General features: G+C 41.0%; 15 protein-coding genes and 4 long non-coding RNA genes across 29 annotated transcripts; 6 read left to right on the top strand and 13 right to left on the bottom strand.

Moving 5' to 3' along the window:
* The first annotated feature begins 21,077 nt into the window (after positions 1 to 21,077).
* rspo1 (R-spondin 1) lies at positions 21,078 to 39,333 on the top strand. Of its 2 annotated transcripts, none has more exons than XM_071469961.1 (6): positions 21,078 to 21,769; positions 26,783 to 27,529; positions 29,650 to 29,844; positions 32,496 to 32,639; positions 33,281 to 33,505; positions 37,524 to 39,333. In XM_071469961.1, exons 2-6 carry the CDS (start codon positions 27,433 to 27,435, stop codon positions 37,763 to 37,765), a joined length of 903 nt encoding a protein of 300 aa, XP_071326062.1. In that variant the 5' UTR covers positions 21,078 to 21,769; positions 26,783 to 27,432; the 3' UTR covers positions 37,766 to 39,333. The 2 variants fall into 2 exon arrangements, with proteins under 2 accessions (XP_071326062.1, XP_071326060.1); XM_071469959.1 differs by having other exon boundaries at positions 26,780 to 27,529.
* Positions 32,664 to 52,666, bottom strand: LOC139613371 (uncharacterized). Of its 3 annotated transcripts, none has more exons than XR_011686735.1 (4): positions 52,067 to 52,666; positions 49,619 to 49,682; positions 33,248 to 33,446; positions 32,664 to 32,978 (listed from the first exon to the last, which is right to left on the bottom strand). It is a non-coding gene; the product is annotated as an uncharacterized lncRNA (long non-coding RNA). The 3 variants fall into 3 exon arrangements; XR_011686734.1 differs by having other exon boundaries at positions 32,664 to 33,108; positions 52,067 to 52,663; XR_011686736.1 differs by having other exon boundaries at positions 32,665 to 32,978; positions 33,251 to 33,446; positions 52,067 to 52,664.
* Positions 52,667 to 58,720: 6,054 nt separating this feature from the next.
* Positions 58,721 to 86,637, bottom strand: fhl3a (four and a half LIM domains 3a). The gene is made up of 6 exons (XM_071469463.1): positions 86,427 to 86,637; positions 64,570 to 64,742; positions 63,362 to 63,536; positions 60,898 to 61,067; positions 60,539 to 60,725; positions 58,721 to 60,231 (listed from the first exon to the last, which is right to left on the bottom strand). The coding sequence occupies exons 2-6, from the start codon at positions 64,723 to 64,725 to the stop codon at positions 60,080 to 60,082; spliced, it is 840 nt and encodes a 279-aa protein (XP_071325564.1). The 5' UTR covers positions 64,726 to 64,742; positions 86,427 to 86,637; the 3' UTR covers positions 58,721 to 60,079.
* A 12-nt stretch (positions 86,638 to 86,649) lies between these two features.
* LOC139613109 (uncharacterized) lies at positions 86,650 to 88,929 on the top strand. Of its 2 annotated transcripts, none has more exons than XR_011686685.1 (3): positions 86,650 to 87,070; positions 87,170 to 87,260; positions 87,590 to 88,929. It is a non-coding gene; the product is annotated as an uncharacterized lncRNA (long non-coding RNA). The 2 variants fall into 2 exon arrangements; XR_011686686.1 differs by having other exon boundaries at positions 86,718 to 86,831.
* Positions 88,930 to 93,818: 4,889 nt separating this feature from the next.
* utp11 (UTP11 small subunit processome component) lies at positions 93,819 to 96,615 on the top strand. The gene is made up of 8 exons (XM_071469462.1): positions 93,819 to 94,029; positions 94,221 to 94,282; positions 94,395 to 94,497; positions 94,653 to 94,772; positions 95,508 to 95,601; positions 95,754 to 95,884; positions 96,066 to 96,176; positions 96,327 to 96,615. The coding sequence occupies exons 1-8, from the start codon at positions 93,970 to 93,972 to the stop codon at positions 96,408 to 96,410; spliced, it is 765 nt and encodes a 254-aa protein (XP_071325563.1). The 5' UTR covers positions 93,819 to 93,969; the 3' UTR covers positions 96,411 to 96,615.
* Positions 96,616 to 120,711: 24,096 nt separating this feature from the next.
* pou3f1 (POU class 3 homeobox 1) lies at positions 120,712 to 124,867 on the bottom strand. The gene has a single exon (XM_071469922.1). The coding sequence runs from the start codon at positions 123,812 to 123,814 to the stop codon at positions 122,687 to 122,689; it is 1,128 nt and encodes a 375-aa protein (XP_071326023.1). The 5' UTR covers positions 123,815 to 124,867; the 3' UTR covers positions 120,712 to 122,686.
* An 88,642-nt stretch (positions 124,868 to 213,509) lies between these two features.
* Positions 213,510 to 337,152, bottom strand: LOC139613353 (uncharacterized). Its single transcript, XR_011686731.1, has 3 exons — positions 336,626 to 337,152; positions 241,644 to 241,744; positions 213,510 to 215,035 (listed from the first exon to the last, which is right to left on the bottom strand). It is a non-coding gene; the product is annotated as an uncharacterized lncRNA (long non-coding RNA).
* Positions 337,153 to 347,972: 10,820 nt separating this feature from the next.
* Positions 347,973 to 360,481, bottom strand: rragca (Ras-related GTP binding Ca). The gene is made up of 7 exons (XM_071468551.1): positions 360,089 to 360,481; positions 356,990 to 357,193; positions 355,607 to 355,806; positions 351,655 to 351,769; positions 349,758 to 349,900; positions 349,186 to 349,334; positions 347,973 to 348,670 (listed from the first exon to the last, which is right to left on the bottom strand). The coding sequence occupies exons 1-7, from the start codon at positions 360,269 to 360,271 to the stop codon at positions 348,516 to 348,518; spliced, it is 1,149 nt and encodes a 382-aa protein (XP_071324652.1). The 5' UTR covers positions 360,272 to 360,481; the 3' UTR covers positions 347,973 to 348,515.
* A 737-nt stretch (positions 360,482 to 361,218) lies between these two features.
* LOC139612702 (c-Myc-binding protein-like) lies at positions 361,219 to 363,821 on the top strand. Its single transcript, XM_071468554.1, has 5 exons — positions 361,219 to 361,380; positions 362,396 to 362,468; positions 362,815 to 362,863; positions 363,068 to 363,197; positions 363,296 to 363,821. The coding sequence occupies exons 1-5, from the start codon at positions 361,366 to 361,368 to the stop codon at positions 363,341 to 363,343; spliced, it is 315 nt and encodes a 104-aa protein (XP_071324655.1). The 5' UTR covers positions 361,219 to 361,365; the 3' UTR covers positions 363,344 to 363,821.
* Positions 363,822 to 365,412: 1,591 nt separating this feature from the next.
* On the bottom strand, positions 365,413 to 367,424 carry gja9a (gap junction protein alpha 9a). The gene is made up of 2 exons (XM_071468550.1): positions 367,314 to 367,424; positions 365,413 to 367,032 (listed from the first exon to the last, which is right to left on the bottom strand). Exon 2 carries the CDS (start codon positions 367,011 to 367,013, stop codon positions 365,517 to 365,519), a length of 1,497 nt encoding a protein of 498 aa, XP_071324651.1. The 5' UTR covers positions 367,014 to 367,032; positions 367,314 to 367,424; the 3' UTR covers positions 365,413 to 365,516.
* Positions 367,425 to 369,274: 1,850 nt separating this feature from the next.
* Positions 369,275 to 377,908, bottom strand: rhbdl2 (rhomboid, veinlet-like 2 (Drosophila)). Of its 2 annotated transcripts, XM_071468553.1 has the most exons (9): positions 377,539 to 377,643; positions 377,337 to 377,441; positions 376,027 to 376,270; positions 373,990 to 374,138; positions 372,683 to 372,795; positions 372,348 to 372,448; positions 371,744 to 371,804; positions 371,570 to 371,631; positions 369,275 to 371,011 (listed from the first exon to the last, which is right to left on the bottom strand). In XM_071468553.1, the coding sequence occupies exons 3-9, from the start codon at positions 376,255 to 376,257 to the stop codon at positions 370,832 to 370,834; spliced, it is 897 nt and encodes a 298-aa protein (XP_071324654.1). In that variant the 5' UTR covers positions 376,258 to 376,270; positions 377,337 to 377,441; positions 377,539 to 377,643; the 3' UTR covers positions 369,275 to 370,831. The 2 variants fall into 2 exon arrangements, with proteins under 2 accessions (XP_071324654.1, XP_071324653.1); XM_071468552.1 differs by lacking the exon at positions 377,337 to 377,441 and having other exon boundaries at positions 377,539 to 377,908.
* A 2,028-nt stretch (positions 377,909 to 379,936) lies between these two features.
* akirin1 (akirin 1) lies at positions 379,937 to 392,526 on the bottom strand. Its single transcript, XM_071469712.1, has 5 exons — positions 392,167 to 392,526; positions 383,232 to 383,378; positions 381,108 to 381,236; positions 380,556 to 380,627; positions 379,937 to 380,449 (listed from the first exon to the last, which is right to left on the bottom strand). The coding sequence occupies exons 1-5, from the start codon at positions 392,369 to 392,371 to the stop codon at positions 380,439 to 380,441; spliced, it is 564 nt and encodes a 187-aa protein (XP_071325813.1). The 5' UTR covers positions 392,372 to 392,526; the 3' UTR covers positions 379,937 to 380,438.
* Positions 392,527 to 392,698: 172 nt separating this feature from the next.
* LOC139613246 (uncharacterized) lies at positions 392,699 to 397,255 on the top strand. 3 transcript variants are annotated; one of them, XR_011686709.1, is made up of 5 exons: positions 392,699 to 392,971; positions 394,045 to 394,124; positions 394,541 to 394,588; positions 394,792 to 396,546; positions 396,663 to 397,255. It is a non-coding gene; the product is annotated as an uncharacterized lncRNA (long non-coding RNA). The 3 variants fall into 3 exon arrangements; XR_011686710.1 differs by having other exon boundaries at positions 392,699 to 394,588; positions 394,792 to 396,324; positions 396,453 to 396,546; XR_011686708.1 differs by having other exon boundaries at positions 392,699 to 394,588.
* Positions 397,256 to 397,406: 151 nt separating this feature from the next.
* On the bottom strand, positions 397,407 to 400,475 carry cnr2 (cannabinoid receptor 2). The gene is given in 4 exon segments (XM_071469711.1): positions 397,407 to 398,632; positions 398,635 to 399,698; positions 399,820 to 399,909; positions 400,151 to 400,475. Coding segments are annotated over 3 exon segments (1,155 nt in total). The 5' UTR covers positions 399,884 to 399,909; positions 400,151 to 400,475; the 3' UTR covers positions 397,407 to 398,605.
* Positions 400,476 to 408,004: 7,529 nt separating this feature from the next.
* pnrc2 (proline-rich nuclear receptor coactivator 2) lies at positions 408,005 to 412,023 on the top strand. Its single transcript, XM_071469927.1, has 3 exons — positions 408,005 to 408,223; positions 408,743 to 408,960; positions 409,206 to 412,023. Exon 3 carries the CDS (start codon positions 409,229 to 409,231, stop codon positions 409,700 to 409,702), a length of 474 nt encoding a protein of 157 aa, XP_071326028.1. The 5' UTR covers positions 408,005 to 408,223; positions 408,743 to 408,960; positions 409,206 to 409,228; the 3' UTR covers positions 409,703 to 412,023.
* A 143-nt stretch (positions 412,024 to 412,166) lies between these two features.
* On the bottom strand, positions 412,167 to 417,370 carry srsf10a (serine and arginine rich splicing factor 10a). Of its 3 annotated transcripts, none has more exons than XM_071469923.1 (6): positions 417,089 to 417,358; positions 415,189 to 415,293; positions 414,170 to 414,273; positions 413,888 to 414,056; positions 413,238 to 413,288; positions 412,167 to 413,162 (listed from the first exon to the last, which is right to left on the bottom strand). In XM_071469923.1, exons 1-6 carry the CDS (start codon positions 417,151 to 417,153, stop codon positions 412,889 to 412,891), a joined length of 768 nt encoding a protein of 255 aa, XP_071326024.1. In that variant the 5' UTR covers positions 417,154 to 417,358; the 3' UTR covers positions 412,167 to 412,888. The 3 variants fall into 3 exon arrangements, with proteins under 3 accessions (XP_071326024.1, XP_071326026.1, XP_071326025.1); XM_071469925.1 differs by lacking the exon at positions 415,189 to 415,293 and adding an exon at positions 414,616 to 414,928 and having other exon boundaries at positions 414,170 to 414,265; positions 417,089 to 417,355; XM_071469924.1 differs by lacking the exon at positions 413,238 to 413,288 and having other exon boundaries at positions 417,089 to 417,370.
* Positions 417,371 to 418,443: 1,073 nt separating this feature from the next.
* Positions 418,444 to 419,652, bottom strand: fabp10a (fatty acid binding protein 10a, liver basic). The gene is made up of 4 exons (XM_071469928.1): positions 419,483 to 419,652; positions 419,095 to 419,267; positions 418,717 to 418,806; positions 418,444 to 418,544 (listed from the first exon to the last, which is right to left on the bottom strand). Exons 1-4 carry the CDS (start codon positions 419,547 to 419,549, stop codon positions 418,494 to 418,496), a joined length of 381 nt encoding a protein of 126 aa, XP_071326029.1. The 5' UTR covers positions 419,550 to 419,652; the 3' UTR covers positions 418,444 to 418,493.
* Positions 419,653 to 420,974: 1,322 nt separating this feature from the next.
* Positions 420,975 to 480,187, bottom strand: myom3 (myomesin 3). Of its 2 annotated transcripts, XM_071469919.1 has the most exons (36): positions 479,067 to 480,187; positions 473,034 to 473,138; positions 466,622 to 466,775; positions 465,552 to 465,709; positions 464,641 to 464,733; positions 464,179 to 464,267; positions 461,556 to 461,600; positions 458,416 to 458,556; positions 458,138 to 458,299; positions 454,983 to 455,124; positions 452,662 to 452,861; positions 449,943 to 449,996; positions 447,762 to 447,889; positions 444,486 to 444,669; positions 442,632 to 442,806; positions 442,308 to 442,429; positions 439,732 to 439,919; positions 436,363 to 436,489; positions 433,474 to 433,655; positions 433,046 to 433,160; positions 432,379 to 432,535; positions 431,524 to 431,630; positions 431,064 to 431,108; positions 430,771 to 430,907; positions 428,025 to 428,169; positions 427,063 to 427,122; positions 426,290 to 426,357; positions 425,444 to 425,554; positions 425,041 to 425,128; positions 424,763 to 424,801; positions 424,376 to 424,481; positions 422,421 to 422,584; positions 422,277 to 422,313; positions 422,053 to 422,075; positions 421,889 to 421,944; positions 420,975 to 421,672 (listed from the first exon to the last, which is right to left on the bottom strand). In XM_071469919.1, the coding sequence occupies exons 1-36, from the start codon at positions 479,171 to 479,173 to the stop codon at positions 421,403 to 421,405; spliced, it is 4,284 nt and encodes a 1,427-aa protein (XP_071326020.1). In that variant the 5' UTR covers positions 479,174 to 480,187; the 3' UTR covers positions 420,975 to 421,402. The 2 variants fall into 2 exon arrangements, with proteins under 2 accessions (XP_071326020.1, XP_071326021.1); XM_071469920.1 differs by lacking the exons at positions 464,179 to 464,267; positions 464,641 to 464,733; positions 465,552 to 465,709; ... (1 more) ...; positions 473,034 to 473,138; positions 479,067 to 480,187 and adding an exon at positions 462,699 to 462,824.
* Positions 480,188 to 489,428: 9,241 nt separating this feature from the next.
* On the bottom strand, positions 489,429 to 498,863 carry ifnlr1 (interferon lambda receptor 1). Its single transcript, XM_071469921.1, has 7 exons — positions 498,529 to 498,863; positions 497,404 to 497,530; positions 495,375 to 495,547; positions 495,091 to 495,275; positions 494,436 to 494,577; positions 493,264 to 493,394; positions 489,429 to 492,932 (listed from the first exon to the last, which is right to left on the bottom strand). The coding sequence occupies exons 1-7, from the start codon at positions 498,575 to 498,577 to the stop codon at positions 492,069 to 492,071; spliced, it is 1,671 nt and encodes a 556-aa protein (XP_071326022.1). The 5' UTR covers positions 498,578 to 498,863; the 3' UTR covers positions 489,429 to 492,068.
* Positions 498,864 to 557,713: the final 58,850 nt, after the last annotated feature.

Raw genomic sequence — 557,713 nt, 5'->3', positions numbered from 1 at the left:
CCTGCTGACCATCATCTACTCAACCTACGCCATCTTTCTGTAATATGGTCCTTTTTTCTATGATACCACCAAAGTGAAATAACAAAAATCAGTGGAGAGGGATTTATTTCCTCTCCAGCACCGTGCAAACGTACTCAGTCTTTGATGGTCTGCTGGGCCACATATCTGGTGAGCACGTACCACTTTATGGGAGACAAATAGAAGTCCAAATATGGGGTAAGTCTAAAATTTACAGAGACACCAAGGACTATCATTGAGCAATGTGCATACAGTGAAGTTGATCCAGAGAAAAAGATAAATGAGTTTGCCTTTTGGTACTATCAACAAGTCATGGTGTTGCATGTTGGCTGAGGAAATGATGACAAGCCTTTTTAAGTAGAGAGATAAGTGAGTGTACTGCTTTCTGAATCAACCAAGAATGAATAAAGTCAAAGGAATCTTTGTTGTAAATTAAATTTATACTTTGCCATAGTGGAATTTGCAAGTATGAGTCCTAAATGACGTTAGAGCTGCAGGGCTTTCTCAGGTTTATCTTTCGGACCAGTCTTCAGGGGCCATAACTCCTCTGTTCTTCACGAAATAAGTCAGGAATGGCATGCAATCTAAAACATCATAAACAATTTCTAGACATGCTTGGCTGCAGCTTAGAGTATTGTCCACAAATATGCAAAAAATGATAAAGCCAAGGCTTCCGAACCTGAGTCCAGAAAGAACTTTTTGGCACCCAGACGGATTAACAAATTAGTCCGTAAGAGAAGGTCCTCAGGGGTAGATTAATTCTCACCTTACATATATGCCGAGAAAACTTCACTTTAATTAATTGACTGCTTTGGTCGCCGTGTTGAACTCCTTACAATAATGGTCTAAAATTGTTCTGAAAATGATAAGCAGTTAGTCTGCCGGCCCCCTGCCATGAGCTATATGAGATCTGAAATATTGGCTTCGACAGGGGAGTTAGGATAAAGAGCCAACCTGCGTCTGTCTCCAGGAGGAACTAAACCTGAGTCTGAAGGAATGTTCCAGACCATAGAGAGTTTCTGTGGTGCAGATCGGAACCCAGACGCGCAGACCATTGTGAGGGGATTATTAGTTCCCATGTAGTCCTTATGCCCTCCAGCCCCCCTTTTTCCTTCTCCACACTCGTCTTTGTGCTTGACTCTACTCCCTGGGTCCCCTGAGCTGAGGAAATTAGGTTCTGCTCTTTAAAGATTCACGTCCATTAAGTACATGACTCAACATCTGTAAAGTTGGTTTGATGTGTCAGTCGGATATAAAAAAACAAAAAACAAACAAAAAAAAAAAACCTGTTTCCATGACGTTGGCCTGCAGATGCTCATTAGTGCCACATTTCTCAAGAACACTTTTGACCTCAGTTATTTTAACGCCTTGCCCTTCCTTTCTAATGGATTCAGTTTGACCTGACCTGAATTTGCCATTGGCTGTGGTTTTGGCGCTGAGGCATCCCAAGCCAACCACAACACTCTCTCCATGGTGGGCCTGAGGACCTGTAAATTAGACGAGTTCCCCCAAATCCCCTGTTTTTGATGAATTGACTGAAGCAATCTAATGGTGTTTTCTATCTGGGCAGGCAAAAACGGCCGATTTGGCATCATCCTGACTGTCTTGCTGTGCAGAGTCCCATAAATTTTGTGCTGAGTTTTGGTGTTACTGAGGTCGATCTGCCTTTCCCCTCACTCTGTCTGTCTTGAGGATGAGGAGAGATGAAGACACTCAGCTTGCTCCTGTGTTGTTTTGCACTCGGGTAATGTTGCATTGAACCTCTCCCAAATCCTGGGCCTGGTAGCCTATTTATGGGCTCTTTCATGCCTCACCTACTTTCAAAAACAGTCCATCATTTGTGCACCATTAAGTTTGGTGTAGATGGATGTGAGATTCCTTAGATCACTCTTTCCAGTCTCCCAATCTTGGACGCAATATTGACACGTTTGTGAGTGCGTTTCTTCTTTGTGGTCATACAATATATTAGCAGGCAAACATAAGATTAACAAAAACTGTTGTGAAGACATTTATAGGCCGTATCTGCTCAATATAGCTGTCCATCTACTGCATCTACTGCACATATTGGGGAATACCGGGACAAAGATGATGATGTTAAATGAAGGAGGATGTGGTGAAATACCCTCATATAAATATAAATATCATATACTCCACTGTATCATCCTTTCCCAGTATCTGTGACTTGTCTTTAAGCTCTACAAAGAAGCTTTACAAGCTTCTACATTCTTAGGTAATAGGCTAAAATGCCTCTCTTGTGATAGACATATCCTATTGTTATTTGGCTAATAGGTTTTTAAACAATATGTACACAAATTTGTACCCACTAATTCATGATGTGCAGTGACACTGAAGCCCCCAAATCAGCTTTACATATTGTATATCGGGTCACCTGGAACAGTTCATGAAACTAATTCTCCCTGCTCAACATTTTTTTAACATAAGGAAACACCTACACTTCACACACTATTGCTGTGACATTATCATCATTATGGTTAAAGTTCCTCTGGGGATTTTAATGACCATGTTGTTAGTTTGTTTAAGCCCATTCTTACAAATTACACTTAACAAACACTTACCTCTAATCAGCCAAAAGAGCTTTTAAAATGTTATTAGATTTTTTTTTCCTACCTTCCATCCAGAGAGGCTCCAATTTAAAGTCAGTGTAGTCAGTACAAAACAAAAATCCATGTACAGACACTTAACATTGGTCTTGTTAATGTTGCATGGTAATGCATTTGCAAGAAGCCTGATTTTGTTTTGAAAACTTCTTTTGCTTCGGTGTTTAGTGAATCACTCATTACAGCTGAGCCTGCAAGGCTGCTGAAAAATAAACAAAATTGACAAAAGGATCATGCGAAGTTTCGAGTTGCATCTAAAATCTTCCATTATAAAAGTTTAGCAGTTCATTTTTTAGTCTTTGACTGTTTATTTAAAGCAGATTGTACATTGTGACTCAAGAATAAATTATATTTGACCAAATCTGGAGCTAAATATTTACTGGGATGAATTACCTGTAGGCCTATCAGTTGATTTTCATATACTGAAATAACCTCAGGCCAGTGCCTCTGTTAACTTGTCTCTAAATATTTAGCATATACAGTAAATGTAGTTTGTGGTTAAAGGGATAAAAGAAAAAATTATTTCACTTCTTGCATCTTCTTGCCAATGTCATATTCATGTAAACTGATGTGTAAAATATAATAAAAGACAAAATTTATATTAGTTGAAACTGGTTGTGATTGTCAACCCAAATGAAACTGGCAGCAGAAACATATTTTTTTGTGAGTGAGGACAGTTTGTGACTATGTGGCCATGAGCTCCTCTTCAATGTTTTGGTGTGATCATTCCACTATTCATTTGTTCCAGGGCCATTTGAGACAAACATGTTGTTGAACCTTGCAACTAATGAGCCGGGAGGTTTTCTGTGATTGATCAAGATATGGCATGTCTACATTCATCATGACAGTGAATGGCCCAGCGGCACAGTTTGTGGTCATTCGATTGCTGTGGGGATCAATTTCCCTCTTCCATTTTTGTGAAACCCACAGGATCTGAGGGAAAAATTGGACATGAATACCATACCCTTGTTTGTGTGCATCTGTGTGTGTGTGTGTGTGTATATATGACTGTGTCCTTTTGTGCATTTAATATATCTTTCTGAACAGAAATGGAGAGAGAATGAACGGGCCGAAGGAAAGCTGTTTTTATATGGAAATGGATAAGCTTTGAGTGTGTGCATGTGTGTGTGTGTGTGCACATATGTGTATATAGGACGGAGCGTCTTTGCCCCTGCTTCCTCACTCACCTCCCACTTGAACTACATCTGGAAGGGATCAGCTGGAAGGGCTGGAGACCGTGAAAAATTAAGAAGCACTTAAAACACAGCAAAATATTTAAATTGAGCGAGCAGATAGGATGTGTGAACTACACCTCCTTGCACTGCAGGAATGTGGAACTGGAGAATCTGTGGAACATGGCATCCCTCGTTTCCTCTCTCTCCACTGCTTGTATTACTTTATGGTTTTGTTCTAATATGCAGTCTTGATGTTACGCCTTCTTTAAAAGTCCCATATAATAAAATAAAAATTTAAAAAAAGCCTTTTACATAGGCTATCCGTTTATGTCCCGGCATGTGATCTGCTTTTATTACTATATATCAAAAATTACTCTTTTTATATCAAAACCTCGTCCTTTGCTTTTCCTGGAAATTGTCAAGTTTATGTCTAAATCCAATCCAATAAGATAAACTGATTTCAGGACATACAAGCCAATGCCCCCCATTATTTAAAGACTGAAGGTTTATCTGTGCTTTAAGCTAAAACAATGGCATTTTTGACCATTTTACCAAGAAAAGTCATAATCATGATCAATTTTATATGATAAAAAAAATATAAATATTGCAAGCTGAGCAACATCAAAATCTAACACCTATTTCAGGGTTCCTATTTGGAGGCAAAGAGGCAGAAAAAGACAGAGCCTATTCCACCTCATTCCTTAATTCCCCAGCCAAGCACAGACATTTCAAATGATTTTTTTTCCCCCACATTGGAAATCTAACAATCACACTGTGTCCATTCCTAGTGATTCAATAAGAAAACTCAAATTTAACAGCTGTCCAAAACTCCTTTGTCCAATGAGGGGGAGTCTTTAGCAACCAAAGCAAAAAGTGGAATTTACTGACCCACGTTGACCAGCCAACAGATAACATCAGTCCACATGTATGCTAAAGGAAGCGCAGGGTCAAAGGTCTGCATATGTGACATGTAAGAATGCTTTTGCAGTCTATCAAACCCACATTACAGGATATTAAATGTTGTCTTTAGCAGCAAAATAGTGGTTCCATTTGAGACAGCTGGGATAAATTTTGGAGAAACCAAGCTCAGTGTCCTGTTTGTTGTTGTTCTTTTGTGTGCAAGTCTGGGATTTCATTCATATCCCAGTCTCTTTGTGTTCCCATTTACTCTGTTTCTACACAGATTAGATCTGTAAATTCCTCTATAGACAATTCGTATGTCTCCAAAATAAATCCGGGCTTGTTGCTTTTTAGGAAATGCTTTTAGTCCTTATTTGATAAAAAATCATTCCATTCTTTAACATCTTACAATCTGTACATCATGTTCAATCCATGAACAATATTCCGATTTTTTTCTGAGGGTCTAGCATGGCTTCAATTCCCCCCAAATGACTGTGTCCTGCTCATGATGTCCTTGCTATATTCCTGTATGTCCTATATTTCAGACAATGAGGCATTTGTCTGAAGAAGAAAGAACCAAGAGAGGTGAACATTGGCATAGACTGGTTCGTGCTCTCTTGTGTTCTACAGAAGTTGTGCAACTGAATTTGTAACCACAGTGATGGCATCCTTCCTGCATATTTCCCTCAAACTTTCATCTCAAACACACAAGATTTGATTTAGAGGAATTCCCAGTCTGTGCCATATCTTTTGGTTCCTCAACAAATCTTCACTGGCAACCTTGCATTCTCTTCCTAAGTAATCAGTTATTTGATCCTCCATAGGGTCTGTCTCCTACTGCAGCACTTGAGCTCAGTTATTGGGCTGCGAGCAATTTGTAGACTGTTTAACTGACTTTCAAGCCCTCTGGGTGAAACCAAATCTTGTCAGAGATTTTTTTTTTCACTCTTTTCTTTTCCTTCCCTATACTTACAAACTCACATACAAATCCAATCAAAGTCATTCTTTAAGGGTCAATTAGGAGTCGTTAGGACAAATGCAGCGTGTTTATTAAAGCACCATTGGGGGGTACATATTTCTGCGGTAGATGTGTGATCATTTCAGATTTCTGTGCAGTATGGGGTTTTGAATCATGGTGTTTACTGCACAGTGACACACTAAATCACTAACACATTCAGATTCCCAACATGCAACTCCTCTTATGTTTTATTTGATCAGATGGAAAACAAGTCCGATTAATGACTTCTGCTACCAATGATCTCGCTTTTTTGTTTTTTTGAATGGGAGACATGTGTGTGTTCAAAGAGTGAGTCTGCGGCATATGGATAATTTATTTTTTCTCAAAACAAACCGACACGGTAACACTTTCAAATGTGCAGCTGGTAACAGTTGCTTCTTAAACGGAATAAATCATGTTGCCCTAAGTGTGACACACCTGTAGCACCTGACCATCTGCTTTATTAAGACTGGTAATGAAAGAAAAGAAAAGATGCAGTAACTTTTCTCTGAATGCCGGCCCTCCAAATATTGTCTTTTACACCACCAACCCAGAATATGCATTGTGAACAAAAATGTCTGTTTGATATGTCTGACATCAGGGCACGAGTCAGCAGCTCAGCTATTAAGGGGGAGAACTATTTCAAATAAAAGACAGAAAAGAACTCCTTTCTCCTTCCACTGCCCGAGGGGACAACACCACCACCCTTGACATTCTGTTCTTGTTTAACAGTTGGTGAGAAAGTCCTGTAAACGGGCTATTACAAGCATGTTTTCTGTAGTGATGTCACTGGAGATCTTCAGAAATGTCTTTCATTGTTATGAACCAATAATACAAGTGTTTCCTTAGAGAAAGGTGAAAGCTTAAAAAAGATAATACACAAAGTTCTTACTAATTGAGACATTTATGAACAGACGAGCAGTCTACTCCATGACACCTCTGCAGGTTACAGGTACGGGCTATCACAAAAGCAAAGCCCGTGTTGTGACTCCACATGTTTTTCCTGTAAATGTGTTGAAAGGTGTATTTATTGAACTAAGGCTAAAAGAGTTGTTTCAGATGGTTTCGATTCATCAGCCAGATTGGACAGCTGTTCCTGGCTCAACCAAGAAAAAGGACTTAACTTACAAAAATGTGTTTATTTTGGAGTGTGTTTTTAATGGCCTCTCCAATCCTAACAAGTTGTCAAGTATATGCAACGGGCAGGTAAATTGCATAGCGCTGCCTTCAGAGCCGTTCAAAGACGTGATTGCTATTTCAAGTGCAGAATAAGAAACATGTTTTCACTTGGATTGCAAACTGAGACAAAAAGTACTTTGAAAAGATGCTTTATTGCAATTTAGAGGTCTGAAAATGCATAGCCTGACCACAGAAAGAAAAACACAAGCTTGGCTGCCATTCTCAAACTGACAGTGTGCGCTCATGTTAATACATTATGTTGAGACAAAAGAAAACAACATAGGGCAGTTAAAAATCATTTCATGGTGTTTAAAGCATGGTGTGCTGGTTTAACAGGCATTTGTACTATTTGGTATAAATAATTGTAACTTTTTGATGTTGAGAAACAGTTTCATGAAGTTAAACTCAACAAAGCAGAACTTTGAAATGCTACTGAAATAACATCATGTCTTAAACCCCCTTTAAAAAGTAAAAAACCCCAAAGTGAAAAATGTTGGAATGTCACGTGCTGTTCTTCTAGCATGTTTGAGCGAGGAACTCAGCATGTTATCAGTGGTGATCAATGTTCACGGAAATCAAAGGATTAGAGAGGAAGGATAAAATTACCCCACAGAGAAGCGATTTAACCCAGATTTAGGTTCTCACCCCATATCTGAGAAAAGCATTAGTGTGAGTCACAGCTCCCCTCAACTAAGTACAGGGCTCTTTGCTTCACGGCTGGGGCCGTTTCCACATCAGTGTTATTCATTCCTTATCACTACATTATCAACAAAGCGTGAATAGGGGAAGTGTTTCCTATGATTAACAGCTGAGTTTAGAAATGAAGAAATATTGTGCTGCTTCCTTCCCCCTTTCAGGGAATCTAGAGGCTTGACATACAAATTAATGATAAAAGTTCTTTTTCATGCAAATCCTTCCTCAGCAATTTCTAAATGCCTCTGCAAATAGTTAGCTTTTATGTGAAGAATAGGCGTGTGATTAGGGGCCACAAGGCACATGCACATAGATGCATACTATAATCAGGGGACTGCAGGTATTTGGTCATAAACCAATGTAGTTTTGACCAGATGATGGTCAAAGTCAGAAGTTGGAGGCTCCCCAAAGTGATTAAAATTCATTCAAAGGGGGAGATAAATGTATAGACCAAATTCCAGGATAATCTACCCAAGAGTTTTTGAGATATTCACTTAAAACTAGAAATGTCAACCTCATTGTCTGAAGCTCTGTAAATACTAAATTGTGCCAGTCTGGTGGAGCTAGTTGAAAAATCAGAGGAACACCAAAGTCAGCGTGATTTAGCTTCTGGGGATCAAGAACACCTGTGCAAAATTTTATGGCAATCGATTCAATAATTGCTGCGATATGTCAGTCCAGACTAACATGGTGGACAGACCAATCTTTAGAAATAAAGATAACAGTTCATGTATTAAACCAAAATGTTTTTCTTGGGAAATGTTTAATACCAGATGATGATGGAACACATTTAGTTCTGGCAAAAACTATTCACTCCCTAATCATCTCATGTCAGCTTCAATAAACAACTTAAAAGTTAACATTACCCATTTTTTCTAATGTTATGGTTATCTCTGTGACTCATTTTGTGCTGCTTTGAAAGTGTGGCCTTTGAGATTGCATTAGTCTGACTTTGTCCCAGTACTCTGAGTCCAAGGAAACATCTGAAAATCAAGAAATACAATTATCTAAGAATTCGCTATTAATATCTAGACGCTGTTGTAAATTGTGGACGTCAGAATTGGCAAGATCAATCCTTATAACTGGTACTGAAGAGGGAACTTGAAGACATGCATTATGATGAAATATTTCTGATCCAAGACAACTATAAGCCTTCACTCTGGTGGGGAACACCAACAGTGTTTCTTGCCAAAGCTTAAATGAGCTCAAGACTGCTTACACAAGTGATTTTCTATAATGATACTGCTTTCTCTCCAGTTCCTTATTTTGAAATGGGATTAAAACAAAATATGGGAGGATTCCTAATATGTCTACAAACAGGTCATTCTAGGAAAGGAGGTGAAATGAGGATGGATGAGCTGAGAGATGGTAGCCATGATTCTCTTGAGTAAAGTCAGAATAAGTCGTTTCACCACCTGCACTATCTAAGTGCATTTAAGGGTGCCTTGAATTTTCTCTCAGCAGATGCAGGCGCTGTTCGACCTTTTTGATCCCAATGAAGATACTGAGAATATGTGACAAGTTGATGCCTTTAAATAGCTGCAGATGCATTTGTTCCATCTGGGTGCTCTTTTATGAAAGAGTTATTGAGTGTCAACGTTTTTTACAATTTGATGATGGCTGGAAATGTGCAAGACATGTTCCACAGCTGACTTTGAACAACTGCATGCTGCTGTGATTTATCATGTGGGCAATAAACCGTAGTAATGGCTGCTAAATAGCACAGCTAATTTTCACATGCAGCAAAATTGTCACATAAAATCTGAGCATGTCCAGACTGTAACTAGTTAACATCTAACAAATACATTAAAGTGGTGAAAATGTCTTTGTGCTCTTTGCTCCAGATACCCCACACATTTCTGGTGCAATTTGAGGATGAGTTTTTACATCTGGCTGACTGCTTGAGTTTGTCTTTTTTTGAATATATAGTATAATCACTGCTGTAATGTACTGTGATTCCTTCAAAATGTTGCCCCTTTTCTGATTCAGGTACATTTATAAAGGAAACACTGCTGCAGCTTAACTCTCTTGAGGTAATTGTTGGGAAAGACTCCTTACAAAATAACTGATTTTATAAGAGTTTCTTTCAAGCTCCATGTCTCTGCAGATCCATTTAGCCAGTCTGTTGTGTGTGGGGGTCTTCCCACATTTCCCACAGCCATCCTCAATGTTCCCTGAATCACAGTTCAACCCTAATGAGAACAGGTTTCCAGGCATGGCTCACAGAACCATGGTGAGCATCAGACCTGTGGCTTCTGGTTGTTGTTCCAGCTAACGCAGGGGTGGAGGTTACATAACTGAGGGCAATTTTGTAAAGTCACGCAAGGCAATCCAGTGTCTGTTTGCTGACATCATCAGGCCATGCCATTAGAGATTTTAAAACCTTTTATTTAATTTTTTTTTACTTTGGTTATTTTCTCGTCAGTTGCTAGTCATGCAATTTTGTAAAGCTGCAGCTCTACACAAACCTCACAGCTGCTCGTGTCTTTCAACTGACTAACTGTATAAGCCAATTATGCAGCTCTAAACACTGAAGCTAAGATTATTTATTTGGATGATTGTTTCTTGTTAAATGTCAGAACTACTGGCCAAATGTGTTCTTTGAAGAGTGGCACGGCAGTGATACAGTACAGCTTGACCAAGACTTTAGTGAACTTACTACTTTGTTCATCTTCATATCTTCACATCTGTGACATGTTATTTCATGGAGTTCATGTTCATGGGAAGTGCAGTCCTTCCTTGGGAGTGGTACCTGCATGCCGCAGAAAATCTGAAAATCTGGAAAAAACATTTTTATCATTTTATGTTACAAATCAAATATGTTATGCATCAGGTTGTTTAAATGTGTAATTGATATGTGTTACTTATTCTGGTTGAAATATTTCAACCCAAGATGTCATATGTTTTATGGTTATATCAAATGGAAATATTCTAGTTGCTAATTGTATTGTCCCATAATTAAGGGGCACACATGGTACATTTGAGAGAATGGGAATGTTGACTGGAATATGGCATTCATTTCATTTGGTTCGACCAGAGCTTATGTATCTATGATGATAGATCTATCTCTGGGTCTGGCAGAACTGAAGAATGAAACCAATACCCTGACACGTAACTTACCCACTTTGAATTTATTTTAAGAGGAAAAAAATGGAGCAAAAGCTGCAGCAGAGTTTCTGTATCTAATGGATTGATTTTATTGTAATGTATTGTTTAAAACAATCTTACTTGAGATAATCCAGATTTACCAAATCCACTTCTCTGATTGTCAGAATGATCATATCTGTATAAATTTCAATAATCCTTCATTGGGAACATGCTTTGGGACAATTTTTAAAATTGTGCCAATAATAAATGAATTTCAGAAAGAAATCATGCAACTGTAATATTTAGATAAAATATCCTTTTTTTTTCTTTTGCCAAAATTAGCAAACAAATACTTTTGAAAGAACATTTGGAGAGGAAAGTCCCTTCATTTCTTCTCAATTAATGAAATGCAAAGTGTAAATATAAAGGGTACTGACAAGTTATACTTTTTTTACACCTTAAATACTGTTATGTTACAGTGACAGATGCCAGTATTACGTATCCTGCATGAAGTCTTCTGTCTAGTAAGTTTAGATACTCTAAGGGGCCCCTTTCAGTTTCAAGTGTTAATGAACTCATTAGCCTCTGGATGAGAAAAACACACCAGCCTCGTAGAGACGTTTGGGGAAGACTGAAATGATGCCAGGCTCCTTTACACCATGGACGACGGTACTTGTGATTAACACCCTGGACAGTTCCAGAACATCTGTGGGAGGCGAATCACGGTCGAGTGAAACATAAACAATATCGGTCAGAGACAAGAAGCATGACTGGAGCTGTGTAATCCATGCATCATGGAGGGAAAGGGGATGAGGGAGAGCAACTGAGAAAAAGGGCAGTAGCAGAAAAGTGGAGTAAAAATTCAACAAAGGTCGAGCAAAACTGACATATAACATCTTCAGATTTGCCCCTTTAGCTCCTCTTTAAGGGTGTCTGTTCTTTAATGTACCACCTAACAAAATGCAGGTTGTATCGGACATAATGATTATTTACATTTTAATAAATGCAACCCTGATGCTGAAGTCTTCCTGCATAGCATCTGGATTCTTATTTGACAGAAAGAAAAATAATACACTTTCTCATTAAAAATCCCTCTCAGCTGCAGGGCTTGTATTCTCAGGAGCCATCACTCAGACTAAGCTTTATCCATGTGTGTGCGAAATCAGCCAATATAATCTAGTTTTATCTGGGAAAAATATTGGGAATATCTAACCGGAGGATAAATTTTGTCAGAACACACCATTTGTGGTACATCAAGAGACAATAATGTTTGGCATGACCTGCATCCAACAATTCTCCACAATTGACAGACTATTAGATACGCCAATGGTCCGTCTGGGAAAAATAATATTTGTAACATTTTCTATGATACAATTTTTTGCTGTGTGAGTTATGAAAGTGGTTTTTGAAAGAAAATATATTGTTATTATGATTATCATGATTTGTGGTAAGATGAAATTTGCTTCTTTTTTTTTAACACAATAGGTTCTTTTGTTGTGTATGTCCATCTAAATGTTTGTTATATATATAACAACTGATTTTCCCTATGACAATCATTAGAATTAATTGTAATCTTAATTCAGAATTACATTGCACAGGTACTTTTTTTTTTGGCTCCATTCTGGATGAGTACACCTTGTTACAGACACATTAGTTAAGGTTTTTAAAGGTATCAGTGGCCTAATAATGAAGACTGGGTGGTGTCACACATGTTTTACTATAATTAATAATAATTTACAGTGCTGCTAATATGTCACCAATGCAAAGAATGATTACAAGTTCAAATATAAAATGACACAACTTTAGGTAATTGAATCTGCTGTCACAACAATGGAGATGCACGTATTACTTTTGGCAGTTCATATTTATTTAACATATATTCTCTTCTTCAACCATATACTTGCAAAACCGAGATGTCACAATAACTGAACTGAATGTTCTGGTGGGAAATAAAGTCAGAATTTACATTGACTAGAGAGAATGGAGAACAAACCTGTAAGCTCATCTCATCATTTACAGCGTAAACTGTTTCAAATCCAGAAACATCATTTCCACTCTTCCTTGTATGGAGCTTTACGGCATTTTCTAACAGCACAGATAAGGAGAAAACCAATTTCTGGTTCTGTCTGCAACCAAATCAAAACAACATCTATCTAAAGATTATTGGATTGAATCAGTCTTCTTTCTGACAGCCATAACAGATGTTAGCATTCCCAGTTTGATACTCTGTAAAATCAATCAAAACTTAACATGGAAGGAGATTGCACCAGACACTGCACAGATATTAAAACTACATCCAATATGGCTATTACAGGCTCATGTTTCATCTTACATATTTGTTTTATGGTTATATAGAACTGCGTTGTAAAATCTGTCTAAATGTTGGCACCTCTTTTCATTTGAAGCGCTCCACTGTCACTTGGAGGCCACATATCAAATTTATTTTGTCTATCAAACAGAAGTGATGCAACTATTTTAAGAATCTAGCATTGACATGGGTAATTTATTTTAGATGAGCGGTCTGGGATTAAGTCGTTTGCTAATATCATACAGTGAGATGGACATAAAGCTAAGAGTTTACAGCATATCCCTCTTGATCTTCTCAGTTAGATGCAAACTTGATATCATATATTTACCTTTATAGCGTCAGAGAAATACAGGGAAGGTATAAAATAAAATAAACATATTCATTAAAGAGTGCCTCAGAGGAGCAGTCTCAAGCTGGTTACTGGAGGGTATGAAAATGAAAACAAGATTTAGTGATATGAGACTGTCTGGAATCTCGGCAACAGCCAGTAGCCAACTTGTCTGTTCACATGTTTCTTTTTATGATCAATGGAGTAAATGTTAACCAGCGATTAGCTGTGCCTTCATCAATTTTGCATAAAATCCCTAAGAGCTATTGTTTTATGTTCCACTGGCTGATATAGATCATCTTCTTGTGCACCTGCCAGAGCACAACTGCAGGTTTATAGCATTGACCTCCATGACCATGCTCACCTTAAAATACCTTTGCCTTGGCTTTGGATGTGTCAGTCAAATGAAGGTACACGCAGTAGTGATACTTTTACACTGATTTTTTTCTTATCATACTTCTCTATCATAAATACAACGAGAGGACTGATAAATTGATTTGATAAAAGGTAGATGTGAAAAAAATGTTGTTGTTCAATGTGGGGCAGGTAGTGCCGAATTATTGGCAATTCTAGAATCTGTTGGGGGCTTCTGGTTTTATCATAATTATGTAATAAAAAAAATGTGCGAAATGTAAACATTTTTTATATTCCAGATGTTAAGAATTTTCGAAAAAAAAAAAAATAAGGAAGACCTTGTAATTTCCAAAATGACCTATAGATACAAAGAATGATAGAAACCAAAATGTTGAACTTAGTCACTTAAAAGTTGTCACATTGTAAAGCCAGATAAGTACTGTCAATTTATTTCAATTCAATTATCTTCAGATTTAAAAAAAAAAAGCATGTATATGTAGGCTTTAGTGAAAATAGTTGGCAACACTGCTTCTGACATGTCATTGCAAATCACCCATTGGTTGTTTAAGGCTGAGGAAGCCGCATTTTGAGACATTGCTGTGGAGTAAAGTTTGTCAGCCCTCAAGGCCCCATAACAGCCTGGGGTCCCAAGCAATTGCCTGCAGTTGCCTCACAAACTGCACCTCTGTGTACAGTAAATCTGTAAGAGCTCTTATATTGAAAACTGCTGCCTTCTGCTTCTGGAAACAACTCCAACGAGAGTGGTGACAGTAAGTAAAGCTGTGAGCTGTAAAAACCAAAACAGTGAGCTGAAAGTCCCCATAAAGCTCCGTCAACCTGAGGGGAACTACACACCAGATACTGACTGGTGCAGCTTTGAAGTCATAATCCTTAATACTTCAGTCCTGTATCATTTAGTGACAGCAGCAGTTATTAGTTAGTTTATTGTGGTGTTGAATAGAGTTGTGTATAGAAGGGCACTTGTATTGACCCCTGGGGGCAGCAAACACACCTTGGAGAGTAACTTGATGCATGCACTTGATCCAATGGTTTAACTTCTTACCTTGCTGCAGCGATACAGAAACATCTTCAGGCTGTGGTCAGTACACCATGACATTACTGATAGGTGTGTTTACAGATGCAAAAGAGTACACTTCTGACCATACCCATCCCCATCCATCAGTGATACTGTGTTGTGAGAGATAACAGAGATTTGACACTTTCAGATAGAGTAATGAAACACAGCTTTTTACCTTTGTTTTAAGTTACTCTTTAAATAGCAACTCTTTGATTCCATCACATGGCTGCGTCTCCTGAATTACATGAATGCATGCATGCATCAGCTTTTGCCTTACGCATCACGTCCAGAACATTCAGTGGTTGTTTTCTGTGAATCCTTGATGCTCAGGTACGCAGTGTGAATCCTACCCAGCTTGAGAAAACTCTGCCAAAAACAAATAAAAATAGAGAGGCACTTACAGAATGCAAATGCATTGGCTATTAATGAAAAAAGTCTGGATATTCTGAAAACCCTCAATAACTTAAAGTCTATAAATTTCCCAGCAACTACATTATATGAATAAGGACACTTTAAGGATACCTACAATGTCTGAGTTTCACATCTGGAGCCTTCCAACATCTGTTGCACTCAAGCTATTTGCCTCGTACATTTGCAGGCCTCTTTCACTCTCTGGCTCAGTGATGTTATGCCTCAAATCTTCATGACACGAGACTGTCTTTCACCTGGTCTGAGCTAACACTGGCTAATACCATGAAAATAAAACTTATCTTTACCGTAATTCAAATCATACGGGCTAAGATCAAATTGCAGATGAGTATTTAGAATCCTTTGTAGTGAGTAAATTCAATTTGTTTAGTTTGGGTTTTTTTCTCCTTTTTAGTTGAAATCTTAGAGCATGTAGCTCACCTGGTTCAAATTGCCTGAGAATAACAAAAAATGTTTATATGTCATCCCAGAAGACTTTCCAAAGGGGAATTTAAAATAAATGAATAAAATTCTGTTCTTAAATAAGGGGATATTGCTTCCTAGATTTCCTAGTTTTTTTTCCTGAATAATAAAAAAAAAAACATCTTTTGCATTTTGCATGCTAACAATGAACTCTTTTGTGTTTAAATGGTCACAAGAGATGTGAGATCTTTTCTTATGTGAAATTGCACCCTGTGGTTGTGACATCTCCTCACTGAAGATTGATTTAGGTATGTACAGTATGCTATCTTGTAAAGAGCAAGGGGTGATTGGCATTGCACATCCCTTCAAAAGAACCACATGCCTCGCGTGTATAAAAATAAGGTGATATTCCGGTTGTTCATTTGAGGACCAATATGGCAAACACATGTTGGCAACAGCTAACTCCCTGGCACGTTGTTTCAAATGTGATCAATCTTTATTTTCAAGTAGTGGGAAGAGTTTCAAAGAAAAAGCTTCCCATAACATTTGAGCTACACATACATCTTTTATTCAGTTGACAGGATGGCTTTTATTTAAGTGTTCTCAATCATAATGTTGATGCTGAGTAAATTGGTGTGATAAATTGCTGTGCACATGATGTTTATGACTGCTCAGATGGCTGTAAATGTATTGCAGGTCCAAAAATGGATGAGTTCCCTTCTTTAGTAAACATGCCTTTGATAAGGTTTCAGAAGTAACGCAGTCACAGTAAAGATCAAAAATACGACAAATACAACACACAATTATTTATACATATTTAAAATATGACTGAAGCGTTCAACATTTGCTCTCCAAACAAATGATGCAATCCCCCATTGAGTCAATCCACTATCATATAACCATTAACACCAATTCTGAGAATGCTAGAATTTTAAGTTTCTTTATTTCTTTACATTCTATACCTGTGAGCCATGAATTCTTGAGGGATGTTACTTCATCCTAACCCAAGATCCTTGTTTCATATGTGCCGTATGTGAGTACTGATATTGTGGTGATGGGCCAGTTGCTTTCTTCTCTTTCTCCGCTGTGTCAAATTGTGCCTATGAAAATAAATCACAAAAGCAAGTGGATGCTTTCTCCAGTTTGAATTATGGAGTAATACAAGACGATGAGAGCAACAACAGGTGAACTTTCTGCACTGGCTATTTCTGAGTCTTCAGAAAGGGCAAACATCAGAAAGCACATGCACATCCATTGATTCATTGCAGGTGCTGGTTAACAATGATGTACAAAACAAGACCAACACTGACATCTTGTTCCAAATTCTTCTTTTGTTCTGTTCAGTTTTTTGACCACAAATGGTCCTCCTCAGGTAAAGGTGAGGTGAACACACATGTGTGAATGAGCCTAGAACAGCTCACATCTGTAGCTATATCATATATTCTACAATCATAGATTTCATGAATCATGAATCAATAATTACATAACACCTACATGTATAATAGCCAAATGCGTGCATTGTACACATATTCTACAGACATGTACATTTTCAGTCGAACTTAACATCCCTGAAGATGAATGGCCAGTCTTTACAGTCTTGTTAGTGGTCTCCAGCTGTGTTCCTAGATCTGTGGTTACAACATGTAACCATCCATCTGTCAGCACCATGGCAGAAATAGTGTGTGTTTGCCCAGGGTGGATTATTGTGTCTGCCCTTCACTGGGACAGTATAGACAAGAGGACTGGTGATAAAATAAACAACAGGCAACGGTTCAGGATATCTCCCGTTGTTTACTTATTAAGTTACACTCGGCTTGCAGAGCAGTAACTATCCCTCTTATTTTGAAATTCCATAATCAAAGTTTTCTGTCTTGTTGTTTGTCAAACACAGTAAATTCTGTACCCTGTGATTATTTTAGTATTTCTGACAGTCCAATAAAGTGGCCATGTTAGCCTGGAGACACAGACATAGCTCCAAACACTTGTTTTCCTTCTGTAAAGCTGTATACTTCTGTTTTGAATCCCATTATTATGACAGGCTCTTTATAGCCCTTTAGTGATAAAAACAGATCTCAGGCTGTTTACACCCACTTCAGAGATAAAATCTATTAGTCAGTAATTACTTGAAGCTTTTACACTTTTTGGATGTAGTGCTTTTTTTGTATTGCAGAGAATACCCAGCTGTGACAAACATCTGCTCAGTCACCAACTCACTGGTAATTAAAACAGTCCACTAAGCTAAGTTAGATATTCACCATCACATCAAGCTCAGGCTGTAGTCTGATAATTTGGATGTTGTTCTATGAGATGGAGTGATAAAGCTTAAGGGTGAAAGAGGGGCTGGGTTTCCAGGCCTGTCCTTCCTCCATAACTATGATTCCATCTACAGCAAATATCATTTGCCAACAGCCACATCGGTAAAAAAAAAAAAAAAAATCCAGCCAAAATTGTGGCTACTTGGGTTTATTCTTTAAAAATAGAAAACACTACTCCCATGTGAGATTTTAATTTTATCCAGACATTTTGATGAATTGTGGCAGTTGGTGACAGTGGTTACTGGTTGTTCTGTGTAATAATGCACCACATTTGATTTAGATTTTAAGCTGCCAAAAGGATGAAATGGTGATGAAAATCTCGGCTTTGATAATGCACTGGAAAGTACATACAGTACATCCTGCATATTTTAGGGTTTGCTGCCAGTCAGGTTTTTTTTCTTGTTTTTCCTGCCAGTATGGGTGCATATTTGCTAAAATTATGCTGACATACTTTAATTCCATCATGATCAAAACCAACTTGTTCAAATAGTTTCTTCCAAATAGAAAAAAACATCTTATCTTAACCATCTAATGATAGGCCATTTAAACACTGTGTAATGGGCGTATGGTAACTGATATACAGTTTGTGTGAACTCTGGACACAATAGCCTGAGGTCATGAGGATTTCTGCACAGATGACTGGAGAGATAACTGACTTTGGAACAAAGCCTCAGCTGTGGTTTTGTCAGGAATTAGAAGAGAACTGAATGTGGTAAAGAGCTGTTGGATGGGAAGTTTGTGACATGTTGCAGAACACAAAATATGTAAAAACATTCTTCAACGTCTTCAACCATAAACTTCTGACACATCCTGCTGAATTGCTGAGTCTGAAATAATCTGTATGGAGTATGAATGAAGTGACCTTGTACTGCAATAAAACAAAAAAAAAAACATTTGGTTCAATTGGTTGAGTTATTTCTTCCTTTTTCCTAGATACAATACTCAGATTTCTAAGGCCAATAGGTTAGTAATAACTTTTATTGTATTCTCAGTTAATTTGACCCCTAAATGATCTATACCCCTAAAAACATCTTTATATAGTTGTGACTAGAGTCCATAAAAGGTTTTGACATGAAGCTACTTGTCCCTCACAGAAACAACAAAAATGGAGCTAAATTGACGTTCACTGAAAGTGAAAAGAATTAAGATGAAGGACCTTGCTGACATCCAGACTGATTCAATAAAGAACAAGTCCTCTTTTTGTGTGAATATCCTCTCGAGATTATCAGTATGTCAGAGGCAAATTAACATGTCTTATGTATGAAAAATGGCACCATTACCTTTCCCATTTTGTATTTGAGGAAGAAGGGATGAACAAGGATCTTGTCTGATCCCACTGGAGATTTGTTTCTCACATATGGAGGCAGGGAAGGGAAATTCAGACCTGTCATGTACATGCTTAAGACTGTATTTTGTGTAGTTGAAAAATTGTATGATGCATAGTTTAAATGATGACGGATTGCACTATATTATATGGTTTTAAAATCTGCTCTTTTTGATTTATAATTTTTTTTTGTGGGACAGTGGTATTATTTTCATTTTTGGATGATGGATATGAAGAACTCTGTATATCTTTTTCTGACATTCTCACTGTTCTGCACAGTCACAATGTTGGAGTCATAAACCTATCATTAGTCATCATTAATCCCCAGGTCTCTCTTCAAACTGGCTGCACTGCAGTCTATCCTGGAGGCATTACATTGCCCATAACTACCCTTGGCTTCTAGGCTATGACAGAAATTATGACCTTAATAAAGTCGACTTTGCAATATTTGCATGCATAAGCATCTGACACAAAAAGACTGTCTGGCTCTGTTTAAGAGCTCCCCTGGGCTGGCTCTTGGCAGGCAGTGGATGTCCTCATGACTTAACGGCGTGTCAAAGTGACTCAAAAATGCTTTAAGAATAAGTGCAGCGGGCCAGTTCAGAAGAGCTACTTGTCATTTACCATCTTAATGTAAAATAACAGCAGAACACATTATGTAGCGTGAGATTGCTTCTGTTGCTCCAAGTGGAGTTTTTGCATTCGTTATTTTTAACATTCCCCAACACCGCTGTGAGTTGCAGCAACTGCAGGCAAATATCTAGGTCAGAATGTACCAGTTAGCTGGTAGAATAATGTAGCCAGGTATATCGGGTTTTTTTATGCTGCAAATAATGAGCAAATAAAATAAACATCAAACTCAAACTGACTCAAACTGCCTGCATGCTCCACGAAGTCAGTTTAAGATACAGTATCATCTCTGTTTTTCTTTCATGGCAGACATCAAACTGCATCACGGGCCGTCATAAAGATGAAGTGATGATGTGTTGTTTTCAGGCTTCTGGCTCTGTTTATTTCTTGGCGACTAGACCAAAAAACAAACAGGCTGCACTGTAACTTAATTCTCATGATAAATCCTTCAGCAGGACGAGTGTAGCTGAATGGGGCCGGTGTTTATCCAGTAGTCCTCATCGTAACACTGTTGATAAATGTCACTCTCAAAACAAGGAATGCTGGTCTGTATGATCTCCAAGAATTGTTGTTTATGGCCCCCTGTTGGATAACAAGGAAATGGAGGCTGCTCTGATATTTAATACTTACTGTATGTGAAGACATATATTAATTATGTGTTAACATGAACATTTTATTTTTTCTTGTCATTTTTCCCCCAATGATTTCAGTGTCATTTTTCTTGATAAATTAACATAATACCATTATATAGATGCCAAGCTTCTTTACATGTGTCAATCAAAGTTATGGTGACAGAAACCTACAGTTATATAAAAGTTAAAGTGTAAATACAACATTTCCAAATATAAGTATTATTACTTAATAATAATATAACAATTCAAAATCACTGTTACAAGTTTATACATATCACATCATCTTCTGTCTGTTTTCATCTCTGCTTCATAACATTATTTGTGTTTATACTATATTGACATTTCTATGCTATGCTCTTTCTGTGAATAACTACAGTTTTAAACTCCCTAGGATTTGCCTTATTAAATAAAGGTTATTTAATCGAAATAAATGCAACTCTGGTGGTGTCAGATGCTTTTAAGTTATTGTATTAAAAAGAGTATGAAACTTCTGCCTGCCTACGCAGAGTCACTGACAGGTGCTGCAGGTCAGTTAGGGAAAGCTGTCTGTCTTAAAGTCTGCCATGAAATAATAACATTTTAAGGTGTCTTTTTGGAGGGGCTTTATTTTATGTGCTGTTCGTTATACATTAAAGTTCCCTCTGCAGGATGAAGGCCCACTGGACGAAGAGCAATATTTATTAAATCCCATCAAATGAGGGATTAAACGTGAATTTGCAAACGATATTAGTTGTTTAACAGCAATACTTACACAAGTCCAGCGCAGGTTTTTCATCTCTCAGTGAGAATTTGAGGGGTGGGGCCTGTAATGCCCGCTGGCAGTTCTGGGGTTTGGATGCAAATATCACGGCTTTGTGACTCTACTTGCCGGAGTTGGATGCAGTTCGACGCTCCAAAGTGGATTTAAAAAGCGCAACTCGCAGGAGCTTCAGTGCAAACACGCTTCTTCACTTAAGAAGACGAGAAAAAGTCAGACTGACTCATGTCATCGGGATATATAAATATACTTCTTAGGCATGTAATCTTTTAGTGGACTTTTTTTTTCTTTTTTTTTTTTTTGGCATATTTCTGTCTTGTGCATCCTCTTCACAGTCTGGTAGGGAGTTGCCTCGAAGTGGTGACAGATGTGAAAGAGATGAAATCATATGTCTTTTTAAATGATGGCAGAGAAAAGTTGCATGGGGGTATCCTGTAGGAGGAGTTTTTTTGTGACCAAACAAGTAACGGATTTTCCCTTATAAAAAAGGAAATTGAGCCCCGACTGCTCAATGAACAGCATTTCTCGGGGACACCGAAGTACAGGTGGGTGGATTGTTTCTTTTCTTACATTCTATGATCTTGGATAAACTGATGCAATATTCTTATGAATAAATATCCTACTGAGGTTAAACTTTATTGTAAGGATCTGTAAATTCAATCATGTCAAATTAACTTTATTTTGCCTTAAATAAATCAGAATAAACTTAATTTTAATATAGTAATATGTCTTATTATTATTATCATTATTATTATCATTATTATCATTATCATTATATTTGTGTGTCTCTGACAATTTTAATTTATTTTATTTGCAATTAATTTAAACTTTAAAGCTTTAATTTGAATTTTAAACTCCAATGCGCCATTTTTTTAAGGCATCATGAGTGCAACTTTGTCCTGAAATACATCTTCAAAACTTCAACAAAATGTGTGTAACAACACTGAGAATTCATTTTGGCACATCTTATTTTGACAGCTCTTTATACAGGCTGAACTGAACTGAGACTGGGGGAGAGTTTACACACTGTTTTCTCACTCACTAGGATTACATTCTACAACAGCTATCTATAAACACACACACATTACACCCGCTCCTTGTCATGGAGCTGCATAAATGGCAGCCTCTGCAGCTTCAAAGTGAAGGGCGTGCAGGGAGGGATTTAGAAAAACAACAGAGCAGTGATGTGACAGCAGAGATGCTGGACTGCGGACAGGTGGGGATCTGCACTTGATTTTCCTTTTCCCTGAAGAGCAGCGCAGTGCAAACAGCTGTTATCCACTATGGTGTGCGAGCCTCGAGGCAAAGCTGATCTGTGCTCAGCCGAGCTGTACAGGATCAACCCTCAGACTGCTGGAGCTGTGCAGGCTTCAGTGCTACATGACAACTTAAAAAGGGAGATTCTGGTGGTGGTTTGACTGGAGGATGCGGTCAGTGCTGCTGCTTCTATGCTCTGTGTGTTGAGTATGTTTCAACTGCTGCACATCTGACCTCACTCCCTTGACTCTTTAAGAGCAGAGGAAGTGATTACTAAAATGACTGAGGCTTCTGGGGGTGCTGGTGGTGAAGCCAGGTGTTTCTCCACACTCAGGGGAGCTAGCAGAGGTGGACGGGTTACTTATCATCTGCAGATTTAGATTAATAGGTGCCGAGAGCATGGGTGCGTGCATAAGGATGATGATGACTCTGGCTGTATTTTTCTTATGATAGCCTCAGTCAGCACCCCATTTCCCTGTTTCCTTTTTTTTCTGTTACATCATCTCTTAACGTTCTTTGTCTCTGTTCTTTCTGTTTTTCATTGTGGTCTAGATTGGCCAGCACCAAAAGAGCTTATGGCTTGGATGTACAAATCAGGGGTTTTACCAATATCAAAGTAAATTGAACATGAATGCACACTATGACTGGGTGAAATCACCCACAAATTCCCATTGCTTTGTTCTTTGCACACACCAGCGGCCAAATTTCGGGAGCAAGATGTGCTCATTTAAAAGGGCGGAATTTACTGCTAATTCTACTTTTGGTGTTCACTTAAAATAATTTCATTTTTAAAAGCAAGGGTTTTGAGGTTAGTGTGGGGCCACGGAAGAGGAAAATACTGGCTCCAGTATTTTATTATGAAGAATGTATTTTGTATTTTATTCCCATGTGAGGAAAAAGACTCTCTTATGAAGTCACAACATTAGTTAAAAACAAACAACAACAAAAAAAAAATCCTTTCTGTGCCATCAGTGCCTCAGACTTGTTAGACCTAACAAATGTCACTATTACCTTCCTCCCATAACCTTCTCAGTAAGCTTGTGTGTGACTGAGGCGTCTCGGCAAAAGATATACACGTCGGTCTCACAGGCAGAAAGTTCATCGACAGGTTGTTTGTAACTCTGAGCTCAGAGTTCTGGCACCTTCTAGAGTTCAATAAATTCCCACTGTGGGAGCTCCCTTTCAGTGCTTGAATAATTGATAGATCAAACTTAAGACTTACAAAGGAGGCAATTTAATCTCCTGACTATTTGATGAGCAGGGCTTAGTTTCATTGGGCTCAGGTGAATGTGGCTGATGGTGAGGAAAGGCACAGTTAAATGGATGAGGGAGCAGAGACAGAGAATTTTCAAAACACACAGGTGCCTGATGAGATGAGTGTTTGTTAAGTGGCATGTTTTTGTTTTTTTGGGGGGGGGGGGTTGTTTTAAAAAAAAAAAAAGCCTTGCGATATAGACGAACTACGATTTTCTCAGTAAGTGAACTGCCCAATCCTGACTCTTATCTCCACGGTGTGTGAGAGCAGATATGGATGGGCTGAGGTGGGCTTTTTGGCAGGTTGCATAGTCGTGGGAGTGCTGGGTTATGAAAGAATCTCTGGCACACGTCTTGAGTTACTCAGAGCTGGAAAGATTGTGTTCTGACAGATCCAGAGACTTAACATGTCCCATTCTCCACTCATCACTCTCTCAAGTAACAAACAGGTGCTGCTGAATACTGGCTGCGCCACTCTTTTGGCTCTTTCCCGTAAATACGACTTGAGCTGAGAGGTGTCCGTGACATTGAGAGCCATTAGGGGTTAAGAAGTAAATAAACATCCTGGCGGGGAAGTGAATCTGAAGTGTTTCCCAATTAGGAGAGGTTACAAAGACCCCTCTCCTCTTTTAAGATCTCGGTGTAAGGCAATGTTAGAGAATTGCAGTTATTGGAAAATAAGCTTCCTTTTTCTAAACGTGAGACTTCAGGGTGGACAAATCCTACGTTTGTGTGAATGTATGTGCATTTGTCATTTTCCCGACTCATTTCATGCCAGACTACAACAGATACCCCCATTTTCCAATGCCTCTACTAACCTTCATTTAGCTCATTTTAAATATCTCGTTTCAGAGGAAATGGACATTTATGTACATAAGGACCTTCATTAGCTCAATTTCCATCCTCAAATAGGGTCTAACGGTTGCTTCTCTCTAGAGAAGCTGTCAAGTTATCATTGTGCCAGGAAATTTTTTTTATATCCATTTGGAGAAGTAAAGGGGAAAAAAAGAAAAATTGATGTAATTTGTATTATTTCAAAGATTGTATTTCATTGCTGGCGCCAAGCATTCTGTAACTTTAATCTTGTTTTGTCCCTTTTGATTTATACTTTAACAAAGAATGTAATGTTGCCTGCTGGAATGTTTAGACGCACCAAATGGCATTGTCCTTCGTGTGATTCAGAGCCACAACCAACTCAACAGCCAAATATGGTCCTATTTTTCTTTATTGAGCTGCGAGGGAGGACCTCCCATTGCTCTGATCCTAACATGTTCTGTGTATCCTCTTCACACAAGAGCTGTAAATACAGGCAGCGTATGACACTATCTAAAAAAGATCTCAGCACCAAATATGACAAAGGCCCTCAGTCCGAGTGCATGTTGCATTTCCCAGAGAGAGTTGACAACAATGTATTTTCAAAGGATTGACAATTCATCAGCCAAGTCTAAATACAGCTTGAAACGCCATGACCCAGAAGTGTTTGTGGTTTTTAGTTTCCTTGTTGCATGACTGATTATTTGAATGAACCAGTCTTGAGTTAAGTTCTTCAGATTCGTATCTTATTATTGTACTTGAAAGACTGCAGTTTAGACCAAGTAATATAGCCTCGTTATAATGGATTAGAATTTAATGCGGTTAGTTCAAGTATGTAAATGTATTGATAGCATATTTTCTATTACTACCTGAAAAACTTATTAATGGACAAATTCTACCTTTGGGGAAAAACAGTTATTTGCTTTCTTGCTGAGAGATGGTGATGAGATGAGCAGATCAATACCACTCTGGTATCTGTGTAGTCAAGCAGCAGCCAGCAGCCAGTTAGCTTAGCTTTGAATAAAGACTGAAAAAAGGGGGAAACACCCTGGTGCTCTCTAAAAGTAACAAAACTCTCCTACCAACACTTGTAAAGGGAAATTCATGCAAAAACCAAAAGGTAAAAACTACTAGTTGCAATTTTATTAAGGGTTATACACGGGACTATTTCCTGGTTGGGTGTGATGACTTCTGCAACTTGTCATTTTAATACCTCAGTTTTTTTTAACAAACAAGATATTATAATTACATGTTAATTGAGCTTTTGAGTGCTGGCAGATTGTTTTACCTCTGGACAGAGCCAGGCTAGCCGTTTACCCCTTTTTTTCCCCACTCTTTCTGCTAAGCTAAGCTAACAGGCTATTTATCATAGGCGTGATGGGCAAAGCAGGCTGCCCAAAAACTCCTTCTCATAAAACTTATTTTTTGTCTTCATGCAGTAATTTGAATAATTTGTTAGAAATCTGTTCTAATAGAAAGTAGAACGACAATTGTGATAGGTTCACCATCCTTATGCCATGGCCCCAGACTGGTAAATGTCAAAATGTAGACATACATTTTTTTATTTTATATTTATTTTTAAAGTAGTGTTTTATCAAACTGCTGTAATTTTTTTCTGTGTAAATTCATTAAAACAGAAAACATTGGACGAGGAAACTGTAATATTATACTGACAGTATTGTATCTAATAATACTGTAATAAGGCAACCACCAATTATTTTCATTATTAATAGTTCTGACAATTATTTTCTTTACTAATCAGTTAATTGTTTAGAAAATGTCAGGAAATAGTTAAAAAATATCCATCATTATTCCCATTATTCATATTTGAGAAAATGGTATCACTCGTACTTTTTTGCATTTTTGCTTGAAAATGATTTTAACAATGAATCAGTTATCAAAATTGCTGCCTTTTAATATTCTCTCAAACAAATAATCAATTGATCAACTAATCATTTCAGCTCTAGAGTACTGTTCGGTTTATGGGTACCTGGGGATATAGTGTAAGTGCTACTGTATAGTGAGGGTCAGTAGGGGTCCAACTCCAAGTTTTTGCACTGGGGCCTGCCAGAAGGTTAGCCAAGTTTTGGCCATGGCAGAGGTACTGAACTTCTCATCTAACTCAGCAAGACAGCGAATAAGCATATTTCCAAAAATGTTAAACTGTTCCTTGAATCTTAGTTTATCTGTACCTAAACCTGTTCCCCATCTTTCTTCTATGCCCTCCTCAGCAGGTCCTGGTGCAAGCAGATGTGCCACAAATAGTCAAGAGCCGGTATCCATCTTTCCTCAGCCTGCGAGCTCTTATTTTAGTGCATCCTCAGAGCATCTTTAATAAGACACACGCTTGAGAGCTCAAGCTCCTACTGCCAGCAAACACTCCTCCGGCAGCGGCTTCCCTGCTTTCCTGCCAGCTCACCCCAAGCTTCATGGGTTGAACCACCAGAAGTTCGACACTCTCCTCTCCACTCTCTCCTCCTCTTCATCCAGTGCACAACCCCTCAACCCCCCCCCCCCCCCCCCCCCCCCCAACCCCTCCCCCCTACAGCCCTGCTCTGTCTACTCCCTTTGCCAGTACTGCCACCAGTGTGATGGCTTGTTGTGCCTCAGGCTTGTTTGGACTTGCAACCGCAGCATCACCCTCCACTACACAGACTTGCGGACGCAGCAGCCACTAGAGTGAAGGATACAGAGAGACAGAGGAGGGGTGGGGGGGGAAAGGGAGAGACAGAAAGAGAAAGAGAGCAGCGCCACAGTAGAGAGGAGGGATCATCTGTCCCAGCAGCAGAGGGATCCACCTGTCCCACAGAGGAAGGGGGCCCCCCCACCTGATCCATCTGGTTGCAGGGGGGGACCCTGCGTGGCCGGGAAGGCAACAGGGACTATGCAGCTGGGACTGGTGGCGCTGGCAATGGTCTTCCTCAGCTCCATGGGTCATAGCGATGCTCTCAAGTTCTCCAAGGCGAGAAGGCAGAGACGGGGTGAGTCCTCTCTCTCTCAGTTTGTTTTGATCTCTCTTTTCTTCCACTTCAGCACTGCTGCCTTTCGTTACTGTGGTCTCAGTCACGGTGGAGGATGTCTTATAAACATTTAACAAGCAAAGCAAAGATAACATTTTGTTTATTTTCTCATCATTCTTATTTGTTTTTCCTGGGCGGGTTATGTTAGGTTCAGTGTTTCTCCTGAATGGCTCATCTTTCTTCCTCTTTTTAAGATTATGCCTCTCTTGGTTTATGTAAAACTTTTATGGGTATTAGGATTGTTTATAGAGGGGGTTTTGATGTATTCGCCCTCAAAGCCATTGGTCTTTTTGTGTCTGGCTCTGTGGGCACATAATGGAAGGAGTACCTGACAGTTCTAAGCTCTCAATTGGACCGTGCTGCCGCTGTTGTTGTAAGCATTTTTCTGACCTCACGCAACCAAAGATGGTGCTCGGGCCGACCCGCAGTATATCTCTGCCCTCAGAGCCTCAGTGCCGGTCTTACTGTCAGCTTTGAAATAATTCTTCCTTTACACACAAGGAGTCTTCAGCCAATGCCAAGCTCACCCCAACCTCTGTGAACCAGAATTCATATGATACCATGACTGGCCACAGAACCAGATGTGGTGTTATTAAAATCACACATACTGGAAAGGAAGAACTGCTGTTTGTGTCAGAGATATAGAATCTTTTTTTTACAGTATATATACTCACATATATGGGTATAACAACTTTCAATGTTGTTTCAGTTTGTTTCTTATGAGGACAGAAGGATTTGGGTCACTCTCCATATACATGAGCACCTTCTAAAGCGTCTGGTTCTCCCCCTCCAGATATGGAAGAGATTTGCAGTTTACACGTCTGTTTCACAGCTTTTGCATCTTTAATATCATCAGACTGTGTGTTTTCTTCAACCATTCCCCTTGGCAGCCAAATAGCTGACGACAGTGGTACTTGTTTTTTTCCCTTGTGGGCTTTCTGTGTTCCCGCTCTGAATGAATTCAGTGTCATGCAGGGATCAAACTGAAACCATCACAGAGGAGAGTAGCACATATTCCTCCTCATGCTCCAGGCAACACCAACTGTCTCTTTTTCAATCCACCATGTGTCACAAACAGTTTACAGCACCACATTCTCACACTCATACACTCTTTACTTCCTGGGGCCGTTATTACCTTAATCATTATTAGTGATAGTGAGCAATAAGACCTGGCTGTAATGATTGCATTTGAGGTTGCCGCGATCCAGGCAAGCTGCAATTCGTTCATGGGAGAACCTTTTTAACATTTTTACCATCCAACTTATCTCTGGGAGGCAGCGCGGCAGATGGATGGCTGTGTGAGAGTATGTATATTTAGAGCCGATGATTTACAGTCTCGTACTGTAAATCAAATCCAACGACTGTGTTTTTGTCTCTGAATGACTCCCAGAAAAAAGATGTGCACTTTGACACACTTTTCCTTGAAATGATTCAGATTACCGGTTGTGTGCACCACAGCTTTACCTTTTTGGAGGATGAAGGATTAATGTCTGAGCCTGGGATTACAAGGAGGTGAAGTGTAAATGCATCTGCAGTGCATTTTCTCTTACAGACCAGGGGATACTTGCTGGTTGGTACCGCCGTAGAAAAACACTGGCTTCGCACGTCTCTTGGTCATGTCTGTCACTACTGCCGTTTTCTAATGCCAAGATCATTTCTGACTGATCCCAGTTGAGGCCCTGTGTGATGTGAGTTGCCTGATTTTGACTGGCTCTTGGTTGACTGTCAGCCCCAATTACCCGGGTTTCTCCAAATGAAAATCTGCTAAGGATCTCCGGCAAGCAGTTTGAAGTAAACAGTGAGTAACTGTTCAAACAAAGATGTTTGGCCTAGCCCCCGGTTAGATTAAGCTGCAAGCATTAAGCCCTGCTTGTTGGAGTGATAAAGTGCTGGCAGGTTTATGGCTGGATCAATGGACATGCCAGTATAATATTACAGTTGCCTGATGTTGTTCTCACAGGCAGAATATTTACAAATGCGCATTTTATTTCCTGGCTGGAAACAAGTTTGTTCTTTGTAATGCTACACTTTGCTGTTGTGTTGCTTACTCACTTCTTTCTGTTTACTTTATGTTTCCACAGTTAGTACTGAGGGGCCACCATCTTGCCCCAAAGGCTGTGACCGATGCTCGGAGTATAATGGCTGCATTAAATGCAAGCCCAAGCTCTTCATCTTCCTGGAGCGCAATGACATCCGTCAGATAGGCGTGTGCCTCGCCTCCTGCCCCATGGGATACTTTGGGATGAGGAACCCGGAAGGCAACAACAGATGCACCCGTGAGTTTTGCTTTGTGTTGTAAACTCTTCACCGTGGGACACTGCGAGTGTCGGGGGTACATCAACAGGATGTGTGAGTGGGTGCGGTGAATTTTGTAAATACACAAGTGGAATCTTCCAAATACATGAGGGCTGGAGCTAAGTGGTTGGCAACAGCTCACTCTCACGCCGTAAAAATCTACACGGTTGATGTCAAATCAAACCGGCAAAAGCGTAAATGACCTGTTTATCTTTGGCTTGTCATCTCCTGTTTATGTACAACATGAGGGTAATTAGAGGAGAACAGGGATGCCCTGTTAGTTTGTGTGTTTAACAAAAATCTAAATTAATCCAGAAAATATGGATCCCACCTTAATCAGTACTGAATTATGAATGAACCTATCTGCCATACCCTGCTGTCTCATCTTTTTTTCTTTTTTTTTTTTTTTAAATTAATCTCATACTATTTTTCATGTTTGTGAGTGAATAAGCACACTAGCCTCTTATCACTGAACGCTCACTAACAGGAGGCAACTGGCCACTAATAAGTAAATGAGTGACCACTTGATGAAATCCTTCTGTCGTTCCGTTGTTGTGTCCCTGTGGAAAAGAGCACACAAATAGCAGCAGCAAATTCAGCGAAATAGTTGCTGAACAGAAGGAAAGTCCAGAGGATTTTTAAGTGATCTGGTCTTATTTATGGTTAAAGGGCAGTTTTGGCTCATTTGGAAGGTGGGTGAAAGGGTGGCTGCACTCATGGTACTTACCAAACTCACTTAGCAGGGTCCTGTACTTTTAGCTGGGCAGAATGCCAGCCCCTCAGTCTGTTGTCTGTTTCCCCTTACGTGTGGGCAGAAAACAGGATTGCAACAAAATCCCAACAAAAACATTTCTAATGCATTGTTGTTTGTCTGTTTTTGAGAAGATGTCTGTGTTTTTTATTTGGCCCTCATGTGCAGGGTTCATGCCAGGCCACAATCCATGTTTGTTATGCTTTCGCTTTTACACATTTTTTTTTTTTATTCTGAAACGCCCTTACTTCATCTTATACAGTCTGTATATGTGAATGTGTGTGGGTATGAAATGATTTCTCGTCAGTCTTTGCACAGTTAAATGCTGACTGCCTCCACCGTCATTATTACCTGATGTTTAATGACATACATTCATTGCTTCAAGACAGTCGTACAGTAGATGTAGATATTTGCTGGGCAGCTACAGTGGCCACCAGCCTGTAGTGATTTTCTGCTACGGCAAGATAAATGCAGGTTACTCTTTCCTTTTCTTTAATAATTAATTTAAAAATTACTTTTCCTGACTGCAGATTCCTACATTTCTTAATGTCTGTCAGATGTGATAAATTGTGTTATTTACTCAACCCCAAAGTATATACAACTCAGGAAATGTTTTTTTTTTTTTTTTTTTTTTGCTATATTATAATGATGTCTGAGTTCCCTGTGTTTTACAGCCCTTGTATTCAGAGGTCAACAACAGAATCTGTATCTTATTCTAAACTGACAGCGTATTTTATTTTCCCTGTGAAGTTTGTTGCATCAGTGCAAATGACACAATTAGAATTATTTATGAGATATTTGCAATTCTATCAAAATACTGGATCATCTACAATAAATCAGCCACATGTGTTTTTGTTATTTCAATGCAGCATTATTTCACTGTCCCGGCTTTTGCAGAAAGGACTGAATTTCCGCAGCAAATTCCTTTCAGAGGCCCTCAGTGGCTAACCTGGGTTATTATCCAATCATCTGACTTTATACATGTCATCCCAGAATGTCTTGTTAGCAACATTTGTCTTACATTATAGGGCTACAAACGTCAGTACTGTCAAATTTAGCTGTCAGGGGCTTAAAAATAGTAATTGGGAGCAGGAGGGAAGGACTTAAAGATCCCAATGAGGGATTCAGTGTTAGATCATTTCTGACCTTGGCATCAGACCAGCTGCAGAGTAGACATTCTTGACTTCAGTGCTCATGAACGCGATGCGTCTCGATCTGAATAAGTTTCCCATACAAAAACACTGGCACATGGAAATTTACAGATTTCCATCTTTCTCCACTGTTTTCATTTGAGGAAGGTTACTTCAGGATGGAATGAATGACACGAATAAGGAAGTGCCTTTCATGATGAGACCAAAGCTTTTGGGAGTCTTTTAACATGTCTGTTTTTTATCCTTCTGTGTAAGTAATTATCCAAATTTCAAGAAGTCCTTTGTTTGACTGGAGAGTGAGAGAGTTTAATGAGCCTGAGGCGTGGAGAAGCCCACTCTTGAGAAACCCAGTGAAGCGTTGCGCTCCTGGCTGTACTCATTCACACCCGCTCTCCAAAAAAACAAGGCCTGTGGTGCATGTGTTTTTAAGAGAAGAGCGTTACTCCCCTTAAATAGACCCCGTGTTGTTTAACCACCAATTAATCTCTCAGAGGGAAATAAAATTCAAGTTATTTTTGTCCTCTCTCTGGAGAACGACTTCCTTTTTTTTGAGCCAAGGTGCAATGAATTCTTCATTAAAAGAACAGGGATTTCTGGGTATCAACACCTTTTCCTGAACAAGGTGGAAAAATTTGTAAACAATGGCACGAAATAAGACCTCACCAGAATCTACATGACTTTTGAATCCTTTCATTTGATCCTCTGTTTTTGTCTCCCCTGTGTCTTTCAGAATGTAAAATAGACAACTGTGAAGCATGTTTCAATCGCAATTTTTGCACAAAATGTAAGGAGGGCTTGTATTCACACAGCGGGCGATGTTATGTAACCTGCCCTCCAGGCCAGCGCACCTCCAACGAGACCATGGAGTGTGTCGGTGAGTGACCTTTAACCTCCCATTGTTTACGGGCTTCAAAATATAAACATGGCATCTTTGAATGCTACCAGCTGTAGTATATACACACTATACTTCACCTAAGAAACCAGCTATGTTCAGTTGTTTGGCCTGGAAAAAGGGAAGTGAACACTTGAGAAACATAACAGAATCTCTTGGGCTTTCCTTTCTGTGGTTTTATTTCTGTTGAAAATGATTCTGTCATGAGTTAGAAATGATGCCATTACCAGTGAAACTCTGAGCTCTCCAGGCATCTTGGCTCAGTGCTGCAAAGCTGGAGCTCTGGACTGACCCTTTGGATCACATGCTGTTAACTTGACCCTGCTTGTCCACAGAGAATATAAACGTAACCTTAAAAACAAGCTATTGTGTTGAAGCACAGGATACTTAATAGCTGTATGCTTTCATACATTTTCAGGTTCATAGCAACCTTTTCAATCTGTCCAAACATCTGTCAAACAAAGAAAGAAAAAGATTGCTTTCAGATTTGGAAATTACCTAAAGTCATTATCCTGTGCTAAAACTACTGAGCTGTAAAAAGCAGGCAGGAAAGCTCCAAAACAACTGAGAGCTGTGAATGGTTCACTCACCACCTTAGTCTTTGTGCCATGTTTTTCCCCCAGGTCAGCGTGCTTCAGAGTGTGAACTGGGTGAGTGGAGCCAGTGGGGTCCTTGTATGAAGAAGAACAAAACGTGTGGATTTAAAAAAGGCTCGCAGTCTCGGGTTCGTTCACCCCTTCCACAGGTCCACAGCCCGGACACCTCCCCGCCCTCTGTGCCCTTGCAGACCTGTGCTCCGCAGACAGAGAGAAGGAAGTGCGTCGTGAACAAGATGCCCTGTACGAGAGGTAAACACAAATACACAAAGTGCAGATAACTGATGCACAACGATGAAGAAATGACAGATAATGGGGACTACTAATTCAAATAGTTATAATCAGATGACACCACTCAGATTACAGATAAACAAGCAGTGAAGTCCATGTGCTTCCAAATGCCTCCACCAGTTAATATGATGACTGATGGAACCATTACTCAACAGCTAAAAGGCTGCATTCCCGCCAGCGTGTTTGTGACCCACAGCGTGTTGATTGGGTTTTGTTTGGCTGAGCTCACAGAAGGATACAGAATCTCTTGACTTCTCAGCATGTAAACAATAAACCCCAGTCTACGAGCCAAGCAGATGAAGGGCGGGCATAATGCACTGCAAAGCTGGACCAGGATCAGAGCGAGAAAGAGCTATTTGTTCCGAGGCCCGTTGAAGCGTGAGGTTTACATGGCCATGACATGTTTGCTTGGGTTCTTATCACCCACACAGCCGCTTGCTCTCCAGCAGGTTAACAGTCATTCTCACCAGTCAATGGCCATTATCGGCTTTCATAACAGCTTATTAGTCGCTCTTGGCCTCACTTGCAGACAGCGCCAATAAATGCCAAATCTGGCCAGGTGCACCAGGGTTTATTTGATGTAAACTGCTACAAAACATAACAGTGATCCCGGTTATTAAACATTTTGTCCCAGGTAGCGAGGCAAAGAAATGATGAATTTACCAGCAGTGCTGTGGAATGATAAACTTTACAAAACGGAGAAACACAAGTGGAGCTGTTGTTTATTCAAATTATAGGATTCCTTCTCTTGAACTGAAAGGAATTATTGTTAATTAAGAGTCATTAGCAAATTTCTTTTTTCTAAATGTCACCAAATGCCAATGCCTGTTTTGCATAGTGAACCAATTTTAACCAAAGTTGTAAACTTACACTTATTTGCAAAGACTAAGAGAACTGCCAACGAGCAGTACTTAAAGCCTTTATTGGACGGTGGCACGCACAGGGGATTTCGGGCACAGCAGCAACATTGCGTAAGAATATTTGCACAGTCTTGGCATCTCTACAGATGTTGCAACATGTAACAGATGATATGCCTGGATATTTGTGAGTAAACATGAAGGAGGCTTGCATATTCCAGCAACATCCTCTCCTCTTTGAGAATTCCTTTAGGTCTGGAGAAACTGAAAATGATCTGACATTGTCCCATATGGATCTGTGGTCATGTCTAGAGGGAAGGAGGCTGGCTTGGCTTGTAATTGCTCAGTGGGGAGTAGGGGCTCTTCATTAAACACGCTGCGACAGTACAATTTGAGAAATGAGAAGCAAATTTACTCTGTCTGACACCTACATCCTGGAAAATCAACAGTGAAATATTATATAAAAACTTCTATGCTGTCTGCCAAATGTGAGGAGCAAAGGTAGGTCACACAAGAAAGGCAAGGATGACATGTGAGGTGTCACCTGACGAGTGATGATTCACAGACGCTTTGTGGATTGTGAAATAGTCGACATTAGACGTTAGATTTTTAGTCCTGTTTTTCCTCCATTGTGCTGCTAAATACATTTGTATGAAAACAATATGCATATTACTGCCAAAATGCATGAGAACGGCCATTCCTCTGTGAAGTAATTCATGGGTGATGGTACCATGACCCCGGTGAACCAGTTAATGTGGGTAAACACTGCAAAAAAAAAAAAAAAGAGAGTGCAACTGTGGATACATCTGTGGGAGTTGGCTGGCAGACTGGCTATATAAAACACAGGGGGCAGACCTTGTATAACATTAGTGATTTAGTGGTCTGCAGATCTCACGCTTTGTGTTGATTTGGCTGCAAATTTTTTCCCCCTTTTCCTGAAGCTTCACAAAAAGGTCTCACGCGAAAACAGAATTTTCTGGATGTGTTATTGCATTTGTCAGGCACAACTGTTTAGCTTGGATGGAGAGGAGGTGCAATCAGAGCTGTCATAAACTGATGGAGTCCCCCTCTCTTGGATCCATTAGTAATTTGTTAGAGAAGTAATTAAGTCCTAACACAGTAAGCAAATCAGCTCAGCCGCTGCAGAGCGTGTGTGTGAGGACCCTTTACTTCACTCAGGCTCCGCTCTGGTTCATTGTCCCTCATTGATCTAAACTGAAACTATTACCGCTCAGTATTAAGTGCTTGTTTGAATAGTGGCCATGAAAGAATTATATTTAATGATTCAAAACAACACATAAATGATGACCATGTTGGACATAAAATCTTATGATTTCAGCCAATTCCACAAATGAGTTTTCAGTGCTGTTTTCACGATTTTAGTACTAATGGTTCTCCAGAAAAATGAGTTATTCCTGTTTGTGCACTACTGTGTGGGACTGAGCCTTTTAGTTTTCATTTGAGAGTAAAGCAACTGTGACTCTGCATGGGCCTGCGGTGAATAAATGTTTTTGTGTTCGGTCTGTCCAAATTCAACTACACAGAATCCACTTCATCACCAGATAATGATTTTCACTGGCTGCGCAGAAATATTGTTTTTGGTGAAATCTGAGAAACATTGTACCTTTGGGCTTTTAGGTTTTGAAAATTTGCATTTAAACCAAACAATCATAACTGTTTGTTCGACAAGTTTAAAAATTGCTGGAGGGAAATAAACACAGACCTTAAGTTATTACTCCATGGCAGTAGACAAACATGGTGGCGCCATAAGCCCTGTTGTTGTCGTCAACTGCATAGTGAACACTGTCCAGCCCTTGGCATGTGTTCACTCAGTTTCTAGGATGTGAGATTCTCAACGCACAAGTTCATAATAAACATCCTCCAGCATAACTACACTCCCACAGATATACAAACCAAATGCTTTCGAGTGCTGCTTAAACAATAGGCATCTGACTCTAGACACAATGTCCATTTCCACTTTGTGACAGCTCCTCATGTCCTTGTGGGCCATTACTGGGCCCTTGACAATGTTTAACTCATTATGCCAGAAGTGATTTCAAGATGATTTATGTGACAGAAATGAATGTCACTTGACTGTCGTAAGTGCTCTCACTGTCTATACATGTGCTGCATTTTTAAATCAGCAGCAGAACAGCAGCTCTTATCTCACCTGAATGGGCTATGTGCAGACATTAACCACGCCATGATGGATGTCTGTATTTAGAGAGCAATTATACTCTTAAAAATGTGTGACAGGTGTGAATCCTAATGCGAGGCGATGGGGGAAGGTTTATATATGTTTAGTGGCACAAAGGAGTGAGAAGTTGTTGAAACAGAAATTAAAAAGATCAGGAGTCTACACCCCCACGACCATCTCTCCATGCTAATGTCAGGTGTAAAGTAATAACATCCATCTTCATTTGCTAATTTTTTTTTTTTTTTTTTTTTTTAAATGAGCACTAAACACAAAGTCCATCTGAAACTGTCAGTTTTTCATCATCAGTTTTTTAAAGGTAATGGACAAGGTAAAATTCTAACTTGCTGGTTGCATCGGAGGAAAAGTTAAAGGATCATTAAAGTTATTACAATTAATCCTGAGGACATGAAAGTCTGTAGAAAATTTCATGGCAATTGATTGTTGAGATATTTTAGTCTAGACTAGAGTGGTAGACCAACCAACTGACCATCTATCGTGACCGAAAACAGTTAGCCTCTGAAAGTTTAGATGTGTTATTTTCTCCTATTAAGTTTGATTATTATTTGTGAGCCACTCGTGGTACATGCTGACTGAACATATACTGTCAGTATGGCTAAACATAGCATGGAATGTTAGCATTTATGAATGATTCTGGACTGGATGTGCATGGTTTACTCATTTTGCCTGCATTAAAAACCACACAACCACACCCGCAAGTTCTGATCCAGCACACATCCCGTATCCTCTATCCTCATCTCTCAGGAATCCCTGCTTTTTTCTTTTTTTTTTTCTTTAAATTGTTTAGCCAAGCAGAGGCACTTCAACATACGACATCTAATGATGAATGATGACAGACGTGTTACAAGAGTTTATTTGAGAAATCGTGTAACCTATTAATCATGTTTCCTATGCATTCTTATTTCAGAGAGGAAGAATAAGGGAGACCAACAAGATGATACAAACAGCAGAGAGAAGGAGAACGCACGTGGGCGAGGACGAGAAGGCAGTAGAGGAGGTGGAGGAGGAGGAGGTGGTGGTGGTGGTGCAGGTGGTGGTGGTGGTGGAGGTGGTGGAGGTGGAGGAGGAGGTGGAGGTGGTGGGAAGAGGAGAAAAGGCCAGAGCAGGACCACCACTGCTCCTAGCATCACAACCAGCTCCGTCAGCTAAACTTCAGTGCCTGTTGGGTGAGGCTGAGAGCAAAGCAGAGACAGTGCCTCACCCAGCGGTGCCAGCCATAGACAACGATCAAAGTGATGAAGGAATGGATTAATGCTGCTATGCATTGTAGAAGATGCAAAGAGAACTGGAGGATTGTCGCAACACAAAAAGGCTTTCAAGAGCTTTTTGAATAGATGAACCTATCTGGAAGAGACTGGTGTCTGAAAGACTTGTTGATTTTCATTCCACTGTGAGGAATCGCTGTTGGAGAAGCAAAGCCACGGTGAAGAATGTTGTTGAGCACGGCTAATATCATGACCCGACATATGTCACTTCTTGAACTCAGAACAGATCCTGTGTTTCAAGTGCAGTATTAAAGCTGGAGGTCTGATAACGAATGAAGGGTCTCTCCAGTCCCCCCTGCTTTATGATGTATTTTGTTGTTGGAGTTCTATTTTAATCACAATCTGTTCTTCATTTGTTTTTGTGTTTGTGAGAGGTGGCAGATGGATTTTCTCAACAGCCGCTGCACGTGATGTAAAGACAGTGAATAGTATTAAGTCTTTGTACCTTTATTTCCTATTGTGAGATGAAACAAAAAGAAAAGGCACTGGAAATCATTTGTGGTTGTTGAGGACAGAAGGTCTTCTATATATTATTTTGATGAAGGAGTCTATTACAAAAACAGGCCTAAGAGAAGATGTAGAGGGGGATTACTTGGAGCTCAGCTCATATCCTTCTCTGGTGTCTTGACACAGACTTTTGCCATTTGATAGCGTAGTTGTTTGTTTCGAATTAAATGTTGATGTTTGTATCAGAAAATAACTCCGCACAAAAAATGAGGAATTAAAATACACAAATATTTGCATGGTACAAGGTTGCATGTGCGTGCCATTGTGCATGCAAGTGTGTGTGTGCGTGTGATTGTCTCTACCTAAAGTCTGGGTGTTTGTGTACTTAGTATGCATTTCTGCACGGAATCAAGTTGTTTTTCGACGGAACTTAGTTGTTTGTACATGTGTGTTTACATTTGCACATGTGTGTTAATATTGGTCTCATAGATTGAAGAAATAGGGTCTGGATTATCAAGAGGAAAAAAAAATGTAAATGCACAGTGATATATATATCGAATATGCAGTAACTACAAGCCACTGATTATTATATAAGCCATCAAATCATCAGCTGCTCAGTAATCATGTATGTTTGCAACAGGGTCTGAAGATTTTGCACAACTTTAATGTTTCCTACTGCTCAAGTTTCAGAACAATCATAGCATTTTACACATTTTACACATTTATACTCCAAATGCTAGCTTCATGACATTGCAGATACAGAGATTTTTTTTTTCCTTTATTCCTAGGATGTTTTCCATGGGTCTGTTTGCTTTCCACAAGATATTAGTTTCCGGAGAAGTTACACACTACATTATTCATTCATACTATGGATTGTGATACTGAATATGTCAAACTGTGTTTATCATCAAACGTAAGAAGTATTAATATCATCATGTATAGCTTATTCTGTGAAAGCCTAAATAAAGTTCAGATGAAGCTGATGACACTTCAGTCATACACTGATTTTGCTATTAGTCTCTTTGATTTCAGTTGGAATGACCTCCATGACTTTGTCTGCAATTGATCCGCCTCTTCTGTAGTTCTAGTCTCTTACAACGTTCACAGTTCCATACATGCATGACACTTTTTACACATGAAGACACATTTTTATCAAGACTTGGCTATGCTGAAAGCTTAAAATATAAATTATTTTTATTTTTTTCTTTTAACAACTTGGGTCTTACAGTTTCACAGTTTTTGGCCATTATTTCTATTCATTGTCTCTTACTTGCTGAAACCCAACGAGTCCCATGTGGCAAGGAACTTGAGCCGCTTCCCTCATATAGATTTTAAACTTACCCACACGTTACAAATTTTTACAGACGGAACAAACAAAGGCAATGGCAAAATTAACCTACCTGTACTTACTATATTTATGCTTGTACATAATGTCCCGCAAAATGAGGAATTATCACCTACATTTTGGGTCAGTTTATAAAGTATAAAGTAAATAAAGTGGTGGATAATCTGGCTAAACTGCTGGCATGTTAACAAGTTTAACTTTTTGTCTCAGTGTTTGTGCTGCTTGTGCTTCTGCCCCGCCAGACTTTACTGTAGCAATGTTGCCTTGTTTTCAGATCTCAGCAATTTCTTCAGTGAGTACAGTTACATAACATGATGATGGCCAAAACAACATGAATATGATTGTTATTATTATAATCATAACACTAATCATTCACTCATTTTACAAATACACGATACGTAAGGTCACTCATTTTCACAACAGATGTGCCTTCATAATGTTATGGGGAAAATTTGTACAATTCATATTATCTGACCTGAATTAAATTTAAACCTCAAAGAATAAGAAAAAAAAAAAATCTGCTGAGGGTATGATGCGATCTAACTTCAGGAGATAGTCTTCAGAGGCTATGGTATGATCATCCTCTAGGCTACAGGAGACCATCTTGGGAGGTGGACGAGCTTAGATGGTGTGATGGTCCCGATCACTGGCCAAATGCTGGCGCCTGGGCAGGGGTCGTAAAAGCAGAGACAGAAATAAAAACTAATGGTGTGTCATAGCCAGAAGGGAGGTGGTATACCATGCCTTGGCTCTACAACAAAACAGCTGTTTCTCATTACTAAAGGGGAGGGCAGGGGGAATGGTAGAGTATGCACCGTAAATTACACATTCATCGCTCTTCCTGGCCATAAATTCTTACCCTGGCTCCAATGGACGGAGTTCTCCCTCACCTCCCACTCCCTCTTTTTTTCCACTCTCTTGTTCCCCACTCCTGTGTTTTCCTTGAGAAATGAATGGTAAATCCTTGGAGTATATGGGTGCCCTTGATTTGCCAAGATGTTTAACACTGAATGATTTCATTACTTTAGTTTGGCCTTTATGCCAGGCCCCAAGGCGTGCATCACGTCAATAGGGAACACCCATGTCAATGCTTGACTTAAGCACACAATCTCTGATCCAAATGAAAACAAAAGGGCACCACCACTACACCAAAACTGAATTTGAACCTGATATCACTCTCAAACTGACTGACAGGTCTTTGAGTACAAAGATTGCCACTAGAATACAACTAAACCTGTAGCTTTTTCAGAATTCTGGTCTGCGTCTCGTAGCCTTTATCTATGAATGGAGCTGGATCAGGTGTCTTCATCTGACCTAAGTGTGGAACAATGATTGAAAAATCATCATTGCATTTTCGACATCTATACTCCAAAAGCTAGTGTCATGGCATTGAAAGATGCAATTGGGAGTTCTGAAAATTATTAGTTGGCCTGTGATCGGGTATTATCAAAGTTGCCTCTGTTGTTGATCAATAGAGAACTTGGTCCAGGACTAGAGGAATTGCTGCATCGAAAAGAGATGTCACAAAAAAACCACTTGTAAATACCAGCAAAACGCACCCATGATCACCCCTTTTTGTCACACATACTGCTCCCAGGGTCAAGAAAGAATCTCTATGCTACAGTCCTACATATTTAATTCGGTGACCATTTCAAATGCTGATTTTGTTCACCAAAGTGTAGTTTAAAACTTCAGCTGCAACATTGTTTCCCAGAAGTGATGTTCTGCTTCCACAGGAAAACTCACAGACATCACCGTTAAGTTTCCAAAAGGAACAATTTCCTTTCAAATATAGAAAATACTGGAACCTGTCCACAGCAAGGTCTGTGAATTATCTAAAGAAACAGGGAATTGGTTCTGGAAAGACATACTGCTGCTGAGATTTTCAAATGTAATTGTTCAGTGCCGTGAGGCCCATAATAGAAATTTAATTCACCTCCATTGACCTGTATTAGGATACTAGAGGACATGTCAAATCTTGGAAAAATACCCCCACAAGGTGTAAATGGAAAACTCTTATTTTTGGGTGACCTGACCCTTCAAACTCTTACTCTGGTTTCTATTCATTACTAGGGCAATGTCTCACCCAAAACAAGTGTGAAACCACTGTCAGGCTACAACAATATTTCCTTCGCTGTGTTCTTCAGTTCCATTGTAACGCACAGCATCAATGACATAATTCTTACAGAAAACTCCCTGTCATCATCTGGGTGAATAAGAGGTTGGGGGTACATGAGGCCACTGGAGTCTCCAACTGAGTTGCCAGTGCCTGCCAGAAGTATCCATTGGACTCTCTCCTCCCACTATAGTGGCTTCCAGCTCTTTAAAGATCCGCACTGATCCATGATAATTTCCATCTCTAAAGCTCCACAACCGTCCTCTCTTTATGGCTCAAGATCTGAGAGGCTGAATCTGGAAATCTACAAAGAGAAAATGTCCTCTTCGATTCTAAAGTATTCCAAAGCATTGTACATCAACACTGACAGCCTGACATGTCTGATCAGCAACAGATATCCATAAAAGCAGGGCTGCTAAATCAAAATAACTAAACTATTTCATGTTATGGGGAAGCCAACGCACTTTGTGAAAAAGGCAACTCTAGATCTGATGACAGCAAAAAGACACAAGGCACTTGAAATGGAAATCAGAGGTGATGCATCAGGAGTGGTAAACTTGAGGTTTCTCATGGAGAATCAATGATGTATCAAACAAATCTTTTAGAATAAGCAAGTGGAAAACCTTGGGAATGAATTGGACAAGCAGGAAACTTAAATGGATTTAGTTTCTATTAACAAACAAAGCTTAATTTAACCCAAATGTGTGTTAGGCTCAGAAAATGGTCAGAAACTCCTGATACAGAAGAGGAAGAGTTTAGAAGATGCATGGAGAATGGCAGATGTGATACTTGATATGTAGTGCCCCCTTCTGGATATGATCAGTATCACATGGGAAGAAATCCATGTCTGCATGGTGTGCATTTATGTAGAGAAGGAAAGCAGAAAACAAAACTGTCTTTGTTTTTTTGTTTGTAACATATCAAAATTTACCATAACCACACCCTGTCTTTGTATGAATATTTCAAATAATTTGTCTGGGCCAAAATAGACAGGTGAAAATGAAAACCTGCATTCTGTTTGAACTCAGGCACAGAGTGAAAAACAATACACTTGACAGCAAATTGCTGCTGAATGGCAATTGGTATTCTATGAACAAACACTAAGAATAAATAACAATACATATTAAGGAATAATCAAATCAAAAGAGTGGTAAAACAGTAAAACAGTTAACCAAACATCACTCTTCTCAGTCTCACATCCAGGTCTTTGGACCTCACCAAGTGATTTAAATCAGCAATGTTATGACAGTAATAGTTGGGAGTGCGGACTGAGGAAGGGTGTGGATAGACAATCGTGTGGTAGTTTGCCAGTGTGAAGACAGAGGTTTGATGATTTCATTTTTGTTACACAAGACCATCTTGCTCCCATGCTCTCATTGTGCACTTATAATGGTATACAACTGCAATGAGAAGAAATAACCACAAGAGGGGGCAATTAACACATAAAACATTTATCCTACAAAATGGCCATCACTTACTCATGTGAGAAGAGGCTTTATCATCTGAAACTGTGGCAAGATTTGCTGTGTTATTCATGAAATCACAGTAAAGGTCATGTGACATTTGGCAGTACAAATAAGTAATGAATAGCTTTGTACTTTTCCAGAGGCTTGTCAAAAGAGTTTGGATAGTTTTTGGATCGGGAAAGAGTAGCAGAGCCAAAAGAGAAGAGAAAAACAATACAAGAGAGTATAATGATGAATTCAAACCATAACAATCTTTGTTGTTGTAGTCCATTGCTGTATTGAAGAAATCTCACTTAAGACAAGTTATTTCAATGATGTGACCCATATGTCATGATTAATTTCTGTTTATGTATTAAAAATAATCTTTTTCCCCTCTCTTTTCCAGTGCACCAAAAAAAGTAGTCACAAACAAAAACGAGTCACAAAATGCTCTATGTACTAGATGTGTTTCTGTCTGTGTACTTACACAATTGGCCTCTACTTGTGTCCTTGTTGAACTTCTGATAATAGATGTGTGACTTTCATTTTCTGTCCCCAACTTTCCATCTACACATTACTTTAGAAGCTCCTTGGTGTGGTTTATTGGATTCAATTTTGAGAGGAAAAATAAATTTGTGTTTGGCAGACTTTTTGCAATTTGTGAATATGGTGAATATTATCAAGATAATGCAGAAATGTATGAATATACTTTCATATGGCGCTGAATTTTCATTTTACAATATTTACAACATTGATGAGATGACCTCTTGACATCTCATTTCAGTAGCTTGGCTGTCTGAATAAACTCTTTCAGATGACAAGTAGCAAATGGATAATCACTAGACATCCAAGCTTTATGTAATCACGTTTCTCTTTCATTCCATTACAATCCAGTTCTTATACGAGTTCTTTTTTAACCTGAACTGGCAGGAACTACATCATTCCTATACAAAGAAATGGAAACCTCCATTGCTTTTTTCAATACTAAACAGTCAATCAGGGTCAATCCACTCCTACAACTTTTTGCATTCCAAACATCTCTTTGATTGTACTGTAGTAGGACTGCTCCAAGATGGAAAGAAATGTAGGATACCCTTTAGCCTTAATTCACCTCTATTTCATAAATCCATACAAATTCAATGACACCCTACAGTACAAATGTTTTCACTGACAACCTTAGATCTCACTCAAGGAGAAAAGTAATCAAAAGGTCTTTTCATTTCCCGTCAACTCTTTATCTATCTTTCTGCACTCACCATTGGCCTGACTGTGACTGCTGTATTCATTCCTAACAATCACTAGACAATCAGTGAACTGTGATCCATGCTCCATTGCTGCCTGGATTCCTGTTACTGCTTGATACAGCTGATACAGCTGTTTATCCATCATCCATTCCTACTGCAGTTCGAACCCCTCCTCCCAAAAACACCTGTACCATTCAACCTCAAAGTTGGATGAGAGGCGAAAAAATAAAGTCAGAAAACATTAAAAGAACCATTCAAGACATATTGGTCGAGTGGTGTCATTCCTTTAACTGTTTCCAAATTTTTGTTATGACACACAAACTTTCTCGCTGTATATCAGTCATAGGCTCTATCTCACAATCATTGTACAACATTAAAAAGGTAAACAAAATGTTGCTGTCAAATTTAGCCAAAAGAGCACAAAAAAGGGTCAGCTAAGAAAATGATGTGCTGACACCATATGCTCTCCTCTTTAGATGCAAAGAAGCTTTTACTTCAAACTGCACAGCATTATATTTTTATGAGTTTCACCAGACCAAATACCAAGAAGGGCAAAGCTCAAAACCACAGTCCCAATACTTGCAGACAATAGTTGTGAGTAATATTCTTGTGTGCAGAGGATGTTCAAGTCTGAATTGCTTTATAAGAATTTATCACATTCCTACACTCCCACATTAATAGACGGTTTCAGTTCCAAAACCACATCAAACCCTTAAAAGTGTAAAAATGTATGGGAAGGCAGTAAACGGCACATCACACAACACATTTTGCATTGTAGAATGTGAGAAATTGCAGTTTGGGTGTGAAGCACAAGTGCAGCACATATAAGCGAACTATATACAGAATATTCACCGCTCATTATCAGCATGGGGTGCTTTTGCACACCAGCCATCTTCTACATGTTGCTGCATTTACATTGATGGCCTGTTATCAAGTGTCAGCTAGACCTCACCTTCTTCTTTTAACAGTAAACCAGCTGGAATCCTGTCCAGAGTCACTCAGTCAGTCTTAGGAAAGGAGGGATTTTAACGGAGGTCAGATTAGAGCGGTGGGCGCATCCAACCCTGAACTCTGGAAAAACAAGGCCTTGTTTTCCTGCTGAGAGCGTTCATTACAAGACAGTATAAGAGCTTCCCACAAGCAAGCCCAACTCCTTGACCTCAGATTGGAGTGAATGGAGAGGATGAAAGCTTGGGCCAAGCCACAGAGGCAGACTCCAAACCTCGCCAACAAGCACCAGCCCCGTGAGTGTCAGCTTGGGACATGGATGTTTTTTTGTTTTTTTTAATTTTTTTTTTTTATTTCTCCATCCACAGCACATAGCCCTTCAGTCCACTGTGAACAGCTACTGCTGCTCTGCTGTACAGTACTATGTTCTGATGTGGTACTTAAGCCAAAAGAGCAGAACAAATTCAAACTAAAAATATAACTAGTGGATAAATGAGAGGCTCTCTTGTTTATCCATTACTGCTCCAGGAATTACCCAATGGGAAATGACTTAACTACTGGTCTCTCTACCGCAAATGCTACAGGTGTATCTGTCTATCAACACCTGCTGGATGGATTGCCAAGAAATCTCACTTCAAACCACAAATGTCAACCTCATACTGATGCTAGATGAAAAGTCAGAATATCACCAAAGTCATTAGGACTTTGGCGATCATCTTCTGGAGACCATGAATTTCTGTGTTAAATTTCATGGCAATATATTCAATAGTTGAGATATTTTAGTCTACACCAAAGTGGTGGAGCATTTGAAAGACAGACTGAACTTGTCTTCTCTAGAGCCATGTCGCTAGAATGACTGAAAAAAAGCCTGCTAATCGATTCATGTTTATGAATTATATATGTATATGAATTTCAACTGGATTATGCGAACTGCGACTATTCTATTTCCTCACTTGGAGAAAAAAAAAATTTTTTTTTCCTTTCTTTTTTTTTTTAAATCAAATTTTATTTTATCAAATGGAAACATTTCAGAATTTAAGTTAAATTATAAACTGACATGTTTTCATCCCATTCTCCAAGCTCTCCAGTAGCAAACATGCAGTTAGGACATTTCACTAACAGATAACATTTGAAATTAAACTGAATTGAGCTAAGCTGAGTTACCAATGAGAGAATAAGCTCTCATTTTCTAATTTGGGGTGAACCCATGTCTGCCGAGGTTACTTAAGACAGACTGACTGCAGCGGACTTTTTCAAGTGGACACCTAACACTAAACTGGGTAATGACACAGGCCAGGGGAGAGCAGGAAGAGACCATGGAAATGCATGGCTGAGGGGTTTTCACTTTCTGTGGCAGCTTCCATGTCCCACTGTGGAAAATAACCAAAAAGAAATTTTTCTGTCAAAACTTGTTGCATGACTCTTTTGTCTCTTAAACTACACACAATAAACACAAAACATGTTTGTGTTTTTGGTAAATTAACATGGGCTGATTTTTAAAAGTACTCTTTGGGCTGAGCCACTCCATTGATTGTTAAAAAACCCCATGCTTCTTGTGCCTTGACCTTTATATTGTGAAGTCAATAGACTAATTAGATGTTTCATGAGTTTTTTCAGCCAAATCCTATTGAGAAGATTTGATTGTGGGCTTGAAGGTAATCCCTTAACACCCAGAACACAATGACCACAATTTTTTGATTCCCACATGAAATAAACTTGTCTCTACAATGTTCATGGATTTTTCTTTGCACTCACTTGCATAGTGACTCACTTAAAAACAGAAACCCAGTGTTGAGTCTGGTCTGAAAAGAGAGACCTTGCCCCTCCTCACTGGCTGTGTTTCAGCTTTTGTTGCGTCACTGCTGATAACTGGGTTGTAGACACACACCAGTTACACTCTTTGTGGCTGGATTGATAGAGGTATTATGTAGATGTAGTTTTCAGTGGACCACTAATTTAGGAGTGTTGGAGTGATAAGCAAGCTTGTTCTTTGAGTCATCTTCAGTGATTAAACACAATTGTAGCAGTGCTCACTCAGCCCTTTGAAGGTCTTGTTCATCTATCTGTAGAAACTCGGCCTTTATCTAATATTCATTTAACTTCAGTTTGAAATGCCACAAAAAAGGAAATCTGCTAGAGACCAGGAATGATTCAGTAAAACTTAATCCCACACATTGTTTGAGTGAAATTATTGATGATTTACTAGTCAAAATATGACTAAGATGTTGATGAATCCAAATTTCAACACTTCTAATGACATGCCACAATTCGAGGTGTTGCTCAATCACATGACTGCTCAAACTCCTCAGTCAAAACCACATGAACGATAAGACCAACCTAATATATAGTTTGTTTTGAAAATAATTGAAAAAAAAAGTGTTTTCATTCCACTAAACTGCTTGAAGATGCAGGAAGAGTAAACGACACACCTCATTACAGACACACAGGCACCCTATTGCTCGCCACAGGGGTGTTTCCCAATCAGTAATCAACAAGTGAGACACTCTTGACACAGTCATTGTTCCTACCAGGTGTGTCAGTTGCTACAGATGCAGTCAGTGGGACTAAAAACAGTGCTGTGAAAAAAATGATTCTGTCCGATTCTATTCTGAATGATTCTGTTTCATGTTACGTAACATCAGAAGTTTAAAGCGATCATAGTATGATGAGTCCATCCCCTCATCCTGATAAATTAAATTGATAAGGTGTGTTGCCTAGATGGGATACAGCCTGCTGCACTTTTGACAGCGGCATTGTACAACTGACTCATGCTGTGTTGTAATGTGTTTGTCTAGACATCATATATGTTTCGGAAAGTGGGTTTATTGAAAACTCGTTGGGTTGATTCAGTCAGAGTTCAAGGAAACTCTGGGATTTTGGTTTCAAAAAGACAGTTAAGATCAATTCTGAGTCAATTGCTATGGCAACATAATGTGTGAAGTTAACCTGCTCACTGGGAGGGTTTCTTCAACTAACTCCAGAGTTGCCTCTCCTCTTTAGATGAAGCCTGAAGACTGAAGGAAGTGTCAGAAATGCTGTGTCCTTTTCCGGAATAGCCAGTTGATATTGAAGCACAAATGTTCCACAGAAACCTCTCATGACAGTCATGAGAGGGTGAACAGAGCCCACTAGGATGTTTTATCATTCCCTAATGATTATCTGTTTGACCCCCTCGGCCATGCACCCAGCCATCAAGCCAGTTGCCTCCACATTGAAGTATAAAGGAAACCTGCACATCCCTGCTCACAAGCTAGGAGCATTGGTCCTGCCATCAGAGGAGAATTTCACCAGACAAGTTGAGACAAGCTGATTATTATGGAAAAAAAATGACCAAAATGTTGTGTTTTCTTACTTTTCTTCTTAACTAGCAGATCAGATTTATGATCATAACTGTAGGAGTACATCCCTGTTGGCTCTTCACTCAGCGTGTGCAAGATCATGTAAAGCATGAGTACAGGAGCAGACACACAAAGCTATTATGGCGAGAATCATGAGCAGGACAGCAGAATTGGTGAAACAAAGAAAGTGAGAAAGTAAACAGAGAGAAACTGAGCTCCATTGCCTTGTGCATAGCCTGCACTGAAAATCCCAAGTTCGATGGAGTGGATGAGTGATGTAAAAAAAACAAAAAAAAACAAAAAGCAAAACATAAGTTGAATATGCAACACTCACCCACTCTACCAGATTTATTTTCGAATTTAAATAATAAAGCCATTTTAACGTCATACATAACAGGGTTTTTCCAGCCATGCAGGAGGAAACCGGAAAATATAGGATCTGACCTCAAAAATATCAAATTTGGCGTTTCAGGAAAACAACAAAAAACAAACAAAAAAACAAAAAACTAAACTAAACACACACATAAAGCATGCTATGCTAATACTATGCTAGCTGTTGGGAAGCGGGACAAGTTGTTAGCTGCTAGCTTTAGCATTAGCTAGCGTTAGCATTAGCAAGGCAAGGAGGCTGGCTCGACCCCAGGGGTCCATGTGCCCAGCCATCGAGACAGATGCCTCGCGAGGCAGCTGGCTCCCCCGACTTACTCCTACGATTTACTTTACAGGTTTACAAAGTTTGATTTACAACTACAACATTTGGAATCATTTGTGAACATCACTTTACAAGTTCAAAATCATTTTGACACTAATTTGAGCCCCTATATGGCTGGGGTGTATTCATGTGCACGACTTACCATTTCTTGTTGGTTGTGAGGGGTCATAAGGTGTGGTGCTGGCCTGAGGTAGGCTTTGGCATCCCTATGAAAACACACAATGGTAATTGCATTAAATAAATTGACTTTCCATTGCTTGTAACTTCAGTCACACACTGTGGGATCCTTGAGTGCTGAGTTTCACATGCAGTTTTCTGCTCTGCATCTGTGCACACATGCTAACAAAAGCACTTCTTCATTCACAGAGTCTTTGTGTAACTTCACCACTGATATTGTTTTTCAGATTTTCCGAAACGAAATGTTGTCAGAATTAAAAAATGAACAACATCAAATTGGAAGAAACAGTGAGTTTCTGGTGTTTGCAAATTCCTTTTCCTTCATTTTTCCTTGTTGAATTGAAGAAAGGTTGTCAGGGTGCACAGAAGTTAAGTCCAGTATTTCAAAATAAAAGTCAAAATGACAAAATGGCTAAGTGATAAAGTGTAACATCATGCAAGCACAGAGATAAATCTCTCTTTTCTGCTGAGGTCCTTGCATTAAGACATGAAAAATATTTTATCAAAAGTCTATGTATGGCTGGGCGATCTGGTCAAAAGATCCCATGACGATCCTTTTCAGTAGAAACAATCCACAATTTAAGTCATGATCTGCATCCTATTTCAGCTCTGGTTTTATTGTGAAAGTCCTCACTGGAAGATGTGATTTGGATCTTTCTGCCACTTCAATGCTTTTTCCAAATCTTTGTCAGCTGCTTCTCTTCAGCCCCAATGCTCTTCTGTTTCCAAATTGTGTCAACAAATCACACATTTTGCTTGGTTAGCATGGAATATTCGTTTGAACAGCACTGTTATTTATGAGGTGCTATACAAGTATTTTAATTTGAAACTTCAATCACTGCTTATCAGCTAGCCCTGGCTCATCCTGCTTCATGTTTCCCTGCCTGCAGGAAGGTCTTTTGTCCTAAGGGCGGACTGCAACTCCACTGTCTTGGACTGCAATTGGTGATGGTGATGGGTTGTGCCAATGGACAATGATCTTGGTGTTATCAGCGCCATAGCAATAGCTTATGAATTTGCCAATGTCATGACCATATTGGGCTTGTTTTCTCATTAATGTATAAACTATTATTTGTAGTGTTAAATTAACATTATATTTAATATCATTAATTTCACATAAGAACCAATACTTGCAACACCGAGAGGGTGCGCACACACACACACACACACACACACACAGACCAGCTGACTGTCAGTTAAACTGTTTGTTGTGTGTAGGTGCCGCTTAGTGATTAAACAAAGTGGGTGAGAGCCATAGACAGACAAAACACATCACTTAGTTCAGATTCTTAGCTGCTGCTTTTCAAGGTTGCAAATAGGACTTTCGGTCAGTCAGATAGAAAGAGAACTGCAAGCCATAAACACCTGTTTCTATGTGCCGGGCCCTGCTGAGTGAACTTGTGAATGCTCTGAATATTAAATGTAAATAATTAATCCTTTCAAAGCTGAGACCAATCTGTGTAGGGGTGAACAATAATTTGGCAAGAGGTGGGGACCTCTGCTGGTCACTTTGGACAGCACTTTTTGGGAGGTTCGCCAGTCTTGCTCTTACCCTAAGTGATGACAGTAGGATGACAAATTCATTTTCATGGCTATGTTAACACTGAAAATTTCATCACAAACAAACTATTATTTAACAATCAGAGCATTCACAATATTCACTCATTAGAGGGAAAGGCATAGAAACATCTTTCTCCCTCTCTCTCCCATCATCAGCTGCAGTCCAAGACAGTAGAGCTACAGGCCGGTCTCGGGATGAGAGACCTGCCTGCAAGCAGGGAAACAGCATCGACTGAAGTTACAAATTAAAATACTTGCATATAAAACCTCATAAACAAATGACAGTGCTGCCCAAGTGAATACTCCATGTGAACTAAGCAAAATGTGTGACTGGATGTGGCACAATTTGTAGAGAGAGCAGACCTGTGGGTGACGAGCAAGGCCAGCAGACAAACATTTGCAAGAGGCTCACTGCAGCAACAAGATACAAATCACAACTTCCACTCAGGACTTTCACAATACTAGAGCCGAACTAGTATGCAGGTCGAGACCCTGATCATGAAATCAAAAAATTGTCATATGATCTTTTGACGAGATATCATACCCCTACATACGTTTTTGATAAAATATTTTTCCTGTCTTAATGCAAAGACCTAAGCAAAAAAATAGATATGTATATATCTGTGCTTGCATGATGTTACACTTTATCGAATTGGCAGTCTATCCTTTTGGCTTTTATTTTGAAATATGTAACTTTAATTCCGTGCCACTTCACTACCTTTCGTCGTTCTCCACTTCAAGGACATATGGAAAAAAGGAGTCTTGTTTTTCTGTTTTTAATTCTGACAACAAAAAAGCGAATCATCCTGATACTCAGCGGGGTTTCTCTGATGAGGAAGTAAGCTGGACTTACCCCCAGTAGCAGGCAGTTGATTTCTTGGTGCTGACAGGATATAGTGGTGAAGTTTCCTTCCTCGCTGAGGTCCAGGTTTATGATGAAGCCGATACTTAGTGGCAATGGACTGTGCACAGAGCCAGGCACAATTCACTGCAGCCCTGTTTGTCGTCCGCATTGAAAGGAGGGATGACGCCTGTTCTGTCCATTCCCCATATGTGAGCTGTCAATAACCACAGGTACCTTCTCAGCCCCCCCCCCCCCGTTTCCTGTTCACCTGACTTCTTTTTGCGTTTGTTTATTCCCCAGTTTACTTTACTTGTGATGTTGTTATTCCTATCACTCCGGTGAAGACTCAGCAAGTCTGGGTCAAGAGGTCCGACTGGTGGCTCGAATCCAGCAACTCACAACCAAGCCGGAAGTACACCACAGGTGCCACACTCGGCCCATAACCGATGCTGGCAGTGGGCCAGAATGGCTTGTTAAGTTCCTGCTATTTTCCCCACGCTGACCCTTCCCTTAGATGGAGGATAGAATCAGATTACATGACTGGAGTTTTACTAAATGACACATGTACAAGACATGAGTAGTCACATTCTCATGGACAAACACAGAAAACCAGCATACATGACGCAACAGTCCAGAAAAAAACATATTGCTTTTATTTATTTTATTTATTTTGAATGAAGCAGAGACTATGACAAAACACTGATTGTAGATAAACAGTTTAAATCTAAATCAATGTATTATAAATGATAATCTGTAAATTGTATATATTTATTTATTGTATTTAAATTAAATAAAATTAAAGACTTTTATTAAAACCAGGACTCAAAGTGCCATGGATGTTTTTACTTCCTGTTTACAATTGTCTGTATTGACGTTACACATCTTGTCAAACTTTGATAAGACATTTGGTGTTAAATTGTATGAGACATCTCTGGATTGCCGCCATCACTGATTAATAAAAAATTCTACAATAATTCATTGTTAATTTTTCAGTAACAACTTGGAATGTAAAATCCCAGAATTATTTATGTCTTAGTCCTTTGCACTTGTCTCTCAGTGAAAGCCAGATTCATAATGGCTGAATTACTGGCTCCAGTCTGACATATAATAGTCATTTCACTGATAACAAGATATTAAGACAATATGGCCATAATCCTCTATAGCGGTATGACGGTAACCTGTAGGGATAATGAGTAGTGTGCCCCCTTGACATTAGCATACAACAAGTCCAGTGTCGTGTTATCTCTGGTTTGATGTGACATATTGAATAAATGTAGGCAGAGTGGAGGACGGGGAGGCAGGATTTACGTCTCCAGAGATGACGAGGAGAGTCTGTGGGTGCAGTGTTTGCAGTTTTTATGGTGGACTGGATGACGTCACTAGCCATGCTGGCACTGGCAGAGCGAGGGATGTTTATTGTTATTGTGATAGCGTGTGATAAATTCCTTTCTTAGGCAGTACGGCCTCAAGCTAACGGCTAGCAACTCAATGCCATTCTGCAGATACTTTCTTTAATTTTAATGTGTCTGTCACGGCCCTGGCCATGAACTAGTTTTCTCCCTGTGTCTCCCTGTGTTCTCCTTGTGTTCCCCTGTGTGTCTCCACCTCCCTGGTCTGGTCTGGTCTGGTCTGTGTGTGTGTGTGTGTGTGTGTGTGTGTGTGTGTGTGTGTGTGTGTGTGTGTGTGTGTGCGTGTGCGTGTGCATGTGTTAGTGGGCACAGCTTCCTCTTACTGACTCTGGCAGCTCTCCACACCTGTTTGCAATCTGCTCATCACCTACAGTTCAAGTCTCCCTCTCACTCATTGCCAGATTGTTCAACCAGTCAACATAGTAGAAATGTTAACTATAACCTTACTCAAGTTATTCTGTGTGTGCCTCATTATCTTTGTTTCTCCTGTGCCTCAGGACTTCATTGCCAGACTGTCTCTCCATTTCCCTCAAGCTGCTGTCTGCTAACCATCTCCAACCATGCTGTTCACCTCCAGCCATCTCCAGTCTCCATCTCCTCCATCTCCACCATTGCTCTCCAGCTCCTCAGTCTCAACCCATGACTCCAGCCTGCCTGTCCCTGCCAAAACCCCCAACCTCTACAGTCTGCCTTCACCTGTCTCAGTCCCTAATCCTTCAGCCCACCTGCCCCTGCCTAGACATTTAAAACAAACAAAACAATCAGACCAAAATGGGCCCAGCAGACACAGACTCAATCTGCCAAGCACTAGCTTCACAGGAGGCTCTCACTGGTCCTCATGATGAAGTCATCATGCTGTAGTAGACAATCTACTGCCAATGTTTCCCAGATTTCAGTCCACCTGGACCAGCTCACCACTCACCTGTCTGATCCGTCTAACTGCTAATGAGGATCGCTCCACTGCTGCAACCTGCATCAGCCCAGGACACGTCTGCTCCGCTTCACAGAGCCCTTCATGCTAACTCCAGAATGTTACTAAAGTGAATTGGGGGCTTGTGATTGTGTTTTTTTTTTTCCCCAAAAAGTTCTGTTGAACTGACATAGTGGTAGTCAAACAAAGATCAAGTGATATGTTACTGTACTGTACTAACCTTAAGGTTTTGTGTGCAGGCCGTTTCCAGTAAACCTTTAAGTTGAGTGAGGGAATTGGGATTTACACTGTAGGCAGCTCAGTCTTTGTGTGTAATATAACTCACTTTTTTTTTTCACTGTTTTTTTTTCAGTTTTTTTTTTTTTTTTTTTTTTTTTACACTACAGTTTGCATTCTTCATGCCTCTTCACTTTTTTTCCCCATCTCTTGATTCTCTGTCAACTGCTTCTTCACACAAATTATACCAGCAATGGCTTCAGCTTGTGCAGAAGCCAGCAATCACAAGTATAAATAAAAATTTGTTCTTAATGTCTGGCCTCAATTAATATTTATGTATTGAATAAGTGTGCTCAACAATTTTCTGCCACACCAGTTAATTTTCTTTGGCTGCTGCTACACTATTGCTTTTTTTTCTTTTCTAAGCATATACTCATATTCTTCACACGCACTCATTAATATAAGTAAGAGGCTCCTTTTTTCTCTCTACTGTTGCCATGATGAATCATTTTCCATTGACGGTGGCTTTTTACCTCCTTATGCTGGTGCTTTACTCAGGGTTAATGCTACTCAGATGATTCAACTAATTGTTGTCGTCTCTTCTGAAACTGAAGCTCTGAGTTTGGCAGCTCAGAGTTAGTAAACTGAGACTTCAGTATTAAATTTAGAGTTTTTTTTACAACTGCTTTCTGCGACAGGCACAAGCAAGTAACCTCAAGTTACTGTAACACATGCTGCCTCTGGCTCAAGTTTGATCAAACTTCTCTGATTATGTCTGCTTTGATCTTTGGCAAATGAAAAACAGAAGGATGGTCATTCATTATTTCATTCATCAACTCATTAAGTGTCTTTTCTGTATTCATTCTCAATTCTCTGTCATAGAGCTGCATGCAGACGTTGAAACTCTGGTATACGTGTCTGAATAAAAGCAGACAAAGATAGTGTTTATTTATTTTTAAGTTTTATTTGGAATCCATGTAGAAAGTGCCCAGTCACCTTACTCTCCTGTATAAAAGGCTCCCATATTATAGATTGCATATCTTGTCAGTGGATCAAGATACATTATTATTCAAGTTAAACCTAAATTCACATAAATCCTGGTCCATGCTGATATTGGTACAATGCATACATAAAAACACTTAATAAGAAGCTTGCTGTATGTTTTGTAGTACTGGAGTGAGTAGTATTTGGTGTATATTTGCTGAGATTTTGGGGCACTGGGGTAATAGTATACCCAGAATGTATGTACTGCAATGAAATGACAGAAGACTTTTGCAACAGGAAGCTTATTTTGAAAGTCCTGTTGCTTTAAAAAGACTACACACCCACACAGGTGTTTTCATTTATTGTAGCTAATTAGGCCTGTGCTCCTTTGCTAACTACGCTGGGTATTACCTGAGGTCACAAAAATTCATGAACTAAAAAAAAAAAAAAGTGATTTACTGGTACTACTTTGTGTCTACTTACTAAGTTTGGAGGTAGAAATTGTACTTCAATTAATTAATTTGCATGATCAATAAAACATGTGATATGGATTAAGCCCATTTTTCTAATCACTTCAGGCATCAGTTAAATTCGATTCCACATAGTTTGATGCAAACTGGAGAAGAAATTGGATTAGTTTTTGTATTCAAACAGCAGTTCAAAAAAACTTTTATGAAACAGTTTCATTGTTTCACAAACCAGTTTTATATCAGGCTTCAGTCAAATATAAATAGATAATGATGTAAACTGGTGATCACAGGCAATACTCTAAAATCTGTGTAATTTAATTTAATCTAAATATGTAATCTTTAACCAATCTGATTACTTGTTTAAGACAGGAGCTCAAAATAAGATGTTAAAAATGGCCATAAATGATACATGTGCAGTAGTAATAGTATTTTCATACTCGTGGTTTAAAAAGAGAGGACCAAGACTGCTTAACTGACTGCCCTCTATGGTTAAAAAAAATCATTTTTGTCACATCACATTTACTTCAGGATTCTGAGGATTAACTTTGCTCTAAAACTGTGATAAGTGCTTCTGATTTTGGGCTGAAAGGTTCTCCAGCTGGGTAAGAGCAGACATCTGGGAATGATACAGATGGGGACGGTGCTAATCATCCCTTACTGCTGTTTTTATGGACCCAACTTTCAGTAAACTGTTGGGATGTGAGCCTGTATTAACATGATCCTATCAGCCTCACTCCTCCTCTGATACTTTTTATAGACCTTACAAGTAGCCCTGACCTGTGCTATCCATGCTTTACTGTGTGTTCAAACTGTAACCTTCCTTTGAACATAGATGGTGATGCACAGTGTGGTAAAGATCGGAGAAATGTTGGCTTATTATTTAATATTCAAAGTGAAAATTATTTATTTACCACTGTGGTAAAAAGATTTTGCGTTAGAGGCATGATTGTCATCATCCTTTCTAGTACAAAGGGCTTAAATACATCATTAAGAATAGGTTTTGTTTATTCTCTTTATCAGAAGCTGTACCAGGTAACACTTTCGACATATGACCACATAGAGTAACCGACTTGATTTTAAACCCAAACTCATGCACACCGTCTTACAAGAGGACACAAGTGGACCTTATGTTGCACTAAATAGCCAGTGTTTCTGGGTCAGTGTGCAATTTTTAGACAGGGCCAGAACTTTTATATGCTTGTCGAGCAAACTGAGGTCAAAGTGTCTCAGTTAGGGCCTTCAGCAGCGAAGCTTCACATAGTGATTTAGGCTGACAGGACAAGTTCAGTTTAACACAAAAGCTAAACTTTGACATGTGCAGCTGCAGTGAAAATAAACTGAGCTGTGTTTAAGTGTGTGAACTACACTTGGGTTTCTTTTTGGTGAAATTGTAAATGACATTACTGGCAGGCAGCCTAACATGTTATACCAACTATAGATGGGTGATGGAGTTTGGCTACATTTACTTGTGTTACTCTCGTCATGTTTGGGGCAGAAATACAAGTTGCACTGTTTGTTTTTGCATCGAGGGTTGGCGTTTAAGTGACATGTTAGGCCTAGCAGCAAAATTGTGAGCCTAATATCTTTTGTGTGAAGTGAGCAAGCCTGTGGGAACTCAGCTCTGCTGCTGTTTGCACACTTCAAGGCTTGATTCTGTTTGACAGTGATAACAAAGACGTTGGACAAATTCAAGGAAAAAGAGGGAAAAGAAAAAACAGGAAGAGAATGAGGCTTGACAAAAGACAACTATAAAGTTCATATCACATATCTCCCTTAACACTAGTGATAGCTGTTAAAGTTTAACTTGCTCATAGAGTGCATGTACCATATCATACAATTAGGTGTCTCCCCCTGACCCTTCCTGCTAGCTGTCACCTTCCTGCCCGTCTCCTCCTTCCAATAAATCCAAAGGGGGCCGTGTGTCGAGCTGACCCCCCCAGTGAAAGTGCCATGGAGCAACTCCAGATGTGAACATCCTCCCTCTCTTTCTTTCTCCTCTCTCTCTCTCTCTCTCCCACACTCTTTTCTCTCCCACTTCCACCACCAGTCACCCCCCCCCCCCCCCCCCCCCCCCCCCCTTCTCCCTCTCTCCCTCCCCCATGCAGCTACGAGTTTTCCATTTCCTTTTTTGGTGAAAAAATCTGAAACAGAGGCAGGGAGGAGGACATTTCACCAATGCAGACAGGAGAGTGTATCAGGCAGTCTGTGTATGTGTGCTTCATCAAGGCGATGAAACAGTCGACTCAGCATAAACAACAGTGTATGTATACATATTCAGGCGCACGTACACACATGCTCACTCTCCCTTCTTACTCTGTCACACACACATGCGCGAAAATATCTAAAACCTACCAACACACACACACTTTTTACTCTCCACTTTATTACACACATGGTTTCTTTCTCCAACACTTTCTCACACTAACACACTTCCATGCCCTTCCCCCTCTGAAGTTACACACACATGCACACACTCACACACACACACATACACACTGATCTTTCCTAGAAAGACTTTTTAAACACACCAGAGGGGCTTTCTCTGGCTTACACAGTAAACACAAGTCTACAGAAATGAGACGATGAGCTCATAAACCAGCGCTGGATGTTTCACTATAACCACAGAATATAAAAACTGCTCGGCAAAGACCAGTCTATGTAAATGTATTTAATAAGACTTCACAAATAAGACTAACCATTGTAGCATTTAGTCATATCAATTCTCATCTTTTTTTTTCTCAGTAAGGTCATACTGTAATTGCCTCGATGGCCTATTTCCCATCTTAAAATGTATATTTGCCAACTCTGACTCACCAGCATCAAAGCTGAAATAATGATTTTTTTTTTTTTCTATAATTTTCACATACAAGTTAAAAACTAACAATGAAAAACAAAACACTAACAGCGTTAACAGTAAGAAAATAATTACTGTGGCAAATCATGGCAGACAAAGACATGCATACTCCTGCAATACACAAAGGTAATGCATTTCATTTCAGCTTCTTTTGGGTTATAAATGCTGGCTCTTTGAGCAAAGGTGATAAAACGATTCATTACAACAAATGAAAAAGACAGAAATACGATGTAAAATACATGTCATTGCAAGGTTCCACAAGCAGATACAAAACATTAAAGGTTTTTTTTTTGTGTGTGTCTTGTGCCATGTCTTTGAATTGTGTTTTTATGTGCACATAGCATGGTAGCAAGAGAATATCTTATTCAAAGTGCAAATGTCTTTAATGATCATGACTATCATAAACTGACTGCCTCATTTCTCTAAAGCTTCCTCTTGTTTTTCTTTTCTGTTTTTTTTTCTTCCATTGTTCAAATTTAATTTTTTGCCACTTTATACAACAGTGTGATACCTCCTTCTATGTCATTATATACAGTAACTTGTTCAAGACGCATAAAGCAAGACATTATAGAAAGATAACTGACACGTGAGAAAAAGCAACATTCAAAATGCATAAAACTGCAGTTATAAGAGCATTAAAACAGTAACTCCGCCATACGTTGAAAATACAGACTGTAAGGTTTATATTCTATACTGTATCAGTGTTCTGTGGCTTCTCTTCAGAGCCTTACCTCTACCTGAAGTGGCAACTTACTTATATAAAATATGAAGGATTTTTTTTGCAAAGTGACTAGCATTTTGCGTTTCTTTGGTTTAATAGAACATAACAAATAAGAAATGTTATTCTTAAGGCACTCCATAAAGTTTTGTTTCACAAAATAATTAACGTTTTGGTTAAAGAGGAAATCTTTGTGGTGGTTCATGCAAACAATGCAGCATCAACACAGGACTTTGCGCACTAGCTCCAAGATGAAAATCTGATCCAGACAGGGACAACGAGGAACTGATGTCTTTTATATGAAAATGACCTGAGAGGCAGCATTTGTTAGCCTGTGTTACCTTCCTCGGTAATGACTCGGGGTTCTCGAAATGCTGTGACAAAGGGTAAAAAGGCAAGGGAAGTCAAGGGAAGGGGTGAGAATATTGTGAGTGACTGCTCTATAGGTTGCTGTGACAGTCGCGGCACAGGATCCTTTCACCATCAGGGAAGAAGCCGGCGCCCACCAGTGAAACAGAGCACTGGGAGCAGGTGAAGCATGGCTGATGCCACTGGCGATCCTCAAATGAGATGTACTTTCCTCCTCCAAAACCTGGGACAGAAAGACAATGAGACAAGGATTATACTCTATATCAAAACCTTGCAAAGTTGACTTTAAGTTTATGGTGCTTAGAAAATTAACATTTCCATCAAATCTTTAGTTTCCTGGAGTTGAGCTGGAGAAAAGGTGTGTATCATCATTTAACTTCTTTTGTTTCGTCTATGCAATGATAACATCCTAAACATTTTGAGTAATGTAAAATCCAACGTGTGGCCGCCAATATTTACAGTATTCAAAGCACTTTGCAGTAATTCAATAGTATAATTTATCCAGGTGGAACACAATGATGTAGCCTTGCCTGTGATGGGTTTGCTGCAGGCCTCGCACTTCTTGGCGTACAGGCTGCCAAAGCACTTGAGGCAGTAAGGGCTGTCGTCTCGGGAGGTGAAGTGTTGACCCGCCAGCTGCGTCTTACAGCTGGTGCACACAAAACACTCCTTATGCCACGGCTCATCCCGATAGGTCACACCGCCTTTAGACAGGGTCTGAAAATGAGACAGGTCATGTGGAGATCCTTTTAATTCCAAAATCTATTCCCATGCACATTCCTGCAAACCCAGGATTAATCCTCCTCATGTCTCCCGTGTGTTTGCATGCTATGAGGGTCAGTCAGAATTCAACTAACAGTTATTGCAGTTATTTGGTAACTTCACTGACCTTTTTACAGCGTGTGCAGCGTGGAGCGAACTTGTCCTCGTAGCAGGCCACACAGTAGTGCTCGTCCTTGTCGGGGATGAAGGATTTGGAACCAATCGGCTGTTCGCAGCTGTGACAAATGAAGCAGCCCTCGTGCCATGTAGAGCCTGCATACTCCAACTTCCTTGTACCTAGCAGGGAAAAAGAGAGATGACAGGAGGCAGAGACAGAGAGAAAAAAAGAAGGATGGAAAGAACGAAAGAGGGCAGAGGGACACTTTAACTGTTAGGTGAAGAATGCATCTTTTACTGTCTTTCATAAGACCATTTTGGTATTTTTCTGTGGTAATTTTATTGAACTATGAAACAGAAGACTTGAACTGCACGAAGGCATTTAAATCTCATTTTGTTTCACTAAGATTTATTTTATTTTAAATCATAACACCACAGGCCCCATACTTCTTTCCTACTGCTGGAAACTGGCAGTGGGCCTTTCAGGAAAAGGAATAATGCCATTTTCCCTTCCATGTCCCCAACCAATACATCTTCTACCTCTTGGCTGTTGAGTTTTTTATTTGACTAGTTGGTTTATTCTATGGTGACGCGGTGGTTTGTGTGGGGCTGACATTTTGTACTTCTGCTGTCTGCAGACTGCTAATGTTTCACTGCTTCAGGCTGTGTGCTGCAGAGTTCTCTAATCAAAAACACAAAAATCCCCTTCAAAAACATTCCCGGTCATAAGCTCACAGTAAATACACTGGCTCATTGAGGACAATTTTAGCATTTAGGTATGAGTATTTTGCAAATACAAAAACATGAACAAACTGAAATCCAAAACAAATGAGGTTGTTCTAATAATTGGGAGCATTTTCACAAGCATTAGAGAGCAAATCTCCTCACATGAAATAGGCTTTGCACACAATGGAAGCTCTATAATGCTCACAAAGTATTGAATTGATTTTGTCTAATTTATGTCTCAACCTGCACATTTCAAATATCTCTGACAGCTGAAAGCAAAACCACTTTTCCTTGTACCATATACTCCTACGTGCACCGTTGCTGCATTACGTATTGCAGGTTTAAAGCGTGTCTCTCCAGCAGCTGTTTTACTCTTTATCTTATATTTATTCTACTTGGCAAATAAATTGTTTCAGTCTTTCAAATGAAACTCATTGTCACAGTGCACAGTTGCAAGAACTAAACTGCTGTTTATGTCGGAGAGGATTTTGCTACAGGGTAAAGCGAGGGACAAAAGAAGAAGACCATTGTCTGAGAGAGCACAATACAATACAACATGTGCTTGACTACCTTGAGCAGTGAGAGCAGTTTTATCCGAGCAACCTCTTTAAAAAAACAGCTTACGAGGAATCCGTTTACATGGCTTTGGTATAAACTTTCTTCTCTCCTTTTGTTACCAACATAAACCACTTCAGCTCAGTATCCAGTTATTAAACAAACATAAGTGTGTGTTTGCTTTTGAGGGTGTATATGTTTTTGTATAATGACAAACGATACAACTGTAAATTCTATTGTCAGAGGAAAGGGTTTACTCTTCAGAAATGCAGCACAACTGTGTCTCAGTCTTCCTGAGTTCATCTCCCACAATACTGATGATACAGTGATGTGCTGTACCGTATACCATTAAATTCCTATCTGGCCTAATGTCTTTGATCTAATCAGTCTCTATATAAATCTTTCCTTCTCAAGGTGACTCACTTGGGCCTAACTCACACAAAACACTATATGTGGAGACAAATGTGTGGTCTCAGGAAAACATGAGATTACCTACAGTAGAAATGAAGGGGAAAGTTATACCTTCCAGGAATTACTTGCTACTTTGTGAAAGCTTTGTATGCTGCTACAGGGACGCTGGAATGACTGACTAGCTTATCTCATGTTATCATCAATCTGCTGGCAGCGTGCCAGCCCTGGGGATCTTGCTTACAGGCAAGTCAAGCAGATTGGCAGTTACTCTGTCATCTTCAGCCCTGACTGCTGCACAATCATGGACATCGCCTCCGTTTCTTACTTGTCTTCCCCTCTTTTTCCTAAAACCTCTTTCCTTGCTCTATCTTCTCAATCTGTTGCTTTATACTTCTCATTCATCCCTGTTTCCTGGAGTTTGCCATGTCATCATTTTCCAAAGTCATTTGTGTTTATATCTTGACATATGAATTTGTATACTACATGGAAAATGAAATGTGGGACAATGAGACTAATGCTTAGTGGGTGAGTAAAGTTCCACAATATCTTGCACCGTCAAATGCACTCTGTGCAAGACACTTAACAAGTTACTCACTCTTTCATTTTATTTTATTTCAGATTTTATATATCAGGTGACAGTCTAACCAGAACCATACTTCTCACACCTCTACTGAAGGAAGAGTAATTCAGAGACCACAAATTAAATGAGCCCTTTTCTGCAAATCTGAACACTCAAGTCCATGTGCACAAATGTTTTACAACATCCCTGTTTCCACCTTTACCTGGCATCACAATCTTGTCGCAGGCTACACACTTGGAGGAGAACTCATTACAGTAGCAGTCATTGCAGAGCAGCGCATCATCCTGGCTGGTGAAGGGTTCATCTGCCAACGAGCGATCGCAGCGGAAACAGCGGAAGCAGTGCTCATGATAATGCCGGTCTTCATAGAAGAGCTCCTGGCAGCAGGACAAAAGCAGAAAACAAGGACACTGGAGGTCATTTCATACAGTTCCAGAAATGTAAACACCTTGATTATGATGTGTTTCCTCCGAACATCTTTCTTTATATGTTTTAGAGTTTCAGAATTGCAGTCATCAAGAGGAAGCAAATAAGGGAAAAGGCTCCAAAACTAAACACCAGCAAAGGTTTCTGGTTTCAGCAGGAGCAGAGGGGAGTGTGGGATTGTTCTGGGTCAATGTGACACATTCAGTATAATGTCTGCATACGTGCACAGTGACACATATGTGGTTACATGCACATATTGCACTTACATGCCTGCTTCTGTTTAAAAAGGTTGAGGAGTGAAATGATTGTATACAGGGCAGCGAGCCAAGCAAATGCTGGCTTTATTTATCATCCACTGCCCGTCAGGGTGTTGACAACTCATAGGACTCCTCAGCTAAGCAAACTGCTAAGCACCGTAGCATGGCGCATTCTGTAAACTCCACTAAGTAGCGTATGTCGGTCTTAAATGATCCACTTCATGTTAGTGTTTTCCATTAAAAGAAGATTAAATTTTAACTTGATTGTGGGGAAGAAGGAGACGTTCCCTCATGTTGCATTTTTACAGTCTTTGCCAAAATCTGCCTGTTGGCTTTTGGAGACTTAGTGGAAATTGCCTGTATAATTGTATATTAAATTAGCCTTTACTGTGTTTTGCCACACAAAATATATAGAACACGCCTCATTTACAATAAATTATGCATCATTAACATGACACAACTTGTGTTTTAGCCATCCAAGGCCACATGAAAACATGATAAAAAATGACTTAAAGTTTATAAGGGTAGTTCTTTTGATGTGTTTTAAATTTGTTTAAACTGTTAATATGTTGCTCACAGAGTGGAAAGGATGAGGTCGAATGTGGGATTCATTCCAGTGGGCACAGGTCCTAATGGTTTTTTTTTTTTTTTTTTTTTTTAAATAAAAAAATAAATTGAAATTCTGTATGTACTTGCATGTCTGATCATGTCAAAATGAATGCCTTACCCTTGCATCGTGGCCAATCAGTTCTTTGCACTCATCACATGTATTTGAGAACTGGCTGTCGTAACAGGGGATGCAGTAGGGGCTGTCATCTGACTGGATGTACTTGCGGCCATACAGGGATTCTTTGCAGTTGTGACAGTCAAAACGGTCAGCCATCGTAATTTTCTGCTAGTCTGAAACACAGAAACAATACAGCAACATGTTAAAATACAAACGCCAACAAATGGAAAAGGAAAGGGCAAGAGGAGAGAGGCGAGGACAAGAGGGAAGAAGTGTATAGAAAAGGAAGGAGGACTGATTCAGTCACCTTTTCCGGTACAGCAGTTGGGCATCAGTATAGACTTTCACTGCCAATATTTATGTTGTAAATACCTTGGCTTGTACCAGCGATGAAGCTGAGCTCAAATAAAACACGCAGTGCAAGTGGGAGCAAGTGGAAAAAGAAAGAGAGACAGAGGAAAAGAGAGAGAGAGAGTCATGAGAGGCAGTACAAAATGCCTATTAACTTTTATTGGTGTGTGATGAAAGTGCAGTGGATGCAGAGGGAGGGGACATGAGAGAGAGCTATCACTTTTTCTTTCTTTTAGTAGCGACCAAACTCCTTCCTGTCGCTGTCAACTGCTCGAATCTGCAAACTTGAGGTTAAAACATCGATGCAAACCGCGCTACCTCTCTTACGACCGAAGCGGAGGTAAAAGCCCACACATCATACACACTGGTAAATATTTATGAGGCAAGAATCTATGCGCGAGTAAAGCATGGACCACCAACAGGTAGAGAAACCCCATGAAGCCCCGCTGTGAGTGTTTGTGTGTGTCAAGAGAACAGACGAAGAAGCTGTTTGAACACGACTCCCTAATAAGTGGATTCCTTTCAGCCTAAAGATGCCCCTGCAGTAACATGCTTATACAGATGCAGGAGTGTTACACGGTTTTCACTGTGCAACAGGCCCCTTGATCATGACTGAGCACACAACAAAGTGACAGAATAATATTGTGAGGGCATTATGGCAACAATATCAGGTTGCCAAAACATTACAGCATGGCTGGAGGACAGCCCAGTGATAAGTGATACGGCCCTCTGGCAGGGTGCACTGCTGGCTACTCGTTCCCACCACCCAGTAATAATAACCACCTCTGATATAATTATCAATCAAACTTCACATGTGTCCCGTGCTGCCTGTCTTACACCCACACACACACATATGCAATAACACGCACCAATGCAAGTGCACAAGCAGAACACATACAAAGCATATAGGAGGCAGGCAAACACACACACACACACACACACACACACACACAGGGAGACACAAAAAATGGAACAAGCCAAATCACACAGGATCTATCATGAAAGAAAACATTAGTCCCAGACTCTCATGTTTCATCTGTCTCAGCCCTTTGTGAGACAAAAGCTCTTAATGAGTCAGGGTGAGAAAGTTCACCACCCCACTAGCTGTTCAACACCAGCACACTCATCCCCCCTTCGACAACCTTAAGACATAAATTTGAAAGTGTAAATCCTTGACAACCCTGCAGCCATGTGTATACACTGGCTTGTATCACCAGACTGCCATATCTCTCTATCTAATGACTGAATGGATACATCTTAAGTATCTGATGTCTCACATTATAGTATCCATCTGGAAGTTATGGCAAAATATCAGAATAAGTAGCCGTGGCTGGCTTGTGTAATGTACAGTGAGGTGCTGATCTTGCAAGTCTCGGCTTCAACATCAATTTCTGTACATTCGACACACCATCGGTCAGAAAATTCCAGCAACGTCAAGATTAGATCAACAAAGTATAGACCAGAGAATGAGCACGATGACCTTAATGTTATCTGCAGTGCCAGGCAGGTATGTGCTGCCTTTGCTTGCCAGGTAAAGGGAACGAGACGAGGCATGACTCATAAAGCTGGGAAGGCAGTGCTATGACGTCTGATGTCAGCTTCAATTTCCAAAGCAAATCAGGCAGCTGTTTATCGCCCTCCCACCATTCATATGTATTATCCACATATCCGTTTACTAAAAGGCTGCAGAAAGTAGGTCACAAGACTTTTTCTGATAGGTAGAAACACACAGAGTACGTCCTCTGACAGTATGATGAATATCTGAACACAGATGTTTATCCAGCCAACATCCCTGTACCTAGTATGGATCACCCACCCACTATTTCTCCACTGCTAAAACCCTATACAGCCTTGGCTGCTCTCTAAAAGTGTTTTTATGGTCTCCGGTGAGGTGTGGGTCTGAGCAAGAAGAACTAGTTTTCTCGCAGTCAGATAAGATTAAGTAAGAGAGAACTCACTAAGGCACAGGTGGGATCATGAGACTCAATTGTAAATATTCCAAATCCTGATACATAAATATGTAATCAGTTACAAATCAGAGGAAGGGCTTATTTTGACTTCCAGGTCTTGTAGTGCATCCATTTCTGGGAGATTCACTTTGTGTAATAGCCGTTGCAGAACCTGGAATGAACTCCTGATGGCACAGGCTCTCACAGTGAGGGGCATGACGTCAGCGCAATGACCCCCAGAGCGATGGACTAAGACATGACTGCATGTGGATGCTGACCCAAAACCGACTATCTCACATTCGAGAGGAGAGGAGAGGAGAGGAGAGGAGAGGAGAGGAGAGGAGAGGAGAAGAGAAGAGAAGAGAAGAGAAGAGAAGAGAAGAGAAGAGAAGAGAAGAGAAGAGAAGAGAAGAGAAGAGAAGAGAAGAGAAGAGAAGAGAAGAGAAGACTTGGATCTGGGTCACAGTGAACTCCAGTCCCGAGGCCAGTTCTCACAGGGCTTTGTATCTACTACTGTATATGCTCGCTTCCCGGCAAAGGTCCATCTCCTTCTTGCCCAGGACCCAGTGACTAAGAACCCCACTCTGGGTTAATAACGTTCCCAAATACCAAAGCTGTGACTGACTTCAGCCTCCTGGGAAAAGTGTGGGCTTCAAGGAAATCAGCACTGTCTCCACAGTGGACAATGGTCCAGAAACATCGCACTGAGTTAGTAACAGTACTGCAGCAGAAAGTAGGGATTGGTGCTTAATATTGGCAGCAGTGCATTCCATTCTCTTTAATGATCCTGAGGGAGTTCATCTGAGAGACTAAAATATATGAAATGCAGCTATATGGGTCAGTGTGAATGACGGCAGAAACTCATCAGTCTGTTCAAAGCAAGGTATCTCCAAAACAGATGGCCAGTTTTCCATGAAATTCACAGTACATGTTCATGGTTTTCAGAGGATGAACCCTTTGTTTGTGACACACCTTTGCTTTGGCCTCATAGCACCATCATCACAACAAAATCTCCACTTTCACAAAAGAAATGTTAAAACCTAATGTGCAGATTGCCATAAAAGCACAGAAACCTTTCTTTTCTTTGCTTATGCCTCTCACACACCCCAGGTCAGCACTTTTTCAAACTATCACTAAGGATTAATGAAAACCAAAATCCTCAGTATGTTATTCATTCCGCACAAATCTCTTCAACATCATGGGATGTGATGAACCTTGGATCTACCTTCGACTTTTAGTTTGTTGTCACACATCCGGTTCTATGATAGCAGAGGAATGCCAAGGCTGCATTCTGCTATTCAACACAACCTGTCCCGATTGACATAAGGGGTGAGGGGGGGGTTAAGTTCAGGGCTAGTTGTGAGACACCACAGATCAGCAGACCAATGCAAACAAGCAGACTGTATGCTGTTGCCGGGCAACATAGTCATGGTTGGTTACTGAAGGGCTAGCAGATACCCTGTCTGGTCCACTCCCACAGGCAGGCCTGTTAATCCCCAGCCCAAACTTTGCTTACGCTCTGGTTGATTCCAAATGAACAGTCCGCACAACTTGCTAGGAACGAGCTTGCCAGCTCTTCCCTGAACATCCAACAGAAGAATCTGCTCATAAAATATCTTGATGAGCATCATCTTGACTGTAGCACATCTACTATATGTCTCCTTTCTCATGTCTGTCAATGCTGTTAAGTTATAACTTATGGTAGAGGAGAAAAAGACCACAGTACTACGCATAGGATAAATCGAAAAAAAAGCATTGTTACCTTTTAAGAATTGTATTTAAAGTGTTCATGGGGGTTGGGATGTTATTGTAAAAGTCATGAAAAACAGATTATCTCTAGGGACACCTAAAGACATCAAATGTGACTCAGTGTGTGTGTCTGTGTTGTGCGAGTCAGTGCTGCTAAAGGCAGGGCTAACAATGAAAATCTGACACTGGGACAAAAGCTCATTTCAGTGAACTCACACCAAACATTAGTCAACAGGTGTTTAGTGCCCTCAATGACTTTGCAGTATACATACACGGAGCAGACAGACAATGCATCATACACAGTCCAAATGTAAAGTTAAGTATCAACATTCATTCAACATTCAAAAACACAGTTCTCAGACTTCAGAGCTATTTAATTATATAAACTTCTTTTTTTTCTTTTTTCATTTTTTTTTTTTCTTTTGCTAAATCTATTCTACAAACTGAATCATTTTACAGTAAATGACTTCATTCCCAAAAGATAAACAGAAAAACAACAAAGTCTTGGCTCAGGAGTAAGCACAAACTATTTCCAGGAGACAAAGTGACACAGTGACACTAAGGATGTTTTTTTAAGGCTTTGGGCACATTTTTAGTTTCATAAACATATAAAACCACAATGACATGAAACCCTATTTTAATTTAAATGTTAAGGATTTTCCATAAGTCAATAACATGGAGTGGAGCAGCTGTTGTTTTTGTCACTTGTTGACAGGGCATCAAAAAAGAACAACATCTAAGTCTGTTTTTTTCCTCTTTACAACAGAAAAAACATTTTGTGGCTGCACTGTTGCAGGGCCAGTGTGGAAATGTCATATCTCCAACATAAAAAAAAAAAGAGTCAAGAGCGGAAGTGGTGCAACTGTATCCATCCTGATAGCACAGCAGGACTGGTGGTGGAAATAGCATCAGAGTCTGCCAATGATGCCTTGGCAGACGATTTTAAAATGGTTTAGTTTATTGCCGAGTGGGAAACTGTACAAACATGGATATGCTGTACTATGAGGTCTACAAGCAACACAGTCAAGAAGACAAAAAAAACATTTCATTACCAGAGCAACGGCTCTATTTATTAGGCCTGTGTTTATACGTCCATTGTGACTTGTGTGCTTTTATGTCCAAGTCGATACGTTAACAAGTGTGGACTTTACTGTGAATTGTAAGGCCTTATCTACTAAAAAACATAGCTCCTACAAAAGCCACTCAATCACCTTTAACTGTCTAGATCTTTTGGCAGCAAACAGACTCAAACACCAGAGGAAGGAGTGTGCTGTTCAGCAGGTCCCCTATAAGTACACATGACTGTTTCCTTTTATACAGGTCCCAGAGAGAGTGATGAAGGAACAGAGGAGAAATCAAACACAAGAATGGGACCAGAAAAAGTAAAAAAACTGAGGAAGGTGACATTTTGAGGCAAACGAATGCTGGAGCAGGATCTTAAACCTATGACAAGTCTTAAATCAAATCAGAGGAAAAGTGAAACGGCTGCTTTTGGATAAACACATACCATCACATCGCTCTCTGTCTGGTGCCTGGACATCTTCCAGACACAGTAAAGCTCCTTGGCTACGTTTGAGATGGGGAAAAAGTACAGCACTGGACACTTAAGTATATCATTTGAGGGCCTGGTTGAGCATATCAAAAATAAAGTACAATGTCAAAAACACACTTCAGAAAAAAATCATTTGTCTCAGTCCAGTGGCCACTTGAAAGGATCCTGATGGAGATGTGGAGATGTCATCTGATCATATTTAGACCATGGAAGACTTTCCATTTGGTGACTAATGCAAAAAAGCAAAGGCAAAAATTGCAAAAGTCTTTTTTTTTTTTTTTAATGGTTCCGAACTTATGTTTATGACACAATGTCAGAGAGATTACACTCATGTTTTTCTTCAAGGGACTAGCAGCTGAGGTCAGGTCCTTTGGGAGAAGCTTCCAGATCCACATACTCTCTGAGACTAGTCACTCCACAAGCTAAATCACATCAACATGACTAATTGTTTTCATGAGCATTGACTAAAGTGGACAAAATAATTCAGGCTGCAATAAAACACAAGAGCAGGACACTGAAATATATTTGTTATATATTAGTCAAATACTTGGTGCGCTGCTCTTGCTGGCTTTCACTGGATCAGATAAATGATGTCCAGTAATCGAAAGGACATGCTGAGGCAATGAATCTTATCACAGGAAGAGGAGGAAATTGCTCATGAAGGAGAGATAATGCTGCTGCCCATTCATAAACAGATGTGCTTATTTAAACATGCTTACAAGTACTGGTAATGGAAATGCAGAAAACATTTTAATTCTAATGTTAAGAAAGAATTTAAATAAACAATCCAGTACAAAACAATTTCATTTGAGTTTCAGACTATGCTATTTAGTATAGTTGTATGACACTAATTCTTAACCAGAAAACCAGAGCTACAATCATAACTATTATATTTAAGGTTTTGTGCAATCTGCGGTCATCAGAGTTTATACTATGGGGTCTGCATCAGCCACTGTTAAGATGCAGCTGGTAAACAACCAGTGGCTTCAGTATGAGTGTTGTCATTTCTATTCTCCCCAGTTTCCATTAGAGGAGAATCTGGGCCATCCACATTCTCAGGAGCCGATACGCAGGAAGCAACAGAGAACAATTTCATCCACTGAGCCTCTTTGAAGAACATCAGTGAATGAGTTGTGTTTAGGGTGGAGGAGGGGAGCAGGGGTGGGTGGGGGTTGGTGGGGGTTGGTGTGGGGGCACCTGAGACTGCTCCTCTGTGGGAGCCTGGGTCAGACTTGAGGATAGAGTAGAAGCTATAGGACCAGACACTGGAACGCTAACCTGTTATTGTCCCTGAGCATTTAAACACTGGCTGGTGTGCAGTGGGAGGTGACAGAGGGCTCAAATGAAAGCCAACATCATAAACACGAAGGAGGAAAATGACTACCTGCTGCAGAAAATGTCACCACGGCCTTTGTAATTTGTCCCTTCTTGGCAACTTTTAATGACCATGCAAGTGTGGGGATATGACTTGATGTCTTTTAATATTAGCTTTGAATCTGTTGTGTGGTGCACACTGCAGTATTAAAGGAAAAGCCAGCAAAGCAGCAGCTGGCCCGAAAGAACTGCATGTCAAACCTTGTGGACTCATTTATTAAGAGGATTTGACACAGTGATTTTTGTGTACAAAAGATAAACAAAAGCACAGCACATCTTCCAGTGATGTTATGCTTAGTTATACTTAAAACATACATTTGTTATGATCTGACACTTACTTGGCACACTGAGACTTGAGGACGTGATTGCAGGGAAGACTCCACATGCATGGAACTTTCTGAGGAGAAGCACAGCTGAAAATGTCGCATCTCATCTGTCCCCTTCCTGTCTCAATCCCAACGTTCCACAATACTCCACTGACACCAAACAATAACATCGCAATTACTCCAAATCATACAGTACTGTCCCAACCACCGTGAGGGAAAGTTTGGAAGTCAGGAATGAATTGGAATTTATTTTTATATCCCTCTATGCGGATGGCCGATAGACTACATTTTTGGCCTACATTTGTCTTCCTTTGAAGGAAAAAAAAATGCTGCCATACATTAGTGCTTCACATCTGGTTTGCATTGAGGAAACTATGCAGTCAACTCCTGTGTGCCAGTGGAGGTTTGAGAGAGTCACTGCCTGGAGAATGCAAGAAAGGTTGTCATTTTTTTTTCTCTCTCTCTTTCTCTGTGCTGGTATTTGCCGGTAAATGTTTAGATGGCAGAGGGAAAACTGGAGCGAGAGTGAGAGAAGAGAAAGCAGATCTTGAAAGCAAGCACAAAAAAAAGAAAAAAATCTTGACAGTGTGTTAGCTGATTTTTGGATACACTTTGAAGTGGTAAACAGTGTGGTGAGAGGATAGGAAGGTAAGGAATGCAGAAACAATGGAGATACAAATAATGTGTGATAAACAGCCAATATTCAACAAAAAAAAAAAAAAAGATGGAAAAACTGATGCCTGCTGAACAAAAGTGTGCTGTCACAAAGATAAGCATATTGTATATAGTAAAAAGAAACACAAGGAAGGTGCTGAAATATCTCAGGCTAACAGTTACATTTTCCGTTTCACATGGCGCTTTGGTGTGGCCACTCGTTTTAGAATAAATAAGTTGAGCCATATAACAGCCATATGAGAGACAGTGCATATTATTTCTCTTTGAACAAACACAGCCATTAATCACAGGAACCCCTTTACTGCAGAGTTTCCCAGGGCAGATTTGTGCCCAAAAATGGCCATCTTAGTCACTGTCCTGATATCTTCACATCCTTCCTGTCATCCTCAGGCCTGTGATCCAAGGGACAGGGTATCCCTTTGAAATCTAATGCCTGCCCTGTTCAGTAGGGACCCATCTCAATTTGGCACCTGCTTTGTTTTGTTGAGAACTCTGGACCTGTGCATTGTTTGAATAAATGTATTCAAAAACACCCTGCCTTGCACATCTTATCAGGTATACTGCAACCTTGTCTCCATTTAAATCTGACCAGAATGGTAAATGTGCTTAGTGAGGTCTGGGCACCTTCACTTGCAAACTGAGTGATTCCATCACTGGTTTGCAAGCCCCAGGAGAGGATGTTGTGTTCACCAGAAAAACCTCCAGATAGAGAACCGAAAATAAGACCTTCTGTTGCAATATCTTCAGCGGAATAGCAGAAATATCAACTTTAGTCTGTGTTTTTGCGTCTGTGCAGACACAGCAAATATCTCGTAAGACATCACAATGGAAAATTACCCCTGGAGCGCTCCCCATAAACAAAACAAAAACTGTTGCAGCCAGAAGATTTAATGGCCAGTTTGGCCTCCTTTGATTTACACAGGTCCTAATATGGACTTCATGCACGTGCCTTTGAGCTGTTGCTGTGAAGTTTGAGACCATGAAATCTGATGACAGAGGATTTTGAGGATGCTTTGACTTTGTTGTCGCTGTTTTTTGATAAGATAGAAAATTGGTCACAGACTTCCCTATTTGTCTTCCCGCCATGGCTATGTCTACATTGTTGAACTTTGGTAGAAGTGTGTGTTATACAGCTTTGTGGCCTTGATATAAGCCAAAATACTGACAGTTGTCTATTTTAGTTGCCCTTGTGCTTCTGCTTCGAAAGACGAATATGGTGAGACAGATCCCCAAAACTATAAATATGTATTTAAATGTATTAGAAAGAACGGAAACTCTTATTGTGAATTATTAGCTCAGCTGATTACCTTTGCACTTCGAACGCAAATCCTAATAATCCTGGATACAGTATGATCCCACGCTGTTTCAAATTCCTACTTTACTAATTATATAATTTAAAATATACTAGACAAACATAACTAAACCACTCTGAAAGCCCAGTAACCATGGTGATAATGGCTGGACCATCATTTTGAGGTAGACGTGTCCTGACCACTGCTGATTTATGTACTAACTTCATGGCTGTTACAAACCCATGGGTATTGAACATCAAGGCTAACTGTGAACCGAAAAAAAAAAAAATGGCTCCTGGTCAGTCCCAGGTGGTCTCCTCATGTTGCTGAGTCAGCACAACTAGCCAGGACATCAAGGAGCTGGGCTAAGGTTTCACAGACTGCACACGCAGCAATCTAAGCCACACACACAACTGTGCAGTACACACCCACAACTGCAAGCAATTATTTATAACTCATTCAGACTTGTGGCTCGTGGCTGCAGTGATGGCACCTGACCCTGAGGTTAATGCCCAGACAAGAAGGCGTTTTCTTCTTCTGTTTTAAAAAAAACAACATATATCCCAACATCCCTAGACATTAATATTAAACAGCATGTTGTTATAAGCAGGTGGATATTTCCAGTCACTGTGTGCAGAGGGCCTTTATGGGTATTATACAGTATAAGCAGAAAGAGTAATCCACATTCTCAAAAACAGCTGCATGAATTATCTTCCACAACCGCAACACACCAAAAAACTCACCTCTCTCCCTCTTTGACTCTGTAACCCAGAGAAGACGGGTTCATATTAAGAAAAAAAAAAAAAAAAAGCATTGGCTCAGAAAACCGAGCGGTTCCTGCCAAATGTGAAACGACTGGGATGGATAACTTAGTAGTCATTTCCAGTATATGCAGCCATTTTTTCCCTTCTCAGGCACATCTCCATGGCAACATGTAAACAGTGCGTTCATTCCCCTGGACCATAAACCTCTTGGTGGTGACGTTTAGCTCTTGTTTCATCCTGCACGGCACTGGCTGAGGGCACAACCCGGCATTTTATTATGGATGCTGCGGCAAGGTGAAAGCTGATGTGTTGTGCCATAAGAGAAATACTGAACCCCTCAGGAAACTCAGATATCATACTCATGCATCCTAAACTTAGATCATGTCGATGATTTTGGACTCCCTGACTATTTCTAGAATACGCCTGCAATGCACATGTAGAAAATCAGGTCAAAAACTTGCTGAAAGTAAATTTGCAATTTTAAATGCATACTATTTTATGTGCATTCTAAATCACTCCACTGTAAAATCCCACAGCATAAAACCAAAGATCTAAAAATAGATGTGATAATGTGGGTTGAACTCTGAAACGTCCCTGTGCACCACTTTCCTGTCATAAAAACATAATGTCTTCTTCCTTTACTCTGGTATTTACTGTGAGAATCAAACATGGGTCCATTTCCTACTGGGCAATGACCCCTTTCACCAATGTGGGGTTTATAAAAATGAGGAGTCCAAGTCAGTATGCACACACACACACCGTGCTTCTTCCTGTTACCCCAAACAGAGAGATCTCTGGGACTTCTCAGACAGACGGTCACACACATTTGCAAACACACAGTCACAATGAAAAACAGGCGTATTATGTCTAAACACACCGATGCAGTCTTGCAGAAGGACAAAGTCACAGAGACTTTGACACACCTGCAGCCTCACGAGCAGGCACACTCCCACAGTACTTTGCATGCACACAAACACACACATACACACACATGTGAACACACAAAGCTGAGGGTAGATAGAGAAATCAAACAAAAAAATAAACATGGCAGCCAAACTGGGGGACAATGGGTGACTTGTGCAGGAAGGACAGACGCGGCGAGCAGCTGCATACACACACCCGCAGTTTGTTTAAGTCTCTTTGTGGGGACTTCCCGTCTAGTGTAATTACTGCTCATATTCACAAGCCCCTGCTTTTCTGCTCACATAAATGAAGCTGATAAGATCAAACAATTTGACGTATTTAGGAAATGAGTTTCAAACAAAGTAGCAAGATCTTGGTAATAACAATCTAAACACATCGAGTAGATGATGAATTCAAACCAGAATGACAAATGGGGACTTACTACTGCCAAGCCACCCTCCTTAGTCCTCAATCCTCACCAGCAGAACAGAAGATGGAAGCTTTACTTATTCAGACAGTGATGTTACTGAATCATTACTAGAGAGAGATTTAAACTGCAAAAGATGATAAAAATCTATTTCCAATCAGACTCAACTGCAAATACGACACATTTCCCTGATGATTCTGCACAATGAAACAAAATAGAAACATATCTCTTGACCCAATTTCTATGATCCCAGAGAGGGACCACCGCCTTCTCCTCTTTGTCATTCTCCCGGTAGCTTTGACCTACAAATGGATGACTGAGGAGTGAGTCTCGTGTTCATTGGATGCCCTGGCCACTAATTCCTGCTAGCTGGAAACCAAACACACACACACACACTGATGAATAGCTGCAAAATCAGGAAGTGCATATGTGAGTGGTACACGAGTGGAGGTTAGTGACCTAAGGGTCATTTATCCCCCTTGCCATACCGCCAGGAGAATGTCCCCGCTCTGAAATGCAGCAGGCAGGCTGTGTGGGTGGAATGAGCTCACTTCAAAGGTGTCCATAAATCATGCTGCCATGTATCCCAGACTGCCTCCACCCTCACCTCTGCACGTCCCCCAGTCGCTCACCAACCTACCCTTATCTCCTCTTCTCTGCTGTCCTCCAGGCCAGGTTCAAACCGTGTGCCTTTGTGCGTTACTAGTTCTTGCCTGCCAGTTGTGTTTTGAGCTTTTGCGTCCATGCACACTGCCACCATAGCCGAATTTGTAGTAGTGACCCAGCGCTGAGCAGATCAGAGGAACTGGGGAGCAGTAGAGTGGTAGTGGTAGATTTAAAAACATGTACTCACCTAAAGTTGATTAGCATTGGTATCAAAAAGTGAGACTTCAATAATGGTAGATTTATCTGAGGTTCATTTAAGTCCTGAGAACAGATGCGAACTCAGAAATCCTATAACTAGTTTCTCGACTTTGCCAGAAGAGAGCTGCAATCCGTCAGGTCCTTATCGCACAGCGTCACATACTGGGATCTCTTTATCATGCAGCCATGCAAAACTCTATTCATCTTCTCCACCTAACTCATTATCAGTGATAAAATGCAAAGTCCCAGCTGCAGCAGTTAAATGGAGAGAAGACGTGAAAACAGGTGCTTCGGCAAACACTGATAGCGTGGTTGAATTATGTTGCTTCCCAAGCAGACCCGCCTATCTCTTTCAATCTATTAACCACAGCTCTCGTCCGACTCCTGTTCGACCTCATTCTGCTCTTTTTTCTCTACACTGGAGTATTCTTGGCTTCAGGGGATGTGGGAACAACGCTGAACACAAAACAGACACACACATACTGAGATGATAGTTGAAGGCACAAGGTTCTTGTCATGGCTCCACGGCCTCTTCATCGATCAAATGAAGTGTAAATGTATGTCACACATCGTGTAAATGAACAGGATATATGGCTCTGCCTTGATTATTGGACTCGCAGAATCCACTGGCACAAGTGGATGAAGGTTAAAAGCTACATGGCACAGACTTACACAGAGTGCTGTGCAGCAGCACTGAAATACTCCCCTGACAGATCACCACAAGCATGACGTGGTATGACTAATGACTGTCTTTATGCGTGACTTCTCAAACTATGGGACACTTTTTCTTCCTCTCTTTCTTCAGTAATCATTAAACCTTAAACAGTTTCCACTCACCAGTGTTGAGAAAGCGTGCAACGGGATGAGGGATGGGGGTTTTTAAGGGCGGGGGGGGGGGGGGGGGGGGGGGGGGGGGTTGAATACTTCCACAGTGAAGTCATGGTGCTTGTGTCATTGGCCCTCTGCTGTGCTTTGCTCACCGTCTGGCCCCCATTTTACCCATTGATCTAATTTCCATTGCCAACAGTGGATGTGGTTCTGTTTGAAGCTGAATGTTTAGGCCCATTAAAGCACTAAGAGAATTGCAAACGTATGGTGGACCTCAGGAAAAGTAAAGGAGAAAACAACTTGGTGATGTTTGCCAGACTCTTGAGAAGAATGGAGTAAACACAATGTACACTTCTTTAGCAGAGTTTGGTGAGGTGGGAAAAATCCATTACCCTATTTACAACTGGTGTTAATGAGCTTCTTGCATCCTAGATCTAAGCTGGTTTCAATTAACATCTGGCATTAAAATTTCACAAAATCTGAAATCTCTTTTCTTCACGAGATCACAAATATCACCTCTTCTTTTTAATGGCATCTCTGTGCCTGAGCAGGAGGCCGCCTGTTCAAACTGTTTGTGCTTCCTGTTGTGTCAGCACAAAACAGTTTATGTCCATGTATATTGCGTCTATATGTAGATTGGTGGCAGAGATGTGTTACATTTGCACTTCACTGCTGCTAATGTGGTCAAGCTCCATCTCTGTAGGTGGTTTGGCTGAATGCCCGAGACATACGTTACATCAAGCTGCGGGTTGTAATGTGGGTCTGTAACTGTCACATCATTCTCCCAACATCACAGAGATGGATTCAATTTCAGGCATTGCTGCAGAGAACTGCACAGTAAGTCTTAATGCTCAGATAAGACAAAGCACACCACCACTACGGTTAACTGCCAGAAGTGAAGTCCACACCTGACTGAGGACCTGTGACTGTTATTTCTTTAGAAATGTCCCAGATGATAAAGGTTTTGCATGGCAGGACGAAAGACTTTTCCACACACACACACAAAACATATTTCTTTTTAAGGCTAGAGCTACCCTCCAGACATGTGTAATTTTTTCCCCATCAAATGAAATTAAATTGTTACAAAAGCACACCAAGTCACTGTTCTTCTACTTCACTGTACCATCTGTATATGTAGGGCTATTGCTGTACCACGTGCACTGCAGTAAGCGCTCTTGTGTGCCCGTCTTTGCAGACAGAAAACAGAAGTGCTATATGGAGCTGATTTGTGCTGGGGTTTTTTTTTCTTTCTTTTTATTTTCATGTGTACTAAAATATGTATTTTTGTAATCTCTGTGAACAGACTTGGACAACAGCAGCATCACAGGACTGATAATAATAAAAGAAAATATATTTGAAAATATATCACTAAAATTCTTTACTGCTACTGGATTTGTGATCATTTACAGCCTTAGCAAGTTCCACAGTACAGAGGTTTCTCTATGTAGTTTTATGGGAATATATGGATTGAGACAAACTTTTGCATGGCATGTCTTAAATGCAATGCGTACTAGAAATACATGAAAGAAGGAAGGAAATAAGTATCGGAGTTTAGTGAAAGACAAAATAAAAATGGGCTGGCTAAAGCCATAGCGGTTTTAGTATTGAGAGGGGCTTCCTACACCTGATGATTATACTAAATAACAGTCAAAGCAAAACAACAATAGTATTCTGTGGTACTAGAGGTCTGGGAATGATTTGGTAATTGTGTTGAATATAAATGCTCTGATCTCCCTCTGGACTGAGTTATGTCCGATGACTACAAACATCCTGAGTTCAATATGATCTGCTGGTTGTGAGCACGCTGTCAAACAAAGCAGTGCGTCACTGTAATGGGCTCACTACATCAGTTTCAAGAACTTTAATTACACGTGGTGAACGAGAGCTGACGCCAGATGCTTCAGGGGAGTCACAACATGTTCTTTCTCTTGTGTACATTTGTTGTGATAAGAGTAAATAGCTGCTGGGATTTCTGCACACTCATAGAAGCTCTTCTGAGATGGAGAGGAGGCGCACACTGAGAAAACTATACACAGTAAGGACTTGCATTCATCTTCGATTACGCCTTTCTGTGACAGCCCGTTGACGGATGCGCCCACGGGCAATAACTCCTCTCACCATCCTTTCATTCGATCTCTTAACTCTCTTATCCAAGAAATCCTGCCTTAGCTCTCTGTTACTCGTCCCTGTTGTAAATTACCATCATCTTCTCATCGAGGAGCTGACGTCCTTTTATAGCCACACCAAGGACACTTTCTGCCATTTATGGCTCCTTCAAGGCACCGGGCCGGTCAGTATCCCATGAAGGTGAGACAAGACAGGGAAGCAAAGGAGGCCAAGAAACATCCTGCCCACCTCCCACTCCTATTCAGTGCAACTTTGACAGCTTTACAAATTAGTGCCAAAGTGTGCCTGAGCAGTGCCAAGTGCACACTTCTCTGCCTTTTTAAAGGGCACAATTGCTGTACACAGTTCAATTTACGAACTAGTGACTGACATAAACCCACGCTTCAGTGTATGTAGCAAGTCTGGCTTGTCTCAGCCTGTCTCCTCTGTAGAGACTATTGTCTCTCCAACAGAGCCATAGACACAAAAGGGTGAGACAAAGTGTGTATGTGTGTATGCCTGTAAATACTAGTGGGCAAAAATATGATGACGAGAGAGAGAGAGATGGTGTAAGAGATTCTGGGTAAGGAGTCACATTCTTGATCGCTTGCTAGTTTCATCATGCAGAGCAGGCATTTTAGCAGTGTTTACTTTCAGCGAGGGGAACGCTCTCACTCACAGCTGCACTCCAAATAAACACTCTTGTATTTATCAGAGACAAGATAATACACATCTAATCTGAACAAGTAACAGCTTTTCATGCTGTCCAACAAGTCAGGTCCTTCTGGTTCATCCCTGGAAGATGGTTGTGCAACACAGAGAACATTTGAGCACATTTGAATAGAAATGTGCATGTACTAAACACTTACACCTTGCCATACACCCACACTCTCATGACTACACTTCCTCTGCCATGATGTCACAGTCTGGAGTCATTCCTTGCAGATGTGGGAGCCAACCCTATTAAGTGTTTGGGAAGCAATCAACACTAATGCAGTTGGCATTGTGGCAAACTGAAGTTACTACCCATATAAAGACACAACTACCACAGCAGCAGGGGGTGAAGGTTGGGATACAGTAGTAGGCATGGTGGAACAAACAACGCACGTATACAGAGCCAAGGCTTCATTACCTCTTCAGGACATCTGTTATGAGAACAGAGTCCTGCTCACGTGTTGTTGTGGGGAAATACTTTGTTAACGACCGACTCTCTCCGGGGTCTACACTGTTTTGAAAGGTGACATTTTGAGCCTCAGGCATTGTTGCCTTGTTTGAGGCCTGCTGTGTATCACTGTGTGGTTAAGGACTGCGTGCCACATGGTCTCAAATTATTGCCCAATTAAGCCAGTGTGCAAGAACATCCAATGGCAAGGGTGACGACATTGCTGTTCCCACAGAAATAAAACCACTCTGTCAGTTCTATGTAGGCAGATGGTTGCTGTTGGATTACTGCATTCTTATGCATATTCATGCTAATTTTCAGTGACTCAAAGATACCAAGGTAGGTCGGGGTGTCAGTCAGCATCAAAGATTTAGAATTAAATTCTTTACTGAATCTACAATAAGTAAAGCATACAGAAATTTTATAGTGATCCACTTCTGGGAGAAGCCATGATAATTGTAGGTCAGTGGCCCAGTGATTCCCTCAAAAGCAGCATTACCCAGAAGGAGATCACTTTCTCATCCCAGATATGAAGATGTGGTGTTACAGTATGGAGTGTAAGCCTTGGCTCGTTGCTTTCTCATTTCTCTTAGCAGTGATATATCGGGGTGAAATAACATCTTATTATCTCATGTGCTGCAGAAATTCTCCTCACCCAACATTCCTCTCCTCAAGTGCCTCCATTAAACATCAGTTATCCTATGATTTAGCCATTAGCCACAGCCCAACATAACCATTAGTTATATGAATTCATAATACACATCGCATTACCAGTTGTATAAAAACCACTGCAATTTGTCCACAGACTTTGAATTTGTGCTTCCCTCTCACTCCTTCCTTCTCCCTGCTCTTGATGTGACTTGGTTAGTTGGTTTCAGAGGCCAGTTTTCTGACAAAATATACCCAGCTGTCATGCTTATTTATGGACTTTTGTGACATTTATTCCATGTGCATAAATGTACTGTACCATGATATTATCTTTTATGGGTGCCACTGTATTGAGCAAAGATTAACGTTAAGCAATTCTGGAGAGATCTGCATACACGTTGGCAAGGTAGCAATAAACAGCAGGGGTGAGGGAGTTTAAGGAACACAGACAGGTTTATCTGGGATCCTAATCCAAAAGACAAACCGAGGCAGGTTCGGCAGATGACGGAAGAGTTGGTAACCACTTGGCTTTTTTCATCATAGCATTCCTTTCATCTTGTCCTGTGAATAGTACATGCCATACACTTCTGTTGAAGCATGACGCTACCCTCCTCCCTTTAGGCGAGGGTGCAGGGAAACAGTCATGGCGTGACTCACACGTTTCCTCAACCCAGGTTCATAACATGACAGACTGTGATGATGCAGCAGTGAATCGACAGGATTCCTGCACCCAAACAACATCTGGCTCATGGAGGAAAGTGTAAAGGAGACACTGATAAGGCAGAAGGGGCATCATTACTCCTGTGTGTAATAAATATAACAGAGAGGCAAAATGGAGCAGACCAGGTGAAAGGCAGAGTCAGGCAAAGCCCTGTTCTTTCAGAATCTATAATTAGTCTGTATTAAACTACTAAGTGTGCACTTAGAGGGAATCTGCAATTCCGTGCTAACAATTTGGTATTTCCTTTGAAAACAGCATTTCCTTTGAGAGCGGCATATAAGTAGTAGGTATAGGCCTGTAATTGTATCCCTAAAGGAATGTAATTACCCCATTAGCACAGAGTCTTACCTTTTACACTCTTTGGTTGCCTATATAACATTTATGTTCTCTTTACATAAAATCTCACATGGAGTGAACACTGTGGCAGCAGGCGTAAAGACAGAGAGAAGAGAAGGAACGAGAGCAAAGCAGGATGACTGGACTGTGAGGGGGGCATATTACCTCCCACAGGGGCCCTAGCTGAAAGGATCAAGTTTCAGACGTTTACCAACAAAGAAACCATGGAGGAAGTCTTGCACCCCTCACAATAACACCACAGCACCTGGCCATCCCCATGCAGGAAACCTGAGGTCACTTCCCCCCCTCTCAGGGAATGCAGACGCACTCCTGCTGCCAGCCACGCGCCCCCACAGCCTATTGAAGAGGGGGCTGACTACCAAGGGGAAAGGCATGGAGACACACGTACAACAAACTAAAAAGAACATCTGAATTATGAGGAAAATATACACCCAAAACTGTACCAGTCCTAGGTTCCTAGTTCAAAGGCGTGCAGGAGAGTTGTGTGTCAGACAAGTTTTGTTAGCACCAAAGCAGAGAGGCTTCCAAATTCCCTTTTTTGGTCTCACATGTAACACAGATGTGATGTTATTTTAATCAGTCTCAACAGCTAAAAGCTGGATTGGGTTGCATTTTTTAATCCTACTTGGAACCACATGAATAAGAAAACAAGGTATGCACCCCAATAGCTGTAGTGGAATGTTCGGACTATAATAATTTTCAGCAAAAATCTGGACACCAAAACATAAAAAAAGAAGTGAACACTTGTTCACTTCTTGATGTTGATGATTAGGCAGACAAGCCATATCTCTTAGACGTGCTTTGACCAAATGTGTTTGAAACAAGCAGGTGAAGCATTTTAGCCTGAAGTAGAAGTGCTCAGATATCAACACCAGTTTGTAAGTCAGCATGAAAAACTGCATGAAAACCTGCTGCTTAAATGTACAGAAATAATGCAAAAAAATACAAACTGTGTCCAGTATCCTCTGAAACACCACTGAGGGACAGACAGCTGCATAATGTCAAAAGAGAACTACTCACTACACAACACAAATCTAAATTCTGCTCCCTAACCACCTGCAACCACTTGACCGCCGATTCTCCATCATTATCGTTGGCCTGGTTTCAAACGATGCCAACCCATAAAACCAGCCACAACCAGTCCAAGTCATTTAGTTGCAGTTCCACTGTAGTTTAGAGCTGGCCAGGGTCCAACCACCACGCGGGGCTAACCTTTGGAAAACACTGAGACCTCTGAAGAATGTGACCATGGTCAATGAAACAGAAAGGGAGACAGGAAGAGGAAGAAAGCAAACAAATACATTATACAGCCCGTGGGCTCTGTCAAGACAAACTTCCCAGATGCTAAATGGGCCAAAATGACTGGCTTTTGGCTGTTAGGGGATTATTTCTTGTACTGTGACAAACAGTTTGTGTAAAAAAAATAACCTGTCAGTGGTGAAAGCACAGCAGGATGCTGCAGATGCCAAATTCCTCCAAGGTGTAATTTCTGCATTAACAGAAAGAAGAGAGAGGTGATGGAGTGAACTCTGCTGTTGCCTGACATCAAATCTGCATTGTTCCAGCCATAATTTTAGCAACAGCTATGACATGCAGTTCAAGGAACCAGCAGTTTTATATTAGAAAATTTTCAGTCGTTCGTTGTAACCTGCCTGAATGTTTGTAGTTAAAGATCAATTAGAGCTGCAATATGAAAGGGGTCGCTGATAGTGATGAACTCAGAGTGTTATCTCCCAACTTTGCAGCTTCCTTCATCTCTATGCAGCATTTTGGTATTTTTTGACTGTTGTTTTGGTTTTCCGACCTGTATCTTTTTTCTTTTTCTTTTTTTTAATTTTAAATTCTTATTTCATTGTGATCACATCCATCACTGTCATTTCCAGCAGCAGCAGGCAGTTGTTTTCAGCAAAAAAGCTCAGATAAGCCTGCTGTAGACGACCTGCCCAGGATCAAACAGCAGACAGAAAAAGTTAGCAACTAGCTGGCGAACACAGTGGAGAATTTAGCAGCTACAGAGCCAGATTTTTCCCTCTGTTGATGGTGACTGAATAAGAGCAACAATGAGAGTGGATATTAGACTGACTTTTGTGGGTTACCAGAAAAACGACTCCATGAATGCCGATGAATGCTCCATTTCTTCTGGATGTGTAGCAACTTTGCCAACAAATTTGCTATGTGGTGATAATATGTCAGTGTTATGTTCACAGCTTGTTTCCACAGACCCCCAATGGCCAAAAAATGATTATTGAAGGTTTTATATTAGAGTTCATACAATTCATACCTCCATTCTAAATCAAATCTAACTGCATCTTACACCTTCATATATTAAATGGCTGATAAATCCTTGAAATTAGTTATGGGTAAAATTCTAGTATTACGAGGTCGTTTCTTCAGTGTCTCCTTCAATGACCTTAAATCGTAATATACTGTCAAAGGGAGCAAAGTGGTGTCCTATTTAAAAATGAAATGTGAGGCTTAACACAATCTTAAAAAGCAAAAGCAATACTTTCTGCTTCTGTCAAAATCTAACAGGTGATACATTCGCAAAGCAAACATGTATGACTTCAAGAAAATTTTCCCTTCTGGCAAGATCCAACATTTTACTTTCCCACACCGCTCCCACTGTGGCCAGATGGCACAACAGGTGAAGCACCAAACAACTGTCATGAGGATGACACTACTACTATGCACTGTGATGTGATGATGTACACCCAAAGCAAGCCCAGAAGCTGCAGCAGAGACACACCCTTCCCAGACGCACACTGCCATATCCCACTTCCTGCTGCCAAAAAAAAAAAAAGGACAAGTTTAGCCTGAGGGATTTTGCTCTCTGAGGCCTTCACACACTGCTCAGCTGGGAGCTTCTGTGACACAACTGTTGCTCTTTAATCCTCCCTCCGCACAGTTCAGTGGGTCACACAGTTCAATATGGTCTGGTCTTTTAGCTGAAGGGATGCTGTTTATTTGTTTTGGGGTTTTTTTTTTTTTGCCTTACTTTTGTGTGTGTGTGTGTGTGCACATTATAATGACAGAGGGACATGAGCACAGGTGTGAGACTGAGATTAGAGTGACAGTCGAAAGGCATAAACAAGGAAAGCAGAAAAACACACAGGCTGACAGAAAATGTCCAGACCCCCCTCACTTGTCACAGGAAGTGGTTCCTCTTTTGTCAGGGCTTTACTTTTGCAGGCTTCTCTCCAGGCAGCATGTTTGACTAAGGTGTGAAGTATTAAGGCTTGTCATACTGTCAAGCCCACGCCTGCTTTCATCCTTACACTCAGAGACTTTTACTAGACAGCAAAAATGATCTTACAATACAGGTCATTAGCTGTAGCCTAACAGTACTAATTATACTTAAAAAAAAAAAATTATTATTGTAATAATCATATAAATGATAATAATAAAGCCTCGAAATGATTTGATTGCTTTTAAACTGTTGATTTTGGCAAACTCTGGTCTAAGGAAACACCTTCTCCCCAAAGACTGTCATTTCCACTCATCATAGATTCAAACGGTTTCACCAGCCTGTTGCTGGTAATCACAACGCATGAAGCCAGCATTTCTTCGTGACATTTATTTCCACGTGAAAACCTCTCCCACAGCCTTTCATGCTTTAAATGACACTTGGCATATCAACACTTTACTTTCCCAAGTCATCTCAGCCATTTCCTAATATGTGACGTCAAAAGAGTCTTTTCATTGTTTTTTTGGAGCCCCACTCAGGCTGAAGAGGTGGGGGGGAAAGTCGAGATATGTAGCCTATTTTTTTTTTCTTAAAAAAAAAAAAAAAAAAAAAAAAAGGGTCCTACCAGGAGTAATGTCTGAAGTCTGGAGACACCTTTTGCAACTGGACAGTGGCCTCTCTCTCTCTCTCTCTCTCTCTGCAGCAGACACTCGCTCAGATCGGGACTGGGATCAGTTTGCAGGTCGCTACTCCGGCGGCTCAGGAGCGTCGCCCGCCAGCTGTAAAACTTTTTCTGTTTCTTCTGACTGTAGTCAAACCTCTGCGGCGAAGAGTGATGCAGCTTGCCGGTTACTTTTGTCCTACTACTGAGGAAGTTGGTGGTGAGTCACAAGATCCCGCCCCCCCTCAAAAAAAAAAAAACACACATTCCTCCCTCCCTCTCACCAGCGACTTCAAACGAGACCAGGGAGAAGCCCACATCGGAGAGCAGGGCCTGTGTCTCAGTGATCTGGTGTTGTGTATTTCCAAGGTATTTTTTAAAAAAAAATTATGTTTTACTGGTGAATATTGATGGACAGGCCAAGCCTGCTTTTCTTAAGGTTTCTGAGGGAGGGATTGTTGACCAAAATGCTGCCTGGATTTCTGTGCCTCTTAGGACTGATTTGAATTTTCCATTGATGAATGAATCAAACAATCAAAAAATCAAGTGACCATTTAGGCAAATAAATCAACCATCTACATTAGAAGAAAAACCATAAACAAACAATGGTAAAACTAAAAAGTTTCGTAACACAAATTACATTAATACAATTAGCCTACCTCCTCATGTTCCTCATTTTGTTCAACTTTGCTTCACCTTTGAATCAGATGGTGGGTCATCTCAGAGCTACTTACACCGAGAATGTAAGCACAGTGGGACACTTTGCTTGGATAGTCTGAATATCTACTGCCACTGAATGTAAGTAAAATGTCTAAAAAACTACAGTTTGGTTTAGAATTAGAAATAGGTTGTGCAGGTGTGGCGTAGAGGTTGGTTCAGGGTAAGGTAAAATAAGTATCCGATTCAGAATAAGTTGAAGGATCAAATTAAGGTCAAGGTCACATATTTTGTACATAGGTCAGTTTTTTCCCCCCTAGTTGTTGTCTTTCAGTATTCTGCCCTTAAAATGTTGGGTTCTAATGTAGTTGGTGAAATTGAACAGCCACATGACTTATATTTTTCTATATTCTGTATGTACTTGTGACCTCTGTTGACTATCCTTTGTTGACCCTGACATTACCAAACAGGGACCAAACCAGGGGTTGAATATCAGTTCCCGATTCTACAGTGTGGCTCCTTTCTGCAGCTCTGATGTTTCATTTCTGTTGTGACTCAAGTGGGAGTGACGTTTATCTGGATGCAGCTGGGTGCCGTTTTGTCACACATGGAAGGAACCTTACATCTGACCATTTGAGTCATTGCTGTTATCAGTATGTGCCCACGGTACAGTATTGTTGACAGAGGTACCGCCCCATGATAGATGGCATTGTTGTCCTGCTTCTCATGACATAAAGGATTCAGAGTGGTTGCCAGAATCCATCTTACCAGTCACCATGCAATCTCTGTGGTTTGTGTTTTCAGCTTTAACTGCTGTATCTCAAACAGAATGACACTAGAGTTTGACTGGTATGACATTTTATCGGCTGATACCAAGACTGTAGTCATCCAAAATGATGTTACATAAATTCAGTGTTTCCCAAAGAATTATTCATAGAGGAAACATCTGCAAGACCAATTCTGTAATGCAACACTTGAAGAAATAGTTTGATATTTTTGAAACTATATTACTCACTTTCTGCTGAAGGCTAGAAAGTTTGTGTGTTTAATATATGTCCACAGCCGGCAGCCAGTTAGCTAAGATTAGCACAAAGACTGGAAACAGGGGGAACAGCTAGCATGGCTTTGTCAAACAGTAAGAAAATCCATGTACCAGCACTTCTAAAGCTCACTAATTAACATTTTATATCTAATTTGTTTGATCTAGTGCACCGAAACTTAAGTGTAAAAGCATCAATTCCTCATTTTATTGGGTGACATGCCAGAGTATGTTTTGGTTCTGAGTAGTGATGTCCCAGAGTCACCACTGGTAGCCTAGCAAGAAATCTTTATGCTAAGCTAAGCTAACCAGCTGCGACCGAGGTTTCATATTTAACAGACAGATAGGAGATTGGTAAAAGTGTTTATAGCTTGATGGAAAGTTAAAAAAGCCTGATGTCATTCAGAAAGGCAAAGGCAAGGCCTGGTCCCAGTGTTTATGCTAAGTTAAGCTGACTGGCTGCTGGATCTAGCAGCGTGACAGAGATATTGGTGCTCTTATCTAATATAAAGCTAATAAAAAGTAACTGGAAATAATTAACTGATTTCTGCCACTCAGGCCAATACCTGCCCAGTAGTCGTTGCATCATACCACCCTCACCCACATTCATGTCTTCAGTATATTAATGTAAACACTCACAATATCATACACACACTCATCCAGCTACACAAGAAAATGTACAAATGAGATACAAAGTGTTGTCACTATTCCTTTTATTTTTCAGTTATAAGAGGGCTCTAATTGGACGTGCAAAGTGTATTAGCGAACTGTTGTGCTTTTTGTCTGCATAACAATCCATCAAACACACACAGTAGATAAGAATAAAGATGTCGCACTTGAAAGACATTAATGTGGAAACTGAAGTTTTCAGGGAAGTCAGAAAAGACAGACGTAATCACTTCATGGAAAATGACACTGGTGTCCAGTCTCTTACTAAAGAGGCTGGAAAACCCTTGGTACTACCTCACTATTGTTGGATTAAACCTTTTAACTAAAATTTTTAGGTTTGAAAATGTATATTATTCAACATCTGTAAATTCTGTGCACACTGAAAATTAAAAGCATTAAACACAATTATGTACATTTCTGTATAGTTAATGGATTTGGCATCATCATGTTATCTTTGTCTTTTTTGTGTGATAGCTGCAAAATGTTACACATGACATAACCAATTCAAAACAGACTTTTACATAACTGCCCAAAGATGTGACTCTCGTCTTTGATGATCCTGTGACAACTGAGTGAGTCTGGTCTGTACTGGTCTGACCCCTCAAATGCCCTAATTATAAATTCTAATTTTACACTCTGAGGCGTGGCGTCAGACTGCGTACAACAAATTAGAGGATAGATGCCTGTCAATTCATCATGGGAGAAATTGCCTGATGACTCTCTCACTGTTTATTTCTTTGAAGAAAAAGTTGAGGGTTGCTCTTATTTACCTTTTACATGAAACGTCTCTCTGTTTTACTTTTGAAAAACAAGTTAAAGGGGTAACAGGTTAACTGAGTAATCACTTCAACATATGATCACTTCTAATGCTTGAAATGAAATGAAAAAAAATTACTGTCACAATGGAAACTTTATAAAAGTCCTAATATAGAAGCACTGATAAAAACTTTATTTTATTTCAGATATTTTCAGCCCTTGGTGAGTGAAGAGTCCAATACAAAACATACTTTACTTTTTGATGCACTGTGTGAACAGTAATGATAATGTGTCAAGTGACTGTCATGCTCTGCTAAATGAAATTTAACTGTAAATCTTTCCTATTCTCTTGGATGTGTGGTCTTGGAACACCTGAGTGAAATTAACGCTAATGAGTAGCATGGCCCTGAGCAGCAAAATAATGAAGCAATTATGTAGTTAAAAGTCCCACTTAAGTGATACAGATGGGTGACAAATTAAAGGAAAAACCAACACAAGGTAAGTAGTAAGGTGTTGGGTCACCACGTGCTGCCAGCACAGCTTCAGTGCTCCTTGGCATTGATTCTACAAGTCTCTGAACTCTACTGAGGGCATGAACGCAATTCTTCCAAAAGATATTCTCTCTTTTGGTGTTTTGATGATGGTAATGGAGAGCACTGTGTAGCATGTCAGTCCAAGATCTCGCACAGGTGTTCAATTGGGTTGAGATCTGGTGACAGCGTATGATTCACATCATTTTAAGACTCATAAAATCATCAATTTGTTTCTCCACTAATTTCTCAGGTGTTTCCTTTACTTTGTCACCTGTCTGTATATCTGATAGTATGCGTCTATTTTCTTCACATACCGTTTGTGATGTGGAAATAGTGGCATGCTGCCATTATGTAGGTTAACAAAACTATTATTTTATAAAGTGGTGCTATGTACAAAACATCAAAGGGAGTGTGAATACCGAAAATGCATTCACAGAATGTATTTGGAGCTTTCGATTTCAGCAGGGACATGTGAAGTCATGTGCTGGCTTTTAAAGATAAGCTCAAAATAAAAGAGCATCAAATGGAAGAACATTTTGATGATACCAGCAATAACAGCTTTTTTACAGAGCACTTGAGGTATACTGTGCCTAATCTGAAACCCATCCACTTCTCACCACTTCACTGCTGTGACTGTCTAGAGTATTAAACAGGTGCTACAATATACACTCTCAAAACTCAAGCGGGGAAAATAAGCAATGTATTGGCACTTACTATAATTGTGGATATTCTTTGTTTTACAAGAGTTTGTACTATGGAGTGCACCTATTGTCACAGCTGGGGACCAGGTATCAAGACGTAGAGGGGAATATTTGGAAGTGAAGCTGTGAATGCCCAGTAACAAAAGTGGAAATAGTGTTCAGATTTTTCACTTCATTAAAAGCAGCAATACCACAATCTATAAACCATACTCAATTACAAGTAATTATTAATCATTATTAAATTGTTAATACTAAGGCATCAATACATAATGTTACTGTTGCTCCTTGATGAAGTGGTCGTGAGATGATTAATTGGATAGGAAAGGGGAAAAAAACAGCCTTAAGTTCTGCTACACAAATATGAATTCTATTTTTAATTTTTCTATCCTTTGTGTTTTATGAAATACTGGACCTGCTTCGGCCAGTTATTTACATTAAATCAGTAAAGAATTTGAGAGGGGAAAACACTGGTGGAACTGCACACATGCACACATCTGAAATGAACCAGTGGCCCCAACTAGACACTGTTTGCAAGCCAAAAAGCCCGGGAATCCCTGGTGTAATCTTTGAAAATACATCGTATTTTATGAGCTTATCATATCTTTCTTTATATGAATTCTTAATCTGAAAAGTAATCAGCAACTGTAGCTGTCAAATATATGTAACCCCACTGAAATGTAGTGTAAAAAGTATAAATCAGCAGAAAATGGACATGTGTAAAGGACTAGTACCTCAAAACATGTTCCACCACCAGTCCATAGGGGACTTATTTAACTGGCGGACTTCTGAATCTATGTTGTTTTTTACTTTGGAAAGTTAAGGGGGTACAACTAAATAATCACACAGGAGGAACTACTGGCTCATGCATTTTTTGACTGGGCTGGCCTGGCGGCTCGCTGCAGATGAGGACCAACCATGGTCAGGGGAGACATACCAAAGCCCTGAGCTCAGCCCAAGTGCAGCACTCTTACAATATGTCAGCAGTGTTATTTTTACAGGGTCATATTAGAAAACCAAACGGCTCTGCATCTGTCCCACAAGGGCATTCCTCCATTGCTGACCCTGAACAAACGCACAACCTCTTGTCCTTCTGCTCTTGCATCAGCTTGTTACAAGCCCCTGATTTCCAAAGTAGTATTTACCCCTGCCGTGGCTCACCAGGCATTTCACTTGTAATGATAAATACTCACATGAATTAAACAGCATGGAGCCCAATAAGTCAGAATGCAGACATTTAACCCGTAAATTCTGGCTCAAGCTGCCGTCTGTGTTTGCCTAGTTAAACACAAGTTAGTGTGCTGGGTGGGTGGACCAGTCGGGCCTTGGGCTGAAACCTTCACAGGAATCAGGGTCATTAGCCATCAGACTGATAAACAAGCCTGTGACATAATGTGGAAACACTGATCCCATTCATAGGTCTCATCACCCACAACACATTCTGCATGCCGGGCAAATCTCACACATATAAAACAAATTCCTTGCGGTTGAAGTGGGGATAGTGAGCTGCCATGGGGGAAAAATGGCTGTTTAGTGGAATATAACTCTCTGTCCTGCTGGCTTCTTCTCACATCCACAAAGAGTTGGGAGTCTGGGTGAGATTAGGGGACTGGTGCCATTGCAGCTTTGCCTTTGTCTCCCCAGCATATTATGTCAGGAAGTAGATAGCCTTTTTCCCCAGAGCAAAGTGGTGTTTCCCCTGAAATACTTTTTTCCCTCAGTACGACGCAAAAAAAGTGCACAGAAGCCTTTCATATGAATATATTTTTTTGCATATGGACTAAAATCAATCAGTCTATTAGTTAAAACCAACAATATGTTAGCATTAGAAATATTATTTCTCTGTAGTCTCTTTTAGGTCTATTGGTCAGGACATAAATCAAAACAAGGGTCTGGAACCTGAGAGGAAACATGCAGTAAATATCCATGTTGGAAAAACATAAACTTATTACCAATTAGTGTTACTCTGCACTCTGGCAAATGCAGGCATTCATTATAATGACCAAAATAATTTGGTGCATGAACAGTGTAGCCAAAACATATTAAGTCAGCAGCACTGTGATGACCTTTGCTTGTTTTAGGTCTTCTGGTGCCAAGTCCGGCTTGTATACAGCTTGAGAATGGCCAATACCAATTGCATTGGTATTCTAGTTGATTATTGACTATGAGCTGAGTATGATTAATCCCATTTCCCTTTGCCAGTAAGCCCTGTCGTGCAACTTTTAAGATCTTGAATATTTAAAGCCAATTGAAATAATACAGGGCTTGGAACTTAAATGACATGTGGTTATTCGATAAAAAAACAACATTAAGAAAACCGAGTGATTAACTTGTTCAAAGGTTTTTGTAATTTCATCTACGCACGTATTTCTAAATTATTTATGAACATAATACCAGTGGTTGGACAAGTATTATGATTTTTTGCTAGTAAAGCACTAGCACTACAACAATATAATATACTGCATGAAATGTTTCCTGCATGCAAACTCAGAGTGGTTAAATCAGCGAAAATGCATTTAAAAGTATGTTATTCAGCAGGATAGCTCATGAGTGTTAGACTATTATATATGACATCACTTCAGTAATATCATTGATGCATAAACACACTAAGTAACATTTTAATGACTGGTTGAGTCCAAGTAAAAAAAAAAATTCCTCTCAAATGTAGTGTTAGAAGTGTCACATGAAATGTAAATACCCTGTTTGATAGTAAAGTAAAAGCACCTCTGATTCCACAGTCTGATATTCATGGTTTGGGGGAACCTGCGTCGGGCTGATGTACAACTGCGCCCTCTTGTGTTTTTAACCCGCTTCTACAACCCGCTGCATAAAATTCAAAGCAGTCTATTTTATCGAAAAGATGACTCATAACGCTCCAGTTCCCCTTTAAAAACAAGTTATATATTTTTTTTAATTTAAATGAAATGGTGAACCAGGCTCATTACTCGTAGCTCTACGATGTTTTCAGGATGAGCCGAGTGGCGAATCTGCGGGAGCGAAACGACAAAACAACACGGGCTGAACCAGGCAGGAAACCACGTGTTTCCGCCGCCAGGGAAGCAGCACGGAGGCTTCAGGGTGTGTGGACCTCACAAACTATATCTGCTTGGACTGAACGATTTTACTTTTCTACACCCAAGGGACATTTTTCCAACATGTCTTCGTTCAGGAAAGCGCTGAAATCCCGACAGAGAAACCACCATGAAAGATCTCAGGTGAGCGTTTCAGAGTGTCGTCAGCTAGCTGCTGTGGTAGGAAGTGCCCCAGTACATGGACTTTAAATGTGACTACAGATTGTAGCCAGACAAATAAATGTGAGGTTATGTTCCTGTGACATTTTTATATTTGAAATATTTATATTTAAAGTGTATCATGTGTCTGAACTGCATTATTTTTGTTTGTCCAGCCTGGTTTCAGGAAACATTTGGGATTGCTGGAGAAGAAGAAAGACTACAAGCTCCGTGCAGAGTGAGTTCATCCAATATTATGTAACATGTTTAATATTTCCAGGCTTTGGATCCAAAATCATGTTCATGGTTGAGCCTATTAATGATCTGTGTAATTCTTTACGTTTTAATAGTGACTACCACAAGAAGCAGAACACTCTCGCTGCTCTGCGAAAGAAAGCCCTGGAGAAGAACCCAGATGAGTTTTACTTCAAAATGATCAGCTCTCAGCTACAGGTAAGCTGAGTATCATGATCACAGCCACCAGATGCTCATCTTCCCTCATACACAGCACAGACCATACACACTTTGCTCTCTTCCTGTAAATTCTGTCGTGCATGGATTTAATCTGAGGCCTCTGGAGTACATGTGTATACGTTGTTTTATGGCAGGATGGAGTTCACGTAGCAAAAAAACCCAAGGAGGAGGTGGAAGTGACAGAGGAGCAGAAAAAAATGATGAGGACGCAGGATATCAAATATGTGGAGATGAAGAGGGTCGCAGAGGCTTCGGTAGGTTTAACTCACCTGTAATGCATCATTGGATATGAATGCATCACAGGTACATGTGCTCAATTTACATTATGTCATCACACCAATGAATATCAAATTTTTCCAAACTGATCTTATATTCAACCATTAACAATAACACTGTAACACAGGCCATCCACTAGCTGAAATACGTTTGGTGATGTCACTTTTATGTCTGCAATAATTAACAAGAAGTACTGAGAGGCCAAACTAAGCTTGATGTGTAACAGTGTCTCCTTTACTTCATTTGTCCACCAGAGAGCACTGGCAGGGTCATTTTTCAACTATAAAATGTCCTGTTTAGTATGTAATTAGGTGACAATTCTTTAAACAACACATCTAAGGGAACTCTATCAAGATTTTTGTTTATTTTTTGAGGTGAAATTAAACAAACAAACAAATAAACAAAAATGTAATAATATATCATTATCACATTCCTCAAATGTCAGTATCAGCATCAAAACTGCAGTACTGGTTGGGCTAATATTTAGATAGTACTACTTTTACTTAAGGTTGTTTTTGCTGTGGCCTTTAACAAGCGGCCGGAAGCGGTGCACATAGTCAACAGAGAAAAATAAAAAAAAATATATTAAATTAAATTAAAAATTAAATTAATTAAAAATTGCAGATGTGTTCTACAGTTTACCAGTCTTCTCACTGGAAAGTTAAAGTGTTGTTTCCTCATGTCATCTCTGTCTGTTTGTCATTTGCCTCCAGAAAATTGAGAGGCTGAAAGGAGAGCTCCACCTTCTGGATGCCGACAGCAAACAAAAAAACAAGCACACGTTTTTTGTTGATTCCAAGAAAGATGGTAAATATAAATGTTTGGTGGATGATAAATAGAACCGAGTGCTTGGTACAGACATGTTCATTTTGATTTAATTGATGTGCACAGACACTATCCTTGTCCTCATGCGGTCAAGTTAAAAGGTTTTGATTTTTTTTTTCTCTGCGTCTCATCAGTGGAGTCTTTCGACCTGGCAAACCACCTCAACACAGCTCCTGAGCTGGTGGACAGAGTGTACAACAGACCAACTCTGAAAACCCTGGAGACTAAGACCATCCAGGGAGCTGTGGAGCCTCACAGTGTGAAGGTCTGCGTTTGTGGTTAACGCAGTTACAGCATTTTTCCTCTTTAATCTGAACTGACAGATCTCAGATGTATTGAAAAGCCTAAGGGAAAATTACTGTGATCCAAATTCAATTCTTCATTATTTTAAGATTCTGCAGTTCAATCCACTGATGGCTCATGTTTTCTCCTCACTGTACATGTAGAAGCTTGCCAGGCAGAGGAAACACCAGTATAAGATCCTTTCCCAGAGAATCGACAGAGAAAAGAAAATGTTTGTCATCAGCCAGAAGATCCAGACACGCAAGGACCTACAGGTGAGGAGGAGGAGGTGGCTCTTCATCACAATAAGCATTTTGGTTTCAATTTCAAATGACCATCTCCATTGCTGATGCTGCTTATTCTCATTTCAGTATGAACTGTCAAATAAGTAAATTGTGTTTTTTTTCCTTTTCTTTTTGCACCAGGACAAGACTAAGAAAGTGAAGGTAAAAAAGGAGACAGCCAGTGCCGCAGCGATTTACAAGTTTGAGGCCAAGAGGAAACGCTGAGAAGGGAGTAATCATCACACTGGGGAAAATTTACCAACTTTGCCAACAAGATACTGGTGACTTGATGGACTTCTAGACCATAGCACTGGTTCCAGACATGGGATCATTTTTCTTTTCCTCAGAAATTGTTGCAGCTGTCCAATTTTGTACATATTTATCTAAGACTTTTTGTTTCTTTCTAATAAATATCAGAAGAACATGCAAACTGATGTGATTTCTTGACTTACAGAAAACCCGTGGTTGGGACAGCAGTTTGTAGATTTTACATTTTATGTTTTTTTGCCAGTGAAGGAATTGGGGAGACTTTAAAAGAGGAGAAAGAGAAAAGGGAATGATTTGTCAATGAGCCCTCAGGGTGAATCTGAACTTGGGGTTGGGTAGATGCTCCAGCCAGCTGAGTTGTTGTATTTTATTCTTGAACCAGTAGGTGGCATTAATGTTCTTTACGCCACAAGCTAGAAAAAAAATATTGGTGGCTGGGGGCACAGTAACCTGCAGTACATAGACAAAGCTGGGTTCCAAGAGCTACTGGTATGACCCACCATCTTTAGTGTTAAATTGTAGCTGTTACATTTTGTGTGAGCTGTCACTGATGTGTTCAGTGTTTGTGTGCGTCACTAACAAGTGCCTGGTTCGGTAGGTACTGAATAGTGAGGCTGACCCCTTCCTCCGCATTTCAAACCTGTCATAAAGGACAATGATTGTCCATTTCAAAGCTACCACAAAAAAAAAAAAATTCTTCTGATCTGATTTTGATTTTCGAGGCCATTGCATGTGAGTAAGTTGATGAATGTTGCGTGCAGGTTTTCCTCATCATATAACATGTCCGTGCCACATCTCTGCATTCGTTTATATTTGTACCCGGTACCTGATGTGGACCAACAAAAGCAACAATGTTTTAAATAAATGAAGCCAGGCATGAAAATATACATATTACATATGAATGTATATTCAATTATCTTAGTATATAGCCAGTGTCAGATTTAGCAGTTTGTTTTTTTTCACTTCAGAGTCATTGCAGAGCAACTTAATACTGATAAACTTGACATGTTTTTTTTTTTTTTGGACTTGCACATTGACAACAATCCCACAGATGGACTGCTGGGGCTGAGACACGTTCAGCAGAGCCTCTGAAGGACACACCTTTGTAGCTGCCCTAGACTTAGGATGCAGCACACACCTCCGGCAGACCCTTTTCACATGCGGCAGCGGCTGAACACACAGCTGCACCTAATAAAATTAAGTGTGATTTAGGTGTCGGTTAGCAAACACTGATAATGCTATCGTCAATGCTTGCTCATTAACTCACTTTAATCAAAATTACAGATTATTAATGTTATTAGCTGCAGCTGTGCTTACACAATGACACCTCTGTTAAAAGGCTCCCTTGAGAGACACATGTAACTATTGTTCCAGCTATATCACTTTCTTTATTCTCATTTGGTTTTTTTGGGGGGGGGGGGTCATCAGGTTACCATACACCATATATTTTGGGACTTTTTCACAGCATACATTGTGATAGTAATAGAATAAGAAGCACAGGTGTAATCCCAGTAAGCCATGACAGTGAGCCAACAGGAACAATACCAGGACCCTGGGACTGAAGCAGCTACACGGAATTCAGCCATCATTCATTTCATTCACCTGTGTTTCTCTGTGACACATCAAAATATCTTCCATGAAGAAAGGCCTACGAGTGTCCTCACATCATTCTGCTTTCACAGGATTATCTCCTCACACAGGTGGATGGTCTTTGGCGAATTAGGAGAGTGTGTGCTTGTGCAGATCAGTTTGACAGTGTGGCGTGGTGGAGCAGGGATAAGCCCTGAAGCCCCACTATATGAAGATCCCTGGTTTGTCTGTCACTGAGGCCAACTCTTCTGTTGATCCTCCTGTCATCGTACCTGTCCTGAAAATTTAAGTTGGCTGAGTCAAGACTTCTAGTCTGTCTAAAATGTACTGAAGCACCATATTTCAGGTACAAGAAAACACCTTTTCTGAGGAATATGTGACCATTTCTACTTGTTTATTGTGCTGTCTGTCTCCCTCAACCTCTGTGATCATGTATGTGCATGTAGTGAGAACTAACAAACTGTATGTGGTTATTTCCTTGAGCGTATAGTGTGGAAGAGACTGAAGGCCTGGTGCCCAGCAGCAGATCACAGTGACCCAGGCTTGATTGATCACTGTGGTGGCAGCAGCTTCATAAACAGGGCCCATCCATCAGCCTCTCCTGGGAGTCACGGGAGGGGAAGAGCGGAGAGAGAGAGAGCCAGGCAAAAATGTCACCACGCGCAGAGAGAGAGGTGGAGGGGTTGCGGGAGAGCGACCAGAGGCCTTGGCCCAAACACTGCTGACCAGAGAAAAGGTGAGCCAACCCTCATGATGGGCCAAAATAGGGAAAGAGTGATGACAGGTGCCCACGTGGTTCTGTTCTCATTTAAAACTCAGAACTGATAGCAGTAAAACACTTGTGTGAGTGATATAAATTATTCTATCAGTCATAGTAGAAACATTGATGAGGATGTTTTTAAGTGTAGTGAACACATGAAGTGTGAACAGTCGCACAAGCTTGCGTCAGCGGTTCATCGCTGACATCTCAGTGTTGACCATTCATGTCAGAATTGTGATGTAAGCAGTAAAAGAGTGACTAATGTCCTCGGCCAACTCTCCCTCCCTTCTTCCTTTACGCCCTCCTCCTACACCTCCCTGCCTTCCGCTACTGCGTCACACCACTGAGAGAGCGTGTCTGTATTGGGACCCTCAGGCCCAGCGTCCATAAGCGGAGGGGGTGGAGGTCGTTGAGGAGAGCCCAGGGGTCAAAACACTGTGTGCGCAGTTCCGGGACCCCTATCTGACTGTGCGACCCAGGCATAGACGAGCCACTGTTCCTCCTCAAGCTCGCCTTTCATTCCCCCCAGCAACGGGACTCTTATGCCGGGGTGCAGTGGCAGGGCTCCGGGGTGGGCAGTGGGCGACCTTCTGATTTTAAAGATATAGACAGGCATTCCTCTCTTGTCAAAAGCCTCGTAATTTATTTGACGACTCACACAGGCCATCCTGTCCCCCCACCACCAATGCCATCTCTAAAGTTAATGACCCTGGAGGTTTGCTAACGAATAGTCTTTTTGGGAATGGCGGTTAGAAGTGGAGTGCTGCGTGGTAGTCACACAGCTGCAGGGCATGACATTAACCTCGATATATAGTAACAGTTTGAGAGCGAAAGTGCGGCCTGGTTAAGAAAGAGTATGAAAAATAGATCTTTGTTCTCCAAGTTTAGTTATTAGATGCATTGTGGGAAAAACCCCAGTTAAAAAGGGGAACATTTCATAGTCAGTTTCTTTGATCCCAGTATCTATTTACTACTATCCAATACTGTACATGTTAAATAAGTGTGTATTGCTCTTAAAACAAACAGCATAAGGTGTCAATTACAGCAAAAGGTAAACCTTGAGACATCATTTGTTACTGATAGTAGGTTTAATTTATGTGGGGGAACTAATTGGTTTTTATTTAAGTCAGTTCACCCAGATAAAAAAAAAAAAAAAAAAAAATCTGTTATGTACCAACACATACATTTGGTTTTATTTGCCCAGGCTTTAAGATATCCATCCCTGTGATTTCAGCTGCCATGCCAGTACAATAGAAGTGGACAAAATTCACATTTTTGCTGCTTAATTCAGGCAATAAAACTCTTTCTCCAATCTGCAAGTTACTCTACAGTCGATACAGACCTACCAGTGAACTTTCTACTGAAGAAATATCCCCATGAAAAGTGTTGACAGTGTGTTCTGTGCATTATCCAGAGCGACAGAGACACTGTTCGTGGGAAGTGACGGAGCAGTTCAATTTTTAAAATGTAGTATTTCAATGCTTGCCTCAGTTGTATTGGAGAGTTCGGAGAAAGCTGAGAGAAAGGTACCAAAAAAAAAAAATCTGGACAAATAAAAACAAAACAACATTTTGGTGAACTTAACTTGTTTTTAAGCAACTGCAGGTTATTTTGTGTTTCTTCTATCATTAGATGATGCAGATACAAATGAATCACAAGCCTCTATCTCTTCCCTACATGGCTTGAACCTGGCGCTTCAACCACGAATGCGGCCCCTCCACCCACCTTATTCACAAACACAGATCTGCCCTGATCCAAAGCCAAGCTTACAGAGCCGAGGTTAAGGATGGTTGAGGACAGTGCTAATCGATCCTCCAATTACGGAGAGCTGGAGAGCGAGAGGTGGGGGGAAGAGAGAGAGGTAGCCTGGGGTTTGGAGTGTTGGGAGGGTGTCTCAGAATGCGAGGGGCAGGGGATGAGAGGCAGTCTTTATCTTCGGATCCCTCTCGCCTTTAACTTGAAGCTGGGTGTCATAGAGCTTTTGAAGTAGTGGATAGAGAGGAGGGACAGAAAGGGGGGAGGAATGGGGGTGGGGGGGGGGTGTCTCTCTCTCCATGCCAGGGGGAAGACGTCTGAAGGAAAATCTTTACAGCCTTGACAGTGCCCCTGACGTGCATGCGATTTTGTGCATTTGTGTCAGTATTTGGATACGTGTGTGTATCTTAGCGTGTTTGTGTGTGTGTGTGTGTGTGTGTGTGACTGTGAGTGTGTGTGTGTGTGTGTGTGTGTGTGTGTGTGTGTGTGTGTGTGTGTGTGCTTGAATTGAACGTCTGGCTCATGCAACGAGGTGGGGATCACAGAGCCCTCTTTTTAAATTGCCGCTAATGAGCCCTGGCTGGCGAGAGGTACTCGAATTGATTAAATTTGCATGGGAGCCTAAATCATGACGGGGGCCTCATACTTGTGCCCCCCGCCTCTAGGTGCACACACACACACATACACAGCACCCTTGGTACCCCTCCTACCCCTCCCTTGCCTCCACATCAGACCTACAGGGGGTATCTCTGCAGGAGAGAGGGACAGGATAGACCAGGGGGAGGGTGTGTACATGTGTGCATGTGTGTGTGGTGTTGAACGGGGCGTGGAGCGCACCCATCTGCCCCGGTATTACTGTCAGTCCATCATTCAGGGGAATGCCAGGCGCGCGCCCCGGGGACGTGTTCATTACGCTTTAACTACCGGATCTGTCCTTGTCTCGCAGCCTCCCCGTGTCATTGTCTGCCCGAGATTGCGTGTGTGTGTGTATATTTATGCATCTGTCTGCTTGCATCACAATTGAACGCACCCAGTTCATGTGTACGGGAGGGTGTTTGTGTGTTCTGAAACTGAGCAGTGTCCTGGCAACACACATACTAGACACTGTATCTGCGCTTGATGCTATAGGTGTGAGTTTATGAAAACTACTAATTACATCAGCTTCGCCCTCTGTCATGCTGCTTCTCACTTCATTATAATATGATCAGTATCTTCATCTCAACTTTTACCTTTAACTCAAAGACACTCTTCTCTTGCTGTGCACTTTTCTGTCTCTCCAATTTGTCAGTGTGTTACCTCTCTAATGGTAACTGCGTGCCGATGCGTGATGAGAGCTACTTTGTGTGTACACGTGTTCACTCATATCTGTTCAGCAGCAAGGTGTTTGAGTGAGTGTGTGTGTGCTGGTGGGGGACAGTGCTTGTGCGTGGTTATAGCCTGGGTGATTGCAGTAATCAGATGGGGGTGTTAATCAGAGTTTGTTCGTCAGTGGCCTGATGAGGGGCGATGAGGGCCTCTGATTGTAATGTGATGCTTCGATCGGTCTCTCTGACGACTACAGAGACAAACCGCCAAGAGAATCATTATCATACCGTACACTTTTTTTTTTCCCTCCCCACTTTTGGAACACCACGACAGACTACCAAAGTGTAAACAAACAAGCAAAACACCACACTTGTATATGCATGGAAGTAAGTTTGTCAGAGAGAAGATGCAGACTCAATTATTATTATACAGGATGTTTTCATTCCAGTGGACACAATGAAGCACAGTGATGCGGTGGGATATATATCACTATTTAGGTGTCACTCCTATTGAATCACAAGAGCAGGGGGAAGGGATGTGTAGGGGTTGGGGGGGGGGGGGGGCATAGTTGACAGAGAGGTTGGGGGTGGGGAGGTAAATGTGACCCCATGGTTTATAGTCCTGTCTTGTCACAGACGGGCTAGGATCAGATCTTTATTCCTCTTTTCTCTTTTTCTTTTTTTTTTTTGGATGAGGTTGGGGGGTTGGAGGGGTGCTATTATGGCTGCCTCATCAGCCAAGTCCCTACAAGGGCTGATACAAATTAATTAACCTAATTAGGGGCTGTGATTGCGGGTGTGATTATAGGGGCTGGAAGGGGAGGGAGGGAGGGATGAGGCAAAGAGGGATGGTTCATGGAGGTGGGGGTGCGCTGGCAGCCAGGGCCCAGGCGATGATGAGCCGGGAGGTGTGGGAGAAGAGCCAAGATGCTCTGCATGGCTAATGAGGAAAGCTAGCTAGCTTCACCCTTCCCTCCCCTTTCTCTTTCCAATCCTCCACCTTCTATTTACTTCTGTTTCATCCTTTTTTTCCCCTCTTCTTCTTGTTTTTATTACACTTGAATTTCCTCCTCTGTTTAAGAGGAACTCCATGTTGCTCCCCCCTCTTTGCCTTTGGCCTTGTGCTTTTGTTTTGATCCCGCTGACTTAGGCTACAAAAACTAACCGATGTACCTGTTGCAGTGAACAGTCAAACTCAATGTATTCTGTTACTTTTCCAATTAGGAGGTCAAAGCCACTGGTAAATCCAGCGACTGGACCTTCGTCTAGGTTTTTCATTGATATTCAAGACCTGCATGGCTAAAAACTCACAGCAGTTTTGGCCATTTCCAAAAATAAAGCAGAATTCCAGCTTGCACTACAAAGCTTTAGTCTGCCTTTTTTTTTTTTGATGTTCTGTAGTATCAGGCTGCATAGGGTGCAGTGCAGCACAGCCTATTGTTCACTTTAACTGTACTCCCCACAAGAAACAGAAATACCCTCTGGGAACGCACATCCAGTCACACACACACACACACACACACACACACACACACAAACAAGCTCACACAATTCCTTTCGTATGCACAACCAATCGCGGATCAACACACAGATGCACACGGTACACTCAAACTCTCCCTCTCTCACCCAGCCACACAGGCACACTCTAGAGGAGCAATATTTAAATCTCCTTCTATTTGTATTGGAAACAGAACAAAGATATTCTTCAGACCGAAGCAAAATGTGTTTTCTTGCCAGCATCAGCAATTCTAATGTTTCTAATGAGTTGGAGGAGCAGAGGAGCGAATGGAAGCAGTTAGGTATCAGTAAATAAAAAAAAAATATCAAAAGAAAAGAAAAGAAGCACCAGAAAAGTTCCTCAGAAGTGCAGGTTTGGGGCTTCTACCCTCCTGAAGGTGCAGGAACCCGTGCCAGTATTGTCCACTGATTGCAATGTCACCTTTGAATATTGCTGCGGTATCTGTGCCATACTAAACACGTGGTGGATTGTGGCATTTGATGTCCAAGATTGTGCCTCCCTCTCACGTTCTGTTTCGCCTCAGTATCAGTTGTTTAGGATGTGATTAGGAAGCCACTAGCAGGCAGTGACAGGGAAGTGTTCATATCACCGTCCTAATCTGGAGCCCCAGGAAAAAAAAAAGAACCCCCTTCTGTTTTCCTCTGTCAAGGATTCTGCATTGTAAATGGCTGCAAGACTCCTCTTTATATATGGAAGAATTTTAAGGGAATTTTTTCATCACACATTAAGGTTAAAAATAAAGAAAAGAACATGTGAGATTTAACGTTCAACGTTGTATCTACAGCTTGTTGGACTGCCCCTAAGTGGCCAAAGGTTAATTAATTCTAGCTTAATGAATATGAGATTGTAATATCATAACAAAGAAAAATGAAAAAAAATGTGCATTGTGAAGTAGGATTGTATATATTACTCCAGGTTTAATCGAAATCAAAAGCTAAACAGGTAAATATATGCACCTGAACTATGATTTACTTCCAAAGTCAAATAAATTGTTTTACAGTAAATATATACATGATATCAGAAGTGATTTCCGTTTTTCCCTCTGCTCTGTCTGTCCATTCCTCACAACCTGTGATCCCACTGTGTCGCTTTCCCACCTAATGGGCTGAAGTCAGTCTGTCCAATTTCTGGGATATTTACCATTTAGTCTTTTGCAACATTTTCATTAAAATCTTTTTTGCGCTGCAGTTTCTCTTGCCTTTCCATGTAAGATATTAGTGATACAACTGATACAGTTTTATGAGCTGTTACAATCACTGTTCTATTCACCTGGGTGCCAATTACATCTTTCCAGGGAAAAATCCTTTGACGCACAGGAAATGAAATATTCCAGCAACAGGAAAAAACTTTGTTTGTTTGGAACTAATAGAAGAATAATTAGCATTAATAGTTACAGCCACATGACTGAACATAGAAAATTCCCCTTTCACACACTGTTATGTTGTTTTGTTTTGTCTTAATGAGGTGTTGCGAATGTTGATTTAGTTAAACTCTTTGTACTTACTGTATGTTTCATTAGATCATTTAAATTCTTGCAACTGATGAGAATCACTGTGAAGCATTTGTATTCCATATGCATCATACGGAGAGATGTGTTAGAAGTTGGCCGATGCTCAGGTTGAGGAAGTGTGTGCGTGTGTGTGTGTTGAGGGAGTGGGACAGGGACCCGAGCGATTACTCAGGTCTTTGAGAAGTCCCTGTCTCTTGGTTCCAGTGCCCTCACCGCACTGATAAGGGTGAGCCCTGTCAGAGGGAAGGTAAATACGGCACTTAAGGATTCCTCTCTCATTTTGTAGTCACACTTACACTTTAATTAAAGCCACAGAGAGAGAGAGGGAGAGAGAGCAATAGCCCTGCAATGAGGTGATGCTATCAGAGGGCCAGGCAGGTAAAACCACTGGGAGATGAGGGGCAGAGATCTGGCCTCCAACCAATGTACATGCGTGTGTAAAAGAGAGACAGTACAGAACATGTTTAAGCATGTGTGTATATGCATGTGCAAGAACATCCTGGTAAAAATGTTTGCATGTGTGTGTGCGTGCGAGGCGATTTACGTTGCTCTCCTAGCTAAACAGCTGTAGCGAGGCTGCTATCAGATATTTATAAGCGGCTCATGAATATGGATGGGCGGCGAGATGGGACTGATGTTTGTCCTCTAAGAGGGGATGAAAGGAGAATGTGTTCCCTTCCCTGAGAGACCCAGTCAGGGCCGCTCACAGAGCAGGGAATGGGAGCTCTGGATTGGGAGGAAGATGGAGATTGGGATGGGTGCTGGTGGTTCAGGACAGACGGTAAAATTTAATGAAATGTGATTTGGACACTCAAGGCAAAGCATTTTCCTTATGGGTTTTGAATTTTAAAAAAACTTGTAGTATTGTAGGGTATTGTAGTACCCTCTTAATGCACTGTCCATTCAAGATTTTCTCTGCATTTGAATTTGAGATATTTGCATTCTTAATAATGAAATGAGACTGTCCTACTATTGACAAAAGATAAAAAACTGACAGTGTTAATGATCTGCACTAATTCCTTACAGGAGCTATTTGTAAGTTTTGCTGCATAGCCTTAACAGCTGTTTACTCACCAGTCTAGAAGAAGTGTTGCGAGGTCAGCATCACACTTCATTCATTTATTTGCCAAGAATTGTCTCCAGTGGTGGAAAGCATCACCAATGTTAACTCTTGTCTTTATTGTGTATTTTCTTCTACTGAAGTTAGCATGTTAACCAGCTTGTCCTGGCCCATCTTGTTTTCTTCTTTCTTATAGCGACTACCTGTAACCTCCTATCTGCCATAGCGCTGCTTAGAGGGGATATATATATAAAACCTTGTCTTGTAAACACAACAATGACCGGAGATCTTGGCAAGCAACAATCACCACCACCCGCTCCCGGCAAGAAACTATGTTTGGTGGAAGAGAAAATGTACAAGTGGCCCCTATAATAAATACACTGCTGAGATGTTTCTTTCAATTTCATAATCACTGTACTTCTGATTGCATGATTGTGCAGTTCTAGTGGATTAGAGTCCAGGCTGTACACAGTGTCCACATTTACATGTGCATTTACAAGTCCATTTATGTAAGGTTAGATAATGAGGAAGGCACATGTGACTTACACAATTATTAACCACAATCATGCCTTGCTGATCAAAGGAAATCAAAACTAATTCTCAGCCCTCCAAGAAAAAAGAGAGTTAAAACTCTTTGTCACTGTCACAGTGAATAACGAATGTCCTTGTCCATAACAGTCACTCTGATTCCCAGCAGCAAACATTTGGTCAGGGACGTGCATAACTGACCTAAGTGTCCACAGTAGAGGTCATCACATTGAGAGACAGGATCAGAGGACGGCAAGCACAGGGGCAAGCAGCAGCTATGTACTACAATGTACCTTTCTATGCTAATCACTGAGTCATCTATCAGAGCTAATACATGGGCGCTAAGCAACCTGTACATGCATTAGACCTCCCCAATTACCATAATGGCTTGGTTTTTAATATGGCTAATAGGCTGGCACGACCTTGCCCATTCAGGTACATGCACCCAGGCAATGTGAAATGGACATATTTAGAGACTAAATAACCATTAGAGACTTCTAGCTGTTAAGGGTCCTTAGTTATGCATCTAAAAAGGGAAGAATAGATGGATGGAGGGATGGACAGATGACAAACAGGAACATTTGTGGCCAAAGGTCGATAAAATGAGGGGGAAAAAGCTGAAGTACTGATGTATGCAGAAGAGAATGGATATTATTGTTGGTTTTGCTCTTTGGGAGTACAAAACACAAAATGGCTTTTTTATGGGCAGTTTTGACCAGGCAGCCTTCTTCATATATGAATGTACTGGTGTAGGAGTGCCCTGTGGGCACCACTGGGAAGTACGTCAGTGTGGGTGCAATGTGGTACTGGAAGGGTGGATGGGTAGAAAGGAGGAGAAGGGGCAGAATCTGAAAAATGTGCCTCCGCAAAACCCCGGGGGGGTTAACATTTTGGTTTTCTCTGAGCCTTTGTGGTGGTGGACAAATGATCCCAGGAGTCGGACAATAATGTTTTTATGGGACTCTAAATGTTGAGCTCACCAAGGTCACTGTGGGAGTGTAATGGCCAACACGTGGCCAGGCTTGAACTCCAGCAGCCTCGCAGTTGGTCTGGGGGCCAGAGGGGAGGAGAAGGGGGGAAGAAGGGAGGAGAGGAGGTGGGAGGAGAGCAGGGACTCACCCCTCTGGGTTTTCTCCAACAAGCCTTCACTTTGTTCTTATGGGAGACAAGAGCCACTCAGAACATTAAGTACCTAGATGGCCAAACTCGACCAGGCCAGACTGGGTCTTGTAAACTGTGCCAAAGAGATAATGTTTCCCTGTAGCTAATCTGTGCCTGGATGCCCACGCCCTGGCATCTAGTGAACAATAACCCCTTCCTGCTTCAAACAAGAATCCTTTTCTTGGTCCCTCTTGGGACATGTCGGACTTTTACTGTCTGTCGTTCCCCTTTGAGTGTGTGCGTGTGTGTGTGTGTGTGTCTGTCTGTGTAAGTGTGTGGGTCAGAGCTGAGTGATTTATCTGTTTGTTAGTCAGGATAAAGGACTTCACTGTAGTCTGGCAGTCTACTTCACTGCCACTAATAAGAGGAGATGCAGTTGAGTGTACCTCTGTTGGAACTAAGATGTAGGTGTATATTAGTATCAATCAGAACTTGTAATTTGTCATTGAAAATGTTTAAGATCTACTCTAATGTAAATACTAACAAAGAGTAGTGTCTGTGTTTGAGTTTTTTCACTAGTGTATGTGCTATGTTTCACGAATGTGTGTGACTTTATCTATCTCACTAAATCGATATAGTTGTTCATTTATTTTGTTGTTTGGTTTGTGGCCAGTGTGTGAGGTTATAATCACATTTATGGACTGATTAATGCTATAAGTCTGACAAAGACTTGCTGTAGATGTCTTTTGTGTATCTGCGGTCATGTCTTTGTCTGTGTGCTTGAATTTATATCAATTGTTGACAGTGTACTGAAAAGAAAAAAAAGAGCAAACTGAGAGCAGCAGAAGATTTTCTATTTTATCTTTGAAAAAAAAGTGTTTTCAACACAGATACTGTCAATGCCCCTTTTGTCAGTTGAATATCAGTCGTAATCTGTCGGCTAAAAAAAAAGTTATGTGACAGTAAATTCTAAGATGTGTCTGACCAAGAATCAGCTTCTTAGACTGGCTGAACAGATGTTTAATAGGACAGAGCTTGAAGAGGCCGTCTCATCCTATCTCCTCTTTGTTTCATAGTCCCGATAGTCACATGGTAAATAAATGGACCTATGTTATGTGTGTGTGTTCCTCTGAGGCCCCTTGCTTCGGGGTCCCTTGAGTGAAGCTGATGTCTTCTGTTAAAAAGGGCTGGAACAGCAGAGAGCTAATCAATAGATCAATCATAACATTTCCACTTCAAATCAACTACACCGCGACTTCCTATCCATCTTTGTTCCTTTGTTTCAATAGATTGCACCTTATCCTCGAAGAATTATTTGCTTCATTTAATGTATTATATAGAATTGATCAGTTTGCTTTTATGTTTTTGGTCATATATTTATATTTATATATTTATACACAGTGATTTTTAATAACTGAACGACAATTTTAAAAGTACCATGAAAGATTTGTGTCACAATGAAACCATCAACACAATGAAAATTACAGCTACATTTACAGAGGGAATGACTTAAGAGTCAAAGAAGAAAGAGTGAGAGTGACAGAGAGAGATGGAGAAAAAGTAATAAAGAGGGCACATTGTTTCCCGTCTGCACGCATGAGCTTGTCTTTTCGACAGTGCTGAATTCCAGCCTTTCAGATGACTGGAGTGCGTAGGCCAGGCCTCCAACGCTTTTCCCCGTCACCATCACAACAGTTGCCATTCATGAGGCTCTGCTGGCTGTGGGGACATCTGCACCACAACTCTTGTCACCTCAGCCCAACCTCTTCCCTGCTGCACTCCGCCCCGCTGAAACAAACACACACACTGACACACGTATACGCACACACTCTTAACTTCTCCAGCTAAATGCCAGCTGAGAGAATCAGAAGGGCATCAGAGATGGCTGTTGTCTGCGTACGCCCATGTGTGGTTTGGTGTGAATGGGACCCAAGGGTGGGGAGGTCTCTGCTACCACAGGGTGCCCGCGGGGGTGGCACATAGCTTGGCCCTCTCGGGTGTGTCACGATGCTTGGAGGGTTAGGCGGGTGACAAACCCAAGGTTTTCAACCAGAACGACCCGCTGGCATTCCACGCAGGCTTCCTACACCACAGTGACGTGGGTGGGCCAGGTGACCTTTGAGCCTATGGAGCTCTCTCATATCTGTTCATTGTGCCATGGATTCTATCAATTTCACACATCTACGCAGTATGGATCTCACTGGGTCCCTATACAAAGCTTAGTGTCAAGACTCAAGACAAAGCATTCTGTAGCGAGCCAAAACTAAAAGTTATCCAGATGACTTGTGAGTTCTATCATCTCATGATAATAAATAAATAATTACAATCAATCACCTCTATCACCTCATCTTCATCTGTAATCATTTTAATGGAATATGCTTCAATAACAGAAAGTACTCAGTATACTGGAGTTCCCATTCATGATATTCCCAAGCTGGCTCCTCTGCTGGTATTTCACACCCTTGGCTACTGGGCGTTAACACAGAGGTTTGTTGGATAAACATCCAACGCTGAGTAGGAGCTCCAAGCATCACTGTTATTGTTACTGCTTAATGCCATGCACCAGCATTGTTGTTTTGCAGCAATCAACACATACATATGTAATAAAGCTGAGAGGCAGTGGGACAATACAAGCTATTGTAACGCCCAACTCAGATCAGCACAAAGGTCCCCACCAGTCTAGATCGAAACTGACACTAGATTTGCATAACTGTTTTCCAGGACTGGAAATAACTGTTTCCTGGTTCAGAGTGCAGACTAATGTGATTGGTCCCTGTTGGGAGTTACCTGGCATTTGTCATGTTCTTATTGGTTTGGAGCCATCTGTTGAGCGTGTTGGCATTTTTGGGAATGATGAGAGTTGATGGATGGTGATGAGAGTTCAATTGAGGAAGGACAAGTGGTGAGGGGACATTTTGGAGTGACTGCAAAGACGTTGCAGAGTGTCTGTATGTGCGCTTCCGTCATTCTGTATGTGAGTGCGTGTGTATGTGTGTGTGTGCTTCTAAGGGCAAACGTCGATGACTGTGTCAGGGGTGAGTGATAACCGTGGTCTTTTCAGCACTGCGGGGCGGGTCAGACGGATGTGATGGATGGTTAGCAGTCTGGGCCCCTTCTTCACGCCCAGTGTCTGTAGATCTGGGCTGGGGTGGAGAGCTGAAGGGGCTGGGCTGCTGGGTGGTTGGGGGTGAACATGTCTGGCCTTCATTAGACAAAGGTTGTCTGCACTCATTTTCAGTGGTTCTTTCTTGGTGAAATTGTATTTAATAGAACAATTGCTATAAGCGAAACCATTTGAATTTCTGTCAGCTGTCAGTTATTCAGTGTAGCACCTGGAAATGCTCTTCAGCAGTTTAGACATTGGCAGATAACAGTGGTGCTTTTCTGCCTCTATTTTGGTTCTACTCTTCCTTAGAAACCTCAAACAGCTACATAAAAACAAAAATTGGTAATTGAGAGCAGAAGAGGTTATTTTGTTACAACTGATTTGGAATATTTAATATTCTTTCAAAGTCTTTTATAGATCAGGTCCATTTTTTCATGGGTTAATTTGCAGAGTGTGCTTTAGGGACAATTGCAAGACCAAAAAGGGTCCTTTGTTATATGCAGAGTAGACTGCCTGACGTAAGCTTAGTGCTGGGAAAACAGCTGTTTAGTCTAAACAGCATAAAGCCAACTTTATCTCTATTGTTGTTACCTTTGTAACAACAATAGAGATAAAAGTAAAAATAGATTCTTCATCCACATTCTTTGTTCTCTGTGTCTATTTATTTTATTTTCATTTTCACTCTGCTCGTTCATTTAATTTTCATCTTCCTAATCTGCTGCCTTCATAAAACTCATTCTTTCCATTATTCTTTACCTATTCCTTTTCTTTCTTGTATTGCTACTCATGCTCCTTTTCTTTCCTCTCCTGTTCCTTTTTCCTTTCCTTCACGTCTTCTTTTTCTTCACTTCCAAACCCCACCTTCTCCTTTCCGTATTCTTTTCTTTCTCCCCATCTCCACCATTTCCCTCATCTGCCCCCCCTGCTTTTTTTCTTAGTCCTTGGATTTTTTTCTCTTTCTTCTCCTCCTCCACCTTCTTTCCCTCTTCATCATACACACACACACACCACATACTGTATATTTAATGTATATAGAATATGTACACATATATCTTACATACACATTTTAGGGACTATTCAGCTCTCTGCATTGGTAGAGGTGATGGTATATCTGACACAGTCATTTTTTCTGACGGAGGTTGGCTTTCCATGGCCAGGCCTGTGCCTTCCTTCCTGTGTTTGAAGGCTCTGTGGACTCTCTGGTCTGCTGCTTCAGGCCCAGGCAGGCTTACAGAGGGGCAGAAAGCAACCAATACCCCGGAGAGGAGCTACAGTAACCTGCCTTGTGTCTTTTCTCAATCTTCAAACACAGGGAGACAGAGAGAGGGAGAGAGAAGCAACAAAGGCTCATGTGAAAAAGCACAAGGCCTTTGCACACCCGGGCTCACTAATTGACGGCTGCAGGGAGTGGGAGAGACAGTAGGAGAGATAAGAAAGCCACCAGACCCTACTTACTCTCTGCACATAGTACATTCAAATGTCCATGCAGAAAGACATGGACACGTATATACCATCACAGGCACACAGCACATATTTAAAAATAAATCTCTGTTTAAAATCTTCACTCTCCGTCGTTCACCTTCTTCATGTCTTTGATGGTACCATATGTGTAGTAATTTTCCATGTATTCACACTTCATAAAACAACTTCTGCAGACGTGCAGAATTTGTTTCATGTCGCGCTCATATGTGGGCTTAAGTATGGAGAGAAAGGTCCAATTTGCTGCTTTGTCACTGGTTTAGTAATAGCAAACTGAAGGCCTAGGGCCACCATTTAATTGCTTTGGCCATGTGCACCAAAGAGGTGCCGCACCAATTAATCCCCTCAGTAGCGGAGTGTCCTGTCCCATGCCTGCACCCCCTGGTAGGGCTGTCCCGCAGGGGAGAGGTGGGTGGGGTGGAGTAGGTGGAGAGGCATATGGGAGACCCCTACCAACAATGGGTACCAAATCCATACCCTCTGCTCCACTTCACCACCATCCCCCCTCAACATCAATGGATCACCTTTCATCTGTATATGCAACGCAAGCTAACTGGCGTGAGCGTGTCATATGTGATTCACTTTGCCAAAAGCACATAAAGCAGCTGCATCAACCATATTTGAACTGAGGTGAAGGAAGCTGAGGAAGCTTTACAACAAAAAACTAACTATTCTGATTCAGATTTACTCAAATAGAAGTAGAAATACCACTATGTAAAAATACTCCAATACAAGTCTCTGCATACAAATTTTTACTTGCATAGAAGAGGACACTGTACTTAAAGTATTGAAAGTAAAAGCTCATCAGGTAGGATGGTCCCTGTCATTGTTACATTATTCATAATATTATTATCACTGATGCAACATGAAAGCAGTGGCCAAGGTGGATATAATAACTATTGTATACTGTTGGGTAATTTAATCCATAGGTTTGCATTATACTTTATAAGCTCATTATGCTCAAGTTTTAACTGTGTTGTGCAAAAAGTGCAAAAACCTTAAACTTACACTTAAGTAGTATTGTAGTAATTGTATGGTTAAGATTCACCATTAATTTCTAACTAACACAAAAAGATGACAAAATGATCACCAACTACACAACATCCAGAGGGATGAGGTGAGTGATAGATTCCCCTACCACTTCCTCTCTTTGCCTACCCATGGGTCATGAGTCTTTACCCCAACAAAGGACCTGTCACCTCTACCCATCATCCCCTCATCCCCAGGCCCCTTGACTGTGACTGAGGAGGGTAACCTAACCTAGTCTGACCACTGCAGAGAGAGCAGCAGGTGGATAGACAGACAGGGAGAGAGGGAGAGATCAGAGGGAAAGAGACAGAGAGAGAGAGTGGATTGGAGAGATTTGTTAATTTGCCTCTCCACATCGGGAGGAAAGCACTGGGTGGGGTGAGGGGGAAGAAAGGGGTGAAGAGAGGAGGAGGAGGAGGAGGGCTGCGGGTGAATGCAGCATCTGGCTGATATGCAGCCATGTACTGAGGCGATGAGGTGCCTCCGGCCCAGGAGGAGGTGAGGGGGAGTTTGTATGAGGCCAACACAGATAGCCAAAGAGATAGATAGTGACAACAATAGCCTCTTGTAGCCCACAGCGCGCCGCTGACAAACTCTCTCGACCATATCTTTCTGTGAACTTCCCTTTACATCTTACCTAAAACTTTGCTCATCCCTCATTCAGTTTGCGCGACAAGACAGAAATTAGGACCCATCATTAATAAAGAAGAATTGTAACGTACAGAGAGGGAGATCGCTGTGAAGACAGGGCAGGATGCCGACTGACCTTTTATCTTATTTAAAAATCAAAGGGGCGCTACTGCCAGGCCCGCGGGGGAATAGAGGTGGGTTTGCTGGAGACACCAGGGTTAGCGGGGTGTCTGGGTGCTAATCCATGGGACCATCGATGACCCCTTGACCCCTGAGGGAATAGGGCTGGGCTCTGCCGAAATGTGTCTGTGAAAGTCAGGTCTTCCCTCTGTGCTTCAGGCAGGCCAGACCCTCCCGAGCCCTCCTCCCAGTAATGATTTATGGGGCAGGGTGCGATCGACACACGCTCAGCCCTAGGGATGAGCCTAAATGGTAGTTTTGACACCACTGAGAGACGGGGTTAAAGGTGATCAATAACAAGCCACTGGAGGAGGAGAGACAGAAGGATAGATAGAGCAAGGAGGAGAGAGGGAGGTGGGAGATGATGAGGAGGAGGGGGAGGCAGCAGTTCTTTTTAATTGGCCTCTGCTCATTACCAGGGTCTTTGTAGACCATCGCCTCTTTTGTGCATCTCCCGGCCTCTGGCTCCAGGGCACATATGTGTTGGGATTTTAGGTGTTTTTGTTCAATTCTTCCTGAGCTGACCTCAAAACGTGTTGCTCTCAAAAGACTGATTTGAAGTTTGACCTGGAAGCTGACTCAGAGCACAACAGTGAAACATCTTCTTTCATGATATACTTGAATCCCACTTCTAGTCAAGTTTATTATTACTCGCAAACTATACTTGTCCCAGAAAGACTGTATAATGAAGGCTCCTACCAACTTCTGTTACTATCTCTCTCTCCACATTCTCCCCTTCATCTTATCCTTCATCATGCCAATCAGTTTCCTATACTGTTTCCAGTGTTTTCATTACTGCAAGTCTTTGACACTGGCTCAGCAGCAACGGTTCATAATACATGCAGTACATACAGTTACAGCACCGTCTATTAATGGTGGTCACAATTCTTATCATAAATAGATCCTGCATATGTGTTTGTGTGTTCACATTCAGTGTCTGTCACACTTTTTTCCCTGTGTGCCTGTATGGCAGTTTCTCTTGTGTACACTCCCAGATCTTATAGTGAGGGGAGAGTGTGTAACACCCCCTTTGCTTCCCCTCTGCACACACACACGCACACACACGCACACACACACACACACACACACACACACACACACCCATACACACAAGCCAAGCAGTCTTGGAGTATCTCTCAGAAGTGAGCTGATTAGGCCTAAGACTGGGGACTGCTTTGCCTAATCATATCGCTGCATCCAAATCATCTGTGTACGTTTCTAATTACATAGTGGCACGCGGTGTCCTTGAGCACAGTGGCAGGTCTCCATTTCATCTCTGTGCTGTTTCTAACACCCCCCACACCCCCCCCCCATTTCTTCTCTCCTCTTCTCTCTCCTCCGTCCTTATATATTTATTTCCCTCAGCCTTATCTTTGTTGTTGTTTCGGTTGACTGTGCGCTGAGCAACAGCACTCATTTGCCCACCGATCTGCGTCCTTTGAACTCAGCATCGCAGGGCAAAGCCGACTGTCAGGGGCAGCGGGATCATCTTTTGATGATCTTTTTATTGTCCGGCTCCAATTTGCGGGGGTTCACAATATAATATCCATTCCAGCATGCATAACACGAAGGATCAGTCATGGGTAAAGGACAACAGTAAAGAATGTTGTTTGGGTTTGGATTATAGGGCTGACACACACTGCAGAGCAGAGCTGGAACTTCTTACATTACTTTTGTACTGCCAGGATCTCTATGTGAGAATCTTTTGCTGTCTTTTCCTGGATTGTCCATATGTCTCTTTAACGAGACAACAGAGGTGCTCAGGGTAAGCAGAAAGATAGGCTGCTTTGCCTATACATTTGCAAACTCTGAATAGCCATGTTTTTTTTCCCCTTTTTGAATATCCTTGATAGAAAGAAGGCCCTGAACATCTCAGCATGCTCCAGGGTTAGATGACCTTCCTATTGTTTACCGGTGTGTGTCTCTTTACTGCAAAGCCTTGTCTTTTCTTTTCATCTCCTCTTCTCTGCAGTAAACCTTGTTATTGAAGTCAGAAGCCATTGCAGTGCCTTTACTACAGTTGACAAAAGCCAAGCTTGAAGGTGAAAAGAGGAGACAACCTTTAACATGGGACTGCCATGTTCTTTTAGGCGCATCAATTAACTTTGCAACCTTGTGCAGTAGTCTAAAAGGCCTCCTCAACAGCTGTGCTATGTGATTTCAGATGTGACATGAGGTCTTGACAGATGAAAAAAAAATAAAACCATTATTATTATTGCTTTGTTTGGTTAGTGTACCATCCCTAATACATTTCCTTGGGCTCTTGCAAGCTTTTGTCAGACATCCAACAAAACTAAGGCAGCTTGTGCTGTACAGATGATAGCATTCATCTTGCCTTTCCCACTATGTCTTGTCGTCTGCTAAGGTTGTCAAAGCCATTGTTTAATACCAACCAGCCCACTGAATCAGTAGTAATTGCTGCTGCTGAATTCCTCTAAAGTATGACTTTCTTCTCATTGTATGCTACCAACAGTAACATCTATGTGCTGCTGCCTGGAGGCAAGTTCCTGAGATATTAGTTTTCCACTCTCAGAACTGTTAGTCACACTGACAGACACCTGAGGCGATATAAAATGTCCCTCAAAGCCATGAAAGAGGGAGACTGGCTACCTCTCTTCTTCAAAACCTCCGAGTGAGGAGCAAAGAGATGCAGAGGGGAGGGGAGAGTAACTTTCTAAAGCCACACTTATACCCCTTCGCATATGGGGGCCATACCTCGGAGTAGACATGAAGGGGGAACCCATATAGCTACAAGGCCCAGTATCATAAATAACACAAGACTTCTCCTCTCCCTTCTCCGTCTCCTCCAGTTCACTGCTGGAGTGTTTCATATGGTAACTAGGTGTTCACTGTGTGGCCACATTGTTGCCCATCTTTCAAGTGGCTCAGAGGAGGAAACCTTGAGGTAGGGGAAGAGAAGGAATTTTTGATGAAAAAATGCATTATTCTGTTCTTTTTCCAGTCCCCACCCCTCCTTTCTCTGCCACTCACTGTGGGAGTGGAGTATTTATTACATAAACGGCAAAAAGAAGAGGAGAACTCAGCTGGAGGAAGAGGTAGTAATAGAGAGTAAGAAAGCAAAAGGCTCTTTCACCTGTCAGGTTAAAAATGTGGGTTAGATGGGGGGTGTGAGGACTTTTTTCTCCTCCACACTCCTGCCCACAGAGTAATATGTTGTGGCTACACAGAGGATGTATATTGTAGATACCTTCTCTGCAGTTTAATCAATGTCAATCATATTTCAGTATTGATGGAACTTTAGCATTACCTGCCATATAAGGAAAAAGAATGCATCTCCTAAATGAAACTGTGTTTTGAACTTGCTGTGACTTATTCACAGTGTGAATGATCCATCACATTATTGCATGTGCTTTTTTCTGAGCGTGTCACACCAAGCTAAAGAAGTTCACACACTCCTAACAAAGGCACAGCACTCTAATAAGCCTTACTTGTTTGTGTTTGCTAGTGTTACAAATCATTCACTAATAGTTTATAGATCAGTAATAAGCAATTCATAAGGACAGATTTTGGGTTACCAGGTTATGGACTTGCAGGATGCAAACATGCTGGGCTATTCGGGAATGAATAAATACTTAATAAAGGCTTTCCCCATGACAACAATCTAATAAGTCCAATAAATTCTTAATGACTGCCTTTTGGTCCAGGTGCTCTTCAGCTCTTTTCCAGAAAGTAAAGTGGTGGAATTCTACTTTGAAGGGTTCTGCTGTTCTGCTGGAGAAGGAAGGTATGACAATGAAAGGTAGCTTTCCAAACCTGGCAACCCAAAACACAAAGGGCTTATTAGTGGCCTATGACTCAGTGATAAATGAGACATTAAACATCAATACATTGACGATATATAAACTCCTTAAAGTGCATCCTATTAGAAAGTGGTTCCCGAAAAACTGTACACTTCTATGAGAGTAAGTAGCTTGGCTCATACATGAGGATGATCTGGAATCCCAAGAATCCCAACCAAGTACATTATTCAGCCGCTCCTATTATTTCCATAATTGCCAGCATTGTAGTAGTGTTTGTAATGTCATTAATAACAGGCGTTGGCGTATAATACGCTTAATGTTATTTATCTGTTGGCAGATAGCTTGATGCTGCTAATCCTCATTCATTTGCTGTGGATCAATGCAAATCCGCTAGTGTGAGTGAAATCCCCTCCCCCTCCCAGAGCCGATGGTTCCTAATGTATTTTCCCACCATTAACCAGCCATAATCCCTGCTAATCATCACTAATCCACATCTCCTGTGTGTGACGATACTTCCCTGATGAAGGAGGCCTCGGTGTTCACGAGGCACAGACAGGCACAGCTGAGGCCGGAGCCGCCTCTGCAAGTGCTGCCGAGGGCCCACTCAGTGCAGGAGAGCAGTCTGCTGAGAGGGGAGAAGCAGGAGAGGAGGAGAGGGTGAACTGTGGTGATTTGTAGGTCAAATAGCTGGGTTTTGCTGTTTAGTGATGAGCTCTCCTCATGTATTATTGATTTATCGGCATAATGGAGGTTGTGTCCCTCCACACGGTCCAGAATAAAAATTGCATATCATCAAAAAATAACAGTTGGTACCAGTCACCACAATCTCTCGTCTGGTCAACTGTGGACTCCTTCTGTTTCCTCATCTATGTCCACTCTGTAGGCCTGTGTTTTCCATTGCATCTCAACGTATCATTTTGTAGTGGTCACTTCAGTGGTTTGAGGGCCGATCCCGATGCTGGGAGGTTTGATGTTTGATCCCTGACTGAGTCATGTTTGAAACTTTTTAAAATGGGACTCTTCGCTTGACGGAGTGATGACTGGTGAGCAGGGGTGTAGCTACTTCAACCTCACAGAAACAACAGTTTACCTCCTGCAGTGTTGTACACATCATGGCCGACGAGAGTCATTCGCCAGCTTTATATTTGACAGGACAAAGAAAACAGCACTTAGTGTCTGTTCTGTAACGGTGTATACTGATCAAGCAAGTGAAGCTACTTGTAATGCATGTTCGAGCTGTGTGTGTGTTTTATAGAAACACACACAAATAGAAGAAATAGTGTTGACAATGACGATAATATTATTTAATATTATTTTTTATTATCATATTGTTGCTTTTTTGGTTGTTGTTATGGTTCATTTCTCTGACACTTTAAGGCAGGGCTTTGATGTTGCAGTCCCGGGATCCTGCCAGCAGGGGGCGCCTGTGGCTCGCTGTTCTCTAGGATTCTGTTTGCTCCTTGACGTTGGCCTCCTCTCCCACAGACTGACCACCTCAGCCACTGCAAAGCCTCTTTATTTCCACTTGCATCACAGCCCCACAAAAGTCCGAAGACAAAATACATCGACAGGTTCATACTGTGTTTTCTTGGGCTACTTTTTTTTTGCAGAGCTTGTCACGGCTCTAAAATGACAACAACACACATTTATCTTTGAAATAGGCTAAAATCAAATGACGCAAATTGAAGGGAAATATTCGTGGACATCGGGTGTGATCGCATGGTAAACAGATGTGTAAATTGTATAAAAATTATTACCAAATTCTGACTGGAATATTCTTTAGAAACTGAATGCCACCTCCAACTTTTTTATGGCGTTTTCGTGTTTGATTACGGCTCACTTTCACTAAGAGAGTAGCCTAATCAAATATAGATGTGCAAATGATAACTATTTGAAATAACTGGCCTCTGATAATAAACTGATGCTGGCAGGTTGGCGTTTCTTCAGCAAACCCAGATTTTGACATTTGTGAGCTCTGTGAGTTTAGAATTGTCCTGTTGCTGTGGATCTATTAGATTTTTGACTTTTCTCAGTGATTTTCACCACTTAGAAATAAAACCGTGAAGGTGGTCATGAGAATAAAAAAAGACTAATCTCATTCAATGAATTTCTCCAGTAAAGCCCAGCTCTGTCCTGGTCTGATATGTAGATGTAAATGTTGAAACAACACGCGTTGTCTGCCGCTGTGGCCCGGGATCAGACGAAAAACAGGAGGGCCCAACTTTAAACCTTCAAATATGTGCTTTCGACACATTTCACATAATATATAACATAAAAATATGTTGCCTATGCTTATGTTGAATGCAGGCCTGTCTTTACTCCTATTCAACTTTAGGGCCTGCCGCATTTGTTTATCCTCGATGTGTTTTTTTTTTCCTGTCTCCATCTTTAGAAACGAGGCAGATTTCTGCCTGCAGGTAGTTTCACACCAAACTCTTTAGATGCTTGAAACATGACAAGCGATGGTTTTCACGAGGAAGACAATTCAATTTTCACTGTGACTGAAGGCGGCCTATTTAGGCTACTCTCAACAGGATTGATAAGTCTCTTCAATAATAATAATAATAATAATAATAACAATAATAAAACCACTCAATGAAAAGACAATTATTTCGTATTAATATTGCACAATTTAATACTGCGATTACACAAAGATGTGAACAACGTCAGAGACTGTGTGAACTTAGCAGGGAATGCCTGAGGTAAAATACTGTTGTCTATTCCCCTTAACAGCACATGTACACAGCTTCTGATTTTAAACGACCCCCTGTTACATAACGAATCACTGCGATTTCAAGTGAACACATGGCGCTCTCACCAGCTCCCGATGCTCAGCACACTGAACAGCATTAAACTTTATGATCATCTTTATCTTTTCCCCTGGCGAGGCTACAACAGACAGCAACAAAGGACGAGTGGTTTGGATCTTAATGAAGACAAAAGACCATTTCTTGTATATATGTTTTATGTAAGTAATAAAATATTACTATAACATAAATATAAATGTGACTTTGCAGTCTACATTTAGCAATCAACATACAACCAATGTAGTAAACAAAAAGAAAAACATACTGAAATCCACTGCAACATAACCATTAACAGAGCTAAACAAAAAGCTCCAAACACGTTTAAGAAATAAATATATATATATATAAATGGTCAGATTCATAAATGAAATCATATTAAAATATCTTCTTGGAATTAGTAAGTGTACAAAACTGCCCGGAAAGAAACAAAAACAAAACAATATCTCAGAACAAATACAAGTTTACATATTGGACATATTTACATATCGGAAATAATCCTGGCAACATTTTCTCTAAAATCTTTTTTTTTTTTCATTATTATTATCATTTTTTTCTTGGAAAAAAAAACAAGTTTCCCTCATCTGTGTTGAATAGCACTGCTGTAGGCTTTTGGACTGGCCCAACATTGAGAAATGACACACAACGCATGAGATTTTTCAGATTTCCTTTCAGGTCAGAAAAAAAATAAATATATATCTAAAGCAAGTCCCTTCATCGCTTCCCCTTAAGGAATTATTATTTTCTTATCTCCGAATGCAGCTTTTTAATGTAATACTATGGATCTATGGGACAAAAGAAAACGATGTGGTTGTAACCAGATTAAAACATGAAAATTAAAAAAAAATTAAAAAAAAAAAAAAAACATGGAGGAAGAAAAATCATGTACAGGCGTGATATTCCGACATGGGGCACTGAAGTTACCTGAGTTATTATTACTTTTCATTTCGTATTTTGACCAATCTCTCTTGAAATGTTTGGAATACAACAGGGTAAGAGGCAGTGAGCAGTGAGAGCTGTGAGCGCTCTGTGGTGATAACCAGGAACCTGTAAACATGGGGTTTATTGTGTTTAAGCCTATTGAGATCAGCTCCACTCACTATTTTATTACCTAATGTAAAATTGCAATAATAATATTAACAAAAGAATAAGTGCTCCATGCAAAGAAAATAATAATTTGAAAACAACCAACCCCCCCCCCCCCCAAAAAAAAAACAAAGCAAGAAATGCCTGTTTAGAATTGCCCTTTTAGCGTCTGGTGCTGTTTACAAATTTCGACGTGGTCAGCTGCAAAGCTTTAAATATTTTTTTTTTTTAAGGCATGCAGTCAGAACTTAGACGTCCTGTTGCATTGGACATTTTTCTGAAATGTGTTTGCACGTACAAGTATGAGTGTTTTCTGGTGCCATCATTTCTATCACTTCTCCACCATCAACAGAAAAATTAAGAGGCTGCTCTGATCAGTTACAGCACCCATAGCAAATCATGACAGAAATAATAGACAGTCTGCAGAAAGAGAGACACTGAAGTTAAAATATTTCCAAACCAAAACATCACACTTAATAGAACAAAGAAAGTATACACTAATATTCAGAAATCTGGTTAATCAGTTTCAGCCTGAAAAAGCAAAAAATGTTCATTCAGTGTAGGCTACTCATCTCCAGTGTTGATCATTTTCAGGCAACCACCTCATTCTGGTGAGCGCCAACAGTTCATTGTACACCAGGAGGAGATGGCCTCAATTGACACATTTAATTACTCCCCATTTGAAACAGCCATGGGATATCAAATTTACTTTATCTGCATGTCTCCTCCATATAATTTTGGTAAATAAAGATCTTTGTTTCACTTTAAATGCGCACGGAATCAGTAATAGCGAACATTTTTTTTTTTTTTTTCATTTTTTTCACGATTTTTTTTTCTTAACATTTTCCCTCTTGCCATCTATTTGTTGGACATGACGATCTCCGAATACTAAGGGCAAAACTCATCTGTTCAACTTTTCCATGTCTCTTTTCTCTCTGGAAAACAAAAGCCAAACTTAAATACTGTAAACTCCATAGTCCCTTTCTCTTCCCTATCCCTCCGCGGAAATGCTCGGATTGTTCATGAAAACAGTCACTGCACAGGACTCTGTAGTGTGCGGTGTAGAGGAGGGGTCTCTGCTTGGGAATATACGTCCTCCATATTCGGGTGAGGGACCCCCACTGGTGTCATTCTTTTCTCTTTTTGTCTTCTGTTGCAAAACCAAACACGGACAACCTCTTTTTCCAACTGCAGAGTGCCGGCTAAAGTGCTGATTTCATGAGCAGATGGCTTTGGGCATTTTAAGAAATGATTTTCCAGCGCACCTTTCACCCCAACTTCAATGGAGGTCCTCTTCTTTCGTTTCCTGCCCTGCGCAGCAATCTTGTCCAAATTGGTGGGACTGCCGGTGTTTGAGTCTGTCTCCTCCAGCCACTTGTTTAGGAGCGGCTTAAGTTTGCACATGTTCTTGAAGCTGAGCTGCAGCGCCTCAAACCTGCAGATAGTGGTCTGAGAAAAGACGTTTCCATACAGGGTGCCCAAGGCCAAGCCAACGTCCGCCTGCGTAAAGCCCAGTTTGATCCGCCGCTGCTTGAACTGCTTGGCAAACTGCTCCAGGTCGTCGGAGCTGGGCGCGTCCTCGTCCGAGTGGTCCTGGTGGTGGCTGAACGCCTGCTGGGGCGACTCCATCTGGTTGTCGTGGCTGCCCGAGTCGTCGTGGAGCGGGTCCCGCATGCCATGGTGCAGGGAGCCGGGCTGGGGACTCAGCATTGCGTTGAGGTTTGTGTATCCAGGCTGGGAGTAGACCAGTGACTGGTGGCCGTTGGATGCTGGGGACAGCGGGGATAAGTGGTGCGTCGTGGTGGGTGCCCACGAACCATGGTGACCACTCTGCGTCTGCTGGTGCACCAGGTGAGATCTGTGGTGGAAGCCGCTGCTCAGGTCCTCTCGGCTCGCCTGCACGCTGGCTTTGTGCTCCTGCTGTCCGATGTGGGTGCCGCTGGACCAGTCGGTGTTGGAGGTGGGCAGCCACTGGTGGTGCGTCAGGCTCATCGGGTGTCCCGTGTTGGTAGCCGCAAGCCCTTGCAAGTACTCGTGGTGCATCATTTTCTGCACCTCTCTGTAGGTCGTCCCCTGGTGCATCCTATCCGAATCCGGATGCATGAGCGGGTTAGACGGTAAGGAGTTATTCCTCGGAATATACTGAGCTGTTGTCGCCATGGCTCCTACTTCGAAAACTGACGAGCACTTCGGAGGTCTCCAGGCTTTAGAGCCAAAACGCAACAACCTGCTCTGGGAGGTCTTCGGGAAGAGCGAAGACACGCCTCCCCTCCGCTTGTATTGGCTCCTCTCCGATTCAAGCCCACTAGGGACATATTCAATCGGCGCAGGGTTTCAGAGCATGGTACAGCGCATTTTTCGCACAGGATGAATAGAGCTCCGGTCTTACATATGTTACAGAAAAACATATGTTCTATTTATTAAATGTCTCTTTGAGTTTTTAACACTACCTCTCTCATTTCGAATACCTGCTTCCCATTGATAAGTCGTGCGCACAGATAGCCTCCTGTCTATTTTTCCCCAGGTCTCTCACAGGAAGGTGAGCGGTGCTGCAGCAGCGGGGTTTGATGAGGTGTCCCCGGGTTTGGATCGGTTGTTTTGCAAATAACCACGTGGGGGAGTACGGAGATCTTTTTGAAGGGTTGACCCCCCCCCCATCCCAGTCCAACACACACACACACACACACACACACACACACACACACACACACACATATGCACTTATGAACACACACTGGTGCACCTTTTATAATTGGTCACTGATGATTATAGGGCTCCTCATTTTAAATAGATTATAAGGCGCGATGCTCCAGCTCTGCAGCCACCCACACAAGAGTCGTGTAAATAAGCTTTGTGATGTGTCTGTGAATGCTGCTGTAAATGTGTGACAAATTTGAAAGCATTTGCTCTATTTCAAAGCCTCCGCGTATGTCATTTATTTGTATTGTCTCGGTAATTTTCAATGTTGTATGATCTCATCATCACCACCCACTTAGTTATGAAAGGCCAAGATACGCTCTCTCTCTCTCTCTCTCTCTCACTCTACCCCCACCCCCCTACACACACACACACACACACACACATACACGTACGCACACGTATAGTGCAGGTGACAGAGGTGACAGATATTATAGACAATTTATTCACATCATTCAGTATCTTATTTTGAAATCCTGAACACAGTAATAAAGACGTTATCAAGGTTTAATGCCATATCTGATAATAATCATTTATAATGTGTCATAAAGCAATCTAATTTAATTTTATATGACACTAACCCTATCCTCACTGCTAAGCTGCTGCCCCCCCCCCCCCCCCAAGCCTTGGAAATTTAGATTTCACCGATTCAACAAAATAAAACAGGCTATATTCTTATATCATTTACCTCTCGGAGCATTTTACTAAGCAGTAAGTTGGAGAGAGAAGCCTTGTGTTTCTTCTTCCTGGCTCCTTCCTCTCTACCTCTCCCGGTTGATCTGATTATTTTTCCCTTCACGTTTTGTCCCAATAGCAAATTACCAATTCTATGAATTGCAAAGCAGCCTCAGAGACGCTGAGGGGTAGAGAGAGGGGGGGAGATGCGAAGATTGAAAGGGATCTTTGCAAACACAATCACGTTCTTAAATGGAAATGCGGGGCTTTAAACAAATCTTACATCTCTCCCGTTCCATTCGCCTAAAACTCTGCAATCAGGCACATGTTCCACTCCTTCTAAAACAGGAGCTTTTTGGAAGGTTTCTCAGGCGCAACAGTCCCATTTTAATCATTTACCTGAAAGCAATGTTTTGCCGTTTTATCTCTGCTGCGTGTTTGTTTGTTGTCATCCTCCCCCATGCGACTATTCTCTTTCTATTTGCAGGACGACTCGGCTCTAGTGTTCATTTTAATCCGGGACTACATGACTAAAAGGTAAGTTGCCTCCTTTCCGCTGTGACCGCGTCCTTGCTGCACTCTTGTCTCCAGCCTTAACACTGTAGCGTGTGTGCGTGTGTCTGTGTGTGTCTGTGTGTGAGTGTGTGTGCGGAAAATGTTGTCGGGGTCACAGGTGCTCGTCATCATCTCTTGAAAGGCGTGGTTTTTATCCACGCATCCTTTATATATTTATCTGGGATGAGTGGGGGACAATCCTCGCGATTTACCTGCGTGTTATTTTAGGATAATTTATTCCTAACAAAGTCAGATTTTCAGATATATAATGACAGTTTTACTGCAATGTCCCTGTTATTGATGTTATTCGTAATATGTCTCATTTGATGAAACACTTCGTTTGATGAAGTCACATTTTACAAAAAAATGTTTCCCCTTAATTCTCGAGAGAAAATAATGTGCGTGATAAAATTGCCTCATTTTATGATAGACTTAAGTATAATAAGAATACCTAACAGGTGAACTTAACATTATTTTGTGTAACTAATGGTTGAAATAATATCCCCGGGAAAATGAATGTAATGCAAAAAAAAAAAAAAAAAAAAAGAACCGTAGGACAATGACGGACAATGCGTCTCTAACGCGAGTCGTTAATGGGAAATCCCAGCCAGGACATTTCTTATTGTCAGTGTCTTTTCTCTGAAACTCCTGAGAGACCTCAGAGGCTGCGTGTCACTGCAATAAGGGACCGGAGCTCCATGCAGCTCTCAGTTAATGAAGATGCGTTAGCCATTCAGTCATTCTTGTCTCCCAGTCTATAAAAAGCAGTGGTTTCTGCCACACAGACCCAGTCTTGTGCTTTGCCATGCCAGCGAGGAGCTGCTGGAAAAGAAAGATCCAGATGCTTTGGCCCTTTTGTAAAGAATATGGCCTTGTGTGCGCTGAGGTGCATTTTTGCCAGGACGCACAAGGTTTCCATGGTGCGCTCGATGAAAGGGATCACACAGAACTTAGTGGTGAACGACAGGCCGTACAGGAAAAGAGGCTGGAAATGAACCCGATATGATGGATTTAAAAAAAAAAAGAGTGGAAAAAAAGGAGAGAAATTACGAGGCACACTGAGTATGAACCGCAGAGATGAGTGTCGAGGAAGTTGTGTGACCTCTTTTGCCAGAAATAAGTGTCTTCTTTGTATCACCCTGGAAACACAATCCTCTGATTTATTCTTCACTTACTCGCTGGTTTCTTTCCTGTCATTCCTGACATTATGTGAACATGTAGAAACGGGCAGACATTTACACTTACACTCTGAAAACGAATTTTTTTTCTGAACAGGACACTGACTAAACTTGAAACCTTTGCTGACCAAACGTAATTCTTCTCATTCTTTAAAAACTGTGCTAAACTAAATCCAGTGAGTGTATTCCTGTGCAACTGTAATTTAGGGGTTTATTATTAGAATGGAGGACCCTTCTTTTTTTCAGTCAGTCACGTTTTAATTCCCCCCCCCCCCCCCCAGTCTACTTAATATTCTGCAGTTATTGTCAGGACGCACCACAACCAATAGAACCCCATCGACCCTTCACTTCACCAAGTTTCCTTCTGTCCCTCTCTCTCTCTCCCTCTCTCTCTCTCTCCGCCTGGGTCCTACAGTCAGGTTGCACAGCAGAGAATAGATAGTCATGTATGGAAGCGACAAATAGTTAAGAGAATTGCGAAATTACTTAGACTCAATGCCTTTTGAATGAGATGATAAAATAATGCAGAAAAGAAAAAGATGAATTGTGCTATTAATCAGAATAGAATTTAAATGAAGCCACTCTCTATTACAACTATTCAACTATTTATTTATTTTTATTTTTTTACTTTTTTTTGCTTTTAAAGCGAAGTGTAGGGTTTTTAGTGCAGGTTATTTTAGTCCTCACTCTATGGGTATAAATATGCAAAGGTTTAATTTGGAAATAAAGTTTAATCAGGCTTTGTTTTCCACAGGCATACCTGAAATAACACCCTGACATTCTCAAAACGGCCTCGGCCTCATATTAGATGTTAAATACAAGTTTTTCCTCAATTCCAGGGGGAACATTTCGACCTGCCATGAGCTATGTTTAGATTTTAAAATTCATGTGATGTACCTCCCAACTACAGTGAGTGGAATAATATTCACCAACTCACTCAATCAGATAATTGTATTTCGTTTCCACCTTTTTTTTTTTTTTTTTTTTTTTTTTTGACAGACATGCGTAATAGGCACTAAATATGCAACCGCAAAAAACTCTGTTTGCCCATCCATTTTGAAGACCAAATCGTCCCGTGCTTTTCAGGTAACTTTTTTTCCCTTTCTTTTTTGGCTAATGAACTTGGGCTATTCTGCCAGCATCCCCATGAGAATGCGACGGGGGGGGGGCTTCTCTTGTGGTAAAAGGTGCGAGTTTCTTCCTCTATCTCTCGGCTAATTAGGCGGGGTCTGAACACGCCAGAATGAATATTCATGAAAGGCACCGGCGCGCAATTAGTAGTGGAGAGAGTTCCCAACTTCAATCCCCAAACAACGCAGCTTGCAGAGGAACGGGGTACCGGTCCCCCCTGCTCCATGTGTCTCTGCTTCTGCTCAAGCACTCTTTGAGCCCTAACTTATACTCTCAATTCTCAGCCACTCTCCTTCTCCCCCCTTTTGAAAAAGCACCCACCAACATAAGTGATTTGTCCACTTTATGTAAATCTCCATGTTGGAAATAACAGCTAATCCAATTAGATTTCTCAATAACATCCTAAATGACCAAAGTGGACATTTCTTGTGCCAGGTGAGGTTTTGAAGTTGTTTGAAGTCACTTTATGTCAAATGAAAAAAAAAAAAAAAAAAAAAAAAAACTCATTCAAAATTTCAGCATCAGCAAGACTGAATTTTAAAAGACTTCAGTGGTAGGACCCCCATGTCTGACGCTCTCTCCATGGGGTTGAAGATCTATATTTGCAGCTGAAACTGACTCACAAAGTTGTGTGTGCACATGCAGAAACGCAACCTGCACATGCACATATCGCCTAATGATGCATATCATCTAACAACACACGATTTCATAAGCATCACACCTCACTATTCCAAATCCTTTGAATCGCCAGTGGCCCCTGGTGCACACATCTACTCCCATCCCCTAAAGCTGCCGTCTACCTGTCTCATGGTTTGTGTGTCACGCCAGCTTGTGTGGCTGCCTGCCTGTCCGTCCGCCCGTCGAGGACCCACAATCCTCCGCTTTGAATTCAAGGTGATTCTTATCCCCGACCCCCTCCTGGCCCAGCGCGTTTGGCTCTTGCCTCCATAAAGATGTGTTTATGTATGTATGTATGTGCAGAGGGGAACACAGGGAGGTTTTTCAAGGGTTGGGGGGGAGATAAGCAGAGGAATTTGAGGCCGGTGAATATGGATGGGGTCCCTGCTTTTAGAGAGCACTGCTGATAGAGAGGTAAACAGCTCCTGGCCAGAAGAAGCAAGAAGGGGGCGGTGGGGAGAGGGGGGGGGTTGATGCATGCACTGGCATACATTTGAGGCCTAACTCCATAACCCTCTCTCTCTGTCATTCACTCACCATCTCTGAGAACTATCTATCATTATTCCTGCTCCTTATTTTGTTGTTGTATTGTCGAGGTTTTGCTTTTGGACAATCTAGTGGATTTGGACGATGAGGTTCCATTATCAAAACATGCAGAGGGAGGCTGTTTGCAAACCCGATTTCAGGCTCCCAAGTTTTTGGTTTCTCGATGCTGATGCTGCATTTTTAAGGACAATGAAATCAGTGCAGGTTATACTGTAGGTTAGAGGAGGCATTGTTCTTGGGCCTATGGAATGTGAGATATTACCACCACTCCTGGTAACAGTGATCATTATTGTTGCCAGTGTTGCCTCCCTCAATAAGCATCTTTTATCTTCTCTTGTTGAGGCACAGAACAACAACACGATGATCTCAGACTTGTGACGCTCCCTCTCTGTTCCTGTCTCCTGACAGATCCTGCGAGGCTGAGCGGCTTGCCAACACGAAGGCCACGACCCCAACAGGACACAGCAGCAGTGAGTCGACGTGTCTCACACAATATTGTCACAACGTGTGCCTGTGTTAAGTGTGCAAATGCTTTGCCTGTTATGTTTGTAACTCTGCTAGCTCCATTCCAGCATCTCCGCCCTTTTATTTTATGCACACTCCTCTGCTGAAGTTAAGTATGAATGACCATGTCTTCGTGAGTGTGTGTGTGTGTGTGTGTGTGTGTGTGTGTGTGTGTGAGAGAGAGAGAGAAAGAAAGGGACAGAAACTGAGAGAAACAGAAGCGGGGCTTTAAATGCACAGAAGCAGAATGACTTGTGTATACATGTCACTGTTGCATCTCCACATTTTGTAGTTGGTGGGTTTTATGAGGGATTACATGTCCCTTGATTGAATTTTAAAACATTATTCAGTATTTGGTTAATGAAAGGAAAACAGTTTTTTAAACTCTGAAATACATATTAATTTAGCAAAAAAAAAAGTCCTACTTAATTCATGTAAAGTTGACAATTTGGAGTTTTCACCTGGCACAGCCACTCTGTGCTGCACAGTTTTTAAGACTTGAGCAGATTTTCATCAGTCTAAATGGGTTTCAGTTTTACTTTTTGAAAGTATTTTTCAGGCATTTTCAGGCCTAATTAGAGAGGTTACAGCAGAGAAATGACAGGGGAAGGAGCTTGGGAATGCCATGCCCTAGTCACATTTAAAAAGGGACCTCTGAGCCACACAGGTGCACATTTCTTTTTTGTTTCAATACACTTTTTGCTGTTGCGGAATTAAACTGTGAATGAAGTTAACTTTATTTGGTGAAGGATATATTTTTTGCATTTGGCTTATTCAGAGTAGTTGTTTTGTTCCACAGGTAAGCCCTCTCAGGCCCTGACTTTCCTTTGGGGCAGCTGCTTAGTTTTATCCCACTTGATTGCTCTCTTGGCCACAACACAACACAGCTTCTCTCTCACTCTCTCTCTCTCACACACACACACACACACACACACACACACACACACACACACACTCCAGACACACACACTCCAGAGAACTTCCACACTAAGGCCCCACCGCAAAGTTATTAATGAGCTGTTTAATTTTAATTAGATAGTAATTCATGTTAATGCCTGCTTAATGGAGCCAAATAATTCCCCTCGGTCACTCGGGGTCTTTATGCTTCGTTTACCAGCCCCTGCAGTTATTCTCTGGCTTTTGTTTTTATATTACATTTCCAAGTCTTTTTTTTTTTCAAGCAGTGAGTGAATGATGAAACAGTTAAAACAGGAAGCATATGGGGTGAGTGAAGCATGCAAGTGTGTGTGTGTTTGTGTGTAAAAGCATGTCAGTGTGTATCAGTGGGAGTGGAAGCTAGTATCCATATGTTTGTATCCCTGTTCCCTCTGTTTAGATTACATTTTTATTTAAGTGCGTGTTTAATCATCTGTGTTTGCGTCCATGAATTTCTGTCTGCATGTGTGAAACGGTGAAGTATATACACACAAGCACGCAAACAGACACACACACACACAAACAGACACACACACACACACACACACACACACACACACACACACACACAGACATTCTCGTAGAGCACAGGCCACTACAGTAAATGCCTTAAGTCAGAGCAAAGAAAAGGTCAAACTCAGTATTGAGCGTTAAGCAGGGTTAAACCCTCAGGGTGAAGTACAGGTAGCAAGACATTTGTAAGAGGGAGGTTGTGACCTTTTTGTCCAGGCCAGGCCTCCTGTCACTGAGTGTCCACTGCGCTGCTGCTGCTCACCTAGGGGGAGAATTTGTTCAAGACCCCCACCCCTTTCTTGAAGTTCAAATATCGGTAAGGCCGTGTGTGTGTGTGAGGAGAGGAGTGGAGGGGTCAATGCTGTTGAGTCTGTCTCGGTTCTGTCTGGGTGCCTCGGCTCTAACGGAGCACTAAGCTGAGTGGTTGAATTGAGTTAGTGGCTACAGACAGGCTTTTAATTGTTGATTGACCAGTCTGAGTGCTTCCTGGGCTGGGGTCATTGCAGAGAGCAGGCAGGGAGGTCCCCAGGCCCCAGCGGCAATTTCAGCCACACACACCCAAGCGTGGCGGAGGGGCAGACGGAGAAGGAGAGGAGGAAGGTGGAGAGGTACTCAGGACACGGCGAGCGTGATGGAGAAGAGCTGAGAGACTTTAAAAAGTTAGAAAATTTGTTGTGCTTTATTTTATTTTTTTGACTTGAAGTTTGATCTTGGGATTTACAGGGGCCACGAGATTTAAGCAAACAGAAACGCATATTGGTGACAGTGCCACAGTGGTTGTGAGCGGAGCGGGCTTTGAGGTCCACAGATTAGCAAGTTCAATGTTTACTCCTCCACAAAATCTCAGCTTCTTCATCTGTTTGACAATTACAAATTTATTTTGTACCCGTTCCATCCACTTCGTTGCCCCTCCACTCCCGCCCCCTTTATCCTCCACCCCTCCCACCCCCCTTTCCTCTAATTCTGCACGGGGCCACAAAAGCCCATTCTGCTGTTTTAGCGGGTTAGCTCTTCTCTCCTCTCCTCCTCCTCCTCCCGGCTCACAGCAGGTGCCCGTCCCCGGCTAACATTTGTTATCTCTAATCCTGCAGGTTTGGCGCACAAAAAGAGCGTAGTAAACTCTCTCTCAGACCTAATCCCACCACTCCTTTTTTGATGGCGCTCCCCCTCGCCCTCCTCTCCTCTTTTCTCCCTTCACTATCTCTCTTTTAGGCTGCTGGGGGGACACTCCACTTCTCTGATTGCCACATAGCTTTTATCACCATGGCCTTCAATTTGGGGGGCAGCTGTTGGTGGTGGGGGGGTCCTTTTTTCCCCCCCTGTTCTTTATACCTCCGATTCCAACTCTCTTTTTCCTTTCTCTCTCCCTCTGTCTCCTTTTTTTGCCCTCTTCTCCCTCTCTCTCTGTATCATTTACAGTCATTTTCTGGCAATTAAAATGGAGCGCTGCTGCAGGATTTTCGCCTGCAGTGCAACACTACAGTGCTGATGAATAATTCTTCACCCTGCAAACTGGAAAGCTAGCCTTTCTTTCATGTCGGCCCTTTGTTGATTTACCATTAAAACTTACTGCACCGTGCTATGAGTGGAGGGCCCGGCTCTGCAGGAACTGGCGAAAAGCAAAAATGAGGATGAAGCAGATATGTGTACATACGCTTTAGGGTCATTTTCTTCCAGTTTAGGATGAGGAAGTCTCTGAGTTATATATGTATATGAATCATATATATTTGTGTTTATAGTTTAGATTTATGGTGCATAAGCCTCTTTATTTATGTCCACTGTCTTGTTCTGTACCACTTAGGTTTTATGTTAATTTTTCTTATCAACGGTTTTCATTATGGGGCTTAGCTGTATTGTGTGAGTGATTAGACGGTCATTCATCTCTGTTTCTATTTCTCGAACACTCTGACACACACACACACTCATACACTCTCGCACTCCCTCTTTTTCTCTCTCCATCACACACACAGCGAGCAGTGACTGATGTGTGGATGGAGTGTGTGGGGTGCTTGGGCTGCAGAGGCGGCGTAGTGTTGGCAGTATGTTAAATGATGTGGGACTCCAGGCCAGCCCAGCTCCTGGCTGTTTTCTGTTAGCAACATCCTGGAGCAGACTATTCACTGCTTTAAGGATTTTAGTTTGAATAACTTTATTATCCCAGTGGGAAAAAACTAAAAGTTTACATTTGCCATGTGAAGTGTCACAATAGAAAAGCAGATATGACGAAGCAGTCAGTCTGTGTACCTAATGTTTATCCTGTACTTGATAGACCCAGTTGTAAATCAGTCATATTTACAGTATTTGAATGTGTCACCTAGAAAACCACTGTTAATAGTGAATCACCCTTTCTTTAGGGACTCTCACTGGAAGACTGGCATCACTGGTTATTTGTTCAAATAATTTAAACAAACAAAGTTTATATTTTTCTGAGGTGACCTCTTGCAATAGGTCAATATTAACTGTCCTGTCTGGAACGCACAGTATTTTACAGCTTATGATAAACTAGTTTTGCAGGAAGTACTTTTAAGTTCTTAAACTGCAGCAAAAAGTCTAAAAAGGAGGTCAGATTGTGCACAGGGGCTGCCAGATCAGCAAAATCCTTACATTAGTCAGTGTTTTTCTGCCTTGTTCATTACTACTAGGGGTGGGTGATCACAAAATTTGATTGTGATGATATACCAAGTAATTCCAAGGCCAGAATCACCAATATTGATCATTTTACTTCATCAAATGTGGCATATGGGCTATCATGTGGGAGAGACATATGTGTCATGACAAAAGCGTCATTACTATTTCACATTCACATTTGCCACTGAGTGATTTGCCAAATGTTAGCATTTCTTCTCACCGTTCTCTGTTAATTACTTGATCACATTTAGGGCAGCGATAAGTCAATTAATTAAAATGAATTGATTAGTCATTTAGTCAATAAAGTGGCAGAAAAATGCTCATCACATTTTCCAAGGGGGCATTTCCAATGTCTTGTTTTGTCTTACAAACAGTCAAAAACCCAAAGATATTTCATTTATAATCAAAGATGATCCTGACAACCAGAACATTTTGAGAGGCTAGAACTAGAGTTCTGGCATTTTTTCTAAATCGATTAATCGTTTATCAAAAATCACCTCTAATTAAAATCTGCAACCTGCAAACTGTTGTTTTAGTGGTTTATCTCTCTCCCAGATTCATTTTACAAGAGACAAGTATAGTTGGATAGAAGTTTGTCAACTTTAATAATGATAATGAACGAACCATTCATCCAAGAGGGGGACAGGAAGTTTCAGGAGCTTTAACCCTGGTTGGAGGGGCTGACTTAGGGCCTGAGTATCTTCCCGCCATGTCATCTGGCTCAGTAGTTATCTCCCAGTCAGTTATATGAGCTTCAGCATATTGAACAGCAAATATGAACACACGCTCACTCAGATACACTGACAGGCACACACATGAGCAAGCAAACACTCATACACAAACACACACACAAGGGCACACACATACACACAGTAAGTAAACAAACAAACACTCTATTTTCACACTGTCACACTCACATGGACACAGTCACGCACTGAAGAGATAATGGTGGCCAGAGGCGGTCTTAGTGCTTGCTCTCCCCCTCTCTCTCTCTCTCACTGTCTCTCTCACCATGTCTCTGAGGCAGAAAGCGTGCTCCGGTCCTCACTCTCTGTTAGATTTGATCACCATCACCAATGGACAGTGTACAGCTCAGCTCAGCTGATGGCTCACTGGCGCACACGCACACACACACACACACATACACACAGCCACTGTGCCAGATGATATTACATGCAGTGTCTGACACCTCTAAATAAGTGTTTGCTCTGTGTGTGTATGTGTGTGTGTGTCAGGCCTATGAAATGGAATGTATCCAAAATGATCATCACCCATTCCCTGCTTCTACATAGCTGTCTCCATCATTAACAGAGACAGCATGTGATTCCTTGAAGTACAACTGCTCATTTGAATTGACAATGTCCTCATCATATGTATAGGAAAGTGTAGTATGATTTTACTGTGTAATGATTCAGCAAAATAATCTAAATAAAAAATGTGAATGAATCTCTGTCTGATGTGGAGTTTCTTTCCGATGTCTGGCGTTACTTTTCTTGAAATATGAATTTGTGTGTTTGCGTGATTTTAAAGGTAAAACTCATAAATTCATCATTCATCTGCATATTTTTCTCTTTGTTGCTCTTTTTCTCCCCACACAAACACATAAGCTCAGACAGGGTCTTATAAAGCTGTGACAGCAGCCAACAGGCAGCAAACTGTATCTGTGTGTGCTTTTGGTGTGTGTGCCTGCACGCACACACGTGCATACATGTATCTCTGTCTGTCTGCAAAGAGGTTTTTAAAAAGATGGAAAAGAGGGGGTACAGTAAATCCTAAATCTGAGCACGCCCATCTCAGAGACCCGAGGGTGCCACGCTGTGATTGACAGGCCCCCTTTCACTGGCGCTGTCGGACGGGGGACGGATTAGGGCCGTCTCGCCCTAAAGGGCCATTGTGGCCCCACGTCTCCCAGCTGCTTCACCATGCACCCCTCTCTACAACTGAGGAGGGGCCCTTGTGAGTGTGTGTGTGCATCTGTGTAAAAGGGTGATGTGGTGTGCGTGGCCTGGGTGTTGCTTGACCTTGACCTGTCTTCATTCTGATCCGTGATGATGTGTTCAAATGGCAGGATGTTACCGTTTAGTCCAAAGTTTTGTTGTTTGTTTTTTTTTTTGCAATTGCTAAGCATGAGGCTCAAAGAAATTATACTACTATACGACATGCTGTTCGATGTCAGTCCTCTTTTCAAGATCTCAGCCTGATTTTAGAGATTAAAAAAATGTGTCGGTCTAGATTTGAGACTTTAATGCAGCTGTAATCTACTGAAAAATGAGACTAGTTGAAAAGACAACAGGCCATGTAATTAACTTAAATATAACTAAGCATTATCAGCTCAGAATCAAAAGAATGGATGGTTACACTTTGGCTTAAAAATGCTTATGACTCATTTACTTTACATGCTTTCATTTATAGAACAGGTCCCCGTGTTGTGATATGAGCCACTGAGACAACACACATTTGACATTCACATGGCTATAAAACCCAGATGTGTTGCTGTGGTGTCCTGCAGCTCTGTCTCCGCTCTGGTGTAGATCGGAGGAACCTTAGAGCTGAACTTGTAAAGTGCGACAGTCTCAAGCCTGTAACTTCATCGCTGTGATTGATAGCACCAGTTAAACTGGTTTTGCTCTCTCTTTAAAGGAAGCTAAACGATTTCAGTGGTGTACTGACCCTGCTCATTAATTGGAGGCTTGCTTCCCTCTGTGCTCTTGTTTCAGTGCATGATTTGATTTTTAAATTGGCAGATTTGAGATAATATCAGGGATGAATATACAATACTGAAAAGTAGTTATTTTCTGTGTTTTTTCTTTTCCTGAAAAAAATCACGACTGCTATAGGATGTGTATGTGTGTGTGTGTGTGAGAGAGAAAGAGAAAGAGAAAAAAAGAGTGCACTGGATGTGAATACATGTCAGTAATATGACCTTTCCAACCTTTCTGCTGCTTCCCTGGGGTTTCCCATCCGTTTCCAAAGAGGCCTTGTGGGGAGCGCCCATCATGGGGGATCCTTCTGGGTTATGAGACCCCTCGTGTGGATGCTGGGCCGGGTGAGCTGGCACTGCAGCAGTACTGGCGCAGAGCTTTGCCAGGAGAGGGACTGCCAGAGACCTGCCACTCTCCTGCTGAGAGCCTCCCAAGCAATTAGACTGCTGCGGTGGTGAGCTGCCGTCGGAACTGTAAAGCAGAGGGAAGAGCAAGCAGGACCGGCCATTAGCAATATATACGAGTTTGTGTTGACACTGTGTTGACATTAGCTGTTTGACTGCGTGTAAACAGACACATTGTTTCAGGTTACAGTGAGCACACTGTTAACATGCACCCCCAGCTATACTTGTAAGCATTTTGTTCTCAAAGTGAGCACAACATGATGAGTCCTTGGAAGAGGAGTGTTGATTTGATATGTGCAAAGGGTGAAAAAAGTTGCCCTCCTTCTATGCATGTCCCTGTCACCCCAGCGGAAAAAGGAGTGGATCACTCTCACTCTCACTGTCTCTCTTCCTCTCTCTCCTCTCCATCTCTCTGTCTGATGAAAGAGGAGCTATGATCGCTTCGACAACAAAGAGCCCAGCCGCCTGTGTTTGGATGAGGCTCTTCTTTCTTCTTTCCTTCCTCCTCCTCCTCTATCTATCTCTTCTAACCCCCTCTGATCTCACTTACTCTTCCTCTACGCTGCGCCCCCCACCCCAACACCCACCCACCAATCCCCTTTTCTCCCTTACCCTCTCCCTCCCTTCCTGCTCTATCTCTCGCTGCCTGATGCCACTCACTGGCGTTGCTCCTCCGTTCTTCGTTAGGGCCTTGCCGATACAATCAGGGAACGGAATTAAAAATCAGAAAGTGTCCTTGTCGAAGAGACACCCCGGATGGCGCACTTTGATGTCTCCTCGGAAATTTGAAATTCATATGTTGTCACACTTCATTTTATTCCCTCTCTCTCTCTCTCACTCACTCTTTCTCCTTCTGCTTTCTCCTTTTTTCGTCTCATCCTCCTCTTCTCCGTCAAGTACCATCATGTACTATTCAGTTAGAAAGAGAGAAACGTGGGGAGCAGAGAAGAACATAAAACGCATTGTACAAGTGTTTTTAAAAGCCCTTTCTTGTCTTTCATTTTTCATGTTTTTACTTTGTGAAGAAGGCGGGAAGATATAATGAATCATTTAATTTCCTTTTGATTGTAGGTACTGGGGTGCGTGGGCTTAGAGGTAGATGACAGGGAGTAAGGGACCACAGGATGGGGTGGAAATATGGCGGCGGGCCACTTTGATGCCATTTCAGAACAAGGCGCCAAGTCAAAGCTATTTGACAGAGTATGGAAAGTGTGGCTGCCACACACACACACACACACACGCACACATTCAGACAAGCACATAAACTCTCTGGCAGAAACCCCAGCCTAGTCCCCAGTGAAAACAAATAAATGCACACGCCGCACAAGTTTCTCTCGGCCCATGATTTCCTCAAACCTTCAAAATGAAAGACAGGAGTTTGGACGTAATCCTTTTAGGATTTCAATAAGAGAAACATCAAAACATGTTAATTTGACGCTGAATAGAGTGAGTCACCATTTGAGTGTGTGTGAACACATTGTTGAGATCTTAAGGAATTCCTCTTGTAAGAAGTGTGGAAGAATAATTAGTCTTGAGTAAATGGCATTAATAAACAGTAGCTGTCCAAAAGAAATCTTAAGAGTTGGATTTGGAAATGACACATTTCTGGACACATTTCTCATTCCTGTCTTCAAGAAGATGAGGGAGCACATCACCGGGTCCTTGATGGCCCCTCCCAAGACAGTTACAAATGGGCATGAAGGTGGGGTGGCGAGGGTTGGGGATTGGGTAAGGGGTGGGGGGAAGGTGGATGAGCAGGATGGGGATGGAGACGGGGATGGGGAGTCCCAACGGTCCACTATACCCCAGATTCATCATTAATCACTCCTGCTGAGCTCCTCAGACCCTCCCATTCCTCCTTACCACCCCAGTCTTCCACCTATAAGACCCACTCCCCAAGGTGATGGCAACCTATCCCTCCTGCCCCCCGCCCACCATCAGCACCACCCACAACACTTGCCCCTCCTCAAAACAACAATTTCTGTTATCTGGCACCTCAGGAAAGTCACCCTTTTTTGTCTCTACATCTCTTTCTCTTCATTCATATCTCTCTATTCCCCCCTTCCTCCTTTCCCCTCTCTCACTCCATCTTTTTCCTCTCTCCCTCTCGTTTTCTCCCTCTCTCTTTGAGACAAATGGGTTTTAATAAAAGCTGACAGAGCGACGAAATTAAAGGAGGGCATCCCATGGCCAGCTATAGCTCCAGCCTGAGCGTGGCACTGACATATTTAAAACAGGGCCTTAATTCAGTAGCCTGCCTGTGTCTTACATTACCAGGGCTCCTCAGTGTTATCAGAATCATTATTACTGCCTGACACTGTATTGTTTTTGTAAAAAAAATTTTAAAAAATCATAGTTACAACTGGCACCAGAGGAGACATGCATTTAGCAGCCCCTTTGTCCTTGTGCCAACAGTGACCCCTATAAAACAGTTTATTCCATTGACCCTATTAGTAGATATTAGGCCCCATCTCCCTTGTTGCCTCATTACTGCCCTGGATCATAAAGAAAGGGGGTTGGGATGGAGGAGGTGGTCCGAGGCAGAAAGCGAGTGCGCGTCTTTTCCGAGGGAACCCTTCCATAAGGACTAACTGACATGGAGGACTTACCCACGCATTGGGAGCTCTCGCTCGACCTTAGAAAGCATTGTTTTGTTGGATTACAGGGTTAGGAGGGGAATCTAATCCCCTAATTTTTAATCTCTCCTGATTCCGGAGGGATGCATAAGTGACTGGGGGGCATCCCTGACACAGCTTGGGTAGGTGGGTTACAGAGAAGGGGGAGGCCAAGGGAGGGGTGAAGTGATAAAAAAGGGTAGGGTTTTTTTTTTTTTTTTTGGGACAAAGGACATATGATATTTTGATGGGGCATGACACTATTGCTTTGACAAACAAAGCATAGTTGCAGTAACTTCATCAATCATAGAAGGCAAAAAAAAAACAAACTACTTGAAAAGTTCTCAAACTCAAAATATCAACAGTAAGATCAGGAGTAAAATGATAGCAGTTTACCACCTTGTAACAGAAATAATTCCAATCCTATTTGTAGGCTGTGCACTACACAACATTTAAAATCGTTCTGTGACACTGATAACATATCCTTCTCCCAAAACATTTCTGCTTTGTCATTTCATACCCTCACCAGCATGTGTCTGGGTGTGTGGATAATTTCTCAGACAGCTTACGGTGACAGGCTTTAGGGACAGAGGGATAAGTTGTCTGGGAGCTCATCCCTATAATCTGTGAAGGATATACAGGGTCTCCCCAGGCGGACTGCAGGGACTGTTCACCTGCAGCATTAGCTAAATAAGATTAGGAGCTGGACTGGAACCCCAACACTCACCGTGGGCAGAAATATATATATATGAGTATATACAAACTCACGTACTGGAAATTAGTTTGAAAATTTTTCAAGATGAAAACACAGTTAACGCCTTTTGCAAAGGGAATTTCAAAATCCAGTTGAGGCATAAAACGTATAAGAGGGGAAAGAAGGGACATCAAACCTCCAACTGGGTTCAACTGAAGGCCTCTTTCCACTGTAACGTTTACTATTGAGCTGGCAGGAGATGGAGCAGGGTGGATGGTAACAGGGATGGAGAATGGAGGGTGGTCGGTAGACACAGAGAGTTAGAAATCATTGCGTCCATTGACGAAGTAACCTTGGGCGGCTTCCAGCATGACTGAGAGAGTGAGTGAGCGACGGGGTCTTGGAGCTGGGCCAAGCCGAGCCTTTTGTGCCAGCAGCCGCCACATTCCAATCAGCCACGGATATTTATACTCCGGGCCTAATTGAAAGGTTGGCTTGTGAACCATCTGCATGCACCCACACTCCAACTCCCCCTTCAACACACGCACACACACACACCCACACACAGAGACAGACACGCTTCTTAGTGCTTTACCACCGCAGACACAGCCAGCTTTGACCCACAGAAGAGGACGGCAAGACATTCTGCATCTGTGGTGGCTAAAATCCCAAGAGGGCAAAAATGCAAAGGGTGACTTATGGCAAAACCATTTCTGCCAAAGGTTAAATTTGGTATTTGTTTCTCTTTCTTTATATTTACTTCTCCTAATGAGATTTATGCAAAAAAATAAAAAAATAAAATGCTGATAGAGGAAGCTGATCTGATTGGCCTCAGCCACTGGCCAACATAACAATATAGAAATATTACACATAGTACCACTGAGTCAAGAAATCCAATCTGTCTGTTTTGATTTCCACCAAGGCCAATGTCAAACAACATGCACTGCACTTGAGAGAAAAAAATTCAAATTGATAGGATCTGGTCCAGAATTTAATGGGTTCTTCCCTGGCCCACGCCCCATCCCTTCACAAAGTTTGGCGCTAACTGGTTTAGTACTTTTTGCTGAAAAATGAACAGACGCGGGTGAAAACATGACAGACAGAGGTAATAACCACAACACTTCAAAACACCTTTGTCCGTTCCAGTAGGATCAGATTGTTCATAATAAAAACATACAGAAGACAGGCATGGGAACTTGACTTCTTTATCAGGCGGTAATATCTACAAAGTGAGCCAACAAAGCTGTAGTCAGTAATACTGTGCAGCTGAGGGAGTCTGGCAGTTGTTAAAAGGAACTCAGCACTAGTGTGAGATAAATGACTTGATGATTGATTACCGCCTAAAGCAGAAAAATGAGCAAAGCACAAAACCAGTCAGTAACGTTTGTGTAATGAACATTTTCTCACAGTACCTTCTCTCTATCACACAGCAATGACTGGCTGCTCAGGGTCGCTGCTGTGTTTCAGGTGGATTTTAAAAGGTTCAGTTTTTTCAGTGGCATCATATCCACTCCGACTGTATATCTTCTTCTGTACTCCTCATCATGATGTAAAAAGAAAACCCATTCTACGTTTTGTTGGAATTTCTCTAAGGAATAATGTCGGACCCTTGCTCTACTTGTGCTCTTTTGGTGGTGATATGGGTATAATACTTTCTACGCTATATCACGGAAATGACGCTGAAAAGCAGCAAGAGGTAAAGATATTGTTAGAGTATCTTTGAGTTAAGTTGCTCTTTAGTGTACAGTAAAGGCCTAGGACTTCAAAACTACAAATCATGGTAGGGAGATGTAAATTGATAATATCCAAATAAATCCACCAGTCATCTGATGATCATAAATAAAATATTTAGTTTTAAACTTAGCCAGCATTTCACTCACCTGACCATAAATCTTAGATTTTAGTTCAAATCATAGATACTCAAATACAAGTTTAACTAACTGACTAACCACGTTCTACACAGCATGCCAAACTCAGGGCTCCAGAGAGCCATGTAACAGTGAAACACAAATATCAGACTTCTGTTTCACCACCACTGAAATGCATCACGGGCTCATGGGATCGAATAACTAAACCCACTGATTAATGCACAATTAGTGTTGTGTTGTGTCAGTTAACAGGATGGGCTGATGGAGTTTGCAGCAATGGTGAGGAGTGTGTTAAAGCTCTCGGCGGGCATCCAGCTGGCCCTTCGCTCATCTCTGGGACGTGTTAGGCTTCCTCTGCCAGCTGGCACCGGAACAGACCGCCATGTTCATTCATGACAGGCATCTCCAAAAACTTGTGAAAAACCTGGTGATTCTTGAATGCTCCTTTCACAAAATGCTTTCAAAAGGAAAAAAAATAGAAGAAAAGAAAGAAAGAACATCTTTTCATGTGTTCTAAGCCAAGGACATTTGGGGCAACTCAGAAAAAGTTTATTCAATGAGCTGCCCAAAAAAATGATTTGATGAAATGATGTGTTGTGTAGGTCGCTTCTCACATGTAAAGTTTGGAGTATGTCAACATTTAAAATGGAAAATTGCCAAAAGTAAGGATATTTTAAAATGCCAGCATATAATAGTTCAGGTTTTGAGTGTAATGTTGATGAATGCTCATGTTGCACAATATTACACACAATGGAAGTTGAAGAGCAAGAAAATTACCCTTAAACTCACACCTATCCCATGCCTTTATGTGTCTTTATAGTTAAAAAAGGGTGTTTAATAATAAAAATAATTTTCTTGACAGTGTCAGCGGTGGTTAAAAGTCTCCTCTAAAAAGTTATCAAAAAGATCATCTAAAACTTCCTACGATTTGGCAGAGAAATATTCTCTATTTTTATTTTTCTGTATTATAAGTTGTCATTACAAAGAATGGTCCCTTTAATGATCTTTTAGAGTGTTGCTACTCAGCTACATTCAACATTAAATGACTGCTTATGCATGAAATCTTCATCAATGTGTCCTATTTCACCAGCTTTTTATATGTTTTTTTATAGAAAACCTCTACCTGCAAAGTCACCGAAATGATCCGACAAATCTGGTGAAATAAAAAATACAATGTATCCCCTTGATATGTAGAGCAGCAGGTGCAAAATGTTTTGCAAAATTTGAATATTCAAGTAAAGTAGAAGTACACTTGATTAAGCTTGTTTGGTTCCAGGCCAAAATAGTACACAGTCAACATTAGTACACAGTGTAAACGATGCAGTATTTGTATACAGTATGTAATTAGTGGTGAAGCAGCATGTGGACAGAGCAGGGAAGCTCTATCCAGGGTACTAAATCACTGAATTTAGGCTTTTCACCAAGAAACAGAACCATTGACATGCTGCTGGGGAATGGGGGGGACAGCCTGCCAAATGCAAAATCATCCTCTGTTCTCCCTTGGCTTGTGCCTGTGATAAATCAAAATGCCGAACAACAATTAGCACTCTGTTGACACTCTGCTCACATCCAACAGTTGATATAGGAAGTAGGCCAAATGATGTAGAACACAACTTATTGTCTTGCCAAGTGCATCTGCTATTATCAGCAGAGGAAATCCATCCACTTGTTATATGAGCCTGTGAAAACAGGTCTACAGATTCCACTTAGCTCCAATATAAACTGTGTTGTACAATAGATTACTGGCATTGCAAATTTACACTACATACATACTGGGGGAAAAGCACAAGGGACAATTAATCCCCAGCTGATTATATCACTCCAAGAATATGAACTCAATGCATATGCCTTACAGGTCAAACATACAGTAGCGTGTCCCCCTTCTTTACATTCAATAGGAAATCATTCGCTCAAAGCAATCAAATATACTTCAATAACAACAGAGATAAACAACACTCATCCGGTCTAATCTCTCTACGGACCACCCAGCTCAATCAATTAATTACCTAGTCTCTGTGTTTTACTTCAGGGCATTAGTAATGATCTTTAAATATTAATTTGGCTTTGTCCAGGGACTGATACAAGGGCCCTGTTGTTGTCTTCTGGATTTCCACTTGTCAAGTCAAAGGCGCTCTGCTGGGGGACGTAAACCTGAACAGCCAGAGGAGGGTTTAGGCTGTTTGCAAAGAGAAAATACACATTTTGTTTGATGATTACAAACAGGACGAGTAATCTTTCTTTAATAATTCTGCAGGATTTCTTTTTAAGATTTCTCACTTTGAGAAAGAAACAGACAAAAGTTTGAAATTGTGGTTTTTGTAGTTTTACAGTGGGTGGCTCATGTTGTGCTGAGTAAGAGTGTGCACCCACAAAAAAATTGTTCAAAGGCCTTAAGTCTGAATTTGAGTGAGACCTAATTCAATTACGCTCTTTGATCCATTTTATTAGAGTTGTCATGTATTCACGGTTAATTTCAAATACACGTTTGAGGCATTGTTGCAGGTGGAGGAAGTGTTTTTTTCTTCACACACTGTCCTGTTTGTGATGTGTTTGAAAATGAAGAACAAAACAGGGCCAACAAATTAGGTAAATACAGGGAATTGTCTGAAATGACAGAATAAATGAAGACTTACAGTATGCGTCTCCTGACCACCGGTGGGGCAAACAAACAGGAATCACAACAACATCTGAGTTAAGATCAGGCCTGTGGAACCACCAAGCCTTCAGAGGATAGCATCTATCTGCGTTTAGGCTGTCTTTAATAATTAACCCGATACATGTATTTATTACTCTCCAACACGGATATACCCAGGTGAGTTGAGTTTCTCTCGGGATGAAGGCTCAGGGGAGGGAGTGGAAGATTCCTCTCCTTTTTCTCTTCTATCTCTTGCTCTGCATCAATGTTTGTAGCCCAGAGCAGAGGAAGGCAGGAAAAAAATTCAGATTTGGCCTCTGTCCACCTTACCTGCAAAATACCCTGCATCAGCATATTTCCTAGAGTTCCAACGGGCCAAAAGCAAAGATCGGGGAAAACTGTTGAGATCGAGGCTGTGAAGCTAATTGGCTGATGTATTCCAAATAGTTTAATTTCCATTTTCTTTCAGATGGCACATGGGTGTGTAATCTCCATGCAATATAATTTAATTGTTGTCTAAAATGATTCATTCCTTCAGTGTGAGAGTCAAGTTAGGTAGTTAAGCTGAAGAGTGGCCCACTACATGATACCTCTGCTCAGTTTCAATATTTGTTAGATCACAGATCTTCAATCCAGCCTCATGCCGCGATCAAAGTCTCCTTTCAACTTCAACCTACGTTGAAAACCACAGCATTTGCAAAGACATATGCATATGTTTTAGACTTAATGTGCTCTTAGTGTAAAAGATATGGGTCAAAAGGTGTTGTATATACAAAAGCATATATAGTATCACTTGAAACGTGGTCACTGATGTTTATGTTTTAAGATGCATCAAACTCTGCCTTGTTAAAATATCCTCTGAACCAGATCCAAGCTCAAATATATTATTTCCTGTGATCTCTGTATATCTGGTGCTCATCTTAAGATCCGACCACGACCTGACCACATGCCAAGCAAGGGGGTGAAACCAACGCAAACAGGAAACAGCTTAACAAATTAACACTCTGCTGCCAAGTCCTGGGAGGGAGACAGAGGCACAGCGGCTTAAAGAAAGAACTAAAACCCCTGCTTCAGAGATCGAGAAACCCCAGAGGGTGAGGGGAGAGGAGAAAGAGACAAATAATAGCGAAGGTGGGTAAAAGCATATCGAGAGAGGAAGCAGAGGGTAAAGAACGAGCAAGATAAAGAGGCAGAGGGAGATGGAAAGAGTGAGAGGCAGAGCAGAGAGAGTACAAAAATGAGGGAACAGAGGAGGCTTGATATGATTTCAATGGAATGTTTGTTGACAGTGCTCTGTGGCCCGGGGCCTTGGGATAAATGATTGAACACTGCGCCTGTCAAAGCCAGAGGATTTCTGTGGGCTTGTGTTCCTCTCCGCGCTCTTTTGCTGGAGGGAAGGTAGCAGTCAACTAATTGACACAGAATTAAGCATGAAACGCACTAAGCGCAGCCCTCTACTGCCATCGCTGGCCTCTCCACCAAAGAGGGGGCTTCCAGCCAGTTAAAGGCTACAGATAAAACACACACGTGCACACACAAACACACACATACACACACACACATATGCTCATATTAAGATGAAATCAGACGTGAAAATATACAAGCAATGACTACATCTGCAAAAAAAAAGAAGATAAACATCCAAGCAGATGGCCCACTATTCAATTACACTAGATTAGTAATTCAACATTTTAACACCCACACATGAGCATGTGCACACAAGCACATCAGCACAGGCAAAGACACACGGGGTACACAAGGATATGCACAGAGTACATAAGCAAACAGTATAGACTCCTCCAGTGACAAATTGCTCCATGAGAAAGTAATCCTTCAAGATTAACAGTGTCATTCTCTGCCACACCTTGTACATTATGCTCAGAGGGCTGCGATCTCAGCCGCAGGCTTCCTGCAAATGGCTTACCAGGCGTGTACTTGTGCTAACTGTTTTTGCCATGCTCTGAAAAGCACATGAGAGAGAGAGAGAGAGAGAGAGACTAAACTGAAAGGAGGACAGGGCAAACAATCAGGAGGGACAGTTAGAGAAGGAAAAAATGCAAAGGAAGTGGGAAAGCTGTGCAAGGAGAGAACAAACAGCAGAAGAGTCAAACAAAATCTATGTGGGAGGAGTAGGGATTGGTAATCTACAGCGCGGTGCACAGGTATACGGGTGGGCCTTTGTTTTCCATATGCTCGCTTGTGATTGAGCAATGCATGGGTCGATTAAGGTTGAGTGGCGTGGACCTTTAGCTGTAAATAAACAGCACTGCCTGCTGTTGCCCAGTCAGTAGCACAGTGGAATACAAGGAGTCTCACATCATTAAAACTTGGAGCTGCGACAACAAAACAACATGACTAAGCAGCGGGTGTGTGTGGGGTGGGGTACTTTCAAAAACAGAAAAAGAGGGGAGGGGTTCATGTGGTAATGGTCTGGCCAGTAGCCGTGTCTGGCAGTGCTCTCTCCTTTCGCCTCCACTGGCTGCATCACCACGTGAATGCCCTTGTGAAGGAGCTGGAGACAGGAAGAGAAAGAGAGAAGCGCTGAAGAAGAGAAGGGAGGCTGCGGGGTCAAAGGGCCAACCCCATCCTGCTGACTACCAACCAATCAGGAGGTGTCCTGTGCTGTCTTGGAGGCAACAGAGGGGGAAACAGAGGAGGAGGTGAAGAAAAGGAGGAGGTAAGCAAGGAAAGAGAGCGGGTGGGAGGACTGCAAGGCGGATCCCCAGGGTCAATTATCCCTGGGAAGGAGGTACTGTAGCCAACACTCTGCATCTCATTTGCAAGGCAGCAGCAAAGGTGCACCTGAGCTCGGCTAGTAAGCGTCTTGCCATTGCACCAAGGCAATTAATGTCTCCTTTCAATGACATGTGCTTCTCAGTGTGACAGTGGCTGGGCAGCTGTGGGCTGGGCCAACTGGCTAAAAGAGAAGGCCTCAGCGATGCCTCTCGTCTTCCCACTGAGACTAATTTCAGGTAGAAAGACTCGCCTCTGTTTCGCCGACTGTCTGAGTTAGAGGGCTTTGGGTTCAAGCCTAAACACACACACACACACACACACACACACACACACACACACACACACACACACACAAATGCACTCATGCAAAAATATGTATGCTTAAAGTGACACAGAGGCAACTCTACAAATAACATACACACATTAACACACCAGATGAGCATACAAACATGTATGCTATAAAATTACACACAAGCATAAGTACAAAGGCAGGCGCACAAATACTGTCAAACCAAAGAAACACACACAGGTGTGTGTTTTTTTAATATACAAACTGATTTTTACCCCTTGTTTTTATTATGTTGGATTTTTCAACTTAACTAAAATGACTAAGTCTAATAATAATCTAGTTCACTCCACTTACATCAACACACATTCAAACATTCATTCACCTATGCAGCAGGTTCAACAACTTGCCAGTACATGGGAACTATGCCTCATCCACGCCTAAGCTCAGCAGCTGCTGCGCTGTCACACATTTGCCAAAAGTAATAAAATCTTGATTTTATTAATGATGGAGTGTCATAACTTACCTATAAGGCACATGCCCTCCACAGTGCCTTATTTTTACCTCGAGTAGTTGTTTCGGGGCAAATTGGCAAGAATAGAAATCTTTTTTTTTGCTCTTTCATTCATAGGGACTGAAACAAAAAAAAAAACAAAACAAAACAAAAAAAAAAAAAGAAGTCTTTTTTGCTGGAAATGTTGCAGAGTCATATAATACATGTATATGAGTCACAAGACTTCTGGAGGCTGGAGTGTAGATTACCCTGCCACAATATGACAGAAAACTTGTTGATCATTTTGATGTATGTAGCATTTACCAGTACTGAGCCAAAAATTCTCAATATTGTCCTACATGTGATGCTCAAAGAAATAATAGAAATAGAAAAGGTCAGGGGTTGACAGAAACATTAAAAATAACCCTCTCTGGACCATGAATATCAACAGCAAAAGGAATTATGGCCAACATTGGTGAGATATCTTGCCCTGTATAAAAGTGTAGGATCAATACACTAAACGGCATCAACCTCCTTAAGCCTTGCCATCAACAGGGCAAAAAATATTTTGGCTTCAAATCCTACACAGTACGGATGTGTGTAAAAGCTGGTGTTGATAAGTAAGGGAAAAGCATGCAGAAGAGAGAAGCTGTAAAATTATAGCACAGAATACTTCAGGAAAAAAAATCAATGTTGATGACAGAGAACACAGAGTGCCCTCAGGCTCTTTCTCCCTTTATACCCACATCTGTAAATTAAAGACAAAAGACCGAGGAACACGCAGATGGGAAAAAGAGGTGTCATTTTAACAGCGACGTCTTTCTGTGTCGTCTTTGGATAAACATGCCCTGAGTGCTGTAATGTGGGTGTGTGTTACGTTTTCATACATATGTTAGTTAAATGAACTTTTAAAATGTATTACCGGTATACACATGCTAATAATAAATATATTGATAATAAAACAAATAATAAAATATTTTAAAATTATCAAGATGATGAGCCAGATGTGTCTTTGTAGATATTTGTTCATTTAAGCACTGTTATGGGTACTGAAACTGCATGGCAGATGAGAGAGTGGAGAGTGTGTGTTACTTACACACCAATGTCAGCGAGTGTGTTACCATGTAATCAAGTCGTGACCTTGTATGTGACCTCATTGCCGCAGGGCACTGTAGCTAGCAAGGCTAACATGAGGCTAATGAGTGCCATTCATTGCATTTGGGTGCAGAGGAGACATGCAAGTGCATGCACTCACACAGACAGACAGACACACACACACACACACACACACACACACACACACCAACACACAAAACATACACACACACACAAAGAGACAGATATTCAACAGATCCATCCTTCCGATCACTGCTCCCTATAGCCCTGGAGCTCACAATGAAACCCAGTGTCTCCCTCAGTGGGCAGTCTGTGCTCTCCTCCCTGACCATTCCCACTCATCCGATACAGAAATAGACATCGCTTTGCTTCCCTGCTCATTCCCCTAGTCAACTTGTGGTTGACACACACTGGATGAATGACTACTTCCTCCTGCTCGCCTCAGTCGACTACTGAGGTGCAGTTCCGACTTGTCGAGCTTGCCACTGAGAGAGAAAAAGAACAAGGGAAGTTGGATATGGCTTGCGATGCAGAGGAGGGGGGGGGGGGGGGAGAGAGAGAGAGAGAGAGAGAGAGAGAGAGAGAGAGAGAGCTTGTGTTCTAGTTTCAGACGACACATCATGCGCTCACACAAACACACACACACACTTACAGCAAAGCTAGCTGGCTTTTGACAGTGGCAGAATTATTATGGCGAGGTGAATATTACCCCCATGGGACTTCATTTACCTCCAGCATATTCACTGAGTTTCTCTGTGTTTTACTGCTCCTCATAATCCAAGCCAACCACACACATACACACATACTTGCACTCATATCACCATATCACACACTATTTTTATGTCCATGAGTGTTGTCAGGGTTATTATTGAGATCATTATGGGATGTGGATAGTATTCAGACACCCCCCACCCCCACCCCCACCCCCCTCTTTGTTGCAGTTATGAATCTTGAAGACCCCTTATGAAAGGTTACCACAGCTGTCCTATTCCAGCCCTTATTTATCAGTTAAGCATATAGTCAAACATTAACACACACACACAAACACACACACACATTCACAGTGGCAGTTTTGTATTTTGCGACTTGTGTTATTGTAATTCTGCTCTTGGTATTTAGATGGTAAAGGTTACTGATGGACTTCTTTTGTTGTGCTGTTTGAGATCTCTTTTGCCCATTGTGTTAACACATCATTAAATATTGAGGGAAGTAAGGCAGGCCAGGAGACAATGCATATGTTTGGAAGCATTATTATTATTAAATAATCATGTTTGTCTCCTAAATTGAGAGTGACTCATGCCACAATATCAGTAATTAGATAAATTATTGATGGGCTAGCGGGTGGGTGAGAGGATGGTCGGTGCTGGAAATGGAATTGCCAAACCCAATTACTGTCTTTTTCTCAGAGTGGCCCCATTAGGGTTGTCACTTAGACCACCAAATGGCAGCACTAATAAAACCGCAACTAGCACTTAACCGTCTTAATTAATAGTAAGATGATTAATATTTTAATTGCCGTGGATTAAACACCGCTCGCACTGAGAGGGGAGCTTTACAGGAACAGGCTGACGAACAGTGCTGTCTGCTTTAAAATGTCGAACATCGTCATGTTTCATAACGCGCTGTCTCACACTGAAAAGACAGAACGGAGTTTCAGTGTAGAAGACACATTCATAACTTTTCAATAACAATGTGACAGATGTGATACATTTTTCTGTATTTATATTTTTCTATATTTTTAAGTCAGTTACATAAGGTTTTGCATATAGTAAGTGCACAGGAGAGTTGCAGCTGTTCACAAAGTCGTCCACATTTACAGCGTATCATATTAATCCCACTTAGTTAATTCTGATGTGTAGACAGTTCACAATTTTGTCTCCCCAGACATTAGCAAAAGATGTAAACTTTGATGAAAACTGCAAAAACAACTGATTACAATTTTAGCTTTTAACCAAACTATGATAAATACAGTCCATGCAATTATTTACTTTATGATTTAGAGATAGTTCTTTGGATGTCATTCATATCAAAAGGTTGTCCTCCGTTCTTACATGTTGCAAACAGTCGCACATTTTAACAATGTGAAAATGAGACAGTGGTATTAAACCTCTCTGCAAAGACAGGACTTCAAGAACAGACCGCACCCGAGCAAACACAATACCCGAGTTCATGTCTACCATCAACACCACGAGGCACCTGCGCGCGCGCACACACACACACACACACACACACACACACACACACACACACACACACACACACACACACACACACATTCACGTATCCCACAATAAAAAGCGACTATCCCTCTTCCGCTAATACCCATCAACCCCCTCTCTCAGGAGGGCATGGTGTCTTCCATCCCCAACATGAATAAAACAAGTTGTTATTCTTTTCTAGATAAACACCCTCCAAGTGCCCGCAAACAAGAGGGGAAACGACGCGAAGCTTTGGTTTTCCTCCAGCAATAGCAAAGGAGATGGGCTCCCCAGACACTTGCTGGGCTCTGCAAAGTGGTCCTACACTGTACAAAGTGTCTGCTTAGCCAGAGGCACAGGATGGAACTTCTAAGCACAAACAAAACCTACTAAATACCTAGCAAGACTTGTTCCCCATTTGAACAAAGCATATTATTCATTCACTTTGTCAATTCCTTATGTACATGGTATTATTAATCAAATTCCCCTGTGAGATTTGAGCTGCTGTTTGTTCATTTGAATCTACAGAATGACTCTGCTGGTAAGAGAATCATTAGGAAGCATCACTTTGGCCCAGATTTGACAAAGAGGCTGGGAAGGTGTACATTAGCCGACGGAAAAGGTTAAGCATTGTAAAACGAGAGAGGAAATGTGGCGGACAAATTGAGAAATTAGCAATGTGCGGGTGGGAAAAGTCTCGGAGGACCCGGTGCTGAGGCGAGACCTATTATGGCACATGGCACCCGGCAGCTGGGTGGGTAATTATCATCATGTGTTTAGCAAGGCGCCCTTATCCAGGGCAACATATATGACTTGTGCTTTAACCACTTAGTTGGCCCATTTAGCTCTGTGCTGCGGTGTGTATGTGTGAGTGGGGGGATGAGTGCAGATTTTCAGTGGCATGCTGCTTTAACAGTAGGCAGCATTTCCCCCGCTGCAGGTACTGGCAAGTCAGCTATAGTTGGTAGCTTGGACTGAGATGCAGGTGTGTGACCCGTACTGCAGTGCCAGGGTGGCTGAGGTGGCCTTGCTGGAAACGGGTGAAACTTGATGTCCTTGGGGAAGGTGAGAGTGTGACCCCATGAAGATCCAGCTGGAAGCCTGGTGAGCAGGGGGCCCAGATGTGTGTGCACGTGTTTATGTGTGCATGCATTTACATGGGAGTGTGAGTCCTTCAGTGTCTGCGTGTGTGCCCAACTGCCAGCTTGGCACAAAACAGCTGGCTCGCACCATCTGCTACTGCTCTACATCAGCATCCCTGGAATGTGTTGCCGATCTTTTTTCTTTTTTTTTTACTCGGTCTTATTCACAATTAAATACATTGTGCATGAATGTAATATGAAACGGAGTAGAGAGGTCATAATGTGCAGAAAAAAACATGCCATGTAAGTACTAAGGTTCCTCTTCAAATAGGAGAAAAACTACATTTCTGTCATTTATTTTCAAAATTTAAAAAGTAAATCCAGTGGATTTACGTTTCTTTGAAAGCTGCACTAAGACTATCTCGTGTATGTTAGCTTTTCCCTTTGGTTGTTAATCATTTGCTCCAAGCAAGCCTGCTCTATCGAACAGACTCAGGGAAAAGAGAGACGGATTGGGAGGTTGGGGGGTTAGTATGCTAAAATCCCCCCAAAACTAGACACACGAGACATGCAGTTCTAGTGTTAATTAGGGAGCCAATATTACAAGATAAATCAGAGATGGAGGGAAGGTTTGGAGGAGATGGAGATAAGGGAGGAGGGGGAAAGGGAAGGAGGGAAAATGGAGAGTGAGAAACAGAGAGAGAGGGAGGGCAGGGTGTTGATTTGAGCAGGGCCTGGGGGCAGCCTACAGGGCAGAAAGGGGAATGATAGACTGGCTAACCAGACGTTGATCAGGCCTGTGCATCTCTCCTCCTTACATCAATAGTGAACAACTGAAGTGGCAAGAGAAAGTTTGTTAGCTGCTCACTTATTTGCTTCAAAGTCAGTGTTAAACACCATCAAGTGTCACTCAATTTTAAGCTAATCAATTATGCATTTGATCTACCGATGGCTGAAACTCTATTTCTATGGATCAGTACTCAAAAGCATTTTCTTTTATGAAAACCGATGCCATCTGCAGTACTTCTGCACACACACACACACTAACACACACAAACGCACACACTGCCCAGCAAGTCTCATGTTGCTCACAGAAGACAGTAATGAAAAATGATTGTCCCTTTACCTCCCCAAATTTCAAGTCTAGCAGCGGCGGCGAAAGTGAGTAATCTGTAATCGGAGCGATGTGGAGGAGTGCAGCGCTGCTAATGCGACTAGACCCCGCTGTTCTCTGAGGAAGACAGCGCTAGAGGGGAGGAAGAAGAGGAGGAGAAGAAGAGGCAGGGGGATGAGCAGGAGGAGGAACACACACCGAGGCAGTTGGGGCATCGCTTGCTCCAAACATGGCAGAAGGTATGGAACAAGGCGCTCTGTGTGGGCCCCATTATTTTTACTCCCCATTCTCTTTTCCCCTCTCTCCTTTTGAAGACGGCGGGATTTTTCTCCTCCTCCCTGACATAAAAGTAAACAACGTTGCCTGCAGGCACAATTTTCCCAGCAACACAATAAAATGTGCAGTGAATTTATGATGGTCATCCATTAGCTCTTACCAAGGAAACATCACCCGTATCTGTCGTCCATCATTATAATAGAGGGTTAATGCACTGAATTTACATAAAAAAGTCATATTGTCTGCATGAATTATTTACACCCTCAGCTGTTTTTTCCAATTTCCCTCTTTTTTTTTTTTCTTCTCCGTCCTCTCGTTCGTGGCGAGGGGGTTTTTGGTCCAGATTCTCGTGGAGAAAATCTGACAGTAAATTCCGCTGTGAGGTGGTCCTGTCGTTGCCACCTCTCTGTCCCAATATCTCTCTCCCTCCCTCCCTCCCTCCCATCCTCTTCTTTTGTCTTTGTCTTTGTGAGGGACAGTGAGAGCTCAGGGCTTTGTGGTGTGCTAGTTTATGGCCTCCTGGTTGTTATCAAGTCAATCAACACACAGAAAATCTTTCCCTGCTTCTCACTTGTAAGTACTGTATGTTTCACTGGTAATCAAAGTCAATTAGATTATCAGCTTTGCTCAGTATCTAGATGAACAAACAAACTATATAAATCTAAGTACAATATAACAGAATTTTTTTTATTTTTGGTCCATAGTTTATAAGTGTATGTTAAAGTTTGCTATTTTAAAATCCCAAACCACATGCACCAGTTAAGATTATTTCTTCCTAATTCTTTAGTGGCCTAATCTGGTAATGCACACTCAATAATCACAGTGCCAGTCGTCCCAGTGTAAGTGAATTATCCCGGTATCACACCCCTGTAATGAAGGCTTGTACAGCGATAACAGTTGCCGCTCAGACCCCGGGGAAAGACTCAGTGATTGAGCAATTATGACAAGCTCAATTACTGTCATCATATTATCATAGCTAATCCAACTCCGCCATGCTGCGCCTTCCACTGCACTGATCACAGCGCCTTTTTCACTGTCACTGAGGTGAGAAAGTGCTGTCACTGACACCGCTTGTGCTCCCATGAACATGCTCAAATGAATATGTGGCAAATATGTCAATCTACTGGTGCCTGTCTCTGTCTTTCTACTGGATGTCTCCGGGATGGATGTCTTAATTTTTTCTAATTCTGCCTGACAGTGCCACAGGCGCTCTAGCGTGGCTGAACTAAATTTGTGGCGCACCCTTGACAGAGTGCGGGTTTTGTGAGTTATCTTCCTCCTGATATGGCTAACACGCTCCTAAGCAACGATCACAGTGGCAGAGGTGCTGGTCTGGCCATGCAGCAAAGCAAGTGGTGGCTCACAGAGGGCTGGAGGAAGTGAGATGGGTTCAGGAGTAGTTAAGGGAAAGGAGGAACCTATACAAATCAGTGACCTCACAACCTTTCAGGTAATCCTCCAACAGTGGGAGTGACACAGGTCAGTCAAACAGATGTAGATGAGGAGTCAGTTTTGAAGAAAGTCAACGATAAAACTTGCACAGAGCAGGTGTTTTGCAGAGACAGTAGCAGCGATGCCAGAGGTGTGAGGGAAGGTGAATGGATCAATTGGAGCTGAGCCTCGGGTATAACCCATTCTCATCCATATAACATCCCTTTATACCGCCTCTCCCTCCCCTCGACACTGCTAACATTGTGTGTTTTCTTTCCTCTGTGCTCTTGTTTATTCCTCTCACTGGTACATTCCTCCTGAGGGGCCTGATCCCTGCTTGCCTCCAGGCCCATTTCTCAGTCCTGTTAAGGAGGTGGGGATTAGAGGTCAGAAACATGGCCACCTCCTCAGCCTGCATCGATTGCTGTCCACATGTTTCAAGACGTACTGAAGGCAAGGAATGACCCGTTGAGGTGTAAGGTTAGGTTTGTTACCTGATGACTTCCTCTGTGGTCTTTCTTGTCTGTCAGACGATTCTCTCACAAAACTCAAAAGGTTTGTTCTTTCAAGTTCTACACAACGTGACGTTTTGTAACTGGTTTTATCTTTTTCTGAAAACCTGAAATAATGCAAACTTATAGGAATCACACCTTGTGTAACCATTTGGACTTTTTTTGGAGCTGATGTCATAACAAATACATACTTTATAACTTTACTCATTTTGATTTCAAAAGAAGTTGAAAAAGTCTTTGTTTTTTGTTTTAAATGAATATATGATTCTCAGCATATTTTTTCTAAATAATCTTATTTTATCTAGTTTCATTTCTTTCTGATTCTGTGTATAGATAAGCATAATATTATGCTGTATTTCTGCATGCCTGTATCAAAGGTCAGTATGTGCTATAATAGTAAAACTACAACATTTTGCCCAAAGAAATGGTTTTGTGAAATATCGTGGTCTGTTGTTGTGCTATTGTGCTAATTAGTTTTGTGGATTTTTTAACATTTCTTTAATGAAATCTTATATTTTGTATTTCTTTCATTTGTTTTGTGAAATTTCAGTTATATTTTATAAGGTGTTCTGTTTGTTTATCATTTTATGAAAATGTTGCATTTTGATTTTGATTTTGGAATAATGTTGTTTTATGGGGATATTGTGTTATATCAAATTAAATTTTTTTTTTCCTGATTAGGAAAAAGAACTAGCATAGCTACCACTGGACCACCTTCACACAACTTGCCAGGAAAGTAAACTAATCACTCACTTTGAAACAAAGTATCCCATGATGCCGAGAAGTGCTGAGAAGAACGTGAGCAGGTCAGCTTACTGTACAAATAGGGTGGCAAACAAATTTGCATGTCAAAATTAAAAATCAATGTGTTCCACCTCACCTAATGACCAATCTCCCCACTGCTGCTCTTGGGCTCTGATTAACATTCTGGGGGGTTCAGGAGAAAATGTTAGAGCAAAGCATTAATCTCTCTCAGCAAAAAAGCTTGTATCTTCTGACAGGTGGGTCAAAGTTGCCGTTTAATCTAGCCCATAATTTCTGAAATGTGCTGACAGAGTGTATTTTAATACATTAAAACATGGCCATGTTTGAGAAAGCTCAAAGCGCGACACCTCAGCAGGAAGTCTGTGTCCCTGGTTCTGAGTTATGGCATGTTGGGGAAATGGGAGGAATGCAACAGAAGCCAGAGGAAAGCCATAAGAAAAGTGCACGAGAGGGAAGGAAGCTTGCTTGCTTTCATATTTTACACATTTAAGATTTTATTTTTGCGGGAGGATATCAGAATCTTATATGAAAATAGAAATTGTAATATTAAAAAAAAAAAATCTCTTTCTGGTTGCTCTGAAGTACAGACCAACCTCCAGCAGGATTATAAATCTGTAAATAATCTGATTGCTAGATTGTAAATTCTAATTGGACCTTTAATTAATAGATGAAGTTCATATTACATATTGCTCTCTCGATAGAAAGGTGATAATGTTAGTGTAATGTGTGTACTTATGTTGAAATTTCAATTTTGACATGTTTTTTATAACCAACAATAAAAATATCTGGATTTTTTTCATCAAGCCCTTAAAGACCCTAAACCTGCCACAACTATTTATTTGTTCGATGGCCTCCACTTGACTTTATTGGCCACTGGCACGGAGGTGCTTTCAGAGGTGTCTTGCTTGGCTATTGAAAAATGTGTCTCTTACTTCTTGCCCAACCTAGTGGAAATAATATTACTCTCACTGAGAGATCATGGTGTCAGGGTGAATTGTCCTGCAAAAGATGGGGGAGATGGGAGACATGTATTGATTTTTCATTTTGTTGGGGTAAGCAAGCATGTTGCGGCTGAGCGCGGGTGCAATGAGGCAGACAGAATGTGCTAGACTGCTCTACCAGCTTGTCACCGGTGAGCTGTGACTGCTGAGAGACACCTTGAAAACAATTATCGAAATAACTAAAACAATATCAATATGTGCTGTTTTTCATCTTTTTACATTCAAAGTAGCACCAACCCTCGGGGTGATTACCCGTCTGATTATATTATTCAAAGCTCAGAGAGCTGGTGGAGAAAATTTGGCCAGGAATCCAGAGATGAAACTCAGCCAGCATCACCCCAGATAGGGACGAGCCAGAGCTGGCAGTCGTACATCATGCTGGGCCTTGCACGGCGGAAATGCTTGTCAAACACATTACATGATGCCACAGGTCACAGATGCATCCCAGCAGTCCAGCCCTTGCCTAACAGCTACAAACAATGAATGAATGCCAAATTTAACAACCTCTGTGAACCTTACTTGAAGTGTTCAACGTGAACCATCTGAAGTAGTTCATCACTGCGCAGAAGATGGGGCTTGATAAAGAATGCAAGTGATTCCTATCAACTCCTCTATGTCCCTGCTCTCTTTGACTTTGCAATAGAGGACTCTGATCTCAGTTTGGGTCGTAACCTACAAAATATCCTTTCTAGTGTTCCTGCTGCGGAGCGACACAAGAAAATGTCTACAACTCATTCTTGAACATGGAATGGTTCAGAAGCCCTTGCAGTCAGTTTATTTCCTGAATATACATGACCTGTATTGAGGGTGTTGTGTGCCCCTCCATCTCTGCTTCTCCTCTACTTCTCAAATTCCCATCACAGCTCATGCATTTTGTCCACCGCCTCTGTGCTCCTCATTTGCAAAGGCTATGGTCTCAACGGTGGTCGGAGGCGTGACAGACATGCGGGTTGGAGAACACAGCGGTCATCCGCTGCCCTCTCTGTGCTCCAGTCACCTTGATGACCAATACACACTGGTCTACAGCTCTCCACCTCTCTACACTTCACATACCTTCTCTCATGTCTGTGCCACTAGGGTCAGAGTTGGATGGTGACAATATGAGCTCATCAGTATACCTAATGCCTCCACCTGTTATGGTTCTAGCAACGTCCGAAATATTAATGCAATCCACCCCCTTTGTAATGTCATACAACAAAGCACTGGATGTCGAGAAGATGTGTCTGTGACAGGAGAGGAGTGACTGTTATTTCTGCAGGTCAAAGAGAAATATTCACTAAATGTATCTAAAAAAATATAGAAAAGCCAAACTTCTTTTTTCTGTATCTAGGCTGTATAAATGACACCATATTTGAGTTTTTAAACTCAGCTCTCAAAAAATGATCAGGACAATTACAGGTGTTTGAAGGGAAATTATGGGTTTTCTTTTTTTTTTGTACAACCTGTATATTCATAGCTTTGGCCACCATTCCTGTTGGCTATTAAAACATTTTACTCATCAACGTAATTAGTGAGGTGGTGCTACAACTGAGACAAACAGGAACATAAGGAGTCGAATGAGCACAGGTTCCAGCTCAATGAGAGAGACTTGCATCAAAGAATACACCAGCAATAGCAAACAGTTATACAGGTAGTTCTGCTGGAGACGGCTCTGCTCTTTGAGATAGTGCACAAAGCATAAGAGCAGCGGAGCAATTCTTCTGGGAGAACTACAACAAATACATGCATGAACATTAGGGTCTCAGCAAAGTCAACAATTACAAAAGCTTCACAATAAAGGACCAGAAAATAAACTAAATAAAATAAAAACACAAAAGACCCACATGAAAGTGAGCAATGTCACGCTATAATGATGCTGTAGACCTGTATGAACATGACTAGACATTACTCATCAGTTGGTAGCCAAGCAGCTGGAGAATGAGCCACTGATGCTGCAGAATGAATGAAACAGCTGATGCCAATCAGCTTACGCAAACATGACTTCAGTGCTTTCCCTGAACTAACACTGCTCTCCATTTTGACTTTATTATCTAAACCAGAATGTGAAAATTAGATGAAATTTTGGTAATAATTCTCCATGTCGGTATGCATGAGTACAGGAGAAACTTGAACCAGGATGAAGGTTGGCAAAATCAGGTTTTATGTTTGCAACAATAAAGTTGGGAAGTAAAATGTTACAACTGGCAAGAATGATGAGTAAACCTACAAAAATATTCCAGGTGGTGAAAGGGGGGATTTTCCTTTCATGATTGCTATTTCAAAGAGCTTGCCTGCGTCTTTGTAGGAATTCTTTCTTCAGCTATGATGGGTGCGAAGCAGTGTTTCATCCAGCTGATATAAAGATCCACCAGTCTAGCGATAAATCAAATTCCAATCACAGTATATCAAACTTTGAAAGGTCTCCAAGATCACAAGAGTCTCCTCACACACCTGCTAGGCATGTCAGTGTTTGGGTGAGGCTGGGTATGTTATAACAACACACACACGCACACACACATACACCTGTGGTACTTCCTGCCACTAACGCTGTAAGTGTTCCAGTTTCCTTCAGACAGAGGGGGTGAGGGAGGTGAGAGAGGGGGCGACCCAGCAGCTGGTTACCTTGGCTGACTCTCACACCTGTTAAAAAAGAGGCACATATCACACTATATTACAGTGTTAACGGGCTGTAATAAATGGCTGATGCAAGCATGCAGTAATGGCCAGCACAGCCTTGGTTTCTCCTGTACTTATTCTGTCATTAGGGGAAAACTCAACAGCCATTTAATCTGAAGGCAGAAACCAGACCAGAGTCTGTGCCACAGGAATTTCTATGTAAGTTACATTTCATTCACAAAGACCCACTTGTGTGCCATACATGTCAAAATCTTACCATTTGACAAATCCTTGCTGTGTTTAGGAACAAAGGATTCTCTCTTTTTTTTGTTTCACAGCAGAGACTGGAAGGGAAATTGTTTTTAAAAACTAGTTCAGATCCGTGTACAGAACACTTGAGGCTCAATTTGTCAAATTCACTTTCTGCAGAGCGACAGGGTATATTACCCTGGTGAGCAGCCAGGCTCAGTGCAGAGAGTGAAAAAGTGTGTATGTGTGTGTGTGTGTGTGTATGTGTGTGTGTAATCACCTGTTTCTAGTCAGTTATGTGTGATTTTATCTATATTGAAGATCTAAAGAAGGTTTTCTGACATACAGAAGCCCCGTCCTCTTGTTTAGAAAGCTCTTCATGCCATCTTGCGCTACAGGCTTCGATCATAGCTACTCATGGTACAAAGTGTGAGGGTGTCTGAACTGTATGGAATTTTGTCATTGCTTTTGCTTCAGAAACAATAGGTAAAAAAAAAGTCTGTTTTCCTGTAAGTAAAGCAACACCACAAAAATGCATTACTCCACTAAAAGTAAAAAACATTCTTAATATATATTATTATTATTATTATATTATTATATATCAGCCAACTGTAAAAAGTACATGTGCAATTGCTAAAAAAATATTTTTTTAATGGAACCTTATCAAAAATGTTCATTCATGGTATAAGTTGTATAAGGAAAATTGATATATGGACGATATATGATTATCTGATTTTATAAACTCTCAAACACCATTGTTGGCATTGGTAATGATTATCCTGAAAGGATTTTTTCATTGTTAAATTTGAAGAGGAACTAATTTTATATACTGCTCTGCAATTTAACCAGTAACTATGGCTGTAAATGCACTTGAGCATAACATGGCAAAATTCAAATGGGTATAGGATTTTTTGTGCATTGGAACTGTGCCTACATTACTTAAACAAATGTACTTATTTTTTACAATGGAAATACTAAACAAAAATAAACAGACAGTTCCCCAGTCCACCTCCATGACGGCACCATGTGCTTCCTGCAAAGCCAGGTTTCATTTTATAGTGTATGTACACATTTACGTATCTGAGTGTGGGATAACTTCTGTGTGTCTGGCTGAATTTCTGAATAAGCTCCAGTGGTGTCTGCCCTCTATCACCGGGTCTACAGTGTTTGCAAATACTGCAGTGTGTGTGTGTGTGTGTGTATGCGTGTGTGTGTGTGTGTGTGTGTGTGTGTACCTGTCTGGCCAGTCCTTGCTACAAGCCCTTTCCTAGTTAGTCTGTGTGTGTGTGTGTGTGTGTGTGTGTGTGTGCGTCTATGCTTGTGTTAAATAATGCATGGCCCCGAGCCCAGGACGGGCCCTTTGATAAAGTACAGCTCCACGGCACATGCATAAGCAGCTCCAGCCATATGCAGAAAGCGGAAATTGATGGTGGAGATAAAGTCTGTGCTGCTGCTGCTCCTGCTCAGTGTGTGCGTGTGTGTGTGTGAGTGTGTGTCTGTGTATGTGTGTGTAACGGAGAACGAGGCAGAGAAACATTTATGAAAGGTATCAATGTCCATATGCAAGTGTTTGATCAGGTGGCAATTATGGGCTTTCAGGATGAGTCTTTGTGCTGTGTGAACATGTCTGAAGATTGGTACTTATTTGTAATGTTTGATTAGCTGATAGTATACAAGCAAGCAGATATGGAAATGTACATAAAGACCTGAAACCATGCTATGTGTGTGTATTTGTCTGAGTGACAGAAAACTATAAGTGAAAGATCTCATCTTGAGTGTGTTCGAGTTTATATGTATCAGAGGAAAGTGTCTTTATTCTTGCGCGTCATGATCGGCCCTGTAGATTCTTTTAAAAGTGTGTGTTTCTGAGTGTGCATGTACCTCTGTGCAGGTGTGTGTGTGTGAACATGTTCTCTCAAACATACAGCAGAAGTCTGCTGAGCTGCCAGTCAAAGTTGAAAGGAGTAAGGGGTCAGTGTGCGGGTCTAGATCACTGCTGACCTCTCACCCGTCTCATCACAAAGCTGTATTACAGGCAGGAGGGACAACATTCACAAACAAGTTGGCAAGGTATGCATATACATGCAAACAAGCCTGTGTCAATGCATTCTTTTTCTCACCTCTGACATACATGACCCCAGACCCTGTCAGAATAATACTGCTCTAACTTGTGCCCTTTTTTTTTTTTTTTTACTTCTCCCTCAACTTCTTTTTCTCCTTTCCCTTCAAGTGTCTTCATACTTCACAGCATTATTCTCACTCTCTTTCCCATGTGCCTAACTTATCAATTTCCCTTGTCTCGCCTAGATCTGGGAGTTCTGACGACCATCCAAAGCTGTAATAGCTCAAACCTCTCAACGGCTTTAGTCATTAGACATGTCGATGTCGCGCTCTCTTCATCTGCCACCCACCTTCCTCACCTCCTCCCCTCCTCTGTTCATCCACCCACTGCCTCTCTTTTTCCTCCCTTGCACTGACTGCCACCCCCTCACCCAGTCATAAAGAATAGACAGTCAGATATACAGGAAGAGAAAGAGAAAACCCTATCTCTTTTTGTTGCAGCTTTAATTTACTTTGTACATTAATATTTCAGGGCCCTCTGCAGGCTTGGTGCGGGAGCCAGTGGGAGCTACTGTGTGTGTTGATGCAAGTGTGTGTGTGTATGTGTCACATTCCAGCTGTAGGAGGGGAAAGGATTAATATTTCAACGGACCTTATTGGAGACCCCTGTACCGGCTCCGCCAAACCAGCATGGCGGCTCACCTTGCTGCGTTTGAGTCTTTGTACTCGTTTATTTCACTCTTTCCTCTCTTTATTCTTATTTCTCATTTTCGTACAAACAGTATGTGTATTTATTTAAGTCTCTTTACCAAAAGCTTTGATGCTTTCTACCAACAAGAAAAATAACTAAAACCATTACAATAAGACCAAATTTCAAATAAACTGGAATTATGCTTTACAGGTATATTTAAAGAAGCACATATCAGACAAGATGTGACCCTCAAACAAATGTGTCCTAGTACATGAAGGTGCAGTGTACCGAGAGAAAAAAGAATGAGAAGTAATTTGGAGGAGTTGGAATTGGATTTTGAAGTTGGAAGAGGATGTTGAGGATGCAGGGGCAGCTTTTATTACAGATCAGTGGGTCTCTGAGCGGGGGTCTCCCAGTCGCTGCATCAGGGGCACCCGGCAGGAGGCCATATTGAAATGAGGTGCCTTCCCCGAGGCTCTTTGCCACCCCTGACATTTGGGTGTGTGTGTGTATGTGTGTGTGTATGTGTGTGAATGTGCATGTGCATGCGTGTGTGTGGAGTGTTTAGGGTGATAGGTGGGGGCTTGTGTTTCCGCCCAAAGACCCGATTGCCTCCGCTCCCCTGCTACTTGTTTCCCCCTCTTCTACCCCTACCCGCCCTCACCCTCCTTCAATTGGACCCCGTTTCTCATTTGCCTATTCATTTAAAAGCACAAAATGCCTACTGAGATCCAATATGGGGTTGAGGCAGGGGGGCGCGAGTGGGCCCTCAGCAGGGGTGGAAAACACAGCAACAACACGATGAAGAGAAGGAGGAGGTGGAGAACGAAGGAGAGAGGTGGAGGATGCCCAGACCTCCGACAGGAGATGGCTTCAAATGGCTTCCTGGCTCTCTCTCTTCTTTCCATTCCTCATCTTTGCTACATGTCTCTCTCTCGCTTTGCCTTCACTCTTTCTGTCCCTTTTTTTCTCTGTTTTTCCTCACTGATGCTCTGCTCACTGGGGTAGTGCTGAGATTGGGAAGTGCAGCCCGCTTGACCCTGCTGCTGAGATGAAGCAGGGTTTCGAACCAGATCTAGTATGTGTATGTGTGTAAAGGTGTGTGTGCGGGTGGGGGGGCTGTTTTTAAAGAGACCACCCCCTGTCCACTTCTCTGTCATTATTTCACACTCTCTCTTTCCCTTTCTCTAGCTCACCTAAGAGACTTTCAAGGCTCCAAAAGCCAAAGCAGAGCCCAACTTCTGAAAGTTCTTTCTGTGGGTTTGAAAAGTCAAAGAAGATAGCACTTTGTATAAATGCTAAAGGAAAACATGGTTAGCCCTGAATAGTGGCGCGAGCACTGTATGACATGTTTTATGCATGGCCGCTGGGTCTCTCAGGTCGGGGAGTTTCATATCAACAAAGTGCGGGAGTGTGGCTAAAGGTGAGAGGCACACTGGCAGAGGGCATAGGGGGTTGAGGAAAGAGGAAGGGAGACGAGGCGTGGGTCGAGAGGAAGAGAACTAAACAGTTGTAGATTCAAACAGTGATTCTGTCACTGAGGAAAACCCCTTTTTTTCAGAAAGAAATGGAACTTAGCTGTAAGAAAGCACTAATTGCCAGTAGCCAAATACAATCCCAGCAAGTTTATTTATTCACTGTCATTTTTGAATTGACTAAATTGCTAAACATTTTTATTCATTATATATTATTATTATTATTATTACTATTATTATTATTATTATTATTATTATTATCTACCTGTAAACAATGTTGATTAATTAATTAATTAAATTCATTAAATTAATGATACAGGTGACTGTAAATAGCCACAGCTGGGCGTAATGGTTGACACCTGCTCTGGTGTTGTTGGAGGACCATACAGATGTGACACAATCGGTTCTTCTCAGTGACAGGTCTAATGAGCGGTGAAGCTGGCACAAGTATCAATATGCAAACAGACATTGAAGGATGCTTCTACACTACATTTATGGCAAACTGTAGCAGTGGATATAGGCCTTGTTCAGTGTGTTGTTCAGGCTTTAGAAATCTGATGAAAAGAAAGCATGTGCATCTTTCTGACTTTGTGCGTATACACAGTTATAGTCATGAATCTACACTGAGTTTTATGCATCTGGCCTCTGGTGACATCTGATCTTCCAACACCAAGGAAGGTGAGAACTTCCTCTGTGGCCCATCAGACCTGCACTGATGGATATGGTTGGGAACCAAAGCCCAGTTCCAAAACGCCAAGAACCGGGTAGCCGTTAAAAAAAATGAATTTCGGTTCTGCTTATCGGCTCGTACATTTCTGCAAGGACGTGCATAGCTATCTGCATGACCTGTCTACATGACTGCATGACAAAGTCATGCATCAATGCAACAGCATGTCCATTTGTTTAGATATGAGCTAGCATGTACACCATCAGGTGAGGGAGAGCCTGGTGTGCCCCTGACAGCTCCAACACTTTAAAATGTACTCAATACAATTAATTCCATAAAAAACAAGCTAGCATGCATGGCTAACGTCACAACAGTGTTGAAGGTGGACTGTAGTAAATAGTCAACAGTGTGGCTTCACCTTAGAAAACGATGACAAGGCAAAGTGCAAAGTATGTGGGAAGCTAATTAGGTGCTCAGATTGCACATCAAATCTGAACAAACTTTTAATGCAGCACAGCATCGATCTGAAAGACTGAGCAGTGTTTGATGCCTTGCTGCTGCTGCCCCAGTGTAACATAAAGCACAGCTACTGCACAGTCAGTCAGTCCTGGTTCAGTTCAATCACTCCTAGTTTAATAAACTTCTCCAGATTGATCTTAATCTATTATTTAATCCCTTTTTATGCCTCTGGATCATAGGTTTTTATTGTAGTAAATACTGTTAAATAGTAAAAACTATTTGCCATCACCTTTACAGTTCAAGCTGCTATCAGACATGATCAGAATTAGGTGTTTGGCAGGTAAATAAATGTAACAACAGAAGACGGTGGGGGTGATGGTGGTCAAGTTTGTTATCTGACAAACAAAGGAGACCAGTAAGTACCTGCTGGATAGCAACTGGGTCTAACACTACTCAGAACACTTGAACACCCTGTTCTCTGATCTCTCACCTTCTTCTTTTATCTGTTTAAGTACACATAAAAACACAGACTCACACACTGGGCTAATTGCAAAGGCGATGCAATTTCCAGATCATAAACAAAATCAAAGGGAGCTGCACTTTCTCCCTTCCATGTTCCTTCTTTAATGTTATTCAGTAAATGAATTTTTCAGGGGAATTGTTCTCCTTTGCCAGAGGAAACCATAATGGAAGCTGTTTAAGAACCAAAATTACCATTAACCTGCTTTCTTTTCTAAACTGCAGCTCTTCCTCAGATGGTAGATCTAAAAGTTCCAGGTTAAATGGTGCTCTAATTGTTTTCTAAATTGTGTCCAAAAGTGAAAGTTTGCCACACCATTTTGTTTCTTTCATTCCTCCCCTGCAATATGTGGTTGCTTGTTTCAATGTGTTCATTGATGGCATTCCTCCTGTTTATATTCCATGTGAATATTTAAAGTGGTCAAAATGGTGAAAACACTGCATTTAGAACTACATTGTCCCAAAACACTGCAATCAGGAGATGATCTCACGTATGCAAAAAAGGCTATACAAGCGGACCCCATCGCTTTCACGTTTGACAGAGTACCTTTCCCTGTTGAATACATTAGAGGACTCGAGCAAATGAATGCCTGCTCACTTCCCCAGCACCCTGGCGTCACAGCAGCCAGGGTGGAAAACAACAATTCGTCCCCATTACATTTTTCATCATACCTGCCTAAGCAGATATCCACCTCCCCGCCCACCATGAGACAAAGCTGAAACACATATCTCCAACCTATAGTAGCTACCTACACATTATAATTGTGCCTACACTTTGACCCTTGCAAAATAACTCCATGAAAAAATCCTGAATGATAAGCACTGGGGTTGAGATTCAAAGCCCTGTGCATGCAGAGTAAAAAGAGGGTGGGAGAGAATGAGAGACAGCCAGCAGCAAACACAAGCAGAGATGACGGAGATGATGGGGATGAGGGGGAGAGGGGGGAAAGAAGGACATCTATCCCCCTTTAAGCCCACCTTATTGGTGAGTGGTGACCCTGGACGTGGGGCTATTGTCTAGGCTCCTTATCATAATGTAGGCTGTGTTGTCTTCTCCATTACACCTCGGCCATTCAATTAGCCCCCATTACCATAGTAATAGAGCGCTGCGTCGCTAGGGTCAGGACTGACAAGGGGAGGAGGAGAGCGGTCAGAGGGAGAGGGAGGTAGAGAGAGAAAGAGATGTCAGTATACCTGTAGGCACACCGATGTCAGCCTCTATTATGGCCAAAAAAATGGAGACCAAAGTCAGGGAAGGAGGAAATCATACAGGTATTACTAGAGAGCGGTGAAGAACAACAGTGGCAGAGGGGAGGGATCTCACTGAAAAATGTTAACAGACACCCTCAGTTTGGGCCAAGAGAGGCTGAGTGATCTCTGGGAGAGCTCCATGATGTCACCTTGGGATGCAGACATTTTGATCGATGCGGTGACCTTGTAAGACATGGAGCATCTTGAACAAGCAATGAATTTATCGTGGAAATTAGAGGAGAAAGCAAAAGACAAACGGCCAATTTAATATGGCTGTTTTCCAAGACGTCAATAGTGACTTACAACAACTGGCACTAAGTGGTAGTGATTACCAATAATGAGTGTTGTAAAACAAACCGCTACATGAGAAGACTCGTATTAGTGATGCATCTTTTCAAAAGGGGAGGAAAGAGAAAGGGGGTAAATGAAGTTGATGACACTGAGATAGTGTGGATACAAGTCTGTGAGCACTTCATCTTCTTTTTCTTGTTTGTTTGGTTGCAACTCTTTTTCTTTGAGGGAGTGACAACATCGTAGGGATAACAGATGAGAGAAGCCTCCAGGAGAACAGATCTATGCTTGCTAAGATAAAGACATTAAGAATGGGAGGCAAGTTGCCATCTCAAAATACTAGTGGGCAGAGAATAGATGTCAAGCCACTGATTTGCATGGGATATATTAGTGCCTCAGCTTTTCCTCCCCACTTTTTCTCCTAATTCCCCCTCTCTGTCCTGCATCTTATCACTATTTTTCGCCCCCTTTTATCACCACCATTTGTCTCTTTATCTCACTTTGTTTCTCTCCATCATCAGTCTGCCCAAAACTCAATTATGTTTCTCATGAGCACGTCCTTTATGTCCTCATTTTGCTGTTTTCTCTCATATTCTCTCCAATTTCCCTTCACCCAAAAACTCCTTCAAACTTGCCTTTCCTTCTTATTTGCCACATTTTCTCCTTGTCAGTTCCCGTGCCAGGGCACGTGCCAGGCAACCAGTGCCTGCCTCTTGTCCCTGACTGCATGTTGCCCCTGTTGTCGCTGCCGCTTTCTGGCACTGGACCCATGTGAGAGAGAGAGAAAGGGAGAGAGATGGTGAATTCGAGAAAGAGAGAGAGAGAGAGAGAGAGAGAGAGAGAGAGAAAGGGAGACAGGGAGAAAGGCGAGGGGCAAAGAAGAAAGACGAGGAAACAAGGGAACGCATGCAGATGCAGAGCCCATCTCGTTTACAAATATGCAAATGCTGTTGCCTTTGTGATATGCAAATGAGAGATTACAGAGCGCTAATTAGGGTCAAAAGAACTGTTCACGTCAATTAGGGGAGAATGAAAAAACGATCCCCACTCTTGCTGGCCCCCAGCCCCCAACCCCTGCCACGGATATCCTCGGCTTTTGTCTTAAAAAATGGAGACATGAAAAAGACAAATAATGAGAGACATGTGTACAAGGGGCAGGACACCAGCATTTGGATAACCAGCATGCATCCTGAAAAGGGCAGAGGTCCAGGTTTGTTTCAGTGGAAGGGCATGATTGGCTTTTTAGTATAAACATGATAAGCACAAGTGACAAAGCAATGCTGGGTCTGTCCCCAAAGAACTGCGGTTCTGATATGCATATTTATCTGCATTTTTATCTCCTTGTCCTTCATGTCCAAACCAGTGTTCCAAATTCAATTCCAATATTGTAGATATCTATTTAAATATCTGGTTGCCAATGCAATACTTATTTAATTCCATCATGTATTTTTCAGGGTCCAAAAATCTGCAACCACTTTTCCATTCACTTGAATGTCTGGTAACTTTTGTTTACCTGGTCTGGAAAGTTTTGCTACTTGTTTTAAGCCAATCAATTTTAGGGCGTGAAACATATATGTCAAATGAACCATAGCTGATTTTTATGATTCTTATGTTACACATATAACTCCATGAAAGTTTTCTCGAAACAACATCTCAAAAAGTGAAAATGCAACAAGGCAATGGCAATATGTGGCATTGGAATATCCGCTTATAATGACTTATCTGCAATTCCTCGGACCCCACCACCTGCCAGTTAATGTCTATTTTATTTTAATAAAATATATCTAGTTGGTTCAGTGTGAGTAAGAATCTTGAATCTGGTCGATCTGGCCGAGGGAACAGCATATTTAGATGAGGACAAAAGAAAATCTTACAATATATTATACAGCAAGTAATAGACAATAAGGGGGACCAGAAAGACCAGAGGGTGAATGACAGAAAGAGGCAGACTTCATGTATCTGTTTCCCCTGACCCTCTTCCTTCCATCACTCCCTCCTTTGTCAATGTGTCTGTCTAGTGAGTGCTTGAGGTACACACCGTTATATTTGCATCCTAATGACCCCTCCAGTGGCCCCCGAGGCTGGGCCCTCTGCATTACCTAGAGATCAATTAGGGGCCAGGGCCTGGTGTCTGCCGTGCCCCATTATAAACCCCTACCAACTTTCTCTCTCACTGTCGCTTCCCTCATTCTCCCTCACGTGTCATCTCATCTGTACCTTCTCACATCTCCTACATGTCTACCACAGCTCCAACATGCACATGCAATCATAGACACATACAGTACATTGCTTGTAATACACACCAATCCCCAGTCACAGGCTGTAGAAACACACACGCACACATTTGTTAATAATACACACAAAATCTACCTTCACATATGCACACACATGCATGCAACTGCTGTCACTCTCTCGATGAGCCTCTGTGGTGTAGTGGAGAGGTGAAGGATGGGTAGGATCAGTCCACAGAGTCTTCTCTCTGTGTGATTCCTTCTCAGCCTTGTTGCTGGGCAAAGCTGCACAAAGACTAGGCTGTGAAATGTACATCCTTTTGACAGAGCCAGGTGTTCATAAGGCTCTTGTGGCTGCCAATCACACTGATATAAAAGCACAGTGATTCAACTGGGGGATGAAAAACTTTTACTAAGGATATGCAGTGCTGCAGTGTGCCCTGATTCTCCCTTTTTGCCCCTCTACATGTTGCATGTGAGCTTTGGCAAAGACAGAGCAGCAGAGCCATTTGATCATTCCAGGAGCCACTAACTCATGCTGCTTTAGCACGCTAGGTGTTTGTCAAGTTCTGTCTGACCACAAAACAGCAGATAAAAACACACGAATATATCACACAGGTGTATATGCAAGCACACAGCTTGCTCTCACACAATGCATTACAGAACAATGGAAGTGTAGCTTGGGGTTTCAGGCCATGGTCCATGGATTGAGAAGTGAGACTGAGGTCTGGATCTTTGAAGATAACTGCAACACCTATTCTTAACATGCAACAGTCTCCATACTGGTGCTTTATGAATAAAATGAAGTAATTGCTTTGTCTATATTTCAGTGCTGTAACACACAGCTAAGAGAGATGAGCCTGAAATTAAGTAAGTTTCTCTGTTTTTAATCCCTAATGCTGTATTCAAGCTGTGTGTGTGTGTGTGTGTGTGTGTGTGTGTGTGTGTGTGTGTGTGTGTGTGTGTATACAACTGAAAAAAAGTACTGATTAACGTTGAAAAAAACATAATAATTTAAACTGTGACTTCCAGATCCAGATTTGACCAAGTTTGAGAAAGTTTGTACTTGCCATAATCAAATTTGGGAAACTTGACTTGTTCTAAAACTCATGATTATTTTTCCTCCATGTTTCCTCTGTCTAAGTCTTATGGACTGAAAGTCTCTTCTCCTCTCCTTTAGTGAATTAAGTGATAAAAGCTTTGTTTTGTACACAATAGAAGAACTGTCACCACTTGGACTGAGGGAGGCAAACAGAAAGAAATCAAATGTTTCAAGATCTTGTGTTTGGTCCTTCTATGCATCCTGCTGAGGAGGAAGTCATGCAGAAGTTTCATGACTGCAAATGTACGGATCAAAACTAATTCAACATCTTGCAGAATTTGACTACATAATGCCACATTTGGGGCACGATCTGAAATCTGAGATCTTTCCATGTTATGAACAATGCTGAAGTGAAATTGCTGTGCCAGCAAAGACAGATGAAAATACATAAATAAGGAACAACAAAAAAGGGCTCACAATGTTTTTTCAATTGACTGTGAAATAATAAAACTTTGAAACTGTTACAAAATTAAAAAAGGACAAAACTATTTGTCTTGATTGTGCAGATGCTCCAAATACTGATAACATGCAATTAAATGTGCTGCATGGCTGAGCTGCATCATGATGGGAAACGAGACTACAAACCTCAGAACCACACAACCAACTCAACCTATCAAGGGTTAAATTAACAAATAACATTAAAACTTGACTAAAGGGGGAAGCCACTAATTTTGCACAGACAAGGTAAAAAATATCCAACAGAATATCTCTCCCTCTGATAAAACTACTGCCACCTCATACAGGACTCCAATAACATTTGATATATTTCTGCCCATTTCCCTCCACCAACTTGATAAAATCATCTCCGCCATGAAGTTCAGTACCAATTGCTTTTGATATTGTTCCAACCAAGCTGATGAAAGAGGTTTTGGGGGAAATTGGCTTGAGTATTCTCAATATTATTAAAAGCTTTCTTCTTACTGAGAAGGTCCCAATGCTCGTACACACCAAGGGTCAACCCCCTCTAACACCTTCTAGACTTGACCAATCATCATCAACTAACTTAGTCCTATTTCAAAACTGCTATTCTTGAACAAACAGATGTCCTATCACTCCTTAATAGCAATAATATTTTAGAGAAATTTCAGCCGGGTTTTTGGGCACACCACAGCACAGAGACTGCACTGTTGAGGGAAAGCAGTGATCTCCTTATAGCAGCTGATAGTGGCCCTTCCTCATTATTGATGCTTTTGGACCTAAGTGCTGCCTTAGACACTGTTGACCAGGCAATACTTTTTGATCGCCTGTGTCACTGGGTTGGAGACACTGGCACAGCTCTTGACTGGTTTCTCTCTTACATCACAGATAATGCCTTCTCTGTCACTGTTAAGAATTCATTGTCTACGCCCACGCACCTCTCCTGTAGAGTCCCTCATGGCTCTGTCATTGGTCCCCTCCTATTTTCTATCTATATGCTTCCACTAGGTGAGATTATTCAGACCTAGAACATCTTATTTCATTGCCTCCCATCCAACCCAATGACCAGGCTAAACCCACAACCCTTGCTGTATGTCTATATAATGTGATCTATATAATGATGATATTAAAGGAAGAGTGGCTAATATCTTTCTTCAATCAAATGAAAATAAAACTCAGATCATATTGTTCTAGCCCCCAAACTCCTCTTGGACCACTGCCCAGTCTCTCAACCGTTTAACTGATTAGACCCTCTAAAATCTAACATTTTATTCCATCAACCTTTGTTAAGTGTGAAAAGCAGCAAATCACAGAACACACAACTGCAATATCCACGCCTGTCTCCAAATTCTTTGATGGAGAGAGTCCAGGCACTACTCTCACAATGCCTTATGATTTTCCCCATGGTCACTCTGCATACCCACCCACATCTGGGCCATTCAGCACTGAAGGACATTTTTAACTTACACACTTTTAGTCAGGATATGTATTTTCAATGTTTGAAAGCTATTATGTGTGAGGTTGCTGAAAAGGTCAAACCACTGGTCATTCATCGTTTCAAGAGTCTACAGAATAAGGTCATTTTTACTGGTATACAACATTAGTTTAGAATCATTTTGAAATGTAAGAAGACTTTGGAAAAGCACTATTCAGTGTTACTCTCCTCCAGTGTATTACCTACACTGCCATGAATTTTGATGAAGATAATTTGTACATACCAGTTTTAGTTTTCATAGGGTTCTAACACTTTCACAAAAATCTAAATAGAAAGTTTAGGTGGTAAACTAGACTCACCTAATTCATAGAAAAGCAACAGACCATTAACTGCAGAAATTAATTCCAAACACAAATCTCCAATTCTTCAGCATAAAAATAAGTAACATGTGAATGAGAGTAGAAGCTTTGCTCACAGTTTAGTACCACAGCAAAACTTAGGCACAAAACAAGAAAGACCTTAACAGTTTTCTTCCATCAACCTTTGTTAAGTGCGAAAAGCTGCAAATCACAGAACACACAACTGCAATATCCACGCCTGTCTTCAAATTCTTTGATGGAGAGAGTCCAGGCACTACTCTCACAATGCTGTATGATTTTCCCCATGGTCCCTCTGCATACCCACCCACATCTGGGCCATTCAGCACTGAAGGACATTTTTAACTTACGTACTTTTACTCAAGGTATGTATTTTCAATGTTCAAAAGCTATTATGTTTGAAGTTGCAGAAAAGGTCAAACCATTGGTCATTCATCGTTTGAAGAGTCTACAAAATAAGGTCATTTTTACTGGTATACAATGTTAGTTCAAAATAATCTCCTCCAGTAATTTACCTACACTGCCATGAATTTCAATATAGATATTTTATTTGATTTTAACAACTTTGTCTCCTGATTTTACCTTTTTTTAAACTTATATTTATTGCTATTTTAGCAAGAAGGTTACCATTGTTTCTCATTGACAGTGTACCAGTATGAAGGCATATACCAGTGTATGTGCCTTTTCTCTTTTTTCCACTTTTAATGTTTTTTTTTTAACATAAAGTGTATTACATGCAAGAATGCTCCTGTTGGTTACCACAATGTCATAGCAAGTCACTGCTGTGGCTCAGTTGGCTCTCGGCAGGTGATTGCTTGCCTCATCAGATCTTTACCCACAAATAAGAGGACATCTTCCATTTGACTTGGATGCATCTAGAAGTAATTATGGTAATGACTTGTATCCAGGAAGTCCCCTTGTTATTTCCTCCTGAGGTTAACTAGGTATGCACAGAATCTGTTCAGAACCACATGACCAACTAAACCTACCAAAATTTAAAATATGTTAAATTAGATAAATAACATTAACTCAGAATTACCAGCTTGTCATTGTACACCTCCGCCAACGAGTCAAGTTGCAGGAAATATGGTCATAATCTCCTCTTCTGTTCCTGAATTACAGCCTGAATAATGGTCATTTTTGTTCACAACATTATGATGTCACAGTGAAGATGACCTTTCACTATTTGAATATAAAATGTCATCACATCATCATTTTATCCTATTACACATTTGTGTTTAATTGGATCATAACTAGTGTATGAATTCTTGAGTTGTGGCCACAGTGTGTTTGGTGAGGTCACAGAGACCTTTGACCACCAATCAGTTTATCCTTGAGTTCAAGTGGATGTTTGTACCAAATTTGAGGAAATTCCCTGAGAGAGTTACTAAGAAATCATGTTCACATGAATCAGACAGACAGACGAACAGACAAATGGATGGACAACCGGAAAACATAATGCATCTGGCCACAGCTGTCGCCAATGTGGAAGCACAGAAACTACTTGATTAATAGGGGACTACACTGATTTTGCACATCGAGATTAATTTATGTGTCATGGGGATTGGCAATTTGCCTGTGAAAACATTTTTTTTCTCTTTTTTGATTTTTGTCAACTGCAAATCTTTGACAAAACACCTGTATTACAAACACAGACAGATGTAATTTGAAAGAACTGGACGTTTACCAGGTAAGGAGGATCTAATGAAAATAAGCTAAGGAGTTGCACTGTGTGATGTGTAAGATTGAGTGTTTTTGAAGCTTGACCTATATTACGGACTAAAGGATATCATGGCATATGCTACACTAATTTTCTTTTAAATCTGTCTCTTGCAAGCCCCAAAGTTATGGAAGAGCAAAACGTTTTATGTTTATCGAAGCTTGTAACTTAGAACATTAACACTGTGATTTGTGAACTAGTAGGACACATTTTCAAGCTCTTGATTAAGTAGTGAGTCACCTCTGTAGGTTACATACTGGTTTTTGTTTTCATAGGGTTCTAACATTAATACAAACATCAAAATAGAAAGTTTAGGTGGTAAACTAGACTCACCTAAAAAGCAGCAGACTCACCATTAACTGCAGAAATTAATTCCAATAACGAATCTCCAATTCTTCAGCATAAAAATAAGTAACATGAATGAGAGTAGAAGCTTTGCTCACAGTTTAGTACCACAGCAAAACTTAGGCACAAAACAAGAAAGACCTTAACATTTTTCTTCCATCAACCTTTGTTAAGTGCGAAAAGCTGCAAATCACAGAACACACAACTGCAATATCCACGCCTGTCTTCAAATTCTTTGATGGAGAGAGTCCAGGCACTACTCTCACAATGCCGTATGATTTTCCCCATGGTCCCTCTGCATACCCACCCACATCTGGGCCATTCAGCACTGAAGGACATTTTTAACTTACACACATTTTCAATGTTCAAAAGCTATTATGTTTGAAGTTGCTGAAAAGGTCAAACCATTGGTCATTCATCGTTTCAAGAGTCTACAGAATGAGGTCATTTTTACTGGTATACAACGTTAGTTTAGAATCATTTTGAAATGTAAGAAGACTTTAGATAAGCACTATTCAGTATTACTCTCCTCCAGTGTATTACCTACACTGCCATGAATTTTAGTTGAGATATTTTAGAGAGAAGAAGATTTTTATTTATATTTAATCTGATTTAGACAACTTTCTCTCCTGATTTTAGGTGACCTTATTTCTAAACTGATATCTGTTGTTATTTTAGCACGAAGGTTACCATTGTTTTGCCACTGACAGTGTACAAGATTAATGTATGTGCCTTCTCTCTTTTCCGTTTTTAATTTTTAGTGTTTTCTTGAATGTATCAAGAATAACAAGTCACTGCTGTGGCACAGGTGGCTCTTAGGTAGGTTGTTGCTCGTCAGTTCTTTACCCATGAATAAGAGGACCTATTCCTTCTGACTTGGATGCATCTAGAAGTAGTTATGGTAATCACTTTTATCCAGTTGTTTCACCAGGTGGTGGAAAGTCCCCTTGTTATTTCCTCCTGAGATTAACTGGGTGTGCACAGATTCTGTACTGCTGCCTCAGCTGCAATGCAGCCACCCTCCTGCAATATTCATGCACATATCTGGGACCTGCTGATACAAGATTACACCTCTTAGAGAAAAATACTGTTCTCCAGAGTCTGTTTCATAAGTCACATAGGTGAAGTAATCGATGTGGAGTTTAGAAATAATGTTTAATTGTGCTAGAGTCGTGTTGTATTGAGAGTTCTTGTCTAGACAGGCTTGAATCAGTGAGAAATTAATTTCAAAATTACATAACAGCATTCACTCCCTTGATTTTTTCTGAACCCCTTGGTAAAGTCAGATGCCAGTAGTTATTGATTAATATCCCAGCCTTTCATATACTTGAAGAGTTTAATTATAGAGGAAAAACTGACATTTTTATTTTATTTTATTTTATTTATTTATAAGTTATTTAAGTTTTTTTAAAATTAAGTTATTGATGGCCTGCACTACACTATACATTTAAAAACCTATGAATATCAAGGAAAGATGACAAAGGAATGTAAAAAAATGAAAGAATGTTCAAATGCTAGAAGTTAAATAATAATGTTGTAAAAGGTCAACAGCAGTGAAATTTAAAAATATATTGAAAGTATGCACCAATAATAAAATGACACATTGTTGCTCTTTCCTAAATTTTTAAGTAGCGTCGGTCATCCTGTTTTTACTACTTTTTGTTTACATTCACAGCCACCGCTGCACAGCCAGCCTCCATGTCTTATAGTGCTTGTGTTTTTGTATTTTTGTGTGTCCAGTCTTTTTCAAAATACAATGATTAGTGGACTATCTATTGTAGTCATCTCAAGTATGGCAAAATCAGACCACACACACATATACATGCACACACACTCACAAATGCAGGCAAGTCAGCGTATTCTCCAGCAATCATCCTCTAAAAGTCTCATCTTTCACAGCAGACAGCTCCGTTTGAGTTGAGGGACACATTTGTGGCACTAACAGAGTGGTTTGTAGTGTGTGTGTGTGTGTGTGTGTGTGTGTGTTTATGAGTGTGAATGCCTCTCAGCTCATGTGTCTCATGCAAATGTGCCACACAGACCCACTGGTGCACCATGAGTATATTTGTGCATACCTTGCCAGAAGACATTTGTATGTATGTGTTTGTCACTTACACTTCCCAAAACATGTCACAACACTATTTGACTTTTACCATTGACATGTGAGGCCCTCACAGACAATGTAGGTTTCTGATCAGCATCTCTCGGCCCCTGCCCAGGCCCCTCAGCATCGAACAGGGGTGGAGGAGGAGGTGAGCCCCTGGGGCCCAGGGGCTCGACCCCTGCAGCCTGTCTACTCATCTCTGCTCTGAAGGTCCCTTTCCACTTCTCACCAGCTGTCAATCAAAGGCCACAGATGGGAAGTGTATGATATGTAGGCTAGGGCTACAAAAATTGTAATGAAAAAAATACTTGTTTTTTCCTCATTACTTGAGGTAACCATGTGTTGAGGTTACCATGTAAAGAGCTAAACCAGTTCAGTTATCAGTCATAGTCTAGTTCTCCAAACACAGGTGGTGGCTTTGAAGTTTTATATAAGTAATCTTGTGCATTATACTTATGGTAACTAAAGCAGACAAACAAGGCTTTGGTTGTGCTCACTCTTATTAGCTCTGGAGGTTTCTTCGTTAAGGACTGACTTTCAGCTTAGAATAAAACTAAGGAAAAATAGAAATATACTTTGGGATTACTGTAATTGGAATTTTGCTTTAGGCCTCATTTTACCCTCTCGGTGGATAAAATGATCCCATGAAAATAAGTGTATATAGCACTAAATAATGTAATGTGTTTCATTCACAAGCAGTTGCACTGAGGTCAAATCAGTGCCTTCAGGAGAGAGTTAAAAAGTCCAACATCTGGTTAGCTGGAGAAGTGAAGTCATTGTGCAAATTATTGGACTTTGGGGGCCTGCTGATCACTGGCATTGATTCTTGCCTCCGCAGTCAATTAGATCAATGGGGCATCTTTAGGCCTGCTTAGCCATGTGTCAACTGTCACACTCTACTATCCCTTTCATTTGTGCTCTAGCACATGCTGCCAGTGCACATATGGTAACCTATACAATCCACTACAGCCTGTAGAACAATAAGGTGAAACTCATGGATAAAACAGGTATTGAGAACTGAATGAAACTACTTAAATTTTACTTCTAGTATGAGCCTGGAATGCGGGCAAGATTACCTCTGTCAAATTCACCAATTCTCATTCATTAATTCACAAGTTTGAAATCTTACAATCAGTGAAGTGCAACCTCTTATTTGTTGTTCTACATCAGCTTTTGCATATTTTATATTTCAAATTATATATTTCTCTTTCAACAAGAGAGTTGAACTAAAGCCACATAAAATAAATCAAAAAGCAGTGTGATGCATGTGCAGAAAATATGTTAAAAGAACACTTAAACAACTGCTGCCCTTGTAGCCTTGCTGAAGGGTAATATTTGACAAGTGTCAACTACTGCCCTTGAGCAAAGCCACAATACCTAACCCCCAACTCCTTCATCGCGGTTATTCAATATTTAAGGACATACAACAATTTGATCTGTCAAGAGTATATTCTAATCCAGAGCACAATCCTAAATTTCCAGGTTTTATATGTGCAGGAGCTGGTCACTGGCTTAAATTGTCATTAATTTAGCCATTGCTACAGTGTATGTAGAGGGAAATTTGAAATCAGAAATTTTTGAGACATAACTTACAGACAACAAAAGCAGTAGACTAAAGGGCTGGTGCAGTAATGAGTTTGCAAAACATAGACTTGCAAACGCAGACCACATGCCAACACTGGAGTGCTGCTACTGTGTGACCTCCGTGCCTCTCTGCAGCCGGCCTGTGCACACATACACCCCCGCGCACACACATTTCGGCCCCCTCCTGACAGCGGCCTGCGCCGAGACCCTGGGACACTGACGCCCCTCCTGCACACCCCTTTCCCCATTTCTCTCTCCCCTCCCACTGACCCCCTCAGCGACGGACCATTGTTTACTTTCACTCTCCTCCATGGCCCTGCTGGTCCGGGGGGCCGGCCGAATCGTTACATTATTGTCTGGTCCTCCCTTGTGCTCCCCTCCCCTCCCGACCCAGCCTGACCCCATTCACAGTCCTCAAAAGCACCATCTGTATCACCCAACAGTCAGGGAGTGAGAGAGAGGGAGAGATGGGGCAAGAAGGGGAAAGAAAACAAGGCGAAGAGAAAGGAGATGACGGCCGAGGAGGGAGGGAAGGAAAGGGAGAGAAAGGGAGAGAGAACGAGAGGCATCTGCCTGGGTGTTGCGCTGTCTGTCGGAAAGTATCTGTCAAATAGTTTTCACAGTGTGAAGGCTTCCCTGCTGCTTTCCTTTCTTCAAACATTGTGCTTATTGATTTTTTTACTGCCTCTTTTTATGCCTTTCTTCAATTTCTACTTTCCACAATCTTCTAATCCTCCATGTTTTTTCCAACTCTATTTCCTATCTTAAAGTTTTCTCAGACTATCATATATTGCCGCTCCCTTGACCCGCTTCTCTACTTCCCTCCCTCCTGCTTCCATCCATCCCTCCACCCCCCTCCTCAAAGTACATCCTTCATCTTGCTGTAGTGTTGCATGAGCATTCCAGGGCCTCACGTACGGCTGCATGTGTGAGGAAGGCGGATTTTTCCCATGGGGCCGCAGGTGAAAACTGGGACTCACTCTGTCCGCCAAGGGACGCCATCTGTCCCTGTCGCCGCTCTTGCTAGAGGGGAGCCCTGTCACCCCTCCTCCATTCCCCTCCATCCATCCATCCCACCCTCTGTCCATCCACTCACTGTCCCTCCCTTACGCTGGTCTACCGTGCTGAATCACCCAGGAATGTGCCCCCCACCCCCCCGCGTCCTCTCCCTCCTTTCTTCCCTCTCGTTCTCCCTCCGTCCCGTCACTAATTCATCCTTTGCTCCCCCTTCACTTCCCTCCCACCTTTCCTCCCACTCTGCCTGCTTTCGCATTGCCTCCACCCACCTCTCTTCCCTTTCTCTCCATCTCTAATCAATCATCCATATATGACACCAGTGGCAAAATTATTAAATTATCATACATTTGTGATGAGCCCAGTGAGAACAAGGGATACTGTTTTAATTGCCTGCCCATGACCTCTAATTATGCATATCAGTGTATTAGTTTGATATTTGGAGAGAATGAAGCCAACCGAGTTTGACATTTTCCAGTAGATAAAGCAATAATATGCATACAATGACTGTGATTTATTTAACAAATTGCCAGACATTACTACCACAACAGCATGGTATCACACTAATCTGTGTTCACGAAGGAGGATTCTGTTTTAAAAGTATGATACCTTAAGAAATGTGTTACTACCCTATAGGCCTTGGCTAATTAAAACAAACATTAACTATGATGCATTTACTGGATAACGACATCAATAGATATTTTTTCAAACAAGGTTTTGCTTGAAATGTGGAATAATATCAAAGGTAAAACATTTCTGAAAAATAGGGGGGTTATTTTGGATTACACTGTAGCAACAAAATGGCATGCAATGTAATTAGTCCTCCGTCCTCGTAAACAAAACTCATGAGGTCACCCAGCATGGGAAACCAGAGGGAGTCCCTCTGAGGTGCTGAATGCCCTGCGTCTGCAGACCTGGGCCCAGCTGTCAGTGTCTGTGTCCGTCTCAGCTCTGGTTCTGACTGCTGTGATGCCCAACGGTCAGATGAGCGCAAGAGGACAGTGAGAGCGCACTTTCACGTGGGAACCTGGTCGAGGCGCGCAGACAAACAAACGCTGGGGCAGCTAAGTGTGAAACCTCCAAACTGTCACGGAGAGGGTGAGAGAATGAGGGGATGAACAGAACTGCCCCCCTCCCCCACTCCTCTGCACCCTCACACTTCTTCCCCTTGATTCTCCCATCCTACCATCAGCCCTCCTCCCTCCTGCACCCACTTTGGTCCCCAAAACTCCCACAATACCCCTCCTCCTCCTCCCCAAAGCGTCCAGACAGACATGCACAGAGACACACAGTCACTTTGCCCCCCTTCCTGAACACACAGACACACACGCACACATACACCTCCACGCCCCCTGTCAATCAGACACCCGAGTGTCACGCAGTCACAGACACTGTCGGAGAGAAAGGGAAGACGAAAAAAATGGGAGGAAAAGTGGCCCATCAGTCACTTTATCACTCCCTGCCCCCTCTGTTCCCCCACTGTGGGCAATAGCACAAAGAGGGACAAGAAAAGAGTGTGAAGGGAGCAAATGAGAAGGCGATAGGGAAGGAAAGGAGACTGGAGGGGTTGTTGGAGAGAGGTGGATGCAGAGGAGAGCTAAAGTGTCCCCATTTTCTCACTGGCTGACTGCAACAAAGAACCAGGCGGGACACTGCACTGGGGTGGCAGTTTTGCCTGGGCCTCCCTTCAATCCCTACCCCCCAGCCCTCTGAGGTCACCCCTTTGGTGACCCCGCCTCGATTGTTTCCCGTTGCTCTGTCAGCTCTGATTGTTGCTGACTGGTTAAATGGCTGAAAACCAAAATGGAGGGGCTAGGGGTGGAAAAAAGTGGAAAAGAAAGAGAAGGAGGGTGAGGATTTGGGAAAAGGGATGGCAGGGGTGGAAGACGCCCCCTCTTCTTTTCACTGAGATAACTGACTATTTGACCCAAATAAACAATCTCTCTCCAGCAAAAGAAGTGGCAGGAGAAGGAGGAGGAAGAGGGTTCAGAGGGTTTGAGGTTCGAGGCGTTGAGTGAAGATGGTGAGACAGCGCCCCCTCTGCAAACTGTAGAGGGAGGGGGTGGGGGGGGGACTCCGTTGGGGAGGGAAAGAGTGAATCAGGGACTAGAAGAGCCCAGCACCTCAGCCTCTTTGACCAAATATGCACAGGAACTAAGGAGCTCCAGAAGCTTAAGACAGGAACAAAAACTTTCTATAGCTGATTTGTGTTTGGATTTCAACTGTATCCCAAGAACGGAGATGAACCATGAGGATTAGACTGATGACATGTTCAAAAACCAACTAATTTGTTTGAGACAGTTGTTTTACACATAATAATAAAAATACATGGGACAGATTGAAGTCAAAGGCCTCTAGCTTAAAACAAGTTCAAGTTGTTGTTTGCTGACCCATTCAACCTCTTATTAGCTCTTATTACAAAGTTTGCAATGGCCAATAACAATAATTCATACGGTCATTTAAGGGCTTTGTCACATGAACATAAACATACTTTCTTTTTTTGGGGCTGACAAGATTTTCTATGAAAGGCTGAAAATCAGAGGTAAGAATATATATGTTAACCAAAAGATCTAATGTGACCTAATTTTGCAGCCGACATATTAACATATATCTGACACTTTTATATAGTACTTTGTAAGTGGTACGAAGTGAGGAGGATCACATGTATCCATCAGCTCACAAGCTAAAAGGCATCCTCATAAAACACAGTGATTTTCAGTAAGACCCATAAAAATATATCCAATCCTGAATGATCTGTTATTGGCAACAGATTTCCTTGATAGTGACCTGAATGGCCTCACTATCTGACTTGGATGAGATAAGTGATTAAAGACCTGGTACTGATCAATTATGCAAGCATAACCATTCCCTCTGCTCTCTTCCAATCAAACAGCTAAATAAGCAGTGGTCCAGATAGACCCTTTGCTCTAATTGGACAAATGGCTTGCTTAATTGATCATTGATTGATGATCAATAGGGAACATGTGTTCTTGTTCTTTACAAGGCGGGTGATTGAAAGCGAGCTATAAAATCAGCCAGATAGTTTGACAGACGCCGATGGGCTCTCATCACCTTACTGTAAGAAAAAAAAAAGAACATGGGAGAGGCAGGGAGATGCAGGGAGGCTGCTCTTTATTGTCAGAGCACAGCTGAGATGCTCCAACCTCCAACGTGAACTGAACTAAAGGAATAAGTGCCTTCAATTCAATCCATGCAATGAATAAAAGAGATATGAGGGAGGGAGGAAGTGGACTAGAGACTGGATGCCATGTAGTGGGAGGAAGAGCAGAGATGAAGGCTAAAGAGAGGATCTGCACTCAATTCTGGAGAGCTCCTAAATTTTTGGTCCATCTCTCTTTGCCACTCCATATGTGTATCACTTATCAGTCAAGACACCTGTTTGAAAGTGGGCAAGAGTGTGTGTGTGTGTGTGTGTGTGTGTGTGTGTGTGTGTGTATGGGGGGGGGGTCTAAACGACTGTGCCATCCCGATAGAATAGGGGGACATCATTGTGGATCGCTTTGATCTGCTGCTCATAGATTCTCTTGAAAGGATCATGGGAGAGAGAGAAAGACAGATAGAGAGGCACAGAGAGAGGACACACTTCACCCAGGCATCAGTAGGCCTTCACCCTCAGCCTTAGGTACCTATCCTTGCTCTGTTTCTGAGCCAGCTCTATTAAATATGAAACACTAAGACAAAAGGAGGGAGAGTGAAAAGGGAGGGAGCGGGGGCCACAAAGGGCACCACTCAATGCCTTTGAAGAGGCGCTGAGACGAGGGGTGTCGTGAGCACAAATGTACGCACCTTGCACACAAACACACACACACACACACCGACCTTCTAAATGATGTGGGTGGATGGGACGGCAAATATCCACATTTGCATCTTGTGATTTTTTAGATCAGTTTTCACAGATATACCACAAAAGGAGCATCGTCAGTGAAATTAGACCTAAAAGCCTTGGTTAGCAGATGATAATACATGCATACGTGTGTGGAGTGGCGTATGTGTTTTAATAGACATTAAGACAGCTGAGATTAAAGCAACTTTAAAGGTTTTAAGAAGATATGAGATGTAGCACCAAAGGTGTTATTTTTCCATGGCAACAAATGGAGAATTTAACCATTTAATTGTGCTATTTAGTTTATTTAAAAAATAAATAAATAAATAAAAAGAGGGGCGGACACTCTTGGCTTTCATATATTTGGAGGATGAATGGGTCATGGCATGTGATGTATAGCAGAATGTAAAGCTGCAATTTTAAGCAATTCTAACAAAATTATGATTTTATATCATTTTTAACTGATAGTGTTGCAAAAATATATATATAAATTGTACAAGTGGCTGAAGATGCTCTCTCCAACAGTTCACTGGGTGTGTTTTGTTGCGCTTTTCTGTTAGTGATGCCAAAACTTCATCAACTCAGTAAATAATATATTCACAGCAATGACTCACAGCAATGAAGTGATAGAACTTGCAATGCAACACTACATTTTCCATTATCATCACTGTCGTTTCAACGTTACTGATTGCAGCTTTTTTTTTAACATTTCTACTGTGCAAAGATGAATGCTGGGGGTAAGATGGGATGTTGCTGTTCCTTTCCTTTTCATCTTCAGGTTGAGAATGAAAAAGACAATCTAGCTCTAATTTTCTGCAGGAAATGTTAGACAAATTCTACAATGACTGGCAACAATAATATTGATATATGTACAACAACAAGCAGTCTTAAAAAAACACCTTACAACATGACAGTGTTATATCTTTCAATGACAGAACTATAACTCATGCGCATCTGCCAAGTTACTAGTAGTAGTATTATTGACACATCAGAGCAAGATATTATTGCCTACTTGGCATTAATCCATCAATCTGGCAGGGAGCAGCATGAGAGATAGCTTGTTCATCTTTCAGTGACAGTTAAAAGCCATGATAATAATTTGGTTTCAAATACTGATGATAATTTACATTAATGAGATAATTACAAATCCCAAAAAGGCTGAAGCTGAATTCAGCACAAGGCTCGAGCAAAAATCCCTCATTTTCTAATAAACAACACTGTTAGAGGAGGGAGCATCAATGACACAGACTGATAACTTAGCCTCGAAGCACATCTTAAACTAAATGACCCCTATCAGACAAACTTCAGTGGGCTGTCTTTGGAAAACAATCAGCAATGTGCTCCTCCCTGACCTTTAGCAACTCAGCAGGCTCAGTCCAATCACAGAGTATTGACATTATCCACCACACACCATTTATAACGTCAGCCACCGCTTGCCTCAAAGGTCCAGTTGAAATACCAGCACAGTCATGTTGTGTTTCGGTTGTGTTGAGTTTGAAGGGGAAGGGTGGGGTGTGCGGGTGATTCAGGTAATTTTCTGGGCCTGGGCTAGGCGATTAGTGAGATTGCTTCAGATCCATGTCAGTTTAGCTTTGCAGTTTGTGTTTTCTGTCCCCTACTTGAACACATAAATACACAGATAAAAACAAGAATGACACACAGTCACATACAGGTGCACAGAGATGGCCGTATGCATACATACACTCATGCATACATAGCTGGATGCACTCATAGACACCTCAAGCACCAAACCTTGTTGCAAGGTTTGGTGCTTGTTGGACTATCCTCGAAATATGTGCCATCCCCTAGCCTCCACCCAGCCCTTATGACTTACACCAAATGCAGACCTACAAAGAAAGGTAAGGCTTGGGCATCTAACTTTAGTCACCAGGTCCTCTAAAAGCACCTCAAGGCCTCGTCAATCCTGCCAGATCACCCATTTCATCCCCATCTGGGGGTGATCCATCTCGGTGGGCCCAGCCAGGCTCCATTACCCCCAGACGAGCTGTGAAATGACCATTATATGTGTGCAGGCATGTGGGGGAATGGGCCTCTGCATCGGCCATCAGCCTTTACCAGCCAACAATGGGCCTAACATGGGGCTGAATACCCTGCTCAGGCCACAAAATACAAATACATTAAAATAGCATTGACTCACCGTTCAGGAAAGAGGGACAAAAGCAAGGCATGACAGCAGCTGTTGGAGGTGTCGATGATTGAATTCCACAGCATCCAAGAAGTATAACTCTAAAATGTTTGGTAATTTTATTAATACTGGGTGCTGAATGATTTAATGAGTATGAAAATTATGTGAATCAAATACTAGGACCTTTGCAGTCACCAGTTCTCAAACCATTTTAACACCTAAGGGATATTTTGGACTGACATAGTAAGCAACATTCTCCACAATTGACATGAAAACACAAAATGAGGGAATATCTTTTGAAGGATTTAGGATTCAGTGAGATAAATTTAAAGTTGGATATCCAAATGTAGCAGTCTAAAGATCCCAAACCTTTCAAATGATTTAAACGAGTTCTTTGAGGAACCAGTTTTCATATTGAGTTATCCCAAAAGTTCTTGTAGGTACCTCCCAGAGTATTAAGACACATTTGAGTTCTTGGAGGAGCCCCTAGGCTTTTGGATTAACCACGATACTGATCCACTAAAAGTTGGAAACTCCTGGTACAGGTGTGTTCATACTACGATTAATTGAACTCCCTTGACTGTAAAACACAGATGAACTCCATTTAACTAAATATATACCAGTTGGTTGCACCAGTGATTATTGAATACTTCTGCAAACATTTATATTGTATCTTATATTTGAAATGAATGTAGATCATTTTAGACAATTTTTAGACAATTTTAGAGACATGTTTTGTTTGACATTTAAGAGACTCTTTCTGTATTGACCAATGCAGAAAAAAGCCACATAAAACGAGCTATTTGTAAGTTTTGTTATTGCTACATAGCCAGCATTAGCATCAACAGCTGTTTACTTAACAGTCTAGAGGACAAACCTCAGTATCAAATCATTCCTTTACTCGCCAAGAGCTGTCTCCAGCTGTGGAAAGCAACCCCAATGTTATCTCTATCACATCCTTTCTTCTACTGAAGTTACGCTAACCAGCTAGATTTGTCCCGTCTTGCCACTTCCTGATAGCAACTTGCTATAGCCTCCAATCTGCCTCGAAGATGTAGCACTGCTCACAAAGGGTATTATAACCTCTTGTCTTGTTTACACAATGATGGCCGTCACAGCTCGCTCCTCACAAGAAACCAAGTTCAGCAACAGAGAAAACTTACTAAAGCCCCTTTAAATTTACTTTGATTCTATGTCATATTAAAATGAAAAATGAAAACTCACAAGTGGGATGAATATTTTACTCTCTAATTCAGTAATATAGGGATTCAAATTAGTACACTGTATTAGGGTAACAACTAACAATTTTTTCCATTATTGATTCATCTGAATATTTTTTTCCAGGTTTAGTTCTTTGTTTTTTTTCACCAAAATGACCCCATCAACATTACATTTCCTTGTCTAACATCTCCAGGAAGGCATATCATTACTGACTTACAGTATCAAGGATTACATGACACCAGTAACATGAAGGAGGTGATAAAGACAAAGACAGGGGAGAAGACAAGATGAAGAGAGCCACTTCCCCTGAGAGCCTTCTCGTTTGCACTGAAACAATGTAGGCTTAATGCCGAGACCAAGGGCTTGTTTGTCACACATAAAGTGCTTTGCATTAATTACATCCCATATACAATCTATTAATAAGACTTGCATAAGGCCTTGGCATGTGGTCTATGAGTGTGTGCATGTGTGTAAGGTCTTGAAGTGTTTGCAAGGATGTCACTCCTTTATCAGAGGGAGAGAGCAGATGCAACACTAGGTATTAGTATTAAGAGCCATAATATCATGTTGGATAGTTTCAGTACAATCTTGCGCTTTACAAACTTGCAGAGCATACATTACACCAAGAACATGCAAACATACAGTTAAAAATGATCATGTTTCAGCACTACTTAAAAGATTTATCAATGAAACAATTCAAACTTTCACGAGTTCCAGTTTTATGTGCTGCAATTTGCTGCTTTCCTGTTTAATACAGTTGGATGTTAGATTTCTTGGCAATTAATTTGGAATTGTAACATTCAGCTCTGGGAAATTAACCATTTTTCACTATTTTATAGAAATTACTATGTGCACCACTTGTTGTGCTAACCTGTGATGCAAACACCAGAATCAATGTATTAACCCAAAATGAATACTTTGTGTATGTGTGTGTACACATATTTATGCCTTTGGGCGTGTTTGATTGACAAAGAGAGGCTGTGAATGCCTGTGTGCCTAAACATCATTTTTGTTTGTAAGCATATATCTGTATCCTTGCATATGTGCATGAGTGTGTGTGTTTGTGCCTGTGTGCAGTGCGCCTGATGTATCTTTTAGCTGTGGATAGATAAACAGTGGAGACAAACATGCGCTGCATCAGTTTAATGACCCATCCCTGTAGAGTCCCTCTACATTCAATTAGCAGGAAAATAATTAATCGGGCCAAGTCTCTGGCTGCTGAGCTGGCTGGCAGAGTGGCAGCAGGAAGCCAGGTGGTCTTACAGGAAAGGATGTATGTGTGTGTCTGTGTGTGTGTGTGTGTGTGTGTGTGTGTGTGTGTGTGTGTGTGTGTGTGTGTGTGTGTGTGTGTGTGTGTGTGTGTGTGCTACATTGCACAAAGGGATGAAAAGCTAAGACAGATTCAGTGAAAGACTCGACGTCTTTCTCTCTCCCTTTCTCCACAGACAATGGCCAAAAACGAACATGGGGACATAAAAACAGCAAACGAAAGAGCCTTTCCAGATGAACAACAACGTGACCCCTCAAATACATGCACACCTTGCCACACGCACACACATATTGCAAAGGTTTAACCAGTGAAGTGTTTGTATTGACTGACATGCACATTTGCGGTCTATTTCTATCTCTTAGTTTCTGTCTTTCACCGTGTCTCCACTGTTCTGTCACTCTCTCTCTCACTGCCTGTCTTTCACACACTCAAACACACGCTGACAGTGCTGTGATCAGTAAGCCCCTGGTGGCCAAACACTGTCACTACACAAACACCAGCGCACTGAGGGAGGTTATGCCTCTCCATCAATCTTCTGCTGACTGAAGGACAAGGCTGAGGTAAACACACCATAGGGGTTTTGCTGTGGCATCAAACACCTGTATTCTCCCACAATGGAAACAGAGCGAAGGGGGGAAACTGTGTGTCAGGTTCCTATGGCTTCATGTTTTTTGTTAATGGAGACAACTTTTTAGGAAATTATTTGTATCCATGGGGAATAGGTATTGAACCTTAAGAGGACACAGTGTTTCTCATCATCCATTAATAATTATAGCTTAAAATAGAATTGTGGGAATGAAAAGAAAGGAATAAATGGAAGTTCAGCCAAATAATGGAGTCCCTGCATATTATTTAAAAGTAAAGACGGAGCCATAAAGTATGAGTACAATTACTTTTTATCTTTTATTTTACCTTTTACCTAACCCCACCCACCTGCAGTCTCATGCAGATTAAAACATGAGACCACAGGTGGGTGGAGTTTACTGCAGGAATGCAATTCAGGTATTTTTGTCAAGCTATCAGTCACACAGGAATGGATTAAATTGACTTTCAAATATTTTCTTGTGATTGATGAAACTCTGTAGCCCTGATTGCACTGTTGGTTCCCACTGTATATAGTTTAAAACAAACCACCTTTTAAGTGTTCGCACTTTTTATGCCTTTATCTGCCGACATAATCACTTCCACCAAGCTGTGGGGCTCAAAAGTGAAGAACAAAGCAAAGTCAATCATATCTGACAATATGTGGTTTGATTATTATTTATACTAAAAAAATATTCAAATTCTAAAAAAACAAAATTGTTTTAGATGTTTTCTTGCATTGTAGCCTTTGTGGAAAAGGACTCCATTCTGTTTTTCCTGTGTGACTTCCTAACAAGAATGTCCAGTTTGCTCTTTTAAATCAGGTGTATGAATGACATGAATTTTATCATTCAGTAGCTGTTTCAGGCTGTCACAGATGCCCTCTCTAACACACACGTACACACACTTACACACTGGCTCTCCTCTCTTCAGATCACTGTCCTCTTTTTCATACTCATCTTCCCTTTTCCTCCTTTCTTTCCCAGCTTGTTATGCAGATTCCCAGATTTGCCTCCTTCAACACTTATACACACACTCACACAGTTCTGTCTGTACCTCCCCAGGGGCACAGGGGAAGGGCAGAGCGAAGATGGAAATGAATTCAGCCATGTTGCAAGTGGCAACACAAATCTGCATCTGTAATTACCCCCAGAAATACACAGGGAGCTTTCTTTCTCTCTCCTCTTCATGCCTTCTGCCCTCCCTCTCTTCCCCGTTCCCGATCTCCTCCCTCTCTCTCCAAGACTGTATCTCTTTCCTTTTTCTGTCTGTATCTCTGAACTCTCCCCCTGCTCCCCCTCCATGTCTATCTCACACTCTCTCTCTTTCTCAAAAGGCTTCTTAAGTGATGCTTGGTGGGCCAATTAAGGTGAGTATGAGTATGGGTCTGCATGTGTGTGTGTGTATGTGTGTGTGTGAGTGCACGTGTGTGTGTTCACGCATGCATGAGTGTATTTATGCATGCATCAAACACCTTGTGCAGTCTTGCTTATGTCCACACTGTCTGTGTTTGTGTCTGTCTTTCCTCACATATCTGTGCATGTGTGTGTATGCATGCTATGCATGTGCATGTGTGTGAGTGTGTGATTATGTATGGTGTCATCTCTTTGTGTCTGGGTCGGGGCATATTCATGTGTTTATAAGTGTCCCCTAAGGCCAAATACGGCTAAGCTGCCTCTTGAAACGGGACAATATTCCAAACACTTCCAAACTAAAAGCAACTGTCTGTATCTGCAGTCCGCAGATCCACAACCAATGGCTCTGGTTCAGTACTGAAAATCCTATTTTATTTAAACATCCTGTTACATCTTCATTAATGTAGAGCTAAGGATAAAAGCAAGTGAACTATGACCCCTAGTCAACAAAATATTAATAAAATTTCCTCTTTACAGACCCATTCTTTATCTAGAATAATACTGTTTATATTGATCAATATCATAAGTGTAAATGTCAAACTATTTATGTCAGCATGAAAGGTAAGTACCTTTGGCCATGTTACTCAAAAAATGTATGAAGGAAAGGAAACCAAGAAAAGAAAGAAAGAGAGAAAGAAAGAAAGAAGAAAATAGAGGACAAAAATTTCATCTTATCTATTGTTTTCAGTAAATTAAGTAAAATGGATTTTGTAATCTTAAGTTTAAACACCATAAAATCAAGAGCCACTAAAGGGTAAGCACATCAGGTCCCCCAGGCAGGTGGCTTTAAAAAAATTGAATTTGGTGTGTTGACAAAGGTTTTGCAGCCAAAAATGAAGTGTCACGTTTAGTACTAATATGTAATATTATTAACTGATTTATTTCAGATTCCATTGCAAGCTCTTCTGGTGTTGTTGACATTAAAGGAAAACACCTCGACTCGCAGTAAGCTCACTGAATTCAAAACAGCTAAAAAGCCTTCACGAATACACCAATTTCAATTTTGTTTTGGATTATACCGCTGGCCTCAGTGGGCTCCAGGAAAGGTGATGAGGGGCACAGAATACACCAGGTTCCTCTGAAAGGAGGCGGGTAGGCGAGGTGAGGGCAGAAAGGGTGGAGGTGAGGCAGAAGAGGAACAGAGGGATGAACGGATGGACAGATGGAAAAGAGAGTTATACCGTGTGTCTCAGAGGCAGGGCTCTGCTGCAAAGGAGCCAATTAGAGGAAGGCAGGACGCACAGCGGCTAAGTACACAAACCCTCCTGCGAATGGGCCAGTGTGTGTGTCAGTGCAAGTGTTTTTGTGTGCAAACATGTATTTTAACCTATAATTATTTTCATGCCACATAAAGGGCAAACATACAGTGAGGCTACTGACCACAACATTATGCTTTCTGATTTTTTTGTTCGTTTGTTTGTTTCTAATTCAGTACTTAATTTATTTTTGGAAAAACTTAATTTCAAAAATGATTAATGCTATTACTGCGCAACTAAAAATGTCAAACGCCTCATACAGTATATGATAGTGGTTGACTGATTTTGGAGTCTCTGAGACGTTTATGAATGCCTGTTAGATGGTGATGTTAATTCATACTGAAGGAAGGAAACCAATAAAATAAAACACCTTTGATTACAGTAATTTAGCGTATTTCCTCTTCATTGTTCCAGTCCATCAGATTATTTTACTAATAGCTCCATTAATGAATATTTAATCTGGTTATAATTACTGTATCAGACACTACAGGGTGATGGAGAGCATTTCAGCATGAGACACACACACACACACACACACAACCTACATGTTTTACAACCGAAACATATCTTACATTAAGAGACTATTTTCATGTAATCTATTCTGTTTGGGATGAAAATATGACATAACTTCTTTATTATTGGGCACATTAATAAACACATACAGATTAGAAATGTCCTCCTACTGGATGCCAGCAAAGGGTTTTCATCAAATGGCATTTTAAACACGGCAAAATGAATAGAATTTGGGAATGCAGTTTTGACCAAAGGGATACCACGATTAGCTCAAGAGCACTAATTCAATCAAAACACAGATACATATCAGTTACTTGAATTATAAGAAAATCCTGCCTGACCAGTGGTAGGGCCTAAAGAGAACCAGCAGTGAGTGTGTGTGTTTGCACTTTACACACAAACATTAGCGCAAATGAGCCCGTGTGTGTTGCTGAGTGTGTGTGTGTGTGTATATGTGAGCATTGCTGAGGTTGTGTGATATGAAAAAAAGAAACTCTGAATAATGCATGAGTCTCTTGGTCAATGCATTGTGATTTGCTTTAAGGAGGCCTTCTCTCAGCCATTATAAGATTAAACCCAACCTTGGTTTGTCTAGAGTGGCCAGGACATGCAAGAGACCTGTCAACACTGCGGGAACTTGGACCTCTCACACTCACACACACACACGATCACATACAGTACATATGCAGTAACAGAGGTTCACCCTGCTCCACACACACGCACGTGGATGCATACAAAACACGCAAATAAGTAGATGCAATTACATATACCACAGATACAGTAACATATAAACCTAAGTTCTGTATGGACAGTAGAGAGAATAATGAGGTGAGGGAAGGATAATGAGGATAAAGAGAAAGGGAAAAGCAAGATGGAAGGAAAATGAGAGGGAAGCTAAACAACAGGAGAAAAGAAAAGAAAAGAAAAGAAAAGAAAAGAAAAGAAAAGAAAAGAAATAACTTGATAGAAGAAATTAAGGGGATGAAAGCAAGAGCGAAAGCAATCTGTCAGTTCCAGTGGGACTGTAGGTAAATTGTGGTCCCTCGCTGTTTCGATCCCTGTCCAGCCAATATGCCTGCTGTGTGACATGCTTCAATCATTCTTTATTGAACCCTAAGTCTTTCTCTCTCCCTGTCTGTCTTTCTCTCTTCACCTTCAATCAGTTCTGTTGTGGTTCCCGATCAATAATCAATTTCCTTGAGAAATAATGGGCCTGCCGATGTTTTGGGTCTTGCCCATAGGCCTTGACCTTATGATAGGCTAATGGCAAATCAAAAGAGGCTAGGATGAAGGACTGGTCCTGGCCCATTAAGAACCATGACCCTGGAACATGGAGAAACAGGAAATGAAGGGAAAAGATTGGTGGGCTCTAACATGACTCTCTCTGTCTTTCTGAGATGATGGAGAACACGGAACTTGTATTTTCTCTGGTGAAACAAATGCAGGGTTGTGAATATCCACCTAGCCAGGGAGATTACTTTATTCTGAGTAGAGGAGGGTTGTCAATTATTTTGTGAAGACACAGCACTAACAAAAGAGTCATGAAGTATTATTGTACTGTATGTGTTACTGTGTAATTCCACACCTAATTATGCTGAAAAGTGCACTAGAATTAAGTTTGAATTAGATTGTCAGTTACATGAACAGCACAAAGGCATCTTCTTCATGATTTCAAATACAAAACAAACTCAAAAGCATACAAAAATATTTCAGTCAGACGCATTCTTAAACTAAACAAAAAACAAACTGTTAAGGAAGTGAGAAAGAATGTGCAGAGCTAACAGCCTCCTGTGTGAAACAAAAGGTAATGAGAGCAAGCAAGAAAGGTAGAGAGCGAAAAGAAAAACAGAGAGGGAAAAGCACACACAGTTTAGAAGGACATTTAAGGCTCCTCGCCTCTTGTTCTCCGCTTGTTGGCGTGTTACATGAAAACGCCGTCCCGTGGGACATCCTCTGCATGAGATGAGGGAGGGAAAGATGGAAGGAGAGAGGAAAGACATGAAGAGGAGAGGAGTAAGGAGGAAAAGGTGGGGGTGTGGTGGATGAGAGGGAGGGAAGGGAAACCTAGTTAGAGGAGAAGATCAAGAGCAGTAACTCAAGGGAACTCTTAGGAGGTTCCAGATGAGATGGAGTCACAGAAATTATATATTGTAGCATGTTATGACATTAGTTATAAAGTTATGTCCCAGTATTGTTCAGTATATCGCTTTTTGGTGAATTTTTTACTTTTGTTAACTGGCCTACTATCCTACCACTCAGTTCAGATTTCCATCTGTCAACCATTTCTGTTCCAAAATGGTGCAAATTTCATTTTGCAAGAATAAACACGATACATATGTATAGCTGCAAAGACAGCGATGTTTCCCATTTCAAATATAACATTCAGCAGAGCTCAAATTACTTGTTTTATACAACGATTTTTTTTTTCGCTCTCTAGATTTTTTTATTCAGACACCCTGGAGGAAAACACTGAAAGTTCATGGAAGATTTCTTTTGTCTTGTTCTTCCATTATCAAAAAACATTTTTCAAATAATACTATTATTCCTATACCTTTCCCAAAGCCACTGATTTATGTTAATTTAACAGTCTGAAATGATAGAATTAAGACCCAAACATTATTAATATTATTATCATTGTTATTAATTAATCTGCAGATTTTTTAGTTCAGTTAATCATTTTGTTTGTGAAATACAACAAATATCAATTGTAGCTACCCAGTGCCTGAAGTGATGACTGCATGTTTTGTCTGATCAACAGTCCATAATTCAGTTTGAGAGAGAGAGGCATTAAAGCATCAAATGTGACAAGCTGAGACCTGCACATTAAGTACTTTTTTTCTTGAAAAAAGACATGAAATATTGAATCAATTATCAAAATACTTTCACATTATTTTTCTGTCAATCACCAAATTGATGTATCCACTAATTGTTTCAGTTTTACTCACAATAAGAGAGAAATTAAGTGGAGGATCATGAAAAAAACTACTTCTCTCATGGTCATCTTTTTATAAAATAAAGAAACAGGTTTATGATAAATGTGATATTAGCTTTTAAGCGCACATTACTTAAAAGTGTATAAATGGACACCAATATGAGATAGGAGCTATTTTGTCATAATGCTCTTTGTTTATGGTAATTAATAACAAGAATAAAATTTAATTGACAATGGTGTATGGATTCTTTTAAATGCTATATGTGTCACTTTAAAATGAAAAGAGAAAACCATGCAGAAACAGAGACAGACAGAACTAGAAATGTGACTGACATTAGCTCAAGCTCAGCTAATCAGTGGCACGGCCTTTTAATCTGCCCCCCTCTGCAGCAGCGTCAGCCACAGCCCGACAGAGAAAGTTAAATATTCACAATACAAGGCAAGCTACTCAGTGTTCAAACAAAGTGCTCTGCCAAGTTCACCCATGTATGTGGAGGTGGTGTGACGGGAGAGAGTGTGGCAGGGAGAGCGAGGGTTAGAAATAGAGAGGGAGTTAAAGAAATAGAGAGACGACGAGGAGAGCGAGCGAATGAGAGAGAGCGAGACAGAGAGAGAGAGAGATAGGGGTATTTTATTATTCACACAAGGCATAATAAACCAGGCACGCTCGGTTAGCAACACTTAAACTCCCCGTGCTGCAGCGGTTAGCCGCTAATGCGACAGCAGTGATTTGGACATGTCCTATTAATAGTGCAGGGGAGGTTTCCATGCATGCTAATGGCGGTGTGTATTAGCTATTAATAGAATCACATAGGAGGTCCGGAGATGGGAGAACTTTTCTGTGTAGTGGAGAGTGTTGGTTTTTGTCTCTCTCTTTCTCTCTCTCTCTGTGTGTGTGTGTGTGTGTGTGTGTGTGTGTGTGTACACTCTGTATCTTTTCTCAGGTAGTTAGCAGTGATGCAAAGTCAGTGTTTGTGAGACAATTCAGAAGGAGGGGCTGCAGAGCAGAGACAGTAAGACCCTGGATGGAGTGTGCAAGGATTTTGGCTGAGGTAAGATTTTATGGTTGCGCAGGTGTGTGTGTTTTTGTGAGAGTCTGTGCACATTCCTGCATGTGTGAGTCTCCAGAGGTTGTAAACAGAGTGTGTGTGAAACAGCGGGGAAAGAGGCGAAGGTGAGGAAGACAGAGGGAGGAGTGCACAAGACAGAAACCGTATGGTGTAGTTTCGAATCCGGGATGGTGCAGTGTGATGCAGCTGAAAGTTTGGAAGTGTTGAGCGCTCCTCCTCAGCATGGATATTTAATGACCTGAGACCCCATCCAGGCCTTCAGATCCCCCCCACATCCTTCTGTTTCTCCACCCCCCTACATTACGATGAGGAGAGAAAGCTTCCCGTCTTTGCTCTGAATCAATGTATATGGCAAGAACTTGGAAGCATCAAGGAGAATATTAAAGGAGAAAGCTGAATAGCTCAACCACAAGTCATAATGAAGATGGTATAATTTCATGTATGAAACGCTCCTTTTTACCTGATTTTGTGAATCATGGAAGGCCTATATATGCACTCTGTCTCATCACTTAACAAGTACTTCATATCATAAACACTGAAATCAGTTATTTTTACTGTTTGATCTTTAACATTGTTGGTTCACAGCACAAGAACCAAGTCTCTAATTGCTTTAGGTTAGAACATAGATTTTACAGTAGATTTAATCTTGTCCTATTATTGCACAAACACACTATCCTAATTTTATGTATGGCAAAGTGAGTAATTTGAGTAACGTTCCTGATAGATGTGGGCTTGTATATTGAATTAAAATGTGAGCCATCCCCCAGTGGATGTAAGAAAATGTAGCTCAGAGAACCTGTTTCCTGCCTGGACGAAAAGGAAGTATTTATACATTTCAAAATGTATTTTAAAAAACCTGCTACACAATGTTCACTTTAACACTGAAGTCCATAAGAAACTTTCCAAGGACATCAAAGCAATCACACGTCTAAAGAAAGAGAAACTATACTTGAGCTCATCACGGCACTGTAACATTCATACATGCATGAACAGTGTAAACAAAGACACATCAGTTAGATCTCAATAACCAACCTTGAAGATGTGATCTTGTAATATTTTCATTGTCCCCTCTCCAGAAAGATAAAGAAAGTTTGCAAACCAGCTTCCCTTTAAAAGAAGTTGAACATAATGTTGTGATAGTGAAAGAGGGAGGGAGCTTGTGTGTGTGTGCATGTGTTTGTGTGCACACAAGTGCATGCACTGGGCAGGTGTGTATTCACAGAGGTGACTGTTTTCACTCTCCATATTTTTACACATAACCATATCACTCCCACATTAAAATCAGACACATACATGTGCAACACAAACACACTCTGACACTCTTCCTCTCTGTTTACTTCATACTAAAATCACTGCAACTCTGACTGTCCCAATGCAAAATACTTAATAATCCCATATTGTGTGTGTTTGTGTCTGTGCAAGTGCATGTGTGTCAGTGAACACATTCGTGCATGTGCGTGTATGCATCATGCTGCTGAATAGGTATTGTTTTCCCTGCGCTTCTGATCGGGCAATTTGGCAGCAGGCTCAGGGAGGGGAAGCTAATGCGGATCTAATGAGTCAGCGGGCCGGCAGGATTGAGAAGTGTATCGGCGCGGTAATGTGAGGAGATGGGCCCATGCCGCCTTGAGGGATTAGAGTTGTGAGCTGCAGTAGATGGGGGACCCCAGCAAGGCCACATCCTTCCACCTCTTCCCTCCTCCCACCTTATACCTTTCCTTCTCTCTCCTAAATAATTCCCCTAGTGGATGTATGGGCTCTCGCCTGCAGCCCGCCCAAGGAGTAATTGATTTCTTCAGAGCTCCCTATTCTGGTGGTATCGGGTTAGCGGTAGTGATGATGGTAGTGGTGGCAACGGTGGAAAAGGCTCTTAGTCTTATGTCTGTATTGTCAAAGCACACGGACATGGTGCTGATGCATGGGAGAATTACACCAGGATTGACAGATTGCAAGACCTATGAGCACCACAGCATACAATCGCTGTCTTTACTTCTCGTGTTAGAGCTAGAGAACGGGTTTACCTACTTACATAAGGGTAAGCTATGTTCTGAAGTTAGGTAGGTAAACAATTCCTTATACCTAATATACTGTAAATAGAAGGTCCAGTACCACAAAATTACAAAATCATTTTCTCAGTCTTGCAGGTAGTTTTCATTTGTTCAGGGTTTGAGATATGAAACTCTGACATTTCTGCATCCACACTAACACAATGGAGGTGAACAAAATTTTTAAATCTTTGCAAGAAGGTGAAAGAGAAATGTAACAGTAACATTTCTTTCCAGAAACAATATCCACAAAACACACCATCAAAGTTCAAAAGGGGTATTTCTGCAGCAGAAAATTTGTTTACAGAAAGACACCACTAGGGGTGAGAGAGAAAACAGATTCTTTTTTGTCAAATGGGTGAACCGACCCATAAATGTATGTAGATCTTTATAGTGAAGCATGCATTTATGTTTAAACATAAGTGAAGCTATGTACACGCACACTCAGAGGTGTGCTTTTCTGACAGATGATTGATGTGTGTTTGTACCTCTTAAGTCGTGCTGGTTGTGTGTGTGTGTGTATGTGTGTGTGTGTGTAGGGTGGGTGTGACGGTGAGGGTGTGTGGTTGGACTGTGCTAGTGGGGTGATCATGTCTCAGCATTGATATTCAAATATGCCCTGAAAATACAAACCCTTGTGTCAGGGATCAAGGACTTGCCTGGTTTCAACACAATCACTTCACTGTGCATGCTTCTCTCATAAATAAAGGAGCAGCACTCTACTTCATACCACTGTGTTTTAATTATTAAGATAGAACCATGGAGGTTATCTCACTGTTCTCTGCCAGCAACAAGAGAGGCGAACAAATTTGAATTTTTGCCAGCACAGTGCTTAGAGAGCAACACTGTAAGGTGGCACAATTGAAGGACAATAGAATTCAAATACTGAACTCTGAATGGTAAAAAAAAAAAAAAAAGAAAAAGAGTAAAAAAAAAAAAAGACAAAGAGACACCACAGGCTAAACAGGGCAGAGCAAGAGATGACATTTTAATGCCTTTGATTTTATGAGTAGGATATTGCAAGTTATTTACATTACAGCCTTATGATACAAAAGCATAGAAAATTATAGGTGATAATATTTGGCTTTGGCTAAAATCCAGGCTATGATGAAATGGACACGGTGAGGCATATGTGCAAAAAAACATTTTTTGTTGCCATGTTGGAGAAATCCACCACTGGAACCAGGAGCCACAGGTGACTAAATAGATTCATCTTGATGTGCAAGGCTACATGAAGTGAATTATCATTACTGTGAACACCCACATACATGCTGTAAAGCCGGTCAGCATTATAAAAAACGAACGTTAGGCGAGGCACATTTCCTCCCTCATTTATTTAACGGGAGGACCATTATTTGTTTTCCCAGTGTTCATTAGTCAGGTGAGGCTGTCATGGCGGGCCACCGCAGTTGGGAGGCGAAGACATTTCCTGCGTTTGTAACCATGCAGACAGGAGGTGTGTCTTTGTGTTTAGAAGTGCATTACATATTGCCTGTTGCCAAAGAGGGGAGGTAGTTGGGAGAAATGGTAAAGGGTAGGAGGAGAGGGGCTTTTGGGGGCGACGGCAAGAAGGAAAAGGGGGAGGTGGTTATGTGGTAGTTTCACCCGCATCGATTGCCTGTTTTTAATCGGGCATAACAAATATAACTTCCCTTGAATCGAATTCCCCGGGTAAACCGTTATAAAACTAACCTTGTTATATTTATTGACAGGACATTGAGATAAATATTAGAGCCGTGTGGAAGAGGGGGGAAGGTTCCAATCCATTGATTTGTGTGAAAAAAAATAAAATACCATGGTAGTCATCTAACAAAGCACACCTCCACTGCTCCTCTCCCTCCCACCGTCTTCTTTTCCACCCCCCTCCATCCACTCTCCTTAGCATATTAGGTGGAGAATAATGTGAAAAAATGCTTAGCACACGGGAACGAGGCCGGTGTGTGCAGACGTGGGAGTGGGTCCCCCGGGGGTGCAGTGGAGCCCCTATCCCATAAATCCCGGCTCTGGTGCAAACAATCAATTTTCAATTTTAATTATTTACCATGGCCTGCCGGACAGAGGCATTTATTTTCTCGCTCTGTCCGGATTAAAAATTAAAAATTAGGAGATTAATATTTGGTAGTGGGCAGAAAAACGAAAAAGACCCGCTCAAAAAATTCTTTATAATCTTTCTCCCCTTTCCCTCATGTGACGGGCGAAGGTTAGTGATAGCCAAATGAGTCAATCAATAACTTCATAAATTTTCACAGACCTCCATCGCCTGGCCCCTGCCACCCTTTGCACCCATTGCTATTTTACCCAGGCTCCATCTGTCGGGGGCCAGTAACATTAAGCCTGTGTGAGGGGAGAAACTGGCAAAATGTGCTGCTCAGCACTTTCTGTCCGAGCTCTCCAGGTTTTGGCCTCTACTCTCACTGGCTTTCCAATATTTCATCTGTAAATTTAATTACAGAACCTGGAGCAATACAGCCAAGGTATCCCCTGTCAAGCTCTCATTCACACAGAACTGGTATTAGAAGTGGCAACCTGCAATAAACAGCAGTGTGAAAACACTGGACGGGCCCAGCAACATATTCTTCAGACAAACCAAATACAATTGCTGACGATTGACAACTGAAGATGTCGGTTTATGTAACATATGGTCATACATCAATAAGATTTTCCATGACACATTCTGGACAGCATTACTGTCTTACAGCTTGACATAAAGAAGCACATCACATTTCAACAAAGTCATCCGGATCAAACTAAAACACCTATACGTCATCAATTAACAAAAAACAATTAAGCTTCCACAGCTCACATCAATGGCCCTGTTGAACAGGAGCAAAAAGCAACACACTAACACTTTGCTGCCACACTTTTCACCGTGATGGATCCAGCGGTGTGTAGGAGGAGCTCTAATGTGTCCATAAATTTTATCCACTGAGTATACCAGCTTGTCTGGAGTGAAGGCTTTAATGGCAATCAGCAGGGTGCTGCTGATGATCTCATACACACATTGGGTATTTATGGTGACTTTGTTTTGTGTTTTGCAACATTTACCTGATATCACTTTGCTCTGGAATGACCTGTATTTCCTGCTATAATTTAACAGTACTACACTATTTTGTACTCATACTGTGCAAAGAAACATGTCACTATATGTTTTGTGGGGAGATATTTATTGGCGCAACAACAGTTAAGAAATCTAAGGTCAAACTTGGGCAAGTGGTGAGAAGTGCTGTCTAATGTGGGACTTATAACATTAAATAAAACTATAAGGAAAGGCTAAAACATGCTGAGCAAGTCATGTTATCACTTTAAAATCAATTATTCTTTTTACTTTGCCCGCTTTTAACCACTGTGGGTTTTCTGCATGCATTAATTCAAAAATATTCAAATGTATTTGAATAGGAACAGGATTTCATTTACAAAACAATGTTTTGTTAAGGCCTAGAAAAAAGATGTGTAGATGAAGTCATATGGTGATTCATCTGATAATATCACGTAAAAGCTACAGGAATTTTTTTAGAAGGCAAACAGGAAACATTGGACGACAGGCTTATCGTCCTCTCTGGTCACAGCAATCCTTTACTGCACAGAAACAATAAATGTTTATGAATCAATGTTTGACAAACCTGGATATCAAACTAGGTTGGTTCATATCCAGGAAATCAGGACACACCTGGGGGAATTTGATAGGTATTATGCTGTCACATTGAGTCCGTATATTCTTTCAAAATCTGTCACCTTGCCAGGAGAGTGGGAGAGCAAAAGAGATAGAAACACAGACAGAGGGCTGAAAGAGACATAAACACCAATAGTGCTTTCCTCCTGTTGCTAGAAAATAAGTGTGTCACTGCAATCCTGGTTTCCTTTGTGATCTTTGAAATGAAACTTCACATATTCTGTTATTTTATTTTCTAATTCTTGAAAAACACCAGTTTTGCAGATATGCGGTTTCAATACAACACAAGTGAGTCAGAAAGGCAGCACAAACGAGTGAGGAGGAGATATTACAATTCATAGAGGAGGAAAGAAACAGCTAGCCTCTAGCTGTGTGAGTAGCTGCAGACAGGTAGACATGGAGAGCAACAAAGATACAAATAACTGTCAAGGTGCAGAAAGAGACAAAGCGAGCAATGGAGGTGGTGGGGGAAAGGGAGAGATCTGAACAGGAAAGAGACCAAGAGACAGAGGGAGACACACAGTGTTTTAGTTCAGAGCAGGATGTTGTTATTTATCCGGTGGCTGCTAAACAAATAAGGAGACTCCCAGTTCTGTGATTGGCTCAGTGGGGTGCTGTCAGATTTAGGTGCATATCTTCCCTCAGCATGCAACAAACTCACAACACTCACAGCTGCGCCCTCTCCCCGTGCTCTAAACATGTTCGCCAAACATTCTCCAAATGTTTTTTTGTGTTGTTTTAATATTCCTCCATGTCCTTTACAATGCTCCTCAAATATTCCTCCAACATCTTTCCTGTATGCTTTGCAGGCAAGCACTAAAACAGCAGCTCACAGACGACAAAGTCCCCTCAATGTCGATCACTACCCAATTCTGCATTTTCAAATTTAAGTTTTTAATTTAAGTTTTATGATGTATTCATGGAACAAAGGAGCAATTAACATAAAGAGAATCAAAGTCTTTAACGCTAACTAAAGGGCAGATTTACTCCGAAAACATAATCTGGATTTAACTTTGTTGACAGTGTTAAGCACTCGAGCCGTACAAACAGGACCCCGTGGCTCGGTGCCAATGAGGATTCAACTAGCTGTTCAGCAGATCACTGAAACTCAAGCACCGACAGCTCCAGCACCTGCTACCTCTGCATCAATACTGCCTCCTGCAGCTCCAGGAGCCCATCATGGCCCAATCCAACACATTAAAGAGGATCCCCTAATGCACTGAGACCTATGACCTTTAGCTAGGACTGGGGCCTCTGACACCTGTGTGGCCAGAGGAAGCAGAGGTGAAAGCGGAGGTGGAGTAGGCTTGACCTCTCTTTCTGCCTCTCTCTGAAGTGTCCGGCCGCAACTGAGGTCAAGGGCTTGACCTCTGAGCCAGGAGGGTTATTGAGAGCTGTTGACCCCTGCGACAGGCCACTTGATCCTGCTTACCCTTGGGCTCAGGGAGCTCTGTTTGGTCCAGGACCCCGTGGCTGTAGCCCACCCCTCCACCACAAGCCCAGAGTAAGAAACGGTCAGGGCCAAACAAACGAGGTCAGGGCAGCAGTGCTGGGAGATTTATGTCCCTCTGAAGCTCCAATAGCCTTCTGGCTCATAGACTAAGCTGAAAGCTATGGATTGTACGCTGCTGATGAATGATGAATTTGTACAGGTCTCTCATGTTGTTTTTGCAGTTTGCCATGGTATTGGCATTGTTGCAATGAAGAGGCTAAACTGTGAAATGTGTAGGAAATGACCTTGTCAGCTGCTGTGTATGTTGAAGATTGAGTTATCACTTTTTGCAGTAAACTCTATTTTCTCTTGCGGGGCTGGAAAGAGTTACCTGCACTTGTCTTGACTTGACACTACCTACAGGATAAACAAGCCATGAGAGCAAGTGCTCAGTTCAGGGTGTTAAAAATGTAAAAGCTTCTGATATTGGAGCTTGAAGGCATCTGATGTAACTGTTGATACAAGGCGCCCAAGACATGTATGGAGAAGAAGCCAAGAACTGGGTGTGAAACATAACTATTTTTATCATAGTGCTTTCTCTAATTGTTGCTTGCCTTGAATTGTGCTTTCTGATGTTTTTTTTTAGGTCACTGGGCAGGAAGAATAGCACGCAAAGATAATGACCTCACACTGCTGATCACACCATGTTTCCACAAGCAATAAAGTAACAATAAGTCACCCTGCAACACTAAAACTTACTAATTCTCCCTCATTCTTCCTTGAGCACCATAACATATAAATAAATAAGTGTAGAACACACATCAATCTATCTCCCTCTCCCTGTGCACGGCTCTCTTTTAAAGCGGTGCTGTGGGCTTTTACCCAAATGGCGCCAGGGCCACCGGTATCATTTATAACGGGACGGCAGCGCTAATGCAGTGCGTGGTTCAGCCAGGATGTTTTATTCATGCTGTTTTATTATTAGGGCCCCACTTAAAAAGGTGAGGCGCTCTCCTCTCCTCTCCTCTGGCCGCCTCTTGCTGGGGCTGACTGAGGCGCGAGCTTTATCTATCACCCTGACAAGAGCGTCTTCCCTGGGAAGTCTTTCAGAAAACTTCAAACAGCCTCACTATTGATTTCTCCACCTGGGCACCGGCATACATCTTCCCCCCACCGTGCAGAGAGACAGAGAGGGTCGAGGGAGGTGGTAGTGGAAGTAGAAAGAGAAGTAAGGAAGGAAAAAAAAACAGATGGAAAGTAAAAGAGATTCAGAGAGATAAAAGTAAAAGAGAAGAAGCCCGGCCACTGCATAACAATATGGGTGACCTCACTTTGCTTCATTGCTCCAATTCTTGTTAGCTTCAGATAACTGCAGCTGGCAAGCAGACAACCACAGTGATTACAGCATTCACAGTATGCTAATTAAACATTCAAACAACACTTTGTGGCACATGATTGATTCAAAACCAGAAAGATCATATGCACATTGTGCATCCTATGCCAAGTGATTGTTGGCCACAAAAGTGACACCTTGAAAGGAGAGAGAGCAGTTCTTGAATTCCAGGAACAATAAAGACACTGTCATTTTATTCTACAAGGTAAAACGTGAAGAGGTTGCAATTAAATCATGAATTAATAATGCCACTACAACAATTGCCTCTTGATTTTCAAGCCACTTATTTGAAATAACTGCCTCATGTCTGTGCTATCTCCAGTACCTGAAAGAGAGGCAGGGGGAGAGAGGAAACAAGAGCAGATACTGTACAACCGTGGAGTAATAAAGACAACTTTAATGTCATCTGCACAAGACTCTTGTGTCTTTTTGTTCCAAATTCATGAGGCTATACAAAAATGAGAAGAGTAAGCATCTTTATTATTCCCTCTAATCAATGTCTCTCCTTGATAAGACACAGATGCCACAGCAACTATGATTTGAAACCGTTTGATGACGGGATTTATTACCTTGCTCATTTGTTGCCAGAAGAGAAGACTCACTGATACGGAAGGAGATATGATTCAATGAGTTGTTAATGATTTGTCCTCAGAGGGTTAATGGGAAACAGTGGGCCTATGAACTATTTGAAAGCGCAGCCATATTTAAAGATTGTTTTAGAGCCCCACACTCACTCAAAGGGGCAGACATAAATTAAATAATAGACTTGAGCTGATAAGCAAGTAATTAACACAATATAGTAGCAAGCCAAACCCTTGTGGGAAACATATGAAAGCATGGGATCAATTGGGCATCCTTTCTGATGGACACATATGTTAGATGTGTCCACCTCTATAAACATCTTTAATTTGAGTATTTCTTCATTACATAGTCTGTAACTACACTATTAATCCTTTCATTATATAACTTGGGAGGTAAAGAGCTTCCAGTATATATTTGGAAGATCTCTTTCCGTGGTGTGAATCTTCTGTGTGGTTGTTAAGACCCCCTGGCATTCTAACACACTCTGAAATCAATATCACAAGGCCCCATAGGAGAAGCAGGGAGGAAGCCATTGATTGACACGTTACTCTCATGTCAAACAGTAGAACATGCCATGGCAGCAACCACCTGCCGTCTGCTCCACCTGCCGCTCTCACCTCTCTATCAGACTTCACAAGATACAGTGCATTCAGGGAGGATTCGGATCCATTCGCTTTCACATTTGGATACGCTGCAGGCTTATGCTAAAATCCAAAATATATATATTTTTTCCCCTCATCGATCTACATTCAATACCCCATAATGGCAAAGTGGAAACAGAATCTTACACATTTTTTGCAAATTTATTGAAGAGGAAAAACTGAAATGTCACATTGACATGAGTATTCAGACCCTTTTATATGACACCTTGATTAGAGTCCACCTGTGGTGAATTCAACTGAAAGGACATGATTTGGAAAGCCTGTCTATATAAGGTCTCACAGCTGACAATACATATCAGAGCAAAAACCAAGCCATAATGTGGAGGGAACTGCCTGCAGAGCTCAGAGACAGGATTGTGTTGAGGCACAGATCTGAGGAATGCTACAAAAAAATCTGCCGCATTGAAGGTCCCCAAGAGCAGAGTGGCCTCCATAATCCTTAATGGAATTAGTCTGGAACAAGCAGGACTCTTCTTGGTGTTGGCCGCCATGCCAAACTGAGCAATTGGAGAGAAGGTCCTCAAGTAAGAGCAGTTTCCAAGAACCTGATGGTCACTCTGGCTGAGCTCCAGAGATCCTGTGGAGATGGGAGAAACTTCCAGAAGAACCATCACTGCAGGACTCCACCAATCTGGGCCAGACTGAAACCTCTCCTCAGTGAAAGACACATGAAAACCAGGGACTCTCAGACTGTGAGAAACAAGATTCTCTGGTCTGATGAAACCAAGATTGAACTGTTTGGCCTCAGTTCTAAGCATCATGTCTGAAGGAAACCAGGCACTGCTCATTACCTGCTCAAGAAGCAAGCATGGTGGTGGCAGCATCATGCTGTGGGGGTGTTTTTCAGCGGCAGGGACAGGGAGACTGGTCAGTGCTGAGGGAAGGCTGAATGGAGCAAAGAAGAGATATCCTAAATGAAAACCTGATCTAAAGCGCTCAGGATGATGATTTTAGCAGTAGATTTTAAAATGTTGTTTTAAAAAAGTGAAGGGGTCTGAATACTTTCTGAATGCACTGCAAATGTTGCATTCCTAAAAAAAAATAAAATAAATAAAAATAAATAAATAAAAACACTGTGTATGCTCACTGTGTGCTTTTAAATGTAAGTGTCGAATTTAAAAAAATACTGTATGATGTTTTTTTTGTTTTTTTTAAGAAATGTCAAATGTAATTGTTCAGTTTCAGCTTACATCCTAATCAGGGATGTTGAACGTCTCACAGCAAACAAACTGTCATAAAATCTGACTTGTAGCAAATGTCTTTATCACTACAAAGTATTTCTGGATCCCCGATGGACCCATCTAAGCAGCATTGTTCTGCTGGAGGTGAGGCAAAGAAAAATTACTTACTGTTTTTTTGTTGTGTTAGCTCTGACATCCACCCCTCACCACCATATACCCCACGATGTTGGATAGCCTCTGGCCATCTCACACCGACCTAGGTGGCTTGTTTTTCTCTGCAGTGGGGCACATTTCTCTTTAATTCCACTGATTCTCGTTTGCACTTTGGTTGGAGAGAGAGGAAGTGCACCTGAGTGTTTACCCATGCTGCGATGTTTGCAGTGCCTGGTGTTGGGTGCCCCGAAAGAAGCATAAATTAGCGCCCTCTACAATGGCACCCTGAAGCAACCTCCTGGTGCGCGACATCAATATGGAGCGAGAAGCAAGCTGTGAGCGTGTACTGTCAGAGGCCAAATGGTTGGGAGGAGATGTCACTATTGAGCAGATGCTACACACTGGCCCAGCATCACCAACTCTCACACATATTCACTGAAGTACACTTCCAGAAATGGACACATAAGCATCTGTAGATGCACAAAAATGCATGTAGAGACACATACAATTAAATCTGTCAGTAATAATTAGGCACACATACACACCAACGGAGCAGTTAACTATATCCCATAGTCTTCCTCTGCATAGATACACAGATGCACCTATTTACCTCATCCGTGAATTTTCATTTTCTCACATAAGATATATCTTTTTCTTCCAACCAAAACTTAATGGTCTTAAATGGCAGTTAAGATGAAATTGATGTATTATACACAAGCAAGTGATATGAAAATGTAACAACGGCAGTCCAATGAAAGACAAAAAACAAACAGGCCCAGATTAATATTTCATTATCAGTGAAATATTCATAAGTTATTGTCAAGCTAAGACCTCTTATCAGCCCTTTGTGTTGCATTTGTGTGTGTCTTGAGTGTGGAAGGTGAGCAAGAAGAGGGGGCATCTGGGCGTCTACTGTGTCCCACAAATGCAATGAACACCAGGACAGAAGACAAAGAAGACTCCAGAGCATTCATTAGTGGCACTAGACCTGAGCGAGCCACAAGGTGCAGGGGATGGTAGGGCTGTATGTATTTTATGTCTGTCCTCATACACATCCATACCCATTCACTCTCTCAGTCCCACTCTCCATGCTTCTCTGCTAATTTTTTTTGCCAACTGATCAATTTAGACAGAACAAAGTGCATGAAAGTATAAACTGTAGGTTTATGGCATGAGAAAATAGTGCTACTGGCCAAAAAATAAAATAAATAAATAAAAACAAAAATCACTCAGTATAACGTGAAGAATTGCCAAAGACTTGAAAATCTTTAAAAATCTGACATGATTGTATTGTGTCTGGAGATATGCACCATGTAACCTGAGAAACCCTCCACAAGAACAGTGGTTGAGCTATCATGCCTAACAGTGTGCAACTCTTTACTCTCCAGACTCTCCAGACTCAGTGAGCTCCGCGGTATGAGGTAAACGCTTGCTGTCATCTTGAAAATCAATTCTCCCTCTCTTCCTTTAAGTGGTCAATATTTTTTGTTTCTCGCTGCGAGCTCCACCATGGCCCTTTTAATTCAATGGGCCAATTAGAGATACCGTCATGTCTAATTCTGGCTGCAGGGATGCTTGTTTGTGTTGTTACCTCATCCCCGGTGAGCGAGTCAGGAGGGGCAGGGTGAGGGAGTGAATGGCACACTCTGTCCAGTTTAACCCTGGCACCCGTTTGTCCTCACAAGCACTCCCCCACCCTCTTTATTTCTTCTTCACCCCTCCTTCTTTCTCCGTTCTTCCCGGAGTCAAGGACGAAAGCAATTGATGTGAAACTTTCAAAAACGAATTTGGCCACGTGTGTCACTTACGGAGCGGGAAGGAGGGGTGGCTGGGGCCAGGCCACCGCCACTCCACCGAGATCATTTGTTACTCAGCCCTGATTGGCCCTGACAAAACAATACCCTAAAAACTCACCAAAGTAAATTATGGTCCCGGTAAATGGCCAGCAAGGGTGGGGTGGAGAGGAAGGAAGGAAGGAAACGGCTGTCAGTTGGGACAGGGCCCTCGAGCTGCCTTGGCCCACTGCCAGACGCAAAACAAAGTAATGCGCTTTTGATATTAATAACGGAGATGATATTGATCCGCACTGGGGCCAGAGCCACTCTGCTTCCCTTCAGGGAGGGCCCCCATCGAGAAGGAGACGGAGGGAGGGAGGTAACGAAGAGGGGTGCTTGTTGAAGAACCAATACCCTACTCCCAGCTCTGCCTCTCATCCACCTCCTCCTCCACAACCTCTTCCTTGCTGAAAGCCACTTTTCCTGAGGGTCCATTTCATTTGAGTGTCTTTAATTACTGTATGTGAAATGGATTCCATGGGAAAAAAGAGAAATGGCGGTGGTGGTGGGCACTGACAGAAGAAGAGGAAGAAGAGCAAGGGGGGGGGGCAGGGTGGTTGGTGGCTGCGTGCTCCCGTTTTCTGTGTCAGATTCACAATTCTGTCAGCAGCTGTGTCCGTTTCATCCACTTCTTCTTTTTTTGTTAGGATGGATTTTCTTTCTCTGCGCTCAATATGTTCGTGTGTGTGTGTGTGTCTGTGTGTGTGTGTGTGTGTGTGTGTGTGTGTGTGTGTGTGTGTGTGTGTGTGTGTGTGCTTTCAGGACAAATGCAGTGAGAATGTGGAAGAGGCACAAAGTGAGGGAGCAGAGGAGGACTGTACATAAAAATAGAAAACACAGTGAGGTGAAATATACAGTTTAAGAAATTCGGTCAAGCAGGCTGGAAGGTCAGTGAATTCTCCAAATTGTAGTGAACTTTTTTGGGGGGGATAATGAATGAGTGTGGTTCTTCTAGGCTGAAAACTCCTTGTGTAACCTACTGAAACTGAACTGGAGTTTGGCACTTCCTAAGATGAGGGCATGTGATTCTCCACACCAATGCAAACACAACCAAAGCTGTTATTGTAAATGAGAAATCAGTTGGTTGGTCTCTGAAACACAGCATTTTCAGTACCAGATGTCTGGCTTGTTTGGTTAATTTCTGCCTCTTGTCATGCAAATTGCTTATATTTAATTTAGTGAACATAAATGACTTGACTCGCTTTCAGACTTGCACAGGGAAAAAAAATTATTCTAGATATACTTTAACTTTTCTGAGATTTACAAAGATTTGTCATTGTAAGTAAGAATTTATTCTTAATGTCTTGCCTGGTAAAATAAAAAACAAACTTTTTGAGATTTGCAAAGATTTACTTCTTTCTTAGATTTACGCAGCAGTGGAACAGTGTGTGTGTGTGTGTGTGTGGGTACGTGAGTGACAGAGAAGAAGACAGCTACAGACAGAAAGTAAAACAGTGGGTAAAAAGAACAGAAGGCTCCTCTGGGTTACTGTACAGCTTGCTGTCGTTCAACATGGAAACAATGTAAACAAATGAGGCAGTGCATTAAATAATTAGCGGGTCCACACTAAGAGCTTTGACTCCGCCGGCAACAGTGTTGTTAGGAGCAGGGCAAAGCCAAGCACTAACGCACTGAAGTCATAAATTCCCACCAAACACAAACATGCACACACATGAGCACACAAATAAACACAGTGAGACCATGCAATGCTGTAGGCTGGCTTAATTTTTTAATGGCTTTTTCTTTTTTTTTTCCCTTACCCTTTGTTGTTTTTGTTTGCTGTCTCTGATGACAGCCATCAATGTTGTCAATTTATGAAGCAGCACTATTTTCTGTACTGGGGGGAATTCTTCTGACAGGAAGAGAAAATCCACAAACACAGACACATACACGCCAAGCTGAAAAGAAACTGTGCCATGAAGGCGTATTATATCTCTTTCTAGAAACGGGGAACCTAGGGAGCTGGAAGAGTAGAGCTGGTCAGACAGCATTTATCTAGGTAATTTATATCATCCCTGCCAGAGTGATTTTAACACAACCTGAAAAATGACACTGCCTGAGGAGCTTTTTCCCAAAGTTAAATAACTCCATACTGTAAGAGCAGCATTTTGCTCTTGTGTCATCTCACAAGTGTCAAGTGCAATAGTATAAGCGGTGAGAACAAAAAAAGCAGGCAGGGAAGAAAAGGAAGGTGAAAGCAAAACACAAGATCAGCAATAACATCAAGATAGAGGTGGCCAGGAGATGGAAGGAGTGACTGACCAACCAGGTGATTTAACAATAAATAACCAGGTACATCCATCCAATTTGCATTTGCTTCCTCCTGGATGGTGCCTGAGCATTATTTACATTGGCTAGTGGTTTTCCCATAAGAGTCCACTGGCAAACCTCTCCCTCTCTGTATCACTCTCTCTGTTTCCTTGCTCCTGCTGTTGTCGCAGGGACAGAGGTGAGCCCTGACAAGCCAGGGCCAAGTATTTGCATATAAAGAGCCTGTGTTCTTTCAACACGTCCTTCTCTTCCTTCGCTCGCAACTAATGATACACAAGCATGACATGTCTACCAGGTTAAAAGTCATCGGTCTTAAGCCAGCTGCTGCCCGTGTGTCACCCTGGGCTGTGATTAAAGCCCTGATATACTGTATGTGCACGTGAGCATTCACTTAAACATGCACATTTATGTGTACCAGTTTTGTGAACTCAGACACAGGTGTGTGTGAATGCATACCCACGTGTGGACAGGCAGAGAAATGCATACAGGCAAACACTTTCTCTTCATTACTTCCTCTGAAAAGTCAAGAGTGTGATAAATATTTCATGTGAATTGAGTCCACAGTTAAACACACCAAAAGCAACTTCAAAAAAGGTGCAAATTTCCCTCTTCTTATATTTGCAGGCACATGCGATGTTGTCTCCCAACCTGTTAACCACCTTGCAGCATTCTCAAGCAGTCATGGGAAACCTCTCTCTCACACACACACACACACACACACACACACACACACACACACACACACCTTTCATTGGTTTGTTTGTGTTGTATGCTTTCTCAGTTAGCTGACAAATGAATATATTAGTAACCTACAGTTGGTAAGGGATAAATAATAGCATGGTTGTTTACTGCTTTAACAATGCTATGGATAACAGTATAATAAATACTGAAAAGGAATGCCATGTATGTGAATTAAGTTGGGTCTAACTATACAATTAGTTTCATTTCATTAAAGAGGTCCTATCTGAAAAGTCCAAGGGTTCAAATGTGACATGAATTTAGTACTTCACCTTCAATGTACATCTAACATTTCAGTCTTGGATGTCTACTGAACTTAATTTTTCTTATCTTGTGAAATAATGCATTTTGATTCAGTTGCCAAAGGCCATTTCCTAAGGCTAGATAAAGAATAGAGGATGTAAACTAAATTTTAATGTACAGTGTAAATATGGATCATGCTACATTTTGATTGAAGTCAGAGCATTGAGGAAAAAAAGATTTCATATTCATCACCTTCACCATCAACAGTACTGTATATGTATGTCATATGAGATACATTCATGTCATACAAGCAGAAATATTTCTGATTTGCTGGTGCACTCTCAATTTCACTGTAAACAGCTGTTTCAGTGTAAACCACAATGGTGTGGACATGTCCTGCACCAGTCCTGTCAGACAGCCTGAGAGGACCCGAGACTGTAATGTAACCCCAGCATACAGTATATGTACAATACAGTGGGGTGCAAAGGGTCTGATAGTAGCCCACAATTGCTTTCTCTTTGTTTGGATGGATGAGTCTGACCTTTGACCATGAGGTGTTGCAGAGATATTTCTGTGGCAGACAAAAGGGAGAATGCTGGTGGTGGGGTGTGGGGCCACTGGTCCCAGCAGGCCGTGTTGACAAACAAGAGCTCATGCTTTACAATACTGTCTGTGCCTCCACGCCAAAGACCCCCCGTCAAGGTGTTCAGCCACAGCCATCACCACCGCCGCCACCACCCTCCAACATAGACACACATACAAACTAAAAAATAACCCCCCCCCTTCCACCTCTCTAATCTGTTTGTTCACACGCAACCCAGCAGAAGGACAGCGAGGAGGGGCTAAAGACAAGGGACAGCACATATTCCTCTGTGTTTGTGAGCCCTTTCACTTCCTCTCTGCATATGTCTACAGACATATCACCTACCCTCACACACATGTTCATCCATTTTTCACCTTTTGTTAGGCTCATGCATGTCTACAAATATGTCTATGCGCCTTCTTTTTTCATCAGGCCAAAATACAAACTAAAAGTGAAAAATCAAGTGGGTGTGAGTATTAGAGAATGCCCTCCCTCTCCTACTGCTATATTAAATATTGAGTCAGAAATGAGCTGGAAGGTGTCTGTAAATGCTAAATAATGGAGAGGCTGCATTCGTCTGGGTCAGAGCTCTCTCTCTCTCTCTGTCTTCTCTCTGATACATTATTAAATGAGGATGCACTTCCCCATCGCAGCAGGAGAGAACAAGGGGCAGGGGGGCACCCTGTCTTCTCCACAGGAATGGTGGGGTGTGGGGTGTGGGTGGGGTGGGGTAAGGGCAGTAGAGGAGGAGGAGTGGGGGTGGCGAGGGATATGTGCAGATTCACAGTCTAGGTGTGTGTATGTGTGTGTAGAAAGGATTAGGTGGGCATGCCAAACAACGGGCAGGAGAAACATAAGCATCCTCCAGCTTGGCCCCCCCCTCCCCATCTACATCCCCATTACACACACACTTGCACACACACACAGCCTCCTTGCAGAAGTACCTTGAGCCCATTTGTACTAATGACTCTCCGTGCCTAATGCACTTTATGGAGGACGAGACTGGATATTCATTTGGAGGGAGGGAAGGGGTGGGGGAGGTGTCGGGACGAAGTGCTCTGCCATACGGCTTCCCGTCCGCCCGTTTTAGCTGGCCGATTTTTCAGCAAGGGGCTCGGCCGGCACTTGGTCCAACAGTAATGCGATTCATCACAGGTAAAGTAGGTAGGAGCCCTGATTGTCTCGGGGCTTTCTGAGCTGTCAGGAAGCCTGTGCGCACAACATGAGGAAGTGCCTGCTGGATAACTAATCAAAGAATTGAAAATACAAGTCCGTTGCAGAGGAAAGACCAAGTAAACTAAGGAAGATGTTCAAGTTTGATGTGTGTGCTTAATGCATCCTGCTACTCTTCATAGCGACTGATTATTCATTTATTTTTCAATCTGTGATGGCAGCAAATGAGGGGGGTATGTATGTTTGCTTTGGATGATGGAGGATTGCATGTATCACATTTGCCTTTTTGTATGTTCACCTCCACCAGTGGGTGTTTCATACATGAAGCGTTCCCAGGTCGCATGGCATGAAGCCAGTCTTAGAAATTACACTCATCCAAGGTGACAGTGCCAATAAACTCTCTTCCTCAGGTTTATGTGTTCCTGTGTATCTGCCTGCTCTGGGATGGTAGTTGCAGCAGTTGAAGGAGGTTCCCATGTGTTCCTTTGAACACAGTGGAAGCTGGAGCACAGCGACTGGTGCAGCTCCCATAGTTGGAGTTACAGGGACCCCCCACTCTCCCTCGACTCCTCTGCTTGCCACCAGGGAGGACGCTCATGCAACCAGTGGTGCTGTCTGAGGACAGAATGAAAACAAACCAGCACCAGTGACAAATGCACACAAGCCTGTTCAAGTACGAACCAGCACACTCTTTTTCTTCCTCATACGTACACACACACACACACACACACACACACACACACACACACACACACACACACACACACACACTCTCTCTCTCACACACACACACAGAGTCAGTATAATAAATAAATAAGTCATAAAGAGAAGAATCGTTTGATGTTACCTTGTGCTGCCTGGGGCCAACACTACACTGGGGAGCACTGCCACCCCTAGAACACACACACACACACACACACACTTACACACATACATACACACACTCCCGGGAGAGGTGACTAATGTAAGGGGTGGAGGGAGAGGAGCAGGTTCTCTGCCCAAGAGGCCCCATGGACCACCTTTAGATCCAGGGATGAGTTTCAATACAGACTGTAAGCCAAAGTGTGGTATGCAAGACCAGGGGTGGTGCCAGCTCTGATGTACTGAATGCACTCGAAAAAGTACTAATATAGTTTACACTCCTTCACAATGTGTACAGAAATTTTAGAAAAAAGCCACAGAAAAAAAGAAAGTCCAAACGTGGCACCTTTCACACTCACAAAAAGCAAAATTATAGGAGAAATCTGGATAAATATTCTATTTGTGGACCTGAGAGCACTTACAAGTTTATTCTTCAACTGAAGTGTTGCACATCTGGTTAACCATGTTTTAATATCAGCATTAACTCTCAGCAGGGTTACTGGGCATCCCCATAATGTTTCCACTGTGTAGCAGAACCAGCTTCATAATATTGCAAGAATTCAGACAAACATGCATTAATGTACATATCTGAGTGTGATTTGATGCATCAGACCTTTGTATTTTCTGGCTGTTTTGATTGGTTGTTAGTTGAGTCTTTGCGAGTTGGGAACATGCTGCACTTGGTAATACTGTCAAAATTGTTTTTCATTAATTTCTTTATTGTATTTTCTGAAATACACTTTTAATTAAATTTAGAAAAGGTTATGAGAATCTATAGGATTTTCTTCATATTAAAAACACTGTACAGAATAACTGCTTTAAGTTAGGAGGGTAAACAAGTGCATCAGTGGTTCAGTCTGATTTTGGTTCATCATTTAGCCTACACCTCAGTGTTGCTCAATTATTTTGGCACCCGTCCCTCAGTGAAAATGACTCTTTCCTGGGGCACTGACAACCACCTGCACCACATCCCAGGGCTGTCTGTGCATTTTTGTATAACCTGCATACACGTGTCAGTGCATGTTCAGGTGTAACTGTGCATTATACTTTTGATAGAGAATGTTCTCTTTAGGTCAGGGAGTTATTCAAGTCATCAATCACAATAGAGGATGACATTAATCACATCACACCTATCTGCCACTTGTGTATTACCTCCTCTGTTTCTACAACACACAGGAGCAGGGAGAATCAGATGAGCAAGGTAAGTTGATAAGCACCTGCATTATAAAGCTGTGATATGTAATCTAGAGGCGTCATCAGAAAACAACTTTGTAATGGGAATGAAGAACAGATGGAAATACAGTAATTCACTTATGCCACTATGCCTACATTATCCCAAATGTTTCAAGCAATTTTCAAACCAAGAGAAATCCTTAATTTCAATCATGGTTTGATTTGGTCACCTGTCAATGGCGTCTTATCCCCTTTGTGCATGCGTCAGTACTGTCGTTGTCTGCCAGAAGCAGACAAAATTGACTTTCTATGCAGTTTTAAGCCACATTTTAACAATACATACCCACAAGCTGAGCAAACATTAGCAGCAGCTTAGCTCCCAGCCCCTCCAAGACATCCTGTGTCCACCAAATAGCATCAAAGAAACACTGATTTCTCCTGGTCAATTTGTTTTGGAGAGTTAGACTTCTGTGGATAATTCATCTCCCTGTAAAAACCTCCTGAATGACCAACACTGAAGTAAGTTGACTACAAAGACAGCAATGGTGGTGAAGACTCTCATGATCTCAGGCTACTTCATGATGTCACCAAACTCTGTCCTTTGTTATTGTTTTTGAATGTGAGAGCCATAGCAGCAAAAAAAAAAAATGTTGGCATTTAAAGGCAAAAAAATACTTTATAAAAATAAATCTATCATTCCATTTATTGCAACTTGCTAAGTAAATGTAAGACAATAACACTGCAGTCAAGCTGCAAAGAAACACAGCACATAAGCTGCCATAGCCTGACCTCAAGCTAATTTCTTTTGAATTAACATAGCAAATTAGCAAGTTCTAATTAGGTTGCATGAATTGTAAAAACAAATCAATAAAATCATGTCAGAGCTCACAATCAATCCCTGCAGAGGAGACAAACTTTCTCTAATCATCATGTGAAGTTTATTCTTACAAGTTTATTCCTTAAACACAGAATTATTGGTTATTATTGAAGCGAAAACGTAACGGTAGAGACTCGAGGAAGCAGAGAAATCTGGTTAGCTCTCAACAGCTGCTGACCTGGAATACTTGAGCCATGTTTGCAAGCTTGTTGATGGTCCACACATCAGCTGAATTTTCTCTGTCACTCAGCTCTGCAGGAAATTAATGGACTTCTAGTGATTTGCTGATTGTGTTGCTTGCACTGTCAACATGGGGTAAATTCAGTCAACAAAAATGTCAAGTCACGTTGAGAGATGTGTGCCTGTTGAATCCATTCAATAAAAAATTCAACAACAGAAAACAGCATCTTGGCTGAAAACAATTTCTAAGAAGTGTAGAGAATGAATTATATAACTTTAATTGTGCCTTGTACCTTTTGCACCTTGTATTTCTTCACTAATTCAGCGTCATCGTAGCTGTCTCACTGTGCTTTTTGTGTATTCTGAAGTTGATTTTGTGTATTTTGAAATTAATTCTGCGAGTATGAGACACCACAAACTTGCACCTCTGTATAACAGTTTCAATAAAAACTGAACGTTATTAACTTCACATATGGTTGATTTATTGCCACACTGTTGTATTAGACTGCATTAGTTTTAACTAGGTGAACCTAATGAACTGGCAACTGAGTGTATGTTCCCCCATGCGTCATTAAGTTAAGTCGGTCTGTTTAAGTGAGTTGTTCAGTTCTCTTGCAGTTGAATTTGCTGCATTTTGGTTCAGTTCTGTTTTGTTGACCTGTTTTACCAGCCCTGTTCAAAATATTCTTTTTTTTTGTGTGTGTTTCCTAATTTTGTAAATGAATAAAAGTCCATATTTTTTTAAATCTAAAACACTACATCCTAGTGTTGATCTGCTTGGTCCGTTACACTTTATCTACATTTTAACAGTAAAGACATGTTTTTAAGTGTTTCAAAGTGTTCTTGCTGTGTTTGCTGACATGCACTGTTGCTGTGAATTTATCCTCTCTGTCCTTCAAAGAGAGATTTTAACCCACAGTTTGTGAAATCAGTTCTTTAATATGATGCCTGTGTGGTTTTGTGTTTTACTGTAAAATAAAGTGTGTGTTTCAGTCTCAGAGAGATTGTGAAAGATCAACATTCAAACAGTTGTTAATGTGCTGGTTGAGTGGCTAGTGTTGCAGCCTCCACACAAACCCAAGGATAATGTATTCATTTCCAAGACCATTAGCCATATCTTTTTACCAATATATAATGGATTGACACTGAGTAGAGAAGTTTGGCCTGTGGCAGACCTTATAGTTGCCACATTTGATCACTAAATGTTAATCAGTCTTAGGCTTGATCTTCTCAAAGGGTTAGAAAAGTATCACGAAGTACACAAGGGCTGTTTAACTGTTGTTGTTTTAGTCTGTTTATGCCTGGTGGCACTGGCCCACACTAGTGTTAAAGTCTTTTAGCTGGCATATGTTACAATGAGGGGGATTTAATTTTCTATGCCTCACAGCTGGGGCCTTGTTGAATAATGTAAGACACACAGGGGCAGTCTGTGGCTCGATTTTACTTTTGCCCTCTTCAAACACTTGCTCTTTGCCAGTGGCGTTGCTGAGAGTTTTGTGGGGAAATAACAAAAAAAGAGATGATGGAATGAAGGGACACTATCGAACTGAAGGATCTCGTCTCGGTTCTTCACTAAAATTAAAAAAATTTTAAAAAAGATAAACACCAAATATTCAGGCAGTGAATGGTGTAATTAAATGGGGGAGCAACTTGAGGAATGAGGGACTGGAGGTGGAAACGTGTTTAAGGAATTAAACATTTCATAATATAGTGTGCACTGCAACCATTAAAGGGAAACGGTGAACAGCTGTGTGCCTCTCTGACTACTGAGAGCCGAGGATGTTCTTGGAGTGCAAGGGTTGATTTCACCAAATTTTGAGGCCTTCCTGAACAATGCATATACGTACTTCCCCCTCGAACAATACAAATGCACTGAGAAGGATCCGTCATGTAGTCATGAATAATCTGGTGCTTCTCTTGAGTTTTAGGATAATTTACTGTATCATTGTTGTGTTTTGTGTTGTTTTGTGCATTTTTTTTGTAAAATTCAAAAATAATGATAAAATACAAGAAATAAATAAAATTCAAAATGATGGGGGTTATTTGCCAATATGCACATCCTGACTCAAGTGCTGAATTCCATAAAGTTTGGTGTGTAGACAAATGTAGAAACAGCAATGAAAAGTTCTGAAACAACTTAGATTTATTACAGAATATCAGTGTTTAGAGTCACTAAATTACTTTATTTCTCTTTCAGGCTTAGTTTTCATGCGTATTTCCAAATTCTGTGTAAGTTGGTTTTGTTTTTAAGTGTGGTGAAGCAGAGAGCAGCCAGACCCTGACACCACCCTCTGCACTGCCAAAGATGGCAGCCCACATGCAGGTCATGCGTATTTCCAAATTCTGTGTAAGTTGGTTTTGTTTTTAAGTGTGGTGAAGCAGAGAGCAGCCAGACCCTGACACCACCCTCTGCACTGCCAAAGATGGCAGCCCACATGCAGGTCACGGCAGGTACGGAATTGCTCAGTCACAAAATTATACAAAAACTTTGAAGAATCGTGCAAACACATCCACTATTTCACCAAGTGAAGTCCATTTTTGTATACCACCTTGCAAACCAGCAGCCACTTCATCTTACACCCTATTTCCCACCAGAAACTCTCACACGTCACAGGAACAGCAGCATCTTTGAATAATCCTTCAGTTTGTTTACATGTAATGAGTGGTGATTGACTGATGTGCGGTGCTGATAGCTGAAGGGAAACGAATGGACCTTCCATGTTTAAACAGGCACATTAGGATAAAGAGGTTGTTGGGATTTGCATGCATTTCATCCTTGTGTGCTGGTCAGCCCATGACTAGTCATAGAGTTTGGGTTAAATTCCAAACAAACACAAATACAGACAGGGAATAATGGGGTCTGGTCTTGGATGGGACAATGTCTGTCTGGATGCCTTGGTTTTGGGATAGTTAGACAGTCAGACATGTGTGTTCATGCATGTCTTTAAAATTGTGTTTGTGTAGGTTGTGTGTTTGCTTGTGTGTACATTTCTCCATTTCCATGCAAGTGTTCATATTTACATGCAGGCACACTATGTGAGCAAATGATTGTGTGCGTATGCATGTGTGTCCGTATCGATGTGTATGTCTAAATGTGCGAGACCGTGTTTGTGTATGTGTACCATGTGTCCATTTGATGAGGGCCAAAACACACAAGAGGAAAGCTGCCCAAGGGGTGATTGAAGTTGCTGACATTTTAAGGCTATTGAAAACAAAAGCTAATAGGCAGCACCACGTGCTGGAATCGTGTCTGGTTCATGTTTAACAAAACAAGGTCACAGAGGTTGTCAGGCCATGAATTCCATAAATAACTTGATAATGGGATTTTAAAACAAGCCGTCCACCAGTCATCTCCCCTCCTCTCGCACCCTCCCTTTTGCCCGTAACGGGCCCTGTGTGTGTGTGCATGTGTGTGTCTTTCAGAATAGAGGGAATATTAGAATGCAAATGGATTCACACTGCATCCTCATAAACAACGATGTTCATTTAACCCCCGACCCCTGCATTTAACTGCCCATCAAGTCATTTGTGTTGGGCAAGACACGTGGAAGTAGGCTGAGGGAGGCCAGCACGGGTGTGCATCTATTTGTACTTCTCTGTGTGTGTGTGTGTGTGTGTGTGTATGTGTGTGTGTGTGTGTGTGTGTGTGTCTGTGCGTGCATAGTTTTTGGTGTGTGCAAACTAATGTTTTCTTGTGAACACAATACATGTGTTTGTATGCATATCTGAGTGTTTGGATGTGTGTTTATGTGTGGTTGTGTGGATGTGTGCATCAGAGTGTCAACATCTGCATCTGTGTGTATCTATGTGCACATGAGTCCATTTTTTGAGGTGTGGGTTTCAGAGTTTACCATTTGCAATGCTCAATTAATCTTGTCAGCATGCATTTACAGGGGAATTGAATGTGTTTCAAAGTGGGCCTGGCTTTGTCACTCTCTCCTTCTCCATCCATTACAGAGACACAGACACAGTCCTTTGGAAGACCCTTCCACAGCTGATTAAAACATTAGAGGCTCCTGTACCATAGAGTTTCAGGTCCACTGCCATCAAAGCCCTTGACTCCAGAGTCAAGCTCTGTATCTGCCTTTCCTTTTCTAACCCTTCTCTCCTTTTCCTTTGGCTATTCCAAAAATTTAATTCAACATACACTTCCCTAATGTTCTTGCGTCCGAATATCATTCCTGTTCTTCACCTCAGCACAAAGAGACAGCTTTCAGGCATTGGTGAAGTTTACGACTCTCCTTCCTCTTAGCCTGAGGCATTTAACCCACAGGCATACTGCCATCTGACCCTTTCACTGTTAGGCTGTAAAAGCCAACCAGTGAGGTATGGAGTTACTGGTCCAACGAGTCCTCTCAGAGTCAAATCTTTCTACCATCTCGGAAACAAGGCCGTCCTCCCCTGAATAACGACCCTGAGCAGCTTATTAAGACCCACAGTTACATTTTATTCTTATGAAACCTGAAGTGGCTATAGTAGGCTAATTATGACTGGAGCAAAAGAGGAAGTCAGGTGATGTAGTAGCAACAAAGTCCATGCTGGGAGGAGGTTGAAGTGGATGTATGGGTTGATAAAACACAGGACATCCCCATTGTACCTTTTAACCATGCCTGTTGTGTATTTATTACTGTAACCATGATGGCAAAGGTCCTCTAATCTCAAGGATGTACTTATTTTAACCCAAACCATGATCTTTCCCTAGACCTGACCAAAATGTTTTTGTGTCTAAACCTAATAGAGTCTTTTTGTACTTAAACCTAACCAAACTGTAATCGATCGCAAGGATTTGTTGCCAGAAACATGTTATTATTATATATAAGGAAGGAGAGAAAGACAGAAAAGCCACAGTGAATTGTAAAAGAAAAAATGGCAGTGACGTTGTCAGACCAAAAGAGACAGATGATAGAAAAATGCAGTTAGTCAAGCTGTTAAAGAGAGGATATGAGGAGAGAGTCAGTCAAAGAGAGGCACAGGGAGAGTCAGACTGAACAGGGGCCCATTTTAAGAGGGCACACTATGTTCGGCCCCCTGTCTCTTAATCCTGGGCGTTTGTCGCGGCTAATTATGGTGGACAAGCCTCTTTATCGAACCTGCTCCTGCCATTGGCATTAGGATGCATGAGCTGCGCCTGTTGTTTTAAACGCTCTCATTAACCACACAAATCAGTGCTGTTGACAGAGTGCTTTTGAATTAAGCGTCTTGCCCCCACCGCCGCCCGGCAATGCTTGCAGGGCCCAGGACAAGGAGCAATTTATAACACCATTAGCCACACTCACCGAGGTTACAGGCATCAAAATTGTTCCCGTCTAATTATTCTTAATGGATACAGGGAGGGAGCGACGCTCAGGACAGCTTTTTCATTAGCCCTCAATCAAGAGGGTCGGGGAGAGAGGGGTGGGCCAAATGTACTGCTCAGGCAAACGGGAAATCAAAAATAATCGTGTTTGCTTTTTTCATAATACAACACGAATGCATAGATGGAGGGGGGGGGTGGGGCGAGGGTGAGTGAGGAGATGCAGGGAGAAAAAAGAAGCACCACTCGACATTAGAAGAATTCTTACTGTCGTCTAGGGAAGATACGCATATTGAAGAGTGACAGTTCATTTGCTTTTACTGCCTTGCAGACTAATGGCAGAGTAAACTTATGCTGCGTGATAGATTTCTAAGACGTGGTTATTGGTTAATGAATGCAGAAGTGAAGTTCAAAAGGAAAACATTTAATTGTTCAGATAGTGGGGTTGCTGATGAGGTTCCACCAATGCGCACTCAAGTGTCAATCGTCATAGTTGATGATTATGGAATAGCTGTGGTAAAATTGTACTTTATTAATTAGCAGTCTGGTCTGATTAATAATTTAGTAATGGACAACTAATAATTTCTAACCTCAAATATAATTTGAGCCGGCGGCCAGACAAACAGCATTCACTCATCACCTGTAACCAAACTGTGGCTGATTTAACACTGTAGCATAAAGCTAAGGAGCTGATCTTTTTTTTTTTTTTACTATCTCACTTCAAAAGCCAAGGTACTTTTCGCCTGCAATTAACGTGCCCCACAGAGTGCTCGATCATACTGTATCTGTCATCTCGCTGTGGTGGCGAGAACAGAAGAAAAAAAGGAGGGGAGCCAAATAGTGAGTGTTAACCATCTTTTTACAAGCCATTAAATGGGAGGACATTACCACACGGCGTAGTCCCTTAACGAGGACTGACATATGCGAGGGAGGCAGTTAGCACCTAACATTAAGACTTGGCGGCCCACTGATGAGATGGGACATTGTCCATGGGGGAGGTATCAGCGTTAATTAGGGGATAATCGGCTGCGCTCTATATCCCCCCCCCCCTCCCACCCCACCTTGAAGATGATATGGTAAAGGAAAGGAGGGTGGCACAGTTCATTTGTAGACGGTGTAATTTGCTGCTGTTATTACAGTAGAGACTGGTACTCCTACACTCTGCAGGAAGGAAGCAGAACCAGCTGGCAATACCTACCAGAGGATGCATCATGCCAGGATGTGGCATAAGAAAGGCACTACATTAATCACTTTCCTGCTGTGCTCTATGCCAGCCCTTCTCTTATTACTGATATCAGAGACAGGGGAGGTTTCATGAGAGTCAAAAAACAAAAAACAAAAGTAAAAACAAAACAGAAGGATAATTCTTCACTTAGAGGAATATTACTTTTCTTAAATTTGCTGTATGGATTCCTCATATACAAAATTGTGCACCAAAGATGCAACCCAATTTGAAAGAGTAATACAATGAGAGCAAAACATTATGATATGAGCATCAGTGAAATAACAGGATTCCTGGTTCACTGGTAATTCATTCTGTGCTCAAGAAGAATTTCACTGCAGCTCAAACATTGGCGAACATTAGCAAACATATAGCAGATAACATTTGCAGTGCTAGAGGAGTGGACTGGTCATATATGATGGAAGCAGGGCACATGGTAAAGTCTCCCAGGCCATCTCCTCTAGCCTGCAGGGCATCTGGGGGCACTGAGAGAGACAGAATCAGCTAAGCATCCCTCGTGCTCCCCAGTTTGGCCCATAGCACTTTGTGTCACAATCAAGAAACAAAAGAGGAGCACATGCTAGGGTGCACACCGTTTGCACATATAAGCATGTAACAAGGAGGGAATGAAGCTGTGTGAAAGAACAAGTGGTCAGATAACTCCAACTCCAAAGAGAAAAAACACTGAATGATGCCAACTGTTACAACATGCTGAAACAGTCGGATATGCCCCCCCCCCTCCCCTCCCCAAAAAAATAACAAAAAAAAAAAAAAATGCATTTTTTTTCAACTAATGGGCTTTTCCTTCATCTAAATCACCGGTGTTAACTGGACCAGGATAACACACTCCCCCCTTCCCACGATGCCCTTGGGCCACAGTGATGTACAGTGCTGGACAGGCTGGAATCATGCCTTCCAGCAGCACTAGCCAATCAGGTTGAATTATACTCTCTTGGTGCCAGAGCGACATGTCAAGGGATATTCGGGTTGGACACAGCGAAGCTTCGTTCGCGTGGTCAGTCAGTGCCCTGGAGACAAACGCCTCAGCTTCCACATGTGACAGGTTGGCAAAATGTCCATCTGGCTGAACAGCTACAGGTAATGGATGGGCAGTGGGAGTGAGAGTGAACCCTACTGTGTAAACCTGCATTAACAAGAAATGTAAACCACTCAGGTTGACCTGTAGTTAGGCTTTTTCAAAAACCATCTCTTTTATTACATGTGAAACCTTCACATAAAGGAAAGACAATGCTTGTACACACTTTTACACAGCAGCACCTTATTTTAAATTCTCTCCACATCCAGTGTGTTCATACATAAGAGAGATGTATTTCATGGTGTTCTCCTATATTATGTTTGAAAATGCTTTAATGTATAGAATTGCAAGAAACATGCATTCAAGGTCTCTCCAATCCAAAATAAAACAGGTTTTGATGCAGTAAAAAATAGATGGATAAAGAAGATAATCAAGTGCATTAGAAATAAAGGCTGTGATTCAGCCATGCAGAACACTAATCGTTTTATCTATGCACACGCCAGAAAACTGAAAAAAAAGAGGCAAAAAGCAGAAAAACATGGTAATTAAGTATGACTAAAAGACAACGATAAGCAGTGATTAATATTCGATTAAAGCCAGAGGAATTTCCTTTTAAAGTAATTAAGCGTTTATTAATCCGATTTGTAACCCCTGAAGTGTTGCGGAATATGCTGAATGCCAAAATGCAATTGGCTCCACACCCTAACCATCAAAGACATTTTCCATACCTCGTTCAACAGCGTTGCTGCAGACATGCCTGATGGAGATATTCACCTACTGTATGCAGCAATCCCGACATAAAGGTCTGACCATGTCTATCACCTAAGCACCAACTTTTCACATCAAGGTTCCTTCTCTGATCAGCACAATAGAGCATCAGACTGTGGGCTGAATGATTTTCTTTGCACCTTGAAGCAGACAAATACAGTTAGACAGAATCAGTGGATAGAGACAGAAGAGAACAGAGAAGGAACAAGGACAAGTACATATTAGGTGTCTCATACAATATGATAGCACTTTCTGTGGAGTCCATTATTTGAAAAATGCAAGGGAATTTGGAAATTCTGTGCCTAGTGCAGTCTTAATGAACTTTAAGTGACTTTGCATGCACACCAAAAGTAGTCTGGGTAACATTTTGAATGTAAAAATACATAGAGTTTATGAGCATAATTATAAGGTGCAGCTGCAATACTGAACAGCAGCCTATCTACCCAAACTGACCACCACAGAACTGGCTAGCTATGGGTTCACAACAGCTCTGTGTCTATGTGGTCCATTTGTGTGCCATATACGTACATAATACAAAATAGGGATGATTTCAAATTGATAACATCTCCAAATAGAAATAGTTTTTTATCATCAGCGAACTGCCAAGTGTTGAAAGTTGGACATGAACAGACCACAACAAGTGTCAGCTTTGTGCAGGGAGCAGCCTGCAATGTGCTGCTGAGGCACAGCTGAGGCACTGGCTTGGTGAGTATCACTTTATGCAAGTGACTGTAAGAAGGTGCAGAACGCAGAAATGGAAAGATTCTAAAATCCACAAAACTCAGAAGGTTAATGTGGAAGGGAGATAGAGTCAACGGTTCCCTCGCTTGCCCTTTAGTCTCTCCTCTTCCTCTGTATTGTGTGTGTGTGTGAGTGTCTGTGTGTCGTTGCACAATGCGATCATGAGGCCTGACAGGGCACTCCGGGGGGCACAACCCAGTGCCACGTCCATCCGCCGCACTCTCCACAACGCCACGCCACGTCCTGACAGGGTCCCGCTACCTCCTTCTGCGTAATTTAACACAACTTTCCCAGGCTCCCCAGACGAGCGAAGCCCCGACACACAACGACACGTTAAACACTGCTCATATGTCTTGTCGAGTCTACTCTGAGATTTTCACTGTCTGAACCTTTATGTCTTGTTACTCAAACGGTTTAAAGGTGGCAGCTGATTTCAGTAGCTTCACCTATTTTCACACAGTTGTCTCCTGTTCATAATATGAATTGAACCAAAATTGAGTTTAACCTACTTTCTTAATCTGATCTTTGTGGGAATTATTTTGTGTTAAACTTTTCCATTTCTCATTGATTCTCCACTCACATGCTATCTCAGCTCTCTTTCTCTCCCTACCTTTGACACTTTCCTGTAAAACAACCCTGATCCTCAGCCTAAGCTCTCTGTCTCTACTATCCGCTGAGCTTCCCTGCCTGGCCTCCATCTCCAAGCTCCCTCCTCCCATGGCTCTCTCATCTCACTGCCCTGCTTGACAGCTTTATCTGATCCACAGGACTTTCAGCTAGAATATCTGGCATTCTGCCCTACCCACAGGACTCTAAATCCCACGGTTCATCCTCTCAGGGCTACCTTCCTCAGGCTCCCTCTTCCCACTGGCTCTCAATGTGTGGCAAAGAGTTGTCGTTTCACTTCTGACTAGAGCACAGGTAAGGCTCTCAGGGGCTAGCCTTCCTGTTCTCGCAGTCCTTAAATACTTGGACACATAGGAGGAGGCAGGGATTGTGTTTGTCATATGCAGGAAATACTGGTTCCCCATGTAAAGCAACAGAGGTTTTTCCTGGCGACTTCTTGATGTGACACACTGACTCACACGGCACTGCATGTATTCATGAAGGAGCAGTGGTTTTGTGAGGGACAAAAAGCCATTTCTTCTGTCACCATGGAGAGAAAGGTGAGGAAGGATCCTGCCACACTGGATACATTTCTAATGTTTAACAGACTAAACTTTCAGTCATATCTTCGTTGGTGTTACCATAAATCCTACAACAGAATCTGGTATTGAAAGGCATCGTATTGTACTGTATATATCTACTTTTACTCTAATTGAAATAGACAGTTATAATCATTTAAACATGGCAAAAGGATGCCATGCAAACAAATACTGTAATATACATTGTGCAAACTACATTACTGTCTTGTAATTGTCAATTTACTTTTGTTTTGGTCTCAACAAGATCCTTTAAATACAACAGGCAGCGCTGGATGCTTGGCTGGCTGTCTGGCTGTGTGTGTGTGAGAATGTGAGAATCAAGTCAAGTTTATTTATATATCCCAAAATCACAGGATCATCTCAGAAGGTTATACAATGTGCACAACATGCCCCACCTTCTATTCTTGACTCAGATCAGGAAAAACGTAAGCACAATATGACAGCAATAAAAGAAATGTGAGAGGAAAAGAAAAAGAGGAAAGATCATTCTTCAAAGACACAAGCACAGAGTTGTGGTTGTACAATTACAGTATACAACCACAATCATAACGCTAGACAAGAATGGTGATATATGACAATTCTCTAAAGCCCCTGAATACATTTAATGAAATTTTCACTCACTGTATCTGCAAGTGGCAACTAAAGTCTGGTTAAGGTTATGGAAAAACTACTGTTATGGCAAATAAGCTATGGTTAGGGTATGATTAACTTTAGATAACAAAAAAAAACTAGATTTTGAATGTGAGAGAAAGATAATGGTTTCTGTTTATAAAAAGAGGAACATGAATTTTAGGTCTGCAACAAGACATAAACTCTGATGGTCCCCTGCATAAAAGTCAGACACATAACACACCTTCCCACCACCCTGACTTCCAGACCCACCACAATACATAAAGGGCACACTACTTCCTGAACCTGCGCTGAATGCTGGCACTGGCTATGAGGACGACCGTCATGTCAACCATGATATTTTTCACCATGGAGAGAAAGGCGAGTGTAGTACTACTACAATATTCCACAGAGGAATTCAACTATATCAACTATCAAACTATATTGATCAAAGTGACCACTTTGCAGAGCAACATTTAAATCCACCAAATTAAAAAGTTTCAAACCAAGTGTAAAAGTCTCCAAGTGCGAGAGCAGACCCAAGGGCAGGAGAACCACCAGCACCGTCTGTCTGAGCTAAACAGACTGCAGAGATCACATTACCCAGACTAGACTTGGGCCGGTCCACTCCTCCCCCTTCTGGTCAGCTAGATACCCCCCCCCCCCTTCCATCCTAACACGCACAGAAACACACTCTCTATCTCTCTCACGTACACACACAGCCCCTGCAACCCCCCCCCCCCCCTTATTTAGCCAGACAACAAGGGTCCCCACTGCCCCTAAGCCCCTGTTAAAACCACTCCTCACCTCCCATGTCACTAGGCCATGTCTGTCATTTTGAATCCGCCCATCCTTTCCCGCTCTCGCGCGGAGGGCCAAGAGGTTAATAGGGACCGAAACAATGGTCCAGCACAGACACAACAAACAATGGCCCGTGGGAGCAGTTTGCCTATGGGCTGCATCATCTCCCACCATTCGCTCCATGTTTCTCTTTCTGCCTTTTTCCTCCTCTTTATCCCACCTCTCCCTCTCTTTCTCTTTCTCTCCCTCCCTCACTCTGACAGTGCCTGTCAATACCCTTGTCTCCTGGACAGTCATTTATACCTATTTGCAAGGTTAATTGCCATTTCATTGGCTGTTATTTATATTTTAAAAAGCCTTGTTAGGAGACTAATAAAGTGACTGTGAAGATGCTGCAGAAAGGTAATTACCACATACAGTTAACAGTCGGGTGGTGTAAAGTAAAGAGGATGTCGCATTGTCATTTCAGTGGCAGAGTTGAGCGTAATTGTTTCTCTCTGCTGGTGATGGGAGGGTGATGGTGAAGGGAAAAAGCTGTTAAATATCCAGTTAGACAGGTGTGTGAAGCAATGAGGGGGGAGGCACAAGGTCCTCGAGGTGCAGTGTTACACATGTGATGTGTACGTGTGCGAGTGTGTGTGTTTGAGAGCGAGATAGTTAGACTAAGAGAACATGTTTCCTCGGTCTAAATCCATTTTACCTCATTTAATTTAAATGAAATCATCATCCAATTTATCTTAAAGTTTCATTTGCAGTGTCTTCAAAATAGAAGAAAATGAAAAAATTGCAGAAAAATGATCATGTATGAAAATTATTTTATAACATCAGTTATGGAATAGGTGATTATAATAATTGATGGATCAAGATTATTGTCCATCATCTTGCAACAATTGTGTCATTGTGCTTCAGACTGTAAGGTGCATTGTCACCACTGAGGTCCACCACTGTCTTGTTGGTACTCTCAGTGTGTGCAGGTGTGTGTGCGAGTCATAGGCAAGTATAGGAATACAGAAAACTATTAGGAGATAAGTTACACATCAATTGGACAATTTTGCTTCAGTTATTCAGTTAAATATTTTTGTGGGCCAAACAGCCTATATGCACGCATATACTGTACATAGACACTAACAAATACTTCTAGACTAAAACATTTATTTGGTAACTGCAACGTCTTTTGTACAGTAGCTTTCAGGCTAATCTACCACACATACCATAAAAACAACATGAGTTTTTAAACCAACAAAATAAAATAATCTCCCATCTTAAACATCCTTCCCAATATTTTTTTATTCTGTTAGAAAGTCAGCAACAATATAATATTTGTCTGTCTACATTGTCTAAGGATGGTAAAACTGTGAAAATCAACTTTTCTGTGTGTCAAACTGATTTTTTAGTCTTCCTATGACAACACCACCTTTATATTGATGTGGACTAGACAGAGCCCCAGACGCAGATAGTGTGAGAACAGCCAAAGACAAAGAGAGGGGAGAGGTGAGAGAGGGAAGATGGAGAAGAATACAATGAAGTGGCTTAGCAGGCTGAGGCTTCCCAAATCCTTCCATGCGCCCATACGGTGAGCTGAGGCAGAGAAAGAGTCAACTCTTTGCCTTCTGTTTGCTCAGCAACCTAACCCGGCAGGGGGGCAACAGCAAGAAAAAAGGGGCAAATGTGTTGGGCGGGTGGGATGGGATGGAAGACCAGTGTAGGGATACAGATGGGGTCGGCGGAGGTCACATTGTTGATTTTATTCTCTATTTTTTGTCAGCTTCGCTTTTCCAAGCACCCACTCTTCTACCATTCACCCCCCCCCCCCCCCCCCCCAACACACACACACACACGCACACACACACACAAACTTGTTTGGCACATGCTGACACACACCTACAGTAACACACATGTATACCAATCCTCTGGAACCCCCCCAGAGAGAAGTGATCAAGGGGGGTCCCCTCCAAACACATCCTCCCACCTCTCATCCCCCCTCACTTATTCTGCGCTGCCATCACGTTTTGTCAGAGTCAGCAACAAAACGGACGGTCAAGAAAAAAGATAAGGAGAAAAAAAAAGGGAGAAAAAGAGTATCGATTAGCCTTCAGAGCTCCACGTGGGCCACTTTCATCGATTAGGAACGAGGGAGCAGCAAAGCACCAGCCATGTTCCCCCTCTCTCTCTCTCTCTCTCTCTCTCTCTCTCTCTCTCTCTCTCTCTCTCTCTCTCTCTCTCTCTCTCTCCGTCTCTCCAGGGTCCTTTGTCCATGAAGAGAGCGATATAATGGCCCTTTGAGAGGGAGTGAAGGAGGGAGGCAGGAGACAGGGGAGAGAAGCAAGGGACAAGATGGAGGAGGAGGGGGAAAGAGGAAGATGAGGAGGAGGGTGATGGCTGTGGCGTCTAGAGCAGGATAGGAGAGTTCAGACCTTGCGGCATGGAAGGGGGGGGGCACGGAGAGGGATGGTGGAAAGGGGTGGGAGGGGGAGAGAGGTAAAGAAAGACACCAAGGCGAGAAGAGAAAGTCTCAATGACAAAAGGTCGGGGCAGCTGGGCTTAGGGCGACGGGGACCAAAGGGAGCAGCAGGATAATCTGCTAAAGCCCAGAAAGGAGAGATTCAGCATGCGCGCCACCCTCGTAGGGCCTAAGAGCAAATTTGCACATAAATAAGGAGCCAACTTTGCTTTGAACGGGAGGTCGAGGGAGAAAGCATCAGAAAGGGAGAGAGAGTGAGAGATATAGAGCAAAGTGTCGGAGCCACAGCTGCCTGCTGGCTGGTCGCAACCAGGCCGAGACAAAGTTCAGCATTTCAAGCTTCGCAAGGAAAAGCTTTTTTTTCCCACTTCATGTTTGAAAAAAGTAGGCAAAGATATTTATCATTTATCTGCCAAACCTTCCCTCCACCTTAGTTTCTCTTCCTCTCCTCAGCTCCTGGCACTGAGGTTTCTTAGTTTGGCCCACAAAGACTCCTCTGTCTTCTGTGTCGACATCCTTGGACTCAGGGGACAAGTGTTTGTGTTTTGGAGAGCTGCAGGCCTTGTTCCGACTGCAGTGCACCTCTGAGATGCTGAGCCATTGACGGTCATATGCAAGAACAGTGCAGAAGCACAACAATACACAGAAAATATAGATGATGAGAGCAGAAGTAAGAAATTTTATAGCGATGTTACACCTATTCATACATAACATGTAAACACACCTATAAAATCTGTCAAGCAAACTGTCCACATGTGTTTAATATTAGTTTCAGTTTACTTATATTGAACAGTTCAGTATCAATATCTCAGTCGTTGACTCAATACTTAAAAATCCCTTTAACCGCCTCCCATTCATCTGTGTCTTCCCTTCAAGACCCGTGGATTCACAGGATGAAAGTCTTCACCTGAGTTCACCTGATAAGTCAATACTATGTACAGCGCAGCAGTTCTTCCTCTTTTCTTTCACACTTACTGAGAGAATACATGCACCAGTCAAACACACACCCTCACAAATGCATGATATTTATGAATGTATCCTCAGTTACTTTAAAACCCAGGCACAAATTTACACCATATAAATCACAGTATCCTGACGCTTTACAGTCTTAATTGGGATTAAATTTTCTCCAGAAACAACTGTGTAATAACCACTTATGTATCACTTGCTAAAAGGTCAAGTATAAATAACAGCCTCTTTTGTACTGAAGCACTTACTGTATCATTCATAATGCTAGAGAACATACTGCACAGCTTCTCGTGCTGTGTTAACATCCACGTAAATTAAGGCCTACTTTTCACTCAGGTATGCTGTGTATAAGAAGGTGGTTTTGGGGGTGGGAGGGTGGTGGTGGGGAAGTTGGGGGGTGAGTTCTTGGAGAGAGGAGTGATTCAGGAATGAGTTGAGCCAGTGCAGGTGCTTATCGATCAGCCTTGGAAGTTATGAACTAGCTGTCATTTCCCTTTCATGAACAGCTCAATAGGTATTGACTGCAGATGAAAAGCGTGCGCAAGTATGGCTGGCCTTAAGGACAGGAGGACAGGACAAAAAGAGGAGACGGCGAGGAGAGCTTAAGGGCTGAGGACAGCATATGAGCCCTTGAGATGCATGATCATCAGTGCACTTAAATGGACACACAAAGACTGAGCTTGGACAATAGATTCACCCATGCACTGTGCTACATTATTTTACTTTAAGGCCAAGCCTGATGTGGACACACAGGCGAACATCCCATGTAAACACACAACACATCCACCAGCACATACATCTGGCTAAGTGGCCTAGTGTGGTTCGAGACGTGATGAGATCACAGTAAGAACACATAGTCATGTGGAGAGGGAACAGGAGGGGAGATAAAGACGGGGATTGGAAACAGAGGGCGGAGGGGTGGTCAGAGGTGTATATATGAGCGGCACTGTGGGAGAGTGGGGGGATTTGTGGAGGTGGCGTGTGGCCATGTCACTGCACACAAGACCTCGAGTCGGTGGACATTGACAGGCATGTGTCACCCACTGAGCGCCATCCAGATCACAGGCGCCCTACAAGGCACAGATGAAGGGAGGGCTTTGGGCCTCCCTAATCCCAGCTCATCCGTGTTCCATGTTCCGCGGCTCCCAACCATGCTTAGCAGAATTTCACGCTGTAGTCTTTCCACAAACCTAAAACCAGCGCGCTACACTAAAGGGATAAGGCTGGGGTGGCAATAGGATGAGCAACCTTTTGTCGCTAACAGACACCTCTTGGTTTCTTTTGACAGTGGTGAATCCCATCTGTCTTTGCTATCCTCTTCCACATCTCCTTTTCACTTCTAGTCTTTGATCACATTTCAGAGTGAGTTCTTTTTTTCTTTTTATTTTAATACAGACTTCTGCGTTTTCTTCTGTGTATTTTATCTAACCTCACTTCCCTGTCTTTCTCTAATGCAAGCAGCCCAGTTTGCTGAAGAGAAAACATCTCATTGGCCATCCCTGAGTGTAGCAAGCAGAATGATGTTTGTGCAGGGATGAGGCGCAGACATAGGGTGGGGGTAAAGAATGGAATTAAAGCAAATCAAAAAAAAAATGGAAGAAGAAATAAAGGAAGGGAAGGTAGATAGCAACCTCCCCCAGCAATGTACTTTCCTGAACAGGAGCGCCCACAGAAAAGGAACCATGGTTTGAACTGCTGCCATGCGATGCTAGCTGATGCCATCCCTCTCCCAGAGACACAGGCACATAGCTGCGGGCGCAAAGGGAGCAAATCCACACCAGAACTAAGTCTCCCTGAAGAATGGCAAAGCAGGAAAACAACAACTAAGCATGTTAGTTTCACCTCCACGAATATGCATGTGTGCTGGCAGGGGAATGAAAGATGAGTGGCCCTTTGCGAAACCTAGACAATTACAACAGAGCAGCACTGTTGTGTGCTGCACAAATAACACCTCCCCAGGAATCACCAGTGATGGGAAGCAAATGTGAAAGCTGCTATTGGATTTTTTTGTGATGAGCAGAAGAATGTGGGTATTTACTGCATGTTATCTCAAAACCCAAACACATTAGGGGCTATTCAACACATAGAGGGTTGAATCCTTCAGCCCATTCATTCTGGGCATTTTCATCATTCTGTTTGTCTTTAGGGCAAATTATCCTCTTTAGATTGGTTTTGATTCTACTTAGTCTGAGAATTTGCATGATGAAATACTTCACTATTGTTGAAATCCAACAAGGAATGCACCATTAGTTTAAAATCACCCAGTATATCATGCTCTGTGTGTACACAGCAAAGATACACAGCACATTGCAAACCCCAAATCAGGCAGATTTTACACAAGAACACTTCTTTGTTGGTTGTGAGCCTTAAGTTACCTCCCTGTAGCCTACTCACACATCCTAATTACAAGATATATAGGCCTATCCTCACAGTAGTATATAGTGTGATCGCCAGCCTGTCTCCGTCTCTGTGCTTAGGCATACAGCCGACTGCTGAGCAGTTTACTTCAGCTTTGATAGCAACAGCATCAACAGCAGGACCTAATGGGGTGCATGACCGAGAGATCTGAGTACAGGCCTTCCATATGCATCTCCCCACTGCATCACAAATCTCATGCAGCATTACCATGGGCCTGGGAGAGAGGGGTAAGCTACGCTACGCTAGCAATGTTCAGTCACGTAGCATCACAGTAAATGGGATTTTTCAAATTTGTGTGTGTGTGTGCATTCTAGTGTGTGTATGTCTGTGCAAGATGTGAGCCCAGCCTCTTTGGGTTTGTAATTTGCGAGCACCGTGCAGAAGCTTCACTAGTGTGTTTGCATTCCTTGTGTAAGGGAGTGAATGTGTGCGTGTGTGTGTGTGTGCAGAATATCATTATGCGTATGCGTGTTTGTAACCGCCTCTGTGCAAGTACATGGTGAGATGTTGTTTACTGCCTCTTCGGCGGCTAGACTGCATGACGGCATCCAACACTGGGGGGGGGTAAAATAGCGAATGGGAGAGGGGAGACAGCGCCAGGGTTATACAGCGGCTAACTGGGGAGCTGTTTAGTTTTATGTTAATTGAAGGGGCTTACACAGAACTCTATTGACAGTTAACATGCCCTTCAAGGTGTTCTTTGTGGTTCAGCACTTCTGTCAAGACAGAGGCAGTCATTTTGCTTCACCTTTATTTATATGCTTGACTACTCAGAACATTATGGAACACTGTGGGGCCCAGTAATATATGTAAGAGGGGGGCAGGCGCGTGTATGGGAGGTCAGATGCCTCGCAGACGACCCAACCAGTTGTCTGGGCCCTCTGTGAGTCATCCAATAGGGGAGGCTGTCCAACATGAGGTAACTAGGAGTAGGGGAAGAATAGAAAATAATAAAAGAATATCTATCAAGAGTTTTTTTATGATATTATGCAAACCTGACAAGGCAAGAAGACAAGTAAGAGAGGTTATGGTAGATTTTTTTGTGTAAGGTCATATGTCTTTAAAGGGTAATACTTGAAAAATAACCTTTTTTGACCTCTGCAACAATCATTATACAAGTTGACCTAGATACAAATACAGACTGAATTCTGCATGTGCCTGTCTGTACGTTTCAAGCACAGAGGCATATTTCATTTGAATTCATGAACACACTTGAAGACTGTTTTGATAAGTGGGGTGTGAGTGTCACTGCCATTTCATGTCTAATTGGTTGGGCATACATCTCTAGACAGGACTAGACAGGGTTTCCCACTCGAAGATCACAGGGCTCAAACACCAGCCCAGTCTTCCATCACGCCACCAAGGTCACCTGTCACTTAGCACCCCCCGACCACTGTGCATGTGATTTGGTTGACACATTAACAGACAACTGTGACATTTAGTTGTGGATGCTAAGAAGACTATGCCCTTTAAACTCCATCTTCACACTCTACAACCCTGTGATTCTGCCAGAGCAGCAACAGGCAATGTTTTAAAAGTGTAATCGCCAATTACTAAGTGATTAAAAATGCATTGGAATCAATTAGTATTTAACATAAGGTGAAGTTAAACCACATACCACAGTAGCCTCTGTTGCTGTATTGCCGCCCCACACCCTATTAATCAAATACATGTAAAACTCATTATGCAACCACCAAATTAGCATCAGCACTTTTGCGCTAAACGAAAACAACAAGGCTCTGATACTCCAAACATTGTCATTTTCAGTCAATAAGACAAGAAAGACCTCCCTGTAAAAGGACAGTGATGAAGTACAACAGGACAGAATGAAGTCACTATGCTAATATTAGCTTGGTTGAGAAATGTCAAGCTAGTGAGGTGCGCTACATGGCTGCAGCTAATCATTTAGGTTAATTGAGGTTTCCAGAAAGCAGGGTCTTGGAGAGTCTCCATCTCTGCTTCATGTGACTGCTCCCTAACAAAATCTCCATGTGGCAGTAGTGAAAGGGAGGTACCCTCTCTAATTATGTAACCATTATTATCACAGTATGATCTGCCACTAATTGAAGAGATCCCAATTGATGGTACAAGCTAAGGTGGGCGAGGTTAAACATTTTTTCACACCCCCTTCGTACATAAATGAATAAAATGGCTTTATAACCCTGACTTTAGTTTTGGGGTTGACTAGTAAACTTGACGCCAAGTCCGTCTAATCACTGAGCCTGTTCAGAGTCTATTTTTCTACTTTCTTGTTCACCTTTGTGCCCTGGCCATGTTGGCAAATCAATGGCACAGAGGTCAAAATGCATGTGTGTGTGACCCTGAGGTGGCTGACCAGCAGGCAAACATACACTCCACTCCACTTTGGCACCGGATCCTGCACACATGCACAAACCTGCTCGTCGTGCAATAAAGATGATTTAGCACTGTAACTCTACCTGCCCGCCACCAGTCTTAGGTTTGTGTGCCTTTTGATTAATCATGGCCCAAGAGGGATTTATTGTGTGGGGGATATTTGCCTCAGCGATTTAATAATGGTGGAGGAGGAACACAATTAATCAGAGGGGGTCCACACGTGCCCCCCTTCTAAAAAATGTGTAAAACTAATGACTATGAATATGTATATTTGTTTGTGAGATGCTGTGTACAGTGTGTGCACACTTGTATCCTGCATTACAACACAGTGCTCAATAGTAGTCCTGTACTCAGTGAATAACACTGCCCATTGCATCCTATATATACTGTATATATCTATCTCATGGGTGGCCAGATATCATTGCACTAGCATGGTTTGGTTTGATTCGGCATTTATGGGTCCATCAAATATCTCAACTCCCTCGGCTCGTCCACATGTGCACACACTGGCAAATAGAGAGGACACATACCTTCTTCTTCCATTCCCCTGTGCTGCGAATGCAGTCTCAGGTTCATGCAGGTACGGGAACCTCCCTCCCACTCTCATAATCATGTACAAGCAGCCTGGTACTATAGAAAAATAATGATGTGCCGTCCTGTTGGCTCATTTATCAGCATGTTTTACAACAGGCGCCGGGTGGAAGTAATTAAACTCTGCCATCATTACAATGAGCCAGGCCCCCCTCTTAATAGACACCCAATGAGACACTAGAGGCCTGCCTGGTAATTGTAGCTCCAACTATCTCTATCTCTCTCTCTTTCTGTGTGTGTGTGTGCATGTGTGCGTATGTGTGTTTGTCTGTCTACAATCCCCTTGTTTCATGTGTGGTTTTAATTAGTGAAGAAACAGAGCCGATAAGCAATTGAGAAAAAGACATTTAGCAAGTGAATTAGAGAAAGAAGGTTAGGATCTTTGCTCCACTGTCTCTTTAACCCCTTCGTCTAACAATGGACTTTATCATACAACACTTGATCTTGTGTCATCTAAGCTGTACATTGTTGAGACTGGCATCAAAAAATGTTCGGAATTTTCAGCATCCACGTGCACATAACCCAGCCCGCGCAGAGCAACAGAAGAGAGAGGTTATGAGTTTAGCCATTCGATAAACAGATAAATACCTTCCATGGATAATCCAGCACTTATAAGATTTCCGTAATAATCTAATAAAAAGCACAAATTGATCTTCTCCAGGGACCATCCAATCCTAGAGCAATATAGAATGCATATACTCAGTACAATGTGGAGTCTCCTCTGTACGTGCTTTTATGGCAGTGTTCTCGGATATCATTAAGAAACTGGCCTCCCAGGCTCAACACTGTTTCTAAAAAACCTCTTAAAAAAAAAAAAAAAAACCCAAAGAAACGCTGCAAATAAAATGAATAAAATCTGTCTGCTCCCAAGACCAAATCGAATTACTCAGCTTTGGTCGGACCAAGATATTTTAGGCTCGTCTGTCACACTGAAACAATTATGGGTGCTTTTCTCAAGGATACATTGGCTATTAAGATGCCTGATTGGAGATTTACATTAGATCACTTGCCAGCTAACTATACGTAGTAGTTCCTTTACCATACCTGCGCCATTTAGTATCACTTACAGCTCTAATGGCACAATTACCCTTCACCACCAGCACTAATAGTGCTCAAAGAGAACCTTTTGACGTAGGGCTGATGTTATGACCCTTGTACATACCCCTTCAAAACCCCCATCTAGTTCCCACTCCAATGTCTGCACTAAGACCCTCCAAAGCCTCCTGATTTCACAATATCGATTAGGCCCACAACCCCAACTGCTACCCCCACTCTCTAACAACCAATCCTCCCCCTACTTATCTGGCTCTTTCCTTTACCATGCTCTCTCCACCCACCCTAATCCCATGATAATCAAATACGCCCCAGACTGGCTCTTCAGCGTTGTACCAATTAGCCGGTGAACGGGTATGGGGCTAGTGATAGTGTACCAGCGGAGGTGGCGGCAAACAGAGTAGTATCCAGGGAGGCTGTAAACATCCATTAGCGGTTAACCGTCCCTACTCATTTTTCCTTCCCAAAGCTCTCTCATTAGCGCAGTGAGCCCTGACAGGTAAACAGCACTAATGGGAATGGCCTATCAATAAACGCCTTGTGTGTTAACAGGAAGTGCTAGCAAAGGGACCGAAGATATGGGCCACAATAAAAAGGAGGAAGAGGTGAATTCTCTGATATAAATAGCTGTAAACATGGGAAGGTGGTAGGTTATTAGTGATAGATGTTGCATTGTATTCTCTGATTGTATTCCTGGATGCGTAACTTAGAGGTGGGTTGAATGTACTGTCGTAGAAACAACTAGGCAAGAGAAGAAGAAGCAATTTTGGCCAAGAAAAGATCTAAGATATCATCTCATAAAATATGATCTGAAGTCTTTTGAAAGTCACTTTGATGCAACTGTGGCAATGCTGGCATATAGCTGCCATGTGCCAGCGAGGGTACTTCAAGGCATGACCTCAGGTGTTTCAAAGACTATGTTTATGTGTGAGTATTGTGAGGTGCAGAATGTCTAACATCCCTTTGTGTTAATGCTTATACTTTGTGTATCGCCCCTCACATGAAAGAGTGAGGGAAACTGGAAGGGAGGAACAGGGGAGGGACTGAAGAGAAAGAAAGAGAGTAAAAGAGAGTGAGGGTAGGAAGAAGGACTGAGGGGGGCTAGCGAGAGATGAGAGAGAGATGTTATTTATGTTTGGAGCAGGTTCACTCCGAGTTCACCTTACCATGAGACGTCCCCGGGCGGTGACAACCACTTCGCTGCTGATGTGTGTGTCTGTGAGCGTGTGGGTTGGAGTGTGCAAGCTCATGCAACTGCTTGTGAGTACATCCGTGATTGTGTGTTTCTTTATCTTTACATAAACATCTGTGCACAGGAGTGTGTGCATATGTGTGTCTGAACTGAGGGTCAACCAGTGAGCAGTAACATCTTAGAGAGGACAAAGCATGTGGGGTGGATGCACTACATGGAGTACTGTGTGCGCTGTGTGTGTGTGTGTCAGGGGCCCATTATTAAGGCTGTGGAGCACTAAATCAGCAGTGCTACTGCAGTGGATAAAGCCAATGATACACGGATTACAGCCACACTCAGTCTCCGCTGCCCGCATTTATCCACAGCCAGACAGATAAAGAGACAGTGCGTGCGTGTGTGTGTGTGTGTGTGTGTGTCTGCGGGTGTGCGCAAGAGTGCATTTGAGCTTGTGCCTTTATGTACATCCATCTATGTGCGTGCACATTTATGCTTAGGAATGCATCTGTGTAGCTGTGATTGTAGGCACCACACACACTTCCTTAGATTCAAATGTGTATTTACAATAATAACTGAAATATAGACACACATATAGATAGAGACATTTAGAGCAAACATTAACCGCCATCATCAAGCTGGATCAGATTTGACCACTGTCTGTAGCCTGGGGTTGTATGGACTCTTAATCCACTGCCAGCGCACTCCAATAAACAGCACCTTATCCATGTCTTACTGAGCCCACATTTACCACTTCAGCTCCCGCCACACAAACCCACTGGCACAGCACTAATTTTTTTTTTTTTTACATATAAAAACATTTTTTTTTACAGCTTACCAGGGATGAACACTGCTGTGGCTCCTGATAAAAGTGCATAGAAGCACTCAGGATTTTTTAAAAAGTTGACTCAAAAGATTAAAAGAAATTGTTGGCACAAAGTTGGCTCGCAACACTACCACTGATCTCATATACACTGTCCACATCCACAACCTTGTCTCCAACCTTCTCTCCAGCCTTCTCCTCCAACACCAGCCTCATCCCCAGTCCATTGGATTGGACCTCCACTGGTCTAATTACACAGGCTGACCTCCCACAGGTCGCCTGAGTAAAGGCCCCCTCAAGATCAATATTCATTCTTTTAGATCTGTCATCCGCTTTTGACATTATCGACCACGTTCTGTGTCTGTTCTCCCCCTCTCTGTTCTTTATCCCCCCCCCCCGAATTGGGCCTATACTCAATCCAATGGAGAGAGCTGGAGATTGCACACTTGCATACTGTCACTTCAAACTCTATGTTGTCATTTACAGATAGCACTAGGTACATACTGCTATATTATAAGGAAGATTCTTCCTTTATTTATGCAATATGAGACTGAGTTCAGCCAGACAGCTTGTGAAGAAAAGCATTTCCTCTTGCTCTTACCTCAATATTCCTGTACAAGCAAATGGCTTGCAAACCATCTCCCCAATATGGAAACACTGCATGAGCCATCCTAATGGTAGTGCGGGCTGGGCAACCCGTGCCTGGAAATGAGGGACAAATAAAATGAGAGGCCTTGTCGATCATACATTTTACATGATGCATGGTATGAAATTCTGCATGCAATTCAGGTGCTTATTTACAGTGAAAGCACCTTTGTCATTTCAGTTTAAACTCTACCCCACATGTACTGCACCCTTTCAGATTGCAATAGGCATATAGACTATATGTATATCACACAACTGAGTGCACTCCATCTTGTTTTCTTGAACACTCTCTCTTTTATGATTCCACTAGTAAAGTTGAAAGTTAACTTGATAGCCACTGTTAGTAGTAAATGTTAATGGGACTTTGGGGATTTTAGGGTTGTAGGGGGTGTGGGGTAAAAGTCCAATACCCTGAGCTAAATTCAGACAGTCATGTTTCCACCTGTAGTGCATCATTGACTACAACCAGGCCCACTACCCTCACATTCTCCTCAGCAGTGTTATTGTAGATAAGCACCACGTGGCTAATGAACAGAGAGAGGGCTTGTTAAAGGTCAGCCTCTTCATTTAGGGGCACTCCAATGGGCTGGCCCACTCTGCATGGCTAAACGCATCATCATAATAATGCCAAGGACCCACTATTTTAAAACTCTTGCATCTTTTTTTTTTCCACTCCCAATATTGCCTGACATACTTTACTTTACGTCTACGATATTCCCCTTCATCTGAATTATGTTGATTTTCCCGTTTCTTTTCTGAAAGGCTTTTAAAAGGTCCTAGCAATTATCCTTTTCTGGATGTGCTTAGAGAAGGATGTTGTCCATCCAGTGTCTGCTGATGATAGGGAAACATGATTTAACACAATCAGAGATGCAAAGCAAGGCTGGATAAGAGTGCTGATGTGACCGGGTGCCAAGGCCGGCCAAGGTCATGTTCATCTGCATGATTAAGGGAGATGAATTCTGCCCTGACCTCTGGATTATGCCAGAAGGAAGTACTAGGGTGTGTATGAGTGTGTCTGTGTGTGTCTATGTGTGACCACTTGGTGCACAACTGCCATGTGTCCTTTTTGAAATTTGGAAATATTATCTAGCATTTATGAGATTTCCCTTTTCCCCCAAAGCTATTATGTCATTGTTTTTATTATTTAAAAAAAGCCTGTCATCTCTTTCTTCTTTCTCTCCTCTCTCTACTGAACTCTTCTTTCTTGCTGGATATCATTAGGTGAAGAGGGTCTTTCTGTTCCTGTTCCTCCTCCTGGATAAAGGGGAGTTGAATGTAGTCTCCCTGCTCTCTACTGTCCCCTCCTGGGGGGACCGGGCAGCTGGTTTCCACGCACTGACATCTGCCCATCACACTCACAATGAAGAGGACCTCATCCATTAGGACCTTGTACTTTGGGCAAAATTTAAACAGTATAGAACTGTGTTGTTTAATGCTGCTTTCTCTTAGATAATATTTAAAATACTTCCTGACTTTGTTCAAGGGTCTCTCAAGAAAATCTCGCTGCAAGAGACCAGAGTTTATGTCTGTTTTAATAGGAGCAACAAGAAAACCCAGTATGCTAAACTTTTATTGTTTTTTGATTACCAATGTCGGGAGCCGTATATTTGTTCCCACTGTGCTATTTTAATCTGCTTTATTGTCCTTCAAATAATGAAATGTGAGTACCATACTGCAGATCTTTGCTGAAAGCATTCATTTAGGGAATAATGTTGTGTTTGCAATCAGGAGGCGGGGATGGTGCCCCCTTTTATCATAATTCTGTATAGTAAGGCACAGTAAAGTATGCTGTACTGTAAGGTATACAGCCTATGGAGGTTATTTCTAAGCTAAACATTCTGGATCATTTCCCTGTACTTCTTGCCCTAATCCTTATTTCTTCCCATCACCTACTTCTTGTTTCTGTAAGTGTCCAGTTCAGCTCTACAGCCAGTCTCAGTATGCCAGCTGGCTGGGGGAACAGCCAGAAGCCTTATTTACCCCCCCCTTTCCCCTCCCAAACAGAGTCCCCCCTATGAATACTAATGTAGTAATGCTACCGGGGCAAGGGAAAATGGGAGCAAGGAAGAGGAAAGATGGAAAGACGAAAAGAAAGAAAGAGACAGAGGAGTGTAGGTGCAAGTGTGTGTGTGTGTGTGTGTGTGTGTGTGTGTGTGTGTGTGTGTGTGTGCATGAGGGTGGTGGGGGACTCTTGAGGTTTCATATACCTACACACAAACACACAGCACCCCCGAATCGCCCTCTTTGCCCTACCTTCCCACTTAACGAGATGCAGATCATTTCGTGTGAGAAAAAGGACTCCTTTAGCTTTGCCTCCTGAATTATAATGATCAATTGATATCATTGTTTCTAAAAGAGCAAGTGAAGGAGGAAAATACCACCAAATTATTTTAGGCAGTCTTCAGCCGCTACTTCCCCTTCTCCCTCAACTCCCAGAGACTTGTACCTCCAACGCCCTGACGGACACAAAAAATGATGGCTGGAGAAGGGGGATGAAGGAGGGAAGGGGTGGGGGTTGATGGGAAAGGAGGAGAACAGGAGTGAGATGCCTCCACAGCAAAGGGCCAGGTGTCAATCACCTCCTCAGGTGGGCTTCAGAGACACACACACACACACACACACACACACACACACACACACACACACACACACACACACACACACACACACACACACACACACCGTGCACCACCAATATCTAGGGGAATTAAAAATACACTGGCAGAGAGCAGAGAGGAGGGAGAGGAGGAGAGACAGTGAGATGGTAAAAGCGGGAAATGGGGAAAAAAGTAGGAGAGCAAATGGGACAAAGGGGATGTGCAGGGAGATGGGCCTGGATGATGCAAAGGTCGGAAAAGGAATTCAAAGAGTGCAAAGTAGATTCACTGAAAGTCATTACCTGCCACAAATTACCTGGGCAACAAGCTTAAAATAAATAAATAAATCAGTTTGCATCAACAACAGAGGAGAGTGGGAGAGGCTGGGGAGATGCAGACGAAGAGCTGGGGGGAGAGGCAAGAGGAAGAGAGGGAGGAGGATGGGGAGTAGGCGGAGGGGTGGGTGGGTGGGTGGGGTAGGGGGGGTGGGCAGCGGCTAGAGAGGGATGAAAAATCGATGGACAAACAAGTGAGAGGGCGCTTGCAAAAAGGAAGCCAAAGGGGGGAAAAATTAAGCATTTAAAGAAATTCTGTTTTGGTGGTGTGGAGGAGGATAAGAAAAGGAGGAGGTGGTGTGGGTGTGTGTGTGTGTGTGTGTGTGTGGGGGGGGGGGGGGGGGGGGGGGGGGGGGGGGGCTGGGAGCACAAAAGCGCCTGAGGGTGGAGAGGGGGTGAGTGTGGAAGAGACGGACGGACCACAATGCCCTGCAGCTCGATAGGGTTGAGTGACCACATCAGGTCTAGAGGCGAGCGGCGAGACATGGGCAAAACCCGATGGCTTTAAATCAAGAGGATTAGATTCAGGGTCTCTCTCTCCCTCTCTCTTTAAACCACCACCCCCCCCCCCCCAAACTCTCACCTCTCACATCCCCTCCCTCGCCTCTCTTCGTGTCCGTTAGGTGGACTGCCCCAGTGCAGGTCGCCCAATCAGTAAAGAGAAGAACCAAAGTATTACTAATAGTCTGGTTTTAATGTTTCAAGTGGTAAACCAGAGAGCTGGCCCGTATGCTCGGCACCAAGGTAAACAGGTCAATAGTATTGATCGTGATTCTGACTCTCTCTCTCCTCTCTCACTCTGCCTCACACATGCACACACACACACACAGTTTCTTGGCTCAGAAACATGGAATGCATTAGAAGCTTTCTGTATTGCACCGAAGTTGAGGATGGAGAGTTGACATATGCATACACAGAAACACATACATGGAATTGCACACACACCTTTTTTTTCAATATTCACACATGTAAAACAGCAAAGCGCACACACCATAATACTGAAATCCCACAGGCTTCGACACACTTGGACATGGAGAAAAAACAGGTACACACAACACACATATCGACTCCCTCATATCCTCATGTCTGATTTCACTCTGTCTAACAATACAATAAAAATCAGTGGCAGGTAGCCGTCTACACGCAGCAGCTGCACCCAAACACGAGGGCAGAGCAAGTCATTTGAATACAGATTCCTATTGTCCTTCTTATGTCAATAAAACTCAGCAGTGCTAAGGAACTAGCGTGGTCAGCAACATTATGGGACTAATTACCATTTTCTTCTTTCTTCTGCTGGTTGATCTGTTTAAACAAGCCTGGGGGGTCTGCTGTACTTACTGTAATTAAAGCAAAAGGAGCGACTCTTACTTGAGAGAAGGCACACATAAAGGCTTCCTCACTAAGGGGACCTCGAAACTGTGCAAGCAAGTATCCCAAAGTGGTTTTTGTACATAGAAATACAAGGAACTGTACAATAGGTACAGTTGGCAGGTTAGTGCAGTGGTTCGTGAGTTTTTCACCCCATTGGGACTGAGATTTGTCCCTCTCAATGTGGCCATACCTGTCGAAGCATCCCTGAATGATACTTATTTAACCCCTAGCCACTCCAGGAGCACCGCAAAGTTGCTGAAGCTGCACCCCAGCTACGCAAAAGAAAATCCCTCTTGGGCAATGCATAAAGAACATCAGAAATTATAATGAAAGGAGCTGCAGTAAATACACAGCATGTGTTGTAAAAAGAATGGGGAAGATAGAGTTTCTTGCTTGCTTTTGCTTTTTCTATACTGTAGAGAAAGGAGGTGAAATTAAAAAAAAAAAAAAAGAAATCTTGGAGAAAAGTTGTCTGGGAGAAACAGTGATAGGTTTTATCGGCTGATGTGAAGTCAAACAGACAACGCCTCTCCTCTGATACTGCTCCGTCTTTCCTGGCTGTGGGCCATGTTAGTAGTAGCGGAGATCACTGAGGCATTAACAGCACAGCAATGACACCCATGTAATGCAGCCACTCTGCTCTAGATTATGACACTTAGCATAGATTGGATAACCCTTATCATGGCGTTCATTTAAGCTAACATTAGGCAAATTATAGGCTGTCATGACACAGATACCACGGCTGTTTAGACAAGTGCTGACACTAAGGAACTGCTGTTGCGTGATTTGGCCTGATGTGATTGATGCAACAGTTTCTCTAATGTGAAGTATCTCTGTTCTGAAGGATATAATTATTTTACAAGTATATTATTATCTCTGAAAAGGCTTATTTTGGAATGAACTGTCCTCAAACTTCATGTTCATTTTTTCAGACTCATTAAATAATTTGGAATACAAGCATGCCCTCTCATTTCCTGCTAATACACACACAGAGACCGCCATCCAGGAGCAAATGACTGTATTTTTTTTATTTTTTATTTTTTTAATAACGGCTCAATGCTCTCAAGTCTCTGCTTCATGCTTGTTACAGCTCTGTTCCTGCTCAAAGAGACTGGCAAAAAAAGTGGCAGCACCCAGCCCTTCAAGCATATGCAACTGCCACTGCTGTTTCGACACACTCATGCACAGAGACATTGATTATTCGTTTGGCTCGCTCTTCACCGGCAAAGCCTTCTCCCTTGTCCAGCAAGGAAACAGAGCCTTTAAAACTGCAGCATCAAGTCCACAAGAAATCACAGTGAACTGTAAGTTCACTGATCCAGCTGAACATCATAAGGCCAACAGCAACCAATATAAAGTTTGTCAAAGATGTGATCATGGATTTACTCATCTGAGTTACTCAGTTGTTATATATATATGCCCCAATAATCACAAAACCTTTGTTTAACACTGCTTATTGTAACATGTATTTGGTACTTACACTGGATATATTCCGGGGTTTTTTTGTTTTATTTAAAATAAGAGTTTTGAATTGTTCAATAATTTGTATCATCAGCTTCATTACAGAAATGAAAGGCCTCTTAAGTACAAAGGAAGATGAACTGTGCGTATAAACTGGTTCTCTGTCCTGCTGAAAAACAGTTTCATTTTGTTGAATATTTTCACAGGCGGTCTGGATGAAACAGGCTCTGTAGTATTTGTAAATGTCATGTTACAGAAGTAACGCAGCAACAATTGGACGTTACAAATGCAGTGTGTATGCATGACAAGTCCACAGACTGTCATTCAGAGAAGTCCATACAGTATGCACTGATGTGTAAACAGTGTGTGTGTGTATTGTGACATGTTTGTAAACTTGTGTGTGTACGTTGTTGTCTGTTTCCACATGCTTACATGATGCATGATGTGTACAAGTGCAAGCAAGTTGTGTGTTATTGTGTGTGTGTGTGTGTGTGTGTTTATGTGTATGTATAAGTCCTTGGGAGAAAACCCTGTCTTAAGTTGTGTGTGACAGCTGGCCATCCTGCCAGATCAAGACCTTTCAGCCATGCAACCCAGCCCCAGCCACATCCCCTCTGTTTCTCCTCCTCCTTCTCTTCTTCTTCTTCTTCTTCCATCCTTCCATTTCCCATCCCTCCATTCACACTGCAGCCTTAAACAAGCAGCAGCACTTATCAGCCAGAAAAATAATTGGGAGGTCTGCTGCCTGCAATACACTGGTCCTCCCCTCCGTCCATACGGGTCGCTTCAGCAGTGTCAGCTCCCATTAGGGTGAACGCTTGGTGGCAGGGCAAAGTCTAACTATCTCTATCACTGACTCTTTTTCTGTCTCTCTTCCTTTTGCATTTTTTCTCATTCCAAGTCATTAACACTATTGATCTATCTACACACCCATCCATCCATCCATTTATGCGTCTGTAAGTTGATAATTTTGAGACCCAGCTAAGAGTCTCTAACAGTATGTTCTATGATTGGCAAAAACTCTCCAAATGTGGCTCTTGCAAACAGTAAATAATTGGATCTTCTCCCCAACATAGATCTTCTCCCTTAAAGGGTCAACTGAGAGACAGGAAGGGGGTGAAGTGGACGGCGTTGTGGGCGCTCTCTGGAGCATCAGTACGTTGTCACTGTCATGTCACAAGGCCGTCTGAGCGTCTCAAGCGGTCGAGCTGGCTGGCAAGCAGGGAGAGACAAAGAGATAGATCTAAGGGGCCCGCGGGAGTTGATGTTGATGTTGCACCGCTGTTGTAGCGGATATGTAGTGGCATGTGCGCGTTGTGTGTTTGTGTGCATGTGTGTGTTTCTACACTGAGGAGCCATGACAGGGACAGTGGTTCAGCTGTCATTCCGGGCGCTACGATGCGATTGGCCGGTGCTGACAGGTCGGGGGGGTTCATGTCCGAAAGAGCAGCGCGTGGGCGCTTCTGTGTGTCCGTGTGTGTGCTGTAGTACAGAAGGAGACACCAGGGTATTACCTCCCCAGACGTCACAATCACTGAGCTGTGTTGCTCTACCTCTCTGTATAAGTCTGACATGCTCTGACCTTACCCTGCCCACTGGTATTTGGGTGTAATAACCCTTTATTGATACACAGGGGAGAGTGGCATAATGTGAAAGTAGCTCCAACACACTGAAATCAAGTCTATTTACCTATGATACCCAGGGGTAACTGGCTGCATATGACCATCTATAGCTACACAAAAAGCCTTTAGGCAGTGTGAACTGTATGACCCTCTATTTATACTTTTTTACTACACTGGTACTCAATAGTGTCCTATAGGACCCCTTAGATGGTCATCCAGTGTGTCAAAATGAACCCTACACAGTTGACTCTTGCATAAGCGAGGGCACTTACTAAACCTCTGACCCATTTCTGAATACATTACAACCTAACTACTACTCCCACACATGTGTCCCCCAACGCCAAGATACCATTTTGCCCTTGAGCCACTCTCTGCCTAAGCTTTCCCGGTGCGAGTCCAAGCGGCTGCAACTGCCTCCCACAATGCACAGGGTGACATTGAGAGGGCCCTGAGTCTCGGCGGATTTGGGGTATCCATCCGGCTGCCCGCGCACAAATAAATAATGCAATGGCCGGCTAATGCAGTGGGCCCTGACGCAGTGGCTGACGTTGCCTGCAGCTACCTTTGGGCTGGAAAATAATTACCATGCAAAAGAGGGGGGAAAAAGGCCCCCATACACAGTGTAATGGGCTAAAATGGGGTGATACAATGCAGCTGCCCTCCACGCTTCGATGGCTCTCTCTCCTGCTCCTTCTTTTTCTCCATCTCTGATACTCTCTAAGTCTCTCTCTTTTTTCTCTGCTATACACAGTAGCCACTGCCTAGCCAACCAGTGTCGTCCATTCCTCTGAGGAGCTCAGTGAGATGAGAGGCTGTGAGTGACACCAGCTTGATATTCATGGATCTGGGGTTTCCACTGACATACTGTCACACTTGTTATTGTTGGTACTCACAATCAGAGTTGTATAAGGAGTGTGTGAGGAGTGTGTTAACATGCTGGGAAGATTCATTAGGCTTCACTTTAGTTTGCTTGCTCTATTTTATGTATAAGGCAGCTGAATCTTTATTAAATTGATTACACAGGCAAGACACTGAACCCTAGGTTCCTCCCTTTGCACGGGCCAGCAGCGTGCATGGCAACTCCATGGAATCAGTGTGTGTGTGTGTGTGTGTGTGTGTGTGTGTGTGTGTGTGTGTGTGTGTGTGTGTGTGTGTGCGCGTGCGTGCGTGTGCACGTGTGTGAATGGTTCAGTGAAAAGCTAAGGTAAACGGGTGCTATATAAGTGCCGTTCTTTTACAATTACTGTGTAGAATATGAATGAGAAAATGATCTTCATTTTCAGATTACAATATATTTTCAGAAATAGTTCTAATAGACAATGTAAGACATGCTACCATGCCCCAGCAGTGTGCACAATATGTGAGGGACCATGTGAAAAAAATAGCTAACTGGAGTGAATATAAAGTGCGATTTTTCTGAGACTGAGATGGCATGTGAAACTGAAATATTTCAATCTGGCTACAGAAAAAACAGAAGTCCTAGAGGCTGAATTTGACACTAAATGACTTATAAATGTGTTTTGTTGCAAGAGTGAAGGTATCATATTGGAAATGGAGGACTAATGCAAAATACTAACAGGATTTATTGGGCAGCCACAAAAACACTTGACTGAATTGCGAGCCTTAGTGCAAATGTTCATTTAGAACTGCAGACTTCCTCTGTCCTATTCAAAGAAGTCCTCGTGTCCTTCACACTGTTGGTCCAAGGGCAAAAACTGAGCCTGCCAATGATCTAAGGCAGCCTTTCCACGCATCTTGACCCCCCATCATGTCAACCCCACTTTCTGATGAATATGGGGGATGGGGGATGAGCACCATGGAGACCGCCGGGCATCCTGGGATTGGGGCATGCCGCCTGCCACCAGGTCCCCTTCACTCTAGGGGCCTGTCAGTCAAAGCAGAAAACTTCCCTTTGAAGCTCTGTCAACTCTCTGGAGTGTCTCACTGCCCCCACCATCTACTTCCCACCCCTTCCGGACTCCACACCTCTATCCCCCTTTCCCTCCCATGTGCTCTGCTCCTCTCCCTCTGTTGCTTCCTCCCTTCCCCTAGTGACCCCCTCTTGAAATCCATCGTCCACTGTCCCCAAAAGTTATCCCCATAACCCCCCTTATCTCCGTCTCAAGCTATGCAATCCAAAAATTGAACTTGGAAAAAAGAGTGGCACAGAAAGAGCTTAGTCTCACTTTTGCAAACCAAATAAGGTTTAAAATGGTAAGGCGTCATGAGAGAGTAACTCTTAAGCCCTGAGGCAGACACGCAGGGTGATTCCCTACGGCTCGCTTGGTTCAATCGGGAGTGACACTGATGGCTCTGCCGTGTTTTCCCGTTCCAAAAAACAAGAAGTCAAGAAAAATGAGGCTGCTTTCACAATTTTGGCACAAGCTGCTTAATAATCGCTGATTAAGACATAATTTTCACGCAGATCAGGTGCCAGCGACAGAAACTGTGGCAGCTGATGGTGTTATCAATTAGGGCATTGTTGGTTTTGGGAATCTGAATCACAAAAATGATAAATTTGAGTTATCAGCAGCCCCGCTTACAGTAGACGCACGATGCCGAGGTGTGGGGAGGATGCGCTAAGTGCTGATGTTTAAGAAAATGCTCTGAAGGCACATGTATCATAGAGTGCCGCTCGCCATACCAGAGCATTAGACTTGCTGATGGCTTGTTTAAGAAGTGATGAAATGCGTATTAGATTTGTTGTGACTCAAACAGCTGTGTTCACACCTCACACTGGCTTGTTAGTGTTGCCAGTGGATTTCAGATAAGCGCTCATTGACTTCCTAGTTACCCACGCTAAATGCCATAATGTGTGTGTGAAGGCACGCATAAACATGTTTTCCGAGCATGTGTGCGCTCATGTGTGCATCAGTGTATCCGCAGGATGTGTGCACGTGTGATTTTGGGTCCATTTGTGGAAGTGTATTAAAAGTATACAGTGTGTCACACCTCTAAAAGAGTTAATTGAAAAAGGGGAGAGAGACAGATAGCTCAAGCCTGCGGCTGCTGAATATGAAGTCTGAGGCTTAAAGAAAAGTCAGGAGGGACAAAGATAAAGGTGGAAGACTCAAGTTTTCTCTCTGAGAAGCCTTGAGCCCTGTTCATTGAGACAGAGCACAATTGAGGTGTTGTTCTCTATTACCTCAACTAGCCGAGACTGACCAATTCATCAACCTCTGATCCAACTTTATAATCTAATGTCTGCTCCCAGTGATGTCACCAGCATCCATAATCAATTTGGGGCCCTAAGATTGGACACCTAGGCCATTAGAAAAACGACAAGCATCCATCAGCCCAGTGGATCTATGGGGTAGTGAGTCACATGAAACACATTGCAAGGCATTGTACATTTGACCCTGGGAGTCCATTTGAGCGCACAGCTTCTCTCCCTCTCTCTCTTGCTCTGTGACGGTGCCGACGTGTTGCCCTCTCAGTGCCGACACGTGGCAGGCAGGCCAGCTCATGGCCACAGGGCCCGCTTCTTTGAATAACGGCAGGTTAAGACATAATCATCTTCAGCGACGGGAAGATTCACTTTGACCTCATCACCTCCCTCTCCTCATTCACAAGCCCTGAGAGAGATGGCAGGGAAAGACAGAAACAAAGAGAGAGAAAGAGGAAGAGTGAGAGAGAGAGAGAGCAAATTACAGTGTGAACCCAGAGGCCAAAAAGAGACAGAGGGAGCGACTGAGGGTGAGGATAGTTAGTGCTCGCCTTTGATGCTTAACTCTCGTCGACACTGTGAAGACTGAGAATCATAGAGATGTGCGGCGCAAACCCTCTCCATGGGTTGCCGCGCTACAACCCCAAGGCTGCACAATCATTCTCACATGTTAATGGGCTGCCATTTGGCTCCTAAATCAAGCTAGGGCATGAGAATGAAGAGAGCAAAGCACAAGACATTAAAATATGACATCTATAAAACTTTTCGATAACTAATAGACATTTGATGAGACAAGATGGTACGTGCATCTGGCCATACGTAGAGTTATATTCATAAAAACACACACACTCATCCTCATATACATGTGGTACAAAGGGGCACACAGTAGGGAGTACCACTGCAATTGATGTGAAAATTCTTCTTGTATACCCCGTCCCAGTTTTAGACTTCAGATTCTCTCTCTTTCCCACTCTCTTTCATGCTCTCTCGATCGCTCTCTCTCTTTCTCTCTCTCCTTCTCTGGTCCACTAACCCAGTTTAAAAGCAAGCAGCCAGACATCTCCTCCTGCAGTTTGTCTGGGACAGCAGACAGCCCTGTTAGTAGGACTAGGCTTCTAATGAATACATTCTGACAGTGTGCGTATGTGTTTGTGTTTGTGTGCCAGCATGGTGTGTGCACCAGTGTAAAGCTCCTAAAACTACTTATGGATTGAGATGTCAGTTCACACACTCGTCTGTAAACACAGCTGTCTCTGTATTACTGTATAGTAAATCCATTCACTTCCATGTGAAATCATTCAAAACACATTTATAGTAAAGCTTTGTGAAGTTCATTTGTGTTGACTGCTCTCTAGACCGACATTGTGCACCATCAAAAGCTGCTTACCAAAGTTAATGGATTTTTTGCATTCACTGGAGACACCACAGTTGTCGATGATACCAACATGATTGTTTGAATTGCAAATGGTAAAGCAGTATTAGGATTCTCCTGGTCAAATGAGTTGAGCTGTTCAAAGTCGGTCGCCATTCACAGAGAGTAGTAGGGGCTCCACTCATGAATATACACAAGCCGAGCAGCATTTAGGATTGAAGTGACTTGACTTGGCATTTTATGTTTTAATTGTCTGCAAGCAGGAGGTCAGTCCACCCAAAACATTGCAGCCTGCGGGTTGTGGTCATTGCAGGCAAATACACAGTGCACACACACAACATATGGGGTGAAATACGACAGAGTCGCACACAGATATGTGGTTAGCCACTGATGAGGGACTGTTTTCAAGTTAATTGATTTTTATCCTCTTATTAATTTCCTCTGCTCGCTCTCTCTCTCTGGCTTCATCAGCAGTCTGTCAATAGGCGTTGTAGCCACACTTCATCCCTTATCGCATCAGAAACACCTCAATCAAATCCCAGTCAGTCACTCGTACTGCCCATCAGCACCCAACTCTGGCTAAGCTCTACACACACGTGCACACACACTGGTTTTCCTATGGCTGTGAGGACACTCACTGACAATGCATTCCCTAGCGCTTACCCTACCCCTCAACCATCACATCTACATACCCAACCTAAGCCTTTCCTCTAACTCTAGTCTAAGCCTCATTCTAACCTGACCCTGAAAAACAATGCTTAACCCTCAAGTAGCCCTTTGTGCACAACACACGCACACACGCACACACACACACACACACACACACACACACACACAGATAAATCCAAACACATTTACAATACACACCTTATTGAAGTCTCTTGTGAACACATACTCATTAGTCCTAATTACAGTAATTCCTGTTTCAACCTAATCACTTAAAATCTTGGCGTTTATTCTTTTGTATCTAAATCAAATGTCTGAGCCTTAAATTTCAATACTGTGCTGTTTCTGAACGGTTTTAGCTGATGATGGCTGCATCAACTTTTTCTTGACATGACATGATTAGGTGTCGTGATCATCATCATCATGTTTTATTCAAATACCCTTTTTTAATCTTCCTCAATGCAACAGGATCTATTTTGTACAATCCATAGGGTCAATCAATACTTTATTTCCACACTGCAAATTTCAAGAATGTACACAGTCCAGGATGAGCAGACCAAACAATATCAGACCTGGTTTACATGCACTTCATCTTCCATGCGCTCTAATCATAGCTAAAAGACAAAAGATGAAAACGGATTATTGTTTGATTGTAACTTTTACGTGGAATCATATTTCCAATCAACTTTAATTAAACATGTAATTTCAATTCTCTTCTGTGTACCTATGTAAAATGTAAACACAGCCTGCAGACTTGAGGGCATCCACCCCTCCCTCTCTAGCTCCTGCCTTGCCTCCCTCCATTCACCCCTCCCTCCCTCACTTCTGACATGTACCAGACAGAGTGTCTTCCCCAGTAAGCAGCCCCACCCGTGTCCAGCTCACAGTTCCAGCCAGCATCCACCAGCCCTGTTTTGTCATCATTAAACCTCCCCTGCTCGCCCTGCTTTCCTTAATATGTGTCACCTGCATGGGGTTGCCACCGCCGGCAGTGAAAGGGTTAACTCTATTTTGTCCGGGACCTCATGCCTGTGTGTGAATATGTGAGTGTGTGTATGTGAATGTGTGAGTGTACCAGTCCGCTTTGAGTACATGTCCATGCGGGCATGTGTTCCTGTCCGTGCATGCCTGTTTGTTCACTTGTGTACTATGTGTGTGTGTCCACGGAGGACCATGGTCCGCTCAGTGTGTGTGTGTGTGTGTGTGTGTGTGTGTGTGTGTGTGTGTGTGTGTGTATGTAAAGGAGAAATTTGCCTGTCCTTGCCTAAGTGAATGGCTAGGATTAAGCTGACAGCCCACCTTAGTGATGGCGAAATAATTGGTTGTTCAGCTCTGTCCTTGTCAGAGCGCTGACAGTTCTGCAGATGTCCTGTGCGGTTCTCCAAAGGTTAGGCTCAGCTGGGGCCGCCATTCATTAATCATTCCGCTCTGACAGTGCACCGAGCAGCCTGCAGCTGCCACCCCGTCCCCCTCAATTTCTGTCACCGCCTTGCTCCACCACCACCACCAATACCCCCCCACACTCCCCCATACTAGGTCTCCCTCCACCCCTCAGTATGTGTATGTGTTTGTGTTCCCCATCCTACACACAAACAAGTATGCTTAAACATAAATTTGCATGGAAAGTCAAGGTATGTATACAAGCAACAGCATGCCCCGGACATGCACGAGGAGTGTGAACTGGGCAAGCAGCAGGGTAAGGATGTAAACAAAAACACAAAAGCTAAGAGGGAAGTCTTCTCTGCTAATGATGAGACTTGCTCTTCTCTCAAATTTATCGCTCAGCACTGCAGTCGGTAAATGACCAACTCTCCTGTGTGCATGTGGGCAATCACGTAAATCCTCCAGTACTATGTAAATACAGGCACAGCTGCATTTCTCATGGCTGTTCCTTACGTCACAAACACATTACACAGTCCAGGACTTCACTAACCAGTATTAACCCTTATGGGCTATTAGCTCAGTGATTCATCATGGAAAAATCGGTGCTCCTGAAGCAAGTCTGCCTATGCATTGTATAGTGAGACCCCAACATGAGACGCTGACTTTTTTTATGAAATATAAATAAGGTTGTATATGTTTTTAATGTGCATGTCAACTTATTCCGTTTCAAAGAGCAAGCTGAAAATTACTATTATGATCTGTGCAAGGTCAGACACACACTCTGGTAACAGTTCTGACCGTGTCAGCAACATTGTTCTGACCCCTTTCCCTTGCTCACTATCTAACGACCCTCTCAACCTATTTTGTCCCTCATTCTAACCCATTCTCCTCCGCCTCCACAACTCTCTCAGGAGAGGTGTTTCCATCACGGCCTTTGGTGTGGAGGAGGCTGAGGGGATGAGGGGGGAGGTGAGTGAAGAAAAAAATATAAGAAGGTACAGAGAGGAGGAGGAGAAGAAGGAGGAGGTGGTATAGTGTTGTCCATTGGGCACTAAGTGGTGTGAAGAACTGAGATAAATCCTCCATTATGGCCTACCTGCTCCTCAGCATTGATTAACAGCTAGCTAGAGACAAGTGGCCAGCAGCCATAAGGAAAAACTCTCTGTGGAGAGAACCGTTCTAGTCGTCTTACAACCATTTGCTCAAAAAAATGAAATGGTGTTAAGTAGGGTGGGTGAATAATATCATAAAAGACATTCACTACAGATTAAGGGGCTAGTTAAACTGATATTTGGTATGCCAAGTTAATAATGGGTGTGGAAAGCAAACTAAAGATCTTAAACAGTAATCTTGATATTGAATGACTGCTTTTCTAAACATACATTTTTCATGCTGTTTTTAGAAGATTTAGATAATGCAGTGTATGTACAACAATCTAGCAAGCTAAACGTAGAATTCTGTGAAAGAAAATCCAGAGGTAATTTCTGCTGCTGGGCGGCAGAAGGTCAGATCGATGAATGAAAAAATAAATGCTACAGAAAATGCTATTGCAGCCTCCCCTTTCTAATGCCTACTTAAATGTTAAAGCAACACTATAAATGCCTTAAGAACTATGTGTCCCTTCAAAGTGTGCTTTGGCCTTTAAATAAATACAGGTGTATGCCCTTAAACTTTAATATAACAATAGATTTCTATTGGCCACTTACATATCGTTGAATGCAGCTTATATATTTCTGAACTTCTTCGGGAGTTCATGACGCGTTAAAAGCTGTTAGGACAGGGTTTGAACAAAGCAGACAGAGGATGTGAATGCCTATAAAAGCCTGACCTCTGAAGTGCTACTCAATTTCCTGCATGTACTGTAGCACTGAGGTACAAACATATTGCTTGGTCATGATACGGCCCACTAAGTGATGCTAATTGCAGAATATAATATTGTCTATGGTCACCGCAATGCCAAACACAAAACCCATCCATCTATCGTTTATTCTAAATACCAACGGGATAATTTCACAAGCCCATATTGACCCTCCACCTACACATCTGTCCACTCTTTGAATACCAATTGTGGTCCCAGAACCATAGTGGGCTATGTGCTGACATCAGCATAGAGAGAGGGAGAGGGCTGGTTGTTAGAAAGAGGAGGTGGGTGAGTGGGTGGGGTGCCCTGTTGTGCAACTCAGAGGAAATTCCCTCTCTTAGTCCGTCAAAACAGTATTTTTCCCTGGAGACAAAGGCAGCTACACCACATATACGTGCACAACAAAACAGATGTAGATATAAATGGTTCTCAGTCTACGGGAAGAGTAGACTAGTGACAGACGAGACCGTAATTTTACTGCCTCTCCTCAAAGTTTGTCATTAATATGCAATGATGTTGGTTATACTGTCGCCCCGCTGAATGCAAGAGCAACGGAGATTTATGGCATTAAGATTCTATACATTCTGACCACGCCAATGGGTAATATTCTGGCAATTACACTAATGAACTCCCAGCATACAGTGGCCCATGTTAACATCACAGCTTGAGGGTGGACATTCTTTTAAGCTCTTATCTATCTACTCGAGTTTACAGCCTCACATCCCTCCCTATCAGTCATTGGTTAGCACAATATACTAAGGCACTGCTATCCAGGTGCAAGGACATCTAAAACTGGAAGACATATCACCTCTACCAATAATGGGCATGCAAAAATGACGGATTCTTCTCCAATTCAAAGGGAAACATAGCGGGGAGTATCTTTGATTTGCTCCTCGGAGATTACCTATGTATCATAAGTGTATGTAGATCATCCATACCACCCCCCCTTCTCCCCTCAGTGACTATAGTATTGGAATAGGAGCGCAAAGGGGAGGCACATACAGTAGATGACGAGCTCCAGTCACATGGTAAAGCCCACGGAGGATCTCATCAGCCTCTATGTAGATGTGTATGCTGAGTGAGTGATTGCCCATGGCTGGAAATTGGTGTAGAAGGCTTCACGGGGGAATTGGGGGAACGAGTTTTCTCTCTCAATCTCTCTCTGTCTCTCTCTCTCTCTGTTATACACATATAGGCACACAGTAGGAAGAACACGCTTACACAGAAGCACACAAATATACACACTTATTGGAAAACACCCACTGCATGACATGCATGCACACGCACGCACAACCTGCTCACGCACAAATCTCCCTATATGCACATGCACACTGAGCCAGGATGATTAAGGTCCTATGCAGAGGAGATTCTGAGTGGTGCTGTGTCGCGGCTGCCTGTTTTCCCTGCTGAATACAAGCCACAAGCTCAGTATTCTCCAATGGGGAGGAAACCCGTCATCACAAATGCAAGATCAGGGGTAATTACATTGTAATATGCCACATGAAATATTTCTTTGTAGCAGGAATGGGATTCCCTTTGCTTCAAATTTAGAAAAGATATATTCCACACAGCCTGGCTGCTATTTTTGCAGTCATGTATTTAAATTTGGTCCTTGTATTTTTAGTACCTATGTGCTGCTCATTTGTAAATATTTTATGTCTTGGAGACATTTCTCTCTGTCATCCAATCCAACTGGCATGGTGAGATCAATCCTGCTACAGTATTGATCAATGATTCTGATCAGGTGAGATTATAGGTATTGCAGAGATATCAATGCGATGATGGATGATTGATAATGCAACCACAGCGATCGATCAGGGGGATATTGCTGATAAGACTCCTGCTGTACAACCTTGCATGGTAATTTGCATTTACTGCAGCAGTCTGTAGGTTTATCTTCTAATATTTATGTTGGGCCACATTAATAAAGTAAAACAAAGATACTTCTGCTTGTTCATATTTGTGTGAACAGTATACTGCACCTCATGGTACAATACTATGACACATCAGCATCTGAGAGAGTATTACCAGCTAATTCTTTTTTTTTTCAATCCCAGATGAGCCCACATATTTGATTTGTCAAACCCATGTGTCTCTGCAGCCACATATTGTGACCACTGGTCCATTGAGTCCCCCCTTGGTGGATTAGGGCAAGGAGGGTGATTTGTTACCCTTTTGGGAAGCTGTCTTAGACGCTCATTTCCCCCTGCTGCATATTCTGCCCTTCTGCCGCCATCCCCCGCCCCACAACCACCGCCGCAACCCCACACCACCATTTTGATGAATAGCCAGCCGCATGAAGGCGAGCAGCCGATCTCACCACCAAGGTTACGGTAACCTGGGCCCTGCATCTGGGGGCTACCTGCCTCCAATTAGCACCGCAGAGAGAGGGAGCGAGAGAGGCAGGAGGGGAGTGGAGGTCTGTGCTGCGCTGGAGTGGCAGCGGGGAGAAGGAGCAGTCCAAGGATCCTCCTTTATAGGCTTTAAATCTGCATGGCAATTTCTGGAGACTGGGGCTGGATGGGATTCTGATTACTCCTCCACCTCCACCACCGCCACCACCACACTCATCCTGCCTGCCTGCCAGCCCCCCCCCTCCCCAACTCTCCTCCAGCAGGTTGATGTCTCCCTGCCTAGCTTTTGTCACTGATCACCCAGCCCCTATATGCCCTGATTACTGGCTGAGCAGCATTATGGATTGCTCTGAAGGACAGGGGGGACCTATCCCAATGAATCTTTCTCGCGCTTTAGCATACACAGAAGGCTGAATTTCAGAAGTGAGAATATGAATGAATTTATTTGTCTGTTGATTGGATGGATTGAAGATTAGTTTATCATCACATTTTGGGCAATATCTACAGAGATATCTGAGAGAGGGAATAGGGCAATTAGTGTAAATGAGCTCTGCAAATGCATAGAGACACCATTCATAATATATCTATTCTGATTCATAATAGATGGTAAAAAGTTAGAATACCTACTCAGAACCATTTCATAAGAATATACATGTAAATTAAAAGCCTGAGAGCACATTCACAAACCTGTTTGCCAATTACAAAGTACAATCTTCACATTTCTCATGCCCTTCTGTGACCATCTTCTCCAACAGCCAGTGAACCCACTCGCCTTTCCACGCCACCCCAACGTACTTTCTTCACGGCCCACAATCTGCAGGCTCCACTTTCTCTCCCCCCCCCCAACAAGTGGCCAACAAATAACCTCCATATTAAAAAAAATATAATCCATATCTAGAACTGGAGAGTGAAAACATTCTAACTCTGACACTATCTCAGGCTCCCGCTTTTGTGTGCTTTTATATTTGCACACAAAGCCTGAGCGCAGCAGTTTTCTTTCTCTTTGTGAGGATGTCGCGTTTTCATCGCAGCCCAGCACCACTAGAGAACACTGTCTCTGCCAGCGATTAGAGCCTGAGGTACAAGAGGGCCACTTCACCTCCAAGATTAGAATGAAACAAAGACTTGAGTCTTCGCATTGTGCCAAGAATGGTAACAGACAAGAGAGGAGAATGGTAGGAGCCAAAAACAGACTTGCTGGAGAGCTGACTGGAGTGACTTGTCCAGAAAAAAAGATTTCAATGCCCTTCTAATGAGGTAGTACACAAAGGAAAATAATGATGAATCAATCTTATCAAATCTTACACAGGAAAGATGGAATTAGACAGCATCTGTATGCAAAGAAAGCAGTTTTTTATTTCTGCTATGTGCTGAGAGCTTCTATCTTCCAATATCAAGTCTAACTTGAGCATACAGATCACACTGCTACACCTATGGCCTTTGTTACCTTCTACCAGTGTTGTAGATTCAAAGCACTCAGCCAGCAGGGTCAAGGCCTTGCTGTGTGGAGAGGTGAAGGCAACATGACCCGCCTCTGCCTGTTCTACTGCTCTCCACCGCTGCTCGCCTCCTACTGCTCTGCTCCATCCCATTTATTCCTGGATGTTGGTAACTGTATATGTACATATCTGCATCTCCATGTTCCTATTTTTTTTTTCTCACATCTCTTGCTTGCTCAGTCAACAGGCCCTTGGCTGCCCACCGCTGGTTGCTAATTGCTGCTGACATTGTTTGGCCTCTCGCTGCTTAGTTTAGGACAAACCCCTCATTCATGTGCTGCGGACAGCTCGTTAGGGCCGACCCCCACCTCCTACATCTCTCTCTCTCTCTGTCTCTCTATCCCTCTCTCTCTCCCTCTTTCACTGACCTCCTTAATTAACTGGTAAGGCGCTGCTGGGAAATTTGCACACAAAGGCCTGGTGTCTAGCCTGTTAGCCTCCCACTACCCAAACACCCCCTTCCGCCTCCGCCTCCTCCCTCTCTTCATCCCCATCCTCCTCAGCCCGCTACTGTCTTCATCCCAGCCCCAAACAGAGGTCATTGTACAGTTGCAGAAAAACAAAGATAAAGTGATTCAGTACACACACGGCATTCACACACATTCACCCATTCGTTCATTCTCTTCCTTGGTCGCCGCCAGCCCCCCCTGCTTTCTGCTTTCCCCTCTTTTGCTTTTCTTTTCTGTATTAAATAGCGGACCTCATTAGAAAGGCTTGTTTGGAAGTGGTTCACTAGTGATACACTCTTTTAAGTTGTCTCTGTCTGTTTGCTTGCTTTCTCCTTTTAGTTTTATTGCTATTATTCTTGCTCCATCTTGCCTATTCGTCATGCCCTCACCTCCCCACACTCCTCCCTCTCCCTTTCAGGCAGCGCTTCGAAGCTTCAGCTGTTTTTGTGGTCTGTGCGGAGGGCTCCCCAAGAGCAGTTAGCTGGCTGTCGGGAACGAGGGCCCTCTAAAGGGGCCCGCTCAAGAATGCTGGGGGCAAAGAAGTGTAAACAGGTGGAGCCTCTCCATTATATGGGACCCCCTCACACACTACACTCACACACTCTACCTCTGACTGTCTCTTTCTGTGACGCTGTCTCTCACGCACATACACACGGACACACACACACACACTTTTCTGCATTCCACCAGCAACCACCTTTTTTTTTTTTTTTTTTTTAAATTGTGTCTCTGTTTTCCAAAGCTAATTCTTTGTTGTCTGTGCTGCCATTGAATCAAACAGCATCCAACCATCGTCTCCCCCCCAGGGTGCCTTTTTTTGTCACCCACATACTTTGTGACATTTTCTCTCAGTGGGTTGTGAGTGTGTGAGGGAGACACTGTGTACGCATCCATGACTGTGTGTGGGTTTCGAGGAACGGAGACACAATACATATCATATCCTGAAACTTTTATTTCCTTTAATTAAAAAAAATTAATTTGAAGAGTAAGTTTTAAGCTCACCAGGTAGAAAGTTTCCAGAACTTACTTATTTTCTTTCTTTCTCAAGGAGTCTAAACTAAATAATCTCTTAAACGTGCAAAATTACCATTTGTAGATTTGTTTACAGGAAGCTCATATATGTCATTTAATGTCTACCGGTTTAATATTTAATAGTTCACCATCAAGTAAGAAAAAGGAATTATTTCTGACCTACTTGGCCACATGTTGTATTTGTCCCCACAAACTCCATTGTGTGTGTGTGTGTGTGTGTGTATGCATGCATGTATATATATGTGTGTGACGTGCACTTAAATTTGCCTGCAACAAACTGCCGATGATGGAATCCTTTACGGCAGAGGAGGGGTACAGGGGCGACAGTAAGAGAAGAGAAAGAGAAAAACTAACTTCTGTTCGCCTGGGGAGTACTCTGCAGCCCATCTGTTGAAATTGCTCCACATATTGTGACCTAGATAAAGAAAAAAAAACTTTGCTCTTATAGGTAGCGCTGCCTTCGTCTGTGTTTGACACTTGTCTATTCATTTTATTGGTCTAGTTGTCTCAAAATAGAAGACTTTTGCATAATTTTCATCTTTACATATGTATGATTTCAATAAATTGGTATTAGAAGGATGATCTGGTATAAAACTAAATCAAATTTATTTTTAAAAAACATATATCACTTTTTTTTCTATTTCTTAGGAACCACTCTTTATATGTCCAAAAATGTAATTTAAACATTTCAAGATGAGAGAAGACTAGCTGAGCCAAAAAGTAACCTGTATTTTAAGGAGATGAATAGTACCAGCTGGAGTCATCCAGTCAACCTCTGTCTAGCCTAGGTTGCATTGCTGTCTCACTTCATTTATTTAAAAGTGTGTTGCTTTTTTTTTTTTGTCTTTTCCACTTTTTCCAAGGACCCTGCCATTGTCAAAAGAAGATGCCCAGCGTTTCTGTAATTGATGGGAGGATGGAGAAGCAGGGGAAAAGGTTAAAAGAGATATCCCTTGGCTGAATAAGAAGGTAAAATTGAATGGGAGAGTCTTTCCAGCCTGACCTTGAAGGAGGAGGTCCCTTCTCTCCTATAGACCAAGGATGGTAGGTTAAGTGTGGCTGTCATGGCCACACATTTACACAAACATACACACGCACACAACATACTGTAAATGCACACAGCGGCAAAAGAAAACACTGGTGAGAGGCTCCTATTGTGCACCTCTCTGACAATATTATGTTTGGGCAAGAACATTAATTTGTCTTCTCTGAAGGGAAGTGCACTTCTCAGCCATCTTCAGCCCACTTGAGCTAGAATTGGAGTGGAGCCCCCCCCAAATCCTCTCACTCTTTCCCGCCACCACCCACCCACCCATCCATTGTCTCTGCTGCCTCCCCATATGAGGGCCCTCAAGGCCCCATGCACTCTCACAAGGGGGAGGCTTCAATGCTGCATGCAAGCTTTTAGGTTGGCTAGTGGGCGATGGAGTTGTAGAGTTTTCCTGTTTTCTACTGTCCATTCTTTACAGTCACGGGTGGAAAATCTTTATTTAAGCATTAAGTTGTGATAAACAATGCAGAGCAAAGAGTAAAGAGGAGGAGCTGTGAGGTGTGAGGTGGTGAGGAGTTAAGTTTGTCAATTTGTAATAAATACAAATGCATCTAGTTGCATATACATTAAATTACATTATATACAATCTATATTAATTTGTGTTATTTATTTTGATCATTATTATATTATTAGGAAACTCCTCAGCATGACATATTCTTTGATGTTTAAAAGTGGTTCATTACATTTTTTATAATAACCTCAACCTCAAGTCAACTAATTTTTATTTATGTAGCTCAAAATCACAAATTCAACTCAAAGGGAGCCTTGTTTACACATTGTAAAACAATCCTTACACATCATTCAGAGAAACCTCTGACAGAAAAAAACTCTTTAAAAGACTTTAAAGGAAAAAAATGAACAAACTTCTGGATGACAAACAGAGAAGGGATCCCTGTTTGAGATTTAAAAAAAGATGGGTAAGCTTTTATGTACGTTAAATTTCTTTTACACTTCTGGTAAAGGCTTAAGACAGAGCTTCTCTCCCTTATGAAGATGTCAGTACGGTCTATGTAGTCCTTTAAGCTAATTGCAACAATTAGACTACAAGGGTTGGCCCGGACTCCCCGTGAATCAGAAAACACTGTCAGAGGCCATGTGAAGGCATAACCTCAAAGTAGGAAGAACAGGAGACACAGCCATAATCACAGCGTCCTATGCCCCCTTCTCTTTGTCAGTCGCCGCATACCAACATTAAATTTTAAGTGTGAATGTGATTATCGTGTGGCATTCATTTTTAATGGGCTTTGCCTCTATGTGTTTTAGCATGCAGCAAAGCCCGACAAACGGCTGACTCAGGCCCTTTTTTGCTGATGGCGCATATATTTCGCATATATACATGCACTGCTTATTCCTCCTTCTCACTGAGCCCTCCTCATCTTCCTCCTTCTGCTGCTGCTGCTCCTTTCCTCCTCTCCTTCATTTCCACCCCTTTATCATTCTGGTGGTAGGAGATGGGCCAAGGGGAACAGAGGGCGAGGCGGTGCCCTCAGTGGTCTAACTATCCAATAGGGTTGGCCAGAGTTTCCAGTGCGTGAGGTGGAACGTCCCTGTTGTCCTCTGTATAGTTAAACCAAGTGCAGAATCTGGATGAACTATTAATGACTTTTACCAAATTACAAGTAGGTAAGTATTTTTAACTGTATCAACAAGCAGGAAATCACTGGGAAAATATCTTTGATAAAATGACTCTTTTCCATGTTCTTCAATTCTTTTTTCAGCATCTAAATGAAGGCACTTTACCTAAGCCAATCTGCCCCTGATCCAATCTGTCAAAGAAGAGATGAAGGCTGACTTGGGGAAGATGTGGGGCCTGTAATGAGTATCCCTCCCTCATATAAAGTAACCAGTCTGACTGTAAAAAGCATGTTACCTATACACCTACAGAGACTTAATAATGGCTGTAGGAGAAAAAGAAAAAAGAAGAAGAAATAAAGGGAGGGTTCACGTGAATCACAGAGGGAGTGATAAGGCCTTGAAATTAAAATAGATATATAGCCAGGCCAGTATGGAAATCAATAACACATTATTAACCGAGAGGCCACCCAGAGAGATAGGTGAGGCTTAAATGCATATATATTCATAATAACAATATTGAGATATATTATAAATAAAAGGAAAAGGGGAGTAAATACCAAGCTGGCTTTTATTAGCTGCCAGTCTCCCTGCCAATATGTGCCGTGACTCCGCTGTCCAAAACGGTAACTGTCCAACGCCGGATCAAATTAGAGAGACTGACAGGCAATAAGAAATTGGTGAAGTTAAACGCGATTCCCGCAGCCGTGCACCCCGAGCTCTTTAAATATTAGAGCCAGGGTGTTACAGGGTAGCAGAGGAAGAGGACTGGGGGGAGGTGAGGGAGGGAAACAGAGCTGAGGTAACTCCTGATAAAGTTTTATTAAAGCCATGTGCATTTTTCGTCTCCCTTTTCTCCCCCTTTTCTCCCACCCTCCGCTCGTTCTTTGCACCTAGATTCTGATAAGCCTTGACAATGACACTGGCATCCCAAGGACATGCAAACAGCTCACTGTCACTCGGCTTCTTTCTTTGTGTGCTGTGTCCACAATAAACGCATAGGCCAACTGCCATACCAGTGCAATTATTTGACTCTTACTTATTCTGATAAAATTCACGTGATATATATTGAATCAAAATTAAATGTTATGAAATAATAAAGCCAATGTTATACAAATTATGGCAAATTGTGGCTGTAAACATGAAATCATCTGCTGTTACAGATAGGATTATCTGAAATGACAACATCAGTAGCGTAGCTTCCCTGTTCACTCTCACTTCCTTTCCCACCGACTCTCTTTATTTGTTTTTGATTGTGTCCCCACCTCTCTCTTTATTTCCCCCTCTTCCCTTTTTGCTTTCTTCTCTCCGCCGCTTCAGCCTGACTTTTAGCATCAGGCCACACATGGAGCACCGTTGGGGCTTTTTTTTTTGGACGAAGACAAAATCCACTCCACACCCAGATGCTGTTTGACTGTGCCTGCCTGTCGCACAGTTTGTTTTCAAATGAATAGCTGAGAAAACTCGGTGGCCTTTTGCCCAGCATATATACCAGTACTCCCCCCTACTGCTACGACTACTATACTTCCCAGCAGGTCCATCATTTCCATTCTGTCTCTCGCTCTCTTCCTCTTTCTGTATTTCTGACTGGCTCTTTGAACCAAGCATGGGGCCCAGTGCCATTGTAAGGCATGCCTTCTTCCTTCCCAAGTTTTGTCTGTGTGTTCTTCAGCCCCATTGAGGGTTCCCCAGCCCTTTTCCAGTGTACAGCTCCTTTGTAGCCTCTAGAAAGGCCTTCATCTCGCTCTTGTTTTCTTCAAGCCCCCCCTCCTACTCCTCCACCCCTCCTTTTCTGCTCTCCCTCCTCCTCCCTCCCTTCGGAAAAAGACAGGAAGTGAATGCAGATGTCGGACCCACCTGAGCTCATTGCTCATTCTCTCTTTCTCTTGTTCTCTCTCCCACGCGTTCTCTCTTTTTTGCTTTCTTCATATTTTTTTTTTCCGACAGACCCCCATGGCTGGAGCAGTTGCTACATCACACACTGAACACACTGACATACTGAACCTCACAGTGGAAGCTGTCTATCACAATAGCAGCATGCTTGTTTGTTGTCTCTCTCCGTTGCCTTTCTGTCTAAACCTGTACTTGTCTATGATGCCACAGCATGCAGGAAGGTAACTGCTATGTCTTCAGTCTGTGCCTTCAAGTCTCTCTAAGTGGAGAAAATATGGAAGTTGCTTTTGTGGACGAACTAACATTATTTAACCTCAATTCCATAAGAATGCACCTGTCTACAGGTACTGATTAAAAATCTATCAAAGGAGAGAGGATTCCTACAGCAGAGCATTACTAAAGAAAAACCTGTTCAGCTGGCACTGCCGTGCATCCACTGGGCCTCCTCAAAGCCCGTCAGCGTGTGTGTGTACTCTAGCACATATCCGCTGCCTGGCACCACCCACATATCTTGGCATTTTCCCGGCAGGAGTAGGGGACAGTACCCGCGCTGCCCCAGGGATCAGGGCAAGAGGGCATGCTGCCTGGTGCAGACACATGATGGGTGTCTGGCTCCTGTCACAGTGCCCACTGCCCGGGCAGGGCATGGGAGGTAAGCGGGGCTGGGGGGTGGGGGGCCTGGCACAAGGCGCCAGCAACTGGTAAAGTTGGCACAGAGGGCACATAGCATTCTTTCACATGCCACTGTGGCATTCAGACGGGGGCGATTATTTTGGCAGGAGCCCCCAGTCCTGCTTATGTTGTCGTTTCAGGCGCTCCCCAGTTCCCCAAACTGCAAATGAGCCTGGAATTTAGTAGGCCGTCTTTCAACAGTGTGTTGCCATGACTTCTAATGGAGGGCAGGACAGAAGGGTCAACAAGACTTTTGTAACACAGAGCTTTAATTGAAGGACAAAGTCAACAGAATTTCACTGCTCTCTGTACCTCTCTGCTCCCAAAGAGCCTGGCAGGAGATATGAGCCATGTGTGTGCCCTTAGTGTCCCCCCCAATCAAGCAACCTGATCAGGTGCCTCGAATACACAGACAGACAAGCTGCAGAGCATTGTGGGAAATCTCCAAAAACATCATGAAGCACTTTTCAACACCAGTAACTTGTGTCTAGTACAAAGGCCCTGCACATTTTCTTTCACACAAATCACAATTCTGACAACAGGAAAAAAAATTCATATTGTTCTCTTGTTGGTTTGACTGATAATTTGACTACCCTCTGAATCACTGCGCGTTTGTGCCTCCTTCTCCCACAACACTTGAGCTATCCCATGAGGCATTGCTGCTGTTGCTGCCGCTGCTGTAAAGGTAAGCAGTGAGCTGCCTGCAATGTAAAATAAATAAAGGAGGTGGACAGCAAGATGGGGTGGGGGTTGTAGGGTGCCATGGGTGGGTGTGAGGAGAAAGGAAGGAGGGTGTTTATGAAAGACAGAAAGAAGGAGAAAAAGATTGTGCACATTTGTGTGTGTGTTTGTGTCAGAAAAGCAGAGTGAGAAAAAGCAAAAGAGGGAGACAGAGAGAGAGTGTGTGCATGTGTGTGTGCAGTGGTACAGAGATGGATCACCAGTGCATGTATCTTCTCCGCGGCCATGCCTAGCAGCACGTCAGCGGCAGCCTCCATTTACATTAGGGAGATTTAAGCTGTCTCAGGCAATGGTGACAAGTCAAGGTGTTTCACTTTAATTACACTGGGCAAGGTCACCCCCTAGCTGGCTCACCCTCACACAGGAGGAGAAGGAGGAGGACGACTACAAGGAGGTGACGGTGGTGGTGGTGGTGGGGTGCTGGGTGAGCTCACGCCTGTATTTACATTCTCATTTTCAGCCCCGCCCCCAACCCACCATCCTTTAATACATCGCCACGGACACAACATGCAAAGAATGCACCATATGCGTACACACACACACACACACACACACACACACACACACACACACACACACACACACACACACACACACACACACACAGAGAGAGAGAGAAGGCACAAAAAAACAACGGCCATGGATTTAAAGAGAGAAATATCCTGAAGATACATCAGGGTGCACAGACACACACACACACACACAAACACGCTCACTGTAGACAAACAATAAATTCAAAACTCACAAACAGAACACACACATACACAAACAACCTCTCATTCCCCCGGCAAGCCCGTTTGTTCCAAATAATCCCTAGTGACAAAATAAACGCCACAGTGTATGAGGTTATAGCCTTAATGGGCCATACACCATTGAGGTGACATACTGTATTACACACCCCTAATATGACACCTATTGCCTATTGCGCTTTTAGACAGCTCTCTCTGCTTTTTTTCTCTTTACCTCTGCGCTCTAGCTTGTCTGTCCCGGGGCCATGGTGTTGTACAGTGGAACTGACAGATTGGGAGTTTACAGAGTACCTTTATGGTGCGAGTTAACCCTGTCCTGAGAGGCCCACTGAGACTGGCCATGAGAAGAGGGAAGAAGAATCATAGCCAGGCAGGACTTAAAATGCTACCTTTGGTATTTTGCTTTTCTCTCCCTAACCTCCCCATCTGTCTGTCTATATCTTATTTTTGTACCTGTGGTAGAATTTCCTGCACTACAACAACATTGACAGTCCAGCCTTAAAGGTCAGATGGTGCGGTACTGTCACAAGACAAATGTATGGGAATTTGTTCTGAATGAAATACATTTATGTAGAAGAGAAAATATCCAAAGCATTATACTGATTAAAATCCCCCTAACTTTCCTTTCTAGCTAGAGTACAACTGATTTTACTTTCGTATGTCAGAGGACTGACACATTTCTCCTTGTAATCAAGTAAATAAATACATTTATATGGATCACATCACATCAATACCATTATCAGCATTCTTATGTACTAATAAGTAGCAATGGTGCTAATAGAAATACAAACTAGCACTAATAAGAGTACAAAAACCACTACTCTTATCTGCAAAAACAACTTCAACTTGCAAGTTAATTCTTCCTGTGATTCTAAAAATGTCTGTCACATTAAATAGTGTATTTATCACAAAAAACTGATGTATAAGGCTGTAATATTGTCTTGTATTTTGTTTGTATTTAATGTGATATTATAATGTTCAGTTTATAGATTATAGTTTATTGATGTTTGTAAAAGAACCACATACACCACCATCATCAGGACAAGAGAATGAAAATATTCTGGGCGTAAAGCATGACAAACCAGAATAGATCTGTGCAACTTAACTGATTTGTATTGAAGATTTCTATAAATTACCAAAAGAACAAATTGCTATGTCAAGCCGGTTTTTAATACAATTTACAAAAATCAACTAAATCCTCTAGAAAAGACTGTAGGTCTCTAAGCCTGTATCTGTAAGTCCACACATGCTCTTAACCCTCAACTCTTTTGAGCGTGTGCATTTTTTTTTTTTTTTTTTTCCACACAGATTTGTTGTCAGGCTGTCAGTTAAAAGCAGCCTTACCTTTCTTATCAGCATCACAGCTTTACCCGTGAAAACTGCAGTCATTTAAAAAAAAATAGAAGGAGCAGGAGGGTGGGAGCGAATGAGAGAAAGGGGAAAAAAGAAGAGAGAGGGGAGGGAGAAAAAAAAGAAGGAAGTGCCTTCAGGGGAAGTTATTAAAGAAGGTGCAAGCTGGCTGGCTTGGCAGCAGTTCAAAGGGGGTGGATCCCCTTGCCTCCCTGCACCCAAATGGCAGTTGCTGGCACCACCACTAAACACACAATGCCTTGTGGCAAAACTGTGTCTTTCATTGACAGATGAGTGGGGAAAGGCAAGGAAAGGAAGGAGGGAGGAGGGAACACAAAATGCTGCTATTCGCTCTCTTTTTTGAGGTGGAAAAAAAAAGACTTAACCTGAAAGAGGTGTTACCCCCCTAACCAATAGTGAAAGGCTGAGCCAGCCACACACACACACACACACACACACACACACACACACACACACACAAAGAAAATGTGGCTGTAGCCATTGGTGCAAGCATGAGTGTGGGAAGGTGTGAAAAATTATGAGGGAACAGTTGGTTTTGTCACATTATAGCTGGCTGGCTGCACAAAGAATCAAAAATACATATAATGATAATAAAGCAAAGGCAGCAGCTGAGAGTTTATACAAGTTTCATCTTTACGCTGATTTACTTTAGCTTGGTTGTGTTAACCTGCACAGTTCGAGGGTGATGCTTAAATGCTAAAATTAAAACGGAACATCCAATTTACTGAACACATGTGAAAAACATACATTCAGGGTTTTTTTTTCTCCTCAGTTGCTTCTCGTGGGTTTGACTCCATACTTCCTCGCAGGCACAAGGTTAAAAGATTTTATTGGATACAGGGTCTTGGGCTTCAGTCAATACTGCTAGTCAATAATCCTTATTAATAAATGGACTTCAAAGGATTTATTTAATTCACCTGAATGTAAAACAAGCAGCTGAAGTACGCCGTTAAGCCAGGCAGCGCTATCAGTATGTGAACACGCTGTGCGTCAGCAACACGATTGTGTTGGTTCTGGTGAATACTTGCCACTTGAGAGATGTAAGATGCAGGAGAGCACCTTTCAGAGGCTGAGGGCTGATCATCGACTTTATGTGTCAGATTACAGAAAGCCAAAGAGGTATATCCAGTAAGTAACAAGTACACACACATACACACAAAACGACACACTTGCATCCATAGCTTCACTATCTCTCTCACATGACCACACTCGCACACACACACACACCGTCAAGCCAGCTTATAGTTAGATTTATGCATACATATATAGTCTACAGTCTATATGGTAGCCCTGACCCTGCAGGTCTAGAGCAAGGCCAGAGAGATGCATCTGAAAAGTCTAAACTCTAAAGGCATTAATAAAAACCTGTCCTATCAGCCACTGTAAGAGCCCAGGCTTAGTGCAGGATGGTCGGACGGATGGATAGATGTAGAGATGGATAGATGGATAAAAAAAGGTGTAGAGAAGGAGTCTTACAACAAGAATAACATAATACAAGAAAATACAAGAAAATAAGTATGGTGACAGTTTGTTAACTGTCAGTGAGAGTGTACTTAAAATTAGAGGACGATATGTATTATATATACTGTTTTTGTTTCTGTAAGCTTTTTGTAAACTCACAGAACAGAATTTTCAGGCAGAAACATGACTGTTCAGACTAAAAAATTAGTCTGTGTACAAACCTGAATGCACAAACTTTCAAAACAAAGTTTAGCTGACAAGGGAAACCGAAATATTCAAAAAAACTAGGATGACAAGTTAAAATCTCCAGTTTCCAGAAAAAACAGACCTGTGTTGCATCATTCTGCAAATGCTCTCAAAATATTTTTTTGCATGCCACGCTCAATACTGAGTACAGAACTACGTAAAGATAGAAAAGTAATGTGTCTTTCAATTTTACCTTAACAGAAATGAAGACTGACGCTGCTCTGTGAGCTTAGACACTTATAGTTGTGAGACTGTGCATGCAGGTGCTTATGAAATCAGGAAGGACACTTAAACTTGAAGGAGGTCATCTTTAGAGTAGTGCTGCTACATTTACCCATTTTCTGTGTGAGCACAGATGACAACATAGACCCTTTCACTTATGTGTTTGAGCTGGGACCCTCCTGTCCCAGCTCAGACACATAAGTCCATCCCTGTCTGCAGATTTTTGTGTTCTTTGGGATGGAGCCACCAATATCCAAGACTTTTACAGGGTGCTTATCACAAACAGTGGTCTATCCGGTGGCCTCCTCAAATTGAGCTTTACTGACATGTATAACAGTGGTTTTCCAGATGCTCCTGCATTACACCTCCTGTTCCTGAGCAATCTACCAGCTACTATACCATCTATTATAAAGGAATAGTTCAGATTTTTCTGTTTCTCATGTTATATACAAGCAGAGCTTCAGAGTCATGCATCTTTTTTGGATGTATTTGAACAGGTCATTAAGGGTTTGAATATTCAGTTTTTTCCAATATTCAAATATAAGTTCAAATTGGGGGGAAAAAAAAGGACAGAACTGGATCATATACATGGGTCAATATAACACTTTCCTGTTCCTTTAGCACAATGATCCATATATGTATGCTGTATGCCTGCTTTCATTGTTTATTCCCTTTCCCTGCGGGTTATATGTCATGTACTGACGGTGTTGTGTGTTCCTGGTAAGTGAAAAGACAATAAAATGAGTTTATAATGCAACACAACACGATGCTACACCATCTGCTGTCCCGATGGAAATTCTGTTTGTAGGGTTTTAACACAGCAAACACCATAGATGTCATAGAGAAAAACATACATGACAGCGGGCAACATGCAACGGATTCCTCAACAGATAATGGTATCCACACTTTTCACACTTTTCTTTCTGGACATCTTAGTCCTAATTTGGGGAAACTGAACTAGGCCACACAATGACACATGGATTTTGCCCTCTGACTGTTGTGGGTGTCTGCATGTCCTCTCCCTGTCTGTGTGAAACAGAGACAGTTGTCAAGCCATGGCCAACTCAGTCACGCTGCCACTGAGCTCCTAACAATGACCTGAATGTAATGACAGATGACACACAGGGTGTGTGGATGCAGCACAGGACAGAACACAAACTCCATCTGTTACTCTGCCATATTAGAGGATGATGGACTTAAAAAAAAGAAAAAAAAGAAAAGAAACACACCACAATGTTTGAATCTGAGGAGACGAATAGCACATTCCCTTTCAATTAAAAACCTATTTTTGCTCTCATCTAGGGTGAAAATTTTTTTTTTCACTTTCGGTTCTCTCCAATTACATGAATCCAAGGCTGTGATTAATTAATTTGTTGGAAAGATCAGCAACTATTTTGTTAATCAATTAATTGAATAAGTAATTTTTCAAGCAAAAATACCAAAAATTAATTGGTGCAGCTTCTCCAATGTGAATATTTGCTCATTTTCTTATTCTTCTACAATAGCAAATGAAATTTGTAGTTTGAAGAAAATAAACAACATGAAGATGTAAGCTTGGATTCAAGGAAACTGATGAGTATCTTACATGTTCTTCTGTCATTTTACAGACTAAAAGGTGAATTGATTGATCAAGAAAATAATCTGCAGACTAATCAGTGATAAAAATCATCATTACTTGCTGAAATACTGGTTTTGACGATAACCGTGATACTTAAAAATTCAAATATTGATATTGCGTTAATAACACACATATGATAATATTGCAGTGGCAGATGTAAGGCCTTGTGGATCTTTTGCTTACCAGATCATCTATTTGCCTTTTCAATATCCATTAAGTGTGATGGTACATTTTTGCATTGTTATGGTTACAGATTTTTTTCTCTTTTTTTTTTTTCAATAGATATCATGATGATCTTCTCTTTTTTTGCCCAAGATAATAGTAAGATAAAATCTAATATCATGACAGCCATATTGCTGCTCTAACGTGCATGCAATTGATATTGGGCTTACCTTCTTAATTCTCTCCTTATATTTAACTTTTTAAGGGTTTCTTCGAAGAGATTGAGTAGACAAAAGAATACCTGAGTGTGCATGGACATACCTCCATACTTTTTGCAGTTCAAACCATAAAATAATCTGTCATGAGTGAGGGATTTTAGCCAAATCGTCCGAGATACGAAGCTTTTCACAGTGAGCACAGCTGCCGGTGCAGGAGGGTGGGAGTAAGGGGACCAGTGGCTGTTTTAAATGTATTTTCCACAACACTTTCTCAATTAAAGGCCCTTTTTACACATAGCACTCTGCTAATAACATAATGGCCAGTAGAATGTCATTGAGTGGTGTAATGTACCTAAGTCCTTCACCAGCATTTTTAATGCTTTCATAATTGGAGCCCACTTTGGAACATAGTGGCTCACGGGAGGCAGCGGTGGAAAGGCAAAGAGAAATGATTTGTAAAGATGTCCGGGCTGGAAATAATAACTAGGCTTGGTGCTAATGTAGGGCTCTTTGCAAAAGGGGAGAAAAAAACATGTTGCTAATTGAGTTTGCCTGAAAAAAGACATTTAAAACTCATCATTTCATTTTACAGTCCTTTTGGTGGCACATTGTGTAGAAAGGGGAAGGGGAACACTAGTGGTGTTTCACATCCATTTGGAGGTTAATGGTCAAGTTTCAGGCTTTTAACTGTTGTAAAAACTACACTGAAAGGATTTATTTTAATTAATTGCAAAGTGTGATTTTTTTTTCCAATAGTTGTGAACTCTTGCCATTTAAAACTTACCTACAGAAAATGTTCCGTTTAGGCAAGTTAAATACCAGTTTCAGTTTTTTTTTTTGCTTGCAATCAGAGTAATATGATAATTTTGCCAAACATTTTGCCTGTATTTAAACATATTTTTAAATAATCAACACATGATCCATGGCTAAATTACATGAAATGTACCTAAATTCAGTTCTGCTTGAACTTCTGCAACAGAAACATTTTTACTTCTTATTTCCTTCTCTTCTTTGTTTCCTCAAAGAAAAAAAAAAAAAAAAAAAACAGTTTCGAGTCCATCCTGAGACTATACATCGCCTTCCACCAAAATGACCCCTAGCCCTGTCTAAACACAGGCCTTAATGACTCATGGTTGGTGGGCACACTCCTTGGTTATAGGGCTCCGCAGGCAGTGGCCGGGGCAGGAAGAGGACACTGGGCTCCAGGATTGAGTGGACTCCTCACAGACATTAGTACCCTTGCTTCTGGGTTGTATTGCATCAATGTCAATGGGTAAAAACATGTCCTCCATCTTCAAAACCACACCCTGAGGACTGAGAGAAGCACCTACAGACCCTTTATCTATCAAAAGATAATGGCCTAAGTCAAATCAGTCTTTCTCTGAAAGCACTCAGCTGTTGCACTGCAGCAGGATGTGGCAAGTCGTACAAATTAGCTGAGGCCCCGTTACTCTCAGATAAGCTATTGTCCTGAAACAGCGTTACATCCTTTTTAGAATACACTGCTTTTCCCGCTAAAAAATGGGAGGTCTCCTGCAAAAATATCCCCTCTATGAAAGGAAACGAGGAAAAGGTAGCTGAGGGTGAGGGAGCAGGGAAATCATTTACAGGAGCATGATGAAGTGTCTGTTTCTCCTGGCAACAAACAACTTAACAGGTGCCTTAAGAGAAGGAGTTGTCCTATAATCGTAAAAGCTTTTTTGATCATTTAACCTGCACATCCAATCAATCAGCAGGGGAAGCAGACACACAAGCACACTACACAGTACACAAGCAAGTATATCACACAAAAGGTTAATAGCTCAGAGAGAAACTGAGGTAGGTCAAGAAATAAGTGGAGAAGATGTATAGTAGGTACCTTGGCAGCAAGGATTAATAGTGACTAGGGTTCTATATATAGTGGTATATCCTTTTCTGGTACATCAGTGAGAGTTATTATAAAGATGTAAATTATCAAACAACCTATTGTTAGTGCGACATATACAGAATAAAAACACTGACATTTGTTTAAAATGACTTGATTTAGTTTTGCTGCAAAGCACTATCTCTCTCTCCTCCAATTGGTTTTAAATCAAAGTTTCTATGGGTGATTTATGCTTACTCAAAGCAGCAGAGTGACACTATCATTAAATACACATATAGGAGGAGGAGGAGTTGCAGGAGTCTTGACAGATGAGCCTGATGGCACTGGGAATGGCACAGAACCTCACCAGCTGGTAGTGGACCTGGCGCCAACTGCCCATCTAGGCTGGCAGCTTGCTCTAACATGCCAGTCGAGACCTGTGAGGGCTCAGCTCACGACCAGTATAACGCCAGAGGGTATCAGATGCCAAACTTTCACAGTCGGCTCTCAGATGGAGCAACTGAGGCATTTAATCTAAGGAGAACGAGCTAAAAGTAATTCAGGGTGTAACTGACAATAATAGAAATGGACATTTTAACTAGAAGTAATATAAATGACAAGAAAGGCAATTTGGCCCCCTTTAAGGATGAAAATGAATGAAAGAGAATTACCCTGTGAAACCGGTAAATGTTATAAATGTGGTAAATATTAAGAATTTCAGTTAATCACCTGAAATTCCCTTTAACTATTTTAGTCTCCAGTATTTTCCTACTGCTGTAGTCAGATTAAATAAAAGCACATCAACAGTGAGAAACATGTTCTACTTTGTGTGACTTCCACTCTTTCTGAAGAGAACTGAGTCTCTCCAAGTCCTCTAGAGTAAATTCCACACAGCTTCTAAACCACAGAGTGAATGTTGCATCATTGTGTGACAAAACATCAGGGGGAGGTGACAGATATGGACTAAGTTACACGTCTGCCTGGCGTAACTCCAAGACTGTAGGAATGCAGCATTTGTGATGCTGTGGTTTCAAGAAGTTAGTGCAGTGAGTGTATATGTACACAACTCATTTCATACACAGATATGCAAACATGTCTCCATGCATCGACATGCATTGGAGAGATTTTTTTAATAGATTTTATGTTTATGGCACTGATATTATCCAAGAGTGATGGAATTTTTCAACACAGAGGAACCAAAATAAATTCCTCATTTGACAGAGATTAATTGCAAACCTAAAGGACAGAATACTATTTTCAATTTTGAAAATGTGTTTGGCAGAATGTTGGTACTATCCAGAAAGTAACCTTGTTGTCAAGTGTAAAAGTATGCACATTGCATCGACACAAAGGTTTTTATCAAATAAGAATATGGTCGGTTTAAAGCTAGATCATTCTAGCAACACTTTCAATTAAGAGAGACAGCAACACAATATGTATAGTGAGTCAGGTTTAACAGAAACAATTAGGATTAGTTAAATGTCCAGGCTGAAATGAATGAGTAAGTTTTCATTAAGGAGGATTTAATGACTTAAGATATTTGTAAGACTCAATGCAAGACAGTTTTAGACTTTTTAAGGACCTGCAGACATCCCGCAAACAAATAGTCTCACGCTGACACATGCTGGCAGAGATTCCTACTGAACTCAAGCTACACATGGAAAAAGACAGACAGATCAAGAATATCAAGGGAGGATGGAGAACAGCAGAGAAAAACAGAGACATAGCAAAAGAGAATGGGAGATCCAGAGACTTGTCAGTCATGGCAATGAACACTGACAAGCCAACTCTGTGGATAATGTTTCTGTCACTGAGCGCTCTAATCACAGTGTTCTTAGTCAAAACCAATCCCCCTCGCATCTGTACACTCGCAAAGTGCTGAGATGTTTATAGAAAACAGCTGAAAGAATTGTACAAAGAGAGGGTGTCAAGGCGGGCGGACCCACTCACATCTCTACCATTGTCACCCGCTGTGAGTAGCACATGGAGGAAAATGCAGGGGAAAAGACACAGAGGGAAGAGGTCGAGAGTGTACACCTTAAAGACAGAAAGACAGAAAGACAGAAAGAAAGAAAGAAAGAAAGAAGGCAGTTTTAAACACACCCGAGCAGGTAGTGCCTGTCAGAACACATTGCCATCCTCTAATTGGGTCATTTTTGATACCCCCTACCACACGGTGCCAGCGTATTGATGGGGAGGTGTCAGGATGCCAAGAGCCTGCGAGGCCTCACTGGCACCGAATCAAAGCAGGCACAAATGCTGCCCGCAGACAATCTGGCAAGCCCAAGCACACACAGGCGCAAGAACATCCAAAAACATGGCCCCACAGCTCCCGCCTGTACCACCGGGGCGTAATTGGTACATGGGCATTCCGGAGCATTTTCAAAGGAGGGAACTTAATCCACATGTGTACTATGAAATTGGCTATTTTGTACCCCCCACCCCTCCCCTCGTCTTCCTCTCTCTCTCTCTCTCTCTCTCTCTCCCTCACCCTCCCCCAGTTTGCACCCTACCACCGATTTAGCACTCGGTCTTGTTTCTCTCCGTCAACTATCAACTGCCACTCTATCTCTCTCTCTGAAATCGCCCCAGGTTTGACCACGACATCTTAGGCTGTGAAGGCGGACAAGGATGCCTAATCTTCACTCGGTGCTCAGCTTGACAAGATTTCACTCGATCTGAGTTTGTTTGTGTTAGTGTTTGCGCCTGTATGTGTGTGTGTGTTGGTGCGTTTGTCTGCACTGTAAGTATGCAGATCTGGAGAGCCTAAAACAAATCAAATTTGTTCATCATGTGCTTGCACATAAAGCTGTGGAGTTGGGTTTAAGGGTGTGGGTTGTGGATTGATGCTTACAGTTGGATGTGGGTGAGCACATCCTACTCCTCTACTTAGACTCTCAATCTAGAAATCTGAATGCTCCCAAACAGTAACATCCTCTCATGTGTTTGTGCTCTGTACATTCCTACGTTGAAGAACACTGTCGCATCTCCTCTTCCTTTGTGTGCTGGAGTGTGCCTTCCAGCCAGCCTGGCACTGACTGGCACATGGAGTAAACCAACTCCAGCTGCTTTCTGACCGAGGGGAACTTGTTTAATTAACCACGCTCTGGTTCCAATGAAAGGGTTGGTTTTGCCCCCAGCTGTTGACCAGTCTGTGGCACCCTGGGGCCCTGATGGGGACTGGCATATCAACCCCTGGTCCGGTCCGATCCACATTTACCAGACAAAGATGGACTCTGCCTGTCATGCCAGGATGTATCACGCCTGAGCCCTCCTTCATAAATTAAACATGAGATCCGGAGGAGTTCTTTTAAAAAAGGAAAAAGACCCAGAGGATGTTTCTCTGCTCAGATTCACCCACGCTGTTTTTCTTTCCTTTTTTTTTTTTCTATGACTCGGACTCACTCAGACATAGAGAAAAGGAAGAATGGGGAGAAGGTATAAACAGGTGCAGAGGTGAATTAGAAAACAGTGCCCTCAAAGACTTTCTCAAGTGTGTGGGCAATCCATGGTGGCCTGAAAGAGCACTTCAAAGAGTCTTCTGATGGCTGTCTGGCCCTTTCCATGTGCTTTTGGGGCGACACTCATATGTTCGAAATGAACTCAGCTTTTAAGCATTACTCATCCTGTGTGTTAAGACTATAGCTTCAATGCAGGTGAACCAGTAAACACTGTTTCACCTTGAAAATATGGGAGTTTATTCAACTAAAGAAATCGTCTTACTTTCTCTTTATTATTAGCATTCAATTATTTTCAGCATATTTGGTATAAAATTGAACTTGAAATTTTAAAACTGCAGTCAAACAATCAAGATTGAAATTTATTTCCAGTTCAGGAGCATTCAATTCGCTCCTTTGCCCAAAATCTATCATATTCAAACACAGAGCACTGCAAGGTTGTACATGCTGAATTTGACCCCTGGGGGTAAATACATGCAGACGCATGTAAACACCACATCACAACAACATCGGCTCATCATCTTAACCATACTATAACCCAGCCCCCACCTTCCACGCTTACTACAGACATGAATCACAGGACCGGTCACCACCGAAGCCATCAGGCACTGGGGTTTATGTTTCAGTTTGTCTTTGTTTATCTGTGTGAGTTTAAGAGTCAAGGTCTGGTTGAATAAACAAGCCAAGATGATGGAGAACAAATTTTACTTACCTGGCCTGAAAAAAGTGAGATATTCACTAACAATGTCCACAGTCAACTCATTAGAAATTAGCTCAATCTAAAGGTTATTCAGACAGGACTTTATATGTTACCACCGATGGAATGCCACATTCAGTTGTAGATTCAGTTATTTTTAAAGAAATTCCTCAACATTTCCACTTTGTTCTGCTACTTCTTTAAGTGCAAAATCTCAACAGTGCTAATTGTTCTGTCAGTGGGTTTCCACTCTCGTCCTAAATAAATCAGACTTTACAAGCGAAGTCGAATGCCAAAGTGACATTCTGAAAGCTAATGTCAGCACCCAGCTGGAGTGGAAGTCTCTCTAAATCTAGTGAGAGCTGGAGTGCCACCAAGAGAGCTCATTTCACCAGCATCTGGATGACAGGTCGTACCATCACCAAGCACAATTGTCACCTTTACAAGTTGTCATGAATCTTGTGTCCTTGATGCCGAGATAATGCACACTGGAAGGGTGTCATGTCATCACCTGCACCCATGCGTTCATCACGTGTGAACGCAGCGAAGAGACATACCAGCTTCCAAGAGCAAATGAAACCAACGGGTCTTTTTTTTTTTTTTTTTTTTTTAATATATATATATATATATACACTGTATGGTTTTAGTTTTTCTTACATTTGCACAACTCCCACAAGAGCACTGTGATTTTCAAGGATCTTTGAATCTGCCTTTTCTGCTCTACTGCTGCTCTATTGCTCAAACTCATGCAGACTCCAACCCTCATCCCCTGTCCACCTCCCCATGTCATTTTTTTTTTCGTGTGAGTCCATGGCAGAGTCCACGGGAGCCCCATTTGCCGTGACATATGGCGAACAAGGCAGGCACTGCGAGCGAGTGGCCCTGTCTGGAGCTGTGACTTAGCGTCGTCCCTCAGTGCCTCTGGCAGCACAGGGACAGAGGGATGAAGGGGATGGAGGAAGAGGGAGAAAGGAGGTACAGAGACAGAAGAAGGGTGGGAGTTGGGGCGGGGGGGGGTTCATGCTGGAGTTTTCGCCCTGGAGACACACTGGCAGTCCTAAGATTAGAGGGGTAATCAATCTCAGCATGGAGCCGGCCAATCCCACCGCCCCACGGCCTGGCAACCTGGCCTCCTCAGGTGGGGGCAGGGCTGCAGGGGCGAGCAAAGGAACACTGACAGGAGGGACAGAAAGGAGAGAGAGGGAGATGAGGGGAAAGAATATGCTTTATTAAGAGTCATTTGTCCTTTAACAAGCCTTGGTGCTGGACAGGTGATGAAGCATAGCACCACAAACACATATGATTACTGTCATTGTTGTTTACAGGCTTAGCTGCCTCTGTCACCTCACTAGGGAAACCTTGTTGTGGGTGCTCCTTACACACACATGGCCTGAGCTGTGCAGCACCAGTCTTGGTCATAGTTAAGGATGTGCTGATCCAATACTCTCCGTATCAGTCCAATGCTAGCCAAAAAAAACCACTGGATCAGTTATCAGAAAAAATAAGGGTCAAAATAAACTTTTCAAAATATCCGCAAAAACATACTTTAAATACTTCTATTGGAACACTTTGTGCAAACAACCACGATGAGAAGTAGCAACACGCAATGTGTTAACAACGGTAGCCACAGCAGCTGCCTGCCGTCATTATGTCAGCTATGTTATTTTATGCTAAAGCGGGGGGAAAAGCAACAACAGACTGCTAAAAGTGCAATATGTGTTGTGTTTTAAGGGGCGCCATCAGTGTCGGTTGGCATTAACACCAAAGAGACTTGATAGAACACTTGCAGAAGCAAAACGCAAGAGAATATGATTAGATTTGGAAAACAACAACAGCCACAACGAAAAGTGTGCACTTTGTTTGAAGTGATAAAGAACCACGAAAGAAAGCCCCCACCTTCCTGATGGTAAAATAGTTGAACTTATGGTGGATGACCAATCCCTTTCTCATGTTAGACAATGTAAGATAAAATCTCAAGTTTCATGGAATCTTGGAAACATGGAAAACACTACAATGGTGAGCTGCACAGCCAACATTTGAAGCTGAAATTTTTATTAGTTCAGTTAAAAGACAGTGTTGCAAAACTGAACCATGTTGTGAACTATGCATTTATTTACTAGTATGTTGTCTGTGCTAATATCTATAAAGTCTAAACAAAGTGTGAGTTAACAATTTAGGAAAAAAATTTAAGATGGATGTAGGTTAGATGGCTAAAAACACAGTACTGACCAATCTCTACTGTTAAGTGGAGGAGAGGAAGAGCTTTGGACAGAGTACTCCTGCAGTCATCATAAGGAATCACAGTTAGTTCAGTCAGGTGTGCTAATTTACAGATCAGTTACCAATTACTGTCAGAAAAATACAGGTTTTCTACTGTATAACAAACACTGGAGTGCAAATTATAGTGTTTAATATGTGATCAAGAAGAGGGGTGGCTCCTTTTCCTGCCAGTGGTTTTAGCGAAGGTCTATAGAGCATAGCTTCAGCTAATGAGCCACAGAGGACTGTGGACTAGTTTGAATTACTCACAGTCACCTTTACTAATTACCATCAATGTCTTCTAATCTAGTGAATGCATGCACATCAGTTACTATCCTAAAAATCTCCGGCAAAGATGAAGAAGGGAAGGAGATGCAACATAATGCAATAAGGAGAAGACTGCTAAAGGTGTAAAAAGAGAAGACAAATTAAAGTAAAGGACGGAAACATCCTCATGAGGCCTTTTACAGATAAATGAAATAATTAGACCCAACTCCCCAGTGGCCTTTACCATTTTATTTTATTTCTAGGGAAATAATTAGAGATGTTTTTTCTTTAGCAAAGCCTCTGTTTTTTTCATCTTTAATCTTTAATCAGTGTGGAACATTTCCCTTTGGGCAACAAGGTGCTTTATGTTAAGATGTACTACTGTGTGGTAATTCAGAGTTACTTTGCATCACGTAGATAAAAGCATCATGTATCAACCAGTGTAAATGCCTTGGTGCTGTAACCCTCTTTATCAAACTAATGCATTTATATATGTGACAAAGGAGGTAGTACTGAAGTAAGGAAGCTTGTTTTAATTGGGCCAAGAGGTCTGAACTGAGTCCCATCTGTGGTGTGGTAGGGACTTAATTATAAGCAAACATGTCTAGCTATCGATACACCACAAAACCGCAGCGAGGAAGAGGGTTAAGAATAATCTTGATGCCCCGCGGATCATCGCACACTGTAAACAACATGGATTTATCCAAAAACAAGACAGAAGAAACAGAACATAACAAGTTGTATGAAATCAATATGAACCAAAGCAAGAATCAAAGCTGGAATAAGGGAAATTGGGTTAAATTGGACTTTTTGTTGTGTTTGATCAAATCTAGCGCAGCTAGAGATGAACCTCAGGAGAGAATGGCAATAAAAGAGTAATACATAAGAAGAGATTGAGAGTCCATATCTAGACACAGTCAATTCAGGTCCTTATGACCCTACACAGTGGACGAAGGCATAGATTTAAGGCACACTCTCAGGTCCCTGTCACGAGCCCATAAAGCCATTTTAAAGTGGAGACAGGCATGAGTGCTCAGCCAAGGGACTGAGGGAGAAATTCAATGTGTTGTTTGCCTCCAGTTGTGGTCCATAACATAAAAAAGCTAGGTTCATCTGTGATCCGTGCTTCCAGGCACTTGCATTAATTGAGCTCGTAATTGAATAGTTGTCTTCATTAGTTCCAGTCCCCTGCTTGCAAGTCTCAGTTACGGATTACTGGGAAAATGTTTGTGCTAACGTCTCCTTCGAAAGGTTATAGGAGAACATTCCCGTTCTCCTGCACACATTGTTGTGTTATTATGTCACCAATGAGAAGCAACTGTCTCTCACGGCTGACCAGTGACACAATGTGTGTTCCCATAGCAACCGTGGCTTTTCAAGACACCAAAGGAGATACACAACAGCCACGTGGACGGGGCTTGTTGAATGGAAACAATCGACCAAAGTCATTAATATTCTTGTGGAGGTTCAGGCTGCAACACAAAAAGCTTTACCTGCAGTAAGGCTCTTCCAGCAAATGCATCAGGTCAGCCAACTCAACGTAAATCTCATCAGCAAATCTCAAAAATTATTCACAAGATCTAAAGTTAATACTTCGATTTGTGAATGGAATTCAACAGCAGCACATTTTGCTCATACAGCTTATGGAGGCTTGAAAAATGACCTAAATATCTAGGAGGCATGGGCCAAGTTCTGGTAAGAACGTTCCATCCTGTTTGACTGAGAGGGGAAAAACAGGTACACAAATAAACAGCATGCATAGAGACAGGCCAGACATCAGCACTGTGATGTGCTTGGGGTTGTGCAGCATGGTAGAGAAGATAAAGGGAAATTAAAGGAAAGGTCCCTGACCCTCTCCGATAGCTCTAAATGCCTTGCAATTTTCCGCAGGAGACGAAAATCCTCCTCCACAAATGAAGGGCTGTGTCTGACCTCTTCCAAGAGCGCAGGAAGTTTAAGAGAGGTTGACAAAAAAAAAAAGAAAAGAAAGAAAGACTCAAAGAGAGGCGAAATGGTAATTTGACTTGCGAACAGACATTTCTAACCCCTTTAAGGTGCATTTTAATAAATCCTCAGCAATTTGCATCTCCTGCGCTCAGCCAATTATTATGGCATGCGTCAGATTGAGGCAACATCTATAGAAAGTCTGACACTGTCAAACGGGCAAACAAAATGATGCCTAAAAAGGTGGCGTCACAGCAAGCAGGCCCAGCTCTCACGCAAAGACTTAAGGACAGTTGTTCCCCTCATTAGAGCATCATTTGGCAATAATTATCTTTAAGTGCTCTCAAACATCTTGGAGAGGTGAAACAAACTGTGCAGAGCTCCAAGAAAAATGGTGACAGGTAACTAGAAAGAGCTACAAAAGTGGTCGCCACTGTCTGTCGGAGCTAATCAATGTCGCCAGGGTGCTGAATGACATGCTAAACAAATTTAATCAAATGAAATTTAGGTGCAATTTGGGTGGGAGTGGGGCTGGTGATCAAGCCACACTTTAAATATCTTCCACAGTCTGCCACAGACACCTCACATATGTCTACCTTGGAGCACAGACACCTTTCTACTCTCACCAAAAACGGATTCACCCATTTCCTGGTAACAGCTTCACAAATAGGAAGTGACTGAGCCACCCTGGAACAAACAACGCCCGAAAGCATCAAAAATTGATCTTATATGAATATTCAACAAGGGAGCACAAGAAACTGAATTCCTCATTTTCACCTTCCTTCTCCACCATTGCAGCTTTTTCTCCAACTGCATAATTAATGTGTGAACAGCAAAGTGTGAATTTGTTTGTGTTGCAAAATAAAGAATAGTGGGAATTTATAAAAAGATAACTCCATTCCTTTGTACTCTTTAGATGAACATTAGGGTAATCAGAGAAGGAGGGGGTGGATTTGTAAATAATTGTGGCTGAAATTACAGGATATATAAATTCTTATAATATATTTCTGTAATTCCTTAATTTATTAATTTGTAACACAAACTAAAAACCTGTTTCTTCATTCTGTGGCTGACTGGTATTTTTCTAAAAAACAAAGTGTGATTTTGCTCATAAATTATTCTATGTTTTATAAAAACATATTTGACGCATACACTATATGTATATCTTTTTTCCCCAACAATGTCAGCTTTTTATATTAGTGGGAAAAACAAAGTTAAAATCTTAATATTTTACAAAATCATGCTGTTAGCTCAATTCCTGACATTACCTCCATCCCTCGTTTTGCCAGGCTCAGCACGTGTGGTGTGACGTAGGCTCAGCAAGAGGCAGCTCACACACACACACACACACACACACACACACACACATACACACTGTGTCCATCCACCAACATTATGTCCTCTGCTTGTTAATGGGGACTGCTCACACAAACGCCCTAGCAGAGGTGAAAAATCTCCAGCCCCTTGCTCAGATTTGCTCCCCTGACATCAATCGTTGATCCTGTAATTTTTCCCACCTTTTGGGGTTTTGGCCCTCGTCGTTGATGTGCTTTTAAAATGCATGTGTGCCATTTGCCTCCAAGTGTACAATTGGGTGTACACACATAAAACAGACAAGAAAAACGGGTGGTATTGAGGGGTTTTAAAAGCTAAAGGGATTTTTTTTTTTCCAAAGGTACACAGATACCCTGAGGAATAGATTTACTGGCCTAGAATCATCTGTCAAGATGTGATACATTCAGAAGTTTTGCAGAGATGAATCTAGACAAATTAATGCATTTGTGATTCCTTCCCATAAGTGAGTGTGTGTGTGTGTGTGTGTGTGTGTGTGTGTGTGTGTGTGTGTGTGTGTGTGTGTGTGTGTGTGTGTGTGCGCGCGCATATGTGTGTGTTCTGAGGGGAGGAGGGAACTGGAGGGAGTTAGTATGCTGAAGGTAAGTCAGTGGGCCGGCAGGTAAGTAGGAGACAGAGCAGCGTAATCAGGCTGCCCACAGCCCAGTGGCACAAAAAATCTCTCTCTCACTCTCACTCTCACTCTCTCACTCACACACACACACACACACACACACACACACACACACACACACACACACACACACACACACAGCCTTCCAATCGTTCATTTTCCTAATGATCCAAAGAGCAGCAGGAGGCAGGAAGCCGTGTTGACTGGTAGACCTCTGCCTTAACCCTCACTCAGAGCAGCATTACTAATGATACTGTGTCAGCCTTACACTGTCGAGTGTGTGTGTCAGTTTGTAAACTGCTTTTTTGTTATTTGAAGCACAAGCTGAAACTTTATGGCGTTAACTACTTTTAGCTCAAAGTCAAACACAGAAAATTCCCTTTTTGTACATTTGGCTTTGCTATAACTCTACAACAAGAGCTCCCAGTTTGTCTAACAATACATACACTGTATGACCCTCACTCCCACCATCTCTCACCTCACTTCTGCTGACCACAAATTCTCTGTAAATATTTCTGGGAGGGGTATGAAAAAAAAAGAACAAAAAAAAAAAAAACTTTCACCCACACATTTAGGCAAATATCAGGATGGCCGCGGAGGCGAGGTGGCCCTGAGTGGCCATTAGGATGCAGCAAGCAGCGTTTCCAAGCAGACACCATCTCCACATGGAAAGGTCACCTCCCTCCCTTCGCGGGTAAATACGCAGACGTATACAAATGCGGTTGCGTGCTGAAATGGCTCACCTTAAGAAGGCATTAGGCTCTCTTCCACTGAACTTTACATCCCTCTCCTCCATTATCTTAACCAATGGCATTTCAACCTCTTCCAAAGTAGTAGAATGCTCCTAAACTACGCAAAGCCATTAAGTCTGCATCCTCAAAAACCAAGACTGATTCTCATTTAGCTGAACTAAAAAAATGGAAACAGTTAAACTGGTAGTGTGATTTTATGATTACCATTAGTGTATGTATTCCACTAATAACATGTAGACAATTTTACTTTGATGTTTTTAAAAATGGATGTTTTCAAAATGTTCAATTATACACAAGTCTACTGAGCTGTCTGTTGTTATCATTAGAAAACAGCAAAGCTACAGGGAGTGACACTGATTGACCAACAGTTCATCCTGTTCGACTCGAGAAGTGACTCAGTGCTGTTCTGTGCGCTTTTCTCCCCTTTGAGTCCTGCGCGCTTTAGGTTCACTATAAGGCCCTTAGCACCCAACCTGCCTACTGGGCCCTGCGAGCTTTGCTGCTGTCAAGTCGCATCTAGCCAGACGACTAACCCAAACTGTCAGTGCCCTGCATCCATTACCAACACACCTGAGCTGGGGCACGCCTTCCACTCCAGCCCTGGGCATACCGGGCCTCGAGTCAGCACTGACTGTTGTGCAGAGGTGCAGGAGGGTTAGGTCATTCTACAGGAAGCTTTGTTTTAAAAATGATGGGAGAGGGAGTGGAATATTTTAGAGAAAAGTTTGGGTTCTCTTCTAGTTCTGATGTATTTCTGCCTCTCTCTATCACTTTTGTCTACATTAAATGGCAGTAAGTTAAACATACCTATCAGGATGTCACCAGGTGAATATAGTGAGCGTCATTCCAGTTAATTCTCTTCATCAGCTATACCGCATCTGTCTCTATTTATTCTTCCTGTCCAAACCTCATGTAATGCCTGGGATATTTTCTCAGTGTCTTTGCTTTTCATTCTACTTATGAGGAATTTATTTTACCTTTAAATTGTCTTCTACTTTCTCTCGTCTGTCCCCCCTTTCCCTTTTGTTGTCGGTCTTTCCCTTTTTCCCTTTTGTTGCCTCTGTCTTGCCATCTCTCCCAGTCCCAGGGGATGACCATCTTACCCCTGGCACCAGATCCCAGCGGATGCACAGAAGCCCCACCAATGCTGTGCTAGCAGCTCTGCGGTTAGCTTCTTGCAGAGCGCCGAGCCTTGTTCCCGTGACGCTCTGTCCCAAAGGGAATTCCCACCAGAGACAATGGGCAGCTTACCAGGGTAAACAACAGCCTGCTCCATGCCAGGCTGCCACAAAGGCACAGACAGAGAAAAGGGAAGAAAAGTGCAAATATGGTACAATACTGCACAGCAGCAGAAAAACCAGCCACAATACACAAAGCCAAGTCAGACGCATCCTTCTCAGTGCTTTAGACGTTTAGAATCAACGGTTACACAATCGCACTCACAATATGTAATTGTGGCTCCAGCTGCCTCTTTGATTTAGTCAAACAATTGTTTTAGCTTGCTGGAAAAAATCTATAAGAACTAATTTTCGGTATCACTGATAGGAGGAAAAAAAAAATTTCATCAAGAAAATGCAATGAATTATGGTGCAGCTGGAACCCAAGTGCAGTGAAAAAAGTAAGCCTGTCTGATGTCACGATTATGTCAAAGCATTTGTGAGAGGGGCTGATATAAAAGGATGGTTTGGTCTTGAAATTCATATCCACTTACTGCCAGAGCAGGCCTGTATACCTCTCCAAGTAATGGCTGTTTACAAGATAAAAGAAGAGGAAAAATAGCCACTTTTCCCTGCTCAGACATGAAATTCTCTTATGAAATTAGGCTGATAAAAGGGCCTTGTGACGTTGGCCATTTTTCCCCACGTCAAGAAAACCTTGCCTGTGAGCATTATTAATGGTATCCTTGTGGCACGTCATTTTTCTACATCTCCAACGCGCTCCTAACAACAACAGCAGAGGGCTGGGCGTGCTAGTCGCTTTGTCAGAACAACAGTGGAGTCACCGTGCAGCCCTGTCAAGTTCCCAGAAGCAGGTACAACCTGGGAAGAGCCAAAAAACACACTTTGCTGTGTGCATAAGAGCCAAGGGTTAATTTTTGTTGGTTCCTGGTTGTCTTCAGAGGGAGGTAGAGTGGAAAAATGAAGCGGGGTTGAAACAAATAGCAGCGTCAGGAGAGACGTGTGGCCTTCGCTTAAACAGAGCCATAAATCAGCAGACTGACTTGGAGGGAGAGAGAGAGAAGAGGAAAGAAGAGAGAGGGAAAGAGGAAATGAGAGCAAAGCCAAAAAGTGAGACAACAACTGCATAACATTACCAATGTTTAGCCCCACCAACCTGCAGGATTAACTCTTCCTATGACCTGTATATAGTTGTTGTATACTGTATGATTCTATTTACTTTCATGTTCTTCGTAGATGTTTCACTTCATTTTTTCCCCTCCAGTGAGGTCATATGCGAGTGAAGGCCCTCATATATGTGGACATGTTGACCCCCCTGCCCTTTACCTTTATTCATTCAAACATACCTCTAGCATTGTGTTTGGGACACGCTTTACAGAAAAGAGAAGCAGAAGAAAAACTGCTCATGTTTAAACCACAGGACACACCTCACATATAGTATGTGTTCTTAGATACATCTTTCAGGCAACACAATGTATGTGTGCTTAAATGTGAGTGTGTGTACAAGTGCACATGACCGCTTGCACAAGTGTGTCCGTGTCCATACAGTTGTTGTGTGCTCACCCGGCAGTGGCATTTCAGCATCTGCCTCGACACAGGCGAGGATTAACAAGCCTCTTTGGAGTTGCTAAGCGGAAAGGGGGTGAGCATGCATGTGGATTACATATATCAAGCATCATCTTGCAGTGATGCTTTTAATGAAGTCCTGTGTGTGTTTAAACCTGCATGTGTGAAAAGGCCCACACCCCGTAAGGCTCCAGCATGCCGGGCTATAAGGCTTGCCAAATCGCTAATATATTCTGGGTCTGTCCATAAGCCCAGGTAGAGGCAGAATCTAGGAGATATCTTATGTACGGCCGTGAATGTTCCAGCTGCGACCCACCCTGTGTCACTCATTTTGCCCTGACTTGTGAGGGATTACCACAGTGTGGGCTTGTGCTGAGGTGGCGAAATAGAAAGGGATAAGAGGAGGAGAGGAAGCTGTACCGGGCTGAGCATGTCCGTGTTTTACATACAGGCCGAGTCTCAAGAAAACCTGTAGCATTTTGAATGGATGCTGCAGAGGGAGATATTAATGTATATCATCTATTGCTATTAGAGCATACAAGAAGGAGTGAATGGAAAGATACAGTGTGGGTTTTATAGAAGGAATGGAGCAGATCTGGTTTAGGTAAAGCTGGATAAAATCAAATGGGATAGTCAAAGGTATTCCAAATTCATGCTTTGAAAGTGAGCCTAATAGTGCGCTTTCTACAACACAGTAACAGGAAAAAGGAGATTTGGTGTGTTTGTGTGATACAGCAGAGCATGCAATTGCCTCCTGGATTTCCACAGTTTAGGCGCAAAGTATGTGCAAATTATTTCATTCACCTGACACCAAAGAACAGCGGTCGCCTGGCACTTTGAGAGAAAATTAAATTAAGCGCCCAGAAAATGTTAGAGGAAAACTTGGAGGATATAGAATGGATTTTTGGCTTTAAATCTGATGGAGCTTGATACTAATGCGGTATAAATCCTCGCCTTTCATTATAGTATTATATGAAATGCATTGGAATGGAGCGACGGATCCTATTTGACATTCCGTTACCAGAGCAGTTGTGCACAGCTTCACACTTAAGCCCTTTAAAGCTAATACATAAATGTAACATTACATATAGCTGCAGCGCTCAACAGCAGGTTTTTTTTTTTTTTTTTCTGACTGAATCAGCAAACACATGAGATGATTCTCCCAAATGGTTTAATTACTCAAACAGATTGAGGAGCGTAATGATGTTTTGCCTCTCCAATGGCAACAATGCTGCTAATCGGCTCAGCTATTATTCTGACAATGAAAATGAATCATAAGATGCTTGTTCCTTTTTTACAATATGTTAATGTCGCACACTGTAATCGACTGGGCTCACGGAACGATTTGGAGGCGAACACTGTGCCGTGAATGTGTTCACAGAATTTTCATATGTTACATCAAGATCAAAGAAAGGATGCCACAATTTGCCTTTTTTATCATTTGAAGAACTTCTGTTTTCGGATGGGAGCTGGGTAAAGATTCTCTTTGTTTTTCTTACTTCTAACAGACTTCTCCACACACACAGACATGCATAAACTCATCTACGTAGTCTAAATTATGAGGACTAAAGAAATGAAAACATTGATTACAAGACCCTTCGTCAGAAAGAAGAGTTTTCTGGCTGACTTTCAACAATTAAATAAGTCAGTCCAAGACAAAGAAAGAAGGGTTTCTTCAAATGTATCTGGAGAAGAGGGAATTTCACTTGCAGGTTATCTGTGATGCATCCCGGTTGTTAATCAGTCCACAATGGTCCACTGAGGAAGGACTGGGCCTGTACCACAGGTGCTAGGTGCAAGATGGGGTCCATTTTGTCCCGTGTCATTTGGTATGAGGGGACATCACAGATGCATTGTGCCCTATGGCTGTGGTTGTGGCGGCAGCACGTTTGGGCTCCATTGTGCTGCGATTATGTAGGACGAGCACGCCGCCTGCTAATCTGCCTGTGGGAGGGTGCATGCCTGTGAATTATTGCACTTTGGAAGAGAAAAAAAGAAGAAGGAAGAGATGGAGAGAGGGAGAGAGAGGGATATGAGGAGCACAGGAAGCAGAAGAAGGAGAAGAAGAAGAGGAGGATGAGGAGGAGGAGGAGGAGGAGGAGGAGCGAGAGACACAGAGAGAGAAGCCCCGTTGGCTGTGATTATGAAATGGTCTGTCACAGATTAAGGCTACAGGGATGCAGGCAGAGATGAGCCAGAGCCTCCCACAGACACACTGGCTAGTCAGGCTGCTTCATTGAGCTTACCTGAGGTTATACACGCCTCGCATCCATCGATGGATGTACAGCACACACACACACACACACACATGCACTGTGAGGGAAAAGAGGGAGGAGGGGAAGGCAAGAGAAAGTGAGAGGGAGGGAGAGATTGAGAACGAGAGGAGAAAGCGTGAAAACAAACATGCTCCAAATAGGCTTGCAATTGAGACAGAAGGCAAGAAAGAGGAAGAGAGGGAGAGAGAACTGTGCCCAAGGAAAAACACAAGAAAATAAAAGGGAAAAGGAAGAGAGGGAGTTTGAGAAGGCTGGCAGCCACAAAAGGCAGTGACTAAAATAAGACCTGTGTGGCTATTGTCTGTTTCCAGGAGGGCTTTGGTGATAAAAAGCCCACGCTATTTGTCTTTCTCTTGCCTTGCCCTCCTCGAGAGCATAGATACCTGGAGATGTTTTTTCAACCTGAGATAGAGGAGCGAGTATGTCAGGCGAGAACCGAGCGCACCATGTGTTCACAAAGTGGAGGATTGGGTGTCTTCTGCTGGTTTGTATAATTATACTGGGACTCTTTATCCTAAGTATCTATTATTTTCACGCCTGGCAGCTTGAGAGGTGTGCAGCGTTGTGAGAAGGGTCAGAAATACTCAACTCTTCACTGACTGATTGACAGCTACAGGCTGCACAGTTCTGTCCAATCACACACTCCACTGTCAGGTTGATTCTTCCCCCGGCTTCAAGTGGGGAAGAAAAGCCATTCCTTGAGTTTGTTATAGCAGAAACATCCACATTTGATTGGCAGACCGGCCTTCTTTCAGGACAGACCGAGCCAATCAGCTTAATTAGCCCAATGGCATTTCCAGGTTTTGTATCTACAAGGCTGAGATTTGTGAGTAAGGATTTAAGTTTCAGCCTTTTGTTTAAGGATTCACTGGGGCTTGCAAGTCTCTTTCACTGTAAGTCAGACACCAAGTAAATATGCAGCAGACAAGCATTGGTGGGAGTTTCATACAGGTGGAGAAAGGTGTTTTTTCCTCCAGGTGTGGTGGTATCTTCTGCTTAAGTCATATGTGTGTCTATAAGAAAATTTTAATCAGAGCAATAATGTGGCCCTGAATAAATAATATGTGTAGTAAAATAATAAAGGTGTCAGTATTGTTCAAATGAGTCATCTGGTCAGATCATCGAACAGCTGTCCGAAACCCTTTTCCCCAGACATCGGATATAATGGGGCTACTTCCAAGTTTTTGTAACTTTACAAGAATCCAACAAGTGTAACCACTGGCCAGATATGCAGGTCAGAAATTATACAGGGTTTGAACTTCTCTCTCAAGCTCTTAATTCTGCATACAACTACTCAACTTTTGTGTGTACAACCGAGTGCAACATCATGAATGCCACAGATAAGACAATAGTGTGCAGCCATCCCAGTACCAGTCGTAGCACAAATGTATTTCATCCTCCTGTTTTTGTGCACATCTTCAATTTCTAAAAAAATAAAAAATAAAGCTAAGTGGAAATGATTATCTGAAAAAAAGTCTCAATATCGCAAAAAAAACAAAAAAAGCTTTACACTAGGCTGAGGTGGAAAGTTGGTGTATCAATAAAACAAAATGTGGCAAAGTGCAATGAAAACAGAATTAGCAAATAAATAATGGTGAAGCCTGAACATCCACTGAAGCTTAGGCTCCACTGAAGCAATGAAAATTAGCAGCAGGTGATAACATCAACTCTGGGTGGAGCAAGGAAACTGCAGCGGTCCTAAAATTTATACATGTAACAAATATAAATGCCATATTTCCATTGCGTCTTCTACAGTTTTCCACTGTTTGAGGTTTGACTGTTGCTTTCTTAAATTCATCATCTCATTGCACCTTCTTCTTCTGCAGTGGTTTACTGGCACCAGGCTGGAGCATTAGCACCACCAGATGTTTAGTGTAATGTGCTCCTAATAGTCGCATAACAGCAGTGGTTGGAAATGCCCATTTATTTGCATTTTCTTCTTGTAGATTTTCTGGAAATCCAGAAAATCCAGCTTTTTGCCCCTTCTATGTGGACTTTCAAAAACAGATATGAACACTTTGGCCTTTCAATGTGGTCAGATGACACTAATACAAGTGAAGTTATGAATTTGTCCTCCCCTTGGCCAACCTATATAGACGTATTATGTATACACTCATGATAGAGTGCTGTGGATAAAAGCATCCACCAAAAGAAACATGTTGCATCCTAACAATACAGTCTGCCTGATTGTTAATCCCCGGATTGAAAACATAAATAGACACTATTGTACGACCAGTTTACCTTGGAAAGTAAATAACAACTTTCTGTTACATTTCAATGATAACATCTTATGGAGATGTAGGAGAAGCAAACGACATCGATTTGCATATTCAGACTGTTTTTATTAGTACCCCCATGCAATAGGCTGCTTACTGGGTCTGCATAGAAACTCAAGGACAAGGGGCAGCACTTTAAACAGAACGTCAACCATGTGACTCTTTTGTGGCCATCCTGCCGTACATACATACATACTACTCCTTACCCATCTGACCATATTAGATGAAAGGTGATAATCCTTTAAAAGTGGTGAGTTATTGCAACATCTCGGCCTGACATGCCTGTGACAACCCACGCTGATGCCAGATAATTGCCCTCGTGCTCGCCACTTAATGAACATAATTACCATGTTCTTCTGTGTTCACCCTGTGATTAATTGTTACAACATTTCTTTGTTGGGTTCCGACAAATTACCCCCTCGTACCACCGTTGCCCATTTTCACATCAGGCAATCATAAGGCACACAAGCAGACACTCATAAAGACAGCTTAGAGCCACTTGAGAGCTATGTTGGGATTATTGAAGGAGGCAGAGGAAGTTAAGGACTCACCAATCAGTCAATTATAATCATTGGGGAAAGGTTTTTGAAGCTGTCATTCCTTGAAGAGAGGAGAAGAGGGGGGATCTCATGAGCGTTATATCCGGCAAAAGCAGGATGTGTCAGTTAGTTGTACACACACATGCACAAGACACTCAGATATGCAGTGCATTATGCAGGCGCACACACAAATAATATCAAGGAGAGGATCTAAATAACAGCAAACGCCTCAGAAATCATGTGATTCGCACACACACAATCACTTTGAGCTCCATGACACCCGTCAACTCAAACCAAAACATGTCCATACAAGCCAAACGGAAGAAGTTCTAATCCAATTCCTGGGCTCGTGTTTGGGGGCAATTAGCTCAGGCATATTTCACAGACGACCTAATTGAGATGCTGTCACCCAGTTAAGCAAGGCTTGTCTTAAGAGCATTTGCCTAATAAGCCATGCCCTAATGCAATAAGGTGCCTATTCCCAATCAGCCATGACAAAGTCTAATTTATGCCAGGCCAAATGAGCAAGAGCGAGCAGAGGGAGTCTGGGGGCCGAGTAATGATCGTGACCATTGGAAAGTGTGATTTAAAAAAAAAAAAAAAAAAAGCAACAGACTTTGGAGCACAGAGAACCGTCCCACCCAATACACAGCTCTCTTCCCGGTGTGAGAACGATGCAGTGTGTGCTCACTATCACGTCCTGTTGAGAGGAATGTGCCTCTCTTCTTGGTGTCACTCCTCCATGCACATATATTCATGTATGTACACGCACAAACGCAGTTTCATGTTCAGACACACACAGACACATGTATACAGTCCACACAACCCACAGCGCTTCTGCTTGATTGATTTGGCAGAGCATCAGATCGCTCACTGTGACAAATAGCTGGCTGACAGCCGAACACAAAAAAGCCCACACCCTAACACCTAACCTGTGAGGGGGACTGGGGGCAAAGGAGGGGGCTGACCTAGCAGCAGGCTCCACAGCTGTCTCCATCATACCTCTTTTTGTCTTTCTCTTCCACCAGCCGCTTTCTCCCTCTGTCCGATTCACTTTTTCCTGTCTTTTTTTCGGCTCGTCTTTCTCACATTTTACCTTTTTCTTTCCCTTCCAACTTCTGTATCATCGTCAGTTCTTCTGTAAGGTATTCTGTCCCCCTCTCTGTCTCTCTCTCCCTCTCCTTCTCAGCGAGTGATAGATTCCCCCTCAGTTCATTTATCCTGGAAGCGGAGGAGACGGCAGTGTGATGTGATCCATCTCGCCGGCGATGGAGGGAGCGCGGCGTCCCTGATCACAGGCCCTATCAATCTCACTCATAGGGGCCGGATCAGCGCTGCTGTCAGACAGCAGACACACATGGCCTGTTTGCCTGCCTAGGACTTCCTACTGTACCTAGTGCACTAGCACTCACTGGGGATCTGACTGTGGTTGAGATAGGAGGCCCAAAGCGGGGTTATTGCTGTTTCCGAACTCCAGAGAGGGAGTTACTGCAGTTCTTCTCATTCAGAGGCTAGTGGCAGGATTGTAACGGGGGGAAATTAGTTAAAGCCATTTTCCTACATATAAGAGGTCTGGAAAGTTCAAATCTCAAATATGTTTCTAATTTAAGACCCCTGGATAGCACAGGCAACATTAGACAGCAATTTCTGCTGAAACTTTATTTCACAATAAGTGAGGAACAATTTATCCGCCATGAATGTAACACAGTAGATTTTCGGACTGAACGCAATTCAGTGCCAATATGACAATATAATTTGTTAACAATTTCTTTTAGTCATTTAAGTCATTTCTCAAGCAAAAAAAAACGTTTGCTGGTTCAATCTCATTAAATGTAAGAATTTGCTGATTTTCTTTGTTTCAAATCACTGTGATTTGAATACTTTTGTGAATGGTACAGTTGCATGGATAAAACAAGCAATGTAATGTTATCAACTTGAGCTCTGGGTACTTGTGAAGGGCAGTACAATCCCTATTTTGCTCCCAGAACTGTCAACTTTGTATTTATTATTTATTTACTAAGTTTATTTAAGTGCAGGGTTTAAATGAGAGACCTTTGTTAGGCATTAAACCCACAATATGTAACTTATAATATGTGGTGGTAGTACAAGAGTCACAAAATGCAGTAGACAAAAATGAGTCAAATCACAAACACTTGAGACAATTATGCCATATGCCAAAAATACTGGACTGGCAAAGCAAAACATATTTTTTTCTTTTCTTTTTTTAAATCAACAAAGAAGTTCAAAAAGAGGGTGCAGAGAAGAGGATCAGATGACAGCCAGCCCAAGTCAAATATCCAAACTGCAAATCTTAATAATGTCGAAGAAAACAAATCATTAACAAAGTCTACTAATGAGGGACAAATTAAATAATAGTTATTATTGCCGTGTTATTCAGTTGTGTCAATGATCAGCTCTGATGGATAAACAGTGAAACATATCTTGAGCGCTGCATATTTCTAATCAGTTCCTACATTAAAACAAGTATTATGGTGCCATTTTCACACCACTATATGTTTTGAGTTTTGCACTAGCAATATAAGGATTACTGTTTGGGCAGTAGTATTTCAATCCATGTCTGATCATATTTCCCAACACACATGCCATATGCTGTATCAAAACACATCAAACTCTCCTTGACACTCAAGTACACAAAATCACCCTCGCCCATGACATAAACCACCCTTTACACACACTCCCCTTTACACACTTTGACACCCCTCAAAAAACACTTCCCTGCTGACGTGTAACACTCTCATGCACTCATCCACAGACACTTCATAACCTGACATGCATCACCCTGACACGCACACACATGCACACATCCACACACATCAAAAGCAGTGGGCTGTAAAGTGCTGTCCCTATCCACCCCAGACAGCGTCGACCAATCAAATTAGGTCTGATCAAAACATGCCATTCAAAGCCAGGGCTTGTGGGGGGGGGGGCATTCAGGGGAGCACAGCCGATGCTCTGACCTTGGGAGCAATTAGCATGACCAGAGAGGAAGAGAGAGAGAGACAGACTGGGAGAGAGAGAGAGTGGAGGGAGGGGAGGGGGGGGGCCCTGAGCAGAATAAAGAAGGAGGTAATGCAAAAGCACCCCCACCTCACTACTCACTAGATCTGCAAATAGGGGATGGAGCCCTCTGAGGGCCCACTCAGCACAAGGCCCTGGTCTTACCAACCTACTCCTCCTCCTTCGCAGCCTCTTCACCCAAGCTCCTCTAACTCCCCCGCCACCTCCCAGAGTTCCCCAGTGCAAGCCCTGGGCCTCAGTCTCCCCCTGAGGAAGCCGAGGCCTCATCTCTGTGTCTTCTTCAGACTTGCTCTCATTAGATCCTGCGTGTCATATTTGATTTTGTAGGTCATTAGGTGCCATGAGGTCGCTGTGTGTTTGAGGTAAAATAATAGTGTGTGGCGGGTTTTTACATATTCTTCTGCTCATTTCAAATACAGGATAAATTAACCAGAATGAGATCAATAATGACATTGAACTCCCCAGACACACAAGTATACACACATCTCCTCTACATACAGTATGTGTTCATTAATTATCCAGTAATTTATCAGAACGTAGCAAACCATCTTCAATCACAGTATCAATAGCTTCCATCTTTGATAATGAAACACTGTAAAGTGCAGTGATCTCCTTTTCAACGCTCACTTACAGCACTTCTGTTCTTTTAAATGCTGCAGCATTTGTTAACGTTAACATTCACCGGCTGTGTTTATATAACCACATATTCCTCTAGTATAGAACCAGCGCTCTGCTCCCGACACCCCCCACCCCACCCCCCCATCTACCTGGGAATCTAATTTCAATTGACTGCCAGACAGAGGAGGTTTGAGGTTAGACCCATACAGTTAAAAGGCTGTGCAGGGCCGCCTAAGCGAGGTGCGCAGGTTCAAATTGTTTTCTATAAGTCACCTCTAAGGGGGATTTGTGTTTATCCCTGGCCATTGATTTGTTGCTGGGGTTCATTGGGTAAGAGAGAGAAAAGGGGGAAGAAGGTAGACCAAAGAGGGGAATCCAAGAGAGCCTTCTCATGGACCTCCTGAGAGAGGGGAGGTGAGGGAGGAAGAGAAGGAGAGAAGGATACTTGGGTGGAGATGGAAACCACATTCATGTACACTGTATTTTATGGGATTGCAACTGGTATGTTTTGGCATTAAGGTGCATAAATGACATCACACTTAATAATTTAAGTCATTTATGAAGCAAAAAAGCCAAATGTGTGTTGATTCAACCTTTTTAAATGTGAGGATTTGCTGCTTTTCTCTGTTTTATGTCACTGAAATGGACAGATTTTTCATTATCTGTGGGATTTGGACTCTTGTTCTGAGAAAAAAAAACTTACACTTTTTGGATTTTTTCAAGTCAGTACTGTAAAATACTCAACACATTTTAAGGCTGAAACTATGATTGTCATCAGTAAATATGTTGTGTATTTATGTTTAGGATTGTATGCATTTGTTTCCCTTGGCTGCAAGACAAACCTATCAAGAAGAACAATAAAGGTAAAAGCTGAGTTACAGTAAGTTTGAGTTGAAGAGATGAGTGGAGAAGACCTTGGAAGAGGTTGTTTCTTTGAAAACACACACACAAACAGTGCGTCTTGTGTCTTTCAACATGATACACCACCTCACAGTCTACCAGGCCGCTCTGGTGTGCATCACTACATAATTATTTTACATATAGCTTTTTCTGTGCCGTCTTCTCCTCATCTCTCTCTTTCACCTAGCAAACTCCCACACAGGTTTAAAGCTGTCTGGCTTTTATACGTTGTATAATATTCATATACATAAGCACCAACAAATGTCTTGCCTTTATTATGTTATGCTAAACACTTTGGCATCAATCCAACGTTGTGGTATTATTTCCTTCTTCTCTTTTTGTCTATTCTAGTTTTGTCTTTGTTACAATAGGATATTCCTGATGGGGGGGGATTTCCATTTCCCTGCATTGTTCTACCAGGCTCTTGTCATTCTGCGTCTGTTCTCATCTCATAATGCTGCTGTCGAGCTCACCCCATGACTCGCCTGTTTCAGTTTCACTTAGTGGCTTAATTACCGCTGAGCGTCTTCAATGCAAACGATGAGAGACAAATGGAAAACAAATACAATCAACACAATGTCTTATTAACCAGGTTGTAAGAGCCCACCACACCCTACCCCAACACTTCTTCTACTAGACAATCCCTTGTCTCCATGTGTATTCTGTACACTACAATATGCTGATGGAGAGACGGTGAAGTTGATGTAAATACAGTTTAGCATATGCACACAAAACAACAATGGTATGTAATTGGAAATAAGTGAGGTGATATATGATGCAAATCATTATTAGGTCCATCACTTAGTTTGAACTAAGTAAAGAGAAGAACAAAATGGAGGGAGCCTCAGTCTGATACTGAATCTGTATCAGTGTTTATGTAAAAAAAAAAAAAAAAAATTTTTTAAATCAAACTTTATTTATATAGTCCCTGAAGTACAAGGTTAGAAGAGTAGAGGTTTAAGAAGAAATAATGATAATTAAAATGATATATATATGATTACTAATACAAATATAATAAAGAGAGAAAACAAAACAGATAAAGCATCAAATAAATCAACACTAAACACTGAAGCAACCAGGTGAATGAAAAATGAAATTGTATAATCTTTGCCAATACTAAAATAAAAAGGTACAAGGTTGCATTTGTAATTGTTTTGATCCAGGTCTTCAACCAACAGTTTAGTTACTGCTTAATCTCCCAATTACTTTCTCAATTAATCATGTGGTCTGTAAAATGTCTGAAAACTGTTTTGAAAAATTCACATCACAATTTCCTACAGCACAAGTAAAGATATTTTAATCACTTGTTTCAAACAGTCTAACACCTACAGGAATTCAGTTTACTATCATACAAGTCAAAGAAAATCAACATACATTCACATTGAGACGCTGTAACTGGTGAGTTGTTTGGTATTTTTGCTTGAAACATGACTTACACCATTAACTGATAATCAGAATAGCAGCGATTGTTTTAACTCTAACCTCATGTATTTTATGCAATGTGTGAAATTAAATATAACTATCTTAATTTCAGCCTTTATATTAAATATAAAATGGATCATAAAAAGTCATCCCTAAGCAGAATCAACGGTAGTGTCATCACAGATTAAGTCTAAATGGCTGTATTCGTACTTCAAACCCCAACTGCTGTGAAGTTACTGTGGTGTTTTGGTACATGCTTGATCACTCATGCGTGTTGTGGATTTCATCAAGGAGTGTGTATTCATTTGTGTTTGTTTAGTTTGGGGAGCGAGCCTCAGCTTGACAGTCATCTTGAGGGGCCTGCTTGCTATACCCATAAACAAGACGGGTCCAAATTAGCCGCTCAGAAAGCCTGTGGCCTTGAGTGGTGCTGTCCTACCCCCCAGCTACATTATTGAGCAATGCTAATGATCCAGGCTCTACTCATTTACTCTCTCTTCAACACCATTTCGCTGCCTCTCGAATCAGATTTAGCAGGGCTGACTTTGCAGCAAGCTTTATCATTTTAGATTTCGACCCCTCCTTCTGCAAGAAAAAAAAAAAGAGAAAAAAAAAAAAAAAAAAAAAAACACATACCCAGTGGGAGCAGGACTCTCTACTCTGACTCTTGCTGACTGACTCCCTCTCTCTCTCTCTCTCAAGGTTTTGGTTAGCACTGCTGCTCCTCCAGGTTTTAATAAGCAGTGGAGCAGAAGGTTGTGTGTGTGTGTGTGTGTGGTTTGTGGACATGCATGTTTGTATGTGTACGAGTCTGAACGATGAGCCGGTAACGAGACATAGGCCCCCTCTACCACCACCACCACCACCACCACAACCGATGCCGCACTGTTTACTCTAGCAAATCCTGAACGAGGCCGCGGTGCTCCGAAGAGAGCTTTGCTCCTGTTAATTGGTCATTAAAAGTAGTGGTTTGTGGGCCTCACTAAATCTTTAAACAGGCCATGAAATAATAAAAGGGGAGGTTTGTCACCGCTGTTAGCTCCCCAGAGCAGTCAGTGAGGGAGAGAGGAAAAAGAAAGAAGAGCTCGGCTTTTGATCATTATCTGCAGAATTAGCATGACTGATAATAATTGCTCTGTTCATTTCAGGCCTTGTAAATACATTGTGGATGTGGGGCTGCACACCGGCAGATGAAAGGAGGTTGTCATTGATGTGTGAGGGGGTAGAAAGAGGTGGGCTGGAGGGGAAGATTGTGGCAGTAATCATGATTAGTGAGGAAAATACAAAGTCTTGCTAGACACAGGTTCAGGCAGCAGTAGCTTGTTGTTCCTCGCACTGAACCTACAGTGCTGCACATGTTTGACACCAGCTGCTTAGATGTGTGCAGTTGCATTGTTGTACTCAGCTCTGTGAGAGGAAACGCTACACAAGATGCTGCAGAAGCAGCGACAAATATGCAAAATGACAACCCCTCTCCTCTTAACACTAATGATATTTAAAAAAAAAAAAAAGTCAGCTGAAAAAAAATGACACCAGCTGGATGGAGACAACAGGTGTCAAAGCACACACCACACACACACTTTCCACACACAAACCATACTGTGCATTGTACCCTATTAAGCCCTATGAGAGTAATGATTCTGTTATACTTGCATGGCTTCTCATATATTGATTTGGACCAGGAGGAGGCCCCTCCCACAGGGGGGGCCCATTCCTCGGCTCCCCACCCAGCTCCTATTGTGCCTGCGTGTGGGTGTGTGCAAAATACCAGCAGTTGGTGTGTCAACAGTGTGTGTGTGTAAAGAGGAAGACAGAAAGAGAAAGAATGAAATAAAGAGACCCTGGACCTCCCTGACATGTTTAAGGGTACCGGCCAATCCCCTAATGCTCACACCTTCTCTCTCTCTCACACACACACACACACACACACACACACACACACACACACACACACACACACACACACACACACACACTCTCTCTCTCTCTCTCATTGTTGGGGTATCAGTTCAAGCCGTCAATAATGGAGCAGTGGACTGTGAAGGGACAAGCATGACCCAGACTGCCCACGGTGTGGAGTGTGAGTGTGTGTGAGTGTGCATGTGTACAAGGATCCATACAGTCCCCACCCACACACACACACACACACACACACACACACACACACACACACACAGAAAAAGAGCCTGATCGCTGCGCTGACCTATATGACCTTTCCCTCCTGGCCACCCTCCTTCTGTCTGTGTTGGCCTGTGTGTGCGCGCCTTATACAGACCCCTTTACCCCTAATACCCCCCCCATCCCACCCCTCTCCTCACTCATCCACCAAAACCTCCCATTGTTTCCTCCCCTCCATTGTCTCAGCTGAGTATGGAGGGATGAGCAGCGGGTAAAAGAGGGATGCTGATGCAGAGAACTGTCTGCTGGAAGGTTCATCATACAGACTGTGGCAAAAAAATGGTTTGCTGATGTGTTCTTTGCCAACACTCAACTTAGAAAAGTGAGACTGCAACAGTGGGTAAAATCCATCTGGGAGCAAATTACCTGCGTCACTACAATTTGTTTTTTTGTTGGGTTTTTTTTGCTTTTTAATTGAAAACAAATTCACACTTTATTTAATTAGAAATTAGCATAACTCTTTTGCTTTTTTATTTAATGCACACAGACCTTGAGTAATTTTCATGTTTTAAGCCATTCCCCTCTCACAGGTTTTACATTTTCAGTCCCGAAAGTGTTGATAAAACAGCAGACACCCTCAATTTACTTGCTGCCCAATCATACAAATTTTCTTTCTCCTGTTTTCATTGCAGCAACTACTATACTGTGTTTTCTGAATGTCATCCATCATGCTTAACCTCCCTTTTATTGCAGAACATTGAAAATGCATCTCACTTAAAAGGTAACAAAGCTTAAATTTGTCTTATTGCTACTTTGACTGCTGTATTTTAAGTGATACGAACACATGCAGGTAAAACATGATTCTACCAAAGAAGATACATTTGACCTGTGAAGTAATATTTTGAAAATGGGCCTGTAAATTCATATGGCAGCTAACTAGGTTTTGGCTGCCATCTTCAGGCTGCTGGGAGTATTGCCATCCGAACCAATAGATATGATTTAAAGGCCCTAGAGCTACACATGGTGATTGTTCCTTCATGAAAATTAGACATCCCCACCCCTAATCTCTTCTAATTTCATTCAAGGATTTGTAGAAGCCATAACCCTAAGACTTACGTTGCACATAATCATTAAGTGTGGCATCTGTTTACATAAAAGCACATCAGCTGGAATTCTTGCAAATTTATATACATTTTAAATCATTTCCTCAAAAGCACCGATTGGTTTATGTCTGGAAAATGAACAGCAGAAGAGTCACCCTATAAATATACGGCACGCTAAAGGCAAAATAATCGCTGTGCTTTAAACCATCAGAGACATATTCACAGAAATAATGACTCTATTCCCTGGTAGCTTTCACACCGATTCTGCCAAGTTTACTATTGGAACAGCTCTGGACATATTTTTTTATGTACAAATCTATCTGAAGCATTAGGTACAGTGAAGAGATGTGTGCTCCAAATCATGCTCTGCCCCCTCAGGGAGTTGTGGTATTAAATAAGACCTACCTTTGGAGCATTAGTGGAATTCAATATGTGCAATGTAATTATTCTGCTCAATAAGCCACTGGAGGAGGATATTCCATTTACTACATGCTCTAAAGCAGGTAGATTCAGGTGCTGCTTTATGCTCACACAATATAAGCAAACATGCTTCTGGTTAAGGAGGGAAAAATTACACATGCATTTTTTAACAGGTTTGCTGTTGGTTCACTACTAAGATGGGGTCCCATTTATGCATTTTAGAGCTGCTGGTAAAGATGCAGGAAATGATAAGTTGAAAATCATCAAATTATAGATTTTTTAATCTTATATGAGTGATAAAGCCACTACTGCTGAAACCACAAGTCAATCAATCAATTACACAACTGAAAATTAGCAGACAGCAATTTTGATCATCCAATTATCATTTAAGTCATTTATGAAGTAAAAATGCCAAAAAAAATCAACTTTTCAAATGTGAAGATTTGCTTCTTTTCTCTGTTTTATTACATTGAAAATTGAATGTGATTGACTTAATGACTGTTGGTTGAACAGAACAAGAAAAGGCTGGCTTTCACCTTGAGCATTTTTACAGAATTTTCAGGCATTTAATAGACTAAACAATTAATGGAATGATCAAAAAATAAATTGCAGACTAATCAATTATGAAAATAACCATCATTTGCAGCGTCAACAGTCAGTCTTCAACAGTACAGCAATATTTGCACCATCTCAAAAAATATGTCAAAGAATCAAAGCATATCCAAATTATTTTAATACAACATAAAAAAAACTTCAATGGGCAATGACAGTGCATACAAGTGCTACAGTGCTGTTGCCTATCTGCAGTATCACCAACCCAGAACATAATGAGTGCAAGTTTGAAAAGAGACAGAGAGGGAGGGAGGAGGGTTTGGGGGGGTGGGGTGGTTTTGCGTTTCATGCTGTCCCAGTTGCCTAAAGTGATTCTCTCAATAATGTATTAGAGCACTTGTTTATTATTTACTGTTTACACAGCTCAACTCATGCTGCTTTTGTGGAGTGACATTCTCACCCGCGCCGTCTGCGCAGAGCAGGCGAAACAACACACGGCGCAGACAGACAAGCCGGGCCAACCAGCCAACGCAGGCAGCCAACGCAGGCAGCCAACCAAACTGGGCAGCCACCCGCTCCACGCCACGCTCAGTTGATGCAAAGGCACTGGACTGAGAAATAAAAGACATCTCGGTTCATAGGAGCCATTGTACATGCATCCTGAGGTTGTCAAAGAAAAATACACACATGCACAGAGGGGGGTTGGAAAAGGGTGGTGGTGGTGCGGGGGCCATTGAGGGGGTACTGATATTAATATTTATGCAGACACCTAACTGGCCACCAACCCTCTCATCTATTTCTTCATTTTCGTGTTATTTTCTTTTAAAGTGGTCCTTGTGTGAATTAAAAGAAGGGTAGAGCAGGGGTTTGTGTCCTGCATGCTAACAGGTGCTGAAGGTATGAAAAGGTTGTTTCCTATTGAATTATTGTATGTCATGTGAAATAACAGTGTTTTCTTAGCCTAAGACTAAAGAAAGAATGGCTTAACACTGATTTTCTTTTTCTATGGTAATACTAAGGTCATAAAAAAAAACCAAGAAAATCCCCAGCTTCTGCTAAATGATTGAGAATAGTTCAAATTCTCCCTCATGCATGATGGGTTTATAGCAGAAAAGTAACATGATTTAAAGGCTTAATCTGAGATCCGCCGTTAACAAAATGTGCACCACACCACCAAAATTCAAAACACAGGATTGAAACTTGCTTTCACACCATTAATGTTCACAGATCCTTCTAAAGTCTGTTTAAATCAGTAATGTCTGCTGGAGGAAAACAATGTTTTCTATTATGGTCTGTTGTAAAACACACAAATTATAATATCCCATCTGTAAGTCACACTCTGCAGTTATGTATGTGAGTATACCTGTAATTGGCAGGATTAAAAATTTAGACCAAGAGCTATGAAAATCTAAAAGCACAGAGAAAACAAAATGCTTCGGTGATTACCCGCCTGTTGGATTAAATAATTATCTTAATATTAAGCTGAAAATAGAAATTATCCTCTAATTGTCCTCTCATACCTAAATAGCAGACTTCGCACACTGATACGAGTCTGGTAATTACAAGTAAAAAAAGTCTAGCTCTGGTCATAGCAGACAGTAATTACATCCTCTAGTGTAGACATTAAAGTCAATCAGTTCCCAGGCCAATTTCTTAGAAAAAATGGGGAGGTAGACACTCGCACAAACACATACACACATGCATAACACTTACTGTACCCCAAAAACAAAAACACACACACACACACACACACACACACACACACACACAGCATTTTCAAAGTCATAAAACGAGGGGACTTCAAATGCAGCTATTTGTTTGGGGCCTGTTGTCGTGGGAATAGGCAGTGCGACTGTGCTGGTTCATTATAATTCCTTTCAAGTTGTGGAGTGCGGCCTCCCTGTGTTCCTCTCCCCATATTCCCTGACCCCGACGCATCTCCATGGGGCTGAGGTAGGGCGGGGCACAGGGAGGGGAGGGGTTGGAAGTAAAGCACAGTACATTACACTGTTAACACACACATGCAAACACACTTTTGGATGCGCACGTACAGTAGGACACCAGACTGCACACGCACTGTACCCTAAAAACATGTCGGAAACAGTACTTGAACTGGATGTGAAGTCACCATAACTCACACAGAAAGGCAGAGTGAAACACACACATCTACAGCAGACACACACACATTACATTTAAAGCAGATAAACAACCCCACACACACACACACACACACACACAAACACACATACCCAGAGCTCTCCTCCCCAACAGTGTCACCTCGCTGCATCACCCTCTCAGGGATGCAGGGGGAGGTTCGCCTCAGCAGGCACAGCTCAGCGCTCGGTCACAGGAGAGACTGCAATGTTGTGTTTTTGCCACCAGAGATAGTGGCAAGGAAATTGTTTGTGTAACGCACCTGGATCTTTTCTGGCACACTAATAATTACTCCCCTCATCTGCTGCAAGAGCAGCTGAATGTTGCCTCGAAAGTCCTCAAAATTAAGATGAATATATAAGTGTCTCCATCAGATGATGATTGCAAATGACTAAGCATGTGTACTTAGATTGCTACAAATGGACAGAAAGGGTAAAAAACAACATTACATCCAGTCAAGGATCAAAACATATTTTCTGTGAATGCATGAGAATTCCACGACTCCAAAAATCAAAATTTAAAATTCAGCTACTTTAACATCAGTATGATGACTTGTCTCAAGACATTAACATTTGTTTCTAGAACAAGTGTAAATTATCTAAATCCACTGTCTTAAACATTCAATCCAATCCAATGTGACCCTAAAATACTTGGTTACAATCACATCTTTTGTTTTTTTTTGTTTTTTTTTTTTTTTTAAGAAGACTGACAAAATGATAATGCACGTCTCTTAGAAATGCAGAATAATTAACTTCAGTTAATTACTTCTTAGTTAATTCTTTAAATCTATACACAAATGGTCATACACTGTATACTACATGCTCTTTATGTTCCCAAACCATTGGTGGACCATTTCAGACTAAATGATCTTTAACAGTCTTCAACATGGTAAGAAACAGTTTGTGTGAAAGCAAAAACACATTAATGATAGTTTTAGCCTTAAACACAAATTAGTGACGGCTGATTGAACAGCAATATATGTAATAGATGAGTCAGCATTTTTGTTGCAGTATCTAATAATGCCTCCCCTATTAATGAGAGTATAAAATACAAAAAATCTATTCCAAAGTAACCAGTGCTGGTTCATTTGTTTGCAGTGCTGTCCAGTTTGCAGAGTGAAAATGGCGTGAACTGCGGCCTGTATAATTTTTTTTTCACTCAGTTGGAGTGAGGTCACTTTGGCAGGCTGGGCTCCCGAACGAGACCCCAGCGGGCGCCAGACTGCAGGGAGAGGGACGCAGAGCTGCTGCCCGTCACAGCCCACTGGTCGCCTGACGGGCCCCAAGGCCTGCCAGACTGACACCACCCCCGGCCGGGCAGGAGGCAGAGAAGGGGCAGAGGAGGGGGCCAAGGATGGGGTGTACAGAGGTGGAGGTTGGCATAGGGGACAATCAGTATCCACTGCATTTATCTATTTCATACAGTAGGATAGAAGTGTAGAGGACACTGAGAGAAGGGACAGTTAATATGGTGCCACTGTGTCCACTGTTGGCGTACGGCTGAAGTTGTTTCAGGAGACAGAGAGTGAGAAAGAGCAGGAGAGACAACGCAACAGACAGCAATTACTCAACATATAATAGAAAAAGATAGTGATACATGCAATGCACAGCTACAATAGCTCTGTAGTTGAGTAAGAAAAAACCTGGATGATAAAAAAAAAAAAAAAAAATCATGTAATATCTGCGAGAGAAACGAAAGAATGAGATAGGGGAGAAAAAAAGGATGAAGGAGAGTGAAAAACTAGTTGTGTGTGTCCCAGCATGTGTCTGAGGCTGGCGTGGAGGAGAGAGGAGGGCAACACTCACAGAGTCTCTCAGGCGTGTCCAGAGCATGAGCCAAGTACCTCTACTACATTCAAGTACACACATTCAGACGCACACACGTACGCACACACGTGCGCACACACACACACACACACACACACACACACACACACACACACACACACACACACACACACACACACACTTCTATACATACCCTCTCCCTCCCTCACCTAACACATGCATACATTCGGACACAAACGCACACCAATGCAACATGCTTGCAGCTCATCAGTTACTGGACATGTGCATTTGCCCCAGTTGATCCAGTAGGACTCAGTTCACCCATATAAGTGGTTTTCTCTCAGTTTTTCTATGCCACTCTTTAATAAGATGTCTACTTCCACATAGGTAAGAAAAAAAATAAAGACAGCTCTACGCTTATGTACACATGACAGTTTCTGCCAGGCTGAGGTATCACATACAGGGAAATGCAACATATAGACTTGTCCCTTATACACATGTAATGTGTAAATGCATGAGTCTAGCACTTACCTTGAAGATATTCAAATTAAAAACACTCTTTCATGCGCACTCTTCCAGGTACACGTTATAAACACACACTGAAAACCAACAGACATCCTCGCTCATGGAATAAAGCTATAACTGATGAGGGGAGCAGATTGAATCTTGTCAAAGAGCAGTCCATGTTCTACAGCACAGCATACACAGTAACTTTGCAATTAAACCGTAAATGGATCAATGTTTGTATATGTTTGTGTGTGCATGTGTGTGTTTGGGGGGCCTCAGGGGCCCATCCTAATGAGCTATCTGTGTGCATTTCTAACAAGAGCTCGGTGCAGCGCCCACGGCACTGTCATCCTGGGCCGCGGCTGACCTTGCTCGGCTGCTAGGCTGTGTCGTTTGCTATATTTATGGCACCACCACCACCACCTTGCTGTGTGTTTGTGTGTGTGTGTGTGTGTGTGTGTGTGTGTGTGTGTGTCTGTGATTGTGTATATTCACCAGTGTGTGCATTCCAGGAGGGCGGGAGTGCAGGGGGGCTCACTCAGGAAGCAAATACTGTGTATATCAGCATAATGAATCAAGTGGCAGAGAGAGAGGGAGAAACAGAGAGGGAGAGAGAGAGTGCGAAAGAGGGAGGGTGGAAGGGAGGAAGGGATGGAGAAAGCCATTTTCCCTCTGCTGTTTCCTCCCCTCCTGGCAACCAACTCCTGTGGTGTCTATTCTCTTTATTCTGCTTTTGCCTTTTTCCCCTTTTTCCATTATTTCCCCTTTCCCCCCCTTTTTACTTCTTTGCTTGGCCTGATCAGGTAGTTGCTCCCACCTTCAGCACAGCACTAACACTAAGCATTCAGGTAATACAAGTTGAACTGGACCCAACACTCAAGAGGTTATATGACACTTCACGTGTGTTTACTGCTGTCTCTGCCTCTGTTTCAGACATAAGCTGTTAACCCTCCCAATGACAATGGGAGCTTTGAGCATTTACACAATATACACACAGCAAAATGTAAGCTGGTAGTCTGTATCAATTCATGTCGAGGCACTGTGCATGCAGCTATATGAGTTTGGCACCAACCAAGCCAGCTGAATCACCAATGGAATAATAATAATGCATGTGCATGGAATCAAGTGGACCCCATGTTCATTTCTGGGCAGGGGAGAGAGGCTGGTGCACACATGCACACACGCACACACATACACACATAGATACATACACAGCCTCAATATGCAAAGCTCCCCTGTGCTGGGTTAAGGGAGAGGGGCGTGCTGCTGTGAATACTCATCTGAGCCTGGCAGAGGGAGCTGTGTGTATCCCCCCATAACCTCGGGGCGAGGGGCAGGGGAGGGCGCTCCATTTGCGTGGGACACACATACACAAGTGGAAACACACACATCTGAAAACACATTTGCACACGCACAGACACAAACAGAAAAGTCAGACACATACATGCTTATACGCCAACACACACACATAATATAACCCATGCAGACACACAGTTGCACATGCAGGCGATAAGCGAAGGAGCACTATGGGGAGGGGGCGCCGTGACCAAAAGTAAAGTTTTAATTCGGTCCTTGGGGACACTGCTTACTCATCCAACTCCCCCAAGGACCGACTTCCTCTGAAATCTATTCAAATCACATCTCTCCTCCGCCTTTTATTGCATTTCTCATATCCCCCATCACAAAGTGACAAATCACCACACACTTCACAGAACCAACATCACTTTCTCTCAATTTTGGGGGACAGTTAGATTTGAGGGATTTTTACTTTTAAAGTGATTAGAGAAACTCACTTCCTAGTGGTTTTTCCATTATTTTCCATGAGCATTATTGTACATGTGTTGTCATGTTAGGAGTCCACAGATACCTTTAGCTGACAAAAACCTGCAGCTGCAATAGTTATTGTGAAGAGGAAGAATTATTTGTCTGACAAACTTGTAACTGAACCTTCCTCAATTCCATACACACACAAATATGTACAGCATATACAGTACTTTAAGTCCCACCACTTCTCTCAAACACGCAAACACACAAATGTAGGAACACACTCTGCTACTCAAGTCCCACACTTCCTGCCAGTGTTCTCCGCTCCATTCTCAATAAAGCAGGTGATGAGAGCGCCGAGGTCTAATTAGTTTATGCAGACGTATGAAGCTGGTGGGACAGGCAGCACTGTTATTATTTCTCTGCCAGCCCACTGCAGACACACACACACAGAACAACAGTGACACTTACAACGTCGCCTGCCGCATCCCCAACCATGCTCATCGAGGATGGCTAGGGGGGGTGAAATTGCGGGGTGGGTGAGGCTGGATGAGAAAGGGGGTGTCAGGATGAGGAGAGCCGGTGTGCGAGCATGAGAAGAGAGGGAGAGAAGCGCCACTTGATATATTCGTAATGTTCCTTAATATTTTCATTTTGATGTAATTTGTGGCCCCGGTTTTTTAAATATCCGCTCTGTAATAATGTTTAATTTCAAGGGTCAGTCTGCCAAGGAGTATATTAAAGCTGATAAAACTCATTTTCCACAGGCCCAATATCGCGCCCAGATCAGGTTAGGAGGCCAGCCTCCCTGAATATTTCATCTTTTATCATGCCGATAATGGGAAGATGACAGAGGCGCATTATTACAATGAGAGAATTGCTCATTTTCCTGACGGGGAGGGCTGCCTGGCTGCTTGGCTGCCTTCTTCCCTGACTGCCTGCATCAATGACTGGTTGGGGCTGCCGAAAGCCAAGGGCTCCACAGAGTGTTTGTCGCAATAAAAGCAATTCTTCCCTGGGAGAGGAGAGGTGACGAGTGGAGAGGAGCAGCGGAGGCGCAGGGAGGGGATGGAGGTAGAGAGGATGAGAGAGAGGTAAGAAAGAAAGTGAGGGAGAGAGAAAAGCAACTTTCTTCAACCACCTCACTTATTTGATTGCGATGAATAATAAATGTGTGGGCTTGCAGTCGGCGTGGGGTGAGGGGTGGGGGTGGGGGGGGTAGAGGGGATTGAGCAATGGAGCAGTAGCAGTGCGTCTATGTGTGCTGGTGATGTGGAAGGGTAGGGGGCTAGGTGATAATCACAGATTTGAAGAGGGTCCCCATTCCGAATTAACCCATTTAATTGAGCCATTAGAAAGAACAAAGCTGGGGCTATGGGGTGAGACGGGGGTGCAGGGTTGGGGGGGGGGGCTCCAGCCCATCATCAGCCTTGGGAATGGAACCTTCCCCGTACGCAAATGACTAACCGGACCGTCTCTGGCGCCAGAGCAGCTTAATAAATGGACCCAATCAAGGCTTTTCTGGGGACCACCTGTGTCCCGTACAGGTCAGAACCATTAGACCCACATTAGAGGGCCATGATAGACGCAGGCGCCACTCCAGCCACCCCAATAATGAGGATAATAAGAGTACCATAATGGCATATTTATGGGCTGGCTAGAAAAAGAAGGGATGGGCTGCAGTGTTTTGGGTTATTCAGAATGGTGGGGAAGGAGAGGAGAACTCAGACAGGTGACTGTGTGAGACCGTATGGCTTTAAGCAATGTACAACATCAATAGCATACAATTTCAATTACCAACATGATTACAGGATTTCAATCCTTTACTTATAAAGCCTTTTATAAAATAAGAAGCAAACGGGTATACCAGGAGTGATCAGAATAAAATTACTCACAAGAGACCTAGTTACGATACATTTCCATTTCCACTGGCTGCGCTGTGTGAAAGATCTGTCACACACCAGGTGGGCCTATCTTGGCATTTAATATGTTAATTTGTAATCTTCATCTTCATTCAGCTATTCTACTACAGGCACCACATTGGAGGAATTTCCTCCTTTTCTGTCTCTCCAGTACTCTAATCTTGAAAGTTCTCTCTGCACCACAGGCCCTGAAGAAGGATGGGACTTTTTTTTTCCTGTTAAAGTTATTTTTGGGGGCGTTTATTGCCTTTATTTTGATAGTCACAGTGAGAGAGAGAGACGGGAAAGTCAGGGAGAGAGACAGGGGAGACATGCAACAAAGGGCCACAGGTTGGGGGGTCACTGTGGTTAGGACTAAGCCTTTGTGGTACACGCTCTACCAGGTGAGCCACCTTGAATTTTTTTTTTTCCCAAAAACACTACTTCTTTAAAGCTAATTTTATCTAGATTTTGCTTTACAAACCACTAATCAAATAAGCTCTGTTTCCAAATTAGTAAAGATCTGTGTGTGGTGTAGGGAGCCCACCAATACCTGAAGTTACAGCAGTTGGTCTGGAGTCAACAACAAGCCTGTTCTCCATCTGTGTGGAAACAACAAAATAAAGTACCTAATAATGTATAATAAAGTTTCAATGGAGTTTAGTTTTACCTGCTTTCCCTCTTTATTACCCACTTGCACTTTCTCTCTCTTCCTCACTTCCCATCCTTATTAATTCAGCACTTCGGTGTCGAGACAAATGCAAAGGTATTTTCAGATACAAGATGAGGATAATTTTTGACAGACCTACTTTGGTTGTTGTCCTGTACCTGTGCTTGTCCAAGCGAGAAAATCCTGCCACCATCATTGAATGCAACCAATGTATTTGCTTCCTTTTGTGGCTTTTCATTGAGTTTATATAAATTTGTACCACGCAATTCAAAATGCACTGAATGTGGTCAGCTTGTCTGCTGATCTAAGTAGACCACTGCAGGAGATCGAAGTTGGTGTTGTCCTTGTTTTCCACCATGCTCTAGCCTTCTGTGGTTGAAAGGGCAATGGCAGGTTTGAGAAAGGTAATATGCACTTCAGAGCAATGAATTATGTATTACAGTTGAACTTAGGTTAGAAGAGTTACACAGATGATGTCTTGGCAAATTAATAGCTACCCATTGCTACAAGGCACCAAGTTCAATGGGGGGAATAAGTTCCAAGATTTGGCGATGACAGTTTGGACAAAATAACATCTTTACAAGTTTAACAGCTTGTCAGTGATGTCAAACCAGTGTGTTAGCTATTGTGAAAAACCCTTCAAAGGGAAGACGACCTATCCAGGCACAACCCACCCATCCTTAGCCACCCTCCAAAAAAGGTGCCAGACACTTTGGGTGCATCCCCATTGAGAGGAAGAGGAAGTGATGAGTACCCCAAAGGGCAACGGAGGTCACTACTGACCAGCGTGACTGCCAACAACCCCAGGGAAGGGCAAGATGGAGTCAATGTGTCTGGACCCCCACCCCAATCAAAAAAAATAAATAAAAATCTGTCACCGTGTCAGGAGGAGTGAGTGGGAGGCGGCAGGGTGGGTCAGGGTGGGGGTTAGGGGGAGTGGGTGATGGTGGGTACCAGACTGGGGCACCTCGGGGGACTTTTGGGGAGGAAGAGCCATGCACCATGTCTCCTGCTACCAACCGTTGTTCCCTCATTTGATTGTAAAGCCATGAATAATGCATGGCGGATGGGACTGAAGGAGGGGGAAGGATGAAGGGGTGGTGGGGGGGGGGGGACCTCAACCTTAAAGGGGCCCTGCCACAGTGGGAGTCATTACCGATGAACAACCACACTGATGAGCCACAGAGAGAGAGAGAGAGAGAGAGAGAGAGGGATAGGAGAAAGAAAGAGAGAGATGGGGGATGAATGGAGGAGAAAAACAAACAAGATATTAAAAAAACGAAGAGGATGCCCAAGAAACCAGGCTTCTCAAACATTTCAAACATGCCGCTTATTGAGTTTTTTTCCCTCCTCTGTTTTCATCACTCAGTAGCTGTTTTGTTGTTGTTTTCATCTGTTCATTCATCTGTCCATAATTCAACTCGGGAAAATACTCAACATCTTTTTCCTGTTTGTTTGTATTTGTTGCTGAGCTTTGTTATAATAAGGTTTATCGATAGACAGGCCTGTGGTGAGCAGAAACAGTAAATGTACAGTAAAAACTTTAAATACTTCAGTGCAACTGATGTGCCTACACTCTAAGGGAACACAGAACAAGGGATGTTAATGATATATGCATGAAGAATTTGATCAGTTATTTGATCTAGAACGTGTCCTTTAGACACAGCATTATTTTTCATTCCCTGGACGTGACTTCAAACTACAGTATGTAGGCCATCAAAAAGGCTGAACTGATGTTGATATAACTGCTCTATGTTTAATATGAGCAACTGATCGAAACCTGTGATGTGGGCATGCCATGTGTTTTTTTTCCTGTGACAGGCACAGCAGAGTAAAAAGTTTATTACGTTCATGACATGTTGAAGCTTTGAGGTTCACTCAAACTGCAGCTGTTTTCTGTAGCACCTAAGAGTTCACTGTGGCTGCTGCTTCTTTTACCATTTTATTGTACCTTCCTTGTAAATGTGCTCTGCCAGATTTACAATGTACTTACTGTGTGACTGACAAACCTCTCTTCAAGTGTGCGCAATGTGTGAAGACATATTACAGTCAGGTAAAGGGCAATGTACTGCAAGGTGTCGCCCAGTTACTGTAAATGCTGTCTCGCGACTCTTTGACTTGATACAGAGATAGACTGGAAGATGGATTATTACATAGTGGCCCATGACTGGTGTTAGTGAAGATGATAGACAGAAAATGAATCAGCAACAATTTTGAAAAGCAATTTGTCCAATAAGTCTTTTATTAGACTGTAATATGTCAGCCATTTTTTGGTTCCAGTATGAGGATTTACTGCTTTAATCTGTTTTATATCACTTAATTGAAAATTTGGGGGGTTTTGAACTGTCTAAAAGACTGAAGACATCAGCTTGGTCTCTTAAAACTTGTGCTTTCCTTTTCTCACAATTTCCTGACATTTTTAAGATTTATCGCTAAAATCAAATTATATAGCGTGAAAATATTTTATCATTTTAACAATATAGAAATAATGCACAGACTTGCATCCACACATACTAGACCAACACACAGCACAGTGTGCTCACACTCGGTCAATGGCAAAAAGTACCAAAAAAAAAAAAAAAAAGACTTGCAGATCCATAGAAACACAATTTCCTTCCACATATGCAAGTTGGTGGTGCAGGAGGTGGGTGGGAGAGGAAAATGAGCAGAGCCATCCAGAGGTATTGCTGCTGCTAGCTATGTGTGCATGAGTGTGTCTGCAGGTACACGTTATCGCGTGTGTGCGTGAGTGTGCATGTGTTGGTGTCTGTGTATGTGTGTGTGTGTGTGTGTGTGTGTGTTTGAGAGCCATTCCTGCGGCAGCAGCTAAGGCGCTGTAACAGGACTAGGTGTTATCACTCATTCTGATTCCGTATTACAGCATGACGGATGGGGCCCCGCGGGCCGGCGAGCGTCGCCGCGCGCTTATTACCGCAGCTCTTAAGTGGGAGTTGATTTAGCTTAAATAGGTTGTTTCATAAGGAGAAGACACCAGCGCTGTCACCACTGCTCTGCTCCTCACTACAGCAAACCGCCACTCTAATTGAATAATGCCTCCTCTACATACCTATTAGAGTGCTTAGGTACATAGTGTGCCCCAATAATTGCTTATACAACCTGGCTAATTTGGCCTTCACCCCCTGCACGCACGCGCGCGCACGCACGCACGCACGCACACACGCGCACACGCACACACACGCACACACGCGCACACGCACACACACGCGCACACACACACACACACACACAGAGCCCAGTTTTCTCCAGTATGTGATATTCATGTTTCTAATAAAATCCACAGTGTGTGTTCTTTCTGGGTTAGTATTTTCGAGTATTCAGTGTTTGAAGATCATCACTATTGCTCCGGTGTATTAGCAAAAACAAAACAAATAGGCCTATATCTGAGTCATTTTTTCATGATTTCATACTGCATATCTAATCTGATATTCCTTTAACGTGAATCCATTGGAATCACTGGATTCTGAATGCTATAAAAGTGCAAATAGACCCACACTATAAAGGATTAGTGTTTCATTAGCATATCACAGACAGATATTTGAGAACGTGTGTTCCAATAATGCAAGTGCCATGGTGTTTTAGTGTGGAGGCGGTTACGATGGGAGGAGGTTCGGATAAAGACATTTCGATTAACGAAACGTTGATCCGTTTCCCTGTCTCTGTTGGCTTTAAGAGATTATTGCTGATGCAACAGTGCGATGGCATGTGAATTGTGCACCACTGTGGAGTGGAACCTGTGCCAACTCTCTGTAAGTGAACAAGGCGCCATGGATTCTTGCCAGCAACAACATACTCCCAGGGAAGCCGAAGTTGGCCGTCAATCATGAGCCCTCAAATGGAAACGCACCCATTTCTCACTAGCCTCCCATTTTGTCAGACAGATGCACAGATATTCATACACATGAAAACACACACACACACACACACACACACACACACACACACACACACACACACACACACACACACACACACACACACACACAGGCTACTGAAAGTGAAGGGGGGAAAAAAAAGGTAGGTGATTGAGGGGAAAGTTTGACCAGGCCCCAGAATATCTTGATTAATCCTGAACAGCTCACCTCATGAAGCAGCTTGGGAATTTTACCGGATCTCTTGCCTGAGGTCAAAAATGATCAGGTTAGAATATTATTTTACTCACTGGACAGAATTCAAAATAGAGTTTGTATCTGCTATACATGCAGCACAAGCATCCACCAACTTCTTAAAACATCCCATTAATTTGATATTATGTGAAATTATAGTATCTTTAATTCAGAGTTAAATGTGTATTGTACATATACAGTATACTGGGCAGCAACTGCAGAATGTCTAGCAGGTGGATAAGTGTTTAAATAAAGGATAAAGAAGAAGAACGAGATTCTGTTTGGCATGTCATCAAGGAAAAGCAGCAGGACTCAAGATTAAAAATACACACTAGCACGGGACAGAAAAAACAGACAACACAATAAAAAAACAATAGATAATAAAAAGGCATATAAACAGTGTAAAACAGTAACAGACAATCAGTGAAAGTGCAGTGATAGAAGGCAGCAGCAGCCTGTTAGACCGGGTTTTTAAGGTACGGTATCTCTACCCTGATGGATGGGGGACAAACAGAAAATGTCCCATGTGAGTTTTGTCCGCACTAATGGACCCTGCCTTCCTCTGTAGGCGGTCAGCACATACACGGTCCAGTGTCAAGAGTGTAGCTTTCACAATCCTCTGAGCAGTCTTAACCACCCAGGATAGGTCCCTCCTATTTTCCACTGTGCAGCTTGTGTACCACACCTTGCAGAGGATGCTCTCTATTGTGCTCCTGTAAAAGTTTATGAGCAGTTCTGAGGGTAGGCCAGCCTGTTTAAGCTTCATCAGGAAGAAGAGCCTCTGCTGGGCTTTCTTCACTAGACTGGTGTTCAGTGCCCAAGTGAGATCCTCAGTTATGTGGGCTCCCAGGAATTTAACGGAGCCCACCCTTTCCATCTCCTCCCCCTTGATGTGGAGTGAGGCCTGTGTGGTCCTTCTGGACCTCCTGAAGTCCACAATAACCTCCTTTGTTTTGGTGGTGTTTAGGACCAGGTTGTTGTCCAAACACCGCTCAGCCAGATGTTGGACCTACTGTCTGTAGTAGGTCTTGTCATTGTCACTAATGAGTCCCACCACAGAGGTGTTATCAGCAAATTTGATCAGCTATTAGTAATAGTCCAAACATAAGAACAGCAACTATGACAGAAATGATAAAACTTGGTTCAACTTTTATTAAAAGAATCTCTGGAGCTTGGTCTGATATAGACCTATTCATAAACCAGCCTGATTGTATTGAAAAAAGTTTTCCTACATGCTTTTGTTATTATTACACCTATTAAGATGGTCTACTATAAAGCCAGAGCCATATGTTTGAATTAGTTATATTTCTTTCTTCTTCTTTTTTTTTTGGCAATACCTTTCAATTTGCTGGGTTCTGAAGCCAAAATGCACCATATTTATGCTTCATTTCATTTTATAAAATAAAACAGTGTTTACTATATGTGTGAACTATGACTTCATTACTACAGAGGAATAATGGCACCAAGGTGAAAGTGGTCTTAAAAAGTAGTGAATGTTAAACAATGGACCAACTGTGGATTTACTGAAGGAATGATAATGTAACTTAAACTTACAATTAAATGGTAAATATTAATAATTACACATCCAGATTCATAAAATCCTTATTACACTCATATAGTCTCACACACAAACCAACATGCATACACACACTACACCCTCCATCCAGACAGATAATGAAACACAAAAAAAAAAAAAATAACAAGCACACTCACATGCACAAACATTCATATACACACACAAACATTTACATTTGTGCAGTGTCTGCTTATGTGCCCACATATACACACAGCCCTGTGGGTGCTTTGATGTGCCACCCGCTCTCTTTCCCATGCGTGCTTGCTGTGCCCTCTGGTTGGCGGTGATTGATGACGGCCATGGAGAGGCAGATCATTTGGGTGGCCCCATCTACACAGGACGTAAATCAAATCAGCTTCGCTAATGATTCTCAGACGTTCATCTGGCAGCCGTGGCCAGAACCCTATCGGGTCTTGAACGGAGGGACAAAAGAAACATCAATAAGTCCCAGAACGATTTTATTTGACCAAACGTCCCAGGGATTGACTGTCCATTTTCTCAAAGATGTCTAGGTGAAAGAGAGGCACCTCTGTCTAGGAAAAACAAGGCGTCATCATCTGTGCTGCATCCCAAGTGTGTAATTGCATGTGTGGTGTGTGGGCATGCATGGATATGCATGGTTTTAGACGTGATGCAAGGTGATGTAATGTTGGTGAATAGGGGAAAAGATTGCTTCATTGGAATATGTGATATCAGCTCTGCCAGGATGTGTATCTCAAACATGACAAAACAATCAAAAACTTATCAGTGGGGAAGAGAATGAAAACTCCAGACCATCCACACTGTCTCTGAACCAGTCTGTGGATACAGTCCTGTTGCTAGCTGTGATGTGATGGATAACCCTGGCAGGCAAAAGGACCTCAGCCCTCAGGCCTCCGGGGGTGACCCATTACAACTTTTCATTAAAACGTCTGTCCGATGCACCGCCTTGATTTGTCCATAATTTATGATGCCATTACGAGCTAATTAGTGCCAGGATCCCCCTGCCCTGCTCGGCATGCCAGGCCCTTGGCAGTTAAGAGAGGGCAAACACTGCTGGCTTTTGCTGCACAAGTACTAGCAAAGGCTACTGTTATCAGTTAAGGCTTCACTTTCCTTTTAAACTGTGGTTGTAAACGCCAGTAAATACAGTACGCTGCCACATAAAAAACATTATAGTAACATAACCAACCACTGCCACCATTTACATTGTAATCCTTTGTCAATTTATATTTTAATTTGTGCAAACATGGGTTAACTTACTTTATTTTGGTGCTTGCACCTCCCAGTGTTTGCTTCACGAGCAAACTGTGGTTCAAGGAGGATTTCTCTTCTGTTGATAAGATTTCATTGTCCATTTTTGCAGCTGTTGCACTTTGATAGTTCTTATACATCCCGTGGTAATTCAGTTTATTATAACAAACCACTGCTGCTGTAGTAGTAAACTTGCCACAGGATTCTGAAAAGAAGCCCAAACTGACTATAGGTTCGGACCGTAAAAGCTTCTCTGTTAATTAGTGACATAGAGATAGAGAGTTTACAGTTTTCAAAGGAGTGTGATTAATAACCATTCTTTATTTAAAAAAAACTGAATTTTAATCTTTATTCCTTTTGTCTTTACAGTTATTTGACCCCAACAGAGAGTCATTGTAAAATTCAAAATGTGCATCATCTGCATACAGAACAAATGTTTAACAGTAGCCTAGCAGAGCAGAGAGTGACTGTCCTCAGCAGCTTGTCTATAAGATTGGAGGGGAGGGGGGGTCTCATCAAAGCCAGTGCACCCATGCATGAAAGTCAATCCACTGCTTGTGTGTGTTTTATTTATTCATTAGTGACACGCGGCTTGAAAAGGAAGAAGAAAAAAGACAAGAAAGTTCCATTCAAATAAGCATGGCATCCCCGGAGCGGGATTGTAAGAGAGAGAGAAAGACAGGGGGAGAGATAAAGAGTGTGTGTGTGTGTGTGTGTGTGTGTGTGTGTGTGTGTGTGTGTGTGTGTGTGTAAAACAGGGTGCTGGGGAAAAGGGAGAAAAGGGAAGAGTGGGATGACTTCTTTTAATTTGGGGAACCCCTCGGGGGAAATCGAGCCCGTGAACACGCAATTACGACAGTCATCAGTGAAGCGCGCACGTGAGGAAGTGGGGCGTCGAGTGTTAAAAAAAACAAAAAAAAAAACAAATCAGGATGGAAAAGGAGGAAATGATTTGAAGTATTATTATCTCAAGTCTCAGCACATCCACCCTCCCCCATTGATAATCACTCACATATACAGGCAAGGGTATAGACAGACAGACAGACAGACAGACACACACACACACACACACACACACACACACACACACACACCTCCATTCACTTAATTTCAGAAATGATAGATGTAACTAATACAAAGGTAATCTATTACAATTAAATGACAGGCCTGGGGGTGGGGGTAGGGGCAAGACCATCATCATTGGCCAATTATCATCTTATTATGGGTGTTAAATGACCTCATATTAGGGTCAGCGCCCCTCATTTCAAGGGAGAAAATAATTGTTAACCTCCGTAATAGCGATACACAGAAACTATTTAACACACCCCAGGGGGATTTCTTACACCCCATATGCAAACTGTCTCAGGGCATTGGCCAGAAGTTCAAATGATTTTCTACAAAAATGCTGCACTTTCAACCTGAGTTTTACGTTGTCACACCTTAGATTTATCCAACAGATGCATCAAATTCAAGGTGTATAGCTGACAAGGGATGTTGACATAGCCTATTATGCCAGCTGTAAATATTTTGTATCATATTATTTGTACCTTTGACAATGTTAAACGATGACCACTCAAATGCAGTGACGGCAAATTTTAAGCGTTTCCAAAATGGAGACTGTGACCTCTGCTTTCTTGCCAGCATAAAGTGGCAGCAAACACAATCACATAAATAATTTTGTGGATCTGAACAAAACCACTTGTGCCATAGGTATAGTGACACCAATGACTAAATCAGCAACAATTTATATACCATATAATGCATGTCATTTATTAATTATGTGAGGATTGTCTGCTTTACTCTGTCTTATTCTATTATAAATTGGGTATCTTTAGGTTTTATACAGTTTTATACGGAAAAAACAAGACATCTGAAGAAATCACATTGGAAATTATGATGGACAATTTCCATTATTTTCTGACATTTTATAGACTAAATGATTAGTGGTTGCTGGCAAGGATACCATGCTAATGGAAAATGTTAACAGTGAAATTCAGACCGACAATTATTTATTGTTTATTTGTTCTGTGCAAAAATCTTTTTAAAGTGTTTTACACATCAAAGTACAGCTACGTTGATGTTAGAATGCAGTTTGGAGAGTAAAAGTTGTCAGACTCATTAATAGATACTGTAACTGACAATGGCCATCATAGAGAGGGGGCGCCCCCCCGCGTGCCCGCCCCCCCGCGTGCCCCCCCCCGAAGAAAACTGCATTCAGTCTTTAATCTGACACAATCTGGTGAGACACACTGTCAATAACAAAGGTGATCAAATTAACTTTTTGGTTTGGAAATTCAATATTGATGAACACATGACTAAGGTAAAATTCTCATTAGACTGAATGAGAATTTGACTTTTAAAATAATCACATCTTTGACTCATGGCAAGTGAAATAAACTTGGAGGAAGTCTGAGATTTGTGCATCTTTAAAAGTTGATTCCCTATCAAAAACAGTGTATGTGATGAAATGGAAAATCCTCTGAGGATATATCCAGAGCTGCACTTCCCCTCAACAGTTCACAGGAAGAGACAAGAGACTCAGTAAAGTGTGTTTTCCAATAACTTTTTCTTTTGAGTCAGGTAAAACCAAATCCATTTAGCTTGTAGATAACAGTCAATCTTATATGAATGACTCTCCTAAGTCAGCCTGGGGTATATGATTTTAGGAAATCACTATTTGCAAATAACTTTCAATTCCTTTCTGGCTTAAATCAAGTTTTTCAGGAAATTCTCTTTGTGGTTTATTGCATCTGGCTGAGTGGCCTTTATTGTGCTGGCTCTCAGGTGGGCTTTTATATAGGGAGGCCGGACCCCGGGGTCCTGTGTCGCCTCCGGCTCATATTGAGACAGACACCGAAGTGACGATCTCCCCCAGTAGCCTGACTCCCTCACTCAGCGAATCCTCTAAGTGAGTTACCTGTCTTGGAGGGTGGCTTAGATAGAATGAAACACTCACTTGTCACTTTTATTAACCCTCTTATACCCCCCACCCCCCAACAACCCCCACCAAACCCACAACCTCGTACTATCACTGTAACCCTCTCCTCACACCCAACAAAATCCCCATCTTTCTTTTCTTTTCTCCCCTACATTAACCCGCAATTCTCCCTATCACACGCCCTGAAGCCAAAATCATCTCCATTTTGCATAATGCTCCATTTAAACTGATAGCAGTGACATGAGCGGGAGGGCATTTGGAGAGAGTTGGAGAGAATGGGGGAAGTGATGAAGCTTCATCCTCTCTCCCTCACTCACTCTCTGTCTGTCTGTCTCCCTTTGCGGCTGGCTGTGACCCCTGGTGGCAGTTATTATCCACAAGGTCGCAGTTGGTCCCTTGTCCCTTGAGCAGGACACAACCCCTTCCTAATGTAGTCTCTCACTAGGCCTGCTCCTGTGAAGCCCTATACTCACTGCAGCACCCCTCCTCTTCCTCTTCAGCACACATACATAAACACACACCGTACACAGCATACCCTGCCCATCCACCCAGCAAGCTTTACTCCATTCAGCCACTGCGTTCTGCTCGTCAAGTGTGGTTCCTGGAAGCAGGAGATGAGTGAGGCAAAGTGATACTGATTCATGACATAACACATTATGCATGTGTTACAAGGTAGTGTTTCATTTTTCTAAAGTATTTACAAGCTAAACTTGTAAAACAGTCTTTTTCATTGCAAAAACAGTCAGTTGATTAAACAATCACATTTTCTACACATTAAGTATGTGAGTCATTTATCAAGTTTAGCTGCTTTTATATTGATTGAATACGTTTGTATTTTAGCCTTCTGCTTGGACAAAACAAGCAATGTGAAGATGTAAATTCTGGGAAATTATGATGTCAGTCTTGACTATGCAATTTATAGACTAAACAATTAGGCCTGGTGGACAAACCCCAATTGATTTTGACATTAATTTTGATTAAATATTAGACAACACATCTAATTACATCAATACTGGCCTGGACTTCAGAACCTGTCTTATTACAAAATATTTAATATTTGCTGTACACTTTGCAGCTCATTACACAGAGGAGTGGTTTGATATGGGGGATGCACAAGAGAGGTCACAGGATGATTAGCAAGATAGGAAAGAATGTTTTTTTTCCCCATCTGCTTTCCTGGTGAATTCCAGGATAGAGTTACAGTTATCTCTATAGGCTTGTGAAATTATAAAAATGACAGTGAAAAGGAAAACCTCGTAACACACTATATCATACAACCTGAGAAATTTAGTCACTGCTTTCTTTAAAAAAGGTTAAAAAACCAAAAAGTTTGGAAATCATTAGTATAAAGAGGAAGTATAGATAAGTTCAACTCCCTAGAAGTACATTTAACACATTAGGCTACTAAACAGTTTTCAACTTTCTTTTGTGCCACCTGTTCCCTTGGATGCAGTGACTGCTGCTGCTACTGATGGTGTTACCTTGATCATAAATATTAAGCAATATGTAAGTTGCTCTGGATGAGAGCATCTGCCAGATGCCATTCATAAGTATAAATAAATCTAAGTATAATAAATATAAGCAAGATTCTGGATGCAAATACACTGTTGGGCCAAAATCAACTCATCCTAACTGTCAACATTTATTCTGTTTTGTATCAGATATTAAGAAGAAATAGGGCAAAAATCCAGAAAGAGACTTTTAAAAAATTTCAGACAGAAAACAATGACAAAAACAAGCTCTGGCGACATCTCTATCTGTCTCTCCTCGTGTGACACATTCTTAAATATTCCAATCAAGAAGTGGGCAGAGACACAACACAACCTCATGAATTCAAATGGCGGATGTCCTGAATGCCAATGGTTTCAGTCTTTCCTGCTGCTACCAATTTATATTTTCCATATGGGTCCTTAAACAGCAAATGGAAGTCAGTCTGTGCCCTTCTATCCCTCCCTGCTTTCCCCCTGGGGACGAAGACGGTCAAAAGTCAAGGAAATTCTGATTCTTCAGCACAGCACACCAAGGGCACCTAAACACAAACCAAACAGCTCCCACAATGCCTTAGTGTTGGCAAACTTGGACTCCCTCCCTCAGAGATCTGCTAGTATTCTAAATGGTAATTATTATACACACACACACACACACACACACACACAGACACACACAGAGGAAGGGAAGCATACACACTACCTGGACTGAACAGATGAAATGCAAAAGACAAAGAAAGGGAGGAGTTCAGCGGAGGCAGAGAAGAAAATGAGGTGCAGTAAGAAAAAAAATGGAAGAAGTGTAACAAACCAGAAAAAAAGAGAAAGTAGAAAAAAGTAGTGGTATGTAAATGTGGAGTCAGAGAGTTCAGGAGGAGAGAGGAGGTATAATGTGCTGAGCTGACCTGGGGGCCGCGGGGCTGAGTGTCCAGGGGCCAGTGGGGGACGGTGACCAGATCTCAGCGGTTATCATTATGTTGAGGGGGAGGTCTACTCTGCCCCTCTCTCAGTCCCTCCCCCACCTCTACCTCAGACTCTATTTCTCTCCCAGGGCAAAGGTGAGGTGGCCTGGGGAGCGGCGGAAGGTGAAGGGTAACACAGGGCAAGCTCCAGGTCGGCAGCTGTCGTTAGCGATGCAGCTTGACCTGCTCACCCATAACTTCAAGTTTTACTCCCCAAGTTTTTTTTCCATCCTTTTTGTCACACACTGTCGTCCTCTCACTGCTGCTAGACCAAGCTGGGAAAGATGAAAGGTCCCCTCCTGAATTTTAATAGGTCAAACGTTTCATTGAGGGAACTTGCTGGATGAAGTTTGCCAAGAAGTCTTTGATAAAATCAAAAAGATAGAAATGATTTAATCAGATTCATTTGGAGGGGCAATTTTATGCATGTTTATTTACAAATCTCTGCATCTATACATTTCTGCAATAAAGAGAATATAAAAATACAATTCTGTCTACGCACAGAATATATGATATGTTAGGACTTTTTGCTGCTACAGAAGTTCAGCATCACTGCAGCAATGATAAGAGATGAAACTTATCTCATTTTATCTCATCTCAGCTACGGTTCTAGTGCTGATTGATTCTACCGATTCTGAATTGTAAAATAAAACAGAAACAGGAAGCAGAAAAGAGTGAAGAAAGGAGTTCAAGTGGGAGATGAGAAGGTAAAAGGACCCTTACACCTTAGATCTATGAGATCAAAAACACACACATGCATGCACACATGCCTGTCTAAAACACATGGCACTTTCCACAGATTAGAAATCATCTCAGTTTACAAAAGCCTCGCTCCACAAAAGGTGTTCTTTTCACTGAGATGAGGCCATTGGCGTAAAGAAGAGCCCCAGGCCCTTTCATTGTCAAGCTCTTTCTCTTCTTTTCTTTGCCGCCAACATACGCCACCCTCTTTATCAGTGCAATTACAGCACAAACAGACTCATCATTGGCCCAACTGTCCTCTCCTATCGGCTCCATTTCCACAAGCAACCTAATTAGTCCTAAAGAGAGAAAAGCCGATGAGCAGAGGAGAGTAGAGAGGCAGAGAGAGAAAAGACCAGCCATCATGTCCATTTGTGTGGGTTTGGAACAGCAATTGTATGTGTTTATGTGCGTCTGTGTATGGGTGTATTTTTCCCTCCTCTGTTTTTTTCCCCTCCTTTCTTTTTGTTGTTGTTGTCCTCACTCTTTCTATCTCCTTTTTTTCCAGAGAAAGAAAGCCTTCAAAGGAGCGATTGTGCCGAGCGGCTCAAGTGGTCTGTTGGTAAGCGGACAGCAGAGCAACACAACAAACATGGCTGGCACTAATCAGGGCCCCGGCTAATGTAAACAATGTCATTTTTTGCCCTTAATGAGCCAATTTTCCGCAGATACGAGAGGGCTAACAATTGGGGCAGCGGCTTTGATGTGATTCATCTGAAGGTTTGTTTGTGATCGCTTGGCACTTTTTGTTGGAAGCCCTGCGCCCAGCTGCTTTCATCTACCCCTGAAAAGGGAGAGCCACGACTCACTTGGGTACAGAGGGAGGGGGGGAATAAAAATAATAATTTTCTTTTCTTTCCCTTTTTTCAAAAAGACAACCATCCTCCCCCTTTTATTAGAAACTAGTCCTAATCAGCTGACCAGCCCCCTCCTCATCTCCCTCCCCTTTAGCTGCACACAAACACACTTCTGTAAACACACATACATATACAAGAGCGAAGGAGCATCGTCCATGAGGGATTAAAAAAAAAAAAAGCATCGTTCATGCCGGGTGTCTATAGCGATCAAATAGCGAACTCATTAAAAGGCACCCCAGTGTGCGAGCGGTGGACACTGACAGGGCCTTCATTAACATGGTGCTGACAAAAGGTGAGGCAGACCAAAGAGGCAGCCGGCGGGCCAGGTGTTGGTGCCGCAGCGCCTTTCAAGATGGCACCATAGCCAGAGGCAGGCGGGCTGGCAAACACACTGACCAAATACAAGCTGGTTCTGGTGAGAGAGAGAGAAATAAAGAGAGACAGAGTCAGATAGAGAGATAAAGAGTTTTTCATTGTGCACTAAATCCTCAAAACTTCCCTCCTGCAGTATGTTTAGGTCAAGCTAATCCCCTCATTTTACTTATAAGGACTGATCCATTTCATAAAGCAGAGCGTAAAAGTCTCTCTATGACAGTAAAATATGCCTTGTGCTGATTATCATAATAAAGTGAAGTCTTCAAAGTTCAGTAAAAGGCCACACAAACACACAGATAACAAAAACTAAACAGGAAAGAGGAGAGAGACTGGTATTGATGTAATGAAGGTAGTCAAAGGTAGTGACCAAAGGCAATACATCGCCCCATGTCCAGGCCCATTCCAATCAATCACTGGAGCTGAAGTGAAGTCAACTCCAGGCTAGTCAGTCAGCCAGGCCCCCCATTACAACCACATACACACACACACACACACACACACACACACACACACACACCTCTGCCTGCCTCTCTGGCCATGAGTCAGTGGCCCTCTGGGGCCAACCACACACACATACACACACTGCACCTGCTGGACCCTGCAGTTACCAGCTGTCAACTCCACGTGTTCTGTGCCGTCTGTTTAGTGTGTGTGTGTGTGTGTGTGTGTGTGTGTGTGTGTGTGTGTGTGTGTGTGTGTGTGTGTGTGTGTGTGTGTAGGGTTGCAGCAAAGTTAGGAGAGGAAGAAAATGACGAGGGTCCTTCAAGGACATTTACCTGCATTCAACAAATGCTCAAACAAAACTGACCATCAGCAGCATTTTTCTCACCAATTATTCTTTTTTGTGTGTTCCATTGTCTGAATACCATTCAGACAAAGTTTCCAAAGAACATGGCTAAGTTATATAATTTGCCTTTCTGATAATCGATTCTTCACAACAGTGTGATGCTGATCTAATCAAATCTATTGGTTAATTAGTAAAAACACAGAAATTTGACTATATTAAAAGCATGAAATAAAAAAAAAACTTTAAAAAACTTATCAACTAATTGAAAAAAATTACAATATTTAGCCCCACACTAGTGAGCACAAAAACCACCACAGCTGTTACAACAACAGAAAAGTGTAAATGGGCAACTGATGTACCCTATAACAGTACAAATAACCATTAAACAGTAAAATGGATAGTTTTGGTGGAAAAATAAGACACATTACAGTGTTTACCTCGAGGGCATGACCTTAATCCTGAGCTCCCTCCACCCCTCTGTAAGGGACAGAGAGATAGGAAGTCAGGCTCAGACAACAATGAAAAACATGTCTGTTTTGGGGGGGAAAATCAATAATGTGTTGTGATGTGAAACTGATTCCCCACTGGATTTCGCTGTGCTCTGTGCAAGCCTATTCTCTGTGTGGCCCTGAGGTAAATAGTGTACTTTGTTACAGTGTGTAGCAGTAAGCCTTAGAGACCTGTGCAGCGATTAAGCCGCACTGGAGCACATTAGCCCAGGCCATGTCATGGCAGGCTGAAACAGGCCTGGCATGGAAGGAAAAGGATGAAGAGAGGGGTACACCAGAGGGAAAGAGAGGAAAATAGGCATCAAAAGAGAATAAAATGAAAGAAAAACAAGACGGGAGGGTAGGGAGAGGAGAAAGATGTAGGAGTAGAAAGGAACAGCGATAAAATAAACATTTTTGACGTCATACAGCTTGTGCGTGCATCATCATACAGGCTTCATTCCTACACAGATGCACTCTCATATCCAGAGAAAGACAAGACATACAGCAAACCAAAGACACTTGGTGTCACCGCTGACAGTAAAGAGAAAGGCAGTAGGGATGGCTCACAGGAGCGAGAGAAGGGTGGAGCAAGGATGGAAAGAGGAAAACAGAGACAGGACAGAGATGGAGAAAGTGATAAATTCCCTGCTGATGGCTATTTACAGGCTATTCCCTCTAACCGCAGAAAGCCACAGTCTGAACCCCCTTTCTCATTTTCTCCTCTTTACTTATCCCTCTCCTTCGCTCTGTGGTAAATTTGTCACTTTTGCATAATGGTGCTATACACTGGTGTGGAGCGGTGTGAGGCACCGGTGGAAGTGGGATGGCAAGATGAGCAACCCAAGGTGTGATGGAGAAAGTGGGGATGGTAATGGAGGAGAGGACAGAGAGGAGCTGATAGCAGCAATTCCTTTCTTAATCTCTGAGGGGGAAAAAAATTCTGACCATCTTCCTAAACCCCCACCCCCCTCTCTTTTTCTGTCCCCCTTTGCCCCCGTCACCCACCTCTCCCCTCTACCCCACCCCCCTCCCTCACATGCACCACCCCTCCTCTCGTTCACTCTCTCCTTTCTCTCCTCTGCCTCTGCCACCCCTCCACCCCCCCTGTGTCTCTCCAGGAGGCAGTTGTCAATCAAGTGCGTCTCCCACAATCCCTCTGGAGCTCATTGTGCCCGCGGTCGCTGGCGGAGGCAGGCGTTGCGAGGCGGCGGAGAGCCGCAGATGGAGGGAGCACTGTCAATCATTGTCACTAATTATTAATTTCTGTCACTCAGGCCCCCGTGGCAGCCACGTAGTGGGGGCCTATCACTCTGTCTCTCCCTCCTTTCCTTTTCCATCCTCCTCCTCTCCACTCATTCAGCAAGTCGGTCTGCATCCCTCTGTCCCTCCCATGTTCAGTCCCTCTCTCCCTCCCCTGTCCCTCGTTAAAGTCTCTGCCTCTCCTTCGCCTTTGCCTCTTTCACTCAGGTCGCCTGTTGTTTCCATTTCTTCTTCCTCCCTCTCTTTCAGGCTGCAGTCCACTCTCTCTCCCATCTTTCCCCGCTCTGTCTCACTCAACACTCCCAGGGTGAGTTGATTTGGTATGCCACCCTGGCCACAAAAAGTTCAACCTTTCATTATGTGGTGCACGTGCACTCAGAACTGCCCCCTCTCCCCTCCCCTCCTCTCCCATCACCAGGTCAGTCCCCTTGACTCTCTGCTCCCTTTTAATTGTATTCTACCCTCCACCCCACTCAGCCTCTCATTTTCCCTATCTGACCTCCCCCACCCCCCCACCACATCAAACTCCTCCTCTAATTCCACAAGAATCCCAAAAAGACATTAAAAAGACCTGCTTGACTTTTTTTTTTTTTCCTTGCTTTCTTTTTTTAAGATGAGACTCGGCAGGTCTCTGCTGAGGTTCTGATTGATTCAGTGAACTTAGTGTTTTCAATTTGCACACTGGCGCTTTCATATGTGATGTCACTGTGATGGCGGCTAATGAGGGAGGCCTGACCTGCATGTAGCTGCGACTGAGGACGGGGCCGGTCCACTCCGCTAAGGGTTCTGATCTGCTCCCACCCTCACCTCATTACCAGAAGTGGTGGGCGGGAGGCAAAGAAGAGGATGAGAGAGAGAGAGCAAGTGAGAGAGTTGGTGATTAGGAGTTAGAGCACACATATCTACATACACACACGCAGTCATTCACACATATTCATGAAAACACACTGGAAAAACACCTAAATATTCCCACACAGTGTATGCACACACAAATGCTATACACACTGCATTTGTTCTAAACACACACACACACACACACCTTTAACCGTGCTGTATATATGCACTCATTTTATAATATGCCCATACAAGCAGTCACACAAATGCATAGGTAAACACACAAATGCAGCATTTTTTTTAAATCACATACCCACTCACATGCAATAGGAAACACACATACACAGTAATTTCACATTTACACTCACATAAAGTCACACAACTCAAATTTACAGAAAAACATGATATCATTTACACACACCGAGGTGTACTGACTCTCACACACACTCGATTTACACTTCTTTTCCCTTGTCTCCTCAAGGATTACGATTCACGACAGACCTATGCTGCTCTAATGAGGGGACGAGGAAGAGGCCAGCTGGACACCACTGATCCTTCACCTCCCTCCTCCCTCCCTTCACTCCATCTATACCTCTCTCCATCCGTCCATCCACCCACGCACACACCCACCCCTCTGTCCCCACAAGCCCCTGCCTGCCCCACAGTCCTGCTCTGCATACAGCCATTAGCACCCTTCTACCCCTAACCTTCTGTCTCCCTGCACCCTCCACCTCCTCCCACCTCCTCCTCCCTCTGTGGTGCTTGTCTGCCTTTTTTCCTCCGTCTCCTCTCTTTCCTGTCGCTCTTTTTTCCTCGGCACATGTCACTTTTCCTTTCTCTTTTCCTTGTCTTCCCATCTCTGCTGTTTCCCCCCCTTTCCGTCCCTCCATCTCCTCGTTCTCATCTCCTCTTACCTGTCACTGTCTTTCTCTTCCCATCTGATTGTCTCTTTACTCCCTTTATCTATCCATCCCTCTCTTTCTGTCGCCAACCTCCTCTCTCCCTTCCTCAGTATGTGTGTGTGTGTGTGTGTGTGTGTGTCAGCATTCAGCACCTCAGTGGAGACGGGGTTTATTGGGGTAATGCATTTATCACTGCTGCAAGCCAGGGCCTCACCTCCTTCTTTGAGCCAGTGAGTAATGAAAATGGGATCACTTCTGACAACACTCTGCAACACACAGACTCACACAAATGCACTCCTGTGCACACACAAAACACAAAAAAAAAACAACAACCGTATATTCATGCTTGTTGCTACAAAACACTCAGATTTAACACACAAGCTGATAGACAACACCAATACAACCCAAACCTCCAACAACAAGCAGAACGACATGACACTTGTGTGCACACACTCAGACACACTGTTTCTCAGGAGTTGGGCATTTCCAATGATGTGGCCGTTTGATCTTTATATTACATAATATTACTTATTGTGTTTGAGAAATTGCATTTAAAACAGTTGCTTTGTAGTTAATTGATTACTCTGGGCAGCTAATTAACAGTGTTGCATTAATTACACAGAGATGAGAGGCATACAAGCCAGAGACGATCCATGTTAAACCGTGAGGAAGACAAATAGTTATATGGCCTAAATCTCACTGAAGAGGAATTTTTTAATACGTTCTAAAATCCCCATAAGTTACATTATCTTCCCATCTACCATCATCTAAGTATACCAGGAATTTTTAATTGTTGTTAGAAAGATGCTCAATGTTTTATATTGGGAAAGACTCCAGAGGATATAGATGCAAAAAAAATCTGATGCATTTACTTGTATTTGATTATAGTGTTATGGAAAAATGTGAAGTCATCAACTATCCAACAATGGGGGTAAATGTTAAAAACTGTATATATACAGTATATATACTGTAAAGCATAAAAGCCAAACTCCATCTAAGGACTGAGGTTTTCAGTGTTAAGCGGCCAAACACCGATTAAGGACACAAATTCTCCATAATCTCAGTGGATGTGAGGAGTTCGACTGGTGCACTTACATGTACCCGGAGCCATGTACAGCTGGGACTGTGACTGTGTATAAGTGTACATACAGGGATGGTGCAGCTCCAGAGTTTTCCAACAGGTATGATGTTGTACCAGTAATCACAGTTAAGACGCCCTTTTTCATATTTTTCACCAATATTATTAAGTTTGGGCATAAAAAAATGAAAAGAATGACCCCACCCCTAAACCAAAAGCCACTGTTTGACTTTAATATCGCCCACACCACAACACTAAAACACCACTTTCCAAGAACATAGACCAACTGAATTAAAAACCACATATTTCATGCAGAATTGAAAGGCAAGGTTTCCAACTATTTCAGCTGTGGTTTTCTAGGGAAAAACAAGTAAGGTAAGGATCAAGTGTTAATGGCCAGGGGTGCCTGTCTAATCCCATTTGGTCTGGCAATGTCAGGAGGGTGGGGGAGGTCTGCACCAGTTTAAAACGATACCATCACCACAGGTATTCCAACTGGGCTCAGATTGGCCTTGACAGAACAAAACATCGCCGCAGCAAACGACTCAAGCGCCTCCCACCACATCACACTAAGGAGGACAAGGTCAGATCAGCAGCGACATAAAGTTTAATCTTAGAAAACAAACTTCTCTTCAAACTGCACCCTTAAACGCAGTGTATCGTATAGCAGAGGAGAGCGTTGCTAATACACCAAGTGGTGCATGGAGAGCTTAAGTCAAAGGACTGCTGACTAATGTGCCGAAATGGTTGGAAATACTCTGTGGTATTGCAGATGGCAGAGGTATTTGTTATTCATATGGCCCTCAAGGTGCGTCCACAAGGCTTGCGTGAAAGTGTGTGTCTGCATGTGCATGTGCAGATGTCTATTGGTGTATGCTTTTGTGTGTGTGGGTGTGTGTGTCTTGTGCTGCATCTGCAGTGCTGAGGATGCCATTAATGCTTGCTGCTGATCGCCCTCCCACATTTAAATAACAATAGTGCAGTCAGAGAAAGCATCGGTGTGAATCCAACCCGCAAAACACCCAGGAGCTGCAGGCCCCACTCCTGTTTTATGTGTGTGTGAGTGTGTCTGTGTGCGCGTGTTTGTGTTATGTGTGTGAGTTTAGGTGCACTTGCTCCTGCTCAAACATCAACATACATGTGAGTATGAGAAAAGGTAGTAAGAGAGAGACAGGGGAGGAGAGCAAGACAGACAGCAAGAGAGAGGGAGGCAGGCTGCAGAAGTCTGAAATACAGAGTCACTGTGTTGTGTAGATAGGTTGTGTGATGAGAAACTGCAGGTCCGAGGAGCTGCCCCATTAGCATGTACTGGTGGCCCTGGATTCTTCCGTGGATGAGCTGCCTGTCTTCTGAATTAATACAGCACTAGGCAAGAGGAGGACAGACTAGCTCTAGGGTTTCACTCATAATTTTTAACCTCAGAAATAATAGATATTTCAACTTTTTCTCTTATTGTGAAGTGGCTTCATCTGTGTCAGGCACAGCAAGCGACAGCAGGACTTTCATTCAGCAATTCTGTCATTATAAATTAATTTGGAACAACATCATGCAGTGATCTCACACAAATACAAAGCAGGGGTGATACCAAGGAGCAGGAATGTCAAATTACTTTAGTCCAATCAAATATCTGTCAACACATATGAAAAAAGCAGCAAAAGAGGAAGCCAACCCACAGACTACCAGTTTCATAATTTAGCCACAATCAACAACCAGCATCAATATTCCAGCTCACACTGGACAGGTCATTAGTCTATCGCAGGGCTGACACATTTACACACAAGTAACCTTGAGCGGCCACTAACCTGCACATCTTTGGACAGTGTGAAGAAAGCAGACCACCCATGCAAACACAAGACAAATATGCAACATAACACAGAAAGGCCTCAGCAAGGCTCCAGCCAGCTGCTGAAACTAACATCCGAGATCTCTGAAGATATAACCCATCTCACTACATCCATAAAACATAAACCTATCAAACAAATCAAGCTGCAAGTTGTAATTAGCAACACGTCAAGTTCCACCACAGATGTTTGACTTATATATATTATTTACACCTGTGCATCGCCTGCTGTGACATATCAGGTACAGTGATGTACACTGAGCCAAAAAGAAGTCAACCCAGCAACATGGTGGACACAGGGGAAGTGTGAATGCTTTTGAGGAGACTCACCAAAAACGCATCCTGTCGCCTGCGCATAGATGAATTTGCTCCACCTCCCCTTCAAGTGACTGCGCTGTTGGTCACTGTCCATCTCATGGACGGAGGAGTCGTTAGCCTGTGTAACTGAGCTCACTAGTAAAAAAAAAAAAAATAGGCTAACTTCATTATCCACTGTTAAAATATATATATTTTTTTTTTGCGTCTAAACTACCGCAGCAAACGCCACTGTAGAGCTTAATAATGCCTCAGACTCTCCGGAGGTCACGCAGTTAACTTCAAGGCAGGTTCCGTTGAGTCCAGGACTCATGAAGTGGGTCCACAGGTGGAGAGCAGGTAGTTAATGAGCTCTGATAAGGCTCAGGCTTACGTGCAGCCGCACATGACCAGACCAAGAGTATGAACCACTAAATGGTCGGAAAAAAGGAGCTCTTTTTTTTTTTTTTTACTTTGTGCCATTGGATGTGCAACTACTAACGAAATCACTTTCATACTGAAACTTCATCTTAAAAACAACATTTCTACGAGGGTTTATAGATCATTTCTATATTTTAAAGTAGCCTACCTGATGAGCCTCCGTGGGCTAGTGCAACACTGTTGATGGACAGGTCAAAGTGACTGTGACTGTGGGTTTTAGAGCACCTGCGTACACCTGCCCCTTCCCCTCATACAGTATCCTTGTCTCTGTGTAAACTGGCCTAATGATGCAAAAGCTAACAAATTAAAGAAGGAAGATGGTGGGCTTTTCTCCTATTTTTATTTTTTTTTTCTTTTCTTGATTAGTTGATCAAGACAAAATTAGTCAGCAGCAATTTTGAAATATTTTAAAGCTTCTCTGGTTCCAGTTTCTCTGTAGACAGACAGCCTGATTTCAACCATCGGTGTGAGTGAAAGCTCAACCTCCCTCCCCTCAGTATTTCATATAGAGACACAGATCACATCATAATTGGTGAATGTAAGGATCCTATGATCAAAACATTAGTTATGTACACTTATTAAATAAGTCCAGCGTTGCAGAAATTGTAAATGTGTTTTCCATTATGTGTATTCTATGCGACCCTATGTGATATCTCTATATTCCCATTTACATAACATCTAAATAATGAGTCTTTCTGACCTTTAGACAAACAATAACTGCACCTCTCAGCCCGGCATGCTTTATATATAGCTGACTCATTGTTTGTATTTTATGTGGCCAGGAAGGTGTGAATTCTGAATGCACATGCAAGAAGTGTAAACTTCTGTGTTTCTGTGCCAGTTCATCCTGTTTTTAATGTTATACAAATCAAAAGAAAACATCTGATATTAATCCCTAAGAATCCACGTTAACTGTTCTCTCTTTATAATCACAGACGCCGTTCTGCATCATCATCTTTCCATCCGTTTTTCACCAGTTTTCTCTCCATCCCACACATTTCTGACCCCGCAACCACAGCCATCAAGTACACAAGCGCACACACTCAGGTATAAACACAAACACTCACAGTTACAGCTGCAGGATGCGGTCCGCCTCTTCTTACCTCTCTGTTACACTTTCAGAAAAAGTTGGATGTCACCCGACACCCACTCACTGGCATGTACATTCACACATAGAAATAAACACACTGACTTATATAATGTATTGTGCCTTCATAAGCATGTGCACATAGTCTAACTAATCTAATACTTTCAAGTAGACGTCACATCATTGGGAAATAAGAGATTAAAATAAAATACAGATCACAAAGATAAAGCAAGAAAACTGTCTGATGTCCCTTTAAGGGCAGTCAGCAAATAAATTAAGAATATGTATCAACCTCTCTCCACCTCTTCTTTTATCTCTCTCGTGATTTGTCACAACGTGATGGCTGACAGTCACAAGTGCACAGCACACATGACAAGTAGAGGAGGTAAGTAGAGATAGGAGGGAAGCAAAGTAAGAGTGGGATGTGTCGAGAGACTTTTGAAAAAGAAAAAAAAAACACAGAGACAAAAGCCAGACAAAAAGATTGAGAGGCTGAGTCTAATAAGAACCAAGAGACTGCGTGCCGGTATCTTGTGGTGCCATTTGAATACAGGGCAGCAGCAGCTGGAGTCTGTGTCGAACAGCTCTGCACTTCACACAGCATCACCATCAGGAGAGCATAGCGCTGGTAGTACTCTGCTGGAGTCTTGCGCTGCTTCACACACTCCCACAGACCAGACCAGCTTGTGTGTGAGTGTGTGTGTGTGAGTGTGTGTGTGTGTGTGTGTGTGTGTGTGAATGACTTGGAGCTCCATGGTTCTCATTACTCAGCCACTGTAATGTACTCGCCTTTCTAGCTTACCATATTGGGGCTGGTGTTCCCACTGTTGGCTTACAGAAAAGGAAAGGACCGGCCTCACCTCTGTTCTGAATGCATTAGCACACATCACATTTTCAATCTGGACCTCAGCATAGGTTCCCTACTGAATAGTAACAGAGTGTATGCATGCAGCTGTGTGTGTGTGTGTGTGTGTGTGTGTGCACGCGCAAGAGAGAGGGAGAGAGAGAGAGAGAGAGAGAGGTTGCAGCAGAGTTTAAAAATACCCATACTCCTGTTCGGTGCTGATAAGTTGTGTTATGAGAAACTGCCGGGGCAGACAGCAGGGTCATTAGCATGACTGCCAGATTGAGAGGTAGAGAGGAAGGAAGCAGGGAAGGAAGGGAAGAGGGAAGAGGGAAGAGAAGAAGGAAGAACTAATACCCCAAAGTTTCCAAAGTTTTTTTGTAAGGGAAACAAGTGAACATCCAGTAATGAGTCTGCACATATAATCTAAAGACAAACATCGTCCTCTGACCTTTCGCTCCGTCTTTCTCAGCCACTTCCACACTTGATGATTGGCACCTCCGCAGTCTGTGACATCCACAAACTTTCATCATCTGCCATCACCACGGTCTACTGATTCCTGATGCCTGAACAGCAGTGGTGGAAGGTAAAAGACTTTATTTCCATCTTAAGATAAACGTTTAAGGTTATAAAACATACAATTGGATTATGAAATAAGTTGTTTAAGATTAAAATGGTTTCCAATCTTTTTTTCATTTGTGACCCATTGAAAAAATGTTTGTCTAGATGGAGCCCAAAGAGATCAAATTATTCAATATTACCACTAAAAGTAAAGATTAGACAAAAGTCCAAAAAATGAACACAAATTCCTTCTTACCCCATAATTCATTTCACTACCCCTGTGACCTTTTGAAGGGACCTGACCACTAGTTTGGGAACCACTTGACTAATTAGCTCCAGCTCAACTTGTGCAGTAATAATCAAATAACCTGATCATTTACAGACAGCTTTAACTTCATTTTCCTTGCCTAAATCAATGTTGGGCAGCTGTATGTGCCCTACAGATCACTGTTCTGTTGCATTATAATCCCCTTCAGTCTCTATACACAAGTTTACTCCATCATCTTTAAGTCCAGTTCTGCCCAAAAATTCTCAGAGGCCTTTTTGACAGATATTACACCACCAGTCTACCGCCCAGAAACATTCAGCACCAGGGAGGCTGTTTATTGTTTTAATAGCGGCTGCTTCAGTATTCTTTGTGCTGCTGTTGCTCCCTTCAGGAACAACAAATCAAGAAAAATAAAACTTGCATGGCTAAAGGACATGCCTGGGCTGTAAAGAGAAAACATTAAAAAAGCCAAACATTACTGGAAAGGCTAATAAACTCGGTGTGTCCCAAAGTGTTGTGAAGGACTTATTGCTGAAATATCATAAGCTGGTTAAGGATGCAAGTTTTTCTCAGATTTTATTTGGAAGAATTGTCAAGGGTCCTTCTCAGTAATATGTGCTCAGTTGTTAAACCCCACTTCCACTAATTGAACTAAATCCTCCCCTGAGAAGAGTAAAGAATTTTTAATGTCCTTTGACCAAAAAACATATGAGACTCAAGATTTTAGTGTCCGCTGACAGGGACATTCAAACGAGTGATACATTAAAGGAAACATCTCAATAAATGAGTATAGGAACTTAGTGAATGCAGATGTTTCCATACAGGGAACAAATGGTCAGTGTATAGTTTGATGAGTATTGGAATGATTCACTGAGGCCCTCACAGTGATGCTCGGATGAATGTGTATGGGAGGTTGTTACCGAACGCTCTCTAACACCATCGTCATTTCTCCAGTAGTGAATCCAGAGACTTGTTGAGTCTAACAAGGAGCAGTGGTGGCTCATGATGGACCGACACCTAAAGAAACTTCAAGTTGTTTTTCTCTGTAATTTGTGGTTGTTGAGCTGTTTTTAAGAAGCCGGCTGCGCAACATTTTCCTCAATTAAGAATTAGAATTACTGAGATCTACACATGACTGAACTAAAACAGGTTGCACCACAAAAACTAGTTCTTACAGAGATTAGCTGTTTCTAAATGTGTACACTCTGTAACTGTGTAACTGTTATGAAGCAAGTAGTGATATATTGCTTGTTTAGATGGAAAGGGGTGAGAAATGGTTGTCACATCTGACCTGCACAAATTCTGTTCAGTAATCAAATTTAATTGGAAGATTATATATTTTATCCCAAAAGAATGGCCCATGTTGCGTAACATTATGCCAATAACGTAAAATATTGTACGTTAGGCATAAATAGATATTTACCACTCATATTCATTCTCATATTCAAACTTATGAACAATATGAAACACATTGACATATTTCTCCATTCATGGATCTATACATAAATCATAAAATGTAAAAATTCATACCTATATTCACAAAAGGCAGTCAGGTTTAATATATCACACCACAAACTACAGCTATTTCCTGGCAACAAACTTCCACAGTACTAAAGTCGTCACTAATGAAGATGTCCTTTAGTCTTAATAATGAAACTCCATTTAATAAATCATTTATTTTAAATCTGGTAGTTTTCAAAAAAAAAAAGATTTAACACATAAACACAGTGATCAGTGAAGAGCTGATGCAAACTAATCCTGGTCCACTCTCACCCTCAGTTCTCCACCTTGAGTGTGTCAAGCTTCTGGTACTTTTCCAGACAATTTGAAGTGAAGTTGAAGTGCAAGGTTTTCTTGAGGCCAACAGTAAACCACAGGCCTGCATCCCAACTGGCTCACAGTATCTACCCAGAGTTTTGTTAGAATCTGGTCAAGTCCAACTGAGGTTATGAATCCAAATAACATATTATTCCAAATTGAAAAACAAGTGAGTTCTTTATTAGCATTTTTTTTTTTTGTCAGGCTTGATAAAGTGCTTTATGTGTGTGTTTCTGTGGAAACACAAGATAATACTGCTACTCATGCAACGTGAGGGAACCATTACAAGTAGGACATTGACCTGTTTTTGAGCACTATAAAAACTGGGACTTAACACTAAACTCAAAACTGAGGCCTCTCACACCAAACACTGATACAACAGCAAGACACAACGTCATTACAACGTCACAACTGTCTGGTTTCCTCCATAACACTAATGAGCAAGCGAGAAGGAGAGAGAGAGAGAACCCTGATTAGTCTGGCAGCATCAGTGTCAGACACTCAGCAGGGCGTCCACAGCTCAGTGTGTTTTTCTGTGTCTGTGTGTAATGTGTATATTCAAGCATTTGTACGGCTGCCAGTCCTTGCTTTCTCTGTTATTTTTTTTTTCATGCCATCCCTCTCTTTCGCACTTTCCTCATCTTTTCTCTCGTTCTCTAAGCTCCAAGAACTCTGATCCCTGCATTCGCTCAGTCTGGCAAATGACTGCAGGGACCGACAATCCACTGTCAGCACGCGCCGCCACAGTCAATAACGCTGTCCCATGTCACCGCACTACACTGGCTAAAGCTCACATTTCTTATCCCTCCCAAAAAGTGCTGCTTAACAGCGCTTCTCTGCCTTTACCAATCCTGCTAAACGCATCGCCATATCCCCCTAATATGCCCCCTCCAAAACCCCACCCTGACAAACCCCACCGAGGCACGTTTTTGGTTCTCCAAATGACCAGAACATCCTTGGGTGAAGTGAATTCTGCATATTTTAAGGCCAAGAGTAGCACCCAGTGAAATTTGGGACCAAATGTGATGTGCTTTTCACGATGCCCCTGAATTCTAAGCAAGTGATGGGTGACTGATCTCACTGTCGTCTGTAACAAGACGGGGTCATGTAGGCTACACTCAAATACACACAGGAATTGCATACGCGCATATACACACATGCATGCATGGGGTGCAGTGGAGCTCAGACAAGTGTTACCAAGAAATTGTAGTCTCCACGATAATCCACTTCTCCTCTATCGTGTTCCATTAACCTCACAGCTTACACACACACACACACACCCACACACACACTTCTTGTTTCAGCCCACATGGACTTCTACACACACACACACACACACACACACACACACGTCTGTCAGTGTCAGGGCCTGTGTCGTCCAGATCCATTGTATCTGCATGAGGCTGAGATAATGGCATCTGTCGCTGCTCCTTTTGTCAGCGCTGTCCCCGGCCCCTGCTCACTGCTGGTCCCCATTAGCTGGCTGCTGGCCCGCTGGCCCCTCCGCTCCACGCTCTGCTGCCTGACTGAGAAAATGCAGGAGATGCCTGTCCCTTCTTCTAACTCCTTCTTTCGTTATCCGTCTCCCCCTCTCCTGTCCTCATCCAGCTCCTCCCACTGCTGCGGATTAAAGGTAGTTAGTTTGGTAAACTGGAAAAGCGCAAACTTAAAAAGGAGGACGTCTAATGGCAGGTGCTGGTTTGGTAATAGATTAGACTCAGTAGCAACAGAAGCCTCACACTAGGTTTTCTGTTGCTGTATCAGCTAAATAGTAAAATGTGGGACTTTTTTTTTTTTTTGAAAACTAGGTTTTTCTTGGAGAAATAAATTGTTTTGATACATCTTGAAATCCCTCAACCAGGTATTTAAAGTGTGAGCTGCAGATGAATCAACCATATAGATTATTGTTATTATCAACTGATCTGCCAGTATTCTTTTCCAATTCATTACTTGGCCTTTTAAATGTCAGAGGATAGTCAAGTGAAGACAGTCAAAACCCCTACAATTTTCAATTTATTATCACGTTTTACAAAGACAAGCAGCAAGTTCTTGCAACTGAGATGATGAAACTGAGAACTTTGGAGTATTTCTGCTTGAACATGCTTCAATCCCTTAAGGTGATTCACTGTTTATAAAAATAGTTCAGTCAGTTTTCTGTCCATCAGCTGAAATAGACAAAAAAAATGCATTTAGTTTCATTTAAAAGCATCCAAAAGGAGAAGGTTCATAAGAAGATGTGTCACAGAAATAATTCTTATTTTAGATGGAAATACAAACACATCAAAAATACAGGTTTGGCACAAAATACTTATTTATGTAAGACTGCCCGAGCTAAATTTGAATATCTACAGTAATGTGTACGTTTATGCAATTTTTATAACCCATACCTTTTATTAATGAGCATTTGTGTTCTGAGGTTTTAAAGTTATTTTGTAGCTGGCTTGCAACAGACCCATGATATATTTTATTATTGCATTTTGTTGCTTTATGACTAACTGGAAACTTCACAACTTTTCCGATGCATGCTATTGAGAGCTGTGTTTGCAGAGTGTAGTACAGTAATGTCAGACAGTCTCTAAACTGCCCGTCTCAGCACCAACTCCCCTTGTCTATGCTGCATAATTGCACTTCACTGGAGCTGCATCGCCTTACAATATAACAAATGAAGTCTGTATTACATTTGTCACCTATCTGAGACGTCTCACTTAGTCACATCATTTTCCCCTCATCTCTCATAAGCATGGCTAATAAAATGTAAAGATGGGAGATAATGCCCCACTGACTGAGTTTTATTAAGAACGTAAAGGCAATATCATTGTTGTAATGATAGCAAGACATCTAAGATGAAGGGCGGGCTGGCAGGCGGAAGTGAGCGTGACATCACAGGCAAAAGTATGTTCTGCTCGCTTTATTTCATTATTGGTTAAGCTTCCTTATTAGGGACAGGGGGCGAAGCAGCGTTGCCTTTGATAAAGCAAGGCAATATCAGGAGCTGCTACAGTCCCAAATTACAGTTGTACATCATGCAGCTTAGTCTCTACTGCTTCCTCAACTTCTCCTCAGTCTTCCTTCTCTCCAGCTTACTCTCTATCTGGAAGTACTCTGTATGTGCTGTTGATCTCCATGTTGCCTGCACCGTGAAGCAGAAAGACTGAGAGAAGAGTGACGAGCAACAGCTGAAGCAGCAGACAACAGCCCCATCTAGAGACTGTGTTAAGTTACTGTATGATTGAGTGGATGTCAGATGATCCAGGCACACTAATAGTCGATATTGTCAATATTAAGACACGATTTTACCAATTTCTTGTTCATAATTGTGACTCAATTTATTCCAATATGATTTTTATTGCATTTATGCTTTTTAAATCTCTTTAAGTTCAACATGGGTCGCTGATATGACTCATGCCATTAGGTAAACCCCTTCATCAAGAATGAACAGACTTCATTCACAAAAATAAAAGATGCTCTGGATAAAGGCATATATCGAGTAATGACTTAGTCAAGATTAGCTGTAAGCCAAGTCTAATATACACACTTGTTTGCAGTAACTGTTCTGAGGGTTGCTAACAATGCTATCTGCAGGAACAAAGGTGCAAAGTGCAAAGTGTTTGTATTCAGCTTTTCAATCGAAACTTCTTTACCTCCTCATTTTAGTTGCCGCTCTTTATAATATAGTTAGTTACATTGTTTTATATTCTTTGGTGCCTTTTATTTCAGTTTTTCAACCTTTACTTTCATATAGTAGCTGTTCATAATGTACACATTGTTGTAGTTTTGTTGAAAGTCTTTCAAAGTTATCCATCTATGCTTCTGTTTCACTTGAATTTCCCTGCGTGGGATCAATTAAATTTATATTATTTATCTTATGTAAGTTAAAAGGACAATGGAAATTACGCTAGAATGAGTAATTTTACCTGCATCCATCCAGAGGTCTGACAAAAACGGCCATGCACTGAAGCCAAATGACCTTCAAAACATCATAAACATGACCTCTCCTCTGAATATGAAGTGACTGGCGGATAAACAAACCATCAGGTTGACAGCCTAACCTATCTGCCATTAGCCCGTCGAGATATCACACTTTGCTTTAATTCACCATCTTTCAGAGTGTCACACTTTATATTCCTTGGCATGGGTAGGCTACATGCGGATGCATAATTTATCTCAAATTAGCGCCTATTTGAGTAAGCATCAAAGCAAGGCGGCTAAGGTTGGAGGAGAGCTTAAGGAACCGCAGGGAAACCATCACCAGGATTAATGCGGGAGATTTTTATAAGAAATTACTGGCTTAATGAAGTGGATAAAAAAGCTGTCAGTGTTTTATTGCATCTAAATTGTGTGGAAGTGGTGTTTAGCTGTCTCGCCTACTCCCCACATAATGGGTCGTGACAGTAGCTGTGAGGCTTATTTAACTTAACTGGTGAATAACTTGCATGGCGAAGCTATTCACAGAGTTGTTTTTATATGCACTAAACCAGAAAGGGGATTTTTTTTTTTTTTTCTTTTTTTGCCTCCCCATTCTCACTCATTACAATGCCATATAAACAACAGCAAAAATCAAGACAACTGACAGTTAACAGTCTATCTGGTTTCTTATCACTGAAAACAGTGCTTGACAAAATTAGCAAAGGTTAAAAAGGTCATTTAGACTGTTAACATAAAGAAAATATCCATAACTTGACTTCTTTGAAAATTAGATGTGAGCTAAAGCCTATGTTTTTTCACTACTGAGGATGGTTATGCTCATACTGCAGGTCCAGTTAATTAAATAGTAGTTCTTCCTTCTTACAAAAGCTGCTGACAGGCTGTGTAAGCCACCATACAGGTTCAGCAAATGTTGCACAGTTGTCGTAAATTATCAAAAGTTATTGAGGTTGGAGAAGCAGCAAAAATGAAAAACCCAGTGTGTGCAAATTATTGAGCGGTCCTCCAGCGCCATCTTGTGTTTGTTTTTAGGTTTGCAATTAGATTAGCTGGCAGAATCTGACAGCTAATGACAGTCCAAACATTTTTCTGCTCTTACAGCAATACTAGTGAAAATTTGATCTAGCTAGTGGAAGATAATTTGGTTGCTGAAATGACTTTTTGTTGCGTTAATATACTTTTGGACCAATCATTATAAAAACAAAAAGAAAATTAAAGTTTTTATTTATTTCACACAGTATAGCTCACAATACATGAAATCAATCATCCATCAAGATCTGATGTGCAAGTGTTTATTTTCAGGTGACTGATAATGACAAGGTTGAGAAGATCTTGGGGTCTGTCTGAAGAAGCTGAGTTATTTGAACACATTTGCTGAGTAAAACCCAGAACACCTTAAAATCTGGAACATGGGCTGCTCAGTTTTACTCTTCAAACTTATCCAGATAACTTTTGCGAGTCAGGTTTCTGGTCTTTCGATGCAGCAAGTCTGAGTTCTCCCATCTCACCCCTGACATAAACAAACAGAAAAATGCAGGCATGAACATCTAACATGTCATGGCAAAAAGCGAATTTGGTCTTTTTCTCCTCCTTTCTGTTTAATTTTCTTGATTAGTTTCACTTTCTCACCTTGAAATACAATGAGAAGCGTTATGGTTGAGAACAATAGAAGTTGACAACACACTGATGTATGCATGCTTGGAATGAGTACATTTTGTTTTTGTGAATCCTACTGATCAGAGCCCAACTAAATACAAAACAATGATTAATGATTTTAGGTGGGGCTAAAACTATAGGTGGAAAAACATGCAAGTTTTAACCAGTTCATACCATCATCCCAAAATGTCTTTTATTAGATGGCAACAAATAAGGGTTTAATCATGACTTTTTTTTGTCATTTTACTGTTTCGGAATCATTTATTAATTTTGGCAGTGCTTTTGTAAAGACCATTTCCAAAATTTCCAGCAAAACTCGTCAGAAAGTCGATCAAGAGTTTGATTTTCAGTGGTGCGCACACACAGAAAGGTTACTTTTACTGATTGAAGAGTTTTAATTATGCTAAGCTGCTGTTATTGAGAAGAAGGACATACATCTTTCCATAAACATCCTTCTCCAGTACAGACAAGGAGCCCACTCTGGGATCTCATCAAAACCTTTCATTGACGCACGCACGCACACACACACACACACACACACAGATACCTACATACGCACACAAACACACGACCAAGTTAGTTATCGACAGAACAATCCCTTTGTAGACTGCTCGCAAAACCTTGTTTTCCCTTCACAAGTGAAACCAAAAAGCGAGTTTTGGGCAGCATTCAGGTAGAGTGAGGTGAGTGGTGGAGAGAAAGCTTGCACTGCAGTCAAGCTTTATCTATATAAGGCCATCTCTGAACATGTGTGGGTTAGGACTAGCAGTTCACATCCGCCATCTTTTTTTTTTTTTTTTTTTTTTTTTTTTTTAATCAGCACAGAAGTGGTCGGGGTGGGTTCATTACTAGACAGATTCCTGCAAACTGTCATCACAGCTCGTCCAGGTTACAACGAGGGTTTGTTTTCCCTCCTCACATTGTTCATACAGAGAGACCAGCAGCTAAATATCACAGTCTTTGACCACTTTAGGAAATCCAAAGAGAGAGAGAGACTAAACGCCTTTTCCTGTCCAGGTGCAGTTGTACTCTCTTGACTTCCTCACAGCCAACACGGTGCTTTGCATTCGCCTGAAACGGATGCTTGAATTTCCCTTCCATCCCAGCTTGAGAAGCCTGACCCCCTCGGTGCTCCAGTGCTGCTCGCACACTCTCTTGGCTCCAGCCATCTCTCAGTGCTTTCGGTGCTGGGAGCAAGGGATTGTGATTGGCGCACCAGAGAGCCCTCAGTTTAGTAGTCTTTCTTCTACGGGCTCCCTGGCTCTTCTGTCTTTCCTTCCCTCTACCCTCTTTTTGCATCTTTTTATTTTTTATTTTGCATCAGTGTCTAGACAGTGTTGCGCGGCGTGCCGTTCAATGCAACAGCCTTGTTGCAGGGTGAGCCCACAGCCTGGGGGCCCACTGGACGCTGGGTGGAAACGCCCACCTCGAATACTTCATGGATGGCCTTCCGGAAACAGTGGAAGTTGTAGTCTATCAATCCTAAGAAATCAAGAAAGAAAAAAATGGTTAAGAGGTTTTTTATGACGTGACAGTCTTGCTTTATCATAATATCTGCGAACAAAATCAGTCTAAAGTCTGATATATTCAATTCTGTCATGAGTATAACAAGGAAAGCACAACATTTGGTGAAAGCGAAGAATTTCTCAGACACTTTGTTGCACTGATTTAACAAATGAAGATCAGCTTACTTGTCAGAGAAGTAATGCTAAGGTTGTAAAAACCAGATGTATCATTTCTTAATTGCCTTTAGAGGAGTTAAAGTTGGGATATTGCCGCCTGAATTCTCCCTTTGATCTACCTAACTGCAACACATTAAAATGTATCGGTGTTCTTGATTTGACTTCACCCGCTCCACATACATGTAGATGCCCACTCGAGGCGATGCTAGAATTACACAGACGAAAATATAAAAACACTTGACTTGAGCCACAGCATCATTAGCCAAATTAAGCCAAATAAGGTGCAGAGGATCACAGATTTCCCTGACAGCTAACCTTTGCGCTCAAAACTTTCTTCTCGCAGGATGCAGACAAGGGCCAGGAACTTGGTGACCTCTTTCAGGTACAGCACAGTGGTGTTGTTGAGCTTGATGATGGCCATGGACTCCTTGTCGTAGGCACTGCCGCTGCCATCCTCCCTCAGGCTAGTGTGGCACAACAAAACACCATCAGATTTAGGGGAAAATAGAAAATAAATTGCAGCTTGCCAATGATGTCAGTAATTAAGCAAATAAATGCATAAATGAAGTTATGCTTCAATAAAAGCATCATCAGACAACACATGCGTGAACTCTATATCTTAAAGCATTAACAAATTAGAGGGAGAGTAAATTAAACATGTTTTTTTTATTTGTTATAGTAATTAACATGCAAATTTATACAGAAAGTTAATAAATCTACTTCATAGATACTCTTCCCTATGTTTTCAATTCACTCATTATAGTTTTTGCCTGTTAAATTGAATGAGGACATGTGGAAAGCGCTGGCATAACCCAACTCTGACCTCTCTGATGAATTGCTAATGTACAAACAAGGAGAGGAGAAAAAAAAAAAAAAAACCCACTCACCCATAGATGCAGGAGACGTCAATGACCACATCGATCATGTCGCAGCACAGCTCATAGGACTGCATGTCTACAGGAGAGCTGTCAGTGGCGATGTAAATCTTACTGACCACATCAAACAGGAAGGCCTTTTCTATCCCTGAATTCTGTCAGCGGCAAGTATTAGGTGAAGGACAGAGAGGAGGAGAGATGCAAAAGTGAGAGACAAAGAAGAAGAAAGGGAATATTAGGAAATAATATTGTAGTAAGGAAACACAGCACTACCATCTGATGAGTTACAATGGACCTGATAATAAAATTGTACAGGCGGGTGATAGGAAATGCACCAGAAACTGTGTGAACATTCATAGTGAAGCCAAACCACGTTCAGTCTTATCAGAGAACGGGCTCCAGAGGAATCCTCACCCACACATCTTACCGTGTGTACTGATAAATATAAATATATTGATATTGTGATATAAGATAAGCATATACCATGATGGAGGGTCTTATCCACATCACACAAACAGCCAAAAGCTAAAAGAGGTGTCAAAAAGAAGTACCGGGCTTCACTTTGGCTCAGTCAGTGTTTCTGCAGTGTTCACCAAGGTAAATGTAACTTTTTAAGACCTTTCTAAGACCTGTTTCATGTCAAACTGGCCCGTAAGTGAGTAAATTAGTAAATTATTTTTTTCTGTACTTCCCATTTCTAATTATATAATTAATTAAATTAACCTGATCTAGACCTAGATAAGTAGCAATGGATGGACAGATTAAAAATGATTCAGTAATTTAAGTTAATTGAAGTTTTTTTTTTTGGCAAAAAGTGACACTACCTTCTCTCTGTAGTTAGCAGCAGAGGCAGTGTTTTCTACAGGTCTGAAGGTGCTGACTGAAACGCCACAAGGGATTGTTTCTGCACACAAGCACTGTGAAAAACAATCCCACTTTTCTATGCAACCTCTCCTGACAGCCTGCTCTGATGAAAAGGCTTTTGTAGATTAAATTAAAGACTTCTTAATACCAGATACCCTGTCATAAATTGGATACCCTGAGTCATGATAGGATGTGTACCAACAGATATTCACACTAATCAAATGTTTTTCAGATATGACTTGACCTAAATCTTCCAAGCATTTTTTCATTATTTAACCACAAAATGTAACATCTATACTGGGACAACACCTGGGGAATTAAGAAAATGTTGCCTTGTTGGTCTGAGCCACAGAATCTAAAGACAGAGTTGGAACTTTACCCTGACCCTTCTCAAGTGAATATAGTGTACCACACAGCTTCCACTTTATTAGGTGCACCTAGCTAAGCCTCATGCAGTCTAATATAACAGTCCTGCAATAACTCCTGCCTCCATTAAGTCTGTAATATATCATTTATTTACAATGTTTTAGAGATGTATTGATTCAACTTAATGACCCTTTTGAAGAATGCAGTTTGGTGCTGTTGAACCGCATGCCATTATACAGAGAGGTGTTTTTGTTTAGCCTACCCTCATTGATATAAATGGGATGGACAAAATAATAGAAACACCTGCCATAGCTATCTGAATTGTCTGGATACAGTAAATCCTACCAAACTACATTAAAAAAACCCCAATTATTTGTTGATAAATCTCGGCTGGTGGTCTTTTGGGTGTTATCAAGATATGTTATTAGAAATATGTTATAAGAATGTGTGTGAGTTAGAAATCCTCTGCCTCATGAAAAGATCAGCATTACAATCCAGGGGCAGGACACAAATATGATCTGAAAAGTATGTAAAGGCTTTGGAGGAACTGTTAACCACAAAGGGGCATCAGGGCTTTCAGTGACTCACATTCAGTCTGTCACACGTACGTCACGGTACCAATGACAACATTACTAAAAAAAAAGGTTAGTTGACCAAGAGCTTGTAGTTGTCTACTTACAGAAATGAAGATGTTTAGGAGGTTCTCCAGAGTGGGGAGTTGAGGGATGAGCTTCTGCACCACTTTGCTGAAGGCCTCAAAGATGGAGTGGTCGTAAATACTTGTCAAGTAAAAGCTAAATGAGATAAAGATTAAAAAAAAAATTTAAAAAAGAGGTGAATAAGCCTTACTAAGCTGTCACTTCTCACTTCCTAAAAAAGCATATGGAAGCAGGTGAAATTATAGACAGTCACATGATCACATGACAAGCAGATGCTAGATGGTAGAAAAGAGAGTTGAATTAAAACATTTAAGCCTGACTGAGACATAAAAACACAGGAATGAAAATAAAATTAGCAAAACTGTTCTCATATGACTGCAGCAAAACTGGACACACATGATTTATGGACGTTGGTTACTGAGATATATAAATAAAAGGCCAGTGTCTGAGGAAACCAGTGGCTTCAGCCCAATGGAACTGTCTGCATACACTTGGCAGAAGCTCAACTTCACAAAGCACCAGAGAGCCACAAGGCAGAGCAAAAAAAAAAAAAGCCCTCTCAGCTCCGCTATATATCCAGGACCGCCATGGCTGTCTAACCGGAATAAACAACAATCTCACCCCACATAAAACAGCGCAGCATGTGCCAGCAGAGCCCTACCATCAACAGTAAAGCTGCTGCAGAGCTGACCGAGCTCAGCCAGGACAACCTGTTTTATGTTGTACACAACACATTTAGACTTCCTCCACAGAGTGTCAGGGCAAAGGCTGTAATTAATGATCATTTTCTATTTCTTGATCAGGGCTGCAACAGACAATTATTTTCATTACTGAGTAATCTACTACTTATTTATTTATTTTTTTAAATCAATTGATCTTTTGGTCTATTAAATGTCATAAAACAGTGAAAAACAACAGTAATAATTTTCCTGAAATGTATTTAATTTAAAAACTTAAGTAATTACATTCATTAATAGACTTTTTTTTGTGACATCAACTAACTGGTTATTCTTGCAGCTTTATTTTCAATGAACCTGGTGATGACTTGTACTTTATTTGAAAAATGACTTAAACAATTAGTTTGATCAATTATCAATACAGTCATCAATCAGCTTTCTGTCTATTGATGAAGCCATTAACCAAGTAATCATGGCTTATGATGGGCTATTTCCTATTTGATGCAGTAAAAAATGCCAATATTTTCTTAACAAAACAACAAACCAATCACTAAATCTCTGACAGCAGTTAATGGTGTGAATCACTGTAACTGTACCTCAGCCTTCTTTCTCCTTCTTACATACGTGGGCCCTTTGGAGCCTGAATCATAACAGCACTGGCATCTGAAGCATGGCTCATTGATTCTTCATTAGGAGGTCAAAGAGGAATCTCACAGTAACACTAAGAGTATGCAGACCATGTACACGCACAGGCTACAGTATATGTAACAGAGGAAATTAGCATGAACACCACAGAGTTTCTGCAGGGTTCATCAAGTTAAACGTAAGACTTTTTCCATACCTCAGAGAATGCAATTTAAAACCCAGAAGCGACAGTCATTTATTATTATAATGTCATATTTTACCAATATTGTTGCCAACAACATATAGTAATTTCTAATGATGTAATTAATATAAGTTTTTGCTAAAATTGACACTTGCCTGTTACATCAGTGACCTTCTTTGCTACTCCAGCTCACAGTACTGACAGTGTTTGCTATAGGTTTGGTGGTGCTGACTAAAACTCCACAAAAAGGACTAAAGAGTGTCCTGTCCACACAATCTAAAATCAGAATAATGCAACTTTTAGTTTTTAGCTGTGTAACATCTCCTGAGAGCCTGCAATAGGGACACATTCATCATTACTGCCTATAGCAGGCATGAGAAAATATTTAATACTTTTAAATTTAAATTTAAGCCTTTTATTACCTTCTAAAACCTTTTCAGGAGAAACTGGATATAATGTTTTAAGACTTTTCAAGACTGGCAGATATCCTGATATCAACGTTTATAATAACCATAGCTTCAAACTCATGTGGATAGAAAAAGGGGACAAATTTACTGTATTTTCTACTCATATGCCATACAACTAAAAGCATCTAAATTTTCTAGTGCACTCAGAGATCATACAGTATCACACACAAATGACACTTCTATTTAAACAGCAAGCAAAGGGCCAAGGGATGTGGCTGAAAGCTCAGGGAAATTTCAAGTTTTTTGTCAAAACAACTTAATGATTCAATAATCATTTAATAATTTTTTTTCCTTGTGGTGAACAATTGTGATCAGTTCCAATTGGGGGATCAAATTCCAAGTGACATGCATCAGTTGCGATGATGTTGCTCTACATGTGCAGATTCAGATGGAAAAAAAGCAACATTTTAGGATGCTCTGTCAATACAATCTAATTTTCACTTTTAAACTTGACACGGACTTGATGGGGTGAGAGGTGTGACTGGCTGGACTCTGTGCTGACATGTTAACACCTACATGTGTTGTGATAGCACAAAGTTGTTGCAACCCAGAGAACTGCTGAGAAAAAAAAATACTGAATTGATGCGTTTAACTTAACAACACTAACAAATAACCAATCTGCTTCCTTGTGTGTGTCACAACTTTTTTTTTTTTTTTTCTCACCTGCATAAAGTCAGTTCAGGGAAACCAATTAAGTCAGACAGGTGGTGTCAACTTGTCTCTTACAAAGGAAACAAAGTCTGTATCGTAAGATGGGCTATAGCAGAGAATTCAATTCTCATTTACTATGAACATTATATGGATAAAAATGTACATCATTCAAACATGCAGGAAAAACCTCACACTCAGTTCTAGCTCTGACTTTAAAAACTAATAATTTCATCGCTTTTTACATTAACTGCTCCTGCTGTTGAATATGCGTTCACATTAGGTTGGTATCAGGTTTCCATCATGCAGAGAAGGCCCTTCATTACATTTAGAAAACGTTTTAGAGCTGAAGTTGCTGAACAGCCCACAGTCTCAAACTTACTGTGGATCATCACATCATTAGGTGACCTATCAGCCCTGTTTTGACATTACCTGTGCTGAATTCAGGCCTCTGTTATTTAAACTGGCAGACAGAGAGAGCTTGGTCTGGTTGATCTTTCTCTGCCACTGTGTTGTTCACATGTTAAAAGGAAATCAAAGCAGCTCTAAAAATAAATGCACTCTGCCACATAGGATGTTAGATCCTTTTCACCCTCTCCATCAAATGAAAGAAATGTCATTACAGCTGAGGAGGTCACTCTGGAGTTCAGTGACATTCAAGTAAAATAGCTTAAGTGAAGTCACAGACTGGATCTGGAAATGCTTATTTGAAGGGGATTTGAGGTTTCTGTTGAGCTGCTGTACCAACCAGTTGGAACTCATTTCTAAGCTTTGATAAGATTTGGGGAAATCAGCTGAACAAAACAGCAGCAGTACTGTAAGATTTTAATTCACTGTTTGCTGGGATTTAAAGTCTGATTGTGCAACTTTGTGTCTGATGCATTGTTCAGCTGCTTTTTTTCTGTTACTGATGTAAGAGTAGCCTCAGTTTATGTAAACATTTCACCAATAGTTAGATGCCTGCATTTTTTGTTGGCCACTTTTTGTGTTGGTCCATTGTTTTAAAGTTTCTGGCAGTGTTTGTGTGTTTTTCTTCCAATAACCATTTCAAAATGAATAATGAACTACAGAAAATGAGTAAATATACAATACTTTGGTGTGTTTTCATAATGTATCAGGGCTGTGTTATTATTATTATTTTTTTTTACCATTAACTTTGTGCTGCCCTCATGACTTTTATAGCAATGCAGTAATGAGAACAGTGTGTTTGTATGTTGTTGTGTGTCAGAATGACAATACCAGCAGCCTCACTGACTGCATAGGTAGCAGGGGAGAAATTCTTTCTTCTTTAGCCTTGTACAGATGTAGTTAAATGAGTGAAACGTAAAAAAAAGAAATGTTAAACAAAACATACCTGAGATGCAGTTTCTCTAAGCTAGCGTCGGCCAGATCGTCATTGGCTCTCTGGTGAATGTCCCTCTGGGTCTCGATCTTGTGGTCGTCTGACAGGCCGTCCACTTTGTGGATAAAAACCTCGAAGTTAATCTCTGGATTTACCCTGTAGGCCCGGGACACAGTGAGGTGAAGCCTACCCAGAGCCTCCACATAGTCATCCTAAGAGGAAGAAAGAAATATATATTGACACACACATGCATCATGTACATCTTTGCAGAAATTGAATCATAAAACTGCCTGTAAATGTATTACAACATTCAAAACTTCAAGCACCCTACAGCCCTTACTTTAGATGACGCTTCTTCCACGATAGCATTCATGCACACAGTCACCATATCACTAATTCATCACTTTTGTTTCCGCTAACTGTAGCATAGTTAAAACAACTCAGACCAAAACAATTAAGCCTCATTAAACATTTAAACACCTAAAATCTCTCAAAACTGCACGTGACAATCTGCTTGGATTGACCTTGATAACGGCCAGTTTAAGTAATTCACTGCAGCTACAGCTTCTGCTTAAAATGGTAAAAACAGATTAAAATAACTACGCAGCAGCAGTTTCCTGTCAATAAAATTAACAAGAAAATCAAGACATGCTGCCTATTAAAGGTGTTACAGGGACAGCCTGCTCTTTTGTGATCACCCAGGCCTATATTATCTACGTCTCCAGGACAGAGTGAGACGTACATCCTCATCACTTTTACACAAGGTATGAGGAAATGTACCACTGTGTTGTCTTCCAAAACAGCAGGACGAGAACAGCTCTCCTCAGATATCACTGTGTGACCAACTGCTGAAACAAATTGAATCTGGTGCACCTCCTTGAGTGGAAATAAACCCTGCGATCAGATCAGCTGTGGCTTACATTGTAGCTGAGATCACTACTTAGAAGCACTTATGGTCATGTGGATAAGACTGGCATAAAAGCCAAGGCGGGTAATTGTCTTTTATTCCAGCTATTCCAGCTTCTCATTACTGAGTTCATTCTCCAGGGATGAAAGAGGCTTCTAGATTACTTTGCCTTCCATTAACAGTCAGTGACCGCTAAAAAATGTCGCTTTCTTTACGTATGCAGTTATGAAATGGAAAATATATACGTGAAACTGAGTCAGAATATTGACAGATTTTCTATTTGTGAAATGAAATGTCCAGTCATTGCCACACGGGGAAAGAGGAAAAGCAAAAATCAATTCTTCCTTTTAGCACATTTGAAACATGACTCCATTTACTTCCTATGTTCAGAGCCAATCAAACAATACAGTGTGTTGCTTTGAAACAACACAGTCACTTCCTGTTTTTTATGACCACATCTAATGAACCATTGTTTTTCTGTTCTTCACCTGAGCATCGATGACAAATATCAAAGCCCCAGTTCCTCTAAAGATCATCTCGTAGTCGAAGGTGGGGTCGAAGAAGTCAACCTGGCCTGGGAAATCCCAGATCTGGAAGTTGACGAATGAGCTGCTGGAGATGTCGTCCTTGTAGATCTTGTTGGTACTCTCCAGGAACAAGGTCTCATTGGGAGACATTTTGTGGAAAACCACCTAAAAATCAGAGATGGAACAAATGCAGATGACTTATCCCTGGGGTTTGGTGCGGGGAGGTCCAGAGACCTAATGCCAAGCTAGAAAGTAATGCTGCATATACATGAATAGAATTTGTTCTTATTATGCAGTGTCACACTCATCCTACAGTTTCATAGTCCGTTATCTAATCTCCAGACAGAGCTTTAGCCACGTTAACATGCAAACATTGGACAGGCAGCTTATGATAAAAGACCTGAGCTAGTTTTCAGACCTAACAAAATTACAGCTCCCTAACCTCTGCCTGTGTAATTATACTGTAATTATACACAACTTTTCAATTATCTATTTGTGATCTGTTACAGACGCAAACAATGACTACACTTATTTTAAAAAACTTTAAAACAACTATTTTAAACAACTTCTCAATTAAGAGACAATCCCAAGGTTTGGAGTGAGCTGCTTTTGCTTTTTAATGTCGGTATTAATATGTATATTTTAAATTACTGTTTAACATTTGTGTTCAATGACCGAGACTTTAAACATTTTGTTACACATTCTTTTGAGAATAATGGGAATTTAGTAATACAGCAAACAACTTTAGTTATTTTAGATAAAGAATACAACCTTTTGAAGTGTAGGATTTTATTCAATAGTTACACAGATTGAGATGTATTGTAAATAACTGTCTTAGAATATGCGTCTTGCAAAATGGTCTCTATCGGAATTAAAATGCTTTTATGGGAGAGATCATTACAACAGTGCTATATTGACTGCTGTAACGATTCCCCTGCAAAGACATCATCCGATCGTCACATGCAAAGCAAGAGGGAAAAGGGCAAAACTTTGGAGACTCACTGGTCTGATGCAACACATGTCAGTCTACATTCAGCTTTTTTCAGTGGCATGCTTTCAAACAACAGACAGTAAGACCGCAGCTTAAAAGTCAAGAGAGGTTCAGGGTTGATCAGAGTCTTGGTCTGCTGGTTACACTGACAGGTAGAAAATAAATGACACTGGGTAATGGTGGAGGAGCTAAGAGCACTGGCTCCACCACTGCCATGTTGAATCAGTGTGCGGCCCACTGAGGTCACAGGCCAATGAACCAGCAAAAAGCCAAATCACATGTTTTTCAGCCTATACTGGAGGCTCACGGGGGAACATTAATCAGGGACTTGAGGGTGTGTGGATTACAGAAAAACAGAACACGTGTGGATGTGCACTTCAGTTTGGAAAGTGCAGTTCTTCACTTTTATTTCCTCCAGGCATTGTCTTTAGGATAGGCTCCTGGTGTGTCACGCTATATCTAGCCTGATTCTACTTCCCCCTTGAATTTTAACATGAATAATAAAATATCATAGAAAGAACAACTGCATCTCATCTATTATTCAACCACAGTGCTAGTCTGGAAGTGGCAGACTTGAAGAATATGATGGGGAGACAGCTGACTTTGCTGTACGAGTAAGTGTTCAAATCAAAGCAAAGGAGGCAACAACCTCGAGGCCCCCCCCCCCCCCCAAACCCCAGGTTCACTGCACGTCAGTTGAATTTGGTAATTTGATTAATTTCAAAATTGTTAATGAATTTCCACCACTGAAGTGCAATATTAACTGAGGCTAATTTTATGACCATGTCTTGTAGAAGGTCACCGTTTCAAAATCTAGTTTTAAAAACATTGTTGTTTTAGTTTATATTGTGTTCATGTGATGTATATTCTTGATATATTTTATCAAATCATGTTAAAACTGACATTAATTCAGTATTTTTATAGCATGGCAGTAGATTTCCTGCAGTGTTTTATAGCATCATAAAAAATGATTACAATTTTATGAAATAAAACATAAAGCTTTAGAGAAAAAACAGAGGTGCTATTTCCCACAACAAAAACCTTAAATGTAGTGAGTGTGACTATCATTCTGGGCATCATCTAATAGTAAATTGATCACAAGATGAGTTGCACAAGGATCTGTGTGATTTACCACCTCAGGTAAACACTTTTCTGGGAGGGGACCTTGGGAGTACTGGACTAGAACTGAAACATAGTCAATTGACAGAAAACTAATCTGCAACTATTTTGCCAATTGATTAATTGTTTATGTCCATTTTTAAGCAAAGATGCCATACATCGGATGGTTACAGTGTGCGGATTTTGGACTTTTTCCCAGCCTTACCTTGCAGTAAACTTAATATCTTTGGGTACTGAACTACTGGTTGATGCAAAAAGCTGCTGAAAACATCACCTTGGGCTATGGGAAATTATTATTTAGACCAGACCAAAACACTAACCCATGTATCAATTACTCTCCACTTGGAAACCCAGGACATGTAACGTGTTTATGCTGGTGGGGAGAATGTGGGGGGCCCAACAAATTTCAACCCCCCCTCCCCCCAGATGGTTAATCCGGCCTTGATTTAAATACACAGGCAGAAAGGATGTTGTCCACACTGTGAGTGCTGTGCTGATTTAAAACAAAGTGTTTGGGTTTGCAGAATGGAAGGTGTGGTCGCTTCTCTGTCATGTGAGAGCTACACATCAGACCTGCCCTATGCCTCACAGCTGGGAGGGACTAAGATATATTTGGCATGTTGGACAAGTCGTTAACTTAACAGTCACATGCTGCACATCCACATATCAGCACAGACACACCGAGCGTCTCTGTCCACCTGGTTAATTATTCACCGCTACAGCTAAACTAAGCTACTCCTGAAGGCTAACTAGTCATTAGCTCTTGGGAGAACTGTCTCAATTCTTCCCTCCTCATGTAGCTAGACACGTTATCCGCTGGCAAACAGCTATCATCACTTGCTAACCATGCTAAACTAACTTGCTAGCTCTCCTGGCTAACCTGCCGTTGACTTGCGCAGGGGAAGGCGCCGCTCGCCTCGACAGGCTAACACTTTCACGCCTTTCCCTACCTTCTGTATCGACGATTTCCCACTTCTCCTCAAACCCATGAGCAGGATCCTGGGTTTGCTGTCGGACGGCGCCGGGCTGTCCTCGATGTCGGCCTCCTCTTCACCGTAACCGAAATCTTTGGGGAACGAGTCCGCAACCCCATAGCTGTCAGCCAGCTGTTCCACATCGTACTGAATCGACATTTTGACCCAACGACGGTCGCTTCCCCTATTCCCCCCCTTACTTGTCGGTCACCACGGCCGTGTTTATGTCAGACGGGTCGGTATGCACCACAAACTAACGCCGGACAATTAAAATAGTTTGTCAATAATGCCCTGGCTGCTCGGAAACACAGAGCGTGATCCCACACATTTCCTTAGGATTTCCTCTCCCCTGAAAAAAACTCGCCTTTTAGTCCCGCCTCTTGATTCTGATTCGCTATCTGGGTTACAATTCGAAAAATGATTGGTCCAACAGTCTGTCACTCTGCTGAGGTTTTTCGCTGTCACCTGACTAGTACTCAGACTTGTTTTGTGACCTATCACCCGAATAAAACGCTCTTGTCGCGGCTTTTTAAAATCCGTTCGAGCTTGCAACAGCAATTCATGATTCATACGTTTCTATTTTCTTAAAAAAAAACTGGACATTTCATGAAGGTTGTTCAAAACAAACCAAATAGAAAGTGAGCAATTGTGGTATGACGCACTTTCTCCAGCAGATGGCGGCAGACATCCACTACAGTTAGGTTGAGACGTTCACTGTCCTTCGAAAATGTCGGAATGCACACTTAAAATTACATACAAGTCGCAAACTGTGGTATTATTCACGACAAATGTTGGGTAAGAGCTGAGTATTTAAAGAAACCATATACATTAAAAAAAATAATTAACATAAAATATTTTATAGAAGGGATATATAAGGTCCATATGCAGGAACTCTTTACAACCAAAGATCATAGCATGTAATTTGTATTCAGTACCCTCAGTACAATGTCACTGCCAGGACTGTATGATTTTTAGAAATACTGAGTCAAGTTTGAGTCCAGTGCTCTCAAATAAAATTAAAACATAAAGACAATGAGGATTTTAGCTCTAGAGACGGTGCTTGTGTTTGACACCTTTTATTTTACGAGGAACCACTGAAAGCACCATCGGTTGCTTGAAGGAAGGCGATAACCGAAACTAACTTTTCCGGCCCGGCACTTTACCTGGTTTTCAAAATTAACCACTGCGATATCAAGTGGGACAGAAAACATAGTATCTACAAGTGGAAAGTCAACCTTAAAGCCGACATAATCATGGCACATCATAGAGTAAGTGTGTTTTCCTTCGCTCTATTTTTCTGACACTAGTGTTCTTGAGAATCTGTTTCTTGTCTAGTAACTATAGGTTAGCTAAGCTAACGTTAGCAAGCTAGGAGGAGAAGGCGTTAGTTAGTGATTGTGAACTAATGTTTCGGTTTTTAATAACGATTGGCAGTTGTACATATTTGTAGATAAACCTTAGCTGAGAACCCGTAACATGATGTGAAAAAAAAATGACTACAGACGGTTTTGACAGTATTTTCTACTGCAGGTCATAATCCGACCAGGTTAGACCCAGCAACAGTTCCTTCTCGAAATGACTAACAAACAGAACCTGCAGTCACGGATGGATTACTGGGTTCAGGTGTGGCCCAGGACCACGTCCCCTGTATGAAGTGACTGTAACATTTCTTGTTGGAAAGTGAATCAAACCCACAAAGAGACGCAAAGATACTCAAAACAAGTACAGAGATATGCAAAACAAGTACCAAAGATGCTAAACAAGTACAGAAATATGCAAAACAAGTACAGAGATATGCAAAACAAGTACCAAAGATGCTAAACAAGTACAGAAATATGCAAAACAAGTACAGAGATATGCAAAACAAGTACCAAAGATGCTAAACAAGTACAGAAATATGCAAAACAAGTACAGAGATATGCAAAACAAGTACCAAAGATGCTAAACAAGTAGGCCTACAAGTGATGCAAAACCAGTACAAAGAAAGACTGACAGAGACGCAAACAACTACAAAGAGATGCAAAACTACCATAAAGAGACACAATACAATAACAAAGAGATGCTAAACGAGAGAGGCAAAAAACAACTACTGAGAGACACAAAAAGATGCCAAACTATCTTAAATTAGTATTTTTCAATCTGTGTTGTGTTGTTTTATATGTGGGGGGCCTTTTACACGTTTGTTCGCCATATACATTTTTGGGGTATTCTCATTAACCAGAACTGACTGTTGACAGTTTTGTGATCAGTTGGTAATAAAATGCCTGACTTTTCTTCCCACAGGCTCCAGACACCAAAAGGGAGCAGTTTCGGAGATACCTGGAGAAAGCTGGCGTTGTTGACAGTCTTACCAGTGGTATAGCACATTTTTTCCTGTAGAGAAATATTTTCTCTGGGTTTGAGCTCTATTCACAAACCTCACAATAAAAGCAACTAATGAAAAGCAAATGAAGCAAACCAGGAGAGCTACCGAAAAGCTTACAGCTAAAATCTTTGTACAAATGGTGAACACAGATCCTCCTCTAACAGGACTCAACTGAAAATACAGATGAGTAGCAAAATACAGAATTGCTGTCGTTAGTGAACAACATCAAATTATCATCTAATATGAGACTGTGGAACCAAAGTTTGCTTTCAAGCTGTATTAATAGCCTCAATTCTTCTGTATTTTTTATTTAACTCTTTTTTCCATTTGGTTTCAGTCCTGGTGGCTTTGTATGAACAACCTGAAAGGCCCAGCAATGCCCTGGAGTATCCTTTTGTACACATTAAGCTCTTCTTGACATGCCCAAATAATTGCATGGTCAGTAGTGAGTTGAGAATGTAAGTCTGGTTTGTGCCCCCACTCGTCACTGCATATGTACTATACCATACACAATAATGGAGAGAGGTCTGAAGAGTTCAACAGATAAATGAAAGACTTTCTCTGTAGATTTTTTAACCGACTCCCTCCAGATTTGTGAAGCAGCATCTCGGTGCTGCTGGCCAGACTTCAGCAGACACTGAGGCTCTGCAGCAGGAGGTGATTGACCTGAGGCAGAGGTGTGCACGTCTGGAAGAGGAAAACAAAGACCTCAAAACAAGGGTAAACCTAATGCTTTAAAAAAAAATGCATGTCAACTCAATCAACATACTGTTTAAGGCACCTAACCTACACAACTTTTTTTTCCCCACTCTCTCTAGCTGCAGCGCTATGAACCTGTATCAGGAGATGGAGCCACAGCTGAGTAGACCACAGCAGAGCTTTGGTTTGATAATTGTATTTTTTGTTGATATTTCAGGCAAGACAAGACGACACTGTTAAGTGAAAGCCAAGAATTTTTATATAGCTATGCTGTTTTTTTTGTAAATCCTAGTTTCTACTCTGTTTCTTAGAATCTAACTTATTCTGTACATGTGTATATATAAGTTTTTGTCTTGTTCTTCAGTCTTTACTACTTCACTGAGAAAGTGTCCTCCATATGACTGGAAAAGTCACTTCTTAAGACATGAGACATCATTTTTTGAAAGCGTTCCATAACCAGTATTTGATTATACTACTGATAATTTTTTTTTCTGGCATTTATTGTCCGGATCCACAGGACATAGTATGTGATTAAGACATACATACACTTTATTTTGAAAGGTCTGGTCTAAATGAACAGTTGTAAAAATCTCAAAATTGTAAGTCACTTGTAAAATAAAGCACAGTATTGTAATTAATGGTGAACTAGTTTCTGAACAGCAATGTTTCAATCAGGACTTTTACTGGAATATCAGGAATTTGATAGAGTAGTTACTGTGGTGAAATAAGCTGTATACCATCAGTATTCAGGGTATCTGCAGGTCTTGAAAAGTCTTACAAAGTACTGAGTTCAGTTTTTCTTCAAAAAAAAAAGACCTTAGACGGTATTAAAAAATTATTTACAGAGGTCTTGAATATTTTTTATTATCCCTTTATTTATTCATCCATTTTCTGCTACTTAATCAGGTCGCATTTAATGAGAATAAATCATGAAAATAATTGTTAATTACTATTGTTAGCTATAATGACAATCATTTCTAATTATCTCATTAATTTAATTGTTTAGTTTATAGAACATTGGGGTAAAAAAACACCCATCAGTTTCTTCAACCCCAAGTTGATGTCATCAAATGTCTCGATGGATTAATCAGTTAATTGTTTCAGCTCTAATTGTCATATAGAGCAAGGAAGTGCTGACAAAAATGTGATTATAAACGCCAGTACATTCATGCACTTGGTAAATAATTCTAGACTATATCAACCCTACTGGTTTTCATGGATATTATTAATATGAATTTATGTTATTAAAAAGTTTTACGTTCAACAGAAACCCTGATATTACATAGCAGTCATAACTTGACAGTCTATACTTACATGAATGCAAAATGAAGAAAAAAATCCAGAGGAAACAAACCAAGCAAAACACTGACACAGACAAATGAAGAGGTCAGCGGCCAGAGCACGTCTGGTTTTCTACCATGTTCAGTCAGATTTATTAATTTTCAATTATTTCGTCAGGGACAAACAGAGTCACAACTATCAAGCAGGACAGAAAGCCAGCAGTACTCTTGTTATTGAGGACAGTGCTGCTGTTTATTGATATGCTCAGGAATCTGGTGACAGCGTTTGACACCCAGGACGTAACAGCAGTGCTGAGACAGAACACATTTTTGTCATTGTAGTTTAAAATGCAGCTAATGTTTCCACTTTTCTCACTGTGCAGGTCGGCAGATTATCTCCTACTCATTTGAGAGGTGACTTTAACCTCCCATGCTAATGTCCTATCTTATAATAGAACTGCAAACTTCAGATAAAATCATCTTAACTCCAAAAATATTTGTTCTTTTGTTTAGTATTACTTTATGATACAAAGGTTAACCCAAGTCAGCAACATAAACTAGACAATGTTTATATGACACACTAGTATGAGAAACACTACTTATGACAGCTCATCTATATTTGGCCCCGCACAGGCCTTTCTAGTCATTGAGATGTATGATGCAGCTCTTAGCTTAAATTTTAACTATGGTTAAATTTATTTGTCATGCTTATGTGGTAGCAATACCTGTAGGCAGTCACAATAGAAAACAAAGGTAGTCCGAAAATAGTTGGAAAAATATATAAAGCATGTAATATAAAGTCCTCTGCCCTCTTACTGGAATATATCATCAGCACTTATTGTTGCTTTAGTTGAACTGCAGTGGGTTTTTAAGGCATGCTACATTAATGAGATTGAATTGTTAATAGTAGACAAAAACAGAACAAACAAATATAACTCTCACCACTTAGACAGCTGCTTACAATGCTGTTAAATCCATAGGTTCAATACAGAAATTAAAGTCAAATCTGTAACACGGATGTCTATGTGAAGATAATGCAAATAAGGAAAGTGTTCAAAGTTTATATTTGCAGGTCCGGAGCTCGTCGGCTGCTTGCGTTGCTTGCCACTGATGTTTTGCAGTCGGAGGAAGGTGGTCTCGGGCTGTGCCCAGATCCTAAGCTGGAGTCATCCAGTGAGTCTGGGGTGGAGGGCCGGCTTTGATGTTTCTCATCTGATTTTGACTGAGTTTGTGTGGAGGGAGGTCCACTACTGGCTTTTGCGCCTCCATATGAATCTGTGTCAGAGCTTTTACCCTCGAGCACTGTGGAGCATTTGGAAGAGCCATGAGCCATCCACGGCTTCCTTGATGCGCTCACTGGCAGCGTTGGGAAGGAGGACACGTGAGCTGCCTTCTGTGGGCGTTTCGGAGAGTCTGGGCTCTGCCTTTCACTGCTGTCTCCCTCAGTGTGTGGGGGAAGATGTAAAAAGTCCTCGGCCTCCTGCTTTGGATTAATCAGGGAGTCACAGCATGGTGAGCAGGGCTCATTGGTAGTCGGGGTGCCGCTACACCCTGGGGGGCTTTGAGCTGAACATCTGCCATCATCCAATTCCTGCTGATTGGCCTGCTCGCCCTGAAGAGGTAGAAAAGTTGAAGGCTTGATAAGGTTTGGGTACATAATTGTGCCCTGCACCCTCTCCATCAAGAGGTTGTAGTCACTGGGTGCAGAGGCGATTGTTGCCTTTCGAGCTCCACTGGTGCATATTTGCACAACAGATTCTTTTTTATACTTATTGCTGTAGTAGTCATCAAGTTCATCTCTCTCGTCTCTTAAGTGAGGGTAGAAGTCCAGAATGGCCTTTTTGATCTTCTTGTAGCCAAGATGCATGATCTCCAGGATGTTTAGGAAGAGGGAGATTGCAGCAATGCATTGCATGAACACCATGAAGACACTTTTCTCTGTTGGTCTGGAAACATAACAGTCTACAGCATTCGGACAAGGATCCCGCTCACACTTGAAGAGTGGGTAGAGGTGAAAGCCGTAAAGGAGAAACTGGCCTGTCATGAAAGCCACTTCAACAACAGAGCGGGTTACAATATGAGCCACATACGTGCGGAGCAGAGAGCCCCTCAGAGGAGCTTTGTTGAGCTTCCCCTGATCAAGCTGCTTCATCTCTCTCTCAATCCTCTTCCTGGCTTCTGCCAACTCCACATCGACCGACTCCAGCTCCTTCCGCAGCTGTGCCTTCTTCTTCTGCCGAGCCTTTTCCAGCGCCCGGAGCCTGTAGAGAGCGTGGCCCATGTAAACCAGTGAGGGAGAAGACACAAAAATGACCTGCAGCACCCAGAAGCGGATGAGGGAGATTGGGAAAGCCAGGTCATAGCAGACGTTTCTGCATCCAGGCTGCTCAGTGTTGCATATGAAGTCAGCCTGCTCGTCGTTCCACACATCCTCCGCTGCCACCCCGAGGACCAGCATGCGAAAGATGAACAGGATGGTGAGCCAGATCTTGCCTACCATAGTAGAGTGGATATGCACCTCCTCTAAAATCCCCCCAAGGAAGTTCCAGTCCCCCATCTTCACTCTGCCATTGTGACTGATAGAAAGTCATTAACAGAGAGAGATTAAATAATTAGGGGAGAAAGCAGTTTAAAATTGATAGATTAGTAGATCTGTAAAGGTAATAGTATAATGGACACCTTTGAGGAATTTGGATTTTATACAGACAACAAAGACAGTACATGAATTAAATGAGCACAGTATAAAAGAGACAAATTAAAAAAAAAAAAAAAAAAAAAGCACCATAACCCCAGGAAAATCTGTTGATGAAAATATTTAGAATTCCAATAACACTGTAAGTATAAAAAATGACAGTACCTCTCAACAGGAAAAATGAAACAATAATAAGTAGATAATAAGTAGAAAACTTTTGATGTAAAAATGCACCGTGTCACATATTTGCAAAAAGATATATTAAAAGTAGACAGAGAGGACTAGTGCATCCAGAGATATGTTTCCTAGTCTCGCCAGCTGTCAGCTTTTGCCATAATAAAACCGTTCCCCTGAGCAGAGCCATTATATAAACCAGGGCAGTGTCCTGTGTAGCCTCCATTTACCTTGCAGCAGCATGGACAGACTGCCGGTGGTGACTTAAATCTCCTCGGGTCATGCAGTCCTGACGAGGTCACCAAAAAGTTTAAAAATCGTTAATGCCCTCCACATGAGACCCTGCACATCACCTAAACTACAGTGACCCGCCTCTGCTTCGGTGTTGCCAGAAACAAAGTGGGAACAACTGAAATGTTGAGGGAAGAGTGCCAACACTACTCTGACCAGAGAAAGTCAATACCAGCAGCTTCAGTGATGCATTTAGATCATGGCCCCACAGCAATAGGGTTGTAAACAGTTGTAACACCAATACTGACCTCAATCCCAGCAGGTCAGGTCCTTTTTTTGTGTTTGTCCTAACATAACTGCATCATTTAGACTGTTTTCACCTTTCTACACTGCAAAGCTTTCACGCATTGAACAGCGCAAATGTTGACAGCTGAGCATATTTTTTGGTGGTTCATTTAGCTGGGTGGGTTTTAATAATCGAGCTGTTTCTTAATAGATGCTTTGCAAGTCCAGACTACATGCTTTGAATTTGTTCACACTCAATTATATCAAGTCTGTTTGCTCTGTATGTTCAAACAAAGAAGGAAACACTGTGGTTGGAATTCCCACGTTATCAATACCAGTCTATCTACACAGGGCTTGTAATATCAATAGTTTTCTACTGTAGTGAAGTAATCAATCAGTCGTCATGTCCAATTTCATACTCTGCTGCTCCTCTCTGGATGTTATTCAGTCCTTGTGCACTTGACACATTATTTTATCCCATTTACAAGGAATTTACCTATTCTAAATACCACTGAGAGATAAATATGCTTGTTATCTGGATATCACAGCTTCACACCCATGATATGAAATGCTTCTTAAATGTGGTAATGTTCTCTAGCTATACAGAGCATGACAAACTATCTGCGAGAGTGGGAATATTTGTGAACCACTGCAAACACCAAACCTAAGCCCAGGACTGGCCTTATTTTTGAGCATTGATAAGATTTAACCCACCTGCTCAGTGGGTCAGTGCAAGATATTTTCCACTGGTCTGTTAATTTGAAACTAAACCGAGCTGAACTTTTCCCCTCCGACCTGAAATCTTTCATTCTGCCTGGCAGAGCAGGATTGATTCAAACCAGTCTGGTACAAACACATTAGGGGTACAGAGGGTCACACTGGGGTAAAATATCGGGAAAATCCCAGTGCTATTTCCATTTTTTTTCCTCCAATCACAGCAATCAATTTTCACTTGTACTTCAGCCCCTTTATCAAAATTGACTGGCATCAGAAGGGCATCATCTGGTCCAGTGTTTCATAACACAATTCACCGTGTTTCAAAGTATCATTCATTTTTGATCAAACTTAATGTAATATTTATTGTACATATTTTATATTTTAGGCTGTCAAAAGGGATTCTGGACAAATATTAATTAAATTTGCTTCAGCTGTTTTTCATGGAGAATAAAAACACCTCAGTCCAGTATCTGTAATTTCAGAAAATTAACAAACAGTATATTGAATCAGATTCTCTCTTTGATTCAGTTTTTATAAACTAAATACAAGTTGTTGGTGGGTTGTTATCTTTAGTCTTTGAAACCTTCATGACCTACCAAACTGAATTAAGGAACCCTGTGTTTATTTTCATTAGTTTTAAGGAAGATCCTTGTTAACTCTTTTAATGTAAAACTACACATACTGAATAAAAAAAAAGAAACATAAAACCAATACAGCAATGACAGCTCAGAGGCAAATGTTTAATATAAGAGAAATACAGTGAAATATTGCAGATCTTGCCCAATGTCATTACATTCATGCAGATCTACATGAGGCAACATACCACTCCCCACTGTTTCAGGATGGAGACAAACAAGTTGGTAATTATTGAATATTGACAGACTGAATTACATTGAGGTGCTGAGTTTAGAAACTAAGCAACTTTCCACATACTGTAAAACAGCAAAAGCAGTCACTTCCACACAGGTACGATCAAATACATGCAAATGAATCCCTGCAGTATCTTTACTGTTAATTCTGTATATATAATCATTAGTCTTGTCCTGTAACTGCAGGAGGTCAGATTCAGTTTTACAAATAAATACATATAAAAACATCAAACTTCATCAAAAATACATTGAACAATGAACTGTGGAAATGTAAAACCACACGTAGGAGGTCTCTGGTCTTTGGCTGTAGTTTTTTTCTGTAACTTAATTAAACACATTTTCAAAAATAAGATCTGCTTCTGATTCCCGACTGGTGCCTGACGTTCCTTGTAACACCAGATATAAAACAGTAATATTAAAGAGTTTTCATTCATGGACTAATGGAACAGAAAATGTTCTGTCACTAACACTTAGTGTTAACAGTAGTTAAGTAATAGTTTTGTACAATATCAACCACAGTTTAGTATTTCAAAAGCTGGATGTTTATGTTTAAAGCTGTTTTAATATTTCCAAGGTTAAAAAACAAAGTAGTATTACAGGAAAAATCATCAGTGGTTGTACGACTCAACATGCAGTTAACCTCATCCTGTCAACAAGAAGTTACTGAAACAATAATGTGGAATTAAGCCAAGGCCTGATGGTAAACCGGCCCTTATGTTTGCAAAAGGAAAGCAGTAATACTAACATTTTGGACCTCCATCCTTTCCCCTGAGACTTTTTTTCCCCTTTTTCTTCTCGTCAGTAATGTCATACACCAACAAATTTAGTGTTTGGTGTTGTGCAATGATCTCTTTTAAGGCACATGTTCAGGAACACTGGATGTCCCTAAGAGTCCATGATGATTCAACAGAAAACAAGTGACAGCATAGGGTATAATATTATTCCACAAAAGACTAGCCATAATTTACTATTAAAGAGAAATAACATGAACTAGGACCAGTGTTCATTAATTAATCCTGATTATCATGAAAACTATTTTTTTTAAAAAGTCTAAAATCATACAAACAAAAAAGCAACAGCAAATGCTGATAATGAAATGTGCTTTTATATATATTCCTCCTCAAAGAAAGACACATTTCACTACCAACTTTGTCTAAAATCACAGATATGCATTTTGCAATGCTACACATGAACAGCAGGGGGCACACATCCACTTGAACTCAAATACAGTTGTAAAAAGGAAAATTTGATTTAAAAAAACTGTACACAACATTCGCAACATCTCTGAAAAGCATCTGAAACACAAAAGTGCATCAGTGAAATACAGCTTCCTGAGTGTGACATTAAGGCTTTTGATGTATGAAAAAAAAAAAAAAAAAAAACAGCAGTGCTTCAGCTATGTGGTCTCTATGGTGCTGGTGTGAGAAAGATATTGAAGAGCACAGCAAAGAGCACAAAGACTACATATCCCACTATGCACAGCCAGAAACGTGGGTCCTTGAGGAGCTTCTTGTTGTAAGCACTAAAGAAGACGTAGCCAATGGTCATCCCAGCCACAATCCCTCCAAAATGAGCCACAAATGACACCTGAGAGGAGAGAGGGTGAGGTCAGGTCTTAGTATTAGCCTGTAGGCCTTACCTTCAAAGTTAAAGTGAACAGAGACCCCCCAACTACTGTCATCCGACCTCCTTGAAATGTTGTCAACACCCAAAAACCTGCAGAACCAGTTTAACAACCAAAACTAAATAGTAGTAGGGGAAAAGGGAAGGAGATAACAAAGGAAAGACAAAGAATCTCCTTCAAAGTGGAAGACGATACTGAACGCTTTCAGTTGTTTTACTCTTCAAAATTGAAACTAAGGACATGGGTTGACATTTATAGACGTGGGTTACTGATTAAAAAAGCAGTATCTGTCTATTAGCCATGCCCACACAGAGAGGTATGTATCTGCATGATGTATCAAGTCCCTGCAAGAGCTGCTGATCTTGTCTGTAGCCAGAAGCAAACAAAGCCCTCACCAAACAGTCAGCTCGGGGGAGGTTAGCTGGATTAGCTGGGTCGCTCCAGCCTCTTACTGTGTCTGAGAAGGTTTAATAAGACCCTTTTTTGTTTTTCTCTGCTGTACAGCAGAAACAAAATCATACCTTCATACCAGCCTCATCGTTGACAAATCTTCTGTAGAAGGCAAATCCAAAATCTACGCCGACTGGAAAAAATAAAATAAAAGTTAAGAGTTAATAGTTAAGTAAAAATGTTTAAGGTATGATCAGAGAAGGTAGGTAAATAATAAAACAGGAACTAATCACAGGAGAACCTACCAATAACCACTATGGTGAGGATGCGAAACACTCCAAGGAGAGGTATCATCTCACGGAAATTCTGTGAATCGAGACAACTAATATTTTAACTTTCAAAGCGCATAAATCAAAAATAGGGCCTGAAAACACACTGAAGACCTGCTTCATTACACAAAGCAGAAATTTAGGACAATATACATGAAAATAAAAATATGAAGGGACTGAATGTGTGCTCAGTAATACATCAATGTTTCTATAAATGATCTTTTCAGAACAATTAATATGACATTTATTTCGAAATGTGAGTGAACTGGTACTGCACACAGACTGTGCTATCCGTTAACTACAGCTGCAACTAACGATTATTTTCATTTAAAATCACCATCTAAAATGTTGAGCTGTGAAAATGCACAACTAAGTGTAGTGGGTTCGTTCCACTTCAGTCGTAGCAACCCAGTTATTGTTGTAAACATGATGCATTTTGTAAAAATAAGATGTTTCCAAACTACAGTCTGTATCTGAAATCGTTCTCACACATAAACAACTAAGTCAACATCTGAGACTGAAATGCAGCTCAACCTGTTGTTTATACCTGCTCTTCCTATTAAAATGACTGTAAACTTACCACCACTGCATTCATAAAAAAGCCTCCAATTAGGGCGTAAACACCCCCAGAGGCCCCCACTAATGCACTGAGAGGATCAAAGATGGAGCTGGCCAAAGAGCCTGGGGAGAAACAGCCACAGAAATTATCAGTTTTACCATCAGCTGCATTTCTGACATCCAAGACTCGCTCTAACACAAACAGGAAAAACCAACCTCAAGACGAGTTAATGTCAGATATCTGTGTGCATAGCATTCACACACACTAATGAAGGGCTAGTTTTGGACTTTGAAAGCCTTATTTGCTGTATGTGAGAAAGAAAATCTGACAGACAGACAGAGACGGGCGTTTCTTACCAGCCAGGACGCCGGCAAGGTAAACCATTCCCACTTCAAACCCTTTATGGACCAGTTCCAGCGGGATACCCAGCAACAGCTGCATCACCAGGTTACCCAAAATGTGCTGCACACTGGGTAGGCAGAGGTGGAGAATCACCAGAATATACTTCATCATGAATGGTTAACAACACACAAATATACAGAAACACCTGTGGCCCTGCAGTGAATACCAGCTGTTTGTTGTATTTGATAGGTGATTTTTAAAACAATGTGTGAGTGTAAACAAACTCCATGAAAAGACCTCAAACAGCAGTGCACTGACACTTCCCTCCCATGTCTCCGGCACTTCGTCCCAAGCCCATTTGGCCAAGTGAAGATGTAAATCTTTAAATCTGTAAACCTTTCAAAAAGACACAGACCCACTGGCTGGATGCTTTAGCCTTGGTAGTGCCACTTTAGGTGTGTTCTGGTCTGTACTGTACTCAATCCTCACACAACTTAACAAACAATAGATTGTTTGCAAGTTTTCTGATTCTATCTGTGCTAATTATTTTAGGATTGACATATCACCGCGATAGCTGTTGACACGATTAGACTTTTTTATGCCAAAAAATAAGAAAATAGATGAGAAGAAATAACATTTTTTGCCTCTGTAACTCTGGCTGAGTTCTCTTTTATTTATTCTTGGATCATGGAATCTCTAACAGTAAGAAAAATAAAGAATATCACCAGACTTATCTTTTAAACAAATATCCTGTTTGGTGTCTTTCAGTTAATGTTGGCGTGTGAATGTGACCACTCTTCCCCTTTGCTAATCTAGATTTCCTGTGTGCTTCTGTGAAGTCATGATTTTTGGTTTTCCTCTGTTCCTGTGGCTTACGCATTCATAGTTTTTGAGACAATTTGCCTTACTTACATTGCCAGCAACTCACATAACAACTGTCTAAATATAAATACTATCTAAATTGCCTTGAAAGTTTAATAAGAATTTATTTTAAAAATAAAAGTCATGAGCATCATATGACTTGCTTTTATTTACCTGTGATTTGCAGAAACTGTTGGTGCATCAGTTAAAATTCCCTGAGTGAAGTAACGCAGCAAGTGTCAAAAAGATGATGACATATGTCAAACAGAGGATAAGCAAAGAGATGCCGTGCTCACAGTCTGAAGTCTTAAACACGACCACAGAAATGAAGCAACATCTCTGAGAGCACCAAAAATAAAAAACCCACAAAATTATGAGCTTCATCACACTGGTGTTTACTGCAGGGCCATGACACTGCACTGTGGGTGTCCAGGGGATTTTGAGCCGTGCCCCGCCTTACCCAGCGTGGACAAACATGTAGGAGATGAAGCGCCATGCTTCCTGTCTGTTCTCAGGCTTGTAGGTTAGGGGGCTGTTCCAGATGCCTTCCTCCAGGGTCACCCACTGTTTCTGAGGCTTCCACACAGCGTAGTAGATAAACACTGCCAACTGATGAAGAGCAGAGAGTGAACACAAAAATTAGGCTTGAAGTATGAGATCCGAAAAGTCCCTGAGACTCTTTAGAAACTGTAGAAAGGGTGGGGGAGGGGTAAGGCTAAATCCCAAACAGCTGAGAAAATAATGAGAGAAGTGAAACAGACATACAGATGTTGAAGTATGCTTTACCAACACATGTATCCCACTGAGCTGACCCCCAGAAATCCCCCAGTGTGATCGTAGAGAGCAGCTCAGATGTCTGAATGCTTGCATTTGTATAAATATAAGTCGAGGGAACGCTGACAAAGAACACAGCCGCTCAGTCGCTCTTTTCTGAGTAAATTAAATGCCTAATCCCTGCAAATAACAAAGTATTCACAGCCATTCAAATACACTGACACTGGACATCTGTGAGCTAGAAAGAGGGAGCTGTTCATTTCCATGTATGAATAGTTTGTGTGTGAAGCGCTTAGTGATAAGAAAGAAAATGTGAGTATGAAGTGACAGCCTTCAACTGAATCTGATGTCAACATGGCACCAATGGGAAAACTGTTTCCAAAGATTTTAAAATGTTTTAAGCATATCAATCCATCTCCCTATGGTAATAATATACGGGGAATTTTTGTCTCCAAATTTGAGATAAAAATTATAAACATAAAAACACACAAATGATTCAATCACTTAAGTCTATGTAACATTTATAAGCACTATACAAACATTTAAATTGTTTATAACACACTATAATGTAGTTTTAAGCAGTTATGGGGATAAATGTGAGTGTTTATAACTGTACAGTATTAGTCTACAAAATGTATCATTACAGCTGTGTTTTACAATGCTGTCATCATCCATGAGCTGTTTATAGACCAGCATCCTGTTATGGGAGGAGGAGGAGTTTTAGCTGTTTACAAAAACATTTATTAATAGACCTGTTTATTTAATTCTTAATCAGGGCTAGGGTTTAAGTGTTGCCAAAATATGATGATTTAGAGAAAAAAAAAGGGGGTAATAGCTGTGGCCAACAATAGAAAAAAAGAAAACACATTAAGTCAAGTGCAGAAAAAGTGCATTTATCAATCCACACACAGAGTAAACTGACCGTGTCTTGTATCAGGGGTGTTTAAGTCTTATGGCTTCTGACACAAAATCAAACCTCCGTCTGTTTCACATAAAGGAAATCTTACAACACATTCCTGGCGGGATAAGCTTAAAGTCGTAATAAGGGACACGTGTGGGATCATCCATGCTACGTAAATAATTTATTAGTCATAGTTATGGGGAAAATAAGACCACAACATCCCCCGTTTGGCTATTTCAACAAACCACCTACTGACTCCTCCACATTCCACAAGATGAGTTTATTTACCTGAATCTAAAAGTCAGAAAGACACGGCGGCTTTCTGTGCAGGAAAAGCATCAGCAGCTGAATCCGTACAGTAAGGACCAACTGTCCCCAGTTTATCCTAAATCTACTACTCATGAAAACTACTGTTTTTATTGACATCATGCCGACTGCCAGCGTGTTAGGATTGCACTTGATGAATCAGGACATTCAGAGGAGGCAGCACAGATGCCAGAAGAGACGGAAAGAAAGAAATGAACGCTCACGCCGTGTACAACAGCATCTCAGTTTAGAGCTTGGTCATTAATAAACAGTCAAATAAGACTAATTGTTTCCTGAAACGTTTTGACTTAAAGATATTCCACCCATGCTTCCAAAACATCACCTCAATATCTGCTCCACTAAATACAATTAAAGCAAATCTATACGGTAATTAACACTGTGCCAGCATATAAACCCAATGTAGGCTGCAGGTTGTATAATTAGATCAAAGAATCTATAGTCACTGTCCCAGTACTCATATGGTAAGTGTGTCATGTATATTCAGGGCGGTGATACCTCTCCAATACTGACGAGGATGATGAAGATGGGGGGTGGACAGCAGTTCGCACGTTCCATGTACTTGCTGCGCAGATCTTCTGGAAGCATCCATTTGGAGACAGTCTGCTGGAACCTCTCACAACACCCCAGCTTCCTGTTGCCATCACGCTGGTCCTGATCACTCACAAACTCTCTCCCATCGCGGTCCACAGGAAACGGCTCCTGCTGCTCAAGGTCGTTCTCGTCCATCGCTGCTACAGTCCTGAAGAGCAGATTGTACACTCTGACTTGTTCTCTACTTGATTATTTCCATTTTACTTTCATTTTATTTCCAATTTCCATTCTACTCCACTACATTTATTTTACAGCTATAGTTACTGGTTACTTACAAATAAGGATTTTACAGCCTATGACCAGCTATTAAGATATGCTCATTTCTGTAGATGAGACTAACAAAGAAAACTATGTAATTGCTTTCGCCTAGATTAAGTACAGTATAAAATGCTGCTTACATAAGACTGCATCAGTACCAGCAGTCTAGTAATATAATACATATTTATATAATAATATAACATAAACGATGCATTCCACACAATGAGTACTCTTACTTTTGACACTTAAAATACATTTACTTAACGATTCGTTTTACTTGTAATGGAGTAGCTAAATCTTATACCACTGTGGAGAATTTATAATTACACTCTTCTCTTTTTAGCTGACTGAATAATCACTACAGATGACCCCTAAAATGATTATGTTGCTTGTATGACCAACAATGCAATTAAATAGGCTCCTTCAGCAAAACAATTAAATGCATGCCTTTGACAGAACCTTGCTTAAGCGTTAGGGTTAAACTCACAGTTAAAAAAAATGTACTGAAATGTACAGCAGCATTTTAGCAATGGTGGACGTACTCAGATCTTTGATTTCTGTAAAGTAAAACTTCAGCATTCAAACTTTTACTTAAGCAAAAGCAGATAAGCACCAGCATCAAAATATACTCATGATGTGGAGTGGCCCATTGTTGGATTATAAATGCCTCCATGGGTAAACACCACTTATGTTGCATCTTGTGAAGGTGGGGGTAATTCCAACTTCTGTGTATTCTGCTGAGAAGCTTGATTTGATAGATTTATTAGTTGATTTGTATAAATAATCTGAATCTGTAAATGAACTATAGGCCTAGCAGTCAGACACCTGGAGTAAAAAGCGCCAAGTATTAGTGAGATTAGTAAGTCAGATAAAAATGGAATTACTCAAGTGAAGTACAAGTACCTTAAAATTGTACTTACTGTAAATACAGTATTTGAGTAGCTGTGTTTAGTTACCTTTCACCACTGCCTGTTACAGTAAGTTACAGCTGCCTGCAGCGTTTCCTGTTTACCAGGCGTTGCTGATTGTGTCGCTGGTGACTTCACTGAAGTGTCCAAAACCTGCAATAAAACCTAACCGACACTCTTCGCCACGGTAAAGCCAGTTGAACTAACACCTGTTTTAGTTTTCAGTGTTAATTGACTCTGGCCTACTCACCTAAACCCTCGACAGGAAGAGTGCGGGAGGCTCCAGGCGGCCCCACGGCCACAAACAGGCTCTGGACTCGAGCAGACCGACTCCAGCAGCTCAGTGTGCCGCAGAGCGCAGGAGCTCACAGGCTGTGTTTGAGGTCAAAATGCTCCACACCACTCCTCCCTGCATTCAGACAGCTCACTGTGTCCTCTGCGTCTTCAAACCCGACTGTCCCAGTGAGAAAAAAAAAAAAAAAAAAAAAAAAACTTGGGGGATAATTATAGCCCTGTCATTGTTTTCTTCCTGCAAGAAACTTCCTTCCGCGGCCCAAACAAACCTCTGATGACTCCCTCTTCCACTCAGCCGCGGCGCACAAGCTTTCCGACCTGTCTGTGAGCGCTGCCGTCCGTCTGCAAGCCTACCTGTCCCCCCCCTCCCCACCCCCCCACACTGTGCCACACCTGGGATCAGCGACGTCACGGACACGGAAGAGTCTCACTATCCTGAGCTGCGGCGGGTCACCTTCACCCGGACCCCTCCGCCCACGCAGCCCGGGGAAGAGGCAACAAAAGCGACCGTCTTTGCTCCAAAGTGTCATATATTCCAATCGATGAAACAGTGTCTCATACAGTGATGTGCGCTGAGGCCGAAGTCCCTCCTCTGCACCACCAGGTGGCACTAAAGCCCACAATTAGAAATGATGGACGGCCGTAAATGATAACATGGCAGGCTGGTTGCAAAGAATATGCAAGTATGGAATAAAACAACTCTCCAGACTGTTGGTAAACAAAATATATGTGTTGTCATCAGCACCATGAGGCTGCCTGTCCTAATTTCTGCAATGCACACCATCGGGAAAAGCTTCATTTATTAAACATATCGGGTATTTAAAGAATGAAACACTTCTCAGTGTACATTCAGTGAACCTGGGTCAGAACTCCTTTGAGAAAACAACCATTTTTACTTCAAAATAACTATTATTAGGGCTGTAGATTAAGTGTTGTGCATAAAATGTCAGAAAAGTATGAAAAATGACCATTGCAATCTTCCAAAGCCAAAGGCAGTGACTTTAGATCTCTTGTTTTGTCTAAGCAAAAGTTCAAGGCCCATAGTTGTTCACTTTAGAGTAATACAGTGGCTTCCAGTCATGACAAAGGCTGCATCTCTTTGATGGTGAGGTTAAACCACGTCCAAAGCAAAACCAGTCAACCCTGGCATCATTTTCTGACATCCATTAAGATTGCAACATTTTTGTGTAGCTCTCACTTGGGTTTTTAATGTCAGATTTATACTGTCTGCACCTTCGCATAATGACAATCTAAAAAAAAAAAAAATTATAGTGATATAAAAGAAGGAAAGCAGACAATACACTGCTTTAGAAGCTGAAAAAAGCAAATACTACCGTTTCCAAAAATAAAAAACACTTTTGAAAGTGAAATGTCCCATTCTTGCCTGATATAAGATTTCAACTGCTCGTTTGGGGTCTCCTTTGTTGTATTTTTCATTGCATGATGCACCAAATGTTTTCAGTGGATGACAGGTCTGGACTGCAGGCAGGCTGGTTTAATTAGGCCCTCTCTGGAAAAGACATCTGAACGGCAGCATATGTTGCTCCAAAACCTGTATTGTTCAGCATTAATGGCGTCTTCCCAGATGTGCGAGCTACCTAAGCCATGGGGATGCATGTGTGCTGATAACGGGCTGGATGGTCCCTCTCCTCTTTAGCCCCGAAGACAGGGTGTCCATGATTTCCAAAAACATGTGAAACTTTGATTCATCAGACCACAGAATAGTTTTCCATTTCGCCTCGGCCCACCTTAAATGAGCTCAGGCCCAGAGAAGCTGGCGATGTTTCTGGATCCTGTTCACATATGGTTTCGTCTTTGCATGACATAGTTTCAACCTAAGTTTGTGGATGCAGCAACTGCGTTCACGGTTTTTGGATGTGTTCCTCAACATTTGATATGTTCTCTTTGTTCTATTTTCAATTAAATATGGGTTTACATAATTTGCAAATGATCGGATTGTTTTTATTTACATTTTAGTGTCCCAACCTATTTGGAAACAGGGTTGTACTTTAATAATTCTTTTGCTTAAGAAATAACTAAAATTTCTAGATTGAAATATAAGTTCCTGATGATCAACCATCTCAGTTATAGGTGAGACTGATTTTTCAATTGTTTTCAAGGTCAAGAATGAATTTTTAATCCCGTCATTTAAGCTACAATAGAGCGCAAGCCCTGAAAGTGGTCAGAAAAACGGAACTGTGAACATCTACAGTACCATTTCAACTGTTTGAACTCATCTGCTGATGAACGCGTGATACAATCAAAACCCCCGGAATAGCTACCACCACTGACCTGTGTTGTTGCGATTACCCATATTGCTAAAAAAGACAAAAATCAGCATGCCAGACAACACATTTTAATCACAGAACTTTTATTTTTTTCAAAAGGGAGAAAAATCCACATTCTTGGGTAAAGAGTTGTGAGGAGGGAGTAGAGTCGGGGTGGGAGGAAAGAAATGTGGGACAACGTGAGAAGCAGGAGCCATTAAATACAGCTGCTGGAAGGTTATACAGAATGATCATATGAGCCAATAAGCTTTTTCTACAGCACCGGCAAGAGATTTGACACAGATCTGCTTTAGTCAGGATTTTAAGAAAGAGCATATCAACAAGAAAAAGGGCAAAAAGAAGGGTGGGCTTCATACATAGTTTATCTTTCAGATTCTAACTTTTGGCCAGCAGCAATAGTTTTGAAGTAAGAAATCAACTTTTGGATTAAAAACTGGATAAACAATGGCACCCAAACAGTTTGAGATGAGGGGAAAAAAAAAAAAATAGGGGAGTAAAATGAAAATCAGGTGGAAGGAGGAAGAGCAGCCATCTTGTGGGAGGAAGCTGGGATCTAATCCATGTGAGTTCAGGAGACATCTGAAACACATGAAATTATTAATGTTGTAGTTGCCACCAGATGATCCTTTTAACACTGATTAAACAAGAAATATTTATGTTGAAGAAAATGGTTTTAGACACTTACAACTAGCAGGCCGGGCTCCGTATCTTCGCATGATCTGGTCTTGTGTAAATTTCACAAAAGATTCATATTGTTCTGGAAGAAGAAGATGGAGGTGAGGCTGTGTGCTGTAGATTCAGACACCAGATGTAGCAGAGGACTGAGAGTATGTCCACACTAAGCAGACTAATTATCAAAACTGTTTTGTAGACATACTCTCCGTAAATAGAGTTTTGCTTCAGTTGCTAAACAAAATTATGACTATTTCATGGCACTTGTTCACTCCAGCAGCCATAATTCATTCCCTGCCCATTTACAGTCTTGGCATTTAGACGGTCGTATAAACCCTGAGGAACCCATGGATGCCAGCACTGCAGAAGTTATCAGTTATGATGTGAAAAGTTTCTCATATGGGAGGGGGGATGGGGAAATATGTTTCTTATTACAATGACACTTTTACTGAGCCTAGCTGCCTCAATGCAAAACATTTGGGCTGGGTAAATTATGAGTCTTTGGTTTTACAGTTTTTTTATTTATTTTTAAATAAATAATTATAAATAATCTTGATTTTTTTACCTGCAAGTTTTGTGTTAAGGATCTGTTCATACTCCTCCCGGATCTTCTCCTCGTGATCTTTGAGCAGGCGCTCGCACAGGTAGCTCACCTGCCTCAGTGTGAACGAAGGCTGGTCCTTCCTGGAGGCACCTGTGAAACACAAAATAAGATCAGCTTTTTAAAGGCTGCAAACCAACCTCTACTGTGCAATCATAAGTCACTGAGTCCTCTCCAGAAATAGGTGCTCGGCCAGGTGCAAATTTACAGCTTCATTCTCTGTCATCCCTCAGCTCTGCAGGACCAATGGAGTCACACAGCACTTATGTTGTCCCTTTCTCTGAGTCTCATCAATGTGTCCATCACAGTACACCTGGAGCCACCTTTAGTGGTGTGATTCATTACCTGATGTTCTCTGAGGCCTGCTATGAGCTGGTTAGACTAAAACATTTGTAAATTACAAGCAAGGACTGCAGAGCAAGGATGAAGGTTTAAGAGCAGTCTCAGAGATGGAAAGAGACAGAGTTAGTAACGGTCCAGTCAGTGTGATGTATGAGGGCCTTCTGGAGAGTGAAAGGTAAGAAGCACAGGCCTGGGACTTGGATTGCATCTCACAGATCAACTACCAAATTGTGCTTAACACGTCAAACTGCTCCACTGTTAATTGAAGCACAAACGTGTTTCCAATGAGGAGCAGAAGCAAAAAAGCGAATGTGCCATGTTTGTCGGTATGAATGATCAATTATGCTGTAGTTTTTGGTTGGACTGCAACAGTGGGGCTAGTCCTATACATGCAAATGTCTGTGACTCAGTGTTGGAGTTTCACCACAGAGAATCTCGAGCGCCCCATAATCCTGCATTGTCTTTGCTTTCTCGCTCAACCAATGACATCGCCACTTTACACCACGTAATGCAGCATCACAGAAAGCCAGCAGTAGAGGAGTAGACTGAATGAGAGGGACAGCGGCGAATGAGTACGAGATAAGCAGAGAAAAGTTTGTGGTAAGGAGAACTGCATGTGAAAAAAAATACGAAATGAATCCAGAGGAAAAGCCAGGTGATAGTGGCGGAAACCAGCTACCTGAACCCACCGTGCTCATACTGAAAAAAGGTTCCCATTCAGTGGTGTGGAAGTATTTTGGATTCAGGCAAGACGATGAAAGTCTGTCTCAAGTACAGTGCAAGCAGTGTTTTGCCATAATAGCAGCACCGCAGGGTAACACCACAAATGTATATAATCACCTTAAACGTCACCACAAAGCGCAATATGACGCAGCTGTAAAGGGCAAGAAAACAACTGAAAATGCCTGTCGCCCGACAGTTCAAGGTCTTCTAAAAAGATTGCTGTTTTTGTTACCCTAATTTAATGGTCAATTGAATGTTTCTTTTCTGTTCTCAAAAGTTGATATAACGGTCCTGGATCAATCATATGTTTGGCACAATCATGTTTTGTTGTGCTTACTTGTGCAGGTAAATGAGTGCAATAAACATTTAAATTGGGGAAAAAAAAAAAAAAAAAAAAAAAAAAAAAAATTGTGCCAGAGAATCGTGATCTCAATTTTAAGCAAAAAAAAAATTGTGATTCTCATTTTTTGCAGAAGCATGCAGCCCTACCACAGAGCATTTCAAATAAAATAAAGAAGCATTCGAATCTGTACACAGAATTCAGGGTGAGGAAGTCTCAGTTGCTAACTTTACATTAACAATATGTTGTCAAAGAAATGTTACTATTGTTGTTTGTGAACTGCCTCTTCAGACCTGAGGTGGTAAGGCCTGTAAAATAAATGACCTTATCATTTGTAACTGTTGTTGGACTAACAATTGTAAATCTGGCTTACAAAGATGTATTATTTTGTTTGGTTTTGGTGGTTTTGCTGGTTGACTTGTCTGTCACTTCATGTCATAGACTTGCTAACCAGAACAAAACGAATCATTGTAGACTGTCATTAATAAACTAAATTTTATGGTACTCTGCACTCAGCAGGAAAAGAACGGGAATTCTGAATGTAATGGTGATTCCTTACACTTGCACTAATGTAGTACACATTACATCTATATCAAACCTGAAGATATGGCTTCTGGAGTTGTAACCTGCATTTAAAAAACAGTGTATGGATTTGTGGAAAAGTCTACAGTAAATTCTCCTACCTGGTGGGGAGCTAGGGGCGTTAAGGGATGAACTGGGGCTGGGGGCATCATTGGAGCTACAGGCCTCAGTCTGGTTGAAGGCCCCTTCCAGCTGCCGCCGCCTCTGGATCCGGCTGTACTCCTGACGGAGGTTCTGGAAAATCTGCTCTGTTGGGAGCAAACAGGAACAAGGTCAAAAACAAAATAGACAGAAGGTGCTCATTCACATGTTCACTAGAGGTGCTCCAATTCTGATACTAGTATCGAAATTGCCTCCTGTATTGCCTAAAATACTGGACCAGGAATTGGTGAGTACACCACTCCATGCACCAATCAGATACCATGTAATGTATTGACAAACTTAAGTTTCACATCCAGATAAAACAGCATTTTTCCCAGATATCAGTTCTTTACTGCTCTAAAACAGTAGCCTACGCAGAAAGTTACTCTGTGCAGCCACTGGCAATAACTGTTATAGAATGGTGAAGAAGAATTGATTTCTGGTAAATGGTGTAATGTGACCACAGTCTGGGTTCAGACCCAGATGCTGTCTTATCCGGACCCGGACCTATAACTTATAGAGAATAATTACATTTTGATGAAGCGTTTCCCTTTTAACTGTTGTCACTTTTCTAGCCTTTAAGGCATTGGTCACATGATGCTACTCAGCCAATCACTGCGACTTAAGTCAGTGTGTGAGATATACACACATAAAGACGAGAGACAGTCCAAGAAATGAGTGAGCACTTCAGCATATGACAGGTTGCAGCAGTAGGCTACAACAGTTTTGAATTCTTTTTCCATATGTTGTCAAGTATGAAAAGACCTAAAATGAACACTGTAAGTGGACTGCTTGATTTCTGTAAGCGAATAATTTAAACAGTATTTGTGTAGGAATGAGTCTGTCCCAAGCTTTTTGATCTATACAAGTGGTTTATGACTAATGTGATCACTATAAGCAGTTTCCATTGTAAAAAAAAAAAAAAACAACAAAAAACTAAACAAAGATCCTATGACATTCATGTTAGTGTTTTTCAAAGGGTTTAACTTGAGCCATGCTATACAACAATGACAGCAATAATATCATCCATAACATACGTACTGGGTTAGTTGTATACTGCTGATACAGCTGTTAAAAAAAAATAAACAAAAAAACAAAAAAAAAAAAACCCTAAAAAACTATCATATTGTTATCGATACACAAGTTCAGGTATCAGCATCAGTAAGGAAGAAATGGTATCGGAGCATCTCTAGTTCCAACCAGTCCAAAATGTAGTGATGTGAGGGTTGGACCCAGCGGGCTCCCACAGAATATGCATTCCAGGCTCTCTCACTTAGTTTCAATAATATGACTTGTAACATGCAAACACAAATGTTATGAACCTCTACTAATTATAATACAACCAAAATTAAATACAAAAATTTAGGGTTTCAAGGGCACAGCATGCAGTGCTCCAAGTCTTTATTTTGATCATAAAAAGCCATCTTTGATTGAGACTGTTGAAATCTATCCAGGAGTGATTGGCCCAGGATATTGCTTCATAACTGCACAATGATTCACTGAAGAAATGAAACTAAAAGTACTTTCAACAATTAGTCTTTAATATATGTTCTTTCTACTATGCCCACCACAACCACATTCATATTGTATTTCAGCATGAACCAGGACTATTAACAGGAAGACATAATCATCCACAGTGTGCTTAAGATAAAATACAGCTTTGCTCACTTCCTCCGTGTTATCTGTCACCTAAAATGGGTTCCAAAACAAAACATTCATTGACAGGAAGTAGAAGTCTGACATTAAGACACCAACTGCAGCTGTAGCAAACACACACACACACACAGCTGACTTAACACACTTTCTGATCTTATGACTATATTACTTTCACTTCTCTCCCCACGTTTTTTCATGACATTGGCATCATGCCAAGCTACAGCTGGTGAAAAGGTTGAGGTCTAAGCTGAAACTTGCATCAATTCTTTACTAGGCTGTAACAGTGGTTGAACAGATTCTTGAGGCTTTTGTGGATGTACAGATTTGTATAGTGGGATCCGTGCGATACTAGACTGCGATGGAGTTGATGTAAAACAGGACCATGCTTGTCTCGCCATGTTAAACCTGATTATGCGTGCTTCTAGCCAAACTGAAAGGTGTCAAGTAACCATATATTGTGCACATTCATTTTCCTGAAAAAAGGTCCATACTTGTAAGCACATGTACTTAAGATTATCTGCTCTTATGTTTAGGATATACAGAAACTTTAATAACCATTTTTTTCATGTCAGTGACTTTGAAACTGAAGCTGGAGCTTAACAATGTCAAAAACACAACAGCAGGTTTGGTAGATTGTTGTGCATTCAGGGATGGGATTGAGGGTGGTGTCTTTCCAAATTTGCCTTCTCTGTTTGGATTCATCTTGGTGTCCCAATTATTTCATCTACCCAAGCTGTAGGACAGAAAACAAATCAGAAACTGACCTCAATGCCCACACTTAAAAAGTACTACGACACTGGTAAGATCAAGTCATAGTATAGTGGGACAGTAAATGAGGCTCTCAGAAAATGTTTTTCCATGCAAACTGTGACAGGCCAAATTGCAGGTGATGCTACAAAGATTTCCGTTTTTTATGCACTTGGGGACATCAAAAAGGAAGAACTGAAACTGTCCCTGCTCACAAATGTATTTCCACCGTGACATTTTTAAAACCACAGCTAAATTAATGAGACAGTGGGTGCCAGTGTGGAAGGATGTCAATTTGAAAACCTACAGTGTGCTTTAGAAAGCAGTTTCTAGTATGGTAATGCATGTGCAACTGGTCAATCAATAGAAAAGTAATTGTATAAAAATAAACTATTTTGACAATTGGTCAATTGTTTAAATCATGTTGCAAGCAACATGCAACAGCAAACATTCGATGGGTTGAGGTTTTTAAATTGTGAGAATATGCTGCTTTTCTTGATTGTACATTTAATATTTTTGGGGTGGTGGGCTTGGTTGGACAAAACCAGACATTTAATAATGTCACCTAGTACTCTGTGATTGTGATCTGCATTTTTCACCTTTTTCTGACATTTATAGACCAAATAATGGTTAAGCAAGATAATATAATGGGCAAGTCAATCAATAATGAAAATTATTGTTAGTTACAGCCCTATAATTTTCAGTTAATTTATAAATAAGAGTGTAAAATCACAAATATTGAGTTAAATAAAATAATAAGGACAGGATAAAAACATAATAAGGGCACAGTAGGTGCATGTTTATAAAGCTATGATGGGCCATGACAATGTGGTCTCTGCATAGTTTAGCCACTTATATCTAGAGCATGTTTTCTCATTAGATGAGCCCTATGCTACCTTTCTATCCAGTGTCAAAACAGCTTAAACGTGGATCACAGACTGCACCACACATATCTGATTATAAAGGTTAATGTTCAAAAAAGTCCTCAAAACAGCAGGAAAACACCATGGCCTCAACCAGAGCTGATAACCAAATGTAGAAGAGGGACTTTATCTTACTCAATTCGCACGAGGGTGAAGTCGCCATACATGTTGCACCTCTATCTAGGAACTGTGCCTCTTTTATCTTGGGTGGGGAGAGAGATAGAAACCATGTTGCCACTTCAGCCTGTTCACCAGTAAGCTTGTTTGGACAGTGAAGAGAGTAGGAGCTTCTCTTATGCCATTTCAATGTACTGGAAAGCACTTCGTGCTCCTGGTTAGAAATGTGCTATACAAATGAAATAATTTCTCTTATTGTTTTAAGAAAGCAATGTTATATGTGGTCATGCATGAATTGGTGCCCTCACTGAGACCCTTCCTCTTGCTGCATGTGGCCTCTGAAAGCTTCGAGTACCAACAATACAGGACCCTAATCCGACAGGCTGTTTGTTTAGCTACCACCAGGCTTTTCACTCTCTCAATGAAGCCATGTCACTGCAGAGATCAACGACATGTCCACCCTATGAAGGGGCTCCAACTAGAGCTGTCAATGATTGGCCGCTTACTAAATTGACATTGACATTAACAACAATTTTGATTATCAATTAATTATTCAAGCAATAAAGGAAAAATGACAATATATTCACAGTTTACATCCCCTGATTTTTATAATTAATTAACTAATTGGATGTGGGGGGGCCGTGGCTCAAGTGGCAGAGTAGGCTTGCTGCTGATTTTTTTGTGCTGGCTGTTTGATTCCCGGCTTCACTGAACCCAAGTTGCATTAGAAAGTGGTGTAAAACTTGGATGGCGACCCCTAATGGGAGCCGTGGAAAGACAAATCACACACTTACAATACAGGGGCTAATTGAGAAACAAGTACTTTTTTTTTTCAAATTAGATTCCATAATACTGTAGTCCTTCAAACTGTCAGTTTTCCCCACAGATTAAGCCCATTCATATCGTTTCACATAGTAGGGGGAATTTTGTGAGGGCAGAAGGTACTGGCAGTATGTTGTTTTGTTGTTGTTTTTCTATAGAGAGGGGGTGTGGCAGATCTTACCACCTCTGTATACCGATTTCCTGGGGGAAACTGTTTGAAATGAGAAGCAGTGAACCTGTGTGATTCTTATTTTAAAAAAAAAAAAAAAGCCAGTGAGCAAGAGAGAGCATGCTGGCTCCAAAACCTACTTTGTTTGGTACCATAATGCTATATATTTCTGTAATTTAATGTTGATAAAACACTAAATAAAAAATACAGTTGCAGACTTTAGTCTCTAAATGCAGACAACAGATTAACCTTTGACAGCAGTCTTATGAATGGGTGCAATTGTTTGAATGTTTATCTCCTGTATGAAAAATGTAAAACTGCATAGGAAAGTAGTAAACTCAAGTTTCTGATTTAAGCTAGAGGAACACTTAGATGTTAATGACTGGCAGACGATTATCAGTACTCCTGGGCTCATCTGACTGACAAATGAAAACCCTCTCCTGCTGCCTGCCACTTCCAGTTTCTGCCAACTACTGGTAGCTGAACTCTGGGCGTTGCTTGGCAACAATGACCCTGCCACAACCAGGCCAAGTAATCAATCACAGAGACTTCCGGGAGCCACGGAAACACAGTGGAGAAAGCCTTGGCTAAAAAGCTTAGGCACAAGCCATCAGTGAATACGACAGGAGATTGGCCAGATAGATTGGACATGCTGGTGGAGAGAAAACAAAGCTGACTCATTTCATTTCACCCTCCACTGCTACAGGATTGTGGGGGGAGGTGGGTTTCAAATGTCCCAACTGCCAGGAAGGAGGATTTGATCTATTACGGGTCAGTTTAAGTTACCCCTCTGGAGTAAAAGATTTAAGAGTGACTGCTATTAGTTTAAAACAGCAGAAATACTAACAATCAAGAAGCTCACCGTGGAAGAACAAATTATTCCAGACACTATTGATCAACTCTGGTGGGGCTAATGTAGCATTAAGTGGTCTAAAATCTGATAGGTTGTCTTTTTCCACTTTTAACACCAATATCCACTGATGATGTATAGGGTTTTCGATCAATCAATCAATAAATCCAAATACTTTACTGATCTCCAGGAGGAAATTAGGTAAGTAAGGCAGGTTTTTATTAGCAAGCTTCCCACCTCTACTTACTACATGCTTGATAAACTACCGGTGAATTGTTCTTTGGGGGGAAATAAACCTCACATTATATTCTAAAATGATAGCAACCCTGATTTAATCCACAAAAGACCGGTTTAAAAATATAACTAAAAAGTAGTCCAGTACAAAATTCCTCAATGCTTTTGGAACATGTATCAACATATAAATTTCAGGATCTGTGGTACGGATTTGTGGTAAGGTTATGACAATATAAACAAATATATATATATATATATATATATATATATATATATATATATATATATATATATATATATATATATATATATATATATATATATATATATATATATATATATATATATATATATATATAAAAATAATACATACAAAAGGATGTCCTGGAGTAAAATAGCGTCAAATGGCACCATGAGTCACTGTCAGGTGTGACTTAGTTTAAAGTTTGTACTGTTCAGCAGGACAAATTGTAAACAACTGCCTCAATTAGAAACAAGTGGTCTGCACCAAGACCTGCGCACCTTTCAATCCAGGCTGTAAACCAAAGAGACGTCAACCAGCCGGCCTTTCAGGTAGCATCGTATCCCAGGAAAACACCAGGCTCATCTGTCATCTGGGGGAATTTTACCACAGCACAAGCCCAGACTGGCAGCATAAGAATGAGGCAGAAGTGAACAGAGTGGGTGATCCCAACTACACTATGAAATAATTACCTAAAGATACCTTGGTATTGTCATGTCCCTGTGCTTCACCTGCACACACAGTCCTGCTCACCAAAAGCAAACCGGACTAGCTGGAAAGCAAGTGTAGGTAGAGACAAGTGGGCGGGATGACAGCTGACCTTTTGCTAAATACAAAACTGCTTTCACTTGGCAAACCACAGCAGAAAGGCAGGCTCCCAGCACCAGTCCCATGAGGCGCCTCTTTCTGGGTGAAGGTGAGCATAATACCGTGTATCTGGACCTCATGTCTGCAGCAGACAAATCTACATTACTTCACCCATGCAGCTGCTGTGCTGTAATTCAGCTAGGCAGTCAGCGTCTGAAAGAAATGGAACAGACTAAAGGCCTGTTAGATTCCTAACATAAAGTCCAGTCTAGATAAGCAACAGCAGTCCAGACAACCTCAAATAAACTGATCCTAATGATTGATTTTGTGTACTAATATGCAACATAACTACACTATGAACACCTCTCTGTAGAAGAACCATAATAAGTAAGTCGTATTGCATAAATAGCATGAGCAATAAAAGGGGCAAGAAAATATGTCTTGACTTCCAGGGAACAGCAACTACATAAAACTGCCTAGCACCTTCTTGGAAACAAAACACTCCTAAATGATTGTGACACTTTGGCTAACCACAGTCATAGTTACACAGTTCACCAGAGGCAGAAATAAATGCATTTTACATGAAGCCAGTTGTGACAAAATCTACATCTGTGTGTGTATGTTAATGCTACTCTCAGTGAGTAGCCCTTTTTATACAGAGATCCCACTATATTGCTGTTACGAAGACCCCTCGTTATGCCGCCTTTGCTTGTTTACACAGAACCAAATAAAGTTGGCACAATGCCACCCCAGAGTGTGATTTTTAGATAGCATGCCAGCGTTTTGGAATCAGAGGCAAAACACAACAGCGTCTGTGTCTGTCCTGCCATGCCGGCTCTTTTTCACACAGACGTCAATCCAGCTCTTCAACCACCTCTGCTGCCAGCTTCATGCTGAAACAACAATGCCCACCCAGTCTGTCTTCATATCTTTTATACAGAATAAAAGCATAACCCCCTTTGAAACCCCTTGAACAGACTGTGTAAAAAGGGCTATGGTTGTATACCACCCCAGCATCATCTTGCACCGATATGCACCATGAAGCACAGCTTTGCTAATAGACCAAAGCCAGGAACAATTGAGATTATGCTTTGCCCTTTGTCTTAATAAATGATGCTGCAGGCACACTGTGCAAATTGGGACTGTGTTAGCTCTTATTAGTTTGTTTCAATGAAAAAAATCTTGACTGACAGCTTACATTTCACCTTCTTTTTCTGGTAACACAAGTTAGTCTACCTCCTCTACATGTAGATCTTCCATGAAAAACTACAACTGAAATCTAAACCAAGGATCACAGAATTTGGGCGGGGGGGGGTATGAAAACTGGTTATGAGGAATGCATCTCTGCATTTCTGATTTCTTCACTGTCATTGGAATTGAAATAACTTAGTGGCAAGATGGAAGACAATAAACTTCACAGCAACAGGAGTGTTAACCAGTAACTAACCCTGCTCTTTTTGATACTCTGCGTTGACAAGGGGGTTTAGCATATGTTGTAGAGCTTTCTCTGTCTTGTAATCCTCTCACATTCACTTTCTCAAATACATTTGATGACCAGCAACTGCCTCAATTACAATTCATGGTGTATGAATAAGGACTCAGTGCTGCTCACATCTGTGTGACTGGTACATACAATAAGCTACTTAATCGAAGTGGAGACATCTAGGTAATTGTCTTGCGTCTACTAAAGCTTGTGTTATTTGCGCCCCACACCGTCCAATGGTCACAGCGAGCTGCATTTTCAAGTGAATGGTAGAGAAGAGTGCAGGCATAAAGGAAATGAACAATGCCTTCTAGGCCTGGGGGGGGGGGGGGGTAGAAATGGTTATGGTGTATAATGATAACCCCCACCTCAATGCAAGAAGACAATTGTGGCACTAAAGCAAAAGGGACATTTCAGCTCCTAATTAGCAGCCTGCGATGATGTGCCTGCTGCTGTGATGCCATTTGTCTTGACAGGAAAGCCAACAGGCTAGGCTGTCACCCAGGTGTTAAACTATAGGCAGGATCTTTTGTTTAATCCAGTTTTCAAATTAACATTTAACTGAATACATCAATATATTTATTAGCCGTCATAGCCCACACCAATAGTGCAGGTTGTACAAGTAAAGCTGATTACTGTAGACATAACTATCTTCATCTTCCCCAGTGTTTGAAACAGTATTTGGTTTAACTATGCGAATAACTTTGCGTTCTTTACGTTAACATTTTCATCAACAAATCAACATTAGCTTATGGAAGCTAACTCAGCCAAATCTGCAATAATACAATGAGCTGACAAGAGGCCACCGACGAATACCTACAGAGCCACTTCTACTTTTGTGCGTTAATTGATTTATTATGATCGGTAGATTTATCTATGTGGGGGAATTTAGCGACAACGTTCGCCTTCCTGACGCTAGCTTAGCCGGGCTAACGTTTAGCCTCCAACCCCCATTCTGATTCTCTCAACAAGCTAGCTATCCATTCCACTCCACCCAAACCCCCTCCCCCATGACACCCACCCTGAAACGCAGAAAAAGACGCCAAATCTGATTTAATTTCATACCTGGGGTGAGCCTATGCTCGCCTCCTAAGGCCGGAGGGGACATCGAATGCGTTGGGCTGTCGACTGGGGGACGGAGGTTGCATCTTTGCGGGGACGGAGTGCCAGGAGTCCCCGGTAGTGGATTGCACCTTCTCCGCTTGGGAGACTGGGGACTGAGGAGGGCCTCGAACTCCATCGACCGTTTTAACGTAGCTCCACAAGCCATGGTAGCTGAACAAAACGGGGAAACAAAATAAACTGGAGGAAAAAAAAACGACCCGCAAAAACTGGGGTTTAACGGTCGTACTTTGTACGTTTAACGTTCCTCGGATGTGCTGAGTCTTTCTTCCTCTCCACAACAACGGATTTTCTTCTCTGAGTGGGGAGCCAACGACCGAGCCTGCCTTCTGAATTTTTAAAACGTCACAATGGCAGAGCCTACCATTCGAAAAACGAGGGGGGTGTTTAAACAATTACAACCTATTTTTCTTTCACTTTCCAGTGGTTTTAATTATAATTGTCATTGGGTCTTGTTTTTCTTTAACTTGATTCGTAATAAATACTTGAATTAGTTGTGCTTTGGCGGTGTCCTCTGCTGTCTTTACGCCGTTGTTTCCAGCCGCGTCACCCCGCTGTTGCCGTCGATCGCTTTCCGCTGAACTCAAATTGAAGGTTCATGAGACGTCTGGTGGCGGTGGTCAGGTAACTCAGGTAGATTACAAATTGTGATGTTAGATTTTAATCTCCCGCAGTAGAAAGCAGATTTGATAAATTTACTGTCTGCCAACAACAAACAGCCCGATGTCCCCTGCGAACTAAACAAAAAGTAAATAATTAAATGAGAGTTTAATGAGCCTAAGTTTTTGGCAATGGTTTGGATGTGCATTTTGAAAGTGGTAGGCACAGTGAGGTGCAGTTGCAGCCCACACCTTTTCTAGACTGCCTAAGTTTTATGTTCTGTTATTGTGTTGAATTGTTTTTAACCGGGTATTTGAATAGTTGCATTTCCACTCTTTTTAGAGTTTATTACTTTGTTGTCTCTGTTATTGATTGTGGAGTACTTTCCAAAATACTCATTGTTTTTCTGATATATTTTTGTCCAAAGAAGATGAAAAGACAAATTGGTCTTTTCATCGCATTCATACTTTCAGGTAGAAACTCCATTCAAAAGTCAAATTGTTCAAAAACTTTCCTTCATTTTTGGTTGTATTCAACGTTGAAATCCCATTTATGGTTTTCATGAGCATTACTGGACCTTTTCAGATTTTTATATATTAGTGTGTGTGTAGCAGAATGTGACTTACGGACACAGATACAAAGAGACACACAAAGATGGACACTCACACAAACATATACAAGCTACTTTGTACCAATATACTAACAGCCCAGAGCACCAGATGTGTCATTTATCATACTTTTATTTAGATTTAAACTGTTTTTTCTTATTTACTAGATTAGAGGACTTCATCTACAGTCAGTGTACAAACATATTCATTCTTTGTCTTGTTTTCTGTCATAATCTCAGCCTCTTTCAAAATGAATAATAATATAATTGATATTCTTCACAAACTTCTGTCAATATGCCGAGCAGTACTTTAACACTCATTCAACAGTGATTACATTGTGCTGTATTTTGATAGCTCTCATTTCCTGTGTCAATGATGGATCAATATGAAGGGGCTAAACACAAGGCAACAAAGCATTTTCACTGTTGTTTCCCTTGGTTACACATTTAAAGGTAGTCATATACATAGCACTCATTTTTGGTTGTTGTTTTTTTTAAAAGTCCCCATGTGATCAAATATTGTTTAAATTCACAATTGTGAAAGATGACAAAGTTTCCAATAACACTAAATACTACCTAACAAAATGGATTTTGTATCATTTATGTTCTGTCAGTCCTCACCCCACTGGTCTGCACTGATACCCACAGCTGCATGCAACTCTGCTATGAATTGGGATTTTAGGAGCAAGACCAAGTAAGTGACATCCTCACCAATGACCTGCCTTAATGAAAGGACTGACTGATTGCATTTTCATTTTCATTTGACCCCTAAAGAGGGTAGTGACATATAAGTGTAAATAAATGGACTCAGGGTGCCGTTTGCTTATTGTATTTGAATATTGCCACTGTAAGGCAGGTTAAATCTTTGAAAATTAAATGTCAGCAGCTTTTCAATTTTCATTATGGTCATAGAACGCCCACGTGAGTATGTGAAAACGAAAATGCAAATTGGATTACTGCATTTTCTTTTTAATTTCTACTTAAATAACGGATCCTGTTGGAAGTGAGGTCTGGCCTGAAGAGCACAGGCGCGCTGACTGGGCAACTCACACAGGTGCCTGGAGTTTTCTTTGTTCTGTGTCCTGAGCTCATTCTCTGTTTGACCTTCAGTTGAACTGCTTCCCTCCATCATTTCACCATTGTCCCTGACTGCATTAAGTGAGTTGTTTATTTCACTAAATTTTCTCAAGCCTTGTCATTTTATTGTTAAGTACTACCTCTAATCTCCTTGGTTTGTTCTCACATGATTATATATTTAAAGCCAGACTGTATTGATATATTGAGTTTGATTAAGGATGGTGTGTTGATTTATTCAAGATAATATAATAGAATTTGACCTGTATGTACGCTTTCCTTTGTAGAAATACAACCACTCAACTGTAACCACTCACAATTGACTGACTGCAAAAGATTAAATACTTTCAAATGGAACCTGCTGACTGCTTTTCCTGTTTTGCTCATATTCATTGTCATTTATTAATTACATTTTCATTTTCAAGTTTACATAATCATCTGAATAATGTCCTCTACAGGCTCAATATTTATCATTTTAATCTGTTACTTTTCTACACCAGATGCTTTGAGGATGAAACACTATATTATAATAATGGTTTGTGCATTCAAAGGAGAATCCAACCCTTTAAGGATTCACATTTCTTATTCCCGTGCCCTAGAAAAGCTTGCTCAGCCTTTGTGAACATGCAGCACTCTCCTCTAAAGTTAGAGACCAAAGGCAGAACCTTAAAATGTGTGATTTTCTATAACAATCATGAGGCCATAAAATCTTTGTGTAATTTCTTACACCAAAAGTAGTGTTTCGAATTTTAAACTTTCCATCCAATTTGGATAATACCTGTTAGGTGGTACACTACACAGCTACCGTAGATTATGGGGTTAGAGAGGTAACTCATTTCCCCCAGTTGCTCAAAGTGACTTCAGCAGCATAACTTCAGTCGCCTGACTGATTCGAGCAAGACTTTGACTTTTTTAGACTGACATTTGTAAGCAACTCTACGCCTCCATCATTTGCACTTAATGGCTCTTATTGTGGGGGATTAAATTAAATAGTGATGCAATTTGCATTCCACATTTTTATTTGTCACTCATGACATTTAACGGGTATTTTAATGGGATACATATTTGCTGATACTTGACAGTCAGTGGCCCTTGTGTTGTCTAAGGAATGGCTTGATTTGAGGATTTAGGACAGATAATATAGACTTAACTATCCTTGGGCACAGGAATAACGTGACATTTAAGCCTTTAATTTAGTCATAATGGCTTACAAATGAACTAACTATATGTATAAATGTTGTGATTATTATTTATTCATTTGAATCTCATGAAAGCTGCAGTTGGTCTTTTAACTTCACTTCCTGCTGCACTGTATGCATTTTTGCCGCATCTTATGAACTTTGAACATTTCCTTCTCTCTCACCTTAAGTTTATGGATTTTAACTTTATGGATTTTGTGTCACTTGCAGCTCCTGTTTTTTTTGCTGGTTTACTCTTTCCTGGTGGTAAAATTCATCAGAACGCTGGATCTCTCCACCCAGACTCAAGTCTTCGCCAGAGTCATATCAACAACAGCACAAAAAAAGTGAACAGAGGAACAAACAAACTCAGAAATCATTAATACCTGTAACGATTTCGGAACACCAGGGAACAGGAAACGGCGCATACAGGAAGAACCAGTGTAGAGACCAGCTACCTGCTTAATACACTGGCCACATACGGGTATTGCGCAGAAAACGCGCCATTTGTTCTTTAAATACAGAGGACAAAGAACATGGTTGCACTCAACCATCCTTGGATCTGTGTACAGGCTGCAGTAAGTAAGTAATATACTCGGATAGCCTCCTCTTCATCACGCCATCAACTGAACGGTACCAAACGTAAGTCTGCCTCAAAGGTTTTCAGTTTACTCTATCAGAGATCTTATTAATGAGTTTTAAATGGATGACTGATCAATCTTTTGTTAAGTCATTCTTTCACTTGTAGGAAAACTATCAAATCTTTCCAGGATTGCTGTTAATGGTATCTACAGTTGGAGCTGCATGTAGCCACCTCCTTTGAAACAGATGGGAGCTTCATAACTACATAACTTGCACCTGAAGGTAAGTGCAATGAATTTTAACTAAAAATTTTACTTAGTATTTTTTTGTGAAGAGATGCCCTGTATTCCCTGCAATGGAAAGTTTATTTTATTTAGTATAATTGTGTGTTTTCATAGGGATGCCAGAGTCCACATCAGGCCATTACCACATTTATGGCCCCTGACAACCAGCAAGAAATGGTAATTCTTTGGCATGACTACACCCCACAGCTGTATGGACCCAATTTCTCCTGCAGATTTATTTCACAGGTTTACAAAGGTTGATTTACAACTACAAATATTAGAATTATTTGAAACATTACTTTACAAGCTCAAAATCATTTTGATTCTAATTTGAGCCCATATGTGGTTTGGGGAGTAAGTCGCCAGCCGCCTCCCGAGGCGTCTGTCCCGATGTCTGGGCACAGGGCCCCCTGAGGTGGAGCCAGCCGCCTCCCCATGCTAATGCTAATGCTAAAGCTAGCTAATGCTAACAAACTAGGGAGCCCCAGCCCCAGTGTCTGATGTTGGCCTTCAGTGAATGGAGCAACAAGAACTGCCTCCTTCTGAACGCCTCCAAGACTAAGGAGATGGTCATTGACAAATGGTAGAAATGAATGCAGTTTTTCACTGGGCAGATGTTTCTTTGTAGAGTTTATTTATTTTCTTGGAGGGAAATATTTACAAAAGAGGGAAAAATGGGATACACATAAATGAGACCTGATTTCCAGGTTTCCATTATCCAACATGTAACTAATGGCAGCAAAGATCCACTCACAAGGCTGATACAGAGACCTGTTTTGTCACTTGAGTATTGATGACAAAATGAATAAAGCTAATGGAATCTGCTTGAAAATAAACACAAAGAGTCAAAACAGGGTATGGTCAAGTATTCTTTTTAATCAGATGATACAGTGGTTGAAATGTGTTCTGAATACTATTGACTGGCCCAAGATCAACAAGCATTTTAAGACCTATGTGATTCTCTATTTTGTAACCCCATATGCAGCTGTGAGTTTAAGTCAGTACGTGCTTTACTGCAGCTGCCAGTTGTCTCTGTTGCAAAGAGTGTTCTAGTGTCTCTGCTTGTTTTCTCTTCCTGGCACATGCCTCATTTACCTCAGCACACTGCTTGAATTCATGTGGTGAACATTGTGTGAAATCCTCCCATGCATGGGGCTTTTGTGGAGTCCTGGCATTCATGTGCAGATGGGAAAGGCGACCCACAGAGTCCTCTGTTCCTGCATTCTCAGTGACGAACACTCAAACATAAGCAAGCATATGAACAATAATAGTAGGAGTACACCTAAAAATTCAGTCAGCAGTTCATTTCACAGAACACACTGTCTCATAGGGGTGAGAGCTTCAGAGCAATGACATGAGAGGCAGAGAGGTCAAAGGTTATGGGTTAGTGGCCACTCTACATCATCTCAATTAAAAAAAAAACCCAACATACACTAAGCCTTTTGCTTGACTTCAACAAATGCCTAGAGATTTATTTCCACTGAAAATATTACTAGTTAATAGTACTTCCAGTTCTAGTTATTATCAGAAAATGCTTAACAAAACTCCTTGTGTCCTACTTGCAGTAGATAACTATATACTTAAATCATACCATGTTAATCATTCTTATTAGTTAGCTAACAGTTAAGCATAATCTAACTAATCCCCAGTGCTGTAATTGTTATGATTAAAGTAATGTGAAATGATAACAAACTAATAATCAGGGTTAATGTTTTCTCATTACACACACTGTTTTATAGTTGTTGTAATTGCATGTAAAACACAATATCTCATATTTCACACATTTTATATACTTTCAGATGTATCTGAACACATGTAACTACTCACAATGTTCAGAAGTTATTGTTTAACAGTTTTTACCACAATAGCCTTGTTTTTAAAGGCAGCTTATGTCAGCTCTAAAATTTTGATAACAATGAATCCCACTATTGGGTACCGTAGATTTGATTCTTAATCTACAGTAAAGTTGATTTGAATCACTATCTTCACCACCGGCATACTGCCACAACATTTATCCATCCGTATAGCTACTTATTTAGTTTGACTCTCCACCTCCTTCATTTTCTGATGTTCAGCTGCTGATTGTACTGACCATTTCTGAGACTGAGTTGAGTTGGTTGGTTCTGGTCCTGGGCGTCTCCTCCTCAGAGATGCCAGTAAAGGTGTTGTCTTCTGCAGATGCTAGTCCTGGGGATAATTGTTCTGAAGGCCTTTTACACCTCCCAATCTCACAAAGCCTTTGTAGGAACTGCAGCAGAGCAACTCTTAGCTCTCTGCAGCGCAGGGCATACAGCAGCGGGTTGACTGCAGAGTTAACAAGACAGAGGGTGCTGCAAAAGGCAAAGGCCCTCTGTTGGGTGCGGGTCAGGCTCACAGAGACATCAGCTAACATGAAAGAAAGTACAGGGAGCCAGCAGCCCACAAGTATGAGCAGGATTAGGCCAAAGGTACGAGCCAGCCGGATATCCATCCTCATGCGGGCTTGGCCTGTCCCTGCTGCTCCCTGGAGGCTGGTCATGGAGGTTTCATGACGGTGGGCCTTCCAAAGGATGAGAGTGTAAGCCCCCAAAATAAGAGCCAGAAGCACCAGGATGAAGCTAGTCCAGCAGGTCAGATAGCTCTGGTTGATGTAGGGAAACAGGCGTGAGCAGGGTGGAGTAAAGTCTGTAGGACACCTCCAGCCCATGAGCGGCAAGAAGGAGATGAAGAAGGTGGTGCTCCAGAGAGTGAGAAGGCTCAGCAGGGCTCGTCGCCGTGTCAGCAGCACTTTGTAGCTGGGGGCCTGGTAGATGCAAAGGTAGCGGTCCAGAGCAGTCAGCAGTAAGCTTCCTACTGAACTAGTGAAGGCCAGGGTGACACCACCTAACTTGAACAGGTAGGCCGTGGGGCCATCTCTGCGATGAAAGAGGTGGAAGTCCAGGAAGCTGGTGGTGAAGAAGCAGCTGGCGAAGACATCAGCCAGTGCAAGGCTGGCAATGAACAGATAGGAGGGCCGCCGCCGTAGACTGGCTGTGGCAGCGATCACACTCAGCACAAGAGCATTTTCGAGCAGTGTGATAGGACCAGCCAGGAAACAGATGGAGCTGATGGCTCTCTTCTCTGCTTCAATCAGGACCATGTAGCATTCCAGATCCCTACAAGGCATGTCACCTTTGAGGAAAAACACAAATGTTTGTCAGGACAGATCTCAGAACTGAAATCAAAGCTGCTATCTTTATTGCATTTGATAAAAAATAGAAAGAATGTAACATATTAACTGATGGCTTCATACCTGATGAGACATTCTCTCCAACTTCTGTGGGTGCTACAGAAGTAGGAACCTGCCCTTCTGCCATTTCAGTTATTTCCTCCTGGGCTAGTGCTAGATAGTGATGAGGAAATAAAGTAAATTATTTAAATCTGTTGTTCTTTTTACAATTGTAACAATAATGAAAGCATCTGAAACAAAGCTAATGAAAGAATTCATCAGGATTTCTACAAAGAAATATTAACAGAAAAATTTTAATTTTCCACATAATTTTTGTTTACTACCATAACTGCTATCATTGAAATTATTTATTGGAACATTGCTTTCAAATATCATGATCTGATTGATAACAAACCTTCACCTTCTTGTGGTTTTTACATCAAGTGGAAAAAGACAAGAAACGTCCTGTTGAGAAAAAAGAAATGTGGATGCTGTGGTTGTGTAGAAAATGTGATTACTTTTTGCTCTTTGTAAATATTGAACTTGGTGCTTAAAAGGAACATTAGCATTTGTGAGTCAAGACAGAAAGTCATTTAGAGGTCAGGGCAAACAGACAATGATCATTACAGTATCAGCTGATGATTATATTGTAGAGATAATGCCTGGTAAGCCATGACGCTCTCCTCAAGGAACAAGATAGAATTTTATTCATAAATCCAAAGAACTTCATCTCTTTCCTTATGCATGTAGGCTTCTATGTAGAAAAAAAACATAACACAACCAGTTATATCATAGTATTTTCAGTGTGATTCCCAAAAATCCTAGGATGTTATCACTTTCAGGTGCATACAAAACATCAGCTGCAGCTTTTGCTTTATACTATAACATGGCAGCTTTTTAAAAAAAATGCTTTTATGTATTAAGAAATAGTCAGTTGATTGTACCTGGGGTCAGAGCCAGTGCTGCACCCAATTGAAACCAACCTCTTGATAATCAGCCACTTTCAAATCTATATATAAACTCTGTGGTTTACACCTTTAAATTATTTGTCTCTGTACTACTTGCTTATTGGTTTTGAATGCCATTCTAATGTCTTTCTCTTGTCTATATAAAGCATTTTGAATTGTTCCTGTGTTTGAACTGTGCTTTATAAATGAAGCTGCCTTGCCTTTCATCACAGGTGCTGTTGTATTAATGTCATGTACTGTATGTTTAAATTCAGATATCTCACAAATGTTGAACCATCTAGTTCCTTTGTAATTAAATGATTGTTATATAGTTCATATTTACATGAAAACAGTCCTTTGATTTTATTAATATTATATTTGACAGAATGAAGACTGCCCCCTTTTGGAATGAGATGGTATTGTATTTTGACGGGGCAGTTAATCAGTGGGTGAAGGTCACCACTGAATTGAACAATCTGCTGTAGTGTGCATCACCTGTATGGAATTAATAGATTAAACTCTGTGTGGGAAGCTGATGCTGATTTGATTAAAGTAAATAATGCTGTGATAAACTGGAGTGGCTACCTGTAACTGTTTGCACACAGAGGCTTAAATGTGATGATTTTCTCTTTTTTTTTTACACGCAAAACCATGATGCAGGCATATAAAGTACACACAAATCACCATACTCTTTAAGGAAAGGTTTTCAGAGAAGCTGGGGAACATTAAGAAAATAATTACATCAAACTGATCAAGGAAGGTAGACAGCTTATATGTGATTATGCTCCTCAGAGGCAGACTAAAGGCAATATTGTCACCCCATCAGGTCATTGTGCCCTTCAAGCCATTGTTTCCAGTGGCCATTATTTCTATTTTTCATCACAAATATGTCCCTGCCTTGTGAAAGCATATTAAATATATATATGGGCAGAAGTGGTTGAAGCAGATTACTTTCCATTTACCTGAGGGACAATATTTCTCGGTTCCACTATGGGCCATGTGGGTGCATGCACTGTGGATATTACACCACCTCGGGCTTTCTTCTTTTCTCTCTTGTGGATGACAAAATATTCTGCTTTGACTCTTAAGAACCAGTCATCCTTATAAAAATGATTGCCCCTTCAAGAAAGCAGCAGCAAAAACGCATACAGAAAACTTCATTTATAATAACGAAAATGTACCAACAATCTATTTCAGTCACATCACTGGAGACGTTCACACTAAAATATGATGTCGCAATAACCCCTTGTGTCATTGTTGCACCATGCTACTTTGTCAAAAGCCATTGTGGCATAAGTAACGAAATGCTGAAGTTGCTCAAGAATAAGAGCACATTTTCCATAAAACTTCTAAAAACGTCTCTAAATCACATTTGCAAAGAGACATCGTCCCAACACCAATTCAAAATTTAAACCTTTCATAAAAAAAAAAAAAAAAAACTTTTAAGAGCTTACCTTATAATCTCTTTTGATTGTGCTTGTCTGGTTTAGGTGAGCTGATTTCCTGTCTCTCAGCAGCAGTACAACCACAGCATGACTGTATACAGACTAGTCATAAAGAGCGTGAGAGGGAAGCTATGAAGGGTGGCTGTGGTGATGGCGTGGGGGGGGAGTCTGGGGGGGAGAGAGAGGAAGAACAAATTGAGAGGGAGGGGGAGAGAACAGAGAGATGAAAGATGACAAATTATGTTCTTTTGAAGTATTATGGCTACAGCTGGACTCTGTGATGAGTAAAATGATCGCAGTGAAGTCCAGGTTTGCTTGATTTGTTGGATTACATATGGCTGGAGTTCACCTATCCATCACAAATCCACTCTGAAGTGGATCTGTCAAATTAACATTTCCATAGAGAAATGGAGACCAAATGCAGTGATCACACACTTCAGAGTGTTGTGTCCTTTAATAACAATGTGTTTCAAGCAGACAGGGTCATGGACTCTGGAGAGGAGAGCACTTAGAAATGGTACAAGGGTGTTGGATGCTAGGTGTGAAAAACATGTCGGTAAAAAGGAGGAAAATAAAACACATCATAACTGAGATTTTTATAGGTTATGATCGGTTAGGTTTTGAAAAACTATAGATGAATTAATTACTCCAAAGCTTAGAGCATTCCTGTCTGGCATTAATTAACGAGTAAGTGAATGTTGAATTTAGATTATCTTGTCAAACTTGAACTTTCGTGCTCAAATTCATAACCTTAAATTATTGTTTTTTCCTACTTAACATAGCTAAATATGTCTTGCCATTGGATTATTTCTGTTTGTGCAGCAACAGTTTTTCCTTCCACCTCTTTCACTAATTACTTTCCACCATCTTCCATCTTCATTTTACAGACAGTATCTACCATCACACATACACATGCACATACACACCCTGTCCTTGTAGGATGGCAAGGTTCATGCTATTTTTAAATCACATTGCTTGAGGGATTGCAAGAATACCTTAATTACATGCCTTCTCTGCATGGAAGTACTGGGAAGATAATAAAAAGAGGTTTTTAATCATGTCTGCTTCATTAGTTTAAAGATTGTATGTGTGTGTATTAGCAAAGACAGTACAATAGTTGTTTTGAGTGTAGTACTGCTTGTAGTACAACAGGGGGCAATGCTAAGCAATGCTGAGCCAGTGGTAAAAGAAGTGACCAGTAATCTGGCGGGGTGCATCATAATGATGGTGTTGAGCCACAAAGGTCATCCAATATTTGCTTTTTTATCATTTTTAATAGATGCAAAATCAAACCTAGGGAGCAGTCTGCTCTACAATTTAGGTCATTTAATTTAGCTTATGTCCCTCTGGTAAAAAATAAAGCACATTAATAGTTTAATGACAATTTAATCAGGTCACAAAACCACATTCCTGAGGCACTGTGAAATAAATTAGCAACCTATTTTAGCATCTCAATTTAAAAACAGTTGCTGAATACCACAGGAACCGGAAGTAACAAATATTTCAAATGGCATGACAAGAAAATAGGTCAGAAAGAGATGTTTTGTGACGCGTTTATATTTAGGCATTGTTCATGTAAAATAATTGATTTGAAATGCAGAAACAGAAAACAACCGGTCCCAAAGCAAGACAGCGATATCTGGTGCACTGGCCATGTCATCCTCTCCTCTGACATGATAGATCCAGCAGACCAGAAGGCAGGAAATGTGATTAGGAGCAGACAGCACAGCTTCAATAAGATTTCTTCTCAGTCATTGTCTGGCCAGGTGCAGCACAACAGGACAGAATAAAGCCTCAAATGTTCAATTATCAGCAGGATTGCATCATCCTGTTACACAATCCCTTTTTAGAAATCACCCTGGACACAAACATCAGGGCTCGCTTTGCTGTTTCAGATTGATTCAGGCTGAATCCATTAATCAGATTTCCTCTCCTCATTTCCAGATTGCCAGACCTTCAGAGAGCAATATCAGATCATTGAAAAACACTGATCAAATTACTTAATGCTAAATGGTTTAATAATGCTAAATTATTAACTTTACTGTACTGTTTAGAATAATAAATGATGTAACTGTAAAAGAAAAGTGTATTCACAAATCAGAAAATAAATTTATTGAGGTAAATCAAAACATGAAAATATAAAGACCTTAAGTGATCAAATAAAAAGCTGCACAAACTTTCCATTTTAATAATTTACAATAATATTTAAAAACATCCATTTTCCACTGATAATATTCACACAGTAAACTATAAAGTATGAGACTTGACCCTCTGTTTTAGCATTCAGCATTTATCAGTTACATTTTGAAGGGGTCTTAAGGACTGGTATTGACTTGTACTCAGAGCAGCAAGACATTGTACAATTCTGATGTCACAAGTGCAAGTCCCAAATAATGATTGGGCTAGCTGTTCAATTATGTTTTCTACAAGATTTAAATCAAACAGAGCAGTTATTCTAAGGACACAAACAAAAATAAGCATCCGTTCATAAAGACAACTGTAACTGAACTAACTCAGAGCATTGTTTATTTACCCTATAATTAGGATCAGATTACATTGTTCTTTCTTGCCTCAAGAAATTTCAGTCCCTCCTTCTCTTTACTCAACATCAAGGCCTAAATGCTTTTGCAAAGCATTCTTCACAGTCAAAAAGAAGAAAGTGCTAAAAATCCCCTCTGAAATCCCCATAAAAAAATATGCAACACTTTATCTCAGTGCCCTCAATGGTAGCTAAGGACCTGCCTGGACTTATGTAAGAAACAACAACCCAGTCAAGTTTTCTCATAGCCCTTTACTGTCCTTTACTTCCACCAAAGAGAAGTTGAAAACGCATGAAGTGTGTTGTTTGGAAATTTCAAAATGCGTTAAAGGCATTTTGGATTTATTTGAGGACACCTGAAGGCCAGACATCTCAGCAGCTCAAATACAAAATGTTGAGTGAATGATTCAACAACTTTAGCGTTGTGCTAAGGGTCAGTAAAATGGTTGATTCCTTACAGCTGCTTATCCTGGTTGAAGGTAGGTGGAACTGAAATATTGTCAGGCTGTGAGATACTGGGATTTTTCTTTTGTTCATGTTTGAAACTTGCTTGATAATACTCTAAACTGTATTGTTTATTTTTAAGTGTTCATTTATTCATTAATTCTCTCTTCTTTCAGAGCATTGGATTTGTATTTGCCAGTCTGCCAATTGAAGGTTTCATTTTTTGTTTTAAAAACAGAGACTCTCAGACTAGATAGTATACAATTATTTAATCATGGGGTGTATGTCCCTTCCATGAGTGTATTCAGTCTACTTTGTGTTGTGTGAATTAAAAAATAAACTTGGCAACAACGAAGAGATTTCCTGTGAATGTGTTTTCTGGTAGTGTAAAGAGTCTTTGATATTGGCCAAGCTTATTGCTGAGTGGTGTGAAACCATTTCTACTTCTGTTTTTTCTAACTCCACTTTGTGTGGGTGTGTTTCACAACACATTATGGGCAATTCAAATGCCTGTGAAACCCCTTTTATCATTTCCTTCTAACCTTTTTACACCCAATAACTACTGCAAATGGCCAATAAGGCAGAGAACGAGGAACTGAGACAGGCCATCTGATTATCTATGCTTGTGTGGGAAAAAGAATGAACCTGGCAGTTTTTTTGCACCACTGTTGTTTTTAATGTATTTCCATTCAACTTTCCGTGACGTCCTACAGTACATTCCTTATGTCTATGACGTGTTCACACTCCTAACCAGGCAAATATGGAAAGTTGTCCATCTCCTACGTTGTGTATGACCTACAGAAGCCTCTTGGTGACCTACTTTCCATACATAGCTGGCTCTTGATGGGCACAGCCCCCTTCACATGTTACTTTGCTTTGGGGAGTGTCCTTCCATGGCCTTCAGCTGTGAGCAGTGTCTGACACACTGTTGTGCAACACTTTTAAAATCCAGACTTTAAACAAGGAAGGGAAGGTAACATTGACCGTGGACTTTGTTATAAGTTAATCAGTTATGGTAGTTTTGTATTCTTCAGAATTAGACCAGCAGACTCCCATAAAACCTGCTTGAAGACATAACAGTTAAGAAGCTAAAGGTAATGCCCTTAAAAGGCTAGGAGGAAAGTAAGAACAGTGTTTTTTAAACGCAACATTAAGTAGCCTTTGGAAGAACACAGAATACCTTGAAGTTTTTAAAAATACATGAAGTACCCCAGTGTAACACAAGTCTGATAAAATAACAGAGCAACAAAATAACTTCAAATGACACAAAGGCCAAATTCTAAGTTAGAATGAAAGAAAATGTGTTTAAAAACAGATTAAGCCACTCACCACATTATTCATTACAGAGTTCGATTATCTGAAATGGTTTAAAATGTTTCTTTACTTTTTTAATTGGTGAAAGTGCACGTCATACATGTCAGTGATTCTTTGTGAAATTACCAGCTAATATTTGTGCTTTTGTTTTTAGTAACCCCCTATACACATCTGCTCTCAAGGATATGCTATAAACCATGGGAGGTGTGTGCGACACTAGGTTAATTCAACAAAACATCGCAGGGAGGAAGGTTCCCACTCAATGACCCACAATGACTTGCCCACATGTTGCTACAGATTTACGACAGTATGACATTTACGTGGTAGGCAGATCATTTACTCTGAGCTGGGCATTTGTATCACACTTAATTACTGTATGGCACAGAGGGTAATCATCCCTGTGTATTCATCAATAGCCTATCAATCACAATTTGAAAACTGATCTAAATAGGAAAAAACTCCCTTTCCCATTTTAATTTCACTATTCTTCCACCGGTTGGAAAAATAATACAAGGACTAAACAGTGGTGGAAAAAGTACTCAGATTGTTAACTTAAGTAGAAGTACCAATACCATTGTTTTACAATCAACGGCCCTGTACTTATTTAATTAAAAGTAAATGTATGAACTCTACAATACTTAAAGTAATAGCACTCATCCTACAGTAATATGTGCCCTGTGACCAACATTTTTATATATAACTTAGTTAATTTAATTAATATTAAGCGATGCAGCAATTTAAGCAGCATTTTACTGTTGTAGCAGGTCAGTGTGGAGCTAGTTTTAATTCTTTCATTGCAATCAAGCGAACTGGTTCCCAACCTGGGGTTACAAAACAAATTATATGGGATCATTAATGCAGTAGAAAATATTTTTTTTCTTTTTACTTCTCTCTCATGTCTGATTTTATTGTGAAATTTTGAATTACTGTGGTTATTTAAATGGAACAATCTAGGAGGTTTAAATGGAAAGTGTTTAAATAAGTGCATTGTGCATTGATAAGTAAATTAATTGAGTCAAAGCTAGTTAGGCCAACTGGGCCAAAATTACAGGTTTCAGTCAGTCAAGGTTTTATCAAGAGGACAGATGCGGTGGGGGGATGGGCTGTTATCATCACCGCCTGTTGCAGCTGTTTCGACCCAGCATAACAGGTTTAATTCACGCAAACAGGAAGCATGGCTCGACGGATCTGTTTTCCTCTCTGGGAAAAAGTAAGGAATACTTCAATATACCGAAATTATGGGCGTGTTTACCTTGTTATCTGAACACGGAATTGACATTACATAACACCAAACTGCCTCTGTTGTTACCCTAATCCTTCATACGATGTTGTGTGTTATTTCCTGTGTGATATAGTTTGAAAATTGAAGGGTTTTATTGATAAAAGTGGTCGTTTACTTTTAGTTTCTCACTTCCCCCAGCACATACCCCAACAAAGGACGGCAGAGGTGGGTCGGCAATTGACGTCACCGGTCTGGCAACAGGCGCGACTGCGTTTGCCTGTCTCTTCGCTGATTGGTTGTTCGGTTTGAGCTCCGTGTGTGATTGGTCAGATCGGAGCTAGAATGAGCTACATATCCCCGCTGTAGATTCCATTTTGTTGCAATTCAGACGGAGTCGGGAGAGAGAAGTGGCGTCTGTTTACAGCCACTTTTAACACCACAGATTACTCGATGGTAACGGATTTGTAGGAAATATAGCTTGCTGTGCTTCCTACGTTAGTCCGCCGTGAGATTTCAGGGGTTATTCTCATATTTTTCTTCTGACGAAAGGCTTCAACAACCGAGCCTGAAGAAGTCGGTAAGTGAATCGGTTTTGTGCCTCGTCGCCATATTGAGTCCACTGTTCCTTTGTTTTGGTTTGGTGCCAAACTAATGCGACCCAGATTGTGTAAACGTTATTTATTTAATCAGTATATGTAATCAAATGTCACCTGGGTCGAGTTTGTTAATATCAACGTAGGTGGTATGCTTAAAATTATGGCTGAGCCTTTTGGTCAAAGGACAAAGCCACTGCAGTTGAGCCTACCCCGAAGCGCAAACGTACAAGTGGGAAACATCGACCGTTTGCTTAGGCACCATTTTGTTATGATAATTGCCCGCAGTGGTGCTTTTAATATATTGGTATTATTATCATGAAAAGATGTCAAGCTGGCGTTTCGTCGTTTATTGATGTTTTTGCCAAACAGGATGTAGTGACGCACTCAGAAATACACGTCCTCCCCCTGGAAGAGACGTCGATGCTGTTAAGCGATGGGAGAAGATTAATTTGTGATGTCCACTTTGTATTTCTAATTGATGATTTCCCCCCCCCCCAAAGGCCCAAGGCTTCTTGAGCACCGTGTGCCGAGGTGAATTGATGTTCAGCTCGGCTCCACGAGAAAACAACGCTCATTGGCACATGAAAACCTCAGACCTTGCTGGACACAAAAGTGCAGCGAGAAGTAGACAGAAAACTACTTCGAGGACCTGGGGCCCGATTGGAGGCGAAAGATTAAAGATAGATCTCTGCTTCATCAACTTTCTGACAACAAAGAGGTGAGCGGGGGCTGTTTTGCTCGGGGTTGTGTGTGGGGGAGGGGCGACGCAGGGCAGTCTGGTGTTTCTGCACGTAGCCCTCTGTGCTTGTTTTTATCGAGGGGTTGTAGTGTTGTGTCCGTGCTGGGCTCACGGATTAGGCATTAGCTTTATGCTGCAGATAGCATCTCACTTTAGGAAGACGATCACAATGTTTGCCCCGGATTGGGGTGCGCTTAAGTAATTTATTTTTTCTCATCATGTAGGTGACACGTAGTGAAAAAGCAGTATGGGAGGTGGAGAGAGGTACAACATTCCAGTTTCCCACCCTGAGCGCCCATTGCCGAAGAAGAACCATCAACTTGGCCGGGCTAAACAGAGAAGCCGTGACCAGAACGGAGCAGCAGCAGTATCTGCAGGAGGGGCAGGGGGCCTTCACCATCATGGCCACCGCAGGAGTGACAAAGGCGCAGCCTACCACAGGTCTCCAGAGGCGCGGCAGGCCGCGTCTGCAGAGAAGAATGCTTCTGTCCGTTTTGCCACCAATTATGATCAGAACTGGGAGGGTGCAGTGTCTCACCTGAATACGCTCCTGGCCACCCAGGGAAGTCCGAGCTACGCGGGCCCTAAGTTCAGTGAGCCACCCTCGCCCAGCGTTTTGCCCAAACCCCCCAGTCACTGGGTGTCCTTCCCAATGGGCCCCTGTGACAACAGGGAGATGATGGCCTTCCAGCTCAAGAGCCTCCTGAAAGTGCAGGCCTGAGAGGGATACCCACACCTGATAGTTTAAAAAATGCACGGACTGGGACTCTTTTGAAGGTACCCACCCACCAGGAACACCGCAGTGCTGTAATACTTTTATCTGTTTTTTTTAGATTGTGTACCGTAAGGGTTAGGAGGCATTTGCAGCAATGTGTTGCTTCTGATGTTTACACCCTTTTTTTAAAAACCAATGTTTCAAAAATATTACAGCCCTGCAGCCTTGTTGGTCGGTGATGCTTTTAGTGGAGTCTGTGACGAATGACAAACTGGATATCCTTTGTACTTTTGTTTTGTTCTTTTTAATGTTGGCTGTCAAAGCAGATTGAGTGTGTTTTCTTTTCCAAACAAGGGTTATAGTATAGGTCAGGTAAGTTCCCATCACTTTTACAGTCCATTTCTGTGGACAGACTAGCTTTTTTTTTTTTTTTTTTTTTTTAAAGTTTCTCTTTTTTATTTACATACATTTTACGACGATCATTTGGAGTCACTTCTGAAGCTTCAGGTGCTAAAGTAAACTCACATTTGTAGCATTTTATGACAAGGGCCCACCACTTTTTCTTATGCTCCTTGTTTGGGTCAGAAAAGACATTCAACTGCAATTCTGCAGGGAAAAAAGCTATCTTACTGTAGATAATAAGCTGTAGTCAGTAAGTACAGGTCAAAAGTATAACCTCAAACTGAAGGGTAATAAGAGAACATGGCACACGGGTCCTGGCTTGTCAACTCCTGTACCTTTTTTATTGCGCTGTGCGCACATGCACTACAGGGGTTGACTTTGTCTAAGGCCCACAACACTCTATCATAGCATTATTTTGTACAACTCCTTTTTTGTTGTGGTTGAAACATGTATGAAATGCTGTGTGTAACCAAAGCAATGTTTTTTGCGGGATTTTTTTCTTATTTTAGACATCCTCTGTGTGGTCGGCACTGGCATTGCCACTTTGACCTTGCCAGCCAAAGTGGTGAAAAGGTTAGAGCCCCTAGGGTCACCATTATCTGTTCATCTGTTCCAATCAGCACTGTTATTACTCCCCAGTCTCTGCCTATTCAGGACAGTGCTGCAGCTTTAACACGCGGAAGAGGGCCAGGCTCAGTTATGGGACTTGTGAGTTTCACTTTGAGTCACATGATATGGTCCTGTTGGCTGCATGCATCTGTAAGCAAAGTAAGGCAGGACTGAGGAAGGTTTCTGAAGTGAAGTGGCCTATGGGACTCAACATGAGACTGAGGAGGCTGGTGTTTGTGTTTACAAAATAGGTCTGTGTTTGACCACCCCATAATCAATAGGCACCTGCTGCCTCTTGTCTACCCTCTTGCACTGCAATCAGATTTTTTTTTCATAAGTTACAGACCTGGATGCTATTGAAATGATGGAGGCGTAAATGACTATCTTCCTATGGATTCTCTATTTTTGTGATTCAATCCTCTATTGAGGCTCTTTTCTCTTTCCCTTTGCAGAATTGGAGCTATTTATGGCCAGCCTAAAGATGGCAAAACAAAGTACGAGCTTGTTAATGAGTTCAAGAGCCATGTAAATAATGAAATGTATAAAGTACTTGTAGCATATGTACATTTGCAGACCAAGTTTGAGGCCTGCCTGACAAAAGTATTTTTAGTAATAACACTGAATGTATAAGACATGCTAAGGACATGTCTTAACTTCAATACTGAAGAATATTTTTGTTAAAAAAATCTGCCTATAGCATTTGTCAGTACCCTGCACTGTTATCTTTCCAGAGATCTTGCACATGTTTTTTTATTGTTTTGTATTGTGCAGTGTAGGGTGAAAGATGCTAAGTGCAAATTAAGACTGCAACAAATATCAATTGGATCTTGGGAGACTTGCATATGTATGGATTTGAGTTCTGAATGTGCTTACAGCACGTAAGCCTGATGCTTTTAATCTTAAGTTGACCTGTTTGTGCCTAAGTTGAAAACCATGACAAAACTGTTTTCATTAGGTGGCAATGCCACAAATTGACAAAATGTTATCAGAACCACTTTAATTCTTGGCTGCTCTTCCGCCAGCTGACAATTGAAGTTGGCCCCATACTGTTGAAGTATTACCCTCTATTGGTTCATGTAGATTTTCTTTCTTGCCCTGATTGAGCCATGCATGGCAGTCTCCTTATTCTAAATTTGAAACTTGTAATGAATTGGCTATGAATTTGTCCCTCTGATACAATGTCACCTAAGTAATGAAAAGAATATGCCCTGTTTTTAAGATTGGTATGAATTGTTAAAAAAAAAAAAAAAGCAAATGCACTCTGAATTGATGACAAAATTTGACAAGAAAAAATAAATCCCTTCCCCCTCCCCCTACTTCTGTCTGTGTCTTCTGATTATGTTTACTGCAATATAGGATTTGTGTAGCCCAAGAATAGACCTTTCGTTACTATGAGAACCAAATATAGCCTTACTATCCTTCTCCCAGTACAGCTTAGGTGTTCAAAAATGAGCAGAGAGAGAATTTATTTCTTTATTGATAAAGCATACCAAGTAAAACCATTAAGAGGAGGATAACTACTAAGGAACACTTGACTTTGTTTCACTCACAGAAGTACATGAGAAATGAACACAGCTCATCTTGAACATATTGTCGCATAAAATACTGGACAGTATTAGGAACTAACTGCATTCCATTCATCTTCCATTGCCATAGTAACTACAGAAACTGCTACTACAGTATACAGTTTACCTGTTATCAGTGCCCCTGAAACCAGGCGTGTAAGATCAGGGCACTTAAATACTGGTAATACTGGCCTGAAAGTTCAATTTAATTTTTATCCACGTTCACATAACATATCAAACTGAGACAGGCATTTTATTAACAAATGTATGAATGTAAATATTGCTAACTTAGTAAAAAAAATAAAAATATTGGCAAAGCCAAACCAAAACATTATCTCCACCTTTAACAACCCACATTACACAAGTCCCAGAAAAAGTCAACCTGGCAAACATTCCAGGGATCAGCTGTGCTTTCATGACTCACTTGAGAACAAAAACCTTTTTCACTATGCTTGAAAAAATATAAGCTCCTGCTACTGCTCTTTCCTTTGGCAACCATAATGTGATGATAAACAAATGCAAATATAGAGCATAACACTCTGGTTATCAGAAGTTGAAAGCTGAACAGAAACATCCTTAGAGATAGATAAATAGAGGGCTTTGGCAGACCACACAGTCAGTGACCTCCAGACTTTCGTCCAGCCCAGGACCTGGAGCGAGAGCGTGACCGGGACATGGATCTAGAGTAGGAACGGGATGGAGATCGTCCCATCGACTGTTTCTGGGAGCTCGAGGTTGGGTGGAAATCTTCAGCGGGGGTGTGAGACCTGGACTGGCTCTTTCTGCCTTTAGGCCTGGATCTGGAGGGTGAAGGGGAGTGGGATGCGGAGTGGCTGCGTGAGCCTGGTTCATGGTGTGGTCTGTGGTGATCACGGGGAGGACCTCTGTACCTGGTGGGATAGACAATATTAATCATAAGACATAGCAATACTTTTTAATTACTGCAAGATAACAAATGACCCTACTTGTCATTTTCGTGGCTTCTGCTCCGTCTGTGTCGACTGTAGGAACGAGAGCTGTACAGGGAACAAAAAGAACAGGGTGTAGCTTGTATCATTACCACGATGATAGAACAAGGTTCTTCTAATTAAGCTGTGTTTAGCTTCCTGGTCTTTAACTGACAACACTGGCTTAAAAGTCTTAAATACATTAACCTTTCTTGAAGATCCTTTAAAACTTTTAAATGACATTGCCAATACGGTACCAGAGTTTCAGTATTGATTCAGTACATTTCTGTCGCTTGAATCCTTTTTTCCTTTTAACAAAATATATAAGAGCTAAAAGCATGTGTTTTATAAGGAACTATAAGTCTGAATTAAATATATAGTCCTGATTTCAATCTGATTTGTTTACTTATTCTTATTCTTATAAGAATATGACCAAATATTCAATGCCAACTTGATACTTTATCCTATGGACATATTTTGGTTAGTACTCAAAAAGTATTCAGGTTTGATACCCTTTACACATTTTAGGACAGTTATCCTTCCACAGACTAATTTACAGTGATTGATACAGCACAGCTTTGCAGCCCCAAAAATCACAGGTGCAAACACTAAATGAAACAATTTAGGAATCTTTAGTTGTAAATAAAGCAAGGTCGCCAACAACTCACTCTCTAGGACTCTCAGACCTCCGAGGGCGGCGTTCATAGGAAGGGCTCCGGGACCTGCGGCGATCATAGCTGCGGCTTCGAGAGCGTCTTCGGCGACTATCCCGATCATCATCATAGCGGGAGAAACTGCGAGGAGAGTGACGCTCCTTGGCCTTCATCTGGTTAGGGGCTTGATGGGCAAATGTACATAAGAACATTGGGTAAGAATAAACTATTTCCCAAACAAAGTTACATGAGGCATTATAGTAGTTATGCTTAGACAGAAATGCAGATTGTTCATACTCTTGCGGTCTCCCTGGGCAAACTGGATCTCAATCTGACGTCCACAAACCCATTTACGGTCCAGGTTGTGAAGAGCATCTTCCGCATCCCGGACATCTTCAAACATGCTGTATTGTTAAGGTCTTTTATTTTGAAATTTGGAAACTTGGACAGAAGGCTGCACACATGCACAACAATCACAAAGACAAGGTTGCAACACAAGTTGACAGCTCCTAAACACACAGCTGCTGGATCTGTGTGGCGTATAGTCAGTTATTTCAGGTAACAATTTAAAAGTGAAAAAAGATCAGAATTCATTCTATTGGCATAATTTATTTATTCATATTTTATTGTCCTCGGTAATATCTACTGCAATTACAATAACAAAACGAATCAACAGGCCCATTTGTGATTTCAGATTGTGAAGACAAGACAAATATTGATGGTGATCAGATTCAGTAGGATACAAAAAGTTTGGCTTGTTACCTTTAACATGCTTGACCTTTGACCTTCAGCTTGATCGTTATTGTCTTGGCAGAAGAACTTGAGGTTTCCTGCTTGTCTTTGCCCAATAAACACTTTGCTTTTCCTCCCTTTGGTAGACAAATGGAAGCCTGGGTGCTCTCTTTTCTCCTCTTTGTATCTTCATGCTTTTGCTCTCTCTTTATTTTCCCAATTCCACTATTGCTTGTAGCCTGGGTGTCTTTGGCTTGAATCTACTCTACAACCGCCTTTCAACTTTCTTTGGTGTGGGGTCTCCAGAACAGTATCTTTACCATTCTAAGGCAACAACAGAGGAAATATTGGTTAGGAATAGGTTTAAATTTGAATACAGTATACTAAATAACAAATATCACTTTAAATTAAATTTACATAAGAAAAAAATCATTCCTAGGCAATGAGATAAACATTTGTGAAACAAAAGTGACTCCTCCAAAAAATAAGTCAGGTCAGTTGTCACTGCAGCCAGATGGTTTGATTTAGTATTTTACAACTCCTCAGTGAAAACACCATTTCCAAATTAAAAGAATAAAGGATATTGAATGTAAGCAAATCCTCTTGGTCGCCGTGTATAGAAGTCAAGTGGAATGTAGACATCTACAATAGGCCCATAACGACCAAACTCACGTCGTAAATCCTCTGGCCTAAAGTGTCATGAAATAAGCACATTTATTCTGCTGTCTGCCATATGGATTTAGCTGGAGCCCAGAGTGCAAGGTATACACAAGAGCAGGTGCCAGCACAGCATATGACAATACTTATTGGCAGACAAACCTTATCACTCTCCCCCTTCAAAGGGAAGCCTCATTTAAAGGTGTTATTGTACATATAAAAACTCAGAAATCCAACTAACACAACCATAGGAGCCATAACAATCAGAAATGGCATGCATCATCTGTTAACAGAGGTGGCAAAGTTACAGGGGTACCCACGTGACAAAGACCACTATCTGGGTAAATTTATTACAGTACATGGGTACATTATGATTTTTCAACTTAGGGGTCCATGTCAAGTAACAGCACATCGCTGAAATTATGTAATGCAATCGGATTTATGCACATAAATTGTTCCTCTGTAGAAAACTGTTCAGAGCAAGGTTTATGTACTTTGCCTCTGAGTTTTTCAAATGCATTTTTGTAACTGCATCAAGCACAAAATTGCATTCTCATCCATTGTGTTGAGGTGGTAGCATGCATCGAGGCTGATATCTCAAAACCCACATTGTCTACACGGATAGATACCTCTCGAGGTACGTGAGAGTCTTTTATGATGTGGGTGAACTTCTATAACATTGTAGAATTTTGGTTTTAGTTATTAGAGCAAACACATGTTCAAACAAACATATTTGTCAAGGATTAGATTATGTCACAAATTGCAAACTATTAAAAAAAAGTAAACGTGGTTACCAGGCAACAACAGCCACAGCAGTGTTACAATTCCACACTAAATTTTAAATCCAAAAAAGGCTTTTGAGTATGTTGTGCATTCTTACTGTAAAGCCAGAAAATTAAATACACTTAAAAAGATATTTGCCTACATATCAAATCTTGCTTGATATTTTAGTATTGCCTTAATGGACATTATTTTTAAAAAATGTTTGTAACCTTAGTTTGATGGCAGAGGAAGTCTTTAATAGTATATACAGGTTTGACAAAGATACAGATTCTAAGGCATTTTCAAAGAGGACAGCTGTTGAACTTCATAGCCTGATCACTTTCCTGTGAACCGGTAACAATACTATGCTTTGTTCAGGAAAGTAATAACACATACTGAAATTGTAAATACGCGTGATGCACAAGTACACATATAAAATCCTAAAATTACCCAGTTACTTGGAGAAAGCCTGGGAGAAGAGAAAAGCCCTTTATCAGGATAAACTATGATAGTTATGTCTGTCGACAGTTCATGGTTATTGGCTATTTCGTCCAACACAAATATGTTACTTAAAATAATATATAGGTGTTTATAATGCTGTAAAAAACAAAAACAAAACAAACAAAAAAAGCCACCAAAGTATTTGTGCAAAGTTTGAAACAGAGGGGCTGCAAGTCTTTAACGCTACAGTTAAAGAAATAAATATATATAGAAAAACAGACTTGCTGGCCAGCAGTTAGCTTAGTTTGTGTACACACACCACGTGTGATACTTGCTAAAATGTAAAAGCAACATGTCTAACTTTAGATACAACAACAGCCTTTCAACTTTTTGTTTGATAGGTATTCGCAAATCGTACGCAAAGAACTGTGTGATGATAGCTGTTCATAGTCATCTGGAGCAATATTCGGTTAAAAATAGCTTCGGGGCCCACTCTGCCTCCTTGTTTGGGATCACTTGTAGTTAGCCATTTCGTCGATGACAGATATGTTTGCTAACTATCTAGCATTCCGTTAGCTTGACCATGCTTACATTGACGCTGGCAGGGTTAAAAATGACACATACCTGGACTCGTCACTGATGTTTCTGACGAAGAGTGAGGTGTTAGGAGGCCTCAGGTACCGCGCCATTTTTAAAGGCCCGTTGATAAAATTTGGTGGCTGTGAATCTGTTTATTACAGCTATTTTTCACAAACCCTGAAGCTGTGCAGCAGCTAACACTAGCTAATAGCTACGTGGTCAAAGCGTTCTCGTCGTACTGCGCAAGCGCTGCACCGTAGGCTTTCTTCTTCTTTTGGGGTTTTACGGCAGTTGGCATCCTCTCAGTTGCATTACCGCCTCTCTCTGGCTTTAAGCCCAAATATCCAATTTCTCCCCTCAACTGTGCCCCTCACTCAAGCAGATCTTTAACCTGCCCCCGACTCGCCCTTGCCTCTGTAGCCCATTTCCCTTCTTTCCTCTTCCTTGGATGAAATAAGGGCTTTATCTACTGTTTCTTCTTCTTAACACAGATAACAGGGTCAGCTGGATGTTTCCCTTGGATAACGTATCTTCCTTTTGTTACACTATACCAATACTTTTTATTATTAATGTAATTGACTTAACTGGACCCATATATGGATTACTGAAGGAGGTGCACATTGGGCCCTTTGACCCCCTGGGCCCCTTGGTCAGAGCCTCTGTATGAAGTGGCTGTTAATACTTCTTGTTTTACAGTCAAAGCTCAGTTAAAAGACTACAAAGACAGGCAAAACTATCCCAAAGAGACAGAAAACAACCAAAAACATATGCAAAACCACCACAAAGAGACAAGTAACAACACAAAGAGGTGTGAAATGCTTGCAAAGAGATGCAAAACAACCACAAAGTTTGTGAGTCAGGTGGTCCTGTATAGGAGAGGCATGGGGCCTTTTCCTATGCGTAAGGGCCCGTTGTCTCAGTCCATGCCTGGACCCAGCTAAGAGGGACAAAAAATGATGAATTGATTAACTAATTAATTAATGAATTTGTTGGTTTAAATTTTATGAGTTGTTGAGCTTCCTAGTGAGTATCTACACCAGGATAGAAAAAATATTCAACTCAATGAAATATGAAATGAAATATTTCGATGAAATTTAAAACTAAATTAAATTTAATAGCCTACATTGTAAGATTTTTTATTTAAGGGAACTGCATTATATATTTCAAAAGACTTTTTCAAGGCCTATACATTGCTCACACTCGCACCACCAGTGGGGATAGTGGTCTGGCATCAAACCATAACAAATCTTTACTAAAATGCTTCTCTGCAAAGATCTGCAAAGATCACTGTTGGTCACGTTCATATATCGTTTTACAGTGGATGCCAGGCATAGAAAATGATAGGCCAGTGCAAAGAGAGGCATGTGAGGGAATTTGCACAGGAAGATGACACAAACCAGTGTTATTAAGCAACACTTTTATTAGACATTGGTTAACTTCACTGCCAAGTTTACATCTTTTTGCTCTTCCTGACGAGAGTTGTTGAGCCCATGGTCAATGTCTGAGGAGAAGACAGAGAAAGGTAAACACATTTAATATATGGACAGGAGATAAATTACATTATTTAAGCTGATGATACATTAAGGTGCAACATTTAACAGTCAGTCCATCTTGATTTTGTTTGATTTAAGATGTGTGCAAGAAAGAGCGAATGCTAGTAAGATACACTTTACCTCAACCATCTCTCCTCCCTTGAGCTCTTGGATGTGGCAGAACTTGCCAGTCTTGCACACCATTTTGCCACCCTCCAGATTGACGATGCACTGGTGGTCAGAGGAGGAGATAAAACATATCATGAATCTCCCAAAATAGGCACAGACCCAAAAGAAACTGCACATTTTTGCAAGCTCATTATCAAGACGCATTATTTTTTTGGAAATGACTTTTGCTTTATATATGTATTTTGTATATATATTTGCTTTTTATATATATTTCACTTATTCAAGAAAAAATCTGTACTAAAGAGTATACATTACATTAACTAGACACATTAAAGTAGCTTTCAGAGGCTGTGTTCCTTGCAAAATAGAGGGTAAATTAGAATGACAGACCTTGAGCTTCTTGCCGTCCATGGTGGTGATTTCAGCCTCCTTACCAATGGTAAAGGAATTGGTCACAGACTTTCCAGGGGTCTTGGAGGTGACAACAAAGTCATTGCCACTCTGTTTGATCTCAGTAATTGGCTTGATGTCCTTGGCCATCTTGATGACATCTTCTGGGAGTTCTGTTGAGAAAAGTACATGCGTTTTTGTTCATTCTTGCACAGTGAAACTTAAAAGTAAGGACTGATCCATCTCTGAGCTGCAAAGCTGTGTTGTGTCTGTGGTTACAATTGACATTAGGAGCCTTTAACGGAGTCAAAATATGCTCTTTGTTTTTGTTACCAGATGTAGTTTTCTTTTACATGCCAAGCCTTGCAGGCCCTTGTGTTTTTCTCACCCATGGCCCTGAGGAACGACTCGTAATTCTCCTGAGAGTAAACCTGCCATGTTCCATTGAAGTCCATCTTCTCTAGAAGGTCTGGGATCTCCTTCACCAAAGTGGAGTGGAGGCTGAGACAGCTGTGTGAAGCTCAACACAATGTGGAGAATGTGAATGTGCTACCAAACCTTCTTATACTGGAAGGCAAAGGGGTCCCATCGCAATGTGTAATGAGTAACAAATCCCTATGAAGTAATCACTACTGTTTGAACAACCTGGAGTTCACTTACCCTTGTTTGGCCAACCTGCAACTTTTACTGAATATGAATTTAGAGGGTAATATTTGTCAAGTGTGTTCAAGAGCTTCACTAACAGGAAATATGGTCATATTTGTGTGTTTATATTTTATATTTCTATTTCTTTCTATTTCTATTATTTCTATATATTATTTTTATGTATACATATGTTATATATATATAGACCATTGCCTGCAGAAATATGGTATCTTGCTTAATTGAAAAGACATTTGTTTACATGCAGCATTTTTGAATTGTTATCTGTGATTTGTGATAGATGGAAGACAGAATGCAGGTGGCACATAAACAATAAAACATTATCATCATTTACTGTGAGATTCAAAAAGCTCAGAGTGCAGTTTGAGGATGCTAACGTGAGGATCAAGGATCAAAAGCTGAAAATGCTTAAATTATTCATTTAATATACTATAAGCTATATTTATATACATTTTATTTCAGATCCATTTAACATTAGATCTTAAATTAACTCTCTTTCATGTCTGCAAGCTTCCCTGTTTGCTGTCGAACCTCCTCATGTGAATCTACCTGACTGGGACCTATTCGTAGGGTTACTGACACTACGGACAGTTTGCTTTAGAAGTAAGCATATATGTGAACTAGCTTTCCCTCACATATCAGAGCAAAAACCAAGCCATGAGGAGGAAGGAACCGCCTGCTCAGAGACAGGATTGTATTGAGGCAGAGATAAAAGATTTTGCTGTATTTAAGGTCCCCAAGAGCACAGTGGCCTCCATAATTCTTCAAAGGAAGAAGTTTGATACAACCAGGACTCTTCCCAGCCAAACTGATAATCTTTTTTCTCACAGTCTTAGAGTTTAGGCATTTAAGCACCATTTAGGTGCTTTTTTGCCAACTTTCACTGAGGAGAGGCCTACATTTGGCGACTCTGCCATAAAGCCAAAACTACTGGTAACTTTGGAACTAAATGATCATGGGAAAATTTGTGAAGTAATAAATTCTTCATTTGGAGATGTAAACACAAATGAATTGCCAGCTTGCATTGTAAAGGTCTTTTGTACTGGTTTTACCAGCACATACAGATGATCATATAAAAATCTGTAGTCCACATTTGCAACAATATTTGGTCATAAATTGGAATTAAAATCACTGAATAAATATGAAGATGAAACAGTACATATACTTATAATATATACTTATATATAGTGCCAATAAAAATAATACACCGGTGACAATGTATTTGCTTTATTCACTTCACACACAAATAGATGACAGCCCTGATGCACCAAAAAGTAGCTGAGGCTTTTGCCGTTTTGGTATTTAACAGTTGCTTTGTGACTATTTGAAGTGAGACAGTCATGGTTGCTGAATGTTAGTCACTGTAGCGAATTATCAAATAAAGGTAAACATGGTATATGCTGTGTAACAGTAACACAAGAAGAGAAGTAGAGAGTTAAAGTCAGAAACATCAGGTAGCTAATGTTAGCTGATATAAGCTAATGTTAGATATCATCTAGTTGTTTGTGGTAGCTAATGTTGGCAGCAAATCCTGTGAGTGTATTGAATTGAAACTATCCAGCCATCTAAATTTCTATCTATCTTAAAATCTCAATTGGAAGCACAAAATCCCTGCAGAAATTACTTTATGACTCAATTTTCCATCTTAACCCATCTCCACAGCGTTTGCTGGAGGCTTCTCCCCATGCTTGTACACGCTCACGGTCACATCAACCGTCTCAGAACCGTACTTGTTGCGCACAAAAATGCTGTAATTTCCAGAATCTTCCATCTTGACATTGTTGACAGTGATGGAGCTGCACTTGGGGTCTTTAGTGATGGTAAATTGGGTCTGGTCAACGATCTCCCTGTCGTTATGAAGCCAGAAGACCTCTGGGGCTGGATCACCTTCGATGAAGCATGTCAGACACAGAGACTGAGGAGAAGACAAAGAGGAGTCATAAAAATGTGAAATCTGGCAACAGAAAGGATCAAATCTGTAAACATGAAATTGTAACAACCACAGTATTATTCATGAAGCCCTGCTTCACACAAAAAGTTGACATGGATATCATGATACAGTATAAATGGGTATCAATATGTCTCCATGTAACACTGAAGTGTCTGCAGTGCCTTCTTGATAATGACATACCTTGCCTTCCATGATGGCTACCACATCAGGAAGACCTTTTGTCACTTTAGCCCGATCTGAAAGAAAGCAAGCAACAACAACTCCCTGTTGACATCCGCTGTAAAAATGACTTTATCTTAGTTGTAGACAGAAATTTCTCAGGATTAACGTATTCTGTGACTCACTTTTCTCAGCAATGGCCGCTTGCCTGAGGGATAAAAAATTAAGGGTCAAATCAATACGACATTGCACGGTGTCAAGCGACAATAGTTTTCAGTGAATCATTTTCAAGTAAAACAACAACTTTGCGTAGCTCCTTTTGAAAACAATCTCTTACCTCCGACTCCTCAATGTGTCTTAGTTAGTGTCACAGCAAGCCATGCTAGGTGCAATGTGGTGCAGCACTTACTTTAACCTCTGGTACTCCAGCAAGGCGTCAGCAAAGGCTGGAAATGATCAAGACAAAGACTGACCAATTAAAATCTAATCACATACTCTGAAATTTGAAATTGTGCAATAGACCCTTGTATACCTCGATATTGTTTACACTCACCCTGTCCACTCAAGTCAAGGTAACGTTTGTATGTCTCTTTGCCGTCAAACATCTCCAAGGTGTATTTGCCTTTATCATTCTCTGTTGGGTTAAAGATTTCAATCCAGACCTTCTGCATGCTGCTGCCAGTCTTTGTCCTGGATTCCTGGTCAATCCTCTTCTCTCTATACAGAAAGGATTTATAGATATACTGTTTTATACCGCCATATATGTTTTAGATAGTTATAGAGTTACCCTCACTCCATTTGGATGTGCCAGATCCTCACCAAAAAATATATTACTGTGTACACCTGCTTCTGTCCTTGACTAAAGTACTGGCCTTAGTTCTAGAGAAGATAGAGCTTCCAGTAGTTAGAATTGGTGAAATGCAAGGTAATATTTACAAAATCCCAATCATTTTAGTCAGAGGAGAGTTACCAAGGATTAGAAACTCATAAAAAGGTGGAAAAGAAAATTAAAAAGACGTGTTTTTACAGTTACTGCTCAGACTGGAATCATATTTAACTATCTTACTGCAGTCAGTCAGCATTATGCTAGTTTGTTTTCAGTTGTCTGCTCTTTTGCAGTGGCCATTCTTTAAGGCCCCAGCAGATGGTGCTAGTAGCCTTACTAAAGAAACTGGCAACACCCTCAAGCATGTACTCACCTTTTAATATACATGCTGTAGTTTCTTTAAATAACTGCAAATATATTAAAGTTATTATCACATAATGTTTCAATATGATGAAATGCACATGCATGTGTCCATCCAGTGCAACAGCTACACTTTCTCTCTTCTCTTTCTCTGCTACTCTTTCTTCCTCTGCTGCAAAATCTAAATTCAGATCATGTTGGTATCTCCCCTTAACCTTGTTGCAGGTTTTCACTGAAGTTATTTTCTTAAAGATTAACATGTGAGACATACAGTATTCCCCCCAGATTCAGCCGGACATATTTGATGTTTAGAAACTTTAAGTTTGAACAAAGTTTGGCTGCAGAGCTTGATGTGCAGGGTTCTGTTGAACTGATTATAATACATAAGTAGGACGAACCAGGAGTTTCAGGGCCCAGATGTGCCCCCAGCTGCCACATAGAAACATTTGCATGGAGACATCAAGATCCAGCTGTACTGTCACATTTTAGATACGGAACTTTTCAAGTTGTTACTAGTTGAACTTTAAAAAGCATTTTAGCGGCTGAACTTTGATCAGGAGTCCTGCCATTTCAAGAAATGTCAGAGTAGATTAAAGCTTTTACATATAAATGAACATCCGTTAAATTCAATGCTTTGCCAAACATTGATCGATTTGCCAAAGCTAGAGAGGGGAGCAACTGTAGCATGGAGACCAAGTAGGCTACAGCAGCTGGGAGTATGATAGAGACTATGGCGGAAAAACCAAGGAAGCTTTCAAGAAAAGTGTCTGATTCAGGGTTACAGCACAAAAAAAGGAAGCCATTAACAGTGAGGACAAACACAGATTACCATTGCTGTGGCTTTTACTCTATTGAAATGACTATTTGTGTAATTACTCTTATTGCCAGAAGGGGGAGACAAAAGTTCTGCACTGCACGTTAAATATTTTGTTATTATTATTATTATTATTATCTGTGTTGTTTACAGTTTCTTTATTTAGATTTATCTCTTATCAACTGTCATGCTCTTGATATCATAGACAAGTATTGTGTGCATCTTTCTGTCCTTTCATGTGGGATTCTCAGTGTTGCATCTCTGTGGCTCGCAGTAAACAACGTGACCACACTGCTTGATGGTACTGAAGCCAAAATAAACTTTAAGTTTCTTTTAATTTGCTTTCCTGTGCAGGTGTTTCTGAGCATGATGATTTTCAACATTTCAAAATTTTATTCAGCACATACTGTAGTTAGAAGATACAGAATTAAAGTTTTGAATACTTGATGCTCTGTAGCTGCTGTATATAGGATGCGAGGTCAGAGAGGTGCTGTGCATGTGGACTCACATGAAGTGCCAGCTGGTCTTCAGGTAGCTTATGTAGTATTTGAGTGAGCAGTAGAGCTTGAAGCCTTCAGCGGTGCTCTGAATGCTCAGTGGACCGGCTGACAATGCTGCAGAGAGAAGGCATTGCTCCTGATTACATAATATCATAGTCTACATATACTTTGCAGTTTATCTGACAATTTAAAACACTGTATTTATTTGTTTTTTTTATCTGGGGAGCTCAATACATTAATATTCTCTGAAAGAACACACACCACAATTAATTAACATGGCTTTCAGTTGTATTATCCCCATCCTAACACAGCACAGCTGGAGTGAAAAACAAGCCATTGGCACATTTCACAAAGGTTGTTCTGTAAAGTAGAGGTTCCAATTGTGAATAACTCACCACACTGTTTACTCAGCTGCTGGAGAAGATTGTCATACTCTGTAAATAAAAAGAACAATTAAACGTTCATACAGTGTTTTATATAGCTATTGGAACTCAATAAATACTGAACGCAAGATTAGAGGTGAGAAGCTGAATGCTGGGAACACATAATGAGAAATATTAATCAGCTCATTTCTATTACTGATGGAAGTTTGTGTTAGCTCAAATGCACACAGGAACAAATGGAGGTTATTGTTTGTGGATAGTTGTTTGCCGTTGACAAGGACACGTCTCACCGTTATCCACTAACTCTAAGGTGCTGATGTCCTCTCCTCTCTTATCAGACACCACAGCTCTGTATGAGCCTGCCTCTTTCTTTGTAACCTGAGGAAAAACCATTTACTGTATTAAAGTTAAACATGTTCATAACTTCTCAAGTGACATATTGATATCTCTGGAGGACAACCAAATACTTGAATTCACCTTTTTTTATTTTCAGGTCAAGCTTAAAATATACGTCAAGGTGAACCAGGAAGTGTCTCAAAATAACACAGAATAAGACATGTTCAGACTTAATCATATAAACATCAACTGTCTGTCAGTCTGTTTATCTTGTTTTCCTCTCACGACACTGGCTACTTTTTATGAATACTGTTTCACATTTGAGCCCTTAACCCCCCCTCCCCTTGTTTTGGATACCTGTGAGATGGTGAGTGTGCTGACCCCTGATGACCGCTCGTACACGGCTTGGGTCACCTCCGCGCCTTCTTTAAACCACTTGAGAGACGTGTCGTTGCTTGTATTTGTCACCTGTGTGAAGAGAGATGTATCATATGTATAAAAAAAAAACAGAGATACTATTCTTTGAAAGCACAACAGTATAATGCTGTGCTTAAACTGTGTGCTCTCTCTTCTGATGATGTTTTGGGGTATGTGTTAATTTCATTAACATGCTTCCTGCCAAATTTAAATTTAAACTGAAATTAAATTTAGACTTTTAAAAAGCTTTTTAACACCACATAAGTTATTCTTTTGAATTGGTCTTAGTTATTTTATCCTCATTTTTGTTTAATTTTTAAATTTGTAGCATATTTTTTCTTATCTTTTGTTGTTTGGTTGTAAATCATTGTAATTGCTGCCCATCCAGGCAAGGACACTTTTTCATAAAGATATTTTTAATCTCTCTGGGGCATTTCTGGAGGAATAACAATTAAAGTGAATAAAAACATAAATAAATGTGTGAAAGTTAAGTGATAAAGCTTTTTAGACAATGTGCTAATAATTAAAAGAGCCAGAATCACTTTCATCAGTACTTTAACAAATACTAAGGTGCTAAAGAAAGGCTTTAAAAAGAAAAGTAATAATAAAAGTAGAACATTTCCTGGACTCTGATGTTTCAAATTAGTTTTGTTATTACTCTTCCAAAAACTTATACCACTAAGAAATTATTTGGTTAGTAATGGTAAGTATAACATTTCCTATTATGATGTTAGGAAAGTTCTGTTATTGCCATTAGAAAATCTATTCTATGAAATGTAGAAGTACCTTGCACTTTATAATGAGTTCACAATCCTCATTTATCCTCCACGACAAGAAATCCTGGAAATAGGGTCCTTAGAAAACATAACACATTTTTATTCATGTGTACTGAACCGTAGAAACAGTGACCATCAGACAGTCATTTATCATGAGCAACTGAGGACGCCATAATGCACAATAATATGTCTATATTAAGTGAAAGCGACAGAATAAGACCAACTGGACTATTCAAACAACATGTAGTGGTTGTAAACATGTGCCCCACTTGGTTAAATAACTCTTCTGCATCTTATTATTCTGCAAATAATAGAAAGAAAATGTGTTATATGGACTTTGAGTCTCACGTGGACTCTGAATAGTGGACATGGTGTGAGGTAGTCTATTTGAACAAGGACACTGGCCTCGACATACAAAAGAGTTGTATAGATTCTCCTTATCACATCTGTGCCCAGGTGGAGAGGAGTATGTGGAGCTTCCCCTCTTTCTTTATGTGACTCTTTAGTGTCAAGAGATTTGGAGAAAGACAAAGCAGCTGTGTCATTGAATACAAAACTCCTCACAAAGCTTTTGCATTTGTTAGACGTAATGCTCATCTTGGTGCGAGGGTCATGTTTATGTATTTCTAAGCAACGTGATACAACACGCTGACTACCCAACACAATGATGCAGCACAAGTATTGTTTCAGCAATAGGTTAAACTCCCAAAGATGAGTCTGGGTCAAGCAGCAGAGACTCTGATTGTATTTACTGTATGTTTCTGATGTTTGAAGATTTCTCACCTGACTTTCTCTGATGGTCATGTCGGTTTGCGTCCGCCAACGCCAGCGCCTGACGGAACTCTGACAGAGACGCAAAGTATTATATCAGATATTATACAAATCAGACTGAGTGGAATCACAAAGGTCATATGGGAAGAAGTGACGACAACCTGTTGTTCCAAAAGGTTCTTATTCTTAAAATAATGTGAAGCACCAAAATACACATGAAGGTGGAGCAGAGGTTGCTATTGCTGCATTTATACAGCAGGACTAACTCTATTCTTTAAAGTCAGGTTGTAGGTTACAAAGTGCTTAACACAAGAAAACAAATATAAAATCTAATCAAATGGGGAACGTCTGGGTAAAAAAAAGACACAAACAGGAATAAAGAAATTAAAAAAACAATACCAGTGGAAAAAAAAACTGGATTTTCATGCTTTGATACAAGATTTTTGGGTTTTATGTCCCTACAGAACAAGAGTTATTGTGGTGCAAATCAGATCCTCTAATTGCTGATGATGGCACGATGATGATGTAATTAATTAAGTAGAGTAGATATTTGGCATCTAGAAATAATGGCTATTGGACCCATGTTCATGCCCTGTTATTACTCAGTTATATTTTTTTATTAAATTTCATTTTAACAACACAAATACCCAAATGTTGAAAGCCTCTTCTACTCTGGAGTAAGAGTGGAATAACATATGGTGGGGTGTTGGGGAAATACCAAATTATTGATTTATTGGCCTAAAGTAATTGCATTCAAATATACTGCCTATGAAAAATATGTTAGTTCTTAACTGCAGTATGGTTTCTGAAGTTACTAAAAGCCCCAAAAACCCAGAAAAAAAAGAAGAACAAGAGTGTAATATCACATTTCCAGTGACGTCTGTTCTCTTTTTTCTCTTTTGTGCTGGTCATTCATTATGGTATCAAACAAAAGCCGAAGCGACAGCTTAGTGGGAGGTGAGTGAATGACTTACTCTGATCCACAAAGACCAAAGTGAACTGGTTCTTGGCCCGGCCGTCTCTCAGCTGGGCCGTGTACGAGCCCTCGTCCTCCTGAGAGAGCTGGTCAAACAGGATCTCCACCAGACCTTTGGCCTTGTCGAAGTTGATCTTACGGTGCTGCAGAAGAGCAAACAAGCATTGCTACATATACGGTGCATGGCAGCTCGTATGCAGACTGATGACTGCAGGTGGCAGGTAGACGCGCTGTTTGCTAGAGTGTATATACAGTTAGTCATATAGAGGGAAGGTAGAGTGAAACAGTGCATGAAAAGAGTCTGAACTGAGATGAAATATTCCTTCTTTTTCTCCGAAACACACAAATACACAAGCACACACACACACACACACACACACACACACACAAAGAGAGAGAGAGAGTGAGAAACAGAAAAACAAATACACAGAGGAAACAGCCTTTGAGCTCATTTTCATGGCTTTTATGTTCATCAAGATAAGTGTATGCCTTGCATGTTGATAGGCCTCTGTGGTGGATGTGATTTGTGATGTATGGCAAGCCTAAGGGTTTTAATCAGCTAAATGGCTTTTGAATTTGCAAACCTCAGCTGTGATCATTTAGAAATAACGTGTAATCAGTACTGTTCAGATGGAACTCTGATACTGGGAAATAATGGAATAAATGAAAATGAAATACGAGCGATAAATGGGAGCTGCTGAATATAAAGCAGTCACCAGCCTCACACAAACACGAGCAAACACAGACACACAAAATTCAGCAGACAGAGTTGCGAAACCATGATAAGTATACTGTGTTGTGTATTTGTTTTTCTCTCTGTAGTGAGGACACATTGGTGCACGGTTCAATAACCTTGACGACAGGGCTGATTATCTTGGTGTCATAACGTATATGAGCGCTTTGTTCACATTCAGTTTATGTTCCTTGATGATTATATTGTTTCTCTTATTTTAGGTCATCTGAGTGCAAATTGCACTTTCGAATGGCAGGTGAAATCACCACCATGTCTCTATTTTACATATTCCTTTATTTTGTCAGTAATAATGGGGAGGGTGTTTATGAAAATGCTTTTTGGTTTTGTTGCAAATAGTTGTGGCTTCCACTGAGCTGTTTTTTGAAAGTAAATGAAATTGGAGGTAATTTTTGAGATATGTGAACGACATACTAAGTGCCGGTACACAAATTTCAGCGTGGCTTGTGCAACTGATGCCATAGGAAATGCTCTAAAAGAAGGCATGTATCTTTATCATTAATATGTCTTCATATATTTTACATATCATGCCTTACATGGCTACAGTTTTCAATTTCAATGAGCCATTTCACCCAGTACTACAGACCTACTATTAGGTACTAACATACTGCTGATTTACAACCCTGAATAATGTTTGCTTGAAGAAAGTTGTCCAAACTGTCCATTTATTCCACATCTGCCTTTCTTTGGCATCTCGCCAAAACTAATATATTTACCAGAAGTGGAGTCCTTCTTCACCTTCAGCTCGGTTGATCCTTCTGTCTCCCAGACTTTGTGAAACTAGCTCAGCTCCCAGACCTTTCTGCTGCCTTGCACACCTGCTCTTCATCTTTGCTGGCAGCCTCAATTTCCTGCCTTCCAGGATATTTATTAAAACACTAATTGCCGTTTTCGATTCATTGTGACTTGTCACAAAGACAGATGCATGCAGCAACACACTAATATTATATAAGCCTAGCAGTTTCATGACATTTTCTACTTTGAGCTAAATTAATTTGTTGTCACTAACTTAAAATGTACATTTATTTCCACATTACATATATGAAAAAGAAAAGTTAAGAATCACAGACCTGCAGGGGCCATGAGATAAATAAAGGAATAAAAATTATATTATAAACAAAATGGTTTCTGATCTAAATTTTTTCTTGAGGCCTCTAAAAATCCCTCAGATAAGTAAAATACCACCCACTAAAACCTTCAAATGGGACAAATTCATGATTCATGAATTCAAATCCCTGGTCTTGCAGAGGGACCCTGGGTGAAATTCTAGTTTTAAGACCTTTTTACATTTGTTGCTCATTTATTATAAAGTTGTAGACACAACACACACACAAAAAAATAATTATTATTCCATCATGGGAGAGCTGTATGGCTGAAAACAACTCTTTTCATAATCAACAAGTGTGTAAAAGTTATTGATTGAATGTCAGAAAATAATGAAAATGCCCATTATTATTTCCTGATGCCCAAAATAACATATTCTAATTTCTAATTTGTAAAAAAAAATTATCAAATATTATTATATATTTCAGAAGGTGGAACAAGTGGATATTTGGTATCTTTCCTGTAAAAACACTTAAATTATTAATCATTTATCAAACTTGTTGTCAATTATCTGTCAATCAACTAATTGATTCATCAACCAATCATTTCTATTATAAAGTACTGGTTACTTTTTGGGTGCCTGGGGAAATAATGAAACTGCCGTGTACAGTGGGGGCCAGTAGGTGGCCAACAACTAATCTTTGCCCTGGGGCCCCTTAGGAGGTCAGTCCCTCTGTGTGTGTAGATGATATAAATAGCTGTTCAGAGGAGTGGCAAGGTTAAGAGGCTCTGGCAGAACGTAGAACTAGGGTAACAATACGTAAAACATTAATGATGAATGAAATTGTAGAAAAATACCACTTTCATGTTGGTGTATCCTTTTATTCAAACACATGCCTCAACTTTCTGAACAGCTGTACCACATCATAGCTAGTACAATGGTTCTTACCGGAGTGCTGGTGATTTCCCGGTCATTGAAGATGAGACGGAGCTCGGCGGCGTTACTCAGACTCTCAGTCTGAAGCCAAAGACGTATGTCACCTTTCTCAGAAACCTCCACCTGCCAGCCAGACTTCAGAGCTATCACTGCCAAAGGGAAATTAAATACAGAACAGTATTACAGGCTTAGCCGAATTAGTTGGATGATCATTAAATCAATGGAGAATACTTAATGTGTGTTTAAACTACTGACCACTGCCAGTCAGTACTTATCACACAGTACAGCATCTCTGTGGTACATACGTGGATTTCTGACTTGCCAGCTGAGCTCTTTGAGTCTTTCAAGATCTGCAAAGGAAAAAAGCGAAACAGCAGCTGAAGGCTAATTACACTGTGATCAGGACTCACATTTTGTAATACCTACATATTGTCAAAGTACCAGTGAGTAGAACAATGGCTTGCGCAGCTCTATTTTTAAAGCTGCTAATGTGGAAAGTTGATTGAGAACATGTGCTTAGCTGGATGAGTGACCTTGTGGAAGTGGTTGTGAGGGGTATAATTATTTGCTTGAGAGAAAAGCTTGATAACCCTTAAAATTAGAGTCCTGCTATTCCTGCTGCCATCAGCGTCTTCAATAACACAAGAGACAACTGAGCTGAACTGTTCTTCTTCGGGTGAAATATGAATTGCACAAGACAGTTTCCAAACATGAAACGTCCACACTATTTTATTTTACTTCTTTAACTTAAAGGCTTCAGTTCACCTTCAGCAGTGAAGTCGTAGCTGGACGACAGGTTGGCGTTGTCGCTCATCCCTACTGTGTAGAGACCCAGATCCTCCTCAGATGGGTTGGTGAAGGTGAGGACTGACCTGAGGGAAGAGTTGAAAAACAGGAAATGCATCTAGACAGCATCTTCAGTCTCGTATTTATCCACTCATCCTGTAGCAAAAGCTGCTGTAGGTGTTGCTTTGTGCCGTCAGAGATCAGATCTCACTGTGCTTCCTGTCCCAGTGGCTGAGACCTAAAGCCTTCCAGCCAACTGGACTTAAAATGAACCTATTTTTTTGTTTTGTTATGAATGAGGGGAGGAGAGTGTCTGTGAGACATAGCAGGCAAGCTTCCCTCAAGCTCAGAAATCAGATAATCCAAAGAGGCTGACATTCAGTGGGAATCCAGTGAGAAATACTCCCAAAATGTCAACTTACAAAGTGAATTCAAGTAATTCAAACCACAGCCTGATTAAATAGCCTCTTTTTAAATCCTGTTCTTCAAAAGTGTTACACAAGTAGGCTAATTTGTCCTATCATATTTTATCCATCCACAGTCTTGGTGAGTTTGAAAGGTTTCCTTAATTGCTGCGACTGTGCAGGGAAAAACAGCATTTCTTGGGTTAATGCTGAAAAAACAAGAGATGGCACTTGAAATGTGAAAAGCACAGAGATGCTGAGAGATTGACAGACAGAGGGCCTCACTGAGAGTGAGGGGTTTAATGCCTCCACTGAGTCTGACACCAGAAATATCTACAACCACCTGAATGAGTTCACAAACACTGTCACAGACTTCTTGTCAATCACAGGAAAAAGATCACACAGCCCATGCTGCACTTAATCAACCTACCTGTTCTTCTTGGTTTCTGTTCGGGCTCTCCCGGCGTCGATGGCCTCTGTGTAGTTTTTGTTCCACAGGAACTTGCTGTCATCATTCATCTCATCAGCCTCGTAGCCCAAGAATATGAAGCCATCGTTATCTACACCAACCTCAATGTTTTTAGTGCCTGAGGAAGACAAAATGGGTCAGCATGGTTCATGGGTTTCCATCAGGTGAAATATATTTTAACAAAAAGTAAACCATACTTTGGTTAAAATGTAAAACTCTGAATGTCCTAAATGTCTTTACAATATCTTATTATTCACCACTGTGTTGAACTGATGCTCTCAGTGCTCACGTGGACATGAACATGACTTTTTAAAGGAATAGTTTCAAATTTTTGGAAATTTTCCCTATTTGCTTTGTTTGTGATAATTAGATGAGAGGATTGACACCACTCTCATGTCATATGAAGCTGGAGTCAGAAGCCTTTGGACAGAGCCCAGCTAGATGTTTCCCCTTATTTCCAGTCTTTATGCTAAGCTAAGATAACAATCTCCTGGCTCCAGCTTCATGTTTAACAGACAATGCTTTTTCCATTCTTATATATTGTATCTTTGGTCCAGCACCTCCAACAAGCCTTAGAGCTGATTTATTTTTTATTACAATATTTGTATCTGGAAGCATGACAGCCGACCTGGTTTAGTCTGAGCTGTGACTGGCTCAGAGGGCAGGGAGGCACAGCCCACTCCAGCCTCGTTGACAGCTGATACACGGAAACGGTAGGTCTGACCTGCCTGAAGACCTGACACCTGGATGTCATAAGAAACACATCAAATATTTACCAGTCATTGTCATAATTCATTATGGTTATTTGCACATTAACATTTAGACCCACAGGAACATAAAGGAATGAAATACTGGGACATTTCAAGCTTCTGCAAAGTGGGTTCTGTTTTTAGAATAATGATTAATTGGTACTTTCAGTGATAAATACACTAATACTCAAAACATAAATTTTAAATCTCTTTTAAATCAAGTTATGGACAGATCCTTATAATAAAAATGTCATCTTTCTGCTATCTTATCATGAAGCCTTGTAAACATTTTTACAGCTCCACTCACCTTGTAATGTGTATCAGAGATGGACTCGTCATTTATAGCCGTCCAGTCTTCTGATTGGTCACCCTGACTGATTTCCAGCAAATACCCAGTGACAGGGCTGCTTCCTTCATACAACGGAGCTGCCCATAGCAACACCAGGGAGTTTTTTCTCACTTCCCTGAACTCCACGTCGTAGGGACAACCTGAGTGAGAAGAGCAAAGGTCACAGGCATATCTATCAAGGTCAATGTTTTTGTGCTGGGGAACTGCAGAGGAGCAGAGTGTGTTTTTCAGTATTTCACACTGAAATAAACTAAGATTCAAGGTGCTCAGTCACCATATCCAAACCAACCAAACAGGACTTTTTTGTCACAATGGGAAGTCAGAGCAAAACAAATCTGAAATAACAGTCAAGTCAAAAGGAGTACAGTGACTTTCCTTAATCTACCTCTACTGACTTCATGGTGGCATATAGAAGTTAATTTGCTAAATGATTTTCAGCCACTCTTAAATTATTAACGACACAGAGGAAAGCCCATTTGCCAAGATTAATGAGCTGCGCTTTAAAAGTGGCATGTGTGAGAGAGCCTCTCTCCATTTTCAATATTAATGTCACAAGAGGCTGATATGAGTGCGGCCAGAACTGCCAGGCCGTCTATTGAGCCACCACATACAGGAGTGTGTGTGTGTGTGTGTGTGTGTGTGTGTGTGTGTGTGTGTGGGGGGGGGGGGGGGGGGGTTGTGTTTGTGTGTTTGTAACAATGATGCAGTCACATTTAAAAATCCAATTGATGTCCCCCAAACCTTTATTGTTTCAGGCAGATTTTCTTACTAAAGTATCTTTAAATATTGTCCTCTTGCTGTCCTGTCAGTCCAGATGTTTTTTTTTTTGCTCTGGGTTGTGCCTCTCAGGCTACTTACAGACCACCCTTGCTTGTTGGTGGAGGTTTGTGGCCTGTACAAATACCTGTACTTGTGTTGATGTGGCACCAGGTAGCTGGCAAGTGTGTCCCTCATCATAAACATGCCAGCACACAACGCACCTAATTGACACATGCTGCTTTCTTCCATTACCTCTCTGAGGCACTTTTCAGAGCTACGTATCCCACACTTCATCACAGTATACTGCTCCACACCAGTCCAGTAACGTTGGCGGTAGTGCGCCAATAGAGTGGGGTTAGGATTGACATTAGTCAACAGACATGAAGAAGTTGAGGTTTATGACCTGTTGGACTCAGTGTGAATATTATTATCAATGCCCAAACAAAGTTATGGCTGAACGCCCACAGATAGTTCTTCTTTACAACATCACTTATCAGACGCTGTCAAGATAAACATATTCAATATCACATCAAAGATTTTAGGAAATAGATTTTGAGGATCTACTCAAAATAATATTGTGTCTCTTTTATGCACAGTACACCGACCTGCTTCTAGATAACTTCTTTCAGTTCCTGAAACATTTACTGTCATAAGATTGTATCTGTCATATGGTTGATACTTACAAGTTTCGACGAATCATCTGACCTTGATTGAGTCATGTAGCATATTTCTCTAATTTCTATAAAGTAAACTACATGATTTAATTAGTAAACATGATTTTAAGTATTGATACCGCATTAACAATACAGCAGAGGTTTACTTATACTACTATTAATATGGAAAAACACAACAACCAATTTCATGATAATTTATTTAGTGCTATATTGATATAAGTGTAAGAATACAGATTTATATATATTCCTGATATCAAAACAAAGCCTATGGCCTTGTAATAATATACTGTCAGTGTGACTCTTTCTTGATTCCTGAGGTTAAAATCAGCTATTGTTTCACGCCTTTCAGACCAGTTTCACACATAGCGACTCTTTAGCTGATAGTGGATTCTATGTTTTGTTCAAGGACACTTGAATAATATTAGAGGACAAGTCATACATATGTAACACATAATGAATCCCACTAACTACCTCTAACTCAAGGCTATTATTCAAGCTATTATTTCAGCTCCTGTATTATGCACTTGACTGCTGACCTCTGCCTTTACTCTTCATTTTAATGGCACAATAAGCAAATAGCCAGTTTTTTATTAAGGCACTTCATATCGAACTGTCTATTTTCTTGTGAAATGAGCACATGCACCTTTAATGGTGTCATTTTCATTGGTAGTGAATGGTAATGGGTCCTGGATGGATGGTCTTTCTATCAACCTCACCTCCCTCAGCCAGGGTCAACAAACGTTTTGTAGTGTGAACACACAGCCTTTTGTAGAAACTGTGAGTCAGGTGGGTAATGACAGATGCTCAATGACTAGAAATAATTGGAAAGTTTGAAAGTGATTCATTTCTAAAGTCCTCCACTCAAAAACATGTTTTGCTTATGGGTGCTTCACTTGGATGTTTGAGCTCCACTGTTTCCCTGTGCTCATCTTAAATTTGAGTTTAAGATGTGTACATACAGTAAGTGCATGTTTTCACATCACAGCTCATCTGGAAGCCAATTGATTCAACATGCAACTTACACAAGCATGTGTTTATAGTGAAGTAGACGACAACTTGTGCCCAGTAGTTTGAAATGAATGTGTATGCTCATAGATTCTGGATTTTGTAAATGTGGCAGGAGGGGTCATTTTCTAACCAGGACATTGAACTTTTCTGTGGAAAAACCATATCAGGTACAAATTATTATTCATTGCAGAGTGTTTAGTGTTTATGTGTTTGGTCTTCAAATAAATACAGCAGCAGTAAGTGAGACTGTATGCAGTATGCAGTTTTTTTCACTTTAATTTTAGTTGAGCTGCCCTCTGAAGCACCTTTCACACATTCAGATGTGCAGAGACATTTTCTCAGTAACACTTTTGGATTGCAAAGGAAAGCATCCCTCCTGAATCAACTGATATAAAAGTGGACTGACCTGGCTCTGGCATCGTCCACTTCTCACACAGGAAAGCTTCACTGGCCTCAGAGGGCTTCCCGACACCGGCCACATTGGCAGCAAACACACGAAAATGATAGAAGTGCCCACTGGACAGGTTGCAAACCTGTGGAAACAGACCAAGGATAAAAAGTTGAAGACAAACAGCAACAGATTAATTTAATTTAAATTTTTGAAAATACCTTGTCAGAATATATCCATATTAAACAAAAGCCTCACTTTGAGTAATGTAGCACATCTCACAAAGAACTTTAGTTGCATGGTTGAGAATTGGTTTTCTTTCTCTGGCCACTGATGTTGGCAAATTCAAAAGTATTCTGGAGGAAAGCAGATTGTGTGAACTGTGCAATTTGGATGAAGCAGAAAGTGAGTCCCCTTTTCTTTTGAACTCCACGTACCCCACATAATACTGTGAAGATTTCACAAGGTCAATTTTCCATTAAATGGCTTGACACAACTGTGAAATATTCTGGTGCACAGATAATTAAAAATTGGAATGATTGTTCATTCTTGATGTATGTGCATATTAAAAAGCCTGGAAGAGAAGGGAAGATGGGCTATTTAATTTGTATTCAATTTGTAGACAATAAACAACTGACTTGAATTGGTTTTCTTTGTTTGTTTTTTGGACATTTCGTAGTATTTTTTTTTATAATGTACAGTATGTGAAGCATTCTGTATCTGGCTTACATGATAAAGAAAAACTTAATTTATTTGCATAAATCAAAATAACTCAGTTCTTATTGGCATTCTGGCTGACTTCAAGGAAAACATGGATCAGTTGTCACATCATACAGAAGCAAAAGTTTCCTGCTTGTACATTTACACTTCTCCTCCTGACTGAGCCCTGCTGCTGCCACAGCATTTTTTGCTGAGTCCCAGAGACACTTGTGCTTTTGGAAGAGAGGGGATCCAGCCTTATTGATCTCTTCAATGATCTTCCTATTCACAGACACTTAGACTCTAAGGCCCTTATCGCCTGTGTGAACAGTTGTGAACTTCTGCCGCTGATCTCGCCTCACTCCTGGCAACTAATTGACACAACCAGAGGGAGTTTATAACAGCGCAATAGCAAATGCTATCTAAAAACCAATTTCCCCACACCTACCACTCACTTCATTATCTATAGATCCTTTGTTAACCACATTTGGGTGGAACGACAACCTTCTTACCAGATCAATATACAGTCCACCCAGAGAAATGCAGAGGTTGTCTGCCAAAATAAGTGGAATGAAGTACAGCTTTCATCCACTAGATGGCGAACAGGCTGCATTTGATTAATTTGACATGTCTTTTTTTTATCCTCCTTTTGTCAACCTTTGCTTGGAGTGTGGGGTCCACCTTTTTGTTCAGTGTCATGCTCAGAGAAACATGAGCAAGTTTGGCTGTTAAAAGACTGAACACATTACCTGTGCTTCATCAACCGTGATCGCAGTAAAGAGATCCTAAATTACTGAATACATTTATTCAAGTACAGAACTTTGAGATACTTGTACTTTATTCCTCTATTCCACTATATGTCAGAGGGAAATACTGTACATTTTACTCCACTAGATTTATCTGACAGCTATAGTTACAAGTTACCTTTTTTATATTAAAAACATATGATAAGTTAAATATCTGGTTGAAGCTTAAGATGTAAAAATATGATTTTTTTTCACAAGACAGCAGATTAGATTAAATGTGCAAAAAGTGAATATAAATCTGTGTGGCAGAACTTTTTGTTTTTTATTCTTTTCTTTTACATTTATCATTTCGTGACCCCTGACCCACTGGAGGGGGGGCCAACCCCAAGGTAGGACACCACCAGACTAAGCTACCTGACCACATATATCAATCAACTACAATACCAAAAACACTATACAGTACCAGTCAAAAGTTAGGACACAATTCCCTGTGTCCAAACTTTTGACTGTATATATAAAATAATGCAGTTTATCTCAATGTGGCCTATTCTGTAGAAAAACCACCTTTATTTTTTTATATATTCAGTGCATTTTGCTGATGTGTGCTTTTCTTGAATGGAATTTTAGATGAAGGACTTAAACTGGTAATAAACAATGTTACATGTACAGTGTTGTGTTGGTGCTTTGGTTTTACAGTGGCATTGTCATTTTCTTTTTAATTGGCCTTCTCTTTGTTTTTCCCAGGAGCTAAAAACGACCACTCACACATAACACATTTGCACAATGTCTAATTACGGAGCATCTGTAATCTACCTAAAAAAGGTTAAAGATTTAACGTTCCCCAAGGTCTCCATGGACACGGCTCGTTGCCTAGTGACACAGCCAGTGTGGGGGCTGTAGCCAATATTGCCACTATTTTAAAGGCAGCTGTTAAATGCAGAAATTACTTCTATTAGTATAACTAGGAACTACAATTTCTGAGGGATTGCTGCTTTTGCCCAAGCTGAAGCTATGTATGATGAGTTGAAAAAATGGGAAATAAATGAAGAATGCAAGCTGTAGTGTAAGCAGTGAACAAGTTTAAATGTGTGTCATGTTGTATAAATAAGTTGAAGTACACGCAGAAAGACAGAGCTGTATTGCTTCATGCATAGCCTAAGCTAAACTGCATTGAAGGAATATTTCGGGAATAACTTACATTCAAAAACAAGATTAAGAGGCTGCAGCCACACAAGCATCTATATGAGACTGTATTTAAGCACAGCATTGTTTTCATGTTGATGTTTAGAGGTTTTAATGTTTACCACGTTCATCATCTTAGCTTAATGTGTTAGCATGCTAACATTTGTTAATGAGCACACAAAACACAAAATCCAGTTGACACTGAAAGGGGATGTCATTAGTTCTGCAGATATTTTAAAGAAAATCATTGGACCGACATTTTGACCTGATGACAGCACTAGATAAAAGGTTAGGGGATCATGAAATTTGTTACAGTTCATCATGAGGTTGCATGAATGTATATATCAAATGTCATGGTAAATCATAAAAAAAAAATGGTAAGACATTTCACCAAAAACCGAAAATGTCACGCATATGGTGGTGCTAGAGGAAAAGTCACCAAAGTCATTACAATGCATTATCTGAAAAACATGACCGTACATGTCTGTACCAAACTTTGTGCCAATCCATTCAGTAGTTGTCAAGATACTTCACTCAAAAAAGAAAAGCCAGTGGTTCTCCAAAATCATTACAATTCATTCTCTGGGAAACTTGAATATCTGTCAGTAATTTCATGGCAGTCCACTTGGTAATTGTTGAAATATTACAGTCTGGACCAAAGAGATGGACTGAGTGTTTGACCAGCCTGCTCCAATGCTGCCAGAATGGGAAAGAAAAATCACACGACACCATAACTGTATAATGTTAGAGCTTTACTTACCCTAAACTGCCGCTCTTTGACCGGCTTGATGTTGACCTCTCTCCACGTTTTCATGCCTTTTTCCACCTGGTCCAGGTAGTAGCCACGTACAGGATCTCCCCCATTGTAGGCAGGGGCCCTCCAGCCCAACACCATCTCTGATCCAGTGCAAAGCAGCAGGGCTATGGCAGAGGGAGCAGACGGAACATCTGGCAGAACCAGAAGAAATTAAACAGAAACAGAAATCATAAGTGAGACAAGACAGAATCTCAGCAGGAACACATTCTTGTTAAAAAGACTGAGAATTTTTAATTTAATCTTTATTTAATCAGGCCGTCTCATTAAGGAGATCTGTTTTCCAAGACCTGAGAACAAGAAACGATCACAAGAGCACAGTCAACATAAATACACAAAACAAGAAATTAAATTGTACTGCAAATACTAGATTTAAAGATTCAGTGGTAAAGCTTTATAAATTAATAACATGAGATGGCTATTTCTTCTTGAATGCAGGGAGGTCCAACCCACCATGTGAACAATTATCAGCATGATATTTGTCATTTGTGGCAAAAATGTAACGCACTACGATACACAAGGTTTAAGTGCTGGAGTGTTGATTGAGCAGCATGAAAGTACAGAATATCTCCATAGCCAGGAACAGACATGAAGGCTGACTGCACGATAGTTTTACAACTGGAAAAAGAAAGACATCCCTTGATTTTATGCAAGAAGCCTAGTTTGATTTTTAATTTTTGAATCAATGAATATGAATCTTCAAAGATAGTCTTTTGCCAGCCAAAATGCCTAAGTATTTGTTTGACTCAGCAAGAGTAATATGGGTGCCATTTGAAGTTTTAATGGCAGGATGATCAGAGTGACTGGTGGAGGTGGAGTGATATTTGTAAGGAATCAAAGGCAGACTGGGCTGGGGTGGAGCCTGACATATTAAATTGTATCATCAGCAAAAAAATGTACATTTAAGTGCTGCTTACGAACAATTATGTTTATGTATAATGTAAACAGCAACTGGTAACTGGGCTTGACAGTACCATCAATGACAGCAGTCTGAGTTCTCTCTGTAAGGCACCATGAAGGTGCTTTCATCTAGACCTAAAGAATGTAGTTTGTGGAGTAAGGATTCTATGAGCGACAGTATGAAAAGCTTTTAAGGGGTCAGTGAAGAGGGCAGCACAATAAAGATGCATACTTGTATGTTAGCCAACGATTCTAGGATTTTGGCTGAGAAAGGAAGTAGATATTGGACAGTAGTTATTGAGATCACCACCTTTGTGCAACAGTAGTACTACGGTGCTTTTCCTAAAAATTGGATTCAAGCTTGGAATCAAAAAATTTAGGTTTATGATATGAGCTAAATGTGGATAGATGAAGAAGATAAAAATCAAGATTATCTGCACCACAATGTTTTTGTATTCTTTAAACATAAGCAGAGCTTTGTAAACATCTGCACTGCCTACACAACTAAAAGAAAATTTGTGGTCAGATAAAACTGAGGCATTAGGGGCTTACTTTACTGGACAGATATGGTAATTGTCTACAGTTGGATATACAGACATATCAAATAAAAGACCAGAGGAGAGGAAATGGTGATTAAAAGCTTCAACCGTGAATGAACTGCCACTAATACGACCAGACTGTTGTTTAATTTGAGGGGCTAATAGCTCCCTGACAACTTATGTCTAAAGTTGTTAATTCATAACTCTTTGCCTACATTAAGCAATCTCAAAATGAAAGAATTATTCAGCTCATATTTTGCCTGATAAAAATGTATTCCTAACAACAAACTGGACTTCCCAGCTAATGGCAGAGTGGCAGAATAGATATGAGAATATTATGGCAGTGAGTGGCAACCAAAATGAGTCATCACTGGACGGTAGTGCTGGCTGCAGAGAGAACATTATCTGAAAATGCAACACAGGAAGTAAGAAGGTTCAGTAGCTCATACATCACCACACAGCTTTAAACCATCTACATTAAGAGAAAGCTGACAGAATATGATACCAGCAGCAATTAGAAGTGTTATGATACAACATTAGAAGCTCATCTTGCCCACGCACACTTTTCCTCTTTCTCCAACTTGACTAAAACTTTTTCTCTAGAAATGCTTTTTTTTGTGTCCTGTAAAGCTGGAAACATGTGGAAGACACACAAAGACAAACATTTCCATAAGGTGCTAGTTAAAAGAATTTTATTATGCTTAAACCTTTTTCATTTTGGAGAGCACACATGCTTTCTCAGAGAGGGCTCCTGATACTGTGAAAGAAAACTAAAAACCTAAGTAAGTCTAATGTTCTAAATCTAGCCTACATTTACCCACAACTGTATACTTTGCTGCTTTAGTGTTGGGTAGCTCTAGGAATAACAAATGTTTACAAAACCTTTAACAAAAATTTCAACATTTAAAAACGTCATTATAATATTACTTACTTTAAAATGTTATCTTTACAAGAGGAACTGTGCGTTTCTCAGTTTGTAAAAACATCAAATGATTAAGTAGTCTCTGATACTTGGGTTGTGCCCTGAAAGAAAATTACATTTTATGTCCACTACTTTGTGTATTGGCTGGCAGCAGCACTTACAAACGGCTGATTTGACGAGGACGGGGACTGACTCCTCTGAATAGCTGCTGTTTCCTGCTCGGCTCACAGACTTCACCCGAAACACGTATTCTCTTCGAGTCTTGAGACCATGTACAATAAACCTGAGGAGGAGAGACAAAGTTTAGGCAGAGTAAAAGTCCATTTCTGAAATACTTTTCCATCCAGAGAGATAATCTATTGTAAACCACTTTTTAACTGTCATTTAGACTATAGAGACTGAGCAAAGTGCTAACGATTCTTCCTGCAGCCGACCAGAAACTCAATAATAAAAACGTTAGAGCACAAATGAATCTGTTTAGTTACCTGGTTTTGGTGAAAGGCTTGTTGTTAACAGTCTTCCAGTCTTGTTTGCCAGCTTCACTGTAGTACAGGTAGTACCCCAGAATATCATCTTTTTCTTTGGGCTCCTGCCACTGGAGCAGAACTGAGGTGTCTGTGTCTCTGATGGCCATCACAGAGTGAGCAGGAGCTGGCACATCTAATGGGAATCAGATGAAAACCATCAGCTAAAACTATGAAGGCTGAAATCATCAAATGAAAATTGACCATCATAAAGAATTCATTCATTTCATCCTGGAAAAATCATTTAGTACTTAAAAATATGATCAAGTGATGAGATGCAGAGAAAACCTGGTCTGGTGGAACCATTACCAAATGTTTCTAAAGCTGATATGCTCAGTGAGCTGGACGAAGTACACTGTTGCAGCATTGATTTCTTTTTATACTCATATAAGCCTCAGGGGTGTCTTTTGCTGTTTGACCACTACTTGTATAATAATACCGTATTGACTTCAAGCTATTGTTTCTCACTTTTAAGTCGCTTCAAAACCTCACACCCCCGTATCTCTCTGATTTACTCCAAATCTGCACACCTGCCCGTGCTCTTCGATCTTCCTCTTCCATTAATCTCATTGTACCCCCGGCCCGTCTCACTATCATGGGGTTTAGAGCTTTCAACTGTGTTGCCCCTCGACTCTGGAACTCACTTCCACAAGACATTCAAAATATTGATTCTTTTCCTATTTTCAAATCCCACCTCAAAACACACCTCTTCAAACTTGCCTACTCTGTTAACTCCACCACCAGCATTTAATCTTATGTATTTTTTTCAATCATATTTATTCTAATTTATTTTGTATTTTATGCCTTGTACTTGCATTTTATAAGGTCTCCTTGAGTGCCCTGAAAAGGTACCTATAAATAAAATGTATTATTGTAATTATTACTATTATTATTATTATTATCATTATTTATACTGGTATATAGAAATGTTTTCACGAGTGGGTCCCCATCTTGTGCATCTCGTGCATGCGCAAGAGGATACATGATTGATGGATACAATGGTTTCATGTTATTATGCTAATGGGTAGGTGATGGTAACATGTTATGAAATACAGAAGTCAGTGTTGAAAATGTTTTATGAGGAGGTTTGTATTCGACATGTTTGTTAGACCTCAGGGGTACATACAATGTGTTTTTGTGAAAAAGACGAACAACAAACATGACTTTCTGTCTGTTTACTCCGCAGGGTCCCTTTAAATAAGAGCAGAGCTAAAACAATTAGTCAATGAATTTATTAGTTGGTTGACAGAAAATGAATTGGCAAATATTTTGTTAATCAATTAATTGTTACTGTCTAAAGGATCAGCCTCTCATTTTTGTTGATTAGCTCCTTTTCTTTGTCTAATGTGACAGTAAACTGTTTATCTCTGGATTTTTGGACTGCTGCCATGTTAAGATGTCACCTTCGGATTTAAGAAATTGTGATGGGCATTTTTTTTTTACCATTTGGTGACATTATATCAAGCAAACAATTATTGATTAGTTAAAAAACATAATCAGAAGATTATTATGTAATTAAAAATTGCAGTTAGTTGCAGCCCTAACAAGCTCTGAAAAATGAAACACACTACAGGGATATTCATATCACTTAAAAACAACTTCAAGTCTAAATGTCCAAATTGTAATTCTTATGCAGACAGCTATAAGGTAACACAAGTAGACCGATGATCTGACATCAACAAACAACTGTACAGGAGATACAGTAGAGGGGGGAAATGCTGAACTAGGAAGCATCTCTTCAAAATCCAACTGACCTTTACAACAGGTTGAGGAATAGATGGACAGAGGTACATGATGCAACACATTCTGTCTCACCTTGTGACTTTCCCAAGGAGATCGGCTCACTGGGCTCTGAGGGGTCACTGACACCGAACTTGTTGATAGAGCGCACTCTGAAGCAGTACTGCTTGCCCTTGACCAGATCAAACACTGGAAACCTTGGAGAGTTTACGACCATGTCCAGACTGGCCAGCTCCCAGCTGCTCTTCCCTGCCAGAGACTGATCCAAGTACAGGATTGGAGAAACACAAATATGATTTCAAAAGCACTGTCAACCTCAAGGACATGTTCATTACCTTGTATCCTTCAAATATGGTGGAGGATTCAATCTGCCCAAGAGTAAGGGACTGCCAAGACTGCCAAGTACGCTTCAGAAAGTTCCATAATTCATTCTAATTTTGTACCATCCCTTATTCTATACTTAATTGGTGATTGTTAAGTTTTGGAGCAAACCATCTAACATACAGACAGGAGCAGACAAAGAGGAAAAAAGATTGGCAGTTTGGTGAGATAGGCAGAGGATTGAGAGCAGAAATAAGACAGAAAAGAGAAGAGAGAAAGAAACAGAAGACAGATATGGCAGGATAGGGCCAAAAAACTGACATGCAGGTAAAGCATAGACAACCAGTGACTCATCTTTACACCTTTTATTCATCTTTGTCAATTACTTGTTTTTAGCTAATGATATACATATAAACTAACACTGATGTTCTGTTTTTTATATTCTGTATTTACTTTCCCTTTTTTCAGTATTACCATTATTTCCTGTTGTAACTCCCTGTTTGAGGATGAAAACCTAACAACAGAACGGGGCATGTCAAAGAGATCAGTGATTATAAAGTGCTTGCTCAAGGGCGAAAGGGATATTTGAATGTTCCCTTCATTATAGAAGCGGAAGTGAAGCAGCAGACTTTAGTAATTTCAGATGCCTTTGACAGATTTGACAGTTTTATTACCTCAGTAACTTATAAAAGGCCAATAAAAATCTATTTCCTGTGGCAGTTTTCTGATTATTGGAGCTAGAAGCTGTTGTGTGTCTGGGTTGATATTGGAGAGCTGAGGCGCTTTATTGTGGTAAAGAACAGGTCAGTCCCCACACTTTGATATGTTGGAAGAAAACTTTTGTTATTGTGGCATCATTCTGAATTTTGTATCTAGTCCTGAGGGAACAAACAACAGCACATTTTTTTCATTTTAACTGTATTTTCCTTTGCAGACATTACCATGAATGCATAATTGAAATATGCTATATAATACAAAATCAGAACAAACTGTAGTTTTGACTAATCTTAAACCACAAAACCTTCAAATCTCAGATCCAGGTGGAGTTAAATCTACAGTTAGAAAGTTAAAAAGTCCTTCAAGTATTCAAGCCAGAAAATCAAACCCCCAATGTCTAAGTGCATGGCATGAAAGAGGAACATCAAGGTCTGCATGCACTTAATGAGCTCACAAATTCCCAGTTAAACTGACACCACAGTGGTGTGTGTGTGTTTTCCTCCTGCCTCTTTAATTAGTACTGTGGTCAGGAGCCTGCTGTTAATTTAGCTCGTGTTCCAGCATTGGACTGAACAAACCCAACAAGCGAGCGGAGGAACTGATGATGCAAGAACATTGATCCTTGTGTTAAGTGGAAGTGTATGTATTACTAATTAGAGTGGTGGTTTGTGTTTGAATATATTTGTGTCTGTGTATGTGTATGTTTGTGTGTGTGAGAAAGAGAGACCCTATTGTATATAGTACATTGAATACTTGTTCATATCCCCTTGTAGGTTTGTGTGTGATGGTGTACAGCAGGTTTTACAGGGTTTTTTTTGCAGAAAAATAGATGCCAGCTGCACCTACAAAACCACATTATAACAGCACAGAGGGAATGGACTGCAACAGTGAAGCTGCTGCCTGTAAAAGCAAAACAATTAGCTGAATTATGTTAATATGCTCAATGAAGCTAAAGGGAACTGCAAACTCGTGACAATTTGGTTTGTCACTCAGAGCAAACCCTTTCACATACAAGTAGTTTCACATTCCATTGTTAGTATAAAAATATTGACTATAGACTCTTTAAGGGACTCAGATGGGACTTAAGGACTCAGATTTGCAGAGAATACAAGTGGGAGTTGCATGTTTTAGCCCATGAACTAAAACTCATGCGTTACTGCTGCCTTGGACTAATTTCATCACATTCGAGGCTGCCATTGGTCTCTGTTCATTTCAATAGTGTATGAAAATCATCTTGAAGAGAGCTAAAACTTGCATGAGAGGGATAATGAATTAGTCTGCTCTATTTTGGTCACAGTTATCTTGGTGAGGTAATGCAGTTGTGAGTAGGATGTGTTTTAAGAACTGTCTGTTTATCTCAGTCATCCAGGTGGTCTGATGTCTGGAGAGACCTGAGTTTGGTCCTGAAGATCAACTGAAAGAGCCCAATGTCAAAACTCAAGGCCAGGGTCATGATAGTAGCCTTGTAGGTAGGACATACACCAAAATCATATGATTGCTTGTTCAATTCCTGATTTGGGACCTTTGTTGCACAACCTCTCATCTCCTGTAACCTCTCAGCTGTCCAGGAAGAGTGTGCAGTTGTTACTTCAGCAGATACATGCTCAAATACTCTAACCTAATTTCACCAATATGTTTCGACACAGAGGTGTCATTAAGTCTCTACTGTGCACCCTTGAATAAAGCCAAAATTTCCAAAAACTATTTAAAAAAATCCAGCTCAGTGATTTGGATTCAGGTCTCTCCAGACATTATACCACCTAGATAAACCAACACAGACAAATCACTGCACAATTTGGCAAATAGGAATGTTTTAAAATAACCACTCAATCAAATTTGTATGAGAAGATCTGAGACAAAAAAAACTCAAAGTCCTCCTCAAAAGTTGTATATCTTAATCACACCCTAGATTCAATTCCCTGACAACATAGGTCAAAGACTGAGATTTCAGATGTCTGCGTTCCCATAAATGCACCAGCCATGAAGGAGCTTTCAAGACATCATTGTACATTTGCACACCATTGTACACCAAAACGTGGACTACATGTTGCAAAAAGTGGATTTCAAGTCTCTGCAAGTTAATTCCTTCTTCCACTGCACCTCTTGGAGTGTGTTGAAAACTGGCAGCAGTAATGTGATTGGTAGCCAATGAGCTAAAACCTCGGGAATGGTCCTTTAGGATAAAACCAGTTGGATTTAAGTTGAGGGGCTTTGGGACAACTGTAGTCAACAAAGGTACTCAGAGTTATTGTAATATGAACATTTGTGTGTGTATGTGTGAGCAGATGTAGATGTGTGGGAGTAAAGACTGACCCGCTCCACATAGAAGGTGAGTGGCTCCCTGCCTCTGGGTTCAGGCTCGGTCCAGCTCAGCACCACGTAGGTGTCGCTCACCTCGCAGGCATGGACATTTGTGGGAGGGAAAGGAACTTTAACCTGACCTGCAGAGCAAAGAAGAGGAGGGAGGTGGGACATTAGGAGTGGGTGGGTGGGGGGAGGGGGTGGAGACTGAGATATTACTTACGCTTCTCTTTTTGTTAAAATCTTTGCATCAGGAATTTTCATGCTTTGTCTGCTGGATTTGGGTAAAGCTTGGAATGGGTGATAGTTAACTTGCTGCCTTATTTTTACCTCAAGTCCTCACACATAAGTGCACCAGATAACATATGGTCAAAAGGCACGAGTAACCACACTCCAAGTCAGTCCAGGACAATGGAAGTACTCAGATTTAGTATGAAGTCTAGACTTTTTGTGCCCCCCTCTCTCTCTCTCTCTCTCTCTCTCTTTCTCTCTGCAGGTCTGTATTCCCTGAAGAGTTTAGCGGAGCTGCCTTGTGGATCAGAAGGAAACTCCAGAGCAAAGAGAGAGCAGTGAAATGAGAGATACTGATGTGGTAAAGCCTGTGTGTTTGTTGTGAGTGTAGTTTGTAAGTAGTGAAGCATTTTTCATTGTTGTACAGAATCAAGTAACCTTGAAGATAATCAAGGCCAGAACAGAAGAACACTTTGCACATCTTTTTCATGGGACTGATGCGTGGGAGAGGGATGAATGGATCCAAAGTAGCACACAAAATCTTGCACAATGTGTAACTCGCAATGATACATTTATTTGTGATGTTTAGACGCTAGACATGACAGGCAAGTGGAGAAAGGACCCTGCAACATGGTGTTGTTATGTTTTTCTGTGTGCTGACACAAACGTTGTGTTTCATATTTATTTGAATACATTTATTTACTTTCTTGCTGAGAGTTAGATGAGAAGATTTAAGCTACTATCATACCTGTGTGTTAAGTACGGAACTGGAGCCAGCAGGTGATTAGCTTAGCTTAGCATAAAATAAATTGTTATGGCATGTAACTCCCTGTTAAACCACAACTTGTCATTTTCACATTTCTGGCTTTGTATGGAATTAACATAATATATAATGTGTTAACTGGTAAGCTTTAGAAGTGCTGGTATATATATATATATATATATATATATATATATATATATACATATACACACACATACATACATACATACATACACACACACATTTGGTTTTTTTTTTGGCCAGAGCCACACCAGGTTTTCTTCTGTTTCCAGTAAATTTGTGCGAAGCTAAGCTAATCATCTCTCTGACTCTGCCTCCATATTTAGAGTGTCTGTGAGAAGGTTAATAACCATATTATACAAAATGCTGAACTATTTATTTAATGTAATAGTAATTTGCAACTGAACAAAAAGATGCTGAAATTGGTTAAGTTTATTTTAATTTGTCCTATAAATATTGGCTCCTTTAAATGCGGCACTGGATATAAACTGGGCTGTAATTTCTTCACAGTTCCTCTGATGTTCATCTAAACACCTCAAATTACAGCTGCATATTTGGTCCTTCATACTATAATGTAATCTCTGGATTCCAAGCTTTTAAAATGTGTGCTTGTGAGCATACCATGTCACGTGTGATCGACGGATGAAGATCGATCTCATTAAATTATTTCAGTGTAACTCTGTAACATTGTGTCTGTCTTTTGATTACTTTAAAATTTGCACTCACATGCATGCATGCTTTTACTTTCCCCCTAAGCCTAAACATATGAATGCACTACCTGTGCTACATTTCTTTTCTGGTTGCTCTCTCAAATACAGATCCCTGTTTCTTTATCTCTCTCTGTCTATGTTACATTGCCAAGGTTATCAGCCCTCTTCACAGCCATTCACACTACCTCGGGCCATTATGTGCATTTACCAGGACACCACCAGGGACAGTTCGTTCTTTTCACTTCTGTAAATGGAACAAATGCTCATCGCCTCGGCCATACAATTACTGCAGCTCATAGTTAAACATAATATGAAGATGCATTAAGCCACGAGCCTGAGGGAACCTACAGACGAGGAGGCGGCACCCTGTGTGCCAGTAAAACACGGATGCTGTTTGAAATCAGGGGTGACGCTGTTCAAATTTTTATGATGAAATTATACACTGAAGTAAAAATACAGCATTCTCACCTTCCAGTTCATCTTTCGTAATGGTGATGGTCCTCCCTCTATCCACTTTGACCACTGAGAAAGGAGGAGAGACAGAGAGAGAGAGAGAGTGAGAGAGAGAGATAGACAGATTGGGAGGAAGAGGGAATAAAAAAAGGGAGGAGATATCAGGGTAATGAAGTTATATGAGAGCCCATGATAACACTATTACTGTTAATGTAAGAGGAGCAGCCACTGGTAAGACAGCCAAAAGCCAGGGACACACAAAGAGGTGAGAGAGTGCGACATGAAAGGGTGGAGAGCAGGCTGGAGGCAAGTCAGTCTTCTGCCTGTCCTTCATCTGTGTTTAATGATCCACAGCATCTGACCAGAGCCCATCTGTCCCTCTCACACACACACACACACACACACACACACACACACACACACGCACACACACACTCTCACTTATCTACTTACTAAATCTCATTGGATCGTTCTCATCTCTCTGCTGAATAAAGTATTTAACAAAACCTAAGGCCTTAAAAGTATATATATATTATAAGAGACCAAGCGGTCCACTCCAAGAGGCAATTAAGATGCAAAACCCTGGGGCCATACACAATAAGATCTACATCTACACATCTACACATCTTTTTTCTCCGGTAGAGCACATTTCTTTGCAGGTGAAACATTAAAACTGAGACAGACGAGGAGAATTAACAGCAGCAATGAGTTGCTCACAATTTGCTGTTGGACTCTGCAGTAGGAGAGTGACAAATTAAAAAAAAAAAGAATAAACAATTGGAGCAACATAATGAATGCAGATGCCTCTGTACAGGGCACAAGGGATCACTGAATGGTTTGATGAGTGTGAAAATGATGTGAATCAGATGCTCTGATCTTAATAGTCACCAGATCTCAATGCAAATTATTCTTTTAAAATCTTCCATGGGTGTTCAGTGTTCATCCCTCCAGCAGAGCTGCAGAAACTTGTAGATGTCATGCAGATGAAAGTTTTGCAAATACAAAACCTCCATGGATTAAAAATTCATACTAGAAAGACCCAGTTCCCAGTTTGAGGAGTCCTTTAAACAGAGGTCTGACGGTAGTCTATGGAGCAAATGCTTTTTTGACTGCAGGGGATTTTTTTGTGCCAATACAACGAGTTGCCAGTGGGGTACATTAGCAGCAACGCTGAGGAATGGCGACATATCCAGCTCTTTTGAGGCCAGGAACACACCGGCTGCCTGGCGTGCGCATGAATGCTGCAGAACCCTTTGGTTTTCATTTTGGCGCCAAAGTTAACGGGTCAGAGAGGACGCACTGCCTGCATCATTCCCGTCTCATGACACGTAGCTGCATTACATAATCTAGAGACTTGGTGTTTTACCTATTTTTTACACGTAACATGTGTGGTTCCTAACAAAAATAAACAGTGAAAAGACCTGTTGATAGTCAAATTGACAACATACCATCAATGTTATATAAAATTGCCACTGTTGACTATAGTTTCAATGTCTAGGCTGTATCTGAATATGTTACATAAATATAAATACATTTTTAACCATTTTAGCAGCTGCATGCGGAGACAGTGACATTTTAATGACATTTTCTGTCAAAAGTAAATACATTTCTAAATTTATAATGAAAAGAAATCCAACATTTGAGTAACCTGCTGATGGCCATTATCCAGGGCAAACTCTATGTAGAAAGACAGAGCTGGCAGTAGCAGCGCCACAGTAGCCACGCAACAGGTGTGATCACACACACACAAGTGCGAGCTGCAGCAGGTCAGCAACACAGGCAGTGTGCTCCCGGCGTGATACATCCACAGGCCGAACATTTCACCTGTAGCTCTGTTCATTCAGTCCAGACGAAGGAGATAAAGAGTACATGGATACCTTTTAGTTCTGGTACAGGTTGTGTTAAAAGAGGTCTCCAACATTTGATCATTGCTCTAGCATTGTTGGACTGGCAATGGAAGTTAAAAAAAGGATCAAAAAGGCCTCAAGCTGCTAGCCTTAAGCAGAGATGAGGGGAGGGCAACAGAGGTCTGGTAAAGTCACTTCCTCCAAACTCCACACCCACACAGTGTTTTTTCAATTTCAAACTTGAGGTCTTCAGCGCCAAACAATGCTGCCTCATGGGATATCACTTATCACAACTCCCTCTGGGGCCACAAAAGGCTTTGTATGGCTTTTTTTGACTGTACTGATGGTACTGTACATGAATACAGTGCTACTCAGGGGAGTTCCCCTTTAACACTTGCTTTTTACAAATGAAACAGAGCTGTAAATATCACGTTATACAGACTGACAGGTGACACATTCATTGGACAGTGACGGTAAATATCATCCTGGATAATCAGTGATACATGGTCACACAATCAGATTTTGGGAATTAACAGGAGGGCCAAGCTGCACTTTTACAGCACCATAATTTATTATGAGCAATATAGACTACAAGTGGACTTCATATAAACGAGAGAAAAAAGAGGTGCCTTGTCAGCTATTATGATATTATGTGTTACTAAAATGTTATTGTGTGGCCACTGCATTTCAATCCGTTTTTAAATGAGGAACTGAAAAATGAGAAATACACAGTCCCAACTCTGCTTCTCACTTTCTGATTGATAATGTTACCATGGTTACCAGATGATGTTGTGATATTGCTGGTTTTGTGTTTCTCTAGCTGTGGTGATGTAACATTTCACAATTTTTTTTTAATTCAGTAATTGTCAGTGTGTGTAATGTGTTACCCATGGTCCTGGTGTGTTCCAGCGGGTCTGCAGTGAGGATGGGCTCTGTGGCCTTGGATGGGCGTCCAGGTCCAGCCTTGTTAACAGCACGAACTCTGAACTGGTACAGAGTTCCTTCCTTCAGGCCAAACACTGGGTATTGGCACATTTTCTGAATATGCATATTGCAGCGCACCCACTCGCCCTGACCTAGGTCATATCTGACAGAGAGAAAGAAGAAGGGAGATAAATCAATCCTGCAGATGCAACATTTATGTAATAATAAATAAAGAAAGAAAGACATCTGAATAAGACGTAAACAAAGAACAAAATGCATGATGTTCAAACCACTCTCTGTGCAGACTGCAGGGTGCAACATTATAAAACCAATTGTAAAACATTTTACCTTGCACAATAACACACATCATAGTCAGTAAATACCCCACCAAGGCCTATTATTGTGACCAGAAACCATCATGTGAAAATAATGGGCCTCCCAACACAGTAAAAACTGATTTTTAAAATAGACTACAAGCTCAGATTATACAACATCAATAATAAACTGTTGCCACTTGCAGTAAACAAAGACAGAAAAGAGTGCAGTTTTCTAACCATAAGGGGTTGCTAGGGAACTGGGAGGTATGCTACATTTTTCTTTTCTCACCCAATAACATTCAGTAGAGTTGTGTCTTCTGTACCGAACAAAGAGCATATGCAAAAGCAAACAAAAACATAGAGAAATAAACACAACTGAATATCATTTAATAAAAACACACACATGAAAATCCACACACTTATGCATAAATGGACATGGACACTCACAGAAATGCAAATATGCTTTCTCCTGCTCTTTCCACACACTTATTACAACACACACTGACATATACACACACATTCAGGATGATCCAGATTGATTGGTGTTGGTGATAAATGCAGCACCTGTTCTCCTGTGGGAGTCTTTGACTCTGCTGTTAACATAGTGTTGAGGGCCGATAATTACTATGTGTACCATCCATCTCATGTGAACTCTGCCAAATGGATGTTACATCACTGCTGGTCGCCACCATCACCATTGTTACCTGCCCCAATCCAATTTCTTCATGAGCAACACACAGAGCTTCAACACACATTGTCTGGGTGGAGGTCTACTGTTGTCTACTGCTCTGATTCCAATGTAAAACAGTCAGTTAAATCAATGTGATCTCACTGCAATGGGTCTAATCTTTGTGCTGAATGTATGAAAAACCAAATGCAGTTTAAAAACATTAAACCTCTAAATCTTTGTTTGTATAGGAATAGTCTAAATACATTTAAAAAATCCCCAGATTAGCACGTGGGGAACATTTTAATCAGTTATATTTAATGATACAGTTATAATTTTACAGAACAGTTTATCATCATTTGGCAGGACGACACACTCAATCAACTTACCAAATGATAAAATGAACTGAGAAATCAATAACTGAGCAATTAATCAATTATGTAAAATGTGTATTTTTTAATGGTTTGACATCTGTTTGATATATTTAGTGTATAATATATGAAAAAATATGTAATAAACACAAAATAAAACTAAAATTACTAAAGTGATGAAATGATTTGTAATGAGGTTGAAATTAAATTACTCTTAATTTTTTTTTAACAAATTAATAAATTAATCAGCTATCTTGACAATCAATAAAGGATTTTAGTAATTTTTCAAACAACAATGCAAAAAAATCTGGTTTATTTTCTCACTTAAGAGGATTTTCCTCTTTTCTTTGTGTAATGTGACGGCAAAGTAAATATCTTTGAGTTACTGTACAGCCGATCAGACAAAATTAAGGTTTTCAATCTTAGCTTGGGTTTTAGGACAGTTTGATGGCATTTCTCAATCTGACATTTTTTATATTAAACGATTAGTCGGGTAATCAATAAACTAATCTGCAGATCAATTGATCATGAAATTAACCATTAGTTGTTAATATTAGTGTCCTGTTTTAGATTTTTCAACTGGCTTTTTTAAATTTCTCTGCTGAAATGCTAGTCAAGCATTCCCCAGATGTTACAGATCTTATTATTGGTTAAAAGTTTTGCATTATTGAAAGAGAGTGTTCACAGTCAGCATATGAAATCATGAGAAGAGGGTAAAACAGAGATATTTTTTATCCTCACCTCAATCAATAATCAGACTTAAATGGCAGGAAAGTGAGGAAGTCCTTCAAATGCTCAGAAAAACTGAAATTTGAACGTCTACATTTCTATGACAACTGAGGAAACTCCATCTGCTGATGATTGTATCATATGATGAAAAGCTGCTTGTAGTGTCAGTTGGTATTTCGTTTAACCAGAGTAATCCACACCTTTCCACATAATAACCCTCCACAGGTGAGGCTCCGTCAGCACTTGGCGGCTGCCAGGTAAGGAAGACGTAGTCCTTGTTGACATCAGATACCTGGACTGAGAGAGGAGAGGCAGGACCTCCCACCACCGCAGCTGATGCATCTGAGGACAGATGGGAGACAGTCTATTAGAGAAAAGATGAGGAATCAAACAAAGACATTAACCCCAGGTGGAAATGAAGTGGAAAGTTGATGAGGCAAGATGTAGAAACAAGACAGGATGATGGAGAGAAAGTGTGATGAAGTGAGCAAGTAATCTAACTCACGCACTCACAGATAGCAACATAACAATATTTGGGCCAGAGAATGAAGGTGATGGCTTAGACAAGAGGAAGTAGAGGGAGGTCACTACACACTACTGAAGCTGAAACAATTAGTCAATTAATCAACTGGTTGAATCTACAACTATTTACCTACTATATGTCCTTTTTCAAAACAATCCAGCTTCTCAAATGTGAAAATTTACTCATTTTACCTTTTTTTTAAATATCACTATAAATTTGATTTTGGACTTTTAAACCCTAAAAGTTCCTTTCTATACTTATTTTAAACTATGTAAAATGACTCTGGTGTGATTGATATTTTGTATAACATGGTTTTCCCACATAAAAAAAAAGAAACCACAAACTACTTTCTGGATCAGGATCAGGCCCTGACTGATTGGGACTGCTGCTGCTTGCACCAGGCTGACAGGTGAGCAACAGAGCATACCAAGATTGTTAGCAGAGGAAACATCGGAGAGACTCAGCCAAACATATTTCAGCCTCAGTCAGATCCAGACTCAGGAGTTCAAAATCGGCAACTAGAAGACGTATCCGAACAGTAAGCGTAGTTAAATGGTTATGTTGTTGTTAGCTTGTAACTGGCAGTGGCTGACACAGTGTTAGTGGCTGTGATAATGCAAACACCTGCTCTCTGAACTGACAAGGTTTTGGTGAGCAGTGAAAGAGCAGAGTGTATCAACATAGTTAGTGGAGGAAACATTGGAGAGACTTAATGACATGTTTGAGCCTCAGTCTGACCCACTCAGATGACTAGCAGACATTTCAGAATGGTTAGCGCAGTTAGCATCTTTATTTGTTTAAGTTGTTTGTTAGCTTGTAACTGGCTGTGGCTGACGCAGTGTTAGTGCAAGTTGAAGGGATTGGTTCTGCGGGTTATATGACATATGAATTCCAGGCTGTCTGAATCCGTTTTGTGAACATTTACTAAACAGTCAGGAGAAAGACCTGAGCCAAGATTTTATAAAGAGATTCATCTGACATTTAAGCATTTGCATGCACATGTTTGGTCTAGTACATGTTAATTCCTGGTGTATGTGCAGACCATGCTCATGAATGATTCAGTGCATACTATATTGTGACTATGGCAGATAAAATGCAATATATACTTGAGTGTGTACTGGTATCATACTGGAACACACACATGTGCCAAGGATCCCTGCAGAGCTGCCCAGACATAGTTCAAATGTTTGATGAGTCAAGCGGGAGTTATTCTGTGGTGTATTTGCATGCTGCAAACAATGTTAAAGATACTGCAGAACAGCTTGATTGATGGTGCAATTTCCCCGTATGAATCAGGGTAGTTTGCTGACAGGAAATTAAAGTAGAGCCAAAATCTGGTGAATACAAATGAGCAAAGGTTTCAGTCAAAATACAATTTATCCAGCTTGGAACAGCAAATGAATCTATCCTCAAAATCACAGGTACTTCTGTATACAAGGGTCTCATGGTCACCCCTAAGCATTTGTCTGGTTCTTTTCAAACACTGCATGGACTGAGTGGATCATTTTTAAATGAAGAATATCACTTAAAAGGCAGATTAGCAGGCTGTTTTGAGAGGAAATTTAGTATCTGAGGAGTTTCTGATGTGATCTGATAGATATTTGCAAGCATGACATAGTGTCATTGAGATGGTGTATAAAGACCACCTGCTCCTGAAGCAGCAGCTGAGGTAGTGGTAAAGTAATTCATCTGCAATATGTAGTAATGGTAGCAGCTGAAAATAAATTGACATTTGTTTATTCATTTATTTGGATCCCCATTACCTGTTACCAGTGCATATACAGAATGCATTTACATTAAAATAAAGTAAAATAAAAAGTTTACAGGACAAGCTTGTCTTATAATCTGCAGTATTACTGCATACACACTGCAAGCAACAGTATAGTATTAAACAGTCACACACTGGAATTCATTGTGTTTTGGTCCATGTATAAAAATATAGTTTGAATAGTGAAATAAAATAAAATGAAATTTTGGGAAATACAAGGCAGTGATGTTCTGGTGTCTCTGTTGGACTCAAAATGCACTGCCAAGAAACTACCTATAAAACCTCAATTTATTGTTTACACTTTGGTTTTTTGTACAGCCTCAACAAACCAGATGTAACTTAATGTTAATAGCAATGTTAGTTTGGAAGCTTTAGAGATGCTGGTAGGCAGGTTTTGTTGCCTTTGGACAGAGCCAGGCTAGCTCTGTTTTCAGTCTTTATGCTAAGCTAAGCTAATAGGAAGCTGGCTATATATTTACTGTAAAGGCATGAGAGTGGTATCTTCTAACATAACTCTCAGCAAGAACGTGGATAAGCATATTTTTCTAAATGTTGAACTAATCTATTATCTTTCAAAAAACTGTTGTAACACGAAGTCTACTTAAACGCCTTTCCCAGGGTTTTCAGTCATCTCACTGTTTTCATCGGTGGATGGAGTTTGCTCAGTTGAGCATGTGACCTGTGAAGCTTCAGTCCTCATGACAATTCAGCAAACTCCTCTTATTGGAGACCATAAGATGCAGTTGAAAGCATCATTTAAGAATAGTAAATGAACCATATGTTAGTTGCCAAACTAGTCTACTGCTTCCAAGGTGCAGAACTGACCTTGACACTTGACATTTTGTTGCATACACAATTAATACCAGTAAAATCTGGTATAAAAGAAAAGAAACCTGATGTTTTATAAGCTATTTCTTTATAATTATACCATTTAAAATCCTACATAATTAATAGAGGACCAAAATAGCTACAGTATTCACATCAAAAGCATTAATAGCCTACATGGATTCTAATGTGTTGCTAAAATCTCAGAATAGGGGTATCAATTTGAATAGAAACCTCACCTTTGACATAAACAAAAGCACTGTGTTCCTGGGTTGCATCCCAAGTCTTCAGCCGGGCAGTGTAGACACCTTCATGCTCCTTGTGTGCAGCCCTTAAAGTGATGGAGGCCTTATTGTCAACTGTCTTAATGTCCACAGTGCTGGACTGATGCAGCTGTACACCTGGAAAATGAAGAAAAAGAAACCTGCACCTATCTAAATTGCAAAAATAATCATAAATAAAATTAGTAATACTACTAAAATCAGGCTTATGTGATTCATTTTTTTATAGTACCTACCATCTCTGAACCAGCTGACATCCTGCTGGAAGGGCAGCAGAGGTGAGGTAAAGGTGCACTGCAGGGTGAGGCTGTCACCCTCCTTCACCCATGTTGGTGGGAAGGAGGTGCCAAACTGGGCCTCCTGCTCAAGTTTCAAGGCTAGAGAGAAGAGGAGGACAGAGTTGGGAGGTACGAGTGAGGATGAAAAGGAAAGGGAAGGATAAGAAATTATGTAAACTGAGAAGAAAGAAATATGTGGTAAACAGGAAGAAAACTGGGAGACTAGAAGTAAAAAGGAAGGGTGGATTAAGAGAAGCATCAATATACTATACACATATTCACTTTCCTCACTGGCACAGGGCAGAGATAAAATTGATTTCTAAAAGATCAGACCACTGCAGACATGGCCCAACTGCAACAAAAAAATATTCCAGATGGTAATAATTTTGGCTGGATGTTGTACTAGAAAATTGAGCAGACCTGGATCGCTACAGAGTGAAGAAGCACAACGGGTAAAGAGGAGAAGAATTGGGAAAGCAGGGATGTACAGGAGGTAAGTGGCACGCAGGAAGCAGTATGCTGATTTCTGATTATATAAAATGAGAGCTCATTCCATCAGTATTTCCCAAAATCTGTCACCAAATGAAAAAAAAGGTCTCTGATGTCTCTATACCACAAGTACCTTTGTGCTATGACATCAGTTTCTCATTGTTCTCTGCAAGCTGGCAGTAACAGGCTCTTCCTTACTCAATCTCTTTCACTAGTGACAGGAAGTGAAACTGAACAAAGCAAATCATAGGAGTTTAATTAACTAAAAGAGACCATCTTATGCAGACTGGCACAGCCATAATAGACAAAGACCCTCTGCTTCATCCATGAGAGCACAGAGACAAAGGACAGTCAGGAGAGGCATCTCCTGAATGGACAGCAGAAAAGCTGAAGATGTGATTTTTTTTTTTTTAAGTGAACAATTCCTGACAAGTTAGTCCTTCTGCTGCTATTCTCTCACTTCACTCAAAGCACTGAAGCAAATACAGTCTGAAAGTGACAGATATGTGTGCCAAGAGGTCTTGTCAAATCCCATTCTCAGGGATGACTCTGAGAGACTGACATTTTTCTATAATGATCTAGTTCTGCTTAGCAGGCCAGACTATCGCAGGGATGTGGCGTAGCTTTATTAAAACACACCACTTAGATCTTTGTTTCCCATCATTCAAATGCTCAAACTCCTGCTTCCCTCAGCACAATGGTGGTGATGATGATGAATTTGCCACACTTGTGTTTTTGTTTATTGAGTGATTTATTCTTGGAAAATATGATCTGCTCCATATGAGACCATCAATTATCAGTTACATAAGAATAAGCACATCTTTGCAGCAAGTGGGCTCTGATTCCATTAAAAGCTGATAAAGCCTCATTCAAAATCACTGCCACTTCATTTCAGTGTACTGGCTGGTAGCACTTCTGAAGAAGCAGCAGTGTAGTTGTAAAAGGTGGGTGTCCACTCAATCATGACCCCAAAGATTAAACCAACTAAATAAACTGTAGAATAAAAAATCCATCCTGACATAAGAAATCAGATGTATGTGGGTTGTTCTCCCCATTTATAATACACCTCTCTTTATAATGCAACACAGCTTGACAGCATCACAAACGGTGGCCTCTGATTGGATTAGATTTTAATGTGACACTGGAGGACACAGCTTTGTAAAGGAATCAAATAACATAAGCAATGCTAGGGCTCAGGCCACCAGACTCTCTACTTTAACCCAGTTATATAATTTGGATGCGACAATGAAAGTGACCACACCCAAAATGTGTGTGAAACACTGATTTCTTTGTAAAACATCAAGCTTGCATATAGACTGACAATTACAATTGTGTATCCAAGATGAATCAGGATGCATTGCATTAAGATTAGAAAATAATTTAAAGGTTCATCTTTGTTTTTATTTTCAAATACCAGTAAATGCTGCAGACTATATGGTTCATCAATAACTAAAATATTATCTGATCAGAACTTTGCTTGTCCACATTTAGCAATGAAGTTGGTGAGTAAATGTTTCATAATCATAATCACGAACTGACAGTTATGAGAGCTAAATGATGGGTTTGGGCACAAAAAATTCTTGTGTTACTATATGTGGTAAGCTGTTTGAGTAAGGTTAGCAAAAGATCTTGGTTTAAAAACTACTCAGTTTAAAAAAAGGCAACAGTCACAGAAAAAAAATACTTAGTTAAATTATTGCGTTTACTGTCAAAATAAATTATTGTCGACTGCTGACAGGAGATGGGACATAAACAGCTGTCTCCCTTGTCAAACTCTCCTACTTTGCTGACCTATTCATCCACCCTGAGGATTTGGGCACAGTGACAACATCACATTTCACAGGAATAATTCACTTGGCCACTGGAGGTTCTTGTCAGGTAAACTTAATCAAAGGTTGTTTTCAGTGCATCTGAATGACCAAATGCTGTTTTCCTTGTGAAAAGTGTGTTGTAATTCTAAGTTGAATAGCAACATAATTGAACAGCAAGTCTGATCAGATACTGAAAAAGTTCTGGATGAAAATGTCCTGCTCCCACACATGATGGAGGCTAATCCAGGCCAAAGAATCACACGGCTAAAATGATGCACCACAGCTAGGAGCAAAACTGAATAAATCCCCTGCTGTCCCTGGAATGAAATATACATGACTGTCAAGGCTGCTCATTTGGAAGCAAGTCTTTCCACAGCTATATCAACTATCCTCTGTCTTGCCTTAGTGATGCTTCCTGTTTTAATTTGAAATCTCTCACCTGTTGTGTTTATGGTTGTTTAGCTTCCTGTCCTTGTGTGTTTTGTTCTGCCTTTAAGTTTGGGGCATTCTTTGTGGTCATTAAAGTACCTTCACTGCACCTACCTGCCTTTGTGCGTGTCCGCATTTGGGTCAAATAACCATTGAACTGAACCAGTCTTACATTCGTACATCCACGGACACCCACACAGAAACACAAACTCCATCCTCATATCTTTCCATCCCCGTGTCTCAGTGTTGTGTCTCAGTCTTCAAAGCCACCCAGCCCACCCTCGTCTACTGGTGGAGGAAAGAACTTCAAAGGGTGGCAGAGGAAAATGAAAGGGAACACTTTTCATTAGGCCTTGGCGTGAAACTTACCGGGGGTCTGCCAGCACTCGGAACCAGCCAGGGCTCCTTGATACGCTGAAGCGCAGAGCAGCAGAGCACGACAGATTGCAGAAAGGCAGGGAGGGTCAAAGATGGAGACAGAAACAGAGAATGATATTGTGAAACTGGAGGAGAAATAGATAGAGAGAGAGAGAGAGAGAGAGCAGACAAATCAAATCTAGCAATGCCACATTTATGCAAGTCACATCTAATACTCCCTTTAATCTATTTTTAACAACCAAAAAAGCCTGTGAAATATGGATGGCAGGGAGAAGCCTTGAAGTGTCTCATTAAAACCCTGACCACTTAATTGATCTACAGTGTGAGGCAACTTTACTGCCTGACACTCAGCGCTTTCAAGAAAGGGTGGGTCATTTAACAGGTGCAAAAAAAAAAAAAAACCCACAGTATTAAAATGAATGTTTCTGCCGGAGCTGTAAGGCCATGATGCCCACTATAGATGTTAGTCACCACTACACCCACTGTCCTCATTGTAATTCATTATGCATGAGTGGTGTAATGGGATCTGTTTTTCTGATCATTTTCATCTGGTGTTGATTTTCATCCAAATATCACATGTAAATAGAAACAAGGATAACGGGGGTAGAAGACCGTGCATGGGTGACTAAAGGAGAAAATAGCATTCAAACTAGAGGTCATGGGATCATGTTCAATACCGAATAATAGCTATGAGGAATATATGTATAAGGCCAAGTGGATACATTTTGGATGTATTGTGATCATTCTGAGATCAGAGGTTGTTTTGTTTTTATCTGCAATTTTGAAATTTTACATTTAACATCATTAGCATTATATGTACACCCTTACAATTACTGTTGGCTGAATAAGTCAGTTGGCAGACTATTTCTGGTATCTAAAACAGTATTAGAGCCAGTCAGTTTGAGAGAGATAACAGGTCCTTATCCTGTGTTTTCAGTTCAAACACTGAACTATCTTTTTGTATTCATATAAACTGTCTGTATGTATTGAACACTAATTCACCTTACATCTGCAAAGCATGGTTCTAGTAAAGTCTTATTAGGTCAATCAGTTATCTGTTGCTGGTCTGGGGACACAGTAAAATGGCTTTCCACCTTTGTCTTATCTCATTTTCATATATTCAGAGTGACTTACACTTTACGAGGATACAGTTAGCTCCGACGTCCATTGCAATGTCCATGAACATAGCTCAGAGTTCATGGACAAATGAGATCATTGTGACTGAAGAACTTGCCTGAGAATCGTAATGTTTTTAAGTTTTCTTCAGTATCAAAATAATTCATTGATAGTTGTCTGTACAGACAATGGTACATAGCAAATATGAACTTGTAGTGGGAAATTTGGGGGGGGGTCAGATGTGGAAGCACCTGTGGAAACAAATCGGGCCGCGGGGAGCGGGGGCAGTGGAGACAACCAGCGGAGTCGCTGGTCCCTGAAGCTAACACTTAACTGCTAATTAACGCTGGACAGGTGCTGCTTGTCACCTGCGCTCCTCGGTTCCTGAAGTCTTCCCTGCAGCCACTTGGATATGTTTTATTTACAGCGTCTCCCAAAGTATTTCTACAAACGTTTAAACCGCTCACTTGTGATGTTTAAGGACAGAGACTTGCTGCAATATGATGTTAAGAAGGATGCTGAGGATTGTTTTGACCCAGGAACAGCTTAACTGAACAGCAGGATCCATGCTGGCTCAGCGGATATTGTCCTGAGGCTCCTCGGCACCAGCATCCACTGCCTTCAGCAAAAGGTGAGTAAGAGTACTTTTATTTATTTATTTATTTATTTATTTATTTATTTTACGTTTGGCACTGACTTTGTTTTAGTTTTGTTGCTGCACATTTGTGCATATGTCGCATCTGCATCTGTCTGCTGGTCTGCTGGTGATGCTGAACTGTGGATGAGGGTGTCAGAGTTAGGGTGCACCTACAAGCAGGATATGTGCTTTTCTGTCTTTGCTGTGATGCTGCTGTGCTTGTAGTTGCGTGATCAGACATTTGGTTTATGGTTTGGTCAGTGCACTTGGTCGATTTGCTGTCTCTAAGCTTGTCCACAAACTTTGTTGGACTTAGTTATGCACAAAAACAAAAAAAAAATCAGTTTTGGTCCAGTCCAGTTTTTGCTTCTTGATGTTGGCATTTTGTTGTGTTTTTTTTTTTTTTTTTTTCCATTTAAAGCAAATAATTGTATCTGAACAGAAAAGATGGACGTTTTGTGATTGTATGAATGGGAAAACTATATTCCTGGTATGCAACATAAGTTATCAAAACCAATGTTATGTTATGAATAATTGTGTACAGAATGACTAAGTAAGCTGGATTGTCTCTTCATGCTTGATGTGACGACCCCTGCCACTCTGCCTGCCAGCTCGTTTGTTGTGATCTATGAAGCCTAAACAACAAAGCCACTTGGGGGTCATCAGTATATAATGTTTTGAGTTGTGTGTTGAGTTTCAGAAGATGGTGTAAATGCTGTTTTGGCCTCTACCACTTTAATGTATAAAACTGAACTCGGGCATTTCAGTCTGTGGAAGGAATAGTGTTGCAACCTGATCTTTGTCTTACTGATAATAGTTTTCCAGCAAGGTGGAGCCGATATGAAACATGAAACTACTCACAGTTCACCACAAGTGTTGCAAAGGTCATAGCTTCACCCAGAGGACTCTTGGCTATCGCTTTGTACTCGCCGGCATCATCAGGAGAGCACCTTTTGTAGAGGATATTGCATGTTATTTATTTGCTGTTGAAGTTGTAGCTGCAAGGATATTTCTGTAGAATTACAAAGCTGGGGCCCACACTGCGTATTTGTCTTGCACTAACATTCTTCACTGTGTTGTTTTTGGCTGTTAAAATTACCCCCCAAGATACAACATGATGGTGAGAACAAACAGCACCAACATTTGTTTCTCAGTTCGACAGCCACATTTTATGTAATAACACTTCCTGACCTTATCACAAGCTTAAATGTTTAATTATTTCAGTAATTTTTCAGCCACGCTATCCACGTGCCTTCACACAGACACAGATCATTTTCTGCACTGATTTTCATCCATAATCAGGGATTTGAGATGGTGACCTACCTTCTGATCTCCAGTGAGTTTAGACCAAATTTTTGTTGAAGATTGTAATTCCACGGTTGGTCAGACAGTCTCAGTGGTGCACCATCTTTATACCTGAAGTGAAAAGTAGGATTAAAAAGAGTATTTTTTTTTAAATATCAAAGCAAAAATGAATAACAGGCTATACTTAGGTGGTTCGTGCGCTTGCCTGCTGACGACTTATGCACGTCTTTGACTAATCAAATTTTAGTTTGGCTGAGTCTACAGTAGCCAGAGGGGGCCTTTGATCTCTCATTCTATCTTGTGCGTGGCATTGTTGAGGGCAGACTTTTGTACCTCATTGAGCTTGATGGGTCCCATATGGGATGGTGAAACCTACGAGCCGCAGGTTATCTGGATCTCAGCTTAGCCTCATGAATACCGAGCACACAGTCTTTTCATCAGCTAGTCTCTCAGCAGCTCAAGTATCAAGGTCGACAGTTTGGCACGTTGCCTGAATTAACACAGGTGATTTCATATTAATATGGAGGTCGTTATTCAAGTCAGGGTTGAGAACTGTGGTGTCATGACTCTTGTTTTTTTTGCAAGCAGCTCATGGAGTTTGAGTCTTTTACATTCAGCCATTTACAGGTGTATAACTAATGTACTCCCTTACCTCTCAAACTCAGCTCTAATGCAATGTTAAAATGATATATATCAGAGGTGCACGTTATAATGCACAATATATAGTTGTTCCCTGAAAGTTAAAACTTATGGCCATGAGATGTTTTCTGCTCTAACCTGCTCCAGCCAAACAAGAGACCAAATTAAAAATGACACCAGTCTGTAGTCTGACCCCGGCAATAGATTGTAATAGAAAATTCTTGAAAATGCTTCACAGCAGGGCTATTGAGGCCAAACGAATGAAGTGCCGCAGAGAGTTGAGTTCTTACCACGTGACCTTCGGGGGTGGACAGCCGTGGACGGTACAGGAGAGTTTGACTGTCATGCCCTCCCAGACAGTGTGAGCCCTGAGAGGGATCGGAAAGTCTGGGGCCTTCTGACTCAGACGCTCCAGGTACTTCATGTGGGTAGATGCCTTTTTTTCTGCCTGGAGCATAGAGAGTTCCCAGAAAGGCAAAGTTTATAAATAATAGTTCAGACAAGATGAAAAGTAACATACTGATAAATATATACTGTGTCTTTTTTACTTTCCACAACAAGCATCCAAGTGCTTGCCAAGTCATTAAAATAAAATAAGAGAAACAAATAAACAAAGGAAACACAAAAGTTTGATATAACCTGAATAATTGGATGGAGGTTATGAACTGCAGAAACACTCCAGCAAAGCATTAATATTTTTATCTCAGATATATCACAGTTGATTAAACTAGGTCACCAATGTGACCTTGTTTTCTGTGTTGTATTTTTTAAAAATCCACTCTACAGCTCATCTCAAAGAAACCGCAGATGCTCACTCTGTACGTATTTAATTCAGTGTGCATGAATTAAGAAGGCAAATGTCTAAATAAACTTTGTTTTGTTATTTGCCGAAGAGTCCAAATAACAAACCTTCAAGATTGGAATTTATGCTAAGCCTTCATCACATATCTGTGAATAAATTAGCTTGTGGAAAACTGGAGTTGTTATACTAAATATTAGTTTAAATAGTTTTATTTACCAAACAAGATGGAATTAAACCACAAAGTGCCAGGTAGCTCACATATGATAAACCAGACACAATAATCGGACACACCAGGGGTTGAGTAAACGTAATTAGAAGGGTATTCAGTTTGGTTTAGTGGGTAGAGCATGACGTAGCACAAAGTTAGTGGTTTAGTTCTTATACTGAAAGTGCCATACACTAATTTGGCAAAGCTATTTTAAATTGGTGATTATCAATTATATATGAGAGATAAGATTCTGCACATTTTCAACCAATAATTAATCTCCTCTGCTGCTGTGTTATTGTGTTGACAAAACTGAGTTCAGCTGGGTGCTGTGACCAAACCTTGACTTGTACCTGTTTGCGAAGGGCCATTCTGTCAATTCGTGTGCGTAACACATGCTGGTTCCTGATTACGTCCACCTCCACCTTCTCAGCTTCGTTTCCAAACATGGTCCACTTGTCTCTGTAATACTCTTCCTCAGCAGCCAGAGTTTCGTCCAGAATTTCCCTGGTGGAGCACGGTACAAAGTTTTAAATACAATGACAATTACAATCTTTCACGTCTATATTGGACACAGCTGTTGAACATTCACAGCGCCGGTGGAAAGAGTAAGGGGAATTTAATAAGTGGTCGAACTTCCTTTGGCATTAATAACCTCAAACAAGCGCTTCCACTAGTTATGGATCAGTGCACAACGTTCAGGAGAGATTTTAGACGAATCCTCCTGCAGAACTGTGTTAACATATTCTCAGGGTGTCTGGTGTGAGCAGCTCTCTTCAGGTCATCCCACAGCATCTCACCTGGATTAAGGTCTGGGCTCAGACTGGGCCACTCCAACGGGTGGATTGTCTTTGATTGAAGTCATTCTGTAGTAGATTTACTTTGATGTTAAGGGTCAGTGACCTGCTGCATCACCCAGCTTCTACTGAGGTACCACTGGCAAGAAAGCCAAGCTGACATTATCCTGTAAGATACCTAAATAAACTTGGGAATTCATTTTCCCTTCCATGATGGCAGGCTGTCCAGCACCAGAGGCAGCAAAGCAGGAGCGAATCATGATACTCCCTCCACTGTACTTCACCTTTTGTAATGATGTTTTCTTGTTAGTAAGCAGTGCCCTTTTAGGTAGACTCGCTAACAGACATGTTAATCAGTTCCAATCACTATATTAAGCCTTTAGCTGTTACTCTGAGCTTCATTTTTACTAGAGATGGGCCCGATCTGATTCTATATTAGTATGGGGTCTGATATTGACGTCATTCACTATTTGGATATTGGACGGACAGGGCCGATCCACTTACTGATCCAGATTCCATTCCACATCTTAACATGAACCCACGGCAACTTCAGTGTGTAACTGAGTGGGCAAATAACGTTAGCTGTTGTCTGTTGACAAAAATGTTGTTTTATTGGAGATATTTTAGCCTGGAAACACCAAAAAGTAAGACAGGTACTTGTAATGTGTGTAAAGCCAGCGTGCCGAGGGGTGGAAGTACGGTCATGTTGTACAATACCACCAATTTAATTGGTTGCAGAGGTTGCAGAGGTTTGACATGAAAGAGTACCAGGAGTTCATGCTAGCCAAGGGACAAGACGACACCACCAGGCAGCAGACTCTCGCTGATGTTTTCCAGAAATGCGATAAACTTCCAGCAGGCAACCCAGAGGCTAAAGGGATTACAGAGAAGTTGCTCAACTTCATTATACTTGATGACCAACCATTATTTGTCATATAAAATGTGGCATTTTGTGGCCTTTTGGACCACCTAGAGCCCAGGTATAATCTGCTATCCAGAAAATACATTTCAGAGATGGCTATACCCGAACTATACAACTATACAAGCGGCGCAGGTAGGTAGAAGATGTTAAAGCCATGAGCATCACAACTGATATTTGGACCTCGGATGTCAGCCACATATAACAAATAAATTCCTTTGCAATGCATTTAAATTCAGTGCATTTGTGTATATTTTTTGCTCTTCTAATGAGAAGTGCTGTGTGGTTTATTTTAGCTTCATGTTGTAACCTTCAACACAATACCAACAATAACAATAATATTAAAGGAAAAAGAGCTCTGTATCGGTATCTGCAGTTGTGTATTGGAATCGGATCGGAACTGAAAAAATGTATCGGCCCATCTCTACAGAGTACCAATTCATAAATGTTACTGAACAATTGTAAGTTTGATATACACATTTGAAGAGTTTTGTGCAGCAGGAAATGTTTTTACCAAGGCCTGACAGGAATTAAGCGAAAATTTTGAGTGGGGTGTCACAACAACCCATACCTCCATCAGAGGAGGTGACAAGAGCAAAGACAGCAATTTAGACAAAGGTTTGTAACAACAGGGGTCGACCTTTGAGAGAAACAAAACAGCAATTTTACATTGATTTTTTTGGCACCTAAATGTTTCACTCTGTCCCAGTCTATTTACAGACAAATGCTACTTTTATGATATTTGGCAGTTTGTCATTTAAAAGGCTCTGTGAAGAGGTTGGTGGTTTGCTGCTCCATTTATGCCTCGTGTCATTTCACATGAGCGCCACCCTCACCCAGGTTGATGAGTGAAATATCGAGCCTGGCTGCCGCTGCTGATTCACATCACAGTGAAGAGATGCAGTGCTCGTACTCTCATCAACTCTCACATGATGACAGGCACCACTCCAGGAATCCTTCAGGTGTGGACAGTTCAAAGCGATCCGGTGTTGCCAGCTGTGTGACATCTTTGACTTCTCTTTCATCTGGTTTGTTGTCATGGTGATGGCAGGTGGTTGTGATAGTCTATTCACTCAGAAGAAACAAGTTTTTACTTTTCTTTGCCGGGGCAGCATGGTGGCATAGTAAGTAGGGCAACTATCATAACTGTGGACTGAGGTTCAGGCTTGTTTGTAATTTGCATCCTTGCTATATGGAGGTGATCAAACTACACAGTGAATCTCTACTTGTTTGAGAGCTGCTGAGCCTGCTCCCTGAGCTCATTGTAAAAGCTATTAAACAAGACAGACATCAGTGAAACCCTTTGGTAGTCCATCCATATGTGCTGTGCATGGAATCACACATTGTCCTGTGTCTGTGCATTTCATCCATATGCATGGAAGTATACACAGTCCAACATTCACATTCATGAATTTTGCCTGACTTTTAAATACAATGTTTTAAAACCCCTCTCTCTCATTGCCTGAGGGGTGTGTATCCTGAACTGTCTTTTGATTGACAGTCCCCAGGGCTTAATTATTTGAACATGTACTTCACACACACACACACACACACAGACACACTGCCACAACAAACAGAGACAGAATCTTAAATATTCACAAACACTTCTCAGAGCTTTGATGGCCAGTAGAGCACGAATGGCCTTACAAATGTTTGTGATAATTCAATGAAATGTACAAATGGCATGAATAAATATGCAAGTAAATACACGCATGCATAGATGCGTATGCACTCAAACTTGCGCCCAGAAACACAGTTTTGACTTTTTCTGCCACAGGCACATTTAGTAAAGTGTGTGTGCCTGTCAGTGTTTTTAATCTGTGTGGGCTCAGACATTTTAAGCCTTGAGGGAATGAACCGCTGGAACACATCAAGTCAGCGGGTATGAGAGGGTTTACGGCTTAATTATTGCTCCAAATGGAAATTTTGAATATTTCTTATTGGTATGACGAACAGCAAACCCCTCCTGCCAAGAAAAACCAGGGATGCATGAGTCAGCTGCATAATTTACATGTTATCCCCTACGAGAAGAAGATAGTGGAGAAACCATTATGGGAACCAGATAGTAGATGTGCAATTGGCACCACGCATGCCAGCACACAAAGATATAGCGCATTCATTTCCACACAAATCAAAATAAATGTCATGCTCCCCCATCTTGCAGCACTCAGGCCTTCCAGAAATAGTGTGCCAATCCTCGAGAGCTTTCAACTTCATCCTTCCGTCTTTCCTCTCTCATCCTGGGAGGAGTCAATCATCTCCTGCATCACTAGGTTTTCAGCTAGAAATATCCATCCACACCATATTCGTCTCAGCACTTCAGAGGGAGATGAGACTTTTAGAATTAGAGCTAAGCATGTTAGCGGATGGGATAGACAGTCGATGATGAGATGGAGGTTTGTGGCGGTGGCATGGGAGAGGGCACCCTAATGAGATGCCAAATTGGCAGGGCCACATCGCTGCAGCTGAGGCTCATTACTGTCAGATGTGTTTTGTCTTTTCAAGAGGGTGTGATTTCGCCGTCAATGACTTCTCCCCTTTTCACTCTCCCTCCCTGGCAACTCTGTCTCCTAGTATTGCTCTTCCTCTTCACTTTTCATAGTGACCTCTTGTCCATCCATCTATTTACTGTCAAAGCCAGAGGTTCCTTTCATTGCTTGAAGAAGGGTATATCAGTGGTATTTTTAGCATTGATGAAGTTTGTGAGTCACACACAATAGAAATGTCAAATCCCCTTTGACATGACAAGAGTCTAATCAGGTTCTGGATGAATTGGAGAGAAGGAAAGCAGCTGCTGCTAATCCTCCAAATGTGAAAGTGGTATTGAGCACAGATACTTCGTGACCTAGGCGGGACAAGGTGCCCCTACAGTAGAAAAGGGATTTTGGTAAAGCAAATTATGTCACAAGAGGCTTCCTGTTCTCTGTGACCCGAACATCCCTGTTCTGGGACTTGTTTTTAGATATGTGACATCCTCCTCATGACAGCTGAGCAGTAATTCTGTCCTGGCAACATGGTCCTAAGACACTTAGAAAGTTAAAGATGGCTCATCAACAAAATCCCCTCTGATTCTGATTCTTCATAAGTTAAAGGCTTTCTGACTTTTCAGCTGACCTCCTGTTGATGCTTGATTAAAATAGTGTCTTTACAACAGTCTCCCAGGTTTGCAACTGAATTTTATAATCTGTTAATCTGCTTATTATTTTGTGACTCAGTTTGTCTATAAAACTGAAGAAAGTTGTGAAAAGGTCTGTCACTCTGAAGGAGAGCCCAAGGTGATGTCTTTGAATTACTGTCCTTTGTCTAACCAACAGTCCAAATCCCAAAGGCATTGAATTTACTGTAAATAGAAAATCAGCACATTATCACATTTGAAAAAGTAGAACCAGGAAATGTGTGGCATTTTTGCTTGAAGAATGACTAGATGGTTTTCTGTTGATCGACTAATTGATTTAATCAACTAATATTTCGGCTTCAGTGGGACGCGAGACCCCTTCCTCCTCTCCATCAACACAAATGAACAAGGCTCTGCTGTAATGACTCAGTTGAATGGTTATGGCTTCTTGACATCTGTGAGATAGCAAATGATGGGGCAAGTCCCCAGCTGGCCTTTTACAGACAGACGAGTGAAGAAAGAGGCTTGATTTCTGTTTCTTATTGAGACACTCTGTTGGCATAAAAGCTCTCGAGCTGTCAGTGACTTGCGGGGAAAAGCAGCAGTGAAACTTGAGCCACTCCTCTTTCTCAAATAAAGTAGAGAGAGGGGATGTGGTGGTGAGGTGAGAATATTTGAATTTGCCCTGTGAGGGCATTGATTTGTTGTTGTGAACCTCAGCGATTAAATTTTTATTGTTTTTTAATGTTTTAATAATCTAAACTGGTTCTGTTGAATCACTCACAGTTGCCGGCAGGTACGCTCATCAGTTGTATTAATGTGACTGCACTGGTTTTCTACATTGATCTAAGGAATGCAAATTTGTTGCCCTTTATGACCAAAAATGTGAATCACATTTGCAGGCTGCAAGCATATTAGTCTTGTCAGGGGTGGGCGATGTGACACTATTATAATGTGTGATGATATGAATTTGTAATACCAATTATACCACTGTAGCTATCCCTTAAAAATCTCATGGTGTTGCTGCTCATGTTCTTTGTGGCATAGTTTCAACATTTTGGAAACATTGCTTTGAGATTCTGCTCCATGTTGACATGATTGCATCACATCATTTCTGCAGATTTGTCAGCTGCACATTCATGCTGCCAATCTCCTGTTCTACCACATCCCAAAGGTGGTCTATTGGATTCAGATCTGCTGACTAGGGAGGCCTTCAAAAGGATGATTGCTTGATATTAAGGAGCCCAAAAAAACACCACCAGCCTTGAATGTTGACACAGGGCAGGACGGAATCACTGAGAAAGCAGAAATCCAGATTCATGAGACCAGGCTATGTTTTGTTTTGGTGAACCTGTGCCCACTGCAGCCTCAGATTTCTGTTCTTGGCAGACAGGAGTGGAACCTGATGTGGTCTTCTGCTGTTGTAGCCCATCCACCTCAATGTTCAACGTGTTGTGCATTCTGAGAGGCTTTCCTGTCAGCTCCAACCAGTCTGGCCATTTTCCCCTTTTCCTCTCTCATCTACAAGGCCTTTTCATCCACTGAACTGCTGCTGACTGGAAGTTTTTTGTTCTTCACATCATTCTGAGTTAAAACTCTAGAGACTGAAGTGTGAGAAGTTCCCAGGAGATCAGCAGTTTCAGAAATACTCATGCCAGCCTGTCTGGCACCAACAATCATCTCACGGTCAAAGTCACATATTTTTTTTTCCCCCATTCTGATGTTTGATGTGAACATTAAGTGAAGCTCCTCACCTGCATCTGCTTTTTTTCATACATTGCACTTGGCTGATTGGATAACTGCATGAATGAGCAGGGGTACTTTTTGTGTGTGTGTGTGTGTGTGTGTGTGTGTGTGTGTGTGTGTGTGTGTGTGTGTGTGTGTGTGTGTGTGTGTGTGTGTGTGTGTGTGTGTGTTTGACTCTTGTGCCTCACCATGTCCTGTGGCGGAGCGAGTTGTCCATGTTCAGGATCTCCTTGACGGACATCAGGTCAGCGGGGATGATGGGATAGAAATCAGAGTAGGAAGCTTCTTCATCACTGTGAAATCCAGAGAACATTTGGGAAGAAAAATAAAACAAAGCCTATTAACAAAAGATATCTTGAATATCATCAAATGACACAAGTGAAAGATGGGTATCTTCCCTTGTCATCCTTTGCAGGTATTTATTCTGTTGATGGAAGGATTAAGTGTTGATATTAGCATGTCTATTCATTTTGTCATGGTTTATGGCACATTATCCAATCTTAAGTTCATCAGACCATTACGCTCCTCTGCCACTAGAAAGCAGCAGTGATTCTCCTGCTGTCTGAACAGCAGAGGAGGCCATACGTCAGAGAGAGCTCCAGTAATGCATGCCATCATAATGCACATGAGGTTTAATTTATTCACACACTCCAGGGATTCAGTTTAAAGCTGACAACTCTTATGTCTTATCCAGACAGAAAACTTTAATGGATACATTCAGTCTCCTTTTCCTGTTGTGAAGAACTAGCGATATAAACAATGATGAACCAAAAGTCAAACTGAGCAACATAAACTGCTAAGAAGTGAGAATCCATGAAAGGCAGACGCTCTTTGAAATATGATGGCAGTGTTGTTTGTCGCACTAATACCCTCTGTCAGTGCAGCTCAGGGGTAAGCGTCCAAGTGCGGTTCATTGTGTGGAACAGCAGATTTGTCACTACGCAGTATAATCACACACTCCCGTGTTGTCTAAAATCTTACGATGGGATTTACAGATTCAGATTCAGTTCATATTCAAATAAAAAAAGTCCAAAGTGCTTGCCACTTGTGTTACACAGCTACTGTGCATGTAGTCTGTCTGAGGAGTGCACTCCTTACCGAACCATAGCCCAGGTTTTTATCTGTTAAATCTACTGGTTGCCTCCCATGTGTAAGGTGCTAATCCAGCTGACCTGTTTTCTCTCAACAGTGTTAAATGTTATGACCATAATCAGCTGCTTCTGCTCTGAAAGAGTGTTCCTCTTTTTATTGACTGGTGAACAAACACACACGCTATTGTCTATCGGGAGCTTATATAATCAAGAGGAACAGGGGCTGCTGACAAGAGCTCAAGCAAATGGTGACAATGTAGTGTTTATGAGCCAAAGGGTTTTGGATCTAATCCAATGGGTTGTTCATGGTACAATGGCAATTATAGTTGTTATGGCACTGTAGCATGAAATAGTCCACAATGTGCCTGGGTCCACTGGTGGTAGAGCTGTTTGTGTAGTTGATCTCACTCCGCACACAAAGTGATTTTAGTTGATGTTTCTTTCTTTTCAGCATGGGAACAGTCATACACACACACACACACACACACACACACACACACACACACACACACATATAGACAATAGGCACACATAACCCTACACTAAAGCACAAGCTCTCCATTTAAAGCAGCAACAATAAACTGAGCTGACCTTTTCCATGTGCATCCCATAAAGAGGAGAGGGGTTTGTCGTTGGCAACAAGGTCACTTGAAGCAGTGACGTTGAAAGGCATTTTTGTAACAGGAGAAGCATAAATTTTTGCTCTCCTTTTATCCCCAGACAACTAATACACTTTTAACAAGAGCAATTACAACCTCAGTGACGGGTTATTTAAAGTTGAATGCTTTCCTTGTTCTTCGTGTATTATTAGATCTATATTTACAGTATCCTTTGTTCCAATGTTGAAGTGTAGTACATAGCAAAACAACACAGCTCATTTGAAAAAAAAATCTCATAGTTTCTGTGCCAGAACTGTATATTTACCCAGGTGTGTATTACTCTCCCAACTACCGTTGCTGCTACCACCTAGCCTCAGGCAATACTTTCAACAAGCCATCTTACAAATGGCAATGCAAATTGACATGACTTCTCGTTTTCTTTTGTTTGTAAGCTGGGAAATTTCCCCATTTCACAGCACTCAGGACAACTTCTGCTTTTCCTGTCTTATTTTGCTTTTTTTTTTCTCCTTTGTTCAGGTTCCCTCTGAGTGTGTGCCGAGGGGCTTGGGCCGTTGAATAATGTAGTGCGGGGCCTGCAGCTGGGCAGTATCGCTCAAGTACAGCCCATAGACATATACACACTGGGACAAAAACACTCAGAGCCTGCCTATGAACAGGAACAAGCGCACACATGTTCACCCACACACACACGGACACTTAAGAAAGAGATGATACTGCCACTGTGTGCAGGAGAATGGAGGTTGTGCGTTTATGTGTTTGTAAACAACAGGCTTCCTCAAAATATTAACTTGTTGTAACCAGCAGGAGGAAATAAAAAAGAGGAAACCTCAGAGAGGCTGGATGATCCATGCTCATTTCTGTATACAAGCCAACAACTTGTACTAAGAATAGTCATACTCTGTGAGCTATTGTATAAGCAAGAAAAGTTGGATTTCAAAGTGTTGCTGTTATTTAGTAGTTTTGTTTGCTAAACCTACCTAGAGTCTCTCTCTCTCTCTCTCTCTCTCTCTCTCTCTCTCTCTCTCTCTCTCTCTCTCTCTCTCTCTCTCTCTCTCTCTCTCTCTCTCTCTCTCTCTCTGTCTCTGTCTCTGTCTCTGTCTCTGTCTCTCTGTCTGTCTCTCTCTCTCTCTGTCTCTGTCTCTCTCTCTCTCTCTGTCTCTGTCTCTCTCTCTCTCTCTGTCTCTGTCTGTCTGTCTCTCTCTCTCTCTCTCTGTCTCTCTCTCTCTCTCTCTCTCTCTCTCTCTCTGTCTCTCTCTCTGTCTCTGTCTCTGTCTCTCTCTCTCTCTCTCTGTCTGTCTCTCTCTCTCTGTCTGTCTCTCTCTCTCTGTCTCTCTCTCTCTCTCTCTGTCTCTGTCTCTGTCTCTCTCTCTCTCTCTCTCTCTCTCATTCATTCATATATATATATATATATATTTTCTTGTTTCTATTTTAAGAGATGTGACCTCTAAGATCAACTGAACTAAGCTTGATGGCATAATTGCTTATTTTCATTGTCCCTAAGGAGAAAAATGGGTCCACATCCATTCATTCAGCGATGAAGATTGCACACCCACAGGTTAGCCTAATTCAATAACTCACTGCAGCAGGGGGGCAGTGAAAATGAAGGCAAATTTGACTTAAGACTGTTAGAGAATTAATTCATATTAGATCTCAGTGCAGTTATCTGGGAGCACTAGTGTGCCTGCTGTGTGATTTTTTTTTTTTTTTTTTTTTTTTTATTTATTTTTTTCTTGTCTTCTACAACAATACAACTGGACAGGTCTACTATACATGAGGTGTAAGAGGACACCTAAATATCCCCCTACTCGTACATCACTGTTACTTCACTTTTAGATAGTTAAGTCATCATGCAAATTTTTACACATGGCCGTGGTGGAAAGGCTGGTAATGGGGGCTGACTTTAGATTAATTCATGGTTTACATGTGTGTGGCCGCGAGGGTCCTTGTGATGTCAATTTCTACACTACAACTGGTCGACCGCACATGTGCTAGAAAAGTAATCTGGATGCTCGATTGTGTACTATGTATTTTCCCATTCTTGGTCCTAATCTTGTTAAGCAGTCACACACACAGTTTCACGCAGCTTTTTCATGCTATTTAGCCAAATCTATGTGCCCAACTCCTAATGTTTGCATAACATTAGTGGATAGAAACACTAATCTGCCTTTTCTTTTGCCAGTTTTCTGGAAATTCATTTAAAATGTAACCTAATTTTCTATTGAAGTGAGACTCAATGAAAAAAACAGTCTCAACTTGCGGCCCTTTTAGAAGTGGAACTTTGAGTCATATCACATGATCTTCATCAGCAGATGGACTTTATCCAGTTTTACAGTCATTGAATTGTAGTTGATTTTTGGATGTCCTTATCCATGTCGGCATAGACGTTGTGACTCCCAGTTCATCCTTGAATTTGAGATTATTTTGTCAGCTGCTGTTTAAGCCAACATTGACAAGAAACCTTAACAGTACTCATGCGTACACTGACATTATAAAATACACTAATGATTATCCATGTTGCTGGTTTGAATATGACATTATTTTGTAGCTTATTTTGAGAGCTGCTCTGGCTTAAAATGTTGTGTAGTGCAATTCCATTTGCTGCTGTTTGCATTTGTCTGACAAACCACTGGTTGACTGCAACACCTCCAGTTCACTGGACTGAACTTTTCAACTAATATCCACACTACAATAACATTGCTACCTGCAGAGTAATTCAGCTGCAACTGCACACATCGCTGTACACGTTTATTTAGTGCCTTGCTCCACCCATTGATGTGTGCACATGTATCTCTCACCAGAGTGAAGCTATACAAGGGAAAAGACTGAAATATAACACTGACTTATTGAGAAACACTGTGCATGTGTTAGCCTGATGTGGTTTGATGTGACTTCACTACAGTGGAGTGGGTCTCAGCGACATGTTTGTGGTTACTGTCCGTGAACACATGGTGCTCACAGCGATTGCCAGAGGCCAAGGACATGTACATGAGTGAATGTAATATCTATTGTACACTAAATAAGCAGCCTATCATATGTTTATCTTTTAATAAATACTAAATATCATCTGTCAACTGAAAAAACAAATCAGTTGTGATCAGTCAGGAGAGCTTTGTATGTATAATGCAACAATAAATTAATCACGTTCTACTTTATGTTAAAAATGCACATTTAGGGAAAGGATAATGTTCTGTAATGGTTAAATGTAGGTTTACTATAAAGCAACCTTGGCCTTGTCAAGTAATTTATCAATTAATTAGTTCTAAATTATTTTTTTTTTTTAAATAAATAAAGAAAATGTCTATGGTGTGTGATTATATAACCTTAATAATCAGTCTGTTTCCTGAAGTTTGTAGCCTCAAGTGTCTTTTTTCTGATACCAGAGCAGTGACTTGCCTTACTTTGTCTCATTTCAAGATAATTTTTGAAAAATGCCTGAAACAAGAGATTCACACTACACAGGAGTAAAACAGAATTATCTCAACACACTGGAAGGAATTTTCTCTTGTTTTAATTAAAATCAGGGTTATGGGCTGAATATGAGACTTTATGACTTGTCAACTTTTTTTAGTGTCGTAAAATGAAAACTCTGAAGCTACTGCGGAGTAATACTGATTATATAGGTTCTTTTTATTCAGGAAACACAGAGTCAGTGTTGTGTTAAGGTGAGGAGACTGAGAATATAAACAGAAAGCCTTATGATCCCATATTCAAATTATGACAAATACTGTATGGTATTGGTGGCAAAAATGAATGAGCCATTGTCTTGTTCTCCCTAACGAACACCTTTCATGTGACTATATTAAATTAATCTACTGTGAAAACTATAAACTGTGGTTGTAATTTGAGCCCACAATTTTGAATTTTTATTAGTTTACTTTAGTGAAACAGTGTTTTTCTTTAGTTTTTTTTTTTTTAAAGGATAACACAATATTCAGTTTTTCTCATCGCCATCAAATTGGCAGAGACAGCAACACATTGGATTGTTTCTCAGTACTTTTTGACTTCTCTAACATGTCATTGGCACTCAGACCCAAACCTATTTTTCCTAAAACTGTAGTTTTAACAAATGCTATTCAAAAAGTAGAAAATATTCTGTTTGGTAGGAACTATTTTCAGCAGTGGATTTGGGGCTCTATTGAATATTTACAGCAGTGTGTATGGGGTTTACTCAAAATAAAGTACTGTGCTGTTACTACTTGTATAGGAAGACATCGCCCTGTGAAATGGTGTGGCTCACTGATTCTGTTTCTAAAAGTTCTGGACAACAAAGGTGCTCTATGGCTCAGAGAAATAACCTATAACTGACTACACAGAAAATACCTAGTGGGATTATAAATATCAATTATAGTATATTATTATTGTTGGTTGGTTTTTCTTCTTGTGTGATAAAAATGTGTAATATCATCAGACCCAGTCCTTAAAAATAGAACGCAATATCAGACAGGAAAAAATGAATAAATATATTGCTCTGCCACTGTGTCCTGCTGTATGTCGGTAGTCATGTTTGCACCTGGAAGTGAAGGTCTTCTTCTTGATCTGCGAGGACAGTTGCATGCTGTGAGACATCTGGGATGACTGCTCCTCCTGCTCTCGCCGCATCACCATCCTGGTTTCCATAGTAACCCCCCCAACTGGCACCTGTGGAAGGAGGGGAAACTAGGAGTGGAGGATGCAGAGGTATGTAGGAGGCTGTGCGATACAGGGCCAATGAGAGTCAGTCAGACACTAAAGGCTCTGTAGCCTTGGCTAGAAGCAGAACGACATTATCTTTGTAAGCAGTCAATAGACACTCGTATCCGGAGCAATTAAAAGCTGTATGTTTAATATTATGTGCAGATGAGTTGCCAAATTAATGGCCACTTTACACTGAAGACACTTAAGCCTTGGCAAGAGGCACAACTATTTATTTTGTGCTTTGTATTCAGAAGAGACCTTAGAGCTACATTTCTGCTCCTTTGCTCAGTTGAGAAGGCTAAGTAATGAGTGTTTCACATCGTCGCGGTGCAGAATTGTAAAATCATTCTCCAGCCTCATCTCCAGAGAATTACAATTCAGCCAAAGGGTGTGCTAAGTGTATGCAAAGTGTTAACTGCACCATTTAGCTCTCTGGTAAATTAGTGCTATCTAAAGGGACACAAGTCTTCTGGTATCTTAAAGAGTCTTGGGAACAACTGAAGTGCATGTAAAACCAGAGCATGAAAACATAGTGTTTCTGAATCAGTATCAGCCACCATTACATCCTGCATCAAACACATGTCAGCCTCCTCATTTCCATTTGCAAACAAGTGCCACACACACCTACCATAAGAAGGTTTTTCACTAGAGGAAAATTTGTGGGTGCTGTCTTTAAATATGTAGCTAATTATTTTCATTATTGATCGGTTGTTTATCTTCTCAAGTTATCAATTAATGGGTTGGTCTATAAAACGTCAAAAAATAGCAAAAATTACAGTCCTGTTTTCCCAGATCCCATGATGATGTCTGGTTTTCCGAACAACACTCCAAAACTCAAAGATATTTAGTTTATGCTCATAATATCCAGCAAGTATTTGCATTTGAGAAGCTTCAATTAGTTTTTTTTTTTTTTGGCAATTTTATAAAAAAAAAAAAAAAAAAAGATTTTCAATTATTAGTATTGTCACTGATTGACTAATTGTCTCCACTTTAAGAGTATTCCACAGTGTCTCTTTTGTCAGAAGTCATCCTTTTTTGCACAAAATCTTTTATTTTCACATTTAGGATGTCTTTTTGCTATTTTGATATGAAATACCTCAAGTCATATAAACTACTTTGTGTTTATGTCACGTTTTTTTTTTTTTTTTTCCATTGGAGTCCAGAGTGGTTTTTGGTGCAGATGTGGAGATAAGGCGTGTTTCAGTTCCACGTTAAATGAATCACTCCTTTGTGGGCCACTGAGGTACTAATAATTCATCAGTCAGGGTCCGCCATGCTGGTGCCCACACCCTGCCCATCATTAATCATGTGGCTGCTCTGGGGAAGTGAATGCAGAATGTGCACAACAAACAGAATCAGGTCACAGCTGACTGATGGCTTCATTCGTCCACTCCCAATAGCAACCACCTGTGTAAGTGCCACAAACAAGTGTAATGTATTATTTCTTCTCATCTCCTTCACTTACATTGTTGAAAACAACAGCAAGTTAGCTAAGAGGCTAACAGGCTAGCGGTTCCTCTGTTGCTTTTTTGTTGTGTGGCTTACTGTTGTGAAAAGGCAGAGGTTTGTTTGAACGCTGTCAATGGAAGGTCGAAGACTGGCACATTAAAATTGATCAGTCTCCATGGGTAGGCCAGATCCTGGGCCCCTGCCGGGAGGAGAGCAAAAGCAAAGCGGTGCTCTTTTCTCCACATAGTACAGCTTTGAGCCTCTGGAGTGAAATGAGAGCTCAGTGTCCTGGTCTCTGATATAAAAAAAAATGTATCAACAGAAGAAAGAAGAATAATAATTTACTATTTTACTCATTGAAGGGGAAAACATTGTCTAAACTTGACATGGGCTTGCTTTATGCCATCCCCAGAGGGTAATTAAAAGCTACATCCACTGAGGCCATCAAAGGACAGAGACTATTAAGAAGCTGAGCAAGCTGGAGAACGAGAAAAGAAGCATCTCTGACAACACAAAGACAGACTAATAATTAACAGTATTATGCAGATGTACTGTAGTGGCGAAGTGTTTGCATTTTATCCAGGCTTAGTATTGTGGCTTTGTATTTCATTGAGGGTTATTTTGTTCTTTAATGCCTCAGTAAGCTTGAACTGATGAAAGGCAACAAAGGCTGTATGCCATTTGTGCTAGATCTAGATGAGGGCTGAGTAAAGAAAATCCCACTCACGCTTTCTTTAAAGAAACAACTGAAGTCCTCTGCAGGTCAAAGATCTGTAGGGCGGAAATATCCCACTTCCTTTTCTGTCTGCCTGTCTGTCTCTCTCCTTGAAGATATTGTTCAGTCTCACCTCTCTGTATTACCTGTCACTGTCTGTCCGTTTGCATCTATCTCACTCTCTCTGTCTCTCTCTTAATGAAGCCATGAGGGTGACCCTGAACACAAAGTGTCCTTCAGTGCCAAGTATGTGGACAACACTGCTCTCTCATTCTTAAGTTGGTAAATATAGACCAATGACACCTCCCCTGTACACACACACACACACACACACACACACACACACACACACACACACACACACACACACTCACTCAACACCACACTCAGTCCTACACGGTCACACACAACCAACACAAAGCACACACACACACAGATCATTGCCATCAGCCAGATCGATTTACAGACAGCTCCACGCACAAGCAGCTCGGAGATAACACAATAGCTCCCTGTACCCTGAGTGAGGCTGGAGCGAGTGGCCTGCGCAGCTGAAAGGAACAGCTGGAAGAATAACTGGCAGCGGTGGAACTACAAATGTCTGCTCAATAACTGTCACCAAAAGAAATATATATTTATGTCAGCCCTCTGCACCATCACACCTGGGTACGAGTGTTAAAAAATTAAAGGCTGAAAAGTGACAAGTGGGAAATCGGAGGAGACAGAGGGCTGAAGGGAGAGAGGGAAGATGCAGAGAGAAAAGAGATGGACAGGGTATCAGAATGGAAAACAAATGGAGAGGAGCAAGTCAGCTGTTGGAAGAGATATTCTGAGAGTGCAGCTCAAACCATCTGGTTCCTCCTCATTAAAAGTCTGACCCTTGACTCTGTTTTTAAAAGGCAAGAGGTTAATAATGGTTGAGGCAACACCTGAGACTTCCTGCCTTTCATTCTGCTTCTCTGCCAGCAGCATAACTTTAGGCCCAGCAGTATATATATATATGTATGTATATATCGGTCCACCCCGTCCATCTTGCAGACTTAATTATCTCAACGGTTATTGGGCGGATTTTAGTGAAATTTTTCACAGACATTCATGGTCCCCAGAGGTTGAATCTGTCTCTCTTTGCTGATTCTCCGTCTTTTCCTCTAGTGCCACTATGATGTTGAATTGTGGTTTTGGGTGAAATGTCTGAACAGCTGTTGAATGGATTATCTGATTGTCATGAGACACTTTTCCCTTCAGAATGAATTCTAATAACTCTGGTCATTCCCAGATGTTTCTTCCATCAGCAGGTCAAAGTTTTCATTCATCCAACACTTTGGATTTGAATTAATAACACTCCCATCAGCCACAGCTGTACTTTGTGCTTAGCGCTAATTAATGATCGTATGCTACACCTGTTCTACATCAGCATTTTAGCATTGTCACTGTGAGCATGTTTGCATGCTGACTTTAGCATTTAGCTCATAGCACCTATGTACCTGAGTACAGCCTCACTAAGCCACATTTTGTGTATAATCCACATATAATGCAGCTGTTTTTATATCCTCTACTGCACTTTACATTGCTCCTTTATTACTGTATTGCCTCAGGGTATAGTGTAGTGTTTCCAGATCAGTATTGGTTTCATTAGTTGTTGTTGTGGTAGTCGTACTTGATTTGACTGGATCTATTCTTTGTACCATCACATTGCTTCGTATTCTCCTTGTTCTTGTTTCCTCATCTCCTTTTACAGTGATCTTTGATTAGGTCCTGGAAGTTGTACTCTTTTCTGTGTCATTAAACAGGGCACTCAGCCTGGCAGAGTTCATTAGAACTGTGTGTGTTTGGGCGATATCTATTGAGTCTCCCTGGAAAGTTTTCTTTTTACTGCAAACAAAAACTTAAAGGAAGTATCACTCTTGTTCTGGTTGTATGGTTTTGTGTGCTGAAAGTTTTTTTGTTTTTGTTTTTTTTGTTATTAGTAATTTTAAGGAAGCCCACATTTTATTATAACTTTGTGTTGTCATGGTTGCATGATTTTGTCTGTGTTTGTTTGTGCTGACTGACAGGGACTAAAAGCACACAGGGGCTGTGAGAAGGCATCATTCAAGGCCACAGCATTGTATGGAAGGGTGGGGGGTTATTTATAAGCCTTTAGTGGCCACACCTGCCTCTGGAATATCAGCACACAATACAAGCTAGGGTTGCCAGGCCTTCTCTTCTCATCATACATCAGCAGTGACCATCAGACTAAGAATAACTACTGGAACAAAGCAGCTGAGGTCCACCTTTATTAGTTCCTCTTCATTTGGAAGACTCCTCAGCTTGTTAGTCCCCCAGAAACATCCCATGTCATATTGTCCTTTTAGTTGATTCAGTGGAAAGGGGTATCAGTGATGTGTTCTCTTGAAAGCTCTGAGAGAATAGAACATTTTAACACTTTTACTCTGAAGTGTCTGAAGTACTGCTTCAACCAGTGGCCCCTCTTCCTGTTAAGCACCTGATTTATTTAGACCACATATGCAAATCAATTTCCCAGAGCATCTGATGCGGAAAATATGTAATGAGTTTGTACATGTACCAGGTGCAACATGTATGGCAAGCCAACAAGGAATAAATATTTGCTGCGCACCCAGAATGACTAAACGTGTTTTATTAATCATTAATACTTAATTCACAATTCATGCTCGCTCTGTGCTTTTACTTGCATAAATTATGAATTAAAGCGGCAGAGTCGGTGTGACTGCGTGGCAGACACTTTTTTGTTGGATGTTCTTGCATTTTATTTGCCCCTCACAGATGCACAATGTATCATACCTTTAATGTATGGGTCACTGTGGAGGCTGTGATATCTCAGCTGTATTTGATGCAAGCTTTGCAGGACACAAGTGAACAAGTGTGAAACGAAAAATATTATTTATGAATTAAAAACATCAACAATAGACAATCTGTAGCTGTTTGTATTACTATTGACTATAATTGTTAATTAGATTTGTGTAACCTTGAACTCATGACATCTGTGGGTTTAATGCAGTGTTTGCAGCCAGTCTTGTCAGTTTAGTGAAAACAAGTTTAGATAAGTGTTCTCATCTCACAGCAATGAAAATCCTCACATATTCTATTTGTAATTGTGACTTGGAGGCTTGTCTTTGTTTCTACATCAGCTTACAGTAAATCTGGAATGACATGAGCCAGAGGCCAGGATATGAAGGGATACCACCAGACATTTTAATATTGTAGACATCTTCATGTTTTGACAAGCAATAATATCACATTTTTTATATATATAATAATGAATATGACTCAGTTTTGAATCTGTCATTTCTATTAAGCATATCCTCTGACATATTAGTTTCTCTGCTGTCATATTCCTTACCTGTTGTTTAAGCAAATAGCACAGCAGCCATGGAGCTCTAATACTGGCATTATACTGTATGTTATGTGCAAAAATTACGTTTCTGAGTGAGGTTGAAAAGTGAGGTATCTATATACACAGTATTGGCATTCTCAGACTGGACACTCCTCTCAGTGTTCATCAGCCATCTGTCAGTTTCAAGACTGAAGCGATGATTGTTCCACAGGGAGCTGTCTTGGTTGAAACTAAATATTACAAAACTTTCTCTTCATCCTCCCACCTACCGGTGATTGGGCCCAGAATAGACCTTAATGGACACCAAAGTCTCCGCGATGATCCATCATTTCCCGGCCAGCCTTGACAGCTGTTTTCGTGCCTTTTTCTAATCAAGGACCCATTAAGACCTCATTAGAATGCAAGTGTGGAAAGGGAGGGGGTGATGTGATTGCATCCAATTACATGCAGACTTCAATTCATCAAGTGATCTGGTCTGGGAGAGAGATGCCTTTTCAATGGGGAAGGCAGGGAAAGGGCTGCTTGTTGTGATTCACTTATGTCACGTCTAAGTGGGAGAAAACAATGTTTGAAACAAAGTTTATCTGTTTGATGCTCCTCAACTTCACACTGCCTGTCATGTGGGCCAAAACACCGTGTTCTCTCATTTTATATGCAGAATCACGTAAGTGGTATAAGATAAATGGATAAATGATGCTAAATGAAGCTTTTCCTTCAGCAGCAGCCAGTTGCCACCTTCTGAAGAGGTGCCCACATCTCTGATTTGTTTAAACGGTTCAGATGGGTCTGGTCTTGTGCTAAATGATGGCTCTTTCCACCGGTTGGAGAAACAGTCAACCAATCAGATCTTAGCAGGTGAGATTAAGAATGAGGACATCGTTGTCCTCCATAGCTAGCTTGCTATCTGCTAGCTGATCTGCTGTACAGATTGTAAAGCCCTTTGAGGTAAATTTGTGATTTGGGGTTTTATAAATAGAATTGACTTGATACTTTGCTACATTCATGAAAAATAGCATGAAAATGGCTGATCTTGACGAAGCTGTACAAGTTGTTGTCAGTCCTCGAGCAGAAATAATAACTCTTATGAAGACATTTTGGCTGGACTGCAACAGCCCTATAAACGGGAATGTCTGTCACTGACTGACTAAGCGATGACGTTACACCATTGGTCAGCCGAATGCTGCGCAACAGTGATAAGGTTACACTCCAACAGTTGGTGTTTCCCCATTGGTCATTGCTCTTTGAAAATGATTTGGCGTGTACAGTTTCTAGCATGTCATCATGGGTCCGTTTACAGACAGTGTTGGCAACCAAGTGCCTTTGTAGCTGGAGTTCCCAACTTTTTGTCATCACCCCACATTACTTGACTTGATTTTTGTAGGGATAAACAAAAATAACTCTCCACCAACCAGATATTGGCCAACATGAACACTATGCTAGGCTGGATGAATAAATTTACACAAACAGCCTCATTTTATTTGAACTTTTTTTTGCCTAGCATGAACCAACTGATTGTTCTTACCCTTTCCAGTGACATTGCCTAATATTCCTTCAACTTCCTCTTAACCAACTAGCAACTCATGCAAACCCTCGTGTATGGGAACAGGACAGGCTGTACTTTTGCCAGTCTTTTAATAGTCACACTTTTTTTTTTTCCATTATCTGAATGAGAAAGTCATAAAGTAATTTCATGGTGCCATATCAAAGAGAACAGAGTACAGAATCATTGGTAGTCAGTCATGCATACATTTCACTGGATCCAATTAACTCTATACACCTTATTATGAAAGATAAATTCAAAATAAAAGATGGCTGTCGTCAAGATGGGGTGAAAGTTGGTTGATAGTTTAATAATGAAGACACTCAAGTTTTTAAGTTCTCCCAGCACCTCCATCTCTTTCTAATGTGGGTATTGTTACTTCAAAGTTACTTCCTTTGCTCTACTACTTTGCAAGCGTCCCTCCAAGCTGGCACTCAAATATGGATAGAGTGTAATAAAATAGTCAATCATAACTGCTTATATCCTGAAATAGCCTTCTGAAAGTTTGCTTTGGAGTTTAAACCTCAAAGAAGCCATTAAATGTTAATGTGAATCTCGACCAATACACTGTACCAAAAAAGAAGAAGAAGAAAAAAAAAAAAAAAAAGAAGAAAAATCAATACATTTCAAGGACACATTGCAGTGTGTGCTTTTTTTATTTTGTGGGGAAGAAAATAATCAAAGCATGCATTTCTGGATTTCAAACAAGCCTTTAACTTTTCTGGTAGTAATTGAAATGAGCATTTCCCTGTACAAGGGTCAACCCTGGTTGCCTCCCTCGTGCTCTCAGTACTATAAATTACTTAAGTGGCCAAGACTCTCAGTACATCAATATTATTCATTGATCCAGGGTGGACACACACCCCTCAGCTTTGATTGAAATTCTATTTGTGCAGAAGTGTTGTGTTCCCCCAAACTACTATTCCCCATTCAAAGCTCCATAATGCCCGTAGCACTCAGGAGGGTTTACCCTGCGATCTGCCGTTCGATCTTATCAGGACTTTGAGAGTGAAAAGATGAGAAAGACAACCTTCTGACAGACAGAGAGAAAAGAACCTGTCAGTGCTGCCAGACAGGCAAAGGGTGTTTTTCTTAAACCTGTCAAAAGAGGAGCCAGATGGGAAGACAGAGGAAAAGAGCAGAATGAAAAGCTGGATAACATGCCCGGTGCCATGTCCTCCATTTCCAAACACGGAAACCCCTCTCACCACAAAAACACTCTCTCCTTTTCCCTGCAGTGTGTTGTCAGAGTGATTGTTGTTTGCTTTTCTCACTCCTCTTTGTTGTTTTACAACCTGTTTGAATCTCTTGGGTGAGATCCAGTCAAAAAGAAAAAAAAAAGATAAATAATTGGGACAACTACCTCCTATTCCTTCATCTCTCTCTACCTCCTGGTTACTCCCACTCACAGGAGCCATTTCACATATTCATTTCATCGTTGTTTTTTTCTGTTAGTTGCAGCAGCGAACTTTGCTGGTATGTTGCCAGCTCCACCTCTCTCCACTCATGTTCAATCAACCTTTACAATGCCTATTTTTCTCTCTCCTCCTCTACCAGCCCTGTTCTCACCACAAGCATGGAGCTCACTCATCTGTTGAGGGCAGAGTATTTGACTCAAAACAGAAGCATCATGTTTATTGACTTGCTTGGACTTTGAGGAGGGTCACAGGATGCCTGAGGGCTCTAAAATATTACATGCAACATACTTATACTGGCGTATACTGAAAAGAAAAGAAGATTTAGTAGCAGCCCCCAACAACATCCATTACTACTATTTTACAAAAATTAAGAAAATTCTGCTGCTTAATTTTGAGGTCTGAGATGTTCATGTGAAGTTTCTTGTTTACATTGTGTCGTAGGATGCATTGATTCAGTTTGGCCATAATTTTTCATGGTGAAGGTTTGTAGCATTTAGCTACTATTTTATATATAGTAGAAATATACTGTATGTCCTCTCAGGGTTTATGAAACAGTTCCTTTAGTCTGACTGAATATTTCTTCTGTTTTTGTGACTGATGTACCTGAAACCCTGAAATTGGATTTTTAATCTACTACTGTATACAGTAAAATACTGTATAAACCATATATATATAATACAGTGATTGTCAGACCCCTTGAAAAATAACGCTGGTTGATATTCTATGTGTAGCTGCCACTGTAATTATGATGATTCAAGATACTTTTAAAAAAGCATTTTTATTACTTCTTCCCTGGTACCTGTAAATGGGTCAGGCTTTTACTGTAAAATACTCCATTGGGGTATCTGGTATCTGTTGCATAATCTATTACACAGTGGGTATTAAAAAAGGGATCCACCCAAGGCTTATATTATCCCTTAGAAAACATCAGATGGATGCAGACAGCTACACGGTTTAGCTTGAACAGTTAAAAGGGAAGATCACTTCCTCATTTAGCTGCTTTGAAAAGGGAGGCAAAGAAAGTAAAGGACCTCAGTGTTAAATTATAGGGAAACCCCCTGCTAGGATACAAAAGATCTGATCTGTTTTTTTTTGAGAATTTCTAACCATAGTAAAAATTGAGTCATCCTCCCTTGAAATAAAATACACTGTAGAAGAATGTAATATGAATGCAATGTTCACCGAAGAGCATGTTTTAGTGTTCTTTCTAACCATTTATTCTACCACATAAAAAGTTAGTCTCAGGAATTAAACTATAGACTGTGTGCCGTGTCCTACAGAGATAGAAATGATGCTCCAACAATATGGCAGTGCCACCTTAAACATTTAACAGTTAATGGCCAAACAAAGACAAGGCTTTTGTGGGCTTCATCCCTTGACCGAAAACATGACTTAGCAACAGGCTGTTGAGTTGTACTTTGGATTCTTTGCGCAATGTACCTCACCTCTTTATTGTCTGAGACAGTGAATGTCTACAGTATGTAGCAGGGATCTTTGCCTTTTTAAATACAACACTTTAATATGTTAAATCCTACAGCTTCAGCTTTTATTATTGTGAGATATTTTATTCACTTCATCTAGAGCCTGAGTGACTAGTGTTAGTAGCTAAGAATATTTTAGTTGGCCAGAAGGATAGTTTTTCTGCCAGTGTTCAAAAGTTAAAGATCTCAAAATACATTTCTGGAAAAATAGTAATTCTGAACTAGCAATATAACAATAATATGTTTTTGTTTTTTTTGTTTTTTTCAGTGTTTTAATATCTTATCGTGGAAAGCAAGTCAACCCTTTCAGCATAAACTTTCCAACATTGACATTTCATGCTGTAGAACGTCACAAATTTTAGATACAAAATAAAAAAAAGTTGTAGCTTTACATGCATTCATTTACATTCATTCAACAGACACTTCTGTGCACATTACAGATGCACAATACATCTGTACCTCTGCAGTTTGCTGTACAAAATGTCCATGTGTGTCTCTAATCACACTGTTTCAACACACCTGGTGTTATTACTTTACAGCTGTGTATAAGAGATTGTGTTCAGGCTATTAAAAACCTAGGTGTTATCAGTGTGGCTTAGGTTGCACCATGACCCCACCTTCTAATATATTTTACATGCTGTGTTTTCTCACTCTGACAGAAGGGCAAACAATGAGCAGAACAAAATGAGATCATGAACTTGATGAACTTGAGTATGTACAGATGCAGATCAGTTTGCATTTCATACATCACTGATAATACTGACATGACGGTGAGTGTACAAATAGGAGTATATTCATTTCTAGTTGAAATTCAGTCCTTTTAGTCCCATTTCAAACAACTCAAAAGGTGACAATAGGCGTTGGACGTGTCTGATGCTTTGTCCAGCTACAAGGAAATCAGATTTGTTTTCATATCTAATCTTTAAGGCTGACTGTCCACATTGTAATTTAAAAGTGACCAGACCGGGTTTGTGTATTTAGGGAGCGTAATAAGTTGCAATGATGTGTTGTCATAGTGATGGCTCACAGTGCACATGCTGACTGTGTGTGAAGTGTTCAGGTTGTTGTTTGTTCTTTTTTTTTTTTTTATGGATAATGCAAGAGGCCTCTACTTTTTTCCAGCTGCCGCTGTGCAGGTTTTTTTGCAAGCAAGACAAGGTCAAAACCAAGTATATGGCTTGACTGCGTCATAGCCTGTTTGCATTCTTCCTAGAATCATCCGGTTTCAGCCTTTTTATCTGTCTGCTGCTCTCCTACTCTCTGTGCTCACATGTATAATATTTTAATACAGCCCGATTCCAGATAAAGCTATCCTCATTTATGTTTTTTTTTCAGTTTTTGCTGTCGGACAATAGAAAAAGTTTGAAATAGTGACTGAAACGCAGCCCATTAAGACTAGATCTTAGCCAGCAGTCACGTCTGAGCCATTTCCAAGCTGCTGCTCTGCACTGCTAAAATGGTTTTTAGTCACGACACATAAAACTTTAAAACAATGGCTATGCTGTGATTGTGGTTGTATTTACCTTTCACTTATTATCACTCAGAGAGAAATTCAGAAGCTCATTCACGTCAGCTGTACTAGTGGAAGGAAAGGCCAAAGTCGCGCTAGTGAGTGAATCTAGTGTTCCCTGCTGCTGTGGTCCAGCCAAAAAGTAGAAAACAACTTAAAAAAACTGATTTGAGCAAATGCATTTGTGTTGCAATGTAAATAGAGGATTACGTTTGCTCTTAAAGAAAATGGATATATGTTAATTTACATATTTGCCAAGTTACAAATACGTTGATACGAATCGCTAAGATGTTCACAGACAACATATTTTCAATCTTAGAGTGCAAGGTTACAGAAAAATGGTGGTTGAGTTTATTACAGTAATGAGTTCAAAGTAACTTGAGATGCAGTTCTTGATTTCCATTTCAACAAAACAAAGTGCTTTTGTTGTCTAAATCTAACTACAGACGGGACTTTGAGTGCAAACCACCGTCTCTGGTGTGACAGTTGTGTGGATTGTACCCAACCACCTCCTGGTGATTCTACCATTAATAAATGCAGTGCTTCTTTCATTATATATAATTTAAATACAATTGCCTGTGAACACAATCTAGCCAGCGATTATGTTGCCACCACGAGGTAATTGGGGAAACAGTTTAGTAGGATAATAGGATATGAACATAATTTCTAGGACAGAGGGTTGGATTTGAGTGGTCAGCCTAATAATTAATTAATTTTAGGACGGTACTTTTACTGTGATATTTTGAATTGTATACAATAGCTGGTATATTCCCTTTGCTCCCTATGATGCATTTGAGCACAAGGCCGTTACTGATTTACACTATAACCACATGACAACAAGAGGATAAACTGCAGGAGCATGTTTTTTACAATTCTAATTTTGTCATTAATTTGTTGAACAAGGATTTGACAGTAAACAAGGACATAAAAAAGTATGTATATATTATGATTTCTTCAAATGTAAACCCACAACTTCAAAACTATCCATACTATACTATATACTATATTTACATTTATGGATTAATAAATAAAACTGGCATTGAAATGTATGTATAGTTCACAGGAGGTTGTTGAGTGTGACTTAGTTCACATTTTATCTTCACATGTAAGGAGAGTTTATGAGTCTGTCTCTGTGTTGTCAACCACTGAGTTCTGTAGTCACTAAAGCACCCATCCCATCAACTTCCTCCTACCTCTTTTGTTAAGAAGGCTGCTGCGATGGGAACATCACTACCAATATTTTTTTGACCCAAATGAGAAGAAACAAGTTTTGAGCATTATAGATCTTTGATCTCTTCCCTCCTCTCTCTCACCTTTTTCTTCCTTTTTGGGAGCAGTCCATGCAGGTTGAAGGATAGTTTTTCCTTCTGTATTCACAACTGTCTTTTATACATTGCAGGTGTCCAATTTTGCTTGTATCCTGATTCAGATATGGCATCACTAGATAGTGTGTTCTGACATTGCTGGTGGAAATCGGGAATAACAGGTTGAGATGGGGAATAATTGCTGTTGCAGTGTGGCTGAGTTGGTGTGTTTACAGTGCTTTCATCACATCCAGAGTCTGACCACTCAGAGCTGTCAAAGCACTGCAATGATGTCAAAGTTGGTCTGTCCTTCGTATAGTCTATGAGGTCTGATAAAAGAGGTTTTCTCTCCGGGCTAAGTGGTGAGAGTGTGTCATCTGTGCTGCTCTCTAACTGAAGAGTGAGTGAAGGCAACATGAGTTGTCCATTGGGACTGCGCACTGTGTGCAACAGCAGCGGCCTGGCTTGATTACTCTCACAATCTTCCAGATCAGGCAAAGCTGGCAGTCCATCTAATGTCAAATTTGGACTCATTTCACCTTTATCCCAGAGTTCTTCACTGGAAGTCAATGGTGGGTTACACGTTCCTCTGTTTTCAGTGATAGCCTGCTGAAAATCTTCACTCTCTTCAGTGGGGACATGGATAGCCACTGCACTGTAGATTTCAGAGGACTGGGCGCTCGTATTGTGGAGATTCAGGGTTGGACTGTGTGCACCTATGCCCACAGTGGAGAAAGTGCTGCCTTGCCAGTCTTGGCAGAGGATGTCCTGGGGGGCATAACCTCCAGGCCTATCTGAAGGCGCATTTGGCTTCACCTGGATCGTGGCGTAGACTGTTTTGTCACTTGGACCAGCGCTGACCACCGCCCTGGTAATGATGACAGGGCTGAATGCAGTTTGTTGTGCTTTACCCAGGGTGCCAGAAGTGGTTACCTGTTTTCAAGAGAAGGAAGACATACCCATGAAAGTTAAATAAGTGCTTGACAACAGCTTTTTGATTTGATTAGAGGAGTGTATACAGAAAATTAAACTGTGGAAACTGTACTACATTATAAAAGTTGAACAAGGGACTTCAACATCAATGTATTTGTCTTCAATGAAACTGCCACGAGGCACTGGGCACTCCACTTCACTAAAATCACTGCCTCACACAGAAAATGTTTACTGTGGTTAATGTGCCAGAGGGCTTGTCTTTCCAGTAAGGCAGCATTTCCTCATTGCAACCCGGACACACCAAAGGAAACTGAAGGAAGAATAGTCTTACCAATGACTTTGGCATGTTGTTATGCTTTCCACCCTTCACATAATAGCACATCCACACAACCGATATTGTGACTAAAGCTGTCAGAAGAGCAGCACTTGAGACAAGCCATGACAAAAGCATCCAATGATCACCTGAGGGGAAAAAAGCGTTGGTGTCATGTATTAATGCACGAAAAAAACAGCACATCTGTAAAATCAGATACCCTCAAGCACTTTCTGAACAGATAGTTTAAAAACTTCCCATTCTGACACACAAGATGAGGCATGTTTTCAGGGAACAGCACTGTGACATACCTGTGACCTGTGACGGGCTGGTGAATACACTGTATTTCTGGCTGTACCAGTACTAATTAGTACTTCTGGGACGTTAGTAAACAGGAACTTATCTCCTTAAGTATAATGTCATCTACATTCATTATTGACAGATTTAAGAACTGAGAATAAATAGTGAGAAAAACGTCACCTTTACAAGCAGACTGTGGAATCTTATCTCTTGTCACATCAGTATGACGACAATAGGGGAAGGAGGGGACACAAGACATTTCATGTTGCTATTAACAACAGTACTTTAGTGGTTATTGTGGCTGGTATCAGTATTTTTCACCAGCGTTTTTCTAGTTGTAACCAGCAGATTTGACATCTACTGTGACTGCAAGGCTCAGATACCTAAAAAGGGTGATTTATAAACAAAACTGTCTTGATTTCTTCCCAAACACCGCATTGTTTCCAAGTGGCTGCAATCACTTGAGGAGATGAGCACAAACTACTTCAAGTAAAATGGCATTTTCTCCACAGCAGGTGGGTCCTTGAAAGCTTCCCACCTTAGTTGTTGAGTATCACCCAGTTGCCTCAAGCGAAATCAAGTTTTTGCAAATAATCTAAGGGAACGTCTGCTCCCTTCAGTTACAAGTTTTTATAAACATACATGGAGTTATTTATTAACTTAATTTATTCATTTATTGGCAAGTGATTTTCACATTATACAGAGAGAGCCTAATGTGGCTAAAACACATGAGAAAACACATATTTATGAATAAATACATCATCTGCACATGAATATTGGGCATATCCTATGCTGATAACAGCACTTAGAAATTGTTGTCTGTTAGTTATGAGATGATCAATCTTTTGTGCACCTCTGTGTGTGTGAAGAAGAGAAGAGGAGGTCCTCACCTTGCAAAGTGACACAGAAGGGGGCTTTCTCACTCTCTTTGCGACCCCATTCAGAGGACGGCTTGTAGATCACATGGCCACAGAACTTTGTTTGTTTGCTCTTCAAGTTGATGACAAACTGGCCGGTTGTGGTTTCATCGACCTGGAAACACAGTGGGCCATATGGATTCTAGCTGATTGATTTAATCCACTGAAGGTTGCACAGGTCAGATAAACAAGAAAACTATGGAAAATTCAGCTCAATAAGAATAAACAAAACCTGCGGGAAGGAAGAAACTCAATAACCCCATAGTTTAAAGGCCAAATTCTATTTTTACCATTCTAGATGAACTTAAGTCACATAGATAATTTAGGTATTGGTTTGTTTGTTAACTTATTATAATTGGAAATATAGGCCTGATCTTACTACTGTATATACTTATTGCCCACTTTATTAGGTACAGTTGTACAGTGTAATGCAATACAACAGTTCTTCCATAAATTTTATCTTTTTGTTATGAAATTTAAAATGTTTGTTTTTAGAAATTACTTGATGTTTCCATTTATTTATTTATTTATTTATTTATTTATTTATTTATTTCTGTCCTTTCCATTTACATAAAGCACTAGGCAGAATAAAATAAACAGCTCTAAATATAATGCACTGAAGACTCACCAGTGCAGCCCACTCTGGTTCGGTGATTTTTAAAATATAAATAATTACAGCTTTCGAGGGCCCAGTTTTGCTGCTGATGATGATGTCAGCAACGGAGACTCCATTTGGCCCCATGGGCAGGATGACATTAACATTCAAGGATGATGCTGTTGTGTATGTAGACAAGATGGGCGGACCTAAAATAGCTATGGAGACAAAGAAAGAAGAATGAATAAATGTTGCAGCAGCATAGATCTAGCTTGGGGGAAAGAAAGTAATGCTTGAATAAACATGGCGATTCTTACTGTCTGCTATAGGTTTAAACCTGTTGAGAGTTTGTCCAAACAAGTGACCGTTAGCGAACACCTGAGCCTTGTAGTGAACGTAGGGAGCTGCTGGGGTTTCTGCAGTCAGGTCACAGGTCAGAGCGGTGATGTTCTGACACCCCTCTTTTATCCGGAACTGCTCGTCCACATCACTGTAACAAGGGCGGTATAGTGTGATCATTCAGTTCACTGGTATCCATTTGACACAGCTGTCAATTCATGACTTTGTGTCAAGGACTTCCAAAAAAAACCCCGTTATTTTGAAAGGATAGGCACACATTGGTTAAAGTCTGTCTTTAAACAGTGTGAGTCATAGCCAGCCGTCTGAGTTGATAATAATCATTTGGATGTCCTGCAGAGTGACAGCATTTTCTGTCCAGAATTTCCTGTTGAAGTTTCCCTGTGCAGGGTTCTTATTGAAGTGAAGTGCAGTGATAGTAACACAGGCAGAATTTCTTACTAAAAAGAAAGTAACTTAGGATTATGTCCACTTTATTTGACCAACCCAGACTGCTGAAGTCTCATATTAGCTTCAACTTCATTTTTACACAGAACAAGGGCTGTGGCTTTCAAATGCACTGGAGGCGCATGAGGATTTGATCTATTAATGGTCAGTATGGACAGGGGGAATAATTACAGCAAGTAAAACCTATCTCAGTGCTCATATGGGCACCTCACTGTTGTTTTAAGACAGACCTGAAAAGTTGTGAAACTGTCCATTAAACAAAGACTTTGGCATGAAATTCTGACAGCCTTCGCCCAGGAGCTGAAGCTGTTCTGTGCAGAATGTGGCCACAGTGAAATAATGACACAAAGATCATCCTGACCCATTTATCATTTAAACACACAAATGCCTTTTTGAAGAATACAACATTACTGACGGCATTTTTGTTTTAACAGGGAACTGATATTGAGCAGGCACAGTTAAACTTCCTCTGCAGCTGTTTTGATGCAGGAAGTCATTCCAGAAATTTCTGGTGACAGTCGCTGGGAGAAAAGTCAGAAGGATAGGGGTGGTATGTGACATTTGTCTGGGAGCCTGTGTGGCGAGTAATTATACGAGTTGGCATTTCCAAATTGTTGAGGCTGTTTGTAGAGACTGAATGAAAAGAAGAAAGAGAAAAAAAATCTTGTTGGAAGCCAGGAAAATGCACAGTATGACCGCTCCATCTCCAAGCTGAATATAAGCACCCATGTGGTACACTTCAGAAGCTGCACTGAACAATACATTTACTGGATAAAGATTGTTATCTTCTATATGTTCGTGTTAACAAATACTATGAAAAGACCACAGCTAACAATGCTAACAATTAGTCCATCTCTCAATACCGTCCGACTTCCCCAGACTGACTGTGGCTCTTAGTCACAAGCCCATTTTTTCTACTAGGGACGTTCGTCACATTTCACAGTATAGAAAAGTTACATATAGCATCATTTAGTTTTTAGGAAACTATATTCAGCTGTCATGGATTTGGCTTGCTAGTGAGTATTTATGACAGTAGGCTGGTGCATGTGGGATTGGTTCAAAATAAACTACAGTGTCTGTGTGCATTGCAGTGAAAGAACATTGTGAACCTTGTGAAATGTTGTGGCTATTAGTTGTGATTTTAACACACCTTGGTCAACAGTGGAAGTCTATGGCACAGTTTTTACATGGGGTTTGCTCATGGTAAGAAAAATAGTCCATCACCTCCAGCATGAGACGTTACTCAAACAAAACTTTGTGTAAAATACATTGTGTGCCAGGTTTGAGTTAGATCCATTGTATCTGTATATTATATTCCTCCCATAGATACAAACAGACCAGAGTTATACTCCCAGTTTGTTACCAAGTCTATAGGCTTTACAGTGCATTGATATGGACACTGATACTGAGTGTTTACCCTGCAAACACGTTTCCTGCTCTGACTCCCTTCTCCATATGGATCTGTACAAGAGGGCAGTGGAAGTAAAGGTATAACAATCACAATAACGACAGTAATGACTCATCTGTCATCCTGGGACTTACTTCCACAACTGGACACTGTAGAGCACCTTTTCCCCTTGGGTGGCAGGTTTCACATGGTCCCAGTGGAGTATATTGTGAAAGTTCTTGGAGACAAAATACACTGTCCCATTTCCAGTTGAAAGACAAGCTGAAGGGGAAAAAAAACAGCAGAACAGAAAAAATAATTTTTTGACAGATGATAGTGTTGTGCCCTTTTTCTCATTCAGCCTGGTTCACAGATCCAAAACTGTCAATTTGATAAGATGACACATTTGTATTATTTATATTTTGTAGTTTTTTATGAAACAGCAAGTAAGGACACTATTCTGTAACAAGATCTGGAGACAGCCTTTAGTACTCTGATAACATCTTGTCCATGTCGCAGCTTAGATTTCTAATCACGGCACATACTGTGAAAGCATTCAACCCCCAGCATCCACTCTTAGCCCATCTCCTCATGTATGAAGTCATGGGAGAGGCACAGTTTCTTGATTTTCACACTACGGCTGCTGAGCCTAAGTGATCCAGGACCACAGGGAGATTATGCAAAATGGACTTTGTTTCTGCTGGTGGCTGAAACTCAAAACTGCGCTTTGTTCCTTAACTTTGCCGGTCATCTCTTTTACACACGGAAATAATTGCCATCTCTCGGAACACAACCCTTTAGTGCGAGAAGTACAGTCTATTGTGTAGAGCGATTTATACATAAAACACTTTTTCACAATGTCACCTCACACATACAAAGCTGGTGATTTACCAACCCAGAGCATATTACTGTTTTAATGCTATAGCCCGTGTAGTTTATTGAAGATGGGAAGGACACAAGGCTAAAGTCAAAATTAGCATTTTTGTGTACAATGATATAGTCAATATTACATCAGCCAGACTCTACAATGAAATGGTACTTTCCATTGATCACTATCCTTTAATGCTGAAGTCTTCATTGTGTTGTGGGACTCTACTTCATTTCAAATGAGAGGGAATCACTCAGTCAAATGTATTGCTTGGCTTCATTGCTTTAGTGTTATCATTTATTTCTCCTATTAGGTGCACTTTGCAGAAACACTAGTCCATTAAATGTTTGACTGTCGGTAATCAACGGCTGTAAATCAAAACAAAGATCCATATCAGCTCCTCTGTACTCACCATAGCAGGACAGCAGGACGACGATGACATTCGTAGACCACATCTTCATTACAAAAATGCAACAGTCCTACTCTCTATTAGCTGCAGCTGCGTTGTGAACTCTAAACTAAAGCAATAAATGATACGCACCACGAAAAAACAAACAAACAGAAAAACACATAAAAAAATGTGTTAATCTCCACAATCCTCCCGAACAAAACAAAAGTCAATGTCAAGATGGCGATAAAATATAAACGTTATAATTGGTTTCAGTTCATTCTTGAGCCTCCGTTTCTCAACCATCTCTGATGTGCGCTGGGAGAGGAGTGGCTTGACACAGGTGTACAAGTGTACTTTGGCATGTGTTATCACCTTGTTCCAGTTTTTCTGTGACACTATGTCCCGCCCACTTGCATTCTTTCTCCAGAATCTCAACTTCCCTTTTCCTCCCTCCGTCTTCTCCCTTTTCCACCTTTGCTCTCTCTCTCTCTCTCTCTCTCTCTCTCTCTCTCTCTCTCTGCTTTCTTGTCCTTCAGGTTATTCCTTGTTTCAACGGTTTACTGGAAATGATCTTGCAGAAGACAGAAAGTGAAAGACGTGACACACATTGGATGTCTTAAGGTGTGTACCTGATTCACAGACCATTGAGTACATACAGGCTGAAACAACAAACACTGGCCAGTATAATACCAGAAAATGAAGGGCTTGTTGTATAATACAGTTTGTGCTGGTAAGTCAGAGGAGTTGTCACACAATTGGATGACACCAAACCAACATTTGTACTGTCCTGAAGTACGAAGAGGATAGGAACCCAGTATGTTTGTTAAAATCAAATTGTGTTTTGGTTCTGATAGCTGGTTCCATTTCAGATCCCACTCCTGTTTAGCAAAATTACTTGCATTCATTATGCTCCGATGATAAAGAATCTCTTATTGTTTGTTTCTCCTTATTTTTTATTAACAAAGACTAATGTTGAAAACATGCAGGAAACATTAGCAGCTTCTTTGAAGGTGGCACTGACTGTCCTGACTGGTGGTAAATTAGAACAGCTGTAGCTAATGACTGATAATTCCATAACAGCTCCACTGAAACTTGAGTCTGGCGGTTAATGTGCTCTTCCTGGTGGCTGTGCTCTGCCAAAGATTATTTACGAATGAAACAACCATGAAATGATGTTTACATAGAACTAAACTGCAGTAGAAAATACATTGTGTAGGAAAGGACCTTACTCTATGGCTGTGAGTGCTTCTCTAGTTGACATTTAATAAAGGAGAGCCCCTTTTAATTTATATTTTTTTGGATCAGGTAGTAAAAAAATCAGTTTAAAGCAAGAATCATCATTTCATATATTCTCCAGTAACAAGTTTGCACAAGAAACTGCTTTTACTCTTGATACGTGATGTGTCAGCATGGCAGCACATAAAAACAAACAGCTGTCAAAGTCACAACAAAAACATTGCATAATAGATACTAATAGCTACGAACACAGCCCGGGTTTGTCACCACAGATATCTTTGCCTAAACTTTCCTCTTGTCTTGTAAAAGACTAACAAATAAACATGATAGCAGCAAATTGTAGTGGCTGTACAGGCGGGATGTTTGACTGTCAAATAAAGGTAAAGTTTTGAGCTGAACAGGTGGAATTTTCTAAGGTGTCAACAAAGAGGACAGACACAGACATGATAACCGGTTCCAGCAGGAAATCCACAGGCTGTTATTGGTTTCTGTCTCATTAAAGCTACAAGGAAAACCAGAGCCAGCTATTTCTGCACACACAATCAAATGCAAGGGATCACCCTCATCGGTTCACCCACTGAATCATCTGTGTGGGAGAGAGAGAGTCTGTATGGATGAGGGAGCGACACGAGTTGAAGCCTGATTATAAAGGAAGATGAAACTTGTCGCACTTGTAGTTCATAAATATGATTAATCCATGCTTAGCTAGTGTGAGCTAAAGTGCTATTGCTCTAACTGTAAACTGCAGAATTTATTCTTCTTATGCCGTTTTTGGCAGTTACCAAACAGTCTTAGGTTACTACCTCTTTCTGGACAGGGGGGATGGTTGACCCTTATTTGCGTGAAACCCAGTACACATACTGCAGTGTGCAAAAGGTTTAGGTATTGCAAATAAAGTTGGGATACTTTAAAAAAAAAAATATGCCATGAATATTTTTTATCTATCAGTTAACTTCATTAAGAGCAGTAAACAGAACAAAAACTAAATCAAACCAATATTTACTGTGAGCACACTTTAAAACGGCACCAGTTCTCCTTTAGCTACACACACAGTTTTTCAAGGTATTTGGCAGGTAGATTATTTGAAGCACCTCGGGGACCTTGCCACAGTTCTTCTGTGGATTAAGACTGTCTCAGTGTCTTCTGTCTCTTCATGTGAGCCCAGACTCACTCAATGATGTTAAGATCAAGGCTCTGTGGGGGCCAGACCATCTGTTGTAGGACTCCTTGTTGCTCCTGTTGCTGAGGATCGTTCTCTGTGAGTCTGGCTGTATGTTTGAGGTAGTTATCTTGCTGCAGAATGAATTTGGTACTGATCAGATGCCTCCCTGATGGTACTGCATGATGAATAAGAATCTTAACATCTAAAGTGTCTAAAACATTGCACACTATTATAGAGGTATATGTGGCTAAATGTAAACTAAAGTGTCTTAAATCTCTTCTGGATTTTATCCAGATACAAGACACTTTTAAAGTGTAAATGGAGCCTAAGTATCTAGATAGGCCCACATGCTCTAAATCCCAGAGCTCTGGCCTCAGACCACATAGTGTAACTGTGATGCAGCTATTGTTGATGTTATTAGATACACCAGTGTCAACTCTGAACAGGTGTATTGTTCAAAGGGGGAAGTGGATTTACTTCTTGATGCAGTGATGTAATTGATTTAAAGTCTTTAAACTCTTGATAATGAGAGGAATCTGCATGAATAGCTGACACTGCCAAATATACATGGTACCTAAATATTACATCTATACACTCAGCTGTGAGTTTATTAGGAACACCTAGCTGAAACTAGTGCAGTCTAATACAACACTCCTGCAGTAAATCTACCTTGATGAATGTTCTAATGTTCAGCTTGTGTTGAAAGAGGTGTTGATTTAAGTTTGTGATCATTTTGGAGGCTGCAGTTTGTGGTGCTGTTGAAGCTTATTGCATTATGAGGACAGGTGGCCGATGTCTATTATTCTGTGCAGCCCATTTATATCAATGAGGGCAGGTTCAACAACAGAAACACTGCTCTGTATAATGCATCACAGTAAAACTGCACCACATACTACATATTCCAAAATCATTTCAGTTGAATCAACAGCTCTCAGTTTCAATATTACTGTATATTATTACAAAGTAACATCATGCTGGTTCAGCTGTGGTTAAAAAAACCCCCCCAACATGTTTTAACACTTTTAGAAGCATTTGACATGTCTGTATTTGAAAGACAACATGTGCAGTATAGATAGTTGTACACAAAAGTGTATGTTTAATAGCATTAAGATAAATGATGTTATAAATAAAATGTAATACCTGGAGACAGATTCACCTTAACTGCAGCTCCTGACATGGTTGGCAGGATGACGTCCTTGAATTACTGTAGACGCCTGTGGCATGTTGTTTTGGAGACGGTAAAGCTGAATGTTGCTGACTAAATTAAATGTTTAATTGGTTTAACAATCCTTCCGTGGATAAGCAAACTAATGCTGTTAAAACATTTTGTGCCTATTTAGCTAAAGACCTTAACAGTTACTGTTTAGCTCTGTGGTAAAGAGCAAATCATAATCAAATTTACACAAACTTCACACACATTATATTTAGGAGAGACTCTGACGTCTGGGTGTTTAAAATGAATATCAGCCTGTGTCAAACACCCTGTTTGGCCTTCAGGGGAGGCTTTTTTTTTTTCAACTTTGCAGTACTTGAATCACTTTACTCAGTCTGCAACCATCAGCCTTTGATGCAATTAGATACATTATATTTTGTGGTGACAGCTAAATTAAGGCAGCAGTTTGGTCATAGATTATGCTTGCTCTCAAAATCTGTTCATTTGTAAAATCAGAACTTGAAGAGGTGAATGTGATTTTGTGAGAGGAGAGGTTGACGCACCGTACAAGCAGATTGAAAGATCTATTCCAAATTATTATTATTATTATTATTTGTCTCTGGCAAAAATCTATCCTCGGTAAATTTAGACAGATTCCTGCTCCTTCCTACTTTTCCATACAAGTCTGTTCAACAGCTCCCTATAATACTCTAGATGTATTATTTTTGTTGTGTTAATGTCACCTTACTTTGTTGTTTTTGAAAAATATGATGTCAAAAAAAGTGTCCTTAAAGTTAGATGACATTTATTTACAGTTTGCATGTTAAATATTTCTTAATGGTGAATTTGCATTTCATATCTTAAGTGGTGGAAAGTAACTAGGTACATCTACTCAATTACTGCACTAAAGTACAATGTTGAGGTACTTGTTCTTTACCTGAGTAATTCTATGTTGTGCTTCTTTTTAATACCTGGACTTTACTCAATTTAAGAGGCAGATACTGTAGTTTTGACTCCACTGCATTTATTTGAGATCTTTAGTTACCAGTTACTTTGCAGATTCTTCAATTTAATAAATCAAATCTAATCAGCAAATAACTTATGATATTATATTTATTGATCCCCTTGGGCAAATCTACAAGCTACCCAGCTAATGTAATTAAACCAGATGCATCTTTACAGGCTGCAACATTCAAGTGATTCGCACTTAATGTATCAATAATTACAACATATTTTGATTCTGATACTTTTGTAATTTTACTTCATTGAATGAATTCATGACTTTTACTTGTAACATAATGTTTCTATGCTGTCGTGTTGCTGCTTTTATAAGTCAGAGATCTGTGTACTTCTGTGTGTGAGAAAGTGAGAAAAGCCAAGATGCTGAAGCAATTTGTTATAACTCATTACTAGACTGCTGCTATTCCAGAACAGCTGAAATACTGTGTGGCCGTAATTCCTAGTTTACAGTGAAAGTCAGAAGAGCGATCAATCTTATCTCACAGACTGACAGACTCTCTGTTCTGGTTAAATATGTTCCATAAAGAGAGGCTTTTCAGAAATTGCCTTTGCAAGAATAATGTGTAAGGCACAGGTTAATTTGTTGTACGAAAGCAAAGACCATCAACGAACAAGTGATCTAATTAAAATCCTTATTGATTTCTATCTTTCCCTAATATTGCATGTGCTAATCTTTGTGCACACAATCTGTCCATCCTCAGGTGTTGTCTGTTTTCAGTGGGTTATGGTCAGTGACACTTTATTATACACAACAACATCCTGGCAGTGATTTTCTTTGATGGTTCATTTTTAATTAGGTGGTTGTTTGACTACTCTACTGTAGCCAGTATTATTACAATATGCCACCTGGCTGCAAAATGATAAAAAGCCCTGCTTCCCAGCTATAAATGGAACTTGTTGCACTGGTTTTGACATGAGATGTTGAGTTCCTGATGTGGACAGTGTGTTTTATAAAACTAGTGACGTGTTTGCACATGCTAAGAAGTAAGAAAAGGATTTCTAGAGGATCTTGTGACTCTGCTCGAAAGATTCAGATTTGATAAAATTTAAATGGCATCAAGCACAACTGAGCAATCACAACCTGGCAAACCACCAAGAAAATAGGTCAAATCATCTGTCCTTTTGTCTCATCAGGTGCCTTTTTATCAATTCCCCCAAGATAATTTCATTGGACCATCTATCTGCTACTACACACTGGATCAGTTATTTGGGTTTTAAAGCAGAAAAAACACTACATCATGTTGTGAGATATTAATAAGACTGACAGAAGTTTTGTTAATGATGAACAGCCTGTAACTCAGTGTCCTCTATCTGTGACTTCTCAGTCCTCACAGCGTGACAATTCCCTTTAAAGCTCAAATTGACTTTAGTTGGAGGCAAAAACACAATAATCAATGGCTCGACACCCTTTCCAGTGCTGTGCCTTGTTTTCGCTTACGCTTCAGTGAATTTTTTTTCGTTTGAGAGCCTTTCCATTTCCCCTTGTCGCCAAATGAATTCACAGTGGAGTCATCCCTGAGAGGAGTGAAGGCTTTGATGTTGTTGGACACAAACTGAGGAGATGAGATGTACTTCTGTAGGCTCTTGCACTTCAAGAACATCATCAATGAATCATCCTTTGCGCTGTCACAGCAAATCAAATGTATCTTGCATCTCTCACCTCGCCAGCCTGTTTGAGTCACAAAGACTGAGCAAAAGCTTTTGATCTAATTCAGTAAACACAGGTTGGACTGGGCAGATTCTGGCTCGGGATCAGGTCTTAGGGTGACGAGAAGCCATGTAATCGATTTTCTATTTGAACTCTTGTGCAACAGAAACATTTTACAGAGTCCCCAACAATCCATCTTTACATTTCCTGCTTCATTTTGGAGCTTTATAAATATCTTTTTAACACATTTCTTTACTCAAAACCATAACACTCAAAGAAAAAGAGTTTCTTATTAGAAGGGAAAAGAAGAATTAAGAGGCAGTTGAAAGACTGATGAAGTAGAAAATGATGATGCATTGAGCATCAGTAACATCCTTTATCTAGTCTTTTGTGTACTGTGTGACAAACACAGAAGACACTGAACAGGTTTTTAGTGTTTGCATTGCTTTCTTTGCATGTTACGTGTGGAGTAACTGTGCTGCAGTCCATTGCTGCTGCATTATGTGTGCTTCTTGTGCTCTGCCTTTTGAAAATAATTTTAACCATTAACACCTCAGGAACATGGCAGTAGCAATAGATGAATTGGTTCATCGAATCTATTATTTTGCATTCATGGTGGTTTTTAACCTAACCATAAATCCTAACTTTTAACTGCCATCTGCTTTTGTTTTATGATATTTCAAGTAGGGCTGACACAACAGTTATTTCCATTATTGATTAATCTGCAAATTGTTGCATCAGTTTAAATAAAATACCTCACTAAAATGATTATTCCAGTTGCTGATTTTTTTGTAGTTGCAGTAAAGAGTTCATTGTGTAGTGATTATTTTAGGTTTGATAGAATCCATTGCATGTGGTGTTAAGTGATTTTAATATTATTTTACTAATCATATAGAGATGACAGACTTTACTACAGGCCCCATGCCTCAATAATTGTAGCATGAAGATTTGTGATGCATCACGGGCATTGTTTGGAGGGGAGGCTGGTGAGATTATGTTATCACTACTGCCTGCCAATCTAAAGGTGAAAGTCTCAGTATTTGAATTTGAGTTGGGTTTCCACACTAAAAAAACCCCTGCTGCCACATCCACCCCCAACATCTGTCACTTTCCTTCAGCTGTACCTGCTGAAAATTAATGAAAGGAACATTTACTTGGGTACTATACTTAAGTACAAATTTGAGGTACTTGTACTTTTTGTATTTCCATTTTATGCTGCTTTTACTTTTTACTCCACTACATATCATAAATAGTACACTTTTTATCTTTTTTTGGCCTGTGGCCACTGTCTCTGAATTTTGCTTTATTTTGTAGAAGTGCTCATATAATGAAAAGACAAAAAGCTTAAATCATCTCATGACCACTCAGATGTATCTTGTGTGTCTTGGCTTGACCCCGAGGTTAGGAAACATTGGACTAAACCATACTGTATATAAAGTAGTTAAAGCTAGCTCCACCTCAACCAGCTGCACTAATGCATTCATATTAGCAATCTAATAATATCTTATAATAATAAAATAGTCACAGGGAGCTCCTTTGGTACTCATACTTTTGATACTTCAAGTACGTTCTCCTGATAATACTTTTACTTAAATAGAATTTTGAATGCAGAACTTTTGCATTTCGTAATGTGAGTATTTTTACATTAATGAACTGCCACTGTCACTTCAGTAAAGGATCTGAATTCTTCCTGTACCACTGATGAAAGCTCATGAATGCTTGACAGACGAGCATTCTTTTATACAGTGTCTGAGGGAAGTCACCATTGACATGCGGATGGTTCACAAACAGACAAGAAGACCAACAGACAGACGAGCTGCTTGGTTTACAGACAGGCAGAATGAGAACAAGATAAAAATACAGATCTAAAGATAGGCGGGAAACAGATGAGCTGCCCTACACAGACAGGTAAACAGATCACTCCCTTAAAGACAATACAGGGAATTGAAATCAAGGTGACAACCCTTCATGACATAGATGTTGATATACTCCCTTTAAAACACTGCACAAAAAGCCTTTTCCTAAACACAACTGAATGAAATTACACTCACTTTGCTTCTGCGTGAATGACTTTTTAAATACATAAAGCTCCTGTAGCATTTGTGGCTCATTGGGGACACATTGTAGATAAATCTAAACAGTTTAATTAACCATAACAGGGAGGATTATAACAATGCAAGAATGTATGTGTTCTGAACAAGTATGTAACAAAATAGATAGATTCTTCTGAACAGCACGCTCGCTAAAGGCCACATAATGGTGTTGTGAGATTTGCCCTTTTCATAAATTAATGAAGAATGATTTTTTTTTTTTTTCTTTCAATGTAAAACTCATCTACCATGTGTCTTGGGGCTAAGACCCTTTGTTTGATTAGTTATGTGATTTGTGTGGCGCACGCCTGACCTTATGCCATGGTATTATCCAACCTCATCAATTAACACACCAGATCATTATAATTTTAGCGGGGGGGGGGGGTGGAGGTGTTTATGAGGGCACTGAGTCAGAACCTGAGAAACTGACTGATGGAACAGCAGCATTAAAACTTGGATGAGGAAGGACATTGCAAGCACACCCAACACATTCTGCATTTCAGATTCTTATTCTAACGTGGGATTGTTGATGTGCACCTGAGTTCTTGATATGAATTATTCCATCTGGTGAATAATGCATTACACACACCACAACACGTCCCTGATCACCAGTAGTCATGAATTAGAGTAATAAATTACACTGTGAGGGGAAAATACTTGTTTCAGATCAGCTCGCAGGGTTCCATTTAAAAAGCATATCCAGAAACATGAAAGATAATTGTGGTTAACACCTTAATTAATTCCAAATCATTGAGGATAATAGCCATGTTATTGTACAACTGAATCATTGGTTTCCATCCTTTTTGGCCTGTATCCGCAATGGCTTGTTTATTTAAGATTAGAGGAACATCTAAAAAATTAAAAAAATATTTTGGATAGCAGAAATCTTGTGGAGACACCTTGGATGTGACTCTTTGTGTGTCTGCATGCTTGGGTTGGAAATCCATTGAAGTGAATGTAGTCATGATTAAACCAGGGATATGTAACACATTAGGTTGTAGGTTTAAAAAAAATGATTGCAATGACAGTTTCTTTTTGTTTTCCAGTCATTGAGAAGTGGCCTTGGTGGAAGTTTCTGCAACTATGGCCAGGTGCAGTACGGAATAAAAGTTTGATGTTGCATCAGTAAGATGGCTTTTTTGTGAGACACGTAGAGCAGATAGAATAACACAACTCACCATTTGTTCATACATCTTGAATGTTTTTCTTGCTAAATATCACTTGTGCAGAATGTCGTTAAACTGGTCTCACAGAAAAAGGGCTGAGGTCAGATCATAGAAACACTGGATTAGTCCATGTCCCTGGAGCAAGCTGCTGCCAAAATTAAACAATGACTTGACAGTGTCCTGGCAGGCTGTGTTTAGCTTGCCAGTGCTCGCTTGGGTATATTTTTGTTGTAACAAAAATACAGAGATGAAAAGGGCAGCTCACAGGAAGTGGAGGCGCACTCTGCCCAGTGGTGCCACTATCAACAGTGCAAGATGTGTGACTACGCCAAGGAAGTAGGACTCTAGGGGACCAGCTAATGCCTCCTGTCCATTCAATCACAAGATAACATTATTGCATCAGTGGGAGAATGGTCAAATATCATGCGTCCTGTGTTGGATTCCTCACCAATGCAACAACCTTTTCAACCTCCATTAAAAGTGAAAAATAAGACCTGTGTAAAACAGTTATTCAATTTGTGCTTACAGCACCATGTTGAACGTGTGAAATTGTTTCATTCGGGCCAAATAGAGAAAATGCACCAGAGCCCATAACACATTCAGTGTGTTAGGCCACGGATTCTGCCTGAAACAAAACACTTAAATCTTGAAATGACAGGGAAGCAGCAGTTGGTGTCTTTATCTTCCATGATGTGACATATTTCCAAGTGATTTGAAACGCTGCATGTGGGCAGAACATATTTACAAAAACGCTTTAAATCACATCTTTCAAATATGTCTTGATCGTTCAGTGAAATAGTGAACTATTGGCCTCAACACAAAACTCTCTCACTACGATGTTAGATCAGGAGGTGGCAGATGAGGAAGAAAATAATGAATTGGGGCACAATCACTTTTTTTTTTTTTTTTTTTTTTTTTTGGAAATGTGAAAAAATATTTTACTTACTGATCCTGTCCAAGCATATACGTCATTGTACTACTCATCTGACTAGAACAATGAATGGTTAAGAGTGGTTTTATATGATGGGTGGGTTGGCCAGGTGACCCAAAACACATTTGATTGGATAATGATTGGACTTGATGAAAAGTTCAACTTGAGTAACCAAACCATTTGTTTTGATATCAAAAACTCAAAAATGATTTTGACAAATTAAGCTCTAGATGATGCTAGGTCAGTGGGTACTACATCTTAATTTGATCAAAATGTGTTGTATATAAGTGCCACAGAGATGACATACTTTTGCTGGTCAGCCTGGAAGTTAGCGTCACTGTGGTTGCCTATGGGATTATTGGAGAAAATAAGCACTGTGACAAACTAAAGTTTATGATACTTACACATTTTGTACAGCAAGATAATCTTCACAAATGAACACCACTTTTTTATTTTTGAAACCTAAATACAATCGCCAGAAGTGAAAAGCAACTACATCACGGTTTCATGACTTCAACCACTTCACCACTAAACTTCCAACTTGTCATTCATTCGGTTTAGCGTGCTCACCTCTTCGATAAGAGCCTTTCCTCTTTGAAAGTTAGTAATTGTTTGTAAGAACACAAGTATACACAACGAGGCTGTTAAAGCGTACATTTAACATCCCGGACAACCTCTGTAGTCTCATTTAGTCACAAGTATTTTTAAGACTTGTAATAGCTTAAAAAAATCACAACAGTTATTTAAAGACATATTTTATGTCGTGGAATAAAACTTGAACATGTCTTGAAATTGTGTTAACCATGGACCTTATTTTAGGTGTGTAACCGAAAACCTCTTCAGAAAACCCACAGACTTCAGGATGAGGGAGCTGGAGGTGCAAAAATCCTAACTATTTTCTTGGTTTCACGACTCAGTCCTGCAGCACTCTGAGGTACCATTTGACCCTTTTTAAGAGGAAGAAAATGGGTTTGGGTCACTGAGCCCAAACTGTTTTCTCATTGTAAATTGCTGTGGCTCAGCTAAATGTAAATGTGCTGCAGTTCTAATACCTGACTGCATGTTAGAACAAACTTTAATGTGTTAAGGCCTTGAGTAAATCATTGATCCTGAGAGCACAGCCAATATCCAGCCAACTTAGCCGCGAGGGTTTTATTGCCAGCCTTGTCATTTTTAACTCGATATTACTGAGTGATGTCGATCTGCAGCAGCCACCTTGGAGAGCCGAGGATGATACAGACTACTGACAGTTTACCGCAGGCCCCATGCGTCACCCTGGGTTGACAGCCATTATCCATCATTCTTCCCAGGGAAGCGGGCATATTGGACATTTCATGCGTGGATAAAAGACAAAACACATCACAACAGAAAAATGCGTAAATGAATGCAAGTCCCCTCTAGGCTTCTCTTTGGATTCACAAATCAAAATGTGACAATTCAGAGGCACAAACCAATCCCTGCCCTTTAGCCTGTGTGATATTTTACTGATCTGCACTTCACCTTGAGAATTGAATTATAAAGGAGTCATAAATATGTCCTCCATAAGGAATAAGGTGTCCTTCAAGTCACAAGTCCATTTGTCCATATTATTGCATTTTCAGAGAGGCCTCTGGATTCACATGGTTGGCTTTCTCTTACTGAAAAGTCAGCATTGTCTCTTGTTGTATTTGGGGCTATTTGTCTGGATTTGCAGTGCATGGAGACTTATTTCTCAAAACGTCTGGCAAGGCTGCAAATAATGATATAACCCCCATTTTTATCAACCCTGACCCTCAAGAACATGTCTTTTAATTACTGTTTTGTTGAGAGTGCTTGGGGAAATATGACGGCTCTTAGATAAGCTACTACTCCAGATGATACAGTGTTGCAGTACACAGTAATAATCAGAATAACATCACTAACATTAACAAATACAATATCTTACATATCAATATTTGCAATTAATTAACTGTTATATTGCTTCATTTGTTCAGTAACAAAAATTAGTGGTGGTGGAAAAAATATCTTTTCACATAAAAATGATTCTGAATTGTCCAAATATTGTTTTTATGTACAAAGCTAATAACTATGTTTGGCAGAACAGAAAAGAGAAAAGCTTTGTTACAGGGGCACAGTGCAGCACTGTGCAGTTTGTCTCCAAATAATGCAACAGTTTGGGCACATTTTGGAATTAATAACTTAATAACTAGCTTTGCAAGAAATTGTGAATACTTTTAAAACCATTATCTAAAGTCTAATATTAGCAAAGTGGAGCACCATACTCCAGTAGTAATGCTACCAAAAAAGCTGGATAATCAATGTGCACTCCCCACTTTCTACTTTCCAAACCTTTCAGCCAACTGTGATCAGTCCATTTTCCATTCATACCAAAAAACCTGCATCTCGCATTGCTAGAGTGGGGTATAACATTAGTAAGGCCACAGAGCACTACCCCCCCCCCCCCCCCCCCCCCCCCCAATTACTTTGCAGCATGTTCATCAATTTGTGTTTCTGCAAAACACATTTAGCCACTGCAGTGGTCTGTATATTACAGTTTGATTTGATTATTCAGCCATAGACTGCAACAACTTTCCACATTATTGCGGTTCAGTTTTCAAATGAAAAAGCTGCCTATACTCCTACGCACATTTTTTTTGGTTTCCTCAAACTTCGACTTTAATCAAGACCAGTTATCTTAACAACCAGTTGTGTTTTGCATTGCGAGTTAGTGAACTAAAAACGTGACTGAATGGTCTGGGACACAGTGCACTAGAGTAAGAGTCTGTTTATTGATTGGAAAAGGGGGCACTGAACCAAACTGAGACATTGCCAAAGCTTCCTACAGATCTCTACATTTCCTGTTGGTGTGTTTCTGTCAACCCTGTGGTGGAGACCGTTTCCCAGTGGCAGAAAAATATCATTAAAAAGATTATCCATGCTCAAAACATTGATCTTTCTTACTCACTGCACATCAATGTGAAAAAAATGCATCGATAACACCCCTAAAATATAGATGTAATGTCACTCAGTATCAGTTAGATGTCTCTGATGTGTACACCTTGAGTAAATCTTTGATTTTTAGAGGTCAAGTACAGTTTTTTTTACCATCTCGATTTAAAAAAAAGGAATAAGTCAACACAAAGGAGAGCTCCTTGCACAGAATGAATTGACTGTTACAGTATCTCCTTTTTCTATTTCCCAGCTTCAAGCCAGGGTTACCACCGTGAATAAAACAAATTGTAAAACACTAAGGTTGGGTCGTGCTACACAGGCCTTTTTTCCACAGTGTCAGCTTTATGATTGTGGGAAGTTAGAGTTTGTGAAGCAGCTTGAAATGTAGAAGGTTTTTACATCATCCCTTTAGCTACAGCCTTGTGAGTCCTCACTTCAACTTTTTTTTTTTGTTTAGAAGAGAGCTTGCATGTCCTTGTTTGCAGAGCATCGTATCCTCAATTAAACTACACTCACTAAGCCTTTCAGCACCAGGATTATTCTGCATGGTAGTGACATTTTGTGTGTGGCTATACTCCCTTGGGTTTCTCTAACATTTCGAAAGCTGCTTACCCATTCTGACAGCATGGGAGACTTTAAGCCAAAGCACATAACACCATCCTTCAAAATCAGTCAACGCTGAAATGAAATTAAACGAAAGATACAGAATAGAACAAAAGGTTCCAACTGGCTGATGAGAGAAGATGGTTAAATGAAAGTAATCCATTTCTGAACCAGCGACAGTGGCTGCTCAGTTAAATTGGGATTAAGGAAGACAGACCGCGATGTAAAGACAGATAGGCGTAGAGATGGAACAATAAGAATTGAAGAAACAGGTTGAAAAGGATAAACAAATAAAACAATTATTTTGCATATAGTAACATTAGAACAAAATTATTGGTCATAATGCATTACAAGAAGGTGACACAAAGACTAATTGTTGCAGTTTTAATTATAATAGCTCTAGTTATAATAGTTCTAGAAAGGTACAAGATCACGGGATTTGTACTGGCATTGACATCCGGTACATTCTCCATGTGTTAGATTTTAGATTCTGTACCTCTGTTTTTCCTGAGATATTGGGCCAAAGGCTGGAAAACAACCCGTTGAAACAGCCTGCAGGTGAATGCAGGGCAAATCATTTAGAGGAGCATCAGTGTAATTTGAATCCTAAGGCTCTTACTGTGAAGGGACTTCATTAGTTGCCTAATTAAAGCTGTGAAGAATATGGCGCTTATTATTTTAGATCATGTAGATGATTCACAACGAAGCGAAAATAAACAACTCATTAATCACATTTCATTGTTTTCTAGATCTGTGTGTTTATGAATCATTAAGCCTGATTCTCTTGAGTAAAATATATCTCTCTCTGACATTTATGGACCAGTGTGTTAACATATGACGAAAGTCTCAAAGTCTATCATGTTATTGTATAATAAGTCTGTGGTGTTGCTGCTCTGTTGTCGTCTGCATGACTAATGTGTTTTATAAGCTATAATGCAGTGCAGGCTGACATTGGGCTTCAGATAATTGAATAATGAGTCAATTTATTTTCTTTGCATACGCCACACGGTAACAACAATTGTTTGTTGCATACAGATGCACACAAATCCTCTAACATCAATCATTTTAGGTTTTTTAAATCATTTTTCTAATGCTTCATACACTATTGAGTCATATACATTGGTGTGTTTTATTTTTCTTTTTGTTTGACTATGCACAGTCAAAAAACATATGCTTTTATGTTGAAATATAATTTCAAAATGCAACAGTGTGTTAGGAAAAGGTCAATCTTCCTTAATATTGAAAGATCATTATATTCCCTCTGAAATGTTTCTAATGGCAGTTTATCTCATTATTGAAAAGCTGCCACACAGTAAGGTCACTGCAGTGAAAACTCCAGTAATATCTTACAAAATACAGGAGTTCTAATTTTGAAATTACTTTACTCAATAACAAACATATAAACAATATAAACTTTGACCTGTCTGTATTATATTTTCTTAAATTATGCTGTCCCTTCACCCACTTCAATCAAATAACTTCTAATGCATTTTCCTATTTTTTTTGACCACAGATCAATAAAGTTAATTTCATGTTAATGTTACTGGGCTCACTGTTTGGATTATTTATTTATGCTGACTGAGCCTTCCCAGAATAGTTATTGCTAAAGTCGTATGTGAGTATTTGTACTACAAATCAAATCAAATCATTTTTTATTTGATTTCGGTAATTGTGATTAAAGCTAGCGGTTTAGTAGAAAATACTGATGTGGTATCATACTTCTGTTTTTTTTTTTTTGTTTTTTTTTTCGTTTCTTCAGTTGCTGTCAGATCTCTTATGCAGTCTTGTTTTTTTTCTTTCATCTTCCCATTCTCATCCCTAAAAGTCAGTTATCCTCTTTAGGTAGCCTTGGCTCATTGCCTTCCCCGCTCTTTCTCAATCCTACTCTGTTTTGCCATTCTCTAAAGATTTGATTAATTCATGGGTGTGAAGAGAGACGCAGAGCACACATTAGCAAGTTACCAGGAGTTCACTTTGAAGAGAAGAAACACATATATCCATGACCTCCAGCAATGATCTGTGGTTGCTTTGGCTCAGCCCAATCCAAAGAGAGGTCTCTTTAGGTTTTATTTTCATGTGTCTCATCTGGAAGTCTTTGGAAAAAAAAAAAAGTTTAAAACCATTTGAATAAAACTTTCATAGAAGATTGTCTATTTCCATAAGAAAATTTGAGTTCAAATTGAACATGCAATAGCCTGCATGAAGTCCCTGTCTGCAAAATGCCCTTGATGCCAGTATTTTGTGCAGTTAGACCAAACTCCGTCTCGGAGATTTATCTTCAAGGTCATTAAGTGAGTAAACTTCATTTATATAGCAATTTTCAAAACGGTAATTATAAAGTTCTTTGACAAAGAGAAAACAATAATTAAAAAAATACAGTATGATATTGTGTACACAAATACACCATGACATCAATCCCAAAGATGATTGTTTGTTTTGACCCTCGCTTGTTTCCTTTTTTGTAATGAGGGTTCTCCCTCAAAATGAAAACACAAGGAGATAGATATGTAAAAGCATATTATAAATGCTAATGTGCCTTTTGATATTGTTCATTGAAATGTTCTCCCTTGCTGGAGGAAAATGACTAAAGCCTTCCTCAGAAATAAATCAAGAAATGGCACACAGAGGAAACCAGTGGAAGGCAGGGTGGTTGTAAACATTTAATCAGTGTCTTCCTCTCTCCGTTTGACTCTGACTCAATGTTTTGAGGCCACAGTTGTATTCTTGCATAAATTAATTACTTAATTGTGATTTAAGTCTCCAACTGTGGTCTTGCCAACTTGGAAAGGCAGTTGATGCAATCCTGTCTCCAACAAATTATGTTTATATGCTACTAAACTGGTTCTCCAATTACGTTGTTGGGTCAAACGTAATCACTGGCAGGATTATGTTCAGGGGCAGCACTGTTTATTTTATGCCTGCCTGTGGGTGGCAGGTGCGGCCGAAGGCAGTATGTTTAGGGGTTTTCTGTCTGTCTGTCCCATTCTAGTAAATGTAATCCCTCACCTTGAGGGGATTTCTTCAAATTTGGTACAAAGTTCATCAATGATGAACTTTGTGAGGTCACTGTGACCATTTTTTAGGATAAAATGATGAAGTGACGACATTTTATATCAATAATGGCCAAAGATCAACTTCACTGCGAGATCATAACGATCTGCAAAAACACTTCTGACCATTGTTCAACACTGTAACTAACTCAGGAACAGAAGGGGAGATGATTGCTTGGGGCAGGAGTACAAACTGCGAGGTGGTTATTCTAGTTTTGTTACTGAAGCATGACATTTAGGGGTCACAAGGAAGTGGTTGGTGGCGGATGGTGGTTTCTCCTCAGGTTTACTGTCTGTATCTCCACTGTCTAAATGGCCCCCAAAAAACAAGCTTTAAATGGTTAGACAGACTGACAGATAATGCTAAGGAAAGAGACAGACAGAGAATAGAGATGGAAAAAGAGATAAAAGAACCTAGATATATTTAACCCAAGGAAAACTTGAAGAAAAAATGAGCAGAATTATGTCAACACACTGTTCAGCAGACAATCGTATTTTTGGAAATAAAAGTACATTTAAAATCCAAATGGGCCCTGAAAGTTTTTGTCATATCCTCTCTTAGAATCACCTAATTAAGAGAGAGATTATAAGTGAATGAGACTCAGTGATTTACCCCAATTCATAGTTCTGATTAGAGGACTCTAAATAAGGCCTTATTCCATTAGCCTTGTGAATAAAGTAATTGGCAAAGTTTTTCAGCTTTCTCTTGGTTTAAAAAATAAGTTTACATTTTAGCTTTCTTCTTACTGTCAAATAAATCTTTTTTAACCATTAAAATACAGCTTGGATAATGTAATTCATAATACATAAGCAGGGATAATAAATGAATATTTTATTTCTTGGGTGCTGTTGCAGTGACCTTGGCACAAATGGATGTTGAAAACATTGTCGCCTTGAGGATTTAAAGTTATGATAAGTACAGAATACAGTGGGTGTGTTAGGTACATGCTGAAATTTTCCATGTAAATCTGGACTTCATCTTTCATGAGGGCTCCAGGCTTTTCAAATATGAAATGCCTTGCTCAAGGTTATCTCTCGCTTTTCAAACAGCCATTCTCTGTTCTTAAATATCAATCTAGAAGTAGGTAAGGGTGTCATTCCCCATTTCTGAATGTCAAAGAAGCTTTCCTGCACTTTCACTGCACCACTGTAATCTTTGATGCATCTTGTGCTCCTTTAAAACCTGAATGTGCTCAGTGATTCTACCTTTGTACAATCACATAAGATACAAATCACACACACAAGATAAATGATGAATTCACTGTCACAGACATTTATCTTTCAATGTATTCACAAACTCTTTAAATACAAGTTTTAGAGAATTTGCTCCAAAACAAACATCCATTGCATCAATGAATAGGAAATGTGTTTATGTCATTGCAGGGCAAATGGATTCTAGTAGTTTTACAATAACATTATTTCCTCACATCATGCATTGAATTAAAAGGCACTGCACAGTTGCTGCACCACTTGTGTTAAATATGCCAATTTAGATGGCTACAGCATCTGTCAAACAATAGCCTTCAGCAAAATATGCAACATGGAAAAAAGAAATGAATTCAAGAGGATTTTTTTGTGATCTGTCAGTGTTATTGGTTTCTGTTTTGTAAAACAAACCATTACAACTGGCATTTCATTAAGAAGTGACTGAATGAGGGCTGCCATCAGAAGACATTTCTTTTCAGACTACAAATTCAGTCTGTAAATGACCCAGAAATACTCCATGGCCCTTCTGACTGAAATGTGTGGACTCTAGCAGTAACCACAATACACCTACACAGTGGAATCAGATAGGTGGGAGAACTTACCAGACTTGGTTTTTAAAAAAAGTTTTTTTAAATTTTATTAATTTATTATTATTTCATGGTTGAGAATCTACAGGGCCATGATTCCATTGGAGCTCTTCCTCCTCTTCCTGTAAAGAAGGCAAAAAACTCAGATAAGATGTGACAGGCTGATAGCTGCTGGCTGTGGCCGCCTTGGAAAGCAAGACAAGCTCTGTTTGTCTGATGAGAAATGCTCCGGAGGAAGACAGACGACACTGGGAGATAGTGGTGGAGAAAGGAAGGGAGAGAGTGAGAGAGCGAGGTAGGAGAAGAGCTGGGTGGTACGAAATGAAACTGCAAAGTGTTGGACTGTTGGGCATGACCTTTTGCAAATAGAATTTTTACAACCTCTGTCTTTTTTTTTTCTGGAGAAATGAAAGGTAATGACAGCGGCATTCTGATTAGGTTTTTTTTTGTATTTTTATTTGCAGAGATGGAGCAAGACTTGTGCAGTACGCACAAACAGAAATATGCACTGAAACACATGCACGCTCTAGAAATATATGCCGTTCATGTGGGCCCCTTTTGAAAGGAAAGGTCAAGGCTGACAATGATTTGAAACTCTTTTTGTGATCTGCGATCCACATAAAACACATGACATTGGTGAGGAAGAAAGGAAGAAAGGAAGCAGAGAAGGACCATAGAAAGATTTGCGCACGGGGTTAGGACATAAATGAATGATACGAACCATCAAGTCATTGAATATTTTATTACGTTTATGTGTATATATGGTTAGTTGCATGCTCATGATGTCACAATTTTAGGCAGAAATCTCATTTTCCTTCATCCTGAGACTCAGAGGAGGGAGACAGAGAGTTGAGACAGACAGAGACTGAGGATTTGAAAACGACCAAAGGAAGAATGAGTGCACCTTAGAGTGAGAATGTAAAATGGACAGAAAAAGTGGCAGTGAAATTAAGTGAATCAGGGCTCTAGCTGACATGAGACAGACAGCGACTGGCGAAAAAAGGAGACCTAAGGCCGTATAGAGATGCAAATAGACCTGACACGACATAGGAGACGGCTGCCAATCCATCTGACATGTCTCCAGTTGACAGACAATCCATAATTACCACTTTCTGCATCTACAGCAAATGTTATGAATTAGTCCAGAGATGGCAGTGTAGGTACCTTCAGGTATTCAGTTGTCAAATGACACTTTTTGTCAGGTGGTATTACAGAGCCATCATGCTGTAATACGTATGAGTGGCACATACAGTATGTAGCAGTATGAGATCGATGATGCGAGCTTTTCACACAGTATTTACATCCATTGATACAGAGGTTCAACAGTGTTTCCAGGCATCTTCTTTCATCTTGGCATGGGAAACACCCATTTACCAGCTCAATCATATCATGTGATCTTTTGCCCAGTAAAACTCAGCCCTTTAATGGCGTCTTGCCTTTGAGTTCCAACACCACAATTAAAACACCTAAATATCCATGACAACCGTGCAAATACCATCTGCTGATGAACATCATTTGGTATGACTGAAAGCTTGAGAACAGCTCCTAATTGGACCTTATGGTGTAAAAGTTTTCTTAGTTTAAAAATGTCATCTGATTTTTACTTAATGGTAGAATTCTGTTGCCATGGCGCCGCGGATGGCTGCCTCGGTGTTTTGGTGCGCATTTTTTTGCCTTATTTTCTTTATAAATCCAGTTTTCTGCTTTGGTTTCCGGAGCTCTTTCACCAGAGAAGAGCTCATTAATATCAGAGAAACAACTCCAGTGGATTTTTTTCCTACTTTTCTCGACTCATCTGTGGGATTATTGGACATTTTGGTCAGAGGTGCACTGACCGTTGCTCTCGCAGTGAAACGCCGGAGGAGAGGAAAACGTGCCGGTGCGCTTGCGCGTCTCCGCCGGCGCGCACTCCGCACACCTCTCCCAGGTATCTTTCTCTCCAACGTGCGTTCACTGCCCAACAAACTGGATGAACTTCAGCTACTGGTGCAGAAGAACAGAGACTTTTCCTCATCTGCCGTCCTGTGCTTCACGGAGACGTGGCTGTGTGGATCGATCCGGACTCTGCGCTGGAGCTGGCCGGCCTCCAGCTCTTCAGAGCGGATCGCGACACAGAGCTGTCCGGCAAAACCAAAGGTGGAGGAATCTGCTTTTATGCAAACAGTGGCTGGTGCAAAGACGTGACAGTGATCCTGCAGCACTGTTCTCCTGACCTGGAGACTTTCATCATAAACTGCAGGCCCTTCTACTCCCCCCGTGAGTTCACCTCAATCATCCTGGTCGGTGTTTACATCCCACCACAGGCCACAGCAGATACTGTGTGTGGAGCAGACCTACCCGGACTCCGTAGTTATTGTCCTTGGTGACTTTAACAAAGGGAACCTCAGTCATGAACTGCCCAAATACAGACAGTTTGTTAATTGCCCGACCAGAGAGGGGAACACTCTGGACCACTGTTATACCACAATCAGTGGTGCTTATCACGCCGTCCCCCGGGCTGCACTGGGCCACTCTGACCATGTCATGGTCCACCTGATTCCCACATACAGGCAGAAACTAAAACTGTGTAAACCTGTTGCGAAGACATCAAAGCAGTGGTGCAGTGAAGCCATAGAGGATCTGCGGGCATGTTTGGACTGCACTGACTGGGAGGTGTTCAGGACTGCTTCCAACAGTCTGGATGAGTTCACAGAGGCTGTGACGTCATACATCAGCTTCTGTGAGGACTGCTGTATCCCATCACGCACCAGGGTGAGTTATAACAATGACAAACCCTGGTTCACAGCTAAGCTCAGTCAGCTCAGGAGGCAAAAGGAGGAAGCTTTCAGGAGTGGGGACAGGGACAAGTTTAAAGAGTCCAAGTACAGGTTTAGCAAAGCGGTGAGAGAAGCTAAACGACTGTACTCTGAGAAACTTCAGCTCCAGTTCTCAGCCAATGACTCTGCTTCTGTCTGGAAAGGGCTCAGACAGATCACAAACTACAAACCTAAACCCCCCCACTCCATTAATGACTTCCGTCTGGCCAACGATCTGAATGAGTTCTACTGCCGCTTTGAAAGACAGTGGGACAAGCCTGACACTAACCTCCACATCAGAGCCACATCAGAACCCCCCTCCTCCCCTACCAAAGGAACGTCTCTCTCTATCCTGGAGAGAGATGTCAACAGGCTTTTTAAGAAGCAGAACCCCCGCAAAGCAGCCGGTCCTGACTCTGTCTCTCCATCATCCCTGAAGCACTGTGCTGATCAGCTGTCTCCAGTGTTCACAGACATCTTCAACACCTCACTGGAGACCTGCCACGTGCCAGCCTGCTTCAAATCCTCCACCATCATCCCTGTCCCCAAAAAACCAAGGCCCACAGGACTAAATGACTATAGACCCATTGCCCTGACCTCTGTGGTCATGAAATCATTTGAGCGTCTTGTCCTGTCCCATCTCAAATCCATCACTGACCCACTCCTGGACCCCCTGCAGTTCGCCTACAGAGCCAACAGGTCTGTAGACGACGCCGTCAACATGGCTCTCCACTTCATCCTCCAGCACCTGGACTCCTCAGGGACCTATGCCAGGATCCTGTTTGTGGACTTCAGCTCTGCCTTCAACACCATCATCCCGGCTCTGCTGCAGGACAAGCTCTCCCAGCTGAGCGTGCCTGACTCCACCTGCAGGTGGATCACCGACTTCCTGTCTGACAGGAGGCAGCACGTGAAGCTAGGAAAGCACGTGTCTGACTCCCAGACCATCAGCACTGGATCCCCGCAAGGCTGCGTTCTTTCTCCTCTGCTCTTCTCCCTGTACACCAACACCTGCACCTCCAGCCATCAGTCTGTCAAGCTCCTGAAGTTTGCAGACGACACCACTCTCATTGGACTCATCTCTGATGGCGATGAGTCTGCCTACAGGTGGGAGACTGAGCGTCTGGTGACCTGGTGCAGGCAGAACAACCTAGAGCTAAACGCTCTGAAGACAGTGGAAATGATAGTGGACTTCAGGAAGAGCCCAGCCCCACCCACCCCCATCACCCTGTGTGACTCCCCCGTGGCTACCGTGGAGCATTTTCGCTTCTTGGGAACCACCATCACACAGGATCTCAAATGGGAGCTAAACATCAGCTCCCTCATCAAAAAAGCTCAGCAGAGGATGTATTTCCTGAGGCAATTGAAGAAGTTCAACCTGCCAAGGACTATGATGGTGAACTTCTACACCTCCATCATTGAGTCCATCCTCACCTCCTCCATCACCATCTGGTACGCTGCTGCCACGGAGAGGGACAATAACAGACTGCAGCGTATCATCCACTCTGCTGAGAAGGTGATTGGCTGCAATCTTCCGTCCCTCCAGGACCTGTACGCCTCAAGGACTCTGAGGCGTGCAGGGAAGATTGTAGCTGACTCCTCCCACCCTGGACACAAACTCTTTGAGACACTCCCCTCTGGCAGGAGGCTGCGGTCCTTCAGGACCAAAACCTCTCGCCACAAAAATAGCTTCTTCCCATCTGCTATTAGCCTTATCAACAAGGCTAGAGAGCCCCACTGTTGCTGATCAATTGCACCAATCACCAGAAAAAATTCCTTGTATGTGAAAACATACTTGGCAATAAAACTGATTCTGATTCTGATTCTGATTCTGATCTACAGCCACAAATAACTAAGATACTTACTAATAGTCAGTCCTGTTGATTATTTCCTCAATTAATTAATTTTTAAATCACTTTTCTCTTTCACACACTCCAGTTTTGCCAAACAAATCATCAGGCTTGGGGTGAATAATTCATGAAACTGGTGCTTTGGTTTGCCCTAGTTAGCATTTGCTTTACTGACACCTGCTGGTGCATCCAAAACAAAAGTTATTAGATTCAAAGCCCTCAACGGAACCTCTGGCACTCTTTCATCCCCAGTCAAACACATTTGCTGTGTACTCGCTCCATCTCTTTGCTCCTCTCCTGGAGCTTTAAGACCATAACTTCCCACTGACAGATTCCCACATGCTCCGCTGCCTTTTGTTGTTATCTGATTAGCTGGAGCGAGAGACCAACCGGGATTCATTTCACTGCTGTCTGTCCTAATTTCATTCCAGGCTGTTTCCCAAACAATGCCTAGAATCTCAAGCTTCTCCTTGTTCCTGCTAACAACACTGAAGCATGTGTGTTGAATTCGGGGAGGAGATACAGTATCTGTAGCTTTTAATTTATCCTCTGTGTCGAACATGCAGCCACCACTGATAATGCATTTTCATTTAACTTTATGATACTGATGCTGCGGTGGGGAAAAGTGTCGTCTTTGATAAATGTGGCTGACATTCACTGTAAAGAAAAGCTGCTTACCACATAGTGATGAAGGATTTTATCAGTTTCATGTGAGTTGTTTATATGTTGTGGTGATATGATGTCATATACTGACTGGTATAAATTAAAGGAAAAACCACTCACCTTTTAGTTTTCCATCGGGCTAAGGTTGTGGATAATACCTGGTACTTTATTTTGGTATCACCTTTGCCGAGGTGACGTGAGTTGAGGCCATACCAAAAGGTGACGTGAAAACACTGCAGACTACTGACTGGTCATGTTCTGCCGTTCAGCCAAACCTGCCATTTTTAAACAGCCAAGCAACTGTACACCGTTCACTGCAGCCTGTTACATTTCTGTCATTGTTCTATACTTTAAGTATGGCCACCGATAAAACCATGCTGTGGTCAATTGTGGAGGTGCAGACCATTTTTTGGTTTGGGATCCCCTCAATATCCTCCATTTTTTATGTGTGTTGCATTGAAGATGAAGTCATAGCTTTGTGTCTTGTTGCTATAGTAACGATGCTGCATTGAGGCGATATTATTTAAACCTTTAAAACTTTCCAAATCCAGTCCAATCAGCTGAATTCACCACAGGTGGACTCCCACCAAACTAAATTTCAAGTGTAATGGTAAAGGGTCTGAATACTTACGTCAATGTGATTTTTCAGTTTTTCGTTTCAAATAAATGAATTAAAAAAATTCTGTTCTCACTTTTTCATTATGGGGTTTGGAGTGCAGACAGATGTGGGATAAAAATCTTTTTATTTATTTATTTTATTTTATTTTAGCATAAGGCTGCAAAAGTAAAGGGATCTGAATTTTCCAGATTAAGTAACCTTCATGTTTTAAAGTAATGATAGATTGTCATTTCTCTTTACTTAGATGAGCAGTTCTTGACATAATGTGGATTAATACAGTTGTCCAATTGGGCTTTTTACTGTATACCAACACTACCACAACAAAACAGAACTGATAGTCTCAAACACATTAATAGGAAAGAAATTCCACTAATTCACTTTTGACAAGGCACGCCTGTTATTGAAAAGCACTCCAGGTGACTGCCCTATGAAGCTGGTTAACATAATGCCAATACTGTGTGAAGCTGTCATCAAGGTAAATGGTGGCTACTTTGAAGAATCTAAAATATGAAACATATTTTAACACTTTTTTGTTCACTACAAACTGTGTTATGTGGCATGTGTTATTTCATAGTTCTGGTGTTCTACAATGTAGAAAATAGCCAAACTAAAGAAAAACCTATGAATGGCTAGGTATGTCTAAATTTTTGACTGGTGCTGCATTTTTTTCCTTTTGAAAAAAGAAACGGTAAATGTGGTGTGTCGAGGTAATGTTCCTGTCTGGTGCAGGGAGGTTGCTTTAAGTGCCTCGCAGCTTGTTCCAGTGGATGGGTGTAATTGCTAGTTTTAGAAACTGTAATCTCTTGCACTTTGCATGCTTTATTGGATGGTGATGTTCAGGTAATAAACTTTTTTTTTTTTGTGGCATTTCCTGTCTTTGCACAGGTTTTCAACTTCGACAATTGGCAGTAGGAACACCTACCTAAAACTAATATAGTCTAATACAGCAGTCTTGCAATAAATTCTCCTGCATGAAGGTAATAATGTTCAGTTATTGTTGTAATTGTTTTACAGAGGTGTTAATTCAATTGTATAATTACTTTGGAGGCTGAAGTTTGTGGTGCTGGTTTGTATTGCTGCACAGAGATGTGTTATTTAGCTTAGACTCATTAATGTAAATGGGTAAATCTGTTTTATGTCAGACTGTCCACTGTATGAACAAATGAGGTTTTAAGTAGCCAAACTTTTGCCACACCTCTCTCGTTTGCCCTTTTAATCCACAACAGCCTTTTACATTTGAAGTGTTTGTGAGTGTAGAGCTGTCACTTTCTGTTTGTCTCTGAGGTCTAATGATCTGATTTCTGTGATCAAAACAATAGCATGTGATGTGTTCACTAACTCAACTAAACCCCGGTTTGTCCCTTAGGATTTATTTTTCAGCAGCAGAGCTTTTGTGCACGTGTCCATAAGCACTGACTCTGGACCCATATTTATGGGAATAGCTTAAAACGACTTCAGAATCGCTGGTGAATTATGGGCACTGCTGCTCAACGCTTATAGCGGAAACACTGCATCCTCCTGTGCCTATTGTTAGATGTGGGCTGTCTATTCCCAACTGATGGCCGTCTGTTTTGGTTGAAATGGCTTGGTTTCTGTCATGGTTGATCTGCAACTAGTTGTTAAGGCGAGGACACAAATTATGACTTTTGAGATGATTATAAAAATGATTTGGGCGTGACGATCGAGTGATCAGACCAGGCTGCACCAAGTCTGTTCCAGTCTGTGTCATTTGGTGTTGACTGGAAAATGTTACAGTGTGTGATACATAAAATTCTGTCTATTCCAGACATGCTGGTAAATAAATAAAAGAGAAGAATGGCGAGCAGCGTGTCCTTCAGTGTGTTCTCTCGCGTATTTACTCAGTTGAACATATAAAAATTGGTGTTGGTGAAAACAATCTTTATGTTTGTTTTTTTTTTTCAGTGTCCCAAACTTTTCAGTTGTGTAACCTAACAGGAGTTTCTCAGCCCTAGGAGTAAAATCTGTGTCAGCTTGCAAAGACAGAAGTCTTCTGAGGCACAGATTTTCAGGTGCGTCAGGTGCGTTAAGTAAGTTTACAGGCCATTGAAAGCGTTCACCCATTGACATGATGACATAGTGAAGTCCAGTGATGGTGGCATGTGCATTCTGTGAAGGATATGAACTATATCTGAAGGAATTAAGCTGTGTGACTTTTTAAATAAAAACTGTCAAGCTCTGAAACCTCTGATTCAGGACATTTAGATGCACTTGATGGGGCTTCTCAAACTGATAGGTTTACTGCAGTTGTGTCCCTGTGGGGCAATAATCACAGCTTATTTTCTGTGCATAACTGGCCCAGAAACAATTCTTACAATCCCCATCTGACTGCAAACAAACCCCATGAATTGAAATGAGCTCTTATGGGTTGTAGGAGTGAGTCACAAAGGCCTTTGAAGAGTCTTTTTTGAGCGCTAATAATTTAGCCCAACAGGGAGGCGTCCATGTGGATAGAGTGGTATGCCTCACACTGAGCCGGGGTCTGTTAGGCTTTAGAGAGATAATTGAGAATTATTACTAACAAAGCTCTTTGGATTAAACCATAGATTGTATGTGAGTGTATGATTGTGTGACTAAGCTCTCATCTATCTCTTGATGATGTATTCTGGTTCATTCACCTTTGTCAGAATTTAAATGAATACGTCCAGACGGAAGTCCTTGGGTCTGAAATATAAACACTGTGTCAGCTGAAAGAAAGAAAACAACACATCACTACTGTCATCAACCAAACAGCAGTAAGCTTTCTATTTCACGTTGATTCGTCTGTGGGATTCAAATACGCAGGAGCACACGTCGAGTGGGCTTGATGGTTCAATCAGTCCAAGTTAATTACAGTCTCAGCTGGGAAGAGCCGCAGACAGAGAAGATCACCTCAGCTCAGATTGTGGAGCACAGATTTAGGGTCTCCTGAAGGGCGCATTATGTGAGCTGAGAGAGGGGAACAAGACCTATGTGGCAGTGATGGGGTGTTGGAAAAAGCAGCAGGCACAAACAAAGCTCCTCATTAGTTATTTCCTACCGCAGGGCATAACTGGCAAGTGGCACAAAGTGAAAAACAGAATCAAAGGCACATAAAATGGCAAACATCAATAAACAACTCCTCTGTGTGACCAATAAAGGAGTAATTAAAATGTGTTGACAAAGTCTGCTTGGTCAAAAGACATGACTGAGAACACTGTAAAGTCACTTTTATCTGTATGGTGTCCTTAAAGAGAGGCACAGGAAAAAATTGTTAATTAGTTCCTCCTTGGCCGTGGTATTGAGCTGCATATTTCTAAAAAAAAAAAAATTCTTTGATTTGTCTCATATTTGTGCTCTTCACAGCTGTGTTTCTTCACAGCTCAAAGCAGCAGGAACCTTCTCATAAGAACAAATAAATGGTTTGCCATTTTGACCCCCCCCCCCCCCCCCGGGTGCTGCCATTACAAATCCAAATGTTATCCGCTTGTAATTTGCTGCACTGTTCTACACACAAGAGTACAGTATGTTTCTCCTGTCACTTTCCACAGAGGATAAGCCCTACTGTGCTGTTTCGGACGGGCCTCAAAAAGTCTGGCATTAATGATTGCGATGATATCCGATAAAACTAATGTTGGCTTGAGCAAATGCTAGTGTCACCATATATAAATCAATAGGAGAGCAGCAGATGGTCCTATAATTTGATCAAGAGCCTATCCCCTCCCGCTATCTGTTTACAGTTTGACAGGGTTTTGGTTCAGTTGCATTGGTACCAACATTTTCTTTTTTGTTTGTTGTATGAGCAGAAAAACAGTTTTTTATGTTAGTAAATGCACATATTTAATGCACCAGTGTCAAGTTTAGATATGGACTTCATAACAGCCCCAAGACCACATTAAGTTACTGTTTCTTAAATTTTAAATTTCTTAAAAAATTAAAATTTTGTTATGTCTGAACAACAGTTCAAACCCCCCCAGATAATGAGTGTGCTATTATGTATGACAAAGAAAAGGTCTAAATTGTTTGAACATGCAACTATTTGGGATTTCTGTTAAAAAGATAGATCATTATTTGATTATTCAAAAGAGTTGCAATCAAGTGACTCAACTAATCTTTGTAGCTCTGCAGTGCAGTCAAAGAGTTATATGTTCAACCAGTCTCCATGCTGAATGACACACATTTAAAAACGTCAACAGGGCCTGGCATAGCATGAGAACCATACAAAAGAACAGCTGGTGGTTGCCTTTACTGCACAGTGATTTTTCTATAACTAAATGCATACAGCTTGAAATCCCTGCTGGCTCTCCATGCCCGAAGAACAGCATCAGAGTGCTTTGACAGAGGCCCACTCGGGCCTTTTGGGAGAGCTCTGCCACTTTAAAGTCCTCAATCACAGGGAGGATTTCACCACCATCAAAGCACTGTGAATCAGCGGCTGGGGCTGCTACTATGTCAAGACGACACCACTCAAAGTACTGCAGGGCACAACATGAGCAACACGCAGTATTGATGTTTTTGCTTCAAACTGCGAGAAAAAGTAGTTCAGCCAGACTTGGCGCTGTAAGCTGCCTCCAAAGTGCACCCCCACCCCCCACCCCAAGCCCCCCCCCCCCCCCCCCCCCCCCTTCTCCAGGTCTTATCAGATGTCCTTGTGTGGAAATAGGAATTTTGAGAAAAACAAACTTTACTCAATTATGGAGAGTTTGGAATTAGACACCGGAGAATTTCAAGGGTTTAATGAAAAGTCAAACAGTGTGATCTGCTAATTACAGATGTTTAACACTGATATGGCAACGTTATTAAGCCTGGTGTTCAGCCACGTGTGAACGTTTCCTGTCAGACTAGACGTCCTTCATCATTTTTGAAGCAGTTATAGATTAGTGGTGTACAGTATAATGGTGTATGGAGGAGAGAGGGAGTATACAAGTGTGTATGTGTGACAGAGAGTGATGGTGTGTGTTCAGGGCTCTTTTAGCATGCACGTCATGCAGGGCCTCACTTGAACTCGCTGTGTGAGACACGTTTCTCTACTTCCAGGAAGCGACTGACTCATGGTTTGACTAACCAGGAGGACTGAATGCGAGCTCTGCAATTGGTTGGCATCAGCAAGGCCATTCTGGGCTCATTAAATCCCCAGATGGTGGGGGCAGAGGAGCAGCAGAGTGAATAGCATTATTACCCAGCAGGGTGAGCCATGGACCAAATGGTGTCCTGGTCTGGCTCAGGACCACCAAACCACATCGAACCACTTCTAGCTGTGAGCTCATCTGCCAAATGGTTTATCCTGCTGGAAAAGCTTTTTACTGCTATGAAGGGACAATTTTTGCTTTGAAGTCTAGACTGAGCAATTTCATCATCTCCACAAAGAAGCATTCATGAATACTTGTATAGAGTATTCATATGTGAAGAACTCGATGTAAAATCTGCCCATCTGACAACAACAACCCATCAGAGCTACGGAGATATAATTTGGTAACTGTGACTGGTCAGCTTTGGATTTTTGTGCTGTCTCCTACAAGTTTCAAAAGGTAGCAGAATTTGTTCAACGTGAAGACAAACAGGGCAGAAAATAGTGATCATTTTAGGAGTGGATTAGTCTGTCAATTGTCTGGATTCATCAATGTCCTAATGTCTAAGGTGACATCTTCAAATATCATTCATGTTTTGTGTATCTGATTTCTGTTTACGCACAAAGAAAATGAAATCCAGCAAATATTAACATTCAACAGGGTAAAACCAGAGAATTTATCTTTTTTTTTCTTAGAAAATACCTCAAAACAATTTAAGCAATTATGAAAATAGTTTTCTCAATTGACTGATCAATTAATTGACTAATCTCTCCAGCATCATGAAGCATGTTTCTTCTTCTTTTAAGTGATACATAAAGACATCTTGCTGCAATCCATAAATGCAGCAATTATGAGGCAGCAATCTCTTAAGGAGGAATGAAACAAGATGAAATGAAAGTTAACTGGATGTATAACTCCAGTTCTAAAGGTGCCTGGGTAGCTGTCACTCTCACTCTATATCACAAAGTAAATAAAAGGATATAAACACAACTACTTTGGGTATTATAATTAAAGCATGTTACAGCCTGATCACATACGAAACATCAGGTAGCGCTGATCTGGTGCCTAGACGTATATAGAACTTAAACCTAGTAATTTCAGTGGTATCTACAGTGAGACTACCTTTAACCACGTGTGTCATGTATAAACCCAAATGTAGAACTAGGCAGTCAAAAAATGCTAAAAACATGTATAAAAATAGTAATTAATAAAATAATGTAACATAATACTACTCACCACACCAGGAAACTAAGGTGCTTTAAATGAATGAATGACAAGTATCAATAGAACAACATCAATAGAAAGATGCCTCTCAACACTCTACCTCTAATTCACAGTAGCCTACAGAAAAGGTTACAGGCTCATCTTTGCAGGTCTACCACAGGCACTTCAGGGAGTTGAACATGTACAGGACTCGCAGCCACTTGCCCTGCATTAATAAAGCAATTATGCCATGAAATAAAATTTCAGCAGTTTGCCCAGCACTACATGCCCCAGGCTTAATTTTAACTTAAACATATATCTAATTTAAACTATAAACCCAGTCCTAACTTGGATTAACTAGGATTTGCCATATTGATCTAGTATGTCACACAGATGTCCTCAACTTGAAAGTGAGAAACTCAAAATGGTCGTTACTGCAAAGATACAAAAAGGAGAACACACAAACACATAATTTGTGTTGTATCAACAGTGCGAGAGAATTTGCAAACAGATGTAGCGACCGACGCGACAGCTTAAAAAAGAAAGTGGTTCCAACAGTGCAGATGGACCTGGCAGGGACGAAATATCATCCAGACACCCTGCTGTTTCTCACAGCCTAACTCACCTCCCACTTGACACCACCCTCATATGGAACAAATAAAGTTGTTCTCAGTCAGTGGAGCATAGACTATGAACATGACTGGGCTCTGTCAGATTTAAAAAGTAAAAATAAAAATGTCCCCAAAAACAGTCACATTTGTCTCCATTGCCACAGAGTTTGATCAACGCTGCACATTAAGAAAGTGAGAAAGTAAGAAATAATTTTGCATGTTTGGCCTCCACTCTGAGCAAAAGCTCATTAGCAAGCGTCCCGTTTATTAAATGTATCCAGCTCGTCACAATTCTGCACCAAAGAAAATCAAAGCCCCTTTCGTGAGAAGAAAATAGGAAGATGTTTGAAAAACAGTGTCTACTTTGAGTACAGGAGATACTCATAAAGCAGAGAGAAAAATGTTTGGCTTCCTTATTATCTGTGGCAAGCAGAGAGCTGGGGGAAGCTGAGAGGTTTATGAGTAATAGGATGAAGAATAGAGCTGTGGGCCCTGCCCCTGTGATTAGTTTATATTTGCCAGGCTTTAAATGTGTCAGTGCGTCCATTTTTTGCGTCTCACTGTATCACCATTCCACACTGGCACTATTGCGTTTTTTAATGGACTCAGATACCCAGAGGAAATAAGTTTTATACAGACAAATTTAATCAATCACACGAAAATACAGTAATTTTTCCTTTGAGCGTTACTGAAGGCTTACCACTCTCATGCTAGCACAACTCTGGGTGGTGCCGGTTCTGCAAATGCGCTGGGGCCCCATGGCCTCTAGGATGCAGATGAATACTCACTGCTTCTTCCATCACATCAAAGTGTAAGATTGAACATTACCTCCTGCTCATCTATCTAAAAGCCTAACAACAAATGAAATATTGTTGTGTATATGAACAGCATATGAATTGGTTTGGACAATTCCTCCTTTGGTTTTGAAGTGAATTTAAGTACTGGAACTGTAAAAACTGGTTTTGCTCAAATCATAATTTGCCAATGCAATAGCATTTTAAACTTTTATCAAATTTAGAAAGTCTGTGCAATGAGATGGAAATATGGGTAGCAAGTCCATGTTTTTGTAGCATGTCCTATAAAATATGTTTTGTGTGTTTACTTTTTCTTAAAGCTGCTCTGATTGATTTTTTTTTCCTGTTTTGTGGCCACTTGGGGGCAGCAAATCACAACGTTTTTGACCATATTAAAATTTTATATGTATATGTGTTAGCAAACCGCTCCCAATTGATGTGTTGTGCAGCTTTAAAATGTCATCATGATAAAGTAAATAACAACTCTGAATAACTCTGAAGCTGTATCAAAACTTTCCGTCAATAGTTTTCTGAGAAATAGTGTAGCGGCGGTAACCTTTTTTGAAAAATAAATAAAACAAAGTGGATATTTGAGATCATTTACAGCTTCTGATACATTCAAGCTAAAATATTCTTTTTAATTTTTGAAACTGAAGGAATCGATGAAAACTTCACATCTGATTTTTGTTGCATGTATCTTCCCACACATCTACTTTATATTGTAGAAAAAAAATCACTTGAGATGCTGTATAATAAACAGGACTGTTTATATTTCAGTGAAGTAATAATAATCTAACCTTTTTTAACACCTTTCACTGAAACAGTTATTGCAGGCAGGAGGCACAAGGAAAAACGTACCCAGTTACCACAAATAATGCTTATGATTAGATAGCACATGTCTCATAGATCAGCATGTGCATATATCAGATGCTGCATATACAAACATTTATAAATAGGACTTATCCCTCTGTAAATGAATAATTCATACACATAAGCATGCTCCGAATATCTGTTACTTATTAATTATAGAAACATCTATTTCAGCTGCAAAGCATTCTGAATAATTCCTAGATACATACAGCATTACTGCAGTTTCATTGGGATCCCATTCCAATTATACCCGATTACTGCTGCATCTTCATTCATGCAATGTGTAACAGTAACAAGATGAGTCAGATACTACAGCAGCATTTCCTGAGATAAAAATGAATCTTCTGTCTTTTATTTTGGCTTCAGCCATTAGGACTTTTTTGAAGAATTTTGTCACATGACTTTTCTTTTGCAATAAGTCAAATCATCTCAAAAACATACATAAGTTGTTTCTGTATTTGATCCAGATTGTTTCTAGTTTGGACCTCTTGTTTTACATAGAAAAGCTTCAGTAAAGATGGAAAATAGGTTAATATTCAGTCATATCATTGCTTCTTTTTGGATTCTAGGATTTCTATCAACATATTTTGTCATGTTCTCTCAATCTGAAGCTCTAAAGCTGCCTCAGGGTCTTTGTGCAGGTTATTGTCTAGTATCATGCTCTGTTGCACCCAACAGTGTAACATCATCTACTGTAGGCTATAATATTCTCTTTTCCAATTCCTCTGTGACTGTCACATGCCCGCCTCCCATTGAAGCCATGGGCCACTCTGCTTCAGAAAGACATTTTTTCATGTCAATGCTTTCCTTCATTATTTCCTTCACAGCACAGCGCTGTTATGAAGACATGTCATTGACAGCTGCACTGTCAATATGTTCTCATTGTTTTGGTACGCCTACGACAACTGACACTGCTAAGCTTGGTATCTTTTGTGTGCTGATTTACAACAGCAGGATTTGAAGCTCTGCAATGTGAAATGCTTATTTAGGTAGGCTGAGGTTTAGAGTAAGAATGTGAATATTATGTGCTTGAATGAGGCCCTCTGTGTACAAAAAAATAAAAATAAAAAATGTCCTTGAGCTTCATCCCCTGAAACCTCCTTTGAATCTCCTTTCATGAAACCAAGCTCTACAATAGACCATATACCAAGTCTCACATTTTATATTTTGGTGTCATGTCTTAGTTCCTGTACTGGCATTTAACATGGTCATCACCTGTGAAGTGAAAACATCAGATTTCCAAACAGGCAGTGACATAAAAAAGTGTGTGTCCTTGTCATGGTTCAGTAATAAAATCCTGACACACTGCATAGCATCTGTACAGCAGGGCTCCCGATCATGCTGTTTGCTGAGCTGGCAGGAGAGGAAGCAGGTCCAGAGTCTGCTCTGGATCAGGGCGGTTAAACCGACCTTGATAGCATTCAGCACCAGAGCTGAAGGTGTCAGAGCAGTGAGCAGAAATGCAGGTCAAGAAACTGGGCGTGCATCATGCTGTTCTGCCTTCCTCCACCTATCTCCCCATTTCCATCACAGTCAGGCTGGCAGGTAGATAAATCTGATACGACACTAGCTTTGGAAAACTTTGCAGTTTGTCATGCTGTTACCCTGCATTTCTCTGTGTACAAAAAAGCAAATCTGATGCTTTAACTGACAACATGTGATCTGAGTGAGGGGCCACTCAGCTGATGAGTCGATCAATTCATTGACTGATTGCTTATGTAAATACATTTTGAAGAATCCTCATCTGTGCTAGACTCTTTTTTCAAAAGAAAAACATTTAACACATTATTATATTTATGTATTCAGAGCTTAACTGTTCGTGTGCTTTCGTCCTTATTCACAGAATAAAAGATCAGGTAAAAATATGACTAAACTGTTGATTACAAACTGTGTTTGTAATTCTGGCACTGTGCTATTGCTTTGAAATTACACAGATTGGCCTAAACAGGAAGGCTGTATTCAAAGGTTGTAATTTTAAATTTAGAGTGGCATTAAGTAACTGTGGTGTTGAATACATTTGTCTGGTTCATCTTTGTGTCCTTGATTTGCTGAAAGGGTTGCTGTGTCTGTTTTGGGTTTTTGTTTGTGCCTTTGACTTAGTGAACACTACACAATTACAAACTAGTACTTTCACACGAAGGACAACAAATGAAGAAGAATAATGGGATCAACCTTCAGGGAATGCAGTTTTCTTTTGCTTGAAATGTCCATTTCATCTGCATGAGTTCATGCCAAGAGGCTTTAGATGGTGTGTTTTTTTGTTTTGTTTGTTTGTTTTGCCAACAGAGACCCCATGAACATGCAGTGATTCTGTTGCATGAGCTTGTATGGAGGACTGTGAGCAGCCTTTGAAGCTGCACATGATGGGGAACTTGCCGATGAACTCTACAAGAAACACTGGCATCATTCTCTTCCTGTCCATTTCTGAGGTGAAAAAAAACTCTCCTATGTGTGTTTTTGTGCTCATGCATGTCTATACACATAGTGTGTTGATGCATGAACCTTTCATGGAAGAGTGAGAAGACTGTTCATGTGAAAAGAGAAAACAGCATCTTGTTGTATCCCCTGAAACTCCTGAATGAATAATGAACTCATCTGACAAGTGCTTTCACTCAGAACTTCAAGTCAGGCACAGAGTAAGACTGACCTTCAGCCAGGGCTGCTACTTACTCTTATTTTCTCAATTGGTTGATTCATTGTTTTGTCAACAAAATTTCCGTAAATAATGAAAACTGCCCGTTATAATATCCCAGAGCTAAAATGACGTTCTCAAATGGTTTTTTCCTCCCAAAAATATTCACTTTACAATGATACTAACCATCAACAACTTGCTAATTTTCACATTAAGCGGAACCAGCTTTTTTTTTTTTTTTTTTTTGGCTTAAAAAATGATGGAAACAATTAATGGATAGTTAGTTGCTGGGTAATTTCCTGTTGATTGAATAGCTCCACATTCAGTGATGTTATGCACGTAATTTGTTCATTAAAGATTATACTTATTATTCCATTTAATTTTTGTCACTATAGTACAGATCTATAGAACAACCAAGTGGACTGACTCTCACTGTTGTGAGTATCTCAGTATTGACTGCAGCCATGTTAGCCATCCCGACTTTGTGTCCTTGCTTTCCTCACTTGAATCTCTTCCTCACTGCTCCAAGCACCGCTAAGCGAACTGAACTGACCTTAATGATGGAAGACCTCAATTGATTTTCCAGGTCACATGAGACTGGAGGTTGTGGGAGATATGAAATAAGAGAAATGAGATGCACCTATGATGTATAACTCTCTGTGGAGCATTGAAAGTCTGTCTGGGAAACGCAGTTAATCACTAATGCAGGAAGATGCAGCAAGGCAGAAAATGGTTGGGAGTAAGGCAGAGGGAATAAATTACAACACTTCATTATGACTTAACTCCTGGAATGTTTTAAATCCCTTGTCATGTATTTTCCCTTTTTACTTTCAGTTGTGATATGATGAGTGTTGATTGGGAGAAGAGTCAGTAAATCTAGTTGCCTGTTACACACGACGCCTTCAGGACAGATGAGTGTATCAGGGCCATCCTGGGCATATTTTAAAGGATCAGTATCAGATAAAACAAAGCCAGTCAAATGCAGGTCCTTTCTTTTCCCTGCTCATCTGTGCTCTGCTCTGTGGAGGATTTTCCTGTCATATGTGAGTGACTCTGAATTCTGACGTCCAGGTTGGCACAATACATGGATTCTCTAAACTGTGAGTTTAATTTGTTATGTCTCACTGTTAAATACCAGCAGTGCACAGAACATTCAGGAAGCGGCTTCTCATTTTTATTGAGCGCTGACTGTTGCTTTCACCACTTAAAATGAAAACATCACTGGCGGCAGGTCATATCAGCTGTCGCTGAATAATGTTAAGTCTATGACTGATGTAAAGACAGGACAAACTGAAACTTGTCGGGTTTGTGTTTCTGGAAGAAAGTAATTTGTTATTCTCTTAAAACAGTAGTGCTTCTCAAAACCATGTTGCAAAACTTCACAGTACTTTGTAACCATGACAGTATATCAATTTCAGTGGTCAGAACCGCCCAGTAAAGTGGTATTATTAGAAATACCATTCTAATAATAAAACTTAAACTTTAGTTTATAAGTTATATTATATTATTAATAGTTCAAACCAGGATCTTCAAGTTTTGGATGAAGTGGCTTTTGAAAGACATGGTGTTTGAATTGATGATAAAAAAAATATTAACTAATTGCAGCCCTTTCAGCACCTGTTGAAATCTTTCCTTACCTGCTGTATAACTCATGAGATTACATTCCACAGATGAATGCACTGTGCGGTGTATTTAATGGCAGTGTGAAGAATGAATAAAATGCTTGACATAAGCACACAAAATGATGATTAAGTCCTGTGTAGTGCTTGAAATTGATGTCAGGGCTCACAGACACTCCACCACTCAATCACATATTCCCGATTCACCTCTTAATTGGAAGGAATGCAGTTTTTAATCCGACAAGCTGTCCTGGGTTGAGATGTTGCTGCCGACTGTGTGTGCTCTAAATTCTGAATGACACTGCAAATACTGTAAATACCTGGTGACATGGTTTGTGTAATGGAAGCTGGCAGCTCATCTGCTGCTTTCCAGTCACTCGCTGCTAAAGTGAAACCTGTGCTCTCCTGTCATATACCAGATGACACAGCAGCTACTTTCAAAAGCAGACAAGTTGTAATGATTAGCAAAGACAGATGAGTGAACTTTGTCAAAACTGATTGGATATAGAAATGTCCTCTTGTTAATTATAATTGATGGTGTGGTCAAAGCCGAAGAGATAGCTGTGATACACTCAGTTGTCCTGTTTATTAGGAACACTTAGCTAAAACTAATGTAGTCTAGTACAACAATAAATCCCACCTTCACATGACCTTCATATGATCATTATGGAGGCTGCAATTTGTGGTGCTGTTAAACTGTATTGCATTATACAAAGAGGTGTGCCGTCTACCCCCATTGATTTGAATGGGGTGGACAAAATAACAGGAACACCTGTCAATGTAATATAGTATGTTAACAAGTGATGAAAAACTGTGGCATTTTACCTCAAACTTGCTTCACGTTTCAGATGGTGAGGCACAGATCTAGTAAGCAGACATCACTAAACAACAACAGACTGAGCTTGTGACAGCTTTGTTCTTACCGGGTGTCTTAAAGCTGTGAGGCTGTTTCCACAAAGCAAACAAACACGAACCACTGGAGGAGCAGATACATTAATCTACTGAACATCACCTCCGGCAGGCATTCCCAATCCATCTGTTATGACAGGTTACATTGCTAATTACATCAGCATCAGTACGCGCTGCATACTGCATTTTAATGACAAGATGACCATTCATCTACAGCCTGTCAGTCACAAAAAAGCTCTTGCTTTGTTCAAGAGAGTTTGACCACCAGGTTGTTTTTGCTGTTTGTGAATACAACAAACAGTCCATGCACGCACAGCACACACTGACCTTATGTGTGTGCTGAATGGACCTCAGGCTAAATTCAAACTCTGCAGTTTCTGATGCAAGAATTATATAGTTGTGCTGATGACAGTCCTCAGCTCAACAACGATTCATAGCAGAAACTCAGATTGATACCAGACACGTAAAGAGAAACATGTTGCTGTGAAAGATCTTCGCTAATTAATCAGCTAACTTGCTTAATTAGGAGGAAACTTTCCTTGTGAAACCACCTTGCTGTATATATTTGTATGTTAATGATGTTTTTCTTTAAGTTGTTAGTATTCTTGATGACAAACTTCTGGGAGTTACTGTGAGTATAGCCTTTTCTTCCATCATGGAGCTCATGCAATTGAATAGCCTCCTCTGCTATTTTTTTCTGTTGAGATGAGACTAGGCTCAAAATTTAGCAGGAATTCCTGTAGGTAATCTTTTTGTCCCTCTAGACTTCAGATGAGGGGTTCCAGTTTGTGATGCAAATTTGTTTTTACTCAAGCAGATGCATCTTCACCTCAGTTTGTGAGTGTTCACTTGGCGATCTCTTGGCTCATTCACTCTTTGTCTTTAAAATGACTTTATACTCTGTGCAGTTGTGCCTTCTCTAAGATCAACTTTTTGTACAGTCTGAAGGCACTCAACTTCAAAAATCATCCTTGGGCTGAATGCCTACTTTCCTTCAAAGGAGAAAGCACATTATATCCTCAGGGGAATCCAAGACTGATTGTTATGTCTACTAGAGCTACAATCATTAGTTGACAGAAAATGAATCAAAACCATTTTTAATTGATAAATAGTTATTAAAGCAATTTATGAAGCAAAAATACCAAACATTTACTGAGGTCTTCTGACTTTTTCATGTTTTACATCATTATAATGTGACTATCTGGGTTTTGGACTACACGTTGAACAAAAACAAGTAATTTGAAGATTTCACCTTCAGCTGTAGAAAACTGTGCTGAGCATTTTACACAATTTTCTGATGTTTTGCAGACTTATCATATGAATAATCAATTGATAAATGTTCTTAATGACAACAACTGTTAGTTTCAGCCCTAATATCTATTCAGTATGTGTAATCTCAGTGACATACAAAAAATACAGAAAGCACATTGATTAAAAGAAAAAGCCTGTAAAAAGAGACCACACTGGAGAATAATGTGGGTGCAACAGGGAAATCAGTGAGGAGAGGAGCAAAAAGATGAGAAGAAGAGAGAAAGGAGAAAAAGAAGACAGAGATGATCAGAAAGAGATGGAGCCAAAAAATCATAAGGCTAAAGTACAATCCAGCTGCCTCCCGTGGGCCTCTTTCATCTAGTTCCTTGATGGTAAAGTTTTGGTGTCGGCAAACTCTCCCCTTCAGCTTAATGTTTTCCCAGAAGTCACATGTCCAGAGGAAATCACAGCTTTGTAAAAAGAATCTGATTGCAGATTAACCATGCATTGCTCATTATGTTTGATTGCTATTCTGCAGTATGTTACGTGCATGACAAGTCTTTTTGCGACCTAGTTATTTATACTAAAAGAGCTCTCCTGATTACAAATTGCTACCCTGCATTGTATATGTGGTATTAACCTTTGGATAGGCCTTGCTTTGGTTTGTGCCTTTTGTCTGAGGCAATGTTTTTGAATAAATACTTAAGCTGACATGTTCATATTTGTATTTTTGTATTTTAATCTGCAAAGATGGAGAAAAAGATCGAAGTACAACTAGAAAACCTGCATTAAAAGCACTCAGATCAAAAGTGTCAAAATATAAATGTCAACTATGGCTGAAACAATTCTGTTCATTGACAGAAAATTAATCAGCAGCTATTTTGATAATAAATTAGATGTTGAATACCTTTTGGTTGGTTGAAGCAATTTGGAGAAGTCAACTTGGGCTCTGTAGGGAATTGTGATAGGTGTTTATCAGTATTTTCTGATGTTTCATTGGACAAAAGATTAATAGATTAACTGAGAAAACAATCAGCACACTAATCGATATTGATAGTAATTGATAGTTACAGCCTTAGTAACACCTAACGAGAAATAACAAAAACCAACCAACAAGAAAAAACACCAAGCAACCAGCAACAAACAACAACCAACCAAAAACAACCAATCAACAATAAACAACAACAAACAAACAACAAATAGCAACCAGTCAAAACCCAGCCAACCAACCAACCAACCAATCAGCACAAAGCAAGACAATTGCAAGTAAACCCACATTAAGACCATTTTGGTATTACTCTTAACACTGTTATAAATCATTGATAAAATCTATTTTTTCACTGAGCTACACTTAAACTGAAATGCACCAGTTACAGTTACCAATGAAAAACACGCAGGTATTCAAACAGCTACAAATGAATGGAATAGAAGAAATAATAAATAAAAGAATAAATAAAAGATGAAGGAGATATGTATGGATTGTACCAACCCACTGGACACTGCAATGTTTTCAAATGACTCCATTAATCATCATTTCATCCTTACAAAGGCCAGTGGGGATTGAAACATTGATCCTTGTTGTGAAGGTAAACACCCTTTGGGATGATTACAGCAGAGTATAGACTCCATCACTCATCACTGTTTTTTTTTTTTTTTTCCCCCCATCTTTGTAAGTTGGATCTCTATCATTATTTTGATCAAAGGGGGGGGGGGGGCGGCAGCAGCAGCAGCAGCAGCAAGCCAGCAATCTCCACACTATCACAGGTGATTGATGACACGTCAAGGTTAAAGTTGCCATCAATCTCCAACAGCCAAGAAGAAACAATATCAACACAAACATTAACTTTGAACTCAATTGCCCACTACATACCTTTTTGTCTTCCAGTTGACCGAAGCGCCACGCTGTTCATCTTCAGGCTCAGACAGGACTCTGCATCTGCTTGTGCGTTTCTGTCTGTGTATTCATCACACGCTTTTGGTCATCAGTTTCTCAGACAACACTGATTGATGGTATGAAGCATTATAGTGACAAGTGTGTTTTGAGAACTAAGCACAGGGCAGATAAATGAAATCTACAGACTGACGTTTTCCAGTGACTGTGCATTCGGAGAGCATTAAAACCCCTTCACCTTTTTCACTTTTTGTTACGTTTTAGCCTTACGCTAAAATAGTCCCTCATGAATCTTCACTCAGCACGCAGATACTGTCACAATGACATTCAGACTCTTTTCTCAGTACTTAGTGGAAGTAAGTTTGGCAATGATTACAGCCTTGAATCTTCTTGGGTCTGATGCAGCAAGCTTTGCAAATCTGGGCATTTTCTGCCTTTCTTCTCTGTCAGGTTGGATGGGGACCATCAGTGAAAAGCCATTCAGGTCTCTCCAGTGATGTTTGATTGGGTTCAAGTCGAGGTTCTTGTTGTGCCACTCAGCATTCAGAGAGTTATCCCAAAGCCACTTCTGCATTGTATTGGCTTAGTGCTCAGGGTCACTGTCCTGTTGGAAGGTGAACCTTTGGCCCAGTCTGAGATTGTGAGAGCTCTGAGCCAGGTTTTCATTAAGGATATCTCTGTACTTTGCTTGGACTTTTTTCAGCTTTACCTCAACTCTGACCACTGTCTCTGTCCCTGGCACTGAAAAACACCCCCACAGCATGATGATGCTGCCATCACCATACTTCACCGTTGGGATGTTATTGGGCAGTTGATGAGCGTTGCCTGATTTCCTCCAGCTATGATGCTTAGAAATGAGGCAAAACAGTTCAATCTTGGTTGAATCAGAGCAGAGAATCTTGTTTTTCACAGTTTTTGCAAAGAGGTTTCAGTCTGGCCTGTCTGCCATGAAGCCTGTCCTGGTTGTTCCACGCTTCTTCCATTTAACTCACTCAAACTTGTCAAACTGAAACATTCAGCTGAAGATATGACAAATTTCTGGCAGACAAAAACATCAGATCTGTGCGTAGATCTCTGAGGAGATTGTAATGCTCCTCAGATTGATATAATCAATTACCTTGTTGAGCTGAACTTCTAATATTTACACAGAAGTGGATGGAAACACACATTAATTTCTATTTTGTTTTGCAGAAATTCATCAATTTTTGCTACAAATTTTGAGCAGTAATGGCAGAAACCAGGTTGAACTGAAACCATGTCATTCATAATGTGTCTAGTATCTAGTAACTCTACCATATCAATTGCACGTAAGGCTAGTTAATGGGAAATTTGCCTATTGCTCCTTTAAAGAGTTGGTCTGAGACGTTGATCATATTTTAACAAAATGATGAATCTCACATATTTTGTGAATACAATATTCTCATTAGTAAGTTCATAATGCATAATTTATTATTTCTTAAATCATATTCTTTTGTTCATTAGTTTGCCTGATGAACAAAACTGATGACTGATGAAACTCTAATCAGTAGTTTATGATTCTCACATTTACAATACCTGGCGATGTTTCATTCGTAAAAAGCACTGAAGAAGAAAGTGAAGAAGTAATTAAGATGAAATAAATTACTTATGCCAGCTGATAATGGCCTGCATGCTCATCTCCACGTTCTGTGATTCATGGGAATCTGAAAAATAATTTTCCATCACTTAAGATGACAAACAATTAAATACAATTAAAGATGCACTCTGGGTGAAGTCAACCATTTCTAAAAGCTACTTCCACTGGAACTCATCATTCAGTCACATGGTTTCATACCTACCCTAAATCACTTGAAAAATTAAATCACTGAGTGCTTATCATCAGTGAACAGTATTAGAATTTGATTTGTTTAGCTACAATCAAGTGTCTCTTGGCTTAAGGCCACATCTCATCTAAAGTGAAAACCCCACGTCATGTGCTTTAAGCTCCATTAACCAGCCAACAGGGTCATGCCACGTCACAAAACACAGCAGACCCCACCACCAAGTTGTGCACACTTTAATGTATTTTGTGAGTGAAAGATGAGAGAACCCAAAACACTGCAAATGTAGAAAGAAAGAAAGAAAGAAAATCCAACAGTATATAGAGATGGAGGGGAAATACAGTGTTTGCCAAACACTGCTTGAAGCTCTACTTACAGTCCAACTCCAACAACTCAGGGAAAAAAAAAAAGAAAGCACAAGCTATTACCAGGGAGCAAAAATGGTAAAATTACCCACAAAGGCTTTAAATAGATGCAGAACAAATGGTGATGAGTCAAGCTTTTGCATCATTATCTGATAAATTCATGCAAAAGTGTTGATATTATCTATTGGATTCAGTTATGTTTAATTCTACTTAATTTGAGGGTAAAATCAAGGACTATTGTAAAGGGGAGAGCTAATTCAAATTTAAGCACAGTTTAAACACAATCACAGTTCCTAATTTTTTCAGTCCTTCTGAATACTTAAGGTTCTCTTAATCTTCAGTCTGAAGAAGTTCAATTAGGCCATTATCTCAACATGAAAGTTTATTAAAGTATTTTAGCGATACTGAGAACATTACACCACAGTACACGAATATTAAATCAACCACTCTATGAAGATTAGAGACACACAGCAGGTAGTGAAGCAGAAAACAGAGTGGGACATTATGGTTTGCAGTCAAATGGAGCATATAATTGCTTAATTGACTCAGCTAAATATGATCTTTGAGACTGTCCGGATCAACTTTCCTAGAAACAGAATTTGGGGTACCTCTGCTAATAATAAGTAAAGGTGTATACACAGAGAGAACAGAGTGAATTATTTTTGGATCTACTGTGCAATTATAAATTGTAAATATGCAGAATATCTGCATATTTATCTAAGCAATCTGCTTTGTTGGTATAGGCCTGTTTAATTTGAGGTAGGTGAATCCTACTGTATGATGTTGGTTATGCAAGTTATGCTGGAGACCCAGTGCTTTTAACAGGGCAGCAGCCACATTGATAAATTATTTTATGTCACCTTGTTAGAAGATGGGGAAAGAAAAGTGAAATGGAAATTTAGGTTGCATTTGCTATGAGGAGAACTTTCAGCTAAGGGCATTTTATAACTTCAGCCATGCTGTTCAAACCTTTTCATTCTCCTCCAACAAAGTAACTCATAAAAGAAGCAGAATCTGTCAGAAAGAGACTAAGAGCCTGCAGCTACGCTCATGGCTCTGTGAGGTTGTACTTATGCACAGTGAAACTTTAGGCCAAGTGCTAACATCAGCATGCTGTGCACTAAAGCACTAAACACAAAATGCAGCTGAGGCTGATGAATGCCTGTATTTTTGTAGGTACAGTATTTGGCTTTAAACCAAAGCAGAGCTAAGACAATAAGTCAAATAACTGTCTAGCTGGTTGACAGAAAATTATGGTGATGATAAATGATGAAAATATACTTTTTTCTTGCATTTTATAAACAAACCCATTAACTGATTAATCAAAAACCGGGAACAGGATTAATCAATAATGAAAATAGCTGTTTGTGGCAGCCCTAAACCAAAGCATTGGATAAATTAAAATTTGGATCTGACAATGGTACTAGATGAAAAGTGAAAATTATTACAATTCATCCTGACAGAGACATGAATATCTCTACCAGAGTTTAATGGTTATCCATGCAATAGTTGAGACGCCAGAGGAAAAGTCAGGGGAACATTAAACATCATCAAGATATGTCCTCTTTTTTTTGTCTTTATAAAATTTTGTTCCAATCCATTCACCAGTTATTTCACTGTTTCACTGTATTAGTCAAAGCTTTGAGCTTTCTTGTAGCATTAGATGAAAAGTCTGGGGATCACCAAAGTCAGCCGGATTCATCCTCTGGGGGCCAAGGCAAAGAATCCAGTAGTTATTGAGATATTTCAGTCTTGACTAAAGCTGTCTGACTAACACTATCATCATTAAAGTGCTGCTAAAAGGGCTGAAAATCATATTCTCTGTCTTGATGTTTAATATGGTAAAGTGAATATTTTACCTGCTGGAATAATAGGTGTGTTATGAGCTGAACTTCATTTGCTTTGTAGTGGAGTGTTCCAATATAAGCTTGTAGGTGCCATTACTCAAAGTCACTATGCTCATTTGATTACTCCAGTGTGACAGATGGAGCCTCTGTAATAAACAGGAGCTATTATTTATGGAAATGACTTCATGGACAATTAGCAAGATGTGTGCGTGGGCTGATAGTCATCAAAATCATTTCATTTCTGATTTAGAGTAAATGATGTTTTTGCCTTCCCCCCAAAAAATACATGAACTTGAAATGTCATTGCATGCTCTTTGCAGACAACATGGATAATTAGACTTGTGTATTGTGTGTGTGTGTGTGTGTGTGTGTGTGTGTGTGTGTGTGTGTGTGTGTATGTGTGTGTATGTGTTTTCAAAATGATATTGATCTGACAAAGTTCTCTGTAGATATTATGTCCGACTGCACATCCATCTCTGACCTATAGGCCTGGAATATTCACCAAGTACTTCATGCTTATCAACGAGATGTCAGCTAAAGGCTGGAAAATTCAACAGATGAAGGAAAATTGGAACATTAAAAAACACAATAGGCCACTAAAATGTGATTATGTTGTGAGTATGTGGAGATAATTTGCTTTTGGCTTTTTCTTATAAAACTAACTTCAGTTCAGAGTTTGTTTCTATGTGATAAACAGTTAAGATAAATGTTTCATTGTCAAGGGGGGTTTCAGAAAAAACCTCTTTGCAATCATGTGGGCACCCAGGATGAAAATCAATTTAAGTTTAGATTTTTCATATAAACTCAGATTCTTGGAAAACACAATGACTTATATCTGCTGACTCACATTTCATCTTTGAATCCAACATGATATCACTCTTCCTGTGATAGATCTAGAAGATGGAAAACTGCACAGAAGTATTGTTAGCAAATGGCAGGACACTGATATCCACACAGTAATGTAACAGGATGGTCGTAACAAGTCAGCGAGTAGCTCTTCCTACTCTGGAATGTCATTTAATTTCAAAATGTGCTTAAGTCTGAGTGGATACAAAGATGATCATCCTTCTCTCATGGTCAGATCAATAATTGAATATCTTAATCATATGTGTAGTTTTAAATCTTGTTTGTGAGGAGGATATTTGTCTTCAGAGAGAGCCAGCTGGCTGCCTGCTTCTCTCGACGAGAACAAACTTTAAACATACTGAGGACTTCAGTCACATCCAGTGTGGAGACCAGCACAGCCAAGTTGTCCCTCATCTCTAGTCCAAGTCTGATAATCACCATCTGCTTTAGCTGACTGAGTTTGGTCAAGATGAAGATATCCCTTCACTGTTAATATAGATGCAGTTTACTGCCTGGTTTGAAGGCAGCTGCAATTAAATATTTACTTTCATTATAAAGATACAGAAAAGGGTGATGAAACCTCACATTTGAGAAGCTGGAACCAGACGATATCTGATATTCTTGCTTGAAAAATGGCTGAAATTATTAATTAATTATCATAAATAGTTGCAAAGTAATTTCAAGTAACTGTTTCATTAAAAATATCCACTGAAACATAATGCATATGTCCAGTTTGTTCTAAATTACTGTAATTTCTTCAATTTTTGTTATCCTGATGAAGAGCATCCTTGTTTTTATTATGTCTGTCTGGTATGGGCAGTCGACTGTAGTAAATAAACACAAGCTGACCCAACTTGTTCAGACAGCAGGGAAGATGGTAGGCTGCCAACAAAAGTTGTTAGCTGACGTCCCCCGCCCCCTGAGTTTGAGTGGCTACCCTCAGGGGGACACTATAGGGCACCCATGGCCAAAAAAAGATTGATGAGGACTCATTTATCCTAAATGCAATTTATGTAGTTGACAAACTACAGCATATTTAGGGCCTCCTCCACTTGTGCAGAGTTTGTTTTCACATTAACTCAGTGAGAGTGGAAAGTTTCCCTATGCTCATTGGAAGTTTGATGGGAGGGGGCAGAGCGACTTGTGACAGATGGTTTTGGATGTGTGAGATCTGTTAGTATGATGTTCTTATATATGCATGACTAAATAAATTCAAAGAAGGGCAAGTGATTTTGGGTGTTAATTTGATAAATCCTAAAATCTAGTACATCCTAAATCCTAAATGCTAAAATCCTAAATGTTAGTACACATATGTGCGACAGCAGAAGCAAAGCAAATCTCAAAATCAAAGTTTGAGAGTGAAAACCAGGAACAAGCAACATGAGCTCTGCCCTCCACTGGTAACCAGCTGTATTTGATCTGCTGTCGCTGCAGATGTCCAGTGATCAGCCATAATGATCTGAACATCATAGAAAAATATCAAACCACAGCTGTGATTTCTGATCCAAAGTGGGATAAACTCCTCATTACACTCAGGCTGTTATGATGATGATCAAATGATTATGCCAACATTAAAAACCTATAATGTCTGTTTGGTGGATGGACAAGATAAGTTCATTATGTTGCTTTATTTTATGGAGCTGATGGTCCCTCTGTGAATCCTCTGCTCACCATCTCACTGTGTGAAATCAAAGCACGCGCCAGTGATTCAGTGGCTCTAATTAATAAATGATATTCCACTGCAAAAGCTACAAAGCACACAAGCAAGCAATCCAAGCTGAACGTATTGCTCTGCTGCTAATACAATAATCTCTCACCAAACATATTGTTACAGCTGGAGTGTAAGAGAGAAAACACTTGGAATAAATTAAACTACTGTATAATAGAGCTCTGTTAACATCCTTGCACTACTGGACATTGTAAATAAATCCACTAATTGACTATTTTGAGAATTGATTTTTCATTTAAGTCATTTTAAAAGCAAATATGCAAAACATTTGATGGTTCCAGCCTCTTAAAAATCAGAATATGCTCCCTTTTCTTGTCGTTAATTATAACTTTTCGTTTTTAATCTTTCAGATGTTTTAACAATCAATTGAGCGATCGAATAATGTAAATAATCATTAGCCCTAGCAAAACATTTAAAGTTATGTTTTGCCATAACGTCTGATCTGAGGACAGAGATGTTCCCGAAACCATTGTTTTCTCCCGATACTGTTTCTGATATCGAGTACTGATACGATTCTTTGCATTAAAAAAAAAAAATTAAAAAAAAAAAAATTAACAGCTGTATGTGATTTGACTGTAGTTGTTGTTGTATTGCATTGCTCAGGTTAAACCCTTTGTAAAACATGAATGCCAAAGAATCCTGTTTAACTGTCAATCATAAAATAAATCTTGAAATAAATAACACTTCTTACGTTAGTCGTCCTAACACTCGTGTCATGCCACCTCTTGAAATGAAAGCCTTGCATAGTGTACACGTTGGCTTTTTACTCAGGGGACTTTCCAGTGTAACATGTTGCTGCTGACGCTTAGCCAGCCTTACACTATTTACCAGAAAGCATCCCTTTGCTACTCTAGAGCAGTCGTTGCCAGCGGCTGCTCAGTGCAACCTTCTGTGTAAGCTACTGTTTTAGAGCAGCGAAGAAGAATAGATTTCTGGAAAGTGTGAATAATCAATCATGTGGTATTGGCATTTCTGAAACTAGTATTGGTATCAGAACAACTCTCGCTGAGGACATGATACAGCAGCTCTGTACTGTGCAGTACTGCTGCTGCTGCTTAATCTGTCCTGGTGGGGCTACTTCTCTCACATGCCTCTGTGACTGAAACTAATCACCTAGAGTTGTTGATCTGGAGAAAGCAGCTTATTAACAACTAGCAACTTTATAATAGCTCTTGTTGAATCTGTTCACTGGTTAAGAAAATTTCTCTGCCTAATTAGTGCTGTCTTTTATGGGGAGAGGGACAACAGGAAGGGAGAGTCCTTGGAGAAGCATGGTAACATGATAATTGTTAATGTATTTCTTTCATCATACTGCCACAGCAGTGAGGGAGTGCAGACAGCTTGGAGGCTCAGTCTGGGTTGGCGTCCTGCCCATTGCCTGTGTCCCACACTGGGCATAACCAGTGTGGTCCTCGCACCCCGCCAAACTGGCCTCACACTTCCCGGAGGAATTTGGGCCCTCTTGTAGTAAAGACAAGCAGAGGAAAAAGGACGTGATCATGTTTACGTCCACAATCTGTCTTTAAAAACAGAGATATGCTTTCCATTACTTTATGTTTTGCAGCTGTTCCAGAGGAGCTGTGTTGTGTCGAAATATATAAACAATTCTTGCTTTGAGAAGCTCCCAGGTGTCGATGTGTCTGGCTGAAAAACAATGACATAAAAACTAAAAGCAGAGCATAGCGAGGAAGAGGTTGAGAAGTGCTGGCTGAGACCACGCTCCTGAATTTGTCAGGTTCAGTGGTCGTGGAGGGCGTCCAGTTTTCGGAGCAGAAAAGATAGAATTGTTTTGGGAACTCTAGCCTGACTTAGTGCTTATGTTTTGATTTATTGCCTGAGTGGACTCAAACTTGAGTTGTGTGTCTGTGCTGCATTTTCTGTATACATTGTCTTTCCCAGAAAGTTCAGCCTCTGCCCTACATTAGCATATGTTTACATCTCTGTGCACATATATGACATGTAATTTTCTCCAGTGTCTTAAAATGTGTATTTATAAAACAAGACTGAAGTGGGAAAAAAGAACATTCATTCAGTTAATTTGCATTTTGATTGACACCTTAGCTTGAATTCAATATCATGCAAACAGCTTTTGTATTCAAGATTCTGAGGATCTCCATCTCTCGGGAATCAAAACACATATAATTGAGATGCAGTCAAAATCATAAATGCAGGTTTCTGAACAACAGATTGGACTTGCTTCAAAAACACAAAAGCTAAACAAACATCCCTCCGCCTTCACAACATAATGATTAAAGCAGAAACAATAGCAGCACACCTGTGCTGCATCGTAAACCAGTATTCTTCCATATGTGCTGTAACAAATCATAGGTGTTATAAAAGTTCACCACCTGAAACTTTATCAGCAGGAACCTACTTTACAGCAGCAGCGTCGTTTCAACCTCAAACCCAAACAGTACTCATTTAAACTCTTTGGAAACAAACTTCTCTGACATGTTTTGTGTTCCTGTCGTTGACTAAGATGGGATGTTAGATGAAAAATAAGCCCCACAAGGCATAAGTATTTTGCTTTAAAAGCATTTTGTTGACACTTGCCAAGTACATTTATTATTTATTTACATATCTCTGCATATATTTATACATTATGTTCATCACTGTGCATTTTTTTCCCCGCACTACTTCTGGTAAGATGTCTAAATACATTTTGTTGTCTGAGAGTAGTTGAATCCAGCCTACTCTAATCTCCATCCAGTATCAGCAAAACCACGAGCAGTCTGAAGTATAAATGTGTTTGTGTGGATAAGTTGTTGTATCTCCACTGGAAGAAACAAAGACGTATTAAGATTTTTTACAAGAATACCATTGCCACAATGATGATGATGATAATAATAATAATTCTGACAGTACAAGTGAAAGTCCTGCATTAATCTGACTACAGTACATTATGTACATTTTTCCCAATAAAATACGTACATTAAAGTATAAAAGTACTCACTCTGTAACCAAAAGAGGCTCAGTCAGTGTTTCATTACTATACAGTATGTTATACTATTGGTTTATTATTATTATTATTGATTCAGTAACAGGTGAGCAGGATCTTAATCTTGGCTGCAGTAGACCCAAATGTTACTCATTTATTTACTGTTGTGTGGTTCAGTTGATTGTGAATATATTGTTTTTTACAAGCACATAGGTTTCCTCATCTGTAAAGAAACAAGTTTCTACAGCTGCCAAATAAATGTAGACTAAATAATAGAATAATTCCCTCTGAGATGTAAAGAAGTAAATCATTCTGTTGCATAAAACTGAAATTCTCAAGTTCAGTCCAAGTAACTCAGAATTGTATTTAAGTATTGTTCTTAATTAAGTGTACTGAGGTAATTTCCCCCAAAAGTCTCCTTAAAGGGTCAGGTTACTGAAATCTGCAAAATACAGTTTCCCATTTTCCCTCTATGGTATCAAGCCATGCACATAGTTTATATATTACCTGGGGTTTTGAGATTTCCATCACTGAGACTTCTGCTGTCACCTCAGTACAATTGAGAAGAATGGCGTTTCATTTACAGGGCTCAAAGGATTAAAAAAAAATGAAATTGAAATAGGAAAAACTCTGCAGTATATTGTGCCTTTCCAGAAACAACGTCTCAGGAACCTCACTTTGAATACTATTCACTATTTTTAACCGTCACTGTAATAAAGATGGATATAAATATAAATTAATGTCTAAGATTGGCCACAATAAAAGCAGTAGAGCATTCGTCATGTGTTAGATAATGAACTTACCTCAGTGAAAAGATGAAAGGGCACCTCTCAATATTTCACCAACTCCACCAGGAAAGTAGGGCTCCTGGCATCTTCAAAGCTGTAAATCTCTGCAGAGAGCAGTAAGTGGTGTGTCACAGATGCTAGCCTGTGTTCACAAATGAATATTTATGATGATGAGAACCATAACAATTAGCATTAGCTTTCATCAGGATTCTGGGTTAAATCACTCGACTCATGAGGCTCCTCAAAGCCTCTGAACAGTAAAACACTTAAATGACAAGGAGGATGGGCCACTACAAAACAATCTCGCTGCAGAGATGACAAAATCAGCATGGGTGCTCTACAGTACAGGAATAAATCACTGAGTGTCACAAGTATTTTAATATTAATATTATAAAGTTGCCATATCTATTTCACTTCAAATTATAACAATTTCAATAGATCTGCCCATTCTTTGTACTTTTTTTAAAACCATAGACGGTCTTAAAAATACCAACCAACTTCACATAAATAATCTAAAAATAACCCACTGACCTGAACTTTCTCCCTCTTTTACAATACCTACCAATATTACACAGTATGTACTGTATACCAATAACCAGTGAAATGTGACGAGTGAGGAAGATAATCTCCCCAGAATGTTTGTTTTGTTTTCTAAGAACTTTCTTAAGCTGTTTCACCACCATCTGCTATTTGTTTTAACTTTCCCCAGTGGTAAGCTACTCCTCCGTTTCCTTTGTGCGTTGCATGTTGTTCATCAACAGCACGCTCAAAACTCAAGCTCAATTATTTTGCACGATAACATGTTTGAGTGGAACGGGTGGAAATCCTACTTTATCATCAGGCCACAGGATCTAAACTACATTTCCAAGGGAGAGGTTGTTAGGGACAGTAATTATCTGCAGCTGGAGCTTTTCGTCACACATGATGTCAGTTGGTGCTCGTCACTGACCTCAACCACAGAGGCTGTGGCAGCTTCTGAGGCTGTGCAATTATTTAGGCTGGAAGAGCAAATCTTTTGTGAGTCCATTGTTGCAGCTCAAACTTGTGACTGAAACGGTTAAGACTGGGTGTATTTTCAGCCACTTTGGTCCCGACTGAAATACTATTAGAGGGATTGCCATGAAATTTGTAGCATGTGGTAATTTTCCTCGATTTTGATGGGACACATCATGAGGTTAAGAGGTAAAGGATTCAGGAAAAGACAGTCTTAGTTCTTACACTGAAGCACATTAGGCTATGTAATTATGCAGCAGTGCATATTATTGACATGAATGGTTCGTCCCTTTAAATCTAGCTGCTGCAAGGAATTGTGTGATGGCATTATCTACTTCCCTTTTGTAATGGATGGGTCAGTGTCCCTGTGCGAAGGAGATAAGAAAGGAAGCTCTGAAGCACCTTTCCTTAGCATTTAGAGAATTTTTATAGAGATTTTTTTTTCCCTCTAACTTCAATGATTAGTTGATTAGAATATCGATAGCAAAATAATTGTCAATTATTTTGATATTTGAAGTTTCAGTTCCTCAGATGTGAAGATTGGCACATTTTTTATAAACCGAAATATAATATAAACTAAGTATAGTTTGGTTTCTGACTGTTGGTCCCACAAAGTTTGAGGATGCGACCTTGGATTCTTTGGCATTTCAAAGACTGAAGGATTTATTAGAAATAATGACAATAATTGTTCGTCTCAGCCCTGCTGTAACTCCATCAGTTCTTGTTGGTGTGTAGCAACCTTTGGTTTGACCTTAATGAAAAAAACCTTTAGCATGATGTTCCTGCATGAACTAAACAAACACTACAGTATGATGTATTCATGGATATATACATGCTGTGTATACTTGTTGAGTCTCCTTCTTCTGACCCCTGCGCTGCCTGAGTTATTTTTAGAAGTAGGTATTAGCAGCTGATTATGCAGTTGTGTTCGCTTGCGGGCGCTAACAAGGTGCTGGGGCAGCAGATGAGGCCGGCCTGGCGGACCTTCAAGTGTTGGCACCGCACAAGATGTTTTGACAAACACATACTGGAGCTGCACAGTACTGTGTCTGAGGGCTGAGACATCTGCTCAGTGCACACACGGATGAATCTATTTGTGGAAACACACAATATACACACTCTAGATCTTGCACACAACCAATCACACTAAACTTTGCACACTTTGTAGACTCACGCGCTTAATTAGTCACTCTGAATTTATCGTAAAATTTGACAAAAATGTCCACTACCAAGATTCATGACTGGGAGGAGAGGCTTCGAGCATGACTATTAGTTATCTAATTAGAATGTATAATTGAATATGAATATTAAATGACAGCGTGTCTGGACTAAATAGCATCATTTCCCCAAATCAGAGTCTAGTTAATAATCACATTAAAGTTTTAATAATCATAAATTTGGATAATGGCAGGGGACAAAGCAGCATGGGTCTCCATATTGCCTGGATAAGTGCTATTTCGAAATCGTCTTTGTGCTAATCACATATATTAAATCCACTTTCTCAAACAATCTGTCCAAGAAATAAGACAATATTACAGCCAACTCACTCCCTGTAATTAACTTTTTCAGTGTATAAACTTTTTAAAGTCAAGGATGTTATGGGAAACCAAACACTGACTGAAAGTCTGTCATGCTGAATACAGTATCTCTCCACTAACAAATGCATCATCTCTGTTGCTTTTCAGCCCCCACCCACCCGCCAACAATTTGTCTGCATCTAAGAGAGCTATTTTAGTTTGTTCCAAAGCAACCCTCCGGCTGTCATTTCCCAGAAAACACACACACACACACACACAAAATACAATTCATGAATGAGTCTCTGAATAGAGATTAATGAAAAGAATTCCATTTTCAGTTCATTGTGCAGAACAAATTCATCTCTTTGTCCTTGGCCTTCTGTAGAGAGAGAGAGTTCAATGTAAAGCTACAATGCACTGATAGGAGACACCAGTAGGGAAATAACAATGAGGGAGGTGGGAAATTGTGCAGCAATGAACTGTTCTCACATTTAATCCAGCATCCTTTTCCATCTTCAGTTACGTGTTGATGTACTGTTTTTACGCTGACTTGCTTGGTGGTTGAAGATGTAAAAGTTGTAAAAATATTTGACTCTATATTTAATATGGCTGCAATGGTTACTGCATTTAATTCATTTATCAAGGTGAAATAACACATTCAATGGTTCCTGTCACAGATATGAGGATTTGCTACTTTTCCCTGTTTTTATATTATTGAAAATTTCACGTCTTTGGGTCTTGGATTGTTGGTCAGACAAAACAGTGAAATTGAGGGGCTTTGAAAATGGCACTGAGCTCTATTTTCTGAAGCATTCTGCTTTCATGGACATTAAGGGTTTGTTCTGATTAGATAGTTTTACTATAGTTATTGACTTGATTTATCCACAGTGGTTATTCCTCCAGATACAATGCGTAAAAGTCTCGAGCAGTTCAATTGTTGCGTGACCCTGAGCATCAGTAAAGTTCTGACAGGAATCAGGATGTTTCTGTGTCTCTCTGCACAAACAGTGCTGCACAGTAAATAAGAGGCAAGCACTCTGTTAGCTTAGCTTAGCATAAAGACAGGGAACATGGGAAAAGAGCTAGCCTGTCTCTGTTTGAAGGCCACAAAATCTGCCTGCTAGCACCTGTCAATCGCACTAATTAATGTAGTATACCTTGTTTGTATAATTCACACCAAAAGAAAAAAAAAAAGACGTGCAGTGACTTTCTGAAGTCTCGACTGGTTGTGGTTTAAGCAAGCAAATAAATGTATTTCCCAGAATGTCAAACTATTGCATTAACATCTGCTGGTACTCCAGTGATAGTTCAACAAGTATGTAATGAAATATGTTTATGAAATATGTTTGCTTCTTTGTTACTTATCTAAAACTGACCATGAAAACTAAACATTTTATACAAGATAAGGTTTTTAAGCACAGAACACATCTATCAGCCACATATTTTTCAGCACATAATTAGTGGTACTTCAAGTTCTTCACCATTAGTTTTAAAAGATTAATGAGGCGAGAACTATTGTCAAAATCCTTCCATATTCCTCTTTTCTTCCTTTTTTTTAACCAGTAACCCTGAGAGAGAATAACTGTCTACAGACCATGAAAATGTGCTGACAAGACCTGAGAGCGAGGAAGAGAACAGAAAGAGAGCTGAACAGAAGTTCAAAATTAAGTCTTGATTTGAAGGGGTTCATTCCAAAATATGAGAAGTTCACTACCTTAAAAATAAAAAAACAAAATAGCTGCAGGCAAGAGATGTCTAACTCAAAATTATTTTGGAAGTTGTTCGCTAACTTAAAACACTTCTGTGTCAGATAGTGACATCCAAGGTGAGCTGTGTTTGTCTTGTTTGTTTTGAGAACCATGTGAGATGACATTGTTGTCCCAGAATACATCTGAGGGATTTTATCCAAAGGTGGTAGAAGGTGGGTTTAGGATAGAGGATAAGGAGATGGAACCTGTCACTTCACTGTTTTTGTCACAGGAAAAGAGAAAGAAAAGCTGGCTTGTGTCTTTATTCCTGCTATTTATGGCCTGGCATATTTCTCTGTGCAGTAGTCTGTAGTTAATGCAAATCAGTCATTCTCACAGTACGCCATCAATATCAGACCAGACGGGAGGTCAAGAAAAGAGGTAATATATAACAGTGCATTGTGCTTTAAGTAGAAGGACGTTTATGTCTGCTCACTGCTGAAAATGTGCTGTTGAAATATTATTGTGTGTGTGCCTGTATGTATGTATGTATGTATGTATGTATGTGTGTGTGTGCGTGTGTGTGTGTGTGTGTGTGTATATGTATATGTATATGTGTATATATATATATATATATATATATATTTATTTATTAAGAGTCACATTTGAATCACTTCAGGTGTTCTTCAAGTGTTGAAGTGCAAAGTCTGGAAGTAGCTGAACTACAAGTTAAAGAGCAGTGGACCTGTAGATTGGCGTGTTAAAGGTAAAAGCAGGCGAATCGTGTCTCAAATCGGGTACTTCAGTCAGACACTCACATGTAGTACACTATGTATAAGGCACACTCACTGGTGCAGTGCGTGATTTCTGACAGGGTAGTGTTGTTGTGTGCTCACCAGAAATGATGATTGCAATATGTGACCACGGTTGTCTCTCTCCAAAATGTCTGTGGGCTGCTTTGCTCACTTGATTTGTAAATGACCATTTCACTCCCATGTGTGCCCCCTGTGTCATGAGATATGGAAATGAGGCCGCCAACGGCACAGATGACTCATCCTCCTTCCTTTGCCGCCGTTTACACAAATTTGAAAATACGTTGGTGGTCCCTCCCCTTCCACTACATAGCCAAGATGGTGACCATTGATGGTGAGAAGTGTCAATCATTTTACACTCAGCTGTTTCGCTGTTTTGAGTGCTTATAGTAAACTACATGTTGCTGTACTTGTCGATGTTAACACACTTAAGTACTCAAAATGAAGTACGTGAATTGAGACACAGTGGAAGTGTGGCATTTCAGTTAAGTGTGAGCTCTGAAGGTGCTTGAAGTTCAAGTGTGTTCTCCGTAAGAAGTCGATGTGTTAAATTACAGTGGTTAAAAAATGTCTATTGCAATGTGAGCAAAATTGGTTTGAGGTGTATCTTCATCTGCTATCACAGTCTGGCATTTTCCTTTCCTAATGTCAGATTAGTTATCTGTTTTTTACAGAACCTGTATAGCACCAAGGAAAATCAGTGTCAATCAAATCACAGTTACATTTGTTATCTAATTAGGGCAATCAGAAGGGTCAAATAAAGAGACAGCATGTCCCAGTGAAGGCAAAATTTTTTAGAAGAATATCGTTTGCTCACTGCTGGAAATATGCAGTTGAAATATATAAAATAGTTGTCAAAATGTTTTTAAAATGTTAAATTCTATGCTTGTAAGACATGGAAGTGTCAGCTGAATCTCTGAAAGGGTTCGAAGCATCAGATTAAATGTAAGCACTGAAAGGAGCTGAGGAGTCAGTTGGAAGTGCTGAAAGCGGTCGAGCTCTGATTTCGAGAGAGAGATGAAAACAGCTGAATGTCAGTCAACATGTAGCAGGTGAAAGCAGATGAAGCGTCAGTTAAAGTGCAAGTTTTTGAAAATAATTAACTGATATTTCCCCTGCCTCCATCTCTTACTCAACCTACAGTTCGAAGTGAAATTATGACCCCTGAAGATGCTTGAAGCATCAGATCAAGTTCAAGTGCATAAGCAGTTTCCAGTGGCAGCTGCAGAGTAAGCAAAGCTGGATTGTACTGCATCTTTATCTGCTATTGCATCACGGCTTTTTCTTTAAGGAATAAAATACCAATATAAGATATACTGTAAGTCACAGAAAATGTATAGCATTAATTAGTCTCATCTGCAGCAACAAAATCATCAACAGTAGCCTGTAATTAATGTAAATCTTAGTCACATTTTCACAGTGTGTTATCTAATTAGGCCCAGCAGAAGGTTAAGTGAAGAGATCATATCACAGTGAAATGTTTCTGCTGCTTTCTTTCTTTGGTCGGCTTGAAAACAAAACATTGTTTTTGTTCCTCCCTTTGTCTTGAATCGCTGAAGAGTTGAAAGTGTCAGTAGATGGAGCTGACAGTGTTTTGAAATCAAATAGCATTTAGGGGCAGATCTCCACTGATAGGCCAGTTATCCCCTATAAAAACCGCTGTCTTGTTTGGGACAGCTGGGGGACGACTGTGGCGGTGAGATAGTGATGGCTCGTCCCCCTTTGTTACACATCGACCGAAGGTCTTGCCAAGGCGGACAGCAGCCCCGACATTTCTGTCTCTGCTGCTGTGCTCGACTTGCCGGGGACTTTAGGAGCAGCAAAGGAAAAAAAAGAGAGGGAGGGGTTATTTGTGGTGTTCGCCCGTCACTATCAGTCTCAGGTGCATTCAAATGGACAGTGATCCTCACATTTATGTCCCCGGGCGAGGTCAGGCGAGCACAAATGTACAAATGGTGCCCTTCACGTTTGCCCCTTTTTTTCATTATCGTGTCTTAGCTGAAGTGAATGATGGTCCTGCAGGCTTGTAACCCAGATAACAATTACACTTCATATTTAAACTTGAACTCTGCTCTTTTTTTAAGGTGTCGGTGAGATTAATGTCGCCTGATCTGTGACATTTGACTACTGGTTTTCAAATTAGTATTAAATGTCAATCATGCCAATAACGCATACTGATTCTATTAAACCAATGAAAAATCACTTCAAGCCATCAGCCTGAAATTAGGATTCAGATGAAAGCAGGTAGAGCTGAATCATTTGTCGAGGATGATATTAAATCTTGCTTTGTTGGCCTGTCAATGTGAGAGAGGTGCAAGGCTTAAACCCCATTAGTCATATTCTGGTTGT

Source organism: Trachinotus anak, unplaced genomic scaffold (genome assembly GCF_046630095.1).
Source record: "Trachinotus anak isolate AG129_WGS33_773 ecotype Australia unplaced genomic scaffold, CSIRO_AGI_Tana_v1 ptg000032l, whole genome shotgun sequence".
NCBI classification, from domain to species: Eukaryota; Metazoa; Chordata; class Actinopteri; order Carangiformes; family Carangidae; genus Trachinotus; species Trachinotus anak.
The sequence above is the reverse complement of the archived record's forward strand: the minus strand, read 5'-3'. Positions and strand labels throughout refer to the sequence as shown.

Bases quoted from the DNA above. Each gene is read 5' to 3' on its own strand.
- rspo1 (XM_071469961.1), top strand. From the start codon at position 27,433: ATGCAGCTGGGACTGGTGGCGCTGGCAATGGTCTTCCTCAGCTCCATG. The intron at 27,530-29,649 runs GTGAGTCCTCTC...ATGTTTCCACAG, and splicing joins GGCGAGAAGGCAGAGACGGG to TTAGTACTGAGGGGCCACCA. The intron at 33,506-37,523 runs GTAAACACAAAT...TTCTTATTTCAG, and splicing joins CAAGATGCCCTGTACGAGAG to AGAGGAAGAATAAGGGAGAC.
- fhl3a (XM_071469463.1), bottom strand. From the start codon at position 64,725: ATGGCTGACCGTTTTGACTGTCACAACTGCAAAGAATCCCTGTATGGC. The intron at 60,726-60,897 runs GTCAGTGAAGTT...TCTCATTTTCAG, and splicing joins GCTGCACACGCTGTAAAAAG to ACCCTGTCTAAAGGCGGTGT. The intron at 60,232-60,538 runs GCAAGGCTACAT...TTTCTGTCCCAG, and splicing joins CTGCAGCAAACCCATCACAG to GTTTTGGAGGAGGAAAGTAC.
- utp11 (XM_071469462.1), top strand. From the start codon at position 93,970: ATGTCTTCGTTCAGGAAAGCGCTGAAATCCCGACAGAGAAACCACCAT. The intron at 94,773-95,507 runs GTAGGTTTAACT...ATTTGCCTCCAG, and splicing joins AGAGGGTCGCAGAGGCTTCG to AAAATTGAGAGGCTGAAAGG. The intron at 95,885-96,065 runs GTCTGCGTTTGT...CTGTACATGTAG, and splicing joins TGGAGCCTCACAGTGTGAAG to AAGCTTGCCAGGCAGAGGAA.
- pou3f1 (XM_071469922.1), bottom strand. From the start codon at position 123,814: ATGGCGACAACAGCTCAGTATATTCCGAGGAATAACTCCTTACCGTCT.
- rragca (XM_071468551.1), bottom strand. From the start codon at position 360,271: ATGTCGATTCAGTACGATGTGGAACAGCTGGCTGACAGCTATGGGGTT. The intron at 349,335-349,757 runs GTGAGTGGGTTT...GTGCCACACTAG, and splicing joins GACGTCTCCTGCATCTATGG to CCTGAGGGAGGATGGCAGCG. The intron at 348,671-349,185 runs GTTAGCTGTCAG...TTGATTTCTTAG, and splicing joins AGAAAGTTTTGAGCGCAAAG to GATTGATAGACTACAACTTC.
- LOC139612702 (XM_071468554.1), top strand. The intron at 362,864-363,067 runs GTATCCTTTTGT...GACTCCCTCCAG, and splicing joins AGGCCCAGCAATGCCCTGGA to ATTTGTGAAGCAGCATCTCG. The intron at 363,198-363,295 runs GTAAACCTAATG...CACTCTCTCTAG, and splicing joins ACAAAGACCTCAAAACAAGG to CTGCAGCGCTATGAACCTGT.
- gja9a (XM_071468550.1), bottom strand. From the start codon at position 367,013: ATGGGGGACTGGAACTTCCTTGGGGGGATTTTAGAGGAGGTGCATATC.
- rhbdl2 (XM_071468552.1), bottom strand. From the start codon at position 376,257: ATGGACGAGAACGACCTTGAGCAGCAGGAGCCGTTTCCTGTGGACCGC. The intron at 372,796-373,989 runs GTAAGGCGGGGC...CTGCCTACCCAG, and splicing joins TACATGTTTGTCCACGCTGG to TGTGCAGCACATTTTGGGTA. The intron at 372,449-372,682 runs GTAAGAAACGCC...GTTTCTCCCCAG, and splicing joins CCTTGCCGGCGTCCTGGCTG to GCTCTTTGGCCAGCTCCATC.
- akirin1 (XM_071469712.1), bottom strand. From the start codon at position 392,371: ATGGCTTGTGGAGCTACGTTAAAACGGTCGATGGAGTTCGAGGCCCTC. The intron at 381,237-383,231 runs GTAGGAGAATTT...TGTGTTTCACAG, and splicing joins CGCCCCTAGCTCCCCACCAG to GTGCCTCCAGGAAGGACCAG. The intron at 380,628-381,107 runs GTAAAAAAATCA...TTCTTCTTCCAG, and splicing joins CCTTAACACAAAACTTGCAG to AACAATATGAATCTTTTGTG.
- pnrc2 (XM_071469927.1), top strand. From the start codon at position 409,229: ATGGGAGGTGGAGAGAGGTACAACATTCCAGTTTCCCACCCTGAGCGC.
- srsf10a (XM_071469923.1), bottom strand. From the start codon at position 417,153: ATGGCGCGGTACCTGAGGCCTCCTAACACCTCACTCTTCGTCAGAAAC. The intron at 414,057-414,169 runs GTATGAACAATC...TTGCCCATCAAG, and splicing joins TGCCCAGGGAGACCGCAAGA to CCCCTAACCAGATGAAGGCC. The intron at 413,289-413,887 runs GTGAGTTGTTGG...TTCCCTGTACAG, and splicing joins AGGTCTGAGAGTCCTAGAGA to CTCTCGTTCCTACAGTCGAC.
- fabp10a (XM_071469928.1), bottom strand. From the start codon at position 419,549: ATGGACTTCAATGGAACATGGCAGGTTTACTCTCAGGAGAATTACGAG. The intron at 419,268-419,482 runs GTGAGAAAAACA...TTTTCTCAACAG, and splicing joins GTCGTTCCTCAGGGCCATGG to AACTCCCAGAAGATGTCATC. The intron at 418,545-418,716 runs GTAAAGTGTATC...TCTTCTCCTCAG, and splicing joins AGGGAGGAGAGATGGTTGAG to ACATTGACCATGGGCTCAAC.
- myom3 (XM_071469919.1), bottom strand. From the start codon at position 479,173: ATGGAAACCAGGATGGTGATGCGGCGAGAGCAGGAGGAGCAGTCATCC. The intron at 431,631-432,378 runs GTAGGTTGATTA...CTCTTCCCTCAG, and splicing joins ACAGAAACCAAGAAGAACAG to GTCAGTCCTCACCTTCACCA. The intron at 422,585-424,375 runs GTGAGTCCACAT...CTTTCTGTATAG, and splicing joins AAGACCAGCTGGCACTTCAT to AGAGAAGAGGATTGACCAGG.
- ifnlr1 (XM_071469921.1), bottom strand. From the start codon at position 498,577: ATGAAGATGTGGTCTACGAATGTCATCGTCGTCCTGCTGTCCTGCTAT. The intron at 495,548-497,403 runs GTAAGTCCCAGG...CCCTTGTTACAG, and splicing joins TACAGTGTCCAGTTGTGGAA to TGATGTGGACGAGCAGTTCC. The intron at 493,395-494,435 runs GTGAGGACCTCC...TTTTCCCCTCAG, and splicing joins CTTCTGTGTCACTTTGCAAG to GTGATCATTGGATGCTTTTG.